Raw genomic sequence first — 483,117 nt, 5'->3', positions numbered from 1 at the left:
CGCCGCAGAGCAATGTGTGGTTAAGTGCCATGCTCAAAGACACAACACGCTGCCTCAGCCAAGGCTCGAACTAGCGACCTTCAGATCATTAGACGAACGCCTTAACCACTTGACCACGTGCCAACGCATTTCTACCAAGGTGCATTAAAAGATGCCAGTTCACATTTAGGAACATAGCCTATGCAGCCCTATTGATGAATTAGAATTGATGAGTGTCTAAATACCACTTTCACATCTTCTTTCTCTAATCATTTAATAACCAATCTTGGTCTTAATCTTTTTTGTGTGGAGGGGTTCCAAATTTCTGTTACCACTGTGATGCTTTTGTTTTGAATTCCTTTTCTGAGAAATAATTTTCCTGCATGGTATCAACTCTTTTGATTACCTTAAACAATTAATTCATCTCTGACATATTTCCATGGCCAAGGGACATGTAGCATGACATCACGAGGCAACATAAATATAGCAGTGAAGAGAACACATTCTTGTAAAGGCTTTGTCCAATGAACCACAATGTTATCGGCTTTAATTTCTATGTTAGAGCCATAGTTGAACAACGCAAGTAGGCCATTTGGTCCAAACTTGACCATGCCAACTGTGAAGCCTATTTACATCAATCTTGCTTTAGGCCTGTATCACTTTCCTATCCAAGTTCCAGTCCAGATGCCTTTTAATTGTTGGAATCATATCTGCAAATGTTAGACCAGATTTTGGGATTTAATGTTGAGAAATGTGAAGTGCTACATTTTGATAGGCAGAGTGAGAAGTGGCATTATCAACCAGAGAGATTGATTCTAAAAGAGGTTCCAGCAGAGATCTGGGGAATGTTGAAAGTGGCAATACAGATTGGAAAGAGAAGAGCAACAAGGAAGTCATAATGTTTAAGCACAGCTGGAGTATTATTTCCCTCTCTGGCACCACAGAGAAGCTTTGGAGGTCATCATTTACCAGGGATGAGAGTTCAATGGTAGGTGTAACTGGAGTTCATCCAGTTCCAAAAGAGGTTTGATCAGCGGCCAATGCAGATATTGGATGTTTTGATAGGAGGGGGCTTCAATCAGGTCCTCTGCCCACGTACAAAAGGCAGCAGCGGGTCACTACAGTGAAAAAGGGCTTTTGAGAGTTAATTAGCAAGAGAAAATTAAAGGAAGGCAGGGGCAAGCACTGTGGTCATTATCGGAATGGACAGAGTCAGAGTGGTGACCTTGAGGTTTAAGCTCGTCAAAGCTTCTGCAAAGTGAGGCTTCAGTCAGAGAAAGCAAAGGAAGGAAAATCTCAAGGTTGAGCTTTTTTATCCTTCCCTTCTTTATATCTGCTCAGCTAGTATAGTAGAGTTGCCAGGTAGGGTAGTGGAATGCTCCTTTATGGGATGTGGGATGTGTCCCTGATAACTACAACAGCAAGAAGTGCATCCAGCTCCAGCTTCTAACAACCTGCATTGAGGAGTTGGAGCTGGAACTGGATGAACTCTGGAATATTTGGGAGGCTGAACGGGTGATAGATAGGACATATAGAGAGGCAGTTACACCCAAAGTGCAGGATATAGGAAACTGGGTGACAGGAATAGGAAAGGAGTTAAGGAGTCAGTGCAGAGTACGCCGGTGGCCATCCCCCTCAACAACAGGTATATCACTTTGGATACTGTTGTGGGAAGTGGGGGAATAACCTGACAGTGGGAAGTCACAGTGCCTGTTTCTGTGCTGTAGTTTCAATGGTTCTATGGTTGGGTCTCTGGCACTGAATCTGTCTCTGTGACTCAGAAGGGAAGGGGGAAGAAAGGGCACACTGTGGTGATAGGGGACTCATTAGGGAAGCAAACAGGAGGTTCTGTGAGTGAGAATGAGATTCCCGGATGGTATGTTTCTTCCCGGGTGCCAGGGTCCAGGATACCTCGGATCAAGTTCTCAGCATTCTTAAGTGAGAGGGTGAACAGCCAGAAGTCATTGTCCACGTAGGTACCAATGACTTGGATAGGATGAATGCTGAGATTCTGTTTAGGTAGTTAGGTGCTAAGTTAAAGGGCAGGACCTCCAGGGTTGTGATCTCAGGATTGCTACGCGTGCCACGTGCTAGTGAGGCCAGAAGTAGGAAGATTATACAGTTTAATATGTGGCTAAGGAGTCGGTGTAGGAGGGAAGGCATAAGATTTTTGGATCACTGGGCTTTCTTCCAGGGAAGGTGGGACTGGTACAGAATGGATAGTTTGCACCTGAACTGGAGGGGGACTAATATTCTAGTGGTAAAGTTTATTAATGCAGCACGGTGGGGTTTAAACTAGAGATGAAGAGGGGCTGGGAACCATTGTGCCTGAACAGTTAATGGAGAGTTTGTGGAGACAGATTTTGTTAAGACCTCAGACAAAGTTAGGAATCAAAAGGTTGAACATGATGCAACTAGTGTCCTGAGTTGTGTATATTTCAAGGCAAGAAATATCGTAGGAAAAGTGAATAATGCTGAAGATGAGATAGCTGGTTCACAAACAGAGGCAATGTGTACTGAGGAGAGGTTGTTGACAGGACAAAATTGCAGTCAACAGGATGTGTTGCAGTGTAAAAGGCAGACAAAATGGAAAAGGACTGAAGGTGTTGTATTTGAATGCGCACAATATATGAAATAAGGTAGATGAACTTGCAGCACAGTTGCAGATTGGGAGGTATGATGTAGGCATCACTGAATTAGGGCTGAAAGAAGATTATAGCTGGGAGCTTAATGTCCAAGGATACACATTGCGGCTAACAAGAGAAGTCAAAGCCAATTTAAAAGCCAAAGAGAGGGCCTATAAAGGACCAAAATTTAGTGGGAAGTTAGAGGATTGGGAAGCCTTTAAAAACCAACAGAAGGCAACTAAAAAAAGTCATTACAGTAAAGATGGAATACAAAAGTAAACTAGCCAATAATGTTAAAGAGGATACCAGAAGTCTCTTCAGATACATAAAGTGTTGTAAAGAGGCAAGAATGCATATCAGACCGCTGGAAAACGACGCTGGGGAAACAGTAATGGGGTCAAGTAAATAGTGGATGAACTGGTAAGTAAATTGTATCAGTCTTCACTGTCTTCTGTCTTCATACTGTCTTCCAGCAGTATGCAGGAAGCTCCAGGTGGCAGGGGTCATGACGTATGTGAGGTTAACATAACTAGAGAGAAGGTTTTTGGGGAAACAGAAAGGTCTGAAGTTAGATAAGAGACCTGGACCAGATGGTGTACACCCCAGGGTTCTGAAAGAGATGGCTGAGATTGTGGAGGCATTAGTAATGATATTTCAAGAATTACTAGATTCTGGAATGGTTCTAGAAGGCCGGAAAATTGCAAATGTCACTCTACTCTTTAAGAAGGGAGAGAGGCAGAAGAAAGGAAACTATAGGCTAGTTAGTCTGACCTCAGTGTTTCGGAAGATGTTGGAGTCGTTTGTTAAGGATGTGGTTCAGAGGTTCTTAGAGGCATAGGATAGAATGGGCTGTAGTCAGCATAGTTTCCTCAAGGGAAAATCTTGCCTGACCAATCTGTTGGAATTATTTGAAGAATTAACAAGCAGGATGGACAAAGGAGAATCAGTTGATGTTGTGTACTTGGATTTTCTGAAGGTCTTTAACAAGGTGCCATACATGAGGCTGCTTAACCAGCTACAAGCCCAAGTTATTACAGGGAAGATTCTAGCATGGATAAAGCAGTGGCTGATTGGAAAGAGACAGAAAGTGGGAATAAGGGAATCCTTTTCTGGTGGGTTGCTGTTGACTAGTGGTGTTCTGCAGAGTCTGTGTTGGGACTGATTATTTTTTTGTTATGTGTCAATGATTTGGATGACGGAATTGATAGCTTTGTTGCAAAATTTATAGACGCGTGAAGATAGATGGAGGGGCAGATAGTTTTGAAGAAGTAGGGAAGCTACAGAAGGACTTAGATCAGGAGAATAGGCAAAGAGATGGCAGATGGAATACAGTCTTAGGAAGTGTATGGTCATGCACTTTGGCAGAAGGAATGAAAGGGTTGACTATTTTCTAAATGGGGAGAAAATACAAAAAAAAGAGGCATAAAGGGACTTGGGAGTCCTTGTGTGGGGTTCCCTAAAGGTTATTTTGCAGGTTAAGTGTGTGGTGAAGAAGGCAAAGGTCACGTTAACATTAATTTCAAGAGGACTAGAATATAAAAGCGAGGATGTAATGTTGAGACTTTATAAAGCACTGATGAGGCTGCACCTGGAGTACTGAGAGCAGTTTTGGATTCCTTATTTTAGAAAGGATGTGTTGAAACTGGAGAGGGTTTATAGGAGATTCACAAAAATGATTCCAGGATTAAATGGCTTGTCATATGAAGAGCATTTTATGGCTCTGGGCCTATATTCACTAGAATTCAGAAGAATGAGGGGTGATCTCATTGAAACCTATCGAATGGTGAAAGGGCTTGATAGAGTAGATGTGGAGAGGATGTTTCCTATGGTGGGAGAATGTAAGACCAGAGGACACAGCCTCAATATAGAGGGGCATCGTTCTGGAACAGAGATGAGGAGGATTTTCTTTAGCCAGAGAGTGGTGAATCTGTGGAATTCTTTGCCACACGCAGCTGTGGAGGCCAAGTCTTTATGTATATTGTTACGTAACCGGCAACAATGAATATTAATCGAGACAGGTTTTATAAAAACAACCAAACATTTATTAAACACGTATAAACGATAAGGAGAAAAAAAACAAAGGAAAACTTTAACCAGAGGTTAACAGGTACGCAGCCGTTCCTCAACTCCACTCGGCTCTGGTTCTTAAAGTGTTAAATGTGGAAACAATTCTTAAAGCGATACAGTCAGATACAGTTCTTAAAGCGATAACTTGGAAAGTCCAACAGTTTTACACGTTCAATTGGGAGAAACTTCTCTGGAGAAAGATTTCTTCACCGACGCACCTTTACTGCCAGTTCTGTCCACAGGATTCCTGATGCCGAAAATAAACAGTTTAAATCAACTGACCTTAAATTCCTTTGTGCATGAACTCATTGCGCTATTGTAAGAGTTATCTCAATGCAGATTCTCTTCAACGAAGACTCAATAAGGTCGATCCTTTATCAAACTGCCCAAACGATGCCGACTTCTCTCGATCCTTCACTTCAATGAATTCTTCACTGTCCCTTCAAAACTGTCGGACTTGAGTAAATTGGCACTTCCAGCCACAAATTTCCAATCCAAATGCAGTATCTTGCAAGAGAACGCACCTTCCATTTTAAAAATGAAACTGCGTCACAAAAACAAGCATGCAACAGAAACGGAGGCACAACACGTTCTACCTGGAAATCTACAAACTCAGAAACCTACTGCATCACCTGAGTCGACCCTCACGGGGCACACGTCATCACGTGACCTCACAACGGTGGGAAAATCACATCAGGTGACCTCCAAAAGACCATTACAGCATTCTCACAAAAAAAAACAGATATCCTTGAGCATGTAACAATATTTAAGCCAGAGGTTGATAGATTCTTGACTTGTCAAGGCATGAAAGGATAGGGAGAGAAGGAGGGAGTTTGGAGCTGAGAGAAAAATTGAATCAGCCATGATGAAATGGCAGGGCAGACTTGATGGGCCAAATGGCCTAATTCTGCTCCCATATCTTATGGTATCAGGCCACTTTCAACCAGACACTGAGAGGCAAGTCATGCAAGTCGAGCAGTCAATGTGAAGCAGTGTGGCACCAGCAGTATGAACTAGATGCATCATGTACGTGACACTAATTCTATATCACTCCCAGGAAGATGCCTAAACAGATATCTGGGCATAACTCCTGTGACCAAAACTTTGGTATTTATTTGAATCATCACCTGATCTCTGCTTGGACAGTATGACATCTTTGGCAATTTTCCCAACATAATAAATTGGTGGTCACCAGTTCTGTTCTGGGTCTGCAGATGGTCCTGGAAATAGTTCAGAGATGAATCGCATCCTTTGTATTGCCAGGAACCTGACTTTGGTGCGCTCGTACTGGGTGGAGAGCAAAAATTGGCTCAGAAGTAGAAAACAGAGCATTGATTGTTGAAGGTGGTCCTTTGGAATGGAGGCTGGTGACTAGTAGTGTGCTACAATGGTGAAATGTTTGGACTCTTGGTATTCTTTATTTATGTAAGTAATTTGGAGGTGGCATTAATTGTCAAGAAGGTTACTATAAGACTACAAGAAGATCTTGATTGAGAAGTGACAAATGGATTTCAATATAGATAAATGTGAGCTGAATTAAAGCATTGTAGGACCTGTACTATTAATAGTAGGACACTATAGAGTGTAATTGATCAGGAGTCCAAGTGCAGAGTTCATTGAAGATGCTGTCACTGGTGTACAAGGTAGTGAAAAAGCTGTTTGACATGCCGACCATCAGTCAGGGCATTGAGTACAGGAATTTGGACATTATGTTGCATTTGTACAAGTAATAGATGAGGGTTGCATTTGAGTACTGTGTACTGTTTTGGTCACCCTCTTACAAAAAAGGTGTGGAAAGTGTGCAGAAAAGATTTGAAGATGTTGCCAGTTCTAGTCTGGAGTGTTTGAGCTGTAGAGAAAGGGTGGCCAGACTAGGATATTATTTTTTGAATGTAGGAGAATGATGGGCAATCTTATAGAAATGTTTCAAATTATGAGAGGCAGAGACAAAGTGGATGGTAACAGCTATTTTCCTAGAGTAGGGGTGGGGTGTCCAAAACTAGAGGTTCCAGATTTTGGATGAGAGGGGAAAGATTTGAAAGAGAGCTAAGGGGCAAATTCTTCATGCAGAAGGTGGTGAGTATATAGAACATGCTGCCAGAGGAAGTGGTTGAGGCATGTACAATAGCATTATTTTAAGAAACAATTAAATAGGCATACTGTATTGGAGGGGTGGTATTTCAAGGGACATGGGCCAAACACAACACTAAGTGGAGTCAGCACCATGGTTGACATGGGCTGGTTGGACTAAATATCTTGAGTCTGGGCTCAAAACTGCAATATTGTTCAGAGAAATTCTGTCACAAAAAGAGAAATCCACAGATGCTGGAAATCCAAACAACGCACACAAAATACTGGAGAAACTCAGCAGGTCAGGCAGCATCTCTGGAAAAGAGTACAGTCAACGTTTCGGGCCGAGGCCCTTCATCAGGACTGGAGAAAAGAAAAGATGAAGAGTTAGAAGGTGTGGGGGGGGGTGCGGTGGGGGTGAAATAAAAAGCTGGGAACTTGATTGGTGAAAGAGATACGGGGCTGGAGAAGGGAAAAACTGGTAGGAAAGGACAGAAGGCCATGGAAGAAAGAGAAGAGGGAGGACCACCAGAGGGAGATGATGGACAGGTGAGGAGAGAGGGAATGGTGAATGGTGAATGCCCCTGGGCCTACTGGAAGTTTGAAAAATCGATGTTCATGCCATCAGGTTGGAGGCTACCCAGACAGAATATAAGGTGTTGCTCCTCCAACCTGAGTGTGGCCTCGTCATGACAGTAGAAGAGGCCATGGACTGATATATGGGAATGGGAAGTGGAATTAAAATGGATGGCTACTGGGAGATCCTGCTTCTTCTGACGGACGGCGCGTAGCTGCTCGGTGAAGCCATCTCCCTGTCTACGCTGGGTCTCACCAATATACGGCTCTACCTATTAAATAGCCTTGTGTTTCTTTCTCCCATACCCCACCTTCTATCTCTGACTCCTCATCTTTTTTCTCTCTAGTCCTGATGAGGGGCCTCGGCCTGAAACATCGACTGTGCTCTTTTCTATAGATGCTGACTGGCCTGCTGAGTTCCTCCAACATTTTGTGTGTTGCAGAGAATTTCTGTTTTTTATACAGTGTCATGTTTCCTAGCTGTTTCTATACAGTATACTGCTGTCAAATGTGATGGAGCCAGATAGGCGTTTGGTATTGTTGAGGTTGGTAGCAAGTTATAATGATAGTTGTAATCTGTCTGGACCTCAATTCCAGATTTCCTGAAAGCGTTTGTGTGTCAATATACAATCACGGGTCATGCCTGAATAAACTCAGTACTTAAGCCTTCAGCTGTTCATGAGGATACCTTAGCACAACCTGCCCTCCAACAATAAAGATCCTGTCCAAGGTAATGGAAATACTTCAATATTTCTCTTACCTTTAGAGCCAACTCTCAGCAAAATAGATGAATAATGAAATTCACTGTTACCTTCAATGTGCTGGTGCAATCTTTGGCTGACAGAGGAAAAGGGTGTTTGAAGATCAAAACCACAAACCTGGCACATAATTTGTGATGTACAAGGCAGTGGTGACCCCTACTCTCAAATGCTTCTGAGACTTAACTACCTACAGCAGGCAGCAACACACTCTCCTCAAAATCTTGTAAATCTCCTTGAAGGATAAGAAAACTAATATTAATATTCAGTCCCAAGCCAACATCCTCAGCATCCTAGACCTACTTGGCTACAGTGGATAGATCAGAGGCCAGATCTTTACTCACACACTTCCAGAGTCCTGCAAGAAACAATCAATTCCAAGCTGTTGAGGGGAAAAGAGTACTAGGTGGACCGAGGAAATGCTCAAAGCCTTGCTGCAAAAATACAACATATACATTAACTCACCGAGAATGAATCCCTGGTTCATGACAACTGAAGCTGGAATAGGAACATTCAGGTCTTTGAGCCATGCACCACGAGCTTACAGAAGCTCAGTGTAAATGGCAAGCAGCACATAAGCTCAAGGACTACCCTTCTAACTCCGTAGTGGAAAAGTCACAGGTTAAACAATGATCTTTTCAGTCATTTCTGACCTGATGGACTGCCCTGATCCTGATGGACTGCCTTGATCCTGATGGACTGTCCTGATCCTGGTGGACTGCCCTGATCCTGATGGACTGCCCAAATCCTGATGGACTTCCCTGAGCCTAATGGACTGCCCTGACCTTGATGGACTGCCCTGATCCTGATGGACTGCCCTGATATTGATAGACTGCCCTGATATTGATGGACTGCCCTGATCCTGATGGACTGCCTTGATCCTGATGAACTGTCCTGATCCTGGTGGACTGCCCTGATCCTGATGGACTGCCCAAATCCTGATGGACTGCCCTGAGCCTAATGGACTGCCCTGACCTTGATGGACTGCCCTGATCCTGATGGACTGCCCTGATATTGATGGACTGCCCTGATATTGATGGACTGCCCTGATCCTGGTGGACTGCCCTGATATTGATGGACTACCCTGATCCTGATGGACTGCCTTGATCCTGATGGACTGCCCTGATCCTGATGGACTGCCCTGATCTGGTGGACTGCCCTGATCCTGATGGACTGCCCAGATATTGATGGACTGCCCTGATCTTGATGGACTGCCCTGATCCTGATGGACTGCCCTGATATTGATGGACTGCCCTGATCCTGATGGACTGCCTTGATCCTGATGGACTGTCCTGATCCTGGTGGACTGCCCTGATCCTGATGGACTGCCTTGATCCTGATGGACTGCCCTGATTCTGATTGACTGCCCTGATATTGATGGACTGCCCTGACCTTGATGGACTGCCCTGATCCTGATGGACTGCCCTGATATTGATGGACTGCCCTGATATTGATGGACTGCCCTGATCCTGGTGGACTGCCCTGATATTGATGGACTACCCTGATCCTGATGGACTGCCTTGATCCTGATGGACTGCCCTGATCCTGATGGACTGCCCTGATCTGGTGGACTGCCCTGATCCTGATGGACTGCCCAGATATTGATGGACTGCCCTGATCTTGATGGACTGCCCTGATCCTGATGGACTGCCCTGATATTGATGGACTGCCCTGATCCTGATGGACTGCCCTGATCCTGATGGACTGCCTTGATCCTGATGGACTGTCCTGATCCTGGTGGACTGCCCTGATCCTGATGGACTGCCTTGATCCTGATGGACTGCCCTGATTCTGATTGACTGCCCTGATATTGATGGACTGCCCTGACCTTGATGGACTGCCCTGATCCTGATGGACTGCCCTGATATTGATGGACTGCCCTGATATTGATGGACTGCCCTGATCCTGGTGGACTGCCCTGATATTGATGGACTACCCTGATCCTGATGGACTGCCTTGATCCTGATGGACTGCCCTGATCCTGATGGACTGCCCTGATCTGGTGGACTGCCCTGATCCTGATGGACTGCCCAGATATTGATGGACTGCCCTGATCTTGATGGACTGCCCTGATCCTGATGGACTGCCCTGATATTGATGGACTGCCCTGATCCTGATGGACTGCCTTGATCCTGATGGACTGTCCTGATCCTGGTGGACTGCCCTGATCCTGATGGACTGCCCTGATTCTGATTGACTGCCCTGATATTGATGGACTGCCCTGACCTTGATGGACTGCCCTGATCCTGATGGACTGCCCTGATATTGATGGACTGCCCTGATATTGATGGACTGCCCTGATCCTGGTGGACTGCCCTGATATTGATGGACTACCCTGATCCTGATGGACTGCCTTGATCCTGATGGACTGCCCTGATCCTGATGGACTGCCCTGATCTGGTGGACTGCCCTGATCCTGATGGACTGCCCAGATATTGATGGACTGCCCTGATCTTGATGGACTGCCCTGATCCTGATGGACTGCCCTGATATTGATGGACTGCCCTGATCCTGATGGACTGCCTTGATCCTGATGGACTGCCCTGATTCTGATTGACTGCCCTGATATTGATGGACTGCCCTGACCCTGATGGACTGCCCTGATCCTGATGGACTGCCCTGATATTGATTGACTGCCCTGATCCTGGTGGACTGCCCTGATCCTGGTGGACTGCCCTGATCCTGATGGACTGCCCTGATATTGATGCAGTGCCCTGATCCTGATGGACTGCCCTGATATTGATGCAGTGCCCCGATCCTGATGGACTGCCCTGATCCTAATTGACTGCCCTGATCCTGGTGGACTGCCCAGATATTGATGGACTGCCCTGATCCTGATGCACTGCCCTGATCCTGATGCACTGCCCTGATCCTGATGGACTGCCCTGATATTGATGGACTGCCCTGATCCTGAAGGACTGCCTTCATCCTGATGGACTGCCCTGATCTTGATGGACTGCCCTGATCCTGGTGGACTGCCCTGATTCTGATTGACCGCCCTGATATTGATGGACTGCCCTGACCCTGATGGACTGCCCTTATATTGATTGACTGCCCCAATCCTGGTGGACTGCCCTGAACCTGGTAGACTGCCCTGATATTGATGGACTGCCCAGATATTGATGGACTGCCCTGATCCTGATGGACTGCCCAGATATTGATGGACTGCCCTGATCCTGGTGGACTGCCCTGATTCTGGTGGACTGTCCTGATCCCAATGGACTGCTCTGATCCTGATGGACTGCCCAGATATTGATGGACTGCCCAGATCCTGATGGACTGCCCTGATCCTGATTGACTGCCCTGATCCTGGTGGACTGCCCTGATCCTGATTGACTGCCCTGATCCTGGTGGACTGCCCTGATCCTGATGGATTGCCCTGATATTGATGGACTGCCCTGATATTGATGGACTGCCCTGATCCTGGTGGACTACCCTGAGCTTGATGGACTGCCCTGATCCTGATGGACTGCCTCGATCCTGATGAACTAGCGGTAGCGCTGAGGTGGTGCTTGCTGGTGCTATAGCACCAGCAGAAATTACAATAGCACCACAATAGCACCACCAAGAAATTAACTGAAATTTGACATACAAATTGCAGCTGCTTTCTCTGTATAGTTTTGAATACAGCTTGTTTCTCTAGTTGATCTAGTGAAACAGCGCCCCTAATTACCATAGCACACATGCAGCAATAAAGGTATTAACTCTGAGCTGGTCTAAGGTCAGATCCACTCTACACTTCTGCTTATTCGTTTGGTGTCAATGTCTTGCCGTTGCTCTTCTCAGATCAGTTAATTTGATCTAAGATCACTTAAGGTGGTGATGTCACTCACTCTCACTCATGCGAGAGATTGATAGTATACATACATTGTGCAGGATCCAGGCGCAGATCCATGGCGTCGCGAGACTAGTGGATGCCACATATACACATTATGCTCTTACAAGCTAGCGTGGGCCTGGCATGTGCATTATTTTGGCCAGCATGAAAAATGGATCAATTTTTAGTAAGAAAACGACCTCATCCAGAGGAATCAGTGATGTCTCAGCCTGAGCCTGTCTTAATTGAAAGTGACATGCAGAAAAAAGTAAGTGGGGATGAGGACGACAGTAGTTCATCGAAGGAGTGTGAGGGTGAAGTAGAGGAACAAGAAATGGAGCGGGATTCAGAAGAGACCGTGGATGAAGCTGCTCTTAGTGCTAGTGGGAATACTGTTAGCGATGTTAGCCAGCAGCCTGAGGAAGGACCCCGTCGGCCAGCATTGAAAAAGTACCCTTCGCTGCTCGCAACAGTTTGGCAAACAGCAAAGAAGTTTTATTCGTGGCTGGTTTGACTGGCTGGAATATTCGATCACGAAATATACTACGTTCTGCTTCACATGCAGGCGTTTCCTGTGTGGAGGATATGGGTTCCATTCTGAGTCTATCATCACTGTCACCAGTTCCCGCAACTGGTGGAAAGCTACAACAGCTTTCAAAACCCACCGGGTAAGTGCAGCTCATAAGTTTGCTGTGGAGGCATGGGCCGAATTCAGATTGAGAAAATAGGACGGTTCAAGATTGGGAAATATGCTTGACAAAGGACATGCAAAGATTGTCCAAGAAAGTCGTGAGTATATGAGAGCAGTGGTTGAGTCTCTACGCTATACTGCGTGCCAAGGCATTGCCCAGCGAGGACACCGGGAAGATGATGGATCTGGCAACAGGGGAATCTTTGTTGAATTGCCCAATACTATGGAGTGACTGAAGTGAATCTGACTGCAGAGCTACATCAGGTTTGGTGTCTGCTGGAAACAAAACAAAAGCATGGACAGACAGTGAATGACACAGTGGAATTTCTAGCTCTAATGAGACCCTACCGTGATGCATTTATAGATTTATACAAACTAATCTGCATATCACTGACTCTGTTTGTGACATCTGCCTCATGCGAACAGAGTTTCTCTTGCCTCAGACGTCTCAAAAACTACTGAAGGAATAGCAGCAGCGATGCTTGGAACAGCAACTTGGCCCTGTTGGCCATAATCAGCTGGAGGACCAAGTAACTTGACATCCAGAAAATCATCGATGCTTTCGCCACCAATCACAACAAGGAACAATAGACAATAGACAATAGGTGCAGAAGTAGACCATTCGGCCCTTTGAGCCTGCACCGCCATTCTGAGATCATGGCTGATCATCTACTATCAATACCTGGTTCCTGCCTTGTCCCCATAACCCTTGATTCCCCTATCCATAAGATACCTATCTAGCTCCTTCTTGAAAGCATCCAGAGAATTGGCCTCCACTGCCTTCTGAGGCAGCGCATTCCACACCTCCACAACTCTCTGGGAGAAGTTGTTCCTCCTCAACTCTGTCCTAAATGACCTACCCCTTATTCTTAAACCATGCCCTCTGGTACTGGACTCTCCCAGCATCTGGAACGTATTTCCTGCCTCTATCTTGTCCAATCCCTTAATAATCTTATATGTCTCAATCAGATCCCCCCTCAATCTCCTTAATTCCAGCTTGTACAAGACCAGTCTCTCCAACCTCTCTGTGTAAGACAGTCCGGACATCCCAGGAATTAACCTAGTGAACCTACGCTGCACCTCCTCCACAGCCAGGATGTCCTTCCTTAACCCTGGAGACCAAAACTGCACAAAATACTCCAGGTGTGGTCTCACCAGGGCCCTGTATAAATGCAAAAGGATTTCCTTGCTCTTGTACTCAATTCCCTTTGTAATAAAGACCAACATTCCATTAGCCTTCTTCACTGCCTGCTGCACTTGCTCATTCACCTTCAGAGACTGATGAACAAGTACTCCTAGATCGCTTTGTATTTCTCCCTTACCTAACTCCACACCATTCAGATAATAATCTGCCTTCCTGTTCTTGCTTCCAAAGTGAATAACCTCACACTTATTCATATTAAACGCCATCTGCCAAGTTTCTGCCCACTCACCCAGCCCATCCAAGTCACCTTGAATTCTCCTAACATCCTCATCACATGTTACACTGCCACCCAGCTTAGTGTCATCAGCAAACTTGCTGATGTGATTCACAATGCCTTCCTCTAAATCATTGACGTAAATCGTAAACAGCTGTGGTCCCAATACCGAGCCCTGTGACACCCCACTAGTCACCACCTGCCATTCCGAGAAACACCTATTCACTGCTACCCTTTGCTTTCTATCTGCCAACCAGTTTTCTATCCATGTCAATATCCTCACCCCAATGCCATGAGCTCTGATTTTACCCAACAATCTCCTATGTGGTACCTTATCGAATGCCTTCTGAAAGTCAAGGTACACCACATCCACTGGATTTTCCGCGTCTATCTTCCTGGTTACATCCTCGAAAAACTCCAGTAGATTTAGTCAAGCATGATTTGCCCTTGGTAAATCCATGCTGGCTCGGCTCAATCCTATCACTGCTATCAAGATATGCCGCTATTTCATCTTTAATAATGGACTCCAGCATCTTCCCCACTACTGATGTTAGGCTAACAGGGCGATAGTTCTCTGTTTTCTCCCTCCCTCCTTTCTTAAGAAGTGGGATAACATTAGCCATTCGCCAATCCTCAGGAACTGATCCTGAATCTAAGGGACATTGGAAAATGATCACCAATGCATCTTCAATTTCCAGAGCCACCTCCTTTAGTACCCTAGGATGCAGACCATCTGGACCTGGGGATTTGTTAGCCTTCAGTCCCATCAGTCTACTCATCACCGTTTCCTTTCTAATGTCAACCTATTTCAGTTCCTCTGTTACCCTATGTCCTTGGCCCATCCATACATCAGGGAGATTGCTTGTGTCTTCCCTAGTGAAGACGGATCCAAAGTACTTATTAAATTCGTCTGCCATTTCTTTGTTTCCCATAACAATTTCTCCTAATTCATTCTTCAAGGGCCCAACATTGTTCTTAACTATCTTCCTTCTCTTCACATACCTAAAAAACTTTTGCTATCCTCCTTTATATTCCTAGCTAGCTTGCATTCATACCTCATTTTCTCTCCCCGTATTGCCTTTTTAGTTAAGTTCTGTTGCTCTTTAAAAATTTCCCAATCATCTGTCTTCCCACTCACCTTAGCTCTGTTATACTTCTTTTTTAATGCTATGCTATCTCTGACTTCCTTTGTCAACCACTGTGGCCACTTTCCCCCCTTTGAATCCTTCCTTCTCTGGGGTATGAACTGATTTTGCACCTTGTGCCTTATTCCCAAGAATACCTGCCATTGCTGTTCCACTGTCTATTCTGCTAGGATATCCGACCAGTCAACTTTGGCCAGTTCCTCCCTCATGGCTCCATAGTCTCCTTTGTTCAACTGCAATACTGACACTTCTGATCTGCCCTTATCCCTCTCAACTTGCAGATAAAAACTTATCATATTATGGCCACTACCTCCTAATGGCTCCTTTACTTCAAACTCACTTATCAAATCCTGTTCATTGCACAACACTAAATCCAGAATAGCCTTATCCCCGGTCGGCTCTCGTACAAGCTGCTCCAAAAATGCATCCCGTAGGCACTCTACAAACTCCCTATCCTGGGGTCCAGTACCAACCTGATATTCCCAGTTCACCTGCATGTTGAAAGCCCCCATAACTACTGCGACATTTCCTTTGCCACATGCCATTGTTAACTCCCTATTCAACTTGCACCCAATATCCATGCTACTGTTTGGGGGCCTGTAGATAACACCTATTAGGGTCTTTTTGCCCTTACTGTTCCTCAGTTCTATCCACACTGACTCTACTTCTCCTGATTCTATGTCCCCCCTTGCAAGGGACTGAATCTCATTCCTCACCAACAGGGCTACCCCACCCCCTCTGCCCACCTTTCTGTCCCTTCGATAGCACGTATACCCTTGTACATTCAATTCCCAGGTCTGATCCCCCTGCAGCCATGTCTCCATTATCCGAACAACATCATAGTTACCCATTCACACCTGAGCTTCAAGCTCACCACCTTATTTCTGACACTTTGTGCATTCAGATATAGAATTTTTAATCCATTTCTCCTCTCTCTGTTTAAATCACTGCCTATTGTGCATAACCCAGCTCCCCGAACTCTCACCAGGCTATACGCCCCTTGAATTTTGTTGTCCTTCTTAAATTTACTTACTCTATCTGCACGTTTAACTCCATGTTCCGTCAGACCATCCCTCTGCACATGTATCCTCCTTATCACTCGTTCCACCTCACCTTTCTCTACTTCACACTTAATATTCCCCACCTGTCCTGTATACTTCATCTCGCTATCCTCTCTCACATTCTGGATCCCTGCCCCCTGCAAATTTAGTTTAAATCCCCCCAAGCAGCACTAGCAAACTTTCCTGCAAGAATGTTAGTACCCCTCCAGTTCAGGTGTAAACCGTCCCGTCGGAACAGATCCCACCTTCCCTGGAACAAAGCCCAATTATCTAAAAACCTGAAGCCCTCCCTCCTGCACCATTCTCTCAGCCACGTATTGATCTGTATAATCCTTCTGTTCCTCGCCTCACTCGCACGTAGCACAGGTAGCAATCCTGAGATTGTTACTCTGGAGGTCCTGCCCTTCAGCTTCGCACCTAACTCACTGAACTCACTACGCAGGACCCCCTCACTCTTCCTACCCACATGGTTGGTCCCTACATGGACCACAACAGACGGATTGTGATTCTCTGAAAACATCAATGGTGAGTGCAATTGATTTTTTTTTAAATTTGGGCCTAGACTAATGCTGATTATAATTATTATTTTGTGGTATACCCCATAGTCCTTATGTTTCCTGCAAATCCTAAACTATTACATTTACTGCTATTAAGCTTACTGGTTTTGCTTAGACTTCCAAGCGGTGATTCTGTTGATTTTTGTTTTAAATTCAGTAGCCGAATTAATTGAGGTATTGCATGGTCAGAGTACGATTTGTCCAACTCCTGGTAAAGCCTTGCATCTGTTGTTTGCCTTATGTGACTTCAATAACGGTGTATCTTTTGGCATTGTCTGTCTATATAATGCGAATAGCTGTGGACATTGTGGGTTAGTGTTGTGTTTTTCACCTGAAAAGCACGCATTTGACGCTGATTGTGGAATTTATGCATGATTCATGTTGTGCGCTGTGGGTCGGATGCTCTGTTGGTTTGTTTGTTTATGCTCGGTGTAGCCCAGGTTGTCTCTGATGCTGTTGACACTGTCACAGTTCACTTCTATATTAGATCTATCAATTGTTCAACAGTGGTATTTATAGCAGGCACATAATGCTTGAAACTGACTTTTGAATGCCACGCGTCTGGCCTTGCGAATACATATTACCATACAGTACATCCCTCAGCACCATCACTGAATAATTCAGCCCCACTGTAGCACCGGCAAGAAAAAATCTCTGGCACCGCCACTGTGGTGGACTGCCCTGATCCTAATGGACTGCCCCGATCCTGGTGGACAGCCTTGATCCTGATGGACTACCCTGATCCTGGTGGACCATGCTGATCCTGGTGGACTGCCCTGATCCTGATGGACTATGCTGATCCTGGTGGACTGCCCTGATCCTGACGGACTGCCCTGATTCTGATTGACTGCCCTGATATTGATGGACTGCCCTGATCCTGATGGACAGCCCCGATCCTGGCGGGCTGCCCTGATCCTGGTGGACTGCCCTGATCCTGATGGACTACCCTGATCCTGATGGACTACCCTGATCCTGGTGGACTGCCCTGATCCTGGTGGACCATGCTGATCCTGGTGGACTGCCCTGATTCTGATGGACTATGCTGATCCTGGTGGACTGCCCTGATCCTGATGGACTACCCTGATCCTGGTTGGCTGTCCAGAGAAAGCAGCACTGACTGAGTGGAAGTGAAATATATTTAAGATAATCAGCTGTGAATCTTGTATTTCCGGCACCTGTGCCTTCACCTAATTTTATAATTTAAGTTTTTATTTTACCTTTCCTATTTACACCCCCATACTCTTTGTTCTAAAATCTCCTTGCCAAAATCTATCCGCTGGCACATGTGTTAGTTTTTCCTGGTTCCCATCCTATCACACACACCTTGTTCTCATCGTATTTCCACTCCACACCCAGTTCTGCTGAAAGGGGTTGAGCTGAAACTGCCTGTTTCTTTCTCCATAGATACTGCCCAGCCTAAGCTACAGACTATTTCTGTTGTTTTTTTCCAGGTTTCCATTCTCTTTGAGGAATGAAGAGAGGATGGCCATAGAAATGTTTTGCTATTAATCATCATGCATCCAATCAGATTCTCATTTTTTTACCTTTGTAGAAACATCTTGGGAGAAGGAGGTTAGATTATTCCAGAAATCAATAAAGCAACCCAAATTAAATTCATAGCCGTGGGTCATTTGTCCCTTTTTATGAAGCAAGAGTATTTTCAGGACTGTAAGGGTAGAAGGGCTAAAATAAAAACTGGTGCTATTTAATATTTAAGTGATGTTTGAGTAATATTGTAAATATGTTGTTCAATTAAGCATTCTTTATTTGTTTACATAATTCATGATGGGTTATATATAAGAAATAGGTGAATGGCATATGTCATTACACTTCCACGTCATATGTGCACACCGCACTAAAATAAAAAGTAAGTAGACACACCTTTCCCCAGTTCCCATGATTTTCTTTTGATTAGTTTTGGAGTAACAAAACATAATAGTGGTGATGAAGTTTTAAGACAAACCCGAGATGACTACGTACCAGCTGAAACGCAATGAGGCATGCAAGTTAAAAAGAAATGCAGTATGTTTTCTTCTTCAGAAGGAGTGAAATGTTAGAGATTTTTTTAAAAAGCACAGCGTATTTTTCTTCAGAAGAGGAGAAAGAGGGTCAAGTTAAAAAGACAGAAAGTGGAAGAAATTCAGTGAGAACTGCATGGTGATGATAGTAAAACACATAAGCAAGCAAGCAAAAATGGCTGGCTACACTGGAAAGAAATACACATTTGACTGCACAACAAAAAACTGGGTCACGTACACTGAACGAATTAAGACGAATTTTGAAGCAAATGAAATAGCCAATAAAATGAGAGTGTCTGGTTTGCTGATTGATTGTAATAGGTGGAAAAGCATACAGTTTGCTCAGAGGTTTAACTGCTCCCAACAAACCATCCCAAATGAACTTTGCTGATGATATGAAGGTAATGCAGGAACATTTAGAACCAACACCATGTTGATTGCAGAGCACTGTTGGTTTCATAACCAGAATCAAAAGGAAGGGAGGTCCATTTCGGAGTACGTGGCTGAATTGAAGAAGTTGTCTGAGCATTGTCAGTTTAGTGATGGGCTTGAAGATTGTTTAGTTTGTGGTATCTTACAAGAAAGCATTAAAATGGTTTTTAAATGAAGCACAACTCACATTTAAAACAGTAGTTGAAATCACTGTATCAATGGGAACAGCAACCAGAGAAGCAATTGAGTTGTAGTCAGGACTGAAAGAGAGTGTGAACAAATTTGCAGAGTCTGGATGGAGGCCTGACTGGCTGAACAAATTATGTTACCATTGTGGCAGGGGCTCACACATACAGCAGACCAGTGCAGGTTTAAAGGCAAAACTTGCAGAAAATGCAATAAAGTAGGACACATAAGAAGAGCATGTTGGGCAGATAAAAATAAGTGGTGAGAAGATATGAAAAAGTCAAGTTGCAGTTTTAAAAAGAGCACTAATCTGCATGCTATTGAAAAATCTGATAGTGATGAGAGTTATACAGGACTGAGATTTACACTGTGAAAGCTAACAGGAGGCAGGTTCCCAATTAAGATAGCACCAGTGAAGCACAGTGACAACTTGTTCGCAGCAATAAAACTACTAACTGCTTTATTAACCATGCTTTTTCTGGAAAACAATCACTGCAATCAATAAATATGAGAAAATCTGCAGATGCTGGAAATCCAATGCAACACACACAAGGAGCTGAAGGAACTCAGTAGGCCAGGCAGCATCTACAGAAAAGAGTAAATGGTCGACGTTTTGGGCTGAGATGCTTCATCAGGACTGGAAAGGAACAGAAGTCAGAGTAAGATGTGGGGAGGGGAGGAAGAACTACAAGGTGGCAGTAATAGGTGAAACTGGGGGAGGGGTGAAGTAAAGAGCTGGGAAGTTGATTGGTGAAAGAGATAAAGAGCTGGAGAAGGGGGAATCTGATAGGAGAGGACAGAAGACCATGGAAGAAAGAGAAGGGGACAAACACCAGAGGAAGATGATGAGCAGGTGAAGAGATAAGGTAAGAGAATGGGGAATGGTGAAGGGGTTGGGGGCAAACACCGGAAGTTTGCGAAATTGATGTTCATGCTATCAGGTTGGAGGCTACCTAGACGGGATATAAGGTGTTGTTCCTCCAAACTGAGTGTGGCTTCATTGTGGCAGAAGAGGAGGCCGTGGACTGACACTTTGGAATGGGAATGGATATGGGGAGTAGAATTGAAATAGGTGGCCACTGGGATGTCCGGCTTGTTCTGGTGTTCAAAGTGTAGGTGCTCGGCTGAGTGATCTCTCAACCTACGTTGAGTTGCACCAATATTCAGGAGGCCAAACCAGGAGTACCAGATACAGTAGGTAGACTCCAACAGACTTGCAGGTAAAGTGTCATCTCACCTGGAAGGACTTTTAGGCCCTGAATGATAGTGTGGGAGGAGGTGTAGGGGAAGGTGTGCCACTTGTTCCTCTTGCAAGGATAAGTACCAGGAGGGAGATCAGTGGGGAGGGACGAGTGGACAAGGGAGTCACATAGGGAGCAATCCCTGCGGAAGGCGGAAAGTGGCGTGAGGGGAGGGAAAGGGGGTGCTTGGGGGTGGCATCCCGTTGGAGATGGCGGAAGTTATGTGTTGGATACGGAAGCTAGTGGGGTGGTAGGTGAGGACAAGAGGAACCCTATCCCTGTTGTGGCATGAGGGCAGACATGCGTCAAATGTAAGAGATGTGGGTGAGGGCAACTTTGATGGTGGAGGAAGGGAAGCTCTTTTCTTTGAAGGAGGAGGACATCTCAGTAGTTTGGGAATAAAAAGCCTCATCTTGAGGGCAGATGCGGCGGAGATGGAAGAACTGAGCAAAGGGGATGACATTTTTACAAGTGACAGGGTGAGAATAGGTACAGTCTATAAAAGCTATCAATAGATAGACTGGCTCCAGAGATGGAGATAGAGAGATTGAGAAATAGAAGCGCGGTGTTGGAACTGAACCAAGAAAATTTGAGGGCAGGGTGGAAGTTGGAGGCAAATTTGATGAAGTCAACGAGCTCAGCATGGATGCAGGAAGCAGCACAAACACTATTGTTGATGTGGTATTGGAAAAGTTGGAGACTGATGCCAGTGTAGGCTTAAAACAAGGATTGTACCACATAGGCAACAGAAAGACAGGCATGTGAGTGTCCATGGCTGCATGTTTGGTTTGAAGGAAGAGGGAGGAGCTGAAGAAGAAATTATTGTGAGTGAGGACCAGCTCCGCCAGTTGGAGGAGAGTGGTGATGGAGGGGAACAGTTTGGGTCTGTTGTCCAGAAAGAAGCAGAGAGCTTTAAGGCCCTCCTGATGGAGGATGGAGGTGTATAGGGACTGGACGTCATTAGCCTGTAACTTCCCTTTCGGAGATGAGCTTTTAAATTGCCTGTACAACCTGAACTGAAGTCTCGAAGGTGCAAACTGGTTACGATATGGCGTTTATGTGCTGAATCAGGCCCAAGAGTAAGGACCAAGCTGATGTTTGACCAATTTAAGCACCAGGCCAGATTGGAAAGGTCACTTACGAACTGAAACAAGGCAGCAGATCCAAGGCCAAGAGTGTATCGAAGAGGTAGAGCCCAGGTCTGAGAGCGAGGAATGACCCGCTGTTCAGCCAATTTAAGCGCGGGCTGAATTGTTAAGGTTGGTTTTGAGCTGAATCAAGGTGGCAGGGCCTGGGCATGAGGGCATATTGAAGCAACAGGGCCCAGGTCTGAGAGTGAGGAATAACCCGAGGTTTGGCTGACAAAGGCCAACATGCAACGTGCAAAAAGATGACAAACTATGTACATATAATACAATTGGGAACTTGAGTTGTAAAGAATCCTTAAAGTGAGTCAGGTACATGTAAAGGAAATGTAATGACATTATCTGTCAATTTTGCCTTATGCATTTATAATTTCTGCCAGTTAGGTACAGTGATCCAGGCTGAATGGAAGATAATTTAATTGTCTTGATTCAAAATTAACAGCTAGGATTGCTTCTGAGTTTTGATTCATGTAGCTCCTTCCATCTGACCATTCATCCTGTGGAATTGCCAGCATAATCTTCCGCACTCCATTCTGGTGAAGCTCTGTACTTTTTTCTTAGATAATCCCTGGTTGGAAAGCTGAGATGACTGCCTCTAGTGATGTCTACAACATTTGTCAGACAGTATTGCACAGATTTATTAAATACAGATATTTTGTTCACTAGAGCTACTGCTTTCATCTTCAGCATTGCAATTTAAGAGAGGTAAGATTCATCAGTGCTCATGGAACCTTGGACCACACCAATATTGCGGGATTTACTCTTGTTTATTTCTGCCATATATGTCAAATTTTACTCTTATTTACTAACAGTAGCAGATATGTTACCATTCAAGTAAATGCTCCTTTTTGCAGGTGGTATTATCATGCCTGTGTTTTTAAACTTCTAGGTGATGCCCGACAAATCAAAGCTGTGGTTCTGTTTAATGCTGCCTGTTTATTTTTCCAAAATAGTGGCAGAATGTTTCTAATGACCGAAACCATATTTGTGCCCTGGAGACTGTAGTGGTATTCTGCATATTACATAACTGTAATTCAAAAGTACACCTCCCCTCTGGTGACACTGGTGAACCAAGTCTAATTAACTGCAAGGAAATCATGGCAAAGAGATGCTCCCCCAGGCTGCTGGCTTCAATGCTCATCCACGCTATAGTAATAGTGGAGATCTTTGCTGACTAGGCATTAAGTTGTCAGTTCTGCATGCATACTGCTTTCATAAATATCTCATTACCTATCACTGCTTCTCTGCACATCAGCTGAGAGCCCTCTAACTGATACAGGCTGGTGAAAGCACAATAATAATTTTCATGACAATCCATGTCTGAGCCCTGTAATCTTGTTCTGTCTCCGTACAGTACATTGTTGTAGGGTTTTGTTACTAAATGAAAATTCAACTTTAAAGCAGCCAGCTTGATCAAGTACCCCACCCACCCTGAAAATTCTCTCCTCCCTCTCCCCTCTGCCATCAGGACAGCTTGTTTCCCATTGTTTAAAAAGATACTGAATGATATGAAGACTACTAGTTTGATAAGGTGGACTTCTGACCTTACGAACTACCTCATTATGACCTTGTACCTTATTGTCTGTCTGTACTGAACTCTCTCAGTAGCTGTAACACTTTATTCTGTATTCCTTTATTGTTTTACCATGTACTGTGTCAATTCACCGTTGTAATGAATTGACCTGTTTGAACAATATGCAACACAAGTTTTTCACTGTACGTAGGTACGTGACCATAATAAACCAATTTACTATTTAAACTTGGGGAATTCAGCATTTTTACAGATTTGCTTTCTCTATACACACACCCAACAACTTTCAGGAACAATCTAAGTAAACCTCTTCGTGGCATTTCACAGAACACTGCAGTAGTCATAGATCATTTCTCATTTTTAACCCATTTTTAAATTTTTTTTTGCTTTATATTGTTTTTTTAAAATAACAAATACATTAAAACATTGAACTTTGTACCCTGGATACACTGCAATCCCCATATTCACCATGGGTCCTGAAAGGCCTCAATGAGCCAGTGGACATTCCGTGCTCATCCTGGGGGCGAATGGGATCTCCAAGGCGGGGGGGAGGCGCAAGTATCTGGCTGAGATGGATACCTGATGACCTATCGCCTGCCTCTTTGAATGGCTACCTTAGCAAGACCAGACTGACAAGCAAGTCCCTGATATCTTATTCCTTCCACATTGGGTGCAGAAACATCAGGAGCTTGGGATTGAAGTGCTACCAGAACTTGAAGAGCAACACCTTCAAGTTTTAAGCGGGTCTGTGGCCTGATACTTTCTTTATATATCCGGAACTCTATCTCATGTTGGCTACAGAAATAAGTAGTCTAGTAAATCATCTTGAAAATTGGAGGCACTGGACAATTCCATAAAAACCCCTCCACCTTACGTCACCAGTGTACAGAGAGGGTGGATTCTCCACTTGATCACAAGATTCTGATGACAGAGGAAGATGAGGAAGACGAAGTATATGCAGAACCAATTTGCACAGGAAAACTCTGATATAGACCCAGCATCCATGAACGACCAGGGAACGATTTGAAAGCTGGGATGGCAGGTGACTTGGGAAGAAAACTGTAGGCATCAGAGTCCCATGGCTACACCTCCATTTTGATGGTTAAGCTTGGAGGTACTGCTTTAGCGAGCTTGGTGAGTAATTACGGTACTCTTCGTAGTTGCTACAACACAGCTGCCACTCTCTGCCAGAAACAGGTGTAATGAATTTTAAAGGATCGGACTGAGATGCCAATCAGTGGTAAGGATGGATGATATCACTAAATGTCAGGCTCTCCCTTTTTGAAGATTGTTATTGCCTGACATAGCTGTGATGCAAGTGTTACTTGGGATATATCAGCCTGGAAGGATTATCTATGTGGAAGTGGACTACAGTTGCCAAGCTGCACATGGGATTGAATTCCATTAATGAAGTAGCTGCAAATGATTATGGCAGGGTCCAAAGGTCAAGAATTTCCTGCAATGATATCCTGTGGCTGGGATGATTGACCTTCAACGACTATTACCAAGACCCTTTGGATGAGGTATGACACTAACCATTGGAATTCTTTCACACTGTTGCTCCATGATATTGATTTTATCACAGCTCCCTTAATACTACACTCTCTGTCAACCATCGTCTTGGTATTAAGGTCAATAGTGATCACACATGAAATTCCGGAAGTTCATGCTCATGAATTAGGAGTTAATTTTCTATTTTTTTTCTTGTTTTATAGATTTAACAAAGAGATACAGTAATATTCTCAAATAGGTTTGTTAAGCATACCTTAAAAAACACAGAGAAACTGTTAGAAAATATGATGCTACTCATTTCAATGACAGGAGTAACATGGCATTAACCAGTTTATCAGTGTAACAGAGGAATATTATTTTCTAGGTGATGTCCCTACTGTAGGTAGTCCAGGTCCCAAAAGCATAGATGAAGAAAGGAATCTCTGAGCCTACTTGGTAGGCAGTCAGGTTGGCCCATGTGCTAGGTCTTCATCTTCTGGTTTAGAGAGTATGCATTATGATCAGAGATTAAGGGAGCTAGGGCTTCACTCTTTGGAGAGAAGAAGGATGAGAGGAGACATGTTAGAGGTGTTCAAGATAATAAGAGGAATAGATAGAGTGGATAGCCAGCGCTTCTTCCCCAGGGCACCACTGCTCAATACAAGAGGACATGGCTTTAAGGTAAGGGGTGGGAAGTTCAAGGGGGATATTAGAGGAAGGTTTTTTACTCAGAGAGTGGTTGGTGCGTGGAATGCACTGCCTGAGTCAGTGGTGCAGGCAGATACACTAGTGAAGTTTAAGAGACTACTAGACAGGAATATGGAGGAATTTAAGGGGGGGGTTATATGGGAGGTAGGGTTTGAGGGTCAGCACAACATTGTGGGCCGAAGGGCCTGTAAAGTGCTCTACTGTTCTATGTTCTAATACGCTTTTCCTCAATCATTCAAGAGCTGCGCCTGCCTTTGAGATGTGGCTCCCAATATATAACAAATGGTATATACTTTCCATTGTCCTGTCATAAACCTTAGTGTAAGAGTGAATGGTGACCTTGAGATCCGGCCTCTCATGGGCTTTGGTAAGTAAATCCGTGCTGTCGGGTGACATTGTTTCCGGACTGTAGTCACTAGTTTCCCTTTGCAACTAAAGAGGAGTCCATTTTGCACAGGTTTGTTAATGTGTATTAGTTCAGTGAGGAAAAGCTAAAGCTGTGGAGCAATGGTACATCCTTGCTTGATGCTGGTCTTCACTGAGCTTGGTTAATGTGACTTCCTAAAACGGATACTTTGTATTGAATTCTATCAAGAAAAGAGATACCCAAGTAGGCAGAAGACACACAAGGATGTGCTGAAAGATTCCTTGAGAAAATGTAAAATAGACATAGACTATAAAACAACAAAGCAGAATTAGGTCATTTTGCCCATCGAGTTTGCTCCGGTATTTCATCATGGCCGATCCTTTTTCTTCCCCTCCTCAGCCTTCTCTCCATAACCTTTGATGCCATGTCCAATCAAGAACCTATCAAGCTCTGCCAGTGACCTGGCCTCCACAGGTGCCTGTGCTAACAAATTCCACAAATTCACCACCCTCTGGCTAAAGAAATTTCTCCATGTATCAGTGTTAAATGGACGCCCCTCTATCCTGAGGCTGTGCCCTCTTGTCCCAGACCCCCCTTCCTAAGGAAATGTCCTTTCCACATCTACTCTGTCTAGACTTTGACTCTTGGGAGCCATGGTCCATAACAATTCAAGGTGAAGGAGCTGTCAAGGTGGGATTGAAAACACCAAGTCCACAGGTTCTGAGTAAATTGGCAGGAGTTGTTTGCACCATTTTCTTCCCTCTGCCTTAACAGGCAGCTCCTTCCCCAGATGTGAAAGAACGTGCAGTTCCTTCTGACTGGTCACCTTGGAACACACAAAACCAGTGTTAGTCAAGTCACCCTCTATCCCAAGGAGCTGCCCTTTTTAGGATACAAAGTCTATACAAAGAGGAGACAAATGAAACAAGTCTCCTTCTCCCTTGTCATTTATCCACAGGGTGTAGGTAATTTGCCTCGTTTAATTTCCCTCAGTTAATCTTTCTTTTCATGATGTTGCAGTGGTATTAGATGACTGCTGTATGTGTGGAATTGCGTTGTGTGCAAATTGGCCGCTGAGTAGTAGGCAGCTGGTGATCCCAGGGGATCAGGGGTTTGTGTCTTTGGTGGACTGTGTCCTCTCCAGGGAGCAAGCCTGGGCAGGAAGGTTTGAAGAACCGGCTGTTGCCCATTCAGCGGGATTCTGCTCCCCACATCACTGATGTAGTCCAGGGTAAGGGCAAGCGCCAAAATACAGCTTGGCACCAGTGTTGTCGCAGAGGTTGCCAGAGTGAAGCTGTAAACGTCAAACTGCCTTAGGGACCCCGGCTCCGGATTTCTTCCTTGGGGTTTACTCCCGAAGCCTTTCCCATAGATGGGTCTGACCACAAGGCAGCGGAGGTTTAAAATCAGAGTTTTCATTCTCCTAGGTGGGCTGCTGTCCAAGGCTGATGAGCCCCACCTGCCCAAAGTAACTGGTTTTGAGGCGCCAGTGGTCCGCCTTTGCCTCTTTTCTTGTCAATAGAAACAGTTCTGCTGGGCCTAGTAGCTAAGCCGCACGTGAAGGCCAAGAGTTAGACATAGCTGTCAGAGGCACACCATTTGGAGCACTTCATTGGTGGTAGGAGCTTATCCCCACTTCACTCCCACCTGCGCCCCCCCCCACCACCACAGCTATGACAACCTTAGCAACCAAATGAATAACCAGGCAATGTTAATGGACTGTTCAGAAAATTTATGGTCAAGGGAACAAGTTGTTTCTGAATCATTGCATGTGGGTCCTTTCCTCATCTCCATTGGTAGTAATAAGTAGAGGACATGTTCCAGATGGTGAGGGCTTTCAGTGATGGATACCACCACGATGAATACTTACATTAATACTTTGCATCTGTGTTTACCAAGCAGAAGGACCCAGAGGATAGTGAGTTAATTGAGGGGTCTCTTAATACGCTAAGGGATTTTGAAGTAGATTCTGCAGGGTTTCTTGAAAAACATTCAGATGAGTAGGTCCCCAAAGCCTGATGGGATGTATTTCAGGTTATTGAGAGAGGTAGGAGGTGAGATTGTTGGGGTCTTGACCAAGATCTTCAAGTCCTCCGCAGCTGAAGGTGAGGTCCCAGAGGACTGGTGAGCGGCAAATGTTCCAATACTTCAGAAGGTAAATGGGGTAATTCTGGAAACTAGAGACTGGTGTGCCTTACCTCAGTGCTAGGAAAGTTACTGGAGACGATGCTCGAGAATTTGGAAGATCATGGCCAAATTAGGGAGAGACACCAGGTCTCCACGTGAGGCAAGTTTTTTTTTACTATGTTGATTGAGTTTTGAGAGGAGCTGACGAAGGTGATGGATGAGTATTGAGCTGTGCTTAGCTGCTGTCATGATTATACGGCAGTGGGCTAAGCACTTACTGTGGTCTCCTGATAAGGAAGTCAATGATCCATTTGCAGAGGAAGGTACACAAATGGCCAGATTTTGACATTTTGTTGATTAGTAGGCACAGCAGGGAAGGGTAAAGTCAGGCAGGGCAACAGTGATAGATAGTCGATAGTTGGAGGAGAGAGGCCTCCGTCGGTCAGAGTCAATCATGGATACTCAAGTTTGGGCATTACAATATGGAGAATAAGCTGTTGCCTATATAGCAATATATAGCAAGCTCCCTCTCTCTATGCATCTGATGAACCCAAAGGAACAGTCAAGACCAATACAGTTTGGTACCAGTAGCCTCACAGGGTTTACACCTGAAGCCTTCCCCATGAGTGGGTATCGGCACAAGGCAGCGAAGGTTTGAGATCAGAGCTTTCCTTCTCCTAGATGAACTGTCAACCATGACTAACGAGCTTCATCTGCCTGAAGCGATTGGTTTTAAGGTGCCAGTAACCCACCTTTGCCTCTTCTGTAAGCAGCAACAGTTCTGCCAGGTTAGTAACTAAGCCACACATGAAGGCCAGGTGTTGGACTTGGTTGTCAGAGGGATTTGAAGTGCACAGAATTGGGAGCATTTTATAGGTAGAGGGAGATTTTTCCCATTACCACCACCAGCTATAACAACCCCAAGGAACTGGTTAGGGAGGCAGACTGCAGATTCTGTAGTTACAAAAAGCCAGGATGACATGCTGCGTCCTAGGAACATGGGATGCAGGATGATTCAGAGTGCCTGCAGAAGATCTTCAGGAGGAGAGCAGCCAGTGATCGTGGACACGAGTAGAGAGAGGAGGAAATCCTGCACAGTGAGTACTGCATAGGGACATAGCGAGGAGGCTGAAGACCTACCTTGAAGAGTTCCCAGGTAGGTTTCTCTGGACCAAGTGCTAGTCGGAGCAGGATTAGGATGATAGTACAGATGAATGAGTAGCTGGGGGAGTGGTGGGGGGGGGGAGGGTTTTAGATGTCTGGATCATTGGGATCCTTTCTGGGGAATATGTGACCTGCACAATAAGTACTGGCTACATCTGAACCCCGAGGGGGGACTAGTATTCTTATGGGCAGGGTTGTTAGAGTGGTTGGGGAGGGTCTAAACTAATTTGGTCAGGGGACGAGAACCAAAGTGATAGGATTCAGGATGGGGCAGTTGGTATACAAGTTGAAGCATTGAATAGTGAGACTGCGAGGAAGGACAGGCAGATGATGGGGCAAAATTGCAGCCAATGGAATGAGGTGAAGTGTAACATGGAGAGCGGGTGCAAAATCAATAAGGTCGATGAATGCAGGACTGAAGGTGTTATATTTGAATGCACACTGTATATGAAATAACATAGATAAACTTTCTGCACAGTTAGAGATTGGTGGGTAAGACATCGTGGTCATCACTGAGTCGTGGGTGACAGAAGATCATGGCTGGAGGTTAACATCCAAGGATGCATCTTGTATCAAAAGGACAGGCAGGCGGGCTGGTGGCTCTGTTGCTAAAAAATAAAATCAAACCTTCGAAAGAAGTGACATAGGAATGCAAGATGTAAAATCCTTGGGGGTAGAGTTAAGAAACTGCAAGGGTAAAAGACCCTGATAGGAGTTCTATACAGGCCCCTGAACAGTAGCCAGGATATGGGATATAAACTGCAGCAGGAAATAGAAAAGGCATGTAAAAATGGCAATGTTGAAGTAGTCACAAGGGATTACAATATGCAGGAAGACGGGGAAAATCAGGCTGATGCTGGATCCTAGGAGAGGGAATTTATAGAATACCCACGACAAGTCTTTTTAGAACAGCTTGTGGTTGAGCCCATTAGGGGAAAGGCATTTCTGGATTGAATGCTCTGTAATGAACCAGATTTTATTTGGAAGCTTAATGTAAAGGAACTCTTGGGAGTCAGTGATCATAAAATCTGCAAAGCTGGAAATCCAAGGCAACACACACAAAATGCTAGAGGAACTCAGTAGGTCAGGCAGCATCTATGGAAAGGAATAGACAGTTGATATTTCAGTCCAAAACCCTTCATCAGGATCATAAAAAGATAGAATTTAGCCTGCAGTTTGAGAGGAAGATGTATCAGTATTGCAGTGGAGCAAAGGGAAATACAAGGGCATGAGGGAAGAGCTGGCCAAAGTTGTTTGGAAGGGGACACTGGCAGGAATGATGTCAGAACAGCAATGGCTGGAGTTTCTGAGGACAGTTCGGAAGGCACAGGATAAATACATCCCAGAGATGAAGAAGTATTCTAAAGGGAGGTTGAGGCAACCATGGCTGACAAGGGAAGTCAAAGACACCATGAAAACAACAGAGAGGGCACATAACATAGCAAAAAAGGTGGGAAGTTAGAGGATCAGGAAGCTTTTAAAAAGCAACGGAAGCAACTAAAAGAACCTCAAGGAGAGGAAAGTTAGGCTAGCTAAAATGTCAAACAGAATATCAAAAGATGTTTCAGATATACAATACCTATAAAAAGTATTCACTCCCCTTGGAAGTTTTCATGTTTTATTGTTCCACAACATTGAATCACAGTGGATTTAATTTGGCTTTTTTGACACTAATCAACAGTTACATCTGTAACTGGAAAGTCCAGCTGCTGGTGAGTCATAGATCTCTTGGTGGCCTCCCTCACTAGTCACCTTCTTGCACGGTTACTCAGTTTTGAAGACGGCCTGCTCTAGAGAGATTTACAGCTGTGCCACATTCTTTCCATTTCTTGATGATTAACTTAACTGTACTCTAAGGGAGATTAAGTGACTTGGAAGTGTTCCTGTATCCATCTCCTGACTTGTGCTTTTCAAGAACCTTTTCACAGAGTTGCCTGCAGTGTTCTATTGTCTTCATGGAGTAGTTTTTGCCAGGATACTGACTCACCAGCAGTAGGACCTTCCAGATCCAGGTGTATTTTTACTATAATCGATCGAAACACCTTGAGTCCACACAGGTGATCTCCATTTAACTAGTTATGTGACTTCTAAAACCAATTGGCTGCACCAGTGATGATTTGGTGTGTCATATTAAAGGGATGAATATTTATGCAATCAATTATTTTGTGTTTTATATTTGTAATTAATTCAGATCACTTTCCAGAGATCTGTTTTCACTTTGACACGAAAGTTCTTTTTTGTTGATCAGTCTCAAAAATAGCCAGATTAAACCTACTGTGATTCAATGTTGTAAAACAATAAAACATGAAAACTTCCAAAGATGAATACTTTTTATAGGCACTGTATAAAGAGTAAATGAGTGTGTATTGGACCACTGGAAAATCCTGCTGGAGAGGTAGTAATGGGGGACAACGAAATACCAGATAAACTTAATGGGTACTTTGCATCAATCTTCACTGTGGAAGACACTAGAAGTATGCCAGAAATTCAGGAGTGTCAGGGAGCAGAGATGAGTGCAGTTGCTATTAATAAGTAGAAGGTATTTGGGAAGATGAAAGGTCTGAAGGTAGATAAGTCACCGGGACCAGATGGACTACACCCCATAGTTCGGAAAGAAGAAGCTGAAGAGATTGTGGAGGTATTTTTATCCATCTTTCAAGAATCACTAGATTCTGGAATGGTTCTGGAGGACTGGAAAATTGCAATCACAACTCTTTGAGAAGGGGGAGAGGCAGAAGAAAGGAAATTATAGGCCAGTTAGCCTGACTTCAGCGGTTGGGAAGATGTCAGATTCCATCATTAAGGATGAGTTTTTGGGGTACATAGAGGCATATGATAAAGTAGGCCAAAATCAGCATGGTTTCTTTAAGGAACAATGTTGTCTGACAGATCTGTTGGAAGTCTTTGAGGAAATAACGAGGAGAATAGACAAAGGCGAGTCCATGGATATGGTTTAATTGGATTTTCAGAAGGCCTTTGACAAGATGCCACACTTGAGACTACTTAACAAGAGCCCCTCATATTACAGGAAATATACTAGCATGGATAGACGAATGGCTGATTGGCAGGAGACAAAGAGCCAGAATAAAGGGGGCCTATTCTGGTTGGCTACTAGTGATATATGGAATACTGCAGGAGTTGCCATTGGGACTGCTCCTTTTCAAGTTATATCTCAACTATTTGGACGGCAGGATTGATGGCTTTGTGGCCAAGTTTGTGAACAATACAAAAATAGTTGGAGGGGCAGATAGTGTTGAAGAAGCAGGGAGCCTGCAGAAAGACTTGGCCAGATTGATAGAATGGGTAAAGAAGTTGCCGATGGAACGTAGTGTTGGAAAATTCAAACATCAGGTGCCGGTGGACTTGGGAGTCCTTATGCACGATTCCCTAAAGGTAAACTTGCATGTTGAGTTGGTGGTAAGGAAAGCAATTGCAATGTTAGCATTCCTTTTGAGATGACTAGAATATAAGAGCAAAGGTGTGATGCTGGGGTTTTATAAGATGTGGTCAGACTGCACTTGGAGTATTATGAGCAGTTTTGGGCCCCTTACCCGAGAAAAAAATGCTAGCAATGGAGAAGGTTCACAAGAATAATTCTGGGAATGACAGGGTTAACATACAAGGAGCATTTGATGGTTCTGGGTCTGTACATGCTGCAGTTTAGAAGAATAAGGGGAGAATCTCATTGAAACCTATTTAATATTGAAAGACATAGACAGAGTGAATGTGGAGAGAATGTTTCCTGTAGTGGACAAGTCAAGGACCAGAGGTTACAACCTCAGAATAGAGGGATGTCCATTTAGAACAGAAATGAGAACAAATTTCTTTGGCCAGTGAATAGTGAATCTGTGGAATTCATTGCCACAGATGGCTGTGGAGGCCAGGTCATTCTGTAACATTTCAAGCAGAGGTTGATAGGTTGGTCAGGACATCAAAGGTTATGGGGAGATGGCAGGAGGATGGCGTTGAGAGGGATAATAAATCAACCATGATGGACTGGGGCTGGCAGAGCAGACTTGATGGGCTGAGTGGCCTAATTCTGCTCCTAAGTCTTATGGTCTTATATTATTACTGAAGGGATGATGGCGTTGTACTTTACGGGTAGCAGCCTAATATGTTTTTTGCGGTTGTCTGAGTGCTGCACAGTGGAGATCCTGTGAGATTGTGGATTGTGCCCTCTGCAGATCTATTGTGACAGAAGGCAAACTGCAGCAAATACAGGAGTTAATCCCATCCATGACCAACCTTTCAAAGCAGTTCACTACATTAGAGGTTAGCGCTATGGCTGATAAATGTTGAGGCAGCTCACCCCGCCTTTCTTGGGCTGTAGTAATTTTGTCCTTTTTGAAGCAAGTGGAAACCTTAAACCACAGCAGTGGGAGGTTGGATCTGTTCTTCAGTGCTACTGCAAGTTGGTCAGCACAGGTTTTCAGTACCTGGTCAAGTACACCATGAGGGCCTGATGCCTCGTGAGGGTTCACCCTGTTGAAGGATGTTCTGACATTGGCTCTCTAGAAAGAGGTCACTGGGTCACCAGATACCATGGGGATCCGCACAGGAGCCATTTTGTTCTTCCTTTCAAAGTATGCATCAAAAGAATTGAGTTCATTGGGGAGTGGATTTATACTGCTAGATTTTGCCTTGTAGGAAGTAATAGCATGCAAACCCTGCCCCAGCTGTTGTGCATCTAAATATGTCTCCAGCTTTACTCATTGTAAAGCTGTTTGTTGTTGAAGCTGATCCATACAAAACTGACATGGGACCAGGATCACACACAAAATGCTGGAGGAACTCAGTAGGCCAGGCAGCATCTATGGAAATGAATAAACAGTCAACGTTTCAGCAAGACTGGAGAAAAATGAGGAGGAGTATATTTTAAAGGTTGGGGGAGGATAGAGAGAAACATGAGGTGATAGGTGAAACCTGGAGGGGGAGGGATGAAGTAAAGAGCTGGGAAGTTGATAGGTGAAAGAGATACAGGGCTGGAGAAGGGGGTATCTGATAGGAGAGGACAGAAGGCCAAGGAAGAAAGAAAAGTGGGGAGGAGCACCAGAGGGAGGTGATGGGCAGGCAAGGAGACAAGGTGAGAGAGGGAAAAGGGGATGGGGAATGGTGAGGGGGGGCCATCACCAGAACTATGAGAAATCGATGTTCATGCCATCAGGATGGAGGCTACCCAAATGAAATACAATGTGCTGTACCTCCAACCTGAGTGTGGCCTCATCATGATAGTTGAGGAGGCCATGGATTGACATATCGGAATGGGAATGGGAAGTGGAATTAAAATGGAAGTCACTGGGAGATCCTGCTCCTTCTGCCAGATGACGTGAGCTGCTCAGCGAGCAGTCTCTCAGCCCACATCGGGCCTCACTGATATACAAGAGGCTACACTGGGAGCACTGGTGAAGTGTCGCCTCAGTTGGAAGGACTGTTTGGGGCCCTGAATAGTGGTGAGGGAGGAGGTGTAGGGGCAGGTGTAAACTTGTTCCACTTGCAAGGATAAGTGCCAGGAATGAGATCAGACGGAAGGGACGAATGGACAAGGGAGTCACGTAGGGAGCAATCCCTTCAGAAAGCAGGAAGTGGGGAGGAGGAAAAGTTGTGTTTCATGGTGGGATCCTGTTGGAGATGGCAGAAGTTTTGGAGAATTATGCGCAGGATGCAGAGGCTAGTGCGTGGTAGGTGAGGACAAGAGGAACCCTAATCCTGTTGGGGTGGCTGGAAGATGGGGTGAGAGCAGACATGCGTGAATTGGAAGAGATATGGTTGAGGGCAGTGTTGATGATGGAAGAAGGGAAGCCCCTTTCTTTGAAGGAGGAGGACATCTCAGTAGTTCTGGAATAAAAAGCCTCATCCTGAGAGCAGATGTGGCAGAGACAGAGGAATTCAGAGAAGAAAATAGCATCTTTACAAGTAACAGGGTGGGAAGAGGTATAGTCTCCATAGCTGTGAGAGTCTGTGGGTTTATAGTAGACATCGGTAGATAAGCTATCTCCACAGATAGAGACAAAGGGATCGAGGGGAGGGAGATGTTGGAAATGGACCAGGTAAATTTGAGGGCAGGTTGGAAGTTAAAGGCAAAGTTGATGAAGTTGACAAGCTCCACATGGGTGCAGAAGCACTAACGAAGTCGTCGATGTAGCACAGGCAATGTGGGGATGGACACCAGTTTAGGCTTGGAACATGGACAGTTCCATGTAGCTGACAAACAGGCAGGCATAGCTGGGGATCATGCGAGTGCCCATGGAGCCAAAGGAGAAATTATTTAGAGTGAGGCCATGTTCCACTAGATGGAAGGAAGTAGTAGAGTTGAACTAGTGGGTCTGGCGTCCAGAAAGCTCTAAGGCCTTCCTGGTGGGGGATGGAAGTGTATGGGGACTGGACATCTATAGTGAAAATATGATGATGGGGACCAGGGAACCTGAAATCATTGAAAAGATCCAGAGCGTGTGAAGTGTCACCGATGTAGGTAGGAAGGGACAGAACTAGGGGGATAAAACAGGGTTGAAATACGCAGATATGAGTTCAGTGGGACAAGAACAGGCAGAAACAATGGGTCTACCTGGTCAAGCGGGTTTGTAGATCTTGGGTAGGAGGTAGAAATGGGAGGTGCAGGGTGCGAGAACTATGAGGTTCGTGTCAGCGGATGGGAGATCCCCAGAGTTAATAAGGTCTGTGATGGTGTGGGAGACAATGGCTTGGTGCTCCTTAGTGGAATCCTGCTCGAGGGGTAAGTAAGAGGAGGTGTCTGAGAGTTATCACTATGCCTCAGCGAGGTAGAGGTCTGTACACCAGACCACTGCAGCACCTCCCTTATCTGCAGGTTTGTTGGTGAGGTCAGGACAGTGTAAAGGGAGTGGAGAGCAGAGTGTTCAGGAGGAGTGAGGTTGGAATTGGAGAGAGGAGTTTTAAAGTCTAGACCCTTAATGTTCTGCCAGCAGTTGGCAATAAAAAGGTCCAGAGCAGGGTGTCCAGGGTTGAGGATGGGAGAAGAGAGTCATCGATGTGGGGTAGAGAGTCCTTGCCAAAGAAGTAGGCTTGGAGACGGCGGAAGAAAAGCTAAGCACCATGGTGGGTGCGGAATTCACTGAGATGTGGGCACCGGGGGACAAAGGTGAGGCCCTTACTGAAGACCAGCCTCAAGACTTTTGGAACATGGAATCAAGTTAATGGATTGAAAAAGCATTCAGCCACATTTTTTCCCCCAAAATACAAATTTAAATTAGGAGTTGAAGATCCATCTGTGTCATTTCACCGAAGGTGCCAATGACTAACAGCTCAGCTAAAGTTTTCTGTGACTGGACTCTAAACACCGTAATGGTCTTACAGTACCAAAACACAATGCAATTGTTGGTGACTTTCAATCAGTGAGCAATGAATGAACAAATAGCCTTATTTCAAGAGACTGTTACTGTTCAGATAACAATGGGTTATTGACCCTATTGCCATCCCTTGCAGTGCAAAGAAAAAAAAACATACAAGATCAGCATTAATAGATCACGTGAAAGGATATCTTCATATCACATGACAAACAAGTATGCAATATTTAAAATGAACATCTTCTGATGTTAATATTTCAGATTGAATAAACTAAAAACAATTGATGAGATGCATTTCAAGATGTAGAGAATGTGGAGAATGAAAGAAGACATGGAAGTCAAGGGAGAGGTGAAAGGAAATGGTAAACAGATTAACAAGTAACTAAAGGTAGACTTGGAAGCGTTACAATAGCTTGGGCTACTGCTAGTTGAAATTCCCACAGAAAACAATAATGTGTGTGTGAACTGCAAGGAGAGACTGGAATGGTATTTTATCTAAAATCATTGAACCAGTTGAATCTGGAAGGTTATAAAACAGGTGGCTTGAAAGATGTAGTGTTCATCAAACTTGCTTTGACCTTTGTTGAAATAGCATAGGAGCTTAAGACAAAGGTCAGAGGACAGACATACTTGGGATGCATTAAATTCAGAAGGCAAACAGTATTTTGTAAAGGGATAGTGTACAAGAGTGAGAAAGTCCTGCCATAACTGTAGTTTGTTTGGTCAGATACACCAGGAGTAAGATGTGTGGATTAGGTCTCTTGGAGGCAGAGTGGCAAAGATTCACTGGATTGATTACCGGAATAGGAAAGTTTCTCTTTGAGAAACTTTTGAGCAGGATGTGCCTACACTGCCAGGTTTACAAGAAACATGGGTAACCTCAGTAAAATGTGACTTTGAGAAGGCTTGTTAAGATTGATACTGTGATACGTTTCCCTGATAGAGAAGTCTACAACTAAAGGAGTGGAATTAAGATTAACCAACCCAAGATTGAGGTGAGATGCTTCTGTTGGTGAGCCTTCAAATCTTGCTACACCAGGACATGCCCTCTTCTCATTGCCTCCATCAAGGAAGAGCTACAGGAGCCAGAATACACACACTCAACATTTCAGGAACAGCTTCTTCCTCTCCACCACCAGATTTCTGAATGACAAAGGAACCCATGAACATCAGCACAGTATTTTCCCGTACTTATTTAATTCTTTTTTATATATACTTACTTACTTCTTTTAAATTACAGGTTGCAATGTATTGCTGCTGCAAAACAACAGATTTCACGACATATGCCAGAGATATTAAGCCTGATTCTGATTCAGTGATATCTAAATCATTGAGTATACTAAAGGGATATAGTTATCAAAGAAGTAAGGAGTTGACCAAGGTTTATCTCAAAACTTAGTGAAATATGGAGGAGGAATTATAGCCATCTGTTTTAAATTCGGACATCCCCAGCAACTCTCTTCTTTCGGATATTGAGCTCTATTTTCCATGTCAGGCCTTCTTTCAATGAAATGGACATTCTTTACTTAACATCTGTTACAGTAGGAAAGCACTCTTGACAACCATCGAGGCTTCAAATACCAGAAATCATTACCTTGTTACAATGGATAGTGAGCAAAACTGTCAATTTAAAAAGCTAGTTTCTTCACACCACGTATCTAGTGTTGCATAGTTGAAAGGCTAACTATAGATAGCTTTTTCATGTCCAGATTATTTATATATTTGTAATGCACGTTATTTCAGACCACCGAGTCTCATGGGGGGCAGGGGAGCTGGAAGGAGGGGTTGGGGTGTTTTTATAACCAGTGATATCCATGCACAAGCCAGTAGTTCCACACCTGATGACAGCTCTCAGCCCAAAACAATGCAGTTCAGGCAGAGTCAGTAATTTCCTCTGTCACTATCAGAAATCTATTTGTAGGTTATTCTTGAGTCCCCATTGGCATTCTTCCAGTCACGAATCAATTACTGTCTATTCAATTGTACATTCTAACATAGAGCTCACAAACATGCATATGTGAAAAATTGTAACTACTATACTTCAAATAAATTAGGGTCAACTATAATCTGCTGATTGTGCTTCAGATTGAAATGTCATACTCTAGCAAATATTCCTTTTGCTAGACTTGCAATGGATATGGATACTCTATATATCAACAACCTCTCTTCATTTTTAATGCATATGTAGTGAACACCTTCCATGATTAAACTGCAGAGCAGACTTGATGGGGCAAACGGCATAATTCTGCTCCTTTATCTTACGGAAATCTGTTATGTTCCACATAACCTAAAACAGCTTTTTAAAATATTGTCAGGGACTAGGTACAGTGACATTTAGGAAACATTATAAATACTTAGGCAGCAGATGTAGAGAGGAAAGATGTTTTGTGAGTCCAACTTAGAACTATTCAACCCATTCGAGCTAGTTCTTGTAATTTGGCTCTTCTGACATCCTCCAGAATGGCACAGGTATATTTTTCAAATATTTGTATAATTCTTAAGAACTTCATTTGATTCAACTACACTCAAATTTTGAAACATAGCAATCATTAAAATTTGCTTCCAATCTCTGTCATTAATTTTAATGGCAATTTTATATTGTAGACTGTGCATTGTTAACTCGTTGAAGATGTTGATTTGCATGACTATAAAGCAAGGAAAATACATACAGTGAACGTCCTCTAGGTTATGCTTGGCAAATTGATTTGACCTGCTAATGAAAACTCAAGACTAATAATTATTGATTTTGTTACAAGCTCATTATTTTTTGATTATTCTAGCCAATAGTTTAAATACTTATGACATTTATTAACTACTTGGTTACCATTTCTCACACTATTACTCAATCGCTGACTACAGCCGTTATCTGTAGTTTTTTTCAAAACCTCATTATTTTGAAATATTTAGCTCCCACCGTTGCTTGCTAAATCTTGCTCAGTATGAATGAGTGCATTTAATTATCTTTTGTCATCTATATAGTATTTTCTTCCTCCCTGCCATAGCCATGATCTCTTTTACCATTATTTCTTCTTAGATTGCATATCAATCATGTGAACACTCTTATCACCAATATCTACAAATCCGTTACTTATATTTATTAAGAGTATTTATTAAACTGAATATCTGGGACTGAGTATCAGGCTTTAATGAAGCACACATCAATGGAATAGTTAATCCCTGTTTTTCTCCTATACTAGTGCTAGTCCACAAAATAAAATTCGTCTCCATCTCCCACACAGTTTGGGTGTCTGATTTAATAGATTATTCGCTTGGCCAGTTTGTGTGTTGCTCAAAGAATAAACAGGAAATATTATTTTTTTTAAAAAGTTCTGTTCTTTTTAAAACTTGGTCCTTTCTCAAACTCCTTTGGAACTGATAAGGGTTCATATACTTTGGAACTATTGGAAAGGAAGGACTGATTGATGTAAAATCTAGGCAATATTTTTTGTGAGGGGGAAAATACCTGCAGAATCTGGGGTTCCTTACCTTTTTAATGCCAGGGACCCCGGGATGGGAACCCTGTAATAATGAAAAAGACCAAGGAAATTACACGTATGATTAGTATCTTACTAGTAGAGTGGAGCTGCATGACAAGGAATATTATTATGCTCATGAATTTGCACTCTATAAAACTAGCTAAAAATATGTAGATGGTGCCTTTGATACATTCTGGGCAATGTCCAGTTTCTCTTGGGGTCTCTGAACTCAATGGTAAAAGTTCCACTTCATCAATGTTCATGCCCAGGGGCTGCAGACTACCCAGACGGTATATGAGGTGTTGCTCCTCCAACCCGAGTTTAGCCTCATCCTGGCAGTACAGGAGGCCATGTATGGACATATTTGAATGGGAATGTGAAGCAGAGTTGAAGTGGGTGGCAACCGGGAGATCCTGTCTGTTGTGGTGCACGGAGCAGAGATGCTCGACAAAGCAGTCCCCCAATCTGCGTTGGGTTTCACCGATGTAGAAGAGGCTGCACCGGGAGCACCAGATGCAATAGATGAACCCAACAGACTCACAAGTGAAGTGTTGCCTCACCTGGAAGGACTGTTTAGGGCCCTGAATGGTGGCAAGAGAGGAGGTGTAGGGACAGATGTAGATTTTCACTTACAGGGATAAGTGCCGGGTGGGAGATCTGTGGGGAGGGACATGAGGACCAGGGAGTCGCAGAGGGACCGATCCCTGCGGAAAGCAGAGAGGGAAAGATGTGCTTAGTGGTGGGGTCCTGTTGAAGGTGGCGGAAGTTGCGGAGGATAATGTGCTGGATCTGGAGGCTGGTGGGGTGGTAGGTGAGGACAAGGGGAACTCTGTCCCTGTTGTGGTGACAGGAGGATGGGGTGAGAGCCAAAGTGCAGGAAATGGAGGAGATGTTGGTGAGGGCATCATTGATGATGGCAGAAGGGAAACCATGATCCTTAAAGAAAGAGGACATTTGAGATTTCCCGGATGGCAGATAAGCCAGCTATGATGCCATCAAAAGTGTCCTTCGTTAAAACGAGGAGGAGCTATATTTGCTTTGCTACGTGCCATTCTTCTTTAATAAACAGGTTTACTACTTCAGTTTCCAAAGCAAAGCATTCAGGAAAATTTAATGTTCATTCTGGTCACATCAGACTGCACTACCCTTCTCTCAAATGGTGCCCCAATGGGTCACCACATTGTCTAGTATTGTTTAAAACCAACTCTGATTATTGAAATAATTATTAGATCTTAGAGATTATGGTAAATGAATAGTTTCCATAGCTTACAATCCAGTAGATGGCGAGTGAATGTAAATCAAATGTAAAAGAAGCAAAAGTAGGCTGCCTGACTCCTGGCTTAACCTGCTGTTCATAGTTGATCTACTTCATCTTTGATTCAGAAATCTGTCTCTGTTTTAATTAACTCAGCAATTAAATCCCTATAGATCTCTGCTATTAGGAATTTTAGATTCACCATTTTCTGAATAGAGAAACTTATCCTCATCCTCCCTGTATTCCATCTTTATTGCATCTTCTGTAAATGTCAAAGAGCTCTCCCATCCCATCATTTTAGAAAAATCTTTCATTATGTACATTAAAATGTACGATCACACACTTTTGATCTGTCATAATCTTGTGTTACTCACTGAACTGCTTTATAAAATTTGAATCTCTTTACATATTCTCGATGCTCTATAACTGACAAATAATTGGCAAATTTGGAAATATGACATTTGATTTCCTCAGCTAAGCTGTTGGCTAGTATTGTCAAACCATAAATAAGCAATAATGAAAGTCAGTGTGCATTGAACAAATACCTTTGCCTGTCAAGAAGAAATCTCTTTCTCTGACAGTGTTCCTCCATAATTCACCAGATATGCAATTAGCACCATTTAGACAGTAAGTCATTGTAGTTGCAGAAGTTAATGTACAAACCAAATATCTAGTACCTATATTTATAGAAGATGCTTTTGATGAATGCTAATCCTTGCTTCTTACTGTAGATGATTTTATTTCCATTTGACCACTTTATATTCATGCATTATTTTACTCCACACTAATAGAATGAAACACATCACACCATATTTTCTACTGTTAGTCTTCACAAATGTGTAAGGATCTTTCAAACAAAATATAATAGATATTTATTACCAACCCCCTACAATGTGAAACTAGTAAACAGGATTTGGTGGTAAATAGCAGGTATTTATTTAAATGGAAAAAAATTAGTACCAGGACTTGTTGCTATTGCATTAGTTACATATGTATTGTGTGACTGTAGCTCTTTCATTAAAGACAAATATACAATGAACATTCAGATACCACAGTTTACACACTAATATAATGCATGTCTAGCACAGGAACCACCAAAACACGAATTTGAATTCTCATATACAGTAGAAAAATCCCACTCCAGTTTAGCCTTTCATTTTCATTACTGTACAGATTATGGTAATTTTGGGAAGGGGTACAAATAATTAGTTAATATATTAAACACAACAAAAAAGTGGAAAACAATTTACATTTTACTGACACAAAAAGTCAGCTGTGTTAATCATGCAACAAGTAACAAAACTTGCTGAAATTAAAAATACTTTCAAAGTAGTATAATTGCATAAATATTATACAGTTCATTTACTGTAAAGAAATGCTGTCTTTAAAATGATAAATGCATATGATAAAATGATTCCTACCAGTTTTATACACAATAGCAAGGTGCAAAATAATTTTCTATAACTTTTAGTATTGTTGTAGACAACTGCTGCACTTCAGCATCAGGTTCTACCTTTAAGCATAACGGTACAAATTGCACAATACATTATACAGATACGTATACATGAATAATGTGTTTTACAACAGGAGGAAAGGAGAAGATGAATATGTTAGTTACACACATGGAGTATACTTACTACAACATGAATTGCTCAAGTGCTTTCTACAGATTATGGTAGTATGTATTGATATACCTATCACAATTTTAACAGAAAAGTTAATTCTAAATAAACAGTGATACTAAGAGGTGATCCTTGCACGGGTAGCAGCATTTTTTTTTACACAAGAAGGTTTTCTGCCCATAGTATTACTGCAATAGGGGTCTTTAACAGCAAATTATTTCTGATTCCAAGAGACCCTTACAAACTTAACACATTAACAACTTCCAGTAGTTGTTCCATTTCCCCAGTATGCTTTCAGACTAAAGCTGCTGACTAACAGCAGTATTCGTTGACAGCTGAGGTCCTTTTCAGATCTATTCATCGGTACTCTTTAATGTATTGTAGTTTCTTTTCCACAAGTAACTGCTCAGGGCAGGCTAAATCCAGAGCGACATGCCAACTGCCAAAGTCCATAAACAATGAGTTAACTGATACAATAAATAATTTCAGCAATTTTAACAATCTAGATGTGTGGAAGCCATTTTGTGAAATTCACTGTATGACTATTGAAGAGCAGCTAAACAAACAAGATTACCACATTAATGCTTTAGTTGTGCTGTTATCTTAATAAATGTATGAATCTCAAAAAGCTGAAACTGAAGCTGCCTTATCCCTTTACTCTGACAACGGATACATTCTAGCAAAGCATAAAATTGTTTTAAATTGTAAAATGGCAGTTTACTGTTATAATTCAGTAACTAATCAGAGAAAATCTTGCGATATAAAATAATCAACATTTTGGGAATAACTTGGATAAAGTGGATATGCACCTACTAAAGTTACAATAATAAAATTATTTTAAGTTTTTAATAGTTGAATTTAAAATAAGGGAGTCCTTAGTTAATTCTCTTTATCCCCCACACCTGAAAAAATCAAAGTTTTGGATTGTGGTGGTTTAAGTGCCGAAATTACAAATACCCATTGTTCCCAAAAGAGGACAGCATTAAATAAATGTATCCTGGAATAGAAATGTTACTGTTATAGCACATCTACAGGTAAATATCAATATTTTCTGAAGTCATGAACACAAGGAAGCATTTACTCTGGGTACAGCAACGTGAGTAATTACAATAGGCCCCTTTTCGATACTGTGAGCTATGTAGTAAACAAATCCATATCTGTACATTTTGATTCAAACAGTAATTAAAATGAAAAAAATGCAAGATATTAATGCTATTAAAAATGATAACAGTTCTGGTTAGCTTTTGCACATTTTTAATCTCTTAAAATAGTTACTAAATGATGCTTGACACACTACTTATTGATTTCTTAATTCACACATTTAGTGGTTAGTAGGACATCTTGTTACAGGCAATTCAGAAGTTTCTCTTGTTAAAAAGGCCATTACAACTATTTACACTATAAACAAATAGGATTCTTGCAGAGATGGCAGATTTACATCTAAAATCTTACAAGCCACTAGTTCAATGAATATGAATGACATTACCAAGATGTTTGAGGGATGGTTTTAGGTCCAGAACTACTCTCAGCAACTATAAGTATAGAGATGAGCACATTAATTGCAAAGCGAATGATCCCTTTCTATTCAGTATATTACAGTGCTTCAAGACAGTACAAATAAATATGTAAACTCTTCCCACCCCACCCTCAACATGACTTTTCATTTTGCATAAAATCATTTGAAATAGCTGGGAGCAATAATGTTTATTCTTGTCTGACCACTGATGCAGCTCAGTGACCTGCTAGTTCCTGGCACTCTCCTCAGCTCCTTTCTCTTGTTGCAAGTTATAGTAACAACTCTGACAAACGCGGACTGGTGAGGAGATTTTCAAGCGCCTGACCTCTGACTGAAATCGACTGCACCTGAAATGTGAAAAGAATATGCATCGAATTAGGTGTTATAAACATACAGGCTATATGAAGCCAAGATGTAATCTGCATTGTGATGGAAGATGGCGTTAACAAAGTTATCAAGAAGGTTTTGCAGCTCAAGACATTCATTGTCTTACTATAAAGGTGGACCAAAGATCTGAATTCCACAGGTGAGACAGGAGTCACTGTTTTTGGCCTTAAACTATGTGGCATAAAAGGAAACATCTCAATGGATGTACACAAAGGATCACAATGTACATATGGATGTACACAAAGGAAGATAGTTGTGGTTGAAGTCAAATATACTAGTTCTTTAGATTTCATTGTCGGAGGTCCTCAGGGCAATAACTTAGGTCCAACTAGCTTCATCTGCTGCTTTAATGGGGCTGCTTTCATCACAAGGGCCGAAGTGGTGATGCTTGTATAACAAATTCATTTGCAACTGTTCTATAAATGAATAAAACTTTTATCTATCTTGGTTTGGCCTATTAAATGATAAGTCATGTTTCTGTCATCATTTCCAAAAACAGTGTCTTACCACTCACAATCAGCATCTGGGTAGAAGTCAGCATCACCAGCACCTCAACTGAAAGAGCCACCTATGTTCCATTACTACAATTTTAGGAAGGAGGATAGATATCCTATTGTGAGTGACTTAACCTCTTGCCATCTCAAAGCCTATCCACACTAATGAGATATATTAAAAGCAGAATGGAATCTTCTCCACTTGTCTGGATGAGTGTAGCTTCCAACAATTCTGAAGCAATTCAACAACATCCAGCACATTGCAGCCTGCTGGATTGGTACTCCATGCATTATCCTTGATACTTATTTCCTGCACTACCACGGACAGGAGAAGCAATTTCAGAGGGACATCACCACTTGCAGGTTCCCTGCCATTCCACACGCCATTCTAGCTTGGAAATATACTAATGGCCCATCATCACTGCTGGCTGGCCACCACTTCTCAAGGACAGAGGCTAGCAGTAGTGATCTTATCAGTAATGCTGAAGCCCTACTTAAAGAAATCTGCAAATGAATGAGTGCTTTCTTAAAATATAAACATTACTAATATGTACAACTTGTATATGGAGATGAATAGAACAAAGAGAAATTCAATCCCAAAATAAACAACATTGTTATTCAAATTTCATTTAACAATTTAAATTAAAATTTAATATTAAGATCAAACTAAATAAAAAGTAAACCATTTGAATTTTTTCGGTACAAGTAACAAAAATTACACTGCAGATTGTATCAAAATTAAAATCCCAAATTTACATAAGACTAATTTAAGGTCTCTTACTTTTGACAGAAGAGCTGCCCACAGTTTCTACAGTGATGCCGTCTTTCGGTCAGTGAAAAGCGCACTGAACATCCTGCGCAACAGTCACCTCCATCATCTTTAATCCAATGATCAGCAGCTGTCCTCCCAGGCTGGTCGCTAACTGACCAGCTGAATATTCGACCTCGTGCATCACCTACCAGAATTTTACTATGATCCCTGCAGAGGAAGGTGGGGGAAAAAAAAAGACTACAATCACTACATTGAGTTGATAATCCAAACCTTACCATGACAGATACACTGCTTGTGACCACTACCTGTCTGGACGTGGAAAATTTATTTTGCTGTCCTAGTCTGATCAATGGCAGATCTCCACCTGTGCATGGAAGAACTCTGAAAATCTTAACAGCAAATAAAGCCCTACCCAGAGCTTTGCTGGCTCTCAAAGTTGCAGATATTTTAATGTCATAATGAGAAATGTTAAAAATGAAGAAATCATTATATTAAAACATAAATATGAAAATATTAAAACCTGGAATAACTGAAGAGGAATTTGCCTCACATTTTGCTTTCTTCTCCATAACACAAAGATACCTTTTAGGGTTTGGGATCTATCTCAAGATCCATGAGTGCAAGTGTAAGTGTAAGTGCTGGAAATCTCAGCAAGGTGGGGCTCTTCCATTGGTCTCAATAAGGAAACCAACAATGAAGCAAGTTATCAGGTTTTGTGCTCTGACTCCGGCACAGAGTTCAGGACTTCCCTGGATACATTTCCACCAAAGACAATAAATGCTGGTGTTTCAGCATTACTAACAAGATCTGGGTAACTGACCATATCAGAAGTACTTCTGGATTTAAAAAAAAAACACGCAGTACTTTAAATTTGACACAGTTCCCATTTTTTTTTTCACTAGTACAAAATTCCAGTGAGATAAAAATAACTAAAAGTTGCATGATTGAATTACATTTGGGTATAACTTCTCTATATTTGTTTGGACAAAGTGAGCTACTTAGCTCACTTTGTCCAAACAAATGATAATTATCCAAAACTGCTGTCAATATCTGCCTCCAAGCAGATACTGTGGATTCCTCATTGAGTTCAGCACGGCTTTGCGATTGTCTGCAAGCTTTCCAGTTCTCAGGCCGGGGATCCTGCCAGCTGAGCCTACACTGTCCCTTCCAAATGGCTGGGAGAACTAAACTGGCAGGAGAATGCTTAGTTGCTATTATTATTATCCTTGAAGTTTTAAAAAATGATTTATATTGATATTTCATAACTGGGTATGCCTTTTAGTGCTTATAAATGTAGAATAAAATTATTTTTTTTCAAAGCATTTTCCAGCTTTGAGATCCAAGAAATTGGATGATGAAGTCTTGCTGGTGATCAAAGTAGCACTGAGTCTCATGGCCTGAGAGAACTGAAAAGCTTGAGCATGTAGATATTAAGAAAGAGGATGAGCTGGAGCTTTTGGAAAGCATCAAGTTGGATAAGTCACTGGGACCGGAAGTGATGTACCCCAGGCAACTGTGGGAGGCGATTGCTGAGCCTCTGGCAATGATCTTTGCATCATCAGTGGTGACAGGAGAGGTTACAGAGGATTGGAGACTTGCAGATTTTGTTCCCTTATTCAAGAAAGGGAGTAGAGATAGCCCACAAAATTACAGACCAGTGAGTCTTACTTCAGTAGTTGGTAAGTTGATGGAGAAGACGCTGAGAGGCAGGATTTATGAACATTTGGAGAGGCATAATACGATTAGGAATAGTCAGCATGGCTTTGTCAAAGGCAGGTCGTGCCTTAAGAGCCTGATTTAATTTTTTGAGGATGTGTCGAAGCACATTGATGAAGGTAGAGCAGTATATGGATTTCAGCAATGCATTTGACAAGGTACCCCATGCAAGGCTTATTGTGAAAGTAAGGAGGCATGGGATCCAAGGGGACATTGCTTTGTGGATCCAGAACTGGCTTACACACAGAAGGCAAAGAGTGGTTGTAGACAGGTTATATTCTGTATGGAGGTCGGTCACCAGTGGTGTGCCTCAGAGATCTGTTCTGGGACCCCTACACTTCGTGATTTTTATAAATGACCTGGATGAGGAAATGGAGGGATGGGTTCGTAAATTTGCTGATAACACAAAGGTTGGGGGTGTTGTGGATAGTGTGGAGGGCTGTCAGAGGTTACAGCAGGACATTGATAGGATGCAAAACTGGGCTGAGGAGTGGCAGATGGAATTCAACCCAGATAAGTGTGAGGTGGTTCATCTTGTTAGGTCAAATATGATGGCAGAATAGAGTAAGAACGGTAAGACTCCTTGCAGTGTGGAGGATCAGAGGGATCTTGGGGTCTGAGTCCATAGGACACTCAAACCTGCTGTGCAGGTTGACTCTGCAGTTAAGAAAGCATACGGTGCACTGGTCTTCATCAATCGTGGGATTGAGTTTAGGAGCCGAGAGGTAATGTTGCAGCGACATAGGACCCTGGTCAGACCCCACTTGGGAGTACTGTGCTCAGTTCTGGTTGCCTCACTACAGGAAGAACATGGAAACCGTAGAAAGGGTGCAGAGGAGATTTACAAGGATGTTGTCTGGATTGGGGAGCATGCCTTATGAGAGTAGGTTGAGTGAGCTCGGCCTTTTTTCCTTGGAGTGACGAAGGATGAGAGGTGACCTGATAGAGGTGTATAAGATGATGAGAGGCAGTGATCATGTGGATAGTCAGAGGCTTTTTCCTAGGACTGAAATGGCTAGCATGAGAGGGCACAATTTTAAGGTGCACAGAGGAGATCTCGGGTAAGCTTTTTTTACACAGTGTTAGGTACCCCGTAACCGGGTTGCCAAACCAGCAGAAATGGACCACTCGTTGGAGTCTGGATTACTAGGAACTAATGAAGTTTTATTAAAGAAATAAGTAACACAGTATTCTAATCGTAAGGATATAAATGCAACAGGTTAGCAATGATAATACACACATGTACACAGAACTAGGGTAATAGGGATCAACCAAGCTCTATCGTAGTCTAGGGGTAAAATGATCAGTCTTAAGTGACGCAGAGTTCAGTTCAGCTTAGTACAGTTCGCAGTAATCGCTGTTGTGCCGTTGGAGAGAGAGAGAGAGGGAGGGGGATGCAATTTGATTCAGGCAGACCTTTGATGTCTTCGCAGTTGGTTTTCGGGTGGGCCCTTTTATGTCTTCTATCCCTGCTGTGGTCACTGACTGTGACCCCCTCTGTTCTGGATACGATTGTTCTTCCGTGGTGAACCCGGCACCCAGGCAAGGGTGGACACACACAACAGGTTCCCACCAATCGTACCTTTACACCATGTGAGCCTATGGTCGGTTCCCGCGAACCGGACCTCCAAACTTCCACCAACTTGTGGGGGCACACCGCTCTTTCCAGGGTCTCATTATCTCGTGGTGTGTCCCGTGCCTTAGCGAACCTGCTCTTTTTATCTCCCTGCTGGGGTATCACCTGTCCATCAAACTTCAAACAGTTCAGGTTCAAAGTAACCAGTCTGTCAATATTCTGAATTGTGTTTCTTTTCCGTTAATCCCTCTCTCCTCTCTTATTAGCATTTTGAATGTTTCTCCATTGTCTCTCTTATCTCTCCAATTAGCATCATTTGTCCGATAGCTTGGTTTGGCGTCACAGCAGAGAGTGGTGAGTGCGTGGAATGGGCTGCTGGTGACAGTGGTGGAGGCAGAAGTGATAGGGTCTTTTAAGAGACTCCTGGATAGGTACATGGAGCTTAGAAAAATAGAGAGCTATGTGGAACCCTGGGTAACTTCTAAGGTAAGGACATGTTCGGCACAGCTTTGTGGGCCGAAGGGCCTGTATTGTGCTGTAGGTCTTCTATGTTTCTAGAACAGATTGTTGTTTATAGACTTCAGTTTGGCGTTCAACACCATCATATCCTAGAAACTGGTGGGGAAACAGTTCTCACTGGGTCTCAACAACATCCCACTACAATTGGATACTAGTCTTCTTAACGGTAAGGCCACAATCAGTCCATGTGGGTAGCAACACCTCTCGTCCCATTACGCTGAGCACTGGCGCTCCCCAAGGCCGCGTGCTCAGCTCTTTTGTTCACACTGCTGACACATGAATGTATCACAGGATCCAGCTCAAACTGTGTCACCAAGTTTGTGGATAACAACAGTGGATGGGCTCATCAAGAATGTTGACGAGATGGAGTATCGAGAGGAAGCGGAGCAGCTGGTGGATTAGTGTGAGAAGAACAACCTAAGCCTGTACATGGAGAAGTCAAAGGAAATCATTGTGGACTTTAGGAAGGTGCAGACAATCCATCTCCCTCTGCGAATACATGGCTCCTCCGTAGTGAGAGTTAAGTGCACCAAGTTCCCATGCGTTCACATCATGGATGACCTCATCTGGTCCCTTAATATCACTCCCTTGAGCAAGGCGGCACAGAAGTGCCTCCACTTCCGAAGAAGATTTAGGTAAGCAGGGCTCCTCATCTTAATTGTGTTTTACAGGAGCACTGCTGAGAGCATCCTGACAAGTTGCATCTCCATCCGGTATGGTAACAGTCGAACATCAGACCAGAAGTCCCTACAAAGGACTGTGAGAATAGCTGAGAGGATCATAGGGGTCTCCCTACCATCCATCGGGGACATTTATCAGGAGCGCTGCGTATGCAGGCCCCTTGTATTATTAGGGATCCCACCCATCCATCCAGCATCCTCTTTGACTTTCTACCATCAGGCAGGAGACTGTGATGCATAAAAGCAAGAATGGTCAGGATGAGAAACAGTTTCTTCCCTCAGGACTTGCGGTTTCTGAATTCCCAGCTGCATCATATTTGAAGTGTCACTGGTTAATACCTGTAATATTTATATCAATGCACTTTGTTTGTTGTTTATGTGTGTTTCATCTGTAGACTTTGTCCTTACCTTCGTAAGTCATCGTGTGTAATGTGCTTTACACACTGGTTCAAGGAAACGATGTCTCATTTCTATATACATTGTATATATGTATACATGTAATTAAATGACAATAATCCTCACTTGTCTTATCACTTACATTATATACACCAAATCTGAAGTACTGGAAGTTGAGCTTCCAGCATTTTTGAGCTGTGAAGGCAGCTTACCAATGCAGATCACTACGTTAATTTTCAAATATAGTTCAATAAACAATGCTTAAGAGAATAAGCTTCCATTACTATACTGAGCTTATCCTTCATGAGAACAAGTTAATAGAATAGGAACAGTTGCACAATGTTACTGGATTTGTAAGCTAAGGTAATGAGGGAGCTTAGAAGAGAACACAAGCAAATGCAAATTTTTTATTCTTTTGCTTACAATGGGCCATATTTAAACAATGTAGGAAGCCAAAGACATACACATCAAAATGGGAGACAGAGAGGGATGGATAATTATCGGGGAAGCAGAAATAAATAAAAATCGATCTTGTGACTGAACAAAAGTACTCACAGTCCTTCCCTGCCTAAATTTACTGGAACAGATTTGGAGAGTGAATATTGACGAATTTCTACAGTGATGGGAAGACCATGGATAGTCTCTAGAGCCAAGTCCTTGCTCTATGAATGTTTTGGAATACTATATTAAAAAATACTTCCTATAGAGTTGATTCAATAATAGCACTCACTTTGAAATGCCTAACGCAGTGATTTCCGAAGGGTGACAGTTGTCTTTTCGATCAAATGCAGTATGCATAGTTAACTTGCTTCGAAACACCAGCTGTCGCTCCCATCTGTACCCTGGAATCAAAAAGAAAAATACCTTCATGACTTGAAGATTTTTTAAAAAAATCATGTATCCTGTAGCTGGATATATCTGTTTTATTTCTAATTATTACACAAGTTACAGACTTTAACTCGAACACTACAATACACTAACAAATACTGCAGATGCTAGAAATCCAAAGCAAAAGACACAAAATACTGGAGGAACTCAGCAGGTCAGGCAGCAGCCATGGAAATGAACAAACAATTGATGTTTTGGGCCAAGACTCTTCTTCAGAGCTGGAAAGAAGGGGGAAGACACCAGAATAAAAAAGTGGTGGGCAGGGGGTGAAGGAGGACTAACTAGGTGATAGGTGAAGCCAGGTGGGTTGGAAAGGCAAGGGGCTGGAGAAGAAGAAGGAATCTGATAGTGGAGAAAAGAAAGAAGGGGCACCAGGGGAAGGTAATAGGCCGGTAAGAAGAGGTGAGAGTGGGGAATAGAAGAAGAGGGGAGGGGGAAGGATTTTTTTTTACTGAAAGGAGAAAGCAATATTCATGCCATCCGGTTGGAGGCTACCCAAACAGAATACAAGGTGCTGCTCCTCCACCTTGAGAGTGGCCTCATTGTGGCACAAGAGGACCGACATATCTGAAAGGGAATGGAAATTAGAATTAAGATGTCTGGCCACTGTGAAGTTCACTTTTGACAGATGGAGGGGAGTTGCTTGATGAAGTGGTCCCCCAATTTATGAAAGGTCTCAACAATGCAATAGATGACCCCAACAAGTGATGTATTGCCCCATCTGGAAGAATTGTTTGGGGCCTTGAATGCAGATGAGGGTGGAGGTGAATGGGCAGATTTAGCACTTTGGCTGCTTGCAAGGATACAGTGCCTATTAAAAAGTATTCACCTACCCCCGGAAGCTTTTATATTTTATAGCTTTACAACATTGAATTACAGTGGATTTAATCTGGCTCTTTTTGACACTGATCAACAGAAAAAGTCTCTTTCACGTCAAAGTGAAAACAGATCTCTGCAAAGTGATCTAAATTAATCACAAATATAAAACGCAAATTAACTGATTGCTTAAGTATTCACCCCCTTCAAGTCAGTATTTAGTAGATGCGCCCTTGGCAGCAATTACAGCCTTGGGTCTGTGTGGATAGTTCTCTTATCAGTTTTGCACATTTGGACACTGCAATTTTCCCCCATTCTTCTTTACAAAACTGCTCAGGCTCTGTCAGATTTCATGGGGATCATGAGTGAACACCCCTTTTCAAGTCCAACCACAAATACTCAACTGGGACTTGACTACTCCAGGACACTAAGTTTGTTGTTTTCAAGCCATTCCTGTGCGGCTTTGGCTTTGTACTTGGGGCCACTATCTTGCTGGAAAACAATACGTTCTCCCAAGTTGCAGTTCTCTTGCAGATTGCATCAGGTTTTCCTCCAGGATTTTCCTGTACTTTGATGCATTCATTTTACCCTCTACCTTCACAAGCCTTCTAGGGCCTGATGCAGCGAAGCATCCCCACAGCATGATGCAGGTAGGGATGGTGTGTTTTTGATGATGTGCAGTAATTGGCTTAAGCCAAACATAGCATTTAGTCTGATGGCCAAGAAGCTCAATTTTGGTTTCATCAGACCATAGAACCTTCTTCCAGCTGACTTCAGAGTCTCCCACATACCTTCTGGTAAACTCTGGCTGAGATTTCGTAAGAGCTGTTTTTTCAACAGTGGCTTTCTCTTCACCACTCTCCCATAAAGCTACGACTGGTGAAACATCCAGTGTTGTATGCACAGTCTCTCCCATCCTCCAGAGTTGTTAAGATAGCCATGGGAATCGGTAGTGTTATAAAAGATGTCGGTCGACAGTTTGTCTCCGGAGATGGAGACAGAGGGATGAAGAAAGGGGAGGGAGGTGCCATTAATGGACCAAGTATATTTAAATGCAGTCTGGAAATTGGAGGCAAACGATGAAATTGAGGAGTTCGGTATGGGTGCATAAAGCAACACCAATGTAGCGGAGGAGTTGGGGAGCATTACTGGGGAAAGCTTGGCACATGGGACTGTTCTACATCGCCAATGAAAAGGCAGGTGTAGCTGGGGATCATGTAAGATATCCTATGGAATTTGATTCCTCCACTTTCAAGGAGAGTTGCATTTCAAACCTCAAGCATTTTGCAAGAAAAAAATCTAATTTGCCCTGTGGTGTTTTTGCATATTAATTTAATAGTTGTGACACCTAGTCAGGGTAAAGACAACTTTCATTATTTTGAATACTTCTGAAAACATCCCTGAACTTACTCCACCAGCTTTCCCAATCTTTTCACATAACCATGTTTAAATTTCACTTTTTAAATTAACAACAGACTTAGCAACAATAAAGCTCAAAACTTTTACCACCTTTTCTTAAATGCATGTGGTTCTTAACTTAATTCCTGAAATGCTGTCTGTAAATTTCAGATGACCTTCCCTAGACTCTTTAACCAATAGATATAAATTTATTCCTGCTAGCTTAATCTGTATAAAAGAGACATAATTCCAGCTTGATTGACAAATCTATTTGGTAACCCTGGAAATAGCAGAAAACTTCTCACAGGTCAAACTTCCAGTTTTACCAGTTCTTTGACCAAATTCAGCTGTTTTTAAATTGAGTGCATGTAAAACAGTCACCTTGTCTTAGCTGGTTGTGACGTCTTATTTCACTCTGCATTAACTGCTGATGAGGTTGTTGCATATTACTTTGTACTTGAGGCTGTTGTTGAGATGGTGGCTGAAGTTTAGGCTGGCCTTCTGAATAGTTTACAAAGACAAACCCATCTTTTTCATCTATGCTAAGTTGATCAGCCCAGCGTTTTGATTCATCGCCTTCTACAAACCAGGCCGCTCGTGTGCCTTTTGTTCTATGTGCTGTAGAGCCAGATAAACTTTGCTTCGGTTTTAGATCCTGGATGCTCTGGTCCTCCAATTCAGAATCACTGCTATCTTCATCCTGGGCATCCCCATCTAATTTACAAATACAAATCAAGTATTTAACATCATTCTCAGGAAAAAAGACGAGCATTTGCTTTCTAATTTGTCCAAATGCATTTCATTTGAATATTACTTCCAGATAATTAGGTTGATTACACCTAAAATAGTTATGATCTAAATAGTATTTACTTTCAATTAATTATTACAGATTATAATGGTTCTAAGAGTGAAGCTGCAGGCATCAATCCAGCAATGTTTTCTGTATGGTAATCCTTTTTGAAAAAGGATCTAGTGCTTTCCCGGCGTATATGACAAACAAACTCTTCTTGGGCTTCAATCGATACCTTGTACCTGCTTGAAGGTTATGATCGATACTTGTATCTGCTTGAATCCCGATATGTTTATTAGTAATTGCACTTGAATCCGAGGGGGACCAATATCCTGGCAGGGAGGTTTGTTAAGGCTATTGGGGAAAGTTTAAATTAGAATTGCTGGGGGTGGGAACCAAACTGAAGAGACGGAGGAAGGGGCGGTTGGCTCACAAATAGAGAAAGCTTATAGGCAGTGAGAATAGGCAGGTGATAGAGAAGGGATGCGCTCAGACTGATGGTTTAGATGTGTCTATTTTAATGCAAGGAGTATCATGAACAAAGCAGATGAGCTTAGAGCGTGGATCAGTACTTGGAGCTATCTGCTCCTTGATGTCACTGCTACTATTGGGTGGTCTATAAAAAACACCCAGTAAAGTTATTGACCCCTTCCTGTTTCTAACTTCCACCCACAGAGACTCAGTAGCCAATTCCTCCATGACTTCTTCCTTTTTTGCAGCCGTGACACCATCTCTGATCAGCAGTGCCACACCCCCACCTCTTTTGCCTCCCTCCCTGTCCTTTCTGAAACATCTAAGGCCTGGAACTTGAAGTAGCCATTCCTGCCCCTGAGCCATCCAAGTCTCTGTAATGGCCACAACATCATAGCTCCTATTCTCACTGCCTACAAGGAAGGTTATATAGAAGGGAAGGGTTAGATTGATCTTAAAATAGATTAAAAGGTCAGCACAACGTCAAGGGCCAAAGGACCTGTACTGTGCTGTAACGTTTTACGTTCTATAATGTGAAATCTGTTGTCTTGCAGCAGCATTGGAGTGCAAAGACACAGAATTACTATAACTTAGCAAATAAATAAATTGTGAAAGAAAAGAATGAGGAGGTAGTGTTCTGATAGTGGATTTCTTTTCCATGCCTTTACCACTTCGTAATTAAGAAAATTATGACACACCCATAGCCAACCTTCTTTATTTTCTATAAGTGCAATGTCATCCAAAGTCCCTTGTCCATGTTCTAATTGCATTATTTCACTTAGTGCATCCTCCTTCCTTGTGTAATAGTTAAGTAAAAGGACAATTTTAAAATTCAGATTCTTATTTTCCAATCCCTACAAAGATCTGATATCACCACCTGCCCTATATCTCTGAGCTACTTGCATTTTCCAAATCTAAACTCTTGAGAAACTCCAAACTTAAATTTCTTTTACAGGTAGCTGTGCCTTGAGCAGTCAAGAGTTCCTACAGTCTGAAATTTCCTCTTGAAACCTCATTACCCTGAGTCCGCTGGTTTAAACCCACATATCTGAGCAAACCTTTGGTTACCTGCACCAATATTTCCCTATATGACTTGGCATCAGTTTCTTGTAAAGCACTTTAAAGATATTTCTGTTAAGTTAGAAAAGTTAGAACTATGATATAAAGGAAATTATTGCTGTCATGTTTATCTTTTCATAGTTATTCATAATTTATAACATGAAGGATGAAAATCATTTTGACCTCTCACCTATTTGCGCATCTTCTGAAGGTTCCTGCATATTTTCTGCAAGTTTGCTAGTCTCCTCAGGAACTGGAGTTTCTGGAACCTGCAGAAACTCCATTCTCCAAAACTGAAAAAATATTAATAATATTTAATTGATTAAATATTAATAGATATAAATCAAAACAATAGTAAACAATGTATTAAGATCACTATATTAAAAACTGGCACATTTATTGCAACAGATGTAGTTAAGAGAAGATGTACTGTAGCAGCTCTATTCAAAAGGTTATAGAGTAGATTAACAAGTGCACATGAAGACATGAAATTGTTTGACAGCTTGTAAATCAGTAACAAGCAAACTTTCTAGCACTAAAAGGGCATACAGTATATGGTTAGACAATTCTTTTTCCAAAGCAGTCTATTAAAATAGAATCATTGTAGAAAGCGGTGGGGGGGGGTAGAGAGGGAGCGAGGGAGGGATGAGGGGGAGTGAGGGGGCCAAGGGGGAGAAGAGAAAGAGAATGTGATTGCAGTAATGTCACAATGAACTTTATTTTTTATTTATTTAGAGTTACACCCATGTAATCAATTCACCTCCATATCTGTACATCCTTAGAATTTGTGAGGAAACTGGGGCATCGGAAGAAACCCAGTGATGAATTTGGACTAGGTAATTTAGTCAAATAATATGTCTCAACATCAAAATTGCTGGAATTCTACAACTTGCATTTCACTTGAAATGAAACTTTATTCTTGGGACATTCATTATAAATAACTCTGAATAGCTGCATACAAAAGAAAACAATTTGAAACACTTAGCGGGTTAAGCAGCAATTGTGATAAAAGAGGTAAATTTCAGAGACTAACGGCCCTTTGTCAGAATTTCTGCTGCATTCTGACAAATGGTTTTCAACCTGAAACAGTAACTGGGTTTCTCTTCCTCTGGTGTTACTTAACCTTCTGGGTGTATGCAATATTTTTTCGTTATATTTCATCTTCCCAGTATTTGCAGTTTTCCCCATCTGACAGCAACAGCTGCACATGACCTTTACTCCATTAAAAGGTAGTGCACAAAAAATAAGTACAGTCAAGAACATCTCTGGCTAGAGCTTGAAGGGTAAAGCTTGCTGACAATGCTTTTCCTAGAAGGGAACTGGGGGGAGAGAAAGAATTAGAGGAACTGTAGCAAAGGATGAAAATGCAGTGAAAGCTTTGAAAGCTGGCAGAGAGGTACAGTGAGAAAATGAATAAAAGAAAATCACAAAGACACATACACATGGGTAGAGCAACAATAAACTGCCTTTGCAAATGTGGGAGAAAGGTAATTCCAAACGCCAGACTACCCAAGTCCTGACTATAGTAGACAGACATAAAAGATACCCAGGTTGCCTCAAACTCAGAGGGAAATAAAAGCTCTTGTTTTGAAACACATCAGAATACATACCCTGACCACACCATCTGAATGTCCTGTGACTATTACATTCTGTGTGTCCCACTCATTCATCTCGGATACACAGCAACACCAAATTTGTTGGCTGCGTCCTGTAAATGTATTCACATTCACCACTGGATTTCCATTGATGTTCCATACTTGAATATAAGTACCAGCACAAGAAACAATGTCTCCCTGTTTAAAATTAAGTAAAATCAGAATGACTTAACTAAAAATGAAAACACAGATTACAATTGTTTTACTTTCATAGCAGATCACCAAACATATAATGGTAATCCTTTTATTAATTCACCTACTCCAGGATATTGAGGGATAAACAATAAACATTGACCATCATATCCTGAGAATGAATCATTAGAACTTTACGTAAAAGTAACCAAGTCTCAGAAAACTCAGGAAATCCTTTAACAATACATGCCAATCACAGCCATAGCAGCAAGTACATAGAATACAAGATACAGCTCCTCATGCACTTTAAATAAATGTGTTTTTATTGATTTAGCTTGCCCTTTTCATTGCTAAAATTCAATTTTAAGCTGCTGAGTACCTAGCATTATTAACAGCATTAAAAAAAATTGGATAACATTCCAATGCTTACCGTTAATTCATTAATACACAAAGCAGACACTGGTGCCCTGTGACCTCGCAGCTGGGTGACAAAAGATAGTTTATTCAAATCCCAAATAATACATGTTCGATCTCGTGATCCACTCACTATTATGTGATAGGCTGATGAAGCAGTTAAACAAGTGACTGCATCAGTGTGCCCATGGAGTGCCTACAATAAAATAACATATTTATGGTTTTACATACTATTAGAACTTGAAGCTATTTAACTGTTAACCAAGGCTCACAATATGAAATATTGCAGACGGACTAAGTATAAACAAAAAAATCCCAGAAAGTTCTGTAAAAACTCAGTATATTTGAAGCCTATTTACAGATTATTATAAAGTATGGTCAAATAGTTCAGACTGTTTGAAATGCTGCCACTTACATACAACTAAACCCATTTACTTTTTAAAATAGGTAGTGGAAGATGCAGAAATTAACTGCTCATAATATATTAAGAATTATATACTTGGAAGCCCTGTTATTTCTAATGTCATACTTTTTATTTTTGTCATATTTTCCCACCATAAATTCTAATAGTACTACATGAAAGATAAACTCCACCTTTTGTCATATTAAATATATAACACCAGCATTATATTTTTATTGACTATTTTCCTCACAATAAATTCTTATGTTCACAGACTACAGAAAATAAAAATGTAAACACATTTCTAAGAATAAAGCACCATGACACCATTACTACAAGGAATATATACAGCAAAACTGTATAGACAATTTCCACTATAGTTTTAACAGGACTTTCTGATGGAACTTTATAAAGCAAAATAGAACTATAATAATGAAAAAATATGAACTAGAATCTAGTGCTTTCCCGGCATATACAATGAATAAACTCTTCTTGGGCTTCCAGCCGGGTACAGACATCGACATCAACAGTTCCATGACCATCTGAACAGCATACATCCCAACATTCAATTTACGATGGAGATGGAGAAGAATCGTTTCCTCGCGCTCATGGATATGCTAATATGACAGAAACCAGACGGTAGCCTCGAACATGACATCTATCAGAAACCCACTTTCACTGTCTTATACCTCAACAACAATAGCCACCCTCACAACTCCCATCATAGAGCAGTTCTTTCTACTTTGATTAACTGTGCAAAAACTATTTCGGACCCAGAGAGTCTCCACGAGGAAACAAGATGATTACGGATGACATTCCTACCGAATGGCTAAAAGATGAAGGAAATCAATTGGGCCCTAAAAGGGCTGATGGAAAAACCAGGAAACCCAACAACGAGGAGGAACTTGTCTGTTTTCCCCATATTTCCACAGTTTCTGGAAGGATTGCCTAGATCCTGAAGAAATAGCGGATTAGTACTATCCCCAAACCCGTAAGGAAGCTCACAGCTTATGCAGGTCAAAGATGACCTGGGATTCAGGATGGCTGACACTTACAGGATTCTTTGTAAATGTGCAGCAACATATATCGGCCAGAGAGGATGTATGGTGGAAACGCGTATCAAAGAGCACAGGAAGTGTATCCGTTTTGGTTACCTGGAGAAATCAGCAGCAGCAGAACACTGCATTCATAATGGCTATAGGATTGACCTTGATGGCACAAAACTACTGTGCTGTGCAAATGGCTTTTGGGACCACCTAGTTAAGAAAGCCACTGAAATAAAACTAGAGGAAAAGAATATTAACAAAGACGAAGATCTCACTCTAAGAAAGAACTGGAATTTGATTGTAAACAAGGTGGGACAGGGGAAACCTGATTGGATGAAGACTAACTAATCAGGAGGGCCAGACGATGGGGGTATAAATACCACCGGAATAGACATGCTTAGGCATCATCCCTGATGAAGGTAGCAGAGTTAAAATCGATACCTGTACTCAGCTGGAAGCTCGAGAAGAGTTTATTGATGAAAAATATGACCTAACAAGCACCAAATTACAGATGTCTACCCAGACCCATTCTGTCACCTAGTTACATTTAGATTTTCATTGTTTTTTAATTTCTTGAGATCAATTCATTCTATAAGAATTTCATACATTAAATATTCTCACAAGTTTCTTACACTCAAATTTATAATTCAAATATTCTTGTGTAACAGTCGGACAATAATAACATTCTCCATATCCACAATTCCTCCACAGCTGTGGCAGTAGTTTTGTACCTTAGCCCTCAAATGAGCATCCAATGATCTCAGCCTACGCTGTAAGGAATGCAATGTTCTGAACAACTGTTTCTTTGCTACAGTCTGATGATGACATGCTGAAATTATAAATAAATAATAACACAAGGACTGAATTATTTCTGAAAGACTGATGCAATTATGCTCTGGTTTCTATTATTTCCTGTTCTGAAGGCAAGATGGCTTTGGCTTCTCAGTGCAATGCCAGTGGTGATTGAAAAGCTGGAAATATCTTTAACCTGTCTTTCAGAAATGTACCAAAACTTAAATAATTAAAATCACACAGAAATGAAATAGCCATAATTTTAAAATCATATAATGTCTAAATAGTTAAGCTATGAATAGCTACCAATTAGAACTTCATTTGAGTTCTTTTAAAAATATATTGCTGTTTAGAGATGTTGCATGGAACTCTGCATACAGAATTCTCCATCTCCTGTGTCACCACAATATTCACTGCCTGCTGGATTCTTAAAACCACTGAAAGACTGATCTTTCTTCAGTTTCCACTGAGGAATGGTAATACAGAGTGCACGTTGATAAAATAACAGAACGATGATGAAGTGACAATGAATACCAATCGAATTACTGAGACTTCATTGGGAAGGAAATCTTGCTCTGCATAACTCCACCTAAGGCTTGAAATAAGACATACTTAGAATCTCCCCAAACAAAGGCAGCTGAAGCATCTCTGTAGTGTCACTTTTAAGTTAGAAGTTATGGGTCAAATCCCATCCCAAAGTCTAACATTCCCATGTGCAATACTTAAAAACAGCTGTATTGTTAGAAATCTGCCTTTTGGAACAGGGTCTAAATTAATGCTTCATACGTAAGTTTGTTTCATCTTTCACTAACTGACAGATACTTTTACTTTTGTTTTTAAGTTCAAACATACCTGCTTAAGAGTCAGAGTCTTAGCTTTTTCCTTAGAGGTACCCATTTCCCAAACACAGATTGCAGTACTTGTTCCTCCAGTGACAACTAATTTGGGATTTGGGCAAATGGCACAGAGAATCTGTCCCCATTCACTTAAACCTTCATACACTATCAGCGCCTAAGAAAAAGAAACAAATTGCACAACAGGTGAAAACCGCTCCATTATTTTAAACGTGAAAGGAAATCTAAAGTAAATTATACAAATCTAATTCTTTACATATTAATACTCCAACTTTAGTATCATTAAATACAAAAACTGGTGACAGCCTTTGTCACCCACCAAAAGTAATCCACCTGGCTCAGAATATATAAAGACATGGATTGATGTTTCAATTGTGAATGTTTTGGGGCCTAATTTGTGGAACTGAAGGATCTGAAGTGTACAGAAGGGCAAATGTTGCCTTAGGCTTATGTACAGAAGATTGTTTTGGTGCATGGGTTTTAGGAGGTTTCAGGTCAACCTGAGAATGACAGAGGCAGACATTCCACCCTGCAAAAACTCATTTCAGGGAGGTATCACCACCATTTCCGGAAGGTAGCACCACCTCCCCACCGACCTCCAAGGGTGTATGTAATACTTTGTTCAGTGATTTTGTCTAATCTGTAAACCAAGTTGGGTATATGCAGCAAATGTGACATTAAAATATGTGCTTATATTATATTATATTATCATGTTTATTCTATTACAACTTTAAGCATGTCTGCAGGGAGTTTGCATCACGTAGGACATCAATAGCGTAGCTCCTTAGCAGCTGGCCAGCTAGTTTAAATAACGTTAGCTATGCTAATGAACGAATCACACCTGTTAAACTCACCTCAACATGTCTTTTACATTTTAACCCACCATGGGCAATAGAAAAGTCACTGTTGCAAACAGTGCAGCGAGCAACACTATTATTTTTGGGGTCGACTGTAAAGCCCGCCCACAGAGAAAACTGATAAGTCTATTTAGCAGGGGTCCGCAATCGATTTTTGCACCGCAGACCGGTTTAATATTGACAATATTCTTGCGGACCGGCTGACCGGGGGTCGGGGGTGGTTAATCACAACCAGAATATAGGTGATAAGTCAATAGCATCATAACATTTTAAGTAATGTTTGGATATTAAACACACAGCGCATACTTTCCCCGTATGAACATATAAAATCATTGCAACACACCAGTATCGCTGAATCAGTGGGAACCCTGGGCTTGTTTTCCTGCAACAAGACGGTCCCATTGAGGGGTGATTGGAGACAGCGATACTCGAAGGGGGTTCCTTATGTCCAGTCTATTCCGCAATTTAGTTTTCGTTGCATTCATTGCAGAAAACTCCGCTTCGCAGTGATATGATGTTGGAAATGGAATCAACGTTTTCAGTGCTTTCATGGCTATCTCAGGATATTTAGCCCTGACTTTGATCCGGAATGCCCGCAAAGATGTTATGTCAAACATGCTTTTCAGCCCGCCGTCATTTACAAGCTCAAGGAGTTGATCCTTTTCCCGCACTGACATGGATGACACGTACGTAATGACCTCGCGTGCGTTCAAATTCAACAGTGCGTGACAGGGAATGAGGAAAGGTGCAAATGATTCATATCATTTCATATCCCCAAATCATATTGTTGGGGACCACTCTTAGCATGAAGAGAGACCAATCAGGATGCTCGCTCTCCCTCTCCCTCTCAAAAAAATCTATTTCTGGGATATTGTATATAATTACCGGGTGTCAGGGAGCCACTATCGATATGCGGGAGACTCCCGGATCTTCCGGGAGAGGTGGGATGTCTGCAGAGGGATCAGTTCCTTTAAGGAACTGAAAAAAAAGAAAAAAAACATTTACATGATGATGGCGTCTTGCTGGAGGGGGCAAGAAATGGAAGAAAATGGCTTGATAAATACCAACCAGTGGTCTTGAAGGCGAGGTCAAGAGAAAAGCTACTGTGGTTCTAGGAAGGGAACAGATGTGGATAAAAATTTGAGAAAATGGGATGAACACAGATATGTGCCTCATTCCTAATGCTCAAGGGAATAATCAGCTGAGAAAAACACAAGACTGTTGTCAATTTTATATCAATATTAGAACATACAAGATAAGCAGGACGAAAATGCAACAATGGAACTTAGAGATCCTTCCTGCATCACTCTGGCAGTAATAAGATGTGCACCCAAGGCATCCTTTCAGTTTTCTAACGTCAGCACATAATTATTTTAAATTCCTGATTTCCAACTCTTATCATGGACAGACATCCTATTGTGAGATATCAACATGTTTGAAAAGGGCTTGTTGGAGACTCTTAAAAACCCGCATCCAATGCCAACAATTTCCTTTACACTGTCTGATACTTTTGCTGTCCATAAGTAATATTAACACTATTTCACACTTCTGCTTTATAGTTATAGTGTCCAAGTCCAAAGATGATATTTGCTATAAGAAACATACTTTAAAGATAAAACGTATTTTGAGATAAAATGTCAATAATCATGTGCCGGATAGGATGAAAATAAAATCAAGGAATTCTTGAATTACTGCCACAGTCAATTTTGATATTTAAAAAAATAGCAGCAAGGAAATTAAGCATTAGAATGAAAGACAAAAGAAAACTGCATTTGCTGGAAACTGAAATAAAGCCAGAAAATGTTGAAAATTCTCATCAAATCAGCTGGCATCTGTGGAATGAGTAACAGAACACTCAGAATTAGTGTTTTTCAGGCTGAAATGTTAACTGTTTCTCTTTCCACAGATACTGCCTGATCCAAGATCTTAGAAAATAATAATGTGCTAATGTGGAAGGCTTTAGATGACAACCTGTTTTTCTCTGTGGTGAGACGTCATATTTAATAAAGCTCTTGTCACATACCTTATCAGATTCATAATTTGCAACCCTGCAGCTAAGATCTGCATATCCCCATGCAAATGTTTTGTTCCAAAATGGAGGAATCAGGACTTTGTTTTGTTCTACTGCTAGAACGCCTTTGTCTGTGAAAATTATCTGTCCCACTGGTTCCTTGAGTTCTGCAGAGAGAGAAAAAAAACAATCTGTTTAAATAATGTCAGCCATGTACACTTATGTAGACCAGTGTAGGAATTAACTCAAGATTCAAGATTCAAAAAACTTTATTGTCATTCTAACCATACATCAGCTCTGCAGGGCAGAATGAGACAGCGTTTCTCAGGGGCAGTGTAATCATAACATAACAAAAGCAACACTAAATAATAAACATAACAATAAATAGTAAAACACAACAGCCACATGTCAGTTAAAATCAGTTATAAGTGCCCAGTGCCAGTTGAAAGTGTCCAAAGCAGAGTCAGGTGGAGCAGCTATTTAGCAGTCTGACTGCCTGTGGGAGGAAGCTGTTTAGTAGCCTTGTGGTTTTAGTTTTGATGCTCCTGTAATGTTTGCCTGATGGCAGAAGAACAAACAGTTCATGGAGAGGGTGTGAGGGGTCTTTAATGATGTACCGTGTCTTCTGGAGGCATCGACTCTGAAAGAGGTCTTGGACAGAAGGTAGGGAGACCCCAATAACCTTCTCTGCTCCCCTAACCACCCTCTGCAAGGCTTTTTTATCGACAGCACTGCAGCTGGAGTACCAGGTTGTGATGCAAAAGGTCAGCACACTTTCAACCACGCCTCTGTAGAATGTAGTTAAGATGTTAGTGGGGAGTGATGCTTGTTTAAGCTTCCTCAGAAAGTGCAATCTCTGCTGGGCCTGTTTCACCATCCCAGTGGTGTTCCTGGACGACGTGAGATTGTCCGAGATCTGCACCCCAAGGAACTTGATGTTTTCCACTCTCTCCACTGTGGAACCGCTGATGCTGAGGGGTGTGTGCTCAGGCTGAGACCGCCTGAAATCGACGATCATCTCCTTCATTTTGGTGACATTAAGCATCAAGTTGTTATCCCTGCACCAGCTCTCTAGGTGTTTGACCTCCTCCCTATACATAGTTTCATCATTTTTGCTGATGAGCCCCACCACTGTGGTATCATCTGCAAATTTAATGATCAGGTTCTCCTTGAATCTGGCTGCACAGTCATGTGTTAGCAGTGTAAACAGCAATGGGCTAAGCACACAGCCTTGTGGGGATCCAGTGCTCAGTGTGATGGAGTCAGAGATATTCCAGCCAACATGGACTGACAGTGGTCTCTCTGTCAAGAAATCCAGAATCCAGCGACACATGGCAGTGCTAAGGCCAAGCAGCGACAGTTTCTCCACTAGTCTCTGTGGGATGATGGTATTGAACGCTGAACTGAAATCAATGTACAGGATTCTGGCATAAGTGTCTTTGTTGTCCAAGTGAGAGAGAACTGTGTGCAGTGTGGTGGATATTGTGTCTTCCGTAGAGCGATTTGGACGATAAGCAAACTGTAGAGGATCCAGCGATGAGGGGAGGCTGGCTGTGATATGAGGCTTGACAAGCCGTTCAAAACATTTCATCACTATGGGGGTCAGGGCAACGGGATGGTAATCATTCAGACAGGCTAGAACTGATTTCTTTGCTACAGGGTTGATTGTAGAAGTTTTGAAGCAAAATGTGAAGCAAAATGCAAAGCAAAGTGCAAAAAAAGTTATAAACATATTTTATACTTATACCAAAGGAAAGATTTCCTGTTTTTTTTTGTCATTACTGTTTCACTATCATAAATAATATTTAAGAGCAGTCTTAAAATTTGACTTAATGGATCTCATTCCACTGCAGTTCTTTTTGATTGTAGCAAGAAGCAGGATGAGGGTTGATTAACAGTTTCTGAACATAGACCAATTGGTAAGAAGTCTCCACATGCTGACATTCAAATCCCTATGAGTATCAGGATTTAGTTTGCTTTAAATCAAGATTTTATCATGCACAATCTTACTTAGTTATTGCAGAATAAAGAAAAATATGACACCAATACAGCGGCCAAACAATCACAATTAACAAAACATTTGCTAGGATTATGCTGGACATGAAATATTTTTGATAAAAAAAATTGAAGTAATAAGCAAAACATTGCAAGGGAAACACAGCATTGGCTAGATCTTCACATGTTAAAGCGTGTAATAAAGGGGAATGTGAATTATGTTTTATCAGTGGTCATTTTCAAATTATTTAAGCTAGAAACTCTTTCAAACATAAATATTTTACTGACTATTCTTAACTAAAAATTCTCACTAACTTTGACTTAGTGGTAATGACTGATACCTTTAACAGGTGTTAAAGATGGTTTAAGATTATCCAAATGATGAAAAAAGACCTTATCCATGGCACAGCTTAGGGAGGTTGGTGCAACTAAACTGTCTCCATTAATCCGGCTACGTGTTCGTTTTGGTGGATGAGGCTTTTTAAATAACTGCAAGGATTGAAAAGAAAGGGTGATTAGACATATAGCAAAAAATTAATTTCAATGAACTTCATTTTACATTACCTCCTCTATGTAACTTGTACTATCAAATGTCAGATAATGTCAAGAACAAGGATAATTTGCAGAGGTAACTACCATGTTGAGAACTTGGGAAGATTCTAATGATGTATTCAGATAATGAAAAAATGGAAATTAATATATTAGCTAATTAAAGAATTTATCAGCCTTAAATACAATACACTGAATATTTCTTTATTAAAATAGGAATCAATAAGCTAATAAACCAACCGGATTTTTATTGCAACACCTATTATCTTAATAAGTGGAAAATAACAAACTAGCTTCAATGGAATGCAAAATCTATTCTTCAAATGAGTGCATTGCAAACTTAATCTCTCTTTCTTCTAAACTTTTCTGATGATCTGTTTAAGGATGTTAGAGATTATTCTGTGGAGCAGGATCTAAGGGAGGAAAGAAACTTCCAATGTTTCAGGTTGAAACCACGCCTGAGTATCACAGATGCTGCTAGACTCACTAGTTCCTCCAGCAGATTTGTTATTGCCCCAGATTCCAACTTTTGCAGACACTTTTGTCTCTGGTATTGGGTTTACTTTGAGTGGAGGAAAGTTGAGCTCTTGGAGGGAAATAAAAGTTACAGAAAAATGGAAAGACAAAGCCTAAGGAATATTTCAACACAAGAATGAGAAATTTAAAAGTTAACACGAGAAGACAGGAAAAGTTAATTTAAGCATGAAAATGAGCAGGACAAAACATAATATCGGTTTAAGAAAGATGCTGCAAAATTCCAGCAATTTTGTGGAGGTTGAAAGGTGGAATGGGCGAGCCTAACCATAACCAAAAGTATGGATGAGTCAGTGTTCAGTATTTTGAAACTTACAAATGAACACCATGATGTGCTGATGACAGCTTTATGCCTACGCTCAACTCCCAATCTCCAATATGCTAATATGGTGATGTCCAGACATAAAATTTCAAACAAAAGGGGAGGATCAATAATTATCTTGCTTGAGATTAATACCAGAAAAATGCAACGAAAATCTCTTTAGAATGGGATAGAGTCTCAAGACATCTCATTAAGACAGAATATACAGAGGAAGAAAGGAAGCCCCTATACTCTCAATTAAAACATAAAAATCCAATATATTGTACACATTTATTCAGTACACATGTAACAAAAAATAAATACAGACTATATGTAGTGCCTACCTGTTTGGGAATCTGTCCAAAATTATTGATGAATCCAATAGTTGCAGTTTCTTTCAGTGGATCATTAATATTATATATGTCAACCTGTCCTTCATAAAATAGGTGATGGAAGACATTGACTGCTTCTATTGCAGGTACACCTTGTTGTTTATATCCAAAGATCAAATCAATCCACTCATGCAGGTGTGAACTGACATAATCACATTCCAGTGCCTGAAGCGAAAGAATATATTGAAATTATAGTGTAAAATCTAACTGTCAGGTAAAGTCAGCATATTCAAAATATCACTATCTGTCTTCAAAAGAACTTAAAATTTAGTTAGTACTAAGAACAGCGAGTAAATCAAGGGGCACAATTTTACAGTGGCGGTGAACATTGGTAGCTTGAGTTGAGGTGTTTGATGTCGTGCTTTTCGCTGAGCTTGGCAATTATCTTACAGATGTTTCATCACCAGCTGAGGTGAGATCGTCAGTGCGCAGTTGGAGTGGGAAGTGGAATTAAGATGGGTGGCTACTAGCAGATCCTGTTTTTTCTGGGGAATGGAGCGTAGCCATTCCGACATGTCAGCCCACAGGCTCCTCTGCTGATGCGATGAGGTCACACCCAGGTTGGAGGAGCAACACATTATATTCTGTCTGGGTAGCCTCCAACCTGAGGGCATGACGTTGATTTCTTGAGCTTCCAGTAATGCTCCCCATCCCGCCATCTCTCCCACCATTTCCCATTCCCTTTTACCTCTCTCACCTCATCTCCTTACTTGCCCATCCCCTCCCTCAGGGGCTCCTCCCCTTTTTCTTTCTTCCATGACCTCCTATCCTCTCCTATCAGATTCCCCCTTCTCCAACCTTGTATCTCTTTCACAAATCAACTTCCCAGCTCTTTACTTCACCCCCCCCACCCAGTGTCACCTGTCACCTTGTGGTTCTTCCTCCCTCCCCCCACCTTCTAACTCTGACTCCTCATCTTTTTTTCTCCAGTCCTGATGAAGGGGCTCGGCCCAAAACATTAACTATACTCTTAGCCATAGATGCTTTCTGGCCTCCTGAGTTCCTGCAGCATTTTAAGCATGTTGCTTGGATTTCCAGCACCTGCAGACTTTCTCTTGTTTGGGATTTCAGTGATAAGCTGTACATGCCCTAGACACTAAAATGAAAGAATAATAAGTTACCTGACGGTGAACTCTGATGAATTCTCTTGGGTCTCCTTTTGCCCAGGGTGGTAATAACACATTTCCTAATTTTGTACCATTCTGCTTGTAACCTAGACGTGGAAAATGGTAATATGCATAGTTAAAGGCATCTTTTATTTGCAAACAACATCTTACACTAATTCTGTATGCTTATGCACAATAAAAAGAAGCATTTCAAAGACTCCATGATGTAGTGCTCTATAAGGAGCTTACAAAATCTAGGATAATCTCTAATATGGATGGAAACAAAGTCTGTAACCTCCATCAAAACCCTCATCTCACTGGAAAGATCAGATTTTGGAATACATTTCTTCAGGACTATGCTGATGGAAGTGAAATACAACTAATATTTGACAACCTCAACCTGATAATGCACTATAAAGATTTGTGATGAAATGTGCTTGCACAGGAGCCTAAACATGCCTTCAAATGCACCCATCACAAGCAACATCAGGTGAAGGGAGTATTGAAAATCTTGTGAAAAAATTAGTGATACTAACTAACCTCACAAATTTGTCCATGAGCAGATGTTGCCCTGCAGTCTCTTCAATCAATGTTGCTTTCTAATTATATTGCAAACTTCAAAATATGTATCTGTCAATAACTAAAAGAATAAAGGTCCTATTCCTGTGCTGCATAATTCTATATGATAATTATAACTGAGATCAGTTAGCCTTCCTGCTAGATTATGACCTCTCCTTCCTGTGAATATAAACTCAAACTACAGAAAAGTTATGGTTATCTGGTTATTAGGTCCTCGCTGTGCTTAAATTAGCTCCTCCCTGTCCTTCTAAATTTCAACAGTGACGACTTCCAAAACTGCTCATCTTAGTTCATTATTGTGTTAAAATTATTCGTAAGTAGTATATTCATTAATTTTGCAGTGCTTATGAGGAATTCTACTCAGATAGACAGCTAAAAGAGCATACAATTAATGATTCGTTTCTAAACTCTTTATGCACTGTTTAACAGCCATACCAAGATCAAAGTTGTTGGAATTCAAGAGAAACTCTGGAAGGTAAAAGAATTCTGGAATCAGTTCTTTCACATCTGCCATATTATGTTTGGATGCCGAGTACCAGGCCTCTCGTACACTATGAAACATTCGATCAGCTAGATCAAAATGACCACCCTGAGAAAAGACGACACAAATAAATAACATGGAAAAATCCAGGAATTCTGAAGTTGTTTTCCTTGATTTTTTTAAAAAATCAGATGCATTCCCCAAAGATGACATCAAAATAAATATATATTAATCCCTTCCACAACCTTTGCATTTTTGGTTGCAACATTTTGTCGACACAGTTCCTGAGATGAAATTGGAATGCGCAGAGGGAAAGAGTTTAAAAGAAGCAAGAGGGGCAGTCGGCACATTCTACATGCCACAGTTCTCGAGGAAACATCAGGTTGCATAGAAGGAGGGAGAGTTTAAAAGAAGCAAGCGGGGTGAGGCAGTCAGCACTTTCTGCACTTTACAGTTCCCTAGGAGACATTGGATTGCATAGAAGGAGAGGGAGTTTTAAAGAAGTGAGTTTTCAAGGAGACATTGCATTGTGCATAATTAAGCACTTGGCAAGGCCAATAAAAAGAACTTGGGTTTAAGTGGAGTGGCCATTGTGGGAGCAACTACTGTAGGAGTGGGTCAGTGTTAAAAGTGGGAAATTAAAGCTTTGGCTCATTGAGACTTCGGTGAGGAGAGGTGTAGGTCACAGATAGATTTTTTTTTGTTTCTTATTCTTTATTTCTTTCTTATTGCACATTTAGAGCAGATGGGATGCCAGGCAGGATACTGGAATGCTCCTTTTGTGGGATGTGGGAAGGCAAGAGACCTCCAGTGTCCTTGAGGACTACACCTGCAAGAAGTGCATCCAGCTGCAACTTCTAACTGACCTTGTTAAGGAGTTGAGTTGGAGCTGGATGAAATCCAGATCATTCGGGAAGCTGAGGGGTTGATAGACAGGGCATACAGGGAGGTATTTACACCTAACGTGCAGGACACAGGTAACTGGGTGACCACCAGGAGGGAGAAAGAGGATAGGCAGCCAGTGCAGAGTATCCCTTGTGGCTGTTTCCCTCAAGAACAGGTATACCGCTTTGGATACTGTTATACTGTTTTTGGGGGTGGGGGTGGGGGGTTGGATTTACCTAGTAGAGGAAAGCCACAGCAGTCAGGTCTCAGAGTTTGGCTCTGTGGCTCAGAAAGGAAGAGGGAGAAGAGGTGATGAAGTGATAGGGGATTCATTGATTAGGAGAACAGAAAGGAGACTCCACGGACAAGAACAAAATTCCCAGGTGGTATGTTGCCTCCCAGATGCCAGGCTCAGGGACATTCTGCATGAAGTCCACAGCATTCTTAAGTGAGAGGGTGAGCAGCCAGAGGTCATGGTCCACGTCAATGCCAATGACATGGGTAGGAGGAGTGACAAGGTCCTGCAAAGTGAGCTTAGGGAGTTAGGTGCCAAGGACAGTACCACCAGGTTTGTGATTTCAGGAGTGCTACCCATGTCACATGCTAATGAGGCCAGAAATAGGAAGATCATATATTGTGATTTAACACGTGCCTAAGGAGATGGTATGGAGGGAGGGCTCCTTTTTAGGGAAGGGACAGTTTGCATCTGAACTGAAGGGGGACTAATATCCTAGTGGGAAAGTTCCCTAGCGCTGCTTTGTGGGGGGAAGGAATTGATTTAAACTAGAGTTGCAGGGGAATGGGGACCAGAGCACCAGAAACGATAGTGGATTGGTTGTGGAGAAACATGTTGTTAAGACTACATACAAAGTTAGGAATCAAAAGGTCAAACATGGTGGGACTAATATTCTGAGCTGCATATACTTGAATGAAAGGAGCATTGCAGAAAAGGCAGATGAGCTTAGGGCATGGACAAGCATGTGAAATTATGACATTAAGGGTGGGAAGTTTAGGCTGTGGTTCATTGAGGCTTCAGTGAGGAGAGGTGTAGGTCACAGGAAGATTTTTTTTGTTACTTATTCTTTCCTTCTTATTGCACATTTAGAGCAGACGGGACGCCAGGCAGGATAGTGGAATGCTCCTTTTGTGGAATGTGAGTAGGCAAGAGAATTGGTTGCAGGAGAGGCAGGACTGGCAGCTCAATGTTCTAGGGTTCTGTTGTTTAAGACATGATAGAGCAGGAGGGATTAAAGAAGGGGTGACATTACTGATCAGGGAAAATGTCACAGCAGGTCTGTCTGGAAAACTTGTCTAATGAGTTTTATGGGCAGAACAGAGGAGTAAATTAGGTATGACCATGTTAATGGGATTATATTTTAGACCACCCAATAGTCCTTGGGATTTAGAGGAACAAGTTTGTAGAGAGATCGCAGACTAGCAAATAACACAAGGTTGCGGTAATAGATGATTTTAACTTTCGACATATTGACTGGGATTCTCATACTGTAAAAGGACTGGATGGGAAAGAGTTCGTCGAATGTGTTCAAGAAAGTTTCCTTAATCAGTATATGGAAGTCCCATCTAGAGAGAATGCAATAGAAGATCCCCTGTTAGTGATGAGACAGGGCAGGTGAAAGAAGTTTATGTAGGGGAACACTTTGCATTTAGTCATCATAATGCCATTAGTTTCAAGGTGATTATGGTAAAGGTTAGGCCTGATCCTTGGGCTGAGATTCTAAATTGGAGAAAGGCCATTTGTAACGGTATCAAAGGATATGGCAAGTATGGATTGGGACAAGTTGTCTTTTGGCAAAGGTGTACTTGTTAAGTGGGAGATCCTCAAAAGTGGAATTTTGAGAGTATGGAGTTTATATGTTTCTGTCAGAATAAAAGGCAAGGATCACAGGTTTAGGGAACCTTGGTTTTTGAGATATTGAAGACCTAGTTATGAAAAAGGAGGTGCATAGCAGGTATAGCCAGCTGAGAACAAATGAGGTACTTGAGGAATACAAGAAATACAAGAGAACACTTATGGAGAACAGGAGAGCTGAAAGAAAGCATGAGGCTACTCCAGCAGATAAGGTGAAGGAGAACCCCATTAACTTCTATAGTGATCTTTCAATGTACTGTCTGATGTATTTTGGCAGGACCAGCTAGGGTAGTTTTTAGATAATGAGTGGTAGAGCACTGAGGAGTGCAATAGGACAGAGGGATTTGGCAATATAGATCAATAATTCCTTGAAAGTGGTATCACAGGTAGATAGGGTTATAAAGGAAGCTTTTGATACATTTGGCCTTCATAAATCAATGTATTGAGTACAGAAGTTTGGATGTTATGTTGAAGTTGTATAAGACGTTGGTGAGGCCGAATTTGGAGTATTATGTTCAGTTCTGGTCACCTACCCAGAGAAAAAATGTAAATAAGATTGAAAGACTGCAGAGAAAATTTACAAGAACATTGTCAGGAGTTGAGGACCTAAATTAATGGGAAAGATTGAATAGGTTAGTACTTTATTCCCTAGAAAGTAAACAATTAAGGGGAGATTTGATAGAGGTACACAACATTATGAGGGGTATAGATTAGATTAGGCGAGCAGGCTTTTTCCACTGAAGTTGGGTGAGACTACAACCAAAGGTCATGGGTTAAGAGTAAAAGGTGAAGTGTTTAAGGGGAACATGAGGGAGAACTTTTTTACTCAGAGAGTGGTGAGAGTGTGGAACAAGCTGACAGCGCATGCGGTGGACGTAGGGTCGACTTCAGTAGATACACACATGGGAGGGGTATGCAGGGCTACGGTCTGGGTGCAAGTTGCTAGGACTGGGCAGATTAATGGTTTGGCATGGACTAGATGGGGCCAAAGGACATGTTTCTGTGCTGTAGTGTTCTATGACAATTACATAAGATGTTGATGTGATAACAATAGAAGATTGCATACAGGTTAAGTTTAACCCTCCTTTATGCAAGTGGGAGAGTACATTGATGGTCTGCCAGACTTAACCTGGTGTGTGGATTTGTCTTACAAGGCAACATTAAACAGAATACCAGATATTACAAGAACAGGGATTGCTCTCACTAATACAAAAATTATTAAGAGGCATAACGGGGAGATGTCGGGATAACGGATCATGTCTGAGAAGGAAAGGCAAGAATCAATCTCAAGATAATGGAACAGTCATTCAGAACTATGATAAGAAATATCCTCAGTATGAAACTATGCAACAATACATTAAAAGAAAATAGCAAATGTTCATTTTCTGAATATATTTAAGACAAAGATTGATGGACTTTTGTGATGCTTTGAGAATTTAGGGACATTGGGTACAGCAGGAAAGTGGCGCTGAGATTAGTCATAATCTTAAAACTTTAGAGAACCAACAAAATTTGAGCCACCTTCCTGGGAATTTAGAATGAAAGATGATCTTGAAACTTTTAAGATCCTTAAGGACAATGATGGATGATGTCAAGATATCTCCACGAGTGGAAGAACCTTGAATGACTGGATACAGCTACAAGATTAAGGGTAGTCATTTGAAATGGAGTATGTAGGAACTTTGCTTCACAGATGGTGATGAATCTCTCAAATTCTCTACCCGAGAGATGAAGAGGCTTGACCCGTGGAGTAGTTCAAGAGGAAGTAAACACAATTTTGAAACATCAGGGAATTGCCAGGTAAGGTGAATTATTTCAGAAGAGGAGATGAAGTTTGGGGCAGATCAGCCATGATCATCTTGAATGGCAGGGAAAACTTGAGAGACCTGAGTAATCACCCTTGGGCTTACTTTCTTATGTTCCTAAGGAATGGTGCAGCAATCACAAATGGCCAAACAGTTTATTTCTACCACTATTTAATTAATACATCTTAATTAACTGCACATTAATTACCTGGAGTCGGAGAAAAATTTGAGTGAATGGCTCCATTCTTACTAGATAAGAAGCTACAATCATGGCAGAAGAATAGTGTGTACCATAATGATATGCTGGTGTTTCACCTAGAAAGAGAACATAGATTACACACAATCAAATTTAACATTATCAGCAAAAGCTGTCTGTAAAATACGTAGCACATTCCATCAAATTCAAATTTACAAAGTACTTGTACGGGTAAGGTATTTCAATTTGGTATTTCTCCAATTACATTCACCTTCATCTAATTTCATCTCTACATCGATAAAGTTAAAGGAGTAAATGAATAGCTAAGTTAACAAATAACTAAAATTAAAGGGATAATGAATAATCACTGAGGAGGTGCCTGGGAAGCTCAAAGGTCTGAAGGTAGATAAGTCCCCTGGACCAAACAGGTTAGACCCCAGGGTTCTGAAAGATGTGGCTGAAGTGATGGTGGAAACATTTGTAATGATCTTTCACGAATCACCAGATTCTGGAATGGCTCCGGAGGACTGGAAAATTGCAAATGGCAGACTGCTCTTCAAGAAGGGAGGAAGGCAAAGGAAAGGAAATTATAGGCCAGTTAGCCTGACTTCATTGGTTGATAAGCTGCTGGAATCCATTATTAAGGACGAGGTTTTGGGGTACTTGGAGGCATATATTAAGTCAAAGTTGGCATAGTTTCCTTGAAAGGAAATTGTGCCCAGCAAATCAGTTGGAATTCTTTGTGGAAATAACAAGCAGGACAGACGAAGTACAGTCAGTCAGTGGATGTTGTTTATTTGGATTTTATAAACGCCTTTGACAAGGTGCTGCATATTAGACTGCTGAACAGGCTAAGAACCTGTGGTATTATAGAAAAGATAATAGCATGGGCAGAAGATTGGCCAACTGGCAGAAGGCGAAGAGTAGGAATAAAGGGGGCCTTTTCTGGTTGGCTGCCAGTGATGAGTGGTATCCCACAAGGGTCAGTGTTCAGGTCTGTTATTTTTCATGTCATATGTTAATGATCTGAATGATGGAATTCAAGATTCAACTCAAGATTGTTTAATGTCCTTTCCAGTAAACAAGTATAGAGGAGTATGAAATAATTCAGAATCAGATTTAATATAACCAGCCTATGTTGTGAAATTTGTTAACTTAGCAGCAGTGTACAACTGTACATGATAATCAGAACAAAAAAAAGTAAATCAATTACAGTATATATGTACATTAGTTAAATTTAAAATAGTGCAAAAATAGAATATAAAGAAAAAAGTGAGGTAGAGTTCATGAGTTCAATGTCCATTGAGGAACTGGATGGCTGAAGAGAAGAAGCTGTTCCTGAATCGCTGAGTTTGTGCCCTCAGGCTTCTGTACCTCCTTCCCACAGTACCCAAGATGGAGCCATTTAATTTTTACAACTTTCTGTAGCTTCTGTATGATCCTGTGCAGTAGCCCCCCTATACCAGGCAGTGATGCAGCCTGTCAGAATGCTCTCCACATCTGTAGAGGTTTTCAAGTATTTTTGGTGGCACACCAAATCTTCTCAAACTCCTCATGAAACATAGCCTTCTTTATAGCTGCATTGATATGTTGGGACAGGTTAGTTCCTTAGAGATCTTGACACCCAGGAACCTAAAATTGTTCAATCGTTTCATTTCTAATCCCTCTATGGGGATTGGTTCATGTTGCCTTGTCTCACCACTCCTGAAGTCCACAATCAGCTCTTCGTTTTACTGACATTGAGTGCAAGGTTGTTGCTGAAACACTACTCAACTAGCTGGTATATCTCACTCCTTTACACCCTCTCGTCTCCATCTAAGATTCTGCTGAGCTATACCTAGTTACACAATAACGGGTATAGAGAGAGTAAAGCAGTGAGCTAAGCAGACATCCCTGAAGTGCGCCAATGTAGATTGTCAGCAAGAAGGAGAAATTATTACCAATTCACACAGATTGTGGTCTTCTGTTTAGGAAGTCGAGGATCCAGTTGTAGAGGGAGGTACAGAGGCCCAGGTTCTGTAGCATATTAATCAAGACTGTGGGAATCATGGTGTTAAATGGTGAGCTATAGTCAATGAACAGCACCCTGACATAGGTGTTTGTATTGTCCGAACATTCTAAACCCATGTGAAGAGCCACTGAGATTGTGTCTGCTGTACATGAATTGCAGTGACAGGCGAATTGCAGAGGATCCAGGTCCTTGCTGACGTAGGAGTTGATTCTAGCTATGACGAGCCTCTCATCACCGTAGACGTGAGTGCTACTGGATGATAGTCATTACGGCAGCTCAGACTACTCTTCTTGGGCACTGGTATAATTGTTGCCCTTTTGAAGCAGGTGGGAACTTCCAACCGTAGCAGTAAGAGGTTGAAACTGTCCTTGAATACTTCAAGGCTGGTTGGTTGGCACAGGTTTTCAGATCCTTCCAAGGTACTCCATTGGGGCCTACCATCTTGCAAGGGTTCACCCTCCTGAAAGAGAGCCTGACATTAGCCTCTGAGACAGAGATCACAGGGTCACTGGGTGCAGCAGGGATTTTCACAGCTGTGGTTATATTCTCCCTTTCAAAGCAGTCGTAGAAGGTGTTGAGCTCACCTGGTAGTGAAGCATCGCTGCCATTCATGCTATTGGGTTTCACTTCGTAGGAACTAATGTCCTTCAAACCCTTCCAGAGTTGACGTGCATCCAATCTCACTCAGGATTGTTTCTTTGCTCTTAAGGTAGTCCTCCGCAAGTCATATTGGTTTTCTTGTACAGACCTGGGTCACTAGACTTAAATTCCACAGATCTAGCCCTCAGAAGATGATGAACCTCCTGGCTCATCCACGGCTTTTGGTTTAGATTAGATTAGATTATGAGAACACTCAGTCCTCTTTTATTGTCATTTAGAAATGCATACATGCATTAAGAAATGATACAATGTTTCTCCAGCGTGGTATCACAGAAAACAAGACAGACCAAAGACTAACACTGACAGAACCACATAATTATAACATATAGTTACAGCAGTGCAAGCAATACCATAATTTGATGAAGAACAGTCCATAGGCACAGTAAAAAAAAGTCTCAAAGTCCCCGAGTTGAGATTTTGGAATGTACAGCAAGTTTTTGTAGGCACACGTTCACCCATACAGGTCTTAATGTAAGTTGGTAACAACTGCAGCATACTCAACCAGATACAAAAATGAATCCCTGAATACAGCCCAGTCAACTGATACAAAGCAGTCTTGTAAGTGCTCCTGTGCGTGCCGTGTCCATACCTTCTTGGACCTTCCTACTGGAGCTGCAGTCTTCAGTCTCTGACTTTACTCAGGAAGTAGAAGTACAGCCAGATGATCAGACTTTCCGAGGTATGGGCGTGGTATAGCATAGTAAGCACTCTTGATGGTGGTGTAACAATGGTCCAGTGTGTTGCTTCCTCTGGTACTACAAGTGATTTGCTGATTATAATTATTTAGTGACTTTTTCACACTGGCCTGGTTAAAATCCCCCAAAATGATGGTGAAGGTGTGAGGATGTGCTGTTTCGTGCATGTTGATCACATTGCTCAGATCATCTAGAGCCTGTTTGACATTGCCCTGAGGTGTAAAGTACACTGCTACCAAAATGATCACTGAAATCTTACGTGGCAGGCAAAATGGACGGCACCTCATTGTGAGATATTCCAGGTCTGGTGAGCTGAATTGAGACATCATTGACACATTAGTACACCATGAGGAGTTGATCATGAGTCATACAGCACCATCTCTGCTTTTGAGAGGCTCCACAGTCCTATCTTGATGGTATGTAGCAAATTTGTCAATCTGAATCACTGCATCCACAATGGAAGGGGTTAGATAGGGTTCCGTGAAGCACAGGTTACAGGGAGGAGTCAAGATAATGGGACTGAGAGGGATAACAAATCAGCCATGATCAAATGTGGAGCAGATTCGAAGGGCAGAGTGGCAAAACTTTGCTCCAATGTGGTCTAAATGTTATTTTTAGTAACTGCAAAACATAAAACTAATCAAAAGGAAAACAAGGGAGCCAAGAGATAACATATCTAGTTTTGTTTTTACTTTAAGCAATGCATGCACTGATCACGCTCTAACGTTATGACAAATGCAATTCACGTATTTTTACATATAAGTTATTTAAACAAATAAAGAAAGCGTACTCAATTTATTTAAAACATGACTCAAATATTACTGAAATATTAAATACAGAACACCGGCAAAATATTGAGCACAGAGTGAAATGCATCTATATACACAGAAAATGTTTTCATTGACATTGCATGTACATTAAATTATAATTCTATTCTGTAAAATTTACCATTTGGATCTTCCCAATCTTTATACCGTTTCTTATACTGAGCTAATCTCTCTTCAGTCTGAGCCCCCATCGGTTTAGCCAGGTTCCTGAATGTTTTGGAATTTTTTAGATCAAGCTCCTAGATGAAGGAAAGGAATCATTTAATCACTAAGAATTTCTTCTGAATTTTTCTCCAAATATATTAGAAGTAACATAGTTTTGCTGGTTGAAAGAAAACTGGAAAAGTTTAAAACTATTCAACCGCACAGTGTTTCATTAAAGTCAATATGACAAACTCCGTCTGGATTTAACCAACTGCAAAGATTAATTGTTGATATCTATACTTAAATGATATTTTAAACTATATAGGAAATGTTAATATTCAGTAGCTATTTCTAAATAATAACAATTTCAATAAAGTTAGTAAACTGGGGAATAAAACTTGCTTACAATATAGTTAATCCTCCTAATTTTGAAGTGGCTTAAAAATCTCATCTGTATTAAACCATACTGGATGATTCAGAGGCATCCACACATTCAAAATAAAACTGTATACTAAGGATCAAAGGGCACTAAGTGAACTTACTTTTGTGAACAATTCTGAAATAGTAATTTGAAAAGCGTCCATACCTCAGAATCGTAGTCTGCCAAGATCCATGGAAATACTGGATACTGCATTAAGTCATTATAGGATCTGCCAGCTAACGTGTTTAGGTGCATAAGATATTGAAAATTGCTGATTTCTCCCCTCTAAAGGAAAGACAAAAAGTAATGACCTTTGTTCCTTTGTTGTATGTGCAAATACGCATGTTTAGACTTAACATAAAACAGGTGTGGGTTGCGTAACTTTATGAAACTAGGAACTGCCTATTGCACACATCTCATAATATAATTATGGAACATTACGTGATGCCCACATAACACTCAGTATTTATACCCAAAATTAAATATATCCTATTATGACTGCTTATTCAATAATACTATAATCACAATATAATGAAACATTTATCACAAGTTTGCCGTAGTAATATTGTCATGAAGATGACACAATGTAATAGGAGTTCAGAAGTTTACAATGATTTAGGAAAAAATTACATAGGTGTGGGCAGCCACGATTTAACCTTGTTGGGCTCTTATTTGTTTGAATGTTTGACCTTTGTTTTCCAATCACTAAAAGAGACTCAATAATGAAAAGCAAACAACAGGAATTCTGCAGATGCTGGAAATTCAAGCAACATACATCAAAGTTGCTGGTGAACGCAGCAGGCCAAGCAGCATCTATAGGAAGAGCCGCAGTCGACGTTTCAGGCCGAGACCCTTCGTCAGGACTAACTGAAGGAAGAGTGAGTAAGGGATTTGAAAGCTGGAGGGGGAGGGGGAGATGCAAAATGATAGGAGAAGACAGGAGGGGGAGGGATAGAGCCGAGAGCTGGACAGGTGATTGGCAAAAGGGGATACGAGAGGATCATGGGACAGGAGGTCCGGGAAGAAAGACAAGGGGGGGGGGTGACCCAGAGGATGGGCAAGAGGTATATTCAGAGGGACAGAGGGAGAAAAAGGAGAGTGAGAGAAAGAATGTGTGCATAAAAATGAGTAACAGATGGGGTACGAGGGGGAGGTGGGGCCTTAGCGGAAGTTAGAGAAGTCGATGTTCATGCCATCAGGTTGGAGGCTACCCAGACGGAATATAAGGTGTTGTTCCTCCAACCTGAGTGTGGCTTCATCTTTACAGTAGAGGAGGCCGTGTCAATAATGAAAAGGTTTAGTTTGTAGAACAATGAAGAGCGAGGGGACATAGGAGCATATTTTCAATGTGGCAGTGTGTGCTGAACTACCACTTTCGCATCACAAGGATCCTGCTGGAGATGTACAATGCTGATTGGTTAACCTCAGGATTTTCTGAAAGATACACAATGCCTTTCTCCAGCAGACCATGCCATAGATGATACTGGCCGAAGTGCTGTTCATTTGCATACAACAAACTATTTGACTGATCCTTCTGTCCCAGAGACTAGAAGCTATGGTTGTGTGGTGTGAGAAAAAGAATGGAAACCCAAAAAAGGAAGAGTTGCCTGATTCTTCTTTTTTACAGCAGGAGTAGTACTGGATAATTAGAGAGGTGATCTTTGTAGAATGGGGAAGCTGAGTTATGAATTCTACATTCTAAAGAAGGACATTTATATGTTTTGAGTTCGCAGCTGTGCTATTCATGTAAACTGTTATCTTTACTGCTGCAAAATAATCTTAGGTAATGAAAACTGGTTCCAGAAGGAATCTTTAATGGCTCTTACTGAACAGTTAGTCATTAACTATGTATTTTAAACAATTATTATGGATTTGGCTGTCCACACTCATTTCCTAAATACTTTCTAGAGAATGTTGCACTTTTCAAAGGATCTGTTCAAATCAATTCAGTCCGGGTCACTAGCCTATGTGAACATTGCTGTTCTACATTGAGTAAGCACCTAGTCCCCAACATAATGCTCCACTCCCTAAGCATACCTATACCACCTCTGAAAATCTGTCTCAATTTTCATCCATGTTACCTGGTCATCCTAATTCAAACAGATAAAAAAAGGTGTAACATTCCTCTACATAGAGAATGAACAACATAAAAATCAGTTTTTAATTAAGTAGGCAAAATCTTTGGAAACATTTAAAAGACAAGATACTACATATGCCCAACAGCTAAGTCAGCAAGTGTGAATATTAAAAAAAAACAGAAGGCAACTCCTTTGCTTGTATCTTCAGAAAGAGCTCTACTTCCATCTTTAATATCTCTATTTTTCCCTTTCAGGGCTCTTTTGAAGACCCTGACATGAAGTTACATGCTGACTATGGTTCTTTGCGGGAATAGGACCCGCTCTCGGGGTTTCACAACTGGCCGTTGTTTGGCACACCAAGGGCTCGGCCCAGGAGCTCTGTTCACCTTTGGAGGACCGAGTTTTCATGGCTCTAGAGACTGGTCGTGGGGGGGGAAGGGAGAGATCGGAGGTCAGTGTCCGATCAGAAGACTGGTGTGTCGGGGGAGACGGAAGATCTAAGGCTGCGTGCCCAGAGACCTTTGGGCACAAATCTCAGAAAAGCAACGCAATGGACTTTTAACGTCGTAAACCAGCAAGTTTGTTATGGTTCCCCGCTCGCTGTGAAATGGAGATGCCCCTTTCTCTTATTAGGGAGAGAGAGAGAGAAAGCCTGTGGTATGTCAAATTACCAGGTGAACAAGTAGTCTTTAGGGTAACTGCAAGTCTGTGTCTTTGCTCTTGCCTTTCTCACACTTGAGTGCTCGATGGTGGGTGCTGAGGTTTTTTTTGCCGGTGGGGAGAGGGGGGATTGTTGCTTGCTGCCACTTACCCACGGGAGGGAGGGGAGCTGAGGGGGGGACTTTGGGGTTCTAACGTTGAACTGTTGTTCACTCTTTGGGGGCACTCCTCTGTTTTCGTGGATAGTTGCAAAGAATAAGCATTTCAGGATGTGTACTGTATACGTTTCTCTGATATTAAATGTACCTTTGAAGTAAAAAAGGCTATTGATATGAAAACAACAGGAATTCTGCAGATGCTGGAAATTCAAGCAACATACATCAAAGTTGCTGGTGAACGCAGCAGGCCAGGCAGCATCTATAGGAAGAGGCGCAGTCAACGTTTCAGGCCAAGACCCTTCGTCAGGACTAACTGAAGGAAGAGTGAGTAAGGGATTTGAAAGCTGGAGGGGGAGGGGGAGATGCAAAATGATAGGAGAAGACAGGAGGGGGAGGGATGGAGTCGAGAGCTGGACAGGTGATAGGCAGAAGGGGATACGAGAGGATCATGGGACAGGAGGTCCAGGAAGAAAGACGGGGGGGGGGGGTGACCCAGAGGATGGGCAAGAGGTATATTCAGAGGGACAGAGGGAGAAAAAGGAGAGTGAGAGAAAGAATGTGTGCATAAAAAAGAGTAACAGATGGGGTACGAGGGGGAGGTGGGGCCTAGCGGAAGTTAGAGAAGTCAATGTTCATGCCATCAGGTTGGAGGCTACCCATACGGAATATAAGGTGTTGTTCCTCCAACCTGAGTGTGGCTTCATCTTTACAGTAGAGGAGGCCGTGGATAGACATGTCAGAATGGGAATGGGATGTGGAATTAAAATGTGTGGCCACTGGGAGATCCTGCTTTCTCTGGCGGACAGAGCGTAGATGTTCAGCAAAGCGGTCTCCCAGTCTGCGTCGGGTCTCACCAATATATAAAAGGCCACGTTAATTTTATGGACAGCTGTCACCTCACCTGAGTATTTTATCATTTTCAGGTTTATTTCAGGTCTCCAGCATCCTTAATTTTGTTGGATGCTGCAAGGATGTCATCTGAAAGATTTTACCCAAAAGCTTGAACTAAGATCTCATTCACTATTTTGCATATTTATTTCACATAGGATGATCTTGTTTTGATTTCTATCTGGCCATTTTTTAAAATTACTTGCCTCCCATCTTTGTGTTACAGACTTCTCTCCAACCAGTGTACTAAGCAAACCAGACCTGGGAATAGATAAATTAAAAATGCTTACTTTGCACTTAAGAATCATTTACTTAAAACTACACACAGACACATACCAAAATATTTCAAGAGGTCTTTATCATAGTCAGCTTAAGTTTTAAATTATACATTTCTTAAAACAGACAGTGATATTTTTGAATATAACAGTATTCTATAAATTATCTATCAAGTAGAAAATGAAAATGCTAATAAAACATTTAATATCTTATTGTGTCCTCAACATATTGTATTAAAACATCAGTTTTAGAACGGTTGAAGACAGAAAAGTAAAGGGACAAAAATATGGAGGACTATTAAGAAATAAGTGGGTTGCAATCTGGGGAATAGGAATGGGCCATAGAAGGCATGATATCAATAATGTAAAATGTTAAAATCAAGAGCAAGTATAGATAAGTGAGCAGAGGGAAGAACGAGACTGTCAGAACAAAGCCAGTGGTGGTTTGAGTGACTTCAAGTTCAGAACAATCTCGCTGGCTCACCATTTGGCTATGGAGCAGCTAGATGACACCAAAACATGATACACTGCTGCTTATCGACTACAGTTCACCATGCAACACCATCATTCCCTCACTACGAATTAACAAACTTCAGCACATGGGCCTCCATACCTCTTTCTGCAAATGGATTTTTAAGGAGACTACAGTTCGTGCGGATGGGTAATAACCTATCCTTCTCACTGACAACAACAGGCACACTTCAAGATGCATGCTCAGTCCACTGCTCTACTCAAAATCCATGACTCTGAGGCTAGTCACAACTCAAATGTCACCTATAAATTCGCCAATGATGCCACTGTTGTACGAAGAACCTCAGATGGTGGTGAGGTGGTGATTGGAAGCGAGATAGGTCTACTGGCTGAGTAGTGTCACAACAACAACCTCACACTCAATGTCAGCAAGGAATTGATTGTGGATTTCAGGAAAGAAGTCAGAGAACACACACAAATCCGCACTAAATAGTGGAAAGTGTGAGCAGTTTCAAGTTCTTGGGCATCACTTCACAAAGAATCTAATCTGGGCACAACACACTGATGTATTCACAAAGAAGGCACAGTATTGGCTCCACTTTCTTAGAAGTCACAAGAGATTCAATATCACCAGGCACACTTACAAATTTCTATAGATATATGGTGGAGAGCATTCTGGTTGCATCACAGCCTGGTATGGAGCTCCAGAGAGTTGTGACTCAGCCATTTCCATCATGGCACAACCCTCCGCTTGGCCAAATGACATATGAACTGGATTCTCTTCAAATGTGACTCACACGACAACTGCTTTGGAGCTCAAGAAAATCTTAAGACTTCTTTACTCCGAAATTTCTCTCATGCTCCTCCTAATTACATATATTGACCATTTACTTGTATAGAGAGCAAATTACTGAAGTTCTTTCCTGCAGTCCATTTTTTGGTGTACGTGGCAGAGTGGAGAATGGTAAAGGAAAAAGCAGAAAAGTTGAAGAAGAGATCAATGAAGTATGTGAAAATGAAACACGAAGCCAAACTCTTCTGAGCTTGATACTGCAAAAATTCGACTATCACATAGCTTGGCCACTTGCTCCAGGAAGACTGTGAATTTTTATTTGCTTTTGGTTAATAGTAATGCATCAAACAGTAAAAATACATGATAGTTCATTGTTTACTCTCATCCCTTTGATAATCATGAACAATTTCACTAGGTTTTTCTTTAATTTCTATTGTTGAGCTCTTTTGTTTCCCAGATTTAATTTTGTTTAAATTTATTTTTATTTGGAAACACAGCACGATAACAGGCCCTTCCTGCCTAACCAGCCCACGCTGCCTAACTAGATCAATGTGAGAAATTAACCTACTAACTTGTACATCTTTGGAATGTGGGAGGAAACCCACAAGGTTATGGACAGAATGTACAAAATTCTTAGAGATAATAGTGGAATTGAACCCCGATCACTGGTGCTGTGATAGTATAATTCTAACCATTACATTACTGTGCATCCCAAATTATCTTTAATTACCTTTTTGCACAGCACAACACAGCCCCTTGAGAGGACTGCAGAATTGTTTTTGAGAGTGAACGTAAAGTTGTCAGTAATGAAAAAGTGGAATACTTCCTATTGTATGCTTTGTCTATGTTCTCACCTCCAAGTTTACTGTAAGCATTTACTGTAATAGATTTAATAAGGTACCTAAAATAACTCATGGGTTACTATTTACAAGGTAGCTATCGGAAGTATCTGTAAGTACCTCAGATATTATCTTGGTAACTATTCACATTGTGCTGTTCAATATTAAAAGAACACAGTCATCCTCCAGCAGCAATGAGTGATTCTAAAATTTCACCATTAGCAAATGAAAATCAGGGAACAGAGCTAATACCTTCACATAAATCAATATTTATTAAAGTCCTAACAGAAGCAGATAAATTAAAAAGCTTGTCGCATTTCAAGGGCAGCTGGTCATGCGTTAATGACTTTGTTTTGTAATGCCAAAATCTTCAGGATCAAACTGAAGAATTACATGTTGAAAGCACAAAGAACTTATCTCTATTTCACTTATTTAAAATGCAATCTCAAAAGAAATTGAAGCAGCCAAGGAGGTCGCAGGCACTTCTGGAACTCCACTTACCCTTGTTCCACACTCGTATTGGGCCGCTGGCCAGAAACAGACTCAGAACTGTCAGTCAAAGAGGGAACCACTCCTAAAAATCTGCAGCACAAACATCATTGTAAATTGAAATGATCGGCTTTCACACATTGATAAACCTCAAAGAATTGTTATTTACCTTTAATGAAAACTTTAATAGTTTAGAATTAGCAGATATAAGGGTTAAGAACATTAATTAACAACAAAATCCCTGGACAGTAATTTGTTCAATTATTCAACAGTTCAAGGGAAGTAAGAAATAATCCTGGGAAATAAGAGTTAATCCTGGAAACTACAGACTGATGAATCTCATGTCAGTAATAAGGAAGTTACAGGAGAGGATTCTTAAGCATAGGATCCATGAGCATTTGGAAAACCATGGCCTAATTTAGAAAAGTCAGCATGCCTTTACATGGGGCAGGTTACTGTATATCTAACTAACTTGATTGAGTTTTTTGAGGAATTGAAGTTGAGCTGTGAATGATGTCTGCATTGATTTTAGTAAACTATTTGACACAATTCCTCATGGGAGGTTCATCCATAAAATTAATGACCATAAAACACGAGTAGAATTAGACTATTTGACCATTCGAGTCTACCTCACCATTCGACTGTAGCAAATTTATTTTCCCTCTCAATCCTATTCTCTTGACTTATCCCTGTAAGCCATTTTCTAATGGTGCTACATCATCTATCTTATTTTGTATATTCTGTGCATTCAAGTATCCTCTTTGCCTACCTGCCTGTCCTTTCAATAAAGTGTGTATCCTTGGATGTTACACTCCCAGCTGCGACCTTCTTTCAACTAATGCCCAGCACATTATACTTGCAATTTCTAACTGTGCTATATCATCGATCTTATTTTGTATAATCTGTGCATTCAAACTTCAATCCTGTACTCACCATCCTTCTTTTCAATTCTGAATCCAGGTTTCCTAAACTTAAACTCCCTTTCTAAATTTTTGTCTTATTCTTTATTTTGGAAACTTCAGTAACATCTCCTGCACACCACTCTCCTTCCCCTTTACTTTATCCATACTTTTCTGAGCTGTTGAACCCACTATCTACTATTTAGAGCCCTATTCATAGCCCTAGTTATGCAATTCACCCAGGATCCAGGTCACAGCATGGTTCAAGTGAACCCATCCCACCAGAATAGCCCCTTTCCTAATACTGATACCACTGTCACATGAGTTCAAGCCCACTTCCCCCAGACCAATATTTGAGCCACTTATTTAACTCTCTGATCTTATTAACCCTGTGCCAATTCCCATGGTTGAAATGTCTAACACCAGATGGCATGCACTTAACTTGAGAGGGGGTAATTTCAGGAAAGATTTGCGGGGCTTCAAGGCAGATAGTTCTGAGTTCGAATCTCAACCTGAGCAGCAGCAACATCTGCGCGGAAAAATGGCCTGGCAATCTACTTTGGTATCCTGCCATGACAACCCTATGGACAACTACGCTATCCATGGGGTCGCCATGAGTTGATGATGACTCAACAGCACTCAACAACAACGAGGATGAACAGAGGTCGATCAGTACATGGCCTGAGAGACTTGTAGGGCAGTTCAATATCCCTGGGTTTCCTTGTTTTAAGACATGATAGAGAGGGAGGTAAAAGGGATGGAGAGGTTGCACTACTGATAAGGGAGAATATCACAGCAGTACTTAGAGAGGACATACTGGAGAGTTCATCCAGAGGCAATTTGGATGGAGCTCAGAAACAGGATGGGTGCAATTATACTGACAGAACTTTAATAGAACCCACAATAGCCATTGTGAGATGCAGGAACAGGTATGTAGCCAGAATGTGCAGAAATAACAAAATTGTCAGAGTGTAGGACTAACTTCCCCAGTATTGTCTGGAATTTCCTTGATGTAAGAAACCAAGATGGATCAGGATTTCTTTAATGCACTCAAGAGAAGTTTTTTAACAGTATGTGGAGAGCCCAATTAGTGGAGAGAGCATACTGTACCTAGTTTTGGGAAATGAACTAGACCAGGTGATGAACCTGAGAGTCGGAGAACATTTTGTGAATACTGACCACAACACTTTATGTTTTAAGATAGTTATGACTAACGATATAATTGGATCTTGCGGTAAGGTACTAAAACTTATGGCAAGATGGCACCACCAATGAACGTGACTAATGGAGATATGCTGCAGACAGTTCAAGAAAAAAAAAACTACTTCCTTTTTAAAAAAATATATACTTCTACTTCGAAGCTGTGTGCAATCAGAGCCTGCGATTTACACTTTGATAATGTGTTTTTGGGCCAAATGAGCGACCTGGTGCTTTTGCTGTCTCTGAGGGAATTTGGCATAGTTGAGAACGGAGTGTGTGGCCTCATAGTGGAGGGTGAACCCATGTTCACCCACTATCCGGTTCTCGCCGATCTTGCCAATAAAAGCATTGAGCAAGATTGAAATCAACAAGGATGAGAGCAGATGGCAAGTGGGTGTTCAGTGCCGTCCGCTTGTGTTTGACCGGTCTCCCTCCCTCTGGCTACTGCTGGAGGAAGGTGCAGGAGTCTTGGATCATGGCAAGGTTTGAGTGGCTTGGTTTGTAGATTGGACTCATTTTTAGAGGACCCTGCAGTTCATGTTACATGTATTTCTGGTTGCTCCTTTTTTTAATTGCTATTTTGCACAATTTTGATTGGGGTGGACTGGCTCTGCAGCCTGCAGTCAATGAATGATACAGCACTACATTAAATTACACTGAACTAAACTGAACATTCCTACTCGTTTGATGACTAGTATTCTCTGTGTTATATGCTTGTTTTTTTTTTGCTGTTTGCACAAATTGTTTTTTTGGGGGCTCATTGGGAGTTTGTTTTCTCTGAACAGGCTCCATGGTGTTTCTTTGTTCTGTGGCTGTCTGCAGGAAGACAAATCTCAGGGTTGTATACTCTATACATACTTTGAATCTCTGAAATTGGGGGAGGGCAAACTACCAGAGAGCCAAGGGGCATTGATCGGGAGCAGATGCTGTTAGACAATCCATGTCTAACATGTGAGAGTTGTACAAACACCTGTTAATCAGAGTTCAGGATCTGTATGTTCCAGTAAGGACAAGGACAGTAAGGTAAAGAAATCTTGGAAAACCCCAGAAATCCTAAATTTAGTTACGAAGGAAAAGGAGGTACAGTATATGCTAGCTTTAGGAAGCTAAAATCAGACTGAGCACTTGTGGAATAAAGGTAGCAAGAAGGAGCCCAAGCAGGTGATTTGGATGCCAAAAGGGACTATAAAATGTACTTGATGAGCAGGATCTTAGGATTATTCCATAGTATTTTATACAAATTGAGGATAATTCAGGAGAAGGTAGGTCCCCTTAAAGATAAAGGAGGGAATTTTTCCTTGGAATCAGGACAAGGGGCTGAAGTATTAAATGAGTACTTTGTGTCCATATTTACCGAGAAGGAATTGGAAAATAGTGAAGAGTGGGGCATTTTGAGAATAAGGAAAAGGTCAGACTGAATCTTCTGAAAGCATTAAAGTGAATAAGTCTCCATGGTCTAATGGCATATATCCCAGAATGTTGGAAGAAGCAACTGAGATTTCAAGGACTTTTGACAAGGATCTTCTTGTTCTCACTAGCAACAGTCGAGGTCCCAAAGGAGTAGCAAATATTGTGCCTTTGTTCAAGAAGGGAAATAGAGATAATCCAGGAAATTATAGGCCAATGAGCCTCATATCAGAGGTAAAGAAGCTACTAGGGTGTATAGGGAAGGACAGGATTTATGTGCACGTGGAAATGCATGGCCTGCTAAGGAATAGCCAGCAAGTGGTTACACAACTGGATATGGCATGCTTGCCTTCATTGGTAGGGGTGTTGAGTATGAGAGTAGGGAAGTCATACTGCAGGTATGTAAAAATTTATTCAGACCACACATGGAATATTCTGTGCAATTCTAGTCGCTCTAGTAAGTGAAGGGTATGAACTATAAGAAAAGGCTGGAGGGGAGACCTGATAGGGGCTTTTAAAATTATGAGAGGTATAGATAGGGCAGACAGTCATATCTTATCACCAAGAATTCTTAACACTGGAGGTTTGGGAGGGGGTAAGGTTTGATAGTTTAAAAGTGACATGAGGGGCAAGTTAGGTGTTTTATTTTTAAAAACAGAGTGAATAGCTGCCTGGAATGGGTTACCAGGGGCGGTAGTGCAAGCTGGCAGTTTGGTGAAGTTTAAGAGGCGAATCATTGAAACAAACCTATCAAATATTGAAAGGCCTAGATAGAGTGGATGTGGAGAGGATACTTCCTAAAGTGGGAGAATCTAGGACCAGAAGGCACAACCTCAGAACAGAGGGACATCCATTTATATCAGAGATGAGGAGGAATTTCTTTAGCCAGAGGAGGGGTGAATCTGTGGAATTTGTTGCCACAGGCAGCCATGGAGGTCGGGTCTGGTGATTTGCTGCATTTAAGGCAGAGTTTGATAGGTTCTTGATCAGCCAGGGCATGAAAAGTTATGGGGAGAAGGCAGAAGAATGGGGTTGAAAGGGAAATGGGATCAGCCGTAATGAAATGTTGGCGCATAGTGGATGGGCCGAATGGCCTAACTCTGCTCCTATGTTTTACGGTCTTTTGCTAGATACATTAAAATGGAAGGATGTGGATGATACAGAAGGTATACAATACAAATTGGCATCAAGATCACCACAAGATTGTGGGATGACTGGCCTGTCCAGTGCTATACTGTTCTATGTTTTCACAATAGATTTTCAAGACAAAACAAAATGAAACTTAAAATGCTCATTTTTTAAAATGATTATATCTTCCTTTTATGGTCTATAGATCGATATACATATCTAATACTGAGTTTGTCAGAAACCGATGGTACTGGAATTAGAAGTAGCCTAACGTTCACCAGTTGTTTCAGTAGCAAAACAAAAGGTTACACTTAGAATATTTATGCAGAGAGAAATGCAAATAATATATAAACTTACACCATTTGTAATACTTCGTATTATCTTGTATGTTAATTATAGTATTTGTACCCGCTTACAGTGTTTCTGGACATACAGCAATAAGCAGACTCTTTTTAAAGAGTATCAAATTACCTTGTTAATAAAACAGACTATGGACATTTTGATATAACTAAAATAATGAAGTATTTTATTGTACATGCACCAAATTTAAATAGAATACACTTCAATTCATCAAATTTCCCTGTAAGCTATAATTTCACACAGGAAATCCTACTACCTTTGATATACTTTATTTCGAACTCCTTTTTGGAAGGCCAGAAGATAGTTTCGTCCATCACCAGAGAAAACTTCAACTGCAATTGGCTGAAAGAGATGTAAATTTGAGAAAAAGAAATAAAACAGATGATTTTATTAATGCATGTAAAATTAATAGTTTTAATACAGGAAATAAGATCCCCACCTGCAGCAGATACCGTCTCTTATGGACTTCCTTGATGTCCTCATAAGCAAATTTACTGCAGGTCCTCTTCAGCTGACTCTGGCCTTGCCGCGCACCTCTGGGAATAATTGGCTCATGCATGCTAAAAAAAAAGAGGTGTGCCAATACTGGCTATGTCATAAAATATAACTAAATTTAAATTAGATTCCACTAATATTTTCAGTAACAGAGAATCCTAGCGTTCAGTTACTACTCCCTGTAGAGGGCATTATAATAACAAAATCAGCATATCAGTTGGTGGTTGTTTTTCTGGTTATTACACAATAAGCCCTGTTAGCAATACATTTGTTAAAGTACAGTAGATAAGACAGCATTCTTGATTAGTTGAGCTAAATCCAACCATGGTTAAATATCTTGTCAACGATGGTTACTTATGTTCGTACAAAAATACTCATGAATGACAGATTACTGGCTGGCAGAAAGCACCACAGGACTATACCCTAAACTCAAGCAATGACTGCAGAGCATAGGTAAAAAATACTGAAAAAATATAGGAGCAGAAGGAAAGCAATTTGGCCCATCGAGCCTGCTCTGCCAATCCATCATTGCTGATTTGTTCTCTCTCTCAATCGCATTTTCCTGCCTTCTCCTAGTAATCTTTAATACCCTTACTAACCAAGAATCTATCAACCTCTACTTTATTTATATCTAATAACATGGCCTTCACAGTCACCACTCTCTAACTAAAAAAAATCCTCTGCATCTCTGTTCTAAAGGGACACTGTTCAATTCTGAGGCTGTGCTCTCTGGTCCTAGAATCCACCAGTACAGGAAACATCCACTCCATCAAGGCTTTTCAATATTTGATAGGTTTACGTGAGATCCCCTCTCATTCTTCTAAACTCTAGTGAGTTCAGGGCCAGAGCCATCAAACACTTCTCATACATTAACCCTTGCATGAAGGAGACACAAGAGATTGCTGGAGGAACTCAGCAGGTCAGGCAACATCTATGGAGGGAAATGGACAGATTATACTTTGGGCTGCAATCCTTCATCTAGACTGTCAGAATCAGAATCAGGTTTATTATCACTGGCATGTGACGTGAAATTTGTTAATTTAGCAGCAGCAGTTCAATACAATACATAATCTAGCAGAGAGATAAAATGATAATAATAAATTAACAAGTAAATCAATTATGTATAACCGACTAAAAACATGCAAAAACAGAAATACTCAAAGCTTCAATGACCATTTAGGAATCAGATAGTAGAGGGGAAGAAGCTGCTCCTAAATCGCTGAGAGTGTGCCTTCAGGCACTTTGTACCTTCTACCTGATGGTAATGGTGAGAAAAGGTCATGCCCTGGTGCTGGAGGTCCTTAATAATGGACGCTGCCTTTCTGAGACACTGTTCCCTAAAGATCGAGAGGAAGAGTCTCGATCCAAAACACTGACTATCTATTTTTCTGCTTGAATTTTACCTTGTAATGACCTCCAAGTCTATCTGCTCCCTCTACCTTTCCAACATGTCTAGGTCTCCTGAAGAAACAGGGTTGTTGTAATATCAAATCAAATGTGTTTATTATTTTGACATGACAGTGGTGCTGATTCGCTTTTAATTTCATTTGTGAATCAAGACCACATATTCTTAACACGATCACAAATACAAGAAATCTGCAGATGTTGGAGGAACTCAGCAGGCCAGACAGCATCTATGGAAAAGAGTAAACAGTTGACGTTTTGGGCTGAGACCCTCATCGGGACTGGACAGCAATGATCCAGTCAATCTCTACTGCATAACAGGAGGAAGAAACAACCCCAGTTCCCAAACTCTGAACTCTCACCTGCACTATTTCAAGGGAGAATACACTATCAGTGACTTGGTGATTAATTGGAAAATGAAGCTATTATGGAGAAGTGTGAAGATTGCTATTTACAGCAGGCGAGGTTTCTAAAGTCTTCAGAGGATATTTTGTTGAAGGTAAAAACAAAATCTCTGATGTTGGAGCTCAAGGATTCCCCCTTTGAGAATTAAGTAGAGGGAAAGTTAGGATCTTGATGGTCATTGTGCTCAGACTCAGTCGTGGGACTGGAGCAGGAGGAAACTCTCCTCTTGAAAAATGGGAAATGTATTACCTTTTTTCATTTGGCACACAGCAGTCTACAAAAACAACAAACTTCTCTGTAGTTCAGGGAAGGCAGGTTGTACACATTAACCTTTACAGGCACTCAACATACAAATATGGGACAACTAACTCAAAGGACACCAAAGTTGAACATTGCAAGAACAAGAACTCACTTTGGAGACAGCGTTTCAATGTCACGAATTTCTCTGGTGGCAGTCATTGTGAAACCATCAATCACATAGAAATGTTCTTTCCCAAACAAGAGGAGTCCTTCACTGGTATCCAACCCTTGTACTCGAGCACATCGATAGATATGCTGAATCTAAAACAGACCACAAACCCATTTATTGAATACTATTGTTAATAGTCTCCTGATAAATCTACATCACCAACATTATTGTTACACTGAAACTTTTAAAATTGGAGTTCTTCTGATTATTATGCAAAACCTTCATCTTTTCACAAAAGCTTCCCTTATTTCCTGAAGGATTACAGGATCTTTTTCTCTTTTAGATATCCAGCACTGGCAATAATTTGCAATTCACAATATAATATTTCTGACAGATAAAATGGAAACATTATTATCACCAGCAAAAATCTGTAGGAAGAGAATCAGGAAATCTAGGTCTTCAGGTAACGACATTTTCAGTTTATGAAATTTATGAATGATTATTGTTAGTGAAACATTAAAGATGAGATGTTATGTTGAAATCATGGAATGAGCTATTCCAGGACGTTCATCTACATCAGTAAATGTTTTTAGTTCTAACTGGTTGAACTAACAATCCTGAGAATGTGCATAAATTACATAACATACCACATTCAAAAGGAGTCACTACAATTTTAAGCTGCAGGTGCCATATACACCTAATAGAAGAATATTTCTGGAAATGCATAACTCATATGTTCGATATTACTATATCAAAAAATTGACAATTAAAGCATCAGCCTTATATACTTCCAACTTAGGTAAGGCTTTGCACTAAGTGCTCACTGTGGAATGTACTCTCTTCATAAACAAATTCAAGTGAAATGTACAAACAATGAAAATATGTTGATGAAAGGAAATGTCTTTTCTAATGACAGTACATTTTTCGCTAGTGTTTCTGTTTTATATCTAGTTCGCATTAATGCTGTTTAACATTTACCTCTTACCTTTCAAGTTTCATTCAGCTGTTCTGTATCTTATCTTTAGTACTGTCCTCCGATAACCAATTGCCATTCTCTCTCTTTTTTTTCCCCTTGAGCTTTCCCTAGACCTGTGGACCTCAGGTTGGGAACCCCTGCCCTAGATAGTAATGGTTCTCTGATATAAGCATTGCTTCAGATGATGAATACTTGCAAAATACTCCCGGACTTTGCAAATTAAAAATACTTGTTTTCCCACTTATACTGTTCAGCCAAAAGACCAGTGACCAGAGTTATTACCTTTATTTCTTTTTACACACATGCCAGATGACTTGCTGAATATATCATTCTTTTTCAACTCATAAGTCAATGTACTGAATACAGAAGATGGGATGTTATGTTGAAGTAGTAAAAGACATTGATGAGGCCTAATTTGGAGTACTGTGTCCAGTTTTGGTCACTTACCTACAGGAAAGATGTAAGCAAGGTTGAAAGAGTACAGAGAAAATTTACAAGTATGTTGCCGACTCCGGAGGACTTGAGTTATAAGGAAAGATTCAATAGTTTAGGAGTTTATTTCTCATAACATAGAAGATTGAGAGGTAATTTGACAGGTATTTCAAATCGTGAGGTGTAAGGATAGGGTAAATGCAAGCAGGCTTTTTCCTCTAAGGTTGGATAGGACTAGAACCAGAACCAGAGGTCATGGGTTAAAGGTAGAAGGTGATGTGTTTACGAAGTAACTTCTTCACTCAGAGGACCATGAGAGTGTGGAATGGGCTGCCAGCACAAGTGGTGCACGCAAGCTCGATTTCAACATTTAAGAGAAGTTTGGATAGGTACATGGATGGTAGGAATATGGAGGGCTACGGTCCCGATGTAGATTGATGGGAGCAGGCAGGTGAAATTATTTTGGCATGGATTAGATGGACTGTAGGGCCTGTTTCTGTGTTGTACTTGTCCATGACTCTAAGGCTCTCCAACTCTATGCAAAACTCAGAACAGCTCTTGTAGCTATAGAACTTCTGCTCAATAATGACCCCCAGGATGTTGATGCTGGGAGAATGATAACAACATGAAGGTGTTTGGACCTTTTCTCATTGGAGACAGTCATTGCTCTGAACTTGCAATTTTCATTGCAACTTAAATGCAAAAGCCTCATGATTTGAAATACATACTTATGCAGCCACAAGATGAAGACCAGAAAAATTGATGATTTCAGGTAACTAACAATTACATCCAGTGGAAATATCTAAATCACTGGCAGCTTCAGAATCTCTCCATAATATCTTACGGGCTGCAAATTCCTAAGTGTAGAATAATAATGATAAAAGGTAGGAGCTTCAAAACTATTATCACTGAAAAATTAGGAGCCTTCCTTAAAATCTATTTCTGGACAGAATTGTTTCCAATTATCCACCCAAGTCAACACTTGCTCCCAGCTGAACCTATTTTTAGTTCAGCCAAAGGGACACTTTTTCACTTTGAAGTGCAATTTTCATTTTTTCCACAAGAGAAGGGGAGGGTAAATGGGGGCAATGTGAATAACTGGGCCAGTCCAAATACAATAAAAGTGACTTTTGAAACCATATATGACAAGGTGATCAGGACTACTTTTGTCAGCAAAGCTGTGACTTCAGAACTGAGGTAGGACAACATATCAAGTCAAGTCACTTTTTATTGTCATTTCGACCATAACTGCTGGTACAGTACACAGTAAAAACGAGACAACATTTTTCAGGACCATGGTGCTACATGAAACAATTCAAAAACTACACTGAACTACGTAAAACAACACAAAAACTACACTAGGCTACAACCTATCCAGGACTGCATAAAGTGCATAAAACAGTGCAGGCATTACAATAAATAATAAACAAGACAATAGGTACAGTAGAGGGCAGTAGGTTGGTGTCAGTCCAGGCTCTGGGTATTGAGGAGTCTGATGGCTTGGGGGAAGAAACTGTTACATAGTCTGGTCGTGACAGACCCAATGCTTCGGTGCCTTTTGCCAGATGGCAGGAGGGAGAAGAGTTTGTATGAGGGGTGCGTGGGGTCCTTCACAATGCTGCTTGCTTTGCAGAAGCAGCGTGTGGTGTAAATGTCTGTAATGGCGGGAAGAGAGACCATGATGATCTTTTCAGCTGACCTGACTATCCGCTGCAGGGTCTTGCGATCCGAGAGGTGCAATTTCCGAACCAGGCAGTGATGCAGCTGCTCAGGATGCTCTCAATACAACCTCTGTAGAATGTGGTGAGGATGGGGGTGGGAGATGGACTTTTCTCAGCCTTCGCAGAAAGTAGAGACGCTGCTGGGCTTTCTTTGCTATGGAGCTGGTGTTGAGGGACCAGGTGAGGTTCTCCACCAGGTGAACACCATGAAATTTGGTGCTCTTCATGATCTCTACTGAGGAGTCGTCGATGTTCAGTGGAGAGTGGTCGCTCTGTGTCCTCCTGAAGTCAACAACCATCTCTTTTGTTTTGTTCACATTCAGTGACAAGTTGTTGGCTCTGCATCAGTCCGTTAGCCACTGCATCTCCTCTCTGTATGCTGACTCATCATTTTTGCTGATGAGACCCACCATGGTCGTGTCATCGGCAAACTTGATGATGTGGTTCAAGCTGTGGGTTGCAGCACAGTCGTGGGTCAGCAGAGTGAACAGCAGTGGACTAAGCACACAGCCCGGGGGGTAGGGGGGGCCGCGGGCGTGCTCAGTGTGATGGTGTTGGAGACACCAACATCATATGCACTATAATCAATATTAGTATTATTATTATTAAAGCCTTAGCAACCTGCATTACCTCCTGGTCTCATGATGCCAGGCCCATCTGGTGATCAATCTCTGGGACTTCACATGTTCTCAGATTCAGAAAGAAATTGAACTAGCACAGCCTTCACTGTGTTAGGTCTTTCCAGTGGTCAGTCTCAGAGCCTCATTTGATATTGGGCCCAAAAGCTGGCCAGAATCTTAGGCTTCATGCGACGTCTGGTTTGGATAATCAGTAGCCAAACTTAAATAGATGCCAACCAGTCTTAGGCAAAGATTGTAAATTAGTCACACTCCATGAAAAGTCAACTAGTCAGTTTTCTATTATCCTGGGATACTATGATTTTTTAAAACTGTAGATCTTTTTCTCTTTCTAAATGGAGAATGGTGACATCATTTTATAGTATTTTATTTTGTGTTCTTTGTGTCCAACTCATATACTTGTATTTCAAGCTAATATTATTGCCTAAAATAAGCCCTTCCCATATCTAGTTCCTTTTCATAGGAATGAAATGTACGCAATATTCTGAGCTAATTTCCAATTAAGTTTTAAAAAAAGTAAATCTAGGGAGCATGTAATGACAGACTAAGCCAGTACTGCAAATCATCTGACAAGAGAAAATCAGCTTGCAAAACTATATCACTAATATTAATTGTCGTTTAAAATCTATTTGTTGCATTAACATGTGGGATCTGGTAGTACTACTTTAACCATCATTCAAAGTACCTTACATTAGCCAACAACTACATTAATCTGGAGCAGAAAGAACTAAAATCTTAATATTACACAGTTATTTCCCATTTTACCCAAAATACCCACTATGTAGCCTTTCAAACAACATTTTTTTGTTATTTATATAAAAAAAGGAAACCAAAAAGCACTAGTTTTTCTAGCAAGGCAATTTGTTTGCTGTAAAATTTCAAGATTGTCTATATCTACTTAGTTCCTCTAAATCCATATTGAAGTTTCTCTACACCTCTGATAAAAAAAAAATTCATTGGTTTATGTACCTTTTCTCCCTCTTCTAATAATCGTAAGAGTGTTTGGTTATCGGTCTTCTCTTCTTCTTCCACTGAACTTGCTTCAGAAGCCTGGTCAAGGAAAGGTTCTGTGCTGTCATCATCTCCACCATCAGGGGCAGAACGTGAACGTTTCAAAGGTGGCTTCACAATTCCTATACAATTATATTTTATGTTACTTTGCAAAATTAATGAAAATGTACATATCTTAAGAGATTGCCTGAAGAAAGAATGGCATTAATTAAATTTTACTTTTTATTCAAATCACATACATGGATAGAATTAGTACAGCTTGTTATACATGATCATTAATTTCATGGCTACTGTATTTAATGCAAATTCTCTTTTTTCTTCCAACATTTCCAGGTCACTTTTTTTGTAGTAGCAATTTTATGATAGTGTATCTGTGAAGCTATTTTGATCGCATGCCTGATGGTCCCAATCCGTTTTCAAGGTGGTGATTGAAATAGTGGGCAACAAAATGTATTTATAAAGCCTTCAAATCCTAAAAGGACCTTTAACAAAAGCTGAAATGCAAGGAAGCTGGGAATTAGCTACGCTAATTCGATGGGAACTGGACAGATAAACTCTTTAGCAGGACGTGATTAATGCCATTTGAGTATCTCTGATGAACCAGATTTGACCTGTCAATCAAAGACTTAGATGGGGTGATGCAAGGCCATATATGCTTTTTTGTTGTAACAAAGCTTTGCATTTGGTGTAGATGTAGGCACTGTTGTAAGACAACTGGCTCAAATCAATTGACATTATAGTGGCAACTGGTTTAATATAGGTAAAAATGGTTACCCCTTTTAGCCCTTCAAAGAATAGAAATGATTGAAATCTCGAAAGAACAGAGATATAAAAAGGCTTGCAGTCCATTCAGTGATCATTAATTTTATATGTATAGGAACAGACATCACCAGTACTACTATGCTCAATATAGTACTTTTTAAGAATCACAGATTGATTTAGAAGGAAAGCTGCATTGATGTGATATGTAGATTGATATATGTATATACTTCAAAGATAAATATCTACTCATGATTAAAGAAAATAACTCTTATGGAATTTAGCTGGTTAAAGGGTCATTTAATATATATTGTAAGACATTAAAGGGCTTTATTAATGTGTGGAGATCAGAATTAGGGAATGCAATCAAAAATTAGTTGGATCTATCAGCAGTGAATATAGAAAACAGACATTTAAATAAATACATACACACATACAGTACTGCGCAAAAGTCTTAGATTTGGATATATACAAGACTTATCTAGACGAAACTCAAGGTTGTATAAGGTATACATACTTCGATAATAAATGTACTTTGAATATAGCTAGGTTGCCCAAAACATTTGCATTGTACTGTAGTTATTTTACGTATTGTATTGTACTACCACCCCCCCAAAAAATTCGTATTATCATATATATATATATATATATATATATATATATATATACACACACACACACACATTCAGACAGATATAAACACACACACACACACACACAGTGGGTGGATGTCTGTTAACTGGGACACAGTGGGACCAGTACATTTTGGCCCAATTAAATGGCTGCCCCAATTAGTTATGTTTTATGGAAATAGTTAAAAAGATTTTTTAAAAAACTGTGTAACTATGTATTTAAATGAAATACAGAACAAATTAAAAAATTTAGCAGAGTTATATTACTATAAAACTGTGCATTACTTCCTAACAGTTATCAGAGGAATTCATCCAGTGTATGCAATGAACAAAATCAGTGCTAACACCTAGTGCAGATAATGGACTGACTTGATACAATGTTATCGACTATTGCATCCTCTAAATCTTCATTTTCATTGTAACATTAACATTTTTCATAGTACCTAACTTGAAGTAGAGGAATTGTTACCTCGGCTGGCCTTAATGCTTTAAACCATACTGACCAAAACAGTTCTGAACTGTCTTAACTATTTCTTGCCAACTATCAATAACAAAAATAAATGATTTTTGAACACAATCGCATGCAACTGATGCTATTTAAAAACTGTTTGCTCTAAGCATGGTGTAATGTCTAATGGCCACACAAGTGTGTGTGACTGACACCAGTTTGAAGCTGTTCGGCAACATTCTACTGCCCCAATTAAGCAGCATTGTATCCCAAACAAACAAAGGGAATTCCGGCAATTTTATCGATTAGTTTTTGTTCTTGAGGAGTTGTCCCAAATAAGCGGCTGCCCTGATTAACTGGAATCCACACTACATGCGATGATGAAAATCTGGAACTCTTTTCAAATAGCAAATGATGCTACGGCAACCATTAATTTCGAAACTAGGTCTGACATATTTGTGGCAATTAAATTAGGTGCGATGCAGAAAAAAACAGAAACATAAATCTAGGTCATAGATGAACCATCATTTCATTCAACAACAAACTTCTCTTAAATGTTGCAATCCAACCTGCATCCATCACTTACACTGGCAGCTCATTCCATATGCACGACCCTCTGAGTGAGGAAGTTCCCCTTAAATATTTCACCTTTCGCCCTAAATCTATGGATTTGGAGTCTGAAAGTGAATCAGAGCACTTCAGCACAGAGACAAGGCCTTCAGACAATTGTATCTGTGGTAGCCTGCTTTTCTGCCTAGTCCCAACGATCAGCGCCCAGACCATAACCCTCCATACCCTTCTCACCTATGCACCTATCCAAACTTCCCTGAGTGTTGCAATTGAACCTGCATCCACCACTTCCATTGGCAGCTCGTTCACACTCTGGGGGAAGAAGTTCCCCTTAGATATTTCAACCTCCACCCTAAACTTATGACCTCCAACTTCAGCTCTCACCCAACCTCAGGGAAAAAAGCCTGCATGTATTTATCCTATCTAAACCACATATGATATGGTATACTTCTATAAGATATTGCTTCATTCTCCTATGCTCCAAGGAATAAAATCCTAACTTGTTCAACATTTCCCTGTAATTAAGGTCCTCAAATTCCAGAAATATCCTTGTATTCTTGTAAATTTTACTCTGTACTCTTCAAGCTTACTGCTAACTTTCACATAGGTAGGTGACCAGAACTGCACACTCCAAATTCAGCCTCACTAACATCCTATACAACTTCAACATAACATCACAACTCCTGCACTCACTGCTCTCATTTTTGAAGATCAATGTGCCAAAAATTTCATTTTCCGACTCTATCTACCTGCGATGCCAACTTCAGCCTATTTTTCCATATGGTCCAGATCTCGCTGCAATTTTTGATAGCCTTCCTTGCTTGTCCACTATGCCCCCCATTTTAGCATCATCCGCACGTACATTGATCCAGTTTACCATATTATCACTCAAATCATAATACTGATGACAAACAACAATGAACCCAGTACTAATCCATGTAGCACACCTCTAATCACAGGCGTCTAGTCAGAGATACCTACAAGTCAGGTTTCTCCTGCTAAGCCAATGTTGAATCCAATTTACTACTCATCCCGAACGCCAAGAGACTGAAACTTCTGGACCATCTTCTCACGTGGAACTTTATCAAAGGTCTTGCTAAAATCCTTGTAGACAGCGTCCACTGTCATTCCTTCATCTAATTTCCTGGTAACCACCTTGAAAAACTCTCAAGATTGGTTCGACACAACCTACTATGCGCAAAGCACGTTCATTATTCCTAATCAAGCCTGTCTATTCAAATAGTTATATATATCCTGTTCCTTGGAATACCTTCCAATAAGTTACCAACCACTGATGTCAGACTCACCAGCCTATAGTTTTCCAGCTTATTCTTAGAGCTTTTCTCAAACAACAGAACATTAGTCCTCTGGCAACTCACCTGTGGCTAAGGACTTTTTAAATACCTCTGCCAGGGTTCCTGCAATTTCAGCACCAGCCTCCTGTAAGGTCTGAGGGTATACTTTGTCAGGCCGTGGGGTATTAGCCACCTAATTTGCCTTAAGACAGCATACACCTCCTCTTCTATAACCCTCTCCTCTTCTGTATATGGTCTATGACCTCACTACTGTTTTGTCTCAATTCCATAGAGTCTGTCTCCCAAGTAAATACGGATACAAACAATCCATCTAAGATCTTTCCCGTCTCATTTAGCTCCATGCATAGATGATCACACTGACCTTCAAGTGGATTAGTTTTGTCCTTTACTATCCATTTGCTTTTAATATATCTGTAAAAGCCTTCGGGATTTTCCTTCACTTTATCTGCTAGAGTAACCTCAAGCCTTCTTTTAGCCTTCCCGATTTCCTTCTCAAGCTTTTATACTCTTTTTCTTATGTATTTCGTATACTCTTCAAGCACCTCATTTGTTCCTTGCTGCACCTCCTTCTTCTTAACCAAGGCCTCAATAGCCCTCAAAAATTGAAGTACCCTAAACCTGTTAGCCATGCCTTTTATTCTAATAGGAACATACAAACTCTGTACTCTTAATATTTCACTTTAGACGGCCTCCTGCTTACCAAACATCCCTTTGCTAGAAAACAAACTATCCTGATCCAAACCTGTTAGATCCTTTCTGATGTCTTTTAACTCTGTCTTTCTCTAATTTAAAATCCCAACCTGAGGACCAGTCCTCTTTTTCTATATTTATCATGAAACAAATGATATTATGATTACTAGGTGCAAAGTGTTTCCCTACACAAACTTCTGTCACCTGCCCTGGTTTATTTCCCAATAGGAAATTTAGCATCATACTCTCTCTAGTTGGGCCCTCTAAGTACTGATTAAGGAAACTCCTGAACAGATTTGACAAATTCTATCCCATCGAGCCCTTTTACAGTACCGAGGCCCAGTCAATCTGTGGAAAGTTAACATCACTTTCTATCAGAACCTTACATTTCTTGCAGTAGTCTGTGATCTCTACAAATTTGCTCTTCTAAATCCCACGGATTGTTTGAAGGTCTATAATAAAATCCTATTAATGTGGTCATCCCATTTTTATTCCTCAGTTCCACTCATATAGCCTCAGTAGACACTAGTCTGTCTTGTCTGAGCACTACTGTGACAATTTACCTGATCAGTAAAACCACCTTCAATACCTCTCTGTCTATCATGTCTAAATCAACAAAACCCTAGAACAATGAGCTGTCAGTTCTGTCCCTTCTGCAACCAAGTCTCTTTAATGGCTACAATCATAATTCTACGTGTTAATCCATGATCTAAGCTAATCTGCTTTACCTATATTACTGTCTGAAATACTCAGAACGTTAGTCCCACTATGCTTACTCAACTTATCGATTCCCGTTTCGCTATGTAGGCATAACATCTATCTTCCCCACATGCACTCCACAAGCTGCTCTGACATTCTGGTTCCCATCCTCCTGCAACTCTTGTCTGTATCCTAACATTTAGAAGGTTAAGACTGATGTAATATTAAAATGATTCAATAGGGAAACTAATTCCTTTGGCAAAGAAGCAAAGATCCAAATAAGATGATAAAATCGGAGTGAGTCAACTTACTTATGGAACATTCATATGGCCCTACAAAAAGCTGATCCTAGTTCAAATGATAAAATTGTGAAGAAGATTATAGGGTACAAAGTTATAGGATGAGGTACAGTTCAGCAACGAAATGAGTTATGAAACATGTTCCAAGGCTTGAATGGCTATGTAAATCATAAACACAAGAAAATCTGCAGATGCTAGAAATCCAAAGCAACACAGACAAGATGCTGGAGGAACTCAGAGGCCAGGCAGCATCTACAGAAAAGAGAAAACAGTTGACACTTCGGGCAGAGACCCTTCATCAGCCCGTGAATGACTATGTTTCATCAGATCAGAGTGAACAACTCACCTTTACAGGTTAGAAGACATTTTACTATAAACGAAAATTTATAACAAGGAAAACTATTTCCATTTAGATCTTCAAGATATTGGAATGATTCTTCATGCTGTACAAACATTTTGGAATACAACTGCTATTATAAAAGTATATTTAAGTCTAATTTAGGTTGAAGGATACGTGATGAGATTCCACAATTCATGTCTTCTCTATGACACAGAAAAGGGCCATTTAGCCCATTAAGTCTTTGCCAGTACTTAGAGCATTTCCATCAATCTCATTCCCCAATTGTCTCCCCACCACCCCACCTCCCCGCAACCCATTCTCTCTCAGTAAGTGGTGGAATATATTCTAAGAGTTAGCACTGATTGAATACTATTAACCTACTACCCACATACATGGGAGTAATTTACAATAGGTAATTAACCTACCACCAAGCAGAGGGTATAGGAGAAAACCTGAGAACTCAGGGGAAACCCTCTTGTTTAAAAGGACAATGTGTAAACTCTTAACAGACAGCACCAGAATTCTAGTCTGCATGCTGATTGCTGGAGTTGTGAGCTACTAATTGTGCCATCATGCCACCCTGAAAGATCACGTAATTTTCATTTATTTTTGTTTCGCTTTTTAAAAAATTGTGTAATTACAACATCTAGAAAATACAATTTTAAAATAAGTGCAACAGAAGTCCTTTTGCACATCAGTTGCAAGACAATCAAGGTGCATTACAGATAATACAATGATATAACCTTTAACTCTTGCAATTGTGTCTTCTCCATGCTCAGGTTCATGCTGGGTGGTTTCACCCTCCGAACTCTCTTCAATTGTATCTGGATACATGGTTGGATTTCCAGCAGAAAGTCGTAGGTAGTATTCTTTACTGTCATAGCTAATAGCTCTACGGTAACGAGCAGGTTTCTGTAAAAGCAAAACAGATTACTTCTGTGCAACACAAATGATTCTTTATATAGTCATGAACTTACCTTTGACATAGCACTAGATCAAAAATTACAAACATAAAGGTTGTTTTACAGTAGCCAAGCATGTCTATGTGTACACAATAATAAATCATCTGCAAAGTTAAATAGTCACAACCACTATGCGGCGAAGTCGTGTTTGGTAAACATGCTTTAGAAAAAAGTGCTTTCCATATGTGAAACAATAATTAATATTGAAGTGATGAGGTTTAATTTTGAAACTGCTTAAATGTGCAGGTATTTTAAATGCTTTGATCTAATATTTTGTTTTCCATGGAATAGAGGAAGGGAAACAGGAAGAAGAATGAACTAATCCAACTCAAGTTACATCATTACATTTTGCTTGAAACAACGTAGTTTAATCACAAGGCCACAAAAGCAGCAGTGATGTTATTTCAAGTGCTAGGGTGAGATTTCAGCCCAAGAAATCCTGTTAGTGTGCAGTTCAGAACAGTTTACAAAGATCTATTTTGGTGAAAACTGTGAAATAAAAACAAGTCTTGGCGTGAGAATGAATCATCAACTTGTAGCTCAAAAAGTGCATCAGAAGAAGCCAATTATAAAGATATGCTACAATGCCCATCATGCAGGCCCATTCAATGCTAACTTTTAATGGCCGAAGCAACGACTGCTCTGTTTCTTACTCCTTTACCTTTTCAGAAACTATTCTGTCATCATCAAACCATGGCATCTCGGATACTTTAATAGCAGTGATATACTAAAATAAAGTATTGAGAATAGAGGAAATACTCATCAGATTTTCAGTATCACAAATCAGCAAAACCATTAAGATTAAAGTTAGCGTACACTGAAACATTGAAATATACAGTGAAGCGCATCGCTTGTATCAATGACCAACAGAGACTGAAAAGATGTGCTGGGGTCAGTCCACAAGTGTCACTATGCTTCTAACATCAATATTGTATGCCCACAATTTAATAATCCCTAATCCACAAGTCTTTGGAATGTGGGAGGAAACCAGAGCATCCAGAAGAAACCCAAGCAATTATAGGGAGAACACAGATATGCACAATGTCAACACAACAAATAGGTAGCAGCAAATTTTTAATTAAGTCTTGAAAATGAATTAGGTGACCTCAAAAGCAGTAATTAACATTAGTAGAATTATTGCTGAAATTTAAAAATATGTTTAGAACATATTTTATCTGAAAAACATCTGAGTTACCTTTGCTAAATAAACCTTAGTTTGGACCCCCATGTCCCCATCCCAATGAATTAAAAGCCGGCATGACACTGAACTTTTCTTCCAATACCGTCTCACCCAAATTCATATTCTCGGCCAAGGGTCTTCATCCCAGATTGTGGACCCTTGCATCTAACTTGAGAACTAGATCCTCTTCCTCTGGTCTTTGCTTGTCAAGATCTATTCACCAGTAAGTGCTGATGCAATATAGAGCATCTTAACTTTATCACATGCCTTTCTTTCTCCAATTGATCCCCACTTGAACTTGCAGTTCTCAGTAACACTATCATCAAGTCAGCTGTCAAATTCAGTGCTGTGGTTTAGAAAACTGTCCTCAACCTCAAAGAAACCAAACAAAAGATCTTGGACATACTCCCCCTCACCCTCTTCGTAACCATTACTGGGTCATGAATGCCCTTCCAATCAATAACTTAATTTCCTCCAGAGATCTTCACACCATAGTGCCTCAACCCAGCACAATCTTCTTCTACCATTTCCACCCTACCCACCCCGTCCCATGATTCACTTTTAGGACTGTCCTAATAGAGGCACTATTTTAAACTGTATTTGTTTCACAGAATATATGTCAATCTATCTTGATTATTCTGTCTCTCCTTGACCAAGTCCTTTCTCAACAGTTTTGATGGCAGTATTACGAACCCAGAGTTGCAAATCCCTTCCTTCTGACATCTATGTCACTTTTGGTGCCCTCTACCCTTTGTCATTTGGTGCTCATACTTTAGAAACATTCAATCAGCTAAGGAATTAATAGGCTATCAGTTGCCTGTGAATTTATTTTCTATCTTATTTCCACTTTGATCTCTGACAATGTACAATGAAGTTCAATGTAAGCTTGAGGAACTGTATTTCATCTTCCATCTTGCACTTTGCAGCGTTTGACATGTAATATGAAATTCAACTATTTCAGATAACAAGCTTTCCCTGTTTGTCAGACCATGCAGTTCTGATATGATGTCATCCTGTTACATTAACTCTTCCTATTTCTTTCCTATTCAACCAAGTCCTGCAAAATATCAACTGTCCATTTCCATCCATACACACTGAGTTCCTCCCGTGTATTCAATTGTTACTTAATATTCTCACCTCTGCCATTTCTTCTATCTTCACTTCCAGCATTCTCTTTTATCTTAGAGTCTCTGCAGCTACTACTTCTTGTTTCTCATATTAAATCAGACAAAACTGCTGGAAATAAGGAGTCTTCTCCACCATCTTTCAACAAAAGAAGTTGTGTTATCTAGATTCTTTAGGTCGTAACCCCATTCCAGACTTTCCTTTTGTTCTTCTTACCACTGCCTTCCTCTGAACTTGAATATTTCTTAATTCTGATGAAAGAACATCACTTCTTTCTTCACAGATGCTGCCCGACTCATGGAGTGACCTCTGCCTTTACTATTTTCATAGATGTAACTTCATTGACAGTAATCCACTTGCAAAAAAATACAATTCACCACAAAACTTGGAATTTTGTAATGTCATTCAGAACGTCAGATTGCCCCAATAGATTTTGCACTCTATTAATATACTTATTTTTTCTAAACACATTATTTCTCTCGATTCAGGGCTAAAATGTTATCCACAGCATTCTTGTCTTCTCTCTCAGTACAACTATGAGACAAACTCTTTTGGTTCTATAACTGAAGAATTAGGCTAGGATTTGTGTGCTAAAATCTCTCACACTATAACCTTCCAATTCTAACTATCAACTGAGCTACAACTGACATCTTCAAGTGCTTCATAATCAACTTCACATACAAAAGAAATTTATTTTAATTTGGTAATATTTAAGGTGCAGAAGTTAATAATTGTACTTATAGACTTGGCAAGTCAAAATGATAAGTATGCATTAACCCAATTTTATTACCAAGATATGAAAATCTAATTGATCACTGTGCATCTTGTGTTATTGATTCAAAGAAATGGAGACGTTATTCCACTGCAGAGTAAGGTGAGGAAACACAATTATAATCATTCTTTCACAAATATCACAGATGGTCACTCTATTGCTGGCATCACAGAATAAGAAACTATAGACTATGTGTACCATCTTCACATCTTACAATGATTCAAAAATTGTAATGCGCTGTTAAAATTCTTAAGCAACTATATAATCCAATGAAATTACTATCAGTTGCACAGCAATGTAACTTGAATTACTTATTTTGCGTAAAATGAAAAGACTTAATTTAATAATATTTAGGAAGTTAAGACAGTTCAAAAGGTAGCCTATTTTATTAACTTTGATACCATACTTTAAGTTGAAAAATATTTCTGATTACTATATCAATTCTTCATTAATTATGCTTTGAAAATAATAAACCATCTTGATGTTTCTGCATAAAATTAGACTTTTAGCATCATACTGTCCTACAGTACATTACACGAAGTAAAATAATCTATTTAGATATTCAGTGGTGTCTCACTAATATACTTAAAGTAGACATACAAAAGGTACCACAAATGAAATGACGAATACTATTAAAACGCATACAGTGACATGCAAAAGTTTGGGCACCCCTGGTCAAAATGTCTGTTACTGTGAATAGTTAAGTGAGTAGAAGATGAACTGATCTCCAAAAGTCATAAAGTTAAAGATGAAACATTCTTTTCAACATTTTAAGCAAGATTAGTGTATTATTTTTGTTTTGTACAATTTTAGAGTGGAAAAAAGGAAAGGAGCACCATGCAAAAGTTTGGACACCCCAAGAGATTTGAGCTCTCAGATAACTTTTACCAAGGTCCCAGACCTTAATTAGCTTGTTAGGGCTATGGCTTGTTGACAGTCATCATTAGAAAAGGCCAGGTGATGCAAATTTCAAAGCTTTATAAATACCCTGACTCCTCAAACCTTGTCCCAACAATCAGCAGCTATGGGCTCCTCTAAGCAGCTGCCTAGCACTCTGAAAATTAAAATAAATGATGCCCACAAAGCAGGAGAAGGCTATAAAAAGATAGCAAAGCGTTTTCAGGTAGCCGTTTCCTCAATTCGTAATGTAGTTAAGAAATGGCAGTTACCAGGAATGGTGGAGGTCAAGTTGAGGTCCGGAAGACCAAGAAAACTTTCCGGCAGCACTGCTCGTAGGATTGCTAGAAAGGCAAATCGAGACCCCCGTTTGACTGCAAAAGACCTTCAGGAAGATTTAGCAGACCCTGGAGTGGTGGTGCACTGTTCTACTCTGCAGCGACACCTGCACAAATATGACCTTCATGGAAGAGTCATCAGAAGAAAACCTTTCCTGCGTCCTCACCACAAAATTCAGCGTCAGAAGTTTGCAAAGGAACATGTAAACAACCCTGATGCATTTTGGAAACAAGTCTTGTGGACTGATGAAGTTAAAATAGAACTTTTTGGCCGCAATGAGCAAAGGTATGTTTGGAGAAAAAAGGTACAGAATTTCATGAAAAGAACACCTCTCCAACTGTTAAGCACGGAGGTGGATCGATCATGTTTTGGGCTTGTGTTGCAGCCAGTGGCATGGGGAACATTTCACTGGTAGAGGGAAGAATGAATTCAATTAAATACCAGCAAATTCTGGAAGCAAACATCACACCGTCTGTAAAAAAGCTGAAGATGGAAAGAGGATGGCTTCGACAACAGGATAATGATCCCAAACACACCTCAAAATCCATAATGGACTACCTCAAGAGGCACAAGCTGAAGGTTTTGCCATGGCCCTCACTGTCCCCCAACCTAAACATCTTTGAAAATCTGTGGATAGACCTCAAAAGAGCAGTACATGCAAGACGGCCCAAGAATCTCACACAACTAGAAGCCTTTTGCAAGGAAGAATGGGCGAAAATCCCCTAAACAAGAATTGAAAGACTTTTAGCTGACTACAGAAAGCGTTTACAAGCTGTGATACTTGCCAAAGTGGTGTTACTAAGTACTGACCATGCAGGGTGCCCAAACTTTTGCTTCGGGCCCTTTTCCTTTTTTGTTATTTTGAAACTGTAAAAGATGGAAATAAAAAAGTAATCTTGCTTAAAATATGAAAGAAATGTGTCATCTTTAACTTTATGCCTTTTGGAAATCAGGTCATTTTTTACTTGCTTAGCTATTCACAGTAACAGAAATTTTGACCAGGGGTGCCCAAACTTTTGCATGCCACTGTATATAGGTTTCATTAATAAGAGAAAGTAATGGCCTACAAGGCAGTTCTTAATGAGTTGTGAAATCATACTGTTTCATGTTTTAGTTTTCAATACTCACCTGGATACTGGCAGATTCTTGCTCATTTTCTGGCAAATAAGGATAATGTATGTAAAACATGTCATTCCGGACCATCTTCTTTCTCATTCTGCAGGGACCTTCAGGCATTTCCAACATCCATTTATCAAGATGTGATCCAATTGGAGGCCCCCATAGGCCCCTCTCTCGCAATAGCTCATACTCTATCTGAGCCCATTCTTCCGTTACATACTTCATTACATTTTGCTGACGCTGCAAATTCAAAATGCAATTATATAACTGTTAATGGCAGTAAAGGAGAAAATTAAAATTTCATGTTTTGCTAGTATACATGTACGCCCCAACCAAGTGATGGGTAGCAGTGTGTTAAAATCAGTATCTGTAAATGTAAAATGTCCTCCAAATAGAAGATAATTATCAAAAATGTATCCACTGTCTCTCTATTATATAATAATTTTGGCTTAACAGCACAATTCTAAAATAACATGAGAAAAATTCATGTGATCTACTGGTGATTAATATTAACAAATTCAAACACAGCAAGTCCCAACCAATTCAGGAATCTGTACTTATAAATGTACATCAGCTGTATTTTGTAATCACAGCCAAAAATTAATTGCTGCTTAAAGATTCTTGGAAAGACATTTTCAATTGTTAATGAATACAGACTATGTTAATTTTTAAAAAATCTCCGTCCTTGGATGATGTTCTAGAATCTGTAATATAAGGAATTTTGTTGAGTTCATTGGATATTGAGGACAGGATGCTGCTAGTTTTTTTCTTCAGAAACTCTATAATACTTGGCCTGATTATGATGCCCTTCCTGCTTCCATAATTGTGTGATGATCACTTCCATATTATGATTATGAATAGTGCAATTTAAAAGCGAGGCTAACTTCAAGTCCTTATGGTAGGACATGAAATTTTGACCACATTCCAGTGACAAGCACTTACTATCACCAAAGTATCATTTTCTTTGTTGAATGTGCAGCGGGCATGGTCCTGCTGTTAATATAAATAGATAGATTTTGATGTTTGTGCTTCTTTATACACAATACCATGATCTAGTTACAATGGCTCAATCACCGTGGAATAACAGCTTAGATTATATATAACAAATATCTAGATGTCTGAATATCTAGATACAGGATAATATTATGCATATAAGCCCATTGGTCAAGTAGAGATAATGTAGCGAATAAAGCAATTTTGTTCAAAAAAATACACTGCCTTTTACCTCTTGATATTCTTTATACTGCATATCCACCAAATCTCTCACAACAGCAATATGAGTAAACATCCATTGAGATATTTCCTGAAAGAAAAACTTTAATGTTTATGGATATATGAAATTTTGATAAGAGTACATAAGCAATTCTTAGAAGTTAATGACCTCACAGTATGTGCGAGAAATATAGTAACTCCAGAATCTCTGACCTGTGAGGTTATCTCATGAGGAAGATGACGCATTGAAGAAAAACAAATGTCTCTGACGTTGAAATACTAACCTCAACCAATGTCACTTCTATATTGTTCAGTTCATGAAATTTATCCAGGAAATATAATGTTGGTTATGTTGAAAGGTTCATGTGTAAATACTTCTAATATACATTGATTTAAAAAAGTATAGGGAATGACATTAGAATAATTCCTTTATGCTCTACTTAGCTGGTAATCTTGGTATTCATGTAAATTCAGAATAAAACCCTCCTCTCTCAGGTTAATTCTGCAGAAGCAGGAATCTGGAACCCAACAGAAACTGTAAGATGAACGTAAGTAGTTATTCTGACACCACTCCTCAACTCTTTCTTAGCTATATTTAAGACTGCATTCATGTTGCCTCCTGTACTCATGTGGAATTTTCCCGACTTTGCTACTAACTTCCACTTTGCACACTTGGACCACTGCAGACATCTCATTCCCCATTCTGAATCTTTTCCTCTCCATCTTAGAAGACAAACTACAAACACTTATTACAAACCCAGACTCACACAGATACCTAGACTAGATCTCCTTCAAACTTGTCTCTTGTAGGGACCCTCTTTCTCAATTCTCTATCTCTGCCACATCTGTTCTCAATATGAGCCCCTTTACTGTGGTTGATGGAGGTTTCACCAGCATCTCTTCCAGTTTACGCACTTCTGCACTCACAAGGCCTCTCCCAAGACAGAACAGTCCCCTTGGTCCCTGCCTCTCACCCTACCAGCTTCCACATAGAATATCTCATTTTATTGTCATTTCTGACAGCTTCTATGCAGTTCCACCACCAAACACATCTTCCCCTCCTCACCCTTTCCTACCTTTTGCAGGGACCACATAACTCCATGACTCACTGGTTTGCTCATCCCTCGCTACCCACCCTATTCCTGCAACTCTAGGTGGTGCAACACATCTTCCTACATCTCCTTTTTTCACCATTATCCATAGAGTTGAACAGTTCTAGATGAGGCAGAGATTCTCATGCACCTCTTCCCACTTTGTATTACATATGCTGCTTGTGATATAGCCTTCATTACATTGGCAAAACCACATGTAGACTGGGTGACTACTTTACCAAGCTCCTGCGCTCTTTGTATCGCATGTCATTTCAACTCCTTTCCCTATTTCCACATCAACCTATCTCTCCTGAGCCTTCTCCACTGTCAGGATGAGGCAAACACAAACTAGATGAACAATACTTCACATTTTAATGCTTGGGGTAGTCCACAGCCCAATGGAGTGATCATTGAATTCTCCAATTTCAGGCAACTGGCACCCTATGTTCATTTCTCTCTTACTCTCATCCACTCAGGTTCCCATCCACCTTTCTTTCCAAACATCCCCCCTTCCCCTGCGAACCAGTTTCTCTCCCTTTCCCTAAGTGGTACCATCTGATCATCACTCACAGATTGTACCTACAGGGTATCCCATCTCCTTTGCCACTGGTTTCATCTACTCATTATACCTCCCTTATCTGTTTGCACATCACCTTCCTTACTTATTAAGTTCCAGAATCTGCAGCGCTTTGTTGTCTTTCATCCCCACATTTCAGCCTCTAACTCCCCCAACCTAGCTCTATCTGCCCATTATACTCCTCCTCACCTGGTTCTATAAGTGGCCCAGCACAGCCACTGCAGATCTGATTTGACGCAAACGACACATTTCACTGCAAGTTTCGATCGACATGTGACAAACAAAGCTCATCTTTATTGCCTGCCAGCTTCTGATTCACCCCCCACCTCTTTGAAGCTGGCTGCCTCCCCTCCACACACTCAGATTTCAAAACAAACACTGGCAATCCCTCTGCCTTCGCAGATGCTACCTGAGACCTAGTCCCCTCAGAAGTGTTTGTTTACTTGAACATAATGCCTTCACTTTGACTTATCTGAAGCTCAGTTTCAACGGAACAATGGCTCTTGACGAGGTCTACTGAACAGAACTAATCAAAAATGTTTTTTTCTTTAAATAGTCCTACTGATATTATATTCATTGAATAAACAGGGGAAAAGGTTTGATGCTCTTTTTTTTTGAAATTGTGGACTTCTCAAATTATAAGTCTAAATCAGTATTTTAAAAGCTTACACTCAGTATCTGAATTAGACACAAAAGAAAAATTATCAAATTAAAGGGAAAATTCCTACCTGTGATGTGAAGTTATTTTTACTGATTCCACTTTCCTTTTTGTTACGCCTTGATCCAGTCAACTTCGACAGGCCAAATCCACTGCTGACTCTTGACAGTTTTGACTGCGTCACAGGACCTATGGTTGCATCTCCCCGACTGATATATTTTTTCTCATGAGCTATCCAAGGAAGAAAGAAATTAAAAGCATTTTATATCTCCAAGTTGTATTCTACCGTTTTTAATAATTTTAGCAAGCATTCAATTGTATTCCAGAAACTTTTGTCACTAAAACAGACAAATGTAGATATAAAAATACAGTTCTAAATGGAAAGGAGAACCGCTGTTGAAAGGTTATTTCAGTACTCACCCTCATCAGAGGAAATAAAGAATATCCTAGTTACTATTTAAAATGACAATTTATGGTTATAGAGTCACACAATCTTAGAGAAGTATAGCACCGAAAAACAGGCCCTTCAGCCCATCTAATCCATGCCGAAACCACTTCAGCTGACTATTCCTATTCACCTGCACAGGAACCATGGTCCTCCATATCCCTACTATTTATGTACCTATCCAAACTTCTCTTAATGTTGAAATCGAGCTGGCATGCACCACTTGTGCTGGCAGCTCATTCCACACTCTCACCACCCTCTGAGTGAAGCGATTTCCCCTCATGTTCCCCTTAAACTGCTCACCTTTCACCCTTAACCCATGACTTTTGGTTGTTGTCCCAACCAACCTCAAGTGGAAAAAGCCTGCTTGCACTTACCCGATCTATACCCATCATAATTTTGTATACCTCTATAAAATTTCCTCTCAATCTTCCACTTTCTAAAGAATAAAGTTCTAACCTATTTAATCTTTTCTTATAACTGACAACATCCTTGTAAATTTTCTCTGGACCCTTCCAACCTTGTTTACATCTTTCCTGTAGTTCGGTGACCAAAACTGCACACAATACTCTAAATTAGGCCTCACTAAGGTCTTATACAACTTCAACATAACATCCCATCTCCTTTATTCAATACATTGATTTATGAGTTGAAAAGAATGATATGTTTAGCAAGTCATCCCTTTGTTTTACACACTCCTCAGTTCCCTACCTTTCATTGTTTAAGACCTACCTTGGTGGTCCTACTGAAGTGCAAAACCTCACACTTGTCTGCATTAAATTCCATCTGCCATTTTTCAGCCCATTTTTCCAGCTGGTGTGGATCCCTCTGCAAGCCATGATAGTCTTCCTCACTGTCCACTACATCCCCAAACTTGGTATCATCCACAAATTTGGTGATCCAGTTAACCACATTATCATCCAGATCATTGATATAGCTGACAAGCAACAAAGGATCCAGTACTGATCCCTGCATCATACACGGAGTCATAGGCCTCCAGTCAGAGAGGCAACCCTCTACTACCATTCTCCCACAAAGTCAATGTCTAATTCAATTTACTACCTCATCCTGAATGCCAAGTGAATGAAACTTCTTGACCAGCCTCCACTTGCTAAAGTCCATGTAGACAACATCCACTGCCTTGCCTTCATCCACCTTCCTGGTAACTTGCTCAAATAACTGTAAGATTGGTGAGACATGACCTAACACATGAAGTCATGCTGAAAATCCTTATTCAATCCGTGCATATCCAAATACTTATATACCCAGTTCCTTAGAATACCTTCTAATAACTTTCCCTCAACTGATGTCAAACTCATCACTTACTTAATGGTTCTAACTACCTATGATGCTGCTTTCAATGAATTATGTACCTGTATTCCCAGATCCTTTTGCTCTACCACACTCAGTGAGGGAGGTTAAAACAACGAGGTGAATGTGGAAGGTGAGCACCAGCTGCCTGCCTTTTGTTTGCTAAGGATGACTCTGCTACATTTCCAGAGAGGGGAGAGTCTGCCACTGTACTCGGAGAATGTTGCCTATGTTTTCTGCGTTTTGGATGTGGACTTGGACTTATGGACTTATTTTAATCTTATAGTTTGGGCACGTGGCCAAGTGGTTAAGGCACGGGGCTAGCGACCTGAAGGTTGTGAGTTCGAGCCCCAACCAAGGCAACATGTGTTGTGTCCTTAAGCAAGGCACTTAATCACACATTGCTCTGCGACGACACTGGTGCCAAGCTGTATGGGTCCTAATGCCCTTCCCTTGGACAACATTGGTGTCGTGGAGAGGGGAGGCTTGCAGCATGGGCAACTGCTGGTCTTCCTTACAACCTTGCCCAGGCCTGCGCCCTGGAGAGTGAAGACTTCCAGGCGCAGATCCATGGTCTCGCAAGACTAACGGATGCGTTTAATTAAGTTTTTTCTGTATTCATTTTCTTTTGCCTATCTTTCTCTTTATTTTTGTGCAGGGAGCGGGGTCAATGTGCCAGTTCTGTTTTGTTTGTTTTTTTTTGTGTGGGAGGAGGGATTTGGGGTTGATGTACCACTTCTGTTTCTGTTCGCATTTTTGTGCATGCGGGGGGAGGGGATTCAGGGGTTGATGATCATGTTGCCTTTCTTTACTTGCTTGGTTTCATAACTACCCAAAGAAGAATTTCAGAATTGTATACTTAGATAATAAACGAACCTTTGAACCTTTCAACTCACCAGCCTATAATTTCCTGGTTTATTTTTAGAGCCTTTTTTAAACAGCAGAACAACATTGGCTATCCTCCAATCCTCTGGTACCTTTCCTGTTGCTAAGGATGTTTTAAATATCTCTACTAGGGTGTCAGTAATTTCTGCACTTGTCTCCCGTGGGGTCTGAGGGAACATCTTGTCAGTCCCTGGGGATTTACCACCCTGAATTGCCTTAGGACAGCAAACACCTTCTCCTCTGTAATCTCTAGAGGGTCCATGAAGTTGATGCCACATTGCCTTACTTCTATAGACTCCGTATCCATCTCCCAAGTAAATACAGATACAAAGAATGCATTTAAGATCTTCCCCATCAGTTTTGGCTCCATACGTGGATTACCATTCTGGTGTTCCAGAGGACCAATTTTGTCCCTTGCAATCCTTTTGCTCGGAACACATCTGTAGAATTCCTTAGGATTCTCCTTCATCTTGTTTGCTAGAGTAACTTCATGCCTTCTTTTAGTCCTCCTGATTTCTTTCTTAAGTGTTCTCATATGTTCCATTTTTTGCATCAAATCTACCACCATCCAGACAGATGATTAGTTAAAAAATCATTCTTAGATGCACACATTTAGTATACAAATAGTAGCTCTGTGTTGTTCTCCATTTCTGAGGTTTTGTTCCACTGATTTCTATTTCCTCACATGGAGCAAAATATATAGCCTCCTCTCTATTGTGCTTTTAGCCTAAATGACTGAGAAAGAATTAAGTCTCATTTTCTCCCTACTGGTTAGAAAAGCTCCATAATGACATAATTTTTGATGGTCAAAATTGGCAAAATTGACAATTTCTTTTGAGAAATTCAGAGTTACAGTTGCAAGAAAAAGTTTGAGAACCCTTTGCAATTACATGGCTTTTGAATTAATTACTCATAAAATGTGGTCTGATCTTCATTTAAGTCACAATAATAGACAAACAGAATTTGGTTAAACTAATAACACACAAACAATTGTACTTCTTTTCATCAATACTGAGTACACCATTGAAACAACCACAGTCTAGGTTCAAAAAAGTATGTGAACTTCTGGGGTAATGCCTTTTACAAAAACTATTTGGAGTCAGGTGTTCATTCAATTCAATGAGATGAGATTGGAGGTGTGGGTTGCAGGGGTGCTCTGCTGCATAAAAAAGACAGACAAAATCAGGATACTGACAGAGCCTGCTTTTCTCAATAAAAATCTGTTTCTGTGCACCATGTCTTGATCAAAACAACTTTCAGAGGACTTTAGAAGAATTGTAGAGATGTACAAAGCTGGAAAAGGCTATAAAAGTATTTCTAAAGATCTGAGTGTTCATCAGTCCACAGCAAGGGAAACTGTCTACTAATGAAAGAAATTCAGTACTGTTCTTACTCTCCCTCGGAGTAGGCGTCCTGCAAAGATCACATCAAGAGCACAACATGCAATGCTGAAGGAAGTGAGAAAGAATACAAGGATAACAGCAAAAGACCTATAGAAGTCTCTTTTCAAGTGTCCACTATAAGAAAAGCATTGAACAAGAATGGTGTTCATGGTAGGACACTGTGGAGGAAACCACTGCTCACCAAAAAAAAAAATTATTGCACATTCCAAGTTTACAAAAGACCACCTGGATATTCCACAATGCTTCTGGGACAATGTTCTGTGGATGGGTGAGACAAAAGTTGAACTTTTTGGCAGAAATGCACACCACTATGTTTGGAGGAAAAAGGGCACTGCACACCAATATTAAAACCTCATCCTAACTGTGAAGCATGGTGGAAGGAGCATCATGGTTTGGGACTGCTTTGCTGCCTCAGGGCTTAACTTGCAATCGTTAAGGGAACAATGAATTCAAAATTGTATCTAGACATTTTACAGGAGAATGTCAGGATAGAAGTTGATGATGCAACAAGACAATGATCAAAAATGCAAGAAAAAATCAACAACAGAATGATTTAAAAAGAAGAAAATTTGTGTTTTGGAATGGCCAAGTCAGAGTCCAAGCCTTAACCCAATTGAGATGCTGTGGCATGACCTGAAGAGGGCAGTACATGCAAGGTATCCCAGAAGTATTGATGAACTGAAACAGTTTTACATGGAGTAATGGTCTACAATTCCACCTTGCTGTTTTGCAAGTCTGATCAGCAGCTACAGGAAATACTTGGTGGAGGTTATTGCTGCTAAAGGAGGTTCTACCAGTTATTAAATACAAAGGTTCACATACTTTTTCCAGCCTAGACTGTGAAAGATTAAACAATGTGTTCAATAAAGACATGAAAGGTACAACTGTCTGTGTATTATTAGTTGAGGCAGATTGTGTTTGTTTATTATTGTGACTTAGATGAAGATCAGACCACATTTTATGAATAATTAATACAGAAAACCAGGTAATTGCAAAGGGTTCACAAACTTTTTCTTGCAACTATATTTGGTGAAAAAATTTGAAACGTAGATATGAGTACTGGCACACTTAAGGATGGACTCTGAGATGCTTGTATCATAGGAATTACTTTTCATCTAACAAGATTCAAGATTGTTTAATTTCATTTCCCTTAAACAAGGGTAAAGGAGAACGGTACAAAAAAACCCTACAAAAGATAAAGAACACAATAATAAAAAACACAGTAAATATAAATACATGAGATAGTATACATAAGCTAGGCTGTACACATAAGGCGATTTACAAGAAATAATAAGTAGTGATGGAGTTAGTGGGTGGGGGAAGTAACAGTTTTTTTCTGGCAGTCCTAGTGTAGCCTCCACCCTGATGAAGGGGACAAACAATTTGTGAGCAGGGTGGGTGGGTGGGATCCTTCATGATGTAACTGGCCCTATTCTAGCATCTTTCTGTATATATGTGGTGGTGGGTAGGCTGATGCCAGTGATGCGTTGGGCATAGAGCATTGTCTGCTGCAGTGCAGCTTCTGTAGCAAGCAGTGATGCACATTTATAGAATGATATATGTATGGATGTGCAAGACCATTCAAAGGTATCAATAAAGTGTGATGGAAACCTCCAGACTTGTCTAAGTGACCTACTTTTCCAACAACAATCAATCAATTTAACATTATCCAGGACAAACTGCTTGACTGACACATCAAATATAACAGTAAATATTCACTTCTTCCACTACTGAATCAGTGTGATTACAGAGCCCAACATCATCAACATGTCATCAAGCTACAGCTTCCAAACTTCAGACTCTTATTCTAGAGGGAGGCAGCAACACCATGCAAACATCACCATTTCCAAGTTCCTTTTAAGTTAACAAACCATTCTAACCTGGGAACAGAAAATCAACACAAAAAACTGAAGATGCTGGAAATCTGAACTAAAAACAGAAATTACTGAAAAAAATACTCAGGCCAGGCACACTACCTATGATGAAGAAACATTTAACGTGTCAGGTCAAAGGCCTTTCATCAGAACTAAAAAGGGAGATCACAAGTTAGTCTAAGTGGCAGATAATGGAGGAGAGGGCAATGGATGGAGCAAAATGAACACTTATAACATGTTGAAGTAACTTAGTCACTACATGGACATGTTAAACTCCTTTAAGAGCCAAGGAAGATTTTATCCTTGATGCCTGAACCATGAAGAATAACTGAGCTCAGGCTCAGGACACTATAACTGAGCTGTCATAGAAAAGTACAGCACAGAAACAGGTCTTTCAACCCATCAAGTCCATGCCAAAACCTTTGAAACTGCCTACTCCCACCGACCTGCACTGAGAATATAGCCCTCTGTACCTCTACGATCCATGTGCCTATCCAAACTTTGCTTAAATGTTGAAATTGAGCTCGCATGCACCACTTGTGCTGGTAGTTCATTCTACACTTACATGACTCTCGAGTGAAGAAGTTTCCCCTCATGTTCCCTTTAAACTTTTCCCCTTTCACCCTTAATCATGACCTCTGGTTGTGATCCCACACTAACTCAGTGAAAGAAAACCTATTTGTATTTACCCTATGTATACCACATATAATTCTTAATAGCTCTATCAAACCTCCTCTCAATCTTCTACATTCTAAGGAATAAAGTCCTAACCTATTCAATCTTTCCTTATAACTCAAGTCCTCCAGACCTAGCAACATCCTTGTAAATTTTCTCTGTACTCTTTCCATTTTATTTACACTTTTCCTGTAGGTAGATGACCAAAACTGCACACAACACGGCAAATTAGACCTCACCAACATCTTACACACTTATACTTATGAATGCCAATATGCCAAAAGCTTTCTTTACGACCCTATCTACCTATGACAGATTCCATTTTCAATAAATTATGGACCTATATTGCTATATCCTTTTGTTCTACCACACTCCTCAGTTCCCTACCATTCACTGCTTAAGACCTACCCTGGTTAGTCCTACTGAAGTCCAACTTCGCAGATGACAGCATTAAATTCCATCTGCCATTTTTCAGCCCATTTTGCCTGATCCAGATCTCTCTGCAAGTCTACCTCAATGTCCACCCCCCAGTTTTGGTGTCATCTGCAAGTTTGCTAATCCAGTTAACCACATTATCAACCAAATCGTTGACATAGATGACAAACAACAACAGACGCAGCACTGATCCCTGCTGCACTCCACTAATCACAGGCCCCCAGTCAGAGAGGCAACCATCTACCACCACTCTGGCTTCTCCCACAAGGCCAATGTCGAATGCAATTTACAACCTCATCTTGAATGCCAAGCAACTGAACCTTCTTGACCAGCCTCCCAAGTGGGACCTTGTTAAATGCCTTGCTAAAGATCATGCAGACAACATCCACTGCCTTGCTCTCATCAACTTTCTCAAAAAACCTCTACAAGATTGGTTACACATGACCAACCACGCACAAAAACATGCTATCCTTAATCAGTTCATGTCTATCCAAAACACTTATATATCCAGTCCCTTAGATACCTTCCAATAACTTTCCCACTACTGATGTCAGACTCACCAGCCTATAATTTCCTGGTTTATGATTAGAGCCTTTCTTGAACAGCAGAACAACACTGGCTATCCTCCAATCATCTGGTACCTCTCCTGTCACTAAGGGTGATTTAAATATCTCTGCTAGGCCCCCAGCAATATCTGCACTTGCCTCCCATAGGGCCCGAGGGTACACCTTGTCAGGCCCTGGAGATTTATCCACCTGGATTTGCCTCAAGACAGCATACACCTCCTCCTCTCTAATCTGTATAGGGTCCACAAAGTTGATGCTGCTTTGCCTCACTTCTATAGACTGTGTCTGTCTCTTGAGTAAATAAAGATGCAAAAAAATTATTTTAAATCTTACCCATCTTTTTTGGCTCCATACATAGATTACCATTCCGCTCTTCCAAAGCACCAATTTTGTCCCTGCAATTCTTTTGCTCTTAACTTATCTGTAGAATACCTTAGGATTCTCCTTCACCTTGTCTGCTTGGGCAACCTCATGCCTTTCTTTTTCAGCCATTCTGATTTCTTTCTCTTGCATTTCATATTCTCCAAAAGCACCTCATTTGTTCCTACTTGCCCATACCTACTATGCACCTATTTTTTCCTTAAACAGGGCCTTAATATCTCTTGAAAACCAAGTCAGCCAGAAAGAGAAAATTAGAGGTGTTTTTGTCATAGAATATTCTCCATCTGCTTGAATAAACACAACTCCATTAATACTTAAAAGTCTTGGTACCCAAGAAAAAAATACCCATAAATCATCACCATAAGATCCTAAGCTCTTATTTAATATATCAACGAGGCACAGATACGAAAGCATTGTTTCCATATTGCATTGCAACTACCATGGTTTTGTGCGTCAAACCTATTACCTTTGGCATTTAAAAAAGACAGGAGTCTCACAGATATGGGAACTTGCTACTTTTAAGGTCCATTCCACGTCACATATTTCCAAGTCTACGTAGCATTTTTGCCTCATTAGCCCAGGGCAAAATAGTGCACTCTACCAGCAAGAACTGAGGGAGTAACTTCTACCTCAACCTTCTCACTACCCCGCCAGCCAGGGGTACCCCTGACTTAACTAGTAAGAAGAAACGAGCCTGACCAGCCCTTGAGAAGCTTCCTCACCCTAGAATTACAAAATTCAAGTTGTATTGAAGGTGCATTTGTGTTTTAAATGTATACACGATAATCCTAAAGTGCAGAAACTGTTTTTAAACTAAGACAAATCTAACAAATATTGATTTCACTCAATTTTTGTAAATAATGACAGTGTATTTCAGGTGTGCACTTGCTCTTATCCTCCTTCCAGCTGAGAGGACAGGTTGCGAAATAAGAATTTGGGACATTAATAAGGTGAAAAGAAGAATTAAGAAGTTATTTAAATCTCCTGACTCCCAATTAGTTGATAGATTAGTATTTGCACACATTAAACACTACACAATGAAATGCTATCCAGTTATAAATCCTTGTTGTCCTCTTGGTCAATCACTCAAAAACTTCGATAATATATTTGTGTTTCGCATCAATGCATTTAAAAAATCAATTACATTCATTTTCACCAACTGATAAATTGTTTTCAGTTAATTATAAAATTACTCAACTAAAAATTACCTTTTTGGAAATTCACAATATTTAACATTCCTTTCACCTTACTAATCACATCTCTAAACCAGCTGTCAGAACTTACAGCTTAATCAAAATACCAGAAACAGTTAAATCAAAATTATTAATGCCTTTTTGTTCTATTTCTAATGATTCTTGCAATAATAAAAGAAGATTGTTTACACATCACCAATTGTCTATATCTATGACCATTTCACTTCAAATTAATTTTATGGATCTTACCCATATGATTTTGCCAGCACTTTAAAGCAGCATCTTCAATGAGTGGCCGAGCTGTAGATAAGTCCACCAGTCCACGCTCATTTGTAGGTAGTGTTACTTTGAAAATCTCCTCAAGAGCTTGTTTTTTACTAACTATTAGTTCAGTCCAAACCCGATTCACAGCCTTGAGAAGAAGCTGTCGGCCTAAAATTAGAAATGGTAAATTAAAATGCAATTGATCTCAAATGTGATATTTTCAGAAATATTGTGCAGTTCATATAAAATCAGCTAAAATACAAGTCTCTTACTTATTCTTGTTGGTGCTCCTAGTCCGTTAGCATATTTATTTTCAGACATTTTTGATTTTAAGTTAACTTGTTTGATTATAGTTGGTCAAAATTAGATTTAAAACTAGTATTTTAGAAACATATATGGTGGTACATTGCAGGAATCTGCTACACAGGTCAAGGAACAAGTACAAGGGAGTGGAGTACTAAATTCCACAAACATCTTGGATTTTCTTATTTTTCCTTTATTTTCCCAAAGAAAATGATCACTTGTTTTAAAAAATATTATGTATTGGCATCTACTGTATTTTCTCGGTAGTTATTGAAAAACATTTATTTTCTTAGCACCCTGATTGTAGCCACATAACTTTGTGCAGATTTTTTAATACTAGAAAATGTTGATTTTTTTTAGATTATTTAGATTGTGAGGACACACAGTCCTTGCTTATTGCCATTTAGTAATGCATGCATTAAGAAATGATACAATGTTCCTCCAGTATAATATCACAGAAACACAAGACAGACCAAGACTAAAAAACTGACAAAAACCACATAATTATAACATATAGTTACAACAGTGCAAAACAATACTGTAATTTGATAAAGAGCAGACCATGGGCACGGTAAAAAAAAGTCTCAAAGTCTCGCAAGTCCCATCATCTCGCGCAGACAGTAGAAGGAAGAAAACTCTCCCTGCCATGAACCTCTAGTGCCACAAACTTGCCGATGCAGCACCCTGTAAGCACCCAACCACAGCCGACTCGAGTCCGTCCGAAAACTTCGAGCTTCCGACCAGCCCTCCAACACCGAGCATCATCTCTGCCAAGCGCTTCGATCCCAACCCCAGCCACCAAGCAACAGGCAAAGCCGAGGATTTGGGGCCTTCCCTTCCAAAAGTTTCTCCAGATGTTCCTCTGTGCTTCTCACATCTGTCTCCATCAAATCAGGATTGTGCACAGCATCCTACTCGACAAATACAGATATCATTCACCGGAGAGGCCGCGCGCACTGTATCGCGTCGTCATCTTCTCCTCCCCCTTTTGAAATGTTAGTTTCCAATATTAAGTTCTAATCAACAAGCTCCAAAACCTAGGCCTCTGTACTTCCCTCTGCAACTGGATCCTTGACTTCCCCACTGAGAGACCACGGTCAGTGCAGATCGGAAATCACATCTACTGCTTGCTGGTAATCAACAGTAGCAGTCTTCAAGGATGCATGCTTAACCCACCACTCTACTCTCTCTACACCCATAAATGCGTAGTTCGGCGCAACTCAAACATCATCCATAGATTTGCCAACATCAACTATCGTTCGCAGAATTTCAGATGGTGACAAGGTGGCAGACAGGAATGAAATAGATCAGCTGGTTGAGTAGTGTTGCAACAACAACTATGCCTTAATTGTGGATTTCAGGAGGAGAAGTCGTGGGAACACACACCACCTTCACTGAGCGATTAGCAGTGGAAAGGGTGAGCATTTTCAAGTTCTGGGTAATAACATCGCTGAAGATCTATCTTCAACATATTGATGCAACTACAAAGAAAGCACAACAGTAGCTATATTGCAATAGGAGTTTGAGGAGACTGTTATGTCACCAAAGACACTCACAAATTTCTCCAGATGTACGATGGCGAGCATTGTAACTGGTTGCATCAGTCTGGTATGGACAGGCCATCACACAGGATCAGAAAAAGCTGCAGAAAGCTGTAAATTCAGCCAGCTCTATTATGGGCACTAGACATCCAATCATCGATGCTTCTAAAAGGTGGCATTCATCATTGAGGATCCCCATCACCCAGGACTTACTCTCATTTTATTGCTACTATCAAGGAGGAAGTACAGGAGCCTGAAGGCACACAACTGAAGGTTTCAGGAACAGCTTCTTCCCCTCTGCCATCAGCTTTCTGAATGGACAATGAATCCATGAATTCAACCTTTTCTTTTTGCGTGTGCCTGCGTGCGCGTCTGCGTGTCCGTGATGATGTCTTTTTCATAGCTTTTTACAAGGCTCAGAGTGAGAGAGAGAGACTATGTGGCGTGGCACTCCTCACACAGACACTTCCGCAGTATTTTCCCTTTATTTTACGAAGTCAAGTTGTGACCTCCACACTCAACTCGGCATGGATGGAAAGCGTGCTCGGGGGCGGACCCGACTAGTTTCAAATCCGGGAACCTCTGCTCCCGGGTCCGGTCCCGATGTCATTGTGCCACCAGCCGGCCCCCATGAATTCAACCTTACTACTTTCTTCCTTGCTCTTTTTGCACATTTATATATAATTGCAATTTATAGATGTTTTTATTATTATGTATTGCAATGTACTGCTGCGGCAAAACAACAAATTTCGCAACATAAGCCAGAGATATTAAGTCTGATTCTGATAAACCACATCAGACAAACAAAACATTCCCAAATTAAAGGTGCTACCTGAATATAGCAAGCTTGGTAAAACAGGTTTTAAGGAGGATTTTACAATTGGGAAAAATGGTTATTTCAAAATGCAGAAAAGCTTGTTATGGGCTCGGTATCACTCAGCAATATCATTCAAAGAATCATCTGTGTTCCAAAATTAATGTTTTCATCATCACCTCTAATCCATAAAATGACTTTGTGTTCTCATACCAGTTATCAACCATCTAGCCTTAAGTATGAGTCAAAATTAAACAAATGGAAGACCAGAAATAAAAGTAGGAAATCCCAGAAATACTCAGCAGGATTAAGTTGCATTTGTGGAAGGAGGAAAAGAGTTAATATTTCAGTTCTAAGACCCTTTATCAGAATTGGGGAAAGAAAGGAAAGTTAGTTTTAAGTTGCAGAGAGTATGAGGGAAGGATGTTAATACACTGGCATAAAATGGGTGCTGTAGCTCCCTCAATGTTCTAGTGACTCCCGTACAATCGGATTCACTAATGCTGCTTATATGGAGTTTGCAGTTACTCCTCACAGTCACATAGAAACATAGAAAATAGGTGCAGGAGTAGGCCATTCCGCCCTTCAAGCCTGCACCGCCATTCACTATGATCATGGCTGATCATCCAACTCAGAACCCTGTACCTGCCCTCCCCTCCATACCCCCGATCCCTTTAGCCACAAGGGCCATATCTAACTCTCTCTTAAATATAGCCAATGAACTGGCCTCAATTGTTTCCTATGGCAGAGAATTCCACAGATTCACCACTCTCTGTGTGAAGAGGTTTTTCCTCATTTCAGTCCTAAAAGGCTTCCCCTTTATCCTCAAACTCTGACCCCTCGTTCTGGACTTCCCCAACATCGGGAACAATCTTCCTGCATCTAGCCTGTCCAATCTCTTTAGGATTTTATACGTTTCAATCAGATCTCCCCTCAATCTTCTAAATTCCAATGAGTATAAGCCTAGTTCATCCAGTCTTTCATCATATGAAAGTCCTGCCATCCCAGAAATCAAACTGGTGAACCTTCTTTGTACTCCCTCTATGGCAAGGATGTCTTTCCTCAGATTAGGGGACCAAAACTGCACACAATACTCCAGGTGTGGTCTCACCAAGGTCTTGTACAACTGCAGTAGTACCTCCCTGCTCCTGTACTCGAAACCTCTTGCTATAAATGCCAGCATACCATTCGCCTTTTTCACCGCCTGCTGTACCTGCATGCCCACTTTCAATGACTGGTGTATAATGACACCCAGGTCTCATTGCACCTCCCTTTTTCCTAATCGGCCACTATTCAGATAATAATCTGTTTTCCTGTTTTTGCCACCAAAGTGGATAACTTCACATTTATCCACATTAAATTGCATCTGCCATGAATTTGCCCACTCACCCAACCTATCCAAGTCACCCTGCATCCTCTTAGCATCCTCCTCACAGCTAACGCTGCCGCCTAGCTTCGGGTCATCCGCAAACTTGGTTTTAATGCTGCATTTAATTCCCTCATCCAAGTCATTAATATATATTGTAAACAACTAGGGTCCCAGCACTGAGCCTTGCGGTACCCCACTAGTCACTGCCTGCCATTCTGAAAAGGTCCTGTTTATTCCCACTCTTTGCTTCCTGTCTGCCAACCAATTCTCTATCCACATCAATACCTTACCCCCAATACCGCGTGCTGTAAGTTTGCACACTAATCTCCTGTGTGGGACCTTGTCAAAAGCCTTTTGAAAATCCAAATATACCACATCCACTGGTTCTCCCCTATCCACTCTACTAGTTACATCCTCAAAAAATTCCATGAGATTCGTCAGACATGATCTTCCTTTCACAAATCCATGCTTTGTCCGATGATTTCACCGCTTTCCAAATGTGCTGTTATCATATCTTTGATAACTGACTCTAGCAGTTTCCCCACCACCGATGTTAGGCTAACCGGTCTATAATTCCCTGGTTTCTCTCTCCCTCCTTTTTTAAAAATTGGGGTTACATTAGCCACCCTCCAATCCTCAGGAACTAGTCCAGAATCTAAAGAGTTTGAAAAATTATCACTAATGCATCCACTATTTCTTGGGCTACTTCTTTAAGCACTCTGGGATGCAGACCATCTGGCCCTGGGGATTTATCTGCCTTTAATCCCTTCAATTTACCTAACACCACTTCCCTACTAATATGTATTTCCCTCAGTTCCTCCATCCCTCTGTCCCCTACTATTTCCGGAAGATTATTTATGTCCTCCTTAGTGAAGACAGAACCAAAGTAATTATTCAATTGGTCTGCCATGTCCTCCTTGCTCCCCATAATCAATTCACCTGTTTCTGTCTGTAGGGGACCTACATTTGTCTTAACCAATCTTTTTCTTTTCACATATCTATTAAAGCTTTTACAGTCAGTTTTTATGTTCCCTGCCAGTTTTCTCTCATAATCTTTTTTCCCCTTCCTAATTAAGCCCTTTGTCCTCCTCTGCTGAACCCTGAATTTCTCCCAGTCCTCAGGTGAGCCACTGTTTCTGGCTAATTTGTATGCTTCTTCTTTGGAATTGATACTATCCTTAATTTCCCTTGTCAGCCACGGGTGCACTACCTTCCTTGATTTATTCTTTTGCCAAACTGGGATAAACAATTGTTGTAGTTCATCCATGAGATCTTTAAATGCTTGCCATTGCATATCTACCGTCAACCCTTTAAGTGTCATTTGCCAGTCTATCTTAGCTAATTCACGTTTCATACCTTCCAAGTTACCCTTCTTTAAGTTCAGAACCTTTGTTTCTGAATTAACGTGGGTTATCTCTAAGTATTTCAGTTTCCATCCAGATCCAAGGGAACATTGCTCGGTAAATAAATCAGTGAAATTCTTCGAGAGGAAATAACTGCTAAGCTATGAAGGCAGTGAAAATCACAAATAAAAAGGAAAAGCTCATTGGCCACATGCATAATGTAATAAATAATTTGGACATGCTATTGCTTTCTTTGTTATGTTCCAGCAACTAATTCTTCAAAATTTACTTGACTATAGTCAGCACAGAGAAGGAGTGAAAAGTCCAGGAAAGTTGTAAACCGAAGAGTTAAATAATGTAATTGGAAAATTTTAATTCATGATTTACCTTCACTAATATCTTGACTATGAGTTCCATCTGGTTCGAGATCAGAAGGTATCATGACGTGCCATGTTGTCATTCTGGCTTCTGCTTCCAGACCAAACCCCTCAAGACTACTGCAAGAATTAGAAAACACATTCATAATATCAGTGCTTTTATGTCAAATGTGGAGACGATACATTTTGTGTTCCTGCAAAATATGGATTATATAAACCCCTGCATAATTTAAGCAACTAAGTTCTGATAATATCCAAAGTAACATTGCCAAAAAAAAAAATTTGCAACCAGCTCAATCACAAAAATGATTAATCTTCCAGGATCCACACAATTTTCACCATTATGCATTGAACTAATCTAAAGTCAACTATACCACTAATACTGACAAATACATACCACCTGTCATATTGTAAAATGTTTCCGCACTTTCCAATGGCAGTTCTCATCACCAATATTTCAGGATTAAAACCTGACATTTCATTTGGAGGTATGTAGAAGAAAAACAGAAAATGAGGCGAGAAAAGATGAAACAGAATAGTAGGAACAGTATTGGCTGTTTTGCATGAGCTATTTACAGAAGGCAAAAAGGATTAACAGAAGGCCACGAAAGCCTTGGAATAATTGACTCCTCGAGGCAACAAAAGCAGTCATTAAGTAATTGCAGGATAGGTGCAGGTGATGTTGCAAAGCAAGAGTATCATCCTTTTACACTTACGTATGGGATACAGGCATTGCTGGCAGAATAACGTTTAAACGTGCTCCCCCAACAGCCTTTGAGAAACTAGTAACAACATACCTTCTCCAACACTGCAGTCCTTATGAAGAAGGTTTGATAGACACTTGCAATATTTTAACCCTGTGACAAGAATGAAGATATACTCACAAGTGAAAATGCTACCCCTAATACAAATACGGGAGAAGTGATGGTGCGGTGATATTAATAATCTAGATACCCAAAGTCCTGAGGATCTGGGTTGAGTCCCACTGCAGCAGATGGCGCTAAATTCAAATTCAAAGATAACCATGAAAACAACTGTTGACTGCTCTACAGATCCATCTGATTCACTGATGTCTTATAGGGGAAGAAATCCGCCATGCTTTCCTGGCATCGACATATACATAGACCCACAGCAATATGGTTAACTTTTAACTGTCCCCTGAAGTGGCCCAGCAATTAATTCAGTTATAATGAAAGCTACAAGGAAATACAACTGGACAGATCACCTAGAAATGACCTGTTAACTCCTATTGGCAACTGAGGGCCTCTGCCAAAATTGGGAAAACTATCTCACAGACTTGTCAAGCAACAGTCTGACAATGTTATAATCAACAGAAATCATTCCTTACAAATGACGTCCCAAACGCCACCATCTTCATCCCTGGGCATGACCTATTCCACCAGCAGAACAGACTGAGCTGAAGTGGTGACACAGAAGTATACAGTTGGGAAGGCACAATCCTGAGGCTCCTCAACGTTGAATCTGGATCCCATGAAATCCCATGACATCAGATTAAAAATGTGCCAAGAAACCTTTTGCTGGTTCCCACCTAACGTCCCCCTTGGCTGATTGATCAATTCCACACCATGTAGAAAGTTATTTGGAGGAAGCACTGAGAGTGGTAAAGGTGCAGAACACACTCTGGTGTGGGATTTCAACTTCCATTACAAAGAGTGGCTTAGTATCACCACTAGTGACCAAGCAACATTGCCATTAGATTTTGTCTGCATCAGGTAGTGAGGTAACTAACAAGGGAAAAACCCATCACAAATAGGAGAAAATCTGCAGATGCTGGAAATCCAAGCAACACACACAAAATGCTGGAAAATCTCAGCAGGTCAGGCAGCATCTAGGAAAAGAGTACAGTTGACGTTTCAGGCCGAAACCCCTGCAAAGTTGACTGTACTTTTTTCCTAGGTGCTGCCTGGCCTGCTGAGTTCCTCCAGTATGTGTGTGTTGCAAGGGGAAAAACCTATCCTTGTCCCCACCAATCTACCCGTCGCAGATGTATCTATCCACAACAGTTATTGGAAGGTATTCTAAGGAATCAGATAAATAAGTATTTATACAGACAGGGACTGATTTGGGATAGTCGACATGGCTTTATGAGTGGTAGCTCATGACCAATCTACAAGAGTTTTTCGAGGAAGTTACCAGGAAAATTGATGTAGGAAAAGTAATGGATTTTGTCCACATGGACTTTAGCAAGGCCTTTAACTAGGTTCTGCATGGGACGTTGGTCAAGAAGGTTCAGTTAATTGGCATTTTGGATGGGGTACTAAATTGGATTTGACTTCAGCTTGAAGCTAGAGAGTGGTATTTGATGGTTGCCTCTTTGATTGGAGGCTGGTAACTAGTGTTGTGCTGCAGGGATAGGGGCAGGGTCCATTACTGTAGATGACAGAGTACCATGTAAAAGTCTTAGGCACATACATAGCTAGGGTGGCTAAGACTTGCATAGTACTGTATTCGTTAATGTGGAGCAGAAAGAGAGTTTGTAAATCTGGTGGGAGCAAGAGATGTTATGAATGGCGAGGCTGGAGAGCTGTGGTAAGGGTGTGGAACAGGTGGCAGAGAAGGAGTGCCGGGGCAGGAGGTGGCGTGGGTGCTCGACACACTCAGCCCTGAACCATCAGGCAAAGTCACTTGATTCCAAACAATTGGTTTATTGATCTTTATAGAATGTCTCTCTGGTGCTTCCTGCTCCCTCCCTCTCCCTTCTCCCTTTCCCAACCATGATTCCCCTCTCCCTGCCCCCTTCCCACTCTCAGTCCACAATAGAGAACCATATCAGTATCTGGTTTATCATCACTCACACATGTCATGGTTTCCTTTTTTTGGCAGCAGCAGTACAGAGTAATAAACAAAATGACTACAGTACTGGGCAAAAGCCAGTACTAGATGACAATGATCTAGATGACAATGTGATTAACTGGATCAGCATATTTACAAACGACACTAAAATTGGGGGCATACTGGACAGAGAGGAAGACTATCAAAGCTTGCAGCGGGATCTGGACAGATGGAAAAATGGTCTGAAAATGGCAGATGAAACTTAATGCAGATAAGTGTAAGATTTTGCAGTTTAGGAGTACAACCAGGGTAAGACTTACACAGTGAGCAGTAGAGCACTGAGGAGAACAGCAGTACTGAACAATCTGGAGAACAGTAGTACTGAACAATCTGGGTATACAAATTCATAATTCCCTAGAAAGTGCTGTCACAGTAGATAAAGTCATAAAGAGAGCTTTTGGCACTTTGGTCTTCATTGTTCTTCATAAATCAAATTATTTAGTACAGGAGTTTTGACGTTATGCTGAGGTTGTATAAGACATTGGTGAGGCCTAATTTGGAGTATCATGTGCAGTTCTGGTCACTTACCCACAGGACAGGTGTCATTAACATCGAAAGAAGGCAGAGAAAATTTACAAGTATGTTGTCAGGACTGGAGGACCTGAAATAGGTTAGGACTTTATTTCCTAGTGCATAGTATTATTTGTAAATTCAAAACATTAAACTAATTCAAAGGAAGTTGCAGGGAGTCTGAAATGTGGCTGTGAGGCGTGCATATATCACATGGTAGTGTTATGATGTATGCAATTAACAGATTTTTACACATAATCCGTATTAATTATTCAAATGAACAAGAATGCTTAAACAATGTATATATACACAAATATTAAATATTTGATATATTAAAATATTGAATAGTATTGAAATATTAAATACACAACCCTGCTTAGCTATAAACAACTCAGTAGAGAATGTATCTCAATTATATACAATAGAATATTATATAATGTTATATACAGACATTCACAGCATAGTAAATTTTAAATTGTTTCATTCAGGCCGAAAGATTTCATTACTGTGGAAGATTTCTTGCTCTAGTGGGATAATATCTTTCCTGACAAGGGAGGTCACTCCGCTTGGCAGGTGTGACTTGTTGCAGTGAAACAATCTCAGGTTCTGGGGTCCCCTCCGTGCTTGTTGTAGGAGTTGACTCTGGGACTGCAGGAAGTGGTTCTGACAGCTCTGGACACCTTTCTTCTCCTTTTCCCTATCGCTCGATCTCTTTCTATCCCTTTCTTTTTTCTTTCTCATGTTCCTTCTCTTTCACACAATTCTCCTTCTCATCCACATCCTTTCCCTTCATCTCTTCCCTCTGTTTTCTTCTAGTTTATACACCTTGATCTTGGGAAGGTCCATGGAGTTCACTGGAGTATTCTCTTAATCCTTCCATTGTTCCCTTTAAAATCTGATCTCTCCTCTTGGTTTCCACATCTGATCAATCCTCTGTTTTCTTATCTCCATCGACTCCTTTCTTCTTGGCCTTCCATTCATCCAGCTGGACTTTGGTCTTTGCATCTACTTTTACAAGCAGCATTTTGTCTCCCACTTGAAGTTCATGCAATAGCCTTGATGCTCACAGAGTAGATTCTGGTTCTTCATACTTATAAAACCCAATGCTTGCTACTTTCCTGAATCTCCTTGAATTTTCTTCCAGCTTAAAACCAAGACTCATTTTGCAAGTAACTACTTAATTAACAGATCAGAAGCTTTTTCAGATATGTTGCCTACAAAAATTGTTGTAGTTGAACCAAAGGTCACTTTGACACTTCCTCTGAGCAGTATGGTCCTCCTTTGGACCAATATGCTTTCCTACCAGAGGCATAGAGGTGGGCACCAACACCTGTTTGCCCTCTGTTGGGTAACGGCATAATCCAGAACCTTTCTTAATTTGCTTTCAGTTGGCTTTATTTCAGGCTTCTGTTTGGCGTCTTTGAAATGCTGTTCAGACTCATCTTGTGGAATGAAACAGCTGTCGAATTCCATTTTGATTAATTTGCCGTTCACTTCTGGCGTAAGCCATATTACTTGTTTATTGTTAATTTTCACACTGTAAATTTTAAGGATACACAATCCTGTGTCACTCTCAACAATAGGATTTTTCATCACCAGCGTGCAGATTAGTGGTCTTATTGAAACCGCAACTTGAATTTTTACCTTTTGTTCTTCTCTGTGCAATCTATTTATTTTTGTCTGCCTGACATGCTCTCCTACTTTGTTACATTTTCATTAAGTTCCATCTTTAAGCCTGCATTTATTTGGTGTATTTGACACCCTGCCACAACGGCAACACAATTTGTTCCGCCAGGTTGGTTTCTGTTTAGACGCAACAATTTTGTTCATACTTAGTTTCATTCCTGACTGCAACTCAATTGAGTCACTCTCTGCAGCTTTCATTGAAACAGTGCTGTCCACTGCTTCTTTGAATATAAGCTGTGCTTTAGTTAGGAGCCATTTTTAAATGCTTTCTTGTAAGATTCCACAAACTAAACAATCTCTTAGTGTATTATTAAGTCTATTATCAAACTAACAGTATTTAGACAATCTCTTCAATTCAGCCACATACGCTGAACTGGTCTCTCCTTTTTGACTCCACTTATGAGACCAAAACCTTTCTGCAATCAACAATGGCTTTGGTTCTAAGTGTTCCTGCATTACTTTTACTATAGCAGCAAAACTCACTTCTGATGGTTTGGATGGAGCAGTCAAACTTAGAAGCAAACCGTATGCCTTTAAACCCAATACACTTAGCAAAATTGGCACTCGCTTCTGATTGTTATTTAATTTACTGCAAAATACTGTTCCAGTAGCCAATTACCACTGTGTAATCAAACTTGTCAATCTTTCCAATGGAGCCAGCCATTTGTTTTTTTTTAAATGATACTTATTATCTGGTACACACCCTTTAATAAACCCTGAAATCTTCTGTTTATGTCCTTTTTAAAAAAAAACTCGATCCTGTCTTTGCTTTTGAAGACACATGCTGTTTTGACATTGCTCTTGCTGTCTTATTTTATTCCAAAAGTCTTGCTGCAACAAGTCAATAGCCATGTCGGGTTCATCTCAAAAATTCCTTGCTGCCAATATAATGTTTTGTAACTTCAAAACATTAAACTAATTCAAAGGAAGATCTGGGGAGTCTGAAATGCAGATCTAACTTTCTCTTTAAGCGAGGTGCGCACATATCATACAGTAGTATGATGACATATGTAGTTAACGTGTTTTAAAATACAACTATTATTAATTATTTAAACAATGCTTAATTAAATAATAGATATACAAGAGTATTCCAATATTATTGAAATATTGAACATACAACACGTAAGAGAATGCAGGAAGATCTTTCAGAGGTATACAAAATCATGAGGGGTATACAAATGCAAACAGGCATTTTCCACTGAGGTTGGGTGAAATTAGAACTAGATGGTTTAACGATGAAAAGTAAAATGTTTAAGGGGAAAATGGGGGGAACTTCTTCACTCAGAGGTTACTGGGAGTGCGGAAGGAGCTGCAAGTGGTGGTTGCGGGTTAGATTTCAACATTTGTTCAAATTTAAGTTGACCAAAAAGGTGGTCAACCTGAGGGACCAGGTGAGATTATCCATTATGTGCACTCCCAAAAACTCCCATGTGCTCTGAATTTTCTTCACAGAGAAGCCGTGTTGTGCAGTGAGGAATGGTCAGACAGCACATTCCTGATGTCCACAATCATCTCTTTGGTTTTGTCCACGTTGTTCTGCTCGCTCCATTCTATCAGCCACTCTTGTACCCCATTTCGTCATTGATGAGGCCAACCACTTTTGTCATCAGCAAGCTGAGCAGGCAGCGCTGGAGAAGCACTGGTGTTCAGCGTGATGAAACTGCAGATGTTTCTGCTAACATGGACTGGCTGTGGCCTTTCTTTCAAGAAGTCCAGGACCCAGTTACAAAGAGAGGTGTTCAGACCCAATGAGGATAGGTTACCCACCAGCTCCTAAAGTCACATTTAAGAGAAATTTAGACAAGTACATGGATAGGAGGGTTATGATCTGGATGCTGGTCGATGGGATGGGGCAGAATAATAGTTCAGCATGGGCTAGATGGGCCAAAAAGGCCTGTTTTTGTGCTGTAATGTTCTATGACAGTCTTGGTAGGAGTGCTCACCACACATTATCTTGTGGAGATCAAAGCACACCATCAGATCAGATCTAATCTCAGCAGTCCTGCTACATCCAGTCATAAATGGTAGAGGACAAACATCTCACTGAAAGGGTAGGCTCTACAAATACCTTCGTTCTCAATGATGACAGAGCACAGCACATCAGTGTAAAAGAGAAAGATGAAGATTTGCAGTATCTTCAGACACAAGTGCCAAGTGGATGATCCATTCTGGGCTTGCCCAATGACATTTCAGCATGTTAAATATTTGTCTTCACCTAATTTAATTCACTGATGTACTTAGAGTGCAAATCCATAGCTTGCTGAAAGTGAATCGGGGAGTAGAGTTGGCATTTGGTTGCTTACCTTCATAAGCTGGGGCACTGAATACAAGAAATAGGATGTTATGTAATAGCTGAGCAAATCGCTATAGTAAAGATATGGCAGCAATAGGATGCAGAAGGGATTCATCAGAATATTATCTGGAATGAAGGCCTGTAGTTATAAAGAAAAACTGGATAGGCTAGATTTATTTTCATTGGAAGTTAAGAGGCTGAGGGGTCACCTTGTAGAGATTTATAAAACTATGAGGCACATAGTCTTTTACCCACACCAGGGGAGATGAGAATAAGATAGCACACATGTATGGTGACAGCAGATAAATTTAATGGAAATCTAGGTTATGTTTTTCACTCATAGGTAGTGGTTATTGGAGTAAGCAGCCAGAAGATGTGTCAGAGGCAGATACAATTTTGAATCTTAAAGGCATTTGGACAGGTACTTCGATATGAAAGGAATAAACACTTATCGGCCTAACACCTGGAAATGGCATCAGCAGAGAAAGGAATCATAGATGGTGTGGATAAAATGAACTGAAGGCTCCATGCCGAAAGGGTCCAGAAGGACAGCAACATCAGCCCTCTATATCCAGCCCATTTAAGTGCAGGTTGGGTCCAAGGAATTCTGGTCCAACATGTTTGCTGTGAAGCAGTGATATGGGATTTCTCATGATTATTCAAAACTAGACATTTTTATGTTATACTTTTGAACTGATATTTGAGCAATAATAAACTGGCTCCTTTGAGTTACCACGTAGTGAAGATACTCTCATGCTAATTTCTGAAGACCTACCTGCCAGTGTAGAGGCTAAGTAAGCAATGAGCCAGGCAGCCAATAAATTCTTGATCATGATTGCCAGGTCCTAAAATAAGAGTACGGTTTACTGTCAAGATTCTTAAGGAATCCAAAAGAGCAACTTGTTGTGGAACAGTCTTATGCGGTCTTGAAAGCTGGCATAGTATGGTTCGATTAAGGCAATGATAAATAGGATCCAGAGACAGTCCTTGGGACCTTCGTTTCGACTAGACAGAGAAAAAAAAGACCACCATGAGTGAAAAAGAAACATTTCAATTCAATTATAAAACTTTCAAAATGCTTCATAAGCTGTTTTGCTCTAGAAAATTGCCAAAATTTGACTTTTCTCAAAATGACTTAAAACTGTACTTCCTTTGGTAATGTGTAACTAATTTGCATAACAGACTAGCCTTTTAATTTAAAGGCCAATACTACCCAGGTTTTCCATTGGTTCACTTTGCTTTTCTATTCCATACTACTCAAGGATCAAAAGGTTCAAAGGTTCATTTTATTATCAAAGTATGGACACAGAATACAACTCTGAAATTCGTCTTTTCCAGATAGCCTGAAATAAGTCTAAAATTCTATCTGATTTTTCTTATAGCATTAAAGATGAGTCACTTCCTTTAATGTCCTGTCAGTTATAAATCACAGTATCAGACATTCTTTCATTTACACTATAATTATTAATGTTTTTAGTAACAAAATACATCTCTCCTTTAGCAAGAAAGAATATCTGCCACTTCCCTACTTTATCAATATCTGTCCAGTTCCTTTGCTTTTTTCTGAATAGAACAATTTTTGTATCACCTGCAGACTTTAGCATTTCTCAATTTGGCCCAATACCCAATTCAAAGAATACATTTTGAACTGAGCACCCAAGATGATTCCGTGTGCTTTCCAGTGAGGTATGGAACACATACAAGCACACACACAAACAAAAAGAAAAAGACCTTAAGACATAGAAGCAGAATTAGGCCACTCAGCCGATTGAATCAGCTCGGCCATTCTAGGACGGCTGATTTATTATCCCCCTCAACTCCATTCTCCTGCCTTCTTTTCATCACCTTTGATGCCCCAACTAACCAAAAATTTATCAATCTCCGCTTTAAATATACTCAAGGAATTGGCCTCCATAGCAATCTATGGCAATGAATCCACAGATTCACCATCTTCTGGCTAAAGAAAACCCTTCTTATTCCTGTCTAAATGGAAGTCCCTCAATTGAGGCTGTGCCCTCTGATCCTAGACTCACCCACTATAGGAAACATCCTCTCCACATCCACATCTAGGCCTTGCAACAGTCATTAAGTTTCAATGAAATACCTCCCTCAATCTTCTAAACTACAGTGAGTACAGGCCCAGAGCCATCAACCACTCTTAATACACAAACCCTTTCATTCCTGGAATCATTCTCATGAACCTCCTCTGGACCCTTTCCGATACCAGCACATCTTTCCTTAGATAAGGGGCCCACATCTGCTCACAATACTCCATATAGTCTGACCAATGCTTTATAAAGCCTCAGCATCACATCCTTGCTCTTATAATCTAGTCCTCTCGAAATTAATGCTAACATTGTATTTGCCTTCCTCACCACCAGCTCAACTTGCAAGTTTACCTTTAGGAAATCCTGCATAAGAACTCTATTGTCCCTTTGCACCTTGATTTTTGAATTTTCTCCCCATCTCGAAAATAGTCTACACTTTTATTCTTTCTACCAAATTGCATGACTATATTCATTTATTATTGATTTATTTTTTCCTGTGCTTTTAACCACTATTTTGTGATACTTTAAAGACCACTCCTCTGTTAAAAAAATCATATTGCAGTAAAACATTCATTACAGAGGTATCTATCTACTGCATCTTTATGATGAAGGCTGCCCAAAGTCGTCTTCAAAATAATTATGTTGCAAACATCTTTGCCAATATCTTTATTTTTTTTTGAATTATTTTGTTTTTGGCATATCCTAGCAAGGCCAAAATTGACTGCCCATCAATGAATGTAGTTTAGCAGGTAATGGTGAGCCATCTTGAATTGCTGCAATCCTCCCTATACTCTTACAATGCTACTGAGTTGGACTGCTGGATTTAGATCTAACTAATAGTAAAGAAAAGCAATACATTTCCAAATGTGGATGGCAAGCATCTTTGAGAACAACATACAGGTGGTATAGCTCCCATGCCATTGTCTTAACATGGTAGTGAAGGTTGCTGATTTGGAAGGTGCTGTCAGAGTAGCCTCAGCATGCAACTGCATTGAATGTGAAATGGTGAAGGGAACTAATGTTTAGGATTGTGGATTGAGTACCAATCAAGTTGCTTTGCTTTGGATGATGTTAGATTTCTTTACTGTTGTTTGAATTATATTCATGTGGGAAAGTGAAAAATACTTGATTGCACTCTTGACCTGTGCCTTGTGGAAAGACTCTGAGGTGTTAAGAGATTAGTCACTTACCACAAAATGGTCAACGACTGATCTGCTCTCATAGACACCATATTTAAAATGGTTGCTGCAGATGAATTTAAGATCCCTTAAATGTTGATACAGGATGACTTGACATGGGTAACGTCACAAAATATTAAGAGTAAGTCAATTGTCTCTTGGAGATGTAACTGCTTGGCAGTTTTGTGGCACATATGTTAATTGCCATTTATTGGATCATGTCTCCCAAGATTTTCTTTGAACATCATCTAAGCTCTTACAGCACGGTGGAAGTTACCAAATAATAATACAAATACTTTAGATTTAAATTAATTCCCATTTTAGCAGATATGGATTACATCATTTAAAATTTAATCCTGTACTGCTTGGGGTACATTACTGTACTGCCTGGTGTACACATTTAAACAGAAGAAACAAGCTTTCTTCTTAATTGCTGCCTTTGGTACTTAAGCATTAGATTAATTTCAGTTTAAGTTGGAAAATGACAAGTGAAATCCTATAAAGCCATTAGATTTAAATGTAGAAATGAGAAAGAAAAATATAAATTTCCAGTGATTATGCCAGCTTCAGAAATTAGACAGTACTGCATTATTTTCTTGTAACATAACAAAGGATCATTGCACAAAAGGGAAAAAGTGGAACATGATGGGATTACTTTGCGTCCTTGGATGGAGAAGCAGAGCTAACAGTTAAAAATTAAGTCATCAACCTGAAATGTTGATGACTCCTGAGTATTTCTGCTATTTCATATTCATACTTCTAGCACTGACACTTTGTGCTTCAGGAACACATGACAACTCTTTTCCTGGATGTTGGTATTTCAAAGGCCATCCATTGAAATTAGAAGTTTGAAATAAACCCAAAACACTTTCCAAAATATCGCCCTACCTCAAGAGCACCTTGCAATGAGCTTCATGTATTTTGCCCTTTTCAATTAACTTCATATTACAAACTACAATTAGTGTGAGATGATAAAAGTTGAATTTAACATAACATCTTGAAAATGGATAATGATAGGCCGAACAACTGATTTCTTTCACCAATGAAATTTAAGGATTTGAATGATTAAGTATCTCAAATAGCTGCTTTGATGCTCACATCAAAAGCTGTCTTACTTGAGGAAATCTTCAATCAGCTCCTTCTAACAAGTATTAGCCACTTTGCTATTGTTGTTTTATTTACTAGTAGGGAAATTGTTGTTCCAGATTATTTACTTATGGAATACAACTTGCTGTGCCAATTCATAGCAACTCAGAGCCCAATGTTACTCATGGAATCAACATGATGTCTGTTGATTAGCACATGAAGCACAGAAATGCTATTTCTGTTGATTAGTGTCACCCATAAACAATGAAATGTCAAATAAAATTTAGCAGTGATTTCACTACCAGTCATAATCCAGAGCAAATTAAATTAATACAGCTGCTTTATCTGATTGCAAGCTTTACAATGCCATGCATAGTGTCACTCACTGCCTTTTAATTCAGAATAGGTTTCAAGAGAGGAAGACCCTGGAAATGCAATTTACCTCTCATGCCTTGACTCTTTTCTGAGCGTTAAGGTACAGGCATACACTATCGGAGACCATAAGCAGGTTCTATTTATTGGAAGGCTAACAGCAGAGCACTAGAACTCATATTCAGCAATTTGAAATTCTCACTGAACCCTTTCCTTGTATCAAAAGAACAGATTTTCCTCATGTACCCACTGATTAATGACACAAATCATTCATTTAACACAAGCAAATTATGTGCCATTATCTAATCACAGGTGACACCATCACTGTGCATATCCAGCATTCGTGAATTTTTCTTCTTCTTTACTGCATTTAAATTTAACTAACTTAACCATAATACATTGAAAATTACATTAACTCTTGAGGTTAATAGTTATTATAACACTCACTTGTCCTATCAACTGAATAATGAAGTCAACAACAAGTTTGGATTCCTTGCTGAAGATGCCTTGCCAAAGTTTGTCCACAAGTCGCTGTGTTAAGTAAAATACATTGTTCACTAATACACTGTAACTTCCCCCAGTAGCAATAGGTAATGTTGAATCTTCACCTGAAACAGTTATGAAAAACAGCATTAACAATGTTAATTTGTAGAATCAACTATAACAATCACAAATAATCTATATTGAGTAAAGAAAATGTATTAAATTTTTTTTGCAGATTTCTACTTCTAGTTTCATCAATTGTTTCTAAAAAATAATCAAATTCTTTGTTAATAAAAGTTTTCTGAGGGAATTACAAGGTCCATAAGGCCTCCTAAATTTTCTAACTGCAAAACTGCACTGTGATATATCAACATTCTCTGATAAAAACATCAGCTCCAAAAAAAGGCATTTAACACTGCCAGATTTTATTCTTTATTCATTTTTAATCAAATGGATATCACTTTATGCTATACACATTGAAATTGCAGAATTATCATGATTGAAAAATGCATTTCCAGTAAATATAATCACTTTGTGAGGTGTTCTAATTTCATAATCTAAATAATTTTGCAATACCAAATCAATAACCTCCAAATCAAAAGTCTGATTGCCAAAACTCATTAGTGAAAATTCAGCTATTAAACATCATGAGCATAAAGAACTAAGATCTGTATTCCTTCCAAGAGTTTATATCATTCAAGAAATTGCACAAGAAGTTAGCTGAATGTTATAATTCTCCACCCAAATCCCTAAGTGTAGTCTCCAACACTGTAAAAAAAAATCTTCAGAAATGAAGCAACATGCTGTTAATAAATTGAATTAGCAACCATCTTGTTTTCAATTTTTTTAAAAATTCTCTTTACTATAATCTACTGGTTGGGAACTACTGATTCAAAACTGAACATTTTGCCAAGATACAAATGGGAAACAGATATACAACTATTAACATTGATCTATAATAAAATGAAAGAATCATATCAACTAACCTGTAACATAAAATAATGCATCTTTAACTCTTAACCGTTAACTGTTGAAATTCATGTAATTTTTAATGTAATTCCAGAGACTCTGGCCAGAAGGAAATAAACTTACCCAACAATACATCCGCTGCTAATAAGTGATCCATTACACTGTCCAAGATGCAAGTTTGAAATTCTTTTTGCTGAGCTCGTGTTGATCTTTCAGGTGATGCCTTAAAAAGAATGAGAATATAAGCATGAATCAACATTGCCTTGCTTCACTGGGGCAGGAGACTGTTGCCAAACAGTTTCTAGCTAGCGTCAGAAGCATGTACATGTGTTGTTCATTATGCATAGAGCGAACAGTTTTAAAATAGCATTACTTCTGTGTGCTTGTGTTCAAAATGCAACGATTTTTGTCACTGACAGTTGGGCAGTCCATTATCTACATTAGGTGCCTGCGTTGATTTGGTCCATTTATGGTCAACCAAAGAACATGGCAGCATAATTCTTCTGTCGACAACTATAAGGAACCAATACAGTTTTATAGCACGATGGTATTATATATAATGTTCTAATTTGTTCTGTATTTCCATATAACCACATAATAATTACAGCATGGAAACAGGCCATCTCAGCCCTTCTAGTCCATGCTTTACACTTACTCTCATCTAGTCCCACCCACCTGCACACAGCCCATAATCCTCTATTCCTTTTCTGTCCATCTATCTATCCAATTTTACTTTAAATGACAATATCGAACCTGCCTCAACTACTTCTGCTGGAAGCTCGTTCCACACAGCTACTACTCTCTGAGTAAAGAAGTTCGCCCTCATGTTACCCCTAAACTTTTGCCCCCTAACTCTCAACTCACGTCCTCTTGTTTGAATCTCCCCTACTCTCAATGGAAAAAGCCTATCCACGTCAACTCTATGTATCCCCCTCATAATTTTAAATACCTCTATCAAGTCCCCCCTCATCCTTCTACATTCCAAAGAATAAAGACCCAACTTGTTCAACCTTTCTCTGTAACTTAGGTGCTGAAATCCAGGTAACATTCTAGTAACCTTTCTCTGTACTCGCTCTATTTTGTTGACATCTTTCCTATAATTTGGAGACCAGAACTGTACACAATACTCCAAGTTTGGCCTCACCAATGCCTTGTACAATTACAACATTACAACCTAACTCAGATACTCAATGCTCTGATTTATAAAGGCCAGCATACCAAAAGCTTTCTTCACCACCCTACCACATGAGATTCCACCTTCAGGGAACTGTGCACCATTATTCCTAGATCCCTCTGTTCTACTGCATTCTTCAATGCCCTACCATTTACCATGTATGTCCTATTTTGATTAGTCCTACCAAAATGTAGCACTTCACAATTATCAGCATTAAACTCCATCTGCCATCTTTCAGCCCACTCTTCTAACTGGCCTAAATCTCTCTGCAAGCTTTGAAAACCTACTTCATTATCCACAACTCCACCTACCTTAGTATCATCTGCATACTTACTCATCCAATTTACCACCCTATCATCCAGATCATTAATGTATATGACAAACAACATTGGACCCAGTACAGATCCCTGAGGCACACCACTAGTCATCGGCCTCCAATCTGACAAACAGTTATCCACCACTACTCTCTGGCGTCTCCCATCCAGCCACTGCTGAATCCATTTTACTACTTCAATATTAATACCTAACGATTGAACCCTCCTAACTAACCTTCTGTGTGTAACCTTATCAAAGGCCTTACTTAAGTCCATATAGACAACATCCACCGCTTTACCCTCATCAACTTTCCTAGTAACCTCTTCAAAAAATTCAATAAGATTTGTCAAACATGACCTTCCATGCACAAATCCATGCTGACTGTTCCTAATCAGACCCTGTCTATCCAGATGATTATATATACCATCTCTAAGAATACTTTCCAACAATTTATCCACCGACATCAAACTCACAGGCCAATAATTGCTAGGTTTACTCTTAGAACCCTTTTTAAACAATGGAACAACATGAGGAATACGCAAATCCTCCAGCAGCATCACCATTTCTAATGACATGAGAAATATTTCTGTCAGAGCCCCTGCTATTTCTACACTAATTTCCCTCAAGGTCCTAGGGAATATCCTGTCAGGACCCAGAGACTTATCCACTTTTATATTCCTTAAAAGCACCAGTACTTCCTCTTCTTTAATCATCATAATTTCCATAATTTCCCTACCTGTTTCCTTACCTTACACAATTCAATATCCTTCCCCTTAGTGAATACCAAAGAAAAGAAATTGTTCAGAATCTCCCCCATCTCTTTTGGCTCCACACATAGCTGTCCACTCTGATTCTCTAAGGGACCAGTTTTATCCTTCACTATCGTTTTGCTGTTAATATAAACCCTTTGGATTTATTTTCACCTTACGTGCCAAAGCAACCTCGTATCTTCTTTTAGCTTTTCTGATTTCTTTCTTAAGATTCTTCTTACATTCTTTATATTCCTCGAGCACCTCATTTACTCCATGCTGCCTATATTTATTGTAGATAGCTCTCTTTTTCCGAACCAAGTTTCCAATATCCCTTGAAAACCATGGCTCTCTCAAACTTTTAACCTTTCCCTTCAACCTAACAGGAACATAAAGATTCTGTACCCTCAAAATTTCACCTTTAAATGACCTCCATCTCTCTATTACGTCCTTCCCATAAAACAATTTGTCCCAATCCACTCCTCCTAAATCCCTTCACATCTCCTCAAAGTTAGCCTTTCTCCAATCAAAAATCTCAACCCTGGGTCCAGACCTATCCTTCTCCATAATTATATTGATCACTGGACCGAAGTGCTCCCCAACACATACCTCCCATCACCTGACCTATCTCATTCCCCAACAGGAGATCCAACACTGCCCCTTCTCTCGTTGGTATCTCTATGTATTACTACAAAAAACTATCCTGCCCACATTTTACAAACTCCAAACCATCCAGCCCCTTTACAAAATGGGCTTCCCAGTCTATGTGTGGAAAATTAAAATCTCCCACAATCACACCCTTGTGCTTACTACAAATATCTGCAATCTCCTTACAAATTTGTTCCTCCACTTCTCGTTCCCCATTAGGTGGTCTATAATACACCCCTATAAGTGTTACTACACCTTTCCCATTCCTCAATTCCACCCAAATAGCCTCCCTAGACGAGCCCTCTATTCATTTAATTTAAAAACATCATTTAACATTATTTAAAAACATAATTTGTTACTCACATAAATGGTAGTTTGTCTTTTTTTATATTTTTGTAACTATTTCTATGAAACTTCGGCTAATTTGGGCAGCCACTTAATTGGGGCAAAATGTATGGGACCCCTTGTGTCCCAATTAACCAGAATCCACTGTACTTATAATTTCTGATCTATTAAACTTACCTCTAAAAGCATATCTATAAGAGTAGTCTGTTTACTAGCAGGTGCAAGGCACAGATTTTCTATCACAAGAACACGCATGAAGTCAAATACAAGCTTTCTGGCAGGATGATTGGTGAGGAAAGTTTTAGCCCCCACATTACAATATTCCGACTGGCTCCTGTTCATACCAGTATCACCGGCAAATGCCTTGAATTCTTCAGCAGGCGAGCCCACTTCATCATCAAGATCACTCACCTGGATAAGGACCAGAGGAAATTTACATTACTTTGTAAGTGTATGCACACGCAATATGTTGCATGCTAGAAATTATGGCATATCTGGGATGCCAAAGTAGCAAAATTACATTTGTAGCATATTAACTTAGCTGTAACTTATAGCATATATGGTAGAAAAGTGCATTGGATATTTACCACAATTATTACATGCAATGCATAATTATAAGCAGTTGAAGTTTTACAACAAAAATATAATTCAGATCATTGATAAATGTCAAACTGGGTCTTGATGTTATCATAAAAGACAATCTCTTCAGGTTGAATAAAAAAATTATAAAATCCATCATGGTGTCCAGTGGAAACAGCAGAAACACTTCAGTGATGGTCAACACTGTCTCACAGTTTTCTCCACACATTTATCAAAGCATCAGTACTTAGCTAAATGTCAAGAAATTTGAAGTGCAGGAGGCTGAGAGGAAGAAAAGTGGTCTTTTAGTAAGCAATGCATTTGTCAAAGGTATAGTAAGGTGCAAAGGTCTTAGGCACATGTAAATAAATTCTGTAAAGCCAAGGTGCTTTCAAAAATAATAAGTTTCTAAATATCAAAACAAAGACCAGTAAACAGTAAAAAATCTAATTTAAATAAATATTTAATGTACCACTTTTTGCCTTTAAAATTGCATGAATTCTCTTAGGTACACTGCGTGGAGTTTTACCCGAAAATCAGCTGGTAGGCATTTCAAGCATCTTGGAAAACTTATCAGTTCTTCTCCAGACTTTGGCTGCCTCACTTTGCTTCTGTCTCTCCATGTAATCGCAGACAGCCTTGATCATGTTGAGATCAGGGCTCTGTGGAGGCCATTCCATCTGTTACAGAACTCCTTATTCTTCTTTTCGCAGAAGATGTTCCTTATAACCTTGGTCATGTGTTTGGGGTCATTGTCCTGCTGCAGAATGACGTCGAGACCAATCAGATGTGTCCCTGATGGTATTATGTGATAGATGAGTATCTGCTTGCACATCTCAGCATTGAGATTCCATTAATAGTGACCAGATCATCAACTCCACTTGCAGAAATACCTGCAGGGAACTTCCACTGTACTTCACTGTTGTCTGCAAACACTCATCCATGTAGTATTCTCCATCTCTTCTATGAAAAACTGTTGTCTGTTTGAGCTAAGAATTTCAAACTTTGACTCATCGATTCAGAGAGCACTTACTCCCATTGTTCAAGACCCAAATCCTTCTGTTTTTGTGCATAGGCGAGTCTCTTGGCTGTTTCCACTTCGTTGAAATGGCTTTTTGGCAGCAACTCTTCCATGAAGACCACTCTAAGATTTCTCCACACTGTACTTGGGTTTTAGTGGTTTCTGTGAGCTCAGAGCTGATCTTCCAATTTAGAAGGGATGTCTGTTTAAGAATCTCTCGTCTGCTGCATTCAGCTTCCATGGCCAACCACTGCATTTCTGGTCCTCAACCTTACTTGTTTCTTTGTGTTTCTTCAGAAGAGCTTTGACAGCACATCTTGAAACGTCTGTCTGCCAGAAAATTTCTGCTTGGTACAGACCTTGTCAAATGTGTTCAGGAAAATTTCCTCCATCAGTATGGAGAGCTCCCATTGAAACAGTATGTGATATTTGAACTGCTTTTAGGGAATGAGACAATGCAGGTGACAGAAGTTGTGTGACAACACTTTGCATCTGGTGATCACAATGCTATTAATTTCAAAGTAAATATGCAAAAAGATAGTTCTGGCCCACGGGTTGAGATTCTAAATTAGATAAAGGATCATTTACATGGTATCAGAAAGGATCTGGCAAGTGTGGATTGGGAAAGGCTGTTTTCTGACGAAAGTGTACTTGGCAACTGGGAGAGAAACTTTTGAGAGTACAAAGCTTGGATATGCCTGTCAGAATAAAAGATAAAAGATAAAGATAAGAAGTGTAGCTTGGCTTTCAAGAGATTTTAAGGCCCTAACAAAAAAAAAAACTTGGGAGATACATAGCATGTATAGGCAGGAGGGAACAAATGAGGTGCTTAAGGAGTATAAGAAATGCAACAGAACACCCCGAAAGAAATTAGGAGGGCTAAAAGATGGCATGAAGTTGCTCTAGCTGGAAAGATAAAGGAGAATCCTGAGGGATTCTACAAATATGGTAAGAGCAAGGGACAAAATTAGTCCTCTGGAGAATCAGAATGGCAATCAATGTGTGGAGCTACAAGAGATAGGGGCGATCTTAAATGAGTTTTTTTGGCATCTGTATTTACTCAGGAGATGGATACAGGGTCTATAGAAGTGAGGCAAATCGTTATCAACTTCATGGGCCCTGTACAGATTAGAGAGCAGGTGACGTTTGCTGTCCTGAGGCAAATTAGGGTGGATAAATCCCCAGGGCCTGACAAAGTACTCCCTTGGACCCTGTGCGAGGCAAGTGCAGAAATCTCCGAAACCCCAGAAGAAATATTTAAATCATCCTAAGCGACAGGTGAGGTACCAGAAGATTGGAGGATAGCCAATGTTGTTCCGCTGTTCAAAGAAGTCTCTGAAACGAAACCAGGAAACTACAGGCCAGTAAGCCTGATATCAGTGGTGGGAAAGTTATTGGAAGGTATTCTAAGGGACTGGACATATAATTACTTCAAGAGACATGAACTGATTAAGGATAGTCAGTAAGGTTTTGTGCATGGTAGGTCCTGTCTAACCAATCATATAATTTCTCAAGGAAATTACCAGGAAAGTTGATGAAGGCAAGGTCCTGTATGGGAGTTTGGACAAGAAGCTATAGTCGCTCGGCATTCAAGATGAGGTAGTAAATTGGATATGACACTGGCTTTGTGGGAGAAGCCAGAGAGTGGTAGTGGATGGTTGCTTCACTGACTACAGGCCAGTCACTAGTGAAGTGCCGCAGGGATCGGTGCTGGGTCTGTCGTCGCTGTTTGTCATCTATATCAATGATCTGGTTGATAATGTGGTTACATGGATCAGTAAATTTGTGGATGACAGCAAGATTGGGGGTGTAGTGGACAGTGAGAAAGCTTATTATGGTTTAGAGAGAGATCTGGACAAGCTGGAAAAATAGCAGATGGAATTGAGTACAGATAAATGCAAGTCTTGCACTTCGGTAGGACCAGCCAGGGTAGGTCTTACATCCTGAATGGTAGAGTACTGGGGTGTGCGGACAGAACAAAAGGATCTGGGAATACAGGTCCATAATTCATTGAAAGTGGTGTCACAGGTCAATAAAGTCCTAAAGCAAGCTTTTGGCACATTGGCCTTCATAAACCGAAGTATTGAATGCAGGAGTTGGGATGTTATGTTGAAGTTGTACTGCATGCAGTTTTGGTCATCTACCTACAGGAAAGATGTAAATAATATCGAAAGAGTACACAGTAAATTTACAAGGATATTGCTGGGTCTGTACGACTTGAGTTATATGGAAAGATTGAATAGATCTGGACTTTATTCCTTAGAAGATAGATGATGCAGAGGAGATTTGGTAGAGGTATACAAAATTATGAGTGGTACAGATAGGGTAAATGCAAACAGGCTTTTTCCACTGATACTGGGCGGGACTACAACCAGAGATCACAAGTTAAGGGTGAAAGTTGAAAAGTTTAAGCGGAACGTGAGGGGAAACTTGTTCACTGAGAGGGTCGTGGGAGTGTGGAACAACCTGCCAGCTCAAGTGATCCATGCGAGCTCAATTTCAATGTTTAAGAGAAGCTTGGATAAGTATCTGAATGGTAGGGGGGTATGGAGGGTTATGACCCCCATGCAGGTTGACAGGCATAGGCAGTGTAAATGGTCGGGATAGACTAGATGAGCCAAAGAGCCTGTTCTATTCTATACTTTTCAATGACTATGATTTTGCTGATGCAGGATGACAACCTTGTGTCTTGTTACTATGCTCACTCTTGTCATGGTGTAACAATTGATGATTTGAAGGCTAAACTGTCACAGCTGCAACACCCTCACCTTTTAATTTGGTTGTCTTTCACCCAGTTTGATTTCTTCTACAATCATTTCTGGTCCAGTTAATCAGTTTATTTCACTCAACTCATTATGTCATTAATCATTCGCACCTGTTTGTTATCTTTGTTTAATCATGTACTGGGCTTTATATGTACAAAGTCATCAAGTTTTTAAATGAAAAGTGACCCTTTACTTAATATGTTACTTTCTTTATCGAAATACAACAATTTTTCTGTCACATTTAATTTTTTTTGAAAATTGTTTGGAAATTTAAAATTTGCTCTTTTCTACTGACACACTAATGCAGAAGACAAAAAATGAACATCTGAAACAAGATTATATTTAAAAAGGGTGCCTAAGACTTTTGCACAATACTGTACATTTAAAATTTTACCTTGCCATTTTTACAATGTACATTAAAGTACAAAACACCTTCTTCTATTGACCAGTAATTAACAGATGCTGCTAATGGAGGTTTTTGTTTATGATTCCGACTGTGTACTCCTCTTCTAAAGAACCCTTCTCTTCTTGCCTTTGAGATCCCCAATCTAAATTTGTTTTTCTTCACCTGCGTTTTGTAATGAACTATAGGATGACAAAAATAACAACCACTGTGCCAACATTTCGTACACTTTGCAGAATTTTAGGATGATCAGTTTAACACATTTAAGCACACACACCATTTCTGAATATGGCCTGATGTTGAAGGGAAAAACAGTTGCTGCAAATGCACAGAGGAATTCTGGACTTGTCCAAAGAGGTGTCAAATCAGGAACATTATGATACAGATACCGGAAAAACTGCATCAAAGTGACTGGATATTCCCTAAGCCAAGAGCCTTCCTCTTCAGATTGCCAGGGCTGCGAGAGAAATAAAAGAATTAGTGCACAAGAAAAAGTGAGCTTTTATTCAAGATTTATCATCCCCATCACAATTGGCCAGATGTTGCATTAAGCAGCAGTAAATATAATTCCTTTTTTAGATTTCAGACCAATTCAAATGGAAATATGATCTTTATGCTTAATTTTCCAGTTGGTTCAGTTTTCCATTATAAGCATACATACTTCTGCAAACACAGTCACCAGCAATTGTAAATGGTGTTAGAATGAAAGAGCAATGCAAGAGTGAGGATAGAAAATCGATATTGCTTCAGCAGACACCGAAACTTTTCAACACTTTAGTGGCTTGTAAAGTTGAAGCAAAAGGAAACATCAGCTAATTAATTGTTTATGATTAGTAATTATTAGTTCATGATTAGTAATTATTAGTTCATAAGAAAAGTTAAGAATATAATAACCAGGAATAGGAGTAGACCAATAACATCACCCAATCTGTTATTTCATTTTGTTAAGATCATTGCTGATCCAATCTTGGCCTCAGCACCACTTTCTGTCTCTCATGTTATTTGTCTCCTCTATAGCCGAAACATCTTTTAATCTGTCTTGAAAATATTCAAGAATGCCACCTCCACATCTCTCTAAGGTAGAAAATTCCAGGAGTCATGACCGTCCTACAAGCAATCATTTCTTATCTCATTTCAAGCAACACACATCAAAGTTGCTGGTGAATGCAGCAGGCCAGGCAGCAAATCTAGGAAGAGGTACAGTCGACGTTTTGGGCCGAGACCCTTCGTCAGGACTAACTGAAAGAAGAGCTGGTAAGAGATTTGAAAGTGGGGGGAGGGGGAGGGGGAGATCCAAAATGATAGAAGACTGGAGGGGGAGGGATGGAGCCAAGAGCCGGACAGTTAATTGACAAAAGGGATATGAGAGGATCATGGGACGGGAGGCCCAGGGAGAAAGAAAAGGGGGAGGGGGGGAAAACCCAGCGGATGGGCAAGGGGTATAGTGAGAGGGACAGGATCTCCCAGTGACCACACATTTTAATTCCACGTCCCATTCCCATTCTGATATGTCTATCCACGGCCTCCTCTACTGTAAAGATGAAGCCACACTCAGGTTGGAGGAACAACACCTTATATTCCGTCTGGGTAGCCTCCAACCTGATGGCATGAACATTGACTTCTCTAACTTCCGCTAATGCCCACCCTCCCCCTCGTACTCCATCCGTTATTTATTTATATACACACATTCTCTCTCTCTCTCTCCTTTTTCTCCCTCCGTCCCTCTGACTATACCCCTTGCCCATCCTGTGGGTTTTCCCCCCCTCCCTCTTTTCTTTCTCCCTGGGCCTCCTGTCCCATGATCCTCTCATATCCCTTTTGCCAATCAACTATTCAGCTCTTGGCTCCATCCCTCCCCCCGTCTTCTCCTATCATTCTGGATCTCCCCCTCCCCCTTACCAGCTCTTCTTTCAGTTACTCCTGACGAAGGGTCTCGGCCCGAAACGTCGACTGTACCTCCTCCTAGAGATGCTGCCTGGCCTGCTGCATTCACCAGCAACTTTGATGTGTGTTGCTTGAATTTCCAGCATCTGCAGAATTCCTCGTGTTTGCGCTATCTCATTTCAATTCAGTTTTAATGCTCTGATTTGGCACAATATCCTCACAACATTGTTCTGTCAATCCCCCTCAGTATCTTAAATATTTCAATGAGAATACCTCTCAATCTTTTAAATTCCAATGCATATAGGCCCACCTGCTCAACCGCTTTCGGGACTTGCAGCAGGTTTCAATCATTGCCAGCTCTCGCTTTATGGAGAGTGGCATGACGTTTAAAAAAAGCTTGAGGCCTTTTGGGGCTCCAGCAGGCTTCATTCTGAATGATCTACTAGGCACTTGGCAAAGGTTAATAAAAGGAACCAAGATGTATGTGGAGCCACCATGGTGTGGGTGGGCCAGTGTTAAAGTGATCAAGCTTTGGCAACAAGAGGTGAAGACTCTATGCAAGCTTCTTGTAAGTTTTTTTTTCTTTGTCTATTAGTGCATAGTTAGTGTGGTAGGAATGGGTCCTGGGTTAATGGTATGAGTCAAGTGAGACGCAGACAATGAGGGAACACTGGGAGACATTCATTTTCCCTGACAACTACATCTTCACGAGGTGCATCAAGCTGCAGCTCCTTATAAACCATATTAGGAAACTGAGCTACAGCTGGATAATCTTCGGCCCATATGGGTGGATGAGATGGTTGCAGTAGGCATAAGAACATAAGAAATAGGAGCAGAGTAGGCCATTCGGCCCATCGTGCCTGCCTCGTCATTCAATAAGATCATAGCTGATCTGTCCATAACCTCAGCTCCATCTACCTGCCTTTTCTTCATAACCCTTAATTCCCTTACTATGTAAAAACCTATCTAACTGTTTATTAAATATATTTAGTGAAGAAGCCTCAACTGCTTCCCTGGGCGGAGAATTCCACAGATTCACCACTCTCTGGGAAAAAGTTTCTCCTCATCTTCTTCCTAAATTTTCCCCCCTGAATCTTGAGGCAATGTCCCCTAGTTCTAGTCTCACCTACCAATGGAAACAACTTTCCTACTTCTATCTTATCTATCCCTTTCAAAATTTTGTATGTTTCTATAAGATCCCCTCTCATTCTTCTGAACTCCAGAGAGCACAGTCCCAGGCGACTCAATCTCTCCTCATAGATTAACCCCTTCATCCCTGGAATCAACCTGGTGAACCTCTGCACTGCCTCCAAAGCCAGTATATCCTTCCTCAAATATAGAGATCAGAACTGCACCCAGTACTCCAGGTGCGGCCTCACCAGTACTCTGTATAGTTGCAGCATGACCTCCCTGCCCTTGAATTCAATCCCTCTAGCAGTGAAGGCCAACATTCTGTTTGCCTTCTTGATAACCTGTTGTACCTGCAAGCCGTGGCTGGGTGACTGTCAGAAGAGGAAAAGGGAATAGGTACCCTGTGGCCGTTCCCCTCAATAATAACTATACTACTGGCGGTGGGGGGGGGGGCAGGAACACCTACCATGGGGAAGCCATAGCAACTGGATCTCTGGCACTGAATCTGTCTCTGTAACACAGAGGGAAGGGGAAAGAAGAGTAGTGCTGTAGTGATAGGGGATTCCATATTGAGAGAAGTAGACAGCAGATTCTGTGAATGTGGAAGGGACACCCCGATGTTACATTGTCTCTCAGGTGTCAGAGTCAGAGGTTTTTTGGAAAGGGGAGGGTGACAGCCAGAAATCGTGGTATATATTAGTACCAACAACACTGGTAGGAAAATCGATTAGGTCCTGAAGAAAGAATATTGGGAAGTTAGGTAGAAAGCTGAAAAGTAGGACCTCCAGGGTAGCAAGGATTGTTGCCTGTGCTATGTGCCAGTGAGGGTAAGAATAAGATGATTTGGCAGATGAATGAGTGGCTGAAGAATTAGTGCAGGGGCCAGGGTTTCACAGCTCTGGATCACTGATATCTCTTCTGTGGTAGGTATGACCTGTACAAAAAGGACAGGTTACATCTGAACTCAAGGGGGACCAATAACCTTGCAGCAAATTGGGGATGATGGAGTGAAAGATGGAGCAGTTGGTAAAGAATCAGAATTAATATCATCAGCATATGTCGTGAAATTCTTTAAATTTATGGCAGCAGTGCAATAAAATACGTGACAAATAAATATAGCGGAAAAAACTGTTACCTTAAGTATATATATCTATTAAATAGTTAAGTTAAAATAAATAGTACAAAATAGCAGAAATTAAAAAGTAATGAGGTAGTGTTCATGGGTTCAATGTCCATTTGGAAACTGGATGGCAGAGGGAAAGAAGCTGTTCCTGAATCAATGAGTGTGTGCCTTCTGGCTTCTGTATTTCCTACCCAACGGTAACAGTGTGAAGAGGACATGTGATGTGTGGTGCAAATCCTTTATGATGGACGCTGCCTTTCTAATGGTTACAGGGAGAAGTCAAGAGAATGGGGTTGAGAGGATTACTGAATTGGCCATGATGGAATGGCAGAGCAGATAAGATGGGCTGAATAGCCTAATTCTGCTCCTGTGTCTTATGGTGCTATGGTCTTATGGATAGCACTGTCAATTTGCAACAAAACTTTTTTTCTTTTTACCCCCACATCACTTGCAATAAATACTAGCATTCTTTTAACTCTATTAAGTGTTTGCATTACCTACATGCCATTCCTTTGTTTTTCATGCACTTGGGCTCTAGATCTAGTTGATTGCAACATTTTGCAGTATCACACCATTTAAATAATTATTTTTTCTTTTCCAGTCTTACTTTCAAATTGGATAACTTCACCCACTTATTATATATTCCATTTGCTAATTTCCTGCTCACCTTACTTTAACTATCAATATCACTTTGTCTTCCTCACAATTTGCAAACCTACCAATCTACCTTCTGTAGCAAATTTGGCTAGAGAACACTATGTCCCTTTATCAACGTCGTTAAGATAGACTGTAAATAAGTCGCAACGCTGATCCAGCATCCCACATGACAGTGATTACATACCTGTAAATGATCAATTTGTTCCAATTTTCTCTATTTTATTAGTTATAGATATTTTTGTGCCACACATAGCAGCTTGACAAGAGAAGTTACTAGAACAATCCTGTACTGTGTGAGAATCCCAAATGTCCCTTCAAATACATTGGAAGGCTCTGCATATTATGTCAATTTAAGACCTGTGAAGCCAGCGCCCTTTGCATGCCAGACAAGTTCACCAAAGTTTACAGATATATTTTGGTCATATGTAACCACAAAGAATGAGAGTGTTTGTGGATACAGAGCTGAACTCATACTGCCAATCCGCTATTTTAGTGTAATTAAATTCTCTGTCCCAGTGTCCTTTGAGAAGCATTCTCTGCCAGGTACCTATTTCTGTAGATTAGTACAGGTAGACAAGTAGTGCCTTTTGTATGGCCTGACTGCATTCACATGGGTCAGCCTATCTTACTTTCCCAAATAATATAGATTGGGGAAACTGCCATGGGAAGATTAAATAATCTCACAAAATAATTGAGGCTCATTAGAATCCCAGCATTTGTGGCATAAAACAGATTTCCAAAAATACTTAAACAAAGGTTGAGCTATTAACTTTGATCCTTGTTTGAGTTGATCTCCATTTCAAATGAAGATGTTAGGAGCTTCATATGATCAGGACACTGAGGAAGGCAAAAGGGCATCCCACTAAATGAGTAGGTATCCAAATCTCCCCGTTGTCACACATCAATATCACAATGTAAAGCTAATGGAGGTCTGGAAGGAAGTAAACCCAATTCATTTTCAGCCATTAGCCACCTGATTTTTGACTCTAAAATTGGCACACAAAAATGTCAAATCTAGGCTCCAATTTTCTTAGTAAATATAGATTCTAATCACAATGTTAATTAAATCATTCATAACCTCATAATGCATTTTAGGATTTTACTGAGGCAACACACATTTAAATTAAATTTTCAAGAAAGCAAAATAGCAATCAAATCAAACGGTGGAAAATCTAGCACTGGAAGGATGTAACAAGAAAGAGGTCAACTTAGATAATAAAATGAACAAAAGTTTAAAAAATCAGCAAAGCTTAATTAGGATTTTGTATACTTACAAGATTGAGCATACTCCTCAGCATTCCCAACAATAAAAAAGCAGCCTCTGCACATACAGTGTGAATAGATGCAATCACCGTTCCACTTGAAGCAAGAACACCAAAGATAAATGACCAAATGGAATCCAGATCAAACTGCATTAAGAAAGTACAGGCCCAAAGATCCAGTTAACAAATGCAAAGCAGGGTTTTTGATAATTATTAAGTAATTTACATCAAAAGAAATCTTACTACAATTATAAAAGATCTTGCCGTGATTGTACCTGGAGTTTTACATAGCTTTGGTCTCAATACCCAAGAAAAAACTTGGAGTGAGAGGCAGCGTTAAGATGGCGCTAAACGGCGCCTCCTTTGCTTGCATCTTTGGAAACAGCTCTATTTCCATCTTTAACATCTTTATTTTTCCCTTTAAGGGTTCTATTGAAGTCCCTGACTTGGAGTTAGACCCTGACTTGGAGTTACACGCTGAATCAGTTCTTTGCGGGAATGGGGTTTCTCGGGGTTTCAGGACCGGCCGTTGTTGTTTGGCACGCCAACGGTTCAGCCTGAGAGTCCGGCTCAAATTTAAAAGCCTAAGATCTCTGAGCTCTGGAGACGGGCGGATTGAGGGTCAGTGTCATGGCAGTAGGCTCATGTGTCATCAGGGAGACTGGAAAATCTTTTGCTGTGGGCTCAAAGACCCGACATCTTTGCGATCTTCAGGCAGAGCTTGCAAAAAGCAACAAAAGAGACTTTTTAACATCGTAAACCAGCGGGTTGTTGCTATGTCTCCCACTCACGGTGAAAATGGAGGACTCCTCCCTCTCCCTTATTAGGGGGAGAGAGAGAACCTGTGGTTTGTCGAATGCCAGATGAAATGCGATAGTCTTCAGGGAACCTGCAAGATCTGTGTCTTTGCTATTGCCTAGCTCATGCTTGTGCTTGGTAGTGGGTGCGCTTTTTTGCGGGGGGGGGGGGGAATTGTTGCTTGCTGATGCACAATGCAAAAGCTCCTTACTTCTCCAGTGTCAATGATAGGGAATTAATCACATAGCCAGGACACTACTTATTTGACTTATTATTGGTGTGCCTATATTGCTTCATGGACCTATTAGTAAATTTAATTTGAGTCTGTAATCAGTGATTCACAAACAAAAAATAATTCCAAATTTCTCGTTCCTTATATTACCATTTAACTTTCCACATTTGATTTTTAATATCATGCTGTTTTACAAAAGATTAAAATTTGGCTCAAGATGGTATTTTGGGAAGTGACAGGCAGCATTTGAAGAGAAACTTCTGCTATTTTTAATTACCTAAATGTAAAAATTCATGTGCCACATTACAAACTCATCAAATGAAAGAAAACCGGAAAATCAGCTACTTCATAGAGAAGGTGCTTGCTCAACTTACATTTATTGCTAAAGTACTTATATGCATTTCAGAATCTTCTTCAGGAAATGCCAACTGTATTTGGTAACTAAATACAACAGCACTAGCTGATTGGCACTAACCTGTTCTTCTCACTGAATGTGTGAAATCAACACAATAAAGGACTATGAGGAAGACAAGATCATAGATGCAACACCTCACTTATAGTACTGACATAATTTTTTAAATTTTGATTTCATATATATACCAATAGCTTTAAATATGCAACTTCTTTTGCTGCCTTCATTCTTGGTTTACTCTGTTTAGTGCCACCTATTAGACCTTCTTTGCAGCTTATTTTCTCATTTTTTCATATTGGAATCAAAAGTGTGAGAATTCTTACAAGCTTTCTGAATTAGTGAAAAGCTGTCTCTCTTAAGTCTAAATATACCAAAGAGAAAGAAGTTTCTTGTAATCTTCCAGATTCTGTTGAAAACACTAAATATGCAAGAAACCTTTTGATAGGCTGCCTCAGGGTTTTACCAATGCATTTGTAACATTCAAAATTGTGAATAAAATGGGGTAAAATAGATACAATTAGAATACTACCATTTATTTATCATTGAACCTGTATCAAGAGGTGTAAAAGTATACATTTGGGCTCTAAAATTAAATATAAAATTTTTAACTATAAAAACAATTCAATGCAGCAGTACAATTTAGTTCCTCTAGATTGAAAAATAATTTGCTGCTTTTTTATTTGTCTTGTAAAAGCCACTCATTATTTTGAATTAAATCAATTAGTTAAATAAAAGCATTTGTAGAAATTTTAAAAAACTCATCCCATTATTTTTAGAACTATATGGTGTTTTATGGAAATTCACATTATCCCATGTTGTATACCGGCACCCTAAAAACATATCCAAAACATTTCAAAGGTGAAAAAGATAATGACTTAAAATTAAAAATAAAATACACAGAAGATTAAGATAATAGGGATTACATACTTGCAAGTTTTCTGGAAGTTCAGTAACTGGCTGCTGGAGGAAAAGGGCCATCAACAGAAAATACAGCTCAGGCACATTTGTATGTTTGGGTAGGAATGACTGTAGAATAGAGAAACCAGGGATATGACAAGCATCACGGTTTATTTCACGCACTGTTGATCTACCCCCAGCAATTCTGCCAACATTGAAACCTGAAAAACAAATAAATATTAATGAGTTGCATTAGATGAACCTGATTCAAGAGTTGGAATTGCAAAGTAAGCTGATCTATCTAGCTGTTCTCTACAAAGCTCATTCTTTGGTTACACATAGCCTTTTTATAAAAAATCTTAGCTGTTTTTCTTTCTTAAAGTTCATAAGTTAACATATGTTAAAGACCTTTCACATTCAGTGCAAAATGTTAAAGGTAGTGATTTAGATACAGAAATCCCATCCCAGAAATCCCAAACATACTTGAGGATGATTTATGTTTTAAATACATTCCTTATTTATTATCTTGTTAGATGATGACATTTTAGTAATGTTTTATACTACTTTGTGATGAACCACCAAATTACTCTGATATAATTATTCCAAACTTACCTTATTGTTCTCATATCTTCATAGACATATGAAATTTACCCATTGATGATGTACAAGATAGTACATGTTAAGGTTACTTTTGTTACAAATCACATTTTGTCACAGAGTTTATATGAAAATAGCATTTTGTTGTTTTTTCTAAGTAGTGGTACATGTAATTTTTCATTGCAATGTCAAATAATATGGAGTAAATGTCTACTATAACATACATTACACTTCATTCCTTAATCAGGAATGAGCGATGTTTAGGACAGATCATTGTGTCTATATTGTAAATAATACAATCCAGGATGTCAGTTTGTGATTAAATCAGTTTTAAATGTTCAACAAGATATTTGGTTACTTTTCAAGATGCAGCACAAGCATATACTATTATTCTCCAGAAATGAATTTGTAATGTGAAGCATCAAACTATCAGAATAGCCACACTGATGCAAGAGCTACGGTCAAAACTTTGCAGGATAACTTTATGATCAATTTATAACAATAACACAGCTTTATGAGCAATTTTGTTGATTTCAGCTACTCATTCCAGAACTTGGAATATCTCAAATTTCCTTGGTAGAATCCAACAGTTCGCACCCTTAAAGGCAAGCTATACATAAATAAAATATACGCTATGCAATTTGAAATAGCAAACAGGCAACATTCCAGATGTACCAGTCACACTTTGCATAAGATTTCACACATACCTAATACAGTGCCAATTTTATTTGTGAGAACAGAGTCCGTCTGGTCGAGCCAGCCTCCTCCAGAAAGCCCTTCTTTAAACTTGGCAAGGATTGATTGGTTGCTCAGCAGTATAACAAGAATTCTCATTGTTGCAGTGACAGTAGTTGGATGCAAGTGCTCTTCCATGAACATCAGAAGCCAGTCAAAACCCAATACCTTCACCAATTCTTCACATGCTCTATGTTTTGATGTTGTATGTGTGTTTAAAAAAAAAACAAGGGAAAAGAAGTAAGCTAAAATCTCTAACTTGAAAATGTACAGAAAATGGGTAAAATGATTTAATTCAAATGGTGTAAGGTCAACTGCACATATTGCATCTAGATATAAATATTAAACAATATAAAGGCTCAGTGAAGAAAAGATATACAGCCACAAATGCATCAGCAGTTACTCTGGATTAAATTGGTAATTATATACTTTTAATTAATTCCTCCGGATATCGTAACAGTCAGCCAACATTAATGACAGATTTAAAGGGGCTAAATTGAGAGTAGAAGTTAGCAACGGCTGAAACTTAAACTCAGATTTTTTTTTAAAGTAACAAATAATATTTTTAAAAATCAAATACTGAGGAAATAAATAGACACAAAAGCACATTAACACAAAATAATTTGCAGATGCTGGGGTCAAAGCAACACTCACAACACGCTGGAGGAACTCAGCAGGTCGGGCAGCATCCGTGGAACCACAGTTGCTGCCCGGCCTGCTGAGCTCCTCCAGAGTGTTGTGAGTGGACAAAAGCACATTAAGCTGACTATATGAACTAGGAGTTGGAATGCTTCAAAATAATCAATAAACATAATTGAAAGAAATACAGAAAAAAGGTTAAATTTCAAGTTCTCACTCAATTTTAAATGTGCAATTTGTCCTTAGCAAGAGTGAAATAGTAACAAGATTATATAATGAGCAGTACACACAAGTTATTCGAATATACAACTAGGACATAATTTGGTTGAAGACAAACGATGACGGAAGAATTTTGCAGTTTTTTAAAAAAATCCTAGTGACACTATACTTCAGAAAATTAAACAAATTTTATCAAGTACTCATTCGATTTTTCAATCTTCTTTATATTTTTGAGACATCATTGCTCTTGCATATCATGAGCTGAAGCAACAATTCCCATTACTTACCCTTTCCACTACGGCTTATTCATTATTTATATGGTATATTGCTGACCATATTCTTCTGTCACCAACATTGCAAACTTCATCTGGTGGCAATGTACAGTATCTGTATTCGTATATTGTTTGTGCCATGTTGTAAATAATCTTAAAGGCACTGGATAAATATCTTAAAAATCGCAGCAAATTAGGTAACACTATTGAAGTAACACTTACTGTAAATTAACATTGTTTTTTTCCTTTGAAGTATACAGTAGCTTTAGCAAGACGTCTAAGAGTCTATTTCTCAGTAGAATGGTATTTGCTGAGACAAGGCCACCAAAATCATCATCAACGCCTATCAAGAACATGAAATACAATTTTTCAAGACTGAGATGTAGAGTGGCATCTTATTTAGCATTCTTTTTATGTACAGGAAGAGGCAAAATACTGACCAACTTTCAGCAACTTCTATAGTTGTAACAATTAAAATGGAATTCTAATTTATTGAACATTAATTTAGGTGCTCATATTCAATTTTAAATGCATAACAATCAAAAGACCGAAGAAGAATGTAAGAAAATTAGCAGGCAGGTAAAAGACAAAGGTAGCTAAGGGAATAAGATACACTCAGTGGCCACATCCTGTAATAAAATGGCCACTGAGTATATATTTGTGGTCTTCTGCTGATATAGGCCACTCACTTCAAGGGTTGATGGATTGTGGATCAGAGATGCTCTTCTGTACACCACTGTTGTAATGTGTGGTTATTTGAGTTACTGTCACCTTCCTGTCAGCTTAAACCACACTGGCCATTCTCCTCTGACCTCACTCTTAACAAGATGCTTTTACCCACAGAATTGCTCCTCACTGGATGTTTTTTGTACCATTCTCTATAAACTCTAGAAACTGTGTGTGAAAATCCTAGGAGATCAGCAGTTTCTGAGATACTCAAACCACCCCATCTGGCAGCAATAATCATATACCATTGTCAAAGTCACTCAGATCACATTTCTTCCCCATTCTGCTATTTGGTTTCAACAACCACTGAACCTCCTGACTATGTCTGCATGCTTTTATGCATTGAGTTGTTGCTACATAATTGGCTGATTAGATATTTGCATTAAGATGTACAACTGTAACCTAATAAAGTGACCACAGAGTAAATTGAAGGATGAAGGACAACAAAAGCAAGATAAAGCAGGAAACATTTACTTCACTGCTAATGACATAATCACCAGGAAGGATCGTGGCTTTTGGAAGAGAATAAGGCATGTTTGCAATAACCATAAAATAACTTTCTCTACGTATTCAAACATGTAATCTCTAACATTGGGGAATAATGGATCAATTTTTTTTCTATTCTTGCAGTCTCATGTTGAGACACACCGAATCTTTCAAGACAAAGAATGTGTTTACTCATCAGCCAGTTTAACAAATATAGGCAAATTATTGGATAAAGTTTTAAGAGATAATTAAGGAAAACCTGCAAGGATATGTAAATTGATAGATTCTTTCAAGAGGCAACAATAATCAATGATGATTATGTAGGAATGTTAGCCCCATTTCAATTTTTCCATTCATTTTGCATAAACCTCAACTTCTTGATTAATCTGAAAATCCATCCACTCAGTTCTGAATATATTGAATGACCATCCTGACAACTCAACTGATGGAGAATGCCACAGATCTGAAGGGTTAAAGGAAAAGTTCAGTCTTACATGCACATATTATTCTTCTGAAATTATATTCCTCAGTTCTAGTTTTCCAAAACTGAGAAATATCTATTCAATTATGAATTTCCCTCAGAAGTGTTAAAATTTAAAATAAAAATTTATTTATAGTACCATACTGAAACACAGTATGGTCAATTGAGATGGTTAGAACATCACAAAAAAAAAGGACACACATTTTTAAGCTAAAGATGCAGTGCTTACCTTCTTCTTTTTCCTCACTGATAGCCTCCATGACAATAAACTTTTCACAGACTGCAAAAGTAGGCAATGTAGAGGAAAGAAACTGTCCAAACCTTGGCACAAAAAAAAACACATTCATAAAATGATATCTGTACAACACATAGAGAACATAAGAGGGGTGGTTCCCAAAGTGTGTGATATCACCCCACTGGGGGCTATGATAAAGTTAAAGGGGGTGGTTGGTAGCAAGGAGGGCAGCTGAAGGATTACAAACTCAATTTAAAAAATAAATTACTTATTATAAGCATTTGATCCTCAGTACCTCATAATTGATTACAGTGATCATGTAATCACCTCATCTCTTCTAACCCATGATTCTCTTAAACTTTGCTTGAAGTGCATCATAGTTATTGAAAAGCAATATGACACTTCTGTATATCATGATAAATTGGACTGAAGAAAGGGTGTTATATTTGGGCCCGCTCATTAATGCTGTTCACTACTACAGTATAGTACAATTCCCATACTCTAATCACGCAGTGTCACAATTCCTATGAATAAGGGTATGCCCAACTGAGATACTGGTACCTACAGGCAGAAAGTCAGGTTTTGGCTAATTTATGATGATGTCATAGCTTTCCACTTTATTGATCGCAGCGCTCGAGGTTGAACTTTAAAACAAAAGGCGAATGACTATGGTCATTAGTTTATAATCAAATTGCAGAAGCAAACGAAATGAAAAAGAGTAAACAGTGTAGTCTGGAGAATCTGAAATATGAATTTATACCAGCACCAACTAACCAACAGCAGCCAATGTGTCTGCTATGTGAAAAAGCTCCCCCCCCCCCCAAATGAGGCAATGAAATCATCCAGGCTCCTTGAACATTTGAAGAGAATACACTTTGATGAAGCAAACAAGAACTTGGCTTATTTTGATTCACGTCATGAAAACTTTCAGAAATGGAAAACATTTCAAGCAAGTTTGTCAGTATTTCACAACAAAGCAAATGATGGTTTGCGTGCTTCATACAACAGTTCATTACTCATTGCTATATCTGGAAAGCCTCATACAATGGAGAAAAACTGATTTTGCCAGTAGAAAGGGAGGTTCTGAGTCCGGTTTTGCATAAGTCACCGGACCAATTAATTGAAGTGATTTTGTTCACCAACATCTCTGTTCAAAGATGAATAGATGAAATGTCTGAGAATGTGGAAGACACATTGTGCAACATACTTGGGACAACAGAATTTGCTGTGCAGTGGATGAGTCAACACTGCTAGGCAATGAATCCTTGTTTCTTGGTCATGTTCGCTTCATACAAGATGAAAGCATGGTTCAAGAGTTGTATTTGCATGCGATTAGAAAAAGATACAAAGGAGGAGTCAATAATTCTTGTTGCTGAGAAATTTTTCAAAAAGGACATTCTGCTCATCAACATTCTTGCTTGTACAACAGATGGGAACTATCAATGACAGGATGCCACTGTGGCGCTATTACCTTCTTGGAAAAAGCTGTACCTAACATATTTACCATTCACTATGTAATTCAGACAAAACCTAGTTGCAAAAAACAAAAGTGACTGGCTGCATAAATCATTACATACTATTATCACAGCATTAAAGAAAATCAAGTCCCATGCTCTTAGTTCTTGACTATTTCGAGAGCTTTGTATTGAGAACGATGACCAGTTTGAACATTTGCTGTTGCACACACAAATCAGATGGCTCTCAAAAAGAAACCGTATGAGATGCTTTTATGTACTTTTTGAAACTAATAAGACTTTGAAAACTTGAATGCATCATTCAGTAATCAACTCAAAAATATTAGGCATGACATGGCTCATTTGTCAAAATTATTATCAACGTTTAATGAAATCAATCTTTAATTAAAAGGAAATTTTGTGAATCTTATCAAAGTCAAATCAGTCATCTCCATATTTCTGTACAAATTAACCCTATTTAAGTGCAACACTGGCCGTTGTGACCTTTTTCAATTTGAGCTTCTCTGAGTTGGAAGGGAAAGAAACAATACCATAAGATGATCTTCAACTATACTGTGTCCTTTTGGGTGAGCTGCATACAGACATGCAGAGAGATTTCAGGATCATCTCTCAATCCAAATTCCAGATTGGGTAATAAATCCATTCCGAAACACTTGTAAAAAGAAATTGCCAGGAAGGATGGTGGCAGAACTTATCTCGCTACAAATTAACTGAGTTGAAACCAAGGTTTAAAAAATCATATCTAGATTTTTGGTCACAAAAAGAAATTTATGAATGCTATCCTGCATTGTGGAAAAGGGTCAAGATGTTCTTTACCCCCTTTCCAACATTGTATTTAGTGGAACGTGGTTTCAGTATAGTCATCCAACTTCTTTCACAGCAATGAAACAGTCTATAAATTACTGAACAAGCAGATCTGGGACTCCTGAGTGACATTCAGCCTGAAGTTGCGAAACTTGTCACTGCCCCATGCCCACCCATCTAATTGAAAGCTGAAGAAGCAATGAAGTAGTGAATAGTTGGACTACTAATGTACACTCTAAAATTACTGATGAAAATAGTATTTACTGTAATTAAAGAAATAATTTTATTTGTAGCTTTAAATAGATTTGAATAATTTTTGCAATTATACATTGTGGCTTTGAATTTACAGTTCTTATTTTCCTTTGCTGTGCATCATAAATCAAAATTCTTTATAGATTTGATTATGTAATGGCTGGAAAGAGAGAGGGGTTCTGGAAGCCAAGGGATGCTGTAACCCAAAGTTTGGGGACACTGCATTAGAGGTGTTTTTAACCATTTAGTGTAAGTAGGCTCTTCTCAATAAGACTACAAATATTTCCTTCACTCTCAGGCCAGCTATTAAAAAATATATTCTTGCGATTTGCCATGAGCTATCCGGAACTTCCAGATTTGTTACCATGTAAAAGCTAGGGCTGTCAAAAGAATAAAACAATGAATGGGTATTAACCACAACAGCAGAATATTAATTGTAATTTACCATTCTTCAAATTATTTCATATTTTTTCTGTATTTTCAATGTTGATTGCATTTTGGAGATGAGGTAAGACATTAAGCAGTGTCTGACCAAATTTGGTAATACTGGTGGCTTAATAAAACTGAAGTCAATGGGCATCAACAGGAATGCACACTCCAGTGGTGGGAATTGTGTGTTCTACAAACAAAGATCACTGTAGTTGTCTGAGGTCAACTATCCTAGCCCCAGGACTTCACAAAAGAAGTTTATCAGGGTATCTAAGGAACATCTATTTTCTACTGCTTCACCATTGATCTTTCTGTTGGCATAAAGGCAGAACTGGATGTTCACATAATATTCATATCCATAGGGACTCTTCAGCAAATATATATTAAAAAAAACTCATGTTTGCATGCAGCAAGACTTCAACAACATTTGGGCATTAAAGTGCCAGATGATAACAGGATAGTCTGCCATCTATCCTTGACAATTAATAGCATCACCACTGTTAGGTCCCCGACCATCAATACCCTAAAAGTCACCACTGAACGGAATTTCAACTTGCCCATCCAAAAAATGCCATGACTACAAGAAACTATGTACTCTGCAGCAAGGGATTTGCCTCCTGACATTTCAGGGCTTTCTGGCAAAGGATATGCAATATTTGGATAATTCACTACAGGCCCTTCCAGGTTATAAACATCTAACATATGGGCACCCCATACATACAAATGGGCACTTGCGAGGCTGGCAGGATGGATGGGAATGGATTTGCTGGCTGCTGTGGGAATCTTCTGCAAGGTGGGAAAGTGGCATTTCTGTGTGCATTCTGTTCCACAATAATCAGCTGGATGTAGATGAACAGAGCTGGGAACACTGAGCAAATTCACTGTCTCACTCACTCAGTGGGACAGTGAGGGTGGCAGGCAGCCACTGTTCCTATGCCTGCTTGCTCCCTTGCCATTTCTGTTCTTTCCTGTCTTAAGAACAGTTCAAGTTATGAACAATTCCAGGAATGGAACGCTGCTACAAACTGATACTGCCTATATAATTAAGTAATAATTCTTAAATATGACTCTACCTGAGCAGATCATTGCTGTTTGGAAATCCTTGCAGCAGGAGGCTGAGTACATTACTGATAGCTGCAATGGTCGACTGTGATAGGAAGTTATCTTTCAGAGTAAGCAGCAGCTTTGGTATCAACTGGAATTCCCTCATTAACCTGGCGTTTCGTGAAGCCTCACTGTAAACAATATTAAAACAATCTTTTTATTTGTAATATTTTTATGGTATATGAAAATTTAATGAGCAATTTTTTTGGAAATAGTTTAGTAATACCTTGATTCTGTCAGAAGTTCAATAAAGTGCTCGAACAATGAGAGATGAAGTTCATACGGTGCATTGAGCCATACCTGTCAATGCAGGATGTTTAACGAAATTACCAAAATTTATATCATAAATACATTTTTTATCATTATTAAGTAATAAATCTATATGACAGGTTGATCATTTGGAACTTGGTGCTATACTATTAGCATTACTGCAGTAAAGATTATAGTCTCAACTACACCATGGGTATGATCTCATCCCAAATCTTCAGAACAAGTTCATTTGAATTCATCAAATAATTCCGACACAATTTGCTTGAATGTACTGGAATTCCAGAGTTGTAATATGCCAAAATTTATTCTGAACCATTACAGAATATCTCATTGTCCCAACAGATCTCTCAGGGAGCAAGAGCAATTTGGGGCTCAATTAAAAGGTATTATATAAATACATTTATTTCTGCAGGTGTAACTACTCTCAAATAAAAGGAAATTTTAAAGGCAGTCTGGCACTCCAACATGAATTGATGGGAGCTACAAGAAGCATTTGCTCCATTGGAATTCTGAATCTGGGCCACTTCATGCAGGATACAATGCCTTGTGAAAGTATTCAGCGCCCAACCCTTTGTTCAAATAAATAAGTATTACAACCAGGGATTTTGATCAACTTAACTGAGAACTTCATTTGTGAATTGAGTGCTCTTTTTTCACAGCAGGGTCCAAAATACAGGGAAAATTGCAAAGCATGAAAAACTAAAAATTCAAAACCTGAAATCTTAGCAGTTCAAAAGTATTCATCCTCTTGCAGTTATTATAGCCTGTAGTCCTTTTTGACAAGTTTCTTTTAGCTTTGCACAATGTGATGCAGCAAGATTTTTCCACTGCTCAAGCTGTGCCAGGTTAGTTGGGGAGAGCAGTGGCCAACAATCTTCAGGTCTTTCCAAAGATGTTTGATCAGGTTAAGGTCAAGACTTTGGGTTACTCAAGGCCATCAATTTTTTCAATTGAAGCCACTTCAAGGTTGCTCTGGCAGTGTGCTTTGGGTTGTTGTCCTGTTGAAAGACAAACTTCACCCCAGTTTAAGCTTTCTGGCAGAGGCTAGCAGGTTCTTTTATGCAGTGTCTCTCTGTTTTTAGCAGCTTTCAGCTTCCCATCAATCCTGACCAGATTCCCAGTGTCTACTGCTGAAAAGCATCCCCATAGCATGATGCTACTCCACCATACTTTACAGTAGGGACAGTGTTACCTGGCTGATACACAGTATTAGATTTACACCACACATACCACTTAATGTTCAGGCCAAAAAGTTCCACTTTAGTCTCCCTAAAAGTTCCACAAGGGCTTCTTCCATATCTTTACAGTATCTTCTAAGTGACACTTTGCAAAGTCTTTATGGGCAAGTGTATGCTGTTTTTTAAGCCAGGGCTTCTTCCTTGCCACCCTTTCATGAATATCCTTTTTGTGTAAAGCCTTAGTGATTATAGAGACATGAACTTCATGTCCAGTTTGTAACCACCGACTTCCACAGGTCACTCAGACTGATGGTTGGAGTCACAGTAGCCTCTCTTACACGTGCCATTCTTCTCTAATGACTAACCTTAGAGGGACGGCCTGACCTAGGTAGTGTGGATGAGGTATGTCACTGCCTTTGAGATGGACTTCTACCCTTTTCCAGATTTGTGCTTCTCTATTATCATTATAAACAATTTCATACAGACTAATAAAGAGAGCGTGGGAATTCATTGAAAGTAGGTCATCGTTCAATTTTCGACATCAACAAATTGGGTGGGTTGGTAAGATAATATACTGCACCTGAAGAAAGCTAGCATAGTAATTAGAAAGGAGATGAATACTTTTTCAGCCTCACAAATTTGGTTTTTAATTTTTAGTAAATTGTAGACAGGTTTGGGATTTTTTCTTTTGATATGACATGATACACAATATTTTGTAGATTAGCTTGGAAAATCCTACTTCAATATATTTTAAATTTAGAAAATGAGACTCTAAAATATGAAAATAGTTGTGGGGCTGAATACTTTTTCAGGGCACTATATACTTCTCAAAGCAATGGAGGATTTTGGTCAGATAGAAATCTAATTTGTACATTTTCTAAGTAATTGTTGCTATATATGGTAACTAAACCTTACATCAAAGTCGCAAAGCAAGTCCTGAAATCCATTAGAATTAGGAATAATACTGGTCTCATGCCCACTGTCGACTGTTCCCACCAATGAAAATGTGAGATGAAGTATATGGCTATTCAAAAGACTCCGCTTCTTCTTCAGCAACATGGCCAAGAGCTAAAATAGGAAAATAAACACTCTTAACTGAAAAGATCATCAATTCTATTGAAGATAGTTATGGGCAGACTTGAAATGACACCAAAGGGCAAAGATAGCTAACCATTCACTCCATCAAGGATCATCACTCACTTACATTTCAAATGTACCTCTTACCTGCCACTGCTCCCTGCTGCACAATTATTCCACTGATTTATTAGCGCTTGTACGAAGCTCTTTACAATATCCAGCTTATATACATTTATAAATTAAATTTATTTGCTCTATTTATTTACCGGGCTCATGATTTGCATAGAAGCCTAACAATTTGCACAACCCGAAGTTCCAGCCTGCTTGGACATTCATTCTTCAGTGCTCATTACTTCCACATTGAGGATCAGATTTGCTATTTTCCTCTGTGCACCTCCAGTATGTGCAAATCCCTTTACTTATTCTACGCTATTAATTCTGCTAACTATCCCTATTTTGGCTGCTCCAGATTACACTAGTAAATGTTAACAGTTCCATAAGAATGAGGAGAGTACCAAACCTACTGACTGAGATCATAAGAAAATGGAGCAAGAGTAGGTCACCTGTCCCCCTCAAGATTTCTCCAGGTTTCACTTCTCCACTGCCCCCAGTTCCCTGAAACTCTTACCAATTGTTATAGATGCACCACAGAAAGCAGCTCAACTAGCTGCATCACTGTTTGGTATGGTGATTGCTCTGCCCAAAACAGCAAGGAACTGCAAAAATATTGTGATTACAGTAAAGTCCATCGCACAGACCAGCATCTTGCTAGCAGTCAACATAATCAAGGATGCCTCCGACCAGTCATTTTTTCTCTCCTTCCTCTCCTTTTGGGCATGTTACGAGAATACACATAAAATTAAGATGTTTGCTGGCCTGGGCTAGCATCAGTGGCATCAGCAGTTGGTCTGCCACCTGCCCTCAGGGGAAGGAGAGATAAGGAACAATGGAGCAGCGTCTGGAGATGTGTAATGAAGGGATGTGGGAGGAAGAGCTGTCTGGAGCGGCTCCCCCCTTTGAGCCCTGAACTGTTTGAAGTGATGGACAGGCGATACCCCAGCAGGGGGATAAAAAGGGACAGGTTCGCTAAGACAGACACACACGCCACCCGAGGTAACGAGACCCTGGAAGCGGTGCGCTTCTCACGAGTGGGTGAGAAGTCCCAGACAACGACAAGGGTGGAAAGGTACGATCAGCGGGAACCCGGTGTGTGTCCGCCCTTGCCTGGGTGCCGGGTTCACTGCAGAGGATCGACCGCATCTGGAGGAGGGGTCACAGTCGGTGACCTCAGGTGACATCACCAAGGACCTGCCCAAAAGCTGTTTGTGAGCCATCTCGCTGGTCTGTGAGCCATCTTGCTGGTCTGTGAGTGAAGCCGTTCTGAATGATGAGTTGTTCCTATTCTATCTCTCTCTTCCCCCACGTTGTCCACCGCCATGGCAACGATTACTGCGAACTGAACTACTAAACTGGACTGAACTTTGAGTCATTTTGAAATTGGTCATTTACCCCTAGACAACGATAGAGCTTGATTGATGCTGTTATCTTAATTCTGTGCACATGTGTGTTTATCATCACTGAACTGTTGCATTTATTATCCTTTCGATTACTGTGTTGCTTGTTTCTTTAATAAAACTTTCTTAGTTCTAGTACTCCAGACTCCAACTGAGTGATCCATTTCTGCTGGTTTGGCAACCCAGTTACGGGGTACGTAACAGGCAGAAGATACAAAAGCAGGTACCACCAGACCAAAGAACACCTACCAACACTGTTATCTAATTTGAATGGATTTCTCACATGCTTGAGATGAATTTTTGATGTCCAAATCTACTGTGACTCTTGCCCTTTATTTATTGCCTGCACTGCACTTTCTCTGAAGCTCCTGCACTATATTCTGCATTCTGTATGAAACAAACTAAACAGATGACACATAAACAAAAAGGGCTTCATTGTTCCTCAGTACGTATGACAATAATAAAGAAATATCTCTGGTGAAGATTATGCTCATTGGTATGAGAGCATGTTAACATGTGCTTCCATGTTCCTGTAGAGTTACAGCATGTTAACATGTGCTTCCATGTTCCTGTATAAAGACACTGAACAGAGGTTGCTTATGTGTACGTTAGATATTCATACACACAAAAGTATTGAACTGCAAGCTGTATAAAATTCTAACTATATATTATATTTCATATTTTATTTGTAAATGTTATTTCTAAAGTGTTATATTTCATTCCATGCACCTTTCTCCACTGGTACTTTATGAAGGCAAAACAAAATACAAATTTCCTCAATTTAGTTAACACATTTAGGCTACTCTATTTCGGCTTTCCATCATGAAGTTCTTACCTGATATCCCTTAATCCGCTCCATCTCTTTGCTGGCCAATGCATTACTTTTCACTACACAAACAAGAGCTTTCACAGCAGCATAGAGACCTTCAACATCTGACGCCATTGCAACCAATCCCAAAATAGCAGCTGCTCCACCAATATATTGCAAAGTAGTGGCAACGGGCTTCGGAACATATGTTCTTACACCTGGCAATATTAAAAAAAAAATCAGTAGTTCAAAAATACTGGATGAAAATTTAAAAATTTAAGTACAATGAACATTGCATATGCTTTGATCTGGGAAAAAAATTGTATTGGAAATATTTAGCAAATCACACAGTAGTCATGGAAAACGAAAGTGAATCAATGATTCAGGTCAGGAACTCATCATCAGAGAGGAAAAAAACTACTTTCAAGTAGTTTTAAATGCAATTAATTATAAAAATGCAATGAGCCACAGAGCTGGACAAAAGCCAAGCTGCATGAATATGACAAAGTATTTTAATTTATATACACTGTTTTCTTATCGGATCGTGAACATGGACACTGACATCATTAATGCCTTCCAGGAGAAAGTCTTCCCAATTTTGACAGATCGAATGGCACATCTCATTATGGAAGTCCATTTTTAATTCCTGTGCTATATTAAAACAAGTAGCTCCCATTCTCTTCTAATGTCAGTGCAAACAGGAGTTTTGCAACTGAAGCTTAAGGATTCACCTTAAGCTGCAAGTATTTTTCACCCCCTACACAATTACACATTTTAGCAGATGCTAACAAAGTCAACAAGTCACTCCTCATGATAGCGATCTTCCTTGAACTTCCACTGTCCCACAATATTACTGTCAAAATATTTTCAGGGTTTTGACATTTATAAAAGAATAGATCAGATTATATTAGATTATTGTCACATACACCAGGGTGCAATAAAATTTCTTGTTCGCTTAAAGCTCACAGAATAAATAGCACACACAGTGAAAAAGCATCCAGTGCTTCCTGGCATACATGACAAATAAACTCATCTTGGGCTTCCAGCCGGGTAGAAGTGTCGATTATAACTGACATTTCAATGACAAACTCTGCCATCTTCATTAGGGATGATGCCCGGGCTCATCTAGTCCAGTGGCATTTATACCTCCATTGTCCATCCCTCCTGATTGATTAATCCTCAATCAGATTTTCTCTCTCCCACCTAGTTTACAATCGAATTCCAGTTCTTCCTTAGAGCGAGATCTCCATCTTTGTTAAAACTCTTTTCCTCGAGTTTTATTTCAATAGCTTGCTTTACCGGGAGGTCCCAAAAGCCACTGGTGCGGCACAGTAGTTTTGGGCCGTCGAAATCAATCCTATGGCCATTGCAAATGCAGTGTTCTGCTACCGCCAACTTCTCCAGGTAAGAAATGGATACACCTCCTGTGCTCCTTGATGTGGGTTTCCACCGTGCGTCCCATCTGGCTGATAGACACTGTTCTGCGTTCACAGGGAATCCTGTAAACACCAGCCCAACTGAGTGTGCCAGGTCATCTTTGACCCACATAAGCTGTGAATTGAGCTTCCTTATGGGTTTGTAGATGGAATTAATCCAGTATTTCTTCAGGATCTTGGTGACCCTTCCAGAACCCCCCATGATCATGTGATACCAGGATCTGAGACCAACATGTGAGCAGACTTCAGGACGGTGAACTCACAGAATGCATCCAGCCCAGAAGGTGGAACTGGCCAAGTACTAAAAACCTATGCTGATCAACTGGCTGGAGTGTTCACTGAGATCTTTAACCTCTCGCTTTGGCAGTCTGAGGCACCTGCCTGCTTCAAACAGGCTTCAATTATACTGGTGCCTAAGAATGTAAAAACCTCCCTCAATGACTATTGTCCAGTAGCTCTTACTTCTACAGTAATGAAGTGTTTTGAAAGGTTGATGATGAAACATGTCAACTCCTGAGTAAGAAGTGACCTGGATCCACTCGAATTTGCCACTGGAGCAACAGGTGCACAGCAGATGCCATCCCATTGGTCCTTCACTCAACCCTTGAATATCTGGACAGCAAACCTGCATACATCAGGATGCTCTTTATCGATTACAGTTCGGTATTCAATACCATCATTCCCTCAAAATTAATCAAAATGCTTTAAGACTGTGGCCGCAATACCTTCTTGTGTGAACAGATCCTCGATTTCCTCACCTGCAGACCCCAGACAATTCAGATTGGCAATAACATCTTCTCCGGGTTCTCCATCAGCACAGATGCACTACAGGCTGTGTTCTTAGCTGCCTGATCTAGCTGCTTTACACTTATGACTATGTGGGTAAACACAGCTCGGCTGAATCAAAAGTGGTGGCAAATCAGCATATAGGAGGAAGATTGAAAATCTTGAGTGGTACTATAACAACATCCTCTTACTCAATGTCAGCAAGACCAAGGAGTTGATTACTGACTTCAGTAGGAGGAAACCAACGGTCCATGAGCCAGTCCTCATTGGAGGATCACAGGTGGAGAGAGAGGGTCAGCAACTTTAAATTCCTCGGGGTTATTATTTTCAAAAACCTGTTGTGGTCCTAGTACACAAGTGCAATCATGAAGAAAGCACGGCTGCGCCTCTACCTCCTTAGGAGTTTGCAAAGATTTGGGATGACATCTAAAACTTTGACAAACTTCTATAGATATGCTGTGGAGAGTACAAGGACTGTCTGCATCACAGCCTGGTATGGAAACACCAATGCTCTTGAATGGAAAATTCTACAAAAAGTAGTGGATACAGCTCAATCCATCATGGGTAAAGCCCTACCATTGAGCACATCTTCACTAAGTGTTGTCGCAGGAAAGCAGCATCCATCATCAGACCCCACCAACCAGGACACGCTCTCTTCTCGCTGTGGCCATCAGGAAGGTGGTACAGGAGCCTCAGGACTCACACTACCAGATTCAGGAACAGTTACTACCCCTCAACCATCAGGCTCTTGAACCAAAGGGGATAACTTCACTTGCCCTGTCACCGAAATGTTCTCACAATCTATGGACTCCCTTTCAAGGACTCTTCATCTCATGTTCTCAATATTTATTGCTTATCTATTTATTATTATTATTATTATTATTATTATTTTCTTTTTTTACTTGCATAGTTTGTTGTCTTTCGCACACTGGTTGAGCACCTAAGTTGGTGTAGTTTTTTATTGACTTTATAATGGTTATTATTCATAATGGATTTTTTAAGTATGTTTGCAAGAAATATGAATCTCAGGGTTGTACTTGGTGACATACATGTACTATGATAATAAATTACATGTACCAGGATAATAAAGTGGAATATCAGAGAGGTGGAGTTTGGAGTGTGAGAATACAACAGCAGCTCCCAGAAAAGGTGTGAAAGAGGTGATTGGTTCAAGAGGTTGATAAGAGTAGGGAAAAACCTGTTCTTAAGTCTGAACATCTGGGCTTTCAAGGTCGTATATTTTTTCCCAGAAGGTAAAAAAGAGAAAAATTAATAGCCAGGGTGACAGGCATCCTTGATGATATTATTGATTTCCAGAAGCAACATATTATGAAGATGGTAATTTATTTTCGTGGATGGTGTGCTATCTACAGTGGAACTTGCAGAAGGTGGTGCTATTGTGTATTTGCAGCCTTTTGCCTTTCTCGATGAAAGAGCTTATGGGTCAAAGTTGATGTCCAATAGATAGGCAATCAGTGAGGGTGAGATTGAAGGCAGGGTACATCAGACATCCCACCTCTCCCGGAAGATCCGGGAGTCTCCCACATATTGATAGTGGCTCCCTGACACCCGGGAAATTATATACAATATCCCGGAAATAGATTTTTTTGAGAGGGAGAAGGAGACAGAGAGCGAGCATCCTGATTGGTCTCTCTTCGTGCTAAGAGTGGTCCCCAACCACCGGGCCACAAGGAAACAATATGATTTGGCGATATGAAACGATATGAGTCATTTGCACCTTTCCTCATTCCCTGTCACGCACTGTTGAACTTGAACGCACGCGAGGTCATTACCTGCGCGTCATCCATGTCAGCCCGGGAAGAAGATCAACTCCTCGAGCTTGTAAATGACGGCGGGTTGAAAAATATGTTTGATATAACATCTCTGCCGGCATTCTGGATCAAAGTCAAGGCTAAATATCCTGAGATAGCCATGAAAGCACTGAAAACATTGCTTCCATTTCCAACATCATATCGCTGCGAAGCGGAGTTTTCGGCAATGAATGCAACGAAAACTAAATTGCGGAATAGACTGGACATAAGGAACCCCCTTCGAGTATCACTGTCTCCCATCACCCCTCGATGGGACCGTCTTGTTGCAGGAAAACAAGCTCAGGGCTCGCACTGATTCAGCGATATGGGTGTGTTGCAATGGTTTTATATGTTCATACGGGGAAAATATGCGCTGTGTGTTTAATATCCAAACGTTACTTAAAATGTTATGATGCTATTGACTTATCACCTATATTCCGGTTGTGATTAATACCCACCCCCCCCTCCCCAAACGGCCGGTCCGCAAGAATATTGTTAATATTAAACCGGTCTGTGGTGCAAAAAATGCTGGGGACCCCTGCTAAGTAGAGCTAGCAGTTTTCTCTGTGGGCAGGCTTTACAGTCGACCTCAAAAATAATGACAGTGTTGCTCGCTGCACTGTTTGCAACAGTGACTTTTCTATTGCCCATGGGGGCTAAAATGTAAAAGACATGTTGTGGTAAGTTTAACAGGTGTCATTACAGCACAGCTAACGTTATTTAAACTAGCTGGCTAGCTGCTAAGGAGCTACACTACTGATGTCCTACGTGATGAGGCCAAACTCCCTGTAGACTTGCTTAAAGTTGTAACAGAATAAACATGATAATATAAGTACATATTTTAATGTCACATTCGCTGCATATACCCAACTTGGTTTACAGATTAGACAAAATCACTAAACAAAGTATTACATACACCCTTGGAGGTCAACGGGAGGGGATGGGGGGGGCAGTGCTACCTCCCTGAAATGGGTTTTTGCAGGGTGAGATGTCTGGTACATGCAATGCAGAATAAAGGTGAACTGCTGCATCTTTTCTGAAGAAAATTGCTCATCTTTTCTGGGCCTACTGCATATTGCTCTTTGGATGAGGCCATTTTCAATCTTAAATTCATCAGTTAAAATATAGTCACTATTTAAATGAGCACATTGACTTTTGAATTTTAATGACTTCCTTTCCTGCATAAACAATGTGCAGACTGGCATCGGGGAAATAAGATCAGGGAAATTAAAGTGTCGCTAAAACTGTGGTCTGGGATATGAGTTCAAATTATGAAACAATAGCACCAATACTGGGGAAAGAAGGATGTTGAATTGAGTAATAAACAGCATCCTAGTTAGTCAGAGGGAGATGATGGCAGCAGACAGGGTGAATAGGGAATACATAGTTTCCAGAATGGTATAAAAGCATAGAGACAACAAAAAGAAAGGAAACTAAAGATCAGCCCTGAGATGAGAACTAAGGAAATCCAAGAATTTATTAATGAGGAAATAGCTAAAAGATAATTTGAAAATGTTAAGAAAATTGGACAAAGTTGGCCTAGATTTATGAAGGTAAATAATTTTGAGGACTTATTGGAAGAATTAAAAATTTGACACGCAGAAACATAGAAGTGGAACAGTTTTATGGTGTCTTTGGAGTTTCAAAATACTTTTGATAAGGTGACACAGAAGAGGCCATTAAATAAAATCAAAGCATGCTGTTGTTAGTAATGGGATGACCATTTGTTAACAGGGAAGAAACACAGAGAGGAAACAGGATTCTTAGCTTAAGAAATGATGATAAGTGGGGTGCAGCTAGAATTGGTGTTCACAAATAATTTCAATAATTTGGATAAGGGAATCATATAATACACCCAAATTTGCTGATATACAAACCTGGTAGCTGTGTGAAGGATGCAGGAAGACTTCAGGAAGATGTACTTAAGCAAATATACTTAGTGAATAGGCAAAAAACATGAAAATTATGTTCTGATTTATTGGAACAATTAGACTAGCAAAGTTTTTTTAAACTATTTTTGTATACAGGTGTTTGAAAGATGTGTGGATTCAGGAGGTATTATACCAAAATCACTGAAATTTCAAATTACAGATACAGCAAGTAATTAGAAAGGCATGTCTTTATTGCAAGAAGAATTTAATACAACTGCCTTGCTCCAATTACATAGGGCCCTGGTATGATCACATCTGATTTCCCTAAAAAAGAGAGGATATATACAGGTCGACCTTCACTAACCCAGCACCATTAGGACCTGAGGAGCACCAGATTAGTGAAAATGACGAATTACAGAAGGATTGCATTAAGCATAATCAGTGCTGGATTATCAAAGGAACTGGATTACAAGTAGTCAGATTAGTGAACGTCAACTGTACTTGCAATCAAGTGAGAGTAGTGATGGTACAACCAAATTGAGTCCTGGAAGAACAGGCGTATTGTGTGAGGAGAGATTCAGACAGCTGGTTCTGAATCCCAAGTTTATATACAAAATTTCTTTTACAGACCTTGGCAAGATAGATGCAAATATGATAGTTCCCTTATCTAGAATGTCCAGAACAAGAAGTCACACACTCAGGGTAATCAGCCACACATTCAGGCCAGAGATAAGCAATTTTTTTCACCAAAACTCAGTGGATTTTTGCCATTCAAGAGGACTGTGGGTCTCATTCACTGAATACGTTCAAGAAAGATGCTGATAGACTTTTTAAAGTTTAAGAAATCATGTGGTAATAAAGTGAAAAGTCAGCCACAATTTCATTAAGTGATGGTGTAGGTTCAAAGGTTAGAAAGGGCTAGTCCTGCTTTTAATCATTTTATACATACGTGGTGTAAAAGCCTCACCACTGGACCAGATTATGCTTATGAAAATAATGTGCACAGTAAGAATTGGTTACAAATCATTTTGAAAAGTATGGATATTAAAATAGTGAGTATTTGAAAAAAATAAAAGTTCCCATCAGATAGAAAGTTATTCCTTACACATAACTGAGAAACCTAGGATTTGAACTTTCAACATTAGGTTTAAAATCATTCAAGTCTTTGTAACTGATTGTAAGTCAATTAATTGTTTTATTGATACCATACCCAAGTATCCTATCAGAGCTGCACCAATAGTTCTTGCTGGTCCATTTAAGTGGCCTGCAGCATTATGCAACAGTTTTACTGGCGTAGCATTTTCATGAGAGGAAATGGCCATCTACAAAACACAGAAAAAACAGTTAGCAGCTAAGTAGTTCCTAAATTTACCCTTCTGCTTTAAAACCGAAAAAGGAGCAGAAAAATCACATTACTGCAAAATATATAAATAAGCTACTTCTGCTCAACTTAAATAGTCAATTTCACTGACTTTTCCTCACTGAAGTGCCCCCTTCTTCAAGCTATTCTTTCTTCACAAATCAGGTTTCTTTTTATGCTTATCCAAGAAAGCAAAAAAATAAGCAGCACTGACTGGCCCCGCACAAAAAGGTGCTTTACCATTAGAAACGAAAACCCAAATTGATAATTGCAAACTGAAGGATGAAATAATTAAACCTCCTGTTCACACAAGAATCAATAATGTTAGTTGCACTAACAACAGAATACATTTCTGGTTTTACTACTTCATTTGGATAAATAGTATTTTTTTAAAAATGTAACTTTTTCATAAGAACACGTAACATAGCACAGCATAGGCCCCTTAGGCCAGAATGTTCTGCTGATCCTTTAAACAATTTCAAGATCAATCTAACCATTCCCTTCAACAAAGCCTTCCATTTTTCTTTCATCCAGGTACCTACCCAAGAGCCTCATTAACGTCCCTAATATAAATGCCTCTACCCTGGCAGTGCATTCCATGCTGCATTACAAAACTTGCCTCTGAAATCAGCCTTATACTTTCCCTCCATACCTTAAATTTATGCCCCTCTATATTAGCCACTTCTGTCCAGGGAAAAAAGGCTCTGCCTGTCCATTATATCTATGCCACTTATCATCTTGTATGTCTCTATTAAGTCACCTCTCATTCTCTGCAAGGAGAATCTGGGCACTGATCAAGAGTGGAAAATGTTGCAATTCTAAAAATTCTGAAAAAGGAGGGAACTGGTTAGATTACACCCAACTGTACCCTTGAGATTCCTGCCAAAGGATTAAAAAGATTATTAGAGCCCATTAGGCCTTTAACAACAAGGGATCAAAGGGACAACTGGAGTTTTAATCAATTTAATTCTCAGGACTACAAAATTTAACTGCAGCCGCGATGCAGCATAAGATGCAAACAACAGCCTGGATCGATCATGGCCCAGGCTCAGGTCCAGTGCTTTAATTTGTACAGTTCTTTTGAAGGGAAGGCTCAGAATGATTACTCACCTGTTTGGCTATTGCTTTGCTGTCCACTTTGTTGTAATTTTTCCTAATTCTGGCCACCGTAAGTGTAGAGACTGATAGTGCATAAAGTGCAAATGATACTTTCTCTTCAGGAATCAGGCTGATAGGAGATGAAATCGCCATTTCAGGTTTTGAGTCCCTGCCTTTACAAAAAGAAGAAAAAAAGATAAGATTAATAATTTTAAAAATGTTACATACATATTCAAAGAAAGCAGCAAATCTATTTAAAAGAAGCCACTGGAGAAGAAGCTAAAATTTTTTATACACAAAATTTGCATTTTGTATAAATGCACTGTCAGGACATTGACAGCGTCCTGACAAGCTGCATCTCCATCTGGTATGGGAACAACACAGCGCTGGACTGGAAGTCCCAACAAAGGACTGTGAGAATAGCCGAGAGGATCATAAGGGTCTCCCTGCCATTCTTCAAGGGCATTTAACAGGAGCGATGAGTACACAGGGCCTTTAGCATTGTCAAGAATCCCTCCCATCCATCCAGCATCCTCTGACTTTCTACTATCCAGCAGGAGACTCTGATGTACAAAGACAAGAATGGTCAAGATGGGAAAAAAACTTCTTCCCTCAGGCCAATAGGCTCCTGAACTCTCTGCCACATTGCAGTCAAAGTGTCACCGGCTACCTATCCTATAATATTTAATTCTTGCACTTTACTTTGTTTACGCGTAATTCATTTGCAGATTTAATTCTTATTTTCCTAAGTTATTGTGTATTATTGTGCTTTATACCTTGGTCTGGTGAAATGTCGATTTGTTTGACGGTATATATGTATATAGTTAAATGACAATAAACTTGACCTGAAAACTTGTAGGTATATGTCACTTTCCAAAACAATTATTCAAAATCACTATGGCTGATATCTTTCAACTCTTACCGTGGCTGTAATAACAATACTTTAAAACTTGGTGCAAGCACATTTTTCACAATGGATCTAAGCACGTTTCATCTGATCTCTTTTTTTATAAACTGTTTTACTTTTGAAACATGGAATCATGCTAAATTCAGCATGCAGCAGCAGTTCAGAAGCAACTAAACCAATTGATAATCTTTATATTTCCGGCAGAATATGCAACAAGTAATGGGTAGTGGACTCTTTGTTATCACTTATCAAGCTTGTCTTTAAAGAAAGTTTGCAGCTTAACTGATACACTTCAGCCAAGAGCAGCAATTGAAATGAAGCCTTTATAAACAAGAGCATATGCTGAGCCACTAGCTAATACAATCTAAACTCATTTGAATTTAGCTTTACTGTGTGCTATACATCATTGAAATGTAATACAAAGCTTTATCCATGCTATACATTAGCTTGAAATATTGAGCTGAAGTGGTGAAATCATGGGCAGAGATTAGGTGGCAGAAAAGCTACAGATATAAACAGGACATAGCCACTGAAAAAAGTAGTTTATTGATAATGAGTGAAGCGAGATACGAAGGGGCAGTGCTTAAACAGCTAAAATCTGAGTATCTGAATGCATTTGTACAACTGGGTTGGATTTGAAAGTATAGCTAGCGGTGTGGCTGCATGTGACTAAGATTGAATAGTTGGTATTTAAAGAAGTCAGACAAACTACAAAAAAGGAGTGTATGGATAGACGTATTAAATGAGCCATGATCTGCTCCAGAGGCAAAACCTTTTCCTCAAAATCAACAATGACTTTGTAATCAATACGGTTTGTGTGTGGTAGGTCGTATCTAACCTATCTCATGGAATTTTTCGAGAAGGTTACGAGGAAAGTTGATGAAGGAAAGGCAGTGGATTTGTCTACATATACTTCAGCAAGGCCCTGGAAAAACTGCCACATGAGAGACTGGACCAGAAGGTGAAGTCGCTTAGCATTCTGGATGAAGTAGCATTGGATTTCACACTGGCTTAGTGGGAGAAGCCAGTGAGAAGTTAGTATATGGTTGGCTCTTGGCCCTGTGAGTAGTTGTAAGGAGTGGTGCTGGGTCCACTGTTGTTATTCATATATATTAATGATTTAGAGAATATGTTGTAAACTGGATCAGCAAACATGCAGATGATTCCTATACCGTGAGTACAGTGTACAGTGAGATAGGTTATCAAATATTGCAGCATAATCTGGACCAGTCAGGAAAATACGAGGGGTGATTGATAAGTTCGTGGCCTAAGGTAGAAGGAGAGGAGTTATTAACTTCAAACTTTCTGCATTTTCACTCAAAGAGCTGAACTGCACATGCGCGTAACGAGAGCTGTGTAACTCACCTTGTTCTACCTTAGGCCACAAACTTATCAATCACCCCTGCTGTGAACCACCTGGAGGTCCAAGACGCTCTCGTTACATGCACATGTAGTTCAACTCATTGAGTGATAATGCAGAAAGTTTGAAGTTAATAACTCATATCCTTCTACCGTGGGCCACGAACTTATCAATCATCCCTGCTGTGGACCACTTCTGTATGCTCCATGACCACTGGACTAAGTGTGTACATATAGGAGGGGACTATATTGAAAAATAGATGTGCTAGGTTTTCTAAAATTCACTTCTTCTAACTTAGGCTACGAACTTATCATTCACTCCTCGTAGACTGAAAAATGACATATGGAATTTAATACAGATAATAATGTGAGGTGTTGCACTTGAGGAGATCACACTAGGGTAGAACTTACCACAGTGAATGGGAGGGTGCTAAGGTGTGCTGTGAACAAGGGAATCTGGGAATACGGATCTATAATTCCTTGAAAGTGGTGTCACAGGTAGATAGGGTCATAAAGAAAACTTCTGGCACAGTGGCCACCATAAGTCTGTGTACTGAGTATAGGACGCAAGGATGTCATGTTGAAGTTACATAAGATGTTTGTAAGGCTGAATTTGGAGTACTGTATGCCGTTCTGGTCACCTATGTACAAGGAAGATATTAGTAAGTTTGGAAGAGTACAGAGAAAAATTACAAGGTTGCTGCTGGGAAAGGAGGACCTGAATTATAGGGTAAGGTTTAAGGGGTTAAAACTTTATTCCTTGGAGCATAGGAGAATGAGGCAAGATCTTATAAGAGATATGCAAAATTATGCCCAGTGTAGATAAAATAAGCACATGCAGGCTTTTCCTCCTAAGGTTGAATGAGACTAGAAATAGAGGTTTTGGATACAGGGTGTTACAAGTGTGGAATCAGCTGCCATTGTAAGTGTTGGATGTGGGTTCAATTGTAACATTTAAGAGAAGTTTAGATAGGCACATGTATAAGAGGGCTAGGGTCTGTGTTTGGACAAATGGAACTAGGCAGAAAAAAAAGTTTGCCACAAACTATATGGTCTGAAGGGCCTGTTTCTGCACAATTGTGCTCCATGACATGCTTTCAAAACTCCAGATTCACAGCATCCAAAGAGCTGAGGAGGCCAGTGTTGGGTCTACAGACTAACCCACAGAAGGTGAAAGGGCCAAAAATTGTCTTGAATTAGTGAGGATGTTAATTTATTTCAAGGTGGTTTTGAGAACTTACTTGAAACACTTCCTGTTCTGGTAATCTTTTCCCATGATGGAGATTATTATCAAAGTTGAGGAAGCATTTGGAAGATTGGTATCAAGTATGCAAATATTATTGCCTATTCTTTGCAGCATGTTGTGACTATTCTCGGGGATGCTGGGCTGGGAGAGGACACTTATATAGGATCATTTATTCTGCCAGTAGACAATTTTGTGCAGGCAGCATTAATTGTACATCTCCAGTGCTTTGAATTGCAACCTGCAGGTCGTACTCACTTCTGCAGCATACCCATCCGTGTTTCATGCAGAGTTTGAAACCCTGATCATTAGGCATGCTGTACTCCCTTTTCCCCCAAAACCAAATGTTACGACAAAGACATAGCAAAAAATTTCATCTCTGATACCTGCCTTTGCCGAGAAGTGGCTCTAAGGATATGGAAATTCCAGCCACATTTTCAGAACCTCAGTGTGCACCTCTATTGATTAGGGAGGTTGGGAGCGAGATGGTTTAGATCAGTGGCTGGGTTGAGAGAACACCTTACTTTTGGAGGTGTTTAGGGCAAGGTCTATTATTTCATATCCTTCAGTGAAAGAGTCAATAACTTGGAACTCAGTCTCCAACGCATATGCATGTGTCATCTATATTCTACAGCATGATGACTGATCTGGCAACGACTTTGGTTCTGTAACATAGAACATAGACATCTACAGCACATCTTCCGTCACTCCAAGGAGAAAAAGCCAAGTTCACTCAACCTATTCTCACAAGGTAGGCTGTCCGATCCAGGCAACATCCTTGAAAATCTCCCCTGCACCCCTTCTATGGTATCCACATCCTAGTGAGGTGACCAGAACTGAACACAGTACTCCAAGTGGGGTTTGACCGAGGTCTTGTACAGCTGTTCACATTACATCACGGCTCTTGAACTCAATCCCAGTTTACGAATGCCAACACACCAAAGCCTTCTTAACATTATCAACCTGCACAGCAGCTTTGACTGTCCTATGGACACCCACCCCAAGATCTTTCTGATCCTCCACACTGCCAAGAGCCTTACCATTGAAACTATATTCTGTCTTCAAATATGACCTACCAAAATGAACCACTTCACACTTATCTGTGCTGAACTACATTTGCCACTTTTCAGCCCAGTTCTGCATCCTATTGATGACCCGCTGCAACATCTGACAACCCTCCAGACTACTCACACCACAACAAACTTACTAACCCACCCTTCTACTTCTTCATCCAGGTCATTTATAAAAATCACAAAGGGTGGGGGGGTTCCCAGACAGATCCCTGCAGATCCACTGGTCACCGACCTCCATGCAGAATACAAACCATCTACAACCACCCTTTGCCTTCTGTGGGCAAGCCAATTCTGGATCCACAAAACAAGGTCTCCTCGGATCCCATGCCTCGATACTTTCTGAATGAGCCTGGCATAGGGAGCCTCATCAAATACCTTGCTGAAATCCATACACATTACATCCACTGCTCTACCTTCATCAATGTGTTTTGTTATATTCTCAAAGAGTTCAGTCAGGCTTGTAAGGCACAACCTGCCCTTGACAAAGCCATGCTGACTATCCCTAATCAGATTATGTCTCTCTAAATTATCATAAACCTTGCCTCTCAGGATCTTTTTCAACAACTTCCCCACCACTGAAATAAGACTCACTGGTCTATAATTTCCTGAGTTATCTCTACTCCCTTTTTTGAACAAGGGAACAACATTAGCAACCCTCCACATTTTGGAATTGAGGCAATGGAAGGTGAACACTTTTTCATTCACCTGCAGACTTACTCCACTCCAGTAAGAAGCTTCATGAAGGTATGCTGAAGTACAGCAATATACCTGGAAGACTGAGAAAAGAGTTGGAGTTTGTTTGACCCTGCTGTGATTGGATCTATAGTGTCCACATTGCTATAATCACGGCCTGCATGCCATGGTGTAGCAGACTCAGAAAAGGATCCCTTGATTGTAGCCAAATTTAAGAAGGATTTCTCACACATCGAATGAGGATCATATCTAAATTCACTCTGTATACAAGATATATGTATACAAGATATATATGGCCATTAGAAAATGAAGAGAAGGCTTACAATGACTCTCCTGTAGCAGATAGCAGGGAGACCTTTCTGCAACTACCACAATCAGTTGTACTGCCTTTCCTGAGGACAGTTATGATCACAATGTCTGCCATATTCTGTTTTTAGATAGAGAGATTAGGTTTTGAATGTGCATCTGAAGTTCTGCTCCAGAAAGTTCTGAAATTCCAACAGGGAAACTATCTACTCCAGAGGTTTGTTATTTTCAACTGTGATAATCGTCTTTTCAACTTTTTAATCTATCTATGGCAATGCAAAGACTGGGGAAACTAGCGTTAAGAATAGAATGGCTGTTGGGAGTTTCTTTGAAGTGCTCCTCCTAGCCTCTTGATAAGCTCTTTGTTCTTGGCTCCTAGCAAGCTGGACCCATTGGTGTTTGAACCGAAGATCATAATGACAAGCTAAAAAAATCCACTCATGTTGTGTTTATTACTGATCTGCTGGATTACCAATATTTATTCCATCCACCAGGAAGACAAAAAGAAAAAATGACTGACTATATACTTATTAGCCTGGCATCCATTATTTGCACAAAAAATTGACATAACAAGATCACAGTTAACAACCAATAATTAGGCAGAGTCAATATTGTTTCATGAATAGGAAATAATATGTAGCAAATTTGTTTGACTCTTTATAAAGATGCAACAAGCATAAGCATTAAAGACATAGATATTTTAGGTCATCTGATAAAATACTACAGAAATGTTAACATATGAGGCCTCAAGGAGTATATTAGTGCAAACATTGAACAGAAAACAGCAGGAATATAGGGGTCAATTTCAGAACCGCTGAGTGCTATTGGTGGGGTATCACAGGGATCAGAAATAAAATGAGAAAATGTTGAAAATGCTCAGCAAGCCAGGCAGCATCCATGGAAAGAATGAGTTACTGCTTTAGGCCAATAAACCTTTATCAGAATTGAGAAAAGAGATACAAAATGAACTAAGTTGACTGAAGAAGCTTTGTAGATCAAATAATAACTCCTGTCATGTTGTTAACCCTGCCAATTTTCCTAAATAAAGGCCACTGTGATGAAGAGTGCAGTCAGTCCACAGACCTGATCTTAGCCTTACATTTATTACTTGAGCTTGCTGAAAGAGAGGGAATGCATATAAAAGTGCTGAAGAACATTTAAGTCATAATCTGCAACTGAAAAATGTTACACCAATGACGAGTGTCAGAACATCGTGCCTAAATCAATGTGACAAAACAATAAAATGTGAGAAGGATTTTTCAACAGATACTCAAAAAGCTGGGGTAAATCAGTTATGTAATGATACCAACATATTTTACTCAAAGTAACAAGCTCTTTTCTATTTAACAAAAATTTAATCAGTTTAATTTTGAACTTTATAATTTGATATCTAGAATGTTACTTACATGGAATACCCACAGCTTGGAAGCTACCAACATAATTTGGTCCCAATTCATAAATGATACTGATGCTGGTAGCTGGTAAAACATCCTCCAGAAAGTGAGTGGGTCCAAGACGCCATATTAAGGATGAGATGTGGCGCTGAGCTGGAGGTGTTCCAATGTAGCCATACACCGTACTAACAACTGGCAGATTTGCAGATCCAGACCCACCAGGTGAACTGTGGATATAGTGAAGCTAGGAATACAAATACAAACAAAATATGATGGTCAATACCTGTAATTATCAGTTCTGCAAAGATCAAGTTTTTCATGTAACACTTGAATGAAAATTTGTTTATTTCTGTTTGGCAAAACAAAGATAGTTTGCAGTCCAAATGTAAAGGCAGAAATGCAGAATGGGTACTAAATCCTCACAATATTTCCATTGTAAACAACTAGTTTCCTCAGTGGTATCCGGGATTAAGTCATTAATGAAGCATAACTCCATGCTGCTCTCGTAATTAAAAAAAAGAGTGAGGGTGCGAGGGTGGGCAAGGGATTCAATAATGTTTCTAAAGGATAATTGCATCTCTTACACATGCAATTGATAGCAGATCTAGTTGACCACATTTACATCTGGTCCAAAAATGTTAACATGAGACCTGGTTATTTTTCCATTGATTTTTCTTTAGCCAAAAAAAGAGCCAGCAGAGTACAAGTTTATCCATCTTTGAAAACAATGGAAGATTGGTACTGTAGCAAAGATAAAATATTGCAATCAAATGTGATAGACTGATCTTTCTCATATTATGGAATTAAATGAACTTCAGATAGTTTATTGAACATAAATAACCAAAATAGAATAACATTTTTAAGACACTGGTCAAGATTCATTATCATTCTGGGATGGTCACAATGCTGCAATTAACCTTAATGGTAAAGAGAAAGTCAGCTACACTGCTACATAGAGTCAAGGAAAACTCGCATAGGTTGAAATATATTATTAATCTTATTTGAATTATGTTTCTCGAAGGATCCAAAAAGCTTCAATGTGACAAATTACATCAACTAACTACACAAATTATCCAGTAATATTCTCTTTTATCAAGTACCATGCGCCCATACATATTCTATATTTGTGGCAAATCTGAATAACTTTTTTTTTATTGCCTTTTATTTTAAAGAAGCTGTGCATATCTTTCAGAGTGTCTGATAAAATAATGTAATTGCTCTGCACAGTGAAATAAACTGAAATAAAACACAATCCTCTTTATTAAGTATAACTGTTGTGATTAAGGATTACTAAAAAAAGAGTAATAATTTATCAGTTTATTTGAAAAGCAATCCACATTTAATTTAAAAAAGAACTTATAGGGAAAGACAGAGGAACAGATTAACAGTACAAATAGAGGATGAGTGAAATGAAAGCAGTGTCTACAATTAAAGCAATAATATATTCCCTATTGAAGTGGGGCAAGTAGACCATCAATCTATTAAAACCTGAAATTTTCTTGTTAAAACTTAAAGTTGTCATTAATAAACCACTAAACTGCCGATTGTTTATAAATTTGATATGAAAATTAAATTTCATAACAAAAATCTCTTAATACAGCAAAATCCAAAATTGTAAGCATCCATCCAACAGTACCAAATCTTTACTAAGCAACTGCACAAAACTCAGCAGACATGAGGAAATCTACAGATGCTAGAAATTCAAGCAACACACACAAAAAGTGCTGGTGAATGCAGCAGGCCAGGCAGCACCTATAGGAAGAGGTACAGTCGGCGTGTCAGGCCGAGACCCTTCGTCAGGACTAACTGAAAGAAGAGATAGTAAGAGATTTGAAAGTGGGAGGGGGAGGGGGAGATCCGAAATGATAAGAGAAGACAGGAGGGGGAGGGATGGGGCTAAGAGCTGGAAAGTTGATTAGCAAATACAAGGCTGGAGAAGGGAGAGGATCAATGGATGGGAAGCCTAGGGAGAAAGAAAGGGGGAGGGGAGCCCAGAGGATGAAGAGCAGGCAAGGAGTTATAGTGAGAGGGACAGAGGGAGAAAAAAGAGAGAGAAAAAATAATAATAAACAAATAAATAAGGGACGGGGTACGAAGGGGAGGTGGGGCATTAATGGAAGTTAGAGAAGTCAATGTTCATGCCATCAGGTTGGAGGCTACCCAGATGGAATATAAGGTGTTGTTCCTCCAACCTGAGTGTGGCTTCGCCTTGACAGTAGAGGAGGCCGTGGATAGACATATCAGAATGGGAATGGGACGTACAATTAAAATGTTTGGCCGCTCCGTAGAGATCTTTAAGAGCACCAAATTTCTTGGTGTTCACCTGGCGGAGAATCTCACCTGGTCCCTCAACACCAGCTCCATAGCAAAGAAAGCCGAGCAGCATCTCCACTTTCTGCGAAGGCTGAGAAAAGTCCATCTCCCACCCCCCATCCTCACCACATTCTACAGAGGTTGCTCTGAGCGCATCCTGAGCAGCTGCATCACGGCCTGGTTCGGAAATTGCACCATCTCGGATCGCAAGACCCTGCAGCGGATAGTGAGGTTAGCTGAGAAGATCATCGGGGTCTCTCTTCCCGCCATTACAGACATTTACACCACACGCTGCATCCGTAAAGCAAACAGCATTATAAAGGACCCCACGCACCCCTCATACAAACTCTTCTCCCTCCTGCCATCTGGCAAAAGGCACCAAAGTATTTGGGCTCTCACAACCAGACTATGTAACAGTTTCTTCCCCCAAGACATCAGATTCCTCAATATCCAGAGCCTGGACTGACACCAACCTACTGCCCTCTACTGTGCCTATTGTCTTGTTTATTATTTATTGTAATGCCTGCACCGTTTTGTGCACTTTATGCAGTCCTGGGTAGGTCTGTAGTCTAGTGTAGTTTTGTGTTGTTTTTTACATAGTTCAGTGTAGTTTTTGAATTGTTCATGTAGCACCATGGTCCTGAAAAGCATTGTCTTGTTTTTACTGTGTACTATACCAGCAGTTATGGTTGAAATGACAATAAAAAGTGATTTGACTTGACTTCTTTCAATTAGTCCTGACAAAGGGTCTCGGCCCGAAACGTCGACTGCACCACTTCCTATAGATGCTGCAAAACTCAGCAGACCAGGTATTGGATTTCTAGCATCTGCAGATTTTCTCATATTTGAAAGCTTTACTTAATATTGATATTGCCCTTCTTAGTTTTCATTTGAAACAGTATGAGGAAATTAAAAATGCCCCCTTTTATGAATGCAAGAAGTCTGTAATCTGATTAATACAACCTTTCAATTGACAACAACATCACAAGTTCTGTGCCACAGCTGAACCAGTTTTGTTCATACACCTGAGTCGTTTGATAATTGTCTGGGACATAGTACCATCACCTTATTTATATTAGCTTCTAAAATCACAGGTTCTTTTGGGAATTAACATCCACTGGCTAACCAATTAGCTTACGTGATTCTTATTAGCTAACGGAAATTATATCATAACAAGAATGAAAGATTTCCCACAGGGTGAAGTGTGAAGTGAAAAACTATGAATAATCATTAAATATTACAGCCTAGCTGAGGGAAACCTCTAATAGCAATTCTTGAACAATACAAAAGCATAATTTGTACAATGATAATACACTGGCTAAATTACCTTTGGTACAAGAAATACTGAACTGATCATGTCATTTTAAATATAAGAAATGCTGAACAGAAGGGAGACAGAAAAAAAACCTGACTGACAATAACAAAAGCAGTTAGTTTTACAATTTCAGACTGAACTTCATGCAAACTCTGTCAGGACATCATACCTTTACTGTGTTAACATGCTGGCCATCCACATATAATGTAGCAGTGCTATTCTTCAACATGCCTTTACTCATCACGAGCACTAGGTGATGCCACTGTCCCTCATTAATTAGATCACCACAGCGAAATCGAGCACAGTAAGGAAGAATCTCATAAAAGGACGACTCCTCACTGAAGTCATCAACTAAAAAAAGAGGGAAAGCAATTTAGCACATTACACAGGATGACATCACTCTGCATTATTCCAGAACAAATTACCATAATACACCATCAGCATCAGTACTTCATATAGCTTTAAATCTGAGGGGCAAGTTTTTCCACACAGAGAGTGGTAGATATATGAAACAAATTACCAAAGCAGATGGAAGAAGCAGGCCGAACTGAGTTTTAAAAAAAAATTATTTAAACAGGTACATAGATAAGATAGGTTTTGAGGGATATGGGCCAAATGCAGGCAAATGAGGCTTAGATTAGATACACTTCATAGCAATAACAAGTTGGGCCTGAAGTCCTGTTTCTATGCTGTATAACTCAATTTCTCCAAACATACTTCAATTTTATATTTCTGTGAATATTATCTTGGCACTAATTTAAACTTATTACAGAAATTCATTTGCTTGAATTTATAGACTTTCCCCTCAAAGTAATAAATTTCCATAGACTAACGTAGTCATAAAGTACTTCAAAGTGCTAATCAAATGAAAACTAACATCAAGTGACAAGATTATTAGAATAATATACAAAACTAGTTAACTAACAAAGAGGCCTGAAGTACAAGGATAGTGACAATATCACTCCAGGACTAAATACCTACAGTTTTTTTTTCCCTTCTGTACCCGAGGATACACATACTTGCCCAATAAGCAGTGCAGCATGGGTTTAGTGTTATTTATTTCTGGGATGATGGTGTCTGCCCATTGAGAAGATAATGAACAGGTTGGCTTTAAAATAATCAGAATGGAAGAATATTGTTCTACATAATATTAACTTGAGTATCAAAGATAAATCTATTTATCTTGATAATGCCTCCCAAAATATAATTTGGATTATAAAAATGTTATTTTGCAAAACATTTCATTTTTAATCTGTTACTTTCCATACATGTTTAAACAACAAATTTAGCACTAACTCACCATAGTTTTGCAACAACTCCTCCTTGGTAGAAACAAACAGGGACTTGTCTTTCCCAGAAAGGATTATAGCAAGACAAACATAGTGCTGTTCAGATGAATTCGATCTCCGCACTAGGGTAAGAAGCTTAACAGGATGATTGTTCAGAGGGTTACTAAATCTCTCAATGCAAAGCCAGGTTGAATAAGTAAGTCCAGACGGAGGTGGAAAGAATCGTTCACCTGAAAGACAGTTTTACTTTTATTCAAACAAGTGAAGGACAGTACATATTTTTTTCCAGTTCTCATTGGTTTAGGTTCCTTAAGGTTGTCATAGCCAGGGGAGGTAGAGGGAATAAGCTCTCAAAGGTGTGCATCTGAAATGTCATCTGACAACCAAGTCCAACTCCTGGCCTTCATGTGTCGCTGTTTCTGCTGACAGGAGAAGGTGCAAAGGCGTGTTACTGGTGCCTTAAAACTAGTCCCTTCAGGCAGATGGAGCTCGCCAGCCGTGGCTAGCAGCTCATCTAGGAGAAGGAAAACTCTGGTCTCAAACCTCTGCAGCATTGTGGCTATACCCACTCATCAGGAAGGCTTCAGGAATAAACCCCAAGGAAGAAATCTGACCTGGAGTCCCTAAGGCCGCCATGCTTTGAGTTCAACATTGACTGGGAACTCCTGCGTTGCCACTAGGGCCAAACTGCATCAGACTCTGCCTTTCCTTTGGGTTCATCAGCTGCGTGGAGTAGGGGAGTCTGCTGCATGGGCAAAAGCTTGCTCTCCATATCGTACTGCCCTTCATAGCACATAGACAGCTAGCATACAATATCCATGGTCAACCCTGACCAATAAAGGATCTTTTTTACTTAATAAATGTAGAACAAATCCCATTTGCTGCTTCACACATGCACTGCAATTTACATTACTTGAGTTATAGTCACTCACAAATAAGAAAGATAATTGGACCCTCCTTATTTTGCTGCTTAAGAATTGCTAAAAACACTAACGTAATTTGGCAAAAACAATAGCTTAAAAATCTCATGACAGCAGTTCCTATTAGAAGCAGGGCAAAAAAAGTCTCTATCTGACACCTTTACTTAGAACAAATTGTACATTGTCCCATGTTTAGGTTAGGGTTAATTCGGGCTGTGGGGTTGCTGGGGCAGCACGACTCAAAGGGCTGGAAGTACTTAATCTGTGCTGTATCACTAAGTAAATCATCATCAGATGCCACGCCCAGTTTGAGCTTTGACTGCCATAGCCCACACACTCCTGTTTTACGTCAAGTGGATCAATTCATTGGTATTCATTTCCAGTTCTCTGGCTGCTGTCTCCATCATCAATTGTCTTTGTCTTCCTCTTGCTTTCTTCCCGTCAACCTTTACCATAATTACCGTGCATTCTAACTCCTCTTTCCTAATCACATTGCCAATGAAGTTATGTTGCCTTTTCATAATCTCATACATTATTTCTCTTTTTGTGCTTGCTCTGTTCATGACATCCTCATTAGGTACTCGGTTCGTCCATGATATTCTTTGCATCCTCCTCAAAAACCACATCTCTGCTGCTTCAATTCGTTTCCTCATGTTACTCGGTATTGTCCAACATTCTGATCCATATAACATAACGGGATAAATGTAACATTTCAGTACTCTGAGGCGGGTTGTCATGCCTAGTTTAATGTTGGTCTGTATACTCCTCATTCTCGAAAAGGTGCCTTTTGCCATCCCTATTCTTCTTTCGATGTCCATGTCGCACCTGCCATCTGATGTCACCCAGCTTCCTAGGTAGCAAAAGTTCTGTACTTGCTTTATGTCTTCCCTGCTTATTTTCAGCCTGCAGATAGGATTTTCCTTTTTTTTGGATATCACCATACATTCTGTCTTTTTGCAATTGACAGATAGACCCATTTTTGCACTTAATAGATAAGATAGATAAATAAATGAATAAAATTCTATTATAAATCTGGGAGAAGAGGTTATTTAAATAATGGAAACAGGAACCAACGATTCATCAAAAGTACTCAGCATTCAACAGGAGTACAAATGGTCTCCTTCAATTCAGAAAGGAGAATCTAGTACCAAAAATAAACTGAAACACAAATAAAAATAATTAATTTTCTGAAGATAATATAGCTCACTTTGCGAAGGTAAATCATCTTTGATGGATCAATTACAAATGCCTGTACACCATAGGTTTAACAGAAGGTCCAGAGTGGAGCCTGCTATCAGCAGGTTCAGATCTTCAATACATAAATGGAGCATTTCTGCTACAGTTTCAGTGGTACCCAGGAAACACTTTAAGAATACTGACTGATCAATAGATATTTTGAATCTCTATGGGCAATAATTTTGCTTTTAAAAAGATGAACCATGCTTGGTATTAAATTGCTGTAGTTCCACCCATGCTAAATACATTACTTACTTTATTTATTTTCTTTTAGAGATACAGCACAGAACAGCTCCTTCTGGACCAACGAACCGCCCCAGCCAGCAACCTGCCAATTTAACCCGAGCCTAAGCACAGGACCATCCATAATGACTAGTGGCCTACTAAGTGGTACATCTTTAGAATGTGGCAGGAAACCAAAGCAGCTGGAGGAAACCCATGTATTCATGGGGAAGAACATACAAACTCCTTACAGAGGTCGGATTTGAACTCCGACTCCCGCAGCATTAACCCCTATGCTACTGTGTTAGAGGTCAGAAGGAAATAACAGAAAACACAGGTCAACTTTCATCAAGTATGCTGCTTACAAAATATTAGCTGTTTAGAATTACAGAAATTGGTGAATAAGCCATCCATTTGTTAACTGATATGCACAATGAATGAAATTGATTTTTATTTAATTTTATTTATTTTAATGGAGGGAATAAAATCAGCTAAGGATTACAAAGTGGTAAGCAGTGCGAACAGTATTATCTTCAAGACTTTTTTTTGAAGAGGGTATAAGAGACATACAAAGTTCAAAGTAAATTTATTATCAAAGTACGTATATCACCATATAAAGTAGATTCCGGTTAATTGGGCCATCAGTTAATCGGGGCAGCTGCTTATTTGGGAAAATTCTAAGAACAAACTATTCTAAGAAAATAGCACAGATTCCTTATGTTTATTTGGGACACTATGCCACTTAATTAGGGCAGGAGACTTTTGTTGAACAGATTTTAACTGTGTCAGTTGTGTTAGGCACAACACTGAGCTTTGAGAGGACAGTTTTTAAATAGTGTCAGTAATGTGTGTTTGTGTCCAAAAAGCAGCGATTTTTGTCACTGATAGCTGGCAAGAAATAAACAGTAAGACAATTCAGAACTGTTTTCTCACTGTGGTTTCGAACATTCAGTCTTGGAGATATCAGAAATGGCAGGGAGTGAAAATGAAATGATTTCAGTACTTCAAATTAGAAGCTATGAAGAATTTGAAGGTATCAACGATGATCTTGAATGTTACAATGAAAATGAAGATGCGGCAACATTGTATGAAAGTAGCCCATTACCTGCATGAGATGCCATGCTAATATTACAGTCAAAAGAACGCAACTCGTATGAATTCCTGTCAGTAAGTATTAAAAACTACACAGTTCTGTAGTAGTATTGGTAGTGCTCTAATTTGTTCTGTATTTCATTTAAATAACATTATTTGTTACTCAGGTTGTCTTTTTTATATCTTCTAAATATTTCAATGAAATTTTGGCTAATTGGGGCACTGGCTTAATTGGGTCAAAATGTACCAGTCCTGATGTGTCCCAATTAAGCGGAATTCATTGTACTACTCAGATTCATTTTCTTCCAGGCATTTACAGAGAACAAAACACAATAGATCATTGAAAAACTACAAAGACTGACAAGCAATTAACATACTAAAGACAAAAAACAAATCCAAAAAATATAAACAAAGAAATAAATAAATAATGTCGAGAATGTGAGTTGCAGAGTCCTTGAAAACATGTCCATAGGTTGAGGAATCAGTTCACCCAAGCTTTACATGTGTATTTCCTCAAAAAATAATGGTATATGGTCATCAAAATTGTACGAAGTTGATGGTTAGCACCCTAGTAACACCTACCTAATCTCCACACCCTCAATCCAAGGATATTAGTGGAGTCCAAGTGCAATTCAGCACATACCTCTGAGTAAAGCTGGAGAGTAGCGGAGAATTGAACACTTAAGTTAATTAAAGATGAATGGTATTTTTTTTTAAACAGGGAACTAAGGGCACTGGAGACCTAGCACAATAGGACAACTAATGCCTGATGAGACTAGGCATCAATTGAATGGCAGTGCAGAGTTTACTCTTGCTCCTATTTTCTTAAGTTCTTGCAAGAGACAGCTTAATTAAAACAAAAAAGATGTTTAAGTGTCTTCAAAGGTTAGATGCAGACGGAATGTTTACTCTTGTTAGAGAATCTGGAACTTAAGGTCAATGTTTAAAAACTTACAATTCACCCATTTAAGGCAGAGAAGGCTCAACTCTGTCTCTCAAAGGCTTATGAGACTTTGGCACTCTCTTCCTTAAGAGTGGTCCAAGCAGATTTTCAATATTTTTAAGGCAGAAGTACACTGAGGCGGCAATTTTTTTCAGCCAGAGGGTGATATTACAGATGGCTTTGGAAGCCATGTCATAGGATATATTTAAAGTGGAGGTTGATAGGTTCTGGTTAGTAAGGATGTCAAAAGTTGCAGTGAGAAGGCAGGAGAATAGGGTTGATGAGGAAAATACATCAGTCATGATTGAAAGGCAGATCAGACTCGATACACTCCATGGCCTAACTTTTTCTTATTGCTCATAGGCTTACAGACAGATTTTGGCAAGGAAGGGGCTGAAAGATTGCCATGCTATGCAGTAAAGCAGGCTTGAGGTTTCACTGAGTCATTATCTCAGCAGAATAGCAGAAAGACTGAGTGGCTTACCTTTGCTCTTAATGCATATGTTAACTTGTATGCATTTAAGTGGATGTAAAATGGAGACAAGCGTCTGCAAATAATCACAGAATATCTGGCTCTCCCCTCCCAAGCTAACAGAGTTAAAGATTTCAATAAGATCAAAAAAGGCTTGGACAATGGTTGGTACTGCTCCCTGCATATTTTGCCTCAGTTGTTGCACGTGGAGTACAACATCTAGCCTCCAGCTGGGTGGCTAAAATCCACACTGTGATTTGGTGAGCAGTTGTTCAGCCACTGCAAGGCAGAGCTTTCCTCCTGGCAGAAAATCAGGAAAGCCCTTTGCTGTTGCCACAGTTGTATACAGTCATAATTATGTCATCTCTGAGATCTCCAGAAATATCCGTCTCTTTCCAGAAGTAGGAGGTGAGATTAGTTTTTTTTTTGTTTATATTGATGTTCCTTGTTGTCAGATTTTATCATTTCAGCTGGGATACCATCTCATCACAAGATCATCATCTTTGGCTGCCGAAAGGTAATATGAACTTATCAAGTGTGGCAGCAAAACTGGATTCAATACATTGCTATGTAGCCAGTCGATGTAGAGGCATCCACACTGGCAAGTGGTCCAGGTTCGAATCCAGCCGGCTGCAAGCACGCTTTCTATCCATGCTGGGTTGAGCGTTGAGCTAGCAACTCAGCCTTGTAAAAAACAGACAAATGCTAAAGAAATGGCAAGGTTGGTGCCTGGCACAGAGTGGAACAACAAGTTACTATGTGATGGAGACAATATCAAAAAGCTGCATTTGAAGAAGTCTTCAAAATGGTCATTTCCAATGTTGCAGACTGCTTCTGACATTGTAGGGTTCAATACATTACAATTCTAGCAGAACACTCCAGGAGTGAGTCAGGTGATGATCATGAACCAGAGACCACAGAGTGACAGAGAGTATGAGAAGACAAAGCTGAGAGCAGGAACCAGGAGCTGGGTGCAAGAGCGTAGCTAAGAATGTGGACAGGCAAGTGGTCACTGGAGTGTGCACATGTGGCGATAGGGCCAAGGTATGGTTAAGAGTAGACAGGTCTGAGAGTGAAAGGCTACTGAGCATGCACTGAAACCCATGAGCGTCAGTGATTGATTTTATCACTGTGAACATAAAAATCACTTCTTGTTTTCTTTAATTGGTTTACAATCGAGGACGAGAGTAGTAAACTGTGTTCCATTTGAAGTTCAGTTCTTTGTTTGTATAGCTCCTCAGAAGGAGCCATAACATATTTCTTATCAATTTCTTTAATCTTGTCCACAATTGCCATCTCCTCCTGCTTCTGTTTCTTCCTCAAAGCAACGGAATACGAAATAATCTGACCCCGAATATAGGCTTTAAAAGTGTCCCAAAGAGTGTTAACCGAAATATCTTCTGTATGGTTAATTGTAAAAAAAAGCTCAATCTGTTCATTCATAAAATTAACAAAGTCCGAGTCCTGAAGCAACAGCGAATTAAAACGCCATTGTCTATTGTTTGGTATATTGACCATAATTTTAATAGAAAGCTTAAGTGGAGCATGATCCGAAATGGTTATAGAATCATAATCACATTTAATCACTGAAGGAATGAGACGAGAATCAATAAAAAAATAATCAATTCTTGAATAGGAATGATGAACATGTGAAAAAAAGGAAAAATCTTTTTCCTGAGGATGCAGAAAACGCCAAATGTCCGTCGACCCAGAATCAGAAAGGAAAAAATTAATCAAATTTGCAGATTTATTAGGTAAAGTCCGTAAAGGAGCCGAACGGTCCAAAGCTGGAGATAAACAGGTATTAAGATCTCCGCCCCAAATCAATGAAAACTCGTTCAAATTCGGAAACTGATCAAACAATGATTTATAAAATTCCGGACAATCCATATTAGGAGCATAAACATTAACCAAAACTACTTTTTTATTAAATAGTAAACCACTAACCAATAAAAATCTACCATTCGGATCAGAGATAATATCCTGTTGTATAAAAGTAACTGAGGAATCTATAAAAATAGAGACGCCTCGAATCTTAGCATTGGAGTTCGAATGAAATTGTTGTCCCTTCCAGAATTTGAAAAAACGTAGTCTGTCCCCCCTCCGTACATGGGTCTCTTGTAAAAATAAAATTTGTGCTTTAAGTCTCCGGAACACTTTAAAAACTTTTTTTCTTTTAATAGGATGATTAAGACCATTAGTATTCCAGGAGACAAAATTAATAATAGACTCCATAAATCCTAAAGTCAACCCACAACAAGGAGGATTGACAATAGGCGCGACCCACAAACCCGGAGAGGAAACAGAACATACAAAAGATACCGGGGAAAAGGACGCAACCAGTACTTCAATAATGTATATAGCCCAAAGAAAAACAAACCAAAACGTGAAGCCCCTCCCACCACCCCCCACCCCAAGACCCCAAGGCAAAATCTAAAGCAGACCCGCCAGAAAGAAGCAAGCGCTAAAACTACCCCCATGACTTCCGGTATACGCTCCCTAAAAAAAAGGTATAAATATGAAAAGGATCAGCTAATTGTAAAACAGTAAAAAAATAAGTAAAAAAAAGTTAGCTCAATTAGAATACACACAGAACAGAACAAAAGCCGGAAAATATATATTAAAAAAAACCACAATAAACCTCAAACTCATGAATAGACACAGCAACAAAAAAAAATAGGATTATTAACATAAAGTGATTATAAAAAGCAAAACAGAATAAAATTTAAAAAAAAACTACAAAATTTAAGGCCGCACAGGAAATACGTAAGATGACAAAAGGGAAGTAACCACCCAGAATCCCCTGGGAAAAGAAAGAAATGACGCAGTTAAAAAGAAAGTTTAGCAGCCATATTAAGAAATCAAAAGTAAACTTTTCTGCCCAAATAGGGCACAGAAAAGTTAAAACCAACCAATTCACAGCCTCCGATCAACGGAGAAAATTAAAAAAAAAGGCAATTAAGATGTTGAAGATGAAAGTTGATCCAGATAACTCTGGGCATCCGATGGAGAATCAAAAAAACGAAGGGCTCCATCTAACATGCGAATCCTTAGACGTGCAGGGTACAACAGCGCTGGTCTTAAATCCATCTTATAGAATTCCGACATCACGGATCTGTAACGGACCCGTTGGTCCCAGATTGGTTTACTGAAATCTTCCACGAATCGGAACTTAAGATCCGAAAAATCAATGAAACCTTTAGATCGAGCGAATCGAAACAGTCTCTCCTTGTCTTGAAAGTAATGAAAACGTAAAATAACATGCCTAGGTCTATCTGACCTAGACGAGTATGATGGGATTCTGTGAACACGATCCAGTAGCGGTGGTTGGTCAGGAAATACAGTAGGGAATGCATCTTTTAAAAGTTGAGAGAAATATTTCATGGGGTTGTTAGCTTCAACGGCTTCTCTCACGCCGATCATTCGTAAATTCTGCCGTCGCATTCTAGATTCCAAGTCAGAGTTTTTAAAAGTCAAAAAGTCAAGTTTCTTCTTCATTACATTAATTGTTTCTTCGATTTTCCCCATCTTAAGCTCACTTTGTTGCGCGAATTTTTGAAGATCAGATATAGCCGACTGATGTTCCGCAATACATGTTTGCATCTTATCAATTAAATCGGCAATTTTCTGGAAATTAGTTGAGATTTCCGCATGAATCAGGTCTTTAACAAAGCCTGCAATTTCCGTACGAATCATCTCCCTAACAGAGGTTGAAATTTCCCTCTGAATTAACTCCGATATCGCTTTCAAAGTCACCGGTGATTCAGTCGGAGGGAGATCCGTAGCTTTCGGTTTAACCGGAGGTTTACCATCCTTGCCGTTTTTCCCGTTCTTAGACATAGCAGATCTAAGTATCATCCAATTGTCAGAGAATTCAGTTTAATTCAAAGTATTGTAAAAATTGATGCCTTAATGGTTAATTAAAGTATAGCTGACCATAGAGAAAAAAAAACTCAGAGGTGATGGAGCGAGTCAAGAACGCGACTTCACTCCATGAGCGCTACCGGAAGTCCCGAGCGTCAGTGATTGAAGGGTAGGAGATGTAAAGGTAGTAAGATCAGAGTCTAAGAAAGGATGGAAGGTGGTCAAAGAGTATATGAGGCCGAAATAAGGGCCTGAAGGGTCAAACTTACTGTTAGTGGAAGCACACTGAAAGGAAGCATTGGGCAAGGGCATCTGTGCTTGACCTCATAAGTGGCTGCATGTAAATGATTATGTATGCGTGTGTGCATCTGTGTGCTTGTGAGCATATGTGCAAAAGCAAGTAACTATAAAGGGATGTGCTGAAAAGCATGTACAAGTACTAAATTACATCTAACAGCAAGTGGTTCCCAATTATCTTGGTTCTCTTGCCCTTATATTAAAGCCTCACCCTGTAACTAGCATGCAACAGGTACCTCCTGAGAAGGACCACACATAGTTAACTTACACTCTACAAATCAAGTTAAAGATATGGACTGTAGGGCCCTCATGGACTGCCCCAAAAGCAATAAGCCTGACTGTCAGATTGTTCTTATAGTTCAAGAACTCAAAAGCTCTAGTCTTTGGAAGACACTACTTAAGCATAAGTTCTGCTAACAGTATTATTTTTACCTGTGCCAAGTCCGCTTGTGACAGCTGCATCGTTAATTCCTCCTGTAGCGGTCGAAGCACTGATGGGTGCATTGTGAGGGGCCAAACTAGGCAAAAACAGACAGCTGCCAAGAAAAAAGTACAGCATTTATACATATTAAGATAACAAAAACAATGTAAACAACAATATAGCATGTATTGACAATGATAAACTGAAATCATGAATGAAAATAATTAAGCAATGTTCAGCACATTCAATGAAGGTAAAATGCAGTACAATTCCCAAGCAGATAAAAGTAATAGTCTGTTCACCAAGTCTTCACATCAGTTCAAGTAAAATATCAAATACAGCAAATCTCAGATTAAAATCTTAATTTTCTATTTGTTCAGCCAGCTGTGTAACACAGCTATGGTAGCTTGTGCAATAATGTTTCATAAAGAATTCCATTGATAAGAATTCAGCCAAATAATTGGCTTACAATTAACACAATCTTCTCTGCATTGTAGCTTATGGTAACCCTTTTAACAACTGTATCATTAAAATACGTATATAAATTATACAAGTTAAACACCAAAGCACTTAATGGTTTTATAAATTATGAGATTTTATTCTGAAATGAAAAACAGGTTTTGTGAAATTCGTACTAAGCTTATTTGTGATATACTGGTTGAAACCACAAACAATCTGCTGAGGGCAGCATCTGAGAGATGAAAGGAATTCTTGATGCTTCAGGTCAAAACCCTGAAAGCAGTGCTTCCACAAATGCTGCACAAATCTCTGTTCCTCCAGCTGATTGCTGCTGCCTCCAGATTCCAGTAGCTGCTGTTTCATGTTGAACCTCTCTCGTCTAGCATTCTGTGCTCCAGCAACTCCTGTGGTCTAGCATGTTTTGAATCTGTAGTACAAATCCAAGCTAATTAATTAATTCCAACTAAATCCTAACTTTGCTCTAAAATTAACTAAGATCTGTGCTAATCTATAGGTAATTCACCTTGCTGTGCAACTTTGGCAATCTCAGCCCACTTAAGAAAACTTCAGGATTTGTAAAGCCCTTACACAACCTGAGGAGTGTCTATACTTGAAAGAACAGCTCTCCTGCTCAGAACAAGATTCAGATTTTCTGTGTGGTCCAGTACCTGTCAGATCCCAAGGGTGCTGGACCATAATTTTAATATGTATTTAATAATTCACAAATTTATCAATGTGCAAGCAGGAATTGAAGTATGTCAAATCTTGTGTCATTAAATTCAGATTACATCTACATTGTCTATAAAAAGTATTCACCCTCCTTGGAAGTTTTTATGTTTTATTGTTTTACAACGTTGAATCAGTAGTGGATTTAATTTGGCTTTTTTTTTGACATGGATCAACAGAAAAAGACTCGTGTCAAAGTGAAAATAGATGTCTACAAAGTGATCTTAATTAATTACAAACATAAAACACTTAGCAGAGATCTGTTCAGGCATTGACACAAGGAGTCTTTTCCTGTTGATCGGTGTTAAATAAAACCAAATTAAAACCCATTGTGATTCAATGTTGTAAAACAATAAAACACGAAAACTTCGGGGGGGGGTGAATACATTTTATAGGCATTGTAAATATTGTATTTTTATTTCTTAGTACTTATTTTAATATTTATGCAAGTTATTCAGCATGAAAAATGATTAATAATTTTAATAATGCCTGCTGTACAGAACCCATTTTCCTCTACATCACCAAAGTATTTAATACTCACCCAAAACCTTCCAGGTTTGTATCAAACTCCACAAATGCTGGGGTGACCGATGAACCATGAAGTCTGATATCATGCGGTGTTGTCATGGAGACCAAACACTTCACCCTGGTCAGAGGTACTGTGCTTCCTTCTCCCCCCTTGAGCAAGCTTTTACTAATCTTGTAGTGACTGTTGTCTTCATTCAAGGTGAATACATTTTCAGGACCAAATCCAACTATTTCACTCCCTATGATATGAGAATATTTAAATCCTGGGACAATAAATACAGTAACCAGGTAAAATACATTCTAATAAAATAAGAAATTATTTTTTCTTTGAAATCAGTTTAAATATATGGTCATTTCTTATGACAATGCACACATAAAATCAGATTTATGAGAAAAACCACAGATGCAAAGAAAAATATACAGATGGAAACTACAATTAAAAAAAAGCAGCTCCAAAGTAGTGGAATCAGGATGAACATGAAGGAAAAATACATTCACTAGTCCAAAAAATATGTCAAGTTAATGTTATAGTGGTTCAACATTTACAAAATCAGCCCAAAAATATTAAGCTTATTTCTACCATATTACAGATTATGTACAACTCAAGTCAAAATAATATGATTAAACGTACAACATGGATATTTGTATGGAAGCAGATTGGAAATACATATGTTAATAAGTACACCAATTTTTAAACTACATTATATTTGTTTCTTTCTTTAGAAATACACGACTGTGCGAAAGTCTTGGGGAATTCTATAAAGTGAAGTTGCTTTCAAAAATAATAAAATTAGATTTCATATTTCTAACTTTTTTTATTTCCAAATATAAAACAATAAAGAACAGTAAACAGTAAAAAAAAACACCAAATCGGATCAATATTTGGTGTGACCACCCTTTGCTTTTAAAACTACATTAATTGTCCTAGGTACACTGCCGTGCAGCTTCATAAGAAAATCTGCTGGTAGGCTGTTCCAAGCATCTTGGAGAACTTGCCACAGTTCTGCAGACTATGACTGTCTCACTTGCTTCTGCCTCTCTAAGTAATCCCAGATAGCCTTGATGATTTTGAGATCAGGGCTCTATGGAGGCCGTAACATCTGTTACACAACTCCTTGTTCTTCTTTTCGCTGAAGATGGAGGAGAAGATGGTGGCGCGACACAGCTTGCAGCGGCCTGTCCGGTGAATGATATCTGTTATCCGTCAAGTAGGGTGCCGTGCACAATTCTGATTTGATGGAGACAAACGTGACAGCACGGAGGAACATCTGGTGAAACTTCTGAAATGCCTGTTTCGCTGCCGCTGCTACTGTGTAATCCAGAATCTCCGGCAGGGAAGGCCCCGAGTACTAGGTTTTGCTTGTTGCTCGGCGGCCGGGGCGGGGTCATAGTGCTCGGCAGAGATGGCGCTCGGTGTTGGAGGGCTGGTTGGAGGCTCGAGGTTTTTGGACGGACTCAGAGTCGGCTGCGGTTGGGAGCTTCTAATGCATCGGCAAGTTTGTGGCGCTTAGGTCTGTGTGATAATGGGGCTATTGGGACTTGAGACTTTTTTTTACCGTGCCCATGGTCTGCTCTTTATCAAATTATGGTATTGCTTTGCACTGTTGTAACTATATGTTCTAATTATGTGGTCTTGTCAGTTTTTAGGCTTGGTTTCTCCTGTGTTTCTGTGATATCTTTCTGGAGAAACATTTTATCATTTTTTAATGCATGCATTAAAAAATGACACTGAGTGTCCTCATAATCTAAATATAGTCTCCAATGAGCTTGGCTGCGTGTTTGGCACACTGTCACTTGCTTCCTGCAGAATAAAGTTGGGACCGATCAGACACCTTCCTGATGGTTTTAAGTGATGGATGAGAATCTGATTGCATTTTTCAGCATGAGGAGTTCATTAATTCTGACCAGATCACCAAATCCATTTGCAGAAATACAGCCCCAGAACTGCAGGCAACCTCCGCCATGCTTCACTGTTTGCTGCAGACTCATTCATGTAGCGCTCTTCAGCTTTTCTAAAAACTGCCAACTGTTTGAGACAACAATTTGAAATTTTGACTTGCCAGTCCAGAGCACTTGTTGCCATTGTTCAGCATCCCAGTCCCTGTGTTTTTGTGCTTTATTTCCACTTCGGAAGAATGGCTTTTTGGCAGGAACTCTTCCACGAAGAACACTTCTGACAAGACTTCTCCAGACTATAGAGGGGTGTACTTAGGTTCCAGTGGTTTCTGTGAGCTGATAGCGGTGCTGGATTTCTTTGGATTTAGAAGGGACATCAGTTTGACACATCTCTCGTTTGCTGCACTCAGTTTCCGTGGCCGACCAATGTGTTTCTGGTCCTCAATCCTACCCATTTCTTTGTGCTTCTTCAAGAAGATAGCACATCTTGAAACTCCTGTCTGCCAAAAAAATTCTGCTTGGGAGAGACCTTGCTGATGCAGGATGACCACTTTGTGTCTTGGTGTTATGCTCACTCTCGCTATGGTGTAAGAATTGATGATTTGAATGTTAAACTATTGCATCTGCCACACCCTCACCTTTTAGTTTGGTTGTTCCTTGTCCAGTTTGAATCCTTCCACTGTACTCCTTAACTTTCAGGATATCTATAGATCAGGATAGGAATTGTCTTTGTAGGGGAATCTTCAGTTGGAGTAAGACAGTTACGAGGTCATTTGACAGGAACCAAGAAGAGTTAATTGGGAACAGTATTTTTCTAAGTCCACATCAGACATGTGGAGGGTGTTTAAAGATCAATTGAACAGAGTACAGGAAAGGAGTGTTCCCATTAGGAGGAAGGACAAGGATGGAAAGATTAGAGAACCTTGGATGTCCAGAGAGGTGATGAATTTAGTCAAAAAGAAAAAGGAAAAGTAGGTAAAGCTTCAGAAATTAGGATCAAATGAGGATTTTAACACAAGGATTATAAAAAAAAAGCCAGAAAAAAACTGAAGAAGGGAATTAGAAAAGTAAGGAGGGGCCATGAAAAGTCTTTGGCAAGTAGGATTAAGGTGAATCCCAAGGTGTTTTATACATACATGAAAAACAAAATGATAACTAGGGAGAGGGTAGGACCACTCAAGGCTAAAGAGTGGAACATTTGCTTGAATGTGGAGAATGTGAGTGAGGTACTTAATGAGTACTTTGCTTCTGTATTTACCAGGGAAAAGGACATGGAGGACCAGGAGATCAGTGCTGACTACATAAACATGTTAGGGCGTTTAGAGGTCAAGGAGGAAGAAGTGTTGGGCCTCCTAATGAATATTAAGGTCAATAAGTCCCCAGGGCCTGATGGGATTTACCCCAAGTTATTGAAGGAGGCAAGAGTCGAGATTACAAGGCCTTGACCAGTATCTTCATGTCCTCTCTAGGCATAGGCGAGGTCCCAGTGGACTAGTGAGTGGCTTATGCTATACCTCTATTTAAGAAGGGAACAAGAGAAAATCCTGAGAACTATAAACTGGTGAGTCTCACATCAGTTGTAGGAAAATTGCTGGAGAAAATTCTTAGGAAAGGATATATGAGCATTTGGAAACACATGGCCTAATTAGGTCGTGTCTTACCAACTTGATTGAGTTTTTTTGAAAGGTAATGAGAGATTGATGAAGGTAAGGCAGTGGATGTTGTCCACATGGATTTTAGTAAGGTGGTTGTCAAAGTCCCTCATAGTAAGTTTGTGGATGATACTAAGATTGGTGGAGCTGTGGATAGATTAGAAGACTGGCAAAGAATATAGCTTGATATAGATCTGTTGTAGATACAGGCAGAGGAATGGCAGATGGAGCTTAACCCAGCTAAATGTGAGGTGCTGCATCTTGGTAAGGAAAATGCAAGGCAAGAGTCTTAACAGTGTTACTGAGCAGAGAGATCTAGGGGTACAAGTTCATAGCTCCATGAATTATGAATACAGGTCGATAGTGTGGTTACGGCAGCTTATGGAATGCTTGCTTTTATTGGTCGAGGCATTGAGTTCAAAAGTCAAGAGGTAACGTTGCCACTTTAGAAAACTCTGGTTAGGCCACATCAGGAGTATTACATACAGTTCTGGTCACCCCACTATAGGAAGGACATTAAGAGCATGCAGAAGAGGTTTACCAGGACACCGCCTGGTTTAGAGAGCATGTGCTATCATGAGAGGCTGGACAAATCTGGGTTGTTTTCTTTGGAGCTGAGGAGGCTGAGAGGAGATCTGATAGAGGTTTATAAGATTATGAGAGCCATAGGTATAGGAGACAAGAAGTATCTTTTTCCCAGTACAGAAATGTCTAATCCTAGTGACCATGCATTGAAGGTGAGAAGGGTAGGTTCAAAGTGGATGAGAGGGATGTTACTCACAGAGTGGTGGATGCCTGGAATATGGTGCCTGGTATGGTGGTAGATTCAAATACATCGGAGGCTTTCAAGAGACAATTAGGTAGCAATAGGAATGAACATAGTCATACTTTATTGAAAACCAATTTCCCCTGGGATCAATAAAGTATGACTATGAGAGGAAGAAGGAGGGATATGGACATTGTGTAGGTAGAAGGGATTAGTTTTAGGGGGTTTTTGATTTACTTTTTAGCTGGTTCAGCACAACACTGAGACGAGGGCCTGATCATTGCTATACTATTCTATACACCTGTTTCTGTTTCAGTTAATCAGTTTATTTCATTCTTCCTATTATGTCATTGATCATTAGCACTTGTTTGTTATCTTAGTTTAATCATGCACTGGGCTTTATATATACAAAGTAATCAAGTTTTTATTTGAAAAATGGTCTATTACTTAATATGTTACACTCTTATGAAATTTCTCTGTAACATTTAATTTTTTGGAAAATGAATGTAGGAAATCTGAAATTTGCTCTCTTCTGCTGATACACTAATGCAGAAGACAAAAAAACCCTCTTAAACAAATTTAAGACTTTTGCAATTTACTATTTCTTCCATCACATTTACTTCTTAGATGTTCACATGGCAATATAGTTTTAGTCATAGACACGAGATTCCGCAGACGCTGGATATCTTAAACAACTCACACAAAATGCTGGAGAAACTCAGCAGGTCAGGCAGCATCTATGCAGGGTAATAAATAGTTGATGAGTCAGACCGAGACACGAAGATATTGCCTGACCTGCTGAATTCTTCCAGCATTTTGTGCGTTGCTCATTGTTTACAGCATTGATAGTGAAACAGTAACCTGGAAAAGGCAGAAAGGCTTCAATGGACAAATGTGCGGCAAAAGCAATGCAATCTGAAACGGTGTAAGATAATTTGTTTGGGGCAGGCTAATAATAGCATGGGAATACCAGGAACTATAGAGGAATAAAGGGAATTTGAAAAGTACAGTACTCTGCAAAAGTCTTAGGCACATGTGTAAAGCTAAGGCTTTTGCACTGTACTGTATTTGCCAATATGAAGTGGAGAGTGAATCTGGAAATCTGGTGGGAGCAAATAGGTGGTAGAGAGAGAGGGCTGGAGCAGAGGTTGACGTGGGTGCAGACACATCCAGTCCTGGGACACCAGGCAAGGTCATTTGATTCCAAACAATTGGTTCCTTAATGACCACAGAATGTCCCTCTGGTGCTTTCCATTCACTTTCCTCTCCCTTCACTTTTCTCCCAACCAAGATTCACCTCTCCTTTCCCCCTTCCCACTCTCAGTCCACAATAGAATCAGGTTTTTCATCACTCACATTTGTCATGAAATTTGTTTCTTTTTGCAGTAGTAGTACAATACAAATATTATTACAATAGCGTGCAAAAGTCTCAGGCAGCTTAGCTATATAGAGTTGCAGGAAAAAGTTTGTGAACCCTTTGCAATTACCTGGTTTTCTGCATTAATTACTCATAAAATGTGGTCTGATCTTCATCCTAGTCACAATCTGCCTAACTAATAACACACAAACAATTATACTTCTTCCTGTCAATACTGAGTACACCATTCAAACAATTACAGTCTTGGTTCAAAAAAGTAGATGAACCACTAGGGTAACGCCTTCTACAAAAGCAATTTGGAGGCAGGTGTTCCAATCAATGAGATGAGATTGGAGGTGTGGGTTGCAGTGGTGCCCTACCCTCCAAAAAAGACACAAAGTCAGCTTACTGACAGAGCCTGCTCTTCTCAAGGAAGATGTGTTTACGTGCACCATGCCTCGATCAAAACAACGCTCAGAGACCTAAGAAGAATTTATTTATTTTTTTAAAAATGTACTGAGATACAGTGCAGAATAGGCCCTTTCAGCCCATCGAGGCACGCAACCCAGCAATCCCCCGATTTAATCCTAGCTTAATCATGGGACAACTTACAGTGACCAAATAATCTACCAACCGTTACGTCGTTGGACTATGGGAGGAAAAAGGAGCACCCGGAGGAACCCCACGCGGTCACGGGAAGAACATATAAACCCCTTACAGGCAGTGGAGGGAATTGAACCCTGGTCTCCTGTACTGTAAAGCGTTGTGCTAACCACTATGCTACCCTGCTATGCTAATTTAGAGATGCATAAAGCTGGAAAAGGCTACACAAGTATTTCTAAAGACCTGATGCTCATCAGTCTACGGTAACAGAAATTGTCTACAAATGGAGGAAATTCAGTATTGTTTCTGCTCTCCCTAGTGTTTGTGCTATTAGTTGGGGCAGATTGTGTTTGTCTATTATTGTGACTTAAATGAAAATCAGACTGCAGTTTTTGAGTAATTAATGCAGAAAACCAGGTAATTGCAAAGGGTTCACAAACTTTTTCTTGCAACTGTATCTTTTAATGTCCTCACAGCAACTGCTGAAGAACCATGTGGTACATGTATCACAGGAGTATTTTTTTGTTAATGCTATATTTCAAACACTACTCCAACTAAATTTGAAAATTATGAAGATTCACATAAACCAAAGGAAATTATGAAAAAAATATTTTACAATTTATATATACCTTACAGCATACCTCTCATATCTGCTTCACAACTTAATGAACTTGGCTTGTGGACCCTATAGACATTAATTAGTTTCTTATCCCAGGCACCACAATTCAATGGGTTACCAAGACGGAGAAACTCACTGAAAGCAATCAATACAAAGATGGTCAACATCAGCAGAAAATAACAATAAACACTTTAAAAGTTTTCAGTCAGTTAAATATAGTATTTCTTCTCTTCGATGAACAAAAAAATACTTCGCGTTTGTTCTTAATTACAAACCCAGCCTTGTCAAACCTTACCAATCCTTTTACTTTCAATATTGCAATTCAGAAATAAAGTTATGTCACAGCCAGATTAATCACAATCAAAGGAGATAATTTACCTCCATCAAAATAATTCCAAAAAATTGGTTGTATGCTAACTAAGTGGCCAAGAAGCATCTCAATATAAGAATAGCATATTTAAGATGAACATACAGGAAGCAAACTGTTAAATTCCTACAAAAAGGATGTTACCATATTATTTCACTTTTACGATAGCCCTTAGAACCAATAATATCATTCTTGTGAATAATATTGGTATGGAACAATGCCCAAGTACCAAGCCCATATGTTTTTATTAATTTAAGTATTAAAACAGAGTTTGATGTATCTGAAAATAATACTTTGATTGAAAACTGTATAAAATGCATTCAAAAGTATCTATCAATATACTGCAGAGAAAAAAAATGAGAAAAAATAGACTAATCATCACTTGATGTTTTAAAACATTCTATGTTTCTATAACAGTACAGCATCCAGTATCCATGGCTAGAGTTGTCACCACACAGATTGCAGAAAGTAAGTACTGTGAGGTGCAGAAGAGTATTTTGTGGTAAATTTTATTCTTAGTATTGCACATCTTCAAATTCCCAATAACGTGAAAACAGAAGGCCAGATAAAGTGTATTATGTATGACATTGGTTTTGAAGTTTGTCTCTATGGGAGCTGCCCAATTGTTCAGAGAAATTATGTCTATTCTAGTCGGTTTATAGGTCCTACGTGTGAGTTTGATACATTAACAGTGGCAGAGCACCTGGGATGGGTGGGTTTGGAGGATGGGGGCTGTAGGAAAAGTTGTTTACATTTCAGGCAAGATTCAATTAACCTCTGATGTTGGAACTATCAAACTGATGACAACCTGCTACAAATTAAATTATACTACTAAGCCACAGATTGGTCAACTGAAAGTGACTAATCTTGTTGAGGAAAAGGTTACATGGTTAAATTGAAGTATTCTAACAAAAATCTGACAGGTTCACAGTGGATATCAACACTTAATCATCTTATATTAATACTTTTTAATATACAGTATGTATACTTCCTACCTAAGGACCATTGGTTCTAATGACTGTGAAGCTAATCGCTCAAACATCCTTTGGAGTGGTGGGTGCAGAGGATGGTCTTCATCAGACAGAGCTGAACTGCATCTTTGTAAAAGCCGTGCATGAAGTCCTGCATCACACATCATTTGCTGATTTCTCTCCAAATGGATGAGTGATTGCAAAATATTAGCCACTGCAAACTGAAGAGCTAATGCATGCTAAGAAAGACAGGAAAGAGGTAATATAAAATACACATTAGAAATCGTCCAACTCAGCTCCTTCCATAGTGTAATTTTTTGCAATAGAGTAAGCAAAATCTAAAGGTAGAGGACTTACAACAGTTAATTGGAAATTATAACTGCCAAAGAGGGTAAATCGGCAACCAAATATCACTAGTCATGATGATGAGACATTTGTCCCAATAAGGACAAGATCCACTACAGCTTTATAAGATATTCTTCCTTACACTACGCTTTTTACAAACACTGGAATATGTTTCAACAGTAGAATAATTTTCTTGTCATTGTTTGGAATAATTATATTTCTAACATCACTATATTTTTATCTATTTTTGATGTTAGTAAACTCTTTTATTATCTTCCATTAGCTTTTATTAAAGTTCTGTTGTTTGCAATGGCTGCATTTACAATTGAAAAACAAACTATTTTTATTAAAGAGAACATTTTAGTGACAAGTTAATTTTAAAAAATGCAATTCTGTCAAATGTCTGTTTAACTCTTTCTTCAAAGGCAACGAGAAAATTCAATATAAGCTGAGCAGGAATTATATTACAGATTACTACACATTCCACTTTATTTTTCCATATTATTTAGAAGTATCTTTTTTATTTATATTTATTAAGATACCTTCGAGCCACTCCACCTAGCAATGCATAATTTAAACTAGCCTATATCACAGGACAATTTACAATGACCAATTAACCTACTAACCAATACGTCTAAGGACTGTGGGAGGAAGCTGGAGCACCTAGAGAAAACCTACAACTTCCACAAGAAGGATGTACAGACTCCTCACAGATGACATTGGAATTGAATTCCAAACTCTGACACCCTGAGCTGTAGTAGCATCATGTGAACAGCTACACTACTGTGGCACCCCTTAACAAAGCATGATAACATTATTCTACACTCGTGTAAAATTACACTTCATTGAAGTTCATGTTAATATTGTTTGTCAAAAAAAGCAAATATTTTATGCAAGAGATCAATTGTTCCAGGATTCAATCCATCCATGGCCTAATGAAACATAAATGGCTAAGTGTTTCTTCAATATATAACAGACATTTAAATAAAGGAATTCTGTAATCATAAACGTAAGAGATTCTGCAGATGCTGGAAAACCAGAGCAAAACACGCAGAATACTGGAGGAACTCAGGTCAGGCAGCATCTATAAAAATGGAATAAATAATTGACATTTTGGGCTGAGATCCTTCACCAGGGCTAATGAAATGTCACTAGTTATTCATTTCCATGGGTATTGCCTGACTTACTGAGTTCCTCTAGCAGTTTGTGTGTTATCCTGTAATCATTTTGGCTACCACAGCTGAAAATAATTCATTCACAAGCTGGGACAACTGTGGGTATACAAGGTTGAGTGTATACTTTGTGAAAAAGCTACAATTTGCAGCTCAACCCATTTTGAAGTTAATGTATTTAGAGGTGATGCTACAAAGCCAATTAACTTTTTGATGATCCAGCAGATGGTAATCTTTAGTGAAAGCATTTGAGTTTTTTTTAAAAATTTGAGTAGTTCAGTTTTGAGTTCAGCACAAGTACAGTAAGTGAAGGAGGGAAAGGGATGCCATTATTGCACTCAAACTCTTGGTCTAAAAGTTGGCTTGAGGCTGATGGATACCAAATCAAAGAAACTAATTTGTTTCTTTATTGTGGCCTCTATTGATGAGTATAACCACTTGTAAATAGGGGAAGTGAGTTTGTTTGGGTTCCAGTCCTTTAACCCAATGCTTTTATATTGAGGTAAGAAAAGACAAAAGTATTTTAAACTGTAAAAGAAAATTGCAGCAAAATATGACAGTAATTATTTATGCAAATTTTCAAACTCTACAACTAATCAACTTTATGATTGGGTAAGAAGATGTTAAAGACTTGGTATATTTATTCTTTGGTTTCCCTAATTATAATTGAAACAAAATTCAGACTCCCTGGTGTGGGCTTCTCTAGTTCAGGTTCTAGTGTATAAACATTTGAAAAAAGGATAACTTCTAAATTGAGTTTGATTGGGATTCGATCCTTTAATCCATTGCCATTACATTAAGGTAAGAGAGGACAAAAGACCGAAATTCTAAACTGTGAAGCCAAAATCATTAAATTTCAAAAGAAATTAAACTGACAAAGAAAACAGAAAACAATAAAGATGATCAGGCATAAACAGGATTATTAACTGCATTCACAAGAAGCTGCAGGAACTCAGCTCTTTTTTTTTCTCCAGTCCTGATGAAGGGTCTCGGCCCAAAACGTTGACTGTATTCTTTTCTATAGATGTTGCCTGACCTGCTTTGGTTCCTCCAGCATTTTGTGTGTATTTCTTGGATTTCTGCACATTTTCTTTTGTTATTAACTGCATCTTTGTTTTGGTGATTTTCTCCACTTAGTGTCACTGAATTCAGTATAACTGAAAACATATAACCCATAGCATAGTAAAAATTCTAATCTCTCAATAGTAATTGCATTCTAATTCCCAGTTATTTACCTCACATTTTCTTTTGTTATTAACTGCATCTTTGTTTTGGTGATTTTCTCCACTTAGTGTCACTGAATTCAGTGTAACTGAAAACATATAACCCATAGCATAGTAAAAATTCTAATCTCTCAATAGTAATTCCATTCGAATTCCCAGTTATTTACCTCAAATTGCTCGTCGAAGCTGACTGAGGCCAAGAGGTCTAAAATTGCAAGTACTGCTCCTGGATGTATTATGACTGCATCAGGACAATGCAAGGAAGTCAGTGCATTGAGTAGCTTCAATTCTGAGATGGATTTGGTGGGCAATACAGGAGGAGTTGAAACAGTATGATAGCCTGGCCTACGTGAGAAATAAAACCATTAACCTTAACCTGTATTCATTCATCAATTCTTCTAATGCAAAATAGGAATAAAGAACATTTGTAATTATGAGCACTTATTCAATAATATTCACAAGTTGCACTTTATGTTTAAATCATAGATAAATATCTTTTAATTGTTTTCTGAAAGACAATAAGCAGGACTGAATGTTCTAGAATAGCAAGTAACGGCATAAAAAATTCACACAAGTTTTTTTCTCTTTTTCCTTACAAATATAGAATTATTCCAAAACTCCCTCAAACATCTAGGCTAATAATTCAAACTTCATGCTATCCTAGCAGGAAATGTTGCAAGTGTGAAATTCAGAATTTTTAGGCATACCAAGGCATCACTGACTTCCTCTGTAACAATAATTCAAAGATACATGGTATTGGCATGTCAACATTTAAGAAATCACAAGAAAAAGCAAAATAAACCCTTAGAAGTTAATAAGGGGCAGATTCAGCTTATTTTTCTCCTTGAAATTAGAAGGAGCAATCTTATTGGATCTCCATAGCCTCAAAGCTGCCCCACTATTTTTTGAGGCATCCAATTTCTTTGGCAAAATCTGATTGAGAGTTGTCACAGTTGCTGGTTGGTATAGCATGTAAATAAGGTGAGGATTTCTGAATGCATCATGGTATACACCATATTTGGGACATTTCAATTACGAAACTTGAGATAGCAAATTCTATGCATTAGAAAATACATACAAATAGCACAAAAGGTGTGACAATGACATTTTTTTTTGTTAAAACCAATATATATTTGGGCTTTACTGTGGAATCAGAAATGGAACTGTCGCTATGCCCCTGCCTTAATAATTTTGATGGTGACACAAAAGCAATACTTCTAGCTGGAATCAGGATCTTATCTGCATTCATGCTTCAACAGCTATTATAACTGTTTACAGTTGAGTGTGACTGGACAATCGATAATAGCGTTTGTAACATGAAGATAAACTTCCTCCAAGATACAGTGGCATTCAAAAGTTTGGGCACCCCTGGTCAAAATTTCTGTTACTGCGAATAGCTAAGTAAGTAAAAGATAAACTGATTTCCAAAAGGCATAATGTTAAAGATGACACACTTCTTTAATATTTTAAGCAAGAAAACTTTTTTATTTCCATCTTTTACAGTTTCAAAATAACAAAAAAAGAAAAGGGCCTGAAGCAAAAGTTTGGGCTCCCTGCATGGCAGTACTTAGTAAGACCCCCTTTGGCAAGTATCACAGCTTGTAAACGCTTTATGTAGCAGCTAATATTATACTTGTGTGTACTAGCTTGCGCCGTAGCCTACACAAGTGGGCTACGCAGTTGTGAGCATTTATACTTCTGCGCTGGTGTGCCTGCGTTGCTCTGCACTTCACCACCAAAACGCTAGATGGCGGTGGGGTTTCTATGCCACTGTGTTGAGCTTCTTCGTGTTGAAACTCAACACGAAGAAACTCAAACTTCAAACAATGGCGACTGAAACTGAAGGAGGGTGAATTTTCTGTGCTTGTCCGGCCACCGAGAGACACGGATGAGGAAATGCATTTGAAATATTTTCGGATGTTGGCAGATTTGACGATTTGGTTCATCGTCTCCAACCATTTATTTCACATCAGTGTACGCACAGTAGACTGGCAATCACTATTCGAGTTTTAGCTTCAGGTGGAGGTCAACAGGCTGTAGCAGCTAGCTACAAACTGGCGTCAAGCACAGGGTACTCCATAATTTTGGAGATCTGTAAAGCTTTACGGAAAGCATTGCAGCCAGAGTTCCTTCCCTGCTCTTCAGTCGCCCAATGGCAAGCTACCGCAGCGTAGGAGGAAATGCAATGCTACCAAGTGGACCAATCGCAGTTGTTGTAGTCTGCGAGGCCGCGACGCATAGTTACATTTTGGGAGAGGTGCACGTTAGGCTACGGTGTAGGGTTGGCGTAGAGTACAGCGTAGGGTACGCTGCTACATTGTACTTATGGTGCACATTTGAAGCACAAGTATAAATCAGCCTTTACAGTCTTTCAATTCTTGTTTGGGGGATCTTTGCCTATTCTTCCTTGCAAAAGGCTTCTAGTTCTGTGAGATTCTTGGGCCATCTTGCATGCACTGCTCTTTTGAGGACTATCCACAGATTCTCGATGATGTTTAGGTTGGGGGACTGTGAGGGCCATGGCAAAACCTTCAGCTTGTGCCTCTTGAGGTATTCCATTGTGGATTTTGAGGTGTGTTGAGGTTCATTATCCTGTTGTAGAAGCCATCCTCTTTGCATCTTTGGCTTTTTTTTTTACAGACAGTGTGATGTTTGCTTCCAGAATTTGCTGGTATTTAACTGAATTCATTCTTCCATCTACCAGTAAATTTTCCCCGTTGCACTGACTGCAACATAAGCCCAAAGCATGATCGATCCACTCCTGTGCTTAACAGTTGGGGAGGCGTTCTTTTCATGAAATTCTGCACCCTTTTTTCTCCAAACATACCTTTGCTCATTGCCACCAAAAAGTTCTATTTTAACTTCATCAGTCCACAGGACTTGTTTCCAAAATACATCAGGCTTGTTTGGAACCTTTTGAATAGAACTTTTCAAAAGTGTTTACAAGCTGTGATATCCAAACCCAAGTGGTGTCCAAACTTTTGCTTCGGGCCCTTTTCCTTTTTTGTTATTTTGAAACTGTAAAAGATGGAAATAAAAAAGTTTTCTTGCTTAAAATATTAAAGAAATGTGTCATCTTTGACTTTATGCCTTTTGGAAATCATTTCATCTTTTACTCGCTTAGCTATTCACAGTAACAGAAATTTTGACCAGGGGTGCCCAAACTTTTGCATATCACTGTATAATATAAATAGGAATTTTATTTCTTAAATTATTGCACTCTGTACAATCTTCTATACTGTTTATAGATCACTTCAAAACACAGAAAAACTTAAATTCCCACATTGGTAATTTTTTAAAATATATAGTTAAAAATATTAAGTTTAACAAAATAACTAAATGACCAAGCAAGGCTCCTAAGCTGGGCAGGTCATATCATCTGATGACAAGAGTACTACGCTACATGAATCAAGTCCTAAGATCTGAATTCCTACCTAAATCAACATTAAAACTTGGATATATTCCAATGCTAGAACTCCAATTCTGTGGAATTCATTGCCAAAATAAACATCAAACATATGCTGCAGAATAGCATTTACTATGTAAAGTTTTAACGTAAAGTCTAGAGTCTCACAACATAAAATAGCCATTAAATATTTGCAAGCTCATCTGGTAATACAGTAAAATTGCAAAAGCTACAAGTTCAAAAGCATTTATTTATTTGGTGATACCGTACGGAGTGGGTCCTTCCGGCCCTTCGAGCTACACTGCCCCAGCAACCCCCAACAAACACAATTAATCCCAACCTAATCATGGGACAATTTATAATGATCAATAAACCTATCCAGTATGTCTTTGGACTGTGGGACGAAAATCGAAGGACTTGGAGAAAACCCACACATTCCATGGGGAGGACATACAGAGACTCCTCACAGAACGGTACCGGAATTGAACTCCAAACTCGTGAATGTCCCAAGTTGTAATAGTGTTGCACTAAGCACTACACTACCGTGGAAGATTTACATTCACTATTGATCCAAACAACAGAAGGCAATCTAAAACTCTATACTGTAGAGACCAGTTTAAGGTGCAAAGCCAAATACTGGATATTCTAGAAATTTGAGATAACACAAAAGTAATGAAATACTAGGCATCTGTGGAAAGAATTCGTGCTTCAGACTGACCATCATATCAGAACTGATGAACTAATATTTTACGGATGCAACAGAACCACGAGTACTTTGGCTTTTGTTTTTAACACTGAGGCCTATCAACAGTATAGAAACACACCAAAGTAATTCCTACTGGGCAAGTACCTTTTCCTGGACAGAGCTGGAGTACCCCAAGGTGAGGGAAGGGAAGTTTCATGTGTCAAGCAAGGCGGAACCTGTTCAGCAAAACTACAGACAAAAAATAGCAAACACCATTGTACAAAGATTGTTAAGAAGAAAAAATAAGCACAAAGCTTGTTAGTACAATTACTATTAACATCACAGATTCATTCAGGAAACAACATGCAAAGCAGCAGAAATACAGTAGCTTCAGCCAGTAAAAGAAAGAGGAGAAAGTTGTACCAAGGCAAGAAACAAAATAAGTTTCCAAATTTTGGTAAGAATTATGATAATATGCAACATCCACAGAAATATCTCCATTTACACTCCTGTAGTAAAAGTGTATTAACAACGCTTCACTAACATTAAATTAAATACAAGAAACCTTAATAACTCGACTTTTTCCAGATTGGACTTAAAAAAAACCATGTAGCTCAAACTTGATTTTGCACTGCCTTTTCGGTTCACTCTCATCTCCACATAAACATACGAGTTATGACAAACTTGAACAAACCATGCTTATCTGGTATAATCCGGAAGTTTAAACATGCAATCATTGAAAAAACATTGTAGTTGAATACTATTAAATGATAATTTAATAACATAGAAATACTGTCATTTCATTTTTGTAAAAATAATTAAAAACACTGAAAATCAAAATTGCACATGGTGGATAACTGAAATTGAAACAAAAAGTGCATTTTTTTGTTTTTATGAAAAAATAAGATTTTGGGAGCAAATATTCAAAATGTTTTGAGAAATATTAGAACAGTTTCTTCCACCTATACACATATGATGCAATTCCCAAAGGAAAAATATAATTCAGATCTACAGGATATAGAGATAGACAAGATTATGCAAGTGTTGACATTAGTGGAGAAACATCTGCAGTGACTTGCTGTAGCTTTGCTCACTGGGCAACAAAATAACTTCCATTAATGTTCAAGTCCAATGAATGGAAATCTCACCCTTCCATCCCCATTTCTTGTTGGGTTTAGCTTTGCCATACTATGCTGCTGATTTATTTATTTCCTTTTATTCCTGCAATACAGGCTTTGCAAACATCACTAGCATCTCCAATTTCTCAGAAGTGAAGAGGAAGGAAGTAAGCAGAAAGCAGTATTGATAGGGGATTCACTGATTAGGGGACAGAGGAGATTCTGCGGACCAGAACAAAACTCCCGAATAGTATGTTGCCTTCAGGTGCTAGGGACAGAGGTGTTTCAATCAAGCCCACAGCATTCTTAAGTGGGAGGGGGAGCAACCAGAGGCTGTGGTCCATATCAGGCCCAATGATATAGGTAGGCAGGGTGATGATGTCCTGTAAAGTGAGTTCAGGGAGTTAGGTGCTAAATTAAAGGACAAAAACTCCAGGGTGGTGATGTCAGTATTGCTACCCATACCAGGTTCTAGTGAGGCCAGAAAAAGGAAGATAATGTAGTGTAACCCAGGCTCAGGAGATGGTGCAAGAGGGAAGGATTCAGATTTTTGGATAATTGAGTTCTCTTCACGTTAATGGATGTATATTATAGACCTCCCAATAGTCAGCAGCATTTAGTGGAGTGAATCAGTAGTGTGATAATAGCTGCAAGAAAAATAGAAGTTGTGATTGTAGGTGATTTTAATTTTCTACATATTGACTAGTAATCCCATACTGTAAAACAGCGGTCCCCATCCACCAGGCCGCGGACCGGTACCGGGCCACAAAGTATGTGCTACTGCCCGTGAGGAAACAATATGATCTGGCGATATGAGTCAGCTGCACCTTTCCTCATTCCCTATTACGCACTGTTGAGCTTGAACGCACACGAGGTCATTACCCACGTGTCATCCATGTCAGTGCGGAAAGGAGATCAACTCCTCAAGCTTGCAAATGACGGCGGGCTGAAAAGTGTGTTTGACATAACATCTCTGCTGGCATTCTGGATCAAAGTCAAGGCTAAATAACCTGAAAACGTTGCTTGCATTTCCAACATATCTCTGCAATGAATGCAACAAAAACTAAATTGCGGAATAGACTGGACGTAAGGAACCCCCTTCGAGTATCGCTGTCTCCCATCACCCTTCGATGGCACCGTCTTGCTGCAGGGAAACAAGCCCAAGACTCCCACTGATTCAGCGATATTGGTGTGTAGCAATGATTTTATATGTTCATACGAGGAAAATATGTGCTGTGTGTTTAATATCCAAACGTTACTTAAAATGTTATGTTGCTATTGACTTATAAGTGACTTATACAGTAACTGACTTATCACTATATTCATGCAAGGAAAATATGCGCTGTTTGTTTAATATTAAATTCATTAGATAAACCCTTTTAGAAACGAAATGGAGTGTATTAGCCACTACAAAGTGACTTATAGTTGACTGATCTTCTATATTCCGGTCGTGATTAACATCCCCCCCCCCCTGAACAGAATCGCCAAAAACGATTTGTAGAAAAAAAAATCAGCACGTACACGCATGTGCACACAGGTGCCCGCGCGAGGCTTCATGGTAATTGTAGTCTTCTTGGGGTAAACACGTCTTTGATGCTTACTCTTGTACGTTGGCAACCCTACCCTCCCCACCACCACCATCCCCCGGTCTGCAAAAATATTGTCAATAGTAAACCGGTCTGCGGTGCAAAAAAGGTTGGGGACCTCTGCTGTAAAAGGACTGAATAGTATAGAATTTGTCAAATGTGTTCAGAAAAGTTTTCATCATCAATATGTAGAGGTCCCAATTAGAGAAACACGCTTCTGAATCTCCAATAATGAGATAGGGAACATGACAGAAGAATGTGTAGAGGAGCACTTTGGCTCTCATTTTCATAATTTCATTAATTTCAATATAATTATGGAGGATAGGAATGGTCCTCTGGTTGAGATTCTAAATTGCCCTTATTGCCTTTTTTGTTGCCTTCTGTTGGTTTTTTAAAAGCTTCACAATCTTCTAGCTCCCACTAATTTTGGCTGTATTGTATACGCCCTCTTTTGCTTTTATGCTGTCTGACTTTCCTTGTCAGCCAAGACTGCCTCATTCTCCCTTTTAGAATGTTGCTGCTTCTTTGGGATGAACTGTACTTGTGTCTTCTGAATTACTCCAATAAACTCCTGCTTTCCTGTTCTCCCTACTAGCATTCCCTCCAATCAACATTGGGCAGCTCCTCTCTCATAACTCTGTAGTTACCTTTACTCAAGCATAATACTGAAACCTTTAATTTTAGCTTCTCCCTCTCAAACTACAGGGTAAATTGTTTCATATTGTGATTACTGCCTCCTAAGGATTCCTTTACCCTAAGCTCCTGAATCAAACTGAGTTCATTGCACAATCCAGAATTGCCTTTTCTCTCATGGGTTCTACCACAAACTGCTCAAAAAAGCCATCCCTTGGCATTCCACAAATTTTCACTCTTGGAACCCAAGATCAACTTGATTTTCTCAAACTACCTGCATGTTCTTCTTTATTCAGTAGGTGGTGAGAGAGTGGGAAGAGCTGCCTGAAGATCTGGTGGATGCAGGTTCAATTGCGACAAGTAACAGAAGTATAAATAGGTACATGAATGAGAAGGGTATGGAGGGTTATGGTCTGTGTATGGGTAGAAGGGACTAGCCAGGAACATGGGTTGGTATGGACTAGATGGGTCAAAGTGCCTGTTTCTGTGTTGTAGTGCTCCATGACTATGGAAACTGGTCAATTCAAAGGGCAATTGGAAGTCAACCACATTGGTAAGTCTGGATTAACACCAGAATCAGACCTTGCAAAACTGGCATTCTCTGGAGGATATCAGAGAATTAAACTTGAGTTTTTGTTGACAGTCATCATAACCAATAACCATCTTAATTAACACTACTGCCAAATCCTAGAATCGATACATATGTTATTTTATCAGGATATCTTCAAATTCTACCTTGATGGATTTGAAACTGGTAATCTTTTTACCTTTTTTTTTAAAAACACAATTTTTCAGAGAAATACTTCAAGGGCAGTGTGGATTAAATCTAATAAAAATGTGTATCTTCATGTGGTATAACTATGGGATATACATGTCTAAACATAGCAGAGTGTTAAAATATAATAAATCTAGTAAAGTAAGAAATGTAAAAAAAAACAGAATAGAAGTAAATATTCTTCCTAAATGTGTTTACTCGGATTATTGCTCATAGAAGTAGTAAAATGAATAAAGAGCTTTAACAAACCCTGAGCCTCTATAAGTTGCACTTGTGGTGCAAATAAATACTTAGAAAATAGTACAATGAAGAAACACACTCCTCTGTCCAAGATGGTGTGTAAAAGTACTGAAATTAGTTGTTAAATGCCCAGCTAAACTAATCCTTTCTGCCTACACGATGTCCATATCCCTCTATTCTCTGTGTATTCACGCATCTAAAAGCCTCTTAAATATCTCTATCACGTTTGCTTCCATTACTACTCTGGCAGAACATTCCAGACACCCACCACTGTATAAAATAAATCACTTCCAGCATTGGCAATGCTCCCCAACTCTTTCTGCGCTACATTACAACTGCATTGGTGCTGCTTCATCAATTTAATCAACTGTGGCTCCAACTTTCACCCTGCCTATTTCTGACAAGCTTCTCCTATTTCTAAATCTCTCTGTCTCCATCTCTGGGGACAAACTGTCTAATGATATATTTTATAAATCTACTAAATCTTACATCTATCTTGACCATACCTCTTCCCACCCTGTGATCTGTAAAAGCTGCCATTCTCTTTTCTCAATTCCTTCGTCTCTGCTACATCTGGTCCCAGGATGAGGCCTTCCTTTCCAGAACATCAGAGATGTTCTCCTCTTTCAAAGAATAGTCTTTCTATTCCTCCACCACTGGTGCTCCCCTCGCCTGCATTTCCTTGATTTCCCAGGCATCCCCTCTCTCCCATCGCCTTAACAGGGATAGAGAGCCTCTTGAACTCACCTACCACCCTATGAGCCTCCACATCCCACATGCATCATTTGGCAACTTCCGCCATCTTCAATGAGATCCTACCAGAAATATATCTTTACCTCACCTCCACTCTCCGATTTCTACAGGGCTCACTCCCTTTATCCAATCGTCCCTCCCCACTTACTTCCCTCCTGAATCTAGTCTTTGCAAGCTTAAGTGCTACACCTACCCAATCAACCCCTTCCTCACTTTATTTCAGAGCCTCAAACAGTCCTCCCAAGTGAGACAACACTTCACCTGCGTATCTGTTGGGGTCACCTATTATATCCGGTGCTCCTGATATGTCCTCCATTTCAATTCCAATCCCCATTCCTATTCTGATATGTAAGTCCATGGCCTCATCTACGGCCACGATGAGACCACTCAGGTTGGAGGAGCAATACCTCATATTCCATCTGGGTAGCCTCTAACATGATAGCGTTAACATCGATTTCTCTAATTTCTGGCAACTCTCCCCCCCCCCCACACTTCCCCCTTCTTCCATTCCCCAATCTGTCTCCCCCTTACCTATTCTCTTCTCATCTATCACCTCTCCTTGGTGCCCCTCCTCCTTTCCTTTCTCCCATGGACCACTCTCTCCTATCAGATTCCTTTTTCAGCCCTATAACTTTTCCACCTATTTCATCCCAGCTTATTTCAACCCCCCTTCCCCACCCATCTGGCTACACATCAATTTCTAGCTTGTATTCCTTCCCTTCCCCCCCCCCAACATACACCTTCTTATTCATCTTCATCTTCTTCCCCTTTCCTTTCCTGTCCTGACGAAAGGTCTAGGCTCAAACATTGATTGTTTTTTCATTTCCATAGATGCTATCTGACCAGCTGAGTTTCTCCAGCATTTTGTGTGTGATACTCTGGATTTTCAACATCTGCAGAATTTCGTGCTTATTACTTGCCCTGGACATTTCCTTTGCTCTTACCCTCTCTCAACTTAAATGAATGCCCTCTGACAACCTGTCAACCCAGGGAAAAAGATCTTATAAACTCATGATCTTATATTCTCATTATCTTATAAACTTCTATCTGGTTTCCTTTGCCTCTACTACTCCAGAGAAAGCAACAAGGAGTTTGTCCAACTTCTTCAAATCCAGGCATCATCCTGGTAAGCTTTATTTGCACCATCTCCGTCGTCCCCACATTTTTCCTATCATAGGGTCACCAGAACTCAATGCAATACTCTAGATGCAGCCTAACCAATTTTATAAAAATGCAACGTACATTCTTGACTCTTGGACTCAATGCCTCGAGTAATAAAGGTAGGCATGCCATATGCCTTCTTTACACCCAGCAACTTGTACAGGCACTTTGAGGGACATCTGATCGAGGACCTCAACATCCATCAGTACATCAATGCTATTAAGATCTCAGCCATTAACTGTGTACTGCCTCTCTACATTTGATCTCCTGATGTGCCACACATCACACTTGGCAAGATTAAACTCCATCTGCCATATCTACTGTATCCCACTTTATCCTTTGGCAATCTTCCATGTTCTCCACAACGCCTTCAAACTTATATTACCTGCAAACTTACTGGCCCACCCAACCAATGGTTTCATCCAAGTCAAGCAAAGGTCCACTATGGATACTTGCAAAACACTACAATCACAGACCTCCAGCTAAAATTAAGATCCATCAACCAGTACCTTCTGTCTTCTATGGGTAAGCTAATTCTGAATCCAAATGGCCAAGTCATTGTGGAGCCCACGCACCTCAATCTTCTGGAGGAACCTACCATGTGTGACCCTATCTTAGGGATTCTTAGGAAACAGTACTTGCGAGCATATGGAAAACCATGGCCTAATTACAGGACACCCAGAATGACTGTGCGGGGCAAGTCATGTCTTAATAACTTGACTTAGCTGTTCTAAGAGGTGACAAAGGTAATCAGTGAGGGCAGAGTGGCTGACTTTAGTAGATAAGTTTGAAGTTCAAAGTAAATTTATTATCAATCTATGTTTATATTATAATATACTACTTCAAGATTCATTAAAATGAATTAAGCACCTATCCCTAATCTGTCCGTATATCAGTTCCCTAATGATTCAGAGACCACCCGGGGAGGGGGTAGAGAGGTCAGTAGTGTAAATCCAGTAAACCCAGAGTGATTGCACTTTTCTGGTTTTTGAATTCCTGAATTCCACAGTGACTGCACCTTCATTATTTTCGAGTTGCCCAAATCAAACTGTTTTTTAAAGTTGTTCTTGACGGTTCTAAAATGGTACGAGCTTAAGTTTGCAAACTCCTAACGAAAAAATAAGATTTTCCCAAAAATATTAAGTCCAAACTCTGTCATACAATTTGTAACTGCCAGGACTAAAACAATTAAAATACTTATAAACTAGTAAAAGCATTGAAACAAACACAAATAAATTGAAAGTGAAACATTGCAGTTTCAGAAATCACACTCATTGTTTCCAGTAAAGATCAAGATGGACAAAAAAAATCTACCAGTGATGTTAATTTTAGCACAAATACATGTCCAAGTTCCTCTATAGACATTAATTTTACTTAACTCCATATTAACACAGGTAAATCACAATTGTGTATACATACAAGGATCATAATCTTAAAGAATTAGAATAAAAAAATTAAGTCACTTCTATCTAAGTACTAACACTAAGAATTCAGTATATAACAACTACCTTATTCCAATAAAAACTGCTGTGGAACATTTGTCATTCATGTATTCATGAAATCTACATCTTGTTCTTACCAAGTGTCCCCATTTAAAGAAAAAATTGAAAAATCGTCTATCATGAATACTAAAATTTAACAGTACTGAAACAGACAGTTGTTTGAATTGATATTTTGTAGAAATAAAAAGCTTACTTTAAAAGTATTGATCTGGTCCTTACCTGTCAAAAGAATCCGTGGCCATTTTGTACAGACAACAGAAAAGTTTACTACAGTGTTTCAGTGTGGGACCTGCTGAATCCAACAATGCATCATCTTCAAGTATTTTTTGAAATGGCTGGATATTTGACGGGTATGACGTTGTTGCACATATTTGTCGTGTATTTGAGAAACAACCGAGCAAACGCACAGCATCTGCTAGTTTTTCATACTGGATTTCAGTTTTAAAGAAATGGGAATTAGCAGGTTCGTAACGCATTGCTGCTGTCAGTGTAGAGATAACAGTATACACTAGTTCAAAGACTTGGTTTGAGTTCACCTTTTCCCACACTCCTTTAGGTTGGTTACTTAAAGATTGTTCCATTGCAACTAACAGCGATGTGACGTAAACAAATCCCCCAACTTTTCGGAACACCGTCCGTGTGCGATGACTTTCTCTCAGCACAGTAAGGAGAGCCTGTGGAGACAATTGGCATTTCAAGAAAACAAATATGCAGGTTATTGGAAATATAGAGTAGATCTCTAGTATAGCATAATCTGGTCAGGGCTCATAAAAGATTTACCAAGACCTCAATAAATTCAGAAATAACCATGTGAGAACCTGTCATCTCCAAATATTCAAACCTAGATATTCACTTACAGCAGCTTCAAGTATTAATCCTAACGAGTTATTGATCAAAACTTCCTGCATTTTATTTAGTTCTTACAGTTCATAAGATATTGAGTTGAGAGTAAGGTTTAGATATTTGGCAGAGTTTAAAAGAAATAGTAGGAATATATAAGTGAACCCAATATACAAATATAACACTTACCATGAGAATATCAGTCTTGAGCTGTAACTCTGTAAGTGGGGCTGTGTGCATCAGTCCTAATAAGGTACCCATATCATCATCACCACTAGGGGACAAAATCAACTGTTGTATGATCATCAGTGCAGACTCCCGGCACTGGGGATACTTCACTATATTATGAACACATCGTGCTCCTCCAAACTCCCGGAAAACACCTTAAAATAAATGTAGAATAAAAATTGATTTTGAATAATTTCATGATATTCTGTTGCTTTCAGAAGTCAATAACCAACTAGCAACTTTTTGGGAAATTGTCAGAAACTGAACTACTTGGAAGAAAATTACATAGTCATGGAGAGAATAAGTAAACTGCAAACAACACCCAAACCACAAGCAATTCCAGATCCTTGGAGCACTGAGGCAGCAACACCAATTGCTGTTCCACTTAGCCATGGTTTCACATACTATGAGATGTGCACTAAAGTATATACCAACTTGTTTTGTGGTGCTACATTATGAAATGAAATTATGAAAAAATAAATATTTTCATGAAGAGTCCTCCATAATTTAACATGTATTCACACAATCTGAGTAAAACAACCCTTTTTACCAATTGACTCTGAATATTAATATAGTTATATAAATTCCACTGAATAAAATTTCTAATTTGATGTTAACACTTAAATGTAGCATTTAATTTATGTTGAAAAAAATGCCATTACTAGTTATTAGCAATACAGTGAAAGTGAAAAGAAACTACCACTTCCCAAATAAAATTTGGAACCTTTACATTCATTTTGGTTCAAATGAATTTGATTTGTTTAAAACTACCAACTATTATCAATTATTCAAAAAACATTTTATAGAACCCATTTGAAAATTATCATAGTACATCTGTGATAATTTCTTCCGATCCCTATTTTGCCAACCAATTTCAAGATATAAGATTCATTTATTATCAAAGACTGCATAAATTATACAACCTTGAGATTTGCTTGCTCACAAAGTAAACCCAATTAAAGAAATAAAAGGAATAAAAATAAAAACGCCAACAGTCCATGTGCAAGAGGAAGAAAAAAAATTAAGTCATGCAAACAATTGAAGTAAAAAACATTCCGAACCAAAACTGAGTCCTCAGATCTGAACCCCGGAACAGCCTGAAGTAGGCCCAAAGCCTTGCTTGTCAGTTCATGTATTAGTGGGCATGGATCGCAGCAACCGGGGCAGTCTTCATAGCTTCAATGCCATGGAGATAACCATCATGGAGAAAGAATGAAATCGGCTCTTGTCCTGACCGATAAAGTCTTTTCAGTCTATCTGGGCAGGCGTTTAAATGGACACAGCAACAGAATAACCAAAGGCTCTGGCACCCTGGAGAGAGGAGTGAAGATTGCAGAGAGCGAGTGAAATCGCTCTCGCCTCTGATCTGGGCCAGCGTTTAAATGGTCTAAACAGCGTATTGTACCTTGCACTAAGACCCAGCTACTGCAAAGGACTTGGGGCCTAGACCAAACCGCCCAGTTTTGCTCCAGGCCCAAATTCCAATGCCCAGCCTGATGTCGCTCTCAAACTCTTCAGATCAGCTCAGAACCCAGATTGATCGAACCTCGCTCCCTGGCCAGTTTAACAAGCACTGGAACTCATCTGCTCTGGCCCTGACTACTTCTTTTGGCGTCCAGAGCAATCCAAACTCATACCCGGGCCAGCTCTAGTGGCATCAGATCTCCAACTGCAACAATTCTGCAACACGTCATCTCGGTTCATCCCCCAAACTCACCTTGCCATCGCTCATCCCTTCATTGTTTGTGTTGATAATTTAATACAATTTAAAAGAAAAGGTAATTTTAGTTTTAGTCAGATTTCTTATCTTTTTGAATACCAGAAGCTGTCACACATGTTCAGTAGCGCCATCTTAACCGGAAGTCCTTTCAAGATGCTCATACCGTGTGTGATTGAGTCAATTTCCAAGGAGTATTGTTTTATGTTAATACTGTATATATTAATGTGAGACAATGATGTAACACAAGGAATTCAAAACTATTAGTAGTAAATAATTATACCTTCTTTGAGACCAGACTGACCAATATAGAGCCATGACACACTGAACACAACTGAGTCCTTTGTTCCAAACAAATTTATCAGGATTTGAAGTATTTCCATGTCAATATAGTTTTTTTAATTGTCCACCAACTGTGACATATTTACAGGATAATGTGGAGGGGAGGTGCATTATGGTAGACAGTACTCAGTTAGAGTTGGTTCACTCAGGGAATGCACATGATCTTGTACAGCTGACATGGACAGTTCCAAAACACATATACCAATAAGTGTACTTTTTTGTAGGTTATGCTTAAAAAGTGGATTTCAAAAGTGTTTTTTGTTTGATATTATTCCTAAATTAAGCAAAACGTAAATATTCCAGGCTGAATGCTTTTAATGAAAGCCTTTATCGAAAGTGACGGGAATGACCTGGGCAACGTTATGGTGGAGAAATGCGTGGTTTATTCCATAAGATGAACAATCAAAATGTAGTAATGTGCTACTGATCTGATGAGAAGACCACTGATGTAAAGTCACTGCTGATTATATCCAACATTTTTTGTCAGTAATGTTATACATACCTAAACCATTAACCATCTCTGCATCATCTGATTGAGTAAATAAGAACAGGAAATCATTTACTACTTCAAACTATTCAGTGAGATCATGGCTCATACATGACCAAATTCAATTTACATTAAAACTCACATAATTCACTATCCAAATATTCAGAAGTCCCAACTGGTTGTTAGCTACCACACCAGGTGATACTTGCCATGGCCCTCCTTGGTGAGTGCAGGAAATAGGGCTGCTGTGAGTCGACAGGGGACAAAGGGAACAGGACTCAGATGAGCGGAGAGGGAGAAGTGAAAACAGAACTCCAACAGGTTAACAGGTAGAGTGGGAACCATGACGAATGTGACTAAGAGAATGGCAAACACCATTTGTGAACTAAATGATGAACCATTAAGATTTGCAAACAGTTGCACAGCAGATTATCACAAACACAAGAAAATTTGCAGATGCTGGAAATCCAAAGCAATACAAACAAAACTCTGGAGGAACTCAGCAGGCCAGGCAGCATCTATGGAAAAGAGTAAACATTCGATTCGAACCGAGATGCTTCATCAGGACTCTGTCAATCAAAGCTTGACTGTGAATTGTTCCTGGAGACATCTAGAGCACGATGTATATCAGTGATCTCCTTGTTCAAGGAAGGATGTTAAGCATTGAAAGCAGTTCAGAGAAGGTTTAATAGTTTTTCTGAAATTGTTACGTTAGCTAATGAGTTGATTAAATTAGTTTTTAACTTGTAAAAGAATTTAGAACTATATGTCATCAATTAAAATTATAGATGTTCCAGGTAAAGGAACATAAACATCTTCCAGTGACATTCAAAGCACTATTATGCAAATTCATCTGCCACCAATATTCTAGATTAACAATGACTAAAAATTCAACCAATCATGCAAATGCTCTGGTTACCAGAGGAGGAAGCAACTAGCTTCTGCACTAAAATGTTCATTTATCACTTGCGAAATATCTATTACAGCAAAGTATAAAATATGACAAAATGCTCTGAACTTGCATGGATGGACAAAACTGCAGCACAATCCAGGATAAAGCCTGAATGTCACCTCACAAGTCTCAAGCTCGATCAGTGTATTGTGACAATTGTGCTTGACTGCAACTCAACAACACTTCTTTGGCAGCAATTCCCAAACCTAACAATTCCTACTAGAAGGATAATTAAAATTTCCTCTCCAAACCAGTTTATCATTTTACCACTGCCCATGAATTAAAATGTTACATTCCATTTTCCACAATCAGTATGGGAATATCTTCATTAGAAGACTGCACTATTCCAGAACATTAACAATACCTTTTCAGGACATTGTGAGTTGACTAATACTGCTGGCCTCATTGGTAATATCCATGTACCAAAAATGAATACGGAACTATGTGCCATTCTCTTGGGTAAAGAGGCGGAATCCCCATGCCAAAATTACTGTTATAATGTAAACTTAAGTATTTTCTTCAAAAGCATTGTAATTGAATTTATTAAAAGATGCTCAAATTACCTGCATTTGTGTTTGATCCTTGCAAGAGTACTGTCAGGGCCTCCATCACCAACAGGGCAAGCTGATTCCGGTCTTCCAATGAAAAGTTTGCTTTAGATTCTGTTTTAGGAAAGACATTTCCAAGGGAAAAATAGTAAGTTCACTTCATCATTACAGGCCCTGATAAGTGCAACTGTATTGCCAAATCACGATTACCAAAATACACCTGTGTTGACAACCAATGGAAATACCAAACTAAAACTGATTAATAGCTAAATTGGAATTAGAATATTAAATATACTTCAAGAAAAACATTAAATCAAATGAAATCCAATCTAAGACTGGAGCATATCAAGCAGAATGGATTAACAGAATAGTAGGAGGAATTTTACAAGAATAAGCAGCAAAAGACAAACAAGTTAATTAGGAGGGAAAATTGATGTTGAGAGCAAATTAGTAATTAATATCAAAACAAACAGCAAGGGCTTTCAGGGATATACGTAAGAGGGTAGGGAGGCTAAGTGTGAGACCCTTACAGACCATGTCTAGGAAATTAACAACGGTTAAGAAAGAAATGGCAGATTTTGAATCACATTTTGCATCAATCTTCAAAGTGTAGGACACTGGACAAATCCCAAAGATTTCTGATTGACTAAGAACTTGAAAGAATCAGTATTGTTATAGACTGACAGGCCACCAATCTTGATGACCTACATTCAACGGTTCTAAAGGAAACAACTGCAGGAATAGCGGAGTCATTGGATGAAGTTTTACGAAACTCACTGAATTCTGGGAAGGTATCACTGAACTAGAAAACCAAATATGTGACTAAATTATTCCAAAGAGGGGATGCAAAATGTTGGCAAGTATAGGCAAATTTGCTCAACATCTATTGTAGGCAAGATAATGGCATCTATATTCAAGAAAGAAATATTTATTAATTGAGAGAATCGTATTGTAATCAAACCAAATCAGTATACTCTTATGAAAAGGAAATTGTCTGAGAAACCTACTAGATTCTTTGAAGATGTAACGAGCAGAGTTGACAAAAGATAACCATAGATGGAATCAAGCTGGATTTTCAGAAAGGTATTGGAGGTGTCACATAAAAGGCTGATATACAGTATTAGGGGAAGTGCGTTGTCGTAGACTGAAGACTAGTTATCGCATTGAAGACAGAGTAGGAAAATAAAAGTATTTTCCAGGTGAGAAGAACTAAATCATGCAGAATGTACTGCATCTTTGAAATTCCCTACCCTAGAGGGTTGTGAAGACTAGATCACAACAGATAATTTTTTGAAAGACTGGGAAAGTGAGGATTTATGGGGAGGTGATGCATGAGACACATCAGCCATGAATGACAGGGCAGGCTTGAGGTATTGAGTGGCCTACTCCCGTGCCTATTTTCTGGCATTCTTATGAGTGGACTTAGTGATCTAAAACTATATATGAATGAGCACAAAAGCAAATTACAATACGCAATTTGCAATGTGCCCAACAATATTTTAATGGATGCCAACCTTAGTGCATTTGGAAAGCATTCTAAAATGATAATCACAAAATTGTAATCAATTTTTACACTTCAGTTCTGATAGTGAAACAATAAATAATGCTATATTTGACGTAATAACATCAAGTTTTATATGGCATTCCGATCTGAAAACTCAGGCAGAAAACTAACAGCCAGTGTATTAAGATAGCCCCACACTCATGCTTCCCACCCCATCTCTGTCATTCCACACAAGGAAACAAAATCCAGATAATATTATAATTCAAATACAATAGTTATCTTGGGAATATCTTGTTTAAAGGATCTATACAAATAAGTAAATACCTGGATCATTAGAATTCTGAATGGGCTCTTTTAAATGAGCAGCATATTTGTGCAGAAGATTCACCATCACCTCAAGTAATCCAACCTCTCGATACACATCCCTAAAAATAGGATCATGGCGTGCAAATTTCAAAAGCGTCTTCATTGCGATGATGCTACATTGGTAAGAGGTGCTGGACTTTAGCAAGATGCTGACACTTATTAGTTCTTTACACGGAATATAGTTTAAGCTGAAGATAATAAACTCCAACATTTCAAAGTACTTGGGCTGCACCTCTGGGGCTTTGGAAATCTTCTCAGCAAACTGAGAGAGAGTGTGCTGAGATTCTAAGATGAAGTAATTGGCATTATCTGCCATATAGATGTTTGAAATGGCATCTAAAATGATTCTGGCAAGATGGCTTGTTTTCACTTTTAAAAAGGCGATCTGAAGAACAGAAAAGGCTTGGATGTTTTTTACTGTGCGACCTAGTTTAAGAAAAGGATGACAGTATTCAATGCACAATCTTAATAACTAGTCCACAACTTTAGAAAATGCAATCCAGATATGCCCCAATAATGTAAAATGGAGCTATGTGAAATCAAAAACAAACAGTAGCAAATATTTTCACATCATTAATAGCCAGAAACGATACAGCATTTAATTTGCTGATAACTTTTGAGACAAGAGTGTTACAACTTTCTTAATGAACACTGGACCCTGAATCCTATCAATACCACAAATTGTTTTCCACAGACAGTACAATAAAATTTTCAATGTTAATGTTTCATGGTTTAGTACAGCATTTTCCACAACAATTAGGAAACAATATAAAACAAAAAGAAAATGGTGTCAAGGCTTTTTGATTTAACAAAAATTCACTCTCTCCTTCTTAGCTTTCTCCAAGAATGCTTGCCTAATTATATTAGAGCACATTAACTTTCCTTCTTGTTTTTAAACTATAGAGGAATACAATTGGTATCAATATGACTTGATCATCTGCAAATGTAGCAGTGCTGAGGATGAAAGGCGTGAGAGTTCCAATTTCCTGTAAGTGAACATCACCAAAAGTCTGTCATGGTCCGAACACAAAGATGACAAAGTCAAGAAGTCAAAGTTCACCAATGCGTCTTCTTCCTCAGGAAGCTAATGAAACTTGGCATGTCCCCATTGACCATTACCAATTTTTATTGATGCACCATAGAAAGCACCCAATTTGGATGCACAACGTTCTGCGCATGACCACAAGAAACCGCCAGGAGTTGTGGACACAGTTTAGCACATCATGGAAACCAGCCTCCCCTCTTACAGGCTCTATTTTTTTCACTGCCTTAGTAAAGCAGCCAGCATAGTCAGACCCAACCTACTCAGACATTTCTTCCCTCTTTCATTGGATAGATACAGAAGCCTGAAAACACATACTGCCAGCCTCAAGGTCAACACCCACATTGTTAATATAAGTTATTAAACAGTTCCGTATTATGATGAGATGAAGCCTTAGCCTCTTACCCTAGTACTTACCTGCACAGGACCTTCTCTGTCACTGTCACACTTTATTGGGCATTGCTTTTGTTTTACCTTGTTCTATCACAAAGCACTGTTTAATGATTTGGTCTGTATGAAGTGTGCAAGACAAGCTTTTCACTGTATTTCAGTACGTGAAAATAATAAAAGAATTAAAATTCCAAATTTGTTTAGTATTGTAACCAACACCACAGAAGCAAAGTTACATTTAAATATATTTCAAGACACCTGATCAACATTAAAACTTCATTATCAAAACTTATCTAGTGATAATGATTGCAACAGAAATGATCATGTGCATCAAAATGGAGTGTTGACATGAATTAGGTCACCATGTTACATTTTCAAGAAATTAAAACTTCCTTGCAGGAAATTTATGATAATTCTACACTTTAAATAAATATTGACAAAGAATTCATTGTATTACCTTTGCCAGAAGGTTGTGGTACTGCAAATCCTGGCAGAAGGAAAGGTGCTCCACTACTTATGCCTGTGGGTCTTAATTCATTGATTCCGTAGGTTGTCAACGAAGTCACCAAGTGTACCAAGTCTTTTAATGCTTCTTTAGCATCAGGCTCTTTTGTTTGCTCCAATCTAAAATTTGCATGTATAGAAATAAGTTGAAAACATCAATTATTTGCAAAACATAATTAAAACTAACTGCAGAGTCTTCTTTCTACAAATCACCTCCAATTTGAAAAATTATAATGAGGAACAGCCCCAATTTAGTCTTCAGCATATAGTAAGGGAGGATTTTGACAGCATATGGACATACAGAGGGAGGTGGAAGTTGCTTAGTTATTTCAGTAGAGCAGCTGATTGTTGAGGCTCCTGTTGATCCCTGATTTGAGCAAAGTGCTCCCCAGAAGTTTGGACCAGGGAACTTATTGCAAATGAAAACAGGTCCTGCAAGGAGATGACCAATGGCTGTGAAGAACAGGTAGTATAATGGAAATTTCAGGACAATGTTAATAACAAAAACTCTGTGTTTACTGCCAAATTGAACACTGACAGTCATAAAGTTACACTCAACACTACAGCTTCACACAGTAGGCTACAACAGATGAATAATAAGAGAAGAGTAACTGTTTACTCAGTGATTAGCATTAAAAGATTTAAGTACTAAATTGGGTTCAACACAAATGCCCTGGCAAAATCGTGACATCCAAAAAAATATTGGTGATGTGACAATAGCGAAAAAACAAGGCGTAGGACTGATTCCTGCCAAATTATTTCACCTTCATTCACTGCTAGGTTTTACTTAGTGTACACTTAAAAGTGCCAATACAGTGCAGTGAAAAACAATTTTATATTGTGCAAACAGTGCTTTTAATAAAAACAGACTGGGCTGCTTTTTCATTTCTGAACTAAAATCAATCTGAAATAAATTTAATCTCTTCAATGTGTGTAGGTTTAATTTAGTCACTGCAATATTTTACAATTCTGTACGATAAAAATCTTTGGGGAGGGAATTCAATGCACAAACACGACCATGATTCACAATTTGCGCAAATAACTGACAGCAGGTTTCTAACCCAGTGTTATACATTCCATAATTTTAAAAAATGAAACTAAATGAACCATCATCTCCTCAAGGTACACATACACTCAGAAAATCTTCACAACCAAGATCTGATACAATTTTATTTATTCCTCTTAAAACTATGCCAACCCAACTGAAAGCACAGGAAGACAAATGTGTTTTACACCCTAATTGAAATTAGATGCTATTAGATAGTAAAGCAGGAGCATTACTGTAGTATTCACAATATACCATCAGATCTACATTAAACTGCACATATTGACCATGAAACAGAGGATAACAAAAAACAAAATAAATTTTCTTTTGTAGAAAATATATGGAAAATACTCAGCAATGCGGGCAGCATCAGTGAAGAAAGTTGATAATATTTCAAGTCAATGATCTTCAATCTAATTGATGAAGCAAATTATTACATACTGTATTTAAGAAAATGTACCCCATTAGTGATGTTCCACAAACTGCTGAGTATTTCCAGCACATTGTAAAACAAAAACTTCCAATAATCCGCTATCCTACCATTCAGAAATCCCAATGGCTTGGCATCAGACTCACAAGGTGATGCGGCTGTACTCCCTTTTTGCCCACTGAAGTGCTGATCCTAGTCCTTTTCTGGGGCCCAGTTCCCATGCAACGTTCCCATTCACCACGGTCCTGCTGCTTCCACTTCATTTCCTTTCATTAGGTCACCTGTTCCCACCCTTTCAATCCACCCACTGGAGTTCTAGTTTCCACACTCCCTTTCCACTCATTGGGGCCCTGGGTCAGATTATTCAATTTAGTACACAGAATTTTGCTTTAATAACCATAAATCTGCTGTACACTTACTTGAGCAGAAGATCACAGAGAAACTGGTAACCTTGGCAAGACCGAAAATCATCCAATAGAACTTGTGATATATCACTGGAGTCTTTAAGAAAGCAGGACAGCCCAGCAAACATTTCAACAACTTCCAAGGGTAAAAGGTCTTCTGATTGCTGCATATTCTGGATACATGTGGCTACACATTCTTTCTCTATATACAAAAATAACAGAGTATTAACATTTTGGAAAGTTGTTGGGATAAATTCAACTGATATTTTATTCTTCCAAACAAATGAGGGAAAAAAGAACAATTTTCCTTGATCACTTCATGCAGGTTCTTCAAAAATAATTTGTCCAATGCAAAATAAGGTACACTGTTTTTACCACAGAATATTTTGAACCTGCTTTACTACTTATTGGAGATAATCTTTAAAAATATTGGCCCCAGCTGACAAGTATAATTTTAAGTTAGGTAAAAGATATAAATATCAGAACTTAATCAGGAAAGCAAAAAATATAATCAAGGTTCTCTTCCACCCTGGTCATTCTCCCATCACCCCTCTCCCACTGATATGAGGATAAAAACTCCAACCACCAGGTTCAAACACAACTCTTCAAAAGGCCTCATATACTGAAAGATTAAATCTTGAACTTCCAATTTACCTCACTATTGCCTGTATATCTGTAACTGCAACACTTAAGTTCTGCATTCTGTTTTCCTTTTACAACTTATGGCAGGCATCTGGCTAACATACAAAACAAAACCTTTTCACCATATCCCAGTACATGTGACAACAAACAAATTTAATGGAATTAGAACTGAAATTGAATTATAGTTCACATTCTTCTTTGGATATAAAAATACAAATGAAATGATATTGCAGGTACCTACCATGAATATATTTGATCACATTGAGACTAAGACCATGGCGAGATATGGTCATTAGCACCTCGCCTGCACTCTTTCTCCAAAGGATATTGTGGGGAGGACACCAGGAGGTAATAGCACTGAACAGTAGCTGTAGGTCATCTTTTTGGGCAAGTTCTTCTGCTGGTGACACGCAGTTGCAGAGTTTCACCAAGATCTATCAAACAAAGAATCACATCTGTGTTGCCAAATTCTATGACTGCATTTATTTTATGTGCTTGCGAACTTGGCAACCTTCATAGTTGAGTCACATGACAAAAATGAATCTAGTAATGCATCCTATCGATGTAACCATGGTATCACTTAAAAACACTAACATATTCCTTTAAAAATACCAGATTCAAAAAGAAATTCCAAATATGATTAGAACATGTTGTACTTCATGGTTTTGTATGCTTGACGCATGTTGTCAACCAGTTGCGTGTAGTCGCCAAGAAAACTTTCAACATTGTTGAATGTCTTCAATGCGTTTTTCTCTGGTCCCACAAGTTCTTCGTATTGCCTGTCATTGAAGACCTTTTGATTCGAAGACAAACCAAAAATGCCTTTCTTAATCTTGGCATCAGTTATTCTGGGAAACATCTGACTCAAATATCAAAATAGTTCACAGAAACCTTTGTGCCTGGTGACAGCAGATTCCATCCTTGCAGTCCTAAAATCTGCATTTCCCTTTGACAAACCCAAGTTCTCTGACCAGGTCATTTAACTCAGATTGAGTTACCAGATGAGGCTCAATTGATACAAAGGGTTCAAAATCCATATCAGTATCAGATATGGATATCATATGGCCACAAGATACAGGAGCAGAATTAGACCATTTGGCACATTGACTAATCAAGAATCTATAAACTTCTGCCTTAAATATATTACAATTATGTCCTCCACAGCTGTCTGTGGCAATGAGAATTACAGATTCACCACCCTCTGGCTAAAGAAATTCCTTCTCATCCCCTTTCTAAAAGGATGCCCCTCTACGCTGAGGCAGTGTCCTCTGATCTTAGACTCTTTCTCAACCTCCCTTCCCTCCCACCCCCAGATAGCAAACATCTCTTGACATCAAGGCCTCTCAACATTTGAGAGGTTTCAATGAGGTCACCCCTGATATTTCTGAATTCTGGTAATTACAGGCCTAGAGGTATCAAACAAGTTTCATATGACAAGCCTTTCAATCACGGAATCATTTTCGTTAATCTTCGTTAAATTCTCTCCTGGACAGGTATATGGAGCTCAGAAAAATAGAAGGCTATGGGTAACCCTAGGTAATTTCTCAGGTAAGGACATGTTTGGCACAGCTTTGTGGGCCAAAGGCCCTGTATTGTGCTGTAGGTTTTCTATGTTTCTAAAACCTGTCTTGTCATGCAGCATCTGCCCTGCTTAATCATGCCCAGGAATGCCTGGATAAGATAGAAACCTTTTCAGCTTACATAGTGGGCAACATTTTAATTGACTTAAATTATGATTTGAAACAACAAATACAAACAATTTCTAAAAAATGGTGTGTAATAGGGAAATGCCATGGCGATTTTCATGATCAGCAACCCAAAATGCACAAGATGCACCCAGAACTATTCAGGAAACAAAATCTTTGCTGTCCACTGTTATTATTCAATTCAGTTCACTGAATGATGAATAAAAACAGTGATCATTTGCACTAAGAGAGCTGCTACTTTAAGCTAATTCATTTACAGCATGTAAACACAACAGGCAAGGCCACCAGTTATTGCCCACTCCTTTTGAGCTGGTCAACAATGAGCCATTTGTTGAACTGCTTCAGTTCTTCTGGAAACAGTACTCAAAACCATGTTACTATGCAGAAAGTTATATTTACACTAAGCCCAACCAAAACAATACACAGGAGATTCCAGTTAAATGGGATACATCGGGACCAGTATTTTGGTGTGATTAAGCGTTGCCCCAATTAGCTGAAGAATCATGAATATAGTTAACAAAGTATAAAAAAAAAGACAAACTGAGTTATAAATTATGTATTTAAATGAAATACTGAACTAATTAGAACACCACTAATTCTACTGTAGGACCATAAAACTGTATATTAGCTCCTAATACTTAACGACAGAGGAATTTATCTGCATTGTGTTTTTTTCATTGTAAATGAAGGAAGTCAGTGCAGACACCTAGTGTCTGCAGATAATGGACAGCCTTCATGCAATGCTGTCGACAATTGCATCCTCCAAATCTTCATTTTCATTGCAACATTCAATATATTACATCAAAGTAGAAACTACAAAGAATATGATACCTTCAAATTCTTAACAGTTTCTAACTTGAAGTAGTGAAATAGTTTCATTTTCACTCCCGGCCATTTCTGACATCACCAAGCCTGAATGCTCAAAACTGCAGTGAACAAAACAGTTCTGAACTGTCTCACTCGCCAACTATCAATGACAAAAATTGCTGCTTCTTACCACAAACACATACAGCTGAGACTATTTAAAAACTGTTCACTCAATGCACGGTGTTGCGTCTAACGGCCATGTAAGTGCACGCGAAAAATGTTGGTTAGAAACTATACACCAACAGTCTCCTGCCCAATTAAGCAGCATAGTGTCCCAAATAAAGGAAGAGAATTCTGGCTATTTTCTCAATTAGGTTTTTGTTCTTTAACAGTTGTCCCAAATAAGTGGCTGGCCAGATTAATTCAATGGCCCAATTAACCAGAATCCACTATATTTCCAAGTCAGGCAGAATATGTTTTACATAGGCAGCAGTGCTCATATGTTTCTGCAATCCTTATCTTTCTTAGTAGCACTGTCATTGGTTTGGGAAGGAGAGTATATATATTTTTTTAAAAAAGAGTGCACATCCTCTGGTTGAAGTGGAGTAGTGATGGAATGAACTGCATATGACATGAAAGAAACTCAGGAAAATGGCAAGTAGGTTCAAACATAAAATAACATTTCACCTGCACAAATACTTTTTGCAACAGTGCCCGTCGTTCACTCAATGGTAGTTCTGTCTGTGCTCCTCCTGGTACATCAGGTACATGAGGAAGATCAAAGAACAGGTAGAGGCATTTAACCAGTGTGGAAGGGAGGGACATTGTTGTCATGTAGTCCACAGTTTTCTGTTTTGTAGGAAAGAAAGAAAAACAAGCTATTTTTAAGAGCATTCTGATCCCCTAACTGTATCTTCTGTTATAGCAGATTCAAACACACTTTCAAAAACAACTTCCCTATCAAATAAATATCCTCTAAAAGGTAAAATTTCCTTTGTCTGGGAAACCCTACATGGATCAACTGTCTATTGCTAATTACTCACGACAAGCAATCTCATTGACCACATTAACATTTCTCAAAAGCAAGCTTTAGCTATAAAAACCTAAACATTATATTGGTTAAGAATTGCACTAGAATGACAGTTCTAGTACTAGTTGCTGAAAGTAGAGGCAAAGAAAAAATATCCTCTATCGTTATGTACTAAACAAATGATGCAACTAAAAACTCTATTAATCTGGTATGCTTAGCACTTTGTTGGTGCTGGATTTGCAGATGAGGCTTTTGGATATCATTCCTATTAACAGAATACATCTTTAATTTTCGAAAAATGTTACACGGTAGAATAATGAATTTTCCAGTGAACCCAGAAAGATCAAAGGGTGTATGAGAAATGGAGCATGCTAACTGGAGCTCCAGTGTGTAAAAGGCTCCTTATGTATAAAATGATTCCTGCCACACACACTTCTTCACACAGTACCTGCCCACAAAAGTATGTAAGTGTGTTAAAGGCTTCTTATGTGCAAAATGATTCCTGCCACACCCACTTCTTCACAAAGTACCTGCCCAGGAAGGTAAAGATGAATCAGCTCTTTCGCTTCCCCAAAATCCAGTGCCCAAAACCCTAACCCTAATGCAAACAAAATTGATGTAAATCTTCAATAAAAAAAACAAGATTACTAGAACTTCTCAAGTCAAGTACTATTGTTATGGAGAGAAACTGTATTAATACTACAAGTCAATGAAACAACACAAGGATTTTGATTCCCCAAAGGTTAATTTGCAGATGTTAAGGAAGGCAAATGTAATGTTAGCACTCATTTCAAGAGGACTAGCATACAAAAAACAAAGTTACAACGCTGAGGATTGACAAGTCATTGGTCAGACTGTACTTGGAGTATTGAGAACAGTTTTAGGCCTCTTATCCGAGAAAGTATGTGTTGGCATTGGAGGGTCCAGAAGAGGCTAATGAAAATTATCCCAGGAATGAAAGGGTTAATGTACAGTGCCTATAAAAAGTATTCACTCTCCCTTGGAAGTTTTCATGTTTTATTGATTTACTACATTGAATCACAGTGGATTTAATTTGGCTTTTTTGACACTGATCAACAGAAAAAGGTTCTTTTGTGTCAAAGTGAAACCAGATCTCTACAAAATGATTTAAATTAATTACCAATATAAAGCACAAAATAATTGATTGCATGAATATTTACCCCCTTCAAGTCAGTATTTACTAGATGCACCTTTTGCAGCAATTACAGTCTTGAGTCTGTGTGGATAGGTGTAATCAGCTTTGCACATCTGAACACTGCAATTTTCCCCCATTCTTCTTTACAAAACTGCTTAAGCTCAGTCAGATTGCATGGATATCATGAGTGAACAGCCCTTTTCAAGTCCATCCACAATTTCTCAATTGAATTGAGATCTGGACTCTGACTTGGCCACTCCAGAACATCAGCTTTGTTGTTTTTAAGCTATTCTTGTATAGCTTTGGCTTTATGTTTAGGCTCATTGTCTTGCTGGAAAACAAATCTCTCAGTTCTCTTGCAGACTGCATCAGGATTTCCCTATATTTTGCTGCATTCATTTTACTCCCCACCTTCACAAGTACTTCCAGGCCCTGCTGCAGTGAAGCAACCCCATAGCATGCTGCAGCCACCACTATGCTTCACAGTAGGGATGGTGTATTTTTGATGATGGGCAATGTTTGACTTATGCCAAACATAGCGTTTAGCCTGATGGTCAAAAAGCTCAATTTTGATTTCATCAGACTACAGAACCTTCTTCCAGCTGACTTTAAGAGTCCCCCACATGCCTTCTGGCAAACTGTAGCAAAAATTTCATCTGAGTTTTATTTTTATCATGCCTTTCTCTTTGCCACTCTCCCATAAAGCTGTGACCAGTGAAGCACCCAGGCAACAGTTGTTGTATGTGCAGTCTCTCCCATCTCAGCCACTGAAGCTTGTAACTCCTCCAGAGCGGTCAAAGGTCTCTTGGTAGCCTCCCTCACTAGTCCCCCTCTTACACTGTCACTCAGTTTTTGAGGACGGGCTGTTCTAGGTAGATTTGCAGCTGTGCCATATGCTTTTCATTTCTTGATGATTGACTTAACTGTACTCCAAGGGATATTCAGTGACTTGGAAATTTTCTTGTACCCATCTGACTTGTACTTTTCAATAACCTTTTCACAGAGTTGCTCCGAGTGCTCTTTTGTCTTCATGGTGCAATTTTGGCCAGGATATTGACTCACCAGCAGTTGGACCTTCCAGATACAGATGCATTTTTACTACAATCAATTGAAACACCTTGACGGCACACAGGTTTATGTACAGCTAGAACACCAGAACTAATTATGTGACTTCTAAAACCATTTGGCTACACCAGTGATCATTTGGTGTGTCATATTAAAAGTGGAGTGAATACTTATGCAATCAATTATTTTGTCTTTTGTATTTGTAATTAATTTAGATCACATTATAGAGATCTGTTTTCACTTTGACACCTAAGAGTCTTTTGATGGTTTTTCTGTAAATAGAAAAACTGCCAAGTATTTCCCTTTGGCTCTTAGAGGATAAACATTTCTTTTCTTGTCATATTCACAAAACCACATTTTCTCCCTGTGCACACTTAAGTTCACACATGTAGTTTATAACAAGAGCAAATCTGTGAGGGCAACAATGTAAGGATAACATTTCCAAGAACAGTACAGTCTAGCATGCTTATACAAATTCTTTAGAACTCTTTGAAACTGCAACAACAGATTAATTTACAAATTATTTTATAGTTTATATAGTTGCAATCTTGTTCACCAATAACATAGCCAGTGTCAGATATTGACAGATCTTCACCTACCAGTTTATTTGTGCCCGGAGCTAATCATGAATAAGAGCTCAACTGCAGGTCTGGAAGGCAGGATGGGTACTGGGGTTGCGACCACTGGCAGGTGAGCACCAAGGACAGGCCCAAATAGGCAGTCCAATACTTCAAGTTTTGGCCTTCAGTCAGAGTCAGCTACACTGCAATAACATCGCCAATTTCCAATTCAAAGTAAACTGCAGAGTCAGGTCACCAGTGATTCTTTTTATGGCACTCGTTTTAACTGAGGAAAACTGGCACATTTTATGAATGGGAACAGAAAGTGATGGGTGGAGAGGGGGCGGAGGGAGAGAAGGAATTGAGAAAAGTGGGAGAGAAGGTCCCAGCTATCCCAGGAATCTCGTGTTTAAGCTCTATTGCATGCTATCTGTTAAGTGTAAAATAACCTGTCCTGATGACGCCAATAAGTTGATTGTAGTGAGAAGCATCCATCCTCTACTCGATTCTTCACTTTGATTAATTTCCAAAAACTGGACAATGGCACGACTAGCTGCCTCTGTTGACAGAAGGAAATTATAAGTAGACATAACTAATCATTGTGCTAATAACTAGAAATGCCACGGAACGTGTTCCTGCTGTCATAAAATAGTGCACGTTTCATTATTTGATAGTAATAGACATTGAAAAATAAAAGTTGGTACTCAATGCCACGGAACATCACAAATACATATTCTATGAATGAACAAACTTCCCCAAGAGTTTTACAATGGAAAAGTGAGACAAATAGCTACCCTATACAAATTTATCGAAACTGAATACGACACCTATCAGCATCAAGATTCAGTTAACATTCAGGAAAATCATGAGAAACAGAAAAAAGAATAGCCAAGTTGATTAAGAAGTTTAAAAGTGCCTATACGAAAGCAGTAGCAAGCAACACTAAACTGATCTTTGAAACACTTCAGAAACAAAGTGCAAGTAAGCATTTGGGAAAGCCTGTACAATTTCCAAGAAAAAAAATCTTCAAAGCAAGAAAAACACGTGGTAAAATGTTAAGTGAGCACACTCCAGCCATCTTTATGAAGGAAGGGAATAGTGTAGGCTGCATTAAAAACACTTCATATATGAGAAGGTAAAAATGGAAAGGATTTAAAGAATATTACTGAATACATCTTTGGTCACTAAAGGCAAAGTGTTCTGCTGCTGTAGCCCATTCACCTCAAGGTTCGACATGGTGTTCAGAGATGCTCTTCTGTACAGCACTGCTGTAATGCATGGTTATCTGAGTTTTTGTTAACTTCCTGTCAGTTTAAACCAGTCTGGCCATTCGGCCACCCTCATTAACAAGGTGCTTTCGTCCACAGAACAGCTGCTCACTGAATTCATGTTATTTCTTACACCATTCTCCATAAACTTAGAAGCTATTGTGCATGAAAATCACCAGATGAGCAGTTTCTGAGATACTCAAGACACCCTTTCTGGCACTAATCACTCCACGGTCAAAGTCACTTAAATCACATTTTTTCCCATTTTGATTTTTGGTTTGAACTGAACCTCTTGACCATATCTGCATACTTTTATGCACCAAGTCACTGCCATATGATTGGCTGGTTAGATATTGGCATTAACGAGGTATACAGGTATACCTAAAAAAGTGGCCGCTGAGTCGAACTTGTGTAAATGGACCTTAAAAGGCATTTAGCAAAGTACCACATTGGCTTTATAAGATGTCAAAAGCACAGAAATAAAATGAAAGTGAAAGAATTGTTATGACTTACTGACAAAGAACAATGGATGGTGGTCAATGGACAATTTTCAGACAAGGCAGTGGATAACATCAATCAATTTTAAGTCTTCATTTTTCATTATTTCTTTTAATTGAATATTTTATCCTGCATATCTTACATTTTGGTATGCAGAAAACAGCAGCAACTTGACACAACAATCATCAATTTAAATTACATAAATATCTTCAGCTTTTGTGAAACAAGACAACAAAATTTCAAACAGAAATAATTGATACAGTAGCCATCCATAATTCATTCTTTCTGGCACACGGGCTTATCAAATCTAGGTCTAGAAATTAAAGAGCTGCAATTTTTTTAAGCAGGACCCAATTAAATGGATTTCAACCTAGTGTCAATCTTATCAAAAGTAATTCATGGGGAATTATTAAAATATGGTTATAGATAGGTAGAAAGAAGGAATTTTTTAAGTGAAGTAGGATAAGAATCTTGAGTATCTACTGACCTGGAGCAAGGCTTCAATATTGGTGAAGATTTGCATGCAATGGCATATCAAGCAGCACTAGTTAAAGACAGCAATGACAAAAATAGAAGAAATGGACAAATTTGAATGGCAAGTACATTGACGAGTTGTGTGAGCCCATCAAACTCGAAGTCAAGAACTAGGGCTCCAAATTTTCAAACCTGAAGTTATAATGAAAGTCTCTATTTCATTATATAATATAGTAAGATTAATAAATTGTAAATTATAAATAGAACAATCAAAGGACAAACTCAGGATTCAGCAGAGATAAGGATGAGAAGAGTTGAAAGGTTGACATTAAAATATGATAGTTCCTGACTGAATTACTTTTGTATCTATGTGTGTGTATGTATGTATAATATTTTTTATATATATATCATTATAGGCAGAGGTTGATAGATTCTTGATTAGTCCGGGCATGAAGGGATATGAGGAGAAGGCAGAAGATTGAGGCTGAGAAGGAAATGGATCAGCCACGATGAAAAGGTGGAGAAGACACGATGGGCCAAATGACCTACTTCTGCTCCTATATCTTATGGTCTTATCGTTTGTTCTCTGTTCAGCTCCAAACACTACAAGACTTTCAAATGGTAGCTTTCAACTAAACCCATGTATCGCTTACCTGTAGATTTGTTTGAGGCTCTTCTTCTGATTTCTGTCACCATCAAGCGCGACACCTGGGCAGCAAATTGCAACAGATCTGAAAATTTCTCAGTCATAGTGCTGGAGGGAGCATTTCCAAATACCTGAAAGAGGGGTGGGGGAAGGAAAGTGCAAATTTCACCAATGTAAGATAAAGCCTATATTTTATGGACAGTGGCAAAATACTTCTAATCTTAAAAGCCTGCTCCAATACATTTGGTGTTCCCTGTAGCAAGGATTATATCTTTCAGGATTTTGATAATTCTCAAGAACAGGTATAGGGATCTCTAACACCCCTCAAAAGTTATGCCATCAATTAGGCTGAAGTCAAAAAATTCTCAGATATAACATTCAGGGAATAACAAGCACAAACTGCGAACAGCTTTCTGAATAAAAATGACAACCTATTGTCCTGGGTCACAGAATTTTTACATACATAGCCTCAACAATCCAGATTTGTTCCTAAATATCCTAATAATAATCCTAATAAGTTCCTAATAAGGTATGACCAACACACTGATCCCCAAAGCTGATGCTGGAGATGTTTACTGAACAGCACATACAATGATAAAGCAGGAAACTACTGACAGCAATTTGTAGATCCCATGTTTAACTGAACATGTACAATTTCTGGAAGTTGTTGCATATTCCCGTAATACAATGGCAAAAGCTGTTGAATGTTCCACAAGAAAATAAATAGGAAAAGTAGCAGACCATCTGGTCCATCGAGCCTGATTTGCTATTCATAAGATCATGACTGATTTGGTTAACCCTTAACTTCCCTACCACGCAAAAAATCTGTGTCTCATATGGTAGTTGTCCATCATATCCAGCGATGACAGAAGACCTGTGAGGGAGAGTTTTTAAAGTGAAAAGGCCATTGCAATTGTACTAATCTCTCGGCCTCAGAAGTTCAAGTCCAGTGGTACGAACAAGCGTCACAAACTGGGTCTTCCTTTGCACTGGAGACTATAATATCTTCTGTGCCCAGTCATACCCTTTGCTATCCACAGAGCACTGCAGCAGCGCCTTCCTGGCCATTGGATCTTACTGAAGATCTCATTCACCCAGTCCGCTGGAGCAGATTTTGCATGCTAGAACAGGCATGTCCCTATCTCACCGGGGTATGAGGTCCCGTTTAGCCAGCCTGTCGAAGTGAATTTGTTAAGATTCCCTCTTATCTTTTTGAATTCCATCAAGTACAGACCCAGACAACACAATCTCTTCTCAGAGGCTTACCACCCCTTATCTCCAGAATCAAGCCATAAACCTCTTCTACACTGCCTCCAAAGCCAGTACATCTTTTCTCAAGTAAGGAAACCAGAAATTTATGCAGTACTCTAGGTAAGACCTCACCAGTATCCTGCACAGTTGCAGCATAACATCCCTGCTCCAAAATTCAGACCCTCGAGCAATGAAGGCATGATTCCATTCGCCTTCTTGATAGCCTTTTGTAAACGCAAAGCAAACTTTTGCAATTCAAACATCAGCACTCCAAATCCCTCTGCACAACAGCATGCTACAATCTTTCACTGTATCAATCATAATCTGATTATCTATTTTCATTCCAAAGTGGATGACATTCCAATTATAATAATAGTAAAAATTGAATAGAGGAAAAGTCCAATAATTCACTTTTCAATTGTTTTGAAAAACAGTTCAGCATCTGGCTCTCTGAACCCCATTTCCGATACTTTTTCTCCCCCCCCCACACATTGGTGTCCCCAATTCCAATACTTCCCTTAAATGCAAGTCCTCCATGGATCCACTTCTCATATTTGCTTTAAAATTATAATGGCCCCATTTGCAGGTTTCTCATCAAACTCAACATGCCACCATTTCTCATACTTACACTAACTGGGATCTCCATTTCCCACCCTCCCTTTCAACTCACTGTGTGCCCATTTTCCACACTCCCTTTCAACTCACTGTGTGCCCATTACCCACACTCCCTTTCAACTCAGTGTGCCCATTTCCCACACTCCCTTTCAACTCACTGTGTACCCATTACCCACACTGCCTTTCAACTCACTGTGTGCCCATTACCCACACTCCCTTTCAACTCAGTGTGCCCATTTCCCACACTCCCTTTCAACTCACTGTGTACCCATTACCCACACTGCCTTTCAACTCATTGGATGCCCATTTCCCACACTCCCTTTCAACTGACTGTGTGCAAATTATCCACACTCACTGTGTGCCCATTACCCACACTCCCTTTCAACTCAGTGTGCCCATTTCCCACACTCCCTTTCAACTTACTGTGTACCCATTACCCACACTCCCTTTCAACTCATTGGATGCCCATTTCCCACACTCCCTTTCAACTGACTGTGTGCAAATTATCCACACTCACTGTGTGCCCATTTCCCACACTACCTTTCAACTCACTGAATGCCCATTTCCCGCTCTCCCTTTCAACTCACTAGATGCCCACTTCCCACACACCCTTTCACTCACTGTGTGCCCATTTCCCACACTCCCTTTCAACTCACTGTGTGCCCACTTCCCACATGCCCTTTCAACTCACTGTGTGCCCATTTTCCACACTCCCTTTCAACTTACTGTGTGCCCATTTCCCACACTCCCTTTCAACTCACTGGATGCCCATTTCCCACACTCCCTTTCAACTCACTGGACGCCCATTTCCCACACTCCCTTTCAACTCACTGGATGCCCATTTCCCACACTCCCTTTCAACTCAAAGGATCCCCATTTCCCTCATCCCCTTAAAACACACAAGGCCCTGGTGAGCCCACACCCCCCTTTTAAAATTACTAGGACCACAGTTCCCAATGCCCTTTTAAACTCATCTAAACCTGATCCCTGTGCAACTTATAAACTCAAGTAGACCTTATTCCTACAGAATTTATAAAATTACCGTAAGATATAGCAGCAGAATTAGGCCATTTAGCCCATCAATTCCACTCCACCATTTCACCATGACCGATTGATTTTTTTTTTCTCAGCCCCAATCTCCTGACTTCTCCCCACATCCCTTCATGCCCTATCCAATCAAGAAACTATCAGCTTCTGCCTTAAATATACATAAAGACTGCCACAGCTGCCTGAGGCAAACAAGTCCACAGATTCCCCACTCTCTGGCTAAAGAAATTCCTCCTCATCTCCATTCAAAAAGGATGACCCTCTATTCTGAGGCTGTATCCTCTGGTCTTAAAGCTCTCTACATGCACTCTATCAAGGCATTTCACCATCAATAGGTTTCAATGAGGTCACCCCTCATTCTTCTGAATTCTAGTGAATACAGGGCCAGAACCATCAAATGGTCCTCATATGACAGGTCATTCAATCCCAGAATCATCTTCATGAATCTCCTTTGAATCCTCTCCAGTTTCAGCACATCCTTTCTAAGATAAGGGACCGAATCCTGCTCATAAGGCTCTAAAGGAGCCTCACCTGTAGTTTATAAAGTTTCAACATTACCTCCTTGCTTTTATATTCTAGTCCTCTTGAAATGATTGCTAAAATCACATTTGTCTTCCACACCACAGATTCAATCTGAAAAATTAACCTTTAGGGAATCCTGCACAAGGACTCTGAAGATCCATTGCACCTCAGTTTTTCATATTTTCTCTCCATTTCGAAAACGGTCAACCCTTCTACCAGTGCATGACAATACACTTCCCAACACTGTATTCCATCTGCCATTTCATTGCCCATTCTCCTAACCTGTCTATACCCTTCTGTAGCCTCTCTACTTCCTCAAAACTACCTGCACCTCCAACTATCTTCGTATTGTCCACAAACTGTGGAACAAAATCATCAATTCCATCATCCAGGTCATTGACATATAACATAAAAAGTATCAGTCCCAACCAGACCTCTGTGGAATACCACTAGTCACTGGCAGCCAGTCAGAAAAGGCTCCCTTTATTCCCACCCTTTGCTTCCTGCCAATCAGCCACTGCTTTATCCATGCTAGAACCTTTCCTGTAATACCATGGGCTCGTGGCTTTTTATGCAGCTTCAAGTGTGGCACTATGTCAAAGGCCTTCTAAAATCCAAATGCACAACATAAACTGCTTTTCCATTGTCTATCCTGCTTGCTATTTCTTTAAAGAATTCCAACAGGTTTGTCAAACAAGACTGTCCCTTGAGGAAACCATGTTGACTATGGCCTATTTTATCATGTGCCTCCAAGTACCCTGAGACATCAACCTTAATAATCAACGCCAACATCTTCGCAACCACTGAGGTCAGACTAACAGGCCTACAGGTTCCTTGCTTCTGCCTCTCTTCCTTCTTGAAGAGTGGAGTGACAATTGCAATTTTCCAGTCTTGTGGAACCATTCAAGAATCTAGTAATTCTTGAAAGATCATTGCTAATGTCTCCACAATCTCTTCAGCCATGTCTTTTAGAACTCTGGGGTGTACACCATCTAGTCCAGGTGACTTATCTATCTTCAGACCCTTCAGTTTCCCAAGAACCTTCTCTTTAGTTACAATAACTTCACACACTTCATGCCCCCTGACCTCTGGAACTTCCACCATACTGCTAGTGTCTTCCATAGTGAAGACTGATACAAAACACTTATTTAGTTTGTCCGCCATTTCCTTGACCCCCATTACTCCCTCCCCAGCATCATTTTCCAGCGATTCAATGTCCACTCTCACCTCTCGTTTACACTTTATGTATCTGAAGAAACTTTTGGTATCCTCTTTAATATTATGGCTAGTTTACTTTCGTATTCCATTTTTACCTTCTTAATGACTTTTTTAGTTGCCTTCTGTTGGTATCTGAAAGCTTCCTAATCCTCAAACTTCCCATTAATTTTTGCGCTATTATATGCTCTCTCTTTGACTTTTATGTTGGCTTTGACTTCTCTTGTTAGCTACTGCTGTGTCATCTTTTTTTTAGAATACTTTTTCTTCTTTAGGATGTATATATACAATGCCTTCTGAGTTGCTTCCAAAAGATTCCAGCCAGTGCTGCTCTGCTGTCATCCCTGCCTGTTTACTTTTCCAATCAACTCAGGTCAATTCCTCTCTCATTCTTCTGTAATTCTCTTTACTCCACTGTAATACTAAATCACCTGACTTTAGCTTCTCCTTCTCAAATTCCAGGGTGAATTCGACTATATTATGATCACTTGCCCCTAAGGGTTCTTTTACTTTAAGTTCTCTAATCAATTCTGGTTCATTACACAACAGGCAATCCAGAACAGCCGATTCTCTAGTGGATTCAACCACAAGCTGCTCTAAAAAGATATCTCGTAAGCACTCTAGAAATTCCTCCTCCTCCTGTAATCCAGCAGCAACCTGATTTTCTCAATCTACCAGTATATTGAAGTCCCCCATGACTATTGCAACATTACCTTTTGGCATGCATTTTCCATCTCCTGTTGTAATTTGTAGGCCACATCCTTACTACTGTTGGTGGGGTGAGGGGGGTCTGTATACAACTTTCACCAGGGTCTTTTTACCCTTGCAGTTCCTTAGTTCTATCCACAATAGTTCAACACCTTCAAACCCTATCCCTGTCACCTCTTTATAATAATTTGATTTTATTTTTTGACCAACAGAGCAACACTGCCCCCTCTGCCTTCCTGCCTGTCCTTTCAATACAATGTGTATCCTTGGACATTAAGTTCATCTACCTTATTCCATATACTGCATGCAATTAGATAGAACAAGTACCTCAGTCCTGTATTCACCCTTCGACTTTGTCCGCACTTTACGATGCAACTCATCCTGTTGACTGCAATGTTGCCCTATCAACAGCCTCTCCTCACTACACCTTCCCTCTGTTTATAAACCAGCTACCTCATCTTCAGCACTATAATGTGCCTTTCCTACAATATTTCTTGTATTGAAATATAGGCAGCTCAGGACACTAATCACTCCATGCTCAATCTTTTGATACCTATCTTTGTCTAAGGTCTTACAACATCTGCCTCCACAATCTCTCCACCAATTGTTCTGGCACTCTGGTTCCCTCCTCCCTGCAACTCTAGTTTAAACCCCACCATGCAACATTAACAAGTCTTCCTGGTCAGATTATTAGACCCCCTCCAGTTCAGGTGCAAACCGTCCCTTCTGTACAGGTCCCACAAAAATCTTATGCCCTCTCCTACACCAACACCTTAGCCACATATTAAACTGTATAATCTTCTTAGTTCTAGGTTCACTAGCATGTGGCATGGGTAGATCACAACCCTGGAGGGTCCTGCCCTTTAAGTTAGCATGTAACTCCCTGAACTCCCTATACAGAACCCTGTCACTCACCCTACTCATGTCATTGGTACCTCCATGGACCACGACTTCTGGCTGTTCACCCTCCCACTTAAGAATGCTGAGGACTTGATCTGAGATATCCCGAACCCTGGCACCCCAGAGGCAACATACCATCTGGAAATCTCCTTCTCGCCCACAGAACCTTCTGTTCATTCCGTTAAGTAATGAATTCCCTATTATGACAGCATGCCTCTTCTCCCCTCTCTTCCCTCCTGAGTCTCAGAGGCAGACTCAGCACCAGAGACCCGACCACTGTGACTCTCTACTGTTAGGTCACCGCTCCCCCAACTCCCCCCCACCCAATCAGTATCCAAAGTGTTGAGGAATATAGCCACAGGGGTACTCTGCACTGGTCCCTTATCACCTTTCCCATTCCCGAATGTTACCCAGTTATCTGTGTCCTGCACCTTGGGTGTAACTACCTCTCTATATGTCCTATCTATCACTCCTTCAGCCTCCTGAATGATCCAGAGTTAATTCAGTTCCAGCTCCAACTCCACAACGCGATTTGTTAGAAGTCATAGCTGAATGAACCTCTCCAGAAGTCGTAAGAAACACTGGATGTTTCCCTGCATTCCCACATTCCACAAGAGGAGCATTTCGCTATCCTGCTTGTCATCCCTACTGTCCCTTGCTAAGCAGATATAAAGAGAATGAAAAAACATGAGCTTTGCTTTTCTTTGACTGAAGCCTCGAAGAGCTAAAGCCTCAAGATCACTCCGTCGACGGCCGCTGCACTTACCCGCTTTCCTTTACTTTGCTCTTGCTAATCAATCCCAGATTCCGATTGTTCGCTGGTCAAAGCCTATTACGCTGCCACTGCCTTTTATCCTCAGTCAATGGACCTGATTGAAGTCCCCTCCTCTCCCAACTTCCAATATCTGGACTGGCCACTGTCAAAGCTCTATTAATTTATTACCTACAAACCCCATTTCCAGAAAAGTTGGGATATTTTCCAAAATGCAATAAAAACAAAAATCTGTGATATGTTAATTCACGTGAACCTTTATTTAACTGACAAAAGTACAAAGAAAAGATTTTCAATAGTCTTACTGACTAACTTAATTGCATTTTGTAAACATACATAAATTTAGAATTTGATGGCTGCAACACACTCAACTAAAGTTGGGACAGAGGCATGTTTACCATTGTGTTACATCACCTTTCCTTTTAATAACACTTTTTAATTGTTTTGGAACTGAGGATACTAATTGAAGTAGATTTGCAATTGGAAATTTTGTCCATTCTTGCTTGATATAAGACTTCAGCTGCTCAACAGTCCGTGGTCTCCGTTGTCTGATTCTCCTCTTCATGATGTGCCATACATTTTCAATAGGAGATAGATCTGGACTGGCAGCAGGCCAGTCAAGCATAAGCACTCTGTGTCTACAACGCCACGCTGTTGTAGCCCGTGCAGAATGTGGTCTGGCATTGTCCTGCTGAAATAAGCATGGACGTCCCGGGAAGAGACGTCGCCTTGATGGCAACATATGTCTCTCTAAAATCCTAATGTACGCCTGAGTCAATGGTACCTTCACATACATGAAACTCACCCATGTCGTGGGCACTGATGCACCCCCAAACCATCACAGATGCTGGCTTTTGCACCTTTCGCTGATAACAATCTGGATGGTCGTTTTCATCTTTGGCACGGAGAACTCGATGCCCGTTTTTTCCGAAAACTGGCTGAAATGTGGACTCATCTGACCACAGCACACAGTTCCACAGTCTTTCGGTCCATCTGAGATGAGCTCGGGCCCAGAGAACTCGCCGGCGTTTCTGCATAGAGTTGATGTATGGCTTCCTCTTTGCGTAATATAGTTTCAAGTTGCATTTCTGGATGCAGCGACAGACTGTGTTGAGTGACAATGGCTTTCCGAAGTACTCCCGAGCCCAGGTGGCTATAATTGTCTCAGTAGTATGACGGTTTCTTAGGCAGCGCCGCCTGAGGGCTCGAAGATCACGCGCATTCAACAGTGGTTTCCAACCTTGCCCTTTACGCACTGAGATGTCTCTGAATTCTCTGAATCTTTTCACAATATTATGTACTATAGATGTTGAAAGACCTAAATTCTCTGCAAACTTGCGTTGAGAAATGTTCCTTTTGAACTAACAATTCTCTCATGAATGTTGGCACAAAGGGGTGAGCCACGACCCACCCTTGCTTGCAAAGACTGAGCCTTTGATGGCCACTACTTTTATACCCAGTCATGATACCTCACCTGCTACCAATTAGCCTGCTCAACGCGGAGTCTTCCAAACTGGTGTTACTTGAATATTCTGTGCACCTTTCAATCTTATTTTAACTCTGTCCCAACTTTTGTTGAGTGTGTTGCAGCCATCAAATTCTAAATTTGTGTATGTTTACAAAATACAATCAAGTTGGTCAGTAAAACTATTGAAAATCTTTTCTTCGTACTTTTGTCAGTTAAATAAAGGGTCACATGAATTAACATATCACAGATTTTTGTTTTTATTGCATTTTGGAAGATATCCCATTTCTGGAAATGGGGTTTGTAGTTTGATTTTACATTCCTTATAAACTCAGCAGTTTTCAAATCCTATGCACTCTTTGAATTGTGATTGTGGAGAACAGAAAAGGACTGACAGATCTAAGTCTGGAACTAACATGCAACTAGAATGTCAAGATGGCTGTTCCTTGCAGAGTGCTGATGTTCTGTAAAACAGTTGTCTGGTCTATGCTTGGCTTCTTCTATATTCTCATATTCACCTGTCGTCTCAGCCTTTTCTATTTGCCATGGTGAACACAAATGCAAACAAGAATAGTACCTCACATTTTACTTAGGAAGCCTTCAGCAAAATTGTATGAACACTGAAATTTCCAATTTCAGGTAACCTACTTTAACTCCCACTTGTTACTTATAAAACTCCCACTTGTTACTTATAAAACTCACCCTCCCTCATCTGATTGCATCAGCTCAACAGTGGATTCTTATGTACCTACTGTATCTACCTATGCTTCTTATTCAAACGTTCCAACCATTGCTACTGCCTCCCCGAACTGCCTTAATCTGCCTATTATTCCTCCCTAACTGGTTCCAACTATTACCTCCACCCTCTGTATCTATCCTTCACCTTCTCCCTCTCCACCCACCTGATTCCATCTGCCTGCTATTTTCACAAACATGAGAAGATCAACAGATGCTTGAGATCCAAAGCAAAACACACAAAGTGCAGAGTTCCTCCAACATTTTATGTGTTGCTTTTGTTCATTTTTATATTACCACCTATAGTCTAGTAGCCTCTTGCTCAATACTCTCTCCAACCCCACCCATCTGCCAATCGTCCTATCTTCCACCTACCATCTACCAGCTTCCAGTATACTCTCCCTCTCATTCCTATATGTCGCCCATCTTCCCTCTACAATCTCAGTCCTAGGTGCGGAGTTTCCACTCAAAACATCACCTTTTTGTTAACCTCCATAGACATTGCTTGACCTACTGAGTTATTCCAGCAGTTTAGTTTTTTCTCCAGGCTCCAACATTTGCAGTCACACGTATGCAATTTAAGTACGTACTTTCCCATAAGTCTATGTGTGTTTTTAAGTGAATCATACATCCTATTCTTCCCCATGAATTAAGATCAAACAATCTTTCCGCTAGCTCAATTTAAAACTACAAAAGAAGTTCACACACAGGGATTTGCTTAAACTCAACAGTGGATTCTTTAACAAGCATTGCAATAAACATAAATTTCGCCAGGATAGAAAATAATATTTGCTGGCTAAAGTCATAAACACCTGGTGTTTATCTCAGAACTCTTTACTGAATCAACGTTTAAGTTTATATTGTTTATGCTCAGATGCAGGATCTAAATTTAAAGTACTAAATCTGCAAACAATTCTAAACTAGGAACAACAGTTGTATCAAAGGCAGTTAAGAAATTACTAGCTGTGATGGCCATAATGCAGATTGGCAATGGAAATGCAACATAAATTTCAAAGATTCAAGATTCAAAAAACTTTATTATCATTCTAACCATACATCAGCTCTGCAGGGCAGAATGAGACAGCGTTTCTCAGGGGCAGTGGAATCATAACATAACAAATGCAACACTAAATAATAAACATAACAATAAATAGTAAAACACAACAGCCACATGTCAGTTAAAATCAGCTATAAGTGTCCAGTGCAAGTTAAAAGTGTCCAAAGCAGAGTCAGGTGGAGCTATTTAGCAGTCTGACTGCCTGTGGGAGGAAGCTCTTTAGTAGCCTTGTGGTTTTAGTTTTGATGTTCCTGTATTGTTTGCCTGATGGCAAAAGAACAAACAGTTCATGGAGAGGGTGTGAGGGGTCTTTAATGATGTACCATGTCTTCTGGTGGCATCGACTCTGAAAGAGGTCTTGGACAGAAAGTAGGGAGACCCCAACAAACCTAATAAATAAAACGTATTAAATATCAAGTTTAGCACCATCAATTCTATAGTCATGTCCCTCAGGGACTGTTCCCCCACCCCACCAAATCGTAATCATATGTGCTATTTGTGTTATGTGCCGTTGGTAATGGTTTTGTACCTTGGCCCCAAGTGACTGCTATTTCATTTGGCTACATTCAACTATGGTTGAATGAAGAACATGAATCAACCAAACACTAAGTACAAAGCCAAAGCTGTAGAGAAGGGGTTCCCAACTGTTTTTATGCCATTAACTAGGGGGTCTGTGGACTCCAGGTTCAGAACCCCTGCTGTAGAGTGTTAGCGAGAGGAGGTTCTGATTATACTGTGTTATTCTCAGATGCATCACAACCACTCTGGCCCCCAGCTCTGTCTGCCAACACTTAGTTTAAAAATAATGTTCTGACAACAAATAATTGTATTGAAAGCAGAAGCTAAGAAGAATAATGGAGTTTAGACCTCCTATCTTGGCAAATAAAAATCCTCTAAAAGGATCATTAACATGGGATGAAGTAAATATCTTTAATTCTATCATTCTATTAGTCCATTATGATCTGGGCTGTCAACATACAGCAAAATCATGGAATAATGACATTAAAGATACAACTACACAATTTATCTCAAATGTTTCCACTATATTAAAATAGTTTAATTGTATTTTTCTTTCCAAAATCATTGAGAAATTTCTTTTGGATTAAGGTGAAAATATTGACCTATGGCAAGGAAATCTAATAGCCTTGGTCATTACTCTCTTTAATGAGTCAACTTATGGCTGGGGAAGTGATGAACCCCTCGTTAGGCTGTTTAAGGAAACTTATTTTTTATTCTTTATTACTTCTCTTCTAATATTTGTATATCTGTGCACTTGTAATACTATGATGACAGTATAGTTTTATTTGGGATCAATAAAATATCTATCTCATTCAGAACCCACTGTGTACATATTGGCCTCTCAATTTGGACCTTCTGAGGATCCCAGGTACTCAAATTTTATTGACTCTGCCTCTCGTCACTTCTCCCATCAAGCTCTGAAGGCAACTATCTCCGCTATGAGGAGGTATTTGGTGTCCCTATCCCAGACCCTTCCACACCTTCAGGACACTTTGTTCGCCGTCTGCAATGGTCCTAACGGTTATTTCATCCTCCGTCAGATCCATGCCTGCAATCACCGTTTTTTTGATTTTGTCATGTTAGGCAAAGATTGCAAGATCTTACATCTGCAGACCCCAGAGCCTGCTGGCCCTGACGCTAGCAGGCATGAACTTCAGATTGCAGCCCCTGCCATTGATCGCGCCGGCTCCAGCACCCCAGGGCATATTCAAAACCCGGACTCCAGTAATGACCATGGACACCTTCAAAGCGATTGCACAACCACCAACTGCGACTCCAGCCTTGAACTCCAGGCCAGGTCTTTATGTGCTGCTATTGTGACTCCAGTCTCCTCTTCCCCCACCACCACTCTGCAACCCTGTCTCCCTCAGATCCCACCGTCAGCTCCTGGGCCCTCAGAGGCTCCATCTTCCTCTCACCTCAACCCTCCCCTCTCCACTGATACCCCCAGCCTTCCTGCTCTGACTCAGCTCTCATCTGTGCCGAGTCTTTACCATCCCATCCGACCTTCAACTGTCTGAGGCAGAACGCTCTGTCCTCAGTAAGGGCCTCACGTTTGTCCCCCTTCGCCCACACCTCAGCGAGTTCCGTGTTCGCCATGATGCGGAACTCTTCTTCCGCTGTCTCCGTCTCCGAGCCTACTTCTTCAGCAAGGACTCTTCCACCCCCACCGATGACCCCTTATTCTCCTCCTCTTCATGGACACCCCGCTCTGGTCTTCTGCCTGCTCTGGATCTCTTTATTGCTAACTGCCGATGGGACATCAACCGTCTCGACTTCAACGCACCTTGTTCCCATTCCAACCTTACTCCTTCCGAACGCTCTGCTCTCCACTCCCTCCACACTAATCCTAACCTTACTATTAAACCCGCCAATAAGGGGGGTGCTGTTGTAGTCTGGCGCACTGACCTCTACTTTGCCGAGGCACAGCGACAACTCGCGGATACCTCCTCTTATTTACCCCTCGATCGTGACCCCACTAAGGAGCACCAGGCCATTGTCTCCCACACCATCACCGACTTTATCCGCTCAGGGGATCTCCCATCCACTGCTACCAACCTTATAGTTCCCACACCTCGCACTTCCCGTTTCTACCTCCTACCCAAGATCCACAAACCTGCCTGTCCTGGCAGACCTATCGTCTCAGCTTGCTCCTGCCCCACCAAACTCATTTCTGCATACCTCGACACGGTTTTATCCCCCCTTGTTCAATCCCTTCCTACCTATGTTAGTGACACTTCTCACGCTCTAAAACTTTTCGATGATTTCAAGTTCCCTAGCCCCCACCGCTTTATTTTCACCATGGATGTCCAGTCCCTTTATACTTCCATCCCCCATCAGAAAGGTCTCAAAGCTCTCTGCTTCTTTTTGGATTCCAGACCTAATCAGTTCCCCTCTACCACCACTTTGCTCCGTCAAGTGGATTAGTCCTTACTCTTAACAATTTCTCCTTTGGCTCCTCCCACTTCCTCCAAACTAAAGGTGTAGCTATGGGCACCCGTATGGGTCCTAGCTATGCCTGCCTTTTTGTCGGCTTTGTGGAACAATCTATGTTCCAAACCTATTCTGGTATCTGTACCCCACGTTTCCTTCGCTACATCGACGACTGCATTGGCACTGCATCCTGCATGCATGCTGAGCTCGTTGACTTCATTAACTTTGCCTCCAACTTTCACCCTGCCCTCAAGTTTACCTGGTCCATTTCCGACACCTCCCTCCCCTTTCTAGATCTTTCTGTCTCTATCTCTGGAGACAGCTTATCTACTGATGTCTGCTAAAGCCTACTGACTCTCACAGCTATCTGGACTATTGGACTATTCCTCTTCTCACCCTGTCTCTTGCAAAAATGCCACCCCCTTCTCGCAATTCCTCCGTCTCCGCCGCATCTGCTCTCAGAATGAGGCTTTTCATTCCAGAACGAGGGAGATGTCCTCCTTTTTTAAAGAAAGGGAGTTCCCTTCCTCCACCATCAACTCTGCTCTCAAACGCATCTCCCCCATTTCACGCACATCTGCTCTCACTCCATCCTCCCGCCACCCCACTAGGAATAGGTTCCCCTGGTCCTCACCTACCACCCCACCAGCCTCTGGGTCCAACATATTATCCTCCGTAACTTCCGCAACCTCCAACTGGATCCCACCACTAAGCACATCTTTCCCTCCGCCCCCCCCACTTTCTGCAGGGATCGCTCCCTACGTGACTCCTTGTCCATTCGTCCCCCCCCACATCCCTCCCCACCGATCTCCCTCCTGGCACTTACACATGCCCTTACACTTCCTCACTCACCACCATTCAGGGCCCCAGACAGTCCTTCCAGGTGAGGCAACACTTCACCTGTGAGTTGGCTGGGGTGATATACTGCGTCCGGTGCTCCCGATGTGGCCTTTTATATATTGGCGAGACCCAACGCAGACTGGGAGATCATTTTGCTGAACACCTACGCTCTGTCCGCCAGAGAAGGCAGGAACTCCCAGTGGCCACACATTTTAATTCCACATCCCATTCCCATTCTGATATGTCTATCCACAGCCTCCTCTACTGTCAAGATGAAGCCACACTCAGGTTGGAGGAACAACACCTTATATTCCGTCTGGGTAGCTTCCAACCTGATGGCATGAATATTGACTTCTCTAACTTCTGCTAATGCCCCACCTCCTCCTCGTACCTCATCCGTTATTTATTTATATACACACATTCTTTCTCTCTCCTTTTTCTCCCTCTGTCCCTCTGACTACACACCTTGCCCATCCTCTGGGTTTTCCCCCCTCCCCATTTTCCTTCTCCCTGGGCCTCCTATCCCATGATCCTCTCATATCCTTTCTGCCAATCACCTGTCCAGCTCTTGGCTCCATCCCTCCCCCTCCTGTCTTCTCCTATCATTTCAGATCTCCCCCTCCCGCTCCCACTTTCAAATCTCTTACTAGCTCTTCCTTCAGTCAGTCCTGACGAAGGGTCTCGGCCCGAAACGTCGACTGTACCTCTTCCTAGAGATGTTGCCTGGCCTGCTGCGTTCACCAGCAACTTTGATGTGTGTTGCATGTACATATTGGCTCTCATTTTGATCGTACAACTGGTTGATGCTCCTGCTTGAGGTGGTCAGACATCACTTGACCATCTGCAAACTTCAGTATTATAGATAAAATTTTCATTCTTCTAACTTTGAGCGTCCTCAAAGACAAATCTCAGAGTTGTATTCTGCATACATACTTCAATAATAAAATGAACCTTTGACCCCTTCATAGTCTCATTCTCACTCTGACCTGTGTTCATTGTCTCTAATACTGTTGCACTGAAACTCCAGGATAGTATCCTCTCTTTCAATTAGGCACATCACAATCTTTTGAATTTCAATACAGGTTTCCCCCGCTATCTGGAGGTACAGCATTCGTAAGCCGAAATGTCGTAAAGCGAAGAAGCAATTACCATTTATATGGGAAAATCTTGTGAGCGTTCGCAGACCCAAAAATAACCTACCAAATCATGCCAAATAACACATAAAACCTAAAATAACAGTAATAAATAGTAAAAGCAGGAATGATATGATAAATGCACAGCCTATATAAAGTAGAAATACTTTTCCACAATTATTACTGAACTGTTCTCCATAGCAAAAATCTCATGCAAGCGCCGTCGGCAGAAAATCTCACGCAAGTGCTGTTGGCAAGAACACGCTCCCTAGTAACCTTTAAGCTATGAAGCTGCCAAATCATACCAAATAACACGTAAAAATACACAACCAATATAAACTAGAAATAATGTATGTACAGTGTAGTATCACTTACGGGAATTGGGAAGATAGCTTGCCGAGCACACTGATGATGGTGTGTTAGACTGAGTCGTCGCAGGTTGGGTGGTGCAGTGGCCCCCCCCCACCCTCCAGGCCCGCTGAGTGATACATTGCCACGAAGCATGCAAGAATGTAGCGGTAGCCGGGAGGTACACAGCACATCTTTAAGAAAAAATAAACAAGCTAATTAATTAGGTGCCACCCGACACGTAATTGTTGGCCCAGAGCAGTGCCGACTTCCGATTGCGTCACCTCTGAACTGGGCTTACAACTACATGTCGGTGGCACCTAATTAATTAGCATGTTTATTTCAGCTTTTTCCTTAAAGATGTGCTGTGTGCCTCCCGGCTACCGTTGCATTCTCCGCGAATCGATATCTGTCCGTGGCCTGGGGGCTGGGGTGGTAGGACACTGGGGTGTCATCTCATCGTCTGTTTCCATTACAGCAGGCAGCTCATCTTCTTCTATCTCTGCCCGCCTCAATGTCAAAGGTCGAGGTTCGTCGTCTGCTGTGGAAGGCTGGCTTGACTGCTGAGCCTCGCGCATTTTTCTATCACACAGTTCTTTAATAAGGACTCAAACCATCCTGAAAATATCTCCTAAACCGACGTACCCTTTCAAAATTAAAGTCGTACTTTATCATTACTCATTCGGTTTTGAATGTTATCCTTTTTTCTTCCAATTGCATCAGCTCTTCATCTGTCAGTTCTTGGTGATGGCATGCCAAAACCTCTTCAACATCATCTTTGTCAGCTTCCACAAGCCAAACTCATGTTGTCCTTACTTCGCTCACCACGATCAAAATGCTTATTTATGTCTAGTTTTACCGTAAGTGTAACACCCTTACGAGTTCTTTCAGGCTTTTCCGATACCATAGAACTCATCTTGCAAACGGCTGCTCACAGGCACGTGTTAAAGCAAAGCAGCTCCGAACCCGGGGGACAGCAGCTGCTCGGGGCGCGTGCTGCCTTTTATTGCGCGCTGGATTTTTTTTTCGTAACAGTGAAAACACCTTCTGAAAGCGAAAATATGGTACTAATGTAGGTCTTTCGTAACAGTGAGGTTTCGTAAACCGAACGTTCGAAAAGCGAGGGACACCTGGATTATGTTCAACAGTGATCTCTTATTTAGACTATCCCATTATTTTGCATCCTATTATGCTATTCCTAGCCTATTTTTTCCTGTTGCTCTACTATCACACATCTTCCTTTTGGTGCAACACACACAAAATGCTGGAGGAACACAACAGGTCAGACAGCATCTATGGAAGGGCCAAGACCCTTCTTCAGGACTGATCGGCGGGGTGGGGGGGGGATGGGAACAAAAAGGTGGGGGGGGTGGGAAGGAGGCTAGCTGGAAGTTGATAAGTGAAGCCAAGTGAGTGGGAAAGGTCAAGGACTGGAGAAAATTAAATGATAGGAAAGGAGAGTGGATCATAGGATAAAGCAAAGGAGGAGTGGACCCAGGGGAAACAGGCATGTGAGAAGAAGTAAGAGACCAGAGTGGGAAATAGGAGGAAGGGGAGGGGGAGGGAAATACTTGTTTTGAACCAGAAGGAGAAATCGATATTCATACCATCAGGTTAGAGGCTACCCAGACAGAATATAAGGTGTTGCTCCTCCACCCTAAGGGTGGCTTCAGCGTGGCACAAGAGGTGATGGACCATCATGTCAGAACAGGAATGGGAATTGGAATTAAAATGTTTGGCCACCAGGAAGTTCTGTTTTTGGCAGATGGAGCAGAAGTGCTCAACGAAGCAGTCTCCAAATTTGGTTCCCTCTTTTCCCTTCCACCCACCACAAAAAAACAGCAAATGAGAACCCTCCATGTATTTTATTGATCTAATTAATGGCCAACTAAACAAGAGTTAAAATTAAGTAATCAGGTGTTTTTCCTCCTGTGTAAACAGGGATAATCTAAAAATTAAGCAGCCCAATCCTTGTTCAGAATTCACTGCCACCCAACTACAATTATTTCCCTTTGTCTCTCATAGACACCATACACAATATTGCTGCTGATACCATGTTTATGTTTCTCTGTTCTATAATCCTGTATCTTATTTTGATAAGTTTTCTCTGAAAGATCATTTGAAAGATCAGTCACTTTTGGATCAATTATTGTCATTGCAATCTGCCTTGAATAGGAATTCATCATAAATTATGGATACAAATTCGCTTGCTGGTAGGAATTATGAGTGTGATAGTAGACAGTTGTTTATCAGATTGGAGGCCTGTGACCAGCAGTGGCACAGGATCGGTGCTGGATCTAATGTTGTTTGTTATTGATATTAATAATCTGAATGAAAATGCAGCTGTCATATTAATAAGCTTGCAAATCATGGTAAAATATTGGTACAGTGGACAGTGAAGAAAGTGGTTTAAAATTAGAAACACAAGATATTCTGCAGATGCTGGAAATCCAGATTAATACACACAAAATGCTGGAGGAATTTGGAAAGGCAGACAGAATCTATGTAAAGGAATAACGAGTTAATGTTTTGGGGTGAGATCCCAACAGGATCTAGAACAACTGGGAAGTGGGCCAAGAAATGACTGATGACATTTTGCACGAACAGTTAGGAGCTTAAGAATGGACTCAGGAGAGCTACACAGGGAGATCAGAATGAGGGGGCACACAGCTGTACAAGAATTAGGACATCATGTTGCCATTGTACAAGTCATTAGGTCACTTCTGGTCATTGACCTTTAGGATCAATGTCATTAAACTGGAAAGGGTACAAAAAAGACTCGCGCATGCATTAGGGGCTGTAGAGGCTTTGAGTTGTGAGGGACAGACTGGATAGACTGGGGCTTTCTTTGCCTCAAGTATCAGAAGTTAAGGGGTGATTTCATAAAATCATGGAGAGGCGGAGGTAGTGCCCAGAGAAGTCAAAAACTGAGGAGCATACATTTAACATGAGAAGAGAAAATTATAAGGGGTCTGAAAGGCCAATTTTTCACAAAGTGGGTGCCAGATATGTGGAACGGGATGCCATTTGAGGTGGTAGAGATAGGTACAATTACAACATTTAAAAGTCAGTCCAATAGGTGAACTCAAGTAGGCAATTTGATCAGTAAGCAACACTACAACACGCTGGAGGAACTCAGCAGGTCGGGCAGCATCAGTGGAAACGATGACTCGACATTTCGGGCCGGAACCCTTCGTCAGGACTCCGCTCCGTCCGCCACAATGGACAGGATCTCCCGGTAGCCACCCTCTTCAACTCTGCTTCCCATTCCCATTCAGATATGTCCATACATGGCCTCCTCTACTGCCATGATGAAGCTAAACTCAAGTTGGAGGAGCAACACCTCATATACCGTCTAGGTAGTCTCCAGCCCCTTGGTATGAACATAGGATTCTCCAACTTCTGGTAATTCCCTCCCCCTCCCTTCCTCTATCCCTATTTCACTCTGTCCCCTCCCCCAGCTGCCTATCACCTCCCTCATGGTTCCGCCTCCTTCTACTACCCATTGTTTTCCTGCCGATCACCTCCCTGCTTCCCCTCCCCCACCCCTTTGTCTTTCAAATTACTGGTTTTTCAACTGAACCTACCAGCCTTCTCCTTCCAACCCTCCGCCACCTTCTTTATAGGGCCTCTGCCCCTTCCTTCTCCAGTCCTGACGAAGGGTTCTGGCCCGAAACGTCGACTCATCGTTTCCACTGATGCTGCCCGACCTGCTGAGTTCCTCCAGCGTGTTGAGTGTTGCTTTGATCCCAGCATTGCAGATTATTTTGTGTTTTTGATCAGCAAGCACTAGTCAGATTGAAAGGCCTGTTTCCATGCTTTGTGCCTCTAAATAACTGCATCACTGCAAATGCTTCTCAGTTATAAACTTTGCTAAGCTACACAGCAAGATAATGGACTAGTCATCGCTGGATAAAACTGTACAGCCCAATCCACACACAGCCATATTCCACTCCTCAGAATGAAAGTGAAAGGTCATCCCTGATCCTCAGAGATTGCTTAGAGGAGGAACAACTTCTGTTGACATTGAACAAACTTTTAGTCAGCATTCAGCTGACCTTTCAAATGCCACTCAAACTTTTGTTTTAAAAAATTCTTATCCCGTTGCAGTATCGACTCCAAATGTTGCACTTTTCCATCATCTGTAATTTCCTTTTCTTCCCCCAAAGAACTTCCCTTCAATAATTAGTACTGAAGTTTCCCATATTATGTTCACCAAGACTTTTTTGCGCTGCAGGGTTCGGATAAGGCAGTTACATAATATCTCTCAAATCCAATCAGTGAAACTATCTAACACTTTCCATGCTATCAACATTCTTCATAATCTCACAGATTACAAATTGGTCTTCTCAACACCAATTTGAAACTTCAAAATTCTCTTCGTAATTGTAATCCTTTCTCTCTACTAAATTAATTTAATCTTACACATTTCCATTACTTCCTTTCCTTAAAAATTTGTACAAGTTTCCAATGACAGCTGCTTTTTATATTCTTAAAGCTTAAAGAACAGATGCCTCAAACTTCCTTTTTTAATAACAGCTAAACAGAGTTTATCATATACAGAAGTACATGTATACACAAATGCAATCAAAATAAAATTTACTTACACATTGAATTAGACAAGCAGAATTCACAAATTTTAACAGTAAATTGCGCCTGATACCCTGAAGCCCAATCTACCACTTCCTTCAACACCTTAATCACATATTCTCTTCAAGTAACTTACATCCTGGATTGCCTTGTGTCTAATGTTGAAAGACCCAACACACCCGATGACCCCAGTTTACATCATGTCTCAGAATATCTTAGGGTGCATCTTAGCATCATTCTCTATCTGGTTATCTTTGCTCAAGCAGACTTACTTATTCCCCTAGCATCTCACAGCAACTAGGAATAAGTAATAAACACAGTTTTTCCAAAATTTATCTGCATAACAACCAAGGCTTTTAAAAACTTCCCAGTCATACCAGATAGCAAAAATTGAAAACACGACACCCTTGCCTACCATGCAACAATACATTTTAGATAATTACCAACTGATAAATGCTAAACCTAATCTGCAGCATCAATAACATTGAAATAATTCTGGATACTTATTTAGCACCCCCATATAATATATAAAGGCAGTCCTCAGGTTACAAACGAAATTTGTTCCTAAGTCTGTCTTTAAGTTGAATTTGTAGCTAAGTCGGAACAGGTACATATGGTTCTTATTTACCGTTAGTTAGTCAAATGCTGTTTCCCTCTTTCGAAATGTAGGTCCTTTCAGGCATTTTTTTCCAAAATAAGCCAGTCTTGTCTACATTAAATACGTGGTCTGGCAAATAACCTCCCTCCTCAATAATTTTTTTCAACATTTCAGGAAAATCACTTGCTGCTTCACCTTGCACTTTAATATTATGTAAATTTGCCCTCACTTTGAAACTATTGAACCAACCCCTACTTGCAACAAATTCTTCATCACAATCACCTTCACTTGTTGCACGTGCAGCTTTTAAATCATTGAAAAGGCTTCAAGCCTTTTCTTGCACTAAGTAAGGTTAAGAGGCATATTACACTGATTTTGATCTTCTAACCAAATTATCAATCGCCCTTCTATTTCAATAATTAAACCACTGTGTTGCTGAGAAATAATTGTAGCTTTCATCGGGGCAGGACCTTTCACATGCTCCATTATTCTCACTTTATCCTTTAAAATTGTTCCGATCATTGACCGACTGCAGCCAAATGTGTTTCCAATGACGTTTCACCTCTTTCCGATCAATTTATTATTTCCACTTGAGTTTCCACAGTGTTAACTCAAATTTGAGTATTTAACTCAAATTTTAATACAATAGGCTTTATGGCAGTCCGCTCATGAGTACAAACTGTCCGTAAGTTAGACGTTCTTAACCCGGTTACTTACTGTATATAATTATAGGGCAAAAAAATAATTTTGCAAAATATCAACCTTTATTGCTTACGAAAGGTTCAAAAAGCCAGGTAATGATAGAGATCTAGAAGATTATGAAGCAAGCAGGAAGGAGCTCAAGAAAGAAATTAGAAGAGCCAGAAGGTGCCATGAAAAGGCCTTGGCGGCCAGGATTAAGGAAAACCCCCAAGGCATTCTACAATTATGTTAACCAGAGGAGATAGCAGAGGTACTTAATGAGTACTTTGCTTCAGTATTCACTATGGAAAAGAATCTTGGTGATTGTAGGGATGGCTTATAGCTGACTGAAAAGCTTGAGCATGTAGATATTAACAAAGAGGACGTGCAGGAGCTTTTGAAATGCATCAAGTTGGATAAATCACTGGGACCGGATGAGATGTACCCCAGGCTACTGTGGGAGGCGAGGGAGGAGATTACTGAGCCTCTGGCGATCATCTTTGCATCATCAATGGGGATGGGAGAGGTTCCGGAGGATTGGAGGGTTGCAGATGTTGTTCTCTTATTTAAGAAAGGGGGTAGAGATAACCCAGGAAATTATAGACCAGTAAGTCTTACTTCAGTGGTTGGTAAGTTGATGGAGAAGATCCTGAGATACAGGATTTATGAACATTTGGCGAGGCATGATATGATAAGGGAATAGTCAGCATGGCTTTGTGAAAGGCAGGTCATGACTTACGAGCCTGATTGAATTTTTTGAGGATGTGACTAAACACATTGATGAAGGTAGAGCAGTATATGCAGTGACAAGGTACCCCATGCAAGGCTTATTGAGAAAGTAAGGAGGCATGAGATCCAAGGGGAAATTGCTAATGCACGGAGGACGTCACTGTGATGAAAACCTTCACCGCACGTGGATGACAACAGAGGTGCATTCACTACTGAAGGCCCGTGACACAGCCTACAGATCGGGGGACAGGAGTGCGCTTCGCTCAGCCAGGTCTGCGCTTCCACTGGGGATCAGGAAAGCGACAAGGGCCTATGCGGGCAAAATACATGGAAACTTTTGTGACACAGGTGACACCAGACGGATGTGGCAGGGAATTAAAGCTCTAACAGACTACAAGATCAGGCAGAAAACTGATGACAGCGACATCTCTCTACCAGGAAGGCTTAACAATTTCTTTGCCCGCTTCGAAGCATCAAACACTACAGCAAGGGGGAGAGCCAGTCCCTTTTTACCATCTGACCAGCCGGCTCCAATCATTGATCCAGAGCAAACACGGAGGACCCTTGCCAGGGTCAACCCACGAAAAGCGGGAGGTCCCGACAACATCCCTGGAAATGTGCTCAAAGAATGTGCTGATGTATTAGCAGATGTCCTGACAGACATTTTCAACATCTCCCTTAGGCAAGCTATTGTCCCCAGATGTTTCAAAACCTCCACAATCAACCCTGTAGCAAAGAAATCAGTTCTAGCCTGTCTGAATGATTACCATTCCGTTGCCCTGACCCCCATTGTGATGAAATGTTTTGAACGGCTTGTCAAGCCTCATATCACAGCCAGCCTCCCCTCATCGCTGGATCCTCTACAGTTTGCTTATTGTCCAAATCGCTCTACGGAGGACACAATATCCACCACACTGCACACAGTTCTCTCTCACTTGGACAACAAAGACACTTATGCCAAAATCCTGTACATTGATTTTAGTTCAGCGTTCAATACCATCATCCCGCAGAGACTAGTGGAGAAACTGTCGCTACTTGGCCTTAGCACTGCCATGTGTCGCTGGATTCTGGATTCTTGACTGAGAGACCACAGTCAGTCCGTGTTGGCAGGAACATCTCTGACTCCATCACACTGAGCACTGGATCCCCACAAGGCTGTGTGCTTAGCCCATTGCTGTTTACATTGCAAACACATGACTGTGCAGCCAGATTCAAGGAGAATTTGATCATTAAATTTGCAGATGATACCACAGTGGTGGGGCTCATCAGCAAAAATGATGAAACTATGTATAGGGAGGAGGTCAAAAACCTAGAGAGCTGGTGCAGGGATAACAACTTGATGCTTAATGTCACCAAAATGAAGGAGATGATCGTCGATTTCAGGCGGTCTCAGCCTGAGCACACACCCCTCAGCATCAGCGGCTCCACAGTGGAGAGAGTGGAAAACGTCAAGTTTCTTGGTGTGCAGATCTCGGACAATCTCACGTCGTCCAGGAACACCACTGGGATTGTGAAACGGGCCCAGCAGAGATTGCACTTTCTGAGGAAGCTTAAACAAGCATCACTCCCCACTAACATCTTAACTACATTCTACAGAGGCGTGGTTGAGAGTGTGCTGACCTTTTGCATCACAACCTGGTACTCCAGCTGCAGTGCTGTCGATAAAAAAGCCTTGCAGAGGGTGGTTAGGGGAGCAGAGAAGGTTATTGGGGTCTCCCTACCTTCTGTCCAAGACCTCTTTCAGAGTCGATGCCTCCAGAAGACACGGTACATCATTAAAGACCCCTCACACCCTCTCCATGAACTGGTTCTTCTTCTGCCATCAGGCAAACAATACAGGAGCATCAAAACTAAAACCACAAGACTACTAAACAGCTTCCTCCCACTGGCAGTCAGACTGCTAAATAGCTGCTCCACCTGACTCTGCTTTGGATACTTTTAACTGGCACTGGACACTTATAACTGATTTTAACTCACATGTGGCTGTTGCGTTTTACTATTTATTGTTATGTTTATTATTTAGTGTTGCATTTGTTATGTTATGATTGCACTGCCCCGAAGAAATGCTGTCTCATTCTGCCCTGCAGAGCTGATGTATGGTTAGGATGACAATAAAGTTTTTTCAATCTTGAATCTTTGAATCTTTGTGGCTTGCCCACAGAAGGCAAAGAGTGGCTGTAGACAGGTCATATTCTGCATGGAGGTTGGTCACCGATGGAGTGTTTCAGGGATCTGTTCTGGGACTCCCACTCTTTGTGATTTTTATAAATGACCTGGATGAAGAAGTGGAGAGATGGGTTAGTAAATTTGCTGATGACACAAAGGTTGGGTGTGTTGTGGATGGTGTGGGGGGCTGTCAGAGGTTACAGTGGGACATTGATAGGATGCAAAACTGGGCTGAGAAGTGGCAGATGGAGTTCAACCCAGATAAGTGTGAGGTGGTTCATTTTGGTAGGTCAAATACAATAACAGAATGTAGTATTAATGTTAAGACTCTTGGCAGTGTGGAGGATCAGAGGGATCTTGGGGTCCAAGTCTATAAGACACCCAAGGCTGCTGCGCAGTCTGACTCTGTAGTTAAGAAAGCATATGGTACACTGGCCTTCATCAATAGTGGGATTCAATTTAGGAGCCAAGAGGTAATGTTGCAGCTACATAGGACCCTGGTCAGACCCCACTTGGAGTACTGTGCTCAATTCTGGTCCCCTCACTATAGGAAGGATGTGGAAACCATAGGGTGCAGAGGAGATTTACAAGGATGTTGCCTGGATTGGGGAGCATGCCTTATGAGAATAGGTTGACTGAACTTGGCCGTTTTTCCTTGGAGCGACGGAGGATGAAAGGTGACTTTTTAGAGGTGTATAAGATGATGAGAGGCATTGATTGTGTGGATAACCTGGAGCTTGTTGTGGAAAGAGTGCATTAAAGAGCTGTTGAGACAGGCCAAGTGAAGCAATAGGTATGGATAATCCATCAGCATTGAGGTGTACGGCTTGGACCTATACGCTGGCTGGCACAATGAGCCATCCCAGGGGTCTGGCAGTAGTTACTGCATGTGTTGGCAGACCACCTGTCCCTTCCTGCTTGATGTTTTAGATGCTTCAAGCTGACCCTTTCTCTGAATACATAGTTCTCTCTGGCCCAGAGATTCTTCTAATGACAACAGGTTCAATAGTGATGTTATTGAACTCACTTCTGTAGAGAATTTTTTTTAAGCTGGAAGGAGCTGTTCAGCCAAACAAATAAATGGGGAGAAAATAATAGCTTCAATCACAGCCAACATGATATGAGAGACACCAAAACATCCAGGTAATCTGTCAACACGTCAATACATGGAGAATTACAAGTGAATGAGAATTTCAAGAATTCTTTATTATTCACACATGCACTACAATATCAAACTTGATGGCTTGTGTAGAGAATTGCAAATAGTTATGCATTTAAGCAATGACAAATTACCTCAAGATCCTGACCAATGGATTGGCTTGTTTTGCTCCTATTTGTAGGTTTCCAAACATATATGGCATGAACATTTATACAAACATTTTGAAAAACAAACTACTGTGCGTACACCAAAAGAAATAAAAGCTCAAACACATACAGAAACAAGTATACAGGTTTCCCCCGCCATCTGAAGGTACAGCATTCCTATGAAACGGTTCGTAAGCCGGAAGGTTGTAAAACGAAGAGGCAATTGTCATTTATTTATATGGGAAAAAATTGTGAGCGTTCACAGACCCAAAAATAACCTACCGAATCATGCCAAATAACACAAAACCTAAAATAACAGTAACATATAGTAAGAGCAGGAATGGTATGATAAATACACACTCCATATAAAGTAGAAATACTTCTCTACAATTATTGCCTGCACTATTCTCCGTAGCGAAAATCTCACGCAAGCGCTCTCGGCGAGAACACGGCGCAAGCGCTCTCCAGTGACCTTTACGCTATGAAGCTGCCAAATCATACCAAATGACACGTAAAAATACACAGCCTATATAAAGTAGAAATACTTCTCTACAATTATTGCCTGCACTATTCTCCGTAGCGAAAATCTCACGCAAGCGCTCTCGGCGAAAACACGGCGCAAGCGCTCTACAGTGACCTTTACGCTATGAAGCTGCCAAATCATACCAAATGACACGTAAAAATACACAGCCTATATAAAGTAGAAATAATGTATGTACAGTGTAGTATCACTTACGAGAATCGGAAAAACATCGAGCACACTGATGATGGTGTGTCAGGCTGGGTCATTGGAGGTTGGGGTGATGCAGTGGCCCCCACCGTCCGGGCTGCACACAGAATGCAGTGACATCCGCAAAGAATGCAGTGGTACAGCGGTAGCCGGGACGCACCCAGCACATCTTTAAGAAAAAAGCCGAAATAAACAAGCTAATTAATTAGGTGCTGCCCGGCACGTAAATGTCAGCCCAGATCAGAGGCGATTGCCAACTGCATCGTCTCTGATCTGAGCTGACATTTACATGCCGGTCAGCAGCTAATTAATTAGCCTGTTTATTTCAGCCTTTTTCTTAAAGATACGCTGGGTGCGTCCTGGCTACCGCTTCATTCTCCGAGAATCGGTATCTATCCATGGCCTGGGGGTTGGGGTGGTGGGACACTGGGGTGCCATCTCATCGTCAATCAGGACAGGCAGGTCATCTTCCTCTATGTCTGCCTACCTCGATGTCGAAGGTCGAGGTTCGTCGTCTGCTGTGGCTGATGTGGAAGGCTTGCCTGACTGCTAGCCTCGTGCATTTTTCTATTATACAGTTCTTTGTAAGCACTCAAATCATCTTGCAAATGTGCACTAAACCGACGTACCCTTTCAAAATTAAAGTCGTACTTTATCATTGCAGCGAAAATCTCACGCCGTTGCATCATGTTCAGTTCCTGGACGACTTCACTTTCGCTACTGCATTCGGTTTCGATTGTTATCCTTTCCTCTTCCAATTGCATCAGCTCTTCATCTATCAGTTCTTGGTCATGGGATGCCAAAACCTCTTCAACGTCATCTTTGTCAACTTCCACAAGCCAAACTCACTTTGTCCTTACTTCGTTCACCACGATCAAAACGCTTAATTATGTCTAGTTTTAGGCTAAGTGTAACACCCTTACGAGCTCTTTCAGGCTTTTCCAATACCTTAGAACTCATCTTGCTAATGGCTGCTCAAAGGCACATGTTTAAGCAATGTTGGCGAAAATGCCGTTCCAAATCCGGGGGAGGAACTTGGCTGTTCAGGGCGTGCACTGCCTTTTATCGTAATAGTGAAAACACCTTCTGTTAGTGAAAACAGGGAACTAATGTAGGTCTTTCGTAATAGCGAGGTTTCTTAAAGCGAACGTTCGAAAAGCGGGGGGATACCTGTACATACAATTTAGATTAAAAGGGCACAAGGAGTACTATTTTAGTACTACATAAATGCTACCTCACAGTAATTAAAAATCTGAAAGTACAGCAATTAAGGGGGGGGTCAATGTTCATAGGCAATCAGAGGTTTAAGTTTGTATAAAACTCATATTAAGACACAGGAATAACAGTGCAGTTTTAAGTGACCTAGAAAATCTCCTATTTTTTTTTATGAAGTTAAACTGACATTGGAATGACTAGAAAAGCAAATCAACGCTATTACCAACAATCTTTCAAGTTTTAGTGAATTCTTCACCTTAGCTGGCAACATTGTAATTAGGTTGGGTCATCCCGCAGAAAATGAAGCAGGTATCCATGAAATCCAAGACATTTCTACATACTGAATTCCAATACAGAGCAGCTACCACGGTTGTAAGAAGAATGGAACTATTTGAACAGTAAAAGAGGAGACCTGGATTAATGTGAAAATTCCAATTTAGAGACTGATGCAAATTAATGTAATTGGTCTGTGAGAAAATAAAGAATAAGGATAGTGAAATTTTTGCATTAGGGATTTTCTATACAGGAAGAAAGGATGAATTACAACCACTAATGTAAGATACAAGAGAAACTTAGATATTCTAACTCATTACACAGCAAATGACGATGCAGACCCTGCTAGTCTTAGCTTCCTGCATTTGGCCCATGTTCCTCCAAACCCCACTCCTCCATTAACCTACCCAAGTGTTGCTTAAATGACACTACCATACCTTCCTGAACCACTGCCATATATGGCAGCTGATTCCATATAGTCATCACCGTTTTCATGAAACAGTTGCCACTCAGGTCTCTGTTAAATCTTTCCCTCTCAACCTAGTTTTTGGGGGAGAGAAAACTATTACCACCCACCTTTTCTATGCCTCCCATAATTTTAATCACTCATCTTCTAATTTTCCAGAATAAAGACCTGGCCTGGGCAACCTACCCCCATTACTTAGTCCCTCTAATCCTGGTAATATCTTTGCAAATCTTATCTACTCCTTCTGGTTTAACCAAATTGTTATTATACCAAGGTGAGCAGAATAGTGCACAATATTCCAAGTGCAGTCTCACAAATGATTCATACACAGCATAATGGCACAACACCAATACTTGATGCTCTAATTGACGAACATCTTTTTCACCACCTTTTCTACCTATGACACTGTTTTCAACAAACGCTGCACTTGTACTCCTAGATCCCTCTGTTCCATTACACTCCCTAGTGCCCTACCATTCATAGATAAGTCCTACACCAGCTTAATCAAACATCATCTCACATTCAGCTATATTGAAGTCCATTTGCCACTCCGTAGCCTACTTCCCTAACTACCAAAATCCTCCTATAATCTATGATAACCTTCTTCATTATTAGTTCAAAGGACCACATCTAAGAAACTACTCTTCAAAACTGAACTGGCAACAGGCACATTTTAATTTTGCAATGCTGGATGCTTATAATTTATTGTCTTTGATAATGAGTCGGCTTCTTCAACTGCTGTAGTTTACCTGGTAGTTATTTCCACAATGTGTTCATAGGAAGTTCCAAATTTGGGGACGAGCAACAAGTTCCAAACTCAGATGTGGTGGATTTAGAATGGTGTTCCCAGGCATATGTTATACTTATCCTTCTTTATGAGGAAGATCACAGATTTAGGTTTTTTTTCATGCAAGTCTACATGAACAACTGCTGTCTACTTATGTTGATGCTGTCCACCAGAGTGTACACACCAGCAGAGTATACTGTGGTGGACAGCATCAACATACATGTTCAAGGGACTACTTTGCCCTTGACTGTAGATGTGATGTTGAGTTTTATTTTATAAATGCTGTCAGGAACATTGCCTATCATGGAAAGGCTTTAGGAGGTTAGGTGGTTTCCTTCTCAGCAGTATGTTCGGGATCCAACCTGCTCTTGTAGCTATTGTAGCAGTGGGATTGGTAACTAGTTAATGTTCAATTACATTCCTAAACCCTTTGAAAATGAAGCAGTTCTATGCCATAAATAACAGGAGCTAGATAATATTCAAGCATGGGTGCTAATAATCACAAGACACCCAGACATTAAACATCTCCAGTAAAAAATAAGTCTAACCTGCAGCCTCCACCAACAAGGAGCAGAAGGGCTAAGGGTGCAAAAGAATATCACCACCTGCAAGTTATCGTCTAAGTTACACACCGTTTTGACTTGGTGATATATTAGTGTTTCTTTATTGTCCCTACTTCCTGGAAACCTCTATCCAGCAACCTTATGGAAGCACTTTCACTGAAGTAAGTGCAACAGTTCAACACCAGCTTCACAACAGAAATTCAGGAGGAACAATAAACAGCCACATCTCTTATATGACTCTTATATGCCACGCGACAGTGAGAGTAGGAATGCAATGAGGTGGAGGATAAATGCGTGGCTGAGGGATTGGAGGAGAGGGCACGGATTCAAGTTTTTGGATCATTGGGACCTCTCTTAGCGCAGGCGTGACCTGTACAAAAAGGACGGGTTACACTTGAATCCTAGGGGGACCAATATCCTGGCAGGGAGATTAGCGAGGGCTACTGAGGTGACTTTAAACTAGAATGGTTGGGGGGTGGGAATCAAATTAAAGAGGCTAGGCGAGAGGAGGTTAGTTCACAACAGGGGGATGGGAACCAGTGCAGAGAGACAGAGGGGTGTAAAATGAGGGTAGAAGCAAGAAGTAGTAAGGAGAAAAGTAAAAGTGGCAGGCCGACAAATCCAGGGCAAGCATCAACAAGGGCCACTTTTCAACATAATTGTATAAGGGCTAAGAGAGTTGTAAAACTGCGCCTGAAGGCTTTGTGTGTCAATGCAAGGGGCATTCGTAACAAGGTGGATGAATTAAAAGTGCAGATTGTTATTAATGAATATGATATAGTTGGGATCACAGAGACATGGCTCCAGGGTGACCAAGGATGGGAGCTCAACATTCAGGGATATTCAATATTCAGGAGCATAGACATGAAAGAAAAGGAGGTGGAGTGGCGTTGCTGGTTAGGGAGGAGATTAACGCAATAGAAAGGAAGGACATAAGCCGGGAGGATGTGGAATCGATATGGGTAGAGCTGCATAACACTAAGGGGCAGAAAACGCTGGTGGGAGTTGTGTACAGGCCACTTAACAGTAGTAGTGAGGTTGAGGATGGAAACAGGAAATTAGAAATGTGTGCAATAAAGGAACAGCAGTTATAATGGTTGACTTCAATCTACATGGAGATTGGGTGAACCAAATTGGTAAGGGTGCTGAGGAAGAGGATTTCTTGGAATGTATGCGGGATGGTCTTTTGAACCAACATGTCGAGGAACCAACTAGAGAGCAGGCTATTCTAGACTGGGTACTGAGCAATGAGGAAGGGTTTATTAGCAATCTTGTCGTGAGAGGCCCCTTGGGTAAGAGTAACCATAATATGGTGGAATTCTTCATTAAGCTGGAGAGTGACATAGTTAATTCAGAAACAAAGATTCTGTACTTAAAGAAGGGTAACTTTGAAGGTATGAGACGTGAATTAGCTAAGATAGACTGGAAATGACACTTAAAGGGTTGACGGTGGATGTACAATGGCAAGCATTTAAAGATCGCATGGATGAACTACAACAATTGTTCATCCCAGTTTGGCAAAAGAATAAATCAAGGAAGGTAGTGCACCCGTGGCTGACAAGGGAAATTAAGGATAGTATCAATTCCAAAGAAGAAGCATACAAATTAGCCAGAAAAAGTGGCTCACCTGAGGACTGGAGAAATTCAGAGTTCAGCAGAGGAGGACAAAGGGCTTAATTAGGAAGGGGAAGAAAGATTATGAGAGAAAACTGGCAGGGAACATAAAAACTGACTGTAAAAGGTTTTATAGATATGTGAAAAGAAGAAGTTTGGTTAAGACAAAGGTAGGTCCCCTACAGACAGAAACAGGTGAATTGATTATGGGGAGTAAGGACATGGCAGACCAATTGAATAATTACTTTCGTTCTGTCTTCACTAAGAAGGACATAAATAATCTTTCAGAAATAGTAGGGGACAGAGGGTCCAGTGAGATGGAGGAACTGAGGGAAATATATGTTAGTAGGGAAGTGGTGTTAGGTAAATTGAAGGGATTAAAGGCAGATAAATCCTCAGGGCCAGATGGTCTGCATCCCAGAGTACTTAAGGAAGTAGCCCAAGAAATACTGAATGCATTAGTGATAATTTTTCAAAACTCTTTAGATTCTGGACTAGTTCCTGAGGATTGGAGGGTGGCTAATGTAACCCCACTTTTTAAAAAAGGAGGGAGAGAGAAACCAGGGAATTATAGACCGGTTAGCCTAACATCGGTGGTGGGGAAACTGCTAGAGTCAATTATCAAAGCTGTGATAACAGCACATTTGGAAAGCGGTGAAATCATCGGACAAAGTCAGCATGGATTTGTGAAAGGAAAATCATGTCTGACGAATCTCATACAATTTTTTGAGGATGTAATTAGTAGAGTGCATAGGGGAGAACCAGTGGATGTAGTATATTTGGATTTTCAAAAGGCTTTTGACAAGGTCCCACACAGGAGATTAGTGTGCAAACTTACAGCACACGGTATTGGGGGTAAGGTATTGATGTGGATAGAGAATTGGTTGGCAGACAGGAAGCAAAGAGTGGGAAGTGACTAGTGGGGCAGTGACTAGTGGGGTACCGCAAAGCTCAGTGCTGGGACCCCAGTTGTTTACAATATATATTAACGACTTGGATGAGGGAATTAAATGCAGCATCTCCAAGTTTGCCAATGACATGAAGCTGGGCGGCAGCGTTAGCTGTGAGGAGGATGCTAAGAGGTTGCAGGGTGACTTGGATAGGTTAGGTGAGTGGGCAAATTCATGGCAGATGCAATTTAATGTGGATAAATGTGAGGTTATCCACTTTGGTGGCAAAAATAGGAAAACAGATTATTATCTGAATAGTGGCCGATTAGGAAAAGGGGAGGTGCAACAAGACCTGGGTGTCATTATACACCAGTCATTGAAAGTGGGCATGCAGGTACAGCAGGCGGTGAAAAAGGCGAATGGTATGCTGGCATTTATAGCGAGAGGATTCGAGTACAGGAGCAGGGAGGTACTACTGCAGTTGTACAAGGCCTTGGTGAGACCACACCTGGAGTATTGTGCGCAGTTTTGGTCCCCTAATCTGAGGAAAGACATCCTTGCCATAGAGAGAGTACAAAGAAGGTTCACCAGATTGATTCCTGGGATGGCAGGACTTTCATATGAAGAAAGACTGGATGAACTAGGCTTGTACTCGTTGGAATTTAGAAGATTGAGGGGGGATCTGATTGAAATGTATAAAATCCTAAAGGGATTGGACAGGCTACATGCAGGAAGATTGCTCCCGATGTTGGGCAAGTCCAGAACGAGGGGTCACGGTTTGAGGATAAAGGCGAAGCCTTTTAGGACTGAGATTAGGAAAAACTTCTTCACACAGAGAGTGGTGAATCTGTGGAATTCTCTGCCACAGGAAACAGTTGAGGCCAGTTCATTGGCTATATTTAAGAGGGAGTTAGATATGGCCCTTGTGGCTGGGGGATCAGAGGGTATGGAGGGAAGGCTGGTGCAGGGTTCTGAGTTGGATGATCAGCCATGATCATAATAAATGGCAGTGCAGGCTCGAAGGGCCGAATGGTCTACTCCTGCACCTATTTTCCATGTTTCTATGAATAAAAATAATGTCAGTCTAATTCTGTATTTCTGTACTCTTTCCTACATGATGGTGGGAATCTCAGGAGGAAGCCAAGATGGATCACCCACAGCACTTTTGGCTGATTTGGTTTGCAAGTACTTCAGCCTGGTACTCAACACTATTACAGTTAGTTTCTATCACTTGTAGGAAACTCCTTCTCCAGTTGGTTATTTAGTCCCCATGACCATTCATAACATTGTGACAACACTGCAGGGTTTTAAATTAATGCTTTTATTACAAGGTCACTCATTGCTTATTTAATGTCGTTTTGGTTCATTATACTGCATTCACAGAACAATGTAATCCTTTTTCATGTGATCATTGAAAATAAAATAAACCCAACAAAGCAAATAGGTGCGTGTGATATTTAACTACAACAGGATTTGTTAGTCATAGTTCAATGTCTGAAGAAAAAAGTACTTAGAGCCAGGTTGCAGCAAGAATTAGAACATAAAATAGAGCCCTTCAGGCTATGATATGCCGACTTTTTAACCTACTCTAAGATCAGTCTAACCCTTCCCCCCTACAGACCCTCTATTTTTCTATCATCTATGTAACTGTACCAGCGTTTTTTTTTAAATGTCCCTAATATATCAGCCCCTACTACTGACCCTGGCACAGCACACTCTGTGTATAAAACCTGCCTCTAATATACCCATTACACAATCCTCCAATCACCTTAAGATTATATTTACTCGTATTAGCCACTTGCAAAAAAGTCACTGGCGATCTACTCAATCTGCACCTCTTAACATCTTGTACACCTCTATTAAGTCGTCCCTCATCCTCCTTCACTCCATAGAGAAAACCTCTACCTTGCTTAGTCTTTCCTCATAAGACAAGCTCTCTAACAGAGGCAACTTTCTGATAAATCTCCTCTACACTCTCTCTAAAGCTTCCACATCCTCTTTACAATGAGGCAACCAGAACTGAACACAATATTCCAATTGTGATTAAACAAGGTTTTATACAGCTGCAACATTACCTTGTGGCTCTTGAACTCAATCTCCCAAGTAATGAAGGCCAAGACACTATACGTCTTCTTAACAACCCTATCAACTTGCACAGGATCCATAGGCGTAGATCCCAAGATCCCTCTGTTCTTCCTGAGTAATAGCAATGGCATCAAAAGGATTGAAGGGAAAAAGAAAAACACTGTTCTGGAACCTACTCAAGCAGATAGTCATGCCAAGTGGAGATTTTAACTAACACACACAAAAAATGCTGGTGAATGTGTTACGAGAATACACATAAAATTAAGATGTTTGCTGGCCTGGGCTAGCATCAGTGGCATCAGCAGTTGGTCTGCCACCTGCCCTCAGGGGAAGGAGAGATAAGGAACAATGGAGCAGCGTCTGGAGATGTGTAATGAAGGGATGTGGGAGAGAGAGCTGTCTGGAGCGGCTCCCCCCTTTGAACCCTGAACTGTTTGAAGTGATGGACAGGCGATACCCCAGCAGGGGGATAAAAAGGGACAGGTTCGCTAAGACAGGGACACACGCCACCCGAGGTAACGAGACCCTGGAAGCGGTGCGCCTCTCACGAGTGGGTGAGAAGTATCAGACAACGACAAGGGTGGAAAGGTACGATCAGCGGGAACCCGGTGTGTGTCCGCCCTTGCCTGGGTGCCGGGTTCACTGCAGTGGATCGACCGCATCTGGAGAAGGGGTCACAGTCGGTGACCTCAGGTGATATCACCAAGGACCCGCCCAAAAAGTTGCTCGTGAGCAATCTCGCTGGTCTGTGAGTGAAGCTGTGCTGAATGATGAGTTGTTCCTGTTCTATCTGTCTCTCTTCCCGCACGTTGTCCATCGCCATGGCAACGATTACTGCGAACTGAACTACTAACTGGACTGAACTTTGAGTCATTTTGAAATTGGTCATTTACCCCTAGACAACGATAGAGCTTGATTGATGCTGTTATCTTAATTCTGTGCACATGTGTGGTTATCATTGTTGAACTGTTGCATTTATTATCCTTTCGATTACTGTGTTGCTCGTTTCTTTAATAAAACTTTCTTAGTTCTAGTACTGCAGACTCCAACTGAGTGATCCATTTCTGCTGGTTTGGCAACCCAGTTACGGGGTACGTAACAAATGCAACAGGTCAGGCAGCATATATAGGAAGAGGTACAGTCAACGTTTTGGGCCGAGACCCTTCGTCAGGACTAACTGAAAGAAAAGATAGTAAGAGATTTGAAAGTGGGAGGGGGAGATCTGAAATGATAGGAGAAGACAGGAGGGGGAGGGATGGAGCCAAGAGCTGGACAGTTGATTGGCAAAAGCGATATGAGGCTGGAGAAGGGAGAGGATCATGGGACGGGAGGCCTAGGGAGAAAGAAAGGGGGAAGGAAGCTCAGAGGATGGGCAAAGAATACAGTGAGAGGGACAGAGGGAGAAAAAAAAGAGAGGAAATAAATAAATGAATAAATAAATAACTGATGGGGCACGAAGGGGAGGTGGGGCATTAACGGAAGTTAGAGAAGTCAATGTTTACGAATACCCCATCCGTTATTTATTTATTTATTTATTTCTCTCTCTCTATTTTTTCTCCCTCTGTCTTTCTCACTATACTCCTTGCCCATCCTCTGGGCTTCCCTCCCTCTTTCTTTCTCCCTCGGCCTCCCGCCCCATGATCCTCTCCGCTCTTTTTGCCAATCAACTTTCCAGCTCTTAGCTCCATCCCTCCCCCTCCTGTCTTCTCCTATCATTTCAGATCTCCCCCTCCCCCTCCCACTTTCAAATCTCTTACTATCTCTTGTTACGAGAATACACATAAAATTAAGATGTTTGCTGGCCTGGGCTAGCATCAGTGGCATCAGCAGTTGGTCTGCCACCTGCCCTCAGGGGAAGGAGAGATAAGGAACAATGGAGCAGCGTCTGGAGATGTGTAATGAAGGGGTGTGGGAGGAAGAGCTGTCTGGAGCGGCTCCCCCCTTTGAGCCCTGAACTGTTTGAAGTGATGGACAGGCGATACCCCAGCAGGGGGATAAAAAGGGACAGGTTCGCTAAGACAGACACACACGCCACCCGAGGTAACGAGACCCTGGAAGCGGTACGCTTCTCACGAGTGGGTGGAAAGGTACGATCAGCGGGAACCCGGTGTGTGTCCGCCCTTGCCTGGGTGCCGGGTTCACTGCAGAGGATCGACCGCATCTGGAGGAGGGGTCACAGTCGGTGACCTCAGGTGACATCACCAAGGACCCGCCCAAAAGCTGTTTGTGAGCCATCTTGCTGGTCTGTGAGTGAAGCCGTTCTGAATGATGAGTTGTTCCTATCCTATCTCTCTCTTCCCCCACGTTGTCCACCGCCATGGCAACGATTACTGCGAACTGAACTACAAACTGGACTGAACTTTGAGTCATTTTGAAATTGGTCATTTACCCCTAGACAACGATAGAGCTTGATTGATGCTGTTATCTTAATTCTGTGCACATGTGTGGTTATCATTGTTGAATTGTTGCATTTATTATCCTTTCGATTACTGTGTTGCTTGTTTCTTTAATAAAACTTTCTTAGTTCTAGTACTCCAGACTCCAACTGAGTGATCCATTTCTGCTGGTTTGGCAACCCAGTTACGGGGTACGTAACATAAGTGGGGTTCTCGTCCGCGATTTTGAACGCTAAATTTGGGACGGAGTAAATTGATTGGGTTAAAATTCCCGAAAGAAAGAAAAGACAAACAGCAGAAATGGAGGTTGAGGAATTTATAAAGGCACCGACCTTGGAGGCATTAGAGGATGCCAGGAAATCGGAATTGATAGCTGTGGCAAAACGGGTGAATCTTGCTAAGGTGAAGTCGACAATGAGGAGAGAGGAGATACACAGAGCTATTGTAGAGCACTATGTATCTAAAGGTGTGTTTCCCCAAGGTGAGCTGGGGGAGGTGTCTATTGAAAAACCTGCTGGAGACGCGGTACAGGTACAGCTTGAAAAACTGAGACTCGAGCACGAGTTCCGGGTACGGCAGTTAGAAAGGCAGGAGAAAGAGAGAGAGTTAGAAAGGCAGGAGAAAGAGAGAGAGTTAGAAAGGCAGGAGAAAGAGAGAGAGTTAGAAAGGCGGGAGAGAGAGAAAGAGGTAGAAAGGCAAGAGAGAGAAAGACAGTTGGAGAGAGAAGAGAGAGAAAGGGACAGACAGTTGGAGAGAGGAGAGAGAGAGGGACAGACAGTTGGAGAGAGAGGAGAAACAGAGGGAAAGGGAATTTGAGCTGGAGAAGTTAAAGATAAGGGCCGAGCAGGGGCTCGTGCCGAACCAAGGTGGAGGGTTCCGGGCGACCCAGGAGGTTAGGCTGGTTCCCCCATTTGACGATACCGATGTGGATCGGTACTTTCTCCATTTCGAAAAAGTGGCCATAAGTCAGGAATGGCCGAGGGATAAGTGGGTTGTCTTACTTCAGAGTGTACTGAAAGGGAAAGCCCAACAAGCTTACTCCGCTTTATCCCCGGAAGATGCCCAGAAGTATGAGGTGGTGAAGGAGGCCATCCTCAGGATTTATGAGTTGGTCCCGGAGGCATACCGGCAGAGGTTCCGGAATGCGAGGAAGCGGTGGGACCGCACGTATTTGGAGTTTGCTCGTGAGATGCAAACATATTGTGAGCGTTGGTGCGCCTCGAAAGGGGTAGAGGGGGATTATGACAGACTGCTGCAACTGGTTCTGATTGAGCAGTTTAAAGGTTGTGTCCCTGAGGGTATGAGACCCTACCTCGATGAGAAAGAGGCAGCCACGTTAGCCGCAACTGCTAAGTTAGCGGATGAGTATGCGTTGACGCATAAAATGAAGGTTGCCCCGAGTAAAGGCTACCAGAAGGGTAGTCAGGACGGCGGGGAGAGTCCGCCGGAAAAGTCAGAAAGTAAGCCGGGGACTAGTGAAAAGGATAAGGTAGACCGGGAGCAGTCTGGTAGGAAGTCTCCTGGGGTCGTCTGTTATAATTGTGGGAAAGTCGGACACTTTGCGTCCAGGTGCTTTGCCCCAAGGAAGGAGACGGGGAAAGGAAAAGCGGAAATTTTGAATGGCTGTATTGAGCTGTTAAGCGAACCGCTAGGGAAGGACAGGTCTGAAAAAGTCCAGGAAGGGCGCGAGAGGTTTATCTCGGCCGGACTGGTGTCAGTGAAAAAGAGGTTAAAACCAGTTCCAGTGCGGATCTGGAGAGACACGGGAGCGTGTCAGTCACTAATACTGAAGAGTGTATTAGAGTTTAGCTCAGAGACCCAGACTGGGGAGGTAGAGGTCAAAGGTGTTGGGGAAGGGACAGAGTCAGTCCCTTTGCACCAGATACATTTACAGAGCAACCTGGTCTCTGGACTAGTCACGATCGGGGTGAGGTCCGAATTACCGATGAAAGACGTGGAAGTCTTGCTCGGTAATGACATCGCTGGAGGAATCGTGTTCCCAGTCGTGAGATTGACGGGTCAGCCTGCCAGCATGGAGGCCCCGCCCGCGATGGTGAATTTGGCTGAAACATTTCTGCCAACCTTGTATGAGACAGGGTGTAGTGAGATAAGAGGTAGTGAGGGAGCTGGGACGGACGTAGCAGTAGCCAGGAAAGAATTTGTGCAGACGCAGGAGCGAGACGAGGGGCTGATGGTTTTGGCCGAGACAGCTCTCTCTGACACAGCCTTGACAAGGGAACTAGTAGGCTATTGTGCGGATGAGGAAGTGCTAAGGAAGAAAGGGAAATCAAGTACAGCATCAGCAGATGAGGAGTGGGGGGTGGTGCAAAAGAGTTATGGGGATGAGGTTTTTAACATGGCCCACGAGGTACCCCCCGGTGGACATTTTGCGGTGCTGGAGGAAACAGTTGGTGGAATCATGAAAGAGAGTTACCGGCTGCCCAGGGGGAAGAATGTTATTGATCATGACCGACGCGAACTGAGACGGTCACCGGCTTTTGATATGCTAACAAACCTAGTCGGTGTTAGCGTGGAAATCAATGAAGCTAGGGGCCCCCTGTTAAGAGAAAAAAACCATTTTGAAAAGATTAGGATGGGATCGGTCAGATGGGAGAAGGCTATTGTTTTGGCCAGGTCTACTGATAAGGTCTCTCCCTTAATCCCCGAAGGAGTAATTAAACGACTCGCACCCATGTGTTTGATTGTCCCGAGGAAATGCAAAGAACTGGGACGTTGGGTTATGTCGGTTACAATAGGGCGGCCAAGTAAACAACACCCATATTTTTTGAGTAATTCAGTGACTAAAGGGCTGATGAACACAGAGGTGTGTATTGGCAATTTAACACGGCTGTCTGAAGCCAGCTTGATAGTGAACCTTGGAAAAAATGAATTCGGCCACACGAATGTCACTTACCTGGGAATTGTGGTGACACAGGGGCAGCTGGCAGTGATGCAAGCTACAGTGCAGGCTATCGCTGACCTCCCAACCCCGACAGACAAGAGGGCCCTCAGAAGGCTTTTGGAGATGGTGGGGTACTGCAGGAAGTTTTGCAATAACTCTGCGGTCAAAACCCGTCCCCCTCCTACTAAGCCCTTGCGAGGGAAAATTGAGTCGGAATGGGACGACCCTTGTTGTTGTGGTCCGGGACAAAACCAAATGAGAGGTTACATTGGTCGCAATTCATCAGTGTTTTTGGCCACTATGAAGTTTGCTGAGTTGGAGCCTGGTCTAAGGGATTATTAATAACACGTGTAAAAGGAACAGAAAATGTGATGACTGTCTGTCAAGGTGTTGACAATTTCAAATTCTCTGTATTAGCTAAATAACTGTTAAAGATGTATATTGTGTATGTATCAGATAATGTAGTCATGTTTGTAATTTTTACCTCCCGGTAAAAATCCTTAAAGGGGGGAAGTGTTACGAGAATACACATAAAATTAAGATGTTTGCTGGCCTGGGCTAGCATCAGTGGCATCAGCAGTTGGTCTGCCACCTGCCCTCAGGGGAAGGAGAGATAAGGAACAATGGAGCAGCGTCTGGAGATGTGTAATGAAGGGGTGTGGGAGGAAGAGCTGTCTGGAGCGGCTCCCCCCTTTGAGCCCTGAACTGTTTGAAGTGATGGACAGGCGATACCCCAGCAGGGGGATAAAAAGGGACAGGTTCGCTAAGACAGACACACACGCCACCCGAGGTAACGAGACCCTGGAAGCGGTACGCTTCTCACGAGTGGGTGGAAAGGTACGATCAGCGGGAACCCGGTGTGTGTCCGCCCTTGCCTGGGTGCCGGGTTCACTGCAGAGGATCGACCGCATCTGGAGGAGGGGTCACAGTCGGTGACCTCAGGTGACATCACCAAGGACCCGCCCAAAAGCTGTTTGTGAGCCATCTTGCTGGTCTGTGAGTGAAGCCGTTCTGAATGATGAGTTGTTCCTATTCTATCTCTCTCTTCCCCCACGTTGTCCACCGCCATGGCAACGATTACTGCGAACTGAACTACAAACTGGACTGAACTTTGAGTCATTTTGAAATTGGTCATTTACCCCTAGACAACGATAGAGCTTGATTGATGCTGTTATCTTAATTCTGTGCACATGTGTGGTTATCATTGTTGAATTGTTGCATTTATTATCCTTTCGATTACTGTGTTGCTTGTTTCTTTAATAAAACTTTCTTAGTTCTAGTACTCCAGACTCCAACTGAGTGATCCATTTCTGCTGGTTTGGCAACCCAGTTACGGGGTACGTAACACTCTTCTTTCAGTTAGTCCTGACGAAGGGTCTCGGTCCGAAACGTCGACTGTACCTCTTCCTATAGATGCTGCCTGGCCTGCTGCGTTCAACAGCATTTTTTGTGTGTGTTGCTTTTTAGTGTGCATCTGCAGATTTCCTCGTGTTTGCGTAGATTTAAACTTTCATTTTGGAGAAACTGTCATTAAAATACAAAACCAACTATTCGTCTGACTACAAGCTGTCCCCAAATTATGAAAACCTTCTACATCTGAACAAGCTCGCATGTTATTTAAAAAGTACATGTTTGCTCTTGTGAACAGCAGAAAAAGATACACCTCTCTCTCTCACAATTTTTACTAATGTCTTATGTACTTTTGGTGCCGTTCATTACAATACTGTGGACGTATAGGTACCATAGCAAGTGATTTTCTGTAGTTTCTGACTTTATGGAGAAAATGGACTTCCAGACATCAGTAAAAATGGAAAATGTTTGTTACCCAGAAACAGCCTGTGCATGTTAGGCACTCTTGTGGAATCAGGGTTTCATTGGTACTCCCTGGCTTCAAATACCAAAACTCTATGAATCTTGGATGATTAGTGCTGGCAACTGAGATCATCCAAACGAATCCTGGAATTAATTAGCATCCATCAATTCACAATTACTGGTAGCTGGAAACAGACCCTGTTTAACGCTGAGGGTGCATTCCTCGAAGAGCGCTATGTAAATCAGCGCAATGCGGGGTCATCATTACGTAAACAGACCCAAGTGTCTGATTAAAAAAACTCAAATCTGAGATATATATTATTTTAGGTATACACAGTAATATGTGGAATAACAAACACACGAATAGGCCTAACCTGTACATCAGTGAAGCAACAGTGGAGGGAAGCAGACATTGGTTACACCTTAGAGGGGGATCCTAGCTATGGGTGCTCCTCTAACTTTGGCTTCTTCTTCAAGTAGACATCGAGATTTGACTGCCTTTTCTTAAGTTTCTGCTCATGAAGCAATTCTCGGTAGCAAGGAATCACGTAGAGAACACCTCTCTTTGTCTTATTGCTTCGCTCCCAGTCAGTCATTATTGATCAACATTGTAAATTTCAAAGAAGAGCCAACACCAACCTGACACTCATCGGCTTCCAAACGCCATATCGCTTGCAGTTTCACATCCAGGCTAATGCTTTCCCTAAACATCTTAGATGTACTATCCTCACGGAAAATTGCAGGCCATTTTCCAGACATTATGGGTGAAAACAAAATGGAATAAAGTGGCGAGGGGGCAAAAATGTTTACACATGCGGAGGAGGCAGAGCGCAAACTAATACGTGATCAGCTGTGAGTGGCTCAGAGCCTATGTAAAGCACTCTCGTTGGCTGATTGTTTACTGAAATGGTGGCCGCTCTTGAGAAGTTTTAAGTGTTGTTTAGAATGAATTTTTGTCATTTAAAAAAATTTCAATAAAGAATTGAATAACCACATTGTAACGAATCAGCACTATGCGGGGTAGTGTTATGCAGGGTCTGAGAGTAATGGAAACCCAAGATTTTTTTAACTTGCATAATCTAGCCAACTCATCTTAATTCAGTCCAAACGCTGGCCTATTGAGATCAGCAAATTCAGAAGGTAAAGGTCGTTATATTTGAGACTTCTCTAAATCTGGTCTTATGCACAAAATCAAGTGCATTAGGAAATGACAGCAGTTTCCACTCTTATCAGAATGAGTCTTTAAGATTAAATTTTAAAATACATAAAATTCCTGTGATAACCATTGTTCAATGAAGGCACTCGAGCTTTTTTTGTCAGAGATGCCATCAAACATTGCCAAAAAAAGATTTTTATAAGTGGTTAACATTTCAGTACTATACTTAGTTCAGGGAAAGATGGCCTTGCTTGCCAATTTAGGGCCATGTCTGTCCATTGATGTGGACAGAAAAGATCATTTGACACTATTCAAAAGGTTTCCTATAGATCCCGGTTAGCTACCAATAACAACATACAGGTGGAATCACCAAGTTCGTTTTACTGCTCATGAGGGAATCTTGCAATAATATCAATTGATTCATGTTTTAACTCACAATCATGGACAACACATCAAGTTTGATTCAAAGCAAGATAACACCAATCATGAAAATCAAAATTATCAGTGCTGGAGATTTCTAGCTTCTGACATTTTCTGAAAACATTAAACATACTTAAATGCAAGTTTTTTTGTTGTAAGTTTACGTACAAGGTTTTCTACAGAACCACTACAAAATTATGCAACTTTCAAATGTGCTGTCTTCAAAACATTAATGGATAAATACTGCTACTAAAAAGCAAAATTTTCTCTAGGGATCTAAAAGAAAATGAAATAACTGGTATGCTAGCACATATAAACAGTTCAGCATAAATTTACAAATGTAGTCATCAATAGTAATACTGATATTTATAGAATTTAACAGAAGCAGTTATACCTAAGATAGGAAAATCAACCCAAACTTTGCGTAAAACCTGCTATATCATTAATAAAGCCTTGAACATCGTACAAACCATTTTAGTAGAGGCATACCTAAGAAATTTAAATCAAGACATGATTACATTGTCCCAACAAATCAGTTTCCACATTTATTCAATTATCTTTCAATTCTGTATTACGTTACAATTTAAGAATAATTAGCTATCATTACTTCCCACTACTCATACCATTTGGATCCCTATACTCACTCTGTTGAAAACTGGTAGCATCATGTATAGCTTTTCTTCCTGTTCCTTCTGCGTCATATGCCGAGGTGAATGACAGAGTTCCATGAACAGACGACGCAAGTGCATTAAACCAAGGGCATTATCCTGTGGACTACACTCCTCCTGCCGTGGACGGCCCATGATTCTCTTCACCATGTTCATTTTCCCTTCTTTCCTGAAATCACGAACGATCCTGTTGAATAAGAGTTTGAATATTAATGAAACTGAGGTATGGCACTATTTACAATAGTGAGCACAACATGCCCAGAGAAAATTATTCACCTTTAGGTAGTCCCAGCAACAAATTTACATTAATGATTTCCTAAATAGAATCTTCCATGAAAGGATTTCAAGACAATTTTGAATTCAAAACAATATTTGTGAAGCTCATCATATTTTTCCACATTGGTGCAAGAATGACACTGCATTCTATCGAAGTCAAATAATCATTTCAAGAGCAATAGGCACATCATGTTCACTAAGATTTGAATATTGACTTTTAGAAAACATAGGTACAGATAGTGAAAACAATGTCCACAAAAGTATTATACTTCGAAGTTCATCAGATATCTTTTGCAAGTTGATAGTTGACCTTCCTGTCAGTTTGAACCAGTCTAGCCATTCTCCACTAATGACTCTCGTTAATAAGCCGCTATTTGTCCACAGAACTGTGACTCACTGGATGTTTACTTTTTCTGGCATCATTTACTGTAAACGCTAGAGATTGCTGTGCATGAAAAATCACAGTTTCTGAGATACTCAAACCATCCTGTCTGGCACCAACAATCATTCCATGGTCGAAATTACTTAGATCACATTTTTTCCTCATTCTAATGTCTGATCTGAACAACTGAACCCCTTGACCATGTTTGCATGCTTTTATGCATTGAGTTCCTGCCACATGATTGGCTGATTAGATATTTGCATTAATGTAGTGTACGGGTATACCTAATAAAGTGGCCACAGCGCATAGTAAGGGGACTGGCCCTCATCCCTCAAACAATATCTCAATACCCAACTCAATTTTCTCTCCCCACCCTCACCAGCACCCTATCTTGCTCCATATACAAACACACGTCAGTCAAAAACTTCAATGCAACAAGAACTACAAACATTCTTTAGATGTGAATATGGCTTGAGAAAGAATATCCAAATTTCCTAAGTTTCATTAATCTCAGTTGGAGGAGCTTTCCAAATTTTTGAAGTAAACTGGAATGAACATTTTCTTGAACATATCATGGCATTTTGAAATAAATGGATGACTTAAGAACACGAGAAATAAAATGATGCCCAGTGTAACTTAAAAACCCTAGCTCAAATAATTAGGTGTTATTTATTTTTATAGCTGACAGCGAATTTGGATAATCCTCTTTTCTCACAGATCATGCAAAGACATAATTTGGAATTAATTTGCTTGTACTCATCCCAGTCCTTATTGGTAGAAGAAAGCTGACCATTTAATCTATATTAGAGCAGAGAATAACTGTCATGGGAAAGGCCATGAGCACACAAGTACAATGGGTAAATGTACTTCTGAAATTATCAGAGGGGCAAACTACTTCAGCAAAGTGTAATGCATTGCCTTTCTGTCAGGCTGTGATTAACCACCAAATTATCCCTAAAATAGGAAGCTTTCCTAACATGGTTGTTTTACACTTTACACTTACAGGGACAGATATACCCCTTGTATATAAGAGCAGAAAAACTATATAAAACCACTATCAAACATAATGGCCAACCATGAAACAACTCTAGAATGCACCTCTGCACCATCCGTAACAAGCAGTACTTCCCAGTGGCCAAACGTTTTAACTCAGATTCCCATTTCTGTTCTGACACATCGATCCATGGCCTCCTTTTGTGCCAAGACCATGCCACCTTCAGGATGGAGCAGCAACATCTTATATTCCTTCTGGATAGCCAACCTGAGAGCATGAATATGAATTTATCCTTTTGGTTAAAAATTTCCCTCCCCCTTCCACTATTCCCCACTCTAACCTTTTACCTCTTCTCACCCGCCTATCACTTCCCCCTGGGTCCTCTTCTCCTTCCCTTTCTCATATTGACCACTCTCAGATTCTTTCTTCTCCAGCACTTTACCTTTCCCAACCACCTGGCTTCACCTATCACCTTCCAGCTACCTTTCCCTCCACTCCCCCCCCCCCACCTTTTTATCCTGGCATCTTCCTCTTTCTGTCTCAGTCCTGAAAAAGGCTCTTGGCCCGAAACTGTTTACTCTTTTCCATAGATCCTGCCTGACCTGCTGAATTCCTCCAGTGTTTTGTGTGTGCTGCTTTGGATTTCCAGCATCTGCAGACTCTGTCTTTATTTTTTAAAAAAGGCAATTACTTCCTAGAGATTGATACCGATAGTTTCTATTTACACAAATACCATAGTGACTAGTGATAGAAATTTCAAAAACTCCTGTCCCCAGACATCTATTGAAAGAACTGAACAGACACATCATAAAGGAATAATTTCAACAGTGAAGGTCTCAGCACAAGTTTAGTAATTCCTTGGTCTTACTGATGGTGAGTGCAAGGTTGTTGTCACGACACCACTCAACAACCAGCTAATCTATCTCGCTCTTGTACTCCTCCTTGTCACCATCTGAAATTCTGCCAATAGTTCTGCATTGCCAAATTTATATATGGTATTTGAGCTGTGCTAGACACAGACCCGTGGGTGTACAGAGTAAAGCAGTTGTCTAAGCACGCATCCTTAAGTGTGCTAGTGTTGACTGTCAGTGAGCAGAGATGTTATTTCCGACCTGCAGAGACTGTGGTCTCCCTCTGAGAAAGTCCAGATCCAGCTGCAAAGGGAGACATAGAAGCCCAGGTTTTGAGGCTTTTTGATTAGAACTGAGGGCATGATTGTGTAGAACACCAGTATAATCAATAAACAGCAGCCTGACATAGGTATTACTATTGTCCGGCTGAACCAGTGCCGAGTGTAGAGCCAGTATGATTGTATCCACTGTTGACTTATTGATGATTGGCAAATTGCAGCGGATCCAAGTCCTTGGTGCTCATTCTAGACATGACCAACTTCTCAAAGTACTACATCACAGCAGATGTTAGTGCTACTGGACAATGGTCTTTGAGGCAGCTCACCCTGCTCATCTTGGGCACTGGTATTGACTGCCATCCTTTTGAAGTAGGTGGGAACCTTCAACTGCAGCAGTGAGAAATTGAAAATGTCCTTGGTTTGGGTATGGTGGGGCTGCAGACACTTTCTGTTACCTAGGAACTTGGCTTGTGGTCACACTTCTGATCAGTAAACTGTTTGGATTGTTCACGGAGACAGAACCCTGTGTAACCTGGGTGACCTATATTAGTAACTTTTAGGCACTCACTTTATGTAAAAAATAATAGCTGGTTTTCTTCTTTTTTGTTCTGACATTATATCAAATAATGCAAAGCTGTTGTGCCATGCACACCATAAGCACTCAGGATCAGGATACATCAAAAGAATTTTCAAAAACTGTGTACCCCACAGGAGAGTGGTGAATGTTGGTGGTCAAAAAAGTTTAAGAATTTCTAATACAATTTTGGAATGATGATTAGTGCCAGAAAATTCAGTCTATATGCTGAAAAGCTTCTCAGTCTATGCATTTGGTAAAATTAATATGGCAAGTACCTTTAAAACAAAATGCTACTTATTTTGCTATGAAGGTTCTGTTGTTGTGTTGAAAATAAATATTAAATTATTCAAACTTGTCCAGCATTTAAAGAAAAAAGTTGAATGCTCAGAATGCTTGAGCATATCAGTGGAAAGAGAAACAAAAATCAGTAAGAGGACTCTTTATTGGAACTGGAGAAGTTACATACAAGTTTAGAATTGCAAAGCTAGAAGAATGGAGAGGACAGGCAAATTGACAGTTCAGGTACGGCATTTTAAGGGCAGAGGAGGGGGAGGATGCTTTACGATTAAATCAGCTTGGTACACAAACATGGTCGGTCTATCTCAGTCCTGCTCATCCGCCCTGGAACATCTAGCAGTCAAATGGTATCCACTTTATCTGCCAAGGGAGCTTTCTGCCATCATTCTGGTTGTGGTGTACATTCCACTTCAGGCCAACGTCAGACAGGCACTGGAGAAGCTGTGCAACTTAATCAGCAGGCACGAAACTGTGCACCCTGATGCTTTTCCTACAGCTGTGGGAGATTTCAACCAGGTCAGCTTGAAGAAGTCTCTGAGCAATTACCACCAACACATTACCTGTGGAAACAGAGGAGCTAACATGTTTGACCACTTTTATACCACCGCCAAGAATGCTTACTGTGCTATTCCACACCCACACTTTGGAAAGTTCTATCACCTGATTATACTTCTACTCCGTGAGTACAGATTAAGACCGAAGACTGCAGCACTAGTAGTGAGGACCAAAGTATGGACCAGCGAGGCGCAGGAGCATTTACAGGACTGTACTGAGTCGGTAGACTGGCCAATATTTAGGGATTCATCTTCGAGTCTGAAAGAATACGCCACAGCTGTCACTGACTTCATCAAGACCCATGTGGATGAAGTCAACTTGTGGCCGACTTGCTATACTGCATGATGACTGTCTCCGAACAGGAAACAATCTATCTCAACACATTTCAAACCATAGTCGGGTACCCTACCCAATTACCATCAGCATATAACCTGTAGCACTAGAGGTGCCAACGCACCAGACCACTGCTATACCAAGATAAAGAATGCCTACCATGCCATGCCCAGACTGCATTTCAGTAAATCAGATCACTTGCCTGTCCCTCTTCTACCTGCATGCAGACAAACACTAAAGAGCTAAGCTCCAGAGATTAGAACTACAAAAAGGTGGATGCGGATACATGTGTGGAAAACTGGAAGCAATTAAACTTGGAACTACTGGTATTTCCCAGCAAGTTCCAGATATGCTTTAGTTGAGAAGAAACTGGTCCAAAACTGGTTCAATACCATCTTCAAAAGGTTAAACTGTGATTAACAAACTAGAATTAAAAAGCTGTCAATCCATTAAGCACACTGGCCTTCAAAAATCAAAGTACTGTGTACAGGAACAGGAGGAATTCTGCAGATGTTGGAAATTCAAGCAACACATATCAAAGTTGCTGGTGAATGCAGCAGGCCAGGCAGCATCTCTAGGAAGAGGTACAGTCGATGTTTCGGGCCGAGACCCTTCGTCAGGACTAACTGAAGGAAGAGCTAGTAAGAGATTTGAAAGTGGGAGGGGGAGGGGGAGATCCAAAACGATAGGAGAAGACGGGGGGGGGGGGGGATGGAGCCAAGAGCTGGACAGGTGATTGGCAAAAGGGATATGAGAGGATCACGGGACAGGAGGCCAAGGGAAAAGGAAAGTGGGGGGGGCGGGGGGGGCAAAAAAACCTAGAGGATGGGCAAGGGGTATAGTCAGAGGAACAGAGGGAGAAAAAAAGAGAGAGAAAGAATGTGTGTATATATATAAATAACGGATGGGGTACGAGGGGGAGGTGGGAAATTAGCAGAAGTTAGAGAAGTCAATGTTCATGACATCAGGTTGGAGGCTACCCAGAGGAATATAAGGTGTCGTTCGTTCAACCTGAGTGTGGCTTCATCTTTACAGTAGAGGAGGCCGTGGATAGACATATCAGAATGGGAATGGGATGTGGAATTAAAATGTGTGGCCACCAGGAGATCTTGCTTTCTCTGACGGACAGAGCGTAGGTGTCCAGCAAAACGATCTTCCAGTCTGCGTCGGGTCTCGCCAATATACAGAAGGCCACATCGGGAGCACCGGATGCAGTATATCACACCAGCCGACTCACAGGTGAAGTGTCACCTCATCTGGAAGGACTGTCTGGGGCCCTGAATAGTGGAAAGGGAGGAAGTGTAAGGGCATGTGTAGCACTTGTTCCGCTTACACGGATAAGTGCCAGGAGGGAGATCAGTGGGGAGGGATGGGGGGGACGAATGGACAAGGGAGTCGCGTAGGGAGCGATCCCTGCAGAAAGCCGGGGGGGGGGGGGGGAGGGAAAGATGTGCTTAGTGGTGGGATCCCGTTGGAGGTGGCGGAAGTTACGGAGAATAATATGTTGGACCCGGAGGCTGATGGGGTGGTAGGTGAAGACCAGGGGAACCCTATTCCTAGTGGGATGGCGGGAGGATGGAGTGAGAGCAGATGTGCGTGAAATGGGGGAAATGCGTTTGAGAGCAGAGTTGATAGTGGAGGAAGGGAAGCCCCTTTCTTTAAAAAAGGAAGACATCTCCCTCGTCCTGGAACGAAAAGCCTCATCCTAAGAGCAGATGCGGCGGAGACGGAGGAATTGCGAGAAGGGGATGGCATTTTTGCAAGAGACAGGGTGAGAAGAGGAATAGTCCAGATAGCTGTGAGAGTCAGTAGGCTTATAGTAGACATCAGTAGATAAGCTGTCTCCAGAGATAGAGACAGAAAGATCTAGAAAGGGGAGGGAGGTGTTGGAAATGGACCAGGTAAACTTGAGGACAGGGTGAAAGTTGGAGGCAAAGTTAATGAAGTCAACAAGCTCAGCATGCATGCAGGAAGCAGTGCCAATGCAGTCGTCGATGTAGCGAAAGAAAAGTGGGGGACAGATACCAGAATAGGTTTGGAACATAGATTGTTCCACAAAGCCAACAAAAAGGCAGGCATAGCTAGGACCCATACGGGTGCCCATAGCTATACCTTTAGTTTGGAGGAAGTGGGAGGAGCCAAAGGAGAAATTATTAAGAGTAAGGACTAATTCTGCTACACAGAGCAGAGTGGTGGTAGAGGGGAACTGATTAGGTCTGGAATCCAAGAAGAAGCGGAGTGTTTTCAGACCTTCCTGATGGGGGGATGTATAGGAGTTGGAACGTTAAGTTGAAGTTCTATAAGATGTTGGCCAGATAAATTTAGAGTATTGTGTGCAGTTCTGGTCACGTACCTACAAGGAAGATATCAATAAGATTGAAAGAGTACAGAGAAAATTTGCAAGGATGTGGCTCGTACTTGAGGACCTGAGTTATAGGGAATACTTGAATAGGCTCGGAAATTTTACACTGGAGCAAGCGTTATGAGGGGAGATTAGACAGAGATATACAAAATTATGTGGAGTATAGAAGGGGTAAGTGCAAGCTGGGTGAGAATAGAGCAAGGAGTCATTGGTTAAAGGTGAAAGATAAAAATTAAGGAAAATTTGAGGGAAAACTTCTTCACTCGAGGGTGGTACTATCTTGGAACGAGCTACCAACGGAGGTGGTGGACTTGGATTTGACTGCAACACTTAAAATAAGTTTGCACATGTACATGGATGGGAGGGATATGGAGGGCTATGGTTCAGATGCAGGACGATGGGACTAGTCATAACAGTTCAGCATGTGCCAAAGGGCCTGTTTCTGTGCTGTAGTGCTTTATAACAACTGTAAAATGCAAGGTAAGCTTGGCGTACTAATCTGAATTTATCCTATTATCATTACCATTCAATGAAACCAAATAATATCTTAGGTACTACTACCCTGGACAGCTCCAGAAATCCCCCGCCCACACCCCCAAAAAAAACACAACTGGCTGATGCAGCAACTCAGGCAGCATGTGTAGAGACAAATAGATAATAGTTGTTTCTAGTAGCAAGTATAAAGAGGTAAGGGGGAAAGATTGGCAGGAACAGGCAATATGTAGATCCAAATGAGAAGAGGTTAATGAGTAGATGGAGCCAGGCGAAATGTAAGAAGCTGAGAAGTGATCAGTGGAGACAAAGGGCTGCAGATTGTTGAATCTGATAAGAACAGGTATATGTAACAAGCAAGAAAGTGGAACCAACAAAGATAGTGATTCTTTGCAGAAGGGAACAGCAGGGAGAAGAGGAGGTAACAGTGGGTTAAGTCTGTTGTTTTAGATATATACGACCAAATGGGAGGAGAAGGGAATGGAAAGGAGACCTTGGTTGATCAGGAAGAGAAAAACAAAGGGGATGCAAATTTCCACAAATTTAAAATTGGATGTCTGGACTACGGGGTTGTGGACTACCCAAGTGGAATATGAGCTGCTGTTTCTCTGGTTTGTTTTTGGCCTCACTCTGGCTACAGAAGAGGGAGAAGACAGACACGTCAGTGTGAGAACAAGGAAGGCAGCTCAAGATATTTACTGAATACAGAGCACAGAGGCCAGCAAAGTGGTTGTCCTTTCTGCGTTTGGTCTCATTGATATTGAGAAGGTCATAATGAGAGCATTGAATGCAACAGACTATTTTAATTAATCTTCTCACAACTGCTTTTAAGAATTAATCCAGCTACTGGTTAATTAAATTTTCATTAATTTTAAAAGAAGCATGAATAAACAAGTTTTCAAATGGTTTTTGACTATTTTTCCAATTCACAAGACAGGCTATTCTACACTAACTTTTGTAATTGATGATTAGTTAGCCATACAATTACTACAGGGAAGTAGGCAAAACACAACTTTACATATTAAATATTCTTTGATGAATCATTATTTTTCATTTACATAATGCATTGTGGGTTATATGTAAAAATATGCAAATAGCATGTCATTACACCGCAAAATCATACGTATGAGCTTCACTTAAAGTAAAAATTTATTAGACTCAGATTTTCGGCTCCCTTGTTTTTCCTTTTGATTAGTTTTATGTTTAGGAGTTACAAAACAGAACACAAAATGTTGTACATTTATTAGAAAATTGATATAGATAGTCCATGTAGATAAAAACAGTGATCTTTGTACCAAGTTTGAGATTTTGTTCTTGAAATCAATGATCATCACACCATATTCCTTATAGTCAGGATAGTTAACTATCTTACAATTACATTACGTACTATTTTACAATTACATTACGAATTATTTTCCCTTTGTACTTGTATACAATTCTGAAGTGATATTTATAATAAGCGGTATAGTCAGCAAATAAGGATTTTAAAAATCAACAGCAAGCAAAATAAAGCATAGGTAAGGGTAGAACATTTTATAAACCAAAGCTAATTTCCAAAAAAAAGTTCAAATATTCCCTAAATAAATGCAGCTTGCAAAAAATCAAAAACTGCAGATGTTGGAAATCACAAATAAGAAATACTGGAAATGCTCAGCATGCCAGGACTCATCTGTGAGTAGAGAAAACAGTTAACATTTCAAGTTAAAGGGATCTGCCGAAGAGTTTTGACCTGAAACACTGTTTCCCTTCCCAATGATGTGACCTTAACGGTTGAGTATTTCCAAAATTTTCTGTTATGTATTTGTGATTCTCCAGTATTTTAACTTTTTGCCAATATTACAAGGTTTCATATGTTCCAAGGATGCATTGCAAAGAGAACATCCATTTTAGCAGTTTACCAGAAAACCATTGTTACATTTCTGTTCATTTCAATAAGGGGATATGAATCATTTACCTTTTCCCCTACAAAGGGAAAGTACATTTACTCAAAAACAATACTTAAATAAATCCTAAAGCACACTTCAAAACACAAAATTAGATACATCCTTTTTTTTTATTACACAGGTAAAACAGAGACATAAGAACAGTGTTAGAACACTTGGCCATTCCATCATGGCTGATAAAGTGACCCTCTCAACTCCTCCTCCAGACTTCTCCCCGCAACCGTTGATACTCTGATTAATCAAAAACCTATCAACCTCCACCTTAAATGTACTCTGGCTTAGCCTGCACAGCTGTCTGTGACAAGGAATTTCACAGATTTACTATCCTTTGGCTAAAGAAATTTTTCTTCACCTCTGTTCTACAAGGATGCCCCTCTATTCTGAGGCTGCCTCTTCCGGTCCTAGACTCCCCCACCATAGGAGACATCCTCTCCACATCCACTCTGTCTCTGCCTTTCAATATTCAATAGGTTTCAATGAAATCCCCACCCCATTCTTCTAAACTCAAGTGAGTACAGGCCCAGAGACATCAAGTGCTCATCATGTTAACCCCTTCCATCCTGTGATCATTCTCATGAACCTCCTCTGGACCCTCTCCAACATCAGCACATCTTTTCTTAGACAGGGAGCTCAAAACTGCTCACGTCTCAGCGTTACATCCTTGTCTTAGTATTCTAATCCTCTCGAAATGAATGCTAACATTGCATTTGCCTTCCATACCACTGACTCAACCAGCAAGTTTACCTTAAGCGAATCCTGCACAAGGACTCCCAAGTCCCCTGCACCTTGGATTTTTGAACTCCATTCCCCTCAACCAGTTTAGAAAATTGTCTATGACTTTATTCCTTCCAGAAAAGTGCTTGACCATGCACTTCCCTACACTATATTCCATCTGCCACTTCTTTGCCCATTCTCCCAATCTGTCCAAGTCTTTCTGCAGACACACTGCTTTCTTAACACTACCTGCTCCTCCACATATCTTCATATTGTCTGCAAACTTGGCCACAAAGCCATAATTCCTTGATCCAAATCAATTGACATATGATGCGAAAAGAAGCCACTAGTCACTGTCAGCCAACCAGAAAAGGTCCCATTTATTCTGACTCTCTGCCTCCTGACAGTCAGCCTATCTTCAAAGGGTTCAATTTCTTAACTCAGTTTATTTTCCTAGTCTGCAAAGATGGAACAAGTCACAAATTAGAATCATGCAGATTTCTGACCTGTGTGAATCTACATTTCATGTCCATACATTCTAAACTGTTTCTTTTGGAGGCTGAACAATACGTCCGTCAAGAAAGAACTTCAAAAAATAAGGCAGACACCAAAAAAAAAAATCAGAGTATAGCTTTCACTGCCCATGCACTAGAATTCTATTTTTAGATTACATGTATACCTGCGAAAATTACAGAACAGTCTTATGAGTCACACAATAAAGATTTTGTTGAGAATTGTTCTGAGTCGAATTAAAAACAAGTTAAGACCAGAAACTTCTAAACTGCAATATAGAAGTTTATTGAGGATAGGGGAACTAGGAAAGCAATCTTCATACTACGAATGCTTTCAGAAAGAGCAACTGAATATCAAAATGATGCCTTTTTAAGTTTTATTGATCTCACTAAAGCATTCGACAAAGTGCAACATGAAAGATTATTTCAAATTCTCGCTAAACCAAACATTGACGGAAGGGACCAACAACTGCTTCAAAATTTATATTGGAACCAAACAGTGGCGGTAAATATTGATGATAATATAAGCAGTTGGACTAAAATTCAAAGAGGAGTTAAACAGGAATGCGTTGCCTCACCGGAATTACTTAATATCTATAGTTAAATGATTCTCAGAGAAACAGAAGACCTAGATGGAATAAAAATTAGAGATGTTAACATCCAAGTGGTTAAGGCATCGGTCTAATGATCTGAAGGTCGTGAGTTCGAGCTTCAGCTGAGACAGCATGTTGTGTCCTTGAGCAAGGCACTTAACCACATATTGCTCTGCGACGACACCAATGCCAAGCTGTATCGGCCCTACTGCCCTTCCCTTGGACAACATCAGTGGCGTGGAGAGGGGAGATGTGCAACATGGGCAACTGCTGGTCTTCCATACAACCATGCCCAGGCCTGCACCCTGGAAAGCTTCCAAGACGCAAAGCAATGGTCTCATGAGACTAATGGATGGCTATATAACATCAAAAATATAAGATATGCAGGGTACCGCCCTAATAGCAAGTGCTGTAGAAGACCTACAAACCCTCCTAGACAAAGTAGTACAAACAAGTGCAGGTTTTGGTCTAACCATCAACTGTAAAAAAAACATATGTATGGTAATATCAAAACAGCAGGATACTCCCAACAGCCAATTGTACATCGATAACCAAGAGATTGAACAAAAGACCAGCTTTAATTACCTTGGTAGCTTTATATCACAAGATGCTAGAAGTAAAGTAGAAATAAAAAAAAGAATTGCCATTGCCAAAACCAACTCCCAAAAAATGAAACCCATTTTTATCAACAGGCACATTTCTATGACAATAAGGCTTAGGATACTAAAGTGTTACATCTGCTCAACCTTGCTGTATGCTTCCGAAACAGGGACTATAACACCAGAACTCCAAAGAAACTTAGAAGCAACAGTAATGTGGTTTCTTAGAAGAATGCTGAAAGTATCATCTAGAGATAGGGTAACTAATGAGACAGTACTCCAACGTACCCATACAAAAAGATCTTTAATGAGAACATTAAATGAGAGGAAACTTAAATTCCTGGGCCATGTCATCAGAGAGGGAGAAATAGAACGCCTTACATTACAAGGCCGTATGCCCGGGAAACGTGGAAGAGAAAGGCAAAGAAGATAATATATGGACACGGAAAGAATCATATCTAAGGGTGCGAGATATCATTGACGCTATATGGGATCGTTCAATGTGGAAAGCCATGATTGCCCAAGCATGTAACACGCAAGGCACATGAAGTAGTAATATACCTAGTTGAAAAGACTGTTAGATGTACTTCGTGTACAAGCAACATTTGAATTGCTAGATTCAACTGAAGTAAATTGATTACTATAAAATTGATAGTTCATACTTCGTAAACTAGCAGCAGTTGATTGTACCATCAAGATTTTTGTTTTGTCACCAATAAAAGTGAAAAATTATGCAGAGTAGCTTCTGCATTCTGTACTAATTAATGCAGGACTACTAATATTTTGGACACCGCACTTTAAATCATAAAATGCTGCATAAGGATTATTTCATCTCTCCATCTATCAACTTCAGCTCTGCAGTTATTTTTAAAAGACCGAGGTCATGCCAGGCAAAAGCAGTTATTAAGCTTATTGGCCAGCTCTCATCACTTAGCTTCACAAATTTTGTAGAAAATTTGCAAACAGAACATAGAATGGTGCAGACTCTCCGGCTCAACGATGTGTCAAAACTTTCCACGTATTTCAAGATCATGCTTCCTTCCCACATGTCCTTCCATTTCTTTGTGCCTTTCTAAGAGACTCTTAAATGTATCTACCTCTACCACCACCCCGGCAGTGTATTCTACACATCAACCACTCTGTAAAAAAAAACCTACCCCTGTCATCTTTCCTATAATTTCCTTTAATCACTTTAAAATTATGCCCTCTTGTATTAACCATAGCCACTTTGGGAAAACGGTCACTGCTTGCCCACTGTATCAATGACACCTCAATCAAGTTACCTTTTATCCTCACAAAGATCTGAATAATCATGATACAAAATTGCCTTAGTTGAGGATTCTTTTTTAAGAACGGAAGCTTAAAATCAATGGTGTGCCATAGGAATCAATGCTAGGTCCTTTATCATAATGTCATTTACAGTGGCTCTGGTTAATTAGGACACATAGGTGTAAACATAACTTTGCTGAATCAAATAGCGACAGCACAAAAAGATCGTTACTTATCTTTTCACCCGTTTATTTCATCGAGCTCAGCCGACTAGTGAACTTGGACCGACCTCAGGGAGAGAACCTTTCTCATCTCCCCGGTGGTTCAACAAGTTCACTGCCTGATGTCAGAATTGTCAGAAGTTATAAGGCCACCGATACAAAAGAACAATCAATTTGATAAGTATTCCAGCCAGGACAATAGACTATTGATACAAAGAACAATCAGGTTGATAACCATTCCAGCCAAGTCAATGGACTATTGATACAAAAGTACAATCAATTTGTTAGACACTCCAGCCACCTTAATTAAAGGAAGGAATGTCCTACCTGGTTTGCTGGATCCACAACTTAATTACAAAGATAAGAACATCCGTCAAATTTATGCTTTAATTAAGGAAAGAATGTTCTAATATCCAACAGGTACTACTTTTTGTCAAAATCAAAAGGTGTGAAAAGCCCAGAGACATCTTAAGTGGATCTGGGCGAACTTTAATCATCTTGCTCCAAAGAAGGCAGCTGGGAGACATTATTCAAACACAGACATAGTCAGTACTTAATCCATTGTTTACAGGAATCTGAGAATCCCCCATTCCCTTTAACTTTATCACAGGGATGAGTACATTTTGGCCAACATTTCATGGAGGTAGTTAAAAAGGAATAAAAAAGACAAATTGACTAACAAATTATGTATTTAAATGAAACACAAAAAAAATTAGACCACCAAAACTACAACAGTACTATAAAACCATGTATTAGCTCCTAATAGCTGTTGACGGAGGAATTCAGTGTACACTGACATGTTCCTTTGACTGACTGTAAGTGAACAAAATCAGCGCAAACACTTAGCGGAGATAGTGGACTGCCTTCAAGCAGGGCTTTGGATAATTGCGTCTTCCAACTCTTCATTTTAATTGTATCATTCAAGGTAATTGGCGATATATCCAAATTCTTCCAAGCTCCTAGCTTGATGAAGTAGTGGAAGTTTTTTTTTCAATCTGGCTGTTTCTTGCATCTCCAAGCTTAAATGCTTGAAACCCAGAGAGCAAAACAGTTCTGAATTGTCTTGCTGTCTATTACAAAAATCACTGCGTTTTGAACACAAACACGCAAGGAACAGTATTTAATGGCTGCTTGCTCTAAATACTGTGGAGTGACTAACGGGCAAGCAACATACACATGACTGAAAGCAGTCGGCAACAGTTTTCTGCACCAATTTTAAGTAGCACAGTGTCCCAAATAAACAAAGGAAATCCTGGTTATTTTCTCGATTTTTGTCCCAAATAAGCAACTGCCTCAATTAACCGATCTCCAAGTGAATCACTGCATATGATTAAGGCAAATGAGTCTTTATACATTGGAGTTTCAGTACAATTAGAGGGGATATAACTAACTTAAAAAATACTGAAAGGGCCACACAGACTAATTATGGAGTTAAATTTACTATTAGTTCTTAGTTCTTTTTCTAGCCCTTTCTGGCTTAGTTTGGGGACTTTAAGGGTGGAAGGTGAGGGTTTCTTTACTTTCATTATTAGTCTTTTCTATTGGGCTGATTCAGAACTACAAAGATGTCTGCAATGTCGTGACTTCCGGTTCCTCTCTGAATATTTATTCCTCTTCCAATTATATGAGTTTACATTATGGTTAACTCTTTATATATCAAAGGGTTGACTTTAAAATATGGCTCAGATTATTAATTTTGTCTCTTGGAATACAAATGGTTTAAACCATCCAATTAAACGGAAAAAGATTTTTAACGCATTCCAAAGACTGAATGCTCTTGTTATTTTTGCACAAGAAACTCATGCGAGGAAAGAGGATAATCAACATTTCTTTAGGTTTTGGAAGAATAATCAGTATCACTCGAACTCTCAGGTCAAAGTGAAAGGAGTTTCAATTTTTACAGATTCCTCAATTACATTTACTTATCAAGATATTGTTTCAGATCTGAATGGTAGATTTTTGTTAATTACTGGGTTACTTTTTAAGAAAAAACTTGCTATGGTCAATGTTTATGCTCCAAACGTGGATTATCCCAAATTTTTAGGCATCTATTCACTTTTTTTCTGAACTTAAATGAGTATATGTTGATAATGGGTGATGATTTTAATTGTTGTTTAACTCCCGATGGATAGATCCATATTTAGTCAGGCTTTACCAAATAAATCGGCTACTCTTATTAACTCTTTTATGATTGACTCTGGAATTTCAGAAATTTGGAGATTTTTGCACCCCAAGGATAAAGAGTTTTCATTCTTCTCACAGGTTTATCATTCTTCTCGAATTGACTACTTTTTTATTGACTCACGTTTAATTCCATCTGTAATTGACTGTAATTGTGACATTATCGCCATTTCTGATCATGCTCCCATGAAACTTTCTATCAAGTTAATGGATACATCTCCTAGTATAAGACAATGGTGATTTAATTCTAATCTGCTTCAAGACCTGGATTTTGTTAAGTTTATGAAGGAACAGGTTGATCTCTTCTTTTCAACTAATATTATGGAAGAAATCTCCAACAGGACAGTATGGGACACTTTTAAAGCATATATCCGTGGACAGATTATTTCTTATTTTGTTGGTTTGAAAAAACGTATTAAGATTGAAACACTTTCGTTGGTTGATAAAATTAAAGAAATTGAAAGAAATATTCTATTGTTCCTAGTAAGGAGCTTTATAAACAGAGAGTCAAACTTCAAATGGAACATAGCTTATTATTAACATCCTCGATTGAAAATCAATTAATGAAAACTAGAAGCGAATTTTACATACATAGTGACAAATTGGGTAAATTATTAGCTAATCAATTGAAAACTGCCTTGGTTAAACGCCAAATTATTAAGATTCGCAAACATGATGACACCTTGACAATTAATCATGACGAGATAAAGAAATCTTTTCAAGAATTCTATACCTCTTTATACCATTCTAAATTTCCTCATGATCCCAACACCATGCATGACTTTTTAAGGAAACTGAATTTTCTGAAATTATCACCCAAAGAATGTTTAACTTTAGAAGCTCCTATTACGGATGAAGAAATAACAGCTGTTATTTCCTCAAAGAATTCTGGCAAAGCACTTGGTCCAGATGGTTTTACAGTGGAATTGTTTAAGTTTTTTCCTTCTATTCTTTCTCCTTGGTTGTCTAGAGTTTTTAAAGAAGCAATCAGATTAGGTAAAGTATCACAATCATTTTATGGAGCTTCTATTTCTTTAATTCCTAAGAAGAATAAAGATCCTACTGCTTGTGCTTTTTTGATAATGTTGATTCCAAAATTTCTTCATATATACAGCAGAACAAAAATCCTAGGTGAGGTAAAAGATATTTACAGAAATCTAAAAAGGAGGGGGGTTTGGCATTGCCGAATTTTAGAATTTACTACTGGGCAATTAATATTTGATACTTAAAATTTTAGTTATGGGACTTGGATGCAACTTCAAGTCCACATTGGGTACAACTTGAATGTGATTCTTTACAAGGGTTTTCATTCGGTTCGATTTTAGGGACCTCGCTTCCCAATACTCTTTCTAAATTGTATAAACAAATGGATAACCCAATAGTAAAATATACTTTATGAATATGGTTTCAATTTCAAAAAATTTTTTGGTTGAATCAATTTATTCTAGCAAGTCCTATTATATCTAATTTCTTCTTTCAACCCTCTATCATGGATGAAGCTTATTTGGCTTGGAAAACTAAAGGTATAGTACGATTTTGTGATCTATTTTTGGATAATTGTTTCATGTCTTTTGAACGATTATCTAATAAATATAACTTGCCTAGATCCAATTTTTTTTTTAGATATTTACAGATTAGAAACTTTTTAAATACTGTTCTTCCTACCTTCCCAAATTTATATTCAACAGCTATTTTGGAAAAAAAATTTAGATTTAAATCCTTTTCAGAAAAGTGTAATAGCAACTATTTATAATATAATTATGAAAATACATCCAGACGTATCTAATAAAGTTAAGACTGATTGGGAAAGGGAACTTAAAAATACATTACCGATTGAAAAATGGGAAAAAATTCTTCAATTAGTTAACTCATCCTCTATATGTTGTTACGAGAATACACATAAAATTAAGATGTTTGCTGGCCTGGGCTAGCATCAGTGGCATCAGCAGTTGGTCTGCCACCTGCCCTCAGGGGAAGGAGAGATAAGGAACAATGGAGCAGCGTCTGGAGATGTGTAATGAAGGGATGTGGGAGGGAGAGCTGTCTGGAGCGGCTCCCCCCTTTGAACCCTGAACTGTTTGAAGTGATGGACAGGCGATACCCCAGCAGGGGGATAAAAAGGGACAGGTTCGCTAAGGCAGGGGACACACGCCACCCGAGGTAACGAGACCCTGGAAGCGGTGCGCCTCTCACGAGTGGGTGAGAAGCACCAGACAACGACAAGGGTGGAAAGGTACGATCAGAGGGAACCCGGTGTGTGTCCGCCCTTGCCTGGGTGCCGGGTTCACTGCAGAGGATCGACCGCATCTGGAGGAGGGGTCACAGTCTGTGACCTCAGGTGACATCACCAAGGACCCGCCCAAAAGCTGTTTGTGAGCCATCTCGCTGGTCTGTGAGTGAAGCAGTGTTCTGAATGATCAGTTGTTCCTATTCTATCTCTCTCTCTCCCCCCACGTTGTCCCTCGCCATGGCAACGATTACTGCGAACTGAACTGGACTGAACTTTGAGTAATTTTGAAATTTGGTCATTTACCCCCTAGACAACGATAGAGCTTGATTGATGCTGTTATCTTAATTCTGTGCACATGTGTGGTTATCATTGTTGAATTGTTGCATTTATTATCCTTTCGATTACTGTGTTGCTTGTTTCTTTAATAAAACTTTCTTAGTTCTAGTACTCCAGACTCCAACTGAGTGATCCATTTCTGCTGGTTTGGCAACCCAGTTACGGGGTACGTAACAATGTGTTAAACATGCGTTGATACAGTTTAAAGTAGTGCATAGGGCTCATATGTCTAAGGATAAATTAGCTCGTTATTACTCTCATATAAATCCTGTATGCGATAGATATCACTCTGAGATAGCTTCTTTAACTCATGTGTTTTGGTCATGTCCCTTTTTGAAAAAATATTGGAAAGATATTTTTGATATTATTTCAACTGTTTTGAATATTGATCTACAACCTCACCCTATTACCGCAATTTTTGGGTTACCAATGATAGAACCAAGTCATTTAACCTCTTCAGCTCGTCGGATGATTGCATTTCTTACATTAATGGCTAGAAGATCCATTTTGCTGAATTGGAAAGAGATCATTTCTCCCACCACATTTCATTGATTCTCTCAAACTATGGTGTGATTAAACTTAGAAAAAATTACAAGTGTTATTTATGATCGCTCTATTAAATTCGAAAAGACTTGGAGGGCAAGTCAACACTTCCATATGATGTAATTTGATCTTTTCCAAACCTATTCTATTTTTTTAAATATATGTTGAGAGGAACGGAGTCAACGACACTAATGGTTTTTTTTGATGTTACGTAACAGCCCATGTCTGTCTTTCTTTAGTTTAGTTGGTTAGCATTGTTTAGGTTAGTTTTTCTTCTGGGATTTTTTTTTCCCTTTTTCATATCTTTTTTTGTATATCATATTTGTATCCTGTATGATTGGGAGGTTTAATACCCGTGCGTCAACTGGGTTTATATTTAAATATGTTAATTACAACAATGTACTCCCAATAACTTTGTATCAATACTATGTTATGTTTATCTTTATGAAACTAATAAAAAGATTGAAAAAGAAAAAAAGAAAAAGAAAAAAAATACTGAAAGGGCCACACAGACTAATTATGGGGAGCATATTCACCCTTGAATTCTACAACAATTTCCAGTCAGTCTCAGGTTACACAGCAAGAGATTTAGGACGGAGATAAAGAGATAGTCTCACTTAAAAGAGATGAACTTGTTGAATTCATTATCACAGACTGATATAGATGCCATCACACCAAATATTTTTAATAGATAAATTTCTGGATACAAAAAGCAAAGGGTATGGGGAGAGCATAGGATAAACTATTGAGAAAAATAACTACCAATTATTGCAATGAATGGCAAAGCAGGCTCAAAGGGACAACTCTTGCTCCTATTCCGGGGCGGCGAGGCGCGACTCGAGTAGCAGCAGTACTTTCAATGGCTAGGATTAAATATTCCCATTTCAGCTTGTTAACAGCTAAAAAGCACAACTGCTTCCAAGGTTACTACAAGCAACAAAGATGTCTTAATGCGTTTAAATGACCTATCGCTGCTTAAAACCGACGGAAACAACACCGTTTGTGGTCGGAAGTGCCACGGAGGACACCTCGGAAGAAGCGTGGGCGTAGATCAGTATTACACGGTGCTTAAGGGAACGGGGTTTTAAACTCCCTATACCAACTACCTTGCTGGCAAATGGGCAGTCTCCAGTGAATAAAATCGATGATCTCAGAGCCAGGGTGCTGAATCAGAGGGACACTAGGACCGCGTGTGTCCTTTCTTTCATGGAATCCTGGTTAACCCCTTCCGTACCGGATGCAGCAATTCAGATCGACAGGTTTACTATACATCCTCAGGATAGATCTATAGAGTCTTTCAAAAGCAGAGTCGGAGGAGTATGCCTCATGATCAACTCTTCTTGCTGCACAAATAGATCAGTGCTGTTCCAATTCTGCTCAACAGACCTGAAATATCTAGTAGTAAAGTGCCGTCCTTTTCACCTACCACAGGAGTTCTCTGGCAGCAGTTTACATTCCACTTCAGGCCAATGTCAAGCAGGCTTTAGATGACCTGAGTAATGGGATCAACATGCACGAAACAGCGCACTCTAATATCTTCACCATCATTTTGGGAGATTTTAACCACACCAGCCTAGCAAAAACTCACTAAGCAACTACCATCAACAGATCACTTGCAATACCAGAGGAAACAACACACTGGACCACTGCTACACCATCATCAAGAATACCTATTGTGCTATTCCACGCCCTCACTCCGGGAAGTCTGATCACCAAGCTGTACTTACACTCCCCGAATATAGGCAGAGACTAAAGACTGCAGCACCAGTAGTGAGGACCAGGAAGGTATGTATGGACAAGGGAAGCACAGGAGCGCCTACAGGATTGCTTTGAATCAGTAGACTGGATTGTATTCAGGGATTCATTTTTGAACCTGGATGAGTATGCTGCAGTTGTTAGTGACTTCATTAAGACCAGTGTGGATGAGTGTGTGCCCACAAAGACTTACTGTACATTCCCAAACCAAAAGCTGTGAATGAACCAGGAGGTACGTCGTCTGCTGAAGGTTAGATCTGTGACATTCAAGTCTGGCAACCCAGGTCTGTACCAGAAGACCAGGTATGATTTGCGGAGGGCTATTTCAAGGGTAAAGAGGCAATTTCCAATGAGGTTGGAGGCGATATCAGATGCACAACAACTCTGACAGAGCCTGCAATACTTTACTTCCTACAAAGCGAAACCCAATAGTATGAATGGCAGTGATGCTTCACTACCAGATGAACTCAACGCCTTCTATGCACACTTTGAAAGGGAGAACACAACTATAGCTGTGAAGATGCCTGCTGCACCTGATGACTCTGTGATCTCCGTCTCAGAGGCCGATGTTAGACTGTCTTTAAAAAGAGAGTGAAACTTCACAAAGCGGGAGGTCCTGACGGAGTACCTGATATGGCTCTGAAAACCTGTGCCAACCAACTAGCGGGAACATTCAAAGACATTTTCAACTTCTCATTGCTACAGGCCAAAGTTCCCACTTGCTTCAAAAAGGCAACAATTATACCAATGCCTAAGAACAACAATGTGGGCTGCCTTAATAACTATCGCCTGGTAGCACTCACATCAATAGTGATGAAATGCTTTGAGAGGTTGGTTAGGACTCGACTGAACTCCTACCTCAGCAAGGACCTGGACCCATTGCAATTTGCCTATCGCCACAATAGGTCAATGGCAGACGCAATCTCAATGGCTCTCTGTAAGGCTTTTAGACCACCTCGACAACACAAACACCTATGTCAGGATGCTGTTCATCAACTATAGTTCAGCATTTAATACCATCATTCCCACAATCCTGACTGAGAAGTTGCAGAATCTAGGCCTCTATACTTCCCTCTCCAATTGGATCCTCGACTTCCTAACCAGAAGACCACAGTCTGTGCAGACTGGTGATAACATATCCTCCCGCTCACAGGGTGTATGCTTAGCCCACTGCTCTACTCTCTATATACACATGACTGTGTGGCTAGGCATAGCTCAAATACCATCTATAAATTTGCTGACAATACAACAATTGTTGGTAGAATCTCAGGTGGTGATGAGAGGGCGTACAGGAGTGAGACATGCCAACTAGGGGAGTGGTGTTACAGCAACAACCTGGCACTCAACGTCAGTAAGACAAAAGAGCTGATTGTGGACTTCAGGAAGGGTAAGATGAAGGAACACATACCAATCCTCAGAGGGATCAGAAATGGAGAGAGTGAGCAGCTTCAAGTTCCTGGGTGTCAAGTTCTCTGAGGATCTAACCTGGTCTCAACATATCAATGCAGTTATAAAGAAGGCAAGACAGCGGCTATACTTTATTAGGAGTTTGAGGAGATTTGACATGTCAACAAATACACTCAAAATCATCTATAATTGTACCATGGAGAGCATTCTGACAGGCTTCATCACTGTCTGGAATGGAGGGGCTACTGCACAGAACCGAAAGAAGCTGCAGAAGGTTGTAAATCTAGTCAGCTCCATCTTGGGCAGGACATCTTTAGGGAGCGGTGTCTTGAGAGACAGCATCCAATATTAACGACCTCCAGCACCCAGGGCATGCCCTTTTCTCACTGTTACCATCAGGTAGGAGGTACAGAAGCCTGAAGGCACACACTCAGTGATTCAGGAACAGCTTCTTCCGCTCTGACATCTGATTCTAAATGGACATTGAAGCTTTGGACACTACCTCACTTTTTTAAAAAAATATACAGTATATCAGTTTTTGCGCTTTTTTTAAAAATCTACTCAATATATGTAAACAACAGGAATTCTGCAGATGCTGGAAATTCAAGCAACACACATCAAAGTTGCTGGTGAACGCAGCAGGCCAGGCAGCATCTCTAGGAAGAGGTGCAGTCGACTTTTCAAGCCGAGACCCTTCGTCAGGACTAACTGAAGGAAGAGTGAGTAAGGGATTTGAAAGCTGGAGGGGGAGGGGGAGATGCAAAATGATAGGAGAAGACAGGAGGGGGAGGGATAGAGCCAAGAGCTGGACAGGTGATAGGCAAAAGGGGATACGAGAGGATCATGGGACAGGAGGTCCGGGAAGAAAGACGGGGGGGGGGGGGTCCCAGAGGATGGGCAAGAGCTATATTCAGAGGGACAGAGGGAGAAAAAGGAGAGTGAGAGAAAGAACGTGCGCGTAAAAATAAGTAACAGATGGGGTACGAGGGGGAGGTGGGGCCTTAGCGGAAGTTAGAGAAGTCGATGTTCATGCCATCAGGTTGGAGGCTACCCAGACGGAATATAAGGTGTTGTTCCTCCAACCTGAGTGTGGCTTCATCTTTACAGTAGAGGAGGCCGTGGATAGACATGTCAGAATGGGAATGGGAATGGGATGTGGAATTAAAATGTGTGGCCACTGGGAGATCCTGCTTTCTCTGGCGGACAGAGCGTAGATATTCAGCAAAGCAGTCTCCCAGTCTGTGTCGGGTCTCGCCAATATATAAAAGGCCACATCGGGAGCACCGGACGCAGTATATCACCCCAGTCGACTCACAGGTGAAGTGTTGCCTCACCTGGAAGGACTGTTTGGGGCCCTGAATGGTGGTAAGGGAGGAAGTGTAAGGGCATGTGTAGCACTTGTTCCGCTTACACGGATAAGTGCCAGGAGGGAGATCAGTGGGGAGGGATGGAGGGGACGAATGGACAAGGGAGTTGCGTAGGGAGCGATCCCTGCGGAATGCAGGGAGGGGGGGAGGGAAAGATGTGCTTAGTGGTGGGATCCCGTTGGAGGTGGCGGAAGTTACGGAGAATAATATGTTGGACCCGGAGGTTGGTGGGGTGGTAGGTGAGGACCAGGGGAACCCTATTCCTAGTGGGGTGGCGGGAGGATGGAGTGAAAGCAGATGTACGTGAAATGGGGGAGATGCGTTTAAGAGCAGAGTTGATAGTGGAGGAAGGGAAGCCCCTTTCTTTAAAAAAGGAAGACATCTCCCTCATCCTAGAATGAAAAGCCTCATCCTGAGAGCAGATGCGGCGGAGACGGAGGAATTGCAAGAAGGGGATGGCATTTTTGCAAGAGACAGGGTGAGAAGAGGAATAGTCCAGATAGCTGTGAGAGTCAGTAGGCTTATAGTAGACATCAGTGGATAAGCTGTCTCCAGAGACAGAGACAGAAATATCTAGAAAGGGGAGGGAGGTGTCGAAAATGGACCAGGTAAACTTGAGGGCAGGGTGAAAGTTGGAGGCAAAGTTAATAAAGTCAACGAGTTCTGCATGCGTGCAGGAAGCAACGCCAATGTAGTTGTCGATGTAGCGAAGGAAAAGTGGGGGACAGATACTAGAATAGGCATGGAACATAGATTGTTCCACAAAGCCAACAAAAAGGCAGGCATAGCTAGGACCCATACGGGTGCCCATAGCTACACCTTTAGTTTGGAGGAAGTGGGAGGAGCCAAAGGAGAAATTATTAAGAGTAAGGACTAATTCCGCTAGACGGAGCAGAGTGGTGGTAGAGGGGAACTGATTTCGTCTGGAATCCAAAAAGAAGCAGAGAGCTTTGAGACCTTCCTGATGGGGGATGGAAGTATATAAGGACTCGACATCCATGGTGAAAATAAAGCGGTGGGGGCCAGGGAACTTAAAATGATCGAAAAGTTTAAGAGCGTGAGAAGTGTCACGAACATAGGTCGGAAGGGATTGAACAAGGGGTGATAAAACCGTGTCGAGGTATGCAGAAACGAGTTCGGTGGGGCAGGAGCAAGCTGAGACAATAGGTCGGCCAGGACAGGCAGGTTTGTGGATCTTGGGTAGGAGGTAGAAACGGGAAGTGCGGGGTGTGGGAACTATAAGGTTGGTAGCAGTGGATGGGAGATCCTGAGCGGATAAAGTCGGTGATGGTGTGGGAGAGAATGGCCTGCTGCTCCTTAGTGGGGTCACGATCGAGGGGTAAATAAGAGGAGGTATCCGCGAGTTGTCGCTGTGCCTCGGCAAGGTAGAGGTCAGTATGCCAGACTACAACAGCACCCCCCCTTATCAGCGGGTTTAATAATAAGGTTAGGATTAGTGCGGAGGGAGTGGAGAGCAGAGCGTTCCGAAGGAGTGAGGTTGGAATGGGGACAAGGTGCAGTGAAGTCGAGACAGTTGATGTCCCGTCGGCAATTAGCGATAAAGAGATCCAGAGCAGGCAGAAGACCAGAGCGGGGTGTCCATAAAGAAGAGGAGGGTTGAAGAGGGGAGAAGGGGTCATCGGTGGGGGTGGAAGAGTCCTTGCCGAAGAAGTAGGCTCGGAGACGGAGACGGCGGAAGAAAAGTTCCGCATCATGGTGAAGATGGAACTCGCTGAGGTGTGGGCGAAGGGGGACAAACGTGAGGCCCTTACTAAGAACAGAGCGTTCTGCCTCCGACAGTTGAAAGTCGGAGGGGATGGTAAAGACCCGGCACGGATGAGAGCTGGGATCAGAGGGGGGAGGGGGGAGGCTGGTGTGTCAATGGAGAGGAGAAGGTTGGGGTGAGAGGAAGATGGAGCCTCTGAGGGCCCAGGAGTTGACGGTGGGATCTGAGGAAGACGGGGCTGTGGAGTGGTGGTGGGGGAAGGGGAGACGGGAGTCACAATAGCAGCACAAAAAGACCCGGCCTGGAGTTCAAGGCTGGAGTCGCAGTTGGTGGTTGCGCAATCGCTGTGAAGGTGTCCATGGTTGTTGCTGGAGTCCGGGTTTTGAATATGCCCTGAGGTGTTGGAGCCGGCAAGATCAATGGCAGGAGCTGCAATCTGCAGTTCATGCCTGCTAGTTTCAGGGCCAGCAGGCTCTGGAGTCCATAGATGTAGGATCTTGCGATCTTTGCCTAACATGACAAAGTCAAAAAAACGGTGATTGCAGGCGTGAATCTGACGGAGGATGAAATAACGGGTAGGACCATTACAGACGGCGAAGAAAGTGTCCCGAAGGTGTGGAAGGGTCTGGGATAGGGACACCAAATACCTCCTCATAGCGGAGAGAGTCGCCTTCAGAGCTTGACGGGAGAAGCGGCGAGAGGCAGAGTCAATAAAATGTGAGTACCTGGGATCCTCAGAAGGTCTAAATTGAGAGGCTTGGAAACGAATCCTAAAGCCAACTGGAGTAAGTTGGCGACGGAGGCATGTTCCAAGAAAGGATATATGGCTGTGATAGCGAGTCTGAGTCAAGGTGTGGTCGAAAAGTTGAAGAGCCAAAGAAATTACAGATGGGGAGCAGTGAGAGATGGTGTCACTGAACTCCCGTCGAAGAGAGGATCTAAACTTCTTCGGTGTAGGCATCACCGGAAGAGGCTTCGCAGTAGTGAAATTAAACGCAAACAACAGGAATGCTGCAGATGCTGGAAATTCAAGCAACACACATCAAAGTTGCTGGTGAACGCAGCAGGCCAGGCAGCATCTCTAGGAAGAAGTGCAGTCGACGTTTCAGGCCGAGACCCTTCATCAGGACTAACTGAAGGAAGAGTAAGTAAGGGATTTGAAAGTTGGAGGGGGAGGGGGAGATCCAAAATGATAGGAGAAGACAGGAGGGGGAGGGATAGAGCCAAGAGCTGGACAGGTGATAGGCAAAAGGGAATATGAGAGGATCATGGGACAGAAGGTCCAGGAAGAAAGACGGGGGGGGGGGGACCCAGAGGATGGGCAAGAGGTATATTCAGAGGGACAGAGGGAGAAAAAGGAGAGTGAGAGAAAGAATGCGTGCATAAAAATAAGTAACAGATGGGGTACGAGGGGGAGGTGGGGCCTTAGCGGAAGTTAGGGAAGTCGATATATGTAATTGATTTACTTGTTTATTTATCATGTTTTATTTTATTTATTATTTTTTTCTCTCTCTGCCAGATCATGTATTGCATTGAACTGCTAAGTTAACAAATTTCACGTCACATGCCGGTGATAATAAAACTGATTCTGATTCTCATTCTCTTTGTTTCTATTTCATTCTGCAAAATTAATCTGCTTTGGTTCTCAAGATGGCGGCGCAGTGAAAGGTCTGCTTGCTGAGCTCAGCACCGCAACACTGATAATTTCGCATATAAACCTATCCAATCCAACTTTTTTTAAAATGCCCAAGTGTCGGATTTAATAACATGAACATCAATGAGTATTGTTTTTGAGCTGCTGCAACACCGTGCCATTGAAAAGTACTAAAAAGGCGGCATGGATGGACTGCACAGAGCGCACTCCCGGGGCTGAGAAACTAGCTGAGCTAACATGTTGGACCCTGCTTTTCATCAAGTAATTCAGGAAGTTATGGAGAGCATATCCAAAATGATGGACGAGATGCTGGGTCAACTCTAACAATCCAGAACCACACATTAGAGCTTCAAAATCTTGATACAAGAACGACCGAAGCCGAGGGTCGAGTCTCCGCGGTAGAGACTGCAGCTGATCAACCCAAAGCCACATTCGTGCGCTAGAAAAGCAAGTTGAAAGCCTGTCTGACCATATCAATAATCTTGAGAATAGAGGTGGGAGGAAGAACATACCAATTATTGGTGTACCTGAAGGTACAGAAGGCAGCCAGCCAGCGAAGTTTTTTGAGGGCTGGCTGCCTAATTTCCTTGATTTGGAAACCAAGGCTGGACGCATTAAAGTGAAAAGAGCTCATCGTACACTGGCTCCAAAACTGGGCCCAGACCAATGCCCTCGACCTGTCCTCGTGCGGTTCCATAATTTCGGTGATAAGCAAAGAGTGATGGAGGCTTCAAGGTGCCGCAGGACTGGTGCCCAGGCTTCAATATGAGGGATCCAGGCTTATGTTTTTTCAAGATTTTTCAGCATCCATTATTCTGAAGCGCAAGGAATTCAACCAGGTAAAGAAGCGGCTGAGAGAATCCAGAATCCAGTACTTTATGCTGTATCCAGCGGCGCTGAAAATCACCTACAACGGGACCAGCAAGATATTTGATTCCCCTGGCAAAGCTAAAACTTTTGTAGACATGTTGGGCTAAAAAATATATATATTGTGTAGCTCTGGTTATGGGTGATAAAATGCTCGATGGTCACTTTATTTTACCTTTTAATTACTCGACGGCAAGATATATTATAGGATGGGTAACGTAATTGTTTTGATTAACATAGTTTCATTATTTGTTTAAATTAGAGGTGCTGCTCCAGCCTGAAGGAGCTTAAACATGATGGTAACAAATCGGTGGATTGATAAATTATGCCATTTTCATTTTTGACTATGTTGAATGACATACTGGCAGTGGGGCAGAATATGGGGTGCTAGAAGGTTCAGATATCCCCTGTGCAGTGTGGGGTAAGTCCTCTTGTTCAGCGCTGTTGCCGCTTTGTTTTTCTTTTCTGTGTTTTTTTTAAATTCACTTATTGTTGCTCAGCTGATCTTCAAGTCGGGTATCTTCTCCTCCGGAGTCAAATGATTGTTATAAAGGGTTATGACCAGTAATACATTAAAATTGTGCTCTTGGAACATTAAGGGAAGTCATTCACCAATCAAGAGAAAGAAAATCCTATTAAACCTGAAAAAGGAAAGGGTGGACATAGCCTTATTGCAGGAGACACATTTAAATGATAAAGAACATCTAAAACTACAACAGAGTGGATTTGATCAAGTCTATTTTTCATCTTTTAATACCAGGAGTAGGGGTTGGCCATTTTAATTAGGGAGAACCTACCTTTTAAGTTATTAGACTGCATTAAGGATAAGTATGGAAGATTTATGATTGTTAAGGCTTCAATATATGGAGAGGAATATGGTATTCTCAATATTTACTGCCCCTCAGCTCAGCCTCTCAAATTCCCAACAGATGCTTTTTCCAACCTCACAAGCTTTTCAATACAAAACATTGTCGGTGGGGATTGTCTCATGGACCCATTGATGGACAGAGTGCCTAGTGGTCCCCTATTGCTCTCCTCACAGTCCAAACAAATCATGGGCTTATGAGAACTCGGACTTGTGGATGTCTGGAAGTTGTTACATCCCTCAAAGATTTCACATTATTTTTCTAATCCACACACGTGTTATACCAGAATAGACTTTTTTCTAACCCCCAAAACCCCCAAAATTTATAGACTACTTTACTTCCGAATTTAAAACTTCCCTATCTATTAATTCCAAATCAGCTAGTAGCCCATCAATGCTCTGGGAAACTGCTATGACCTATGCAAGGGGATTAATTATCTCCTACTCTGCTGGTAAGAAGCGACAAGCTGCGGAACAGCAGTGCCTAGTGGAAGCAAGGCTTGCAGCAGCTGAAAAGGATTATATTAATAAGCCTTCTGCAGCCAAGTTACAGAATATCACAGCCCTACGCTGTAAAGTAAACTCTTTATTTACACAAGCAGCCAAAAGAAAATTGACATTTGCTAAATAACGATTGTTTGAACATGGTGAAAAACCAGGTAGGTATTTGGCTTATTTAGGTAGAAAGACAAATGCCTCTCAGACTATTGCTTCAATTAGGAATGGGACAGGAGCCCTCACTAGTAATTCTAAAATGATTAATGTTGTGTTTAAGAATTTCTATTCTAAACTGTATCAATCTGAGCAATCTAATGATGGACGATCTAGGATGGAGTCCTTTTTTTAGGAATTTAGATCTCCTAGGCATTTCTTCCGAACAAGAGTCCCTCCTCAATGCACCATTATCTATACACGAGCAACAGGAAGCTGTGAGACAGCTCCAAAATGGGAAGGCCCCTGGTCCTGATGGACTCACTAGTGAATTCTATAAACAGTTCAAAGGGTTATTATCAGAGCCTATGCTAAACATGTTCAATCATGCATTTAATTGTGGTCTCCTCCCACCATCATTGAGAGAAGCTAATATCTCCCTAATTCTTAAGAAAGGAAAGGGCCCTGAAAATTGTGCCTCCTACAGGCCTACTTCCTTGTTAAATGTTGACTTTAAAATCTTATCTAAAACCTTAGCGTTGCGATTAGAAACTGTGTGACCTTTTATCATAAAAGAGGATCAAACGGGTTTTGTAAAAGGCCGCAGATCATCTAACATTATCAGAAGATTACTTAATATGATTCAGGCATATCAGCAACAGGCAGTGGATGGCTTGGTGGTTTCCTTAGATGCAGAAAAGGCCTTTGATCATGTCGAATGGCCATATCTTTTTCTCACTTTAGAACGATTTAGTTTGGGCAATAATTTTATTAAGTGGGTGAAGGTTCTTTGTAATGACCCTTTGGCTGCGATTCTCACTAATGGTATTAGGTCGGAAAATTTTAGTATTCTGAGGGGCAGCCGGCAGGGCTGCCCTTTATCACCACTACTTTTCACACTAGAGATCGAGCCATTGGCTGAGGTTATTCGGCGAGACCCCAAAATATCTGCTCCAGACATAGGACTAAAGTCACATAAAATTATACTGTACGCAGATGATGTTCCAATTTTCTTATCAAACCCTGCTATATCAGTGCACCACCTTATACAATGCATCAATTCATTTAGCACCCTTTCAGGTTATAAAATAAACTTTACTAAATACTTTTTAAAATATGGCTGGTTTGTTTCTTTCATCTGGAACAAAATAAAAAGACCCTGTATTAAAATGTCTAAGTTACAGTTTCCCAGTAGTCTAGGGGTTCAGATTTTCCAGACATCAAAATATATCAATTAAGTTCCCTTTTTATCTTATGTGATTGACTGGGTTTGCAGGGACCCCTCCTCAATTTGGCTAGACAGTGAAGCTTCACAAGCAAAAAGCCCTCTTATTAATTTGCTTTTCCTCAGTAAGATGAAACCAGTTAAGGAATATTGTTGCAATCCTTTAAGAATTAATACAGTCAGGGCTTGGAGGGCGGTGTGACATATTGAGGGCAATGCAGCGAAAATATCACCCTTCACTCCAATAACCAGCTGTCCAGATTTTCGGCCTGGTATATTGGACTCTGGACTTAAACTTTGGATTTCTAAGGGTATTTTCCATCTAGGAGATTTGTTTGATAAAGGAACGATGATGTCTTTTAGTCAAATAGTACAGAAATTTAACGTACCTAACAAGGATCTTTTTCGTTTCTTTCAGGTAAAAGATTATATACAGGAAAAAACATCATTGTTAACTGACTTCTATAGTTCTGACATAGAAAAGAGGGTGTTTTGTCCTAAGGGTGAAGTCTCAATTAGTACTTTTTACAGCATCCTGAGGGAATGTTCTTGTGGAGAGCTGAGCAGCTGGGAAAGGTCTGGGAGGGAGAGCTAGGAGTAGAAATTACAGCTGAAACATGGGAAGACATCTGTGATAATGCAAAGAAAATTTCAGTTTGTAATAGAACTAAAGCACTGCAACTCAAAATTCTGCATAGAGCCCATCTGACTTCAAATCGTCTCTCGAAATTTAAGATGGGGGTTTCTCCGATGTGTTCTAAATGTAAAGTAAATACTGGAACTTTCACCCACTGTTTTTGGACTTGTCCCAAACTTCAGGCATACTGGAGTGATATTTTGGGTGAAATGGAAAAGATTCTAAAGATGGAGCTTGAACTGGACCCAGTGTCTTTTCTCTTCAGCTTACCCAGCAGTCGCATTATTAATGCACATCAGAAGAAACTTTTTAACATCCTGACTTTTTGTGCGAGGAAGAACATTTTACTTTGTTGGATATCCGATAAAGCCCCTGGACTTTTTGGTTGGTGTAAATTAATCATAGAATACATTCCTTTGGACTTTTTGACATGTATGGTACACTCAAAAACAAATAGTTTTCATAAAACATGGCAACCTTTTCTGCAGTATGTAGATGTAAACCTGTCTACTATACGAATAAGGGCTTTTGTATAAGATGTGTAGGCACGTGGCCAAGTGGTTAAGGCATTGGACTAGCTACCTGAAGGTCGTGAGTTCGAGCCCCAGCTGAGGGAACGTGTTGTGTCCTTGAACAAGACACAATTATATATTGCTCTGCGACGACACTTTTGCCAAGCTGTATGGGTCCCAATGCCCTTCCCTTGGACAACATTGGTGTCGTGGAGAGGGGAGACTTGCAGCATGGGCAACTGCTGGTCTTCCATACAACCTTGCCCAGGCCTGTGCCCTGGACAGTGAAGACTTTCCAGGCGCAGATCCAAGGTCTCGCAAGACTAACGGATACCTTTATTATTATAGGATGTTGGGATGATGTCTATATTTTAATGGAAGTGCTCTGATAGCTGATATCTGTGAGGGGAAGAAATGTAAATGTATCTGTAAATTGAAAGTTTTGTTCTGCTGAGCAAAAAAAAATTTAAAATAAAACAAAAAAAAATTAATCTGCTTCACTACTGTTAGACTAAAGGAGGAAGAGAAAACGATGAAAATGATCCAAATCTGATCAAGTCATCTGGACTGATCAGAATCTATAACTATATACAGTGGCATGCAAAAGTTTGGGCACCCCTGGTCAAAATTTCTGTTACTGTGAATAGCTAAGTGAGTAAAAGATTACCTGATTTTCAAAAGACATAAAGTTAAAGACAACACATTTCTTTCATATTTTAAGCAAGATTACTTTTTATTTACATCTTTCACAGTTTCAAAATAATAAAAAAGGAAAAGGGCCCAAAACAAAATTTGGGCACCCTGCATGGTCAGTACTTAGTAACACCCCCTTTGGCAAGTATCAGAGCTTGTAAATGCTTTCTGTCTTTCAATTCTTGTTTGGGGGATTTTTGCCCATTCTTCCTTGCAAAAGGCTTCTAGTTCTGTAAGATTCTTGGGCTGTCTTGCATGCACTGCTCTTTTGAGGTCTATCCACAGATTTTCAATGACGTTCAGGTCAGGGGACTGTGAGGGCCATGGGAAAACCTTCAGCTTGCGCCTCTTGAGGTCGTCCATTGGGGATTTTGAGGTGTGTTTAGGATCATTATCCTGTTATAGAAGCCATCTTCTTTTCATCTTCAGCTTTTTTACAGACGGTGTGATGTTTGCTTCCAGGATTTGCTGGTATTTAATTGAATTCATTCTTCCCTCTACCAGTAAAATGTTCCCCGTGCGACTGGCTGCAACACAAGCCCAAAACATGATCGATCCACCCTCGTGCTTAACAATTGGAGAGGTGTTCTTTTCATGAAATTCTCCACCCTTTTTTCTCCAAACATACCTTTGCTCACTGTGGCCAAAAAGTTCTATTTTAACTTTATCAGTCCACAGGACTTGTTTCCAAAATGCACCAGGCTTGTTTAGATGTTCCTTTGCAAACTTCTGATGCTGAATTTTGTGGTGAGGATGCAGGATAGGTTTTCTTCTGATGACTCTTCCATGAAGGTCATACTTGTGCAGGTGTCACTGCACAGTAGAACAGTGCACCACCACTCCAGAGTCTGCTAAATCTTCCTGAAGGTCTTTTGCAGTCAAATGGGGGCTTTGATTTGCCTTTCTAGCAATCCTACGAGCAGTTCTCTTGGAAAGTTTTCTTGGTCTTCCAGACCTCAACTTGACCTCCACCATTCCTGAACTGCCATTTCTTAATTACATTATGTACTGAGGAACCGGCTACCTGAAAACGCTTTGCTATCTTCTTATAGCCCTCTCCTGCTTTGTGGGCATCATTTATTTTAATTTCCAGAGTGCTAGGAAGCTGCTTAGAGGAGCCCATGGCTGCTGATTGTTGGGACAAGGTTTGAAGAGTCAGGGTATTTATAAAGCTTTGAATTTGCATCACCTGGCCTTTCCTAATGATGACTGTGAACAAGCCATAGCCCTAACAAGCTAATTAAGGTCTGAGACCTTGGTAAAAGTTATCTGAGAGCTCAAATCTCTTGGGGTGCCTAAACTTGCGCATGGTGCTCTTTTCCTTTTTTTCCACTCTAAAATTGTACAAAACAAAAATAATACACTAATATTGCTTAAAACGTTGAAAAGAATGTTTCAGCTTTAACTTTTGGAGATCAGTTCATCTTCTGTTCACTTAACTGTTCACAGTAACAGAAATTTTGACCAGGGGTGCCCAAACTTCTGCATGCCACTGTACCACAGAAGGCTGCTACAACCATGGTGATTATTTGAAAGAGTTATCCAAATTAACTCCTTTCTGTTTCCCCAAGAGCTTTGGAAATTTCATTACAGTGGTGCTAGAAAGAGACACCAAGGCAGGTTACTGACAGAGCCTGCTCTTCTCAAGGAAGGTTTATGTGCACCATGCCTCAACCAAAATCACCTTCAAAGGACTTAGAAGAATTGTACAGATGCATGAAGCTCAAAAAGGCTATAAAATCATTTCTCAAGACCTGCATGTTCATCAGTCCACCGTAAAAGAAACTGTCTACAAATGGAGGAAACGCAGTACGGTTCCTAATCTCCTTAGGAGTAGGCATCCTGCAAGACATCACACCAAGACCAGAACATGCAATGCTGAAGGTGAAAATGAACCCAAGGGTAACAGCAAAAAGCACACACAAAACTCTGGAACTTGTGAAAGTCTCTGTTCATGTGTCCATTGTAAGAAAAACAGACAAGAAAGTGGTGTTCATGGAAGGACATCGTGGAGGAAACCACTCCTCTCCAAAACAAAACACTGCTGCACATCTCAGGTTTGCAAAAAAACTTTCTAGATGTCCTACAACACTTCTGGAACAATGTTTTGTGGACAGATGAGACAAAAGGCAAATTTTTTGGCAGAAATGTACACTGCTATGTTTGATGGAAAAACCAAAACCTCATCCCTACTGTGAAGCATGGTGGAAGGAGCATCATGGTTTGGGGCTGCTTTGCTGCCTCAGGGCCTGGGCAGCTTGCAATTGTTGAGGGAACAATGATTTCAAAATTGTATCTTGACACATTACAGCAGAATGCCAAGGTAGTAGTCACCTGAAGCTTAATAGAAGTTGGATAATTGAACAAGACAATGATCTGAAAGGCAAGAGTAAATCAACAGAATTGTTTAAAAAGAAGAAAATTTGAGTTTTCGAATGGCCAAGTCAAAGTCCTGACCTTAATCCTAGAGAAATGTTGTGGAAGGACCTGAAGCAAGCAGTCCATGCAAGGAAGTCCACCAATAACCCAGAGTTGAAGCAATTTTGTAAGGAGGAATGGCCTAAAATTCCTCTGAGCCAATGTACAGGACAGATCAACAGTTATTGGAAATGTTTAGTTGAAGTTATTGGTGTACAAGGGGGTCACACCAGTTACTGAAAACAAAGGTTCACATACTTTTCCATAAGTATGTAATATTGGATCATTTTTCTCAAATAATAAATGAAGTATAATGTTTTTGTATTATTTATTTAATTGGGTTTTTATCTAGTTTTAGGACTTAGATGAAGTTATGTTCACATTTTAGGTCATATTTACACAGAAATAGAGAAAAATTCTACAGGGTTCACAAACTTTCTAGCACCACTGTATATTCTGTCATCAGTTATTGGCAAAGTAAACTAAATTTTTCATATTAACTACCACAACCACAGATTGCCAAGTTAGATACAATACCCTCAAAAGATAAAGCTCCCTATACTCTGCTCCCAGAATCTTTCTCGTCTCCAACCTCAAATCCCCCAGGAAAAATGTTACATAGCACAGAAACAGACCAGTTAACTCAACAAGTCAACAACATTTCTTGCACTCCAGATGGGCCCCTAATGTTCACTGACATTTTTCAGGTTTATTATATAGTGGAGGTAAAAACCAAGTTTCATTTACTTCCCAATTTAATTTCACAAGCTAACACATAAATTAGTTGTAAATTTGCAATTTTATATTGTTTTCTGTGAAATAACTCAGTTCAAAATGGTTGCAGATGGTCCATTGATAAACGTGTCATAGTAAAAATAGCACACACATCACACACAAACAGCTCACATTGGAAACACAGAAAATACAAAGTGAACATCTGTTTCTGATCACCCAGTTTTCTTAAGATTATGTGCTAAGACCAGCAAAGTAATCATATAAATTAAAACACAGAACAGTACCATACGGGAACAGGCCTTTGATCCACAATGTTCGTGCCAACCACGATGCCAAGTTAAACTAACCACATCCGTTGACACATGGTCCATCTCTCTTCACCCCCTGCAGTTCATGTGCCAATATGCTGGTTGTCTGTCATATCCAATAATGTCAGAAGACCTAGGCAGGAGTGTTTTTAAATTGGAAAAACCATTGCATGGGACAGTTCCACTCTCTTGACCTTAGAAGTCTGGGTCCAGTGGAACGATTAGTCATTGCTAGCTGGGGTTTTTCCTTGGTTGCAGTAGATAACTGTGACTTGTTTTGAGCCTTGTCATGCCCTTCATTCTCTGTAAAGTGCACCAGAGCCTGCTTTCCTGGTCATTGGATCTTATTGTTACCTTCATCTGTTCAGTCTGCCAGAGCTGACTTCATATGCTAGGAGAGGCATGTCCCTCTCTCCCCAGGGTATGAGGCCCTCTGGCTACCCACACCTGGATTAGCCTGTATGTCAAAAGTGGTGTACACAAGGTGTGGTCGCTATCGCATGCAAACAGCTACTTGGAGCCACAGGTGAGAACTGAATGTCCAGTGGGTCCCGAAGGTGATTGAGCTGCCCCAAAATGGACAAGACAAGCCCCTTCACCAGAGGTACTATCCCTCCCTAGACACACCATACACCCTACCTAAATGCCTCTTTAATGTCATTATCTCATCTCCTTCCATCACTTTACCTGGCAGAATGCTACAAGCATTTAGCACTCAGTGTATAAAAACTCGCCTTGCAAATTTCCTTTAAACTTCCCCTCCTCTCCTGAGACAATGTTACCCTGGGAAAATGACTCTGACAATCTTCCCTACTTATGCCACCAATAATTTTAAATAATTAAATAATAAAAAGTTGTCCCTCAGCCTCCAATGCTCTAAAGAAAACTATCCAAATTTGTCTATGTTGGAAAATAAGCTATTTGCTGCACACAAAATTTATAATCACTTTCACGCGTTTATGTCTGGTCAAGGGGCTGAGATATATGCCATAGCTGATAGCTTTATGAAAATGATAGTCCCTATGAGTGGATGAAAACATAGCCAGGTAATAAATCCTCATATATTCTAGTCTAAAACTTGTATCTGTCTGAAAATGTGAAAATATAATTCCAGAAAATGGAGAACAAATCAACCTCAGATTATCCCCAACCTGTCATAAAGCTATGGAAGTACTCATCAACAATTTTACCAAGTGCCAAAGACTTACCAAAATCCTGTGTGTCAATGCTCAGGTTAAGCTGTATCAAGACCAATCCAATATCAGACCTCATAACAAACTTGATCCAAAGATGAATGGGAGGCACAGTGAAAATCTGTCCTTCAACATCAAAGCAGCATCAACTGAATATGATACCAAGAAACCCGAGGAGAAGAAGTCCAATAAGGATCGAGATAAAACACTCCAGTGCCTTTGATCATACCATCATGGTTGTCAGAGTCAATTTATTCCATGGTACTGCTGGAGTTCCTCAGAGTCTGGTCCCAAACACGAATATATTCAGCTGTTTCAAAAATGGGCATCATAAGCATAGAACAAAACTTGTTTGCACATGTTTGCATATTCAACTCCATTTACAAATCCTCAAATGATGAAATACTATTTTCATATACAGAAAAACCGGAGTACAACTAAGGATTAGACTGATGTATAGTGACCAATATTTATACCGGATATTGCCTGAATAAGATGATCTCCAACAAGACTAAATCTTCTTAACATTAATTAGATTGCCATTACCTAATCCTCCACCATCAGCTTTTAGGTTTTGATTGCCTAGGAACTCAAGTAAACCAATCATATTGATATCTTGATCAGTTGTTGGTTAGAAGCAGATTAAGGTACAGTTCAACAAAACCACTCTGCTACCTGCTGTATACTACAAAAGTGGGAGAATGATGGGATAACATTTCTCTTCCCTGAACAGACAGAAGCACAAAATCATGGTGAACAAATGCTCTCTATAACATTTACTGCATGCACTATTTTAAGCATGCAGTCATTTCTCCATCCAAACCCCAGCACTCTCCCCAATCCCCACCAACCCACCTTTCCCACCTCACCCGATTACAGCTGTAGCTTGAAATCGATGCTGTAAATAGTAAAACTTACTAAGGATGGTTCAACAAAGCTAAACCTGCTACATCTCCAGGACACTTTCTGTGATGGATTATCTCTCATCTACCTGTATAGTCATTAAAAAATTTAGACTCCTATAACTCACTAATAGCATCCCGAAGTATCTTCAATCAGAGAAATTAGTAGTTAAGACACTAATTACACACAAAGGATAGGGGGAAAAAAACTACTACACCAACAAGGTTAAATTGCCACTATGGTGAAATAGATCCAATTCTAAATACCAAAATCTTCATCACAATGCAAGAAGCCCTGTACGTCAAACAAACTGGAGTAGATCACCCTGGATCTTGTTCACTATCTAAAATTGATAACTACAGCTAGCACCCAAAATAACTTGAGTCAGAAAAAGAAAGGCACTTATGTTGTCCCTCCACTCCCTGGTCTTCTAAGTGTCATAATGCTGAGACCACAACATTAAAACATCCAAAAAGGCTTTAGGTTCCATCAAAGTAGAGGATAAAACTTTAACCTCGGTCAATGCCAAGGCTTCTTTGTTACATAAAATATCATTTCACAGTGTCACTCTGAGCTGTTTAAAAATAAAAATTAAAAATGGTTATTTAAAACACAATAAAACAGTAAATACCTTACCTTCTCTATTCTATAGACCAAGAGTCCACATTCCAATGAATGGAGTCTTTGTTCCTACTCTAGATCCTAGATTTAGTGGCTCTGCATTCATCTGGGGCTCACAACTGCATAAATGGCTAATTACAAACGGTTCCCTTTGGAATAGAAAGTAAGCTACAAGATTCCAAACTTTTTCTTCAAATTAAAAGTATGACTGGCATGTTCATATAAACAATGACAATATCAAAACACCTACATGCATAATTACATAATGTTTTTTAACTAGCTGCTGAAGCCATACACATGGGTACAGCTGATACCCATGTGTTGTGCAGACCATCTATGAACGACTGTACAAATCTGCTAAAGGCACAGTAACAATACAGCAATGGGAAATGTTCAAAAGTTTAGAAGCTGTCTATAATTCCACAAGCAAGAGATCCAGTTGTCAAAGAGAAGCAAAGTAGCAAAAAGATGAAGTGAGGCTAAGTAAAGGGCAAAAAGTACTGCACATTGGTAACATCACAGGAAACAAAAGAGGGATGATAGAAAACTATTCAAGATAATTTTTTTTAGACTCCTGTAAAGATCAATTTTGGACCACAGCCATTTATCCACACAAAGAACTTGCATGTTATAAAAACCCATGTCTCCAAGTTCTCTTGGTTCACAGATAGGGAGCATTGTATGTACTATGGACAACAGCATAAATTACAAAGGTGTACTGATGACCTGTGCAGATTGGTTAAAACTGTGGCAAAAGATTTGTTTTACCGGTTGAACAGAGCATTATTTAACTGATAGACAGGTAGAAGGAGCACAAATCCAAAGAGACTTGGGGTTCATGTGTGTGGATCTGTAAATTATCGCAGATGCCCAGAAAAATTAGCAGAATATTTAAGAGGATTGCACAATTCTGAGATTTAGAGAGATTAAGTCTCCAGTGTATGGTTAACAAAAAGCCAGTATGCTCACAGAAGACACTGCAGCTGCTGGCATGTGAAGTAAAATAAAAACAAACTGTTGGAAGAACTCAGTCGGTCAGGCAGCATCTACAGGAGCAGTGGGACAGTTGATGTTCCAGGTCAAGAATGAGAGGATAAAGGGGAGATGGCCAATAATAAAAGGTGCTAGGTTTGGGGAAGAGGCAAGAAAGGAGCTGGTGACAGGTGGATCTCAGTGAGGAGGGAATGAAGGGCAACTGCAGCCAAGTGAGGTAGGGGAGGGTGGAGATAGAGACGAAGGCTCGGCGGTGATCAGTGGAGACAACAAAAGGCTGCATATTCTGAATTTAATAAGTAAAGAATGTGAGAAGGAATCACATATGGGAGGGGCAATTAGCAGATGGAGAGGGGCAAGAAAGTATCATAGGGTGTGGATAACTTCAAATTGTAAGGGAATTGCATAGAAAAATAAGGAAGCAATGCTTCAGTTATTTAGGATATTATAATAATATTAATAATAGGCAATCCATTAGTCTCATGAGACCATGGATTTATGCCTTGGAAGGTTTCCAGGGCACAGGCCTGGGCAAGGTTGTATGGAAGACTGGCAGTTGCCCATTCTGCAAGTCTCCCCTCTCTACGCCACCGACGTTGTCCAAGGGAAGGGCACTAGGGCCGATACAGCTTGGCACCAGTGTTGTCGCAGAGCAATGTGTGGTTAAGTGCCTTGCTCAAGGACAGAACACGGTGCCTCAATTGAGGTTCAAACTAGCGACCTTCAGATCACTAGACCAACGCCTTAACCACTTGGCCACGCGCCAACACATAATAATATTAGCATTGAATTATAATGTAATATATGGAGTGGATATGCTAAGGAAAGTTTAGACAGACTAGAATCATACCTGCTGGGGTTCAAAAGGCTTGATCAAAATATACAAAGTTCTGATAGGTGAATGTGGAAAATGTATTTACTTGTGAAGGAATCGAGTGAATCCAGAACAGAGATTCTTCCACCTAGACTACTAATTCAGTTCCTCTTTTCACAGATGTTACATCACTTATTGAATGTTTTTAATCATTTCCCATTTCAATAGAAGAAAGAGGAATCTGATTTCATGTTAGGGAGTATTCTGGAGTTATTTGAATTAATATCTGCTGCATTCACACAAGAACCTGTCTTCAAGTTGTTAATGTGGATTGTAAAATTGCAAGCAGTAAATTGAAGTCAAAAATGCACCTTTGCACTGCCTGTGGGTGACCTAACCAGTTCCTCTCTATCACCACTCTCCTCCATCCAGCGGAATTAGTCCTTACTCTTAATAATTACTCCTTTGGCTCCTCCCACTTCCTCCAAATTAAAGATGTAGCCATGGGCACCCGTATGGGTCCCAGCTATGCCTGCCTTTTTGTTGGCTTTGTGGAACAATCCATGTTCCAAGCCTATACCGGTATCCGTCCCCCACTTTTCCTTCGCTACATCAAGGACTGCATTGGCGTTGCTTCCTGCACGCATGCTGAGCTTGTTGACTTCATTAACTTTGCCTCCAACTTTCACCCTGCCCTCAAGTTTAACTGGTCCATTTCTGACACCTCCCTCCCCTTTCTTGATCTTTCTGTCTCTATCTCTGAAAACAGCTTATGTACTGATGTCTACTATAAGCCTACAGACTCTCACACCTACCTGGACTATTCCTCTTCCCACCTTGTCTCTTGCAAAAATGCCATACCCTTCTCGCAATTCCTCCGTCTCCGCCGCATCTGCTCTCAGGATGAGGCTTTTCATTCCAGGACGAAGGAGATGTCTTCCCTTTTTAAAGAGAGGGGCTTCCCTTCCTCCACTATCAACCCTTGTCTCAAACGCATCTCTCTCATTTCACGCACGCACATCTGCTCTCACCCCATCCTCCCGCCACCCCACGAGGGATAGGGTTCCCCTTGTCCTCACCTACCACCCCACCAGCCTCCGCATCCAACATATAATTCTCTGTAGTTTCTGCCACCTCCAACGGGATCCTACCACCAAGCCCATTTTTCCCTCCCCCACCTTCTGCTTTCCGCAGGGATCACTCCCTACGCGACTCCTTTGTCCATTCGTTCCCCCCATCCCTTCCCACCGATCTCTCTTGTCCTTGTGAGCAGAACAAGTGCTACACATGCCCTTACACTTCCTCCCTCACCACCATTCAGGGCCCCAGACAGTCCCTCCAGCTGAGGCAACACTTCACCTGTGAGTCGGCTGGGGTGATGTACTGCGTCCGGTGCTCCCTGTGCAGCCTTCTATATATTGGCGAGACCCGATGCAGACTGGGAGACCATTTCACTGAACACCTACGCTCTGTCCACCAGAGAAAGCAGGATCTCCCAGTGGCCACACATTTTAATTCCACGTCACATTCCCATTCTGATATGTCTATCCACGGCCTCCTCTACTGTAAAGATGAAGCCACACTCAGGTTGGAGGAACAACATCTTATATTCCGTCTGGGTAGCCTCCAACTTGATGGCATGAACATTGACTTCTCTAACTTCTGTTAATGCCCCTCCTCCCCTTCTTACCCCATCCCTTATTTATTATTTTTTCCCTTTTTTCCCCTCTCTCTTTTTTTCTCCCTCTTTCCCTCTCACTGTAACTCTTTGCCTGCTCTCCATCTCCCTCTGGGCTCCCTTCCCCTTTCTTTCTTCCTAGGCTTCCTGTCCCATGATCCTCTTCCTTCTCCAGCCTTGTATCCCTTTTTGCCAATCAACTTTCCAGCTCTTAGCTCCATCCCTTCACCCTCCTGTCTTGTCCTATCATTTCGGATCTCCCCCTCCCTCTCCTACTTTCAAACCTCTTACTAGCTCTTCCTTCAGTTAGTGCTGACGAAGGGTCTCGGCCCAAGATGTCACCTGTACCTCTTTCTATACACACTGCCTGGCCTGCTGCATTCCACCAACATTTTGTGTGTGTAGCATGTGTTAAGTTATTTGCACCATTGTGAACTGAGTTCGAGCAGGCAGATCAAACTGATGTTGTCATTTAGCATAGCAAATATTGTCACAGGTACAGATAATCAACAGTGTTGTGTACTCAGGATATTTATGTATTTAGGGACAGACCTGACAACATTAATTTTGGATAGCTGGGATTCCTATCTTCAGAATTTTTTAGAATATCTGTGTTAATTAGTTTGTCCCAGCAGGGTTGTTTGTACATTCATAGGTGTCTCCCATTGTAGACATGTAATTCAAATAAAGCACTGTCAACCCAAAATATTGACATTATTTTAACTATTGAAATTGTATTGTATCACCTTTGATCTTAAGTGGCATAAAAATATGATGTACCTTTGAGTTTGTGAAAGTCTACCATGAGCATCTCCAAAGGAATGTTTGCTTGTTGTTGTGATAAATAAAGACTTTCATATCCACTTCTTCAGTAACTTAGTTACAGTCACAATAGACACTGACAATCCTTCAATTTAATCTGCAAGTTATTTATTATCCACATATATGAGAAATGACAAGACAAATGAAGAGACCCTACAGATCTAAATAATCTTATTAAAAAGTGGTTCAAGAGGTTAAATTGTCCTCCGCTGTTTCTACATTCCTTATCAAGTCAATACGGGGTAGGGATACTGACAAATGATAACAGCAATCTCAATCCTAAGGTTAGAGGGGCTCAACAGACAAAAGATTAAAGGAATGACTACAGTTCTCTTTGCCTATGAGGATTCTATATTGTTTACTTATTTCCCAAAGAGTTGCCATCTTCTGTCCATTCTACAACCCCCACACTAAGTATGACAAAATATGACATTCTGTATGCCATGTACAGAATTACCAACAGAAAATTTTAAATTCTATTACACCAATGATATTATTATTATATTAGCTTGGCTTGAAACTTCTGGCATAATTTCTTAAGTAGTTTAAAGAAGAATGCCTAGGAAATTAAGGAAGGTGGAGCTTAGGAGGGTTAATGGCACCTAATGGCAACTCCTCTGCTTACATCTTCGGAAACAGCACTATTTCCATCTTTTAATATCTCTATTTTCCCCTTACAGGGTTCTTTTTAAGACCCTGACCTGGAGTTACATGTCAACTACGGTTCTTTGCGGGAATGGGACCGCTCTTGTGAGTTTCACAACTGGCCATTGTTCAGCACGCTAAGGGCTCTGGCTAAGAGCTCAGCTTGCCTTCAGAGGACTGAGTTTTCATGGCTCTGGAGATAGTGGGGGGGGGAATGATTGGAGTTCTGTGTCCAAGCAGAAGCCTGGTGTGTCGGGGAGAGAGAGAGAGCACCTGTGGAATGTCGAATGCCCGGTGAACAACGTAGTCTTTGGAGTACTGCAAGTCTGCATCTTTGCTGTTGCTTGAGTGCTCAGTGGCAGGCATCGATGCTTTTTTTTGCCAGTGGGGGGGGAGGGGGATTGTTGCTTGCTGCCACTTACGCGCAGGAGGGGAACGGGGGGGGGGTACTTTGGGGTTCTAAAATTTAACTGTCGTTCATTCTTTGGGGGCACTGCTCTGTCTTTTTGTGGATGGCTGTGAAGAAAAAGCATTTCAGGATATATATTGTATACATTTCTCTGACATTAAATGTACCTTTGATTGTAACTTTTGAAATGTGCTGAGAAACTGGAGTTAGTTCAGTAAAATAAAGATTTTCAAAATTCTGCAGTCGTTGCAACAAAAAATAATGAAAAACTCTCTCCATTAACAACGAGATCAGGACTCTGAGGGGATAAATTTATAACCATCAGGAAAAGAACCAGAGAGGAGATTGTCCAAACTATCAAATCATTACACTCTAGAACAGTGGCTAGACGAATGTTGAAAGCAGATTCAACAGCTTTCAATTAAAATTTTGTGCAAATACTGGAAAAGAAAAATAAAACTGTTGGCTGTGGATAAAGAATCAGAACAGAACAGCTTTTTTTAAAGCTCATGGATGAATTATGGAGATACAACAGACTGCAGATGCTAGAATCTGGAGAAATAATAAACTGCTGGTAGAACTCAGTGGGTCAAGCAATATCTGCAGAGTGAAATGGACAGTCAACATCTTGGGACAAGACCCTTCACCTGGACAGAAAGACAGAGGAAAACATGTTCAATTTCAGTAACTGGTTTCTCTTTTATTATTTTCTCTCTCCATCAACTCCTCCAATCACACACTCAACAACACCTCCTGCCCCGATCAACTTCTTTTAACCTTCCTCCAAGTACTCCATCTGCCCATTACCCACCTCCCTTTCCTGGTTTCATGTTCCACCTTTCATTCTTTAAGACTCCATCGTGCGTAGTCCATCGTTGCCTCCACCTACACCCCCTAGCCTCTATCACTATTTCCACTCTGGAATCAATATGTTAGCTTTCATCACCTAGATCTATCTATTGCTTGTTAGCCTCTTGGACAGAATGCTTCTATTAACAGTGGATTAACAGAAGTGGCTGAAGCATCGGAAAATAGCCAGCCCAGTGATAACCAATTTGAGAAAGTCGTGGCAGCAGACTCAGCTGCACCTCTATATTCAGACACGTGAAATGTTTTCAGATATTCTACCTACACAGTAGAAACTCTACTTTAATTTAAAATTTACAAAAACAGTTAAGATAATTAACATACAAACTCAATTAATTGACAAGAACCAAGTTACTCCACATTCAGTGGGCAGATTCACCAAAGCAGGTGTCACAGAATTCCAATATGCGAGCATTCACTCTGTACTTTATGAGACAGCTGTAAGGGAGTTGGGAACTTCCTTATTAACACACATGCACAAAGAACTGCCAGCAGTTCCTGAATTTAGTGAATGATTAAGACTAACAAAGTAAGAAATGAACAGTGTGTGGGAGAGAATCACAGAAACAGCTGTGATGAGAGAATAGGCATGGTAAAAGGACATCAGCTGGCCTCACTGACTGAGTGAATTTTATATTACATATATATATAGCGCAGAGGACTACAGTAAAATATCTATATACTACTAAAACTCTCATGCTCTGTCTGTCTGTTTGTGACCTCCAATTAGTGCAAACGGTGCATTACAGCGGCACTTTTTTTGGCTAAATCGAATTAAAATGTGCTAACTTACAGAATGCAGGCAAAGTTCAGGGTTATATATTCGTATAAAATTGCTCATTCGCCAAAATCAACAGGCTCGCTTTGACCCGCAAGACGATCTGCCATCATGGAAATCGGGACACGACAGCCCAACGCATGCGCACAGCCACCCTCAGCAGCAACACCTACTGGAGCAAAAGGGCAGGGCAGCTCTATTTCGAGGGGTCACATTCTGCTAAACACCATCAGCATGTGCAGGATTGGGACAGATCTAACTGCCACCCATCAATAAGAGATAATTAAATCTTATTGTAATGACGTACTTCGAGAAACCCAAAGTAAGAAATGAACAGTGTGTGGGAGAGAATCACAGAAACAGCTGTGATGAGAGAATAGGCATGGTAAAAGGACATCAGCTGGCTGCAGTCAAAGGACAGTGGTGACTGTATCACATCCATTTAGGAGAGCGCCAACCACATCATCAAGAATAATCAGCACCCTTTGGTGTTAGTGCTACGTATCTTCTATCCAGCATTAGGGTAAAAAAAAATGGTCAGCCTAATTATGCCGTGTGGAAAGGAAAGGGGGACAATATGGTCAAGAGATGACGCCAAACGTCGTCGGGAAGCGGCAAGGAGAGGGAGAGAAGAAGAAACAGAGGAGGAGAGGCATGCATGTCTCCAGGATCAGAGACAAACAACAAACAGCAGAAGAGATGAAGAGACAGGAGATGAAAGGACTGCACGTCTCCAGAATGACAACAAGAGGCACAAGGGTGACAGATAAACCAGAAATTATGCCATCAAAAGTGTCCTTCGTTAAACGAGGAAAAGTTATATTTGCTTTGCTACGCGCCCTTCTTTAATAAACTGAGGTTTTCTACTTCAGTTTCCAAAGCAAAGCGATACCAATATCATTCAGGAAAATTTAATGTTCATTCTGGTCACAACAGACTGCGCTACCCTTCTCTCAAAGGGTGCCCCAACGGGTTACCCCATTGTCTAGTTCCCTCCAAACTAACCAGGATCCCACTTCCCACAGGCCCTCTAACACAATTTGATAAATTTATTATACTGTAGTGTAACGTGTCAAAATAAAAGTAAATAAAATGTGTTGTGATAATAGGAAAAATATCCACTTATCTGGAAAATCTGTCATCCAGTACTACCTGAAGGTATTGAAGGTACCAGGTTATCAGAGTTTTATTACAAAAAAAAAGAAAACACTATTATATGATGTCCATTAAAAAAATGATCAAGGGGTATCTACTCTCAGTTTACAAGTTAACCTACAGTCAAAGCAGAAAACAAATATTATATCTTAAGCTGAAAATTTTGCTCCAGGTGTGTTATTCTTCTGAAAAAAAAGATTAAGAAGTAAAATACAATAATAAAGTTTATAATTTGCAGGTACAGTGGTTTACAGTTAATTGGGCCATTGGTTAATCAGGACAGCTACGTATTTGGGACAAATCTTCAAGAACAAAAACTGATCAAGAAAATAGCTGGGATTCCTTTCATTTATTTAAGACATAATACCACTTAATTGAGACAGGTGACCGTTGCCAAAATTTCTAATTAGCATGAGTCATGTGCACTTGTGTGGCCATTAAACACTACACTGTGCTTACAAACAACTTTTTAAATGGAGTGAGTTGCATGTGTTTGTGTTCAAAAGGTAGTGATTTTTGTCATTGATAGTTGGTGAGAAATGTACAGTGTGAGAAATAAGCAGTAAAACAATTTGGAACCGTTTTGTTCACTGTGGTTTCAAGCATTCAGGCTTGGAGAAGCCAGAAAAGGCCAGGAGTGAAAATGAAACCATTTCACTATTTTAACAAGTTAAGAACTACAAAGAATTTGAAGATATGTACAATCATTTTGAATGTTATAATAAAAATGAAGATTTGGAGGATGGAATCGTTGAAAGCATTGTATGAAAGTAGTCCACAAAATATCTGCGCAGATTTTGTTCATTTACAGTCAATGAAAAGAATATGGCAGCATAGCAGAATTATCTGCAGCTTAATGTGAAAAAAACTAAGGAGCTGGTGGTAGACCTGAGAGCTAAGGTACCGGTGACCCCTGTTTCCATCCAGGGGGTCAGTGTGGACATGGTGGAGGAATACAAATACCTGGGGATACAAATTGACAATAAGCTGGACTGGTCTAAGAATACTGAGACTGTCTACAAGAAGGGTCAGAGCTGTCTCTATTCCTGAGGAGACTGAGGTCCTTTAACATCTGCTGGACGATGCTGAAGATTTTCTACGAGTCTGTGGTGGCCAGTGCTATCATGTTTGCTGTTGTGTGCTGGGGCAGCAGGCTGAGGGTAGCAGACACCCACAGAATCAACAATCTCATTCGTAAGGACAGTGATGTTGTGGGGATGGAACTGGACTCTCTGACGGTGGTGTCTGAAAAGAGGATGCTGTCTAAGTTGCATGCCATCTTGGTCAATGTCTCCCATCCACTACATAATGTACTGGCTGGGAACAGGAGTACATTCAGCCAGAGACTCATTCCTCCGAGACGTAGCACAGAGCGTCATAGGAAGTCATTCCTGCCTGTGACCATCAAACTCTACAACTCCTCCCTTGGAGGGTCAGACACCCTGAGCCAATAGGCTGGTCCTAGACATTTCATAATTTACTGGCATAATTTACATATTACTATTTAACTATTTATTACTATTTTTCTATTACTATTCTATTACTACTTATTATTTCCATGACTATTACTATTTACTAATAGTAGTATTACTATTACTATTTCTATTACTATTATTTATTGTGCAACTGTAACGAAAACCAATTTCCCCCTGGATCAATAAAGTATGACTATGACTATAATTAGGGAGTTAGATATGGCCCTTGTGGCTACGGGGGTCAGCGGGTATGGAGGGAAGGCTGGGGCGAGGTTCTGAGTTGGATGATCAGCCATGATCATAATAAATGGCGGTGCAGGCTCGAAGGGCCGAATGGCCTACTCCTGCACCTATTTTCTATGTTTCTATAATAAATCTCTGTTGATAATTATCAGGAATTAACAATAGATTTAACTATAGATAGAAATTAACTATCAGAGATTTGTTCTGCCTTTCATTTACAAACATAGTTTGTTACTCAGTTAAATGGTAGTTCCTCATTTTTATATATTTTCAGATATTTACATAAAACTTCAACTAATTGGGGTAGCCACTCAATTGAGCCAAAATGTACTGGTTCTGATGTGTCCCAATTAACCAGAATCCACTGTATCCTTAGTCCTGAAGAAGAGTCTCAGCCTGAAATGTCAACTATTTATTCATTCCCATAAATGCTGCCTGACCTGCTGAGTTCATCCAGCATTTTGTGTGTGTGTTGCTTTGGATTTCCAACTTCTGCAAACTGTTTCCTGTTTACGATCTACTGTACACTGTTCATCTTTAAATTTGCCTATGATCTGACTCCAAGTTTATTTTTCCCCCCTACTTAAAGATTATATGTAAACAACAGGAATTCTGCAGATGCTGGAAATTCAAGCAACACACATCAAAGTTGCTGGTGAACGCAGCAGGCCAGGCAGCATCTATAGGAAGAGGCGCAGTCGACGTTTCAGGCCGAGGCCCTTCGTCAGGACTAACTGAAGGAAGAGTGAGTAAGGGATTTGAAAGCTGGAGGGGGAGGGGGAGATGCAAAATGATAGGAGAAGACAGGAGGGGGAGGGATAGAGCCGAGAGCTGGACAGGTGATAGGCAGAAGGGGATACGAGAGGATCATGGGACAGGAGGTCCGGGAAGAAAGACGGGGGGGGGTGACCCAGAGGATGGGCAAGAGGTATATTCAGAGGGACAGAGGGAGAAAAAGGAGAGTGAGAGAAAGAATGTGTGCATAAAAATGAGTAACAGATGGGGTACGAGGGAGAGGTGGGGCCTTAGCGGAAGTTAGAGAAGTCGATGTTCATGCCATCAGGTTGGAGGCTACCCAGACGGAATATAAGGTGTTGTTCCTCCAACCTGAGTGTGGCTTCATCTTTACAGTAGAGGAGGCCGTGGATAGACATGTCAGAATGGGAATGGGATGTGGAATTAAAATGTGTGGCCACTGGGAGATCCTGCTTTCTCTGGTGGACAGAGCGTAGATGTTCAGCAAAGCGGTCTCCCAGTCTGCGTCGGGTCTCACCAATATATAAAAGGCCACATCGGGAGCACCGGACGCAGTATATCACCCCAGTCGACTCACAGGTGAAGTGATGCCTCACCTGGAAGGACTGTTTGGGGCCCTGAATGGTAGTAAGGGAGGAAGTGTAAGGGCATGTGTAGCACTTGTTCCGCTTACATGGATAAGTGCCAGGAGGGAGATCAGTGGGGAGGGATGGGGGGGACAAATGGACAAGGGAGTTGTGTAGGGAGCGATCCCTGCGGAATGCAGAGAGGGGGGGGAGGGAAAGATATGCTTAGTGGTGGGATCCCGTTGGAGGTGGCGGAAGTTACAGAGATTATATGTCCTAGTTTTGAGAAGTTTCTGGTCACTTCCTGTGCAATACAATATGATCAAAATGCATCTGAATGAAGTCACACAACTGACAGCAAAGGAGTAAAAGCAAACAACTAAAATCTTTAATGGTAAACACAACTATCAGTGGTAGCCCAAGAATACTCCCTCTAATTTTCCATTGTCTTCCTGAGGTCTTTTTCTTTATCTCAACCCCAACAGCCCAATTCTATTATTAGAGAAATGTTGTTATCTTTCTCATGGGCATGATGAGGCCATAGGAACAATTCATATCAACTACATGATCTAGATTACCAGAAAAGAGATTTTCAAGTTATGTTTCATGTAGATGGGTGGCAATTCTCTCACTTCCTACCTGCTGAACCCACAAAGAATCCCACCTCAAGCACACTAAAACAGTTGAACTACGTAATAGGAGTCTTAATCCATTTGTTCTTCCTGAACTGTCACTTTTAACTTCATATAATCAATGCAATACACAAAACAAGTACAAATAAACCAGGCTATGTAATAGGATAATTGCTGCGTACAATGCTTCAAATGTCATTTTCCAGTGAATATGGCAATTTCTATTATAAAAATTCCAGCAAGAAATGCAAGCAAAACATAAATATAAATATGTTCCCACTTTGCTCTTGTATTGATGGCCGAGTCTCATCAGGAACAATGTACAACACCTCCCATTTTTAATATCAAAACATTCCAAGAGAATGCCCAAGAGCTTTATCAGGCAAAAACTGTTGCTTTAATACAATACACTGAGCAGGTGAGCTCAATCAAAACCTAGGCTTTAAGGAATAAAGATGGCTACAGAGAGTCAAAGACTCTGAGTGGCTCCAAAAACTCAATTAATGACATTGACAGAAGCTTTACCAATCTTTAATCATTCAGATCACCTGAAAGAAAAGTAATTCAAAATTCTAATGGGAGAGATAAAAGTCATTTGAGGCTTTGTAGCTCAAGGATTTTTGCACCAATTTAACATATCAATTATAAAGTTTATCCCCACCACGTTATAGATGCTGATCATAGCAGACATATAACCATTAAAATATTATCCTTTAATGCACAAGTGAACATACGCTACATTTAAATGAATTAAAAGTAAATTACAGGCACAACAATTGTGATGCTTCGAAATTCACATCGACATATGACATTTCACTTTATTTATCTGCTGCATGATGTATAAAAATAAATATGAGATCAAAAATCCCATTAATGTCACTATTAATACCTTCTGCATAACTATCACTAGTAATTTTTTTTTACACGAAACAGGGCAAGAGAAAACAAAAAGGAATTATACTATTTCTCCCAAATAGCCACTTTAGTGTTCAGTTGAGTTAATACACAAGTATTAACACAACTGGGGATAAGCCATTAACCAGGCCTAAAAACCAGTTACTGCCTTTAAATATGATCACAAATAAATCCAAGTTAATGTAAAGGATAACTAAAAACACATTAAAAAATTAATAGCCCTGGATCATTATTACTTTTTTTATTTTAGTAATGTCTGCGTATCTCATTGGTTGCCTGACCTTGTTTCTCACATCTACTTGCAGCATTAACAGAAAGAATGTAGTATCCTGGCAGGGCGATTAGCGAGGCCTACTGAGGTGACTTTAAACTAGAATGGTTGGGGGGTGCGAATCAAATTAAAGAGGCTAGGCAAGAGGAGGTTAGTTCACAACAGGGGTATGGGAACCAGTGCAGAGACAGAGGGGTGTAAAATGAGGGTAGAAGCAAAAAGTAGTAAGGTGAAAAGTAAAAGTGGCAGGCCGACAAATCCAGGGCAAGCATAAAAAAGGGCCACTTTTCAACATAATTGTATAAGGGCTAAGAGAGTGGTAAAAGCGCGCCTGAAGGCTTTGTATGTCAATGCAAGGAGCATTCGTAACAAGGTAGATGAATTAAAAGTGCAGATTTTTATTAATGAATATGATATAGTTGGGATCACAGAGACATGGCTTCAGAGTAACCAAGGATGGGAGCTCAACATTCAGGGATATTCAATATTCAGGAGGGATAGACATGAAAGAAAAGGAGGTAGGGTGGCGTTGCTGGTTAGAGAGGAGATTAACGCAATAGAAAGGAAGGACATAAGCCGGGAGGATGTGGAAGCGATATGGGTAGAGCTTTCATAAGGGGCAGAAAACACTGGTGGGAGTTGTGTACAGGCCACCTAATAGTAGTAGTGAGGATGGGGATGGTATTAAACAGGAAATTAGAAATGTGTGCAATAAAGGAACAGCAGTTATAATGGGTGACTTCAATCTACATGTAGATTGGGTGAACCAAATTGGTAAGGGTGCTGAGGCAGAGGATTTCTTGGAATGTATGCGGGATGGTTTCTTGAACCAACATGTCGAGGAACCAACTAGAGAGCAGGCTATTCTAGATGAGTATTGAGCAATGAGGAAGGGTCAATTAGCGATCTTGTCGTGAGAGGCCCCTTGGGTAAGAGTGACCATAATATGGTGGAATTCTTCATTAAGATGGAGAGTGACATAGTTAATTCAGAAACAAAGGTTCTGAACTTAAAGAAGGGTAACTTCGAAGGTATGAGACGTGAATTAGCTAAGATAGACTGGCAAATGACACTTAAAGGGTTGACGGTGGATGTACAATGGCAAGCATTTAAAGATCGCATGGATGAACTACAACAATTGTTCATCCCAGTTTGGCAAAAGAATAAATCAAGGAAGGTAGTGCACCCGTGGTTGACAAGGGAAATTAAGGATAGTATCATTTCCAAAGAAGAAGCATACAAATTAGCCAGAAAAAGTGGCTCACCTGAGGACTGGGAGAAATTCAGAGTTCAGCAGAGGAGGACAAAGGGCTTAATTAGGAAGGGGAAAAAAGATTATGAGAGAAAACTGGCAGGGAACATAAAAACTGACGAAAAGCTTTTATAGATATGTAAAAAGAAAAAGATTGGTTAAGACAAATGTAGGTCCCCTGCAGACAGAAACAGGTGAATTGATTATGGGGAGCAAGGACATGGCAGACCAATTGAATAATTACTTTGGTTCTGTCTTCACTAAGGAGGACATAAATAATCTTCCAGAAATAGTAGGGGACAGAGGGTCCAGTGAGATGGAGGAACTGATGGAAATACATGTTAGTAGGGAAGTGGTGTTAGGTAAATTGAAGGGATTAAAGGCAGATAAATCCCCAGGGCCAGATGGTCTGCATCCCAGAGTACTTAAGGAAGTAGCCCAAGAAATAGTGGATGCATTAGTGATAATTTTTCAAAACTCTTTAGATTCTGGACTAGTTCCTGAGGGTTGGAGGGTGGCTAATGTAACCCCACTTTTTAAAAAAGGGAGAGAGAAACCAGGGAATTATAGACTGGTTAGCCTAACATCGGTGGTGGGGAAACTGCTAGAGTCAGTTATCAAAGATGTGATGACAGCACATTTGGAAAGCGGTGAAATCATCGGACAAAGTCAGCATGGATTTGTGAAAGGAAAATCATGTCTGACGAATCTCATAGAATTTTTTGAGGATGTAACTAGTAGAGTGGATAGGGGAGAACCAGTGGATGTGGTATATTTGGATTTTCAAAAGGCTTTTGACAAGGTCCCACACAGGAGATTAGTGTGCAAACTTACAGCACACGGTATTGGGGGTAAGGTATTGATGTGGATAGAGAATTGGTTGGCAGACAGGAAGCAAAGAGTGGGAATATCGGGACCTTTTCAGAATGGCAGGCAGTGACTAGTGGGGTACCGCAAGGCTCAGTGCTGGGACCCCAGTTGTTTACAATATATATTAATGACTTGGATGAGGGAATTAAATGCAGCATCTCCACGTTTGCGGATGATTCAAAGCTGGACGGCAGTGTTAGCTGTGAGGAGGATGCTAAGAGGATGCAGGGTGACTTGGATAGGTTAGGTGAGTGGGCAAATTCATGGCAGATGCAATTTAATGTGGATGAGTATGAGGTTATCCACTTTGGTGGCAAAAACAGGAAAACAGATTATTATCTGAATGGTAGCCGATTAGGAAAAGGGGAGGTGCAATGAAACCTGGGTGTCATTATACACCAGTCATTGAAAGTGGGCATGCAGGTACAGCAGGCGGTGAAAAAGGCGAATGATATGCTGGCATTTATAGCAAGAGGATTCGAGTACAGGAGCAGGGAGGTAACTACTGCAGTTGTACAAGGCCTTGGTGAGACAACACCTGGTGTATTGTGTGCAGTTTTGGTCCCCTAATCTGAGGAAAGACATCCTTGCCATAGAGGGAGTACAAAGAAGGTTTACCAGATTGATTCCTGGGATGGCAGGACTTTCATATGATGAAAGACTGGATGAACTAGGCTTATACTCGTTGGAATTTAGAAGATTGAGGGGGGATCTGATTGAAACGTATAAAATCCTGAAGGGATTGGACAGGCTAGATGCAGGAAGATTGTTCCCGATGTTGGGGAAGTCCAGAACGAGGGGTCACAGTTTCAGGATAAAAGGGAAGCCTTTTAGGACCAACATTAGGAAAAACTTCTTCACACAGAGAGTGGTGAATCTGTGGAATTCTCTGCCACAGGAAACAGTTGAGGCCAGTTCATTGGCTATATTTAAGAGGGAGTTAGATATGGCCTTTGTGGCTAAAGGGATCAGGGGGTATGGAGGGAAGGCTGGTACAGGGTTCTGAGTTGGATGATCAGCCATGATCATACTGAATGGTGGTGCAGGCTCGAAGGGCTGATTGGCCTACTCCTGCACCTATTTTCTATGTTTCTATGTTTCTATGAGGTTTCGGTGATGTCATCGTCCAGAATGGCAGCTTAAATCAATAGCTCCTCTGGAAAAACGCATATTTTACCCCAGTAATCCATCAAACACAAGATCGTTCGAAAATATCTGAATTGATAAGGGGGGTAAGAATAGGGAAAAAGAATGGAGATTAAAAAGCATCACTGCAGAGCCTATGGAAGAGAGGTAAAACGCGGCTCTCCTACAAGTGCACGTAGCGGCAAGGCTGACGCTGGGCCTCGTTCAGGCGAAGTGGCAAATATGATAAGGATTTTGGAAGAGATAAGGGAAGTCCAAAAAGATATTAAACAGCAACTAAATGATATAAAATCAGAGCTCACCAACGTCAATCAGAAAATAGCAATGGCAGAGACACAAATTGAGAAGGTGGAAGATCGCATGCAAAACGTGGAACAGATACTAAGTAAGACGATAAAAATATTATATCAACAGGAAAGTAAATTGCTTGACCAGAAGGGAAGATCGCGACAGAAAAATATCAGGATTTACAATGTTCCCGAAGGAGCGGAGGGGTTGTTAATGATGATGTTTGCAGAAAAGTTGCTGCGGGAAGCGCTGGAGATTCCCCCGACTATAGAGATTGAAATTGAGAGGGCGCATCGTGTGCTCGTCCTGAGGCCTCCCTGAGACAGAGAAAGTAAACCACGCTCAATAGTATTTTGAGTCCTTCGATTTAAGAGCAAGACGGAGATTCTACGAAGGGCCTGAGGTAAGGAGAGAGTGTTTTGGAATGGGAAGTTAATATACTTCGATCAAGATTACCCCCCCACCACCCCCGGCAGTCCTACAGAAACGGAAGGATTATTCCGAAGCGAAACAAATATTAAAGCAAGAAAAGATTAAATTCCAAACCCGATACCCTGATAAACTGAGGGTGTTTTATGAAGGAGGTTATATCAGACGGTGGAAGGGGCGACTACAGACATGAAGAATAGAGGGCTGCCCATTAGCGTGGTCAGACCGAGGGAAAGCCTGGCTAAGCAGTTGTCCCGATCTGCTCGGGAAATAGTAAAAGAACTGAGAAAGCAGGGGACGGGAGGAGGATGAGAGAAGGATATTAGGAAGAGAGTATGAGTTCTCCGAAGACAGCCCTCACCTCCTCCAGAAGAGCCATAAGGTTTGGCTAACTTTAAAAGTGCTGATAAACTAAATGGAAGCAAAAATAGACGGTGACATAACTATCTCGAGAAATACGTATTATAATGTGGATTTTATATTACTCAATTTTTTTTTTAAATTCATTCACGCACTCCTTTTCCCCTACCTAAATGAGAATATATACATGGGAGGAATACACAGGGAAATCATTTCTGTGTAATGGACATGGATTTTTTTTACTTACTTTTATTGGTACTCACAGGTAGGAGGAGCTATCCCCCATCGCTAGACATTTCTTCCAGCTCAACTCAGGGTCATCTAGAGACCCCAGCTGTGGAATCACATCTTCGTTACTTTTTTTTTAATTATTCGTGTTTCTTGACTCTTATTTGTTCAGGGAGTAGATCGATTGAGTTATATTCTGCAAATTTCAATGATATACTAACAGATAAATACACATGGCTAAGGACAAAGTAAAACTCATTTCTTTTAATGTCAATGGGCTGTTAAATCCAATCAACCACAGTAAAATTCTATCAAAAATGAAAAAAGAACAAGCCCATGTAGTATATTTACAAGAAACTCACTTAAGTGATAATGAGCATGGAAAATTAAAGAGAATGGGCTTCACTAATTTGTTTTTCTCCTCATATAAATCAGGACGTAGAAGAGGAGTTGCTACTCTCATCTCAAGCAAGCTAAATTTTGAAAAAGTATTCGAAATGGGAGATAAGGAGGGCAGATATATTCTGGTAAGGGGGAATATAGACGGAAATCCAGTTACATTATTGAATATATACGCACCTCCAGGGAGTGATATTAAGTTTCTTCCAGAAAATTACTAATATTATAGTAATGGAAACAGAAGGTCTCTTGATATGTGGGGAAGACTTAAATTCACAATTACAACCAAAAATAGAAAAACATGAAAAAAAAGTCCTTACATAAGAAAGTTAACACTCCTTTTGAGGATGTTGGTCTAATTGATATATGGAGGGACCTTTTCCCCAACAGAAGGGATTACACTCATTATTCTGCCCCCCATTCCGTATATACAAGAATAGACTATTTCATAACATTTAGAAAAGATAAAGACAAAATAATCACCTGTGGAATTGGGGCAATAGATCTAAGTGACCATACACCTATATATTTATCTGTTGATTTTGACCTACAACCAAAGATTACTATTTGGAAACTAAATTCAAGTCTACTCAATGATCCCTATTTTAACGAACAAATTAAAACAGAAATTGGTCTTTACTTAGAATTCAATGATAATAGAGAGGTTTCACCTCCCATTCTATGGGATACTCTGAAGGCTGTCTTAAGAGGGAAAATTATAACGATATCTTCATATAAGAAAAAAATACAAATTGAGTCAGGATACACTAGAGGAAGTTTTAAAAATTAGGAATGAAGTTAATAGTTTGGCTACACATGAAATTAGAAAAAACTTAATGTTTCTGAAACAGAGACACTATGAAAGTGGATCTAAATCAACGAAAATACTGGCGTGGAAACTGAAAAAAAGATAGCAGAAAATACAATTCATAGAATTAGGGATCCAAGAACAAAATTGATTTAAAAAAAAAATAAGCTAAGTGAAATTCAAGAAGCTTTTGAAATGTTTTACAAAACTCTATATTCCAAAGTTCCAGGGGGAAGCATAACCCAAACTGACACCTTCTTGAATTCTTTAAAGTTACCCACTTTAAGCAAAGAACAAAATAGAACGATGACTGCTGACATAACTGAAGCTGAACTAAAATCTGCAAATAGTAGGCTTATATTAAGCAAGTCACCAGGATCAGAAGGATATACGGTAGAGTGGTATAAAGAATTTAGAAGCGAGTTAATTTTTGTTTTATTCCTCACACTGAATCGGGCTCTAAGAAAGGCGCAAATGCCACCCAGCTGGAAGGAGGCGATAATCTCAGCTATACTGAAAGAAGGCAAGGATAAAATGGAATGTGGGTCATTTAGACCAATATCTGTTCTTAATGTGGATTATAGAATACTTACCTCCATCATGGCCAAACGATTAGAAGAGTTTCTACCCCCACTGATACATAATATATCGTTATATTTTTTTTCTCCAACGGCGTTCTGAGAGGCGGGACTACGCAGGCGTGTGACGTCGGGCAGTGCAGCGCGGCAGATTTAAAAGGGCAGACATCCTGCTTCGGGTTTGATTCGAAGAAGGAGTCTGAGAGTCTGAGTGGGAGTGCCGAGAAAGACATTTTTGAAATTTTCGTTATTTTTTTTCTCCAACGGCTTTCTGAGAGGCGGGACTGCGCAGGCGTGTGACGTCGGGCAGTGCAGCGCGGCAGATTTAAAAGGAACAAAGCCTCATAGAGTGGGCAGCGTAGTTTGCGGGTGGCAGAGTGAGCCGAGAGCAGAGTGAAGACTTAAGGGCTTCGGCTCACCGGGCTTAGGCGGAAGCGGGCGAGGCGAGGAAGGTTTGATATTCATTTTCTGCTGCTATTTGAGGAGAGGGGCATTATGACTGTGAGGGCAGTTTGCTGTTCTCGGTGTCGGATGTGGGAGGCCCTGGAGTCTCCAAGCCTCCCGGACGTCTACATCTGCGCCAAGTGCATCGAGATGCAGCTCCTAAGAGACCGTGTTACGGAACTGGAGCTGCAGCTCGATGACCTTCGTCTGGTCAGGGAGAGCGAGGAGGTGATAGAGAGGAGTGGAAGGCAGGTGGTCACGCCGGGGCCACGGGAGGCAGGCAAGTGGGTCACGGTTAGGAGGGGGAAGGGGAAAAGTCAGGTGATGGTGAGTACCCCGGTGGCTGTGCCCCTTAACAACAGGTACTCCTGTTTGAGTACTGTTGGGGGGGGAACAGCTTACCCAGGGGAAGCGACAGTGGCCGTTCCTCCGGCACAGAGTCTGGCCCTGTAGCTCAGAAGGGTAGGGCAAGGAAGAGGAGGGCAGTTGTGATAGGGGACTCGATAGTAAGGGGGTCAGATAGGCGATTCTGTGGACGCAGTCCAGAGACCCGGATGGTAGTTTGCCTCCCTGGTGCCAGGGTCCGGGATATTTCTGATCGTGTCCAAGATATCCTGAAGTGGGAGGGTGAGGAGCCAGAGGTCGTGGTACATATAGGTACCAATGACATAGGTAGGAAAAGGGATGAGGTCCTGAAAGGAGAATATAGGGAGCTAGGAAGGGAGTTGAGAAAAAGGACCGCAAAGGTAGTAATCTCGGGATTACTGCCTGTGCCACGCGACAGTGAGAGTAGGAATGCAATGAGGTGGAGGATAAATGCGTGGCTGAGGGATTGGAGCAGGGGGCAGGGATTCAAGTTTTTGGATCATTGGGACCTCTTTTGGCGCAGGTGTGACCTGTACAAAAAGGACGGGTTACACTTGAATCCTAGGGGGACCAATACCCTGGCAGGGAGATTAGCGGGAGCTACTGAGGTGACTTTAAACTAGAATGGTTGGGGGGTGCGAATCAAATTAAAGAGGCTAGGCGTGAGGAGGTTAGTTCACAACAGAGGGATGGGAACCAGTGCAGAGACACAGAGGGGTGTAAAGTGAGGGTAGAAGCAAAAAGTACAAAGGAGAAAAGTAAAAGTGGCAGGCCGACAAATCCAGGGCAAGCATTAAAAAGGGCCACTTTTCAACATAATTGTATAAGGACTAAGACAGTTGTAAAAGAGCGCCTGAAGGCTTTATGTGTCAATGCAAGGAGCATTCGTAATAAGGTGGATGAATTGAAAGTGCAGATTGTTATTAATGATTATGATATAGTTGGGATCACAGAGACATGGCTCCAGGGTGACCAGGGATGGGAGCTCAACGTTCAGGGATATTCAATATTCAGGAGGGATAGACATGAAGGAAGGGGAGGTGGGGTGGCGTTGCTGGTTAAAGAAGAGATTAACGCAATAGAAAGGAAGGACATAAGCCGGGAAGATGTGGAATCGATATGGGTAGAGCTGCGTAACACTAAGGGGCAGAAGACGCTGGTGGGAGTTGTGTACAGGCCACCTAACAGTAGTAGTGAGGTCGGAGATGGTATTAAACAGGAAATTAGAAATGTGTGCGATAAAAGAACAGCAGTTATAATGGGTGACTTCAATCTACATGTAGACTGGGTGAACCAAATTGGTAAAGGTGCTGAGGAAGAGGATTTCTTGGAATGTATGCAGGATGGTTTTTTGAACCAACATGTCGAGGAACCAACTAGAGAGCAGGCTATTCTGGACTGGGTTTTGAGCAATGAGGAAAGGTTAATTAGCGATCTTGTCGTGAGAGGCCCCTTGGGTAAGAGTGACCATAATATGGTGGAATTCTTCATTAATATGGAGAGTGACATAGTTAATTCAGAAACAAAGGTTCTGAACTTAAAGAAGGGTAACTTCGAAGGTATGAGACGTGAATTAGCTAAGATAGACTGGCAAATGACACTTAAAGGGTTGACGGTGGATGTACAATGGCAAGCATTTAAAGATCGCATGGATGAACTACAACAATTGTTCATCCCAGTTTGGCAAAAGAATAAATCAAGGAAGGTAGTGCACCCGTGGCTGACAAGGGAAATTAAGGATAGTATCATTTCCAAAGAAGAAGCATACAAATTAGCCAGAAAAAGTGGCTCACCTGAGGACTGGGAGAAATTCAGAGTTCAGCAGAGGAGGACAAAGGGCTTAATTAGGAAGGGGAAAAAAGATTATGAGAGAAAACTGGCGGGGAACATAAAACTGACTGTAAAAGCTTTTATAGATATGTAAAAAGGAAAAGACTGGTAAAGACAAATGTAGGTCCCCTACAGACAGAAACAGGTGAATTGATTATGGGGAGCAAGGACATGGCAGACCAATTGAATAATTACTTTGGTTCTGTCTTCACTAAGGAGGACATAAATAATCTTCCAGAAATAGTAAGGGACAGAGGGTCCAGTGAGATGGAGGAACTGAGTGAAATACATGTTAGTAGGGAAGTGGTGTTAGGTAAATTGAAGGGATTGAAGGCAGATAAATCCCCAGGGCCAGATGGTCTGCATCCTAGAGTGCTTAAGGAAGTAGCCCAAGAAATAGTGGATGCATTAGTGATAATTTTTCAAAACTCGTTAGATTCTGGACTAGTTCCTGAGGATTGGAGGGTGGCTAATGTAACCCCACTTTTTAAAAAAGGAGGGAGAGAGAAACCGGGGAATTATAGACCGGTTAGCCTAACGTCGGTGGTGGGGAAACTGCTGGAGTCAGTTATCAAGGATGTGATAACAGCACATTTGGAAAGCGGTGAAATGATCGGACAAAGTCAGCATGGATTTGTGAAAGGAAAATCATGTCTGACGAATCTCATAGAATTTTTTTGAGGATGTAACTAGTAGAGTGGATAGGGGAGAACCAGTGGATGTGGTATATTTGGATTTTCAAAAGGCTTTTGACAAGGTCCCACACAGGAGATTAGTGTGCAAACTTAAAGCACACGGTATTGGGGGTAAGGTATTGGTGTGGGTGGAGAATTGGTTAGCAGACAGGAAGCAAAGAGTGGGAATAAACGGGACCTTTTCAGAATGGCAGGCGGTGACTAGTGGGGTACCGCAAGGCTCAGTGCTGGGACCCCAGTTGTTTACAATATATATTAATGACTTGGATGAGGGAACTAAATGCAGCATCTCCAAGTTTGCGGATGACACGAAGCTGGGTGGCAGTGTTAGCAGTGAGGAGGATGCTAAGAGGATGCAGGGTGACTTGGATAGGTTGGGTGAGTGGGCAAACTCATGGCAGATGCAATTTAATGTGGATAAATGTGAAGTTATCCACTTTGGTGGCAAAAATTGGAAAACAGATTATTATCTGAATGGTGGCCGATTAGGAAAAGGGGAGGTGCAACGAGACCTGGGTGTCATTATACAACAGTCATTGAAAGTGGGCATGCAGGTACAGCAGGCCATGAAAAAGGCAAATGGTATGCTGGCATTTATAGCGAGAGGATTCGAGTACAGGAGCAGGGAGGTACTACTGCAGTTATACAAGGCCTTGGTGAGACCACACCTGGAGTATTGTGTGCAGTTTTGGTCCCCTAATCTGAGGAAAGACATCTTTGCCATAGAGGGAGTACAAAGAAGGTTCACCAGATTGTTTCCTGGGATGGCAGGACTTTCATATGAAGAAAGACTGGATGAACTGGGCTTGTACTCGTTGGAATTTAGAAGATTGAGGGGAGATCTGATTGAAACGTATAAGATCCTAAAGGGATTGGACAGGCTAGATGCAGGAAGATTGTTCCCGATGTTGGGGAAGTCCAGAATGAGGGGTCACAGTTTGAGGATAGAGGGGAAGCCTTTTAGGACCGAGATTAGGAAAAACCTCTTCACACAGAGAGTGGTGAATCTGTGGAATTCTCTGCCACAGGAAACTGTTGAGGCCAGTTCATTGGCTATGTTTAAGAGGGAGTTAGATATGGCCCTTGTGGCTACAGGGGTCAGGGGGTATGGAGGGAAGGCTGGGGCGGGGTTCTGAGTTGGATGATCAGCCATGATCATAATAAATGGCGGTGCAGGCTCGAAGGGCCGAATGGCCTACTCCTGCACCTATTTTCTATGTTTCTATGTTTCTATAATGATCAGACAGATTTTATACAACGACGCCAAACACAAGAGAATATACGAAGGACACTTCACATTATGGATCATATAAAAAATATGAAATTGAAGCAATAGTGATAAGCATGGACGCTGAAAAGGCATTTAATTCGGTTAATTGGATCTCTCTTTACAGAGCTTTACATAGATTTGGTCTACATGACACAATTATTAAAACTATACAGGCACTATACGACAATCCTACTGTTAGGATTAAAATCAATGGATATTTATCTAATAGTTTTATCCTAGAAAGGGGCACGAGACAGGGTTGCGCATGGTCACCGCTGCTCTTCGCATTATATCTGGAACTATTAGCCTATATGTGTTTGGAAGTTAAGCACGTGTGCCAAATGTGAGTATATCTCTCTGTTAAGATGAGATGTATTTATTCATATTTTCAATGTTTTGTATAAGGTACAGGGTTGGTGGGATTCCAACATTGTTTGTATTTTTTTAGAATTGCCACTACCGCATCGGTTTTGTACATTTTGTTTTAGTTATTTTCATTCTGCATAAGTAACAAGGGTGTGGTCTGAAGTTAAACTGAGATTGTAATGGCAGGTAATGTATTTTTTAAATTTATTTTATCATTTTTATTTTGATACCCTCTCTGCATTAGAACATCTAAAACAGTTAAGGGAATTTAAGACCCGAAAAAGTATTTGTTGTCCTGTGTGTGTAATTTTTTAGCTCAAAATCTCCTAGCATACCAGAAATTTTAAATTCCTTTAAATATGTGTGATTTTTTTCACCTTCTCAGTTTACATGCTAGGCCAATCACCAGGCCGCAAAGCATGTGCTACTGGGCCACAAGGAAACGATATGATTTGGCGATATGAAACGATATGAGTCAGCTGCATCTTTCCTCATTCCCTGTCACGCCCACTATTGGAACTTGAAGGCACGCAAGGTCATTACGCACGCGAGGTCATTACCCACGCGTCATCCATGTCAGCGCAGGAAGAAGATCAACTCCTCGAGCTTGCAAATGATGGTGGGCTGAAAAGTATGTTTGACATAAAATCTCTGCCGACATTCTGGATCAAAATCAAGGCTGAATATCCTGAGATAGTCACAAAAGCACTGAAAACGTTGCTTCCATTTCCAACATTATATCTTTGCAAAGCTGGCTTTTCTGCAATGAATGCAACGAAAACTAAATTGCAGAATAGACTGGACACAAGGAACCCTGTTCGAATATCGCTGTCTCCCATCACCCCTCAATGGGACTATTGCAGGGAAACAAGCCCAAGGCTCCCATTGATTCACCGATATTGGTGTGTTGCAATGATTTCATATGTTCATACGGGGAAAATATGCACTGTGTGTTTAATATTAAATTTGTCAGATAAACCCTTTCAGAAACGAAATTGAGTGTATTAGCCACTTATAAGTGACTTTGTTGACTTATCACCTATATTCTAGTCGTGATTACACCCCCACCCCACCGGTCGGCCGGTCCGCAAGAATATTGTCAATATTAAACCGGTCTGCGGTGCAAAAAAGGTTGGGGACCCCTGTGCTAGGCAAATGTTAGCTTCTCTCTGTCCACGTGCAGTATACATACAGCATGTCATTCAGTCTTTGTCAATAAGCAAATCCAATGAAGCTTGGTTTCATCTAAATCATAAGTGCATCCTGATTTCAACCTTTATTTTACAATGACATGAAATTTTTTTCTGCAGCCAGCATGTCCACAATTACCTCCTCAAATCTCACAAAAGTGAAAGTCAATTTTTAAACTGTGAACCATGTTGATAAAGGCATAAAATGTCACTTTTGTTTGGCATCAAATTAAAAACTTATTTATCACAAATAAGTCCATCTACCACCATATATTCATTTCTATTGACCGGAACATTCTAGTAATGGAGTAAATAAAACACAACTGCAGATACTGCAAATCTGCATTACAAACAGGAATTGACTGAAATACTTACTAGGTTAGACAGGACAAAGTTTCAGATCGAAGATCTGTCTCAGAATAAACTGTCAAAGTGTCTTCAACAGTCTCACATTCCACAGATGCTGTCTGAACTGTGAAGTTTTTCAACACCATTTTATTTTTGCTGAAACACTGTTTAGGAAATTCCTCACACGTTGTTTTCTTCATTTTTTTTCTATTAATGACATTCAATGCTAATTTGTACGAAATCATATTGTTTTAAGAAACATACACTGTCTGTTGTTTTACAGTGATATTCCCCTCCCCCATTTTCAAGGAACTCCCTTTCAATTATCAACATGCTCCCATTCACAGGTGTTTGCAGGTATCTTTACTGCAAATACAACTGTGTGGAATTCATTATGGTACTTATAAGTTCTCTAGATTACCTCCTATAAATTCCAAAACCAAGTAGTATGAGTAAGATTCAATAAGGTTGACAAATTAATTGCATCACAACTCTTGTTATGTTCTCAAGTTTTTCTCTGGAGGCAAGATTTCATAACAGGAAATGCAATTTTTTTCCCTTACATGTTTAACTCACAATCCGGTAACTTAGTTACGGGATAATCAACAATTAAATGTTGATCCAAAACAGAATGCAGCATACAATTTCCTGTAATAATAATGTTGCACTAAGGGTACAAATGGAAACCAGTAATCTGCAACTGATAGATTAGCTTAGAAATGAAAACTGATAAAGAAATGGAACAAGAAATTATGACTTACAAAGAAAAATAAAAGAGAAAACTTAAAAGAGAACAAGCAGAAGATAAAAAATGTAACCCATGTGTGTTTGGAATTGCTTTGGTTCAAGAAATTAACATGTACAAACAATTCCAGGATAAGCAGCAAAAGTGGATCATCCAGCAGGTAGACCACAGTAACATACATCAAAGTTGCTGGTGAACGCAGCAGGCCAAGCAGCATCTATAGAAAGAGGCGCAGTCGATGTTTCAGGCCGAGACCCTTCGTCAGGACTAACTGAAGGAAGAGTGAGTAAGGGATTTGAAAGCTGGAGGGGGAGGGGGAGATGCAAAATGATAGGAGAAGACAGGAGGGGGAGGGATAGAGCCGAGAGCTGGACAGGTGATAGGCAAAAGGGGATACGAGAGGATCATGGGACAGGAGGTCCGGGAAGAAAGACAAGGGGGGGGTGTGACCCGGAGGATGGGCAAGAGGTATATTCAGAGGGACAGAGGGAGAAAAAGGAGAGTGAGAGAAAGAATGTGTGCATAAAAATGAGTAACAGATGGGGTACGAGGGGGAGGTGGGGCCTTAGCAGAAGTTAGAGAAGTCGATGTTCATGCCATCAGGTTGGAGGCTACCCAGACGGAATATAAGGTGTTGTTCTTCCAACCTGAGTGTGGCTTCATCTTTACAGTAGAGGAGGCCGTGGATAGACATGTCAGAATGGGAATGGGATGTGGAATTAAAATGTGTGGCCACTGGGAGATCCTGCTTTTTCTGGCGGACAGAGCGTAGATGTTCAGCAAAGCGGTCTCCCAGTCTGCGTTCGGTCTCACCAATATATAAAAGGCCACATCGGGAGCACCGGACGCAGTATATCACCCCAGTCGACTCACAGGTGAAGTGATGCCTCACCTGGAAGGACTGTTTGGGGCCCTGAATGGTGGAAAGGGAGGAAGTGTAAGGGCATGTGTAGCACTTGTTCCGCTTACACGGATAAGTGCCAGGAGGGAGATCAGTGGGGAGGGATGGGGGAGACGAATGGACAAGAGAGTTGTGTAGGGAGCGATCCCGGTGGAATGCAGGGGGGGGGGGAGGGAAAGATGTGCTTAGTGGTGGGATCCCGTTGGAGGTGGCGGAAGTTACGGAGAATAATATGTTGGACCCGGAGGTTGGTGGGGTGGTAGGTGAGGACCAGGGGAACCCTATTCCTAGTGGGGTGGTGGGAGGATGGAGTGAGAGCAGATGTATGTGAAATGGGGGAGATGCGTTTAAGAGCAGAGTTGATAGTGGAGGAAGGGAAGCCCCTTTCTTTAAAAAATGAAGACATCTCCCTCATCCTAGAATGAAAAGCCTCATCCTGAGAGCAGATGCGGCGGAGACGGAGGAATTGCGAGAAGGGGATGGTGTTTTTGCAAGAGACAGGGTGAGAAGAGGAATAGTCCAGATAGCTGTGAGAGTCAGTAGGCTTATAGTAGACATCAGTGGATAAGCTGTCTCCAGAGACAGAGACAGAAAGATCTAGAAAGGGGAGGGAGGTGTCGGAAATGGACCAGGTAAACTTGAGGGCAGGGTGAAAGTTGGAGGCAAAGTTAATAAAGTCAACGAGTTCTGCATGCGTGCAGGAAGCAGCGCCAATGCAGTCGTCGATGTAGCGAAGGAAAAGTGGGGGACAGATACCAGAATAGGCACGGAACATAGATTGTTCCACAAACCCAACAAAAAGGCAGGCATAGCTAGGACCCATACGGGTGCCCATAGCTACACCTTTAGTTTGGAGGAAATGGGAGGAGCAAAAGGAGAAATTATTAAGAGTAAGGACTAATTCCGCTAGACGGAGCAGAGTGGTGGTAGAGGGGAACTGATTAGGTCTGGAATCCAAAAAGAAGCAGAGAGCTTTGAGACCTTCCTGATGGGGGATGGAAGTATATAAGGACTGGACATCCATGGTAAAAATAAAGCGTTGGGGGCCAGGGAACTTAAAATCATCGAAAAGTTTAAGAGCGTGAGAAGTGTCACGAACATAGGTCGGAAGGGATTGAACAAGGGGTGATAAAACAGTGTCGAGGTATGCAGAAACGAGTTCGGTGGGGCAGGAGCAAGCTGAGACAATAGGTCGGCCAGGACAGGCAGGTTTGTGGATCTTGGGTAGGAGGTAGAAACGGGAAGTGCGGGGTGTGGGAACTATAAGGTTGGTAGCAGTGGATGGGAGATCTCCTGAGCGGATAAAGTCGATGATGGTGTGGGAGACAATGGCCTGGTGCTCCTTAGTGGGGTCACGATCGAGGGGTAAATAAGAGGAGGTATCCGCGAGTTGTCGCTGCGCCTCGGCAAGGTAGAGGTCAGTACGCCAGACTACAACAGCACCCCCCTTATCAGCGGGTTTAATAATAAGGTTAGGATTAGTGCGGAGGGAGTGGAGAGCAGAGCGTTCCGAAGGAGTGAGGTTGGAATGGGGACAAGGTGCGGTGAAGTCGAGACGGTTGATGTCCCGTCGGCAGTTAGCAATAAAGAGATCCAGAGCAGGCAGAAGACCAGAGCGGGGTGTCCATGAAGAAGAGGAGGGTTGAAGACGGGAGAAGGGGTCATCGGTGGGGGTGGAAGAGTCCTTGCCGAAGAAGTAGGCTCGGAGACGGAGACGGCGGAAGAAAAGTTCCGCATCGTGGCGAACACAGAACTCGCTGAGGTGTGGGCGAAGGGGGACAAACGTGAGGCCCTTACTGAGAACCGAGCGTTCTGCCTCCGACAGTTGAAGGTCGGAGGGGATGGTAAAGACCCGGCACGGATGAGAGCTGGGATCAGAGGGGGGAGGGGGGAGGCTGGTGGTGTCAGTGGAGAGGGGAGGGTTGGGGTGAGAGGAAGATGGAGCCTCTGAGGGCCCAGGAGTTGACGGTGGGATCTGAGGAAGACGGGGCTGCGGAGTGGTGGTGGGGGAAGGGGAGACGGGAGTCACAACAGCAGCACATAAAGACCCGGCCTGGAGTTCAAGGCTGGAGTCACAGTTGGTGGTTGCGCAATCACTTCGAATGTGTCCATGGTTGTTGCTGGAGTCCGGGTTTTGAATATGTCCTGAGGTGTTGGAGCCGCCGAGATCAATGGCAGGGGCCGCAATTGAAAGTTCATGCCTGCTGGCGTCGGGGCCGGCAGGCTCTGGAGTCCGTAGATGTAGGATCTTGTGATCTTTGCCTAACATGACAAAGTCAAAAAAACGGCGATTGCAGGCGTGAATCCGACGGAGGATGAAATAACGGGTAGGACTATTACAGACGGCGAAGAAAGTGTCCCGAAGGTGTGGAAGGGTCTGGGATAGGGACACCAAGTACCTCCTCATGGCGGAGAGCGTCGCCTTCAGAGCTTGACGGGAGAAGCGGCGAGAGGCAGAGTCAATAAAATGTGAGTACCTGGGATCCTCAGAAGGTCCAAATTGAGAGGCTTGGAAACGAATCCTAAAGCCAACTGGAGTAAGTTGGCGACGGAGGCACGTTCCAAGAAAGGATATATGGCTGTGATAGCGAGTTTGAGTCAAAGTGTGGTCGAAAAGTTGAAGAGCCGAAGAAATTACAGATGGGGAGCAGTGAGAGATGGTTTCACTGAACTCCCGTCGAAGAGAGGATCTAAACTTCTTCGGTGTAGGCATCACCGGAAGAGGCTTCGCAGTAGTGAATTTAAACGCAAACAACAGGAATTCTGCAGATGCTGGAAATTCAAGCAACATACATTAAAGTTGCTGGTGAACGCAGCAGGCCAAGCAGCATCTATAGAAAGAGGCGCAGTCGATGTTTCAGGCCGAGACCCTTCGTCAGGACTAACTGAAGGAAGAGTGAGTAAGGGATTTGAAAGCTGGAGGGGGAGGGGGAGATGCAAAATGATAGGAGAAGACAGGAGGGGGAGGGATAGAGCCGAGAGCTGGACAGGTGATAGGCAAAAGGGGATACGAGAGGATCAAGGGACCACAGTGTTAGTTTCATGGGAACACTGCCTGACAGCTAAAGATCAAGGTCCAATTAGATGCCTGTTACCAAGCAGGTAGGCATCACATGATAATGGCTAATCAAAGTAATCAACTGATTTACAGGTCTCCAAAATAACATGAAAATATTGGCAACAATATTGTATAAAAGCCACTGATCCAAAGTATTCATAAAACAGTTACCACACTAAATTTCAACCCACTTGTATATTATTCAGAGAATGACATTTTCTGAAAATTAATATGTAATTTTTTAAAGTGCAAATTAGATTACCTTTTAATTTCCAGAAAATGTAATTGAGAGAAAATAGTTTTGGATCCTCAAAACTACAATCTTGACCAGCATCATTTTTAGTATTGGAATACAAGAAAACAATGTCATAACACGCAAACTTTAAAAATCTCCAAGAATAATAATTCAGTACCTTTTGCAAAGATTCCACAATTTCATTGTTTTCTTGAGTCCTCAAGGTTGAATATCATGTCACAAAAGGACAATTTCAATATTCCTTACTGCTGTACATAATCTAGAACAGTTTTAATTAGTTCCCTTAAATGTTTTTGTTTGGGAAGGATAATAATTTTCTTTGATGCTGTATGTCTACCAATAATATGATCTCTATTTTCTTCAGTGAGTCTGTTGTGTGAAATCAGGTTCACAGGTTCAGAGAGTTGGGGGACAGAGGCACTTACTATTGGTAAGTTACCCATTTATTTACAAGACAAGACAGACACTAAGCATTCAGTAGACCCTTCAAGTTACACTCAGTTATTAATACTTGTCTAAAGTGTGCACTTGGGCCCTCGCTTACTGCAGCACACTTCCACTGTTTCCATGGCAGCAGTTGTGACCCAGTCCGTGAAGACCCAGCGAGCAAAAAAAAGAGGCCAGGTGTTTTCCGCTCACTAGATTTATACACTACCTGTGACGTGATGTCATCAGCCAGCACAAGAGCCAAATGGCAGGCAGTGGAAGGGCTGCAATGCTCCTTAAACAGGCCAATCCCTAGCTAGCATGGGGGGGGGGCGCTTTCAATGAACAGGTAAGGTGGGCACTTACTGCAACATTCCAACTCTCGAAAGACACGACATGGTGATACCCAATCTGCTGGCTAGTATAATCCCCATAGTCACCCCACTATGCTATATACAAATTGTAACACTACGATACCCAAAATTATCAGCCCAACAGTTGCTATCCAGCGTATTACTGTAATTCACCAGCCTCCTGGTGCCCCATTATCCAAATGTTTGAACATTTATGTGAACATTTCATGGCCACCATTTTGCAAAGGTATGCTTTTAAATTAAATTTACTGCTTGCAATTTACAATCTACATCAAGAACTGAAGACTAGTTCTTCAGACTGATTTATACTTGTGCATCAAATGGATGCCGTAACCTACGCAAATAGCAATTCGGGCAGATCGCGCATGCGCACACACCTGCCCGTGCGAGGCTTCATGGTCATGGTAGTCTTTCTCGGGGTAAATAAGTTTAAAGCGAGCGTCTTTTTTCGTAAAAGCAAAATGTGTCCTCCATAATTTTGGAGGTCTGTAAAGCTTTATGGAAAGCATTACAGCCAGAGTTCCTTCCCTGCCCTTCAGTTGCCCAATGGGAAGCTATTGCAGCGGAGGAGGAAATGCAATGCTACCAAGCGGACCAATCACAGTTGTTGCAGTCTGCATTGCTGCGACGCGTAGTTACATTTTGGGAGAGGTGCGCATCAGGCTATGGCGTAGGGATCCACGTAGGCTCTGCGCAGGGTTCACAGCGACGCTGTACCTACGGCGTCGATTTGACGCAGAAGTATAAATCAGCCTTTCACACAACTCCAGTAAATTCCCTAACACAGCCTCGTCTTGGCTCCAGGAAGGGCAAACTTTGAGGAGGATCTAATTAAGTAGGGCAGCAAAAATGCCCTTCACTTTGGTTCCTTCCCCAATTACTAACCCATCATGTCCCTATGCCTACCTACATACACAATATCTAGCATTACTAACTAGACTGAGCAGACTACTACTACTACGTCGACTCAGGCCTAGGAGGCCGGCGTAGGGCACGATGACAGACTCTCCACTTCTCCCTCTCCCTCATCAGTGTGTTCAGTTCATCTACATTAGCCATACCGCTGTCTTCTAGGAGCGTTTTGACCATAGTCCTGGGAGGGTGCCCAGGGTTCATCCTCCCGTGCTTGGGCTCCTATATGATGACTAGGCTGGCAGGTAGCTCGGGGTGGTTTAGACAGTGCCCTGCTAGTTGCAGTCTTCTCGCCTCAATTTTAGTGGAGAGCATCGGTAGGTTGTTATAGAGCTCAACGTTCGTCATGTGCTGTTGCCAACACACGTCAAGAGCCATCCGGAGCATTCGTGTATAGCAACCATCTAGAGACTTACCGCATTGTCTTGGTGAGTGTCCACGTCTCACATCCATACGTGAGAATGGACTCTATGACTGCTATGAAAATCCTCTTTTTGAGCCCTCTGGTCAGGTTCGACTCCAGATTTCCTTCATGTCGTTCATAGCCCGCCATGCCAGCGCCTTCCACATCTTTATGTCCTTCTCCGAACTCATCATTCTTGACCCGAGGTACTTGTAGTCAAAGATTTTCTTAATGGTATCGTTGCAGTTAAACGCCATGTACTCTGTCTTTTTAGCGTTTAGGTGAAGTCCAACTTTATTGCATTCTATTTCCACTTTTGTCAGTAGCTGCTGTGCTTCCCCATCTGGTCAGAGAGCAGGACTATGTCATCTGCAAAATCGAGATCTGTGAGTGTAACTGGTCTGACCCTTTTGGTTCGTCCTGGTTTTATGGTAAAACCAAGCTTGTCATGATCTTTGGTAGCTTGACGCAGAGCGTAATCAAGGACGATTATAAAGATATAGGGTGCCAGAGTGTCTCCTTGCAGCACACCAGCTAGGAGCTCGAACACTGCTGTTTCTCCATCTGGTGGATACAACTTCTGCCATAGTTTTGGTATAGCTGGACTCTATTGCTTCCAGTAGATGGTCTGGCACTCCGTAAGCTTTCAGGATCTTCAGCATCTTCAGCATTTTACCTCAGTGAATGGAGTCTAAAGCTTTGCTAAAATCGATGTAAGCAAGCACGGCTGGTAGGTTAGTCTTCTTGACTTCCTCGATGATCCTACGGAGAGCAAGTATTTGCATTACTCTTGTGCGCTTCTGCCAAAAACCATTCTGATTGAATCTTAGCTTAGGGTCAATGGTGGTGCGAATCCTGTTCAAGATCATCTGATTGTACAACTTTGTCAGGATGCAGGTCAAGCCGATACCGCGGTAGTTATCTGTCTTTGTGAGGGATCCAGACTTGGGAACTGGGATGATGTTTGAGAGTGACCACTGTTCTGGTTTGTCACGTTTCATCAATGCCTTATTGCATATGTCCAGCAAGATGCCATCCAGGTCGCAGTTCTTCAGGATATCTGGCGGTATCCCATCTGGTCCAGCACTCCTGCCCTGTTTGAATGCATATTTGGCCTTCTTCAGTTCCTCAATGGTGAATGGACCGTCACTGACGTTGACTTGTGTTAGTATCGTGGGTACGTCCTCTTCTTCTTCCGTGATCGTTGGAGGGCTTCCCAGCAGGTTCTTAAAGTGGGTAAACTATGTCAGGACACGATCCTCTGCTGTTTTACCACTTATTTGACCTAATGGGGACTTCTTCCATCTACTGATCTCATTGACTAGGCGCCATGCTTCTCCATGCTGCATCTATGCTTCTACTTCTCTAATCCTCTCAGCTAGTTCCTCTTCAGTCTCTTCCTACAGACTGAGCAGAGAAGGCAATAAAATGTTCCAGAAATTTGACCACATTGTCTTCTTGGACATATGTGTTCTCAATTTTAACCAGTCTTTAAAATGCAGCTCCATTCATGTGCTTGTTGACTCCTTCCCATTTAATTTTGATCACATCCTTATCTTTGCCTCTTCAAACTCTGATAGCTAGAACCATCAGTAGTGGATATCAGTAGTTATTCTTTGGGCAGATCACAGCAAAGTAACTTTGTTTTAGGGTCACAGACAATAGTTCACATTCCAAAACATGACAGAAGATTATCAGAATAATCTGACAACCAGTCCCTCAGACAGAAGTCCTGACGAAGGGTCTCGGCCTGAAACGTCGACTGCGCCTCTTCCTATAGATGCTGCTTGGCCTGCTGCGTTCACCAGCAACTTTGATGTGTGTGTTCCTCAGACAGAGGTTTCTATTTGAATAGCTGGAAGGATTCCATGCTGGACTGTCCCTTCAATCAGTGGTGGGGCCATTGAAGGGACCCAGCTCATTTGCATCCACTTCCATTGCCGGCTGGGGTGACTGCCCTGAAACACTTTGTGCAACTTCTTGTTCTCGGTCTGCCTTACCATTAAGGTCGTGGAATTTGAAGTCTCTGTCAAATCCCTCCCATGTATTTTCCCATTATCTTTCTATTCTGATCTATATAACTAATCATCTACCTCTCAGAGCCAGCCTTCATTACAAAGTATTGTTACCATTATCTTTTAACACTTTATTCACAGCTTGCTAACACACTCTCTCTGGCTTCTGCATTCGCAATCCTGTTCCTTTTCACTCACAGTTATGCTTCAATCAACAGGCTGATGGTTGTTATTTACTGAGATTGTTAATGGACTGTCTTATTTAGTCTTCCCTTGTCCCTCTGGTTATCTATGGACAGCAATGGTGAACTCATTTGCATTTTGCCTGACATTTGTTGGACTTCAAGCACATTCTACATTTACAATCTAGAGGACAGGAATGACCTGAAAACTGGTTACTCATTTGCATTTTATGTGGCACACACTGTGACTATGTCTCAACTTACAAAGTTCTTTCCAAAAGAAACAAAACTCAATTAGTGTGTTGACAATACTATATATATATTTAAACCTTATTGGAACATTTGTGTTCAGAAAAACAAGGTATATCACTGGTATATGTTATGAAATTTGTTGTCTTGCAGCAGCAGTACATTGCAATACATATAACAGTGAAGAAGGCTATCATCGCTTGCAGAGAGATCTGTATCAACTGGAAAAATGGGCCGAAAAATTGCCGATAGAATTTAATGCAGACAAGTGCGAGGCTTTGCACTTCAGTAGCATCAACCAGGGTAGGTCTTATAAAGTAAACAGTAGGGTACAGAGGAGTGCGGTAGAACAAAGGGATCTGGGAATACAGGCTGATAATTCTTTGAAAGTGGTGTCACAGGTAGATAGGGACATAAAGAAAGCTTCTGACACATTGCCCTTCATAAATCAATCTACTGAGTACAGCAGAAGGGATAGTGAAGTTGTATAAGATGTCGGTGAGCCCTAATCTGGGGTACTGTGTGCAGTTTTGATCACTTACCTATAGGAAAGCTAGGTTGAAAGAATGCAGAAAAAATTTACAAGGATGTTGCCAGATCTGGAGGACATGAGTTATAATGAAAGATTGAATAGGTTAGGACTGTACTCTTTAGAACGTAGAAGATTGAGAGATTTGATATAAGAGGTAACTGCAAGCAGGCTTTTTCGACTGGGGTTGGATGAAGGTGAGAAATTTAAGGGGAACAGAAGGGGAAACTTCCTCACTCAAGAGTCGTAAGAGTATAAAATGAATTGTCAGCTCAAGTGGTGCACACAAGTTCAACTTCAACATTTAAAAGAGGTTTGGATAGGTACATGGATAGTAGGGATATGGGGGGCTATAGTCCTGGTGCAGGTCGATGGAAGTAGGCAGTCTAAATGGTTTTGCTATGGACTAGATAGGCTGAATGGCTTGTTTCTGTGCTGTACTTCTATGACTAAATAAATTATAAAATATATATATAAATAAAAAACCAGGTGACCATTGAGTTTTTTTTTTAAACAGGTTTCCCCCGCCATCCGAAGGTAGAGCATTCCAATGAAATGGTTCGTAAGCCAAAATGTCGTAAAGTGAAGAAGAAATTACCATTTATCAATATGGGAAAAATTTTTGAGCGTTTCCAGACCCAAAAAAACCCGACCAAATCATGCCAAATAACACATAAAACCTAAAATAACAGTAACATATAGTAAAAGCAGGAATGATATGATAAATACACAGCCTATATAAAGCAGAAATACTTTTTGCAATCATTGAAGTACTGTCTAGCGCAGCGAAAATCTCATGCATGCGCTCTCGGCAGAAGCACTCTCTCCAGTAACCTTTAAGTTATGAGGCTGCCAAATCGTACCAAATAACAAATCATTCTAAATAACACAAAAATACACAGCCCATATAAAGTAGAAATACTTTTTGCAATCATTGAAGCACAGTCTAGCGCAGCAAAAATCTCACGCATGCGCTCTCGGCGGAAGCACTGTCGGCAGAAGCACTCTCTCCAGTAACCTTTAAGCTATGAGGCTGCCAAATCATACCAAATAACAAATCATACTAAATAACACAAAAATACACAACCTATATAAAGTAGAAATAATGTATGGACAGTGTAGTTTCACTTACGGGAATCGGATGATATGTTAGACTGAGTGGTCGGAAATTGGAGTGGTGGGAGATAGAGGAGACTGGGGTGTCATCTCATCGTAGTCTATTTCCAATAGGGCAGCCAGGTCATCATCTTCTGTGTCTGCCTGCCTCGATGTCGAAGATCGAGGTTCGTTGTCTGCTGTGGCTGATGTGCAAGGCTTGAAAAACGACAGTATAATTGACTGCTGAGCCTTGTGCATTTTTAGATCATACAGTTCTTTGTAAGCACTCAAAACATCCTGCAAACCTGCCCAAAACCTATGTGCCCTTTCAAAATTAAAGTCATACTTTTCTGCAATCATTGCAGCACTGTCAATTGCAGCGAAAATCTCACGCAACTGCTTCACGTTCAGTCCCTGGACGACTTCATTTTCGCTACTGCGTTCGGTTTCGATTGTTATCCTTTCCTCTTGCAATTGCATCAGCTCTTCATCTGTCAATTCTTGGTCATGGGATGCCAAAACCTCTTCAACATCATCTTCATCAACTTCCACAAACCCAGCCTCCTTAGCCAAGCTCACTATTGTCGTATTTATTGTTGATGGTTCGAAGCCTTTAAAATCGCTCACCGCTTCGGGACATAGTTTCCTCCAAACGCCATTTCTCATCAAGACTGTTAGCCTATCGAGAGCATCTCCAATGTTGGCAATTGTCAGTTTAATATTGTAGTCTTTCCAGATCTCTCGCAAAGATGCTTCGGTGTTGCCCTCTCTGTCAATAGTACTTACAATAAAATGCATCATATTTTGCATATAGTAAGCCTTAATTGTGGCTATTAGGCCTTGGTCACACGGCTGCAGCAACGATGTTGTATTCGGCAGTAAGAACGCAATACGAATATTACTGCCATACTCGGTAATGTCAGGTGGATGAGCAGCACAATTATCAACAATCACAAGACACCTATTATCGAGGTTATTTTCTCTACAGTATTTTTCAACAAAAGGACTAACGTATCTGCTTATGTACTCAGAAAAAAGCACTTGGGTGTTCTAACTGCTTGGATGCGAACGGAACACAACGGGAAGTATTTTCTTATCAACGCCTTTAAGTGCCCTCGGATTTTCTGAATGGTACACTAGTAGAGGCTTAGTGGCGTTAATAATAGGCATTAGGGTAAACCTGTCCTTCGATGCCTTGTGTCCCTTAGCCTGCTTTCCTTCTTTCGAAATAAATGTCTTACTCGGCAATTTTTTCCAATAAATTGCAGTTTTGTCACAGTTAAACACTTGCTTATACGAATAACCACCTTCTGTAATTATTTTCTTCAGTTCTGTTGCGAAGCTTTCAGCAGCTTATCAGCCGAAGCACTCTCTCCAGTAAACACTAAACTATGAAGCTGCCCTCGTCTCAGAAACCGATCAAACCACCAGTGACTACCTTTAAGTTCCAGTTTCGCAATACTTTCATCACCATCAGCCAGTGTTTTCTGTTTCAGCTTATTAAAAAGACTGACTGATTTCTCCTTAAGTATAACTTAACGGAACACCACGTTTTGTACACCCATCAATCCACTCAAGCAATAGACTTTCCATTTTATCCATTATTGGATGCCGACTAAGAGAGACCACTTTGCTACGAGCAGAACCAACAGTAACATCAGCAGCTTTCAAGATTTTTTCTCTCTGCGTATAAACAGTGCAAATGGTGGATGCAGGCAAGTTCAACGCACAAACAATGTCCTTACTTCGTTCACCACGATCGAAATGCTTAATTATGTCTAGTTTTACGATAAGTGTAACACCCTTACGAGATCTTTTAGGCTTTTCCGATACCTTCGGACTCATCTTGCTAACGGATGCACAAAATAAATCGAGATAAAGCACATGTTTAAGCAATGGCGGCTAGAATGCAGTTCCGGGGGAGGAGTTTGGCTGCTCGGGGCACGCGCTGCTTTTTTTTCGCATGTCGCCACTTTTTCTGCACGCCGCCATTTTTCGTGCACTGCTTTTTTCGTAACAGTGAAAAAAACCTTGAGGTTTCGTAAAGCAAACATTCGAAAAGTGGGGGACACCTGTATTGTTAAAGTGCAGTTATGTATTCACCATAGTGATGCTAAAATAGCTGTCTGTGCCTTTAAGAGAAAATGGTAATGTCATTTTGCATGGGTGGAATATAAGGAAGAGTTGCTATGTTCTAGAAAGGACGATGTTCAAATGTTTTTCCCAAGTATGGTGAGGAAAGATTTTTGCGAGATTGCGAAGTTCCTTAAGTGGCCTACTAGTGTGAGTGAGGAGAACTCATTTCAAAGTCTAGCCTATATGTGTTTGGAAGTTAAGCACGTGTGCCAAATGTGAGTATATCTCTCCATTAAGATGAGATGTATTTATTCATATTTTCAATGTTTTGTATAAGGTACAGGGTAGGTGGGATTCCAACATTGTTTGTATTTTTTTTAGAATTGCCACTACCGCATCGGTCTTGCACATTTTGTTTTAGTTATTTTCATTCTGCACAAGTAACAAGAGTGTGGTCTGAAGTTAAACTGAGACTGTAATGGCGGGAAATGTATCTTTTAAATTTATTTTGTCATGTTTATTTTGATACCTTCTCTGCAACAGAACATCTAAAACAGATAAGGGAATTTAAGACCCGAAAAAGTATTTTTTGCCCAGGCTACAAAATGTATATAGACAGACACACACACACACACACACACACACACAAAACTAAATACATAGTGCAAAAGGAGAGGGGAAAAAAGTTGAGGAAGTGTTTATGGAGTTATTGTCCATTCATAAATCTGATGGCAGAGGGAAGAACCTTCACTCCCCAAATGTTCCAATCTCACTCAAAAAACAAATATCACAATTCCCAATCTGAAAATACACAAATCACCAAATTTCCCAAAATGCGACTTTCTTTCCCAAATGTGATCATCTCATATCAGGATTAGAAATTGCAGATTTTCATAACCTTAACCCAGATTCCACATGGCCAATTAATTCGGTAAAAACAAATAAAAGAACACAACCTAGAAGCAGATTCGGCAAACAAAACTATAATCCATGCATGTACTTTTCATCCTTCAGAACCTTCACAAGTGACTGCAAAACTCAGGCTACGTCCACACTACACCGGATAATTTTGAAAACGACACCTTTTCTCTTCATTTTGACCCTCCGTCCACACTGAAACAGCGTTTCCCACCACCGTTCCCCCTCCGAAAACGGAGATTTTCGAAAACACGCTCCAGAGTGTGTAAATTTGAAAACGATTGCTTCGCATTGTAGTGTGGACGAGGTAAACGGAGATATTTAAAAACGCTGTCATGACAACACAACAACAAAGCTTTTCCTGCTTCTGCTTGGTACTGCGCAAGCACTGCTGGACAGCTGTTTATAACATGCAGTCAGTGTGAACGGCGTGAGAGTTAAATTGTAAAATGAACTTTTTTGACTAGATCCCTTAAATTGATTTGATTGAGTCTATCTTTAAAAATATTAATGTCAGAAATACTGTGCTGATCTGGCGGCAGAAGATTCCACTTTCTTGTTGATCTTGGGTAAAGGATGGCTTCACGTGTGCGTAGTTTACTTTATTCTCTACATCAATAGCTTTTTTGGAGTTAAACATCTCCCTCCACGTTTTCCACTGATTTGCTGACTTTGTAGTCGTTTGTAACTCAAGGAAACAGCTCGACTTCATTGTCTGTCTAAACGAAGAAGTCTGGTCTGCTTTTTCCAGCGGAGGTTTTCTTTGTATTTCTCGAAGACATTTTTGAAAACTTTCTTTCGCTGTTGTTGTAGGTACTCTAGTTTTTGACCAATGGTAATAGCACAACGCTGCCACGGAAACGTAAATATTATACCGTTTCCTCTTCTCATGTTTTCTGTAGATGTGTCTGAGCATGCCCAGAAGGAGGAGATTCACCCAAATATCCGTTCTAGTGTAGACAGAGATATTTTGAAAAATGCCTAGTGTGGACGCCTGTTGTTTTTATTCAAAACCAGCATTTTCAAAATTATTCGGTCTAGTGTGGACGTAGCCTCAGAAGAAACAGTTAATTTCCACAGTAGAAAACTCTAACACATATTCCAAAGAACAAAGGGAAAGAAAAGATGGCACCCCCAACACCTTAACACATTCCACAACCTCAAAGGCACAGCTCTGTAAAATATAAGAGCTCCTGCAAATTCACTTCACTGAATAGCAAAATATTTCAATTAGTTACCTTTTCCACTTAAATAGTACTAATTCAAATTTGCAAAATCTACTGAGCAAATACAACAGCTTTTGCACTCACTCACACACACTCTTGCTCAAATCAACTCACATGTGGCCACACCTTACAACAATTGGAACATACAAACCATCCACACTTTACTATAGAGGCAAGGTGCAGGGTGAAAGACTTCTCCTCTACAGGGGTTGGGGGGGGGGCACCACCCACTGCCCAAACTCTGCTGCCACTGAAGGTCTGCCACTGCCTTTTGTAGAGCCTCTAATGCTGAATACAAGACCATACAATAAGGAGAATTAGGCCAAATGGCCCATCGAGTCTCATCCATCATGGCTGACTTATTATCTCTCAACCCACATAACCTTTGACTCCATGACTAATCAAGAACCTGTCAACCTCCGCTTTAAGTATATTCAATGAATTGGCCTTGTTACATGCTCAAGGAGATCTGTTTTTTTTGTGAGAATGATGTAATGGTCTTTTGGAGGTCAACTGATGTGATTTTCCCGCCAATGTGAGGTCACGTGATGACATGTGCCCCGTGACTATATAAGGGTCGACTCAAGTGACGCAGTAGGATTTTGAGTTTGTAGATTTCCAGGTAGAACGTGTTGTGCCTCCGTTTCTGTTGTAACGCAGTTTCATTTTTAAAACGGAAGGTGCGTTCTCTTACAAGATTTGTATTATTGAACTGGAAATTTATGGCTGGATGTGCCAATTTACTCAATTCTGACATTTGAAGGGAGAGTGAAGAATTCATCGAAGGATCGAGAGAAGTCGGCATCATTTGGCAGTTTAATAAAGAATCAACCTTATTGAGTCTTCGTTGAAGAGAACCTGCATCGAGATAACTCTTGCAAAAGGGCAATGAGTTCATGCAAAAAGGCTCTCTCTCTCTCTCTAAAGGAATTTAAGGTCAGTCGATTTAAACTGTTTATTTTCGGCATCGTGAATCCTGTGGACAGAACCAGCAGTAAAGGTGCGTCTGTGAAGAAATCTTTCTCCAGAGAAGTCTCTACCAATTGAGCATGTAAAACTGTTGGACTTTCGAAGTTATCGCTTTAAGAACTGTTTTCGCATTTAACGCTTTAAGAACCAGAGCCGAGTGTGGAGTTGGTGCATGGCTACATATCTGTTAACTTCCGGTTAAAGTTTCCCTTTGTTTTCTTTTCCCCTTATCGTTTATACGTGTTTAATAAATGTTTGGTTGTTTTTATATAACCTGTCTCAATTAATATTCATTGTTGCCGGTTACGTAACAGCCTCCATAGCCATCCGTGGCAATTAATTCCACAGATTCACCATCCTCTGGCTAAAGAAATCCCTCCTCATCTCTGTTCTAAATGGATGTCCCTCTATTTTGAGAATGTGCAAGCCTCACCCTCTAAAGGAGACATCCTCTCCACATCCACTCTAACTAAGCTTTTCAATATTCAGTAGGTTTCAATGGGATCCCTCCCCCGCATTCTTCTAAACTCCAGTGAGTACAGGCCCAGAGCCATCAAATGCTCCTCATACAGTACGTCAACTCTTGGGGTCAGATTCTGGTGTTTTTATCAGAGGTCCTTTCAGAAGTCAGGAACGAGGCATTAAACTTGTTGCTTCACAATCATTTTATTAAGAGTTGAAAGAACATGGGGAAATGTCAGGTCTACAACTTGCACAGAAAAACAAAAGAAAGATGGCACCTGGCACAATACAGTTACTTTTATACTATACAGACACGAAACATTTCATAGTTAAGAATAACCTAATTAGAAAATTTATTTAAAACTGCAGTAAAAGCATGAGAAAATACTTATACAGAACAAAGCAGCTAAGGAGCTTCCAGAATACTATACTTTGTGTATCCACTAGAGGTATATGAAACTTATGCATATAAAGATTACTTAAAATACAAGCAGATAATTGATTGGTAAACCTCAAAAATAACAATTAAAACTAAACAATTGACTCCAACAACCTTTTAACTCACATGTTTAGAATCATTATAGAGCCCTGTTGGCAGCTGATGGAATAACATTGTTTTAGATTGCTCCTACCCTATTTACTTCATTGTCTCCTACCATTTTTTTTTTGAAACTTTATAAACAAAAGCTTCTGCAAAAAAAAGAGAAACAGAAGATGAATCCCCAGTCACTTTGGATTCAATCAGAGACTTCCTTAAGCGGCAAAAATCCGAATTTTCTGAGGAGTTTCAATGACTTAATGGCAAATTGGATACAATCCAAGAAACTTTAACTGAGCATGAGAACCGAGTTCAGGAAAATACTGCAAAGCTGGTGACACTTGAAGAGGATCTTGAAGATACATTTAAACTCTGCAAAGAGTTATCCTTATCCAATGAAAAAATGATGAAAAGGATTATCAGTCTAGAAAATAGAAACAGGAGAAATAACTTGCGAATTCTGGGTGTTGAAGAATCAATTGAAGGCGCTGACCTTATGAAGTTCTTTGCAAACTTTCTGAAACAGCTATTCCCTGTTCTATTCACTTCTGAGCCGAAGCTCGATCGAGCATATCACTCGCTGACTTCAAAGCCACTGTCGTCAGCAGCGAGACCCAGACCGGTCATTCTAAGTTTTCATGAATTTCGTATTAAGGACCTTTTAATTTGCCATACCTGTCAACAAGGACTGATCAATTTCCATGGTTACAAGGTCAGATTTGTGGAAGATTATTCACCTGAAGTTATGGCTGATCGTATGAAGTATAAAGAAGTTATGTCGGAACTTTATAAATAAACGACATAAACCATCCCTTCGGTTTCCCACCCGTATGAGTATTGTTTTGAAGAACGGTTTGCGAAAAAGAATAAAGTCGGTTGAAGACGCAAAGGAGTTTCTGAAAGATGAAGTCTAAAACTGTTATATTTCTTATTTGATCAATTTTTTCCTCTGTTAATATGAATTTGAAATAAGGTTTCAATAAGCTTACGTTTTGGCTGTTCATATATTGTCTTTTGCTTTTTTTTGATACTTTTTTATCATATCCCTTTTTGAGGTTTTATTTTAATACAGCTTCCTTTGAATCTGTTTAAACTGATCCTATTATATATTTGAATACTGAGCTATTTTTTTTTATGTTGTGTCTTGGTAGGGACATATTTGACCTTGCAGGATCAGAGTTTCTGTCAACAGGATTTTTTGGGGAGGGAACTTAGCTATTAGCTCACTGACTGTCTTATTGGTCAGCCTTCTTGCTTTGGGTGGGGGAGGGGCTAGGGCCTATTTCTCTCTGGGAGCTGTGTTGGGTTGATTATATGATTGCCTGTTTGACTACCTACCTTACGGTTTGCTTTCTAGTTTTAATAACTTATGGCCAAATCTTTTAATTACATGATGATTTGTATTCAAACTGGTTCGAAATACTAACTTATTTAGTTTGAATGTGAAAGGGCTGTATCACCCCATTAATCGGAACAAAGTGTTTGCTTATATTAAAAAATTAAAAGCACCCAATTTCTTACAAGAAATGCACATATGCAGCTGTGACAGCTTACTTTTTTTTACTTGGTGGAGGGATGTGCAATTCCATTCTTCGTTTAATGCAAAATCACGTGGAGTTTCGGCTTTTGTAGGTAATATAGTTTCCTTTGTTCAGCATAAAGTTGTTTCAGATCCTAATGGTCGATTTGTTATTGTATCAGGGAGCTTAGACAGTAATTTGATGTTTTTGCTAATGTGTTTGCCAACGGAGATGATCCAGGATTTTTTGAACGTCTATTTTTGTTTTTGCCAGATTTGTGTACTTACTCTCTTGTGATGGGAGGAGATTTTAACTGCTGGTTAGATCCAGTATTAGATCACTCATCTGTCAAACCAGCCACACTTAATATATCAGCTTTGTTTATCCAATCCTTTTTAACTAAATGTGGTATAGTTGATGCTTGGCGTTTTCTTCATCCGATGGACACGGAGTATTTTCTTCTCTCATGTCCATCATTCTTATACCAGGATTGATTATTTTTTTAATTGACAGTCAAATGATTCCATGGGTTCGATCGATTGAACATAAAGAGATTGCTATTTCTGACCACTCTCCTGTACTTCTAACTTTAAATCTCCCTGGTCCTATCCCTATGAGTAGATTTTGGCAATTTAATTTAACTCTGTTATCCGATGAGGACTTTTAAAAATTTATGGAGAATCAAATTACTCTTTTTTTTGAAGAAAATACGTTGGAAGAGATATCTAGTCTTATTATATGGGATACTTTTAAAGCATATATCCGGGGTCAAATTATTTCTTATACTGCAAACATCATTAAAAAAGCTAACAAAGAGAGAAATGAACTAGCTAATCAGTTAAAACAACTGGCCCCAATGCTTAAGAAAGTCCCTGAACATAAACCAGGGAATTATGGGTTGGTAAGTATGACAGAAGTAATGGGAAAGTTATTGGAAGGTATTCTAAGGGACCTGATATATAAAAATATGTTTCGGTACCTGATCCTGAAACATATAAGAGATGTATTGAGACCAAAACTAAATATGATCTTCTTTTAATGTATCCAATTGAAAGCCAGCTTTTAAAAGATAAAAGTCAATTTCATATTCATGGAGATAAAACTGGTAAGCTACTGGGGGCTAATCAATTGAAGCCATTTATAGCCAAGCGGCAAATTAAAGGGGACATGACAACTGACCACTTTGAAATTAATGACACTTTTAGGGAATTTTATTCCAAATTGTGTAGTTCTGACTCTGTTAAGGATAATATTGCAATGAATAATTTTTTAGATCAATTAAATATCCTAATCTTTCGATAGATGATCGTAGGCAATTGGATCAACCTATTTCCCAGGAGGAATTTGCTCAGGCTATGCAAGAATTGCATTCTGGGAAATCCCCAGGACCTGATGGATTCTCTGGAGAGTTTTATAAGGCTTTTTCCTCCTTGCTTATACCACACTTATGTTCTACCCTTACAGATTCCTTTTTTACTGCAGTCTTTTTACAAAGCTTCCATTTCGCTTATTCTCAAAAAGAATAAGAATCCTACTGAATGTTCTTCGTATAGACCTATCTCTTTACTCAATTTTGATACTAAAATTTTATCTAAAATGTTGGCTCACAGACTTGAAAATATTATATCTTCTAAAGTTTCGGATGATCAGACAGGAGTTATTAAAAATCGATATTCCCATTTTAATATACGGCATTTGTTAAATGTTATGCATTCTCCATCTAAGGAAATATTGGAATGTGTGATATCTTTGGATGCGGAGAAGGCCTTTGACAGAGTTGAATGGAATTATTTATTTACATTCCTAGAAAAATTTAATTTTGGACCTAATTTTATTCATTGGATTAAATGACTTTATCTCCCTCCGCTCAGGTTCTTACTAATCTTCAGAATTATAAACCCTTTAAACTCCAACGTGGAACTAGACAAGGTTGTCCATTGAGCCCTCTGCTTTTTGATTTGGTATAAGAACCCTTAGCAATTGCTTTTCGAGAGCCTAAAGAGATTATTGGTATTTTAAGGAGAGGTACTATCCATAAAGTGTTGCTCTATGCTGATGACTTACTGCTTTTTATATCTAATGTTACAACCTCTTTACCATTTGTGTTCCATTTACTGACTAATTTTAGTCAGTTCTCAGGATATAAATTAAATTTACATAAGAGTGAACTGTTTCCTTTAAACAACTTAATACCAACTGATATTAACCTTCCTTTTAAAATTTTAAGAAAACAATTTACATATTTAGGAGTAACAATTACTGACAATTATAAAGATTTATTTAAGGAACATTTTTTAACTTTAATGGATTATGTTAAAAAAAACACTTTCTAATTGGTCACCTCTCTTTATATCACTGATTGGCCAAATTAATTCTATTAAAATGAATATCTTATCTAAATTTATATACCTTTTTCAAGCTGTGCCTGTTTTTATTCCTAAATCTTTTTTTGACTCTTTGGATTCAATTCTTTCTTCTTAGATATGAAAGGATAAAAAAACCTCATATATAAAGCTCACCTTCAGAAAACTGAACAGAATGAAGGCTTTGCCTTAACTAATTTTAGGTTATATTATTGGGGAGTTAATATACGAAATATTACGTTCTGGATATATTACTTTAACCATGAGCATTGCCCTATATGGGTTTCTTTGGAAGTCAACTCTGTTATAAAATTTTCCATTAATCTCTTTACTTGGATCCTCACTTCCTTTATCTTTAAATAAACCAACTGACAATGTGGTGGTCAAGCATACTTTGAGGATTTGGTTTCAGTTTAGAAAACATTTTGGTTTATTGAGATTCTCCCTCTCAAGTCCCATCTTTTCTAATTGTTTTTTTAAAACCATCTTTAATTGACTTATCTTTTAAAGAATGGGATAGATTGGGTATTAAATGATTTCAGGATTTGTTTGATGGAGGGAATCTCTCTTCTTTTGTGCAACTTTCAACGAAATTTAACCTTTCCAATACCCACTTTTTTGAATACTTACAGATTAGAGATTTTATAAGATCTCAATTACATACATTTCCTACAAGTCCAGATAAGAATATAATAGATACAATTTTTAATCTGAAACCCTTTGACAATGGTTCAATATTTTACATTTATGGTCTGCTGTTGGGACCGAAAAGGCCTCTTTAGATAAAATTAAAGGAGACTGGGAAAAGGATTTACAGATTTTCATATCTGAAGAGAGCTGGAAGATTATTTTAAAATTGATTAATTCTTCATCATTATGTGCTCGTCATTCTTTATTACAATTCAAAGTGGTACATAGAGTTCATAAGTCTAAAGACAAGCTCTCTCGTTTCTACGCAGATCTTTCCTCTTACTGTGATAGATGTACTAATGGAGTGGCCACACTAATTCATATGTTTTGGACATGTCCGAGCCTTGAAAAATTTTGGAAAGACGTATTTCAAACTTTTTCTGTACTTTTCCGTGTTAGTCTTAAGCCCAATCCTTTGACTGCCATGTTTGGTATTGTCGAGGATAGTGCAACAAACTGAAGTCATCTAATTTGCAGGTACTGACCTTTATGTCTCTTATGGCCAGGAGGGCGATCTTGCTCAAGTGGAAGGAGGCCGCCCCGCCCACTCATGTTCAATAGTTATCTGATGTTATGTTATGCCTTGATCTAGAGAAGATACGTTGTTCGAGTTCTGATTCTAAACATGATTTTCTAATGTTATGGGGACCCCTTCCGAGTAATTTTCATAATCTTTGAACAGTTTTTAAAGTATGGATCTGAGCCATTATTATAATAAAATTATTATTATAAGGTAAAGGTATTTCCTTTTTTTTAAACCAACCAGCTCATTTTGGTAGTGGGGGTAGATTTCTTTTAAATAAAATAGTTATTTTATTTTCATTTCATAATTCTGTCTTTTTTTTTCTACATGATTGACTTGGAATATAGGATACTGTGATCATATTACTGTGAATTAAATGCAATGTAATTTGTATTACTTGTATCCTTATGAATTTTGTATTTGTATTATGCAATTTATGTAATATTAATAAAAATATTGAAAGAGAATTACTACATCCAAAAATTCAGGGGCCAATAAATTTGTTATATGTAATGTAGATAGACGCAATGGGTGCATGTTCATTATGTATAACAGTCAAAAACTACTTAGATTGTGAAATATCTATATACACACACATATACATACACATGCACACATAATACATACACATGCATATTTTTTCCTCAAAGTATTCATAATATCACATTAGGCAGATTAGTAGGAACACTTACATGAGTTTGAACTATTCTGTTAATGATCACCTTTAGGCAGGTAAAAAAAGATGCAAATTATGCTAAGACACACAAGTATGAATAATAGACACGTAATATTGAGTAACCCAAGCTTCCAAGACTTGAATGAATCCAATGAAAGAAATCCCATCCATCAGACTGATATATTTTTACTGTTTCCTTACAAGTATCATCAGCTAAATATGTCTGCAGACTCATCAGGTATGCAAGTACAAGAGAATATCTAATACCATACAATTTTGAAGGACCATCTCATGCACGGTAACCATTTCTGTTGTTACTTTTACCAAGGCTTCAGCAGTGTCATTGCTTACTCTTTCCAAAGCTGCAGTAACATTTTTAATCTCCTTTATACTCCTTGCAACACCATAACATAGAAATAAAATTTATGCAAAACGATCTTCTTCTGAAATGACTCATTTACTTCTAGATTTGGGAGATAAAGATAAGTGCATGCACGTCTCATGGAAGGAGAAACATACCCTAAGTAACAAGATCCTGACCAATTACATGGAATAGAAGTGTAGGCTCCATTTCCACATATAAAGTATGTATTGTTCTTACTACTTTAACAGGAGCTTTGTTGAATAATATTTTTCTGATTGCCAATAATACAAGTGCATTATCAGTGATCTCAACTGGCACATTATCAGTAGGAAAAATTGGCAAAAATATAACATCAAATAATTAGAATAAACTTCATAATGTCCAGTACTTATCAACACTGTTGGAAGTATTCTGGCTGGTTAATGATTTTCTCACCATACCCCAGCAGCATAGGCACTGTGAAAGATGTTACTGACATATTAACCACAGCACTCATTGTCTTCGACAGGTACCACTTTAGCTTGCTTGCAGTGGCTGTTGTGTATCCACTTACTTTTACTTTCACCACTGAGCTGGTAACTAACAGCACTCGATAGGGATCTTCCCATCAAGTTCCCAGTGGTTCCATATGCATTTTTTTAAAATCAAGATTAACTTGCTAGGAATCAGTGTGCGTCCTCCTTCTGCTAGGTCTTCCCAAGAGGCAGAAAGCTTTTGAGAAGCAGACTAGACAGTTTGGGTTAATTTCATACAATACTTAACAATTGGCCATAATGTGTGTATCACCTTCTCCAAGATAGAGGGCTCCTGGCAGTGGCATAGGACATCCTGTTACCATTTGAATGAATTAAGTTCAGTCTTCTTGTTTAGGGTTGCTCAGATGCTACACAAGACCATAGGAAGATCTGTAGGCCATGATACTTCTTCATGATACTTGGACATTCGTTGTTTAATTATTCCATTCATTCGACTTGTTCTGTCAACTTTGGGTGATGTGGACAATGAAAGGAGCGTTCAACTTTCATCACGACATAATTCCTGGCAATCACTCCCAATGAAATCTGTTCCTTGGTCAGAGTCGCTCTTACATGGCAATTCCCATCTTGGAATCTAGTCCTTGATCAAAGTTTTGCTGTGTGTGGGCAGTGGCTTGCCTTGTTGAAATGGCTTCCTCCCATCTTGAAGACTTACCCACTATTACCAGTATATCTGTGTATTCTCGGCACTTTGGTAAAGAAACGTAGTCCACCTGTAAATGTAAAAATGGATCAGGTGGGGCAGAAGCACTTAATTGTGGAAGCTTTCCTGTTGCTCTAGGATTGTTTTCAGGCATATCATGCATCTTCCAAATGTTAGTTGAGTTTGTGCCCTGAACTTTGGATTCCACCACATTGGCAGAATCTATCAACCATCTTTTGCACTCCAATGTGCCAAAGGGAGTCTATCTGCTGTGTCAGATAAGGAAGCAACTAGTTGGGGCTACTAGCCTTTGACTAGTACCACATCTCCATACTCCATCACTGTTTAACTTCCCACCATTCTCCATCCAGGACCATTTTTCCCATCTGGAGTATTGAACTTGCAACTCTCTGATACCTAGTACGTTCGTCTGCATTACAGAGTTCAATTTTCTTTCCTAATTTCAGATGTCAAGTTCATTGCACATGTTCTCAGTACTTCTTTTATTTTCATTATTCCTTCCTGTGCTGCCCATTTTGCAATTTCATCGGCTCTCCATTGTAGTCATTTCTGAGTGGCTTTTACATTTTAATACAGCAACTTCTGACAGTCGTTGGATGACATCAAAAAGTTCTTGTACAAGTTGGTCATTCTTGATTGGAATTCCCACAGCCGTAAGGAATCCTCAACCTTGATAAATTTCCAAAGTCATGGACAATTCCGAAAGCATATCGAGAATCAGTGTAGAAATTAGCTGATCTTCCTTCTGCCAGCTTACAAGTTTTGATGAAAAGTTTTAGTTTGCCTGTTGCACAGAGGTACCAGCAGCCACACTTCCCAATGACAGCACTTCAGTTTCAAACAACAACTATTTCAATTCCCTCTCAATCACTGAGGAGCCATTAGTACACAGAATCAGATCTGGGTTCAATAAAGATGCTTTTTGTAATAATCTGCATCTTCTTGGCATGTTATTGTTCTTGCAAAGTCTTGATCATCATAGTCTTCCATGTCAGACGATAACAGTGTAGCTGTATTTGCTGAGCTCACCTGCTGAATGCTGATATAGGTGCTTAAAGAACAGCAGAACACTCGGACCACCAAGCAGCTGTTACTTGAGCAGCCCTATTTATAGTCAATAAAGTGTGTACGTTGAACATTCAAAATATGACTGAGCACAATGCTGAAAAAGCCATGACTGCCAGATAAGCTGCCTACACTGCTCGTAAACACAGGCCCCATCCTAATGCTCCATCATCCAATTTAGCAGAGTAATATCCAGCAGGCTTGACAAGAAACTCAGAGACCTCGGCCTTCACCCCACCTTGTGCAGCTGGATCCTGGACTTCCTGTCAGATTGCCGGCAGGTGGTAAGAGTGGGCTCCATCACCTCTGCCCCTCATCACAGGAGCCCCTTAGGGCTGTGTCCTTAAGCCCCTTCCTTTACTCTCTCTACACCCATGACTGGGTCTCCACCCACAGCTCCAATCTGCTAATTAAACTTGCAAATGATACTAATCTCAAATAATAATGAGGCAGCCTACAGAGAAAAAGTCATCACCCTGACATAGTGGTGTCAAGAAAAAACCTCTCCCTCAATGTTGCAAAAACAAAGGAGCTGGTTGTGGACTACAGAAGGAACAGAGACAGGCTTACCCCTATTGACATCAATGGATCTGGGGTTGAGAGGGTGAACAGCTTCAAGTCCCTATGCATACGTATCACCAAGGATCTCATTTGGTCTGTACGTACCGGCTGTATGGTGAAAAAAGCACTACAGCGCATTTTTTATCTCAGATGGTTGAAGTTTGACGTGAAAGTTCGTCCCCAAATCCTAAGGACTTTCTACAGAGGCACAATTGAGGGCATCCTACTGGCTGCATCACTGCCTGGTATGGGAACTGTACTTCACTCAATTGCAGGGCTCTGCAGAGAGTGGTGCGGACAGCCCAGCGCATCTGTGGATGTGAACTTCCTACTATTCAGGACGTTTACAGCAACAGGTGCGTAAAAAGGGCCTGAAGGATCACTGGGGACCCGAGTCACCCCAACCACAAACCGTTCCAGCTGTTACCTTCTGGGAAACAGTACCACAGCATTAAAGCCAGGACAAACAGGCTCCAGGACAGCTTCTTCCACCAGGCCATCAGACTAATTAACTCATGCTGATACAATTGTATTTCTAAGCTATATTGACTGTTCTGTTGTATTTCTTACTGTACATACTATTTATTACAAATTACTATAATTTGCACATTCAGACAGAGACGCAACGTAAAGACTTTTACTCCTCATGTATGTGAAGGATGTAAGAAATAAAGTCAATTCAATGCAGGCTACTGTCAGTTTCCATGTCGTTGAGTTAAAACTGCCATAATGTAGCTACGTTTCTGTCGGCACACATCATGTTCATGCTGATCTTATTTCCCTACTCTTTCACCATAGCCCTGCAAATTTTGGTCCCACAAATGCCTATCCAATTCTGTTGTGATTGACTCTTCTTCTACCACTCAAAGTGGTTACACCGTCACTGCTTTTCTAGATAAAAAAGATTTTCACACATTTGCTCTTTGCTTTAATCCATGTCCTCTGGTCTTGACATTAACTAGTACATTTCTCTACCTATGAAACACAACCCAGCTACTAACATGTGCACAACATTTAATTTCCTATCAATGATCTTTGCTCCAAAGAGAATAAACCCCACTACCCCTGTTTAACCAGGTAGCTATAACCACATGTTCCTGAAGTATTCCATTTTTCTGAACCCTCTTTAGGATCTTCAGACCCTTCCTAAAGTGAATCAATCAGAATTGGGTGCAATACTCTATTTACTGTTGACATAAAATTGCCTCCAAGTCTACATTTATGAAGACTTATCATAATTGCTTTACTAATCAACCAGCCATATATAGTTTTACCCCAGCATCTACAGATTATTTTGTGTTATAGTTTTACATACTCCCATCCCTCTGTGCTTATACACTTTTGAACCATATCACCTAGTTTATATCATTTCATCACTTCAACTCTTGTATTAAATACTGTCTGCTACCCTTGAATATTGAGGAAGTTTATTACTCTTGCATATTACAGCTACCCCATTTTCCACAACATCTAGGTTTGGTTTTGTCTAGAAATGTGGCACACTAGCATTCCCAGCACAGTCTGTAAGGAGTTGGTAAATTTTCCCCGTGATTATGTGGGTTTTCTCCAGGTGCTCTGGTTTCTTCCCACATCTGAAAGACAAAGGTTATTTGATCACATGGGTATAATTGACCAGCATGGACTTGAAGGGCCAGTTACCGTGCTGTACCTCTAAATAAAACACCTTAATCACTATTAGAACGGACAGGACAGCGAATCACATTAGAATACGAAGATCTCAGCACAAGCTCCTTGGGGATCCTATTATCTGACGAATAATTGTTTACACGAGAAACACACAAAATGCTGAAGGAAATTGGCAAGTCAGACATCTTCAATGGAGGTGATGAACAGTTATCATTATGTCCTGATGAAGGGTCTTGGCTCAAAAATTTGATGATTTATTCTCCTCCACAGGTGCTACATCTAGCTGAGTTCCTCTAGAATTTTGTGTGCTACTCAAGATTTCCAGCAGTTGCATAATTTATTGTGAAATAACAGTTTATATGATTCTTTGCTAATGCCAATGTGCATTTTATTGCAAATATTTCAATTTTGCTAGTCAGTCTTTTATGTGACAGTGTCAATTACCTTCAGAAAACACAACATCTACTGCTTTCCTTCCATATTCATTATATTATCAAAATATTATTTACTGGTCAAACACAATTTATCTTCAACACATTAATGTCCACTTACTTTTAGTAACTCAAACATCCCCTTATGTCTATTATTTTATTTACCAAACAATGGTAGCTATCACAGACAGTTTCTAATTAGAAGTGGCATAACCAAAAGATGTACTGTAGAATCCTTGTGGTTAGAGTTAAAAAACTACAAGGGGAAAAAGACCCTGATGGGAATTATTAATTGGCATCTGAATAGAAGCCAGATTTGTCAGAATCAGAATCAGGTTCATTATCACCGGCATGTGAAGTGAAATTTGTTAACCGAGCAGCAGCAGTTCAATGCAATACATAATCTAGCAGAGAGAAAAAAAATAATAACCACAATAATTAAATCTTATTCAGTATACATACATTGAATAAATTATAAATCATGCAAAAAACAGAAATACTACATACTTTAAAAAAGTAAGGCAGTGTCCAAGGGTTCAATGTCCATTTAGGAATCAGATGGCAGAGGGGATGAAGCTGTTCCTGAATCGCTGAGTGTGTGCCTTCAGGCTTCTGTACCTCCTACCTGATGGTAACAGTGAGAAAAGGACATGGCCTGGGTGCCAAACGTCCTTAATAATGGATGCTGCCTTTCTGAGACACCTTTCCTTGAAGATGTCCTGGGTACTTTGTAGGCTAGTACCCAAGATGGAGCGGACTAAATCTACAACCCTCTGCAGCTTCTTTGGGTCCTGTGCAGTAGCCCCTCCATACCAGACAGTGATGCAGCCTGTCAGAATGCTCTCCACAGTACATCTATAGAAGTTTTTGAGTGTATTTGTTGACATGCTAAACCTCTTCGAACTCTTAATAAAGTAAAGCCTCACCTTCTTTATAACTACATCGATATGTTGGGACCAGGTTAGGTCCTCAGAGATCTTGACACCCAGGAACTTGAAACTCCTCACTCTCTCCACCTCTGATCCCTCTATAAGGATTGGTATGTGTTCCTTTGTCTTACTCTTCTGTAAGTCCACAATCAGCTCTTTCGTCTTACTGACATTGAGTGCCAGATTGTTAATGCAACACCACACCACTAATTGGCATATCTCACTCCTGTACGCCCTCTCGTCACCACCTGAGATTCTACCAACAACGGTTGTATTGTCAGCAAACTTATAGATGGTATTTGAGCTATGCCTAGCCACACAATCATGGGTATATAGAGAGTAGAACAGTGGGCTAAACACACACCCCTGAGGAGCACCAGTGTTGATCGTCAGTGAGGAGGAGATGGTATCACCAATCCGCACAGACTGTGATCTTCCGGTTAGGAAGTTGAGGATCCAATTGCTACAAATTAGAACAGAAGATAGAAAAGGAATGGGGGACTTCAATATGCACACAGTCTCAGAGATCAGGTTGGCACAGGATCCCAAGAACAAGAATTTGTAGAATGTTTATGAGGTGGCAGAAGACACAAAAATATTTTTCAGATTTCTAAATTGCAAAAGAGTCACTAGCAGATATTGGACCTCCAGAAAATGATGCTGGAGAAGCAGTATTGGGGAACAAAGAAATGGCAGACAAAATGAACAAATAACTTGCAATGTTTACTGTAAATGACATGCCAGAAATTTGACAGTCAGCAAGCAGAAGGGAACATATTAGTAAAGAAAAGGTACTAGAGTATCTGGAAACTAAGGTGGATTAGTCACCTGGGCCAGATGGACTACACTCCACAGATCTGAAGGTGATAGCTGAAGAGATAATGGAGGCATTAGTACACATCTTTCAAGAATTACTAGAGCGAGAGGTGGTTCCAGAGGATGGGAAAATCATTAACTTCACTCCACTCTTTAAGAAGGGAGGAAAACAAGACAGTGAATTATATTTCAGTATTGCAGTTCGACAGAAGGAGGATTCAGGAATCAGAGAAACAAAGGGACTTGGGAATCCTAGTGCAAGATTCCCTAAAAGTTAACTTGGAGATTGATTCAGCAGTAGGGGAGGCAAATGCAATGTTAGTATTCATTTCAAGAGGACTAGAATATACATGCAAGGAGGTAAGGTTGATACTTTATAAAGCATTGGTCAAACTACATTTGGAGTATTGTGAGCAATGTTGTGCCCCATATCTATGGAGTATGTGCTGGCATCAGAGAGGGTCCAGAATAGGTTTATGAAAACGATCCCAGGGGTGAAAGGAATAGAGTATGAGAAGCTTCTGATGGCTTTGCGCCTGTATTCACTGAATTTTACAAGGATGGGGGAGATCTCATTGAAACCTATCAAATATTGAAAGGTCTGGATAGAGTGGATGTAGAGAGGATGCTTCCAGTTACGGGAACATCCAGGAAGAGAGGACACAATCGCAGAATAAAAGGGCATCCTTTAGAACAAAAATGAGGAAGAATTTCATTTGCCAGAGCAATCCGTGGAATTTATTGCCACAGAAGGCTATGGAAGTCAAGTCATTGGGTTTATTTAAAGCAGAGGTTGATAGGTTCTTGATTAGCAAGGGTGTTAAAGATTCTGGGGAGAAGGCAAGAGAATGGGGTTAAGAGGGAAAAATAAATCTGCCATGATTCAATGGTGCACCAGACACAATGGGTCAAATAGCCTTACTCTGATGCCATGTTTTATGGTCTTATCATCAAATAATGGAAGAGCTTTCTAATCAGAAAGTTTGGTTGAAGGAATAACAAGGGGGTGGAGAGCTGTAAAGAATCATAAGTAAAGAAATTAAGAAATTGAAGCCAGTGTAGACTAATCTGCGATTCAGTAAGATCACGGCTTTTTACCTCAGTTCTACTTTCCTACATTAACCTCATATAACCTCATATCCCTCATTTCCTTCAATATATTGAAGCTATTAATCTATGTTCAAAACTGAACCCCCCTAGCTCTCAAGTAGTAAAATTCTAAAGATTTTGATCTTTCTCCTGAATGAGCGGGCCTTTATAGTTTTGTGAACCATCTTCTGGATAGACAAACTGGGGAAACATCAACTGTCACCTGTCATTATTTTAGCACAGGGGTCCCCAACCTTTTTTGCAGTGCGGGGGGCGGGATGGTTGCCAACGGACAAGAGTAGCAGTCAAATACATTGCGTTTACCCAGAGAAAGACTACAATGACCATGAAGCCTTGCGCGGGCACCAGTGCGCATGCGTTATTTGCGCATGCGCGCTCCTGTCGATTATTTTTCTACAAATTGTTTTTGGCGATTCTGTTCGGGAGGGGGTGTGTTAATCACAACCGGAATATCGGTGATAAGTGGCTAATACACTCAATTTCGTTTCTAAAAGGCTTTATCTAACGAATTTAATATTAAACACACAGCGCATTTTCCTCGCATGAATATAGCGATAAGTCAATTATCAGGGGAGGACAGGGGAGCTTGAAGTAAGTGTTAAACAAACTTCCAGTAGAAGTGTCAGAAGCAGGTTCGATATTATCATTTAAAGTTAAATTGAATAGGTATATGGACAGGAAAGTAATGGAGGGTTATGGGCTGAGTGCAGGTCGGTGGGACGAGGTGAGAGTAGTGTTCGGCACGGACTAGAAGGGCAGAGATGGCCTGTTTCCGTGCTGTAATTGTTATATGGTTATATAAGTCAATAGCATCATAACATTTTAAGTAACATTTGGGTATTAAACACAGCGCATATTTTCCCCGTATGAATTTATAAAATCATTGCAACGCACCAATATCGCTGAATCAGTGGGAGTCCTGGGCTTGCTTTCCTGCAACAAGACAATCCTATCGAGGGGTGATGGGGGACAGCGATACTCGAACGGGGTTCCTTATGTCCAGTCTAATCCGCAATTTAGTTTTTGTTACATTCATCACAGAGATATGTTGGAAATGGAAGCAACGTTTTCGGTGCTTCCGTGGCTATCTCAGGATATTGAGCCTTGACTTTGATCCAGAATGCTGGCAGAGATGTTAGGTCAAACAGACTTTTCAGCCCGTCGTCATTTGCAAGCTCGAGGAGTTGATCTCCTTCCCGCACTGAAATGGATGACGCGCAGGTAATGGCTCAACAGTGCGTGACAGGGAATGAGGAAAGGTGCAGCTGACTCATATCGCCAAATCATATCATTTCCTCGTGGCTCGGTAGCGCATGCTCTGCGGCCCGGTGGTTGGGGACTGCTGTTCTAGCATGTAAAAATTCAAGCTGAATCTCATCTTCTACATCAAACCTTTCATTCCAAAATTATTCTAGTAAGCCTTTGCTGCACTCCTATCAAGCATATCCTTAGATAAATAGACCAGAATTATACACAATATTCCAGATGTGACCCTCAGTTTCCATATACATTTTATTCCAATACCACTGGGCAGTACCTGGCAAAAGTAGAGTAGAAGAACTCACTGTGGGGAAATTTAAAACTGAAATAGAAACACAGAAAACCTACAGCACAATACAGGCCCTTTGGCCCACAAAGCTATACCGAACATGTCCTTACCTTAGAAATTACCTAGGTTTACCCATAGTTCTATTTTTCTAAGCTTCATGTACCTATCCAGGAGTCTTTTAAAAGACCCTATTGTATCTGCCTCCACCACCGCTGCCACTGGCAGCCCATTCCACACACTCACCACTCTGTGTAAAAAACTTACCCTTGACATCTCCTCTGTACTTACTTCCAAGCATCTTAAAACTGTGCTCAAAACAAAATTTATTGCGTCCTCAAAAAATAGTGTAAGTCCAGGACCAATGTGTCCCTTGTGGGTGAAAAGCACATACAAAAGACCAAGTGGTCCAGGACAATAAGAGATGCTGAAGAATGGATTAAAAATATAAATATACAGCAAGAACTGAAAATGTGGGAGGTACAAAGAGGTAGGAATGATAAAAGGGTACTTAAAATAAAAACTAGGAGGGCAAAGAGGGCTTGAAATGTCACTGGCATACAAGATTCAGGAAAATCTCAAAGCATTTTATAAGTATATTAAGGGCATGAGGGTAAGTAGGAAAAGAGTATGACCTAATAGGGACCAAAAGGACAATTTGTGAATGGAACCAGATGACATACTTAAGAAAGGTTTTAAAGGAAAATTTCTCATTTGTATTTGGTAAGCAGGACAGTATAATCAGATATCTCTGTTTAAATACATTTTATCCTCCAGGCAATGATTAGCAATACCACAAGATATTTCTGCTAGGTTTTTTTCCAGTGGGTGGAAATAATAGTATTCTCACCCAAAACTTCCTCCATCATTTTAACCTCTATCCTAACACACACACCTTTTAGCAATACGCACAAAATGCTGGAGGAATTCAGCAAGTCAGCCAATATCTATAGAAATTAATAACAGATGTTTCCGGCTGAGACCCTTCTTTTGGTCTGAAAAGACACGGGAAAGATACTGGAATAAAAAGATAGGGGGAGGGGAAGGAGGAGCAGCTAGATGATAGGTGGAATGATAGGGAGAGGGCTGGAAAAGAAGGAATCTGATAGAAGAGAAAAGTGGAGCATGAGAGAAAAAGGAGGGGCATCGGGGGAGGTGATAGGCAAGAGAGGGGAAGAGGCAAGAAGTTGAGTGAGTAATAGAAGAGGGAGGGGGAGGGGAAGAAAATTTACCAGAAGGAGAAATTGTTGTTCATCCAATGAAGTTGGAGGCTACCTAAATGGAATATTGCTCCTCCATTCCTCCATTGTGGCAAAACAGGAGGCCAAGGACCAACATGTTGGACTAGGAATGGGGATAGGAATTAAAATGGTTGGCCACAAGAAAACCCCACTTTTAGTAGATAGAGCAGAGGTGCTCGACAAAGTGGTTCCCTAATTTACGCCGGGTCTCACCAACATAGAGGCCACATCAGGAGCAGCAGATACAATAGACAACCCCAACAGATATGCAGGTGAAGTGTTGCCTCACCTGGAAGAACTACTTGGCGCCGTGAATGGAGGTAAGGGAGGAGATGAATGGGCAGAAGCAGCATTTCTGTCACTTGCAAGAGGGAGATTAGTGGGGAAGGCCAAATAGACAAGGAAATCATGGTGGAAGTGATCCCTGTAGAAACCGGAAAGTGGGGGGGGGGGGGGAAAGAGTTCGAGATGTATTTTGTGGTAGGATCCTGTATCTGTACTCTTGTCTGCTTTGTATCTTGTGTTGCACATTTATTAGAGCAACTAGTCACATCAGTGAGGCCATGGTAAAAGCGAATATGGTAAAGAGAAGGGTATTCTTGCTTATTTCGTTGCAGTTCGTCACTTGGAACCAGTGGAGGGTGTATCTTTTGCTGACCGCTGAGAAAAAAATTGAATAATGCTTAGCTTACACTTGGGTATGCTTAAATTCATCACTTCATGTTTGCTCATTGCTAATAGCGGATCGAATAAAGAATTCGACTCTTTGAAACAATAGTTTCACTGCAGCCGAGGGCACATCATGCAAGTACAACAACTCCACAGCGGTTGCAGGTTAGCAGCAATTGTTTCTGGGTTTTGTTTTGCTGCTGTAGATGCCACTGAAGATGGTGAATCTATGGAGAATGATACATTGGATGTAGAGGCTCATGGGGTGGTGGGGTCAAGAGGAACTCTTTCTTTGTTATGTTGGTGGGAAGATGGGGCGAGTACAGAAGTCCAGGAAATGGAGATGTTGATGAGGGCAGCATCAATGGTTGAAGGAAGGGAAACCCTAATATCCTAGAAAGGAAAGCCTCATCTTGAGAAAAGATGAGGCAAAGATGAAGGACTGAGGAAAGGAGAATAGCATTTTTACAGGAGACAGATAGTCGTGAGTTGGTAGGTTATAAAAGTTGTCAGTAGATTTTACCTCCAGAGATGGTGACAGAGAGATCGAGAAAGAAGAGAGAAGTATCAGAAATGGACTGAGTGAATTTAAGGTCAGGGTGGAAGTTGGAGGCAAAGTTTGTGAAATTGAGATGAGCTCAGCATGGGCGCATGAAGCAGCACTAATGCAGTTGTCAATGTAGCACAGCAAGAGGTGGGGAGCATTAACAGGGAAGGCTTGAAACATGGACTGTTCTATATAGCCAATGAAAAGTTAGCACAGCTAAGGTCCATGCAGATATCCATTGTTACACTTGAGTTTGGAGAAAGTGGGAGGAGAAGAAGGAGAATTGTTGAGAGTGAAGACTAGCTCTGCCAGACAGAGGAGAGGGGTGGTGGAGGGAACTGTTTGGGTCTATTGTTAAGGAAGTAGCAGAGAGCTTTAAGGCCTTCTTAATGGGGAACAGAAGTGTATAGGAACTGGACATCCATGGTGAAAATGAGTCATTCAAGGCTAGGAAATTGAAAACTGTTGATCAAGAGCACGTGAAACACCTTTTAAATAGCTTCACAACCAGATAGTTGACATGCTTTGAAATCTTCATCACAAGGAAGAATAACCTTGGAAACATCTGCAGAAATCTCCCGCAAAAATGTGCAGTGACAAGTTGCACACCAAGGCTCACTTATTTTTGGGCTTCAAAAGGGAAAAAAAAAACTTCAGCTTTGTTGGCATAAAATGACAATATTTTCCCTTTATATTCTGATGCCTATATTCTGACATCTTCAAAGGCATCTACTACATTTCACTCATCCAGACTGCTGTCCCCATTTTTCAAATCAGCCACCATCATCCCTGTATCAAAGAACTCTTACACCTTTAGAACTAAACTACTACTATCCAGTGGCAGTGATGCCAATCATCATGAAGTGCTTGAACGGCTGGTAATGGCGCACATCAAAATTCCATTCCTGCCACTCTGGACACTCACCAATGTTTTATCAACAGAACCACTCTACAACAGATGTCATAGCATCTTTCATGCACCTGGCCCTGATACACCTTGAAAACAAGGACACTTATATCAGAATGCCGTTTCTAGATTTCAATTTGGCATTCAGTAGTATTGCCCACATACTTTGGTGAACAAACTCCTACTCGTCAGTCTAAATACACCACAGTGCAAATGAAAGTTGGACTTCCTAACCAAGAGACCTTAGATAGTCAGGATATACTACAACTTCTCCTCCCCCATCATCCTCAACACAGATGCCCCCCCCCCAAAGGCTGTGTACTGAGCCCACTGCTGTACGCTCTGCTGATACACGATTGCACAGCCAAACACCTGAGTAATCACATTGTCGTTTACAAATAACATGACTGTAGTGGGGCTCATCACTGACAACAATGAGACAGGCTACGGGGAGGAGATGGGAAGAGCTGAAGGCCCAATGATAGGCAAATAACCTCTTCCTCAATGTCGACAAGACAAAGAAGATGGTTACTGGCTTCAGAACTGGTATCATTTACAACCCCCTTTACATAAGTGGCACAACAGTGGAAAATGCAAACAGTTTCAATCTCCTGGGAGAGCACATCTCACACAAAGCTTTACAGAACAGGCTACCCAGGTTCAATTCCCACCACTATCTGTAAAGAGTTTGTACGTTCTCCCCATGATTGCATGGGTTTCCTCCGGGTGCTCCAGTTTCCTCCCATGGTCCAAAAGTGTACCGGTTGGTAGGTTAAATGGTTATTGTAAATTGTCCCATGATTAGACTAGGCTTAAATTAGGAGTTCAAAGATGAGAAAATCTGCATTTGCTGGAAATCTAAGCAACACACACAAAATGCTGGAGGAATTCAGCAGGTCAGGTGGCATCGGAAAAGAAGGGGGTTGCAGGGTGACATGACTCAAAGGGCCAGAAAGGCTTATTCCACGCTGTATCGCAATAATTAAAACTTCTCATGGCTCCAGAACACATCCTACACAATCAGGAAAGCTCACCAACACCTCCACTTTCAGAGGAGGCAAAAGAGAGCTGGACGATGAACATCAATATTCATGACCTTCTACAGATGTGCAGTAGAGAGCATCCAAACATGCTGCATCATTGCATGGTACAGAAACTGCATTGTAACAGACAGGAAGGCTCTACAACAAGTAGCTAAAATTGCCCAAGCATCACTGGCACCTTCAAGGACATATACACAGAAAGGTCCCGAAAAGAGGCCAGCAATATCATGAAGGATCCCACCCACCCTGCTCATGGACTGGTTATCCCATTTCCACCAGGAAGCTACATAGCATCCACGCCAGGACCACCAGGCTCATAAACAGTTACCTTCCCCAAGCAGTGAGGTTGATCAGTATCTCTATTACCCCCACCACCACTACTTTATCATTTCCTATCAGAGTCACCTTATGTACAGGCACTCCTATGCTAGTGTCACATTATGTACATTCAATCTGAAGTATGTACATTTATTATGGGGTTTTTTTATTATTGTGTTCTTTATCTTATTGTGTGTTTTTTTGTGCTGCATTGGATCCAGAGTAACAATTATTCTGTTCTTCTTTACACTTTTATATGGGAAATGACATTAAACAATCTTGAAATCTTAAATCATTAAAGCATCTGCAATTACTGGATTTATCATAGGTGTAACATTTCAAGATTCAAGATTGTTTATTGACATTTTTCAGTACATGAGTGTAAAGGAGAACAAAATGACTGCTACTCCAGGTCCAATGTGACATAAAAAACACAATAAAAAAATATAAATTTAACCCTATACAACACATATACAAATAACTATTATATAGACTGCATGTAAAGAGACACGAAGGGATGTGTAGGTAGTGGTGGTAGGGTTGGTTAATGGATGGAGATGTTGATCACCGGACAGCTTGGGGGGAAGTAACTATTTTTGAGTATAGTGGTCCTGGCATGCATGCTGCGTAGCCTCTTCCATAATGGGAGTAGGACAAACAAACAGTCCATAGTTTTCTTGTCAAATGATTATTCTAACTCAAATTAAGATTCTTAGACCAATACCACAGAATCAATGACGCCCCAAACAAAAGCCTGGTACATAATCTTGCATTCAGCACCAACTGTCACTAAATTGAAAGGATGGTCATCCCAAGTCTTAAATAACAATAAGCAAATTGATGCAATTGTAGTCTTCAATACAATGACAAAGGAACAATACTTAGACGGAAACCTTTCAAGATATTTATTTTCAATATGAGGATTTTATGTCCTCCAATTTACAATGGGTGTTTGTTAATGCTCGTTGTGCAGTTGTTGTCTTTTTAAAAAAAACACATTCATTTTGCTCAATACCATCCTAAAGCTGGTCTTTTTGAACTCCAATAGAAATGACTACAACATTTTTCTCTCTCCAACAAGATATAGATGAACATTCGATATTCATAAATCTGGTAGGAGACTGGCTGCAAGAGTGGGCTTTCACACGCCTCAGATAATACAATAACAACCAACCCTTTACAATGTAAACTTTGTTCCAATGAAACTTGTTCTGATAAAACAAGCAACACACATCAAAGTTGCTGGTGAACGCAGCAGGCCAGGCAGCATCTATAGGAAGAGGCGCAGTCGACGTTTCAGGCCGAGACCCTTCGACTCCTGACGAAGGGTCTCGGCCTGAAACGTCGACTGCGTCTCTTCCTATAGATGCTGCCTGGCCTGCTGCGTTCACCAGCAACTTTGATGTGTGTTGCTTGAATTTCCAGCATCTGCAGAATTCCTGTTGTCTGATAAAACAATTTTGTTTTACTGTGGAATAACTTTAGTGAGCAATAAGGTAAGTGAAAGAATTTTATCCTGGAAAAAAAATGGGTAAACAACTACGATACAAATCTCAAGATATTTCCTTCTTAGTCATTATAGCGCCAGTTAAATTACTTAATCAGCGTAAAATTATATGGAAAAAAATCGTAATAGCTACAGGAAGCATTACAAATGTTAGAAAAGAAGACAACTGAAACTCTAAAGCAAAATATTGCAGATGCTGAAAATCTAAACTAAAAGCAGCTCAAATACCATCTACAAGGTTGCTCACAGTAAACCATTGCTGCAGAATCTCAGATGGTGACGAGAGGGCTTACAGGAGTATGATATACCAGGTACAGGAGTGGTGTCGCAGTAACATTTCACTCAACGTCAGTAAGACCAAAGAGTTGATTGTGGACTTCCGAAAGGGTGAGATGAGGGAGTACACACCAGTGCTCACAGAGGGATCAGAAGTGGAAAGAGTAAGCAATTTCAAGTTCCTGTGTGTCAGCATCTCTGAGGAACTAGCCTGGACCCAACATATCGATGCAGCTACCAAGGCATAACAGCAGCTATATTTCATTAAGAATTTGAGAAAATTGGTGTGTCACCTAAAAGAACTCCAATTTCTACAGATATACTGTGGAGAGAGCATACTAACTGGCTGTATCACTGTCTGGTATTGGGGTGGGGGGGAGGGGGAGAAAAACGAATCAAAGGATCAAAGAAAATTGTAAACTTAAGTCAGCTCCATCATGGACACTAGCCTCCATAGTATCCAGGACATCTTTAAGGAGCAATGTCTCAAAAAGGCAGTATCCATCATTAAGAACCCCCATCACCCAGCACATGCCCTCTTCTCATTGAGGAACACAAGGAGATACACAAGCCTGAAGGTACACACACAACGATTCAGGAACAACTTCTTCCCCTATGCCATCCGATTTCTGAACGGACATTAAACCCATGAACACTACCTCACTACCTGTTTATTTCTTTTTTTAAAAAACTAATTTTAATGCAACTGTTTAATATGTATACTAACTGTAATTCAGTTTTATTCTATTATCTATTACATTGTACTAATGCCACAAAGTTAAAAAATTGCACGACATATGCTGGTGATAGGAAACCAGATTCTGATTCTGAAACAGGCAACATTTCTAGAGAGACAAACATTCTGGGTCAAAGGTCTCCGATCAGAACTGAAAACTTAAGTTACCATTTGGTTCACAAATCTTTTATTGTGGTGTTAAATCAAGTGATACTTGCTGTACTGGAACCCAGTATAAATTCCAGTTCTGCTGGGAAAGATATTATAAATTGCTAACCCCTTTTCAAACTTGGTGGAAGCAGTGAAAACAACTTTTGTTTCATCATCGGTTGTAGTTTATTGTCACTTGACTGCACAGAATAACAGAGTTCATGGAATGACATTGAAATTTATTAAGACCTACTTTATAATACGTATTTTTTCTCCTGTTATCTATGGACTCAAATACAGAACGGCTAACATCTGCAATTTCATCAAACAGAAATTGCTGGAACTACTCAGGAAGTCCGTCAGTATCTGAAACAGAAGCAAAAACTCCACAGATGCCTGGCCCGCTGAGTATTTCCAGCATTTTCTATTTTTACTTCAGATTTCCAGCATCTGCAGTTGTTTTGGTTTTCAAATTGCCACTCTGCAATTCCATACTTGGCGTTCAGAAATGGCATAAAAGGTCAAGTAATCCTTCCGCCAACCTTCAAAACAATAGTATCTGGAAGAGCAACTCCTTTAGTAAACTGGTCCATTTTTAATCGCTATGCTTTAAAAGCCTGTATGCACTGCGCTCATCGACTGAGAGCAAACGGGAGATTCCGTGAAATCAGTAACAGGCGACCCCCCCACACAATAAAAAGCAGCATACACGTTGCAGGGCAATCGTCAACCCCGTGGTGACTGCGTCTCTACTTCGAGCCTTTTGCGATGAACGCTTTTTTTAAAATATATAAGTGATGACAAAATAAAAGCGGCCTAAGCACAAGTAAAATCCCGAAACAAGGATTAAATACGAAGAGGAGGAGGAGGTGGTGGTGGTCAGTCTCGCTGTGGCTGCCCCATACCCCTCGTCCCCACGCTCTCCCCTCCTCACCCCCCAAGCCCCCGGGGCTGCCACCACGAACGGGGGGTCGCCACCGGGGCCGTCAGCCACCCGAACACCGACTCTTTCCAAACACCACAACCGGAAATCAGCCCGCCGGATGTCGCCAGAAATTCAACCGGAGAAGGGAATGAAATATAAATAAACTCCGAATAACCTCGCTCCAGCTTCAAACAGACAGCATTTCGGTGCGCCCATCACGCTATTTCCGAATGCGGCAGGTTATTTATATTTTTTTAGAAAGCGAGAGGGAACATTTACAACAAACTCACCAGGGGAATAAAAAGGTCTCCAGCGGACGAAGGAGAGATGAAGGTTGGTGCTTCTTTCCGTCTCCCCCTCCTCCCTTGTTAAAATTTATCCTATGAAGCGCTGCAAGACGATGGTGTCGGGGGATGCCAGAGCAGTGGGAAGAGTTTTGCCGCCGTTGTTGTCGTTGCCGCTTCTCCCTCCGCCGTTGCCCTTTTTCGCGGTGGCCATTTTTCACCCGAGGCTGAACTAAGCGAACCTCCGGCTCCCAGGGAGGAACATCGCTGGCGCTGGCTCTCGCGCTCCCTGCTCCCTCGCAATCCCGGCAGCGGCCAACAGCGCCCCCTCCGGCAGCGACCCCGCGCTGCAAGCGAGACCCGGCGCACGCGCGGATTCCCGGGCCGGGGCCGGGGCTGGGAGCAAATGCCGCCTGCTGGCACAGGAGCTTTTCCACTGAGGCAACTTCGGGACCGGGGCGGTGTTTAAAGCGTCTCTTTCCGACAAATTTTCTGAAAGACGTTGACTTCAAAGTCATTTCACATGGATTTGGAGCTCTTCCCACTGAGTATGGGCGATAAATTGAAATGGATTTAATCAGCCCTGCTTTTGCGTCCAAAAAGGCAAGAGTGGAGTGGAAGTTAATACAGGTTACCTTATCCGAAATTGCAAAATCTGAAAACCTCCAAAATCCAAATTTTTTGAGTGGCATCACAAATGGAAAATTCCACGGGGAACTGGGTCGGTTCCCAGTTGATGTGCAGGTCTCTGCACACTACAGGCAGTGCTGAGGAGTGAGCTCACATATGCAATAAACAGAAATTAATGAACATTTTTAAAGTACTGCATAAAGCAAAAAAAATGAAGATCTGCATAGGTATTGAAAGAGTGGATTTGTCAGTGTAAGAGCTGTTTACCATTATGCCGATCATGAAGCATGCAGAGATCTAACACGATGAACTGAAAATTGAACGTAATTGTTAAATATTCAGCAGTTCAGTTGCAGAAATTTAAGAAAAGGCACAACATTGAATTTTTAAAGCTTTATAGTGATAAAGCGCCTGCTGATCATGAAGCAGCAGAGAAAATCATTGATGTGTTTCCCAAGATCGTGCTTGATGAAAATATAACATGCTGATGTGCTACATCAGTACATAAGTGTGATGAACAAGTGTAAGACAAAGACGGCTTACTGGTAGCACGTAAATTCAGAGTCAGAAAATAATGGTGGTCCCAAGCTATCTCATTATATATTCCAAAATCTAAAATCCAAAACACTTCTGGCCACAAGCATTTCAGATAAGGGGCACAATTTTTAATCTCCAATATACATATACTGTAATTTATTTGTTTTTCTTCTATATTATGTATTGCATTGAACTGCTGCTGCTAAGTTAACAAATTTCATGACACAGGCCGGTAATAATAAACCTCATTCTGATTCAATTAGTACAATTACTTGCTTTTTATTTTTCTGTGCACATTAGGTTAAAGAGATTGGAGCAAACAAGTGCAACTTTGACAAGGATGTATGTAAAAGAGAACTAATTTTCTATAGGAGTCATGGGTATTTGTTACCAATTATGACACTGTTTAAAAAATGAATTCTTCATTAAAATTGTATCTTTATCTACATTTGCTTCTTTGCTATCAGTATTTTAAGTAGGGGATTCACTAATCATTGTGAATTCATCAATAAATCAATGCTATTAGAAGTGAAATTCCTTGCAATCATTAACTACACTGAGAAACAAGAATTAAATCAATTGCATTAGAGTGAGCAACACTCTCAATATTGTGCTATTTTATCATGATGAGCTAAATCATCTGAAGAATCACATCATCAAATATTCTACACAAAAAGAGAAGTTTGGAATAATGTGGAGCGATTAATGAATGTATTCAACCTAATAGTGGACACATAGAGCCAAGTGCCATTTTTGAACACAGCTATCTGACAAGTCAATCTGTCCCCTTTGAAGTTAGGTTGCCAATTATTCAAAATTACTGCAACTGTGTTTGTGTACTGCTTCCCATTTATTCCTTCTCCTTTGGAAATTATAAGCATGTTTTTTCTGATAGCAGTATTTTATGAAATCACCCTTGACATCAATTCACTTTCCAAAGCAACACACTGCAACAATGCTGCAGGAACTCAGCAGGTCAGACAGCATCTATGGAAATGAATAAACAATTGACATTTTGGGCCGAGACCTTTCCTCAGGACTGGGAAGGAAGGGGGAAGACGCCAGAATAAAAAAGGTAGGGGAGGAGGAGGATAGGTCGAAGGTGAGAGGTGAAGCCAGGAGGTAGGAAAGATAAAGGGCTGGAGAGGAAGGAATCTGATAGGAGAGGAGAGTGGACCAGAGGAGAGAAGGGACACCAGGAGGGAGGTGATAGGCAGGTGAGAAGAGATAAGAGGCCAGAGTGGGGAATAGAAGAACAGGGGAAGGAGAGGGATTTTTTTTAAACCAGAAGGAGAAATTGATGTTCATGCCAACAGATTGGAGACTAGTCAGATGGAATATTAGGTGCGGCTCCTCCAGCCTCAGGGTGGTCTCATCATGGTACATCTAGCTTGTCCTCCTGCCCCTCCCCACCCCACCTTTTTTATTCTGGTGTAATGAATTGTTTAAATAAACAAAGAATGCTTAACTAAATGATATATTTACAATATTACTCATATTACTGAAATACCAAATACACAACACTCCTCCCTGCTTAGGAATGCATCTCAACTTTATATATATACATACGTAACAAAGATTTTTATTCCTCATGCATGTGAAAGATGTAGGAAATAAAGTCAATTCAATATACAGTACACTGTTTAATACATCTCCTATATGGACATCACAGCATAGCAAATTTTCAATTGGCCCATTCAGGCCTAAAGATTTAATCACTGTAGAGACTTCCTTACTCTCGTAGGATAACGTCTTTCCTGATCGGGGGGCGGGTTCACTCTGCTTCGCAGGAGAGACTTATGAATGTGCAACAATTTTCAGTTCTGGGGCCTCCTCCATGGTGGCTGTAGGATTTGACTCTGGGACTGCAGGAAGTGGTTATGAAGCTCTGGACACCTTTCTTCTCTAACAAGGGGCACTGCTCTCCTTAACTGATCCATGTGTTGTCTCCAGGTGACATTGGACACAACACAATCTCGCCGTGCAGGAAGTGCTGCAGTTCTGTCCTTAATCTTTCCCTGAATCCACTTTTCATCAACTCTGTGGTCCCTCACCAGCACTGCTCGTCCAGGAGTGAAACCTAGAACCTCCTGGTTTGAGGAGCTTTCAGTTTGTCTCAACCGTTTGTCCTGCATGCTCCCTTTGAGATTGGGTTTGAGCAGATCCAAATGTGAGCGCAAGGGATGCTGCAGGAACAGGATAGCTAGTGAGTTGTTGGTTGTGCAGTGTCCTGTATTGCGACGCACAAGGAGGAAATTGGCAAGCTTCCGATTCAGAGTGTTCTGCTGACATTGCCTGCAGTATGTTCTTTAGACTCTTGGATAAATCCTTCCGTCAAGCCATTTGTAGCTGTGTGGTACGGTGCAAAAGTAACATGTCTTAATCCATTCATTTTCAGCAATGACGGAAATTGTTCCACAACAAACTCTGGCCCATTGTCACTAAGTGTTCTGGAACACCAGACCTTGAGAAGCGGCTCCTTACAACACATTAGATATTTGCGAGGCTGTAGTGGAGGCAATTGGGAACACTTCTAGCCACTTTGTAGCTGCATCCACTACAATCAATACCTTTTTGCCGTGAAGAGTTCATTAAAATCCATGTGAATCCTCTGCAATGCAGGCAATTCCCAGGGATGGAGAGGCACTGCTCTTTGGCATCTTCTGGATGTGCTGGCATCCCAAACAGTGCATGGCAAGTTGCTCAATCTGCTGATCTATCCTAAGCACCAGGAAAAGCTTAGAGACAAAACTTTCATTTTGACCACACCTAGATGATCAGCATATCTTTTGTCCAGAACTTTAGCTCTCAACTTGGATGGTACAACAACTCTCAATCCCCACATAAAGCAATCTCCATCAAGGACAAGTTCATTCCAGCGCTGGTAAAAATGGGGGAACTGGGATTCTGTTGCACATTCCAGCCATTTTGGGTGGCCATATAGACCTGAGACAGTGTGGTGTCTCTTCCAGTTTCCCTTTGGATCATCTGTGCCGTAAAAGGGAGACTTGATTTGCTTTAGGGAGAATACGTCAAGAGGAGTGTCCCATTTTGTAAATTTTTTCAGGTATTTCCTTTTCCAAGGGTAAATGGGGCAATCTATCAACATTTCTATGATTAGTTATCCTCTTGAATTAAATCTTGTAATGGTGTGCTCCAAGAAACAGAGCCCATCTCTGCATTTGTGCTGCTGCTGTTAGTGAAACTCCCTTCCGTGGATTGAAAATAAACATTGGTGGCTGATGATCAGTAATGGGGGAAAACTCTCTCTCATACAAGTACTGGTTAAAATATTTTACACCCCAAACAGGACTCAATGTCTTGTCAATCTGTATGTACGTAACTCACCTCTACAGCAGTAAAGGAATGTGATGCAAAGGCTACGGGGTGTTCACTTCCATCACTCTTAACATGTGACATGACTGCACCTACAGTATACCATAAGGCGAGGTGCCAGAGGCAAGATTCACTGGGCGATGTGGATCATGATGTGTGAGTACAGTGTCTGATACGACCATTTCCTTAGCCTTTTGGAAAGTCATCTCACACTGCTTTGTCTATGGCCATTTCTTCCTGATCTATAGTAATGTATTCAAGGGGTGGAACACAGTAGCCAGTTTGGCAGGAACCTGTTATAGTAGTTGACAAATTCTAAAGAGGACAACAACTGTAATACGTCCTTTGGCCTTGGGGCATCCACCTTTGCTTGAATTTTCACCACACATTTGTGTAAATCTTATCCCTCAATGGTGTGATCACAGTAAGTGATGCTTGGTTTAAAGAATTCATTGGACTCTTCTTCCATCTCCAACTGTTGGCTTTGGCCTCAGCTAAGTCCACTTTGCAGAAGTGTTTCCCTGCAGAAAGATTTGCAAAGATACCCTCTATCCTGGGCAGCAGGTATTAATCTACTTTCAGTACTAGGCTGATGGCAACATTAAAATCACCATAGACTCAGACAAACCCCATCCTTTTAGGCGACTGACATTGCCCATGGGCTTCACTCAACCTTAGAAAGCATTTGTTTGGCCTCCGTGTGATCTAGCTCCCTGGCTACTTTATCACAAATTGTATAAGAAACCGGGCAGGTCTTGTAAAACTAGGGATTGGCATTTTCATTTGACACCATTTCATCCTTGATATGTTTAAGTTTTTCAATTCCATCCTTGTACACTGCTAGGGCATCATTCAGTATCTTTTTAAAATTCACTTTCAGTTGACTCTACTGCAGGGGATGTGGCATGCAGATGGTGAATGGAGCTCCAACCAAGTTGTAGTTGTTTCGGCCAATCACGGCCCCTCAACACTGGCTCTCCTGTTTTCACCACATACAAGCCCAATGTATTTCACTGTATTGAATGTCATTCCCACAGGAGTTCGCTTTTTTCCAGTACAAGTTCATAGTTGGATATCTGCAGGCTTCAGTTCAGTATCTTTGAAATGCCATTCAAACTCATTTTGTGGAATGACTGAAACAGCCAAGCCAGTGTCCAATTCCATTTTAATTAATTTGTCTTACACTTCTGGTGTAAGTCGCATTTCTTGTCTATTGTTAGTTTTCACATTGTAAATCTTAAGGCTAGCCAGTCCTGTGTCACTGTCATCATTATCATATTTTTCATCAACAGCATTCAGATTAGTGCTCTTTTTGAAACTGCAACTTGACTTTTTTTCTTTGTCGTGTGCAATTTATTTTTTTCTGTCCAACATGGTCTTTGTATGTGTCCTAGTTTGTTGCATTTTCTACAAGTTTTTCCTTTAAACCTGCATAGGTCTGTTGTGTGTGAGCCTTTGCCACGATGGTGGCAAAATTTGTTTGATTAGGCAGGCTTGTGTTTAGAGGCTACAGTTTTGTTCACGCTCACTTCATTCTTGACTACAACCCAATTGCGTCTCTGTCTACTATTTCCATTGATACAGCAATTTCAATTGCTCTTTTAAATGTGAATTTTGCTTCAGTTAGCAGGCATTTTTGAATGCTTTCTTGCAAGATTCTATAAATTAAACAATCTTTCAGTGCATCATTAAGCCCATCACCGAACTGACAATGCTCAGACAACAACTTCAATTCATCCACGTAGGCTGGTATGGACTCCCCTTCCTTTTGAGTCTACTTCTGAAACCTAAAGCATTTTTCAATCAACAATTGTTTTGGTTCTAAATGTTCCTGCATTACGTTCATGATATCAGCAAAAGCTCATTTCGGCTGGTTTGGTTGGAGCAGTCAAACGTCTAAGCAGACTGTATGGTCTTCCACCAATTGCACTCAGCAAGACTGACACTCGTTTCTCATCAGCTATTCCACTTGCTTTAAAATACTGCTCAACTTGTTCAGAAAAATATCAGCCAATTATCTTTTGTAGAATCAAATGTGGCTCTCTTTCTGATGTAGCCAGACATTCTACTTTTCTTTTAAATTTATTATAATCTCCTGGTACTCACTGTTTATGAATTTATGAATTTCATCTTTTTAACTTGACTGTCTCTCTCCCTCTTCCAAAGAGACACATGGTGCACTTGTTTTTAACTTGAACATCTCTCCCCTCTTGCAAAGAGTGCACTGTGCTTTTTTAAAAAAAACTTGAATGTCTCACTGTGTTTCAACATAGCTTTCATCTCAGGTTAGTTTTAAAGTGACTCACCACCACTGTTATGTTTTGTAACTTCAAAAGAGGAGTCTGAGGCCTCCGTCAGTCAGAGTTGGCTGTGGATATTGCGTCCTAACTGTCTAGATTGCAAGCCTGGGCAGTACGCTATGGAGACCAAGCTGCTGCTCATGTAAGAAGCTCCCCCTCTCCTACCATCTGATGAACCCAAAGGAACGACAGAGACCAATACATTTTCGTACCAGCAGCATCTCAGGAATTTCCAGTCAACATTGAACTCAATGTGGGACTACCTTAGGGACTCCAGCTCTGGAATTTTCCCCTCAGGGTTTACTCTCTAAGCCTTCCCCATCAGTGGGCACAACCGCAAGGCTGCGGAGGTTTGAGGTCAGAGTTTTCCCTTCTAGAAAAGCTGCCAACCAGGCCGACGAGACCCATCTGTCCAAAGTGACTGGTTTTAAGGCGTCAGTACCCGCCTTTACCCCTTCTCAGTTGAAATGGTTCCTCTGGGCTTGATAGCTAAGCCACACATGAAGGCCAGAAGGGCAAAAGATAAAACTAATCAAAAGAAAAAAAGAGGAGCCAGGGATAATGTGCCCACTTTGTTCTTGCTTTTGTGAGGCATGCACTTACAATATGGTGGCATATTGATGAATGCCTTTCACATACTTTTACATATAGCCCTAAATAAATTATTTAAATAAACAAACCCTTAATCAAACAATATATGTACAATATTATTAAAATATTAAATATACAACACACAGGTTGTGGATGATCCTGCAATACACCAGCTTCAGCATGGTAGAGAGAGAAACTGGAAAATTAACACAAGTCAGGCCAGATAGGAGGCTCCTTCCCATCACGATAGTGATGTGATGTAGTGTGGGGGAGCACGGTGCAGGTAGGGAGAGACGGCCAGAAGTAGGGCAATTTCCCTACCTGCACCCTCTTGTGATATTATCCAAAAACAAGTATGCTGCATGCAAATTTTTTCAAAAGTTCTTGCAGTTGTGCTTTCTGAAATTGATCCAGCCTCCTTTCTCTTCTAGCTTTAAACTTTGCCTTTACTTTTTTTTTGATTAGCTGATAATGTGTACTCCTTTTGTGTGTCTAATGTTATATGACTGCATCTAACAAGTCTCAAAGCTGTATACTACTGAAAAGGTAGTATGCAGAGAGCAGAACCAAGAAAGGTGGAGAATGCTCAGTGGGTACCCACAATCGATCATTTTGGTGAGATCATGAAGGAAAAATGCAACACAGCTAACTCTAAAAATAAATGCTGGCTGGGCAAACAGTGCTTCCAACTATGTAGTCTGAAGAAGCAAATCAGGGACAGACAGAAACAGAGGAACTGGAACCAAATTATGTAACAAAACAAATGTATTGCAAGTGGATTAATTTAGCAATGATCTAGTAGCTTGAAGTGACTTTTGACATTTCAGGACTCTATGAATTGATAGGGATTCAGTGACTCACAAAAAATAAATAGCTCAAAATATACTTTCTGCTTCTGCTGGGACTGGAAGGATGACGTATATGCTTGTAGATCCATTTTCTTCTCAGCAATATGTTGAATTCATTGGTCAGAATTAATTTGTTCAATCAGCACCCATGTCTATTATTCACCTTTCAAAAATGTCTTTGTAGCGAAGTGCACACACTTATCAAAAGATAACTACTTGAAGACTATCAGTAAATGAGAAGTGGTAAAGGTGGAAATGGATGCTGGCATAAATCTTCCTTGTAAAGTCAATGACAAAATGCAAACTTAAAAAGATAGTTTCAACAAAACGTTACTACTAGAGAGATGTCCTTCTACATGTAGTTATCAAATTCTTTAGAAAACCAGCACTCAATGGACACTGAGCGATCAAATGTATTGTAATATATTTGGGATTAAAGGTGATTGTTCAACTTTGATTTATTTTTTGCAGATCGTACAGTTAAGTTCAAACAGAATAGCAAAGTAATCACTGATTATATATGAAATAAATTATTAATTATTTGCAAGAATTCAATACAAGTAGTATTGTCAGAAAGGCAGATGAGCTCAGGGCATAAATCAACACAAGGAATTATGACATTGTAGCCATATATGAGACTTGGTTGCAGGAGGGATAGGACTGGCAGCTCAGTATTCCAGGCTTCCATTGTTTTAGATTGGACAGAGTGGGAGGGATTAAAGGGAAAGGATGGAGTTACTAGTCAGGGAAAATCTCATGGGAGTGATCCAACAGGACAGACTGGAGAACTCATCTACTGAGGCTTTATAGGTGGATCTGAGGAATAAGTAAGCGATGACCACATTAATGGAGCTATATTATAGAACACCCAACAGTACATGGGATATAGGGGGAACAAATTCCCCTATATCCCATGTCTTGCTTCAGTCTAAGATCCCCTCATGTTTTAAGAAGGCAATGATAATCCCAGTGCCGAAGAAGAGCAAGGTGGCATGTCTGAATGACTGTTGACCTGTGGCTCTGATATCAATTGCTATGAAGTGCTTCGAGCGATTGGTTATGGCACACAGCGTACTGGTCAACCTTGATGTTTTGCAAATCGCCCACCGGAGCAACAGGTCAACAGCAGATGCCATCTCTCTGGCCCTACATTCCTCCTTAGAACACCTGGAGAATAAAAACACATTTGTAAGGCTCCTTTTCATTGACTACAGCTCTGCCTTTAATATGATCATTCCAAATAAACTGATTCTTAAGCTCCGGAGCCTGGGCCTTAGCACTCAGATCTGCAGCTGGATCTTCAACTTCCTCACAGACAGGACCCAGGCTGTAATAATAGGGGACAAGCTCTCCTCTACAATCACTCTGAGCACCATTGCCCCACAAGGCTGTGTACTCACCTCCCTGCTGTACTCACTGTACAACCATGATTGTATAGCTAAGTTTCCATCAAACTCAATATATAAGTTTGCTGATGACACCACAATCGTAAGCCATATCTCGGGTAATGATGAGTTTGAGTACAGAGAGGAAATTAAGAACCTGGTGGCATGATGTGAAGACAATAACCTATCCCTCAATGTCAGCAAAACGAAGGAATTGGTTGTTGATCTCAGAAGGAGTAGCGGACCGCACAACCCCATTTACATCGGTGGTGCGCAAGTGGAACAGGTCAAAGGCTTCAAGTTACTCGGGGTCAATATCACAAATAACCTGACTTGGTCCAACCAAGCAGAGTTCACTGCCAAGAAGGCCCACCAGTGCCTTTACTTCCTGAGGAAGCTAAGGAAATTTGGCCTGTCCCCTAAAACCCTCACTAATTTTTAAAGATGCACCGTAGAAAGCATTCTTCTAGGGTGCATCATAACCTGGTATGGAAGTTGTCCTGTCCAAGGCTGGAAGAAACTGCAGAAGATCATGAACACAGCCCAGCACATCACACAAACCAATCTTCCATCCTTGGACTCACTTTACACCACACGCTGTTGGAGCAGTGCTGCCGGGATAATCAAGGACACGACCCACCCAGCCAACACACTTTTTGTTCCTCTTCCCTCTGGGAGAAGGCTCAGGAGCTTGAAGACTTGTACGGCCAGATTTGGGAACAGCTTCCTTCCAACTGTGATAAGACTGCTGAACGGATCCTGACCCGGATCTGGGCTATACCCTCCAAATATCCGGACCTGCCTCTCAGTTTTTTTGCACTACCTTACTTTCCCTTTTCTATTTTCAATTTATGATTTATGATTTAAATTTTTAATATTTACTATCAATTTGTACTCCAGGGAGCATGAAGAGCAGAATCAAATATCGCAGTGATGATTGTACGCTCTAGTATCAATTGTTTGGTGACAATAAAGTATAAAGTAAATTTGTAGAGAGGTGGCAGACTGTTGCAAGAAACACAGGATTGTTAGAGTAGATGATGTTAATTTTCCACATATTGACTGGGACTCCCACACTGCAAAATGACTAGATGGGATAAGAAGTTTGTCAAATGTGTTCAGGAAAGTTTTCTTTGTACATAGATGTCCCAATGAGAGAGTGTGTGATACTTGATCTCCTTTTAGCGAATGAGACAAGGCAGGTGGCAGAAGGTTGTGTGGGGGAATACTTTGCACCTAGTGATCATAATTCCATTAGTTTCAAAGAAAATATGGAAAAAGATAGGTCTGGTCCAAGGGTAGAGATTCTAAATTGGAGAAAGGCCAACTTAGATGATATAAGAAAGGATCTGGCAAGTGTGGATTGGAAAAGGCAGTTTTCTGGAAAAAATGTAGTGGGTAAGAGGGACACTTTTAAAGGAGAAATGTTGAGAATACAGAGCTTGTATGTGCCTGTCAGAATAAAAGGTAAAGATAACAGATTTAGGTAACCTTGGTTTTCAAGAGATATTGAGGTCCCAGTTAAGAAAAAAAGAGATGCATAGCAGGTATAGGGAGGTTGGAACAAATGAGGTATTTGAGGAGTATAAGAAATGCAAGAGAGCATTTAAAAGAGAAATCAGAACTGCTCAAAGAAGGCATGAGGTTGCCCTAGCAGACAAGGTAAAGGAGAATCCCAAGGGATTCTACAGATATGTTAAGGGAAAGCATTTTGCAAGGGACAAAATTGGTCCTCTGGAAGATCAGCATGGTAATCTGCAGTATATGTAAAGCCAAAAGAGATCCCAAATGTATTTTTTACATCTGTTTTTACTTGGGAGATGGGCATAGAGTCTATAGAAGTGAGGCAAAGCAGCAGTGAGGTCATGGACCCAGAGGAGAAGATGCTTGTTGTTCTGAGGCAAATTAGGGTAAATAAATCCCCAGGGCCTGACAAGGTGTTCCCTTGGAGCCTGTGGGAGGTGAGTGCAGAAAATGCAGGGGCCCGAGCAGATATATTGAAATCATCTTTCGGCATGAGTGAGGTGCCTGAGGATTGGAGGATAATTCATGTTGTTCTGCTGCTTAAGAAAGGCTCAAAAATAAACCAGTAAATTATAGGCCAGGTGAGCCTGACATCAGTAGTGGGAAAGTTATTCAAAGGGACCAGATATATGAGTATTTGGTTAGACGGGGACTGATTGGGAATAGTCTAACCAACCTTAGTTTTTTGAGCAAGTTAGCAGGAAAGTTGATGAAGGCAAGGTAGTGGATGTTTTCTGCATGGACTTTAGCAAGGCATTTGACAAGGTCCTGTATGGGAGATTGGTCAAGAAGATCCAGTTGCTAGGCATTCAAGACGAGGTAGTAAATTGGATTAGGCATTGGCTTTGTGGGAGAAGCCAGAGAGTGGTAGTAGATGGTTGTCTCTCTGACTGAAGCCTGTGAATAGTGGAGTGCCACAGGGTGCTGGGTCCATTGTTGTTTGACATCTATATCAGTGATATGGATGATAATATGGTTAACTGGATCAGCAAATTTGCAGATGATACCAAGATTGGGGTGTAGTTGGCAATGGAGTAGTCTATCATGGCTTGCAGTGGGATCTGGACCAGCTGGAACAATGGGCTGAAAAATGGCAGACAGAATTTAAGGCAGACAAATGTGAGGTGTTGCACTTCAGTAGAACTAACTAGGGCAGGTTTCACACGGTGAATGGTAGGGCACTGAGGTGTGCAGTAGAACAAAGGGATCTGGGAATACAAATCCATAATTCATTGAAAGTAGTGTCACAGTTTGATAGGTTCGTAAAGAACATTTTTGGCACATTGGTTTTCATAAATCAAAGTTTTGAGTACAGAAAATGGGATGTTATGATGAAGTTGTATAAGACATTGGTAAGGCCTAATTTGGTGTATTGAACTTTTGGGCACCTACCTACAGGAAAGATGTAAATAAAGTTGAAAGAGTACCGAGAAAATTTACAAGGATGTTGCTGGGATTGGAGAACCCGAGTTATAAGGAAAGATTGAATGGGTTAGGACGTTATTCCTCGGAATGTAGAAAATTAAGGAGAGATTTGATAGAGATATACAAAATTATGAGGGATATAGATAGGGTAAATGTAAGCAGACTTTTTCCACTGAGGTTGGCTGGGACTACAACTAGAGGTCATGGGTTAAAGGTGAAAGGTGAAACTTTGAGGGGAACATGAGAGGAAACTTCTTCACTCAGAGGGACGTGAGAGTGTGAAGTGTGCTGCCAGCACAAGTGGTGCATGTGAGCTCGATATCAATGCTTAAGAGAAGTTTGCATAGGTAAACCGATGGGAGGGGTATGGAGTGCTGTGGTCAGAGTGCAGGTTGATGGGACTTGGCAGTTTAAATGGTTTGGCATGGCATGGCCTGTTTCAGTGCTGTACTTCTCCATGACTCTAATTTTAATCTAGCCCAAATTAACAACAAAGCAATGGCAGAACTGCAAGGAGGCAAATATTTTTCTTTAATCATGGATTTAATGCCAATATATTGCATGTTAATCAATGGATATTTATTTTCAGATTTGTCCGTTCATAGGGAAGGTTAAAATGATTACTGGATAATCAAGCAGATGTAACTGAAGCAGACTATGCTTACAATGGTGAACAACTTCAATTTGGATGTTTCTAATTGCAACAATAAATCATGACAAAACAAGCACATCTAAAACTATTATATCAGCTAATACTTGCTGTACTTTTTCTACTTATTCTTTTAGTGGGAATTAACAGTATTAACAGTTGTTCATACGCCATAGCTTTTCTAGTGCCTGCTCAGTATCCACAGACTACAGAAAACAATGTGTTGACTAGTCATTTATCACAATCAAAAGACTGTAGGATCCAAGAAAGAATCACACAGATTCCACTAAAGCTCTGTGTCAAAACCACATTGTTCATTAAGCCCTTAAAGAAGTGTCAAGATATATTTGCGAGTTATAAAATACCCAACTGGAAGCTGCTTCATTCACTGTAAGGTGGAATAACTGGAAACAATCTGTAAGTAGTTTTCATAAATGCGACAATAACCAAAATTTAGCAGTTCATAACTACATTCACTTGAAGATCATTTTCTTGGAAGATCAGTAACATAACTTTGACAATTCTGATGAAAATATGTGCAAGCAGGTTTCAGAAAGTTCCAAAATAATGAAAGTCAAATGCATAAATAAAAGCTGTTTACAGATGAATCAGGAGAGTTTGTGATCTTATTTGTCGAGTTTCTCATTAAAATTATGCTTTGTGAGAGATTACTTCAATAAATGTCTTTAAGGATGCTAAACTATACAGTTTGAGCACAGAAAATTCAGTGTGCCACTGAACTTGCTGCATGTTGTCCTAACTATCTGATGATTAAGCTATGCTCTTTTACAGGATACATCAGGCCAATCTACAAAATTATTGCAAGCTTTGATACAAAATTCAATTCAAGTTTAATTGTCATTCAACCTTACACAAATACCCATGAATACAGCCAAATGAGACGACGTGACTCCAGAGCCAAGGTGCAAAACAGTACCAGTCACACATAGCACATATAAGAGAACAGGAACATATAAGATATCGATAAAATACAGCCACACAAAAGAAAAGTCCTTCAGTCAAGGGTCACAGAGTCACATGATTCTTTGACTTTTCCTGACCCTGTCTTATGCATTCTTAGAAAGCTAACAGCAAGGGAGAAAAATAAACCAAGGTTAAAAATGGATCAGAGATACCTGAATGTCTTGACTTTGATGTCCATTAAATCAAAACCAGAGCAATGTTATCAGAAGAAATACAGCAGGAACAATCCACACCAAACATCAAGCACCCTTATTTACTCTAATCCTACTTCAAGTCATTTCAGTCTCCCCATATTCTAACACATAATGGGAGCTAAGAGCAATTTAAGTGACTAATTAACTTGCGCATTTTGTGATGTAAGAGCAAAGCAGATCACCTGGAAGAAACCCATGTAATCACGGGTGAAAATGTTCAAATTCCACATCACAATACAGTTCAGAACTAAAGCTGGGTTGCTGCAGCCATAAGGGTGCGGTTCTACTGGCTGTTCTTCCTGTCACTTAAGTCTGACATTTTGAAAAAAAAGACTCTTAAGGTTTCAAGAAACCAATAATTTAATGCAATAAATTTGAGATTTTTTTTCACATTTTAGTTATACAAGTATGTGGTGAAAACATTAGAATTGGTGTAATGGGAATGTGAGAGAGATATACTGTACAATATCAGAACATATATATGTGGCATTTCAGGAATGTTTGAGAAATATTTACTGTGTTTGCCTACTGCTTTAATTGGAAAGAATTACCGCTAGTATTTTTAGATGTGTTTAAAGTTAATCAGAAAAACTGCATTTTTCTTGTAGTTTGCCATGGAATAGATCCAATGTAAAATGCTTATTTAATGAAAGGTAAACATTTAAGTCATTTTCTAAATGCAGTTTTATCCAATTGTGTAGCAAAAAAAATGAGTAGCTAAGCTCACATCAGATTTAGAGATTTCAATGACTTGCCTCATTAACTAATAACAATATTAAGCAGTTGTGGAGGGCCTCCAATTTTCTGTTTTGTTAAATAAACTTTAATCCATCCCTGGCCCTTATCCACCTTGGAGTAGAGATTGAACACTTGGGGGGTGTAGTTGGTTTAGCTTCTAGTGCATTTGTACCCTTAGCAGCCAGTGTACTAAAGATGGAGAGAATGGATATTTTGAACAACAAATGGAGTGCCAAACAAGCAGCTTGCTTTATATTGTAAGGTGGCGAGCTTCTTGATAGTTGAAACTGCATTCAATCAGATATGTGGTGTGTGTTCCATTGCCTACTAACCCATGTTTTGTAAATGTGGGATGCCCTTGGAGCAGGAAGTAAATCATTTACCACAAAATCTCCAGGTTCTGCCTTTTCCTTGTAATCATAGTATCTATGCACTTTGTCTAGCTGCCTTTTATATCAATGATGACTGCAGGACTTTGACAATGAGGGTACCTCTGCAACATTATTGGCCTTGAATGCCAGGCATAGGTGGCAAATTCTCCTGTTGGGGGTCATGTGTTACCCTTAGTTGTTACATGCCATTGTCTGAATGTTGTTAAGGTCTAGTAGCCTGCAGGCATGTCTTTCGTTTGCCAAGTTGCAAATGCAATTAAACATACAAAATCATCAGCAAACAGTTCTGTATCTGACCTTGTAATGGAAAGAAAACCATAAATGCAGCAATGGCAGTTGGTCCGACACTGTAAATTGCCCCGAGAAGCTCCTGTTGAAATGTCTTGAGATGAGATGATTGACCATAGAAACAACAATCATTTGTTTTGCAAGGCCTGACTCCAGTCATTGGATTATTTAATTCAGGATGCCAGACTTATCACATGTTGCCTTGACATCGAGGACAGTAACTTCCATTTCATGTCTGAAATTAAATTGTCTGGTTCAAGGCTATACTGACATCTGTTATGGTCTGTTAGCAAGACCAATGATAGTCTTGATAAATGTGATGACCAAATATAGATTGACGGGGTGATATTTTGATCGTTGAAAATAACAACTTAGGCTATTAAAATATTATTCAAGCTTTAAACAGCGTGATTTATTCTCTCACCTCCTTTTACTCATTTCTTTGTTTTTCATTTTTAATACCATCCTTTTTCTGCAACTTTCATTCTGTTTTTGCAGTTCTGCTTTTTCTATTCCTCCCCCACTCCCTTAGCTCTCTACTGTTGCCCAACAAATCTGCTGTTCTCAGTTTCCACAATTTCAATTAACTCAGCACCCATACAGCCCTGGGAAACCAGTTCCGGATTTCTACAATACTTCCTGTCTTTGGGCTGCAGTTCTTAAATCCCCCTCATTAGGCATAATTATACACTTTTACACTGAGAGTGCCCCTGCCCATTGGACTTCCCTAACAATTTTGAATTACTCAATGAATATTACTTTGCATACTTCTAAATTTAATGGGATACGATTCTCAATTTTTTGTGGCTTGTACAAATAAATATTCTAATAAATCTGTGCTGTCCCACTAAATTTCCCACCTCCCCACATATGTGCACCTCTAGGAGGCCAATCAATTCCTTGATTGAATATATCCTGTTGTGTTTTCTTTCCATCTTGCTGAAATAATTTATATTGTTGTTGCTATTGATGTTCATATGGATAAGCAAAACCAATTTTTTAACAATATTTATCTCTATTATTGTAAAGCTATAAATGTCTCTCTTGTTAACATAAAATTGGACAAAACAGGCAGTAATTTTTTGCACATTGCATCAGAGGGAATTCTACAGCTAAGGAAATAAGGTAATGTATTGCTTCCTTATGCCCTAAAGACTTTGACATCCTCTAGATTGGCTAGTGGTGTCAGTGATGAGGCTCTCACCAGCAAAACAGTTTTGCTTATGAACTTGCTGGTAAACCAAACCAAAACTGTGTAGCCCTGTACTTCAGCAAGTTTTTCTTCAATAAAATGCTATCATTTGGACAGCCCAGAGGCTCATTCATAAAATGACTGTGGGGGAAAAAAAGTGTATAGATACTAAAGTGGTATCCTAATTATTTTGCCAAAGATGTCAAATATTTTGTTTCTGAATACCATAAAATTTAAAGATACTAATTTAAAAAAATCATTTAAGCATTTACAACATCTGAAAAGAAATAGCAAAATTAATTAGTTAAAACTCAATTTGAAACAGTATATATTTGCAATTTTCTCCCACAACTGTCTTCCCCATTTGAATGAATGGCTTCTATTCATTTGCCAAGTATGACCTGACACAGCTTCAGCAGTCCAATTTCCCAGTTTAACTGCCGGAGTTTGTATTTTGTTGCTGATCTCCTTTTTTTTAAAAAAAAATCACCCTTTGGACAAGCCTTTGAAACATGTTTGCATGCCATGGGGTCTAGAACTTACTTAGAGCTTGAGTGGATGAATAAACTTTAGAAAAACTTTGCATCTGTATTATAGAGGTAGCATAGTTACAGTAATAATAGTATGCTAGTTGGCATAACTGTTCTGTGATGTATCAGAAGTCAGCAACCTCTGCAGTCTGTTAGCATTTCTCAGGCTTACCTTTCTGATTGGTTTTCTGATGCATCCATCTCACCTCCAAGTGATTTTATATCTCCGGCTGACACCACCTACTGCCGTCATGTCATTTTGTATTTTTCCCTTAATGTAACTTCAAAGCATTCTTTATTTGAATCAAATGAGATTTAACAGATCCTATTTATTTATAAGAAACTTCTCAAAAGCTAAGTATATATTGGCTTCCTTCTGGATTTCTTTTTTCTGAATAGCAATAGAACACAACAATGTTAAGTATCCTTTAGACACAGTTTTGGTAAGTTGACAGCAAATCCCTCAATTAATCAGTTTTTCATCATCAATGGTAAATGTCAACCAGGATGCTCGACAAATTCCACTTCTCAACTGTAAAAGCTGTTAAGTAAAATTAACCAAATCAGATAATGGTGCTTGTATTTGTTAAATTATCTTTCAGATGCATTCTTACTGTTTGAAATTGGGCATGGGTCAGCAATGCACTGTTAACCTGCAGATAGCACGGTAACTTAGTACCACTGACTTTTCTGAATGTTATCAGCATCATTCTAATTCCACCAAGGTTTCAAGCAGCTAGTCGTACTTAAAGGAAGCCCACACCAAACGTGGATGTGCATTGTGGCTGGATCAGGTGCTGACAGCCATTCCAAAAGTGAAACTTGCATGAGAAGTGGTGAAAAATGGTACAACATGGTTAAAAATAAAACCTGTTGCTACTGGAAATACTCGGGAGTTTATGTATCTACAAGGAGCTAAGAAGCTTCTTAGATACTTTCAGAAGGCAAAGAGAACAGATGCTATAGTAATTCATTTTAATTAGAAAGAAAATCAAGCTCTGAGATAGAATAAATTTGCTATTGTTTGAGGTCAGTACATATACCTTCAAATCCTATACCAACTTCTTCCCCAAACTCAGATATTGCTCAATTCACCATACCCTTATTTTTGACCAGTAAGACTTGTACCTGACGTTTATGCTCCAGTACACCCTTTCCATTAGTAGTAGCATGGGCTTTACAATAGCACACTCTAGCTTGGAACAATTATTCTATCATGACAGCTACATCTCTAAAAATGACAAGATACTCCTGTGCACACTTTTTACTCTTCTGCAAGACAAGTAGCTAACCAGAGGCAGTTGGTGAAAACAAAGATGTTTCTGCATACCCTAACTCTATTAGAAAAGGTGTGCAGCTTACCATTGGGAAGTCCATTGTGAAGAACATGGCCAATAGTATGATACACATCCTCACATCCTAACTTCCCTCCATCCAAACCTTCCTCCAGTTTACAAGGCTGAAAATGATGTTAACACACATTTTACTTTTGCTTTTTTTAAAATCCTCCACACATATTAACCTTATTCTTGGATCCTTTTCAAATACCGTAGAATGGTAGTCTTCTCACGTAATGTAATAAAAAATCAAGGCAGTGAATATTAAAGCACATTATCACTTGCTCCAACACTTGACATCCAGTTAGTTATTAACATCACATATTATCAGAGGATAGCAAAGTGGCAGAGCCTGTAAGTAGTAGGACAATATGTCCTGTAGCTGTGCAAGAGCCAATGACAAAGGCAGCTTGCTAGAATACTAAGTCACATGCTGATTACTCAGACAAGGACTTAGAACACATAACTTGTCTAATCTAATTTCTAAAATAATTTGCATACCGTTTTGGCAGCCTTTATGTTCAACATCAAACAGCAAGGAGGAACTGAACACCAATGTGAAATGGGGTTCAAGCACATTAGAGTTCATCCTTTCCAGTACGGAAGTGGTGGCTAACTTGATTTGAACACACTTTGATAGCTGATGTGGCAGTTTCCATTGCCATTCAAACAAAAGTCATCTAGAAGTGGGGTGAAAATCCAACCAGAATAAAAAGGTAGGGGGAGGAGCACAAGTTGGCCAGTAATAATTGAGTCCAGGTGAGAGGGGGAAGATAGATGCATCCATCAATAACATCTCTCTCAGACGGGCTCAGTTATTACCAGGCAGCTTCTGCTCCTCTGTGCCTCCACCCAACCTTTTCATTCTGGCTTCTGCCCTCTTCCTTTCAAGTCCTGTTGAAAACTCTCAGCCTGAAACATCACCTGTTCATTTCCCTCCATAGATGCTGCATAATCTGCTGAGTTCCTCCAGCATTTTGTGTACATTGCTCAGATCCCTAGCATCTGCAGAATCTCATGTTTGTGGCAAATGCTCACATCCTGGAAAATAATCATTTCCATATGTTCACTAAATACTCATACCCAAAGTGTCCAATATGATTTACCTCACCAAGCATATCGTCGGCATTCATTTAACTGTTGAAAATAAATTCAACACAGTGCAGCACCTTCGATAGTGTTAGGCATAATTAAATAACTAAATACCACATGACAGAATTGAATCTGCAAGTGCAGTTCAATTTTATAAACCTGAGCTGACAGGGTTCACTTGTCTGTGGATAATTTGTTATAGTTAACTATCAAATTACTTTCTAGTATCATATGTCTTTTAGCAACAATACACAGCACTGATTGATAGTGGCCATGTCCCATTCTGATATGTCAATCCATGGCCTCCTCTACCATCGAGATGAAGCCACACTCAGGTTGGAGGAACAACACCTTATATTCCGTCTGGGTAGCCTCCAACTTGAAGGCATGAACATTGATTTCTCTAACTTCCGTCAATACCCCTCCTCCCCTTCTTACCCCATCCCTAATTTACTTATTTATTTATTTTTCTCTCTCTTTCCCTCTCACAATAACTCCTTGCCTGTTCTCCACCTTCCTCTGCTGCTCCCCTCCCCCTTTCTTTCTTCAAAGGTCTTCCATCCTATGACACTATCCCTTCTCCTGCCTTGTATCCCTTTTGCCAATCAACTTCCCAGCTCTTGGCGTCATCCCTCCCCCTCCTGTCTTCTATCATTTCAGGTCTCCCCCTTGCCCTCTCAAATCTCTTACTATCTCTTTTTTCCATTAGTCCTGATGAAGGGATTCAACCCAAACTGTTGACTGTACTTCTTCCTATAGATGCTGCCTGGCCTGCTGCGTTCCACCAGCATTTTCTGTGTGTTGACAGCACTGATTGAAGTAGATTAAACGACCCAGTGTACCATAAGATAGGCAATTGTACTAGACACTGCAAATGGGTGTCTTCATTAATGGTGCCAGGTTCATTTTGAGTGAGTACTTACTGGAATACCCCCCACTAAAAAAATAAGAGATATATTGGCAGAGATTCAACTTGTGAGAATAGAGAGACCAGAAGCACAATAGTGAGAATGGTGTGAGATAAAAAAGAAAGTTTAAGTAAATCAGTAAATTGCTGCAGGAACTCAGTAGGTCAGCCAGAATCAGTGGAGTGAAATGGAGAGTTAACATTTTAGGTCAAGGTCCTTTATTGAATTGCAAAGCATAGTCTACCCACCTTTCTCCACTGATACTGTCCCACTGACTTCCTCTAGTAGATAATACACACAAAATGCTGGAGGAACTCAGCAGGCCAGGCAGCATCTATTATTAGTAGAATCCTCCAGTAGATTGTTGTTTGCTCCAGATTCCAGCAAACTGCGGTTTCTGTATCTCCAGTTGAATACAGTACAAGTCACTCACTCTAAGTGGACTGTATTACTAATGTCCTGCAAAGAATACTGAGCTAATTTCAGGTCCTGATACAAAAGCCTTAACCAGAAACATCAATCATCCTTTTACCTCCACAGATGCTGCCTGACCTGCTGAGGTTTTATCTGTAGTTTCTTTTTGTGCCAGTGTGGTAAACCATATATATATGTGTGTTGTAACTGGGTTACCTGTCTGGACATGCCCCTCTGCTGACTGCTGACTTCCACAGACCCCTGAATAAAGGCGATTGTGCCATGGCTCTCCTCAGTCCAGGGCAGATACTCAGCATGGTCGAGGTCGCATTTTACTGCTAGTAAAAGCCTTTCAGTATTTACTCTACTTCCAGTCTTTTGGAGTAATTGATAGTGCAAAAATTTTATTAGCAGTAATTCTAAAGCATGGAACACGTCCTGACCCGACAAGTTAGACCTCAACCCGCAAACACCTGAAGTCGGAAATGCTTTCGAACTCTGGCTGGCCTGCTTCGGATCATACCTGGAGGAAATTGAAGTGACCGAGTCCGCCGCGAAGCGCAGAGTTCTCCTCTCAGGCTCAGTCCACGGGTCTACTCAATGATTAGAGACCAGCCGAGCTACGACAGCGCGATGAGCGCCTTCAGAAGACAATACCTGTGGCCGGTAAACACCGTCTATGTGCGACATTGCTTGGCGACGCGGCAGCAGCGGCCTGGAGAGTCAAGCGCTGAGTTCGTCCGGGCCCTACAGACACTTGTGTGGGCCTATGATTGTCGGGGGCTGATGGCCGACAGCATGCGGAGCTCCTAGTAAGAGACGCCTTCGTCACTGCCAGGTCAGTGTATGTGCACCAGCGACTGCTGGAACACGCCGATCTTACCTTATGTTCAGCGATTGAGCTGGCCGACAAGCTGGAGGCCGTTCTCCACAACTCTGACGCTTTCCAGGCATGCGATCTCCCGACGGCCTCGTGGATGCCGTAGACCCCGCAACCTGCTGGCAAATTGACCTCGGCTGCTGCCAGTCGTGAGTCCACGAAGTGCTACTTCTGCGGACTTGAGAAGCACCCCCTGGAAACGCTGCCCAGCCCGAGAAGCTACCTGCTCCAGCTGCGGAAAGAAGGGCCACTTCACAAGGCCTGTAAGTCCAAACCGCGAGCGGGATCGAGCAGCACCGCGTGCGAGGCATGAGGGTCGCCATTTTGGCCATCGCCATCTTGCCTGCACGCCGCCACCATGTGTGAGACATGGGGCGGCCATCTTGGTCGGCGCTACCTTGCACCACCTACGACCCACGGGTGCTCACGCAGCACCCCACCGCGCCAGACCAAGACAGCTACTCAACTCTGGCCTCCGTAACCCTCGACCAAAGTGCTCCCCATCAACTTGCACGGTCAATGATGGGCATCCTGGTGGAGGGGCACAGGACAAGCTGCCTGTTTGACACGGGCAGCACGGAGAGTTTTATCCACCCGGACACGGTGCAGCATTGCGGACTCGCGATACAGCAGGTAAGTCAGAGGGTCGCCATGGCTACCGGGTCGCATACAACAGACATCCGGAGGGGGGTGGGGGGGTAGTGTAGCGACGCCAGTGGTGCAGGGCATATCAAGTCTTTACGTTACTGGTCATGCCTCAACTGTGTGCCCCTGTGCTATTGGGGCTCGACTTCCAGAGCCACCTGAAAAGTGTGATAATGGAGTATGATGGGCCCCTCCCACCAATCACTGTTGGAAATCCTCAGTTTTGTAGGGATATGTCACATACCCCACCACTGACCACCCACACACACCGACCCGCACATCCCACCCAACACCATTCCAACAGCTGCACTACCGACACCACTTGTGGCCTCTCCACCCTCAAGATCCCTCCCCCACCACTGTTCGCCAACCTGATCCCCGACTGTAAACCTGTGGCAACTAAAAGCAGGAGGTACAGTGTGGGGGACTGAGCCTTCATTAAGTCGGAGGTGCAGCGGCTGCTCAGGGAGGGGGTCATTGAGGCAAGCACAAGTCCTTGGAGGGCCCAGGTGGTCATTGTTCGGAACGGGGAGAAAAATAGGATGGTCGTGGACTATAGCCAGACCATCAATAGGTTCACACAGCTCGATGCGTACCCTCTACCCTGCGTCACGGATATGGTCAATCAGATAGCACAGTACAAGGTGTCCTCGACTATAGACCTAAAATCCACTTACCATCAGCTCCCCATCCGCCGGGAGGACCGCCCTTACACCACCTTCGAGGCAGATGGCAGGCTTTATCACTTCCTGTGCGTCCCCTTCGGTGTCACGAATGGTGTATCTGTCTTCCAGAGGGCAATGGACCGCATGGTGGACAAGTGCCAACCGAAGGCCACGTTCCCATATCTGGATAACATCACCATCTGCGGTCACGACTGGCAGGATCATTACAACAACCTCCAAAAATTTTTCCAAGCGGCCAAAGCTTTCAATCTCACCTATAACAAGGACAAGTGTGTATTTGGGACCACCTGACTTGCTATCCTTGGGTGTGTCATGGAGAATGGAGTCATTGGCCCTGACCCCGACCGTATGTGCCCCCTGTTGGAACTCCCTCTTCCCAACACCCTCAGAGCCCTCAAAAGGTGCCTGGGCTTCTTTTCATATTACGCCCAATGGGTCTCTAGCTATGCAGACAAGGCCCGCCCCCTGGTCAAGTCCACCACATTCTCTCTCTCAGCCGAGGCCCGCGCGACCTTCAGCTGCACTGAAGTGGACATTGCCAAAGCAGCAATGCGTGCAGTGGACGAGGCCATTCCCTTCCAAGTAGGGTGTGACGCCTCTGACTTCGCACTGGCTGCTACCCTCAACCAGGCGGGAAGATGATGGCGTTCTTCTCCCGTACCCTTCAAGGCCCTGAAATTCAGCACTCCGCGGTGGAGAAAGAGGCCCAGGCCATAGTGGAAGCTATTAGGCACTGGAGGCACTATCTCACCGGCAAAAAGTTCACCCTGCTGACTCCTGCTGACTGACCAGCGCTCAGTCACATTCATGTTTAGTTACCAACACCGGGGCAAAATCAAAAATGATAAAATTCTGAGGTGGAGAATTGAACTCTCCACCTTCAACTTTGACATCACATACAGGCCTGGGAAGCTCAACGAGCCCTCCGATGCCTATCCCGGGGAACGCGTGCCAGCGCGCAGATTGACCGGCTATATGCCCTACATACAGATCTTTGCCACCCGGGGGTCACCCGGCTTTTCCACTTCGTGAAAGCCCGGAACCTGCCTTACTCCCTTGAGGATATCAGGATGATGACTAGGGACTGCCAAGTCTGTGCAGAGTGCAAACCACCCTTCTACCGACCCGAAAAGGCACAACTAATCAAGGCCGCCCGCCCCTTTGAGCGACTGAGTGTTGACTTTAAGGGCCCCCTTCCCTCCACCGACCGCAATGTGTACTTTCTTAACGTTATCGACGAGTACTCGCGGTTCCCCTTCGTCATCCCCTGTCCCCACACCACTACCACGTCAGTTATAAAAGCCCTGCGCAAGCTCTTCACTCTGTTCGGATACCCATGCTATATCCACAGTGACAGAGGGTCCTCGTTTATGAGTGACGAGCTGCGCCAATACCTGCTGGCTAGGGGTATTGCAACTAGTAGGACCACGAACAATAATCCCCGGGGGAATGGACAGGTAGAGAAGGAGAATGGCACAGTGCGGAAAGCCACACTCTTAGCCCTCAGGTCAAAGGGACTGCCGGTCTCCCGCTGGCAGGAGGTCCTTCCCGAGGCACTCCACTCCATCTGCTCCCTGTTATGCACGTCCACCAATGCCACACCTGATGAGTGACTCTTTTTTTTCCCCCAGAAAGTCGACTACTGGGACCACCCTACCAACTTGGCTGACGTCCCCAGGGCCAGTGCTGCTCCAGAAACATGCGAGGAGCAATAAATACTCCCCGATGGTCGAGAGGGTCCACTCACTTCATGCGAACCCCCAGTATGCCTACGTGGTTTTACCTGATGGGTGGGAGGACACGGTCTCCATCCGTGACCTGGCGCCCGCAGGAGCACCGGGCCCCTACCCTGAACACTCCATGGTGACCATTAACCCCGCATCCACCGATATATATACCCATGAGACACCGCGCATTCCAAGCCCCACACGACACTCCCATACCGGGCGCAACGCACACGCACGAGGGATTACCGACGCCTAACGTGCTGACACCTCAAGTCAGGCTGGAACCAGCACAACCACCGTCGCCGGTGCAATCACCACCGGTGCTACGTAGATCACAGCGACGGACTCGACCGCCTGATAGACTTAACCTGTAAATACACTTGTTTTAAATATTGTCAGTCACTTTACCCCGCGGGACTCTTTTTAAAAAAAAGGAGGGGAGAATGTGGTAAACCATATATATGTTGTAACTGGGTTTGACTGTCTGGACACGCCCCTCTGCTGACTGCTCCTGTGGCTCCTCCCACAGACCCCTGAATAAAGGTGATTGTGCCACTGCTCCTCCTCTCAGTCCAGGGCAGATACCCAGCATGGTCGAGGTCATATTTTACTGCTAATAAAAGCCTTCCAGTATTTTCTCTACTTCCAGTCTTTTGGAGTAATTGATAGTGCATCAATCAGCATCTGCAGTCACTTGTGAACTATTATTTATAACTCATTCATGTCCCCTTACCAACCAAAATTCACTCTCTGAATATCAATATACTTTAGGAGACTTCAGTCTATGCACCCAAGCACCACTATTGGAGTCAGTTGACTTCAATTCACTGGTAGTTGCTTGTTACTGGCTTCCAATTAAGGAAAGCTTCACCTCCACCTTACCACAGAGTTTACTTCTGTACTACCTTAATTGAAAGCTAAAACTGGAAAGCATAAAATTAAGTAAAGATAAAAGCCTAGAGCTAGTTAATTTATTACTCACTATCAGTTACAAAAGAGCAGTTTTTGACAGTATGATACTTTATTGATCCCAAAGGAAATTAGTGTCACAGTAGCATTACAAGTGCACAGATATAAATATGAGAAGAGAAGCAGAAAGAATAAAAAGTTACCACAAACAGTCTAACACTTCCCCAGCTGTAGGTTGATTGATTATAGAGCCTAATGGCTGAGGGTAAGAATGACCTCATGTAGCGCTCTTTGGAGCAGTGCAGTTGTCTCAGTCTATTACTAAAAGTGTTCCTCTGTTCAGCCAAGGTGGCATGCAGAGAGTGAGAAACATTGTCCAGAACTACCAGATTTTCCATAGGGTCCTTTGTTCTACCACAGCCACCAGTGTGCCCAGTTTGACTCCTATAACAGAGCCAGCCTTTCTAATCAGTTTATTGAGCCTGTTGGCATGACTCATGTTGATGCCATTGCCCCAGCACACCACCGCATAGAAGATTATACTGGTGACAATAGACTGGTAGAACATGTGAAGGAGAGGCCTGCATACTCCAAAGGACTTCAGTCTCCTCAGGAAACAGAGGTGACTCTGGCCCTTCTTGTACACAGCCTCTGTGTTGATGCTCCACTCAAGTCTGTCATCCAGGTGCACCTCCAGCTGCTTGTAGGTCCTCACCACATCCTTGTCCTCACCACAATAGTAACAGGGAGCAGTGCAGGCTTAGTCTTCCTAAAGTCCATCACCATCTCCTTTGTCTTATTAATGTTGATCTGCAGATGATTCACCTTGCACTATTTGACAAAGTCCTCCACCAGGAACCTGTATTCATCCTTCCATCCTCCCTTTATACATCCGACTATTGCTGAGTCATCAGGGGATTTCTGTAGATGACATGACTCAGTGTTATATTTAAAGTCTGAGGTACAAACATGGTGAAATGCAATTGTAGATGTTTGCAAAAAAAAGAAGTGAGGTTTTTTTTGTTTAATGAAACCCATAGCACCTTTTATTGAACTCCAAAACTTAAACACAAAACAAGCTAAAAGTCCTTACATAACGACGTCATCATGTCAGACCAGCCTCTTAAAGCAAAATCACAACTCAATGTCAGTGGTTGTGAATTACGTACATTTCTACCAATTAGATTACCCTTCACAGCCCTCCAACCCACAATTCACTGGTGTTGTAAGCCTGTCTGGATCTCAGATGAGCCACCTGGCTCAGGTCCTGTGTTCCATGGGTGGAGGAAGGTGCCTCTGGCTCATCCAGTGGTGTGTTGACACGCTCGTGGTCATGTTGTGATGCCAGGGGCATGGCAGTGGAATACTTGAAACCTTGGTGAGCAGGTTTAAGATGATCTATGCAAATATTTTCAGGTTTACCCTCTCACCTGTGATAGATGTCTTTTCTCCTCATTCTAAAACATGGAACAGGCCATTGTAAGATGGGCTAAGAGGATGTTGGTGTGTGTCATGGTGGATGAAAACAAACAAGGTGGAATGCAGGTCAACAGGAACCCAAGGGTGCTGTATACCATGATGGGAGGCAGGAATAGGTGAAAAGGAATTCAACCAACTGAGGAGGGCGGAACGCTGTTGAGATGCTGGTCAGGTGGTCGTGGAATCAGGAATGAAATCACCTAGAACTTGTAACGACTACCCATATACCAACTCAGCTGCAGACGACTGCAGGTCCTCTTTTGGAGCTGTTCTGAGCCCCCAGCAGGACCCATGGGAGATGATCATGCCAACATTCATCGGTCAGGAAAGCTCCCACAGCAGCCTTTAAGGAGCAGCGAAACCACTCGCACAGGCCACTGGACTGCGGTGATACATCATGGGGTTTTGTAGCCTAACGCTGAAGTTCTGAGCCATTGCAGTCCAGAGGTCTGATATGAATTAGGGACCGCAGTCAGATGAAATATCAGATGGGGTGCTAACCTAAGCAACCCAGGTACTGATGAATACCTGAGCCACATCTGTGGCTTTCATCACTGCTAGAGGGATGAACTCTGGCCACCTGGTGGTACGGTCCACCATGGTGCATGAAACTGCGGTGGGGGGGGGGGGAGAAGAGGACCAACAAGGTCCACATTGACATGGTCAAACCATCACTCAGGGACTTCAAAAGGTGCCAAGTGCACTTGAATATTACGGTTAACTTTCGTCCACTGGCACTCCACACTGCAGTCCAATCATACACGTCCTTTTTGAGGCAGTGCCAAACAAATTTTAGTGCAACCAGCTTCGGTGCGGCCTTCCGGGTGCGGGAGGCCATGTATGGAGTTGAAAACAGTCCATCTCCAGCTTGCCGATAGAATGGGGCAAGAGAGACTGGTTCAGATATTGTATAGGTGAGAAATCTCAGCTTCCCTGAACTTAATGTCAGCCAACTGGAGGCCTGTGACTGCTGTTCAATAAGCATGGACCTCTGGGTCAGTAACATGGTCAGTTGCCATACTAACACAGTCAACTCTTACACGTACAGCCTCAACAGCAGGCCATGAGAGGCAATCAGCCACAGCATCTTTTTTCCCCATGGTATATTGTATAGCCGTTGCGAACTCTGTTACGTAGGCCAGGTGGCGTTGCTGGCAAGCAGACTGATAGTCTGATACTTTGGCCATCGTGTGCATGAGGGGTTTGTGGTTAATGAATGCTGTGAAATGGTGATCCTCTAGAAAGAAACGAAAATGGGGGACAGTCAGATGGAGATCAAGGAGCTCACAGTCAAATGTGCTGTATTTCCTTTTGGGGGGATGGGCTACCAGCTGAAGAAAGCGAATGGCTACCACACACCTCTGACCAATTGTTCATGCACAGCGTCCACAGCACAGACTGAAGCGTCAGTGGTAATGGCTATGGGTGTGTTGGGGAGTGATAGAAATTTACTCTACCGAAAAACTCCTGTAGTTTTTTAATAGTGAGGGGCAGTGGAAAATCCATAATAGGGGCTACTTTCAATGGGAGGTGTTTCACATCTTCTGCAGAGATGTGATGGCCAAGAAAGTCAATGGTTGACAACCCAAACTGGCATTTAGCAGGGTTAATAATCAACCCGTGTTGGCTTAAGCCATTGAAAAGTGTGCAGAGATGAGATATGTGTTTGGATTTGGATGCACTGGTGACAAGTATATCATCCAGGTAATCAAAAGGAAAATCTAAGTCCTTTAATACAGAGTTGGAAAGTCTGTGCTGCATTTTTTTCAGTCCAAATAGCATGCGCAGAAACTCAGAAAGGCCAAACGAGGTTATCATAGCTGTTTTGGAAATGTCCTCTGAGCACCCAGGCACCTGATGATAGTCCCTAACTAGAATGACTTCAGAAAAAATTAACTTTTTGGTTAAACGTGCCAAAAAGTCTTGAATATGTGGGACACGTTCTAGGGTGGTGGTCTTGTTACAGCATCAGTAATCACCCTATGGGCTGCAACCATTATTGGACTTAGGGACTATATGGAAGGGTGAAGCCCAGGGGCTATTCAACCAGCATACAATACTGAGTCTTTCAGTGTTGGCCAACTCAGCCTTCACAGTTGCTAGCTTATCTGGATCCAGTCTATGCACGTGTGCATGGAGTGGTGGGACATTTGTAGGAGAGTGATGCTCGACCCCATGCTTTGTGTCTGTATTGGAGAATGTGGACTTAGTGAGGTCTGGGAGTTTGCCCAGCAGTCATAGTCATTGTCATAGTCATAGTCATACTTTATTGATCCCGGGGGAAATTGGTTTTCGTTACAGTTGCACCTTAAATAATAAATAGTAGTAGAAATAGTAATAGTAATACTACTATTAGTAAATAGTAATAGTCATAGAAATAATAAATAGTAATAGAATAGTAATAGAAAAATAGTAATAAATAGTTAAATAGTGATATGTTAATTATGCCAGTAAATTATGAAATAAGTCCAGGACCAGCCTATCTGCTCAGGGTGTCTGACCCTCCAAGGGAGGAGTTGTAAAGTTTGATGGCCACAGGCAGGAATGACTTCCTATGACGCTCAGTGCTGCATCTCAGAGGAATGAGTCTCTGGCTGAATGTACTCCTGTTCCCAGCCAGTACATTATGTAGTGGATGGGAGACATTGACCAAGATGGCATGCAACTTAGACAGCATCCTCTTTTCAGACACCACCGTGAGAGAGTCCAGTTCCATCCCCACAACATCACTGGCCTTGCGAATGAGTTTGTTGATTCTGTTGGTGTCTGCTACCCTCAGCCTGCTGCCCCAGCACACAACAGAAAACATGATTGCACTGGCCACCACAGACTCGTAGAACATCCTCAGCATCGTCCGGCAGATGCTAAAGGACCTCAGTCTCCTCAGGAAATAGAGATGGCTCTGACCCTTCTTGTAGACAGCCTCAGTGTTCTTAGACCAGTCTAGTTTATTGTCGATTCGTATCCCCAGGTATTCGTAATCCTCCACCATGTCCACCCTGACCCACTGGATGGCAACAGGAGTCACCAGTACCTTCGCTCTCCTCAGGTCTACCACCAGCTCCTTAGTCTTTTTCACATTCTGCTCACTCCATGTGACAGAGTTTCCTACCGTAGCCCTGTACATAAACTCACATGTGCTGGTGCATGTGCTTGACAGAGTCGTTGTGGGGAACTTACTGGGGGAACAGGGTAAAAACCCAAAGTCCTTGACATCCACAAGCTGGCAGTTCTTAAGATCAACTAACGGGCCTTGGGCACATAGGCAATCTGCGAGTGAAGGTCTATCACTTTAGCCAGGCCGAAGTCCCACGTGTAATGTCGCACACTGAAGCAGAGCATCACCCACTGGCAGCCTCCAGCAAGGTGTCATCACTCTTTGCCTTCTCATCAAGGTGATGCTGCCAGCACAATCACTTACGCACCCATGTCACACAGGAAGCGTCGCCCTGAAAGGCTGTCCATAATGAACAGTAGATGACCCTGGCAGCTGGAAACAATGGTGTTCACAGACCTCTGATGTCCTGATGCGCTGGCACCGTTGAAGTTGCAAGGCCGTCGGCATTTCCTAACGTTCCTACCAAAGTGAGCGTGGTAAAAACACAGGCCCAGTGTCATCTGTTTCGCAGCAGTGGGCATATGTTGGGGACCTTGCTGACCGGGCTTATTGAGGTAGGGAATGGATAAGGAATGATGCACTGCTGCCCTGCGGGGTGTAGACAATCAGGTATTTTAGCAAGCTCCCAAAAGTCCATCACGGGTGCATTAATGAGTGCTGCACGAACTGGATCAGGCATTTGCTGCATGGAGAGTTCTTTAAAAATAAAACAGGGATGGTGATTTCCCAGGAGAGACAGCATATGGTCCATTAGCTCTGAAGGCTTCCTCTTGCCGAGGCCGGGCAAGGAGAGCAACTGTTCGGCGCGCTCAGACTCCCAATAGTCCAAAAGTCTGTAAAAGGTGAGTTTTCAACCATCGGTATTTATCATGTTCAGTCATGTGTTCAAGCAGACTCACCACTCTCACAGTTGTGGAGCTGCTGAGCGACACTACCACATAACATAATTATAGTACCACATAGCAAACAGGGCCTCGACTTGTACAAACCAAGGGATGGCATTTTGATCTGAAAACTCCAGTAGTTTCAAAGTGACTGCGTTGGCTGATGTATTCAGTAACTCTGGAATCATCCTAAAGCGTCAGGGTCACCAATACAGGTTTTCGCAAATAAAACAAAGTGAGATGTTTTATGTTTAATAAACACATAACCCAATTTATTGATCTCCAAAACCTAAAGACAAAAAAAACACTAAAAAATCCTTATGTAACAACATCAACATGTTAGACTAGCCTCTTAAAGTGAAACCCCAACTCAATGTCAATGTAACACACACACACAATGCTGGAGGAACTCCGGAGGCCAGGTAGCATCTATGAAAAAGAGTACAGTCAACGTTTCGGGCTGAGATCCTTTGGCAGGACCCTTCTGGCATCTGCAGATCATCTCCTGTTTATTCTCAATGTCAATGGTTGTGAATTATGTACATTCCCCCCCCCCCCATTACATTATCCTACTCTATATGGCTATAGAACAAAATCAGTGCAATATTGCATAAAGACATCTGTCAGTATTGGTTAATCATTAGACAAAACATAGAGCTATATAGTTTATATCAAACACAAAGCAAGACTGAATCGATCATTATCAGAGATTTTAAATCAGAGCCAGGACTCGATGGAGTTTCTGGGCATGTGGCAGTAACAAAACAAGCGGAATATCTATTTTCAACATTGATATCTCATTAGTGGCTGGGATATGGACCACAGATTACAACAGGAAATAGAAAGGGCGTGTCAAAAGGGAAATGTTATGATGGTCATGGGAGAGATTGGGAAAGTAAGGTTGGTAATGGATCTCAAGAGAATGAGTTTGTTGAATGCCTTCAAGATGGCTTTATAGAGCAGTTTGTCATTGAGCCTACTAGGGGATCAGCTATACTGGATTGCGTGTAATGTAATGAACCAGAAGTGATCAGGGAGCTTGAGGTAAAAGAACTCTGAGGAGGCAGTGATCACAATATGATTGAGTTTAATGTGAAATTTGATGGAAAAGTTTTAAGTGTTACAGTATTTCAGTGGAGTAAAGAAATTTACAGTGGCATGAGAGGGGAGTTGGCCAAAGTAAATTGGAAGGTGATGCTGGCAGGGATGACAGCAGAGCAGCAATGATGTGAGTTTCTGGGAAAAATGAGGAAGGTGCAGGATAAGTGTATTCCAAAAACAAAGAAATACTCAAATGGCAAATTAGTAGAACCGTGGCTGACAAGAGAAGTCAATGCTAATGTAAAAGGAAAAGACAGAGCAAAAATTAGTGGGAAGATAGAGGATTGGGAAGCTTTTAAAAAACTACAGAGAACAACTAAAAGAATCATAAGAAGGGAAAAGATGAAATATGAAAACAAGCTAGCAAACAATATCAAAGTGGATAGTAAAAGCTTTTTAAAATATGTAAAAAATAAAAGAGAAATGAGAGTGGATATAGGACCACTAGAAAATGAGGCCGGAGAAATAATACTGGAGGACAAGAAGATGGCTGATGAACTAAATGAGTATTTTGCATCAGTCTTCTCTGTGGAAGACACTAGCAGTGTGCCTGATGTTGAACGGTGTGAGGGAAAAGAAATGAGCGCAGTTACTATTACAAGGGAGAAGGTACTCCAAAAGCTGAAAGACCTAAAGGTACAGAAGTCACCCGGACCAGTTGAACTGCGCCCTAAAGGCTAAATAAAGGCTAAATAAGGTGCCACACATGAGGCTGCTTACCAAGTTAACAGCCCATGGGATTGCAAGAAGGTTACTGGCGTGGTTAGAGCATTGGCTGATTGGAAGAAGGCAGCAAGTGGGAATAACAGGATCCTCTTCTGGTTGGCTGCCAGCAACTAGTGGTATTCCACATGGGTCAGTGTTGGGAACCACTTCTTTTTATGCTGTATATCAATGATTTAGATGATGGAATAGATGGCTTTGTTGCCAAGTTTGCAGATGATACGAAGATTGGTGGAGGGGCAGATAGAGTTGAGGAAACAGGTAGGCTGCAGAAGGGCTTAGACAGATTAGTAGAATGGACAAGAAAGTGGTAAATGAAATACAATGTTGGAAAATGCATGGTCATGCACTTTAGTAGGAGAAATAAATGTGCAAACTATTTTCTAAATGGGGAGAAAATCCAAAAATCTGAGATGCAAAGGGACTTGAGAGTCCTGGTGCAGGACACTCTAAAGGTTAACTTGCAGGTAGGGTCTGTGGTGAGGAAGGCAAATGTAATGTTAGCATTCATTTCAAGAAGGCTAGAATATAAGAACAGGGATGTGATGCTGAGGCTTTATAAGGCACTGGTGAGGCCTCATCTTCTGTATTGTGAACAATTCTGGGCTCCTCATCCAAGAAAAGATATGCTGGGATTGGAGAAGTTTCAGAAGAGGTTCAGAAGGATGATTCTGAGAACGAAAGGGTTATCATATGAGGAACGTTTAATAGCTCTGATTCTGTACTCGCTGGAATTTAGAAGAGTGAGGGGGGATTTCATTGAAATCTTTTGAATGTTGAAAGGCCTAGACAGAGTAGATGTGGAAAGTTTGTTTCCCATTGTGGGGATGTTGGGAACAAGAGGGCACAGCTTCATGATAGAGGGGTGTCCATTTAAAACAGTGCGGAGAAATTTCTTTAGCCAGAGGCTAGTGAATCTGTGGAATTTGTTACCAAAGGCAGCTGTGTGGGCCAGGTCGTTGGGTGTTTTTAAGACAGAACTTGTAGATTTTTGATTGGCCAGGGCATCAAAGGTTAGGGGGAGAAGGCTGGGGAGTGGGGCTGAGGAGGGAAAGAAAGGATCAACCATGATTGAATGGCAGAACAGACTTGATTGGCCAAATGGCCTAATTCTGTTCCTATGTCTTATGGTCTTCTTATAATTACAGTTTTCATATCTCTAGGGTGTGTCCCCTGGCTATTAGGTAATTTCCCCTCAAATTTTAAAGGCGTATTCCATTGATTCAATTTAGGGTAATATAAGCTTAGTGGATGTGGGAGTGAGGGAGGGTATAAGCTTCAGCTAAATTCAGTAACATTTATTTTGAAGTTCTGAGATCCTGCTATTGGAAAAAGAAAATTACCTGTTGCCATATTAAAAAACTTTTAAAGAAGATAAGTAGCAAGCCATTGTGCCAAAACTTTTGAAATATTTTAATAACCAAAACCAGTTCCACAAGTATAGGTGAAGTTACAAATTTACCTACTGTATACACTGTCGTGCAATCCTCCCATTGTCTTGTTAAGCATACGCCATCATGTCATACTTTATTTAAGATTCAACATTGTGTATTGTTTCATTTAAATATACTGTACATACTTACTTCCCTCTTCTACCACTGGTATTTACCCTACCCACTATGTAATTTCATCTCTCTCCATAGCTGCCCTAAATTCTCAGTTTTGCTCTCTAAAATCATGTCAGTACTATTCTTGATTCATCCCTCCAATTGCTAAGCTCACCAAATACTCTGTGTTCATAGGTTGTGGCTCCAATGCTTTCTCCTTCACACAACCTTGCAGGAGAAAAGAGTATAAAATGCAGGGAAGAGGGAGAAAATTAATGATCTTTTAGCAGATGGCCCTGATTGTGAATATCCTTTGTGGGTGGTGACCATGGTAGTAATAGTGAAAAGTTATTGGACAGAATTACTTGAATATAGTTAAAATAATTGGGATCTGTGATGATAAGGACTTTTCTTGATTATATACTGAAGGTCATATTTGAAAGAATGATTGTAGTCTTTTTGAAGAAGCGAAAAGTATGATGCATTTTGAAGAATAATGTGGTGTAGGTTAAGTAAACAAAATAACTACATTAGTCAAAGTGATCAAAATAAGTGTAATTAAAATTGTGCCAAAACTGACAGAGCCTGAACATTTATAGTCATAACAGAATCAAAGCAATTTTTTGAGAAAACTGATATGGTAAAAGTGTTGCTCAAGGGAAAGATGGACGGTCAAGCTATGAAAACAAATAAATTATCTTACAGAAAGTTAAAAATAGTTGCAACCTGCAAAGAGTAATGAATCATATTCTATTGTCATTATGAAGATACACATTACACATTATAAATGTGATCAAATAAGCTAGAGTAACCTACATTAAAATACATGCAGGGCAGATTGAGAATTAAGAACCAGTAGAAGATCAGAATCAGGTTTATTATCATTGTCTTATATGATGTGAAATATGTTGTTTCGCAGTAGCAGTGCAGTGCAAAGATGTAAAAATGTTATAAAATACAAAATAAATATATCCGACAAAGAAAGAGGAATATTGCAGTAGTATCCATGGACTGTTCATAAATCTGATGGTGGAGGCGAAGAAGCTGTTTCTGAATTGCAGACTCCTGACCTGCTGATGGTATGAATGGGAAAAGGATACATCCTGGATGGTCCTTAATTATGGACGCTGCCTTCCTGAGGCACCGTCTTGTGATGATGTCCTCAATGTGGAGATGATAGTGCTTGTGATGGAGCTGGCTGAATCTACAACCCTCTGTCCCCTCTTGCAATCCTGTGCATTGTAGTCTCCAGAGCAGGCTGTGAGAAATCTCCACCGTACATCTATAGAGATTTCTAAGAGCCTTTGGTGACAACCTGATCTCCTAAAATTCCTTACAAAGTTGAGCCACTGGCATGCCTTCATGAATGCATCAATGTATTGGATTTAGGCAGTTCTTCAGAGATGTTGACAGCCAGGAACTTAAAACCTGTTATGCTTTCTATCATTGACCCCTAAATGAGGACGGGTGAGTGATTGTTCATCCAACTTGTCCTTCCTGGAATGCGAAATCAATTCCTTGGCCTTACTGACTTTGCCTGTAAGTTTGTTGCTGCGACACCACTCAACGAGCCGAATCTATTTTACTTCCATATGTCTGCTTGTTGTCATTTGAGATTCTGCTACAACAGTGGTGTCACCTGGGAATTTGCAGATTGTTTATTCTGCTCCAAGAACAATCATCTAGTTTATAATTAAATAATTAAGCAATCTATAAGTTCTGATTAAATTCATAATGAACAAAACCAGGAACATCATATTTTGAAGATTGTTACATGATGATTTATTCAAACTGGTCTTCTTAAATATTCATTTTGAGCCAGAGTACATAAAACATGAAAAACAGAGTGCCATACTAAGAAGGATTTGAGGTACTAATCTTTTGAATGGCAATGGTTAATGAGGAGATTCAATATGAAAATAATGTAAGAGCGTGAATGTGCTGATGAAGCAGTTACCGCAGAGCCTGCGTGCTGTTCCTGGATTAGCAAAGGCCGTTCTAATTACGCCCTTTTGTTGTCATAAATGCCGTCCTTGTCTGATTTCCCAGCAATACTAACAATTAAAAGGGTAAAATAGGAATGTTAAACTGTGTGTCTATGACAGTTCTTCCTTTTTAATAACACAATGCAGCAATGAAGCATCTTTAATATTGAAAATGCTTTGCATCAGTGTAAACAACTGTGGATGGAGGGACCTCTGACTGAATAATGATCTTGGGGTTTCTAGTGCCATGGGGCACAATACATTATCTATAACTATGGGTAGAGTGGTGGTTGGCCAGACACAAAGATGGGTCTCTTCTCCTCATCCCCCAACCCCCATCCCCATTCCCAACCAAGATTTCCTAATTTCCCCATCAATTGGTCATATACCTGCCCTTGTGGATGTCGATCAAAACTGCAGATTCTGGAATCAGAAAATGCTGAAATCAGGCAGCACCTGTGGAAAGATATAAAATATTAACTCAGTCCATCTTTGCATGGATGTAAACCGTTACATTTTGTAACTCTCAAACATAAAGCTAATGGAAAGAAGACAGGATCCCAGGAGAACACTAACACTTCATTTTTACTTATAGCAAGGCGCATTCTTTTGATGTGGTGGTGTGATATACATATGTCATTCACGTACTTTTACACATAATCTGTAAAGAAACGAGCAAAGAATGCTTGATCAAACAATATATTGACAATATTACTCAAAAATTACATCAGGAAGAAAGTTTGTGAGAGGCTGGAGAAATACCAGGGCTTGAAAGAGCAGATAGAAAGGATGTGGAAAGTTAAAGCCAGGGTAATCCTGGTGGAGATAGGAGCACTTGGAGTTGTGACATCTGGACTGGGAGAGTGGCTCCAACAAATCCCAGGAACAATATCTGAGATCTCGGTCCAGAAGAGCAAACTACTCGGGACAACAAGAATACTGCACTGAACCCTCGAGCTCCCAGGCCTCTGGTAAAGGACCCAAGGTTGAGGGAAAATACACAATACACACCACTGATAAGGATAAGAAAAAAAAAATAAAAATAAAAAACAAATAAAAATAAAAATATTTATTACATATACAGCATACTATACAATACAACTGCTATGTACAGCATAGTAAATGTTAAATTGTCATATTCAGGCCTAAAGATTCATCACTGTGGAGGCTTTCTTGCTCTTGTGAGGTAATATCTTTCTTGACAAGAGGGATCACTCTGCTCGGCAGGAGAGACTTGTGGCTGTGAAACGATCTCAGGTCCTGGGGCCTCCTCCTTGGTGGTTGTAGGAGTTGACTCTGGGGCTGCAGGAAGTGGTTCTGACAGCTCTGGAGACCTTTATTCTCTAACAATTGACCCTGCTGATTACCATCAGACGTAATCTCAACAGTGTAGGAAAGTGGTCCAGTTCTGTCCTTAATGTTTCCCACTTTTGATCACTTCTGTAGTCCATCGCTAGGGTTGCTTGTCCAGGGATGAGACATAGAACCTCCTTGTTTGAGGAGCTGTTTGCCCTGCTTATTACTCCTGAGATTGGGTTTGAACAGATCCAAGCACGAGGACAAGGAACAACCCAGGAACAGCATAGCCGTCGGGTTGTTAGTTGTGGAGTGCACTGCATTGCAATATGCAAGGAGGAAATTGATTCAGTGTCAGTGTAGTGTGTTCTGCTAACATTGCTCGCAATATATTCTTTAGACACTGGACAAAATCTTTCTGCCAATCCATTCATAGCCATGTCATACGGTGCAGATGTAATATGTCTTATTCCATTCATTTTCAGGAATGACTGAAACTGCTCTGTCACAAACAGTGGTCCATTATCACTGACTAAGTGTTCTGGAACACCAGTCCTTGAGAAGAAGCCTCTCTCAACACATCACAGTATGCAAGGCTGTAATGGAGACTATTGGGAACACTTCAGCCATCTTGTAGCTGCATCTACTACTACCAAGTAAATTATGCCCATGAATGGTCTGCCAAAGTCCACATGAATCCTCTGCCAGGGCCATGCAGGCCATTTGCAGGGATGGAGAGGTGCTGAACTTGGCATCTTCTGGATATGTTGGCATCTCAAACAGTGCATGGCAAGCTGCTAGATTAGCTAATTGATCCTAGGCCACCAGACAAAGCTAAGAGCCAACACTTCCATTTTGACCATGCCTAGACGACCAGCATGTACATTACAAAAGTCTTAGGCACTCTAAAATTTTTAGGTACGTTTTCATTTGGATGCTTATTTTTTGTCTTCTGAATAGTGCACCAGTAGAAAAGAGCAAATTTTAGATTTCCAAACATTCATTTTCCAAAACTTTAATTTTTACAGGGAAATGCTTGTATTTCATTAAAGAGAATAACATATTAAGTATATTAAGTATTAATATAACATATTAAGTATTAACATATTAAGACCACTGTTCAAATAAAATCTTGATAATTTTGTAGGTATGTAGCCCAGTGCACGATTAAACAAAGATAACAAACAGATCAATGACGAAGCTGAATGAACGAAACTGATTAGATGAAACAGAAACAGGTGTAGAAGGCATCATACTGGGTGAAGAACAACCAAACTAGAAGGTGAGGATGTGGCAGATGCAAGAGTTTAATCTTCAAATCATCAATTCTTAGACCACGGCGAGACTGAGCATAGCAACAAGATGCAAGGTCTCTCCCAAGCAGAAATTCTGCGGCAGATGGGAGTTTCAAGATACGTAGTCCAAACTCTTCTGAAGAAGCACAAAGAAATGGGCAAGTTTGAAGACCACAAAACAAGAGATACAACAGACTGATATTCCTTCTAAATCCATAGAATTCCAGCTGTACTATCAATCTTGAACTCACAGAAACCACTGGTACTCAAGTATACCCCTCCACAGACCAAAGAAGTCTTGTCAGAAGTGGTCTTCATGGAACAGTTGCTGTCAAAAAACCATTCCTCCGAAGTGGAAACAAAGCCAGGAGACTCAGCTACGCACAAAAATGTAAGTACTGGGGTGCCGAACAATTGGCAGCAAGTGCCCTGGACTGACGAGTCAACATTTGAAATTTTTGGCTCAGACAGGAGGCAGTTTGTCCATAGAAGAACTGGAGACTGCTACATAGATGAGTATGTGTAGCCAGTGGTGAAGCACAGTGGAGGTTCCCTGCAGCTTTGGGGCTATATTTCTGTAAATGGAGTTGGTGATCTTGTCAGAATGAATAGAGTCCTGAATGCTAAGAAGTACAAACAGATTCTCAGCCATCACGCAGTACCATCAGGGAGGCATCTGACCAGTCCCAGCTTCATTCTGCAGCAGGACAACAACACCGAAAATATGGCTAAGGTCATAAAGAACTACTGCATCGTCAGTGAACAGAAGAACAAAGAATTCTGCAGCAGGGTTCTCCACAGAGCCCTGATCTCAGCATCACCGAGTCTATCTGGGATTACCTAGAGAGATAAGCGAGACAGACAAAGTCTGAAGAAGAACTGTGGCAAGTTCTCCAAGATGCTTGGAGCAATCTACCAACTGATTTCCTTACAAAACTGCATGACAGCGTACCTAAGAGAGCTGATGCAGTTTAAAAGGCAAAGTGTGGTCACACCAAATATTGATCTGAATTAGGTTTTTTTTTATGATTTACTGCACTTTATAGTAATTATTTTATATTAAAACTTTTTATTCCATTATTTTTGAAAGCATCTCTGCTTTACAGAAAGTTTTTACATATATGTGTGGCACTGTTGATCAGAGATAGTTCATGGCTGCAGAAAAGGAGGGAGACTTGGAGGGATTGTCTATGGAGTCTCTGTGGGTGGAAGTTAGGAAGAAGAAGGGGTCAATAACTCTACTGGGTGTTTTTTATAGACCACCCAATAGTAACAGGGACATCGAGGAGCAGATAGGGAGACAGATTCTGGAAAGGTGTAATAATAACAGGGTTGTTGTGGTGAGAGATTTTAATTTTCCAAATATCGATTGGCATATCCCTAGCGCGAGGGGTTTAGATGGGGTGGAGTTTGTTAGGTGTGTTCAAGAAGATTTCTTGACACAATATGTAGCCTACAAGAGGAGAGGCTGTACTTGATCTGGTATTGGGAAATGAACCTGGTCAGGTGTCAGATTGCTCAGTGGGAGAGCATTTTGGAGATAGTGATCAGAATTCTATCTCCTTTACCATAGCATGGTTGGTGCGTGCAATGCACTGCCTGAGTCAGTGGTGGAGGCAGATACACTAGTGAAATTTAACAGACTACTAGACAGGTATATGGAGGAATTTAAGGTGGGGGGTTATATGGGAGGCAGGGTTTGAGGGTCAGCACAACATTGTGGGCTGAAGGGCCTGTACTGTGCTGTACTGTTCTATGTTCTATGTTCTATGTTCTATGCCTAAGAGTTTTGCACAGTACTGTAGCTCCTCCAACACTTTAGCTCTCAGCTTGGATGTCACAACAACTCTCAACCCCCACATACGGCAACCCCTGTCAAGGGCAAGTTCATCCCGGTGCTGGTAAAAACAGGGGAGCTAGGAACTCCCTGCACATTCCTGCCATTTTGGGTGATCGTATGGACCTGAGCCAGTGTGGCATCTTTTCTGCTTTCCCTTTGGATCATCTCAGCTATAGTAGGGAGATTTTTGATTTGCGTTAAGGAGAACAGGTCAAGAGGAGTGTCCTGTTTTGTAAATTTTTCAGGTATTTCCTTTTCCAATCACGGGGAAATGGAACAATCCATCAGCATTTCAATGACTAGTTACCCTCTTGAATTCAATTTCATAATTGTGTCCTCCAAGAAATAGAGCCCACCTCTGCATGTGTGCTGCTGCTGGAACACCCTTCTGTGGATGGAAAATGGGCACCAGTGGTTGATGATCTGTAATCAGGGTAAACCCTCTCCCAGACAAGTACTGGCTGAAACATTCTACACCCCAAACCAGACTTAATGTCTCCATCAATCTCTGCATAATTTTTCTCTGCAGTGGTAAAGAAACGTGATTCACTTCCATCATACATAACATGTGACAAGACTACATCTGTACTATGAGGTGAGACATCACAGGAAAGCTTCACTGGACAATGAGGATTATAATGTGTGAGTACAGTGCCTGATGTCACCATTTCCTTTGCCTTTTGGAAAGCCACTTCACACAGCTTTGTCCACTGTCATTTCTTTCTGATCCGTAGTAATGAGTTCAAGAGGTGGAGCACAGTAGCCAAGTTTGGCAGGAACCTGGTATAGTAGTTGACAAATCCTGAGAAGGTCTACAACTATGGCCATGTCCTTTGGCCTTAGGGCATCCTCCACTGCTTGAAATTTATCAGCACACTTGTGCGTTATTTCATTTGACTCTATTTTAACCTTGATATGTCTGAGTTCTTCAATCATCATTCAGCACCTTTTATAATTTGCTTTCAGTTGACTTGATGGCAGGGGCTGTGGTGTGTAAATGGTGGATGGATCTTCAATCAAGTTGTAGTTGTCTCAGCCAAGCATGCTGCCACAATGCTGGCCCTCCTGCTTTTATCAAATACAAGCCCGATGTGGCTTGTTGGTTGTTTATCTCACTGTTACAATTGTTAACTGTTCTCCAGTATGAGTTCTTAGTTGTATATCTTCAAGCTTCAGTTCAGTGTCTTTGAAATGGGGGGAGGAGAGAGGTGGGAGAGGGAGTGAGGGGGGGAGAGAGAGGGAAGAGGTATGGAGAGGGGGTAGGGGTGGAGAGGGAGAGGGGGAGAGAGGGGAGAGGGGATGAGGTGAGGCAGAGGAGGGGGAGGAGGGGGACTGTATTGGGGTGGACAGTAGTTTTGGATGGACTCTAGATCATGGTATCTGGGGGCCTGCTATTGCTTGCATGGTGGGTGTTGGAGGGGGGAGTTGCTGCTTTTGCAGAAGCAGGTTGGGGAGTGGGAAGGGGGTTTGATACTTTCTCTGCTGATCGTGCATGGGGGGGCTTTGGGGTTCTAACATTTTTCTGTCATCAATTCTTTGGTTTTTTTTTGTTTCATGGATGTCTGTGAAGAGTAAGGATTTCAGGTTGTATACTGTATACGTTCTCTGATATTGAATTGGACCATTGACTGAAACAGCCGAGCCAGTGTCCAATTCAATTCTAATTAATTTGCCATTTACTTGTGGTTTTATTGCTTTTCTCGTTAGTTTTCACATTCTAAATCTCAGACTATTCAGTGCTGTGTCACTGCCATCATTATCACATTTTTCATCAACAGCATGCAGATTAGTGCTCTTTTTGAAACTGCAACTTGACTTTTTTATCTTTTTCTCTTCCCTATGCAGTCCACTTATTTTTGTCTGCCTGACATGCTCTTTGTCTGTGTCCTACTTTGTTGCATCTTCTGCAAGTTTCGCCTTCAAACCTGCATTGGTCACTAGCACACTCAAGTGCAGGAATCAAGAAGACTTCAGCAATTCAAACAGAACTAAATATTTATTACAAAAAATAACTAGAAAAGCTAATGAGAGCTCAGGGAAACTGTACAGAATCCTGAGGAACTGAAATCACTCAGCAATGCACTGAAGAACTCGGTCTGAGTTTTACCAGACAAGGAACCACATCGACCGGACAAAGGGGGTTGGGGTGAAGCCAATGAAAATCAATAATCAGAGCAGGATCCAGAATATCCTGTGGACAGTGTAAACAGGTGCTCGGTCTGTGATTCGAGGATGAGGGAGAAGTTTAGGAGTAGGAGCTAAAGGACTACAGACTAGGGGTTTACATTTAGAGACATAAAGTGGGATAATTTGGAAAGACCTGGGAAGCTGTAATCTATAAATTTTGGGATTGATCCTCTTAACAATCCTATAGGGCCCAAGGAAGCTAGGAGCTAGCTTCCATAATTCAGTTTTAAGGGGGAGGTCTTGGGTAGAGAGCCAAATCCACTGACCCACTTAAGAAGAAGGAGCCACATACCTCCTCCTGTTAGTATGGAACTACTGCCTCACTAAAGCAACCCCCAAAGTCCTCTTGGCTTGAAGCCACTGCTGTCTCCAGTCCTCATCAAACTGGTTGGGCTTTGGATTACTGACTTCCACTTCCTGCTCAGGAAAGAATGAAGGTTTAAAACAAAATTGACATTCGAAAGGAGACATGTTAAGGGAAGAACAGTGAAGGGTTTTATGAGCTATCTCTGCCCAAGTGAATGGTCAATCCAAGAGGATTGGTTACCAGAAACAAGGCAATAAAGAGTGTGTTCCAAATCTTGGTTAGACCTCTTGGTTTGACCATTGGTCTGTGGCTGAAAACTGGAAGGAAGTCTAGAGGTAGTTCCAATAAGTTTACAAAATGCTTGCCAAAACTTGGGAGAAAATCATGGGTCCATCAGAAACATATCAGAATGAAATCCATGTACCCTAAATACCTGCTGCAATAAAAGGTTTGTAGTCTCATGGGCTGAGGGCAATTTAGTGAGGGGAAAAACATTTCCAAGCCTTGGAAATTGATTAACCAGGACTAAAATAACAGTGAAGGAGTATGAAGGCAGCAAGCCAGTGGTAAGATCCAGTGAGAGATGGGACCAGGGGCAGGAGGGGATGGGGACAGATGGAGAAGACCCTGAGGAGGACTACTGGAATCTTTGGAATGGGCAGAAATGTCACAGGCTTGGACAAATAACTTGACTCCCTATTAACACTAGGCCACTAATAAAGTCTTTTTATGAATTCTAGGGTGTGTAAAATGACAGAGTGGGCTGTTATCTTGGATGCATGCTCCCCATTAGAGGACCTCTGACCTAAGTTCACGTGGCACAAAAAGGCAGCCTAGGGGAGCATTATTGGAAATTAGATTACTCCCTTTTAGTGCTTGTCTGACTTGGCAATCAATATCCTAAGTGGCAGGAGCCAAAAGTTTATTCTCTGAAAGTATTGACTCCAGCCTAACTACCGAATATGGGGGATCAAGTTGCCTACAAAGGCTTTAGGTTCTTGGAACCTGGACGATAAGTAATGATAAAATTAAAACGGTTAAAAAAACAATGCTCAACAAGCTTGTTGTGAGTTAAGTCACTTGGTATTCTGGATACAAGCTGGATTCTTATGATACTTCCAAACTATAAATGGATACTCCGCACCTTCCAACCAGTGCCTCTCTTCTAAGGTCAATTCAACAGTCAGCAACTCCTAGTTACCTAAATCATAGAAACATAGAAACATAGAAAATAGGTGCAGGAGTAGGCCATTCAGCCCTTCGAGCCTGCACCGCCATTTATTATGATCATGGCTGATCATCCAACTCAGAACCCAGCCTTCCCTCCATACCCCCTGACCCCTGTAGCCACAAGGGCCATATCTAACTTCCTTTTAAACATAGCTAATGAACTGGCCTCAACAGTTTGCTGTGGCAGAGAATTCCACAGATTCACCACTCTCTGTGTGAAGAAGTTTTTCCTAACCTCGGTCCTAAAAGGCTTCCCCTCTATCCTCAAACTGTGACCCCTCGTTCTAGACCTCCCCAACATCGGGAACAATCTTCCCGCATCTAGCCTGTCCAATCCCTTTAATTAATCATAATTGGATTTGGCTGGAGACAGCTGTTCAAAAAGAAAGCAGAGGGATACAACCTTTTATTGGTGGTGGGAGCATCTACTTCAACAACAAGTGGCAGATTAGAGTTGAGTGGGTGCAATATGGGAGCAGCTCCAAACGATTCTTAAGGCCATTAAAAGCTGACTCCTCCTTTGCCGTCCAACTGAAATGACCTGACCCTTTCTTGGCAAGATTAGCCAGGGGAGCAGCCATGGAGCTAAAGTACCTAATAAATCTCCTATAATAGTTACCAAACCCCAAGAATCTCTGAACCTGCTTCACAGAAGTTGGAATGGGCCAGTTCCGAACAACACGAGTTTTATCCAGTTCGTTTAATAGGTCTCCCTGGGAAATAACAAATGCTAAAAAGGAGCCTTTAGGAACACAAAACTCACACTTCTCTAGCTTGACAAATAAGTTGTCTAATAAGCTCGGAAGAACCTGACAAACATGGGATACATGTTCCTGACAAGAACTTGAAGAAATCAAAATATTGTCTAGTACACAAAGATAAACCTGTTTAACATCTCCCCCAAGACATCATTAATGAATGCCTGAAAAACTGCTGGGGAGTTAACAAGCCCAAAGGGCATAACTAGGTATTCATAATGCCTGGTGGGGGTACTGAATGCCACCTTCCAATCATCACCCTGGTTGAAGGCATTTTGGAGATCCAATTTAGTGAAAACATTGATCCCTTGCAGTAAATCAAAGATGAAGCTCATTAATGGTAAGGGGTAATGATCTTTAATGGTGATCTTGTTAAGATCCCGATAACCAATACAGGGTCTCAGGCTGCTGTCCTTCTTTATGATAAAAAAAATCCCTGTCCCTGAAGGAAAGTGGAGGGTCTGATAAACCCCTCCACCAACACCTCCTTGAGGTAACGAAACAAGCCTGTCTCGCAGGCCAGATAGAGAGAACAGCCTCCCTTGGGAAGGGCAGCAACCAGGCAGTAACTCAATGGTGCAATCATAATTATGCTGGGGTGGCAGCAAGGAAGTCTTTTCCTTCTGAAAAACTTCTAGGAGATCTGAGTATTCAGGAGGGGCTCTGCATTCAGCTGCTACCATCTGGGAAATGGTACCACAGCATTAAAGCCAGGACCAACAGGCTCCGGGACAGCTTCTTCCACCAGGCCATCAGGATGATTAATTCACACTGATACAATTGTATTTCTAAGCTATACTATTCACTACAAATTACTATAAATTGCACATTGCACATTTAGGCAGTGATGTAATGTGACGAGTTTTACCCCTCATGGATGTGAAGGATGTAAGAAATAAGGTCAACTGAATTCATTAATAACTTCTAACTCAGGATGATGGGACACAGGTTCTGGGGGGGGGGTCTTTATTTTGACCTCATGGGCTCACATTCTGCAGCTAGGGGACCAACCAGTAATAACTCCCCCGGGCCAGGCAATCATAGGAGTAAGCTGAGACAACCATGGATACGCAAGAAAAGGAGGGATTTCTGTGGAATGAATTAAGTGGAACGTTAATGTTTCATGGTGATTCTCTATCCAAAAGCCTAATGCTCCATAAATGTAACAACCCTTATCCAGCTCAAGAGGCTTACCGTCCAGGTCAGTGGCAGTAAGAGGATGATCCAATTCGGAGATTGGGATCCTATTTAGATTGGATTAGATTATGAGGACACTCAGTCCTCGTTTATTGTCATTTAGAAATGCATGCATTAAGAAATGATACAATGTTTCTCTGGAGTGATATCACAAAAAACAGGACAAACCAAAGACTAACACTGACAGGACCACATAATTATAACATATAGTTACAGTAGTGCAAAGTAATACCATAATTTCATAAAGAGCAGACCATGGGCATGGTAAAAAAAAGTCTCCAAGTCCCAAACTGACTCCCGATAGTCCCCGATAGCAGGCGGCAAAAGGGAGAAACTCTTGCCATTTGCTGTGCCATTCCTAAATCTAAAAAGATACCCGCTGAACCCGAATCAACAAATGCCTGAACGGCAGAGTCCTTCTGATTCCATTATCAAACCAGAGGGTATACGTAACCCCAAGGAAGTGCTTATGGGAGAAGCCCCAGGGGCCATCACAGATCTCTCCTCACTGGCTGGCTCACTGGTCTTTCTTGGGACACACAGCTAGATAATGCCCCAGACACTACAGTGCAAACACATCTCTCTTTCACTCTTCTATTGTGCCCAGCAATCGAGAAGTGCGTCCCGCCCAACTGCATGGGTTCCATGGCAGCTGGCAAGTTTTTCGGTGGAGGGTCTGTAGGAGGGAATGGTAAGATTAGAGGAGGCTGAGGGTAGGTAGGGTAGAAACTAGGAAACTGCTGGCATTACTCTTACTGCTGTTCTGACAGACAGAATGGCTAAATCCATTAGCTCATTAAGGTCTGGTACAGGATCACAAGCTGCCAGATCATCTTTAAGATTGTAGTTGAGCCTTTGCAGGGCACCAGAGCTTGGCTGTTCCATCCACCCTCGAGGGCCAGAGTTCTGAATTCTGTTGAATAGTTTCTCGACCCCTGCCTATGCCAAGAAGTCTGAGAGCTGCCTGCAGCCCACTGATAGGGTGATTAACACTCTCTTTAGTGTGCTGATAAATGGATCAGTAAAGGAGCATTTGGGGTTCTCTCTCTCCCACTTCCCTATTGCCCATTCCAGAGCTTTTCCAGAGAGCAGGGGAATAAGATAAGCTACATTATTTTGTTCACTACGAAACTTGTACACATCAGTTTCAACACCAGACAATACTGGGTTATTAACCTACGGCATGACTTGGGATTCCTGTCAAAGGGCTTCAGGGTTGGTAGATTTAGGGAGCTATCAGCACTCTCCCCTGACATTGTGACATACCAGATTCCTGGACTTTTAGATTTTCCTCAATGGTAAAGAGAGCCATGGCCATTTCCTGTAGCTGCTGTTCATGCCTGCTGTCTGTGGCACTCTGCTTTCCCAGGTTGAGTCGTACTGTTAGGGTCACTAGTGAACTTCAGGAATCTTTCCTCACTGGAGTCGAGGAATCAAGGCGACTTCGGCAATACAAACAAAAATTAACCAGCAAAACTAACAAGAACTCAGGCAAACTATACAGAATCTTGAGGAACTGAAATCACTCATAATGCACAGAAGATCTTGGTCAGAGTTTCATCAGACAAGGAACCACATACCACATCGACCCAACAAATGGGGGGGGGGGGCGGTGTTGGCATGCCCCACTGAAATACACCCTGGAGCATGTCGGAGTTCCTGACATTGAAAATCCTGTGCTAATTTATTATTCCAAATTGAATCAAAGTGATAAATACAAAATGCGTTTAACAATCCCCATGATCCCTAATGAGACACCGACAACACCAAATGAAAAACCAGGACTAGTGCAAAGATAAACAATTAGACATAAAAGGTGGATAATCCAAGGACAATGCATACCCACAAGGTGACACTGAGAAAATACAACCCACATACTAACTGACAAAAACAAAAGCAAACCCTGGTTGTGACAATTGGTCTGGTTTATATGAGCCTCTGCTACAACAGTTTGTTCAGCCAGGCCAGTTTTTGTTCGGCCAATGCAATTTTGTTCACACTCACTTTTATTACTGACTGCAACTCAATTGTGACTCTGGCTGCTGTTTCCATTAATACAGCAATTTTCACTGCTCTCTTAAATGTGCTTTAGGCTACGTCCACACTAGACTGGATAATTTTAGAAACACCGGTTTCGCATAAAAACGACAGGCACCCACACTAGGTGTTTTTAAAAATACCTCTGTCCACATTAAAACGGATGTTTGGGTGAATCTCCTCCTACTGGGCATGCGCAGGACACACAGAAAACAAGCGAAGAGGAAGTGGTATACTTGGTGCATGTTTGTCCAGTTACAGACTAGAAAAACTTAAAAGGAAATTGCCAAACGAAAGACTTGGTGCGTGTTTGTCCAGAAACATTTCCTACAGCCATAGTCTCTTCACTGATGAAAGGGACGACAGCTACAACTAAATACAATAAGGCTTGTTACTGGGCAAAAGTGAAATTTGCTGTTACCTGATTTGTTTGCCTTTACTTTTGCCATGTCTTTGTGTATTATTTTGCTGTATTTAACATATGCAATAAAATGAGTTGCTGGGCAAATTGACTTCTCTAACTTCTGTTAATGCCCCACCTCCCCTTCGTACCCCATTCCTTATTTATTTATTTATTTATTTATTTGCCCACCCCTTTTTTTCTCTCTTTTCTCTCCCTCTGTCCCTCACACTATAACTCCTTGCCCATCCTCTGGGCTCCCTTCCCCTTTTCTTTCTCCCTAGGCCTCCTGTCCCATGGTCCTCTCCCTTCTCCAGCCTCGTATCCCTTTTGCCAATCAACTTTCCAGCTCTTAGCTCCATCCCTCCCCCTCCTGACTTCTCTTATCATTTCGGATCTCCCTCTCCCCCTCCCACTTTCAAATCTCTTACTATCTCTTCTTTCAGTTAGTCCTGACGAAGGGTCTCGGCCCGAAACGTCGACTGTACCTCCCCTATAGATGCTGCCTGGCCTGCTGCGTTCACCAGCATTTTTTGTGTGTGTGTTATTTGCATCTATTGAATGTTTGCACAAGCAATACATTAATAAAGCACATTGTTAAATGTATAAAACATGTCTGCGTCAGTGTTATCTTGTATTTCCATGCGATGTTACATGAGGCTGTTACACATCTATTGTCAGATATTATTGTGGTGTTGGAGGTTGTGTTCAAGAGGACAATGAAATGCCGCGCTGCCGTCACCATTTGTTCTGACACGTCATGACAACGGTTTTCAAAATAGCCGGTTACCCCGTACACACTACGCCAAATATTAGGCGTTTTCAGATTTATTCACTCTGGAGAGCGTTTCTGAAAAGCTCCATTTTCGGGGGAGGAAAACACCGTTTCAATGTGAATGGAGGGTCAAAATGAAGAGAAAGCTTCGGTTATGGATTTATCCGGTCTAGTGTGGATGTAGCCTAAGTTAGGAGCCATTTTGAATACTTTCTGTAAGATTCCACAAACAAAATTATCTCTCAGTACAACATTAAGCTCATTACTGAACTAACAATGCCCAGGCTATCTCTTTAATTCTGCCACGTAAGCTGGAATGGACTCCTGTTTGATTCTGTTTATGCAATCTAAAGCATTCTGCAATCAATAGTGGTTTCGATAAATGACTCTGCCTTACTTTTGTAGTATCAGCAGATTTTGGGTTTACTTGGAGTAGCCAAGCTCCTAAGTCAAATGTATGTCTTTCCACCCAATGAACTCAGCAAATCTGGCACTTGCTTTTCATTTGCTTCAAAATATTGTTCAATTTGTTCAGTATACACCAACCAATTATTTTCATTTGCTACAAAATATTGTTCAATTTGCTCAGTATACACCAACCAATTATTCCTTGTACAATCAGACACGTTCGTCTTTTTGATTTACCCAGCATTTCTTCTTTTTAAAAAAATATTGATTATTATCACCCACCACCCATTGTTTATGGACCTGTGATTGTCAACCATTTTCTGCCTTTTTTAAAAAAACTGAACTGTCTCTGTCCTTTCTTGAAAAAGCATGTGCTAGGCTTCTATAAACTTGAATGTCTCACTAGCTTTTTAAAAAAATTCAGATATCTAGCTGCACTTTAAAACAAAAAGTAAATGTCTTGCTGCGCTTCAACAGGTAGGTAGTCATCTCAGGTTCATTTAAAACTTCCTCATCACCAGTGTTACATTTTGAAGCTCCAAATCATAAAACTAATTGAAGAAAAAGACGAGAGCCTGGTGGAACTTGTATGTCTCATTTTTACTTTTAGCAAGGTGCACGCATATGTCATGGTGGCATGATGACTTATGCCATTCACATACTTTTACATATAACCCAAAATGAAATATTTTTAGAAAGAATGTTTAATCACACAATATATTTACTCAAATATTAGTGAAATATTAAAGACACAACATAACCTAGCCCACTGAGTGTTTGCAACACTTTTGTTTTTATGTCAGGTGCACCTGCTCTAGTTACCATAGAGTCTCCTCCCTTAAGGTGTTGGTTGACATCCCAAGCGCTGTCGCACCAAAGGCTTGGCGGCTGTCATCAGGAAAGGACACTGGTACCATTTTTTACTCTGATTGGTCGTTAGGGCTGTACAGGTCCCATTTAGTGCACCAAATAAGAAAGAAATCCAATTTCTAAATTCAGTCGGGCAGTGGAATTCTTAACAACTAGGTAATTTCTAATTATGTTTTCCATTTTGTCTCGAGTTTCTCCTCACGTTTGCATCCAACGGACTATGCGATGAGTGGTAAACCTACTCTGGTCTTGAGTGAAATCTGTCCTGATTTTGGTGCTCCCAAAATAAGTTGCTTGCAGTCTAGTCGCCTTTCGGACCGTAACGACTGACTCAAAGGTGAGCGGATCCATCACGACAATCGACTACGTCCAGCTCAGCCAAGTGGCTCTCAGCTGCGGTTCCAACATAATCCAAATGGTTTAGAACTCTACAAGTTTTGCGAAGAGCATAGTTGACGTGGTAATTTATTGACTTGATCATGGCATAACAGAAATTTTGACCACTCAGCTCCTGAAAACTCCTTTTTTTAATTGTATTAGATATTTGATTACTCATTTGGAAAACAAAATCGCTATATTTTGTCTTAGCGGAAGCTTAGTTGTAGTAGTTAATTTTTTCCAGCAGAGGGCTCTGCAGGATTACAATTTATCTGAAATGTATTATCTGTTTAATAAAGACACTGCATTTTGATTGAAGAATTCTCGCTGGGAAAGGTATTGGCAAAGTATTGAAGGAGAAGGAATTTTAAAATCAACTATGAATTTTAAGAAGTCCTACTTCTATTAATTAGTATTCAGTGCTACAATCTTGGATGAAATGTTCTTCTCAGAATGGCAGTGCTCAAACAGTGTTTTGAAATGAATATTGTCACAACCATGGATTCGACAGCCATTATCGGATAGGACGGACAAGTAGATATGGCAATTGTGCTTGTGAATTTGCACATGTCAGGTAATTATTATTTAATCGTAACAGTACTTAACTGCACTCTTGTCGTTGTCGTAATGCTTTTCGAGACTTGGGCAGAGCACAGCAAAGCTTTGCCGCTGTTTTGCATTCGGCCTTCCCTGAGCCATTGGATTTTCAAAATCAACTGACTCTGGAGACAAGCAGTATTCATTTAATGCTTAGATGTTCTTTTCGGCCACAGTGTAAGCTTCGTTTCCCTTTTGAGAGTATTAGTTAGCAGCCCTGTTTGGCCTAGTGTTTACTGTTTAGTTTTCCCTTTTTCGAACTAAAGTCTACGAACTATCAACTTGCTTCAGTGTCTCTCACTCCGCACTTGGGCCATATCCGAACCGTGGTGACAAATATATGTAGATGTTTCGTACACCTGTGGAGGTGGTTGTCCGTCCTATCCGATAATGACAGATAAATTTGTGCAGTTCTGTTTTGCGTTCATAGGTAACTGCTGAGTCCACGTTCTGAGTGACAGAAACGTCCACAATAAGGACATGAAAACTGTGATGGATCTGGACATGGAGCCGCTGCTATTGCTTTCTTTCTTTGTCGGGCAACGATTAGAACTGCTTGGTGTCTCTCCTCCGGTTCTAACCAAGGCTTACCAGCCACTTCCGTCTAGTGCACTCTGTTCCAGACATTTTGGTGCAAGTCCGGCGTGTGCAACGCTAGCTTTCACGTGGTCTTTGAGCTTTTTGCGGGGCCTGCCTGGATTCATCAAGTTCAGCAAAAGCTCAGCGTATAGTAGCTGCCCGAGGATTCTGTTTGTGCTCCAGGGTTCACATCCCTACAGAAGACTACTGAGGACAACAGCTTTGTACACCTTTAGTTTTGTGGACAGGTGGATGCTGTGCTGGTTCAACACACGCGATTGCAGTCAACCACTGCTCTGGCTGGCCTTGCAAATCCCGGCACTGGCATCTCCGTCTAGTGAGCCATCAGTAGAACTGACACTGCCCAGATAACTGAATTCTTCCATGGTGCTCAGTCTTGTTCCCTCGATAGCGATAGAGGGGCAGGGGCAGCGGATCCAGCAGCAGGATGAAATAAGACTTCTGTCTTGCTTAGATTGACGGTAAGATGAAAGAATCACGAGGCTTCAGCAAATTTGTTGACAAAAAGCGGAAGTCGGACTCAGTGTGAGCCATCAGACACAGTCGTCGGTGTGGAAGGCTTCAAGGAAGAGTTTCTTGGCTATGTTTGTTCTGGCACTCAGGCGTCATAGGTCGAAGAGTGATCCATCAAGTCTGTACTTCAGGTAGACACCACTTTCAAGGTCATTAAATGCATGATTCAGCACATATGCGAAGAACAGATTGAACAGCAGAGGGGCCAACACATACCCTTGCTTCACTGCCTTTGAGATATTGAATGGTTCTGAGGTGTCACCATTTGAGAGCACTTGGCCAATCATATTGTCATGAAGAAAGCTAATGAGGTTGACAACTTTGCGTGGGCATCCTGGTTTTGACAGGATAGTCCAGAGTGCCTTTCTGTTTGCCGTATCAACAGGGGCGTATCTATGGAAAATAGCGCCTATGGCAAGCACTGAAATTGTGCCCCTGTCCAAACATCTGACACCCATCTTTTAGATAACTTTACCATCATATCAGCTAAAAAATACAAGTCAAGCTCGTTAATCTTTTAATTAACAAATTATGGCACCACATGAAAATTATAACTGCACCTTCCTTGCTTTCACTGATGCAAATTGGTCTATGATGTGATCAAAGTCAGTTTTTTCAGTTTCTTCTCTTTCTACACTCAGCAGACCAATATCACAGAGTCTGCCTTGACCCATGGAGGCTCTCAAATACGAAAGTATTAGTTTTAACTTGCTGAATGATCTCCCACAGCTGGCGATGGAAACTGCGATGGTTAGCATTATCTGAATAGCAATGTGAAGATTGGGGAAGACACTCTCTTCCCCATACTAAACAATAAGTTCAAGAAGCTCTTCAGGTCTTGATATATTCATGTTGACCCACGTTGATAGCAACATTCTGCAAACCAAAATTTCTTCATATAGCTGCTGTCCATCAACATCAGAGCTGTACAATTCGCCCAAATTTTCACACTTCTTCTTTAGGTCATTACTGTCGGCACCGTAACACAATCCCTCGACATCAAGAAGGAACCCAAACTTGGTGTCAGTGTCGTGCAAACGAGCAAACCTTTCGTCCATTTCTCTGTGAAGACAGTCAAGTGTTCCCTTCATGACTCTTTCCATTTCCTCCTCAGCTGTTAACTCAGCATCTCTCGAGTTCTCATCAGCCATTCGTTTCTTTCGTCTCTGATGTCTTTCAACTTCAATATTCCATTCTTGACAGAGACCGACTCCTTCCCCGAGTCACTCACTGACCACCACTTCTCTTTCATCATAAGAATGATCTCGGAGAGCTTTCAAATCCAGGGCAGCATCGTGGAAGTTCATGCTAGGATCCTGCAGCCTCTTTTGAATACGGTCAATGCAAATGAGTACTTTGTTCCAAAATCCTAGCAAAATCAGAAAATAGTAACTCAACATGCGGTTGTACAGCTGCCTTGCTTTACTTCTTGTTTCACTGGTCTTGTTTTCATTGTCTATCATGTCCTGGAGAACTTGAAGTATCTCCTCAAGGCACTTGTTGATGGGCTTCACTGCTTCTGTCCTTGCACTCCACCTGGTTTCGGACCCCGATTTAACAACCACAGGCACGGTGTTTTTGCGTTTTTCCCAGTGCTGTGTTGAACGAGAGAAAAACACGTAGAGAGCTTCGATGGTTCCAAAAAATGTGACCATCATTGAATCCTGCTTGGCTGCATGTACACCCACCAAGTTGAGTGAGTGATTGTCGCAATTCACAAACACTGCCAGGTTGTTTTTCTCACTTATTCTTTGATGAACACCACTTCTGTGTCCAGCCATCGCAGCAGCGTTGTCATAGCACTGTGACCAACAATCTTCTAGCTCCATTTCATCCTTCTCTAGCTGTTTCAAGATGTCTTTAACCAAGCTCTCAGCATCCTTCTGGCTTATCTGGATAAAACCAAGGAAGGACTCTCTAACACAGACTGTTTTCCTCTCAAAATCAACTTCCACATACCTCATTACTTCTGACATCTGCTCACGGTGTGCCTGATCAGGAGTTGAGTCGAACATGAGACCATAGTACTTTGCTTTACAAATGCTTCTCAATAAACTCTGGCGAACAGTGGATGCCATCATGTGGATGAATTTGTTCTGGACACCCGGTGAAAGATAAGACGTGGGTCCGGGATGACTTTCCAAATGAGTGAGGCGTTCTTTTATGACAAGGTCAAAAATGGCCAGTAGTTTCAGTAAGCCAAGGAAATTTCCCACATTGTCTAGCTGAAGTGACTCCCTGTGTCCTCGCAAAGCCAGGTTCTGAGTTGCAAGGAATTTTATGCAGTGAAGGATTCTCGTCAAGATATCACTCCACTTCTGCTTTTCCTTCTCAATCTGTGACTGAAATACCATGTCAATAACTCATCTGTTTCCAGCTAAATTTCTTTCCATTTCTTTCCACTGTGTGAAGTATTCCCGATGATTCTTGGCATTTTCATGAACACTAATCCTTTCAGGTGCTTTCCACTGGTTGAATCCACTTTCCTGCTCCAATGAGGATTGATGGTCCGACTGGAAATAGAGAAGACAACAGATACAAAATGCAAACTTTTTAAGAAGGGGAATAGACCAGCCATGAGTGAGTCACTTCCTCACCACGACCATTTCCCAGTTTCCTCTTGAACTAAGTTTTGTTCATTGAGCGGTTATTTGTTGGTAGGAAAGGCCCCTCACTGTTCTGGAAATATTTTGAACCCAGCTTTATTATTTCTGTTCTCAACGCATCAGGCAGAATTGTTTTTCCAGTATCCTTGTCGAACTTCGGAAGTCCAATGTCATGCTGTTCAATCACTTCTGGTATGACAGTTCGAGGCTCTTTGACACCATCCAGTTCACTAGGTTCAGTGTCGTCAGGTTCAATCTCACCAGGTAAAATCTTGTCAATAAACTCAACATCACCATCACCACCACCATCGCCTTCCCCTCCTGTCATGTCCACATTCTCTGTGGCAGCCTCACTCTTAATCTCATCATATTCGGATTTATCTGACTTGACTTCCTCCTCAGCTTGTGACGCATTTGTACTTTATCCACCTTCGGATTCTCACGAACTTGTAGCAAGTGCAGGCGACTCCATGGAACGTGTCGAACTACTTGTTCCGGGCTTTTCAAAGAAGGGCATGAAGAACTTGCTCAACTTTTTGGCTTCCTTCGCCTCCAACTTTCGTCTCTTCTGTCCTTCAGCTCCACTTTCCTTCTTCTTCATGAAGAAACGTTTCACGGTCTTCTTAGACAATGCTCTGAAATAAGGCCATCCTAGTGCTTCTCACCCATGATCATCAAAGGCAGATCATACATCTGAAGAAAATTCTTTTTGCACTATCCAAGGATGGCTTGTCTGACTTTAATAGAAACTGCTCAGTGGCGACCCCCTTCAACTGGCATCTAGGGCACGTGCCATACCTGCCATACCTTAGATACGCCACTACGTATCAAACACTTATTTCTATCTATAAAGACGATGTACAGGTCTAGGTTCCGCTTGACGCATTCTTCCCGAAACTGGCAAACAGAGATCATGTCGACCGAGCTGCGACCCGGACTAAAGCCACACTCGGGAATGTTGTTTTCTGACACGTTGGTAATGAACCGGTTGAGGATTACACGAGCCAGGATTTTCCAGGCTACCGACAGGAGAGAAATGCCACGGTAGATACCACAGTTCAAATCAATGAGTTGGGCAGGGAAGGTGGGAAGAGGGAATCCAATGGGAGGAGTGTATGGGCATTGGACAGGCGGAATCAGAATCGGGTTTAATATTACGGCATATGTCATGACATTTGTTGCAATGCAGAGCAATAAATAAGAGACAATACATTGCATTTTATATAATTATATAAGTAGTGCAAAAAGACAGAAAAAATGTGGTGAGCTAAGTTCGTGAGTTGGTTGAAATTTCCATTCAAAAATCTGATGGTGAAGGGGTAGAAGCTGTTCCTAAACAATGAATGAATGTTTTCAGGCAATGAGAAGAGGACATGTCCTGGGTGATGGGGGTTCTCAGTGATGGATGTGTACATTTTGAGGCATTGCCTTTTGTAGATATCCTCGATCCTGAGGATACCAGCGCTTATGATGGAGCTGGCCGAGATTGCAACCTTCAGCAGCTTTTTATGGACGTGTGCAGTGACCCCTCCATGCCAGGTGGCGATGCAACCTGTTAGAATGCTCTCCACAGTACATCTGTAGCAATTTGCTGCAGCGTTGGCGATGTACCAAATCCCCTCAAACTCCTAATGAAACATAGCTGATATCATGCCTTCTTCATAATTGCATCAATATGTTGGGCACAGGATAAACCTTCAGAGATGTTGACACCCAAGAACTTGAAACTGCTCATCCTCTCCACTGCTGATCAATGTGGACTGGTGTGTGTTCTCTTATCTTCCCCTTCCTGAAGTCCAGAATCAATTTCTTGGTCTTACCAATATCGAATGTAAGGTTGTTGTGACTTCACTCAATCAGCTGATCCATCTCGCTCTTGAACACTTCTCATCACCATCTGAGACTCTGCGAACAACAGCTGTGTCACTAGCAAATTTATAGATGGAGTTTTAAATGTGCATAGCCACCTAGTCATGGGGATAGAGAGAGTGGAGCAGTGGGCTACACACTGACTAGTCAAGGATCCAGTTGCAGAGGGAGGTACGGAGGCCCAGGTTTTGGTCCTTGTTCATTAGTGCTGGGGGGATGGTGGTGTTGAACACTGAGCTGTAATCAATAAAAAGCAGCCTGACATAGGTGGTGTTGTTTTCCAGATGGTCCAGGGCTGAGTGGAGAGCAAACGAGATTGTATCCACTGTAGACCTATTGTGGCAGTAAGCAAATTGCAATGGGTCCAACTTCTTGCTTAGGCAGGAATTGATTCTGGCCATGACCAACTTCTCAAAGCACTTCATCATGGTGGATGTCCATGCAACCGGGTGACAGTTGTTGGGGCAGCTCACCCTAATCATCTTGGGCACTGGTATGATTGTTGCCTTTCTGAAGCAGGTGGGCACCTCCACTGCAGCAGTGAGAGATTGAAGATGCCCTTGAACACTCCTGCCGGTTGTTTCTCGGTGCCCTACCAGCTACACCATTGAGGCCTGACCCCTTGTGAGGGGTCACTCTCTTGAAAGATGTTTTAGAGGCTGACGTCAGAACAGAGTTCACAAGATCAACAGGTGCTGTGAGGATTCACACAGGAGTAGTTTTATTCTCCCTTTCCAAGCGAGCGTAAAAGGCATTGAGCTTCAGGAGCGAAGCATCACAGCCATTCACAATGTTAGATTTTGCTTGTGGGTTGACAATGGCTGTCTACATGAGACACAAGCCAATATGCAAGCCAGGGCAGTACGATATGGAGAGCAAGTTGTTGCCTATGCTGCAGACTCACCCTCTTCACACAGTTGATGAATCCAAAGGAAAGGCAGAGACTGATGCAGTTTGGCACCAGTGGCGTTGCAGGAGTTGGACTGTCTGAGGGACTCCAGCTCCGGAATTTTCCTCAAGATTTACTCCCAAAGCCGTCCCCCTGTGGGTACAGTCACAAGACAGTGGAGATTGGAGATCAGAGTTTTCCTTCTTTTAGATGAGATGCCAACCATGGCTGATGAGTCCCATCAATCCAAAGGGACTCGTTTTAAGGCACCAGTAACCCGTGTTTGCTCCTTCGCCTGTCAGTAGAAATGGTTCCGCCTGGCTAAGTAGCTAAGCCACATGTGAACTGAACTACTGTCGGAGGCTATGTGAGACTCATGCCATTGACAGCTTTTACCAGGTAATGGGAGCTTATCCCCACTACCTCACCTGGCTTTGACCACCTTAAGGTTCATTGTGGGACATAATGACTTGCAAACCTTGCCAGAGGTGATTTGCATCTGATTCCATCTCTAAGTTCAACGCTCTTAAAGTATCCTTCTGTAGGTTGCACAGAGACTTCTTGTTTAGTTCCAGAACACTAGTCTTGAACACCGCACGTCTAACCCTCAGCAAACTGAGAATCTCCTGGTTCATTCATGGCTTTTGGTTTGGGTATGTCTGGTATGTTCTCAAGAGCACACACTCATCCACATCGATCTTAATGAAGTTGGTAGCAACAGTGGCATAATCATTCAGGTCCAAAAATGAATCCCTGTGCAGTCCACTAATTCAAAGCAGTCCTGTAAGGTCTCCTCTGTCTCCCTGGAACATACCTTTGTGGTCCTCACCACTGATGCTGTGGTCCTCAGTCTCTGCCTGTACACTGGGAATAAAACTACAGCTAGGTGATCTTACTTGCCAAATTGTGGGTGCGGGATGGCATGGTAAGTGTTCTTGATGGTGGTGCCAAAGCTTTTAGCTCCTCTGGTTCTACAAGTGATATGTTGGTGGTAGTTGATCAGAGACTTCCTCAAGTTGGCCTGGTTGAAATCCCTCACAAGGATTGACGCCAGTACATCTATATCTTTAGAAGGCTAAGGCATGCGTGGCCACTTCGGTGGTGATGTCTGTTATCTGTCAAGTAGGGGACCGTGCACAATTCTGATTTGATGGAGACGGATGTGAGAGTACGGAGGAACATCTGGAAAACTTCTGAAATGCCTGCTTCGCTGTCACTGCTACTGTGTGGTAACCGGAATCTCCGGAGCAGAAGGCCCAAAAATCCTTGGCTTTGCGTGTTTCAGCGGCCGGGGTGAGGTGGAAGGCGCTCGGCAGAGGATGGCGCTTGGGAGGCTGTATCGGAGAGGCTGGTCGGAGGCTCGAAGTTTTCGGACGGATGGACTCAGTGTCGGCTGTGGTCGGCTGCTTCCAAGGCATCGGCAAGTTGACGGTGCCTGGAGGTTTATGGCAGGGAGTTTCTCCCTTTTGCCGCCTGCTATCGGGGACTCAGGAGTCGATCGACTCAGGGACTTTTGAGACTTTATTTACCGTGCCCATGGTTTGTTCTTCATCAAATTATGGAATTGCTTTACGCTGCTTTAACTATATGTTATAATTATGTGGTTCTGTCAGTGTTAGTCTTTGGTTTGTCCTGTTTTCTGTGATATCACTCCGGAGAAACATTGTATCATTTCTTAATGCATGTATGCATTTCCAAATGATAATAAAGGAGGACTCATAATCTAAATTCAACATGCCCCCAATGACTCTCACCAATTTCTATAGATATATCATCCTATGAGCTTTCACCACAGCTTAGTATGGCAACTGCTTTGCCCAAGGCTGCAAGAAATTCCAGTTATGAATGTAGCCAGGTCCATCAGACAAACCAGACTCCCCTACATTGACTCTGTCTATACTTCTAATTGCCTTTGGCAAACATTAATGTAATTGAGGACCATCCCACCCAGTCATCCTCATTCCCACCCATCGTCTGGCAGATGACAACATAAGCTTGAGAACATGAAGCGCCAACTTGATCTCACTGTTATATAAAATTCTTGTACAGGCTTTTGTATGCTAAAGATAAACTCTTGATCATTCAATTGACTTCAGCTTGGCACTTGCACTGTATTTGCCAACCTGTAGCTAAATGGTTTCTGCATTTTTTTTTCATTTTCTACTACTTTGATGTACTTATGAATAGATTGATCTTTCTGGATGGCACATGAACAGAAGCTTTGCACTGCATCTCAGTGCACGTTACAAAAATAAATTAATTAATAATTAAAAAGTTAAGGTGGCAGAATCTGTCATCAAAACATCAGCTAAAATCGATTCCTGCACCTGGCTGGAAGCCCAAGAAGAGTTTATTCGTAATTGCTAATTAGTTAGATTTTTCATCATATCAAAACAAAGCACTGAATTTCCAGGGCAGAAAGATTAAGAATCAAAAATCAGACATAGGAAGTATGAAATTTTCAATAATATTAATTATTAATTAATTAATTCATTGTGACATGGGATGATGGATCAATTCTGATTGTGCTTAATGGGAATAACTGAATGGCTAACTGCTGTTAACACCACATTTCACCTAAAGCAATTAATCATCTATATCGCAAATGTTAATTGTGGTAATTAACTATTAATACCAGGTGCTTTTTGAGAAGTTGAACGATGTTGGGAGTACTGCATTCGTAAAGTCTTTAAATTTGAGTGGATGGAAATGAATGGGCACAGAATCTTAGGTGTCTAATGTGGACTATGGTTCCAGTGTATCCCTCTCTGTTGCTCTCCATGGTTTGTTACTGGGCCTAGGGGTCTTATACCAAGTCTAAAACTAGATGGTATATATTTGAATTATTCTGGGATTATGGAATTGATGTGTTAGTTCAAATGAGGACCAGCTTTAAAAAAACAGTTTAAATTTAATTTCCACTGACACTTAAAAGCCATGAAAACCAGTAACCAGATGCATGGTATTCTTATTTGGTACCATTGTGCTATGAATGGGAAGACCATCAGCGAAGGTTCATGTTAATTGCTCCTCACTGAAACTCTCCATGATGAGACCAGGAAAGACACTGTGGCCACCCGCTGTATTATTTATTTACAGTACTTAGTGACACAGCATGGAGCAGACCGTCTGTCCCCACTGAGCTGTGCCGTCCAGCAACCCAGCAATTTAACACTAGTCTAAACACAGGACAATTTACAATGACCAATCAACCTAACTACTAAGTCTCTGGATGGTGAGAGGAAACTGGAGCACCCGGAAGATACCCATGTGCTTCATAGGTAGCAAACACGAGGAAATCTGCAGATGCTGGAATTTCAAGCAACACACATAAAAATTGCTGGTGAACGCAGCAGGCCAGGCAGCATCTATAGGAAGAGGTACAGTTGACGTTTTGGGCCGAGACCCTTCATCAGGAATATAAGGTGTTGTATATTCTGTCTGGGTAGCCTCCAATCTGATGGCATGAACATTCACTTTTCTAACTTCTGTTAGTGCCCCACCTCCCCTTCGTACCCCATCCGTTATTTATTTATTTATTATTATTATTAATTTTTTTTCTCTCTCTCCTTTTTCTCCCTCTGTCCCTCTCACTATTCTCCTTGCCCATCCTCTGGGATTCCCCCCTCCCCCTTTCTTTCTCCCTGGGCCTCCTGTCCCATGATCCTCTCATATCCCTTTTGCCAATCACCTGTCCAGCTCTTGGCTCCATCCGTCCCCCCTCTTGTCTTCTCCTATCATTTTGGATCTCCCCCTCCCCCTCCCACTGTCAAATCTCTTACTATCTCTTCTTTCAGTTAGTCCTGATGAAGGATCTCGGCCCGAAACGTCGAGCAAAACGTCACCAGCAATTTTTATGTGTGTTGCTTCATAGGTAGGAGGTACAAACCTTCTTCAGAGGGCGCTGGAATTGAACTCTGACCTCCAACACCCTGAGCTGTAATAGCACCATGCTAATCACTATGCTACTGTCGCACCATAATTAAAGTCTCCTGTCTGGTTGTACCAGTCACAAAATGCTGGAGGACCTCAGCAGGTCAGGCAGTACCTGTGGAAAAGAGTGAACAGTCCGGGTCCTGAAGAAGCGTCTCAGTCCAACACATCGACTGCTGACTCTTTTTCATAGATCCTGCCTGACCTGCTGAGTTCCTCCAGCATTTTGTGTGCGTTGCTTTGGATTTCCAGCATCTTCAGATTTTCTCATAGTTATATCATTGTCTGGTATGGAAGCACCAATATCTAAGAATGAGAAAAGCCTAGAAAGGTAGTGGATGTGATACAGCCCAGTCCATTATAGGAAAATCCCTCTCCACCATTGAGCAGAACTACAAGGAGAGCTGCCACAGGAAGGCAGTGTCCATCTTCAATGATCCCCACCTTCCCGCTCTCTTCTCCCTGTTACCATCGGGAAGGAGATACAAGAGCCTTAGGTCCCACACCATGTTCTAGAACAGTTATTACCCTTTAACTATCAGGCTCCTGAACCAATGTGGATAACTCACTCAACCTATGAACTCATTTTCAAGGACTCCACCACACACATTCTCAAATTATTTATTTATCTGTGTGTATTTGCACAACTTATCCTCTTCTGCACATTGATTGTTTGTCAGTCTTTGTGTGTCGTTTTTCATTGAATCTATTGTTTTTCTTTGTTCTACTGTGAATGCCCACAAGAATATAAATCTCAGGGTGGGATATGGTGACATATATGTACTTTGATCATAAATTTACTTTGAACTTTGAATCCATGTCTCCGTACTACAGCAAGATATACTGGTGCCTCATGTTCTGTGCTTAGAAAAACCTCAGAGCAGCCAATGTAATTTCAATGTTCAAAGATCTACCAGTTGGGATATTCTCCTTTTGTGCTAATTAGCAATTCTGCAAAGTTACCTGTGTGTGCTCCAAATGTTAAAGTTAAATAGGTGATTATAGTCGTGAAAACTGTAGTTAATTGTCTATTGCTGACTTTGTGTTCAAAAAGTATAAAACATCACTGTACAGGTGCATGTTGGGAGAGGAAAAATGGATTCCTTCAGCAGGTTTGTTTGTGTTTATAACCAACAGCTTCCAGTCTCCAAGTGACTCAGTCACTGCCACAACAATCGGTTCAATGTGGCAGGGGAAATATTTTCACACACTGGATGGTGAGTACACGGAACAAACTGCAGGAGGTTGGTACAGTTATTCGGAAAGGTTTGTGGATTGGAAAGGTTTAGCAAGATATGGACTAAATGGGGGCAAATAAGGCGAACACCTTGGTCAATATTGATGAGTTGGACTGAAGGACCTATTTCCATGCTATAAAACTCTATGACTGAATAGGTAAGCACATAACAAGTATCAGTATCAGATATCTGTGGGAGAATGAATTTGTATGTACTATGTAAATAGAGGAATTGTTCATGCAAGATGGCGGTGGTGAACCAGGGAGATGTCCTGCAGGTTACGTACAATACTTCTAAATACACCTCTTCCAAATTATGCTCACTGCAATCTGCAGTATCTGCAATAAACTACAGGTTTTATGAGGAACTGGGCAGACTTAAATCTCAAGCAAGCAGGGGCGGCAGCTTTATGTGAACAAAGATCTAACGGCATGACCGGAAGTGAGGCACGAGGGAAGGTCTCCAAGCCAGGCTGAAACACAAAGGAATGAGACCCCCCTCTACCCAGCATCTTGTTAGCAAATGTGCACTCGCTGGAGAACAAAATGGAGGACCCGAGGGCAAGATTGCTGTAATGGAGGGAAATGAGAGATTGTTGTGTTCTATGTTTGACTGAGATATGGCTTACTCCCAGCATGCCAGATATGGTGATCAGACCCCAAAGGCTTCTTGATTCACAGGATGGATCAAACTGCTGATTTGGAAAAGGCAAAAGGTGGAGGTGTTTGTTTCATGATAAACTCTCCATCGTGCTCCGATGTGGTGGTTTTGTTGAACTCGTGTTTCTCCGACCTTGAACTTATAACAATAAAATACTGTCCATTCTATGTACCTAGGGAGTTCTCACTATAATCCTGACCAGGATTTACGTACCACCAGCAGCCGACTATAATCAAGCACTTGCGTTTCTGCATGATGATGTTTCCAATCAAGAATCAATCCTCCCCAATGCATTTCAATCTATAGTCGGGGACTACAACCAGGCTTGTTTGAAGAAATCCCTGCCCAATTAACATCAGCATGTAAACTGTAGTACCAGAGGTCCCAACACACTAGACTACTGTTATATTAAGGTTCCGTACCTACTGTTCCATGCCCAGACTGCATTTCAGGAAATCGGATCACCTGGCTGTCCTGCTCCTACCTGCACACAGGCAGAGGCTGACGAGCAAAGCTCCAGAGATTAGGACAATGAAGAGTTGGTGATAGGAGGCAGAGGAGTGGCTACGGGATTGCTTCAAGTCAGTGGTCTGGGCCGTGTTCAAGGACTCATCCGTGGGTCTGAATAAATACTCCATGGTTGTAACAGACTTTACAGCAACAGTTGTGGATGATGTGTCCCTACAAAATCATTTAGAGTTTTCCCCTAGCCAGAAGCCCTGGATGAACCATGACATCCGAAATCTGCTCTGGGCTGGATCAGAGGCATTCAAGTCTCTTGACCAAGAATGTTACAATCCAGGAAAGGCATCTCATGGGCAAAGTGGCAATTCTGGACAAAACTTGAATCAATGAAGGATGCTCGACAGTTGCAGCAGGGCTTGAATACTATCACCTCTTACTGAGTAAAATCATCCAACATAGGCACAAACGGGCTTTGCTTCCAGTTGAGCTCAATGCCTCCTATCCTAGCTTTGACACTAAAACATGGAGGAATCATCACAAAAACCCACAGCCCCTGATGACCCTGTGATTTCAATCTCTGAGGCTGACATGTGAGCAGCCTTCAGGAGGGTGAACCCATGAAAAGCATTTGATCCAGATGGGGCACCTGTACTAAGGAAGTGTGCTGATCAACTGGCTGTTCACTGAGATCTTTATCCTCTCACTTCAGCAGTCTGAGGTACACACCTGATTCAAGCAAGCTTCAGTTATGCCGGTGCCTAAGGAGAACATGATGAGCTGCCTCAGTGGCTATCACCCAGTAGCACTTACATCCACAGCCAGGATGTGGTTTTGGGAGGTTGGTGGTGAGACGTATCAATTCCTACCTGAGAAGCAACTGCTCCAGTTTGCCTACTGGCACAACAGGTCCACAACAGATGTCACCTCACTGGCTCTTCACTCAACCCTGAAACACTTGGACTGCAAAGATGCATACATCAGAATGTTCTTTATCAACTACATTTATGCAGTGCAGAAGGGAGGGTGGAAAAAGAGGAGAGCGGTAGTGATAGGGGACTCGATAGTTAGAGGTGCAGATAGGAGGTTCTGTGGTCGTGACAGAGAATCCAGGATGGTTTGCTGCCTCCCGGGTGCCAGGGTCAAGGATGCCTCTGATCGATTGCATGACATTCTGAAGTGGGGGGGGGTGATCAGCCAGATGTCGTGGTGCACATCGGTACCAATGACATAGCAAGGAAGAGTGAGGAGGTCCTGGAGAGTGAGTACAGAGAGCTTGGTAGGAAGTTGAAAAGCAGGACCTCGAGGGTGGTAATCTCAGGATTGCAACCTGTGCCACGTGCCAGTGAGGGTAAGAATAGGATGCTCTGGAGGAGGATCAAGTGGCTGAGGAACTGGTGTAGGGGGCAGGGTTTCAGATTTCAGGATCACTGGGACCTCTTCTGGGGCAGGTGGGACCTGTACAAGAGAGACGGGTTACACTTGAACTACAGGGGGACCAATATCCTTTCAGGGAGGTTTGTTAATGCTATTGGGGAGGCTTTAAACTAGATTTGCAGGGGAATGGGAACCAGAGTGCCAGAGCTGACAGTGTGGCTGGGGTGAAAATAAATGATGTTAAAAGTTCAAGCAAATCCGCTGATAGAAAGGTTGTGAGTGGTGGTAAAAATCTTCTGAGGTGTATATATTTCAATGCTAGTAGTATTGTGGGGAAGGCGGACAAGTTGAGGGCATGGATTGACACGTGGAATTATGACGTTATAGCAATTAGTGAAACTTGGCTACAGGAGGGGCAGGACTGGCAGCTTGGTATTCCAGGGTTCCGATGTTTCAGATGTGATCGAGGCAGAGGAATGAAAAGTGGGGGAGTAGCATTGCTTGTTAGGGAAAATATTACAGCAGTGCTCAGGCAGGACAGATTAGAGGGCTTGTCTACTGAGTCCTTATGGGTGGAGCTGAGAAACAGGAAAGGTATGGCCACATTAGTCGGAATGTATTACAGACCACCCAATAGTCAGCGAGACTTGGAAGAGCAAATCTGCAGAGAGATAGCAGGCAACTGCAGGAAACATAAAGTTGTGGTGGTAGGGGATTTTAATTTTCCATACATTGATTGGGACTCCCATACTGTCAGGGGTCTAGATGGTTTAGAGTTTGTAAAATGTATTCAGGAAAGTTTTCTAAATCAATATATAGAGGGACCAACTAGAGGGGATGCAATATTGAATCTCCTGTTAGGAAACGAGTTAGGACAAGTGACGGAAGTCTGTGTAGGGGAGCACTTTGGTTCCAGTGATCATAACACCATTAGTTTCAATTTGATCATGGACAAGGATAGATCTGGTCCTAGGGTTGAGGTTCTGAACTGGAAGAAGGCCAAATTTGAAGAAATGAGAAAGGATCTAAAAAGCGTGGATTGGGACAGGTTGTTCTCTGGCAAAGATGTGATTGGTAGGTGGGAAGCCTTCAAAGGGAAAATTTTGAGAGTGCAGAGTTTGTATGTTCCTGTCAGGATTAAAGGCAAATTGAATAGGAATAAGGAACCTTGGTTCTCAAGGGATATTGCAACTCTGATAAAGAAGAAGAGGGAGTTGTATGAAATGTACAGGAAACGGGGAGTAAATCAGGTGCTTGAGGAGTATAAGAAGTGCAACAAAATACTTAAGAAAGTAATCAGGAGGGCTAAAAGAAGACATGAGGTTGCCTTGGCAGTCAAAGTGAAGGATAATCCAAAGAGCTTTTACAGGTATATTAAGAGCAAAAGGGATAAAATTGGTCCTCTTGAAGATCAGAGTGGTTGGCTATGTGCGGAACCAAAGGAAATAGGGGAGATCTTAAATAGGTTTTTTTGCGTCTGTATTTACTAAGGAAACTGGCATGAAGTCTATGGAATTGAGGGAATCAAGTAGAGAGATCATGGAAACTGTACAGATTGAAAAGGAGGAGGTGCTTGCTGTCTTGAGGAAAATTAAAGTGGATAAATTCCCTGGACCTGACAGAGTGTTCCGTTGGACCTTGAAGGAGACTAGTGTTGAAATTGCGGGGGTCCTGGCAGAAATATTTAAAATGTCGCTGTCTACGGGTGAGGTGCCAAAGGATTGGAGAGTGGCTCATGTTGTTCCGTTGTTTAAAAAAGGATCGAAAAGTAATCCGGGAAATTATAGGCTGGTGAGTTTAACGTCGGTAGTAGGTAAGTTATTGGAGGGAGTACTAAGAGACAGAATCTACAAGCATTTGGATAGACAGGGACTTATTAGGGAGAGTCAACATGGCTTTGTGCGTGGTAGGTCATGTTTGACCAATCTATTGGAATTTTTCGAGGAGGTTACCAGGAAAGTGGATGAAGGGAAGGCAGTGGATATTGTCTACATGGATTTCAGTAAGGCCTTTGACAAGGTCCCACATGGGAGGTTAGTTAGGAAAATTCAGTCGCTAGGTATACTTGGAGAGGTGGTAAATTGGATTAGACATTGGCTCAATGGAAGAAGCCAAAGAGTGGTGGTAGAGAATTGCTTCTCTGAGTGGAGGCCTGTGACTAGTGGTGTGCCACAGGGATCAGTGCTGGGTCCATTGTTATTTGTCATCTATATCAATGATCTGGATGATAATGTGGTAAATTGGATCAGCAAATTTGCTGATGATACAAAGATTGGAGGTGTAGTAGACAGTGAGGAAGGTTTTCAGAGCCTGCAGAGGGACTTGGACCAGCTGGAAAAATGGGCTGAAAAATGGCAGATGGAGTTTAATACAGACAAGTGTGAGGTATTGCACGTTGGAAGGACAAACCAAGGTAGAACAAACAGGGTTAATGGTAAGGCACTGAGGAGTGCAGTAGAACAGAAGGATCTGGGAATACAGATACAAAATTCCCTAAAAGTGGCGTCACAAATAGATAGGGTCGTGAAGAGAGCTTTTGGTACATTGGCCTTTATTAATCAAAGTATTGAGTATAAGAGCTGGAATGTTATGATGAGGTTGTATAAGGCATTGGTGAGGCCGAATCTGGAGTATTGTGTTCAGTTTTGGTCCCCAAATTACAGGAAGGATATAAATAAGGTTGAAAGAGTGCAGAGAAGGTTTACAAGGATGTTGCCAGGACTTGAGAAACTCAGTTACAGAGAAAGGTTGAATAGGTTAGGACTTTATTCCCTGGAGTGTAGAAGAATGAGGGGAGATTTGATAGAGGTATATAAAATTATGATGGGTATAGATAGAGTGAATGTAAGCAGGCTTTTTCCACTGAGGCAAGGGGAGAAAAAAACCAGAGGACATGGGTTAAGGGTGAAGGGGGAAAAGTTTAAAGGGAACATTAGGGGGGGCTTCTTCACACAGAGAGTGGTGGGAGTATGGAATGAGCTGCCAGATGAGGTGGTAAATGCGGGTTCTTTTTTAACATTTAAGAATAAATTGGACAGATACATGGATGGGAGGTGTATGGAGGGATATGGTCCGTGTGCAGGTTAGTAGGACTAGGCAGAAAATGGTTCGGCACAGCCAAGAAGGGCCAAAAGGCCTGTTTCTGTGCTGTAGTTTCTATGGTTTCTATGGATTAATACCATCATCACCTCAAAACTAACCAATAAGCTTCAAGAACTTGGCTTCAATACCTCCTTTTTCAATTGGATCTTCAGTTTTCTCACTTGCAGACCCCAGTCAGTTTTTATTGGCAACAGTATCTCCTCCACAATTTCCATTAGCAGAGGTGCACAACAAGGCTGTGTGCTTAGCCCCTGGCTTTTCTCACTTCACAGCACCAATGCCATATTCAAGTTTGCTGATGACACCACTGTCATAGCTGGTGATGAATCAAAGTTTGTGACAAATCAGCACATAACAGGATTGAAAACCTGGCAACCTCAGTAAGACCAAGAAGCTGATTATTGACTTCAGGAGGAGGAAAACAGAACTCCATGAGCCAGTCCTCATCAGAGGATCAGAGGTGGAGAGGGTCAGCAACTTTAAATTCCTCGGTGTCATTATTTCGGAGAACCTGTCCTGGGTCCAGCACCTAAGTGCAATTATGAAGAAATCACAGTAGCACCTTTACTTCCTTAGGAGTTTGTGAAGATTTGGCATGATATCTAAAACTTTGACAAACCTGTATAGGTGTGCGCTGGAAAGTATATTGACCGGCTACATCACAGCCTGGTATGGAAACACCAATGCCCTTGAATGGAAAATCCTACAACAAGTATTTGACACAGCCCAGTCCGTCACAGATAAAAACCTCCCCACCACTAAACACATTTACATGCAGCACTGTCACTACAAAGCAGCATCCCACCATCCAGATCATGTCCTGCTCTTTTCTTGCTGCTGGCATCAGAAAGAAGATACAGGAGCCTCAGGACTCACACCACCAGGTTCAGGAACAGTTATTACCCCTCAACCATCAGCCTCTTGGACCAAAGGGGATAACTTCACTCAATTTCACTTGTCCCACACTGAAATGTTCCCACAATCTATGGACTCAGGGACTCTTCATCTCATGTTCTTGATATTTATTGCTGATTTATTTATTATTTCTGTTTGTATTTGCGCTGTTCGTTGTCTTTTGCACACTGATTGAATGCCCAAGTTGATGCAGTCTTTCATTGATTCTATTATGGATTTATTAAGTATGCCTGAAAGAAAATGAATCCCATGGTTGTATATGGTAACATGTATGAACTTCGATCATAAATTTACTTTGAACTTTGAACTTTATGATGCAAAATGACCATCATTGATGAAGTAAACAGTCAGGTGTTACTTTCCTAAAATAGTAGTGGAAGTTCTCAACTTGTGAAGCCACTGTGATGTTAATATTTAATCATGTGTGTTTTCCTTGCAGCTGTGGTAGATGTGAATATATAATACAGTAAAAAGCAAATTAGCCAAGTAATTGTTTGTCAACGAAATCTGATCCATTGTTTATTGGTAAAGGCATAATTACAGTGCCTTGTAAAAATATTCACCCCAACCCTTAGTTCACATAAGTAAATGACTGTTACAACTAGGGATTTTGAGCAATTTAGCTGAGAATTTTTATTTGTGATCACATGCCATCAATGTGTAATAGAAGGTGTATTGACACAGCCTGATATGGGAATACCAATGCCTTCAAGCAGAAAAATCCTACAAAATGTAATGGATTTGGCCCAGGACATCACAGGTAAATCTCTTCCAACCATTGAGCACATCTACATGAAACACTATCATAGAAAAACAGCATCCATCATCAAAGATTCTCACCACCCAGGCCATGCTCTTTTCTCGCTGCTGCCATCAGGTAGAAGGTACAAGACCCTCAGGACTCACACCACCAGGTTCAAGAGCAGTTACTACTTCTCAACTATTAGGCTCTCAAACAAAACGAGATAATTACACTCATCTGTTGAGATGTTCCCACAACCAATGATCTCACTTTAAGGACACTATATCTTGTTGTTCCATGCTCTCATTATTTATTGCAATTTATTTATATATACATTTGAACAATTTGTTGTCTTCTCTTGCTCTTTCATTGATCTGGTTTACAGTTACTGTTCTATAGATTTGTTGAATATGCCTGCAGGAAAAAGAATCCCAGGGTTGTATGTGGTGACATGTCTGTACTCTGGTAATAAACTTTACTTTGAATTTTGAACTTTGAACATGCTCCTTTTTTCCACAGTAGAGCCCAAAACAGGGGACATTGTAAAGGATGAAAACCTAAAAATTCAGAAATTGGGATCTCAGCAATTCAAAAGTATTTTTTGTTTCAGTACTTAGTTGCACCACATCCCACAACTATTGCAGCCAGTAATCTTTTTTGGATAAATCTCTATTAGCTTTGCACTGCATCATGGAGCAAGATTTGCCCAGTCCTCCTTGCAGAATTACTCAAGCTGTGCCAGGTTAGTTGGGGAGTAGCAGTGGACAGCAGTCTTGAGGTGTTGACAGAGATGTTTGATTGGGTTAAGGTCAGGACTCTGACTGGGTCACTCAAGGACACCAATTTACTTCAGTTGAAGCCACTTAATAGTTGCTCTGGCAGTGTGCTTTGGGATGTTATCCTGCTGAAAGATGAATTTCCTCTCCAGTTTAAGCTTTCTGGCAGAGGTCAGCAGGTTTTTATCCAGGATCTCTCTGTATTTAGCAACGTTCATCTTCCAGTCCATCCTGACCAGATTTCCAGTTCCTGCTGCTGAAAAGCATCCCCATAGCATGATGCTACCTCCTCCATACTTGACAGTAGGGATGATGTTACCTGGCTGATGTGCAGTATGAGATTTGCAGCACATGTGCCGTTTAGTGTTCAGGCCAAGAAATTCCACTGTAGGCTCATTTGATCACAAGACCTTCTTCCACATCTTTACAGTATCTTCTAAGTGACACTTTGAAAAGTCTTTACAGGCAAGGATATACATTTTTTTTTAGCTGGATCTTCTTGTAACTCTTTTTGTGTAAGGCCTTAGAGATTGAGGAGCCATGAACTTCTCCTCCAGTTGCAGCCTTTGACTTCTGCAGGTCACTCAGATTGCCTGTTGGTGTCACAGTAGCCTTTCTTACAAGTTCTACTCTGTCTCCATTGACTGAGATTATAGGAGCGGCCTGACCAAGGGAGTATGGCTATGGTTTCATACTTCTTTCACTTTTTTGCGATGGACTGCACTGAGCTCCGGGGTATGTTCAATGTCTTTGAGATGGTCTTGTACCTTCCACGGATTTGTGCTGCAACGATGCTATTATCATTTCCCCAACTTGCCTTGAATGCTCTTTTGTCTTCACTTTGTTTGGCCTGTTAAAAATCTGCCATAATGTTGGACCTTACAGAGAGAGGGGATATCTATTCTTATGAATTCATTGAAAACAGGTGATCCTCCATTTTTCTACATCAACAAATTGGGTGAGTTGGTAATGTAATACTGTATACTGGACCTGAAAAAAGCTGGCATAGTAATTACCTTTTAAGCCTCACAACTTGGGTTTTTAATTTTTAGTAAATTACTGACAGATTTTGAATTTTATTTTGATTTGATACAATGCAAAATGTTTTGTAGATCAGCTCAAAAATCCCACTTCAATATATTTTAAATTTTGTAAATGAGACAGTAAAAAGTGAAAATAGTTGTAGGGGCTGAAATCTGCTTAATGTCAATGTATGTCAAATCATAATGTTAAGAATGAATAATGCACTTTAATAATGTGCATGACTTAATGGTGTAAATGTTGATATCCTGAAGCTGATTGGAGATTTTTTGGTCTGGAGGGATTTAGTGTTGTATTCTTTGAGAGGTTTCTTTCCAGACATACCTGTATAATGATTAGTCCTCTTCACTGTTTGGAGAAACCAATGGAAAACTCTATTTTTTAAATTACCCAAAATTATATACAGGTAGTTCTGCTATAATATGTTTCCGTAATCTGAACTGTTTGGTGGACTGGGGAACGTTACATTGGTTATAGGACAATTATAATCAGAGAAACCTGTTTGAATCTGTGCTTCGAAGGCCACCATAGCCTGCTCTGCAACTTTCTATAACAAGCGGTTTATCATGGTGTTATGGGAGAACCACCTGTATTTCTCAATTTAACCTCTGCTGAAACTTAAAATCACTTTACTCAAATGAAAGCATTACAATGTTGATGAATTCTATTACTTTTTCAGTTGTTCTGTAATGAAAATTATAAATGCTGATGCTTGTGCAATCCAGCTCAATTCTCCCCCAATCTCTTGTCCTTTGGTTATGAATCAGTTTCTGTGACTGAATCTACAGTATACTACATGAAGAATTATAGGCAATTGAAATTAAATTCCTTTATATTTCAGCAAATGCTTTCTGCAGATGCCAGTTCTGCTAGACTTCTATCACATCAGATTAGCTACGTCCCACACGAACTAAAAAAATGTCAGTTCGCAAGCCAGAATCACCTCACATAGATCAAAATAGATCTGCACCGCTATTCCGCACCATTACAATTTTTTTGTATTGCATAAACTGAACTAATTAAAGGGTTTTACTAGATTAAAAAGAACTGAGAGCCGATCTATAAACCACAGTGAAGTTCCTTACCTTGATTGGTGAGGGGGAGGGGTTGAACTTCAGTGCCACATCAAATTCCCAAGTATTAATTTGTTTTAGTATTAAGCGTAGTTCTTAAATACAGATTTTAGAAACGTATCAACCATTTGCACCTGCCTCTAACATTAACTTGTTATCATGATTATGTAAAATGATTAAATCTGAATATATGAAACTAATTGTTGCAGTGTTATGATCCTACTACTTGTCTAAAACTGTAGCTTATACATACACCCAGTGTTGTTGAAATTCACTGAATATTATTTGCCAGTGCCTGCTGAGATACTTATCCAAACGAAGAGTATCAAAAGGCCAAGAACAAAGAAATTGTTTGTTCAGTCCTGGTTATTCAAGCTGTACCAATAAAGTCTTAGCTAGTTTTTTTTTAATTGCTTTATTACCTTGAGAATTGGGAGATAATAAGAATGGGAACCAATGGAAAGTGTGGGGATTTGGTGTGTTACGGAGAAGACCAAACTTGCATGCAGACTGATGAGAGTATCAGTGGCCAAAGGATAAAGTGTTAAGCAAGACTTTTATGTGGTCACGATAACTTTTAAGTATGCCCTCAGGATCCAGTTTTGTAGGGACCGAGGTGGTTCTTTGAGAAACACAGGCCTTTCCACAGACATGGTCGGAGGTTGATGAAGGAGTTAAGTGGGTAGTTTTTGAGGAGGTGTGCTCTTTCCCCTACTTACACAAGACCTCTGTGTACTCCGTGTGTAAGGGTTTAAGGCTGTCTCAAAAATTCAGAATTTTCCTCCTCCATTCTGAGTGGTAATGCCCTTTGATTCAGAATAGAGCCAGGGGCTTGGCAACGTGATTCATATTGATATCTGTTAAGTGCCAATCATTGTCAAAATACACAGTTGCGAGATCTCACTGGAGATTCATCCTTGCATACTTGTTGTGATTGAAACGTGACCTGCTATTCCTCCCCTTCATAGTTAAGAATGGTGATAGATCCACAATGATAGAATTACCATTGTCTTATATACCTCTTACAGTGGGAAAGAGTCCATCAAAGTAGCTTTACCCCCTCCATCCCAATAGTAACCCCAGTTAATTCATCCTCTCATTGTCCTTCCACTTGCTAGTGGAGAGCTGTAGTCTAAAATAATGAATGTATTAATTCCTTGGGTCAGGGATTTCTGATTTCAGAGCACCTTACTTGATCACATAATTTCTATTTCTACTTGAGCTTAATTCTGAAGCTGTTTAAAGGTTATCCTGACAGTTTGCAATTATAAATAAGCAATGACTGCAAGGCTCCCAGTAACTATTAAGATAGGCTAAAAAATTGATTATTGTTTGCAGTCTAAGAAAATTCAAGCACTGGAGACACGAACAGATATTGAAGACCCTTGCAGAAGCAATCTTCTTAAGAATCAGTAACATTAAACGAGCTCATCCGTACAACCGATCCATCACCCTTTTTGAGAGTTGGAGAGCGACCAGGAGCAAGAGTGAAGCCACCCACAGAGATTCTGGTACATGCTCACAACTGACCTGGAGAAAGAACTGAAGTTCCCACAGCACATCGTCAAGACCATCATGTGACCAGACATCCTCCTGGTCTCAGAGCAGCAAAACACATCGTCTTGCTGGGACTGACAGTGCCGTGGGAGGAGGGTCTGGAGGAGGCCCATGGGAGGAAGCTTGCCAGATTTGAGGAACTGGTCAGTGACCGTCAGAGGCAGGGATGGAAGGCAAAGTGAATTCCCATTGAAGTGGGCTGCCAGGGCTTCGCTGGACAGTCTCTTCACAGAGCCCTCAGCACATTGGGTATTGCTGGTACAAGGAGACAGAGAACCAAGGGCATCATTACGGAGGCAGCAGAGAAAGCCCCTAGATAGCTCTGGATGAAGAGAGCAAGTCCATGGGGATCTGCAGCACATGCTCCCTGAATACAAATCATGGCTTCATCAACCGTGGCTGGGTCGTCTGGGTGAATGTCTGATGTTGAAAGGCCCGAAACATCTGATGACCACAGGTTACACCACTGATGATGTGTTCAAAGCATCGTGAGATGTATTCTTACAAGAAAAAACTCTCGACTAATTTGAACATGACCCGATTTTTACAACTTAAATGTACCACTTCCCTACTCTTTTCAGTGGTACAATGATCAAGAAATCCAAAAGAGTGATGGGAGTCCATTGCTCGATTGGAGGCTGGCATCACCCATTGGTGCTGCCCCCCAGTGTTTGATTGGTGGAATAACAAGCTGTGTGCGCTTTGTGCTGATTGTACTGAGTGCTCCTTGGCCCTGGAGGAATGATGTTTCGCTTGGCTGTGTTCATGTACGGTTGAACGAAAGTTGAACTTTAATGCTTGCATGGGAATGCTCGTTTACTGCACCACCTTCAGTTACCAAGTTGGATATCCCTGCGCTATTTTGAATGATATCATTAATGGACTCAAAATCAGTGCATATTTGCATCTAAAGAATGAATTTTATTGATTTTCTTTTACAAAAAATAGGAAATATCATTCCGAATTAAGAAATAACCAAAGTAAAAGCTCTCAAGAAACCTTATGCATAACTAAATGAAGGCCTTGTTCTCACTAAGTCCAAAGCTATTTCTATGGTTGTCCTGGCCTTTTGACAAGATAATCATTTTTAGGAATAAATGGAAGAAAAACTAGCATTATGTTAGGTTGAGAAAATTAGGTTGAAATTACTAAAGTTTAAAAATGCAATCAGACCATTTTCTGTGTGTTTTCTTAGCTCTAATATTAAGACTAAATTGAACAGCCGGAGACTTAGCTAGGAATAAACACCAGCTGTCGTGTTTACAGACTCCTCTGCTTTATTTTGATACAGCACAGACAGAATGATGGAGAAGGCTTACAACATAATAAAAATAACTTCTGTTGCAACACCTTTGTTAGAATACTCCAGGCTGTTTGAATTCTATAAGTTCAAGAACAGCAGATAGAACAATTAAACTGGCATTTGCATAGATTTAGGTTCCTCCAGGAAGTCTTTTTTTGTCATCTTGAAGCTGATATTAGTGCTCTCACATAGCATGTGGCTTTTCAATTTGCTGCAATTTGTGTTAGTAACGTAATTCTGTAGAATACAAATAAAATGCCTCCCACCGGGAGTTACTGTGGATATTCTTACTGTAATCCCAAGCCGTAGATGAGTTCAGGCTAGCTCTATGAAATTTGTAGTAGCCTTTGTTTACATTTTCAATTAATAGACAGCCTCATCCAAACCATGAAGGATTGAAAATACAACAGAATACAAGAATTGATTGGGATACAGCTGCAGGATGAAAGAGAGCTTCCTATCCGGTCAATGCTCAGGACAATACATTCAGTGCTATTGAAGGAGAGATTCTTTGAAAATAAATAAGCCATAGGTGATACAAATATAGTATACACTCAGTGACTATTGATTAGGCAAACTTGTACACCTATTTGTTAATGCAAATGTTCTAATCAGCCAATCATGTGGCAGCAACTCAATGCATAAAAGCATGCAGACATGGTCAAGAGGTTTAGTTGGTGTTCAGACCAAGTACTGGAATGGTAAGAAACGTGATCTAAGTGACTTTGACCGTGGAATGATTATTGGTGCTTGAGTGTCTCATAAACTGCTGATCTCCTGGAATTTTCACACATGGCAGTCTCTAGAGTTTATAGAAAATGGTGCAAAAACGAAAATAAACCATCCAGTGAACGGTAATTCTGTGGGTGAAAACACTTTTTTAATGAAAGGGGTCAGAGGAGAATGGCCAGATTGGTTCAAGTTGACAGGACAGTGACAGTAACTCAAATAACTCAAACACGAGGAAATCTGCAGACGCTGGAAATTCAAGCAACACACACAAAAAGTGCTGGTGGAACGCAGCAGGCCAGGCAGCATCTCTAGGAAGCAGTACGGTGGACGTTTCGGGCTGAGACCCTTCGTCAGGACTAACTGAAAGAAGAGATAGTAAGAGATTTGAAAGTGGGAGGGGAAGGGGGAGATCTGAAATGATAGGAGAAGACAGGAGGGGGAGGGATAGAGCTAAGAGCTGGAAAGTTGATTGGCAAAAGGGATACGAGGCTGGAGAAGGGAGAGGACCATGGGACGGGAGGCCTAGGGAGAAAGAAAGGTGGGGGAAGCCTAGAAGATGGGCAAGGAGTTATTGTGAGAGGGACAGAGGGAGAAAAAAGAGAGGGGAAAAGGGGGAAATAAATAAATAAGGGGTGGGGTACGAAGGGGAGATGGGGCACCCTGTCTCTTGCAAAAATGCCATCCCCTTCTCACAATTCCTCTGTCTCTGCCACATCTGCTCTCAGGATGAGGCTTTTCATTCCAGGACAAGGGAGATGTCCTCCTTTTTTAAAGAAAGGGGCTTCCCTTCCTCCTCCATCAACTCTGCTCTCAAACGCATCTCTCCCATTTCATGCACATCTGCTCTCACCCCATCCTCCCGCATTCCACTAGGAATAGGGTTTGCCTTGTCCTCACCTACCACCCCACCAGCCTCCGTGTCCAACATACAATTCTCCGTAACTTCCGCCACCTCCAACAGGATCCCACCACTAAACACATCTTTCCCTCCCCACCTTTCTGCTTTCCGCAGGGATCGCTCCCTACATGACTCCCTTGTCCATTCGTTCCCCCCCATCCCTCCCCACTGATCTCCCTCCTGGCACTTATCCTTGTAACATGCCCTTACACTTCCTCCCTCACCACCATTCAGGGCCCCAGACAGTCCTTCCAGGTGAGGCGACACTTCACCTGTGAGTTGGCTGGGGTGATACACTGCGTCCAGTGCTCCTAATGCGGCCTTCCTTATATTGGCGAGACCTGACGCAGGCTGGGAGACCATTTCGCTGAACACCTACGCTCTGTCCGCCAGAGAAAGCAGGAACTCCCAGTGGCCACACATTTTAATTCCACATCCCATTCCCATTCTGACATGTCTATCCACGGCCTCCTCTACTGTCAAGATGAAGCCACACTCAGATTGGAGGAACAACACTTTATATTCCGTCTGGGTAGCCTCCAACCTGCTGGCATGAACATTGACTTCTCTAACTTCCGTTGGTGCCCCACCTCCCCTTCGTACCCCATCCTTTATATATTTATTTATATTTTCCCCTTTTTTTCTCCTCTTTTTTCTCCATCTGTCCCTCTCACTATAACTCCTTGCCCATCCTCTCAGCTTCCCCCCTCCCCCTTGCTTTCTCCTTGGCCTCCCGTCCCATGATCCTCTCCCTTCTCCAGCCTGGTATCCCTTTTGCCAATCACCTGTCCAGCTCTTGGCTCCATCTTTCCCCCTCCTGACTTCTCCTATCATTTTGGATCTCCCCCTCCCCCTCCCACTTTCAAATCTCTTACTAGCTCTTCCTTCAGTTAGTCCTGACGAAGGGTCTCGGCCTGAAACATCGACTGTACCTCTTCCTATAGATGCTGCCTGGCCTGCTGCATTCCACCAGCATTTTTTTTTTGTGTGTAACTCAAGTAACTGTTGTGTTACAACAGTGAGGTCTTCCAAGTTGGTGAAAATCCAGAAAAAAACTGCTGTTGTTGAAATCTGAAATGTAAAAAAACACAGTGGAAATATTCAAAAGGCAAAGTTAAGTGGCCTTTCACTCTGACTAATGATCTTAACAGCAGGTTTGATACAATTGCTGGCCCTCCTGGGCCATTCGTCAATGATCTGATCTATGCACGTCTGTGCAGCCAAAAGGGAGGCTGTGGCTGCATATATCTGTGACTGCTGGTCCTCTATCTGCGTACACCTCAGACTCATAATCAGGTTCAATTCCAACAGCATATGTCATGAAATTTGTTGTCTTTGTGGCAGCATTATAATGCAATACATAATAATAAAAAACAGAATTGCAGTAAATACATACATATTAGTCATATTAAATACGTAATGCAAAAATAAAAATAATAAAAGCAGTGAGGTAATGTTCATGGGTTCATTGTCCATCTGGAAATTGGATGGCAGAGGGGAAGAAGCTGTTCCTGAATCATTGAGGGGGTGCCTTCAAGCTCCTGTATCTCCTTCATGATGGTAGCAGTGAGAACCTTGAGGTTTGTGAGAAGCCGGCTGCTGGCTGCTGGCTGCTGGCTGCTATGTGTGTTGTTTCTACCCATCCTAGCTTCTTAAGACAGTGTAAGTGACATTCACAAAAAATGGACAAATCATATTTCTGAAGAGTACAAAGTATCCCTTTAACTGTAGAAAGTGACCTTTCAGCAAAAGCATTCGAAGCAACGGTTTGCTCACCAGCAAGGGAGGAAGCTTGAGGACTGAAGAGCTAATTGCACCGACCTGAGATTGCGTCAGGCTTATTGATTTGTCCTGCAACTGTGTTTCAGAATCAATGGATTTAATATCAAAGCAAAAGCATTTCAAAATTGCTTAAATTAATTAATTGTTATATATATGCATCCTGACATACCCAAGTCGAAAGCAGAATTCTTTGGTTTAGAGTTGCTTTCCTGACCTGTGGTCAATTTCTGTAGTTTAATTCAGGTGAAAGGTGAAGCAAGTACAGATGTGATAAGAATGTGATTTTTTTTCTGAAGGTTTCCAAATGGGCCAATGTGCAGCAATGCTGTTGCCCCAGTCTTCCAAAGGAGACGTACAATCCCATAAGGAAATCTTCTCTTAAGGCCACTTGGCTTTCTAGTTAAGATTGACAATCCAGATGCTTGCACTCCATCAATGTGACCTCAATAAGATTTTTACATATCTGTTCACAAAATTGATGGATAATTGCTAATATTTATAAATATTGTCTATTTTTGTTTCAACTTCTTGGAAATATAATTTCAGCATTATCAAAAAGGTCGAGCTACATAGGATCTGGAGCTGGTTGATGGCTAAATATAAACTAATAATCTACAAAAGGGAATATTAATAATATTTTATTATTTCTATTGACCATATTTCTTAGTCAAACAGCAATAAATAGCTTTAAAAATTAAAATCTTCTGAGCAGGTAACAACAAATTAAAGGATTCAAAGGAAAACCTTCAAATTGAGAGGCTCCATTTTAAAATTACATCCAATATATTAGTCTCTCTGCCACTAATGGCAAGGGATTTCAGTAGAGCCATTCTGGAGTTTAATATCATCCTTTGGGTTTTTCTGCTACTTTTGGTAACCCCATGGCACCAATGTACAACTGTAAATCTTATCCTGAGAGTCTGAAGGAAAATTTTATCTGGCAGGATCGGGGAAGCTTCTCAATGAACATTGTATGCATCCATTAGTTCAAGATGGCACTGGAAAGTGGTGACTTTTTGCATGCAGTTCTGATTCTGATTAATCCAAGATTTGAAATATAAGTATGGCTTCCTCCTTTGTTTATTTTATAGTATGCAAGTGGTGAAATGTTTGATTTTGTTATTTTATAAGCAGCAGAATACACAAATGACAGTACCAGCATGTGATTTAGGCTTAAAAATAGCAATATCCTTATCCAATTCCATAGGCAGAACTCAAAACTACCGTGATTGTGAGCTCTAGATAGACCTAATAATAACAGTAATGGAGGAGAGAGTGTGATCCTTCAGGCCATAAAGTAATAATAACGGAGGCTAGATGTCTGCACTGATTTTCCACCAGAATAAATTCTTTATTCCCCAGAGGCCCCAGTTCAGAATCAGAACTGCATGCAAAAAGTCACCACTTTCCACTGCCATTTTGGACTAATGTTTCATGTAGCTGTATACACATGTATATTTGGATGACAATAAACTTGAACTTGAATAGAACGGTGTTAATCGTGAGCATTATCCATTTGTTTTGTGAATGATTGGAACTAGGCTGGTTACATTCTGATCTGCAGGACTACAGTTTCCTTTTTTTTGTGGTTAGTAAATACCTGGCAAATGTTCTGCTTTGTAATTTAACCATATAAGAAACCACTAGCCATTTGTCATGTTCGAGTTCCTCCACAGTAGTAGATCCTCTAAGGATTTTTCCCTTTTCCATGCTCCATGTACTTTTGATGCCAATTGGGATTATTTATTTTGATTGGACTTGGTATCTGTAATGTGTTGGTTACAAAATTGCTCAATTTACCAGAACATTTTTAACAATTAAGTAGCTCTGTGTATTTGACTTCATCCGAATTATACTACTAAGATAAGTTTGCCAGATCATGCACCTTGGGGGTATCTATGAATGCACCCTCTATGAATCAGGGTGATAGGTTTGAAGTAAATTTATTATCAAAGTTACCAAGTATTGCCTTGGGATTCATTTTCTTCCAGGCATTTACAGGAAAAAAGAAATGCAATGGAATTTTACACATTAACAGAAACTCGCAGACCATCAATGTGCAAAAGAAAACAAACAGCAAAGGAAAGTAATGCTGTGGGAAATGTGTCTATACAAACCGAGTCATACAAAGTTGTGGAACTTCGGGTAAATGCGGGCACTCAGTTAGCTCCATGCTTTATTTATTTTCAGTGACATTATCCAATGTTGTTTTGAGTGATGCAAAACTACAAATATCCAAAGCTATCGCTCCAACCAATCAATATAACTATACCTCCTAAAGTGTGTTCCTTTGTACTAACAGCACCTCACATTGGAAGTATTTACCTTAGTGTAAAACTGTCTCAGGGCTTTGGGTCACTGATACTGGACTTATTTTGATGTACATTTTAATTAATGGGCTGTGTAATGGGCAAAGCTTTCAACAGCACTGTGGGTGTACCTACACCTCAGGGACTGCAGCAGTTCAAGAAGGCAGCTCATCACCTCCTTCTCAAGGGCAACTCTGGATGGGCAATAAATGCTGGCTTAGCTGGAGATGCCCCACATCCTTTAAATGAATACATATTAAAAAAGCCTTTTGTGTTATGTGTTGTATATATTGATTTGTTGAATACTCTGCTGTTGATCTTTGACTGGTTAATTTGTGTAGTGAGTTCAAAGCACTGGGTGCAAAAGATAATTTTCTATAGATGTGAGAAAACAACAATACATAAGATTATTACACTTTAAAATGTTTAAAACATCAAATAACTTTTGTGGTATTAACAAATAATTGGCAATTAATCATCCAGAATCAGACTAGTAACACGACTGCCAAGGTAGTCTAAGGGAATGTGAACAAAATTAATCTTCTGAATTCCAGGGAGTATAGGCCTAGAACCAACAATTAGTCCTCATATGGTAACCCTTTCATTCCCGAAATCATTCTCGTGAACCACCTTTGAACCCTCTCCAAAGTCAGTACATCCTTTCTAAGATATGGGGCCCAAAACTGCACATAATACTCCAAGCCAGGCCTCGTCAGTGCCTTATAAAGCCTCAGCATTACATCCCTGTTTTTATACTCTAGTCAAATTGAAATGAATGCTAACGTTGCACTTGACTTCCTCACCACCAACTCAAACTGCAAGTTAATCTTTAGGGAATCCTACATGAGGATTCCCAGGTTACTTTGCACCTCAGATTTTAAAGCCGACACCTTTATGCCCTCTACCAGAGTGCATCACCATACACTTCCCGACACCGTATTCCATCTGTCACTTCTGTGCCCATTCTCCATATCTGTCTTACTGCTTCTTCAACACTACCTGCCCCTCCACCTATCTTTATAGCTCTGAAATCCTGGCCACAAAGCCATCAACTCCATCATCCTAACCATTGACATATAATGTAAAAAAGAAGCAATCCCCACACCGACCCCCCCTGTGGAACACCACTTGTCACTGGCAGCCAACTAGTAAAGGCTCCTTTTATTCCTTCTCTTTGCCTCCTGCCAACAAGTCAATACTCTATCCATACTAGTATCTTCCTGGTTATACCATGGGACCTTATCTTTCAAGTGCAGCTCCTTGTCAAAAGCCTTCTAAAAATCCAAGTATGTAGCATCTACCATTTCTCCCTAGTAATCCTGCACGTTATTTTCTCAAAGATTTCCAACAGATTTGTCATCTGTCTGTCCTTACTGACAATCTCACTACACTCTGCATCTAGTTGTATTCCAACTGCCCCATCCTCAGCCCTATCACACAGTTTCCCATCCCCCTGCCAAATTAGTTTAATCCCTCCCTAAACCTGCCCACAAGGATATTGATACTCCTCAGGTTCAGGTGTAACCCATTCCTTTCATACAGGTCATACCTTTGGCAGAAGAGATCCCAATGATCCAGAAATCTGAAATCCTATCTCCTGCATCAGTTTCTCAACCACACATTCATCTACCAAATCATCCTATTCTTACTCTCACTGGCACAGGGCACAGGGCACAGGCAGCAATCCAGAGATTGCTACCTTGGATTGGTTTTCTACCCAGCTCGCTAAATTTTCTCTTCAGAACATGCTCCCTTTTCCTACCTATGTCAGTGGTGCAAGTACATACCTAGACTTCTGGCTGCTCACCCTCCCCCTTTAGAATGCTGTGGAACCAATCTGAGATGTTGTCCTTGCAGCTCCCATCTTCAGTTTCCCTATGAGCTGCCGTTCCAGTTCCTGAACAAGTGGTTAGGTATAGTCATTGTGGCTTTGGGTGTGGTAGGTCATGTCTAACCAATCTTGAAGAGATTACCAGGAAAGTTGATGAAGGAAAGGCAGTGGATGTTGCCTACATGGTCTTTAGCAAGGCCTTTGACAAAGTCCTGCATGGGAGGCTGGTCCTGAAGTTTCAGTTGCTTGGCATTCAGGATGATTAGTAAATTGGATTTAACATTGGTTTAGGGGGAGAAGACAGAGAGTGGTAGTAGACAGATCCATTTTTGACTGTGACTAGTGGTGTGCCACTATTGGCACTGAGTACATTGGTGTTGTCATCTATATTAATGAACTGGAGGACAAGGTGATAAACTCGATCAGTAAATTCACAGATGATACCAAGATTGGGAGTGTAGTGGACAGCAAGGAACTTGCAGTGGGATCTGAACCAGCTGGAAAAACGGCTGATGAAATTTAATACAGAAAAGTGCAAGGTGTTGCACTTCGTTAGGACCAAACAGGGTAGATCAGTGAACAACAGGACACTGAGGAGTGCAGTAGAACAAAGGGGTCTGGGAATACAGGTCCATTAATCATTGAAAGTGGTGGCATAGGCAGATAGGGATTTAAGGAAAGATTTTGGCACATTGGCCTTCATAATTCAAAATATCGAGTACAGTAGTTGGGATATTGTGTTAAAGTTGTATAAGAGGTTGGTAAGGCCTAATTTGGAGTATTGTGTGCATTTTTGGTCACCTACCAACGGGAAAGGTGTAAATAAGGTTGAAAGAATATAGAGAAAATTGGATGTTACTGGACTTGAGGACCAGAATTATAGGGAATGATTGAATAGGTTAGGACTTTATTCACTACAGCATAGGGGAATGAGAGAGATTTTGAGAAGGTATACAAAATGATGAGGGATTTAGATAGGGTAAGTGCAAGCAGACGAGAACTAGGAATCATATGTTAAGGGTGAAAGGTGAAATATTTAAGGGAAGCCTGAGGGTGAGCATCTTCACACAGAGGCTGGTGTGAGTGTGAAAGCAGTTGCCAGTGGAAGGGGAGGATGTAGGTTCAGTTGCAACTTTCCTGAGGAGTTGGGCACGCACATGGATGGGAGAGGTAGGGAGTGCTGTGGCCCAGTTACAGATCAATTGGACTAGGCCGAGTAACAGATTGGCACAGACTAGATGGCCCGAAGGGTCTGTGTCTGTGCTGTGGTGCTGTATGGCTCTTTTGCTGTATGATTCTATGACTACTAGTTGCACTGAAGAGGACACCAGTAATCCTGGTGATGTTTTAACCCATTGCTCTCTGGAAAAAAAACACTTTG

At 40.9% G+C, this 483,117-nt stretch overlaps 1 protein-coding gene across 4 annotated transcripts; it reads right to left on the bottom strand.

The window, feature by feature from the left end:
- Positions 1-42,146: 42,146 nt before the first annotated feature.
- wdfy3 (WD repeat and FYVE domain containing 3) lies at positions 42,147-411,467 on the bottom strand. Of its 4 annotated transcripts, XM_063043524.1 has the most exons (66): positions 396,982-397,354; positions 291,610-291,820; positions 248,035-248,158; positions 245,591-245,700; positions 242,018-242,179; positions 239,059-239,251; positions 238,191-238,377; positions 236,250-236,416; positions 234,319-234,786; positions 232,506-232,604; positions 228,406-228,599; positions 227,596-228,050; positions 219,774-219,857; positions 215,685-215,862; positions 212,802-213,016; positions 211,462-211,574; positions 204,560-204,809; positions 202,845-202,948; positions 193,378-193,596; positions 192,247-192,428; positions 188,462-188,693; positions 181,487-181,647; positions 180,227-180,338; positions 173,140-173,330; positions 170,629-170,781; positions 168,492-168,565; positions 168,235-168,396; positions 164,196-164,287; positions 162,496-162,616; positions 161,116-161,333; positions 159,842-160,032; positions 157,485-157,619; positions 151,693-151,872; positions 146,825-147,058; positions 143,540-143,639; positions 142,412-142,572; positions 138,056-138,285; positions 129,949-130,058; positions 124,177-124,359; positions 114,830-114,990; positions 112,447-112,524; positions 111,231-111,461; positions 106,451-106,516; positions 105,571-105,739; positions 99,033-99,196; positions 94,300-94,448; positions 92,023-92,143; positions 91,840-91,925; positions 86,602-86,682; positions 83,929-83,983; positions 80,104-80,223; positions 79,495-79,612; positions 75,193-75,299; positions 70,379-70,532; positions 69,380-69,471; positions 68,211-68,423; positions 66,824-66,971; positions 64,500-64,654; positions 61,618-61,776; positions 58,544-58,723; positions 57,937-58,119; positions 56,517-56,619; positions 54,388-54,720; positions 51,635-51,746; positions 46,027-46,224; positions 42,147-44,711 (listed from the first exon to the last, which is right to left on the bottom strand). In XM_063043524.1, the coding sequence occupies exons 2-66, from the start codon at positions 291,787-291,789 to the stop codon at positions 44,591-44,593; spliced, it is 10,581 nt and encodes a 3,526-aa protein (XP_062899594.1). In that variant the 5' UTR covers positions 291,790-291,820; positions 396,982-397,354; the 3' UTR covers positions 42,147-44,590. The 4 variants fall into 4 exon arrangements, with proteins under 4 accessions (XP_062899594.1, XP_062899595.1, XP_062899596.1 ...); XM_063043525.1 differs by lacking the exons at positions 106,451-106,516; positions 396,982-397,354 and adding an exon at positions 411,337-411,467; XM_063043526.1 differs by lacking the exons at positions 106,451-106,516; positions 396,982-397,354 and adding an exon at positions 411,337-411,467 and having other exon boundaries at positions 204,560-204,785.
- Between the last annotated feature and the right edge of the window lie 71,650 nt (positions 411,468-483,117).

Source organism: Mobula hypostoma, chromosome 3 (genome assembly GCF_963921235.1).
Source record: "Mobula hypostoma chromosome 3, sMobHyp1.1, whole genome shotgun sequence".
In the NCBI taxonomy this organism is placed as follows: domain Eukaryota; kingdom Metazoa; phylum Chordata; class Chondrichthyes; order Myliobatiformes; family Myliobatidae; genus Mobula; species Mobula hypostoma.
Note: the sequence above shows the minus strand (reverse complement) of the source record. Positions and strands in the feature narration are given on the sequence as shown.

Bases quoted from the DNA above. Each gene is read 5' to 3' on its own strand.
- wdfy3 (XM_063043524.1), bottom strand. From the start codon at position 291,789: ATGAACATGGTGAAGAGAATCATGGGCCGTCCACGGCAGGAGGAGTGT. The intron at 160,033-161,115 runs GTATGTGTGAAA...TTTGTTTTTCAG, and splicing joins TAAAATTGGCACTGTATTAG to GTTTCAATGTTGGCAGAATT. The intron at 79,613-80,103 runs GTATGGACGCTT...TCCTTCATCTAG, and splicing joins TGGCAGACTACGATTCTGAG to GAGCTTGATCTAAAAAATTC.